General features: G+C 51.1%; 5 protein-coding genes and 4 long non-coding RNA genes across 38 annotated transcripts; 3 read left to right on the top strand and 6 right to left on the bottom strand.

The window, feature by feature from the left end:
* Nucleotides 1-9,151: 9,151 nt before the first annotated feature.
* CHRAC1 (chromatin accessibility complex subunit 1) lies at nucleotides 9,152-13,366 on the top strand. The gene is made up of 3 exons (XM_081071106.1): nucleotides 9,152-9,449; nucleotides 10,645-10,771; nucleotides 11,348-13,366. The coding sequence occupies exons 1-3, from the start codon at nucleotides 9,303-9,305 to the stop codon at nucleotides 11,467-11,469; spliced, it is 396 nt and encodes a 131-aa protein (XP_080927232.1). The 5' UTR covers nucleotides 9,152-9,302; the 3' UTR covers nucleotides 11,470-13,366.
* Nucleotides 13,367-24,783: 11,417 nt separating this feature from the next.
* AGO2 (argonaute RISC catalytic component 2) lies at nucleotides 24,784-111,400 on the bottom strand. Of its 3 annotated transcripts, none has more exons than XM_081071258.1 (19): nucleotides 111,222-111,400; nucleotides 69,391-69,586; nucleotides 55,631-55,751; nucleotides 49,153-49,334; nucleotides 47,866-48,002; nucleotides 46,975-47,109; nucleotides 46,075-46,162; nucleotides 44,694-44,841; nucleotides 43,853-43,972; nucleotides 43,566-43,688; nucleotides 42,102-42,235; nucleotides 39,436-39,620; nucleotides 38,082-38,241; nucleotides 35,446-35,536; nucleotides 33,167-33,361; nucleotides 31,129-31,263; nucleotides 28,188-28,289; nucleotides 26,044-26,243; nucleotides 24,784-25,785 (listed from the first exon to the last, which is right to left on the bottom strand). In XM_081071258.1, the coding sequence occupies exons 1-19, from the start codon at nucleotides 111,241-111,243 to the stop codon at nucleotides 25,677-25,679; spliced, it is 2,583 nt and encodes an 860-aa protein (XP_080927384.1). In that variant the 5' UTR covers nucleotides 111,244-111,400; the 3' UTR covers nucleotides 24,784-25,676. The 3 variants fall into 3 exon arrangements, with proteins under 3 accessions (XP_080927384.1, XP_080927383.1, XP_080927385.1); XM_081071257.1 differs by having other exon boundaries at nucleotides 24,789-25,785; nucleotides 33,167-33,364; nucleotides 111,222-111,384; XM_081071259.1 differs by lacking the exon at nucleotides 111,222-111,400 and adding an exon at nucleotides 83,852-83,921 and having other exon boundaries at nucleotides 24,789-25,785; nucleotides 33,167-33,364.
* An 11,187-nt stretch (nucleotides 111,401-122,587) lies between these two features.
* On the bottom strand, nucleotides 122,588-305,795 carry PTK2 (protein tyrosine kinase 2). 26 transcript variants are annotated; one of them, XM_081069999.1, is made up of 37 exons: nucleotides 305,603-305,741; nucleotides 295,395-295,513; nucleotides 286,740-286,839; nucleotides 275,099-275,198; nucleotides 245,960-246,186; nucleotides 235,323-235,489; nucleotides 223,502-223,589; nucleotides 217,451-217,530; nucleotides 216,791-216,853; nucleotides 214,333-214,387; nucleotides 212,370-212,510; nucleotides 211,783-211,860; nucleotides 210,569-210,676; nucleotides 209,017-209,134; nucleotides 203,113-203,143; nucleotides 199,842-199,894; nucleotides 190,564-190,647; nucleotides 189,540-189,557; nucleotides 183,211-183,267; nucleotides 181,842-181,862; nucleotides 180,638-180,735; nucleotides 172,576-172,660; nucleotides 171,381-171,481; nucleotides 169,517-169,632; nucleotides 168,640-168,740; nucleotides 165,591-165,680; nucleotides 162,898-163,102; nucleotides 151,383-151,494; nucleotides 144,443-144,529; nucleotides 142,174-142,311; nucleotides 141,460-141,591; nucleotides 133,129-133,185; nucleotides 129,658-129,697; nucleotides 129,229-129,338; nucleotides 125,042-125,197; nucleotides 124,182-124,262; nucleotides 122,590-123,911 (listed from the first exon to the last, which is right to left on the bottom strand). In XM_081069999.1, the coding sequence occupies exons 5-37, from the start codon at nucleotides 246,152-246,154 to the stop codon at nucleotides 123,699-123,701; spliced, it is 3,279 nt and encodes a 1,092-aa protein (XP_080926125.1). In that variant the 5' UTR covers nucleotides 246,155-246,186; nucleotides 275,099-275,198; nucleotides 286,740-286,839; nucleotides 295,395-295,513; nucleotides 305,603-305,741; the 3' UTR covers nucleotides 122,590-123,698. The 26 variants fall into 26 exon arrangements, with proteins under 26 accessions (XP_080926133.1, XP_080926132.1, XP_080926138.1 ...); XM_081070008.1 differs by lacking the exon at nucleotides 286,740-286,839 and adding an exon at nucleotides 231,593-231,710; XM_081070001.1 differs by lacking the exon at nucleotides 286,740-286,839 and having other exon boundaries at nucleotides 305,603-305,763.
* A 190-nt stretch (nucleotides 305,796-305,985) lies between these two features.
* Nucleotides 305,986-310,233, top strand: LOC308506460. Its single transcript, XR_013994717.1, has 3 exons — nucleotides 305,986-306,136; nucleotides 306,428-306,605; nucleotides 306,830-310,233. It is a non-coding gene; the product is annotated as an uncharacterized lncRNA (long non-coding RNA).
* Nucleotides 310,234-354,383: 44,150 nt separating this feature from the next.
* On the bottom strand, nucleotides 354,384-361,045 carry LOC308506444. The gene is made up of 3 exons (XR_013994706.1): nucleotides 360,885-361,045; nucleotides 357,506-357,619; nucleotides 354,384-356,669 (listed from the first exon to the last, which is right to left on the bottom strand). It is a non-coding gene; the product is annotated as an uncharacterized lncRNA (long non-coding RNA).
* A 3,088-nt stretch (nucleotides 361,046-364,133) lies between these two features.
* On the top strand, nucleotides 364,134-410,297 carry DENND3 (DENN domain containing 3). Of its 3 annotated transcripts, XM_081069950.1 has the most exons (24): nucleotides 364,134-364,318; nucleotides 370,174-370,453; nucleotides 371,088-371,203; nucleotides 372,294-372,436; nucleotides 373,587-373,698; nucleotides 378,190-378,309; nucleotides 378,654-378,872; nucleotides 381,657-381,769; nucleotides 385,112-385,267; nucleotides 386,275-386,371; nucleotides 387,403-387,506; nucleotides 388,032-388,231; nucleotides 390,022-390,543; nucleotides 393,384-393,643; nucleotides 394,387-394,557; nucleotides 395,715-395,844; nucleotides 397,300-397,407; nucleotides 400,106-400,245; nucleotides 403,028-403,188; nucleotides 404,395-404,528; nucleotides 406,997-407,115; nucleotides 407,191-407,328; nucleotides 407,518-407,722; nucleotides 408,676-409,186. In XM_081069950.1, exons 1-23 carry the CDS (start codon nucleotides 364,217-364,219, stop codon nucleotides 407,716-407,718), a joined length of 3,846 nt encoding a protein of 1,281 aa, XP_080926076.1. In that variant the 5' UTR covers nucleotides 364,134-364,216; the 3' UTR covers nucleotides 407,719-407,722; nucleotides 408,676-409,186. The 3 variants fall into 3 exon arrangements, with proteins under 3 accessions (XP_080926076.1, XP_080926077.1, XP_080926075.1); XM_081069951.1 differs by having other exon boundaries at nucleotides 407,194-407,328; nucleotides 407,518-410,297; XM_081069949.1 differs by having other exon boundaries at nucleotides 407,518-410,297.
* On the bottom strand, nucleotides 371,270-378,181 carry LOC308506443. The gene is made up of 4 exons (XR_013994705.1): nucleotides 375,631-378,181; nucleotides 375,359-375,517; nucleotides 372,711-372,861; nucleotides 371,270-372,526 (listed from the first exon to the last, which is right to left on the bottom strand). It is a non-coding gene; the product is annotated as an uncharacterized lncRNA (long non-coding RNA).
* On the bottom strand, nucleotides 397,442-403,167 carry LOC308506442. Its single transcript, XR_013994704.1, has 4 exons — nucleotides 400,832-403,167; nucleotides 400,144-400,301; nucleotides 398,731-398,925; nucleotides 397,442-398,538 (listed from the first exon to the last, which is right to left on the bottom strand). It is a non-coding gene; the product is annotated as an uncharacterized lncRNA (long non-coding RNA).
* A 4,388-nt stretch (nucleotides 410,298-414,685) lies between the features above and the next one.
* On the bottom strand, nucleotides 414,686-466,866 carry SLC45A4 (solute carrier family 45 member 4). Its single transcript, XM_081071078.1, has 9 exons — nucleotides 466,493-466,866; nucleotides 451,703-451,808; nucleotides 447,842-448,486; nucleotides 426,846-427,034; nucleotides 425,409-425,588; nucleotides 423,828-424,846; nucleotides 422,910-423,009; nucleotides 421,589-421,800; nucleotides 414,686-419,453 (listed from the first exon to the last, which is right to left on the bottom strand). Exons 3-9 carry the CDS (start codon nucleotides 448,083-448,085, stop codon nucleotides 419,100-419,102), a joined length of 2,298 nt encoding a protein of 765 aa, XP_080927204.1. The 5' UTR covers nucleotides 448,086-448,486; nucleotides 451,703-451,808; nucleotides 466,493-466,866; the 3' UTR covers nucleotides 414,686-419,099.
* Between the last annotated feature and the right edge of the window lie 20,721 nt (nucleotides 466,867-487,587).

Genomic DNA, 487,587 nt, shown 5'->3' with positions numbered 1-487,587 from the left:
GCAGCACCTTTTCTTCATTTTTAAATCAACGTCATCATGATATAATTTCCAACAATAAAAGGCATCCATTTTGAAGTGTACCGTTTCATGAGTTTTGACAAACATTGCGGCACTTTGGATTAGTTCTGTCTGCTGTAGACAGAATGTCATCTACAGTACATGGAGTCAGGCCGTATGTGTTCTTGTGTGCCTCAAAGGAACTCGACACCCCTGGTCAAACCTGTTCCTTCCCCTTTGTCCCCATCCCAGTAGCAGACACACCACTTGTTCCCACCCCCAGCGAGGCCTCCTCGATTCCTTTATTCCTCTTCACCCACATCGAATCCTTCCCCAAGGCCTTCTGACTTCACCATCCAAACCCCTTCCACAGCCCTCCAGCTTTCTCCACATTCAATGCTACCTCACTATCTTCTTCCCCAACTGCCACCTAATTGGTCCCCTGCTTCCACGCTTACTTACGACACCCCCAAGTTAAGACCACATATCACCCAACGACATTTTTTGCAGAAATAGGAAACTTCATCCTAAAATTCGTATGGAATCTCAAGGGATCTTGAACAGCCAAAATGATCTTTAAGAAGAAAAGCAAAGCTGGAGGTCTCCCCCTTCTTCATTTATAATCTTACTACAAAGCTACAGTAATCAAAACAGTGTGGTGCTGGAATAAAGGCAGACACACAGACCAATGGACTGGACCACAAAGGCCAGAAATAACAGTCTTGCGTACAGTCAAATGTTTCCACAAAGGCGCCAAGACCACTCAGTGATGAAAGGACAGTCTTCAACAAATGGGAGTTGGGAAAACTGAATATCCACCTGCAAAAAAATGGAGTGGTACCCACCTTATAATACATACAAAGATTAACTCAGAATGGATCGAAGACCTAAAATGAGAGCTAAAACTACAAAACTCTTAGAAGAAAACATATGGGAAAGCTTCGTGGCATTGTACTTGACAATGATTTCTTAGACATACCACCAAAAGCAGTGTCAACAAAAGAAAAAAAAGATGTTGGATGACATCGAACTCAGAAACTGTGCCTCAAAAGGCATAACCAACAGAGTGAAAGGCAAGGCATGGGGTGGGAGGAAACATGCAATCCAGGGCTCTGAGAAGGCGTTAATATGTAGAATAAAGAACTACAACTACCAAAAACCAAAAAGCTGGTTTAAAAATGGGGAAAGGACTTAAATAGCATTTCTCTGAAGGGATGAACAAATGGCCAAGAGGCCTGTGAAACTCTGCTCAACCTCACTAATTTTCTGGAAATGCAAATCCAGAACACGAGGTCCCACTTCACACCCATTAGGATGGAGACCATCAAAAGACAGGAAATCCGTGTTGCCTAGGAGGTGGAGAAATGGGAAGTCTCTGCATCCCACTACTGGTGGGATGTTACAACGGTGCGGCTGCTGTAGAAAACAGTATGGTGGCTCCTTAAAAAACAGAAATGCCATATGACGCAATCATTCCGCTTCTGCATATGTTTATACCCAAAAGACCTGACAGCAGCGAGTCAAACAGATACTTGCACACCTATGTTCATACTAGCATTACTCACAATAGCCAAAAGGTGGAAGCAGGGCCGGCCCAGTGGCTCAGGTGGTTGGAGCTCCATGCTCCTAACTCCGAAGGCTGCCCGTTCCATTCCCACATGGGCCAGTGGGCTCTCAACCACAAGGTTGCCAGTTCAATTCCTCAAGTCCTGGAAGGGATGGTGGGCAGCGCCCCCTGCAACTAAGATTGAACACGGCACCTTGAGCTGAGCTGCCTCCCGGATGGCTCAGTTGGTTGGAGCGCGTCCTCTCAACCACAAGGTTGCCAGTTCGACTCCCGCAAGGGATGGTGGGCTGCACCTCCTGCAACTAGAAAATGGCAACTGGACCTGGAGCTGAGCTGCGCCCTCCACAACTAACATCGAAAAGGACAACAACTTGACTTGGAAAAAAGGCCTGGAAGTACACACTGTTCCCCAATAAAGTCCTGTTCCCCTTCCCCAATAAAATCTTTAAAAAAAAAAAAAATCTTAAAAAAAAAAAAAGGTGGAAGCAACCCCAAGTGCCCACCGATGGATGGATGGATGGATGCATGGATGGATGGATGGATGGAACAAAATGGGGCACATCCATCCAAACAGTGGAATATCATCCAGCCTTAAAAAAGAAATTCCGACAGGTGCTACAACATGGGTGAGCCTTGAGGACATTATGCTAAGTGACATAAGCCTCTCGTAAAAGGACAAAAGCTGAGTGATTCCACTCACACGAGGCCCCTAGAGCAGTCAAGTTCATAGGGACAGAAATGGTAGATGCAATGAGTTGGGGGGAAGCAGAGCGAGGAGTTAGTGTTTAATGTATAGAGTTTCAGTTTTGGAAGATGAAAAAGTTCTGCAGATGGATGGTGGGGATGGTTTGAACAACAATGTGAATTTACTTAATGCCACTGAACCGTACACTTCAAAAGGGTTGACAAGGTAAATTTAAGTTGTGTATATTTTGCCATGATAAAAAAAATTGTTTTTTGAACTCATGTACCAGCTCTTGTCACTTTCCGACTGAACACTCTCCAATGACTTCCCACTATCCCATCCGGGACACTAGGCTCTGCAGTCTGGCCCCTGCCAGCTTCTCCCCTCCCCCCAGATGCCAGTCTTCCCACACCCACATGGAGATCTGCAGCAGCACGGCAGCCCCCTGCCTACTGGCAGCCGCCACGAGAGCTCTGGTTTGCCCCTCATTATCTCTATATTCAGGCCATTGTCTGTAATGACAGCCTGGCATAATTGTATTTTTACAATTTGTATAATTATACTCTACCGAGCTAAATGATCATTATTAAATATTTATTAAGCACTTCTAGCCGTGCAAAGCTAATAAGATGTAGCCTCAGCTCTTAAAAATCTCCCTTCCTGATTCCACCCCAAATTTATTTCAACTTGGGTTATTCCTCCTTGGAGAAGGAGCAGGGAATGTCCATGTTTTGGGCCTGGGGCTGCATATGCACGAGGCTGGGGAGCAGGTGCTAGTCCCCTGGTTCGCAGATGGAGACTGAGGCGTGTGCCCAGCCAGGTGAGGCGCAGACAGGTCTTTCTGGTGACAAAGTCTTTACCACCCCTCTCATGCGCGTGACGACTTGGCTTATTACGATGGGCTGCCTTCCTGTTCTGTGTCTTTTCACATTCGGCGCACCACGCACTGTGCTAGTCACTGGTTTACTAAAGGTCTCCTGTGAGGAAGATGCCCTCCGGTGCCCTCACACCTCTCCCCATTCTGACAAGTTCAGCCACAAACCCCTTCCCTCCACCTGTCTTCAAGTCTCGTCTGTCCTTTCCGAGTTCCCGGACCATCAAACTGTTAGCCACTGCCCCTGAGTGGGTGGAGATCCTGTGACTCTGGCTTTCTCTCCATCCAAGCAAGTGGCCCGTTGGAGAACGTCCCTTCACCTCTCCCTTTCGGGCACACTCGAGTGAAGCTGCGAGGCTGCACCATTTGCCTTCAGCCTGGCACCCACACACTAACACAGCAGCCTATTAACTGGGTCTCCCTTTTCCTTCTTTGCTCTTCTGCCCACAGAGAATCCACGAGGCCACAATTGTGGGGAGTGGGCAAGGACGGCATGGAGGGGGAGCAGGGGCCATGAGAGTCTGAGCCGCTGACTCAGGCCCCCTGCGGCTGCTCCTGCTCAAGGCTGAGATCAGTGTATTCATCAGCCTCCCCTCCCCAGTGACACAGGCAGCTCAGGTCGCGCTCAGCTGGGGTCTCATGGTCTGGCATTTGGTCTTTACCAGTGGCAAATCTGAAGCTGCTGTTCAAATGGACAATAGTTATCTGCAGAAGATACATCTTTACTCCAGGCCCCTTGGAGTCTGTGCTATGACTGTGTCCTGGGGAACTGCCAGGACTTATGAGGGCACTAGCTGCCCTAGACAGCCCGCCCCAGTCCTGCAGGGTTAGCGGGGGAGTAAGTCAGGGCGGCGCCCAGATGCAGGACACTCCAAATGCCTCTATCAGCTCAGCAGCAGCAGAGATGGAGCCACTCCCAGCTGCTGGAGCTCACACACTGGTGTCAGCCAGACTGAGAAACTCAGCCCGACCCGAGGATGTGCTCTGACACCTTAGAATCCACTACCCAGATACTCTCCATGTTTCTGCTGATGAAAGTGCGTGAATACACACACCACAGTTCTTTCAGTGTATAAACATCTAAATCGGGGTTTGCAGTTGTTTCCCTGGGGCATGCTGGGGTCTGACTCCAATTGTGGACTGGAGTTAATGAGGGGCGCACTGAGAAGACTCAGGATCCTCTCGCCAGGTAAACAGCTCAGGTGAGCTCATTAATGGGACTTCGGCAGGCGGAGACTAATCTCAGGCAGGCTCTTTCCACTGAGGCTCCGAGGGATGAGGGGGCGACAGGGGGGACGTTAAAATACTCCATTTGCTTTTCTCCTCCCAAGTATCCCCAATCTAACTCTCAGGACCCCACTCTTCCCAATCAATAGCCCGACTTCACAGAGACCTCTGGGACTTCACCTTATCTTGTAATCCTGCATCCCGAAGGATCACAGGAAGGTCTGACCTTTAGCCCCATCATCCCCAAGGCTACAAGAGATAAGGAGTCACTGAGGGCCAGAGCTGGTTCTCAGGCCTGCTCCATCTGAGTTTAAAGCCCTGAGCGTCCCCGTTTTCTTTCCGAAATCTCTCCAGTGCAATCAGAAGCCAGCAGCCACCCCCACAAGGCTCCGTGGTGCCAGGACGGTCACGTGCAGCAGCCTTCCCTTCAATGAGCACTTCATCCAGGCGAGGACAGGTGATCACTCAAGGAACCGTCTTGCCAGAGCACCCTGCCAGTGAGGTCACCTCTGTGTATCAGCACAATCAACTCAGATAGCCAGCCCAAGCCCCATTTTTGTGGGTCTGTTCCCAAAGACCACGTAAGCATGGTTAAGGTTCAATCAGGAAAGCGGCAACTTTTTTAGGTACTTCAGAGAGGGATTTAATGTCAAGAACTGACTTCAAGGCTGTTGGAAGAGTTGCAGGAGCATGAGGGAGAAGGCGCCCTGAAATGAAAGGGGAAGGAGAGGCCACCCAGAGATCAGGACACTGGTACTGCCTGTGGCTTGGAGCCCAGACTGGCCACTGAACTGCTCGAGGGCTGCTGCTGAGCAGAAACCCAGGGTGAAGCTGCTCGAACCATCTATGCCACCCGCTGCAGTCCCCACTCTGCTGCCAACGCTTTCACATAAGCCGATAAACAAGACTTCTTCCTCCCCACTGCAATCTCTCACCAGTTCTACCCCTGGCAGAAGCAAACCAGAAGGTAGCGGGCAGGGGATTCTGGGCAGTGTAGTCAACTGCCTTCTGGCACCCTGGGACAGATAAAGGAGGGAGCAAGGGTGACCTGCAGAGACAGGAGAAACACAGCACACCTCCTGAGGCGCTGTGAAGATGAAATGGGCTACTGGACAATGGCACCGACTGAATGGTACCCCCATTGTGGTTTTTCTACTGCAGCGACGTTCCCAGCGATCACAGATGTTTTCATTCTCCACTGTCTTAGGTCGAAGCTGGATTTTTTAAAAAATGGTGAGCACTTTCCTTCTTTCCTGAAGATTTTCTTCTTTGCCCCTCTCCTTAACTCCCACAACAGTGACTGCAAATCCACCCGCCAGCTCCACAGTCTGAGCTTCTCACCCCTTCTCCTTGAATTCTTTTGGCTCTCTTCTCTTCACTCAACACATGCCTTCCTCGCCTATTCTTTTCTAATCTTAACCCATCCTGTTCCCAAACACACCGAAAGAGAATGACAAACCTTAGAAACTCAAAAACCAGCTCGAGAAACATCTAAAAAGTTGAAACTATGTCAACAACACAACTCGTTTCTTGTGTGGACCAGCGGAGTCTATTGTGCAGTCAGATTTTGTTCAGCAGTTTCTTGTTCTCGCCTTTTGTGAGCGTCAAGGGCTTTCTCAACTGCGCAGGAATGCTGAGGGGGAAGCGCGGCCTGCCTCTGCTGGCACTGCTGGCACGGAGCAGGCCACTTAGTCATCACTGGGCAGCAGGTGGGCTTCTAAGTCGGGTCCGCCTCCTCAGTTCTAAACATTTGGCTCTCTATTGTTTTCAGAACCAAAGCCCAACTTGCCTGCTGGCCCCAGCCGGCCCCTCCTACCATGCTAACCACATCTGTGTTCACTAACCACCTCTGCGCTCTCAAGTCACTCACCAAGCTCCCTCCCACTGGCTTTTTGGTTCCTCCAATTTACCAAGGCATCTGTCCTCAGGTGTCCTGCCCACAGGCTGCCGTTCAGAAAGCTCACCCCGCCCAGCCTTTCTGCATGGCTGGCTCCTTCCCCTTCTTCAGATCTGACTTATAAGTATCACTTCTCAGAGAGGCTATCACCCTCAGTTGTTTCTTCATAGCGCTTGTCACAGGAGAGGTTATTTATTTTTGTCACCCTTGTACTTGAAAGTAAGCTCCGGGACAGCAGAGATCCCAGCTGTCTTGCTCCTGGCTGTACCTTAGTGCCCAGCAGTGTCTGACATGTATTTGGTGCTATTAGTTGGGCCAAGACCTGAGGTTGCACTGGAGATGGCACTGTCCTTGCATCACTGGCCTTCCCTTCCTAGTGACATAGCTTACACAGGGGCGAGATTACTGGCTCATTACAGCTGAAGGCAGATGTGAAGACATCCCCCCCCCCCTTCTTCCACCTCCCCCACTCCGGTTCAAGCCACTGTTTCTCAGTCTAGTTGTGTAGGACACAGCTCCCTGGCCCATGCTGCTGTTAGGAGCCTTGTGCTCCCCCGGGCTGAGGCAGTCGGTTGCTGGTTGCCAGTCGTCAGTCAGCCGTTCACAGCAGCTCTCATGGCAGCTCTCGCCAGCTGCCGGCCACTCAGGCTGGCTGCCAGCTACTCTCACTGGCCACCGGCCACTCACGGCAGCTCACAGCAGCCCAGCTCCAGGTAGAGCTGCTGTTCACAATCTTAGCTGTAGAGGGTGCAGCTCACTGGCCCGTGTGGGAATCGAACCGGCACCTTCAGTGTTAGGAGCACAGCGCTCCAACCACCTGAGCCACCGGGCTGGCCTGAAAAGACATTTCTAACACCACAAATGTCAGTAATCTGGGACATCTGGGGCATCTGGCCTTGGGCTCCTCCTTAGGGAGACCAAAGAGCAGTCATTTTCAGAATCCACCAACTTGTAGAAACAGGGTGTCCATGTACACCTTTTGTGTTCTGTTGTCATTACCTAAGTGATAGACACGGCTGAAATCTTAAAGGTTAAACAAGATATACTTTGAATTTTCCAGACTCTTTCCGTAACAACTTTGAAATCAAATTTGATTTGGGGTGACAAGTGCCTGGAGCAGGAACACTGGAACTTCACATAGTAATTTAGGCTTGTGCAGAGTGTGCTGCAGTTACAAAGAGCTCTTTCCTTCCCCTGTCCTTCCGCAGCACTGACCTGTGGGGGGGCCAGGGCGGGGACTTTGATGTTGGAGGTTAGGCCTTTTCACAACTCCATTAACAGCAGGTGTGACTACCCCATCTTTGCAGAGGAGGAAACAGTCGTTCCGAGACAGCTGCCGCTCTGCCTGGTCTCTGTTGGTGAGGGGCAGGACAGCCATCTTACTTGACCTCTTGGCAGTTTTGATCCAGTTGATCAGTGTCTCCTTTCAGAAAAACTTTCTTCACTTGGCTTTATGGATGCCCGATCACCTCTTACTCAGCGGCCACTTCTTCCCCGTCTCCTTTGCTGGCTCGTCCATTTCTCCATCTCAAAATGCTGGAGTAGCCCAGGATGTGGTCCTTAGACCTTTCTGCTCCACCAGCACTCTTTCCCCAGATACGTTCACCCAGGCCCGCGTTTTAAGTAGCCCCTGGACAGCGGCGGCTTCTAACTTCACTGCTCCAGCCTGAACTCCAGGCCGAATCCCCACCTGTTCACCGAACGCCGCCACTAGTGTTTGCTAGGCGGTGGAAATGCAACGTCTGCAAACCAGAGCTCTGCCAAGCGTGCCGCCCAGGCAGTGTTCCCGTGCCTGGCGGGCACCACCATTCACTTGCTCCTACTCCACACCGAGAGGGTCCTGCTGGCGCTATGTCCACGTGAGACCCCGGGGCGCACTTCCCACGTCCTGTCGTGTCCAACCCATCACCGCCAGCCCCCGCCAGCCCCCGTCGGTCTCGCCGGCTTGCATTCTCGCCGCAGCTCGTCTATCCACGCACAGCCACTGAGGAACCCTGGAGCACTTCAGCGAGCCCGGGCCCGCTCGCCTCCCCCGGACGGGCTTCCACGGAGCGCGGGCCGCCCAGCACCGGTACTGGACCACCGTTCTGCCCACCGTTCTCTCCGGCTCCTCGCACCTCAGCCGCAGCGGCCCTCCTCGGGGCCTGCCATCACCCGAAGGGCTCTCCGCTCTGACCACAGACCCCGGTCCTTACCCTCCGCAGCGAGTCACCGAGCAGCCCCGTGGGGGCGGTCGTGCCCGCGAGCACCGCGGAGGCGCCCGGCAGGTTTTAAGACGCGTTAAAACGTAAGACGGATCTCCTCGTGCCTCCGCGCTTCCCACGGCTCCCGTCTTTCCTGGCACAGCAACACGACGGCTGCACGCCACGGTCACGGCGGGCTTCCCTGCGAGGCCCCCGCCTCGGCCTTTGCATCTGTGGCTCCTCCTCGCAGGAAGCGCCTTCTCACCGAGGGCGGCTCCCTCCGTCCCCGGCCCGCACCCGGTTACCACAGAGCCCCCGCTGCTCTGCCTCTGCTTACGCCGCTCCACCCTCCTTCGCGGTGCTCGTCTGCACCGCATTCGCTCCCTGTTTCTTCTGCCTCCCCTCGGGCGTCCGCGCAGCCTTCGCGTCGCCGGCAGGGGCGCGCCCGGTCCTGGAGGAGGACGACGCCCGACACACGCACTGAGCGGCAAGGGCGCAGGGCAGCCTGCCTCGCCTCCTGCGGCAACTCCTCCCGCGGGTCCCTCTGCCACCGCCGCAGTGACAGGGCGGCCCGCCCCTCCGCCCCTCCGCCCCTCCGCCCCGGCCCCACCCGCGCTTCCTCCGGATCCCCGCGCGGCGCGTCCCTTCCGCTCCCCTCGCGCGGGCTGCGGACCGCTTCCGCGCAGCCTCGCGGCGCGGGGCATCATGGGGCTTGTAGTCCGCCCCCGGAAGGGCGGCCGCCAGGCCCCTCGGCCGCGCCTCCCCGGCACTACAACTCCCACGGGGCAGCGGTGCGCCGCTCCCGCACCGACGGGGTCGCCTGGCCACCTCACTGCGGGGCCCGGCTGCCGCCGCGGGGGAGGGGCGGAAAGATGGCGGACGTGGTCGTGGGCAGAGACAAGTGTGGGGAGCAGCGCCTCGTGTCACTGCCCCTGTCCCGCATCCGGGTCATCATGAAGAGCTCCCCCGAGGTGTCCAGCATCAACCAGGAAGCACTGGTGCTCACCGCTAAGGCCACGGTAGGGCGGGTGTACGCGGGAGGCGGGAGGAGCGGGGCACGGGGAGGGGCGCCGCCGGCAGCCGTCGCGCTGCCCACTGCCCTTCGGCCCGCGCGCCGCCGGCTCCCCTTCGCGGGCTCGCGCGTGCGCGCTCTTTCGCGAGCCGCCTCGCTTCCTTTCCACGCCGCGCGCGCCCCACCCCCGCGCGCCTTTTCATTTGGCCCCGCCTGCCCTCGCGCTCCCGTCGCCCCGCCCACTCCCGCCTGCCCTCGCGCTCCCGTCGCCCCGCCCACTCCCGCCTGCCCTCGCGCTCCCGTCGCCCCGCCCACTCCCGCCTGCCCTCGCGCTCCCGTCGCCCCGCCCACTCCCGCCTGCCCTCGCGCTCCCGTCGCCCCGCCCACTCCCGCCTGCCCTCGCGCTCCCGTCGCCCCGCCCACTCCCGCCTGCCCTCGCGCTCCCGTCGCCCCGCCCACGCCGCGTCGCTCCCGCCCGCCCTCGCGCGCGGTGACCCGGGCAACGGCTCGGCGTGGCGGGGACGTTTGGTATGGCGTCCGTCCGCGGGACCGTGCTTTGGGCCCAAAGCCCTTTCTGGCTTCCGGCCTGTTTCGTGGTGTCGGGGCGCCCAGCCCTCAGACGGCCCGCGGGCTCCCCCGGGAGGGGCCGACCGGCAGCCCCCCCCATGTCCCGGTGTTGAAGGAACGCGGGGCCCGCGGGGCACGCGCCCTGGCCGCCGCCTCCTGCGCGGGCGGGTCCCCGCGGTCCTCGCCTCCACCCGCGAGGACTGCCCGTTCGGCCTCCCGGGACGGCTCCTCGCGTGGTGCGGGGCGGGCGGGCTGCGCGGCACGTGCTCAGTGCCCACGGGCCGGGCTGGACGGGGCCACAGGGACACGCGGGGACGCACACGTCGGCCCCGGCGTGGCTCCGGGGAGGCCTGGCGGCTGCGGGCGCTGCGGGCGCCGCCCGGGACGGGGCGGTGCGGGCGCCGGCGCCCCGAGCGGTTCCTGAGCACGTGGGCCAGTGCGGCGTCACTTTCAGAGACTTTTCCTCGGCTCACACCTAGAGCAGCCCTCGGGAATGCGCGCTCTGCCCCCGGCCCCGCGGGGCGCCCGCAGCGGAGGGACCGGCCGGCTGCACCAGGGCCGCGTGCGCGCCACCATCCCGGGTCCCGCGGGACGCGTCGGGGCGCACCCCCCATTGCCGCGTCCACGTGTTGCAGGAGCTGTTCGTGCGGCATCTCGCCGCCCACTCGTACCGGCACGGCCGGGGGAGGGAGAAGAAGGCGCTCACTTACCACGACGTGTCAAACGCCGCGGAGGAATCGGAAACGTTTCAGTTCCTGGCAGGTACTTAGCCTTTGAAACGTTCTGGGTAAAAAACTGCTTAGTCATTTTGCAGCCACCCCCCTTCCCCGAAATAAACATTGTGCCGCTTCCTCTGGGTGCCAGAGGTGACCACGACCTGGCTCGAGGAGGCATTTGTAGCTTTGTGTGTCCGAGGCTCACCTAGGACGGTAACGAAGTCTGCGCGGCATGTTTGGCGGGCGGGGAGCCTGGCAGGCGCACCCCCTCGGGCTCCTGCCCCGGAGGGAAACCTGGGCCGGTCCACGTGGCCCCAGAAACAGAACCGATAGTGGTGCTGGAACAAGCTGCGTGGGCCCCGGCTCGGAGGCCCGTCCCAGGTGGCTTGGGCAGGGCGGCTCACAGGTGCCACCAGCGCAGAGAAGCTCGTGCTGGGTCGTCAGCGGGATGCAAACGTGTTTTGCGATAGCCAGGAGACTACTCAGAAGAGTAGCCTGAAGTTTCTCTTGTCTTGGAACCTCTTCTAGAGATCAGAGCAGGCAGTAGGGCATTTTGAAACGTGTGTTGCTGTACTCATGGTCTACCATAACGAGTTGCTAATGTTAGCTTTATGTTTTTAAGATATATTACCAAAGAAGATATTAGCTAGTAAATACCTGAAAATGCTTAAGGAGAAGAGGGAAGACGCGGAGGAGGAGAGTGACGACAGTGATGAAAGTGATGACGACGAAGCGGAATCCTAAACCAAAAGAAAACGTGCTTTAAAAGTCAGCCGGAGAAGACCCTCCCGGCTCAGCACCGGTGCTCTGAAGGACGCACCGACTTCAGGCTCTTCCCTTTCCAGAGACTTCAAGTACACTGTGTTTTTTCCTGGCGGAGACAGACCATCTACTGCACCTCCACCAGAAACAGCCAGAAGCAGAGCAAGCAGACGGCAGCCTTCCCTGGGCAGGCCTGCACCCTGGTTGGAGGGCACCCAGAAAGAGCTGTCTGCACATCAGGCACTGCCAGTCCATCTGCAGCCATAAGCTACAGGAGCAAGGACAGTTTTGCTTAACTTCCTAATTTACAGATAGATTTGAGCTGCTAAATATCAGTTATGTAAATTCTTACATGTATATTTTGAAACATGTATCTAGAGTATCTAGAGTTCTTCGAAATAACTAGATTCAATTTTAGCTAAATAACGTAGTTTGTTACCGTTTGTTAACCTTGTTACATTGTCATATGTAGGATGTTACATTTGAATTATTACATTTCAAGAAAATTTGAATATCTGAATACTGCATTTTTTAAACTGTAAAGACAAAACTTTATTAAAAAGCTGTACATATTTTTACAGTAAGATGCTTTATGGAACTAATTTTAGAACCCTCTGTTTTTCTAGTACCTTGATTATTACCTGAGACTTGTGAAATTTAAAAATAAGCATCTCTAGTACTTTTATTCCCAGAGAAAAATTTTAAGTCAAATTATAAATACAAAAAGAAATATTATCTCTGCATAAGCATATTTTTTCTTAAAAAGCATTTTAGAACATTTCATATATTGAAGCTCTATCTCATTTTACTGTTCCTTTCTTCATACCCAGAGTAATTGCTTTTACTATCCATAGGGGAAAACCATAAGGTGTATTTTTTCACATAGGATAGATTTTTGGCTCTTGTCTTTTTAATCTCTCTCTTAAAAAGCATTTACATCTAGTAAAATCGTCCTTCACGTTTAATCGGTGGGTTGGTAAGCAGTTGGTATACAGATTAGTTCCATGACCCCAAGTGTTCCCGGGACCCCTTGGAGTTAGTCCCTTCCCGTTCTCAGGTAACCACTGATGTTTTCTGGCTCTCGTTTTTAAAATACATTTTAAAATAAAATTTTAAAATCTACTTGGGGTGTGCAGTTCTGAGTTTTGACAAATGCAGTCATGTAACCACCACAGTTAAGATACAATAGTTTTATCATTGTTTCATTTATCCATAGTTTTATCATTGTATCATTTATCCATAGTTTTATCACTGCCCGCAATCTCCTCATGGTCAAAGCCATTCCCACCCTTTACCTTGGCACCTGCTGAGCTGCTGTCTGCCCCTGTATCCAGAGTCCGCACTCTGCAAAGGACAATATAGAAAATAGTTGAAGTGCTGTGGGCTATGTAATCTGTCACAACTACTGAACCCTGCCGCTGGACCAAAACAGCCAGAGACAACAGCTAAAGGAACGGGCGTGGCTGCATTTCAATGAAACCATTTCTGGACACTGAAATTTGAATTTTGTATAGTTCCCATGGGTCTTGAAATGTTCTAAAACAACCATTTTAGAATGTAAAAACCGTTCTTGGCCTATAGGCCACACAAAAACAGTCAGTAGGCTGGCTTTGGCCCACAGAGCATGGTGTGCTGACCCCTCTCGAGTGTCCTATAAATGGAATCACACGGGATGTAACCTTTGTGGCTGGCTTTTTATATTTAGCGTAACGCATTTGCGATTTACCGTGTTGCAGGTTGTCAGGGGCCGATTCCTTTTTATTGCTGAGCAGGATTCCCTTGCATGGACACCGTTTGTTTATGAAGTTCCCAGATGGAGAGTTCCCAGTCTGGGTGGTTTCCAGTTTTGACGATTATAAATAAAGCCCTATAAACATTTATGTACAGAACAAATCTTTGGCCTGCTTTAGCAACAACGTACATTCTAGGGATCGTCAGCCATTTTTCGGTTTTCTTAATCCAACCCTCCTTTCCTTTCCCAACACCACATACTCTTTTTAGTACAGACAGAAGTCAATGGCTCCGTGAGGCCACCAGGGCTTTCAGAGCTGCACCCGGATGTGTACGCACAGCCAGGGCCGAGGGCGTTAAGTGACCGACCCACCAGGCTGGGAACCCTGGACGTGGTCAGCTGATTCCCGCACAACATGGAGCTCAGGGCTTCGCACTTGACTGGGGTTTAGCTGAATGCTGTTTTTATTTCGTGCTTTCTCATGACTGCTGAAGCAGGAGTGCCCAACTCATCCTACAGCCCAGCTCTGCTCTCCTGCTGTCCAATTCACTCCTATGGTTTTCATCCCCATCCCGACTCGCAGGGATGATGAGTGCCTAGCTCTGTTGGGTACACTGATCAAGGAATAGGTCCAATGCTCGTAGAAGCCCCGAGACTTCTCTCACTGAAGGTGCGCACCCACCTTGGGAGCCGGGGATCTGAACCTGTGCAGAAGGAATAAATATGTAAGGAATTGAAGACCTCTGGGAGAGGCAGCTGTAAATACAGGGAATTTTATTTTACTTTTTGCTGACATACTATGAGGCAAAACAAAGTTGACACCATACAAAATAACTTTATAAAATATCATTCACATCATATTTTATCAGATTTACAGCATTCTGTGCATGTTAAAGGGGTTATGTAAGGACGTGAAAAAAACACTATGCCAAACTTTTAGTATTAGTTTATATACACACAGTAAGAAACAAAACAAATAACTGTTAGGTTATCCATGAATTTATTGCAAAAATAGTGCAAACTACTTAATCTAGTAAGCTGTAAAACAAACTCGAAAGGACCCAGCTAAGCTTAAACACGACAATAGATACTCAGTCTCAGCCTTTAGCTTTCTTCACCAGGTTATCTTTCGTCAATCAAGACCACTCCCCATCTGTTCAGTTCAGGGCGAGTGCTGGGAATAGAGGTGTGAAGACTGGCTCTTCCGAGACCAAACTCATGCGACTGCCTGATGCCAGCAACACCTTTAGGGTCATGCTACTTGCTCAGTGGCAACTGTGTGAGGTCTGTGTTGAAAACATTAAGATGCCACCATGTTAAAGTTGGACCTTAGAAATAAGTTACCCAACCTCTTGACATGGAGAAAAGAATCAAGAAAGCAGCATGAACAGAAAGGATTGGGAACATTATTGTCTGCTGATAGACATGGTATCCTTTTTCTCAGGTATATTTGGGTAAAGTATTATTCTACTGGTGGGCAACCTCTGAACAAGAAGTCGAAGTGTTTTTTTGTTTGTTTGTTTTTTTTAAAGGATACTGTATCCCTACGAGGATAATTTTTAAATTTCTTTCAACAGTCTATTGGGGTCCAAAAAGCATATATCTAAACGAAATAATAAGAGCAAAACAAAATGCTACATATACAAGCTAAAGAAACAAAATGCAGCATATTCAGGTTTTTTCTTGAGGTACCTATATAAATTGAATCACCTGCCCTAAAGTACTCTTGTTAGGTAAAAAACCAAATGCTTAACTGGTGAGCCAATCGTAGGGCATTTATTATTATTGAGAAAGTGCAACGACGCGGATCTTTATATGCAGCATACTAAAGGGTGATTTACTCTTTACAAAATATAGCTTAAGGATCAACCTGATGGGAGTTTAAAAATTAAAGACATTTAACTAGAATCATTCCCCCCCCACCCTTTTTTTTGAGATCCTGCAAAGCCTCCCAAATCAACTTTCAGAGTTTTGCCACTAAGGAATGTTGGTTCTCTCGTAAAATTCAGAGATCTCTTTAAAATAGTAAAACTATATACTACAGGAAAGATCCCTAATTTTTATTTCTTATTGGTACAAAATCAAATTCTTAAGACTCCAAAATATTGCGTTACCTCCAAAGAATTAAGTTAAAAAAGATCGCCATAGTAGGAAAAGTCTAGAATTGTAAACTGCCAAATATAAAAGCATCAATCTCTTATTTTCTCACCTGCCAGAAAGCTTTCCTAACTTATGGAAACCTGGGAGCTGCGGCTGAACGCAGGCCTTCCCCTCTCCAGGTGGCCTGTGAGCTCCCCTTTCTCTGTCCACGGCCAGTATCACCTCTACCAGGTCGGGAGAGATGATACTGACGACAGTCTATCTGCTGCTTATGAAATAAATTTATAGGCCAGAGGAAGAGGGGGCCCAAATGGCGAAAAAAAGCAATGATAAGAGTACACGTGAGATGTTTTTGGCCGCCCCTTCATTGGCACAGAAAATGAAGTGAGAGCTATAAATATATGCATAGAAGAGTTTGGAATTTGTTTGTAAAATGACACATTTTCTCTTGGAGATACATACATACATATATATATATATATATATATATATATATATATATATATATACATATACATATCTTCTCATAAGAGGGCAGTTGGGATTCCAATGTATATTAGTGATTGGCTGGGGGGAATCTATCAAATTCCATGGCAAATTGGATTTTCTCACCACCTGCAGTAGAAAATGTTTAATTTCATACTGATCATTTTTTTCCCCAATGCATTAGGATTCAACACAAAAGGCACAAAATAAATAAAAATATTATTAAATAAACGGAAATCATGACTTCAAGCTTCACCTGGAGTTGTATCTCACTGTTTGGTTACGTTTTCCAATTTAATTTGACAGACTTAGTAAATAGCACCCAACTGTTTAACTGAGGTAGATCCACATTGTAAAGAAAGCTGGGTCCCCTCCATTTTTTGTCTAAATTTAAGATGCTTTTTACAAAAACAAAACTCCATTGAATCATATGCAGAAGCGATGGCAGGTGGCACTACCTGAAGAAAGCTTAGAACATGAGCGGGTTTGCAAATAAGATTTATGCCCAAATCTTACTCTCCATCAGCCATAAATCAATCTCAGACTGGAGGGAAAAAAATTCAAACATTTAAAAATAACCCTGAAAAAGTCTCAATACTTTCGGAACAGGTCTTTTTGACTGACTGCCACAGAAATGCACGAAGGTCCATTTTCAAGTGATGGCGACAGCCAAGCTAGACCAGAGAGAGAGAGAGAGAGCGTGAGAGTGAGAGAGAGAGAGAGAGAGAGAATCTGTATCACTGAAAAGTTTCCCTTTGTAACTATGCAGAAAAGACTTGTTGAATTATGATATAGCATCTTGATCTGAACAGTTTACACTCACTCTGCCGAATATTTTTGCATACTCTGAAACTTACAAATTTAACATCTAATTAAGGCTTAATTTAAAGTGGCATTGCCACCCAGCATCATGCAAGCATTGGACATTCTGAAAACACACAGAATGGCAGTAAACTAAAGACAAGGACATGAAGCCTCAGAATTGCATTTAGCAGGTACTATAATTTTATAATTAACTTTACAATTCATGTAGCAAATGAAACGTTACACAGAGAGGCCAATGGATATAAATACTTGTTTATACAGGAACTTGTCAATACAAGAAAGCACTGCACAGTTTCTATATTGCAAGCACGAGACAGTGTCACGTAGACCCCCCCGCACAGGCAGCCAGTACGTAAGGGTACCTACCACCTGAAATGAGGCCCTGGTAGCTGCTCAGCTTCTTAGAAAATCGTAAACTTCAAATGGTCGTTATACATTTTGATTCAAAATGTCTTCTAAAATGTTTTACTGGGGGGGGGGGAACTTAAGAAGGGGCAAGGTCTACCTGTGGAACTTTTGAATTCATTTTTGGTTCTTTTTCAATTATTTTATAAAAATAAAATAAAACTAGAAAAGTTGATAAAACTCAGGGTTCAAACCCCTCAATACGTATTAGGTAAGTAATCTGCAGTGTACCAGAGGTAAGAAAAAGCTGGATATAGACCCTACATTCGTGTATTTAATGAGTTATTAGCCACTTTGCTGCACAGAAACTTACAATTATTCTCTTAAAACTTTTTAAAAAGTAAAAACTCACTTGCCTCTACAGTTATAAAACATGAGCTCATATCTTCAACAACTACATTAAAATTCACTATCAAACTCGGGACTCAAATTCCAATTTAGTGCTAAACTATGGACTTTTGGGCTTTTAGACAGGTGTGTATTTGGCTTTGAAGAGGAACCAAAACTGTGAATGTATTGTTTCCTCTGTAGCCAGTGCCTCTGCTGAGGGAAAAGCCATTGTCACTCAGCGTGGAGGGTTTGGGGTGATTAGAGAGCCAAGACGAGCCACCAAGAAGGCTTTTTGCCACATTTGTCAAAGAAGTAACGTTGCATTACTTTCCCCCACTTCAAACCAATAAAACCATCCCTTGACAGGGAAGGCTGTTTTTTAACTAGACCATCAGCCAAGAAAAGTGCTCAAAACCTGGCTTGAGAAGTCAGACCTACACACTGTGTTTCTGATTTGTCAGACCTGGAGTCCTGCGTGCGCAGCCCGAGCTGACACTCACGCAAAGCCAGAGGTGCCCGACATCACAAAACAGAGGACACGAACGAAAGCATTCCAAATAAGGACGGGAAGACTGAATAGCACCTTACGTCTGAGGAATACACACGCGTTTCACCAACACAGTTCCAACCCCTGTACTAAAAATCTAGTTCCATTACACTGCGTCCTCGTGTGGAGTGACTATGCCTCACGCACAGTCATGGTCAGTGCCTGACTAAGAGATGGGCCTTGTACCGGTGTCCCGGGGTCCCCACAGGTGGAGAACATGGAGGCCAGGGCAGGGGGGAAACTACGGGACTGGAGCCTACCGTTTTCTGACACGAGACAGTACGTGCGACACAACAGTTTACAAAGTCAGGAGCCGAGGAGCAGAAGCAGCGCCAAAGGTGACAGGGCAGTTACTGACCTGTAATCTGCAGTGTACCAGAGGTACACTGTGGGATGGCACAGGCTTACTTCCCAGAAAGAATGCAGCCCCACCAGGGTTCTCAGAGGACACCGATGACGAGACTTTAAAGGCACAGAGGCTGACACTGGGTCTTCCAGAACATGCTAGGTCTGGTACCAACAGAGTCCAAAGGAGGCCTGGGGACCTCCTGCTGCTGGGATCAGAGGGGCCTGCCCTCTCGCCCCACCCCGATTGTTCCCACAACCCCCAGAATTCAGAGGGGCCTCAGGTCCCCCACATGAGCACCTCGTTCTGTCAAGTGGCCCGATGGTGTGGGCTCTTCTTGGGATCAACTCATGGTTTGAAGGATCTTGAAGATTCAGAAATACTGAGTGACTTTGGCCCCAACATCTAGTTCCTGGAGACACTTGCGGGGAAGAGTTAATATTTGGTGTTCCAGCTTGAACTCGACACTGCTTCAGTCAAGGGAGGTGGGAAATAGGAGATAATGCAGCCTCCTCCAACCCCCCGGGAAGGGGGTGGGGGAAAGTCAGGACTCACTCTTCAGTCAGACCACAAGGGCATTTAAAGCTCTCGCACATCTAAACTTTGTCCATCAGCCAATACGACAGAGAAGTGTTAACCAAAGCACCCAGCACTTCAGTTGAGAGAACTCTCCTTTTCGGATCATCTTTCGTGAATGCAAACGGGGTGAGCAAGGCCCACCTCAGGATTCTGGAGACAAGCGTACAAAACGCTGACGGGTGCATCTGAGTTCAATAGTTCACGTCACCACATTGAGCAGGGGGCCCCCGGGTAGTGTCTTCTGAAATGCCCTGTGTCGGATTCTGGCTGAAAACGAGGCCAACCCAGAGACCCCACGCAGCCTTGGAGGCAGGTCAGCAGACGTGGGCCCCCCGCCCCACATGTCTATGCTTTTTGGGGTAGACAGTGTGATCGCAGAATTACAATAATTCTTAGAAAGACCGCGAAGGACACTTAGCTCTTTCAGAATTAAAGCACACCATACAGCATGGAAAGCATCACAACTCTAAACAACACGGTTAAAGGCAATTACTTCCACGTGATGATGTACTTGGGACGTCTCTGGGCCAAAGCCAAGGTCGGACGAGCGTCCAGTAGGAGAGCACGACCACCTCCACACACACAGACGTCGGTCAGTGCAAAACTGCCAGCCTGCACCTCCAGAATTGAAGAGCGAACCAAGGAGGCGCTTTGGAGCCAATGCCAGCCTCCCGAGGACGAGAAGACGGGGAACCCAGAAAAGAGACACAAAGGACGTGATGACCGACCCACGACAGCTGGGGGCAGGGGACCTTTCTGACAGCAAAGTGGTTAATCACAGGGAAAGTCTGAACAGCTCCCAGGACGGGGGTCCTGCCCGGTGGTGCCGGGCGTGGGAACGTCACGGTGGCGCCCGTGTTCCTTTCAAACAAAGGGCCTTGGATTTGAAGAGAACATTCTAATTTCAAGCTTTAGATCAGTGTTAAGTCGGGAGCGACAGGGACTCCAAGTTCCAAAGTCAAAGGTCAATGACACCTGCATCGTTTTTCAAAATGATGCAGCTACTTTTAGAGTGTTTAAAAGGAGAGGAGAGAGCAGAGGGAGCCATTTTCAATGCATTCATATGCAAAGCAGAAAAAAAAGTGCTTCTTATATGAAACAGGGAGGCGAGGAACCAGAAAAGCAGGCCGGTGGAGGTTCCGGCCACACTCGGCCCCACAGAGACTCCCAGACTCTGGCCGGCTGGCACGAGAACTGCGGGGACCGCAGAGAAGCAGCCCGTGTCATTCCTGCTGGCCGCGGGGAGTCCTAGGACCTCGGAGCCGGGCAGCCCTGAGGAGGCGCCGGTCCACACTGACACCTCAGGGGGGGAGGGGACTACCCACAGGTCACAGTATGGCACACACGTTTTCAAGCCAGAACTGAACAGAGAGATGTTCACAATTCAGTTTATTCGGGCAACATTTTGGCTATTTTCAGTGTGGACAGCTACGCTTTACGAAGAAACATGAATCTACTGAGAATTCAGAGGTAGCCTTATCTGCATTTGCTTTTTTTAAACTAAAACGTATTTATTCAGAAACCACCTTCTGTAGTGATTTGGCTGAGCCAATACATTCACTTGAGACAGTACATGGCAAAGCATCCAGAACAGCATTACACGGGGGCACCGCGACCGCACCGAAGTGACATTCGCACACACGCAGGTGACGCCTCGAGGGTAAGAGCTCCTTTGTGCGCCGGATACTGGCCAGCCCGACCACAAACAGAATTACACACTGTGGGTTGGAGCAAATACTACGAACCTAGCAGAAATTGCAGGGCATAAAGGAACAGGTCTCTCTCTGGCATCTATGGGTTAAGCCACAGATGACGGTTTTGACACAACAGTGGCCGCATGGCTTTAAAATGATGGTCGACCAAAGAGACGCCAGAGAGCCCCCCCACCCTCTGAACAGCGGCCACACAGATGCTTCCTAACCAAACTGTCTAACGCTGGACGGAACCGGAGAGAAATGCTTTCAGGATTCATGGCAAACAACAAGGAATTAAACAGACCACAAAAGTGTTCAAAGGATTTATGAAATAATCCTCTTACAATGCAATCTTCAGACCTCAAGGAGAGAGCCCACTTTCCTTTCAACAGATTGCAAACTTCCTTTCAGAAAAACAAGAAAACGAGGCTAATTTGTCCTTCAAGAACGGCCAGCAGACACGAGGCTAAAGAACAGGATTATGTCCACACAACTCTAACACATAATGCTGAAAACCATGGCAGCGTCACTACAACAAAGCAACGTGCTGTAGCCGTGTCATTTCTGCTATCCTAAATCTATTTACAATCATTTCAAACAAGTACAGCAGATGCGAAGTTGGACATAATAAAAAGGAAGTTGTCAAAATCAGTGCAATTATTGTGAGTTGAAAATTTTCCTTACAAAAAAAGAGTCAGCATGTGTGTGTGACACGGACAGGGCCCTTACAAAGTCACACGCACACTGTGTCTGCACCGCCAGCACGTCACGGCAGGCAGCCGCAACTGCTGGCACCGCAGCTAGAAGAGGGTATTTTCGGTGACTTTGGGCAAGGGCTTACAATATAAATAAAATAGTTGCATTTATGAAAGTGAGGCAGATGAACACTGAGGGGGTTTCTACTATTGTACATTCCTTTTCTCGTGAGCGTGAGAGATGAGTCAAAGAGAGGTCACAGGGAAATTTCTATGGCTTGTCTGGGCCACTGGGATTGTCCACTGTCTGGATTATGTTAACTTCTAACGGCCCTCCTATAGGAACTGCCTTAGGTGTAGGAAAATGCCCATGAAAATCCTTTTAACTGTCCGACAGCTCAAAGTCCCGTTGGACTATCCCCAGATCCTGACGGCTCCAGGAAACAAGCCAAGTGCTTCCATGACGTCGGGCAACCAAGAGACGCTGGCCCAGCCCCACAGGCCTTCTAGAGACAGTCTGGTGTCCCACATGCACGACGCTTGGCTGGTCCAGCCTTAACATATTGTATCAAATATATAATTTGACTGAAAAACTGCCTTGCAAAAATAAAATTTAAACCACCCCGCAGATCAATGTAAAGTCACATCGCTGCATATACAAGAAAAACAATTTATCCAGAAAAATTACATTTGTGGCTTTCAAAAATAAATCATCCAGCAAACTTGAAGGTAAACATTAGGTGATTTATAAAAGTTGGGGAAGATCATTTCTATCATATGGATAAGGTACCACCTGCTCTGCGATATCCGCATTGGAAAGGAAAAAATAAATAGCAACATCTGCATTTAACAACAATAAAAATAACATACAACATCAATAACCCCCCCTCCCAACCCTGCTGGAGGCACTGAGCCCAAGTTGTCCTTTGTAACCAGCACTCAATCACCTGGACGAGATGGCAGGAGTAACAGTGATTACAGCCACCTCAGACAGCACGGAAGTCATTCCGTTCCCAACAGTCCCCCTCAGGGCCAGCCCGTGCCATGCCCGGGGTCGTCCGCGATTCTGGGGTGCACCTATCCATCCGAGCGAGTGTGAGAACACTACCAAAAAGACACAGAATCTTGAAAAGAAAAGGCAGCCCCTAATATGTAGTGAGTCAAGTGTATGTGTGAAGACTTCTCAAAGCAGAAACTCCAAACCAAAACCCAAATGAAACGGTCCCTTTCTAAAAGCACAGGTCTGGCCAATCGTACAAAATTTACCTAAACCAGGGGAATCTGAGTGTAGACTACAGAGAGAGCTGGGGGTAGTCTTAACGCCACCAAGGGGTGAATCATGGCGACTTTGACGGCTCCTCAGGGTTTCTTCAGGGCGAGAGCTTGTCCAATGTACTCGGTGGCGATGGGATGGGAATACATGAATCTTTCCTAAAGTGGATCTTTTAAAATATACTAGGAAGAACACCAGTACAGGAATCTCACTGCGACACCTCTTTTAAAGAGGTGAGATCAATCTCCGTTTTTCCTGGAAATCCAAAGCGATGTCTACGTCATCGTTTTCACATTCAGTTTGCTTAAAGCAAGGCACACCTTACTTAACAGTGGGGTGGCGCGAAGCCAGTCAAGTGTGGGGGCCCCCTTCTCGGCCGTGGGCGTGAGGTAGCCCTGTGTGGGTGCGAGAACAGCCAGAAGATGGCCAGGGGCCCCCTTGGCTTCCAAATGAACAGGACTTGGTCTGTTTCTACTGCACTGTGAGGTTTCACGCTGCCTCAGAACTCAGAATTTATCCTAATAATGGGGGAACTGGTAGAAATTTGGGAAAACAACTGTTTACCTGAGAGATTGTAATGACAGCCATTCGAATTCTGAATCATCAGACAGGTACTAAGGTGTGTGGCCAACCCAGCTGGACACATTTGGTCTGTTAATGTTCTTAGTGTGAGAAGTCTCATAAAACAAGCAGAGGGCTATAAAAAGCACCCTTCTCAAAGTACTCTGGCCCACGGAAAAGAAACCTTTGCCTTCAAAATAATTTTAAAAAACAAAGAAAAAAGAAATTCCGGTCCAATTTTCTGCCAGCCTGCAATCTTTCCTAGGTTTTAGCTTAGAAAACGTCTCCTTGCGTTGCTGCTGGGTCCTCCCTCAGAAAGCTCTAGATCAGGGCCCCTCAGACTTCAGGCGGCCCTGGAGAACTGACCTCAGGAGGCTCGCAGCCAGCCCAGGAGTCCAAGCACCACACTGACCACCACCGAGATCCCGGTGGGAGAAACACACCCCCTTGAGAAACATGGTTCTAGGTGACCCTGAAAATGGCCGAAACCAACCTAATTTCAGAATTTAAAACTGTATCTGAAGACTCCCTCCCCAGCTTGAATGCTGCTAGTCATTTAAGCCAAGAACGTATTGGTATTCTTCTGAAAATAGCAGAAAGTGCCACTTGCCAACAAAACGACAGGGAACTGCAACATTTCTTAGAGCAGAGGCTTCTGTCATTTAAAAAGACAAAAAAAACAAAAAAAGATACAGCAAGAGGCTGACGCCTTAATAAGACACTCACATGCACACACGGTCACACACCCGTACACACGCACGCACCACTCTGAGTAGATAGCTTCACAAATAGTCATCCCTTTGTCATCGCCACCAAAATCCAGGCCAAGTGTCCACAACAGCCCCACCCACAGTTCCCTGCCGGCGCCCGCCCCTCGCAACCGGCAGACAAGACAAGAGAGGTGGGTACTCACTCCAGCAAGAGGTACCCCTGTGGGGTCCCTCATCCATGACAGCACCACCGGCCAGGTGGGGAAGGCCGTCAGCAGGGACAGGAAACCTACAGAGCACAAAGCAGCACTGGGGAAGGTTCGTGTCCTTCCTTGAACCTCTACATGAATGTGGACTATGAAATTAATGAAACTGCCTACAGGGACAAAAGGCCCAGTGAGCCCACACAGAGGTGTCTGTTACCCTTTGCGAGCTGTCCATGGCACCACTCTGAGGGCAATGGTTTCTAGATTGGCAAACCCACGTCCGGGGCTCAGAACGCACATCCCAGCAGGAGGGGCTGCCTCTTCCGCTGGCTTCCATCAGCCATCGTCCTGAAGGCAGGGCTCCGTCACTGACTGCGGGCCGTGCACCCACCACAGAGCCGCCACCGACAGCTTTCTAAGTGTTTCAGTGCATAGATCCTATGAAACTCGTGGAACCACACCATACACAGAGGGAAGGAAGTGCGCTCCAACACACGGATTTGCTTCCCAGGAGTGGAAGGGTACATACATTCCATTGTGCTTAATCGGCTGAGCAACACACGGGCATGAGGCAGGGAGGGTGTTGAGTGACTGCTGGGAGCAAACCCGGAGCTCCCGACGGTTCAGGCGTCATAATCTACACCGAGGGGAGGCGGGCCGCTGTCACATTAAGTCGACTGCATACTCCTGTACTTAAGCACGAGAACCACAAGAGGTGGTCCAGTCTCCAGGCTCCGAAACACTCTTGATATGCTAAACAGATCACAAGAAGCACCCCGTAGTCAATAAAATGAAAAACAGCATCTACCTATCACATTAATACTGCAAACCAGATATATATATTTTTTCTTACATTAAAGACAAAACAGTGAAAAAGGATTGTACTATTATTTATCACCACAGACCCGTATTCTTTAGAAACTTTGGAAAATAAATGTCACAGTCCTAGAGGACAAATCTTATGATTAGACTGTCAGCATATTGTCCTTTTTCTTTTTTTTAAATAAATTTTTATTAAAATGGCACTTGTCTGCCAATCTCTCTGGACCTAGAAATGTTGTAAACGCACGTGGACCACCTTCTGCCACCGCTCCTTATTTCAAGCTGAGTGAAAGGCGGGCAGTGGCAGATCGAGACACCCGTGGGTGCCCTGGCACGGCCACCTGCCCTTGGGTCCTGAAGAGCTTGTGGAAGCCAAGTCAGGAGCACACCAGTCTCACTTTCAAATCAACTTTAGTGACATCAGAATGTTCAAGGCTTTAAAACCACAATTGTGTTTTGTGTTGCTTTCACTCTCAGAGAACGTTCACAGCTAGTTTGAGCCCACCAATTTCATATAGAATCATGTGTTACAAACAAGTAAATTGAATGACCTAATAAATTAAAAATGTTTTAAAGCCCTGAGTTCATAGACTGCTTTTAGGAGATGTTTAGGAAACATGGGACTCTATTTTAATAAGCAGCTTATAGATTTTGGCAAACCATCATTTCCTACGACAATGGGGTCTCATACAGGTCTGCAGTTCAAAATCCGAGTTTGAAATCTGGGACGGAAGGCATTCTGGAAAACGGAGACTACGAAAATCAATGACGTCTCATGTTCACTGCTGGCTGTCAAGGAAGGGCTGGGCGTCTGTTGGTCTGAGGGTAGCTGGTCTCATGTGAATCCAACTCGGCACACAATCGTAAACACGACCACGTCACGCGAAGTACATGGTACGCAGTGTGTCCTGATGGACCTGGACCGCCTTGGCCAGTGCCTGATGGTCGCGTCCGTTACTCTGCCCGGAGGTATGGCTTCCTTCAGCACTGTGGGGACAGGGGGACACAGAGACTGCAGCCTTTAACGCAGCATGGGGCAGCATCCTGATGCAGTCAGACCTGTGGGGAAGTGGCCACACACACAGCGACCAAGTGGCAGCGAAGGTGCTGGCACGTGGCCGCCTGTGCCGGTCTGCTCCAGCCATGGGGACCCCGCTGCTTCCCACTCTGGAAAAGCAGCTGCCAAAGCCTGCCTCCGAAATGACCCCCGCGGTGACCTCCAGCCAGGAGAGGCCTGCCACTGACCTGTCATGTTCTTTGTCCACCAGGTGGTACCTGGCCCGGAATGCTACCAGGTGGGCGTAGTATGCGGGGGCCGGGATGGACACAGAGCGCGTGCAGCGCACGTAGGTGTGACACAGCTGGTAGGTGAGGATCTGCAGCTCATCGGAGGAGAAACGATTGTCGTCCCAAAGCACATGATAGTGGGAAGGCCTGCTTGTTCCCTGAAAGCAGATCGGAGGGTCAGAGAGAGGGCCAGGGCTCCCATGCAACACGGAGCTGCTGACACAGACTGTGCTGAGCCAGACGCTTCACAAGGGACACAGTGGAAGAATATGGGACAAACAGGTTACCACGTATGAGTATAAAAAGGCATCAGAGCCGTGTGTCTCATCCCCCCGTTTGTAAACCACAGGCTTCACACACACTTGTTTACATATAGCAAAATCACAGGAAAAGAGGAAAAACTACAGAAATGGTTATTCAGAGGACAATGTCATTTGTACATATCAGGTTTTCTACAATGATTTATTTACAGGCAAGAAAAAAAACTCTCTTAATAAGAGTTACGTATTGACACTTTTTAAATGGGAGTTTAAACATGGGTGTTTTTATGCAGTTTCTGTAGTTAGAAATCTTCTGAAACGGAAGGAAGTGGGAGTTGGTGGCCTTGCCACCCACCTCAGCAGCGAGCAGAAGGTGCTGGCACTGAGCCAGCTGCTGCACTGCTCGCCCGGCGCCCGCTCACCACTGGGTCTCTCTGTGGCTTCTCCCTGCCCGCCTCACCTCCCGCCCTGCCCCAGCCAGCCTGCAGGCTCCCGTGGCCTGGCTAGCGCCTGCGTAAGGCTCTCGAAAACTGGTGGCAGACATTCTTAACCAGCGTGCACGTTCCGGTGCCCCACTATGGGCACTTAATTGTTGGCTGTCACAGGGGCCTGTGGACAGCGGGGTGTTTTATATAAGAGGGTCTGCCGAGGACAGAGCGTTGGTGGCAGAGCAGGCCCTCTTGAGGCAAATTTTATGTCACAGCGCCTAACTACCTTAGCAGAGGAGAGTTCCCCCATTAGAAAGCGCCTGGGCAGGAAACAGAGGGGGAAGCTTTAGCCATTAAACAAACGAAAGAGGCCCCGGAAGGTGAGGGCTCCGCCTACCAGGAGGAAAGCCAGAAAAAGAATATGCCTCAGCGCACCGAGCCCAAATTTTCCCGACACGGTTCTTGACAAAGAAGGCGGGCCAGCCTGACATACGACGTGAGCACGGGACAGACAACTCGCACTAACAAAGGGTGTTCCATTCCATTTGTTCCCTCTGTGCTCTCTGTTCTTTTACTTTCTTTTTCACAACCCTTTACAACTGTAAAAACCCTTCTCAGCCCACACGCCAGTGTGCCCGGCCCTGTTCTGGACCCATGGCATGTAAAGGATGTGGATGGAATATTAGAAGTACAGAGCCCATGGCGCAGTCCCCCACTTGTAGCTGCCAGCCCTTTGGGGAGGGATGCTTAAGTCCTTACTTACACTCTGAAACCCCAAAGCCCCAGTGATGAGGTGCCCTGAGGCAGGGACAGGCAGCCAGAAGTCAGTGCCTCCTGTCCCAAGGGCATGGCTTCCCAGGTCCTGGCGACTCAGCCGACAGCGCATGCGGCTGGACGGGGCACTTCCGTGCTGACAACGCTCCCTCGGGGTCACCCTCAGCCAGCTGGGGGTCTCCTCACTGACAAAGGCCAGGAAAGCACCAACTCTACACCCAGTGAACATAGGTGCAGGGGAACACAGGGCTGAACGCCGCCACGTGGGCGCGAGCTGACACGGAGGCGGCCTGTCGGCTGCCACCGCCCTTCTCTCAGCAGCCCAGGGGTCTTGCCACCTCCTCAACCTCACCTAGTTTGCTGCTCCTGCTGCCTGGACCTCACAGCATCTAAGCTGTCCCTCCCTCCCCCCACCCCCAGCATCCCAGTGGGGCTTTTGTTCCCAACACCTGGCCCTCCTGAGCCTCCGGTCACTGGTTAACGACCCGACTCCCCTCGCAACTGGCTGGGGACGAAAACTCTCGCTGCTCACCACCAGTGTACCTGGCGCGAGGTTCACGCTCTGCATACATTTGCTGAACGTGTGGACGAAGTCACAGAGACCTGGAGATTTTGTCCGAAGGGAACCCTCTGTCCTTACCTGGATGCCAGCATGACTGCACAGGTAGAAGTCAAACTCGGTCGGGTGGGTGATCTTCGTGTCCACGGTGGTGCCTGCTGGAATGTTCCCGCTTTTCCCAACCTTGAGCAACACAGAAGCTTGTTAGACACGTCTAGGGGACAACAAAGCAAAGCCACCCTCACCCCACGGCCTGCCGAGGCTGGGCTTTTCCGGCAGAGGTGGCCCTACTTGCAAGTCTTTAAATTGGCCGATACCCTTGCTCAGCACTCCAGTATTACAACACAATTTAATAAATACTACCAACCAAATTAAATTCGTTCCTGCTCTGTCTGGGCGGTTGTCATTTTCACCACGTCTCATACAGGCCCACAAGGGAAATGCAGTGCCTTGCCTTCACCAAAGAACTCGCATGTAACGCTTGAGGGTGCTTCAGTATTGTGGAGGGCAAGACGGAAACTGTCACCAACACACAAATCTAAGCCTGTGGACGACGGCCACGTGACGGGTCATCATCCATGCACAAACAGCCACGATATTTAAGGCACGAGAGCTAGGAAACCCTGAAAGCCATCAGGTCTTCTGCACTTAGCCAGGGGCTTAGCCACCGCCGCAGACTGCGAGAAGCTGGAGTGCGGGCGGGGCCTCTGTGTTACGCGCACTGCTTAACTTAAGTCCCCGAAGGTCCCCTACTGCTACCGCAGCAGTGGCCCCCAACTCCAGAACTGTACCTCAACTAGTCACTAAGTCACTGATGTTTTCAGTTGTGCAGTATTTCAAATATACACACACAAAAGAGTAGCCCCATGGCAGCTTCACAGGTATTTTTTTACTTCTTGCCGAACTTTTGCAGGCCTTGAGGTTTTAACAAAGCAAAATAATTGATCATAGTTCTCCCCCTCTGTTGCTGTCTCAAATTTATACTTTATTATTCCCACACATACTTTTATTTTCGCTACATATTTAAGTCTCCATTGGCACCATACTGTTACTCTGCAGGTCTGAAAACTGTGCTCAGGTATCACATATTCTGCTACTTGCTGGTTTTTGCCTCAATATTACAATGTTGAGATGTATTCATTTTTTTTTTTATTGGGGGAGATGTATTCATTTGATATACTTTATTAACTTTCATTGCCCTATAGAATGCCAATCACAATCTTTTCTCCTGTTAGTAGACAGGAGATGAGTTTTTGATATTACCATATTTCCCCGAAAATAAGCCCCAATTAAGATCGTCAGCCAGATGGACACATTTAGTACGTTATGACGATATTCCAGAAGATGACATGACTGTATTTGAATAAATGTAGATTGTTGTACATAAAAAAATAAGACATCCCCTGAAAATATGCCCTAATGTGTCTTTTGGAGCAAAAATTAATATAAGACTGGTGTTATTTTCGGGGAAACACGGTAGACACAACAGGCGTGTGGGTTTCTCTCCGGTCGATCTCTCTAGAATTGCCAAAATGCAGTCCAAGTTGGTTATCAGTTTGTACTCCCATCAAAATCTGGACCTGGGACTCATCCTTCCTACACCTTCCTGCACCAGGCTTATTTGATGGTTCTCTTCTTGTATTACAGCAAATGTGTCTAAGCCTACATGCTTATCTCCAAGTACTGCGTTGGCCCCACTGTCTGGGGCTTGATATGAAAGTGTCTTGTTTTCATTCAGTTCTGATTATTTTGCAGTTTTTATTCTCTTTACATGCTTAATGCATGTGAATTAAGAATTTCAAGCTTTTTTTAAATGTCTTTTTCTACTGTTGGTTTAAAATTGTATAATGATCAAAAAATGTAGTCCGTATAATACTGAGGCCGCCTTCGTCACCTGGCATGAGGCCAGCATTCATCAGCCTTCCACGTGCTCTCAGTTGTCACAGGCGGGATTTTACCTAACTGTGAGATCTGGCTTGTTCGTGTCACGCTTCCAATATTCAGTTCATACCAACGTGCCTGTTTCGGGGTCTGATGGTGTGTGCTAGACCATACCGCTTGGATAGTGGGTCTGCCCATTTCTCCTTGGAATCCTGTCAGTGTCTGCTTTACTGTTTTCCCACCTATTTGTAGGTCATGGTGTTGGGTACATGGAAGCTCATTGTTGTAATATTCCTGGTCGGTCATGCCTATGTTTGTGACAGTCTCCCTTTTTCTCACTACATCTCTCAGTCTCTATTTTGCCTTCCATGGAGACAATGAGCATTTCCTGTGCTGAGTCACCACAGCGGTGGCAGTGGGCTGCTGTGCCGTGCCTGCCGCGGGTACTGCTGGGTATTAACCCACAGGCTTCTGGCCCTGCCGTGACCAGCGGGAGGGCTGCTCAGTGTCTGTCTAATTCTCTCCTTCTGAGCGGGTCTCTTTTCTGAGGTGGCCACCTCCAGCGACTGCAGCTTTGGGACAGTGAGTATTTATTTACATAAATCCTGCTGGGAGCATAGAAAACACTTTAACCTGAAGACTTCCATCTTTCTTCAACTGGGGAGAATTCCTAGCAGTTACAGCTGCAAATCTCGCTTCTCCCTGTGCTCATCATACTTAATTCTGGAAAACGCAGATGTACGGAGGAGCCTGCTCACCTGCCACCTCTTACCTCCTCCCCAGGCCCCTGGGCGAGCTCGCAGAACCACCTTCCAACCGCCCAGCTCCCCGAGGCCTCCCAAGGTCGCTCCATTCCACTGCACTCTTTCCGATCGCTGTCCATTGCTATGGTTCTAACTGGTTCTTTACCAGAGCCACCTCTATGGCAATTTCGATACCAGATAGATGACGTGTCCCGCCTGGTCCTGTCACCAGAACTGCGGGGTTTACAGGTCCCCACTTCCCACCACCCTGAGGAGAGTCCTTCTCTGACACCTCAGGCTGGGTCCCCACCAAGCCCCGCCAAGGACAGGGCCTCCCCAGAATCCGGGACGGCAGCAGACGGCGCTGAGGCCCCACATCCCTGGCCGTGGAGACGCACCCGCTCGTTCTTGTCCGTACAGAAGAGCCGCGTGTGATGCCTCTTCTGGACCACGATGAATGTGATTCCTGGCTGGTAGTCTTTTTCCAGCTTGATACAAGCCTCGCGGATGGCCAGCAACTCGTGGTGGAGAACCTAAGAGGAAGACAGAATATGGCTGTGGACTGTTTTCTTTCTAGGGTCTCTTGCCACCTTAAGATAGATCCCTTGACATCTACTGCTTGACAAATACTTGTACTTGAGTCTTCAGTTCCGCGGGCTTGTTACTAGCTGTGTGCCTTTGTCTTTCTGAGCCTATTTCTTTATTTGTATAATGGAGCGAATGATGCCCAGGTTTCAAAGTCACGTGAGATAATGCACAAACATGCTTCGACACAGTACGTGGAACCTCCTAAGTGCCCGATGAACGGCACCGACCACACAGAGCAGCAGTGAGGCACTATGGGACACACACAGGAACACCTCAGTTCAGCAACTTGCTCCTGGGTCAGAGAGGAAGGAGAGCATCTCGTAGGAAAAACACTGGCTTAGGAGACAGGCCCAAGTCCAAGTGCTAGCTAGCTCTGCCACTAAGTAGCCACGTGGCTTTGGGACAGCCATTACCTTCTCTGACCCCCAGAGTCTCCCTCATGTAAAATGAGAACATTCTACCTTGTAAGCAAGCGTGCTGTGAAGACAAAGTAATGTACAAAGCACGTGGTGCCTAAGCCCCTGGGAGTTAGGGTGCAAGGATGGTAAGACATCGTCTTGTTCCCGCCATCTGTCGTCAGATCACCCATGACGCGTGATGAAGGCAGATGTGGGGTCCACACGCCTGAGATTTTAGTGTCCTAATCAAATACCGTGTTATGACATTTCAAAAATACGCCTTGGGTTCTGGGTTCAGCAACCACAGTTGTGGTACTTTTCTAAGACACTGAGTACGATCACGAATGATAAACACAGAGAATCCCCCCCGTCTAGAAGCAGTGACCGAGGGAGGAAGGGCGGGGAGCTCAGGAGACAGCATTTCCAACTGGAGGGAACCCGGCAGGTTTCGTACGAGAGGTGTGTGTGAGGTGGGCCGGCACCCAATGGACTGCGGGCCCGACAGGGAGCACAGAAGCTCCTACTGTGTTCTCCTCACCAACGATGGGCATTTGGGGGACGGGCAGGCGCCTCTGCTCTAGACCGGGAAGGCAGTGACATTGGGCCTTGTCACGAGCTACCAGCCTGTGCACTGAGGCCGCCGGGGGCTCCGAAACTCCCAGGGCAGGTCTCAGTTTGCCTTCCCAGACACGGGCCCACATCCCACTCCGGCCGCCACTGCTAATGTCTCCCAGTGAAGCATGTTGGGGACATGGTGGGAACAGAGGTGCAATTACCCCCAGCCAGTGCGGAGACACGCAGGGTCTTAACCTCCCAAGATCCAGGCTAGGATGGATTCATCACTGCTCACCAGTCAGGATGACCTGAGGTGCCACAGTGCTTCCACCCAGAGCACAACAAACTGCCCTTCCCTGCTCACTCCCCGTCCTGCTGCTGCCTGCGTCTGAGACGGGGCCTGGGCCTCCCAGAACCCACCCAAAGCCACGGCCCACACGTCACCCAGGACGCCACCTTCCCTCCACAGCCAGACACCGGCCAGGGGTCCCGTTGACCCTGCTTTTGAAAAGGCTCCCAGCCATCCCTGCCCCCAGCCCCGCACGGTTCCCGTGCTGCCTCTGCGTCCTCCCGGTCTGGCCTGCCCTGCTCGCTGCAGACGCCACAGCGTGCCCGCCCCACAGACACTGGGCCCCGCCGAGCGGCCCAAGCCCAGCCCGTCACCCGTCCTGCCTCCGCACTGCCGGCCTGATACAGGGTCCCGACAGTCCCCATGCCGCGCCCATGCTCTGCCAGGACCACCTTCCACACACTGGCCAGGTAAACACTGAGGCAGAAGGGAAATCACACCGTCCGTTTCCTTGGAGAACCTGGGAAGCTATTCTGCTGGCCAAGCATGTGGATTTAACACGCGGTGAGGCAGAGAGCGAGAGAGGGAGCTAAGAGGGGCGCCCACCTGCTGGAACTGCCCCTCGGAGACGCCGTCGCGGTAGAAGATGATGCGCGTGGGCTTGAAGCGCGTGGACTTGTAGAACTGGATGAGCAGCTCGCGGACCATGGCGGCCAGGTCCTGGATGATCTCCTGACGGTGCTGCTGGACCCGCACGGTGGCGCAGTAGCGATTGGGGTGCGCGTCCATGCTGCCCACGACCTGCTGAGGCACGACCGCGTGTTTGTCAGGGCCTCCCGGCTCCAGGCGGGTCCGGACAAAGGACAGGTGAGGGCAGAAGCGTCTCCCCCCGAGCTTCCCATCAAGGTGAAGCGACAATGCCTTGTCAGATGGCAGCCCGCTACCTTCATGCTCTCAAGTGTGCGGCAAGAGCATTTACAAACACCCGAAAGAGTAACAGCTTGCTCAACGTACCTAGTAAAAAGCAGGGAGCTGTTACCAACTTTTATCTGTTTGCGATTAGATGGGGCTGAATTACATCAGTCCAAAGAAGGCACCTGGTGACAGCTTCCCTCGTTGTCTTCCAAGCACAATGCTTTCCCAAGGAAGCCATTTGCACACCAACCCACAATACCCCAAGACGTCGAGCCCCAAGGAACGGCAGAGCCTCCCAAAGGCAAGCTGGCCGGCAAGGGGCTGTCGGAAGGTGCCAACCAGAGGGAGCCGACAGAAGGGGACAGTGAAAGCAACACTATTGTACCAGGTTGTTCTGTGTTGCTCTTCACTAAAGAAAGAAAGAGTGGAAAAATATTTAGCAAAATAAAAAGTGCTATATATGTAGGAAGTTGTGGTGTTCGGCTCACGGGCCCCTGAAAAACCAATGCACATCACGTGTTGGGCCCACAACTGCCCCCGTGGACGCCTGGACCTTGTGGGGCGCTCGGGGCTCCCCGGGATCTGTCTCATCTCAGCACAGAAGCGCCCCAGAGAGAAGCTCCCGTCTGCCAGGCGGTGACCCGGCCCACGTGTGTACCTCAGTCTCCTCATCTGAGACTCTGCAGGGACTAGTGAGCACCTGTGGCTGCTCTAGAAAGAGCCGCTACCATGGAGGGGAGAGAGCAGGAAGCGTGCGCACGGGGACCTGACCGGTGTGCCGCGACCCTGCGCTGCACAGGAAAATCCCCGGCTGTGAACACCCCGAGCTCGGGCAGGCTGGGCTGTTTCCTGCTGCTTCTCTCCAGCAATGGCTCAGTCTCTCTGAGCTTCCTTGTGTTAAACGAGGAAAGTAATATTGACCTCGTGAGAGTAGGAGACGATACACCTGCGTGCCTGGCATGTAGCAAGTGCTCAGAAAACCAATATTTGATTAGTCTGGAGTGGGTGAGGGGCAGGACGCATGAGCTGTCCTGGGTAGAAGGAAAACCAACAGGTGGTTTCAGACCAATGACAGAGACACACAACCCAGACGTCACTCTGGCAGTCCCCCCTGGGCACGATGGGATGTGCAAACTTGTGCCTGACACTCCTTTCCCACCGCTCGGCCTTGGCTGCAGGGCACTGGGGTCTCCCATCAAAGGACTTGGAGGGGACAGCCTGTGCTCTCCACACCCCACATTTAAATCCACACTGCTGAGTACACGCGTGTCTGGTCCTCGGGGACAAGAGGCCACCGCCACGACTGCACTGGCCTCCTGAGAACAGCCAGCGGGGGGTGCGGCTCGGCCTCCATCTGAGAGAGACAGGCGGCCACGTGGTCAGCACTGTGACCGCCTGTGAAATGAAAGCTGCCAACTCCCCAACTGCCAACGAAACTCACAAAATTAGACCGAGGGACAGGACTACGGCTCAGCCAGTGCCCACACTCATCATTACAAAGGTACAGTTAATAAGGCACCTTTAGGAGACTGGGTGCAAAAAAAAAAAGGGGGGTGCAAAAAAGATGGGCTTTTAACTCTAGATTACCTAATCACTGCACATTTAGCATTTTATAATCAAGACCAGAAAATGTCTGAAAAGGGGCAGCATGTCCCCAGCGGCCGGGAGGCCACGAGGTGCGACCTGCGCTGAGCTGAGCTGAGGCCCCCGCCCACAGGACCGGAGGCCTCCGCCGCTTTGAGGCTCTCTGGACAGTGCGAGCTCGCATGACTCACGGCTTCTGTAGTGCCCCCCCCAATATCTATTTTCCATGAGACTCTGACTTCACCAACCGCACTTTAGTAAACCTCAGTGCTTTCCAGGAAGAAACTCTGGCCATATGGCGGCAATGGGACCGTGTCCCCTCCCACAGGCAGCTCAGGGAAGGGATGTCGCCCACAGAGGGCCCAGCGGGAAGAGCTGACACTCACGGCAGCGATGGAAGGCTTCTTCCCGTCCCCAGCGGGCGGGTGAGTGACGTCGGCCCCCAGAAAGATGACAGGCTGCTGGAACACTGGTGGCCTGCGGGGGTGGGGGGAGCGAAGCGTTAGAGACCGGGGCTGGGACAGCGTCTGGACCGCTGATGGCGCTGGCACCACCACCGCTTGTGTGATAAGGGCCCTGCGGTTAGGCTCTTAAAGAACCCGTTTTCTGATGACGCATACAGAACACCTTCCAGATACACGACTCGCGGTCTGAGGTCTGCTCCAGAAGAACCCAGGGAGGGCGAGGGTGTAGGTGGAACGTGTCTGAGCCGGACGTGTGAGGGCTGGAGCCAGCCAACTCCAGGGTCAGGGAGGTGAGGGGTCTACCTCTGCACACACTTGAAAATTTCCCAAACAGTCCCACGGTTTGTTCCTCAGCCGTGGACTTGCGGCCACACTAGCCCAGGGTCTCCCGATGCTTGGCAGCATTCCTGCTGGGGGAGGGGCGCCCCGTGCACCGGCACCCTTGCTCTCTACCCACCGGGTGCAGTGAATGGCACCCCAAGTCCTGGCTCCAAAAATGTCTCCAAACATGGCCACACGTGCCCTGGGGGGGCCAAACTGCCCCAGCTGAGCAGCACTGCTCTGCGCTTCTCTGCACTGCAGTCTTCTAAACGCTGACTGTCCTCGGGCCGTCACTACCCCCAGAGGCAGTGTGTGTGCACAGCGGCTGGGGTCTGCACGTGGCACGTGTACCACGTCAGTGTCCACGAGTGTGGAGCAGTCCCCTCCTCAACGTCCAGCATGGTTCCACCCACACCTGGGCAGGCATCGGGAGGCTGCTTGCTCTGCCCTTCCCAAGCATGGCACTTGCAGGCACTGGGCACTCCGTGTTACTGTCACCACGTCTGTGCGGAGGGGGATGGGCTGGGAGGGGACACTGCCCACGGCCGAGCAGAGTCGCCCTGCCTCACCCTCCTGACCGTGAGCTTCAGGGGGCCCGCGGATGGCGTCCTATCACCACGATCTTTAAGCCTCGAGCGCCCACCCTGCCCTCACTCTGCCCCCCCACGAGAGCAGCAGCAGTGACAGGAGGACGGCAGGATCCCAGCACATCACCTCCCCGCAACATGCTCACGCGCAGCCCTCCCACCCTGCACCTCTCACCTGCTGCTCCCTCCCCCCAACCCTGGATCGTTCCCAGGGGTGTCCACAGGCATGACTCACCCCTAAACAGCCAAAACCACACCTGCCTTGGACTCCACTCTCCTTCCACTACTTCCTCATCTCCCGTGTTCTTCCAGGCACCTCGGGGCAAAACTCCCGGAATTATCCCAACCACTGACTGCCTCCCGATGCTCTTAGGCCCCTCCAACCAGGCCTCACGCTGCCCTGGCAACCAGCCCAATCCTGCCACGTGGTCGACAACCTGCATGTTGCCCACCCCATGGTCCCGTCTCAGGCCTCATCCTACTTGGCCCGTCAGCCGCCAAGACACAGACACATGGCGCCGGGGGTCCAGGACCCGCCCTTCTGCGGCTCCACTGCTGGCTCCTCGCCTCCAGGACCACGTAACCCTGGGCTTCCCGGGGCAGACGACTCACACCTGTCTCATCCTCCGCTGAGGGCTCTCACCAGCCTCGTGGCCTTAATACCACTTCTGTGCCAAGGACCCCGAAGCCTGAATCCCCAACACCAGACTCTTGTGTCCCCTCAGAGGCCAACACGCACCCCCGGGGTCCCCTCCAGACTCCCTCCTCTGCGAAAGCTGGCTTCTCTCTCCAGAGGCGCAGGAGGAGGGCCTTGGACTCACTCATCTCTGATTTTCCTCCTTCACTCACAGCTCAAATCCAACCTGTCACCCAGTCTGGCAGCTTCCTCTTCCAAAGGTCCCATCTCTGGATGCCCCGTGCCCAACCCTGCATATCCCCTCTCGTGTCGTCCCGCTGCACCTGGAGCCGAGTGGGCTTCTAGAACAAGGTCAGATGGGCCACATCTTCACTCATGACCTCCAGTGACTGCCTCGTGCCTGAGGGAGCCCCAGGCCCCAGTGCCCTCTGCCCTTCGCTACAACGCCCTGCCCTCCTGGCAGGGATGGCAGGACTCTTGCATTGCCCGTGCCACCTGTCGGGAAGGCTCTGCTCACAGGGTCCATAGGCTCGTGCCCTGGGTGCAGGCCGTCTGCCACCTTCGTGACACCCTCACCATGGAAAGCCCAGCTCCTCACCCACCTGAGCTCCTGTCTCACTGTGTTGCTGCTGCTCACCTGTGAAGTCCTACGGGACAGGTGTATGGACCTGCTGGTCTGGGTCCATCCACTAGAGGGCCAGGGCTTAGGTCCCATTGCTCACTGCTGTGGCCCGAACCCCTGGCACACAGTAGGTACTCACTAAACACAGAACCTGCTGACTGAGTGAAGGACGCTTTCAGTTCACCACCTGCTCCTCATTTACCCCCATGAACTGAGCGACATGAGTGTCCCCTCACTGCAGAGCCAGCACCCAAGGTCGAGCCTGCCAGACTCTGAATTGCGGTTCTTTCCACACTGTCTCCTACTCAACTCGGTGGACTCTCTCCAGGTGACAGCACCACTCCGTAGAATCACGCGGCTAAGGCTCAGCGGGCGGGCGGGCCGGCCTTACCTCCCCTGCGGCAGCAGGATGTTGTTCACACCTCCCAGCTTGACATTGATCTTCAGGCAGAGGTTGGACAGTGTCTGCGGCGTGGTCCGCTGCACATTCTTCATCTGCACGCACTGCGTGGCCATCCCCAGCACCGTGTCTCCCACGCGCTTGACCTCAGCTGAGGGGCACAGAGGGCGCACATGAGTGACAGCTCTCGTAGGCACCCCTCCCCGAGCGGCCCCTCACGCCCCGACCACCCCGCAGGAAACCACAGGGGCGAATGTCCACCAGTGCCCACAGCCGCGGTGCCAGCCACACCTGCCCGCCCCACCTGCAGAAGCCTCACCCTCCCTCAGCAGCGAGGCTGAGCCAGCAGTAAGAGCAGAGCCCCGCCCACACCCAGGGGCTAGCATTCCTGGTGACGAATGCTGCCTCCCATCAGTGCCCAGGGCTATGAGCAAATGCTCGTGGAGTTAAAAATAAACCACTGGAATCCTGCATGCCCTCAGCCAATGCCAACCTGACATCAAAGAGTGAGCTCGGCCCCGCCCTCTCCTCTGATTCTGTCACGAAGCGACTAGGCAACCGCTCCTGGGAGACACAGTGACTCCCGGGAGAATGTGAACAGGGCAGAAGCTCTGCCGGCTTTCCTCCTTCTGCGGGATCCGTACTGGGAGGGGACGCACGGCTTCTCTTCCTCTGTATTCTGCGCTGCCCACACGGGCCTCCACTTGGCAAGAGCAGCCAAGTCTAACTGTCTTCCCTCTTTCCCACGGCGCCCCCACATCCCAATGCCTGCCCACCATGAGCCCCGCTTTCAACAGACCTCACACCTGTGCTCCCTGTACTGTTCTCACCCGTCTCCACCTCTCTCCCCCTAGCCCGAGAGCAGCCCAAATCGGAGGGCCTGTCGTATTTTATCTTTGATTCTCCAGGGCCTGGGACATCACCCCAGGGGCTTGCTAGATTCGAGCTGAATGAAAGTGCAACTGCCCTCTGGCATAAAGGACCTGGGTGACCTTCCAGAGAATTCTGAGGCGGGCACAGCGATTACTGAGGGAGCACCAGGTCCCAGCAGGAGCTGGTGATGGCGGCTACCACGTCACTCCATGTGCTCTGCACGACTGCCCCCATCCCAGTCGTGCTTGAGTTGGGTGTAAACAAGATAATAGACAAGATAACCACACGAGGCCTCGTAGGCCTCTGACGAGCCTACAAGGGTGGCCTGAGCACGTGCTCGGCTGTGCCCAGAAGCCGCCCTGTCGTTCTTAGTCACGGACGGGCCAGAAGGGGCACCTCCTCGGTCTGGCAAAAACACCCAGGGGTCAGGCTGCAGCGAACCCCCGCGGTCACGACGGCGTCCAAGGCCTACCGTACACGGGGGTCTTGCCGGGCAGGATGACCACCACCAACTGGAGGCCGGCGTACGTGTTCTTCAGGTGCCTGAACATGGGCTCCACGCTGTCGGCCCCCTGCGCGTACTTGCAGAAGCACGGCTGGCCCTGGATGGGCATGCCCGCGTCTCTCGAGATTTTTCTGAGTTGCTCTGTGAAGGACCTGAGAGACACGGTCCACGAGAGTGAGCGCACTGCACGTGCCCGAGAAGTGACACCAGCCTGAGGCCCAACGTCATGGGCACGAGTTTGACAGAACCAAACCCACCATTTTTATGGAGCTCAGAGCCTAAGTTTAAGGACTGGACAAAGTCACATCAACATGTTAACTGGTGAGAGGCTCCGTATGCTGAGCACAGACGTGGGCTCTTTTGCCACGATACAGCAAAGGACTTCACACTGTGGCCCTGGTGCCTCACCAGCGGTGACACTCCCCGTTCAGTGTGACAAGATGCCATTCTCCTAAAGCACGCGTGGGGCGGCTGCGCCCACCCGGCAGGCCCTGAGTTCTGTCTGCACACACCGAGCACAGTCACTCGATGAACGGCAAGCACTGTCAGAGGGACACTGTCAGCTGACTGTCCCCATGGACTCTTCTCCCAACTTACTCTCGTGTGTACAACTCGGAGACTTGGATGGCATAATCATGGCAGAAAGCAAAACAACCCAAGCTGGAGTAACCCAACCGGCAGCTGCGCCAACGGGCCTGTGCCGTCAGCGGCGGGGAGGGGGAGGGGCAGGCACACCCACGGCCTCTATTTTAAGCTTGGGAGTAAAAATAACGTTGCCTTCTACAGTAAGCGTAAGGACACTCGGCTCCAACCCAGCCAGGCAGTGTGCAGCCTGCCACACGTTCGTGCAGTTAAAGAAACTGACGTGTGCGTATCTGCATGTATACGAGGTGTGATCAAAAAATACGGTGAATGTTTAAATTAAAAGGATTTATTACAGTGAAAGACACATTGCCATTAATCCCTCTCAAAATATACCCCCTCATTTTGAATACAATTATCCCACTGTTCTTTCTACTTTCTGAAGCAGTTCTGGAAGTCCTCTTTCGTGTCTTTAGTTGCACTGTCATGGCTGCCTCTGTGTCCTGAATCATTTTGACTTTGGGGAAGAGCCAGGAGTCGCATGGTACCAGGTCCGGCAAATAAGGTGGATGAGGACACATTGTGATGTTTTTAGTTGACAGAAATTGCTGTGAGACGATGTGAGACACAGTGTTGTCATGATGGAGAGTGAAGTAAAGACACTCACGGAAGAGGACTTCCAGAACTGCTGCAGAAAGTGGAGAGAACGATGGGTAAGTGTGTTCGAGGCGAGGGGGAGTGTTTTGAGGGGGGTTGATGGTAATGTGTCTTTTACTGTAATAAATCCTTTAGATTTAAACATTCACTGTATTTTGTTATTATTATTATTATTTTATTTGTTTTACTGGGAAAGGGGAAAAGGACTTTATTGGGGAACAGTGTGTACTTTCAGGATTTTTTCCAAGTCAAGTTGTTGTCCTTTCAGTGTTAGTTGTGGAGGGTGCAGCTCAGCTCCAGGTCCAGTTGCCGTTGCTAGTTGCAGGGGGCGCAGCCCACCATCCCTTGTGGGAGTCAAACCGGCAACCTTGTGGTTGAGAGCCTGCGCTCCAACCAACTGAGCCATCCGGGAGCTCAGCAGCAGCTCAGCTCAAGGTGCCGTGTTCAACCTTAGTTGCAGGGGGCGGAGCCCATCATCCCTTGTGGGACTCGAGGAATCGAACCGGCAACCTTGTGGTTGAGAGCCCACTGGCCCATGTGGGAATCGAACCGGCAGCCTTCAGAGTTAGGAGCATGGAGCTCTAAATGCCTGAGCCACCGGGCCGGCCCCCATTCACTATAATTTTAGATCACACCTTGTAGCTGCATGTGAACTTACCCTGAGCCCATCTAGCTCCAGGCAAAAGCGGAGGAAGGGGCCCAGGGCACAGCCGCTAACCCTCCATTTGGCTCCCCAAGCCCTCTCTGTGCCGCCTGCTGGCTCTGTGTGGCAGAGACCAAAGGCAGTCTCCCGCTCTCGCCATCGGCTCTGGAGCAGTTTCTGAGAGCCACAGCCTTTCGGAATCCCGCTCTGCTTCTCAGGCTTTGCCGTTTCCCTCCTGCTTCCACCCAAGGGAGGTGGGAAGCAAAGGCTTTCTTTTCCCTGTCCTTCGTTTTGCCAAAGGGCTGGTCTCTGCATCCCGCGGGCTTCCTGGAGTGTCGGCCCCCTTACCTGGGCTACCAGGGCAAGTGGAGGGACGCACGACCCCACAAGCCTTTGCTTTTCTCAACCCCTGCTTCTGTGGACGATTTTTAATTACCCCCTTTGCATGGGAAGGAAGAAACTCCTCTCGCGTTTCTGTCTCTGTGACCATGTCCCTCTTCATTCTGGCTTCATTTTCTCCTCATTGACTTAGCTCCCACAAGGGTGTGACATGTGGAAGCAGCGGAGGTGCCCACATTTCCCCACCCAGGGCTGGCACTCCTGGGCAGGGAGAGGCTGCCAACCCCTGCCATCAAAACCGCGCCCATGCCCCCTGCCCCCCAGCCCAGCGGACAGTGCGTGGGCCTTCCCAGCAGTTCCCGTCCCTGCCCCCCACCCCAGGCAGGTGCCTGAGCCCTGTGAGCGGCCTTACTTGAGGTGGACCTCCGTGCACTGGCGCTGGGGGGCAAAGCAGGCGATAGCCCACACCTTGATCTCAATGCCCGTGTGAAACTGCTTGTTCCGCATGTCCCAGACGCCCTGGACAGGGGTGGCAATCGCTTTGTTCTGCAAAGGACAAGATGTTATGAGTGAGAAAAAACGGGGACATACTCCTCTAACCTTGGGCTTTGTTACCACCCCTGTTGTTCTTGGCTCCCCTCCCCAGGTGGCAGTTCCTGAGGCCGAGAACTAAACCTGCGTGTTGCCCCCCATCTCTCACTGCCTAGCACTGTGGGTGGCTCAGGACGCGTGGGTGGATGGATGGATGGATGTAGGATGAACAGATGGACGGATGGGTGGATGAGTGATGGAGGGATGAATGAAGAGGTGAATGGAGGATGGATGTGTGGATAGGAGCAACCTCCAGGCCCACTAGTCAGGACGAAACACCCCACTATGCAACAGGTAAAAAATAGCGAGCTGCCCGTGACACACACGGAACCACCTCCAAGATCACTATGGGGTCTAAGAGAAAACACTAAGTAAAAAGAAAAGCAAGGCACAGAAGTGTATTTAATATGCTATTTGCATAAGGAGGGGTGAAAAAAACATGTGAGCCATCCCTGGGATTTTACAAAGGAGAAATACAACACAATTGCTTCCTGGGGAAAAACTGAGTGCTGGGCAAAACAAAGAGATTCCACCCCCCAACATAATTCTTTTGTACCTTTTCAACGTTGACATTTTTTAAAAAACCCAGAACTTATATTTTAAAAAATGAAAGGAAATAACCCTCCTTATAAACAAAACAAAACTAAACGTGGCCACAGGACCTGAGGACGAGAGTAGCGTTCCATGAGGTGAGAAGGTATAAAGTCCGGTAGCACACTGCCTGCACCGTGTTCCCCGAGTAAAGGCCCACCCAGCCCGAGACGCGGTGCTCTGCACAGTGGGGGGTTCTCAGGAGCTCTGCAGGGCTCAGCGCTCAGGACACCTGTGATTACTGACGCTGATCAAAGCTCGGGAGTCAGCGGACAAAACTGTGCAGACGCCCAGGTCACTAACCATTATGCTTGCGAGCAAATATCTCCAAACCAAAGTTAAACAACAGAAAAGCAATGAGAGCTTCTAGAAAATAATTCTTCACTGGCAAAGCACCCATCATACAGAGAAGGATGCTGTCAAAATTCTGATGGGGTAATAAACATGGCCTTTAGAAAGAAAAAGGGGAATTCTGAAAAACTTCAAAAAGCGCCAAGGAAACTCGGCCCTCGACGAAGCCCCACAACTCTTAGCAGACGCAGACCAGAGCAGAAATGATTCTTCACCTGGACCAGGGTCTACACCTCTGGGGACGGTTCCAACCTGAGGGGTCACACGCTGCCGCTCCACCATCACCTTGCAGACACACGGTCCAAACACACACAAGTGCTCTCCCGGCCCAGCCTGCACGTACCCTGCCCCCGTACAGGATGGAGGGCGGCTGTAGGACCCGCCCGGTCACATCTGTCATCTCATCTTTGACCATGATTCCAAACTCCCGGACGTACGGGTCCGTGTTAAAACTTGCACTTCTCATCTTGAAAAGGCGAGAAAGAAAAGGCACAGTCAGAGGAGGTCTGTGCTTCTTTGCAGAAGACGTGTCTGTCCAAAGCATCAGGAGTTCCCTGGCCCGGAGCACCCTACGTTGGCTTTCCAAGGGTGTCCCCACCCAAGGACGGGCCCCAGGGACGTGATGCTCACCAGCTTGCTAATCTCTTCTTGCCGATCGGGCGCTGACCTGGCAGTCGCTCTGATCATGGTTGAGGTCTGATTGTCGGTCAACTTTTTTATACATCTCTGCCCTGCCACTATGTTACAGACCTAAGAAAAAGCACAAAAAACACGGCGTCAGCACCAGTGCTGGGGGACCAGGCACGGGCTCTGCCTGCGACACGTCCATTCCTTGAGCTGCACGGTGCCGTGTCACACACACAGCACGCCTGCACGAGCTGCTTAGCGGCCCTGTGGATGACGACAGAAATCCCCCCTCAGTGAACGCGGCATGACACAAACCCGAGTGGGGACCCGCACAGCCTCCGAGGTCACCCGCCCCCGTGGGCGGCTCTGTGTCCTGCCGCTGGGTTTCGTGGACTCTTTCTGTCCTCAGAACGTGGGAATATAGCGCTGCCTGCCCCCGGGAAGGAAGTTCCCTTTGGATATACCATGGGAAGAGCAGACCAAGGTCCAAGACGATGGAGGAAGGAACAAGTACCGGGATTCCAAATGCTGATGGAAAAGAGTTAACGCTGCGCCTCAGCTGCAGCCTCTCATGTTTTCCCGGGCAAAGAGTTTTCAAACAAGAAAATGGATTTCAGACAAGAAAGAAGTGGAGAAAAACAGTATACGTTCATCTTCTACTCTGTGCCAGGGACCTGCTGAGCACATCGCCCGTGCTCTCCGTCTTTCCACGGATCCTATGAATGGGGAAACTAAGCTGCCGAGGGCCCACAGTGGCAGGATGACAGAGTCTGGACCTGGGGTGCCGACCGGGGCCCCGCCTGTGAAGTGGCCCGAGCAGCCCACAGGGACACCCCAGACTTGCCTCGAGGGGAAGGTAGGTGTGTTTCTGCTCCTGTCCGACTTGTAAACACGGGAGGTGGGGGTAACGCAGAACCAGCTTGTGCCTGTCCTTGAAGTACTGGGCCACCGTGCACTCCACCGTCTGCCCGCTCTCTTGCTGCAGTGGGAATCTAGGAAACCAAAGGGCTGGCTCAGGTCGCAGCTGCCGAGGGCCCACGGGACAGGCAGCCGAGCCCTGCACACACCCGCGTCCCCGGGGCTGCATTCTCGGGGCTGAAGAAGGTGCAGGGTGATGGGTGGGGGCAAATGTTCAAAGCCCTTCCTAGGAGCCCAAATCAAGCATGTACTCTGGGTCACCTGGAATATTCCCGAGTCCCTAACCTTTCATTTTGTCTCTGCAGTTGAGAAATAAAAAATACCTCCATGCCTACAATATGCAGTAACCACCAATGACACATTGCAGCTACAGTGTGTGTAGGGGATTCAGGGTAAATAAAGACAAATCCAGGAAAAAAGGCACGTGCACTTCCCGGCCGACCGCGGACCACGACTGACCGTGAAAGTCGTTCGCGGGCCGAGGGGTATAGGTGCCTGCCCCCGAGGATGAGACACCTCCCAGGATGGGATGAAGAAAGGGGCGGGCTGGGTCTGCTCGGGCAGCCATGGCCACATGTGGGCGGGCTGAGGCAGGAGAGGCCAGCGTGCGGGGATGGGAGAGCGCGGTGGTGCCCTGCACACATTGGCGGGTGGCCTCAGTGCCGGGACGGGGCCACCCAGACTTCTGGGCGACCCCTGTTGGGGGAGATGCCTGGGGCCAGGAGGCAGGCTTGTCCTGCTTTCCCACTGCGCGGGGCGCGGGGCGCGGGGCGCTGGGCCTCTTGTGTCCCCAGGCAGCGCGCAGCGACAGGCCTGGCCTGTTCTACGGAATGACCATGAAATAAACAAACGCGTGTTCAATGGTTTCAGGAGACCTTCAGGTGGGGGGTGCAGGGGTGAAATCTCACTTCTCCCGCAATGGACACACACACAAGCTGAGAGGGCGCCCGTCCTTGTGGCTACTCTAGTGGCTGCACACCAAACTGTTAAGTGACACGAGGGCAGACACATGGCACTCTGCCCGCGGACCCCCAACCCTCCCAGCACGTGCTCAGCACTGAGGACAAAACAGACCCTTCTCCTGTAATTCCAGAAGGAAAACCAGCAGGGAGCTGCCCCCCACCCCTCGGTCCAGGTGGGGTCCCCTTAGCTTATTTTCTTAGGTGACATTTGGAATCTACTGAGCTAAAGGTGTAGCTTCGGAATTTTAAAACTAGAGTGAAATCATCGTTTCCAGAAGAGACCCTGGTCCTGAGTCGGGGCCTCTAGTGAGGATCAGAGAGACATGCGTGGGGAGAGGCAGTTACGTTTGGTGGCTGGCGGGCCGCCGGGTCACGTTGCAGACGCGGTACTTCCTCTTCATCTGCCCGCAGTGTGTGATCTCCACCTTCAGACCTGGAGACACAGAACAGCGCAGCTCGGCGTCAAGACCCACCGGCCGGGAGCACAAAGCCCACTTCCCGATGGCCAGATGGCCAGTTTTCACAGGACCCGCATGGCCAGGCCCACAGCAGGGTGTTCTGAGAAGCTGGGGGAGGGTGGCACCTAGCTGGACCTGTCCCCCCCAGGGATGCCTTCCATCCCAGCAATGCCAAGGTCACAGTCAGGACAGTGTTCTTCAAGAAAAGGGGGACGCAGTGGGCTCCGTCTGGGGCCCACATCTGCCACCACAGCTCGTGCCTTCTCCTCTACGGTTATTTTTAGCAAGGAGTGCGGCTCCGGCCTTTAGGTTGCCCTAAGAAAGGACAGGTGCACAGGGCCGTGGTGGCTTGCGGAGAGAGTGACAGGTGCCCGCCATTCTCTGTGGACAGGCGGCGGCTCCCAGCCAGGTCATGGAACCCTGGCCTCCATCTGCTCGGGTGGCATTCAGGCGGAGTGGGTGCGGCATGGCCAGGGCTGTGAGGGTGAAATGCAGGGAAGGGGGCGCAACTCCGTTCTTGAAGGCCCTGAGCCACCAACTGTGACGTGGCTGCTGCTCCCTGGTCCTGGCCTCAACGACGGGGACGTTACCGGGTCACCGCCCCACCCCTCGCCCCGCAGAGTCAATCATCTAGGACGTTATTCCTCCCGCTCTGTGACATGGGTACAACCCAGCTCTGAGCTGATTCATCGACGGTCACCACGCAGCCTCTGGACCCACGTGCAGCCGCCAGAACCCAGGGAGCACAGCCAGCGGCAGGGCCTCGGACACCCGGGCAGCTACCCACCTTTGATTTCTTTGGTAAACTTGACCCTTTGGGAATCTGTCAGAGGTTTTTGTTGTTCTTCAATACTTTTAAAATCCAAAACTTCACAAACAAACTCGATTACTGGCTGTGCCTTATAAAACGCGGTTGCTGAGACTGTCGGCAGAAAAAGAGACAAAGGCAGAAGCACGACATGAGGGGCTGACCACCAGTGGCTCCAGGCGGCCTGTGTGGGCCAGGTGGGGGGGCACCTGGTCTGTCCTCACTCTCCGGCCTGGAGGTGGGACAGAGCCAGGGGCGGTTCCCGTCTGCTCACAGGCTGCCCGATAACCCCTCTGGGGGGAAACAACGAGGGGCTGGTAGAGCCTAAAGTTATCCTCTGAGAAGAAACCTAGGTTAAAAAAACAACAACGGAAAAATCCCAACGGATCACGATAACCGTAAGGCTTGGACTCCCTGACTCCCTCTGGCGCCGATCTCTCTGAGGTTCACCATTCCCTGTGTGACCCAACACATGGGAAGTGAGTCCCCCAACAGGGGCAGTGAGTCCCCAACCTGAAGGAGCCAAAAGGCCAGACAAGGCGGGCCCCTCATCAGCCACCCTGTGTCGCACCAACCAGGCTGAAACACACACGGGAAATAAGAGGGACTCGGCAGTGAGACATCCACTCACCACCCCGAGAAAACCCAGTTCTGCCCAGTGCACACCAGCTGGGCAGCAGCCCTGGGGGCCTTGTTAGAGACCCAGACCCCTGGCAGCTCAGCGCTCCACCTGAGGACCACTGCCCTGGCCTGACGCACAGGTGAGACAGGCCAGGTGAGACACAGCATCTCTGGCTCCCACACAGGCTCTCCTCAAGCTCTTGGCCCCTCACAAGCCCCCAACCCCAAGAAAGACCGAGCACTGCTTACCATCAATATTTAGCATCATTTTCCAAAGAGAAGGTCGGACAGACTGATGGAAGCCAAACCACACTTCTCGGCCCCCACCCAGGGGGTTGGAGCAGCCCTCGGACGCGGTAAAGAAGGAACGGCCCACAGGGGTGTACCTGAAACAAGAGACCCCGTCTGAAAGAAAGAACAGGCCGACTCGAAGTCTTCGGTGGCACCAGCCGTGCCTGGTCCCTGGGACACAGCATCACTAAGGACTCCGAAGGGAAGACGTGTCGTTTAGCGGTGACGTTACCCACCTGCTGGCAGCACTGGAGGTCGGCTCGTGTGGATGGCCCTTGCAGTCCCCCGACCTTGGTTGACCTTGCCCCTCTTTTTCTATTATTTTTCCAAAATGAAAGTAGGCTTTCCCCAATTATAAAAGCAACATGGTAATTCATTCAAAGGAATTCAGAAAATAAAAATCACCGTAATTTGTGACACTCATTTGAAAAATGCATTCAACATTTTGGCAACTACCCTTCTAGATTTTTTTTTTCCTTGCACCCACCCACCTTTCTCCCATCAATGTTCCAAGCAGGGACAGGTTAGATGCTGGGGGTTGGGGGGCAGGGTGGGAGGGGAGAATCTCTGCCGGGAGTGACATCCCTGCACCCACCGAAGTCTGAAGACTGTGACCACGAGGGTCCCCTTTAAAATGTAGCACAGCACTTCAAGTGACCGTCTCTTACTCACAAAGGGACAAGAAACCCTCGTTCTGCCCTTAAACCTCAGAGTTCCGGTCGGTACTGGGAGAGTTCAGGAGGCAGCTCATGAGTCACTGGAGTGTTACCATCCATCAGACTACCACCTACTCTCCGGTCCCAGCAAGTTCAAGCGTGGCGATTTGTAGTGAGAAAAGAATCCCACAGAATAAAACAAGAGTCTGACGCCTCCGTGACGTTGCCCAGTCCTGAAAGGCTCCTCCACGTGGTGGGCGCTGTGACGTGCAGAACCTGGACACTGTCCCCCTACTCAAGTCCCAAGTGTAACGGCAACGGAGGAACAGAACAGGCTCAGAGCATGGGGCGCAGGCAAGGAGCAACACGCCAGCGCGCTCAGACGCCGGGACGTCACCTTTCTGCGCTAGGCTGAGACTTCCAGGGACCGATTTTTATACTAAACTTTCCCGCCACGTGGGCACTGCTATTATTTTCATTATGGAACCCATTTATGACCATCACACCCTGACTCCGGGAACCAGCTCCTCCTCGGACAGGGTTCGTACTCTCCAGGTGACGCGGACGCTCCGGGCTTCCCGGTCCTCACCTCATGGACGGCAGATGCCTCATGACCACGTCCAGGGCCTGGATCGTCTCGAAGGGGACGCTGGGCAGCCGCCCCGAAAGTGCATCGTGTAACGCCTGCAGGCTCACACAGGACACCCACTTGATGGACACCTTGAAGATACGGTCTTTCCCTTCTCCCGGCAAGGTGACCTCCAGCTCCACCTGTGAGGGGCCCAGAGGACACAGTTATTCACGCTTCCCTCTGAAGAAGCTACTGAGAGTCGAAGGCGGTGGATCAGCTTCCAGGACACCCCTGTCTTATGGAAACTCAGTCCTTCCTCCATGCACACACGTGGGCACGTGCACAGCCCTCACGCCCACTGCACAGGGAGGCAGGACAGGGACTCCTGCCTTCCACACATGTCCAGGGCACGAGTGGCAGCGGGAGACAGGCGGTGACACGCCACCCCCCACAGAGGCAACGCCAGACAGGGGTGGAAGCTGCTCGGCCTGGGGGCTGGCGGGCAGGTCGGCCCCTCTCAGGAGGGGGCCCCAGAGGAAGGGAGCATGGCAGCTCGCTGGGGGTCTTGGGATTACTTTTCCCAGCCCTTTAAAAAAAGTGTCCACAGGCTAGTTTTGCAACAACTAAATCATGAACAAAAAGCCTTCTGAGACACGTCGTAAGACAAATAGCAAAACGCTAACAACTGTGCGATCCGGATGGGCGCACACCCTACCAGCCCTTTAACCTTTCTGTCTGATTAAATAAGTCCACGACCACACGTGGGAAAATGGTCATCTCTGAATGAAGAATGTGGGCGGGGGGGACATCACACGCTGGACATTTCCCGAAGCTGTTCTGCAGGACCATCCGTGCCCCACCACGTACAGAAGGGTGGTGGCACCAGCGTCACCAGGCACAAAACGGCAGAGAAGACAGACAGCTTCAACTACAAGACCAACCAGAATTATCTGGAAAGAAATGAAAATCCTGAGAATTCACCACGACAATCTACAACAGCCCTGCCCAGCAGAACTTCCTGTGTGAATGAAAACGGTCTCTTCCTGAGCTGCCCAGGGTGACAGCCACTGGTCCCCTGTGGCCACTGAGAGCGGGCAATCATTTTGACCACACAGGCCAGCTCCCGCCCTTACGCACTGGCCACCTCGTCCAACCATCACTAAGCAGCAGCCTGGACTCGCCTGCACACCTGTGCCCAGTGCTTGGGCACAGGCCCACAGGGACACAGGACACTACAGGGGGCTCCCTTTAGAACAAAACAGTATATTTTAAGGATACACACACCGCTGATAAGACCAATAAAGAGCAAAGGGTCAGCTTAACCTGAGTCACCTGGACAGTAGCAGTGAGGGGAAGGGCAGGGCATGCAATCAGGGAGCAGAGTGGGGGACACGGGGAGGGAGGCAGCGTCTTGGCCTGAATGGCGGATACATGGAACTTATTACTGTTTTATGTACATACTGGGGGTGCCAAAAAAATGTCTACACATTTTAAGAGACATTATTTATGCTCAAGCAGTCGTTCGCTGTCATCAGAAGTGTCTGGACGCTGATGGTAACCACTTTGAGCACCTCTTGTCATTGCAGAGGTCACACGTGACCTGTTCTCCTCTTTTGCTTTCGGTATATATTGAGTATTACAATTAATACAGCTTTTCCTTTTCTTAAAATGTATATTCATTTTTTGGCACCGTGTGTGTGTGTGTGTGTGTGTGTGTGTGTGTATACTGTATTTCGTAATAAAAATTTGAATGTGTCTTGTAAAAGCAGTAACTAAAACCTAGCATTTAACATGGTGATACTAAAGGGGCAGGCATTATGTATTTCACCCAATAACCTATCGTTCACGACACCCCCGCCCCACCCATACTTTCAGTTAGGGAAACTGAGGCCCAGGAGGCTGGCCACGTTACAGCAGGTCATGTGCAGTGAAGAGGGAAGAGTGCCATTCGGACAGCGCGACCCCAGAAAAGGACAAGACGGTGGCCCGCGGCTGTGCTGGGCGTCAGGGAAGGGCTTCCGTGTGGAGCAGCAGCGACCCGGCTCCAATGGCATCAGGAAGAGCAAGTGGCCCCACGTGTTCAGAGGTGGTATGCCAAGGACGGCAACCAGGTGGATACAAGACAACCACCGGGCAAACTCCCGAATCGCGCAGCAGCTCTCGGCCTGGGTGCAGGACGACCCTGTGAATCGGTACTAACTGGACGCTGGGTAATGTCACCCTTCAGAAATGCCTCTATAAGTGAACTGAGAGGGGACTCGGAGGGGCGCATTTTCCTTTAGCAAAAGATCCTTATTCTTTTTAATCAAGTCCCGTCCAGCCTCCTCTTGGACCCCATAAAAAGGTGGAGAGAATAAACTCCAGGCTGTACAACGTTCTCTGCCAGACACAATGTCTCGAGAGGCTGACTGGTACACGTATCTAACAGCTTAGGGACGATGCAGATTTCAACAGAAATGTCACACTGTGTGGGGCAGCGTGACACGGGGCTGCGGCTGTGACGTGAGGTAGAGAACAGTCTGCATGTCTGTCTGGGCTGCTGGCCAGCAGTGCCATTCCACACACCAAGACGCTTCGATCTCTGAACAGCCTGAAGCTTTCGGTCCCAGTAACGTAGCAGGTCCCCAGGTCCCCAGGACACCGGAGGTCCCCAGGACATGGACCTCACAGTTCTGTAACCAGCTATGACCTGCCCATGGGCAGGTGGCTCCACTGGGCTCCCTGTGTGCTCTGTAAGGAACAAGAGGACAGCCTGCCCACGTCGCAGGACACTTGTGCCAACTGAGGCCGCCAGCACCCGTGGAGGGCGGTCTGGAACCCTGGAACACTACAAGTGCCATCTTCTGACACGGACAACTGAAATATCGGCTAACAGCACTGACCCAGGGCCTGGAAGATGGTGACACAGTTGTGAGATCCCATCTCTGCAGCCAGACCTAAGCCACACTCCACTCGCTTTGTGTGGAAGCCACCAGGGTGACAGAATCGGAATTGCGTTGGGAAGAGTCCTGGGTTGATGCCACCACACGGCTGGGAGACGAAGGAGGGACAGAGACTGCACGCGCCCAGGAGAGCAGAGCCGCAGCCGTGTCTCCAGCGGGGTTTCTTGTCCAAAACTGGGCTGCCATGAGGGCCAAGGCCCCGTAATTCACTGCCATCTGCCTAAGGAAGGAGTGGCAGGGCTGGCAGGGCCCTGGGCGGCCACACTCCGCGTGGGGCTGGTTGAGGATCCAGACCCTGCGCGGCCCTCCAGGGGTCTGCAAGCCGGAGTCCGTGCCAGGGTGACAGCTGCTAGGCTCCTTGCCACGGGCCCTTTCCAGAAGGGGACGTGCAGGTCACATCTCGTTTTCAATGGGCACAGGGAGCCGACAGTTGAAGGCTTCCTGGGACTTTGCACAGCAACGAATCTCCTCGAAAAGCGAAGCGCTGCCGCTCCAAATTACCCAAGAGAAAACGCAGCCTCGTCTAGCACGGTGCTGGGGATCTGGAGTCGCCCGTGGCAGGTAAAACCAGCAGTGGCACACAGGCAGTGGCTGCTCTGCTGGGTGTAAATGACACTTGCCGAGCCAAGTGTCCACCCCGCGCAGCTCAGTTCAAGGCACCTTGACAAACGCAGAGTCACTGGAGGGACCCTTAGCTTGGAAAGGCAGCAGGTCAGGCCCAAATCGAGCAGACCCTCTACCTGCGTTCCACCCGGGGGAGAACGCCAAGGATGGCCCCTGTCCCCCACCTGCCTGTCCTCAGTCCTCCTGCCCCTCCAAGTGCAGAAGCTTCAGTGCCCACTCAGGATCCCTGACACCTCTCACTGCAATCAGCAGTCATGGCCCTCAAGCCCCCGGTCCCGGGCACAGGGGGTGAGCCGGCAGGAGCACCGAGCATGGGTTCTGTGCGAGGCTGTCGTCCCCAACAGCGGGCGCCTTCTGCACAAGGGCCGTTACTGATCTGAGCTGTGCGTCTGGCCTAACGTGCCGCTTTCTTCGAAGGAGATGCTCGTACCTTCCCTGAGTAAATGGATGGAGGCTGTAGCTGCAGGAACCTGCAGACCTGGTGAGTGAAGGCCCAGGGCTGGACCCGCACCGGGAACAACAGACCACACATATTCCAGTCCTACCAGTCATATTGTGTCACTGCTAAAACAGAGCTCGGAGTTAAATCCCGAACAGTGAGCAACTAGGACAACTTCCTCTGTGTCGGGTTCTGCACAAGAAGAGACTGGCCCCGTGGTGTTTCAGCCCTCACGGGGGCTGGAGTTAAGGCAGGTGGGCTCCTAATTTCAGTAGGAGAGATTAAGAGGAGACAAGAGCCAGGCCGTGGAACCCAGGACATGCTCTGTGCCCAAACTTGGGCAAGGCCAGCTGCAGCCCCCATCTAGCCGCCAGGAGACATGGGGTTCACACGACACCAAAGGATTTTCTTTCTGTCTTACTACAGAAGTGCCCATGATACAAAGAAAACTGCTTTATAGAAAAATGAGCAAACATAAAAGAAAAAGAAAAAGATAGCACTTGGCTATAAGATGTAATGTATGAAGCAGCATTTTATTTTAGCTCTGAGGGAAGAGATTAATTTCTGCGTATCGCGAATATTTGACAGAACTTTGAGAATGAGTGGCAGGCGTGGTGTGCAGTTAGGAGACCCCACGCTCACCAAACGCTGGGGCTCTGGGTAGGTTCCCGAAGCTCATCTGAAAACAGGACAAGGGTGGTAGGGATTAAACTTAAGGGACACCGAGCGTCCACCAGGTACAAGGCAGTAGACACGGGGCCACCGTGGGCATCGGCCCCCACCCAGAGACGTGTGGGTTAGGATGACAGATACAAATCGCTGAGCCCAGTAACAGTAACCAGTGGTACCTGCTCAGTGCGTGCCATGTCCCAGGCGTAAATAAGCACATTAGATCCCGACAACTCAGTGATTTGGGACGACAGTAGGATGTGGAAGCTGGTTAGCGATGTGGACGCTGAATGAGCAGCACAGATTAGCAGAGACCCAGGGCAGCTGGCAGCACGTAACGTGGAAAGCGCTCTTCTTGGGGTGCCCTCACTCATTTGACTCGCACGAGGCCCCACGAGGTCATTTCTATGCAATGTCCCCTCTTACAGGTGTGACAGCTGAGGGTGGCAAGGTAAGGCGGCTTGCCCACGGTCTCGCCGGGAGTAGGAGTGAAGCAAGGACTTAGTCAGGCTGTGGGGAGCCCAGAGCTGCGCTGTGAACTTCTGCGAGGACGCGTCTCAGACACGCACACCTTAGCGACTCCCCCACCCCTTCTGAAGGAAAACGTTCCTGTGCCCGCCTAGTGTCCGAGTGTCGACATGCACAGACGACACGGTGAATAAACTCCTTGTTTGTCCCTTATACAATTTCAAACAAAAACAAATGTGCAAATTAGTCACAAAGCTATATAATCAATAACTTTCAAATGCACAGCATGCTAATTTGCAAGGGGCACGTCTCCTCAGCTGACAGGCGTAGGGTCCCGGCACTCCCTCCAATTCGGAACACGGACGTCTACTGCCCTGCACCAGGCAGTGCCCAGCTGAGCCACTGCGGTCTCTGAGAATCCCGGAGACCTTTCGGCACACAGCCCTTATCACCGCCGGCCTTCCCCCAGCCCATGTCCACTCTTACCAGGACCCGGCAATTCTGAGCATCCACACGGGTGAGAGGAGCTTAAGTCTTTTTATCATTAAAACGCAAAGGCAAAAAAAAAAAAAATGCAATGCCTGCAGAGAGCATACAGGTCACTAGACAACCGGACAACAGTGTGAGACGCTGTTAAGCTCTGCTCCTTCTCGGGGTTCTGGGTGGGGTGGGGTTTCAGAAGCTAATTGTGCAGTTGTTCTCAAAGGGAACTAGCGTTTCTGTTCTTGTTGGGAGTTACTTTTTTTTTTAAGTTTATGTAAATATTATGGCTGAGCTGAGTCCTTCCTCTTCTTCTGCTTATAAACACCACCCATGATCACCCTGGAGCAGCCCGTTCGTTGAAAGATGTGCCAAGAGGTGACAACTTCCAGGCAGAAATTTTATTACTTTTTAAATAAAGCCATGATGAGGATAAAGACAGTAAGAAAAGGTGACACTTTAATATAATCACTACTCCCGGGCTGACTGTCTGTCATGACTCTTATTTCAGATGAATCACTGGCTAACGCCGGTTAGTAGCTGTTTCACTGCCATTGGCACGCACACCTACACTTACGCGAACCCACTTTTCCTTAGGTCTTGACAGTCCCACTGGTGACCCGGCCTCCCGCCTGGCGGTGGTTCGCGGCCCGTGTTTTACATTTCAAAGTTCTGTGGTTTCAAGACGTTCTCAACTCCTGTCTGTGGACGCAGACAGCTTACTGCTCTACCGCGGGCAACCACCGGGCGCGGAAGGCGCTTCTCAGGGGCCTCAGGAGGAGGCACAGGACCGCCAGGGCCGCCCCTCTCAGGTGGAATGATGAGGAGCAACGACCTTTGTAACCTGGTGGTCCAAGCCCATCTCTGAGCTCACCTTCTCCCTCCCGATCGGAAGAGGCATTGCTGTGTAGAGGTTCTTTCTTCCGTCAAACACCGGCTTCCGGTCCCCAAAGATCTGTGTTTTAAAGTGCTGGACCATATGTTCCACTATTTCCCTGAAACAAGACAGAATTCGAGCAAAATGTCAGTAAAATCAGAGAAATCATGCATGAGGACCATCCTTCTGACACTGGTTTATAAGCCATTTTGTAAGAGCTATGGATCGTTTTCATCACATGACCTCCAACTTTCTTCTGTAAAGAATCAAACTAGAACCTTCACTGGCTTCATGCTCGTCAGTCACCCAAACCTCAGAGGACGCCTTCCCCACCAGCCACTGCACATGCTGCACGCGGGCACGACAGAAGCCCCCAGAACTTCCTGGGGCACTGAGGGGAGGACCAGAGGGGAGGGAGCCCTGTTCCCACAGCCGTGGCGCTAGATACCACGTGCTTGCCTGTGACACCCCCCAGGCCTCCCCCCCACCCCTGTGCTCACAGAGAAGAATCCCCACCCCGCTGACATTGGGTGCTGGCTCAGCTGGGCGCTTTGCTTTGGTCACCGGGAAGTCAGAGGTCGTGACGTAAACAGAGGCCGTCAGGGGTCGTGTGATTAGCTTGGCTTCCTGGGATGCCCTGTAAGAACGTACCTGGTCACCGCTGCCCTTTCAGTCTGGGCTCCAGAACAAAGAGCCCGAACCTGACTCAGAGCCCGAGTGCAGCCTGACCCAGCCGGGCAGTCACCCCACAGCCCACCTGCAAGGTCCTGAGCGCCCAACGTGCGCTCTACGCCACTTAGCTGGGGTGCTGTCAGTCCCTCGGGCGTCACAGCGGCACACGCACGGCCAGCACAAGGGAACTTGTGTCGTGAGCTCCAGGGGGCACTGCAGCCGCTCGGCCCCCGCTGGCCTGCCACTCCACACAGGCGCAGAAGCTATGGGGGACCAGGGACTGCCCAAGTGTCCTGCACCGTGGAGGCTGGGGGTGTGGGCACGCCACCACCCACCCTGCATGTCTCTGCTCCGAGAGCCCACTGGACACATCTCTGCTAGCATTGGGGGTGCGGGAGGGCTGAGGCATTCCACTTAAGTCACCAAACACCTGACCCCTCTCACACACAGCGTCTCAGGAAGTACAGAGAGGAAAGGCCACGATGCCTGCCTGCCCCCCAGGTCCACGAAGGGGCCACAGCAAGCGGCCTGCAGAGGCTCGAAATGCCAGTCGTTATCAGGAAGCAGCGGCTCAGGGGATGTGGTAAAGAGGGGGCCATGGGTCTCGACAGCAGGGACAGAGCGGGAGGAGGACACCCGACAGACTGAGCCCAGCTCTGCTGTGACAGTTTCTCTCTGGGCAGAGCCTTGGTCATCGTTCAGGAAGCAAGAATCAGAAATGCATTCCATTCCTTTCCCAGAGCGTGGGGAAAGCGGGCCTCAGCAGGCTTTCTTCCTCACACGGGTTTTGTCCAGGAGGCCCTCCACTGTGCTCGTCACAGGAGGCCAGTTTCTAGGGGTCCAGCCAGACCTGCTCCGACACCCACTGCCCGGGAGTCCCTGGTCCAGACGGAGCCCCTTGAAACACCTGTGAAGAGGCCACCAAGAATGCTCTCGACACCGGTGGGAGATCACAGCCCCAGCAGGTATGAAGCCCTAAAGACCTCCACCGCTGCCATTTCCGACCAGCAGCCAGGGCACAACTTGACCCGGGTCTCCACACGCTACTCTGGGCACCTCAGGCATACTGCCTCCAGACCACTGATTCCCAAGCTTCAGGCCTCCCATCTTCATGGGCAGGACTTGACGAGCAGCTCAAGGTCCAGATGGCTCTACCGGGGAGTTCCACCCACACTCCAAGAACAAATCATCCAAACAACTCAAACTTACCATGAACAGAATTAAGAGGGCACGTGCCCCAGCTCATTTAAGAGGCTAGCAAAACTCTGATCTTGAAACCTGACCAAGTGGTCATGGGCCAATCTCACTTATAAACACAGATGAAGAAACACAGCACGAACAAACAGAATCCAGCAACAGGTTAAAAATAACGCTGTCAACATGTCAACGTTGGGCAGACACCGGGAATGAAAGGTCGGGTTTAACGTGAGAGAAGTAAGTGGTGTGAAACTTCCGGGGGACAAAGAAAAGAGAAAAACCTTTATGAACCCTGAGATAAAGATTTCTTAGGCCATAAACAGTTATCAACTGTAAAAGAAAACAATAATAAATTGGACTTCATCAAAACTAAAAATGTTTACTCTTTAAAAGTATCTTATGGATGTTATGCAAAGGGAAAAGGCCAGCCACTCGCTGGGAGAAGACATTTGGACAAACACAAATATCTGACAAAGGCCTTGCATGCATAATATACGAAATAAGTTCCTACAACTCAGTAAGACACACAACCCACTTAAAAAAAACAACAACAAATAAAAGATTTGAACACTTTGCAAAAAACAGATACCCAAGTGGCCAATAAACACATGAAAAGATGCTCATCATTCGTCATTAGGGAGATGCTAATAAAACCACAAAACCCCACACACGCACTAGAATGGCGAACATTACAGACCCACCAAACCAAGGGGTTGGTGAAGGGGCACGTGGACGCTTAACTCTTACACGTTGCTGCTGGGAATGTGAAATGACAGAACCACGCAGGGGGAGAAAGTTTGGCCATTTCTTATAAAGCTCAGTGTATACAGACCACCCATCTAGCAATACCTGATACTTACGCAAGAGAAATGAAAACATGTAACCACGTGTATGCAAGTGTTTACCATAGCTCCAGACTGGCAACAACTTGAGTGCCCATCCACACAAATTGTGGTACAACATTACAATAGAATACTTTTATTCTCTCGATCAGTTTCTGGTAGAAGCAACATGATGGTTGTATCTTAGAAACAAACTCAGGGAAAGAAACCAGCTATGAAGCAGTACATACTGCATGATTCCATTTCTATGAAATTTTCTGATAGGCAAAAACTAATCTACGTCAACAGAAGGCACTTCAGTGGTTGCCATGGGGTAGGCGGTGGGGGATTATCAGCAGAGGATTAACTGTAAAGGGGCATAAAAGAGCTCTGGGGTCTTTAGAACGTCCCACGCCTTGACTGTCACACGATTGTTACACGAGTGTACACTTTATTTTAAAAAAATTATTTTAAGTGTGTTTTTCCAGGACCCATCAGCTCCAAGTCAAGTAGTTGTTTCAATCTAGTTGTGGAGGACGCAGCTCACACTGGCCCATGTTAAGAGCTCGTGCTCTAGCCAACTGAGCTAACCGGTGCCCAGAGTGTACACATTTTTTAAAGCTCATCCAACCATACACTTCAAAAGAACATGTTTGGTTGCAGGTAATTATATCAACAAAGTTGACTTAGGTTTTAAAAATCGAGTGTGAACAGTTCTTAAATTATGATAATCTCCAAGAGGTAGAACAAGCTCAGGGAAAAAAAAATTTGCATTTAACAAAATTTAATAAAATACAATACCCCATCAGCATTTCTTTTTTAATTAGCAACCTAGGACCAGAAGGAAAGTTCCGTAACCTGGTGGTTTCCCTCTGAGATGCACAATAAGGTGTCTTCCTGCCACTTGTTCCACATTGGGCTGCAGGCCGCGGGTGCCGTACGCAGTAGGGTAAGAAAAAGGAGGAGGGCTGCGGTAAAGGAAAACTGCTGCTGTTGGTGGACACTGGGGCTGTGTTTGTTAACAATGCAGACGATGGGCAGCCGGATGGCTCAGTTGGTTAGAGCGCAAGCTCTCAACAACAAGGTTGCCAGTTCAATTCCCACATGGGATGCTGGGCTGTGCCCCCTGCAACTAAAGATTGAAAATGGCGACTGGACTTGGAGCTGAGCTGTACCCTCCACAACTAGACTGAAGGACAATGACTTGGAGCTGATGGGCCCTGGGGAAACATACTGTTCCCCAATATTCTCCAACAAAATTTATTTAAAAAATTTAACAAATATGCAGACGAACCTTCCGAGGAACTCTGGAAGCTTCATGAAGACAGATCCTTGCGTTTTATCTGTGTCCCTCCAGGGTCCAGCAGATAGCGGATACCCCAGAAATATTTCTAAAACAAATGCTCATATTTTCCCCTGGTTCCAAGTCTTTATTCATTCACTCACTCATTCATTACATACCCTCAGGGGGAGCGGTGGGGACAGGGGTAGCGCAGGGCCCAAGAGCCCAGGCCAAGTCACCCACCAAAGAAACTTGTTTTGGAAATAACTCCCAGGAAGGTCAGTCTCAAGCAGAAATGGACTGCGGAGGGGCTGGAGAACCCGCAGGAGGTGGCCCCGCTGCCTCCCTCTCGGCCTCTCTAGGAAGTTAAAATTCCCCGCAAAGCTTTGGCTTCCAGCAGTAAATGTGGAATTATGTCCGTTCTTCGCCTGTGAGACAATGTTGGGTTGTGGCCGCTCTGACACAAGTCTCTTATAACAGCAGAGAAGTTCCTGAGTGATCTGGCTCCACAGGAAGGTCACGCTTGGAAACACACATGTAAATTACCTTATTACCTAATGCAACACAGTATCAGTATGGCGCTTGTTACACATTCACGTTTTGGAATCAGCGGCCACCCTGTACACTAACCTCCCCTTTCTCCTTCTCCCCACCTCCTGCTGCCCCCCTCTACCCTGAGACTGGACAAGAGCAGCCACACCAGCGGGCCCTTCCCACACGCGGCCTGTAAGTGTGTCACAGTGAGGAAGGGGTGTACCCAGAGGTAAACGTGCAGGGGAGGAGGGGTGGGGATAACTAGTTCCAAACCTTTCATTTGGGAGCTGGAAACACCAGAAGAGGTTAAAAAACAGAACAACCAATGAACAAGCCACATTCGTGGACCATAATATTCAATTATTCAATTCTCCCCAAACACATCCATTCTTTCAACCCCAGTGAAGGGTTCACTGGTGTTTGATGGAATTTAATAAACTAATTCTAAATGTATTTGGAAAGGACAGAGGCTAGCCGTGCTCTTAAAGAGGAACAGGGTGGATGTGTAAAAGCTCGTGAGCGAGACGGCGTGCTGCTGGAGCGGGGACAGACAGGACACTAGTGACCGGCCCTGTGGGCACACAGGCGCTTCATCGGCGGCAGGAGTGGCAGCAGAGAGGACACGGCACGCTTTTCAGCACCCAGGCATCTAGCAGTCAAAGCAATAGAATGGGCCCTGCCACGCGACACGCCTGCTTATGCTGATGATGGCAACCCGTTCACACACGAAACTGTGGCTTCTGCAGGGGCTCAGGAAATGTGTTCAAAGGAGGAGGCTATTCAATCAGTCATTACAGTAGGAAGCTCCCCGGCGGACGAAAAAGAACCCTGACCATGAGCAGACAGCCCAGGCCACCACACAGCCCACGAGAGAGCGTCACCAGCACCCACGCACCGCTCCCATGTCTCGGGCCGCCCGAGGGAACGCAGGTGCTAGCACCGGTGTCATTTGTGCCAACAGGACTCATACGGCTTAGTTTTCAGGACAGCAGGGCCACTACTTCTGGAATATGGAGGCCTCTTCCCGCCATCAACACAGACCTACTCCCAGAGACCAGCCAGCCTTCCTTCCTCGCTTCCTTCGCCCCTGCCTCCCTCCCTCCTTCTCTTGCTCTGTCCCTTCCTCCCTCCCTGTCTCTCTCTGTCTTAACTGTGGTAGGAACAGATAACATAAAAGAGGCCAGTTCAATCACTTTCACATGTCCAGTTCGGTAGCATTCAGTACATTCACACGGTCGCACAACCATGGCCATCCACCTCCAGAACTTCTTACTCCCCAGTGGAAGCTCCGACCCTTTCAACACTAATTCCCCACCGCCCCCCCTCCACCCAGCCCCAGGGACTTTTCTTGACAAGGCTCCAGAGCAAGGAGGAACCACCTGGGACAAGTTATTCTTGGAGCGCTGCGTTTGGTTCTTCCTAAATACCAAGTTTGGCCCCTGGAAAGAGCAGTTCCCATAGGGCACCAGGGTGGCTTCTGGACAAACACCTTTACTGAACGGATTCTCGGGCTGCCTCCAGACCTCCTGCAGAAGCAACAGCCCCGCGACACGGTCTGTGCCTGCATCACCCATTAGGTGCTCGGGATCTTACAGAGTGGTCCACAGGACGAGGACAGTGACAAAGTGTCAGCTCTCACTCTCTGCCAGGCACTTCCTTGAACGACTCATTCAGTCCTCACACTAATCGCGGGGGCCGGGGGCACACAGCCGCACACTGGTACGGCCGCAGCAGAAGGTAAAGCTGCCTCGTAGTAACCGAACATGCTTGCCAATCAGAAGCCGACATGCTCTGGATTGGCTCGACTGCCATAATTATGGGAAGTTTTCTCTTAAAAAAAAAAAAAAGTGCATTCATTGGTTCATTTTTAATCACGGGTTTTGCATTAATACATTCTCACTGTAAAATTCAACTACGGATAACGCTGGACCACCTGACCTCTCCATCCTTTGCTCCAAAGTAACCTGATCACTTTCAAACCTATGAATTTATACAAATGCGCAGGTACATGAAAGAAAAATGTGGGCTTATCGCTTTTTAAATGTCCTGCATCACACGCACAGAGAGCCCTGCTTTCCCACGACGTCGTTGAGACCTCCCCTGGTCACTATGCACGCAGTGGCCATCAAGTCCAGAAACAGAGACGCTGCTGTTTCACGCACTGTAACGTGATGCCAGCAAAGCACTGAAGACACAGCCGTCTTGTTCCCCTTTCACTGCTGTCACACTGTTGGCGGTTTCACGGGACTCCACAGTACATTCATGTTCCCATCCCTGCTGGCTGACGCGCAGATGATGTCTGTTTCTGTCTCTCTCTTTTTGACTTTCCTGTATTAGACATCCTTGCACATATCTCTCTAGGATAGTTAGAAGTAGAACGGGTGGGTCAGAGTGTGCGTGCGTGCGTGTGTGTGTGTGTGTGTGTGTGTGTGTACACGTATGCGTACACACACGTGCCCAAACCACCCTTTAAAAAGCCTGGCCCAAAGCACATTCCTTGCAGGGGCCAGAGCCCATAGTAAGTAGCAGGCTACAGGTGACAGTCCTTCTGCACTGTCCCCCACCTCTCCCACACACACAGAGATTGCTCTGCAGTGCTCTCCCAAGGTCGCCTGACGGAGCTCAAGTGGAACGAGAAGGAAAGGGCAGTAGAAAGCTGACAAGCACACCTTGTCGCCCATGCTGTGCTTCTGAGCTGAGCGCTGCTAATTCTGACCGGCCAGCAAGGTTCCTTAGTGCTGGCAGCAAGGCTGGCATAACCCAGACCAGAGCTGGGCACTGGCTAGTCCGTCTCTATCCACAAGATACTGGAGGCTTCCTGAGAAGATGGCCCTGGCCTCACACTGAGTCCCTCCCACGCCTCCGCTCAGTGAATGGTGATGGATTGCACTGCCAGACAGCGAGGGTTCACCGGGCTGGGATTCACAGCAACTCGCCACAATGTGTGTAGCTGGCATTTTCCTCTCCGCCTCGCACAAAGCCTCAGAGTGGGATTACTAAACGTCTACCTCGTGCACAGCACAGGTTTTAGGAACCGAGAATGAAGAATGCTCTAACAGGATGCAGTGTAGAAGGAGAAACAGGTAGAGAGATGGGTGTTTCCAACCTTCTCGGCAGGGTTACCCCCGGGGAACAGCCCACAGCATGACCTTAGTTCTCTTTTTCTGCCTTCCCACTCCACTCTGAGCTTCCTTCCGTCTAGAGAGCTGGCCCTGAGTGCTGTGGGTCGCTGGTCGGACTCCCTCTTTCCCACGAGGGACAGGCGCTGCCCAGGGGCACAGCACCCATCACACGAATGCAGGCTCCATGTACGTTGGCCGGCTGGTAGGGCGGCTAAAGGAAGCGCTAAGACAAAGCATTAGCACATGGGTTTTCCCGGCACAAAACCTTCACTTCCAACATTTTTCTACACTATTTTGATTGATTATAATTTTGAGATTGGACCTTAGCCAAAGTCCAACAGAATTAATCATAAAATAAGGAGCCCTGAAGGCTCACATATTTAAGTAGGCAGTGACTCTGAGTTTGGCTCACAACCTCGGGCGCAGCAGAGCACCTAGTACTATGTGGGCTGGCCCTGGCCACAGAAACGCAGCTCAGGCCCCAACCTTTGCTGCTTATGGTTTGACTCGAGGCAATTTCTAAACACTGGGTAACTTTCAAACCTTACCAGGGTAACTACTGGTAAGGAATGTGGCAGTACAGCCAGGTAAAGGCATCCAATCTTAAGTCCACCAGCCTTTTGCTGTTGCCAGATGAAAAGGTCTTAATCAGACCTTCTTTCATAAAAGAAAGCTTCCTCTACGCTGTGGTTGATGGCACAACAGGAGCCCAACTGCCACCTTACCTATCAGGAGCCCAGAAAATGCGCATGTGCTCCCTGCCTTCAGTCCAGCTCTGAGTGGATCCAAACCGTAGATTCACAGAGGTTTTTGCCCCAGGGAAACTCAAAAACAAACAAACAAGCCCATTCAGGGAGAGTCTCAGAGCACATCAGATGGATTAAAAGATCTCCGTAGACCTTCAGGAAACAAAGCTGTTGAAAACAGCTGTGCCCAAAGCTTTTGTTCAGAAACACATTTTTTAGCTAGCATATGTGTAAAAGGCCTCACATAACTGTCAAGTACTGTCTTTTTGGACACATATCTTTTGGGGATAAACACTTAGAATTGGTGACTCAAGGGGTGTATACTATGTTTAATATATACACCAAATCACCTCCTAAAAAGTCTTTACTAATGGATACTGGTCATACTGAGTGAATCCAGCTGTTTAGTTTCATAGATAAGGGAACCAAATCCCCACACATTCTTTCTCTCACAAAAGCTATGATCAGGAGAAATTATTACATAAAGACTATTTGATAAGACACCAAATTGATTACCTGGGTAATCAATTTGGTTACCAGCTGCAGCTGAGAATTCTGTTTCTGACCATGACAAAGTAATTGGCATTGGACTTGCCCTCCTACCCTAAAAAACTACAAAACTAGAGGAAACAGGAGACAGCCATTTTGGGCTTTGGAAAACAGGCTGCCTAGGACTGTGATTGTTGAGGGAAGGGAAACCCTGAGGTAAGCCACACATTCACTTTGCCTGGGAACAGTTTCCAAACCACGAAACGGGGGAAGGAGTGGCAGAGTGGGGCAGTCCTGTTCTGCTGAGGAGACGAGCGCCAAGTCTGGGGTTGCAGAAGAGGCAGGATTTGTGCAGGAGGGACTAGAGAAGACGGTAATGTAACATACATAATGTTCAATAGAAACATTTACTGTACACATGAATAAGCAAGAAAAGATGGCATGTAATCTGAGATAAAACCTGTCAATAAAACACATGCTGAAATGACTCATATTTTATAATTAGCAGACAAGGGCTGCCATAATAAATGTGCACTAGAATTACATCCAAGATCATCAAGAAAAAGATGGGAATAATGAATGAACAGATGGGAAATCTCAGCAAAGAATGTAAAGCATGAAAAAGGACCAAATGCAAATTCTAGACCTGAAAAGTACAATACCTAAGTGAAAAACAAAATTTATTGGATAGTTATCATATAAGATTGGATATTGTTTTTTAAAAAAGTGAGCTTGAAGACAAATCAATAAAGATTATCCAAACTGAAAAAAGAGAGGGGAAAGACTTTTTTTAAAAAACCACAGTCTCAAAGGTCTGAATATCAAATGGTCTAGCATACACATAACTGCAATCCCAGAAACAGAGGCAAAATGGAGCAGAAAAAATATTTGAAGAAATGCCTGCATTTCACCCAAAATTTGTATGTCAACATACAAATTCATGAAACTCAATGACCCCCAAGGAGGAAAAATATAATACAAAGAAAACCGCACCTGTGCACATCATAAACTGCTGAAAAACAAAATTAAAATAGAAAATATTCAGAGGAAAAATGACACACTACATACAAAGGAAGTACAATAAGAAAATGAGCTGACATTTCCCCTGAAACAACGAGGATTAAAAGACTTTTCATTAACAATTGTCACCCCAATAAATAAATTAAAATTAAAATTTTTTTAAAAAGACAATGTAATGACATCTGTAAGGTGCTGGGGAAAAAACTGTCAACTTAGAATTTGATATCCAGCAAAAATAAGAAGGAAATCAATCTGTAGATTTAAAGAAGGCGCTGGGAGGGGTCATCACTGGCAGACTTGTACAACAACACAGGCTGAGGGACATTCTTTAGGCTAAGGGGGGAACACTGCCAGGTGAAAACACTGATCGACAGGAAGAAATAAAGGGAACTCAGTATGGTTAATACGTGGGTAAACCGACCATTTTCTTTTAATTTCTTAAAAATAAGAACATCACACCATGGATGTGGTATGTAGAAATAAAATGCACGACAACGTTAGCAAAAAACCAGAGAGGCAAATGGAATTATACTCTTATAAAATTCTTCCGTTTTATATGAAGTTACAACGTAATGCTAAGTAGACTTTGTAAGTTAAAGCTGCATACTGAAATCTGTAGTGTAATCATTTAAAAAGCAAAAAGAAAACAAGTTAAAAGCCAATAGCAAGAATAAAGTGGAATACTAAACATTTGGTGAATGTTTCCTTCCTTTCAAAAGGAAATGGGAAAAGAGAAACTGGAATAAAAAAGATAAAGAACTAGCAGGATGGTAGGCCTAAATCCATTCACAGATAATCACATTAAATTTAAACAAACCTAACACTCCAATTAAAAGGCAGAAATTATCCGACTAGATAAAGCCAGTCCCAATTATATGGATACCTACAAAGATGCACTTGAAATTTACTCTCCCTCCCCTCCCCTCCCCTCCCCTCCCCTCCCCTCCCCTCCCCTCCCCTCCCCTCCCCTCCCCTTCTCTCTCTCTCTCACACACACACACCACAGGTTGAAAGTTTAAGCCTGAACAATGATTTATCTGCCAAACAGCAAGCTAAGAATGTTCATGAGGCTGTATTAATAATCAGATAGAGAAGATTTTTAAACAAGAATTACCAAATATAGAGAAGGACACTTCTTGGTGATAAAGGGTCAATTTATCATGGAAGACAAAATTATAAATACATAGGTACTTAATAACAGAGCTTTGAAATACACAAAGCCAAATCAGATAGTACTAAAAGGAGAAACAGATCAATCCATATCATACTTTGACAAAAAAAAAAAATTAGAAAGCATATATAAAAGATTGGAATAATACTACCAACCAACTAATCTAATATTGATAGCCCCCATAACCAACAACTCCAGAATACACATTCTTTTCAAGTGTGTGGAATGTTTAACAAGATAAATTACATGCTTGACCATAAAATAAGTCCCAATAAGTTTCAAAACACTGAAATCCTACAGAGCATGTTCCCTAAGCATAAAAAACTAAATTTTCAATCAATGAAAATGGTACTATGAAAAAAACGATCTCCAGAGAGTTAAAAATTAACTACACTTCTAAAAACCATAGTTTAAAGAATTCACCAAAAAAATATTTTAAACTAAATGAAAACTAAAATGTATCAAAATTTGTGGGCTGTAGCTAAAACCAAGCTCATGGAGTATTTACCTTAAACAAATGGTTTGGAAAAGAAGAAAGGTTTGAAATTGATGATCTAAGCTCAAAGTGAGTATAAGGAAGAAAATAATAAAGATCAGAGAAGAAAAACAGAGAAAATATCAACAGACAAAAGAAAAAATATCAACAAAGTGGAAAGTTGTTTTTGTGAAGAAATAAATATAATTCACAACCCCCTAGCAAATATGATTGAGGAAAAAAGGAGAGAAAATACAAATTTAAAATAACAGGAATGAAATGCTCTTTCACTACAATTCATACAGATGTTGAAAGAATATTATGAATAACTGTATGCCAATAAATTCAACAATTCAGGTGAAATGGACAGATTCCTTAAAAGACACAAATTACCAAAACTAATACAAAAAGAAATGGAAAAATCTGAACAGCCTGATACATGATAAAGAAATTAAATTATATGAAGCCCCTTCTATTAAGAAAACGCCAGGCCCGGAGGCCGGATGGCTCAGCTGGTTGGAGCCTGAGCTCTCAATAACAAGGTTGCTGGTTCAATTCCCACATGAGATGGTGGGCTGCGCCCCCTGCAACTAAAGATTGAAAACGGCAACTGGACTTGGAGCTGAGCTGCGCCCTCCACAACTAGATTGAAGGACAATGACTTGGAGCTGATGGGTCCTGGAGAAACACACTGTTCCCCAATAAAAAAATAATAAAATTAAAAAAAGAAAAAAAGAAAAAAAGAAAACGCCAGGCCCAGATGGTTTCAATGACAAATTCAAACATTTAAGAAAGAAACTGTACCAATCTTACCCTTTATTCTTTCGGGGTACTGAGGAGGGAACTCCTCCCAGCTTCCTTTACGACGCCCACATCCCTGAAACCAAAACCCAGCAAGAAAACTACAGAGCACTGTCCCTTAGAGGCACAGACACAGAGACTCACTACAAAAACTCACAGTAACCCCAGCAACATATAAAAACAGTATGCCACGGCTAAAGGTATGTACAAAGTGATACATCACGACTCTCAGAAATTCAAGCTGATCTAACATGTGCCGCCCCCTCCTCCCCCAAAAATGTAATTTACCACATTCATGGTGGGGGGCAAAGCAGAAAAACTGTATGATCACCTCAGTCGATGCAGAAACAGCATTTGACAGAATTCAACACCCTATGATGAGGCTAATTCTCAGCAAATTAGGAAAACTCCCTCCAATTAGGAAGAGGACTGACTATATTGAAAACGCCTACAAATCGGTAGCAGAAAGACAACTACCCTCCAAAGTAGGGGAAAGACTTCAACACTTTACTAGAAATAATATATGGTATGACATTATGTAATACAGGAATGTAATGTAATTATGGATGTAAGCACATGAAAGGTTCAACTCAGTTATCCGGAAACGAAAATTAAATCCACAATGAGAAACCATTACACGCCCATCGGGACAGCAAACATCAGAACGACTGGCTGCCGGGTGCTGCTGGGCATGTGGACCCACGAGGACGACGGGACCCTCCCCGCTGGCAGGGGAGGACGGGGTGCAGCCCCTCTGGAAAACTGCCGGGCAGTTTCTGACACAGCTGAACCCACACCTGCCCTTTGGCCCAGCGATTGCTCTCCTCGTGATGTATCTAAGCGACATGAAAACGTTTACGTCCACAAAGACTTGAGAATGTTCTCAGCGGCTTTATTCGTAAGAGCAAAGCCTTGACAGCCCAAACAGCTAACAAGAGGATGAACAATTACTGAATTATTTATGAAATACTCAGATCATCAAGTATTCCTCAGCAGTAAAAATAAGAGCGATTAACACACACAGTGATCCAGGTCAATCTCAAAAACACGATGCCGCCAGAAAGACGCGGGTGGAGGGAGCCCCTCCAGGCGGCTGTGCAGCTCCGCTCAGAGGGCAGGAAACGGGTCTGCGGTGACCCAGATCGGGACTTCAGTGGGCCAGGGCTCGAGGGCACGAGGCCGCATGCTGGGGAGACGGCACACATGTGTATTTTGTCAGAACTCACTGAACCGCACTTAGGACGTGTATTTCACTGCATCTTGACACAAAAACGGTTTTCAAAAAATAAATGCAATGGAAACTTCCTGGGGGGGGGGGTGGGGGGAGTCACAAGGATCTGCTGAGAATCAAAGGGCTGATTAGTTCAAAATCTTATTGTGTACAAAGATCACCCACATAAACCAATCAGTAAAGAAGGCGACCATACCTGTTAACTCTCCTCGGGCATTTCTCTGGCTTGATATCCAATTCATAGTGATAGATGTCAATTTTTGGAATGTCCATTTCAAAGAAGTTGGCTTGTAACTTGATTGTTCTCCCAGAGGTCCCGAAGTCGGGTCTCGGCGGAGGCTTGAAGGCATATCCTTGGATGGGGGGTGGCGGTGGGGCAGGAGGCGTGAGCACTGCAACAGCAAAGAGGTCACCATCACACAGGGAAAGAACCGGCTCTGCTCTAGAGCGAAGCATGGGGGGGGATCCAGCCTCCAGCCCCCGACCCACCCCTTCCCACCCGCCTTGTACTTCCATTCTCTCCTCCTCCACGTTCACAGTACAGTATGCCCTCCTGTCTCACTCCCTCAGTGGCATGTGACATGGTGCCATGCCCTCCTTTTTCCAACAGCCCCCTCCCTGGTCCTCCCCTGCTCTGCCCAGGTCCTTGGAATGTTGTACTTCCTCCCCAGCCCTCTTCCTTTCCTACTGAGGACTCACAGCCATTCACCCTCTGCACCCCCAGTTTACCTCCATCATGAGGCCGTGGTCTGCCCACTACCAAGGCCATCCTCACTGTTGTACCTGCTTTGCCCTCAGCCACCTTTCCTACCCCACCATGTGCCTCAGCGCTGGTCCCCACTTCATTCTGTGCAGCGAGTACAGAGCCTCCCAGCGGGGTGGTGTCAGCTTCCAGGCCCACCTCACCCATTCTCCACACTACAGGCCCGAGCGTCTGAGCCCCCATCCCAACTCCTTCGCGGCTCCCCGGCACCTGGCTCCAACATCCAGGCACACGTCAGTGTCCACAGCCCGGCTTCAGCCTCCTCCCAAAGCTCGCTGACCCCTGGACCTGAGACCCAGCCCGCACACGTCAGAGCCCCCACCGCACATGTCAGTCCTGCCCATGGATGAGGGGAGTCAAGAGCTCCACGCGCCTCCCATCTCCAGCTCACTTCATCCACATCTCCACATAAATGTGCAGCCGGTGCAATCGTCACCATTTGGCTGTTCCCCCCGTGGGACCACGAGCAGCTGGAGGGTCAAGGTGAGAGTGTGCCTGAGGGTCTGAGGGCACCTGACTCCTAGCAAGAGCCCAGGAACCTCTGCTCAACCCCCTCTGTTTATATTTAAGGAAGCTGGCATTCAGAAGGACGGCACCGCCTAAGTCACAAAGGAAGATCCAGAGTCAAGAAAGCCAAGCCTTCCTGACAGCAGTGCCAGCGCACCCCCTCCCACTCGCCCCGAGCACCGTGTCCCACGTGTGTGTCCGGCTTCCAGGGGCTTCCGACAGCTGTGCCTGGGTCCACACAGGCACTCAAACGTCCACAGTCTCTCTGGTCTCTGGAAACCACAATGCGACACCCCCTTCTCTGCCAAAGACCAATACCACACTTGTACAAAAGCGGTGTCTCAGCAGCACGCCCAATCTTTGCTGGGAGTCCATTCTACTAACTCGGCTCTCACCACACTCGCCATATACAAATTCTGTTCTCTTCCTTTGCACGTGGGAGTTTGGGAAGACGGGGCCGTGAGAATTATCAGCAAAGCGGACATGGGGTGGGACCAAATGTAATTGAAGGGACCCAAATCGTGAACGTGTTCCACTCTCCTTCGTTACCATCTAAATCATTAATTTAATCGGGTGTCTCTCTGTCTTTTTTTTCCCATAGACTAGTAGAAAGAAACTTCGTCCCAAATAAAATTTTCAGTAATTCCATTAGTACAATTCAAAATGTGCTTTTAGGGGGGAAAATTAAATATTTTTCCAATAACAGAATACTTCTAATTTTTGCTCAAATGTCTGTTTCAAAAAAAAATTCTCATTAAATAAAAATTCCATGTACTTCAATCCCTATCGACATTCACTGGAAACAAAAGTACTCTACTAAAAATAATATAAACTGTGCTTACTGTATTTCTGACCTAGAAAAACTCAAGAGTCCTTGAATTACTTGTTTATTATTTTTTTCTATGAAAAAACGGACATGCGTTAAAGGTATTAATCTCACTGGGTTCTACCATCTGGAAACCTTCAGGCCTCTCTTCACCAAGCGACTGTGACTTCACAACATTCCATCCCTTCCACAAGCACGCTCGTGTGCCCCGTACATGCTCAGTCGTGTGCCAGGGACCAAGGAGACGAAAATACACAGTGTTCCCAAGCAGCTCACCTGTCACTTCCAAGGAGAGTGTCTGAGCGCAAGCCTCGGAACGGATCAGGCGCGCTTACAGCAGGCCACCGTGATCCTTTGCACAAGGGACCGTGACCATGCCTAGGAGTGGACCCCACTGTCCAGCCCCTCCGGCTCGCTCCCTGAGGACGGATGCAGCCTCTCGGTGCCCTGCCCTGAGTATCCCTGCTCTCAGGTAGATGCCTCCTTTCTAGGAGGGGAAATCTTGTGAATGTAGGAACACAGTTAGACTACAGGAAGTTACATCTGCATCCCCAAAAGTGTCCAGCGCGGAGCCACAGAAATCTGGCCTCTACGGTCAGCGGCAGGAACGGGAGCCCTACCTGCATTGAAGGGCTTCCTGAGTTGCAAAGTGCTTCTGTATGTTTCTGATTGTGACTGACAGCTACGGGTTGAAGCTGTCGCCTTGGAGAAGTGAAGCCGCCCTCGACTCAGACAGACAGAGCCGACCGTGGTACCCAGCTCCCTCCCGCCCCATCGCCAGCTGCCATCCCCAACCAACCACGGATGGTTTCACCTTACTTAAATTAAACCTGACCAACTGGCACAAGTTTGGCCTGGGGCCCATGTCTCAGCTTGAGCCTATTTTCCTGTTTTCTCCAACACCTATTACTTCTACAGAATTTGCCATGGGAAACGAGGAAAGCTGTCCACCAGTTTGTTACTAACCTGCATTAACAAGAGCCATGTGAAAACTGCAACAGTAGCGCATTCATAAAATACATAATTTCACAAGGTATCTCTTCCTTGCTTCTCGCTTTTAATAATGACAATACTGACAGTTCGCGGGAAGGCACATGGGACACAAAGTCACATGGGACACAAAGTCACGATTTAAAGTTGTAACAGTTTTCCATGCTGTTGGAGAGAGCAGGGAGAGACCCGCTTTATACCTTTGGGAAGGACTCTCCTGCTGAAGAATATGAAAACTGCGAGGCCTCAGTCCTCAGAGATCTTACGTCTATTCTTATAATTCACAGGGAGTCCCAAGCGTACAGTGCCAGAGAAAGCAGGAGTCACAAACAAAACACTGGGGAGGACCTCGTACTTCGGGAGGTGCCCAGAAGTCCGCGCGCGCGAGAAAGGCATGAAGCGGGAGGGGCGGTGCACTGCAGTGCTGGCCCACGGCAATGCATCAAGATGGAAACCAAACGCCGCACGAGGCCCACAGAACAGTGAGTGGGCACACGTGCCTTCATCACGCCGGACGCACATGGCCTGAGAACTATAGCAGCCCCGTACCCGCGGGGCCGTTCCAAGACCCCCAGCGGACGCCTGAACCGAGTGGAGTACTGAACCCTGTAGGTACACTCTGGTTTTTACACACGCACACACATCCCTGTTCATTTAAGGGAAGCACTCTATGCTTCTCTGTGACATCTCCAAATTGCCAGCATCAGTATTCCTGTGCTTTGGGGCCACAAGCACTGTGACACCGTGACAATCAATCTGAAAACCGGGATGGCTACTAAGTGACTAATGGGCGGCTATGGGGCGGGTCGTGTCTACAGCATGGAGACGCTGGACAGAGGGATGAGTCACGTCCAGGGCCGGATGGAGAGGGCTGGCACGGCATTTCAGCAGGCTACTCAGAAATGACACGCAATCCAAAATGTATGAATTGTTTCTGGAATTTTCCATTCCATATCGTTGGACCTTGATTGACCCTGGGTAAGGAGGGGGACTACTGTAATTCCAATATCACCTGAAGATTCGCTCTCCACGGGCTCCTTCCCACAGCCCATTTCCCTTCCCTGGTCCTGCGGGTTGAGCTGAAAAGCTGAGAGCAGACATGCCATGGGGCAGCCATCAGAGGGGAGAGGGAGGAGAGGAGGACTCAAGCCAGGTGAGCCCACCGGCCCGGTGAATGGTGGGAACGTGTGCTCCTGAGATGCCTGGTCCCCGATGCCCCAGAGCATGAGCCCCTGGCCAACCTCCTTCACCGCGGGCTCCCAGCAGCGGGTGCCATCAACCTCTGTTGAATAAATGAAAGCCTGAGTAGCAACCGCCTGAAAGGAGGTGGCACCTGGGGAAACCTTCACCTAGGAGACGCGACTGCCACTGAGCTGACGTTAAGTGGCCATGGCTCTGGTCGGCTGCTCAGTGGGGACCTCGCCCCAAATCCCTACCCTGCACCGAGGGCTCTGCTGGTCTGCCAGCTGCCCGGGCTGGGTCAGGCGCGTTCCCCAACCTTCAAGGCGAAATGCAGGCTCTTCCTTCTTCTGACAAGGACCCCCCACCCCAGCCCGTGTCCCACCCTCACACGCTGACCACAGCCGCAGGCAGTTCTCATCTGGCAATGAATCCATTAGTTTTGTTTTTGAATGGATTTCCTGTTGCTTCTGTAAATGTGAGTCCTGCCTCTGTGTGAGGTGGGGGTGGGGGCGCAAAACCCTTAGAAAATAGGGAGGCAAATCGTTTTCCATGCAGGAGCACTGGATGGTCGCAGCGGAGGGGGCCCTCGGCTGTGCTGAGGGGGGACGACGCATCCGGGCGGGACACACCCGTCAGTCTGTCCCGCCTGGTTAGGTGAGCTCTGAGGCTGGGGTTCCTGGGCCCCAGAGGCCAGCTTGGGGTCAGGCCAAAGCAGCGTGCTGGCCGGAATGCAGACAACTCGACACACGTGTTAAAAAAAAAAAATCCCAATTTTAGAGCCACTTCTTAATCAGTGAAAGGGAACGACAGTGAATGAATAATCAACTTCCCGTATGAGTAACAGGGTCACAACAACCAGAAAGTTTCGGTGTTTTTAACAGAGGCCTTGGGAAGCAAGCTCATCATTACTGGTCCTCCTGAAGAAACCCGCCCCACGTGGCTGGGTTGTGACGACTTTCCGAGGAAGGTCTTGGAGCAGGGCTGTGTGACACCTGCCCCCATGCACGATCTCTCAGCCGCCCCCCCAATGAAAAAAAGAGGGCAGCCCCCTTGCAGAGTGGAACTCTCGTCCCAGCCCTCCCTCCAACTCAGAGATGGTCACAAGGGAGGAGCTGGCACACAGGATAAGAAACCCGGGGACCAGAAGAGGGGGTCCCCAACCCTGGGTGGGGGTGGGAGGTGCAGCGACAATCCAGCGCCCATTGGGACAGTCCTGCATGATGGCACAGTGCAGACACGCTGCTAACACCTGTCTCTGGGGACTTTCGCTTATATCTGACTCAGTTCAGGATGGTAGGGGCAAAAGAGACCCAACCGCACAGTAAGACAGGGAGGGGGAGGCGGAGAGCCAGGCTGGCAGGTCGGGGGGGCCCAGAGAGGAATGTGACAGACGCTGGGCTATTCCCACAGCTGGGCCACCCAAGCGCTCCCAGGTCGGCCTGGAGACATGAGAAGCGAGAAGGGCCGCAGCCGCTGGCCGCAGCCGCTGGCCGCACCCCACCCGCGAAGCCGGCCCCCGACAGGCGCAGGGCACTGGCCAACCGGGCACGCTGCAGGTGGGCATGGGCAGGCCAGTCCGGGCCCACTGTGGGGTCTCCCGGGCCCCTGATCAGAACACCTGGACCCTACAGTGAAGTGTGTGATTCAGGATACGGACGAAACGTCAGAACCACACAACCACCTTTCTCTCTGCCTCCTGGATCCGACATCACATAACCGCTCCTCGGAGACCGTTTACTGTCCGGCCCAGAACCCAAGCAGGAGCAGGGCCCGGTCTCCGTCTCCCAGGGGACGGGGGCACAGCAACGCCAGTGGGCCGCACAGCGAACAACTCCTCCAAGAGAAGGCAGTTTGCTGCCCTCCAGAAAAGCTCGTGCACAGCTTCTCGTTAAGGATGAGCCTGTGGGTGGGGCCGACCTGGACGCTCCTCACCTGCCTCCTAAAGCGGCACCTGGGGGCAACACGTCCCCAATGAAGGCACCTCTCTCATCATCAAAACACACACTTATTACAGAAGACACAAAATACAGAGAAAATACAAATGCCACCTGCAGCACCACTGCTCAGTGATAATCTGTTAAAACGTCAGTCTTTTTCCACACACACGTGTGATGTGTGCCCACCTGCTACCGCGGGGTTATGTGTTTGTACACCTGCCCCCGTCCCCAAACACGACATTATGCACATACAACGCTCTCAGAATGTATCACCGATGACGCCATTTACTTGTTCACTCATCTGCTGATGACATTTCAGTGGCTTCCAAATTCTCACTTAAAAAAAAAAAAAAATCAATGCTATTCTGAAGACCTGAGTGCGAACGGGAATCTCTACTTTCATCCAAGGAGGGTACGTCACAGGACCAGGCGGACGCGCTCAGCGCACACGGGTGGGCCAGGGGCCTCCACGGTCTGCCCGGCGGCCCTGCCTAGGCGCCTTCTTCCCATCCTTCCCACCCTGCACACAGGAAGCCCACAGCCCTAAGGCTCCATGTCTGCCCCTGCGGGGGGTGGGCTCAGACCAAGGACTGGCTGCCCGATGGGGTCGCTAAGTCTGAGTGACCGAGTCGCAGGCACTGGCCCAGGCCCTGCAGACCCTGCCCCCGGGGGAGAGGCAGCGGCCACATGCACAGGCACAGCGGGCGGGGCCTGCGCGACCCCTGGCTCGTGGCCTGTCTCGTCCTCCTCCTGTCACCCTGCCCAGCAGGTCACCGGCCTCCTGGCCACCACAGGCCAGCATTTCAAAGCTCAACTTGGGGACCCACCTCCCCTGGTTCCCCCACACAGCAAACCACGCCTTGGGGTGTCCCCGGGTTCCCTCGATCACCACACTGGGTTTCAGTCACCTGCCCAGGGCCTAGGTGACCACACAAGGTGAGTCCTTTCAGGGCAGGGACTATCCCTGCACCCCTTGTTCCCACCTTAGCCAGGAGCCACCCAGGTGCCCCGGGAACTGAAAGGTGCCACATGCGGGAGACCAAGGCCCACAGTAATGAGGTGCTGCTCCCCACTTCTCAGCCTGCCTTGCACCCCCACTCCCACTCCTTTCTGGACTGGTCTCACCAGGTTCTGTGACTGTCTCTCTTTTCTGAGGTCCTGACCTCCCCTGAGGAGCCGGTGAACTCAAAGGCCCGTCTCCCTCAGGATGGAACACACACATACACACACACACGTACACACACGCACACACTGACACACACTCACACACACTGACACACACTCACACACACGCACACCCCTGGCGTGTAAATCGGGACTTCATGGTGTTGCCACGACAGTGGTCTCCTCCCCGGCCCCCGTCCTGCCCGCTCTGCTGTGGCCTTCAACAGGGCAGCTTCCTGAGGCACAGGTCTGGTCGCTGGGTGTCCCAGAACCAGTCCTGATCAGGCCGAGCGCCCTGCCCAGCACCTGAAGACCAGAGAAGCCCACCCCTGGGGGTGGGGGGTCAGCCCCACGCCCCCGAGGCAGGAGGACCCGCACGCACAGCTCAGGGGCCTGGGAGCCTGGCTCAGCCTCTCAGGGAAAGGCAGCACTCCCTTCCATTACGAACAGGGACAAGAAACACAGCAGCATCTGCCACACCCGTGACCCGGGGTACACACGGGGACTCTCGTGTCACAGGGCAGCCAATCATATTTATCAGACCTCTGCTGTCCTTGTTACTGGATGGGATAAAGTGTCCCGTTATCACTGGGTCACACATTCGTCTGGGTTTCTGATAACGGTATTTGAACATGACCAGGCTCCTTTGTCATCCTGTGTGTTTTGTCTTGTGCCTTGAAAAACATTATTATGGGTTCCATCCATAAGCTTCACCCGACTGATAACGGGCTCCATGACCCCACACGCTGCTCTACGAGGACTGAGTGGCCTCCTCTCTGCACCGAGAAGATGGAGTCTCGGCTTCTGTCAACGTCACAAAACCTTCCTGGTTCCTGTGGCGGAGGGACAGGCGTGTCCACAGAGGGACAGCCCTGCACACAGCACCACGCCTGGCAGGGCCCGCTGTCCGGGCTTTCTGTCACCATGGCTGCCCCACCAGCACCCATCCCTGTGAGCTCACGATGTACCGGCTGCCATGACAACCAGCTCTCCAGGCTCATCACACAGACGGCCTACCCCGCAGGGCTCAGAGTCAGGATTCAGAACCCAGACATCCCGATACGGCCTGACGGCATTGCCTTGCGTGCAAAACGTTCCAGCACCACAGGAAGAAAGGAGCGGTCGCTGGGCAGGTTTACCTGCTGCCCAGTGTGGAGAGCAAGCTTCCGGGGCCAGCAGGCAGACAAGCACCTCTCTTCAGAGAACCTCTTCCTTTCTGTTAGTCTCTAAACACTGAAGCACATGGAACTGCATTTTAAAAAACTGCATGACACATCGGGCCAGGCACACAGAGGTGGAATCTAACGGCTAACAGGTGGACGACAGCTCACTGCAGCCTCGGTCCCCACCCCCCCACCCAGCCTTTTCCTGCAACTTCCATCGCGTGTCTGCATGCGACAAGCACAAACGCCCGCTCACACTATCAGGCCAAGGACAGCAGGCTTGACTACAGATGACATGTGCTGTGCACTAAATCACAGGATTGGGAGCCGGAAGTCACCCTGGAAACCAGGGAGGGGGTGCAGTGGGGGGAGAGCAACTCGCCCTTCCCCCTCCAACCTGCTGTGAGTCATGGGCTGTGAGCCTGGCTGTAGGCGGGTCCTGGGGACACCGCGCCAATGAGACAGGTCTGGGGGGCTCGGTGTAGGGGAGAGGTAAGCACCCAGACTTCCCAGAAGGGCACAGCTCTTCCTGTCACCGCCCCCACACCCAAATGCTCCTTCCAGCACGTCTCATTATGAGTTACACGACCTTCAAAACCAACGAGAGTTGCGCGACTGTTCAGTCCAGCGTGACTTAAATGTTCCTTAAGAAAAATCGGAACGACAGGCTCACTGAATGAACGCACAGCCTGGCTCTGGTCAGTGGCGAGGGATCCCAAAGGCTCAGTCTCCGTGTGCTGTAACCTGAGCTGTGCCCCAGCCTTGCTGTGCGTGTGGGGGGGGCACGAGGCCGTCCTGTAGGACGTGAGCCCAACCCCCAGCGCCCAGGTCTCAGTGGGACCGGGACAGAGATCTGCCACCAAACCCGAGGCCGTCACACTCTCAGCCCTCAACATGGGCGGGCGCGTGTAGTCAGAGCCTTGGAGCCTCCGTTTTCTGTCTAGAACCGTTCCTATTACATGGGGCATCAGCCGGAAAGTCTGAAGGCAAAGCCAGTGACCAAAACAGCTCACAGCCGCTCACCCTCCACGCTGCACCCCACACCGAGCCGGGTATGGACGCCCGGGTATATGGTTCTGCGTGCTCCTGTGAGGAGGAAATGGACATGTTGGGGTCGAGTGATGGGTCAGGGTCCCTTGGCCAGGCAGAGGTCTGTGTCTCCCGCACCGGCTTTCACCGCATGCTAGACGGGGACGGAGTCTGGTGGCTCCCCAAGCGCAGACCAGAAAGCAGACGCTGTGGGACGAGCGCGGTCCCACTAACACCAGGACAGAAGATGCCCCTCGCCGGAACCACCTGTTGCCTCCACAGGCAGGTGTCCACAGGCATATGGTCACCGAGTTGGCTGAACCACATTCAACACACCCTAGCAGCCTTTTTGAAGACACGAACGGAGGCCTTCTCGGAAAAAGGAAGACTGCCGCCAGGAACATCTGCTCTGTCAGCTGGAGATAAAAATGAAACAACTACGCACTGTCTGCAGAACCACAGCGTCCGACCCGGGCAGCACACCAGCCAACTGTGAGCAAAGAAAACCAAAGCGAACGTCACCAAGCCCCAGAGAAATGGCCTGTAGTCCAGAGGTACGGCCCGTCCGGCTCAGGCCTCATGGCCACGTGGCGCCTGGATGGAAGCCGGTCGGTGGCGTCGCAGCTCTCACTCCCAACTTCCACAAACGCAACTCAGGGTCAGCTCGTGAGCTCCCAGGTTCGCAAGAGCGCAGAGAGGGACATGTGGCAGGGCAGGGAGGAAAAGGGACACAGGCCCCTCAGGGTCCCCCGGGCACAGACCAGCAGGCGAACAACGGCCACACCGGACATGCCCTGGTCAGCGCACTTTGGAACAAGGGGAGCTAGGTGGTGCCACTAGGGGTTCTGAAACAATAACACACAGGAGGCCATTCCCCACCCTTAGGCGTCACTTGGACGCTTCACGCCTTTGGGCTGGTTTGGTGAGCGCCTCCCCCGGTGCGGAGAGGAGAAAATGAGAGACAGGAGGGCAGCTGGACCCAACCCTGGGCAGGCCCTCAGGCAGGGGTGAGGGCACAGGCGCTGTGAGGGGGCAGCCAACTGTGGGGTCACAGAGTCCTTCTCTGGAAATGTGTCATCATTACATGGGCCCCAGTTCCTGAAAGTCTCTCGTTTCTTTTCTTCCTCTCTTTGTAAAAATTCTCTGGGAAATTCCCATGTGTCTCAGCCTGGTTCCTGGCAAACCCAGAGCGAGGGTCCTGGGAGGCATCTGAGCAGAGGAGCCGCCAGCTCGGGCGACAGCATGGCCCCCAGGGTGCAGGTCCCGCCGAGTCGGGCGTGAGGATCGCTGCTCAAACGCCTCGCCCAACTTCTGTGGTTGAATGAGTAACTTTCTAAAAATAAGTTAGCCTCATTGTACTGAGCCCTGCAGCGTGTGGACGCGTAGGTGACACATGGACGGTTTACGATTAACTACAAAACAAACATGGACGACCCTCATGCCACCAGCTAACAATGTGACTTCATTTTCTACAATGGGTTTTTTAATGGACTTCTGTGGTTCCACCTGAAATTCCAACCATTATTTGAAACATCACCTTTCTGAGAAATGGTTTCCGAAAGCCACCCTTGTGATCTGTAAAAAGAAAAGATTATTTCCCCCTATAAACGTCGTTTGAATAAAATGTCCCTTGTCCGTTAAAAATGCCTGTCCCCTCTGACCCACCATCTGTCTTTACTCGACAATATTAGAAATACTACAATAAACACAAGAAGAGACGAAGGAAATACTTGTAAGATGCAAATGTCACCAAACCACAGAAATGTCCCCCAGGGTGGCTGCTGTGGCCACCATCACTGCTGCTGGCCCTACCGGGGTAGACCAGGGGTCTTTCCAGCGATGTCAGCACGTGACCAGAGCTCTGTAAAAACGCGCGCTTCTCCGGCGCGGCTCTGCAGAGGCCCCAGTTCTGGCTTTGTGTTTATTTTGTGCTTCTCTGATCAGCAACTGCCTCTCCCACTAGAACGTAAGCGCTGCCAGGGCAGGGAGCATGTGTGGTTTTGTGCAACTGCTGAAGCCATGAGGCGAACAAAAAAATATGTCAGTGTCACACCAACTCGCAGTAGAAACACCTTACTGATTTATAACTCGACGCCAAGTGTTTCAAGGCACAAACGCGAAACATCCCCGTGAAGACCATACTGTCTTCTGCAGGCAGTCTGTATTCCTTCCTCGGCGTTTACCAACAGCTACCGCGGTGCGGGCACAGGAAGGACTGCAGGCACCTTCTCGGCGACACTCACATCCCGCTCCCGGCCAGGAGCTGTCTTCAGTCCACAGATGAGGCTACAGGGCTGCATGGAGGATGAGTCAGTCCCAGGCACGGGGCCAGCCCACCGCAGAGCAAACGTTCAACCCCAACCGCCTGACGCCAGAACAGCTTCCAGGGAGCCCTCGGCCAACACACCACGGCCCATGGACTGGTCCCACCTGCCCGACAGAAGAGTTCGTGGCATCTCTCACACTCAGGAAAGTCTTTTTCTCCAAAGAACCCAAATCTTTCTATCACCCCAAACACACAGGAATCTAGCCTACCATCCTCCTGCTCCCCATTTCTCTGAAGCAGCTCGGGAAGTTCGGAAAATCAATTCAGGGTTCTCTTACGGTAACTAACTCAAGCCAGTCACCTGGGACCTCTCTCAGCACCGACAGAAAACGTGTCGTTTCCCTTTGTCACATGTGCTATTAAGTTCCCACAATATTTTAGGAAGTAGTGACCACCCCCAGTGCCCCAGGCACAGAGCAAGCAGCCTTCCTGGGCATCGTCGCATTTGGCGGTCAGCCAGACAAGGCACACAGAACTCACACGGGAAACCCAGGGTCCAGAAGGGAACTCACAGGCAAAACTGCCTCGGGTCCTTCGGGACTGCAGACAGGTTTAGACCTGCGTGAACCAACGGTGTAGAACTACGTTGCCTCACCGAGGTTATCCAGCTAGCCTTTGGGAGCATGGCCATGGCTGCCACTGACGTCTGACTGCGTGCCCAGCTCTGCTGTGAGCGGGCAGGCGGAAAACCCGCGCAAGTCATGAGCAGGCCACTGGGACAGTTCAGGAAGGGCTGCGGTGGTATTTCCATCAATGGGACAGGCAGCAGAACAAAGTTATAATGAGTTTTTGAGTATTTGAGGGGAAAACACTAGAGTGAGCTCCCTCACCTCTTTATTACAAAACAAATTCCAAGTGGGTACCAACTGTAGATAGATAATGTTTTAGAATGAAACAAAAACATCCAAAGAGTACTTTTAAATTTAATAACATTTTATAATTTGGGGGGCGGGACCACACTCTCTTCCTTAGAATGAAAAAGCAGAGGTCAGAAGAGACAAGCTTGACTGACCACATCAGATTTTTAAAACTTCTCTAACTGCTCGATAAACTCAGAACAGTTTGTGACATGATAAATTCACGAAGCTGAAGATAGAAACCTACCGGTGTAGAGCTTACGTGCATTCATAAGAAACAAAAACTCCAACAGGAAAATGGGCAATGTCGTGGATGGACAGAGTGTACAGGAAACACCAGCAGCCAACAAAACACAGCAGCCTTTAGTCCAAGAAATACACACTAAAATTGTAAATAAATTTTTGCCTATCTGGCCTTCATAAGAACATGGAAAAAATGAACCCTTCTCCCCAAGCCAAGTGGTTTTGAAGGCATGTTTTGGAAATCGTGAAAAATCACGTGCCCTTTGATCTAGTAACTCAACATCGAGGCGTTTAACCGAAAATACCCAGACGCCTACACACGGAGAATCCATCCTGGTTAACGATGACAAAAGACTGACAATGCCTTAAACTCCCACCAGCAGAGAGCTGGGTAAATAAACCGTTAGACACCTAGTGGCACCGACCTGTCATTGCAACATTGAAAGACGCCCCCTTGTTAAGTGGGAGAAAGTTTCCGAATGGTGTCTGATGCAAGTCCACATGTCCTGTATTCACACACGCACTTTGTGTAAGAATGGGAAGGGTTATAGAGAAAGACATTAACAGTGGTGATTCCCAAGGTCTTTCTGCTCCTCTTTAAGCCTCTATTTAAAAAAAAAAAAGAAAAACTACAAAGGCAGCTGTGAGTCAATTCTGGGAGGATAAATGGGCATTTGATATATTCTGTTTTTCTCTGTATGACATGACCCAAAGTTGAAGAAAATAATACCTAAGCGGGAAGCAGTCATCACCCCATTTAACACACGTCCAGAGAGACTTTTTAAAACCAGCCCAATTTGAGATTTGAGGCGGGCCTGTTATGATTCCCATGTCCATTTTACCAGTAAACACAGGAGATTTGCAGGTTGAGACCCTCGTCCACGGACCCACAGCTAAAAAGGGGAGGGGGGCAGGTGGCAGGCACCCAGCCTGGGGGAGACCCTCCACCACCTGCCGGATGAGCCGTCACCGGCCTGCGGTGTGGGCACCAGCACGGGTGGCATTTTGGTCCCTGCCTCACTCTGCAGCCACAAGTCCCCGTCCCAGAGGTTCCCGTGCTGCCCGCCAGCACCTGGGGACCTGCCCACGGGCACCCACCCGGCCAGGGGAGGATGGAAACCAGCTGTCCTTACCCCCAACTTCATCAGGCAGGTCCTCTCACCTGCACTAGTCCCAGCAAATGTAATTTGAGGGACGGATCAAAGCCACAGCTTGGGTTTACATCTAAATAACGGGAGTCCAGAGAGGAATTGTATCAAAGAAAAAACACCTGACAGCTGCTTCTGCTCCTTTATAAACACGCCCCAGACACCAACTTGGGGGGACCCTGGTCCCCAGCTCAGGGCACTCAGAGGGGGTCCTTCTTGCACCTTCCTGCAGGCCACATGGCTGAACCACTTTTGGAGGTGGCAAGAAAACCACCTAATTTACATGCGCCTTCCCTGGCACACACTTGCAAGGGCTCTGGTGTATGCACTGTTTCCAGTCTGCTGCACACCTCTGGGGGCGGGGGAGGTGGGCACGATATCTGCACCAGTGTGGGGTGGTGTCTGCACAGCAGGCCCACAATGCAGCTAGAGCGGTGACCGCCAAGTACAGGCAGCCACCCACGGACCAGCGTTTCATTTGTGTAACGGAAAAGAAAACGTAATATTGAAAGCACACCTCACCCACTAACGGTGAGGACCGCCATGCCCGCTTCCACGTGTCACACTGGCCCGTGTACAGGTATGCAGCAGGTGTTCGGGGAGGGGAGTCCGTCATCATGAGCGGCAGCGCAGCAGGTCCGGCTGCCCCACCTCCTCTAACTGCTTTTCTGGCTTCAAAGGCTTGGCTTCCTGGGCTGGGGCCCTGCCCATGGGAACTAACTCCTGGCGTCCAGCCTTCACTTCAGCAATGGACTCAGAAAGGAGGAGCATTCAGGTATCGCTAGCCCACGCCAGTCTACCAGTGTTAGCTTGTGAGGTCTGATGAAATTTAAGAGAAGAGGAGCTAGGAAGAAAAATGACATGGAGCACGAAAGACCGCACTTCTAGTTCCATCCCACAGGGCTACTGAGTGAAGTCTTAGGCTGCTGCCTAGCCAGAAAAAGAACAAATGCCTATTTTTACCAGCTGGGCGGCGAAACCCACTGTCTCCTGCTCATCTGTTAACACACAACCCGTGGCACAAAACTGCCATGCGCAGACGACCTGATCACCGTCACAGAATTAAGGTGTTCTCCACCGACACACCGTCAGAACCAAAGAGAATTCGACAAGCTTGCTGAAAGCAAGATTCTGAACAGCCACTGCCTTCCTGTATGTGAGCAAGCACTAATGAGGAGAGTGAATTGCACAAAGGTACCACTTACCACCAACAGGAACTGTTGGGTACGAGAGAGGGACGAGCATAAAATCTGCTCAAAAGATATTTCAATTAACTAGTCTGGCGCTCAGAGATAGGCTCTGCCAACTGGCCTCGTGAGCACATGTGACCTCTGTTCAGACCCCTGCAGCACACTGATAAGTCAGCGTCCTGGGGGCTCAAAGATCCGAGAAGCGTTCACTCCTTCTGAGAAAAGGGGAAGCAGACGGATGGTCATTCACGCCAGCACGCTGAGGGAAGGTGTGGTGTGTCCCGTCACCGACACTGTGGGGCTCGATAAGGCTATCCCTGGGCCACCTTCCAGTTATGCCCATCTGGAGCGGCCAGCTCACAGTGTCTGTAACATTTACAGCTCTGCAAGCCAGGGAAGAGACCGACACAGGTGACAGGACCCGCCTGAGGTCACACAGAGGTCATGGAAGCCAGGCGTGGACTCATCATCTCTGGTTCCAAAACCTGGACTCGTCCCCGGAAACCAGGCTGCCTGAGGGAGGAGAACGTGCAGTGACACGTAGCTGACATGAAACCAGGCTGTCCCACACGCTGGCAAAAAAGAAATGTGGCCATTTGATGGCCATCTTGATCAACACAGCCGATTATGAGACTTCTTAAGCTTGAAATTGGTCCTAATTAAGTTTTTTGGCAGGACAATATAGAGGCTGTTTCAAAACAGCCCAAACCCTTCGACATCGAGAGGTGGGGTCCATGTCCCCCTCCTTCGAGTCTGGGCAGGCTGTGACTGCACTGACCCACCAGGAAGCCGGGGACCCGAGAGGCAGGGTTGGAGGCGGCTGAGTGGCTTCCACGCTGCTCTCTGCTTTCCAGACGCTTCTTCCCGACGTGCTTCCTGGGGAGCCCGCGCCTGGCCACAGCGACAGGCCGCCCGTGGGGCCCTGGCCGATGGTCCCAGCTGAGGCCAGCCTTCAAGTGACCCGAGCCCAGGTGCCAGACATGTGAGTGACGTCTCCAGATGGTTCCGCCCTGGGCCATGGCATCACAGAGCAAACACACGTTCCTTCTGTGCCCTGGCCAAGCTCCCGACCCACAGAACCCATGAGTGTAATGACACAGTTGTTGTCACTCAGTTTGGAAGGGGTTTCCCCACAGTGACAGATAAGGGACACGCCGCGGTGACCAGACCTGCCTGCTCAGAGTGACGCTCCCCATAAGGGCGCCAATTCAGCACAGATGACATACCAGCTGCTCCTCAGGTCATCTGCGTGCACCTTACAGGAAACATGCGTGGAGCTGAGGAAGGTTCCTGGGGATTTCCCTGCAGTCATCTTCCCATTCAGGAAAATGGGGGGCGGGGGATGACAGCCGATGGTACGCACGAGTTTAGTTTCGGGTTGTCCGTGGCACAGACGGCCTGGCACTGGGAGGGGACCCCCTGCTGCAAAGCAAGCCAGCCCCCAGAAGAAGCAGGTGTCCTGACGCAGGGCTGCAGGGCTCCTGGGAAGGGTCAGGAGGAAACACCACCACACGTCGGTCAGCACCGAGAACGCAGGTTCCGCTGGGGCCAAGGGCGAGGCAACGCGGGTCTGAACGGAGCTGCACGTGTGACACACACGCTCCTGCTGACTGCACCCCTTTACCTTTGTGGCCGCCGGGCTCCCCGGACCCCCCCGCACCATCTGAAGCCTACCCGGGTCCAGGCTGCACCTCAGCCCACACCGCGGCACCTCCTTTCGCTCCTCCTCTCGGGCTTGGGACTCATTTTCGGCTTCACGAGGGAATAAAAGCCATAGAAAGAGAGACCCCGGGGGTGGGGGTGGGGGTGTCGGTGCTTCTCGCAGGAACAGCCAACACCTTCCCGCATCACAATTCCCCCCTTGCCACCAGATATTCCCAGCAGCACACAAACATGCTGACATCACTCCCATCTTAAACAGAACAAGACAAAGACAGAGAAAAGATCATTTAAGACACGAGAAGAAAATAGAGCGGCTGTAAAACAACCACGGTTAGACAGACGGCTGACTTGCATACCCAGAAAATACCGCCAGAGCGCTAAGAGCAGACTCTCAGCCTATGACCTCGAACTGGAGAAACTCTCTGAAGAATGAGGATGGAGCAGGTGCTCTCAGACAAACAGCGCACCCCCAACTGACTCCAGGAACAAAGCAAACTGGGGACCCCATTTCCCTTCAGCTGTCCATCAACTGCTCACCTGCTTCTAACGCTCCCTGGTCTGTCACCCTCCAGCCAGGCTGAGCCCCACCATGCAAACAAAACTGCTCTTGCCAAGTCCCCACGTTGCCACATCACCGGGCCGCACCTCAGCCCTGACAGGGGACCGTCCCTCACCACTGGGCTGGCTCCTCCTACCTTCCTGTCCTCTTAGACATGGACATTCCAGGACTGCCCCGTCCATCCACCCACAGCTCGCCCGGGGATGTCACCGGCCATGGGGTGCCAGCACTCTGTACGCGCTGACCTCCGCTGGGTCCCTCTCTAGTCCACACGTCGCCCCTGCTGCCCTCCAAGTACCTCCTCCGGGATGTCCAATAAACACCTTGGACTCAAATGTGTCCCAAGCAGCTCCGCTCCCCAGCCCCTCACTCCCCACCCCTGTGCGGCCTCTCTTGAAGGAGTCGTCCACACTCGCTGGCTCCAAGTCTGTCCTCCCCTTCTCTCTGCCCCACCCCAAACCAGGCAGACGGCCCTGACTCCTCAGACCCCACCCGACAGTCACCAGACCCCCCATTACTCACCCCCCAGGTGAACTTATCTCACTCACGAGGTCACTGCTCAGGCCAATATGTCGCGTCTTCCCCGACTGTCCCATCTTACACCATCCTCACAACCAGCCATGACCGAGTCCTGTTGCCTCCACCTTTTCACAGGTGACCACACAGCCAGACTCATCAACTGCTGTGTCCACTGGGCACACACGGGTCCAGGCCATCGTCCTCCTCACTGGCCCTCCTTGTGTCCACACAGCAGCCAGAGACGCAAAGGCAAACGGTCACTCAGCTCAGATGCCCAGTGGCACCGATCTCGGTCGGAATCTCAGCCACTGCCCTGCCCGCCCCTCTCCCACCCCAGGCTGCCAGTGACTCCGGCTGCCCAGCGGGCTCCCGGGCTCCCACTCGCCAGTCCCTCTGCCAGAAACGCTCCTCAGAGATCTGTGGCTCACTCCCTCCCTCATCTCTTTCGGGCCTTTCTTCAATGTCACCGTGTGAGAGGGACCACTGCTGTGGCCATTAGGAGCCCCTGCCTTCTCTGTGAAGTGCATTCCCAGGGGCAGCGCAGTTGGGTCTGTCCACTGCTCTCGCCCAGCACTTAGGACAAGAGCAGGTGGCGGCTTGGACGGCAGTGACGAGCCATCTCAGGAGACTGATTTTCCTTTTTGCTCCCTCAGTGTGGCAGAGCCCGATGGCTGATGGCCGGGGTCTGGCTGCCTGTTCTTCCATGGCCAACGGGCACGTGGCCGACTAGCTACACCACATGTGCGGCTTCCCTGGCGGTTAGGCCTGCAAAACCCCCCAGAGCCCCTCGCCAGGGCACCGCATCGGAGCCCACACTCCCCCGGGGACGTGCACAAAGGGAAGCACACAGCTGCTGGGTTTGCATGCCTGCCACAGAATCGACTGGAGCGATTTGTCTCGAGAGCTTCACATACCCCCCGACCAACACATCCCTCTGTGGCACTGCTTCCCACACCAACACGGAAGAGTCCTTCTTTTTCTTAAACAGAGTAAGATAGAGCTTAAAAATAAGTATTACGAAGGGAAAACTTTAGCCTCTGCTCACATCTTTTTAGTGATAACATTTTTCATTACACATCAAAATATCCCTGGGTATGAGTAGGTCACGGCTGCAGGGTCCCTCTCCTCAGTGGCACCTTTAGGTGGCAGGTGGTTCAGTTCAGATTTTGTTATAAGAATACTCCCAGGTTTGTTTGAAATCAAAATCCCTATATTCTGTGCAAAGAAATGTGATTTTAATGGTAATAAAACAGGCCACACTGAATGGCAAACACCACAGCACTACTGTCACAAACAGAATGCAGAACGTCCTTATACCAAGTAAAGCATCTGAAGGCTGTTTTCAGAAGGAAAATGCTGCGCATACTTCAGCAAGGCGACTGCTGCCACCCCCGCCTGTGGCTCCAATCCAGTCAACACCAATTCCACTGTCATCCACTCACTGGGAAGGGACACAAGTCCCCAAATCCACCAAATGACAGGAACCAGGCAGTCCCCCAATATGTACAACTACACATTTGAAATGTCACTTCTGAATACTGGCGTTCCATAGAGGTACAATTTTTGCCGAGCCAGAATAATTAATTAGGAAGATATTTGTTGGAAATCAAGCAGAGAAAACCCCCAGGGCCGTTGGCTCTCTTTAATCAATTCTTCCAGAAGAGAGAGACGCTCACAATTTAAAAGCAATACAAATGTGTTCTGTGTTCTAAATGATACTTGCACCTCGTATCTCGGGTTCCGACTGTGCCAGACGCAGAGTGCTATCTGTAAGTGGCATAACTGTGGCCCTTCCCCCTCCACGCCAGGCTCCAGCCACTAGCGAGACGTCTAGTCACGGCTCTCTGAAAGGCCTGCTCTGGGCCACTTTCCCTAGAGCCCTCTGCAGCTTGGGGAACGTTCGCACACTGCAGGCTGGGTGTCCTGTGTCCTGGGGGACCCCACTCAGCATACGGTGGGAGCCCAAACGTCTTCTTTGGCTGGTCACGAGCCAGTCTGGTACTCTCAAGCTCAACATCAAGTTTGGAAATCTGGGCTCATAAATATGCATATAATGATCCAGGGCCAGTTTTTTTCTTTTATATTAAAATTCACGTAACAAAATTTATCACCTTAACCATTCAGTGGCTTTTAGTACATTCATACTGCTGTGCCACCATCGCCACTCTGATTCCAGACATTTCCATCACCCCAAAGGAAGCCGTGTGCCCACGAGCAGTCACGCCCCACTCCCTCCGCCAGCGCCGGGCAGCCAGCCCCCTGCTCTCTGCCTCCATGGATTTGGCTACTCTGGGCATTTCACACAAACAGACTCATACGACACGGTCTCAATACTGAGCATGTGGTTTCTGAGGGTCATTCTTGTAGCACGTGTCACTATGTCACTCAGGGCCGTTTTAAGAGACTCCACCTATGAGCAGTTCCCTCCTAGACAAGCTCATGGTCACAGAGCTGTGTCACGTGGGGAGATGCCCTTTGTCCACAGACTCGGGTGTGGGGCCTGCCCTGACCAGTGGAACAGGAGGGAACTTTCCACAACTCTGTGGAGCTTTCAAAAGAGCTTGAGTGTTTCTGCTCTCTCTGCTAGGGACCCCTGCCTTCTGGGGGATGAGACGTGGATCAGCGCTGACCAGGCCCAGCTGCCCAGGCCCCTGAGAGGACCCAGCCAAAGGGCAGAGCTGCCTGGCCAGCCTGGACACTCAGCCCCAGAGCAGGTGCTATGGAAGCCACAGAGTTCTGGGGAGCGTCAGCTGAATGACACCACGGAAAAGATACGTTCTAAGCCTCGCCGATACCAGCGTGTGCTCTGCGTGGTGGGGGTTAGCAGCAGACGTGGCCTCTGCTTGGCACCTGCTTTCACCTGGCTGGGCATTACCTGTCAAGACCCTGGAAATTACATCAGCAAACATATTTAGGTCCGTTGGAACGGACACCTAATTATGTGTGCAAATACTGACTGCAACACACCAAGGCGAAAGCATTGCCGAGACAGCCTGGAACCTGGGACACTAAGTGTGCGTTTGATGACATTAAGGAACAGCTACTTCTCAAGGGTCATGGTGCTGTGGTTCCGTTTTTGAAGAGCCCTCATCTTCTGGAGACACGCACTGAAGCAGGTGCGGGTAAATAATGAGGTACGTGGGCCACCCCTCAACGTGTTCCAGCAAGGAAATGAGACCGGCCACACGTTGGGCTTCTGGAGGCTGAGTGATGAGGACACCAGGGACCATTTGACTTTCCCATTATCCACGTTAGAAAGTGAAAAGTTCCTTTAAAGGTGTAAAAAATACGCCAGCAAATGAGGGACGATCAAAGTGTCTGGAATTACCCAGACAAGGGAGGTGTGAGCGGGCCTGAAGACGCACGCAGAAGCAGGACTCCAGGCTCCACCGCAGGGGCGCACATGCCCACCTCTGCAGGAGACGGCGTGACCAGCATGCGAGCGTTTCCCGGGGGGGGCGGGGGGGGGTCTGCAGCTTCCATCAGTGGTCTCTGTAGGAGAGCGGCCGGCTCTGAGGCCACTGGGATCCTGGGATCAGCTGACTGGCAGCTTCGCACACTGGCTCAGGTTTCGATTTCCTCCCAACTGTGGACTTAAACAGGAAAATGAATGGTGGCAACCATGGCCAATGAAGCCAAACGAAAGGAACTTTGCAAGAAAGGAGGAGAAAGCCTGCTCAGAGAGGCCTGGGCGCCGGCTGGGGAGCAAAGTGAGAATGGGGAGCTTCACAGCTGTTGGGCAGGGGGCTCCCCAGGCCTGATACGACCCTTAGTAAAGGGACATGTCAACTAGTGCCTGGAAAACGAAGCAAAGTGTCAAAAATAAGTGTTTCCCCACATGCCACCAAGCCAGGAAATGTCCCAAATATGACCAACACTATACACAAATTATACAGAACGTGTTGCTTTCTCATGTTATAAATCAGTTATGCTCACACTAAAACATCGACAACTCAGAGAGGTTTACTGAAACTGCGGTAAAATTTCCCCAAAATTACATACACAGAGAAATATTAGGTTGGTGCAAAAGTAACTGAGGTTTTTGTACTTATTAACCCTTTAACCTGCAAGTACTTTTCGCACCAACCTAATAACATCGAAGAGCAGCTCCTTCCAGAACATCAGCTACATTTTAATTTACCCAAAGGCAGCATCTCAGTCCCTGGGGACGGCGCTCAGTGACGCTCCTTGGCAGCCCGTTTGGACAGGGACAGACGGACGGGTGGGCAGACGTGCAGGTGCTCGCAGCCCCCGCCTGCTGCTCCCAGTTCCCACGACGCCAACAAGGGACAAGTGTCATTCTCTCCAAAGTGACGGAGGGACACAAAAGTGAAACTGAGCTTTTATGTATCCCGATTTTTTTTTTAAGTCACACACATTTATAATCCCTCCAGGCAAGGCTGGAGGGCACAGCAAATTAAAGCTCTTATCATTCAAAATGTAATGTCTGGAAAGAACCCGCATGTCCGTGGATAAGAGAAGGATTAAACAGGTGTGGTCGGCCGCCACCACGGAATATTCTTCAGCCAGGAGAGAACAGAAGGCGCCGACGCAGCACCACGAGGGTGGGCCTGGAGCACTGAGGCCGAAGGGGCAGGTCACGTCTGTGGTGAGTGGTCAGCAGCAGCTGGGGAGCAGGAGCGGGAGTGACAGCTGCCAGGGACCAGGCTCTGTGTGGGGTGCTGGAAAGTTCTGGAACCGGGAAGAGGCGCTGGCTGCGAACACTGTGTGTGAACGTGCTTAATGCCACTGAACAGCGTCCTGTAAGATGGCAAATTCCACGTCACACATAGTTCACGGGCATACACTCCTCTGTATCCTCTTTAATCGACGTGTTTTCTCAGCACCGAGCTCTGCCGTGCTCCTCGGACAGGACAGGGCTGGGACTTGCTCGGGGGGGTTCAGGGGACACGTCCATGGGACGAATTATCAGCACTAACAGATTTCTCCGCTCGTAACCACAACACATAAAAACACAGTGGTAATTTGGGGCTTTTGCGAGCTGTATCTTGAGAAAATAAAGCTGTTCTTTTGAACACCAGTGTTATACAAGACAGAGACGCCCACAAGAGCGGGGTGCTCACACTGCCTTTTACTCCGGGACCCCACCTGTATCCCTCCCGCCCAGGCCGCCCAGGGACGCCCTAGCACGGCCAGTGTTGACGCCAGGTCTGCAGACAGCACGGGTCTCATCTGCCCGGCCCCCTGCTCCACAATGGTCGGTGAGACCCACAGCTCCATTCCTGTTCTGGGGGCCACTCAGACCCCGCACTGCCCCGAGCAGACACGTCCCGTTGCACCAACGCCAGGGGCAGGGCGCAGGCCGAAGGCAGCACCACGCACAAGGGTGTGGCTCGCAAGCATCACCACAGTAGAGCAGCTCTCGCAGCCCCGGTGACACTGGCTCCAGGGAGGCAGCCCAGCCCTGCGCTCCAGCCAGCACAGCCTGTGGTTTGTGGGGCCATGCCTGTACCACCCCCAGAAGGGCAGCATCCCACCCGCCAGGAGCCAGGTAAGAGCTGTGAGGGACGAGCTTCTCTGGCACACGTACTACTGTCCAGTCGCTCCACACAGGGACACACGGCCGTCTGTGGGTCACAGAGCAGTGTCCTGACCACCTGAGAGAGCCCCGCATGCCGTCAGGGTGGCCTCAGGGAGAGTTCTCCCACGCCGACTAGCACAGCTGAGCAAAGGAGCCGACTGCCAAGCCCTCATCCAGGGCCAGGTGGCCAATGTCTGTCCGTCCGTCTGTCTGCCCACAGCAGCCAATGCACCTTCTCACTCAGCGCCTCTCATGGCACTGAGACTTCTCCCCACGCCCAGTGGCCTGGGACCTGGGGGTCCAGCTGACACCACCTCCCAGGCACCCATCACTCACCAGACCCCAGTAATTGTGCCAACTCAGTGGAGGGTCAGGACTGGCGGGTGGGGCGTGGAGAGTGGGGGGATGGGGACAGGCCTGCAAGGCTCTAGAACACGAGGTGAAAGGAAATAACCACCCAGTAATAGCCAACAGCTTTTCAGCTGTGGAGAAGAGACAGGCATTCTTGCTCAGCGACTGGGCAAGGCTGCGTAAGAAACCCATTTTGAGCAGGTCCTGGGCAGAAGGAATTCCCATCAGCAGGAAACATGACAGGACCAAGGACCCACCGACAAGGCAACCAGAGAGGCAGTGAATGGAAGGTGGCCCGTGGGGGCCTCGGGGGCAGGCCAGGGAGAGGCTGGGGGTGGGCAGGGCGAGGTCACCAGTCCTGATACTCCAGGCCTCAGACCTAGGCTACAAATAGCCGACAACCTTGGCCACTGTCCAAGCAGGCAGTGACCACAGCAGGCCCGAGGTGGCCTCTGCCTGGCCGCCTCTTACTTCTCCCCCGCCAGGTGGGAGAGGGCACTGCACTAGTCCTGGCATTAGACGCCCAGGTTTCTGCCCTTGTCCCTGGGACAGGACTCTGACAAGACAGCAGATAAGTTACTCTTTATCAACAATTTTCACACATCAGAAGAGACTGCCTGCTGGTGGAGAACCAGTTAGAACACTTTCCTCTATGTGGGTCACATCGTCACTTGCATTTTTCTGGAGCAGGTCAGAAGCCACTAGTGAAACATGAAAACCATCCTACAGCTCGGCCAGGGACGAGGTTTGGCATGAGCACACCTGCCAACAGAGCTCCCAGCGGCCGTTTCTTGGGGGGGAGGGGATCACTTTATTTTTAAACAGTGGCAGTAAGGACAAGCAGGACAGGTGGCAGGGAAGGGTCTTTTTCCGTGCCCACAAAATGATTTAAACTCATTCTGCATGCCAGCCAGGAATGGAAGGCCCTTCAAGACCTCTAAGCTCTCTTAGACGCACATTGAAGTCAATGAGAACTTAAATTACTAGAAAACTCCATCAGCACCAGCTGGGAAAGACAGAGGTTTTCCGCATTGGACAACTTTTATAAACACCTCCATCAAAAGCACAAGCGATTCAACAAATTGTAGACACCATCCACTACAGATGCCTGTTTTCAGGAAGAAGTCTGCAGGACCCGAGGGAGAGTAGACTGTCGCCAGCAACCCAAAGGGAAGCAGACCCAGCCAGGGCTGGCCGGCCCCAAGGCAGCCCCGAGGGCAGCAGACCCCTCCTTCCTCCCCCACCCACCCATCAGCTGCCTCCCACCCACACCTGCCCCAGGGGACAGGTCCTTAGAGGCCCCAGACAAAGGACCCACCCGACCCCTCACCAGTCAGAGCCTGGATGGCTGGGCCACAGCCTGGGGAACTCAGACGCCAGGCAGACCGTCCTCTGGGCAGTGTGATGCAAACACGTTTGTAAATCGCAACACCACTTAATCAAAGCGGCCTTCCTGACACTGGTGCTCTGGCTCTAAGCACCACACCCGGTTCTGTGCGGATCCACCCTGTTGTGGGTGTGGTGTGCCTGTTATTCCGGCGGAGGCTCTGCCTAGGTCCCCAGGAAGAGCAGAAATGCTGGCACTGGAGGGCGGCTCACCGGAGGCTGGGAGCCCCACAGGCATTTCTGACAGGGGTTTCGTCTGATGATGGGAAGAGCAACAGCAGGGGTGAGCGGGCAGAGGACTGGTCCGTCTGACCCGCCGGGAGCTCGGCGCTCTGACTCCATTTCACTTCCGCCAGCCTGCAGTGCTGACGTGGGAGGTGACAAGTAAGACCGCACTCGACAGGCCACTCTCTAGGAAACTGCCACCCCAAAAAGGGAAATGGACACACACCCAATGTCAACAGAATAAACAGAGTTAATCATTAGTAAACATGGAAGCAGTCCATGCCTGTTCCAAAGGAAGGAAAACGATCACAGTGGACCTCAATGGATGAAGCCAATTTACAAACATCCCTGGATTAACCCAGCTGGTCTTCTCCTGACATAAACAGCCTGCAATGGAGCGGCGGGCGGCGGGTACTCAGCCGGGGTGCTCACCTTTCAGGATCCGCAATAAAGGGACCAGTCCACATTTCCTGCACATTGTTTTTCTTTTCTGGAGATTTGGCAAATCACCACATTATCTCTAAGTTGATCCAGTTACTTCAGTTTGAACAACTATTTATCAAGTGCTCCACTCAGAAAAAGCAAACATCATCTACTTCAAAATACATAAAATTCCAGGAGGGAGAAGATCTGATCAAACAGGTGTGCCTCCCCACTTTGAGCAAACGCTTTCGACTGGATTCTAAGGGGAAGGGTTAGAGGATCGGATCGACAACCGCTCCTGACCAGTCTCGGGGTCTCGACTGGTTAAGATCCTACAGAGGGGAAGTCATCTGAAGACTTGGAAATACCACCATCTTCTTTCCTTTGCCCATTTTTTAGTTTAACCTTAAAAAAAAAACAACACTTAAGATAATGGCCAACATGTTAGCAAAGGGGACATGTTAATGGGAACCCCCCAGAATGTTTGGGGTCCTGCAAGGTCACCACACAAAGTAGGCCGGAGGGGGTCACGGCCCCAAATGACTCAAATCCATAGTTTAAAAAACAAAACAAGAAAGCAAAACTGAAACTCAAGTCAGCATTCATGAATTCAAAAGATCTTCCTTAAAAAAAAAAATTCAAGTGACTGTTATTTAATAAAAAGACTGGAAAAATCCAAATGCACTTAGTTTCAAGTCGATTTTTTTCCCTTTTATTCATTGATGAAGTTTGTGCTACTCCAAAGAGCTCCCTTTGAAGGTCCTGCACGTCTGCAGAATTATGGTAAAGTCAGGACAGCTACGTTCTGATGTGCTCACTGAGGCCCCTTCCGGGTCTGACACCCAGACGACACCCACCTGGGTCAAGACCCCAGGACTTGCAGGGTCGCCCCAGTCCAGAGCTGGCATCCAGAGCTGGCATCCAGCACTTCCCGCTGCGCAACCCGAGCTGCTCTGTGCCTCAGTTCCCTCACTTCTCCCTGTGCCTGGTACACAGTAAATACGCCGCCAGCCTATGTGAGCTGCTGTTAGCTACCACCCCCAAGAGTCTTCACCTCGCAGCTGAAGCCACTGCCTGAGCCCCAAACTTCATCTGTGCGACTCTTGTGACCACCTCCATCGCACACACACTGATGCTACTCCCGCAGGTCACTGCCATTCACATACTCCTGACTTTCCACCCACTTCCCCTAGTAACCATTTCACAAGTCCAGTAATTATGCTGTAAATTTCTTTATAAGACCAAAGGTATTGATTTGCCAAATGCAAGCATTTAAAGCAGACCACTTTTAAAATAAAATAAGCAAAAACACAGTAAGGTGCATGGCGACAGGGCACCTTTCCAGGCCTGCAGGGCCCGATGGCCCAGGAGCGGCCACCCGACAGGGGGCAGCTGCCACCAGCTGCCTACACCTGCTCTCAGCCCCCAGGCCCCACTGGCGGCCATTCTCAGACCACCCTGGCCCCAGCGGGACCTGCCTGGCACACCGCATGGCTTTAAGCCACTACCTGATCGCTTGCTGGTATCTTAGGGACAGGACAAAAGGGCACCGTATCAGGTCAAAGGGAGTCTTCTCTGTGGACTGCAGTGTGTTTGGGGGTGAGAAACACAGGTTAAATTACGTTTTAACATGTTCAGAGTTATTTTTGTTTTTCTTTTTGTTAGCTGGACGGGCCTCTTGCAAGTGTCTGTCTCCGCCCTCCACACAGCTCTGTTACACACAGACACGTCCCCCTTCCGTGAGTCACGATCCCATCCACGCAGAGGTCTGTTCTGAATTAAAACGCAGGCTCGAGTTACAGCACTAATGTGTCTGCTTCGTTTCTTCTGGGGCTTTGTTTAGAAAACAACTCTGACAATGTCCAAGCAAACAGCTGGGGCCAGACAGGAGACTGGTCACTTAGAAGAGCAAGAGACTGCGTCCCCATTCAAAGAGGGGCCTTTTATGAGAACTACATGCTCCCACTCACCTAAATCAATCTCTAATCTTAACCTCGGAATCGAAGCAACTCACGCCCAGTGGACATGCCTTCCTGGAACACAGTGGAAAACCGTCTGGACTGACAGATGTGCTGCCATGTGGGGCTCACCCAGTGGGGTGTGTGGGGGGCCCTCACCAGTCCCAGCAATGGTGGCACAGACTCATCTCTACGCCTGGCTTTCACGTGCTCTCAGAAGGGCACCCTCCGCAAAGGAGCCACAGCATTTCTCCCACCCCCAAAACCATCATGATTCTAGTAAGTGACAGTGGGGGGCACACAGCCCAAGCACCAGGGGGCACTTCCCGTGTATTAATTCCTTTTATCTCCATAATAATAATCACTGTCAATTAAAATTAGTGATTATTAATTATGCACATTACTGTGATTCACTGTCATGGTCAACAGTTACAATACATAAGTATAATCAACGTTATAACTAAATATTATACATAAAATGCAACACACTGTGCTAATTATTCTGACAGTTCTGATGCATAATTTCATATAAACACATACTTTTTAGTTACACTAACAAAAATGTGTACTACTATTATCTCCATTTTATAGACAAAGAAACAGGTGCCAAGAGCTCAAGCGATGAGCAGAACCAGGGAGGGAACCCAGTATACAGCGAGGGGGCCCCTGAAACTGCCCGTTACCTTCAGTTCTCCCCAAGAATGGGGGAGCCGCAGGGAGGTGGGGGGCATTCATTCCTCTCTACTCTCAGTCTTGGGGTGCAGTGTCCCTCAATAGTGCTTGGCACATGTCCTGGCCACCCGCCTTACACATGAAGTCAGTTTACAGCAAGGGGCTTCTGCAATCAACGTTTTAGGAAATAGACATGTCTTGTGTTATCTGTTTACATCTAAGTGCCTGTGTGTTCTTACTAAGCCGTGTGTCTGCCACCCTCGCCCTACCCCCACACCATCCAGTCCACACAAATAGATACTCACGATCTGCTGCCCACTAGGACCTGGCCAGATGTTGGGGTGCAGTCCCCAGTCAGAGAGACAGGACACCGAATCATCCCTGAACGCCGATCAGAGGCTGTAGAAAGTGCCCTGAAGGAGGAGGGGCTTCACCAGAAATACATGGAAGAAAGATAATGACACCAGCCGCCACAAGAGCTTGCTGGAGACCAGCCACTCAAGCTCATCAGCTCACTGAACCCACAATAACTTTTTGAGGGGATTTTCTCCCCCCCCCATTTTACCAAATGAGAAGACTGAGGGACAGGAAAGGAGAGGTTGCTGACATGCCAACATCACACAACTAGATGGTCACTATTCAGGAATCAGGTCACAGCCGCCCACTTTCCTCACCTGCGTACCTGGGAGGCCACCATCTGACCGAGTGTCCTGCTGTCACCTTCTTACATTAAACGTTGTAAGCATGAGTGCCCCCCCCAGCAACACACACACAACAGCACTCGGAAATACTCAAGGTATGGGGTGAAAAGGAAAACTTATAAAAATTATAAATGCAGGCTAATCCCAACTCTCTATGTATAGACTGAATAAAAGTCTGGAAATAAACACACATCAAGTATTCTAAACAAACCAAGTATTTCTTCTAAAGTAATATTATGGGTTTTTTTTCTTTTTGTTTCAGACCTTCTAAATTCTTTGAAATGAGCATGCATTTTTCCTTTTAATATGAAGGGAAGAATGATTTTAAAAAGAAAAGACTCAAAAGGTAGCACTGCCTATGGCCATAGTCCACAGCACAGGTAGACTCCCGGTCAACCCCCTGCGGGGAGCTGGGAGGGGCCTGCGGGGAGCTGGGAGGGGCCTGGGAGGTGATGGGAGGGACCTGCGGGGAGCTGGGAGGGGCCTGGGAGGTGATGGGAGGGGCCTGCGGGGAGCTGGGAGGGGCCTGCGGGGAGCTGGGAGGGGCCTGGGAGGTGATGGGAGGGGCCTGCGGGGAGCTGGGCGGGGGCGGCGCGCCCCCGAGAACCCAGCTGCTGGGCTGCTCCTGCAGGTGGCCTGCACCTTGACTCGGTTTCCACACAGAAGGAGGTCTGGGACTCTCCTTGGCAGACAGTATGTACCTGTAGCAAACAGTGGTCACGGCGCCGTTAGCAGCAAGTGTTACCAAGTCGCGGGTTCTGGCATGTACATTGTAGCCACTCGAATGTTTACACTGGCTACAGGAAGAACAATGTATAAGAGAAGACCGGGTGCCCGTTCCTCAATTTACTTCAGATTTCAATGTGAACAACAATCTCATTTTTCAGTCCAACGAGGTGTTTACCCTCCACATTTGACTCAATTTCTCAGAGACGGGAAGAATTAGAAGCAAGGCCACAAGAGGCCGACCCAACACCACCACGTGGGGGGAGTCCCTAAATGCTGGGGGCAGACAGCAACCGGCAGAGGAGGGAGGACAGGACAGAGAAGGCGCCCGGAAAAGGCTGAGAGGGCGCCGGGACGCGTGCGAATGAGTGTGCGCGACACACTGGGGGGGGACAGAAGGCAATGCGGGCAGGAACGGGGGACAACGGGTAGACTGCACTGCCCGGCTAAGCACACACGCAACCGACGTGTAGAAAGGACGTTGGTTTCTCCCAGAGGTCCAGGCCAGCCCTCCTGAGATGACGTTCTGTGATGCTGGGTGTGAACAAACAAGCAAACACATCGTGGGTGACGAGAGCCAGACCTCCGTCTCATAGAGAAGTTATCAATCAGGAACGGGCAAAGCGAGACTCAGAGCTGTGGCCCTGCGCTGGCATCGCATGGGAAGTCCCACTGCAAACTCTCGGTCTGTGACACACACACACAGGGAGAAAAGCACAGCAGGGCGGGTCTGTCACACCATCCTCCCATCAAAGGAACAAGGGCTCCTGGATGAAATGGGCTGGGGCAGAAGACACACATGGCGAGCCGGGAGTGCCTTCCAGGTCCAGGGGGAAATACTCAGAAAGTGATGGGCCTATGTCGACAGGACCCAGGCGCCCGAAAGAGCTCCCATGTCAAGGTCACAAAAGCCAAAGAAAGACTGAGGAATTGTGACAGATCGGAGGAAGCAGAGGATACGTGACAACACATGCAAGGGAGGCGTTGGGTGGGACAGGGGAGCCCAGAAAGGGACACGTGTCAGAATTAAACAAGACCCATAGGTCAGGTAACAGTACCGTATCCATGTTGGTTTCCCGTTCCTGGTAATGGTCCTTTGACTCCACAGGGTGGTAACACTGGGGGGAGCTGGTACGGGAACCCTGTACTACTTTGGCCCCTGCTCTATAAACCTAAACGTTTTATAAAATAAGTGACTGCAGTGACTTGATGCTTCAAGTGACAGAGGGCGTGGAGCAGGGACAGAGAGATGGCAGGGCCGGGCTCAACTGCTGGGCAGTGATGGTCACGTGACGGCATCCTAGCATTTCCTCCATTTTTGTGTACATTTGGATTTTCCCTCATTAGAAAGTCCTTTAAAACTTTCTCTCCAGGTTTGCAAACTCAGCATAAACCTGCTCACTTCTATCAGTGCGTTGTATCACCGCCCATCCAAGGCCCCCTGACGCCCCCCAAATCAGACACCTCCTAGACAGCCTCCTGTGCCTCAGCTCCACATGCTCCCTCCTGTGTCGCAAATACCTCCCCACTGGGCTGCCTCTGAGCACCTCCAAGCACGTCCCCGAGGCCAGTGGGTTCCTTAGAAACACACAGGGCACAGGTGTCTCAAATATGCTCCCTGGCATTGGATGAAGGCCACCATGCCCAGGGCAGCCTCTGCCCCCAGGGCCCATCTGGCACCATCCAGGCTAGGGTCCCATTTCCTCCTTGTTCCTGTAACAGGGGTTCTCACCCAGTTTCCCATGGATTTGTGGGTGACCCTTCAGTTCATGTCCATGTTCATCACTCAGGGGCCACGCGAGTTTGCGCTCTGTTTCCCTGGCACAGGTCCCACGCCCAGCACACGGCTGGCGCTCAGTTTTCACTCAGACGTGAACTTTGGCGTCGGACATACAGGCCTGAACCTGCACACTGGACTCTTGTATTCTTCCCCACCCTGTTGCAGCACATTTAGCTTTACTGTGTTTATCTGTCCCCCAGGTTCCCAACATGCTCCAAACTCTGGCATAAACAAGTGGATGGACCTTTTAGCGATTAGCTAGCAACGGGCAAAACATGGTTGAATCTAGTATTTACTCCACTTTGGCAACTAGTAAAACATGCCAGAAATGGTTTAGTACACCAGGAATTTCACTTTCTAAAAGGCTGTGACGACAGTAAGCGTTGCTGAGGATGCGAAGATATGCAAACCCGAGACACTGCTGGTGGGAATGGAAGCCGGGGCAGCCACGACGGAAAGCGGTCCGGCCGTCCCTCAGCACGTGACACAGTGTAACTCAGCAATTCCACTCCTAGGTTTGTGCCCAAGAGAAATGAAAACATCGCCACACACCAACCTGTACACGAATGTTCGTGGCAGCACAAGAGCCAAAAGGCAGAAACAACTCAGGTGTCCATCAGTAAGGAATGGGTGGACAAACTGTGACAGCATCATACGATGGATTATGGGAACGCCGAGAAGATCGAAGTGCTGACAACACTGGAAAGCATCACGCGCAGGGAAAGAAGCCAGGAGAAAGCCATACATTTTGTGACTCCACTTACACGAAGTACCCAGGTTAGGGAAACCCGTAGGGACAGAACCCAGACTGGTGGCTGCGCGGCTGGAGGAGGGGGGACAGGCGGGGGGGTGACTGCTGAGGGAGTACAGGGTGTCCTTTCGGGGTGATGGAAATGTTTTGGAAGTGGAGACAGGTGATGGCTGCACAACAGTGCGAATGTGCTAAGTGCTAGTGAACTGTTCACTTTAAAATAGTTTATTTTATGTTGTGTGAATTTCACCTCGATTTTTGAAAAAGGCTATGACATTTTGCAAGAACTGTCTCTCTGTGAAACACTGACCATTTTTCTTTTCCCTTTGTTAACGGTGCAAACACACTTGGAATAGACCACACCAATAATGTAAGTGGCGGCCAGGAGTACTGCGGGGTTAGCCTCAGAGTTAAGGGGACCCGTGTGGCAGCCTGGAAAGCTGGCGCCAGGAGGCTGGTGGCCCTCAGGGGCAGGGGACATGACAGCAACCACCTGGCTTGCAGTCCGAGAAGGATCAATCCGAAGGATGACTTTGCAAGATTCTTCAATACCCATCATTCTACAGCTCGGACTTAAAAATGCCTTCTTTCCATGAAATGTGCAAAAATAAAAGGAAAACCACTCTTTTCTGGAATGACACTGAGCACCCCAGAAAGCTTTGTAGAGGACAGTGTCTTACAAGCTATGACTTACACGTCCTCCTCCAGGAGAGTCCAGCAGGGGCGGCAAGCATCGGCCGGCAGGGCACCACCCTCGCTGCCCCCACGGCGACGCGGGGGACCCATCAGGGCCATCCTCCCGTGAGCCCAGAGCAGGGCACGGCCTCTCTCAGAACGCTGCTCTGGGCAGCCAGGACTTCTCAGTCCCTGATCATAAGGTGACAGGACTCCCAACGGAACAAATTCTTAATCCCTCAAAAAGCCAAGACAAAAACCCTCCATGCCACGCAGAGCTCATACAGCTTTCCATCCCAACGTCTCCCCATCGCTTCTAGTTACTTCATAGCATTTATTTTCCAGAGGATTTTCTCCCACCACATCCGTTTTTTCCCTCCGAGTTCACCGCTAGGAAGGAGGTCCACCAGCTCTCTACCGGAGGACTCCAGCCCGAGCGAGGCCACACTGTGCTTGGCCCCGAGTGCCAGTCCGCACAGGAAGGGAGGGGCTGCAGCTGTCCCCCTTGTCCCGATGGAGGCGCTGAGCTACAAACAGGCCTCCCCGGGCCAGGCCAGGATGGTCCAGTGCCCCCGCCCCCGCCCCCAGCACTGGCTGCTCCGGGCGTCCCCTGAGGGCGTCCCCTGAGGGCACCGCTGTGGGCACTGCTGTGGGCTAGACCTGAAAAAGCAAGGAGGGAGGCGGCCACATGGACAGTCGGGCTCAGTGGGACGGACTCGTGTCGAATCTGACACCTGGAGCCCATGTGCCCACAGAGGGGAGCTGGGCGGTCGGGGGATGGAAGGGACACTGCCCACTGTGTGCCCTCTGCTATGCTGTGAGCTCACGCTCCCCGTGGACGTCCGCGACCTGTCAAGTAAATCATTTCACACGTGGCCCCCGGTCCACTCCACTCCACTCTGCTGACCACGCGTCTCCCTGTGTCTCGGGCCACCTTCTGCTCCCGACACCGCTGGGGGACCTCCTGCACTGAGGCCGGAGAATCTCCAGGGATATGGGGAAGGGGCGAGGGCCACACGAGGAACAACACAGGGATGGGCTGGGCGCGGGGTTTTCAAAACTTCCTACAAGTTCCCAGTCACCAGATTTAACTTTTAAACAAGAAACAATTGAATGTAATACGCGGCTAGGACACTGGAAAGTGGACAAAAGGTAACCAAGGCGGTTCTGGCACCAGTGGCGGACGAAGGGGACAGACACCACCCACAGCGGGCGCTATAAAGATGCAGAGGGAATGACTTGGGCTTTTCTTCCTGGGTTGCTCAGAATCGCCTGAATTTTACCAGATCTAAGAGAAAACTCACCCCAGCTGCTCTTCCTTACTCACTTACTCACAAGGAAGCCAGCATCCTTCCCAGGCCAAGGGCAGGAGTGACCCACAGCATCCCCGCGGCCCTCCTCCATCACCCGGGCCAGTCTCTCCTCTCCCAACACGCTGTCCTGCCTTCCTGCCATTCACTGACATTCCTCTGCCTTCAGCACAGTCTCCAAGCCAAACAGCTGACCAGGGGACATTCTCCTTGCGGGGCAGAAGCGGAGCCCCCCCTGCGTACAATCCTCGCGGAGCCATGCGGCCTAATGAGCAGCGATCACCAGCAGCCCCCAGCCCGCCTCCTGGGGGGGCACCTGCCATCAGTGAATATTCGCACCCCAAACCCAAAACAGGAGACTCGGCGTCGGCTGAGGCCTTCGGGTCTGCCCACCGGTCTGCGTGAGGCACACACAGGACAGAGGGACGCGCTGACGACACCGGGAAGACGCAGACGGCCGAACCAGCCTGCGGGAAACCGACCACGCCCTCAAGCCCGTGTCTCCAGCCAACAGGGCCGAGGGGGACAGCAGGGCGAGCTGCAGAGTCAGGGACAGGGGACAGTGGCTGTTGGGGGGGGGACGAGGGAGGGGACGGCGGAGTGATGGCTAATGGACGGAGGGGACAAAAACTGCAAAGTGAGATGGTGGTGATGGCCGCACGCGTCTGTGAATATACCGAAGCACCGGGGTTCGCTTCCACTTTAAATGGGAACGGTGTGGCACGTGCATTACACCTTCACAAAACTGATTTTAAAACGAGATTGAGCAGACACATCCACCCATTCCACCGTGGGCCTTCCTTGGCTCTTGCGTCAATCAAGTGTTCAAACCCAGAAACCGGAGGGATCTGCACACAGGGGAACGCTCAAGTCCTCAGGTGGGGGCGCGGGGAGGGAGGGACAGACACCCCTGCTGCACAGAGCTGTCTCCGGACACATGTGGGACTGTGGGACGTGACTGGGGTCTCGTCCAACAGGCCAGGGGCTCACTGGGCACTGACGAAACACGGATGGATCCCTGAGGGGAGGCCCTGACGTGGGGCACCGACGCTCTCCACCCCCCTTTGCCACCGACCCAGCTCAGCGCCCCCTACCCCCCCCACCCCACCAGGCAGACTCCCCGCCCCCCCTCCCTCCTGTCCGTGCTGAGCACAGCAGCCCCAGGGGCCCCGTGGAGACTCGGCGAGGCCCCTCCAGTGCTGTCCTCCTGGCCGCCACGTCCCGTCACAGGCCGCCCAGCCCATCGTCCGCCACACCCTCAGGCCGCACCTGCCTCCCTTCTCAGTGCAGGCCCCCCGCACCCCGCGGTCACACCTGACATCATTACCTGCATGTCGTTTTCACTGTCCACCCTCCCACACGTGCTCCTGACCCTGCTCCTCCCCAAAGCTTTCAACACCGACAGCTCAAGGTTAAGTGGTGACTACAGGTCTCAGACACCTTCCAAGTCTGCTGTGACGTCCTCCCGGGAAGCCGGGTGTTCTAACATTTAACAAACAGCACACTTCCCAGAGCTGCAGCACAGAGGGATCACAGCGTCCCCCGCGATGGCCAGTCACGGGCGGGCCACTTAGAGCCGCCACGTACAAACGACAAGCAGAAAGCCGTCTCTGGCTTCCTCCGGTTGTGCCTGGACCCATCACTGGGACACAGAGCCTGGTGTTCCCTTGGCCTCACCTGTCCCCATCCCCATGACGAGGCAAGGCGGGTCCTCCGGCCGCGGGCGTCCCGTGTGTGCGGATGTCAGGTCTCGGCACAGTATTTGGGTCTGTTCTGGTGGCTCTGAGCGACATGGCCAATCCCGCTCTCCCCGGGGATGCAGCCGGAGGCAGCGAGTGCCTGCAGTGTCAGTGTCAGGCTGAGCGCTCACCCTCGCCGCTGGCACAGTAAGGACGCAGACGTTGGCCACATGGCTCCATTCAGCAGCCGCGGACGGGCGCAGGTGCCACCACTCTCAGGCAGAGGAAACGACCAGGGAAACCCGACAGCAGTAGAGACGGCCACCAGCAGGCCCTTCTGTGGGCCGGCGCCGTGAGGAGCAACCGCAACCCGCCTGCATCACCCCACGGGTGGAAGCGCCTCCACCAGCAGGAGACCCCACGGTCCAGAGGGACGTCAGCACCCAGTGGGGATTCCGGTGAGGGGGCCCAATCTGGAAGGTGCTCTGGCTGGCGTCACGGTGAGGGGAGGAGAGCTGCGGCTCAGGAGACACCTGGCGACGCACCTGACACCCGGCATTCGTCCAGGTGTCCTCATCACTCCCTTCATCTTCCTTTGCTTCCTCCCCTCTTTCTACTGGTGTCACCACATTCATTCTTTTGTTCCTACAAAAAGCCAAAGATGCCACCGCCTGCTTGCCTGAGGCCTGGGGACGTCACCATCTCCCGGGGTTTCGGAGTTGTCCCGTCACTGCTCCAACAGGCGTCCAGGACGCTGACAACACAGTGCCACTGGGACGGGAGCCTGAGGCCTTGTCTATAACCGACACTCCGAGGTGGCCACCCCACGTGCCAGCTCAAGGGTACCCCATCGTACCCAACGCCCCGCGCACCATCCTCGTGTCCCGCATGAGCCCAGTTGAAGCAACACTGACCCGGGGACTTGAGAATGTGGTGAGCACGTTCCCGTGCAGCCACCCCATCCCAGTTCAAGCAAGAAAGGCAGGAAGCCCCCCACCTGGCCCCTGACCATGTGGACCAGCCTGCTGGGGAAAGTGTCTCCACCCAGCGTGGAGCGAGTCCTCGGCAGGCAGGAGAGGCCGGGCATCACCTCCGCACCCACTGCCCTAGGTGGCACCCCTTTGGTACAAATAGGCGGCAACCTCTCAAAGACCTGTACGCCCTTCAGATTTCATGAGGATTTTGGTTAAGCGTGAAGCCACTGGAGAGTGAATGAAGTTGCCCGTGGGTAAGCCGTTGGTCTGTGGACCTATCCACCAGCGTAAGAGTTTAGACCTTTTGGTCAGACGGGAGTCCATCCTGATTTGCCCAGACAGCCCTTGGTCACGCCTGCTGGCCCAGGGAAATCATCAAGAGTCTCATTGCAAAAGTTTCCAGGTACAGTCATCTGGGGAACAGCTCTGTCGCAAGCTAAATGAGAAGGGCACAGGTGCTTTGGTCATGAAGAGTTAGGGCCCAGAGAATGAGTGGTACTTTGGGGTTTTTAAAATTCGAGGGGAAAAAAGGCAGAGAAAAAAATAGAATAGCGACGCTTAATGATATTTTAACCGGCTGGAGGGCAAGAGGGCAGGCCCCTCACCAGGACACTGCACTTGGGTCTCGGGAGGCCGCGTGCATGCCAGCCGGCCATCAGTGGAGGACAAGGTGACGACACAGTCTGGAGACACGGCCGGGAACAGACGGTGGAGGTGACCCAGGAACCCATCTACCTGGCTCACACCGCAGCAGTGGGCCCAGCCAAGACTGGGGAGGAAAGTCCATCTCGTTGGAATGATTAGAAGAGATAAGCTCGAGTCATTTGTGTTTTCACACATTAGGAAACAGCCCTTCTGCTGGGAGAGTGCTACAGGAAAACGGCTCCTACTGCAACGGGACGTTACAGAGGCCACGTGACCTGTCCAGACACACCGCTCAGAGCAATGTGTCAGAAGTAAAAGCACAAGCACCTGCACCTCCAATCGGCCTTCTCCAGACAAATAAAGGGACCCTGATCAACGGGGTTCTTTACAGAACCTACTAAAGAAAGAAAACTGGGGGTGGGGTGGGGTGAGGGGTTACATACTGTGAAGAAAAGAGAAGTTTAAAACTTCAATGGCTTCATAAGTCAAGAGCAGGGCAAAGGGGGGAGGCCGGCTTTAGACTCTCAATTAAAGAGGCTCAGAAAACATCAAACCAAATTTCTGTGAATTTTTATTCAAATTCAGGAGCCACAACCACCACCTGTCAACAAACTTCTGAGATAATGAGACACCGAGTATGGACTAAGTGTGACAATGGCTCTGGGCTGAGAAAGTGCCACCCTTCAGACACGGGACGTAAGCACTAGGGCCGAGGCGGCAGACTTAGAACTGACTTTCGAATACTTCTGCAAAGAAAAAGGGGGGAGGGGTGTATCTGAGGCAAAGGTGGGAAATGTGGGTAACTGTTGAAGCTTGCTGATGGATAAACGAGAGCATACTATAGTAGTCACCCTACTTTTGTGTATTTTCAATTAGTTCACAATAGAAACTGTTTTAAAAAATTAAGCGTTATATTTTGAAGGCTCACGCTAACAATTCAAGAAACAAAAACATATTTTACCAGACGGGCACTTTACAGTAAGTAGGGTTGCATACCTCACAAAGAAGAAACCCCACTGGCATTGTTAACTCTTGCAACATTGAAACTAAAAGTTAACGAAAAACATTCTGCTTCCTAAACAGGCTTTAGGACGTGGGGCTTTTACTTTTTTTTCCTTACACACTTATTTAACTTCTTCAAGGGTTATAACAGATCCAAGGGGACTCTGTACAACTACCCACCGCCCTCCGCACCAGGGCAGAGGCCATCTGCTGCGATGGCCCGCGTGCTCCACTAGTGGGACACCAGGTCCTATCTTCCCTGAGATAACCGAGGGTGGCGGAGACGAAGTGGGGTGCAGGAGGAGTTAGAAACCACGGTGAAAGCCGTTACTTCTCCAAGTCACCATCCTGTCTGGACAACTCAAAGGAGCCTCGGTGTCCCCAAGGTTACTTTGTAGCCAATCTGAGTGGGGTGTGACCCCCCCGGAGTCGAAACAGTGAGACCAACGACGCCCTCACAGAAGGCATTTGCTCAGACACAGCCTAAGGTCTTTAAGGGGTTAAATAAACAAAGCGAAACTAATTTGTTCACCTACGAAGGTTCCCCGTCACTGGAGAATCCACTCACCCCAAGCCACTAACTCTTTCGAATAGTTAAAAAAAAGACGAATAGTAACATACCTAACTTGAGAGTCCAGATATTCACGTATATGCTTGAGCAGTGGCAATGGGCATAACAGACCTACTGGGAACTCTATTTTTAAAATTAATTTACTTGGTAAGTCGCTTAGTAAGTGTATTAAAATTGGAAGTAGCAAAACTATTTGTAAGTTTTGTAACAATCCAGATCGAATGTCTTCTCGCTATTCTAAATTAGGAAATATAATAGTAAAAAGAGTTTCATTGAGGAGACTCTAGTCCAAAAATTAAAAGCCTTAGTGTGTAGAATAAAATTGTGTGCCACCACAGCTTTGTAATTACAGCTCACTCATACAGCTTGAAAGTTGGGTTCAGTCCCATCCTGCCATTATCTAAGAACTATCCAGACCCATTTATTTTCTCAGGCTCCGCTGGCTGGCTGCAGGGCACGCAGATCTGGGCAGCAGGGCCCTCTCCCACCATGCACAGCACGGAGGCCCGCACCACAGCAAGAGTCTTCCAAAAGCCCTCAGCGACCAGAAAAGGGAGCCAGGAGATGGATGGGACTAAAGCATTTTTTTTAAAAAATGAAACAGATGAGGAAATCTCATGGTGCAGGGCACGCAGTAAGGTGAGCAGTGCCTCCTGAAGCTCGTTTCAATGATACCTGTGTGTACTCACACTCCAATCTAGTCCAGATGTAACAGGTATTTCTCACTGTGGGTCAAAGTCAAAAGACTGACAGCCCCTTCTCTCTGAGGACAGTGCACAGAGAGTCAGTGTGGGGATCAGACAGATCGTCCTAATGCTCGCTGGTCCTATGACCTTGGCAAGGTCTTAACCTCTCTGAGCCTCTGTCACCTAGCTTCAAAATGAACACCACCAACTTAGCACGCTGTCCTGTGGATTCAATACCGTGAAACACAACACAAAAACTTGACCTTCCTCAAGGTTCTTCCCTTTCTCCAGGCTTTCAACTTTTACACGGAAAACCAGGAAACACGTCCAGTGGGGCAGCAAACACTTGCTGGGTCTTCTACAAGGATCATCTGGGAGAGGGGCTGCCCGGCCATGTCACAGGTGGGGGGCACCGCCCAGAATCTCAAGAGGCCAAACATGCCCCAGGACTGTGACAGCAGAGTCCAGACCCCTTCCCCACAAGGGCTGAGTCCCCTGGGGGGGGGGGGGGTTAAAGTCATTCTTCAGTCAACTTGCTGAGTGCCCTAAAAAGTTCGTCAGGCTCAGCCTTGGGGAAGCTAAGTGACATCAGCAAAAAGACACTCAGAAGTCACAGGCGTAGATCTGTTTGTGATCAGACACACAGTGGGAGACAATGTCAAGGGACCGAGTGGATCAAGAGGGGCTTCCAGACTCCGGATCTGGAGCAGGTGGGGCCGGGGCCCACGGCAGCAGGCGGCGCAGGGCCCGGACCGGGACTCAGCAGCACAGGGCCAGAGCCCCCCGCATGGAGCCCGCGGGGCCTGCGGCTCGCTCCCGCCTGGCGGACAAAGGGGCCAGGCAGGACCCTGCGCAAGTGGCAGGGCCAGCGGGAAATTTAGGAGCCACGTGCCTGGCGGGAGGCAGCGACACGCCGCACAACACAGGACCATTTTCTTGGACGAGCAAGTCAATGGTCCTTCTGACTGTGCACTTAAAGGGGGGGGGGCAATGTGTTACCGCTTTTAGCACTTTAAGTTTTTTAGAACTTCTCCAAAGAGAGAGGCTGACTGGTAGAAGGGGTGCCAAGGAAATGAACGCATCTCCTTACCTCTGCTAGGAAATGGGGAAAGGCAATTAGCACTTGAATAAGGGGCTGGCGCGTCTGGAATGAGGAGCCGCACGCCGTTTGGGGGCTCGGGGGGCCGCGTCCCACCCTCTCGGTTTACAAGCCGAACTACCGACCGGAATGGGCCACAATTCAGCATCTGCAGACTTTCCTTCAGAGAAGGGGCCGCAGAAGTGCTGGCGACGAGCAAAGCGAAACTGAGTGCGCTCCCGCCTCGCCGCCCGCGCCCCGCGCCCCGCGCCCCGCGCCCCGCGCCCCGCGCCCCGCGCCCCGCGCCCCGCGCCCCGCGCCCCGACCCGGGCCTGCGTCTCGGCGCCCAGAGCCCGGCCTCCGCGCGCGACCCGGCGGCGCGGGGCCCACACGCGGGCCTCGGGCCTACACGCGCCCGCCCGCCCCGGTCCGGCCGCGGGCCCCGGGCGGCGACGGGGACGCGGAGGCCCAGGCGGCGCGGGCGCCCCGACGAGTGGGCCCGGGAAGGCCCCGCCGCCCGGCCCCCGCCGCCCGGCCCCCGCCGCCCGGCCCCGAGCCCCCGCCGCCCGGCCCCGAGCCCCCGCCGCCCGAGCCCCCGCCGCCCGGCCCCCGCCGCCCGGCCCCCGCCGCCCGGCCCCGAGCCCCCGCCGCCCGGCCCCGAGCCCCCGCCGCCCGAGCCCCCGCCGCCCGAGCCCCCGCCGCCCGGCCCCCGCCGCCCGAGCCCCCGCCGCCCGGCCCCCGCCGCCCGGCCCCCGCCGCCCGGCCCCGAGCCCCCGCCGCCCGCCGCCCGCCGCCAACCGCTGCCCGCGCGGCGCGCGAGGACTCACCGGGGCCGGCTCCCGAGTACATGGTGGCGCCGCCGAGGGGCTCCGGGGCCGAGGGGCGGCCGCGCGCGCGCCACGGGCCCCGACGCCGCGAGCCGCGAGCCGCGAGGGAGCCGCCGGCCGCACGATCCGCCCCAGCGCGGCCGCCTGGCCAAACAGGTTTACCCGACGCGGCCCGGGCGGCGGGCGGAGGCGGCGGCGGGCGGGGGCGGGGGAGGGGCGCGAGGGGCGGGGCGGGGGCGGGGCGGGGGCGGGGCGAGCCCGGGGGCGGGGCGGGGGCGGGGCGAGGCCGGGGGAGGCGCGAGCGCGGGCGGGAGACGGACGGGGCGGCGGGCGCGCGGGCCTGGGGGGCCCGGGGGGACCCCGTGGGGCGGGGGACACCGGGGGCGGGCGGGGACCCAGGCCCCGGCCTGGGGCGGGACCCGGACGGGGACGGGGGCGGGGGACCCTCGCAGCCACTGAGACGGGCGACGTGGCCTCCGCCGGGCGGAGCAGGGCCGGCTCGGCGTCGCTGCCCGAGACCTGGGAGACAGACGAGACGCGGCCCTTGTTTCCCCGCCGCCTCCGGGCTCGCGGGGGGTGGGGGGGCGCGCACGGCCCTCCCCATCCTCCCCCCACCCCGCCGGGTGCACTTGGGCTGGGGTTGGGGCCCCAGCGTCGCCGCCTGGCTTTTTATTTTTTTAAGTTATTAACCAAACCTGAATGTCGGGAAGCTAGCTTGCCACCCGGAGTTTGAACTTGAACGCGCCCGGCCCTCGTACACGACCACACCGCCACCTCGCGGCCGAGAACCCAGAAAATCCACGTCAGACAATTCTTAGTAAGTTGCGGTCAATTTCAGATGCCGGCAATGACGCGACCAGACTACAGCTCCCCAGGCCAGCACTCGGGGGCCTCCCCGGGCTCCTCCCACGGTCCGCGTCGTGCTCCTGCGTGCATCTCTGTGCCTGCGCACCTGGGTCGGAACGCCTCCCTCCTGCCCACGTCCTCCGTCCTTCGCGTCCCCCTGGGTCCAGCGGTATTTTGGAGCCTTTTCCAGGGCAGCCAGCGGGAACCTCCTTTCTCCCCTAACGGTAGGTGCTGAGGAGTCAGGTGAAACCTTGCAGAGGCGCTCATCACCTTGTAACACCCTTGCCGCTCGCCTCTTCACTCTATAAACCTGTATCATCTGCTACTGGGTGCGAGGAGCGGCGTGTGGCCCCCGCGCAGGGTAGCGCCGCCGTGACCTGGAGTCCCGCCTGCAAGGAGGTCCGCACGCAGTAGGTTTTACCACCAGTTCTTCCGCATCCCGCAAGGACCTCCCTAAAGAAGGGCAGGAAAACCAGCATTTCCTCCAGAGAGAAACAGAAAGGGACATCAGTCTTCAAATCATTGACATCAGTCTTCCAGATGCCCCTCCACCCCTCTCTTATCCTCGGCCCACCATCTCCACCCTCACGGCGGACCAGGTGGTCTGCAAGCACCTGAAATCACTCTGCGCCATTACCCACTCTCCACCCAACAGTCTCTTGTATGAACACACATCTGGTCTTGTGCCTGCTTTGCTCAAAACCCTTCACTGGCTGCCCATTTCCGTGTGCACGTGGTCCACACTCTCCATTTGGTTTCCAGTGCCCTGTGACACCGCCCTACCTGCTTTGCCAGAATCTTCCACTTCACCCCCTTCAGGTTCTTCCTCGAGTGTTACTGCGAGAGTGGGACTGAGTACAATCATTTTGGAGACCAGTGTCTGGCAGAGCTGACCACCGGGCCCCAGGTGGATAGGCTGCTGAATGTGCGACCCCAGTACAGGACTGGGCACCACCCAGGTATTCTGGGCGGTGGAACAGGTCCGAGAGCCGTACATATTCATAAAGGTGAACCCAGTGAGAACGAACACCCTTCAGCTAAGTGCGACCCACATCTCAGCAATGTTGGTGAAAGAAGCCACAGGCCACACTCCCTGCAGGATCCGTTATGAAGTTCCAAAACAGGCGCCATGAGACCACATGGGTCAGGAATGCGTAATTAAGTAATTACGAGCTAAGGGAAAAGGAAGTGGTTACCATGAGAATCAGAATGGTGGGTACTGGTTGGGGGCGGGGGGTTGCCGTGACCAGAGGCCCTGGTGGTTTTGGGGCGCCGGGCACTCTCATTCGGGTACCACTGCTCTTGGTTTGGCAAGTCTCTTAAGCTGCACATTTACTTTCTATATACTTTTCTGTACCTTTGCTATAGTTCACAACCGAAACATTGTAACATACCAGTCATGACTCCCTTTGTATGAACCATGACTTTCCGAGGTGTGTCTCTGTCTTACACACCCAGCGCAGTGTCGCCTCCCCGAAATCCCCAATGACTCAGAGGCTTAAACGCTCTGCTGCTTCTTCTGTAACCTGTGGCCTCTGGAAACCACCGGAAAACTGTTTCATCTCCTTCCCCCGGCGCCCTGCTTCTGGGAGCGCCCAGGCGGGTTTAAGTTTGTTGCCAGGGTTCCTTTGCAGGAGGTTTGGCAACATAGTATCTCTCAGGCGTTTCTTTGTGTCGCTGCCCGCGGAGATTGACACGGGCGCTCCCTGCTGGTGGAGGAGCGCCATTGCCGTCTGCCGGGCCCTCCAGACCCGTGAGCCCAGGATCTGGGTGGGGTTCTCCTGCACCCCCGCCGCTAGGACTGGGGTTCCCCTGTGCCCTCCTCTCCCAGACTTCACCCCCCACTGCCTGTGCTGAGGAATCCCACCCCTTTCCTGCCCCCCGCCCCCGCAGCTCCAGGCCCACAAGCGTCAAACCAAGTTCAGCTGCTCGGCAGTCCTCCCCACCTGCTCCTTCTCCTGTGCCCCCAGCGCAGCCAACACTCACCATCCACCGAAGAAACCCCAGGGCCTCTGCCTGCTTCCTCTACCGCAGTCCGTTAATCCACTTAACCCACTTACTCGAGTCCACTCAATTCTGGCTGTAACGTGGCTCTAGAACCCCATCCAACTGCCGCTGCCCGTTTGGTCAGGCCTTCACCCGACACCTGGATGTGGCCCCACAGGGCCGACTCACGGGTCTTCCGGGGCCCAGTGTCTGTCCCTGATACAGGGGTCCCTATGCTCTGCTAAGACTGCAGGGCCTAATCACTGCCAGGGGCCCCCACGCTGGTCGGCCCCGGTTTGCGCATTGGGTGCCGTGGTCTAGAGCAGTTCCACGCGGGGAGGCCAAGCGCACAGCGCCCTCCTGCGGTCACCCCACCCACGACGCTCTCAACTCCAGAGGCCCTTAGGTGTGTCTTCACGACACCGGAATAAATCGGTTGTTCCAAAAACATGTCTGCACGTGATAAAAGAGGAGTTAGAAGGTCAAATAAATTGGGAAGCATTCAGTTAAACAACACCAAACGCATTTATTGACCGCAAGCCTTCACAGAGCCTGTAACAAAAGATTAAGAATCAGGATTCTACAAAGAGGAAGGAAGAGAAAAGACCCTATGCAGCCTGTCCCAAATCTACGCGGCGACAGAACCCTTTTTTTATCCCAGGGCACCTTCGGGTTCCATGGAGCACACTTTGGGAAACACTGAGGTATAAATCTATGATGCCTTGCAGCTCTAATGTTTAAAGATCGTTTGGATAAAAATATCAGCTGTCTGTCTGAATTGAAAACCTAAGTGTGTGGTTGCAGATTGGCAAATACTTCCATCAAAGTAGGAACAGAGTCCACGTGGAAGCCATTTCTCCACAGGGAAACCACTGAGTCTGAACACAGATCACTTTGTCATTTTGTGCACCCAGCAGAGGCAGGCGGTCAGGGCTGCCTCCTTGCACAGACCCCGAGACCACTAACGCGGTCAGAGGGCATCATTCACTGGGACACAGAACTGCAAGAGGGGCTCATCCAGCAGCGCTCCGGAGACACTGTCGCTGGCTCCACGACGGTTCTTTCCTCTGTATAGTAAGGAGAGAAGCGCCAAGCTGTCACTAACGTGAGGACACTGAAAAACTGACTCTCAATGGAGGGAAGATTTAAATGTGAACATAAAACAGACAAAAAATCAGGAGAAAATCTTTGGGATCTAGGGCTAGGCAAATAGTTCTTAGACTTGACACCAAAAATCACAATCCGTAACAGAAAAAGTGGGTACACTGGACTTCATCAAAATTCAAGCTTTTGCTCTGTGAAAGGCCCAGTTAAAAGGGTCAGAAGACGAGCTATCAAGTGGGAGAAAATATTTGTATACCACACATTTGACAAAGTATCTAGAACATATAAAGAACTCTCAAAATTCAACAGTAAAAAAGCAAACTTCATTTAGAATACGGGCAAAAGACCTGGAGAGAGATTTCACTAATGAGGAGATACTGAGGGTAAGAGGTCAAATATGTAAACTAAAAAACAAAGAAGATGGAAAGATGTTCAACATCACTGACCATTAGGAAAACGCAAATTCCAGACACAGTAAGACAGCAATACACACCCATTACAACGCCTAAAATAAAAACAGCGACAGCGTGTGCGAGATGCCACAAAGTCTTCCTTCTGCTGTAACATCAAGGGTGGCAAACTCAAATTCATTTTCTCCAAAGGTCTTGGAGAAGAATGTGGCTGTGGAGGATGCCACTTGTAGTATTTCCTGGAGTCAAAACAGACACATAAAAGCTATTTTTCATATAGGGAGAAACCATTAATTAACATTATAATATTGGTCAAAGGAGTAAAGTATATAACATAAACAAGTATCAATTTTTAACTCCACAATTCCTTTATACTGTCATTCTTATCATCTAGCATGTTTCTTTGAAATAATCTACTGACAAACTGTCATTTAGTAAGGTTTTTGATTATAAGGCCAAAATTTAAAAATTAACCATCATTCTATATACTGGTGACAAACAAAAGTGAAATTGAAACAGAACATCAAAAATCTAGAAATAAATCTTATGAAAGACGTGCAAAACCTCTGCACAGAACTCTATAAACATTAATAAGACCTAAATAAATGGAGGGAGATGGCATGTTCCTCTATTGGGACTCACTAGGGTAAAGATGTCACTTGTCCCCAAATGGACCTATAAATTCAATACAATTTCAATAGATTTGATTTTTATATCGTGGGGAGGAACTTGACAAGCTTATTTGACAATTTATGTGGAAATGCAAAGGACAAAAATAGCCACGTCACTCCTGAGAAGGAAGCAGGTGGTCGGACTCAGCCTGCAAAGTATCAACATTCAGTATGAAGCCAGGTCCATGAAGACAGGATGGCACTGCTGTGGATAGGCCAACGGAGGAGAAGAGAGGGGCCAGAAAGTGCCCACTCTTATGTGGACACTTGATTTATGAAGAGGTAGGCACCTGAGATCGGCGGGGAAAAGGACAGGCTTTTAGCTAAAATGGTGATGGGACGACTCGGTCCCCATATGGGAAAAACACATCCAAACCGAATGCCAGGTGGGTTACAGACTAAATGTGAAAAGCAAAACAAACAAGTTTTATAGGGCAATACAGGAGACAGTTTTCTTGACCTTGACGTTGGGAAAGATTTCTTAAATGAAACAAAAGAACACTACCATGAAGGAAAATAATGAAATATTGGATTTCATTAAATTAAGAACTGTTCATCAAAAGACACCATACGTGTGCCCCTTATTTGGAATTTTTTTTTTTAATTAGTCAAAAAATTGGGAGACTACTAGGAAAATCTGAATTCTGACTGGATATTTGATGACATTAAGGAATAACTACTCATTCTTTTTAGTTGTGACAATGGTGTCTTGCTGACGTCTATAAAAAGAAGCCTTTATCTTGTAGAGAATCACACCGATGCACTTCCCAGTAAGCCAGTGGGGGCGGGGCCTGGCGCAGAGAGAAGGTAGGTGCTGGGCGCACGGGGGCCATTCCACTCCTCTTTTGCACATTTGAAATTTCCATAATAAAAAGTTAAAGAACAGCATCATAGAAAAAGTGAGGGAGGCCTGGAGCGGGAGAAGACATTTGCAACGGATGTACCCAACAGGCAAAAGAGCCTCCCTATTCAGAATACAGGGAGTTTGGGGAAAAAAATTTAAGGCAATCCGACAGAAAAATTGACAAAACACTTGAACGGACACACTTCAGAAAGAGATGCAAAAGGCCACCAGGTGTGTGTGGGGGGGGCTTCAAAGTCAGGAGGAGGAGGCCTGAATGTCCTCACGGGGGACATGGCTTCTGAGCGTGTGGTGGCATCGCTGGGGTTTTGTTTGAAGTTCCTTTCCCATCACGACTGCAGACAGTACTTCCTGAACCCCTGAAGTACCCACCTCCCCTCATCGCCCTGCCCCATCTGCTGCCTCCTTCCCCCCCGCCCCTCCTCTGGTCTCATCTCCACATTCCCAAGCCGGTGAGACCCTGCCCCTACTGTGGGGGGGGAGGGAAGCCGCGCTCCCACGCCGCCTGCCCAGCTGTGCGGAGCCCCCCTGCCTCCCACCACTTGTCCTCGTGATGCCTGAGCCCACCTCTGAAGGGTGCCAGGAAGAGCTAACCCACAAAGAAGCCGGGAACCCTAGATTTCACAGCGCAGGACCAGTGTTCTCTTCATCTGTCTCCACCTCTGAACAGTGCCGGCGAGGGGCACTGAGGGGCCACCTGGGAGCACCCCCAGCGTTTCCGGCCAGCGTGGGCTTCTGTGCACTAACCAGTCTCGGAGGCCTCGCCTGTCTGCAGAGGCAGTGGGTGGAGACGCACAGCTCTGGGCCGGTTAACACAGCATCCCGGGGGGAGAACCACGGGCCGGTGTGCTCAGCGGTGAGGGGATACATGTCTCGTTCCCGCCGTGCGGCGCGGCACACTGGTGGCACTCCGTAAGTGGTGGCCCAGCACTCCCCCAAGGCCCGTGTCCCCCACGGAGGAGGGCCATGTGGGTACCGGCGGTCACGGCGATGGGAATCGTCAGTCTGAGCTGCTGCGTCAAACCTCAGGCTGGCCTTCACGCGGACAAGGGAAGACTGTTGCTGTTTCCGGAAAAGCAGGCCTGCGTGTGGCTTCGTGAGACGATGGCCGTGCGGGATCCACGGGCTGGGGCCCTTCTGTGAGGAGAGACGCTGCCGTCAGGACAGCAAACCTGGCGAAGCGCGCTCCTGGCCGGCGTGCCTGCCTGGTCTCCATGCTCAGAGCATCGCTCATGCTACAGGGGAAACTGAGGCAGAGGGGCCACGCAGCCAGTGAGCGGCTGGGCCAGGCGTGGGACCTGAGCGGGTGGTGCACGCCCCACACCGGCCACCTCCCGCCCGGTGCAGCGGGGCTGTGGCAGCAAGGTCTGCACTGATCTCTTGGTTGCTTCTGACGTGAGGGTCACTGATGCTCTTGGCCTCGGTCGTCTCCAGTTTTGTTCACATACTTCCTAAAATAACTTTAAATACTTTTATCCCCTTCACACATTAAGTTGACACCGAAAATGTTTTGTGTTTAAATAGTTACAAAGAATACAATTTCTGGCATATCGTAAATATTGACACTGAAAAATAAAACTGTCGTATCACCTTAAAATGTAAGCAGATGGAATGTAAATTCTGTGATCGATTTGCTATTCAGCACGATCCGTTTGTAAACAGCGCACGACCAACCTCTCCTTTTAACACGTAGATACCTGACGTCTCTCTGCGGCCCGCGGCACTCATATTTCTGTTTGAATTCGTCCAGACATTTCTCCTAAGGTAATATTTCTACAGCTGAAAGTTTCACTGATCACTCTGCATACTTCTCTCTACAACAAAAACATGTATATAAATTTAAATATTAAAACTTGTTTTATTTCATGGAGGCTTTAAGTGTTAGAAAAGTTCTTCTGGATTTACCTAGCATTACAATCAATCAGTTCACCACTGATCAAACACAAATACATTACTAATTTGGAATAATAATTACTGGCCATGAAAAGTACATCTGTTGGAAAGACATCTCTTAAAGCAAACGGGGCTTCCTTTTCCTGTTAGTTCAAGGGTCCGGGAAGGACAGTGAGTCGGTGCTGGGCAGACAAAGCTCGTCAATTCCACAACCATTTCTCATTCTGGCAGGTGTCAGCAGCGCTCACTACACACATGGGGAGGGAAGGAAATGTCACAGCGGGGTTACTCATCTCTGAACCCCTTCCCAGCCTGTGCCAAGAATCGCAGTGACCTCCTCCCAACCACTATGTGTGTGCGTGTGACCAACAGCTGACAGTTCAATGAGCTCTGCCTTTGGGTCAGGATAGGCAAGCTCTGGAAGTGACCTGGCTTTTATGACCCTGATATGACCCCACCAAGATCTTTTATGACCCTGATAGTGTGTGTCTGCACGAAAGGTGTGGCAGATTGGATAACTGTCCAAGGTCATGGTGACAGAACTCTCTCCCACGGGGAGCTTAATTCTCAATGCATGGACGCTGGGCTCAGTCGTGTGACTTGTTTAGGCCCTGGGGTGTTAGCAGAGCTGCCCTAAGAGGTTTTAGTGTGGTTCGGCCTCAGGCTCGGCCCCGTCCCCACAGCCCACCCAGGTCACCGCTGAGAGAACCAATGGGAGCCTCCTGGTGGAGCACAGCTGCGAGTGGGCTGCAGCTACCAGCTGGTGCACAGATGTGGAGTGAGACGAGTGAGTTGTTTCACAGCGAAAGCTGACTGATCCAAAATCCTAAGGAGCTTTTTAAAAGACGGAAATTGACAAAGTGATTGTAAAATTTATACTTAACTGCTGTCCAAAAAAAAAAAAGCCACTTTAAAATGGAGCTGTAGCTGCCATGCCAGAGGAACTGCCTAGCCTGTCATATATCTCAATTCTTGGAAAGTGAAAACAGGGCACAATGACCGCTGGACTGGCCGAGAGCAACCGCGCCCAAACAACTACACAGGTAACAAGCAAGCAGGCAAGGTGGCCAGGTGCCATTGGCAGACCGATGACTGCACCAACAGAAACGTCCCCTTCCCTTCCCATACACACCCACCACCTTCGTCTTCCCATCGGAACACTGTGCGGGCCTCGGCCTGAATTAGTGCTTCCTCAATCGCTCTTTTTGAAAACCTCAAGTAAATGCTGTTGCCTCTCCCTTTGCAGGCCTTTTGATTTCTAGGTTAACACTGTGAATGAGTTAGGAAAGCCCCTAGGAAAATATGAAAGAAAGAAAACAAACCAGATGACTCCAGCAAGACTTCAAGGCTGATTACGAAGTGACAACCACCAAGCTGGGGTGGCTCGTGTGGAAAAGTGCTTTTCTGAGACGGGTATCTACGTCCTTTCATTTAGAGCCACCAAGCTGAACTGAATCTATTCAGAAAGCTTTGGGGGACATAAAAATATTATTAAGTCACCTATACCTTTCTCAACAAAATTTTTTTAAGCTGAAGTTTTTATTAGTTCTTTACATACATTTTCATCAGACTCTTAGCACTGCGAATTTCTTCAGTTTACGGGAACATACGGCACATGATCGGATTTGCAGCGCCAGTCCTTGCCACTCCCGGCAGCCTGACATACTTCTTGTTGGAAGGTGACTTTGTACAAATACTAATGCCCATTTCCAGGAATATTACAGAATCCACTGAGAATTAAATTAAGGAACGTATTTTGTTAGACAGATTACTAAAAGCAGCCAGGTTGAGATTAAATTGAGACAGGTCTAATATAATGAATGTATCTATTACATAATATGTTGCAAGAGAAGAAAACATCAGTGTGCTCTCTAACAGGACTTCGTTGATAACAATACAATGTAGCATGTATCGAGGGGCAAGTTACTTGGGAGGCAAGGAGTATGACAAAAGCATGGGTTTCCTTTGGAAAATGTGTGTGGATGTTAATACTGATGTGTACTTTTGGCTTTTGAGATGAACTGAATGAGAATCAAGTATAAAATTCAGAAATAATTTCATTCAGTTACAAATCCTGGTTGGGCTTTCTTATGATGTAAAGAAAGAGAAAGGTGTAAACTGTTTCGAAATAGTCGCTTTGGCAGCTCACGCGTCATATTTACTTTTTGCTGTTGGGGTAGCAAATATTAAGCATTTGATAAGATAAACTAAGACGAAGATTGGTCAAAGAGCATTTCTTGAAATGATTTAGTAAAATGAGTTTTATCTGCCTTGCTGACAGATGCCCATCCAAGAAGAAGAGCCTGTGCAGAAGTTCGATCTGGGTGTCATGGAATATATGTTGAAAAATGTGATAGTACCCAAAAGATGCCAGTTAGATTTCAAAAAATCATCAACGTCAGTTTCTGCTATCTGAAGGGGCTTTCTCTTTCCACTTAATGACACGCCAACCAGGATGAGTCCTGAGATTAGCCAAAAGAGAATGGCTTAAATACATTTGAAAAGCTATTTTGAGCATGTACAGGTGGCCTCACCACGTAGCTGTTACCTGCAGAATAAGGAAGCGGGATCACCGAGGTTTGACAGTCCCTCAGGCCACAGGCCAGCACGCATGGGCAGTGTCCTCCAGCTCACATGCTGACACACCACCCTCCGTAACCTGCCTAGACTCATTCTCACGACCAAAATGTGTTTCTTTTTTGCCTTACAGGAGGTGCGGGACTTACCTGTAACTCTGGACTAGAGGAATGTCAGATCAGGAAGAAAAGGTTACGGATCTCAGGTAGACTGTCACTCTGAGGCATTGGTTCTCACTCAGGCGGTTCAGTCCCCATTACCCAGGGACACTGGGCAATCGTGGGGACAGTTTTAGTTGTCAGCCAGGAAGGAGGAGTGCCCCTGGCTTCTAGCGGGTGGAGGCCAGGGCCGCTGCTGAAATCCTACAGAGCACAGGACGGCTCTCCTGCCAAGCCCTGGCACCCAGGTAATGTGCTGCTTGTCGTATTCATCCTCACAATCACCTTTGTACAGATGAGGAAACCGAGACGCGGAGACCGAAGAATGGCAGAGAACAAGAGACACTCAGAAGGATGACACCCCCTTTTTCAGAGGGCTAAGAGGCATGGGAAAAGATGGTCAACATCACTGACATCTGATGAAGTAGATGACACCACCACAGCAGGAAAAAACACGTGTGTATCTGGGGACATTTCCTCCAACCCTGCACCCAGGAGCTCTGCTCCTGGCCAGCTCCTTCTGGGTCCCCAGTGCCGTGGACCCCAGTGCCACCTGGTTCGGCTCCACGGCTCAGATCCCAGCAGGAGTAGGCGGGGTCTGGTCTGAGAGCTGCTGCTGACAAACCCCTTCACAAGCAGACTTCATTAAGAGTGGTTTCCCTGAGGCTGGAATGACACGACAGCACCGGGGCTGCAAAGGCAGCGCCTGCCTCGATGACACTGCTCCTGTTTTCATTTCTGTGCTTAGTAAGGAAGATGGAAGGGAAAGTGACTTACACTGGGCCATCCGTCTGTGGTAATATCCTTGACTGGTCTAGAAGGCAAAGAAAGAAAGAAACTGGTAATCACTGAGAGCTTTCTGGTATGGCACTTTATCTGACAAGTCACCTGGAAAAATTTTAAATCGTTTGGAGGAAAAGAACCAACAGAAAGGATATTACACTGAGACCGTTACTGGTAACACCTTTTTAATAGGTCAAAGTAACTGTACAGTTCATTATATTCTTCCTGAGAATAATTTATATCCCCCAACGAACTAAAGGGAGGGCATAGTTCTCAAAATTATTTAACAGAATTGATGGTGTGACTGGACATCAAAGGGAAACCAAAGCTGTTTGCTTAATTGTCCCTGGGAAGGCAGATACAGTGAAGGGTTAGTTAACTCCAGTGGCTGTCAACAGTCAACATGGCTTTGATCTTTCTTTATAAATTATATAAAAATGGAAAACGGGGATGGGTCCAGAAATTCTTCTCAATGCGGTTTGGAGGTGCTCTGGTACAAAGCATTTCTGCTTCCAAATAACATTGCTACAAAAAACTGGCACATTATTCTGGTGAAAGAAGACCAAAGTTTTTAGTGTGTTCTACAGCTAGTTTCCAACCAAACGTTTCACATATCACATGAAAAGTAAAGGCAGGAAAGACGGAAGGGATGTAGTTTTTTTTTTTTCTGAAATGACTCAGGTCTTCAAAATATAGCTTTTATCTTCTTTCTTTGTAAAGTGGTATTAGCATATTGCAACTGAAGAGTTCTAACAACAACAAAAGTCCCAGTCTGGGTAATATCCTGTGGTCGGCAAAGAATTCTCAGCCCCCTGGGTTTCCCGGAATTCTCCCCTCAGCCCCTCCTCTTCCAATATGCAGCTGGGCGAGTTCAGGAAGCGACATGTACCGCCTTGCCCATGTCCAAGAAAACACAGCAGAATGCCCATGTCCTCTCTTCTTCATGGTCCTTAAAAGCTTCTCATGTACAATTTTCATTCTCAGAAAAATGCCACATTTTGGATCCTGAACTTTTCTGAACACCATGATTAAAAGAATAAAACCAGAAATGAACCCAAATCAAAATGTGGTTAAACTTCTATGAGAGATTTTCAACCAGCTGTCAGCCGAAACAGCCAGCCTGCAAGTGCTGGCGACCGAGGACGGGCGGGAGGGCTCCTCACTGGGGGCGGGCGCGGGCGGGCGTCTCAGTGAGGCCGCGCCTGCCCGAGCATTTTCAGCCTGGCCTGGTCAATGACGTCCAGTAAGTTCTTGGCGTCCACGGCCAGGGCGTGAGCGGCAGTCAGCATCTGCTTCTTGTACTCGTGCTGGAGGCTGGTCATGACATACTGCTGGGCCAGCTTCATCTTATTGATGAGCTCCCCCAGGTCGGAGTTCAGCAGCTTCTGGGCCATCTCGATCTGAAAGGACAGGAGAGGGCAGGAGGGCCGCTTTCAACGAACTTCTCGGGGTTTCATGCACCTCTCTTAGGTGCCTCCCCGAGAAAAACCTTTCTTTTCTGCCCTTGAACAACCGCCCTCAAAGGCAGCAGGCTGTAAGGGAGCTGCTCACTGAGACGCTGCCCTGGCACCACGACCCTCACTCGCTGTGTGCACGGCTCCTGGACGGACCCCGCCCGCCCCTGGTGCCCCTCCGGCACTGCCCAGAGCAGCGGCGCAGGGCGGGCCTACCTCTCGGTGAGTGCTGGCTGGCAGGATGGGGATGGTGTCATCCACAGTGGCCAGCAGGGTGCGCAGGGCCAGGCCGACCTCCTGACAGACGAGATCACAAGAGTCAGAGCACGCGGGGAGTTTCACGCCGACAGTGACAGGCTTTCCTCTCAGCTGGGAGATGTTTTATGTCCTTCCTACCACTTCTAGGACATTTTCAATTACTTTTCCTCAGTGCCGAGACTCATCTTACAGGTTACGGGGCAATTCCGCCCCCCCAAAGATTCAGATCTCTGAATACTCATCACTCTACTACCCTGGGGACGGGGAGAGGGACAGACACTCCTGCCAGGAAAGGATGTCGGGGGAAGGGACTGGAGCCCCGTTTCTCCGCCTTCTCACTGAGCGCTTGCACCCAGAATGTGCCGCCCTCAGGGTTCAGAAACGCGCACCTGCCCACGCAGGGGAAGGTGGACAACAGCCTGGGCCAACAGCACCCCTTCTCGGTGTCTGCTCTCCCCCAGGTGCTCTCACAGCCTCTCGAGGCCAGAAGAAGGGGTGTTCCCACTGCCACAGCACACACACGCACAGGACCAGTGTGCATGTTTATAAACTACACGAATGGCCATTTACCACCTGCTTTTCCGCTGAGTGTTTACTGTGTGAACAGTAAGTATTAAATCTGTGTTGCTCCAGGACGTTCCCTCCTGGAGGTCGAGGCCAGGAACAGCAATTCATGTAAAGGCGGTTCTGACTCAACATGGCCACCGGGGTCCTTCGGACGGGCCTGCTGAAGTGTCAGGCCTGACCGAGGGCACGCAGCGTCCCCGTGCAATAGGGACGCGGCCCGCTGGCTGGCATGAGACACGAGTGCCCTTTACCTTCACCATGGGGACGTACTCCTCTGGCGGGGCTGGCTGGATCTTACTGGACATTTCGATGACCGCTTTCACCAGGCCCGTCACGTTCTCGTACACCCTGTCATTGGAGCGGTCCAGGTTGGCAGTGGGAGGAGGGCTGATGTCCTGTGGCGGAAGCTGCCAACACAGAAGCCCATTACCTTTCTGTTGTCCACTAGGTGGCAGCATGCCACTGCCACTAGGTGAGCAAGGGTCTTTAAAAGAGATCAAAGCAGATCACAGAACTGATTTTCTTGTCTGCATGGGGTACAGTTCAGTTTAGGATGATAGTGAACTAATTCATCCGAATGACAAATAAATGAGGCAGTCATGTTTTCTAACTTTGAGCTCAGTTAAAGGAAATGAGATGGAATCACACACATTATACTAAAAGGCCCCCAATTATTTCAGAGAAGTGATTCGACGTCCCCCCAGAATCATTCAGCAAAAGAGAAAGAATCCACGTATCTTACATCTTGCTGGGGATTTTAGAGAAAAGTAGCTAAGGGGTCAGCTGTTCTACTTGAAGACTAAGAATTTCCTCTCGCTTTGGATTGTGCACAAAAAACTGTATGGCTCAGCCACCTAGTGGAAAGCTGTTCCTTTTGCGATTCTGAAGGGCTGACAAACAAGACTTCTGCAAGCACACACTGTCTGCGACGGTGTTGGCAGAGCCCAGTGCTACACTTCCTGGTGGAGGCATACCCCCCAGGGCCTGGGAGCAGAGGGACACCCACAGATGTAATCCAGTAACCCAGGCACTGAGCTACTCAAGGGCCGCTGGGAAATCTTCAACGGTATGTACAGTGGCCACCCCAGGTTCAAACAGCAGTCTGTGTATTTTCAGAAGACTGAATCACAGCACAGAGTCGTTGTGGGCTCGGGAACCTGCTGCCAGGGCTCAGTCTAAAATGTTAGGTGCCCGTTTCTGAGCTCTCGGGACACCTTTGCCCAGAGACCGGAACCTGGGTGATCCAGGTCTGGGCACGAGACAGAAAAGGACACGATTAGTTCAATCACTGCAAAGATACTCCATCTCACTCTCTGGCAACTGTAATCGCTGTTTTTGGTGCGGAACCGAGCAAAAGTACCCTCCCTGGCCCCAGATTTCTGGTCCAGTCTCATGCAGAGTGCTGGGTGCGACACAGAGCTGGACAGACACACAGACACAATGTGCTTACCCTCCACGGCTATTGTCGCACGGAAGGTGAGGAAAAGTTAAGGAAGTTATCAGAGAAAGGGAAAAAAGAAAAACAGTATTAGTGAAGGCAGCAGACAAACCCCCATCCGCACAATGACAGAACCCGAAGGAGCGCGCGCCTGCCTCCCAGCTCTCAGTGCGCTGGTTCTGGAAGCAGAGCTGCTGGGCCGCGTGTTGGGGCACCGGCATGTTCCACACCAAGGTCTGCCATGCACCGCCTGCTTCCATGAAGTGAGTGAGGAAAACAACATGCAAAGCCTGACAGTGACCATGTGGCAGCCGTGCAAGGATCAGGAGAATGAGGGTCTTCAAAAAGGAAGGAGGAGGAGCTAGGCCGTCAGCACTGACAGCTGCCATCCGACCTCTGACTCGGAGGACAGCGAACCCTCGACTCCGTGCCTGGGCCCCGGCACCACCCACACCACCATAACAGATTCCTGCCTTGGGCTTCATCTAAAGACATTGGGAACTGACTTTAAACACAAAACTAAAACAAAGAACCCTTGTTTTGAACCAATTCTTATGGTTAGGTTCCCTTAAACTTAGCGTTTTTATTTAATGTTTTTTTCTTTACAGCTTAAACTAGGGCTATCGTACCATAAATTAAAAGGCAGAGTTGGGGGAAATGTGGATATCCTGTCCTCTCCTTAGAATTGTCTGAAAAAGTATAACTTTGGTATGTAAGTTGAGCAGAACCTTAAATGTCGAGCCCTATTGCTCACGGGCACTAGACAGAGGGAGGTCGTTTGTCTGCATTGCGTCCAGGAGACGATGTCTCCAGATCTCACCGTCTGCACTGAGGGTCACAGTGTGGCCCGTGGAACGTGGCAGGAGGCACCCTTCAAACTGGACTAACAAGAAAGGCGTGGGCTCCCCGAGGAGGAGCCGGCTGCAGGCAGAGCTCCCGCAGCCAGTACCACGCCTGGTCTAGGCCTTCGCAGTGGGGGTGGTGCTTCTAACCCGTGTAAAGCGTCTGCTCTTTTTCCCTTTGGAGTTCCCCTTTGCCCAACTCTTGTCACAGCACTGCCACAATGCTTCCATGGACATTCACAGTGACACTCTCAAAGCAAACGCTTACTCTGCAGAGATATGTTGTTGGCTTATGTGCTAGAGCTTCACAACTTGGAGACTCCCCGGCAGACACAGCCAGGTCCAACCACTCTGCTGGTGGCTTAAAGCCTCAGATAATTCAGAACTGAAAGCCACCAAGGAAAAACTGAGACTGATTTCTGGCTAAAGGTCATTTGGATGCACTACTTTCGTTATACCTACCGTAGCTAAAGGTAAGCATTTCTGTATTAAAACAGTAGCATTGTTTTTTTAGGCTGATTTGTTAACCTCTACCGAAAAGACGGATAATGACTAGAGATACACTTCATACTTACTATTAAAAACTCCTCACTTAATAGATTTACGTCAGCATACAATTTCCACCAAGATTTCTACTTGCCTAATACCCTATATCAAGGGTGTTTCCCAGTTACATTTATTCATGTTATTCCCACTGTGAAAAATGAACATATGTTGGAATTCTAAGCTGGTGTTTGATCTATTTCTAAAGTTGGTTTTTCATTGTAAAACAAGCCATTTTGAAAAGTGTGCTTTTATGGCTTATGAAAATGAAGGAAGCTCATTAACCTAATTTCTCGCACTTTAATTTCTGTCAAGAAGCCACATCAGGAAGGGCGTGTCCTCCTTTGCTCCTCCCCAGAGATCAGCCAGTCACGTCCTTGGGACAGAGCCCTGGGGAGCTGGGGCACCACCCGAGGCCAAGCCCCTTGGCACTCACTTCTGGTGACCCGCCAGCCGCACTCGGGGAGCTGGCCCTTGCCAGAGGGACTGTGCTACACTCTGCAGTGGGCAGGCTGGGTGCCGCCCTCTGGGCTACTGGCTGACTTGTACCCTGTGCCTGGAGACGACACTCTCCTCTTCCCCAGAACTACTTCTCTGACTCCCTGGGGCCGCAAGGGACCAGCCTGTCAGCTCTGGAGGGAACCTGGGAGCAGAAGCACATGTCTGGACAGCCAGGTCTACGGCTAAACACTGGCTCAGCTCTGGGAGGCAGAAGCTCAAACAGGCTCCTTCCCCTCTGCACACCGTGGCCGTCTCATGCGACATGTGGAGAAAGAATACCACCAGCAGGGCTGTGAGGACAGGCGGTCACAGCACTCGGCGCTGTGGGAAGGTTGTCTTAACCGATACCTTAGTCATCATAACTCTAAGGTCGTTTCAGGACAAGATGCACCTTTCATCTGCACCACTAAGAAAAAAATGCTGCCAATTAAACCAACTCACCATCCAGATTTCAGAGACATTAAAACGTGAAAAAAAGTGTGTCAAATTGAGAAGCAGAGTAAATGTGAGAGTAACAGCTGTCTAGTGGGGAGTGGAGGGGCACCTCTCCTTAAACAGGCACGACGGGGACAGCGGCTTCCAAGGTGCTCTGGACAGGCCCGTGCCCTGCGGACTTGCTGGAGACGGGAGGGTCCAGAGGGTCAGGAACCCGGTGGCGCAGCCAGCACCCCCGGGCCTCACGCTCCCCCGACTGAGGGCCGGCCCCACAGCTCGCACTGCGTTTACCAAGGCAGTTCTGGCCCTACTGGAAAATGACGCTGTTTTCCAGCAAGCCACACTGACCAACTTGGAGACCATGAGCCTCGTGGAGGGCTCCCTTCCCCAGCACCGGCTTCAATGAATCTCTGCAACCAGAAGCCGCCCAGCACCTTATTCCAAAGCCTGACCAGAAGAACGCGTATTTAGAAAGTTAGGATGTGACCGAGGCCCGAGAAATCTATCACGTGAGAGGGCAATGGGTAAGAAAGTTTTCCTGTAAGCGGGTTCCTGATTCTGGGGGTTCGGAACCAGACCACATTGAGTCCTGGAGCCCATCGCAAGCCCAGCCTGTGGCCCGCCTTCAGGCGCTGACCACTCCATGTCACAGGGTCACCAACCGACGCAGGACGCCCACCTTGACACCCTCGTTGTAGCTGTCCCCGGGGCTGCTGAGGCCGACCAGGCTGCCCAGGTGGCCGGGGGCTCCGGGGCGCGGCGGCTTCTTTGGCGGAGCTGCAGGGTCTGCTAAAAGGAACAAGTCGCACTGAGTACTGCAGCTTCACGAGGGGCCCGCGGACAGCTCCCAAACCGCTCAGGGTCCTGGCACCACGGCACAGCCTGTCTGGAGACGGCAGCCTGGAGGCAAGCCCAGCGTGACACAACTGGCTCAGTTCCCAGGATTCTCAGCGTGGGCTGAATTTGGGAATCGTGGCACTTGCCACGGCTTGCAGAGGGAAATGTGTTAAAACATCCCGGTATTCCAGGGCTCAGACAGTGGTACATTCCAAAGCTGCTCCCTCCAAGTCACACAAACTTCTGACACACAATTCCTTTCTTCACGTACCTGGCTTCCCCACAGGCTGGTAGATGTGTTGGTTTCCAGTCTGTGGAAGGAGAAAACGCCGGTCAGTGCACCAGAGTGTATAACAGGGTCACCACGCCCCTCCTGCCCGTCCCCCCACTCCCATGGACACCTCTGATAAACCCTGGGTTCAAAGACCAACAAGATGCAGGGTGGGGTGGGGGTTAGGCACATAAGCCCATAATGCCTCCAGGGTGTGACACGAGAGCTGTGTCAGAGCAAGCGTGGGGCACGGTGCGGAAACGGACAGGGCAGTCACAACCAATCTAAAATGTTCTTTAAAACAATTACATCCATGGATGTCTACAGGTCCCCTCCCGGGTGTGAACGCCAGGCCTTCCCAGCATGTGGGCCTTTGCTCAGGAAACTGCCTCCCTCCCACCCTCTCGCACTGTGATTACAAGAGGGTGCAATGGGGAACAATGACGATGAGAAGACATTTCACTGGGTGAGCTGGGTGTCTACACCTTCCACGTGCCTGTATTGTCATTGTTACCCGAAGCTCTGTGCGTTCCAGGAGCTGCTATTACCCTCCAGCAGACCCGGACCAGCCACAGGCCAACCCAGGTGGCCAAACCACAAGCCCTGAAACCCACCGCAGGGACAGGGTGAAAAGGCAACTCCACTTACAATCCGACCAAGTTCAGGCTGTCGTGCTGCAACAGCACTCAGAACAGCCTGGCCCAGGTGAGCTTCACCAAGAGGTCCTTTTTAGAACTACATTATACTTGTGAAAAGAGACTTTCTTTGCGTATTTTAAAATAATAAATGGTATATGTACGTCAGGTGCCGCACTTCCTGGAGACCCACACCTTTAAACCACGAGGACTGTGAAATGGCAGAGGCGATCAGCTGCGCCCCCAGCCTCGCTGGTGCTTGTGACAAGCCACCGGGCAATCCTGCCTGCACAGACTGGCAAAGCCCTCGAGCTGGGACGTGAGAAGAACGAGGGAGGATCCCGTAACAACTTGCCTCTGCGGACCACTTTGCAGTCGGCCTGCCATTTGTCTGATGGCCACCTGCCCTGTTCTAGGCCCAGGACAAGGCCCGCCCGGTCGGAGCTCACAGCAGTGGAAAGAAAGCTGACACCCAGTGAGCACACAGGACAGCACGCTGTGCAAGCTGTTAGAGTGGCTGTGTCCGGTGAGAAAGGACCTGGGCACCGGCTGCGAGAGCAGGAAACTGCAGGCTTAAGAAGGAAGGCTGGACCTTTGGAGAACACGACGTCTGGGCAGACTGCAGTGGGGGAAGGTGTGAAGAAACCGAGGACGGCAGCCCCGAGGACGGGCAGACTGAGTCTGAGTGTCTGAGGGACCGAGGTGCCCAGTGTGGTGAGGAGTGAGCAAGTGCGAGAACAGTGGAAACGTGGCCAAAACCAACAGTGGGTACAGTTTGCTGGCTGTGCTGTGCCGACTGATCCAGGCGGGAAAACACACACATTTAAAACCTTAAAACCCACAAAAAAATGTTCTGGTTGACTTAGGTACCATGAAAGTTCAAATAACGAGAAAATTCTGTTCTCAGAACATTCTAGATTAGTATCGTGCACCGAGAGGCAGCCGCCCAGGTGTGCTCTGGAAGGGCAGGCACAGAAGCGCCCACTTCAGGGTGGGGTCGGGCCGTGTTCTCGTGCTGCTGCGTGTCCAGGTGCTGGGCCTGCAGGCTCACTCAGCTCTTTGGAGCTTAGCTTTTCCCACAAACTGAGGCTAATAACAAGTACCCACACAGGCCTGGTGCCACAAAGTAAACGTGCTGTCAACCTGTGCACTATTTTGAAAATCCAAAGATTTTCTTTTTATGCAAACTGATGGGCTCCGTGTCCAGGAGGCAGTCGTTAGTGTTTGTCACTGGCTCAGACCTCGTTATATCCACACGGCTTCACCAGACAAAGGGTTCTCCCTGAAATCGTGGCACATTTCAAAAGCACTAAGTTGGAGAACTTCAGAAGTGGGCCAAACCAAACAGTTATCTTCAGCAAAGGACAGAAGAAAGTAGACACAGTCACAATGTGTACCAAGCCCCGGGTACCAACCACAACCTAAACTGCATGCGTCCAGCGAGGAAGCCAGCTGACCCAGGACGACCGCCTGCTGTCATGTGCGTGGCTGGCATCTGCCTCTGCGATGGTGGCTTTGGGCATGTTGTCTTCCACTAGCCTCATTTAACTCGTTTGTGGAGCAGGAGTGGCAAGACAACCTTCCAAGAGTGCTGAGGATTCAGTGACGTCGCAGGAGCAAAGCACTCGGCACAGCACCCTGCAGTACTCAGCACCTTCTCCATAAGTACTACACGCTCTTGCTGTCACCCAGAGCTGTTGGATAGCAAATGCTACGAGACCACACGTAGACCCTTCACACGTTGTCTGTTTTACAAGGTGTTTCTGAGTAATCCTTCTATCCAGGTGTAATCCATTCATCCATGTATTTCCTGGGTGTCTTCTATATGCCACAGACTGCAACGCAGTTTTCCTTTTTAAATAAACTTCCCTATTAGTAATGTTCTTTCTAAACAACCGGACTCGTGACCAGGGTTTGTTTTCATTCCGATTCTCACTTTCTCCTTGACAGCTTACGTCAGACTGCTCGACACACGTTTATCTCTTCAGTGGAAGGAAGGTGTTAGTGGGTGACTACGCCCAGAAAGAAGGGCGTCTAATACTGTCTGTGGGCCCGGGGCACCAGCACTGGCGGGAAATGCCGGACCTTCACCCGCCGGCGGCTGCGCTCCCCTCCCAGGGCCCCAATCTCAGGGGTGGCGGGATTTACATCCAGATGAGGGCAGGCTCCTGGTGGGGTCCGTGCGTAGATGCGTCGTGGAGCCAGCCGGCCGTGGTTTCGTGTGTGTATGCACGTGTGTTTAGAAGTAAACTAGGGGTTGATTTCTAGCCGGAAGTCTGCTACCTGGCAGGCACAGGTTTCCAATTTTCACTGGAACTTCTTTAAGCATTCGAAGAAATCTGCATTTATTTTAACCAGACATTCTGTTGATGGAAATCCTAACAGAACCATTTTAACGACTTCACTAAAAGACTAGGGAATAGTTCTAGTAGGTTTTAAATATATTTGGAATAATCGTACACTAGCTCTTTAAAGAGAGTATCAGGCATTTCTGCTCACAACACCTAGAAGAAAGATTCCTGCTTCAACACATTTCCTATGACTTGGAAACTTTGAGAACCATGCAGTGAGAGCATACAAATTCAGCAGATGACGTGTGTGTGTGAACACTTCATATGTGTACACATTTCCTCAGGGCACCGCGCGTTCAGCTCACTATGGAGAAGACGTGTCAGTGAAGGGGCAGAACACGCCTGTGGGCCAGGGGCGTGTGTTTACTCGTCTTGGCTGAAACGGCCACTTTGTTTACAGAACGGAGGGGGGGCCCCTTAGCACAGCATCAGCACAACTGCCATGACGCCGGTCCAATCCTGGTGAAAACGCGGCGGCTGCTTACCGGGCCCTGAATTCCGTCCTCCCTGTCGCTGCCTCGAGAGAGCCGCACGTCAGGTTTCTGCAGTGGGGACAAAAGCAAATAGTGTCATGCTTGGCTGGAAGGTCCTTGGCATAGTCTGCAGGCACTTCCTTTTAAGACACAATTGTCCTCTGCGTAAGAAGAGCTGAAAGGTCCCCATTTGGAGGAAAGCTCTCAAAACTCAGAGGTGACAAGCCCTGGTTGGCAGCCCCTCTCTGTGCACACGTGCCTGTGCCATGGCTTCCTCCACACTGGGAAGCTGCATCTCACCTCTCTTCCCAGCAGTGGAGTGAGTTTTTTCTTACCCAGGAGAACCGCCACCCCAGGACACACCGCTAGGCCCCAAGCCCTGCCGGCTTCCCGGCGGCGTAGGGCCAAAGCAACAAGGTCTACCTGTAAGGCTTTCCCCCCCAATGCACCCAGAACGCAGAAATCAAACAGAGACGTCCGGATTGAACAGGAGGAGGGGATGTGAAGTTCGCTCACAGAGGTGACCTGACCCCAGGCGGCAGCCTGCAGGCCTCCCACGCCCACACGCTCCAGTGCTGGGGTTTCGTGGAGCGCCGGCAGCCCCGCTGACCACACTGCCCACGCACACGGCCACACAGCCTTCTCGGGGTCTGTGTCCTGGTCCCCTCCAGCCACTGTGTCCCACACAGTGTGTGGCAGGAACTGCACAGTCATTACTTCCTTTGCTGCACAGACACGGCCTGATGTCTGGCTCGTCTGCACCTTCCGCGCCTGACGAGGGCCTGGCACCCGGGACACGACAGGAGTGCTGCCTGCCTCCCCACTGGATCCGCTCCCTGGTACAACGCGGGACAGACTGGTGAGAGGAAAGGAAGGACCTGGCACGGTTTCCTGTGCACTGAGCGCCTACACCCCTTTGCACAAGACACCTCACCCCTCCAAACCATCTCCAGCATCACACGGTTAGTACCGGATTGCGCAATGCTTGGCTCAGCCAGGCACACACATCGGACGTTTAGCGAACTCTTGCTGAAGGAGTCTTTAATCCACAAGCGAGGCAGAAAGAGATTCGCAGACGAGGAACGTGACGCTTGGAAAGGCGGGATTAGTGGTCTGAGGCAACACAGGGGGGTCCCGTCAGCCCACAGACGTTTCGTGAGCAGCAGCACCGGAGGTATCTTAGGTACTTTCTACATAAGCAGCTCCGGTCTCCGTTGCTTACAGAGCAAAGTGCTGGGTTTCATGGATTTACATGAATTGTCTATTTTTCATTTCCATGTAAATCACAGGAAATGACTTATTTTCATTCCTTCATGCACAATAATCCCTAACGTCATACTTTTCCAGAGAGGATTTCAATTTTACCTGAGAAAGGCCTGTCCGACATCAAGTCCATTGTATTCCGTGAGTGGGGAGAGCTACACTTTTTCCTCACAGCCCCGACCCAGGCCACCTGAATGAAAGGGGAGCGCCAAGACCGGGCCAGACAGCCCGTCCATAACTGTGTCTGCTACTGGATGAGACTAAATTCTCCTGTTTCCCCCTTACAGAATATTCTAGATCTGAAGACAGTAATAGCAAAGATAAAGTGAGGCGGGGTGGCCAGTCAGCTCAGTTGGTCAGAGCGTGGTGGGGGCAGCACCAAGGTTGCTGGTTCAATCCCTGCATGGGCCACTGTGAGCTGCGCCCTTCTTAAAGAAAACAAAGTGAGGCAACTTAGATTTACAAGCTCCTACAAATGGGTCACAGACATGACGTTTGGGGCTACTTGACTTTCCCACCTGGTATGCACCTCCTTATATTTTGTCACTTAGGTATAACTTCTGCACAACAGAGCACACGAATCTTAAGTGTAAAGCACATTCGTACGTGTGTGGCCCGCCTCACACAGACCCAGATCAAGGCACAGCCAGCTGCGGGCAGGGTGCGGCCTCCCCGACAGTGAGACCCGCCTCCCACCCCCCAAAGGGACCAGGCCCTGCCTGCCAGCCCAGCGACGACCCTTCTGCACTGCAGGCAAATGGCTGCAGCGATGTGGCTCATCTGCACCTGGAGTCTTCTGTGAACACGGTCTGCGGATTCGTCCGAGCAGCCCTGTGTCGCCGTGATTTGTTCATTTTCACTGTCATGCAGTATCCCACGCGCGAACGTTTATCCACTCTGCCCTTCAAGGGCAAGTGGGTTATTTCCAGGTCCTGGCACCATGAAGAATGCTCCGAGAGGGCATGTGTACCCCACTGTCCTGGGCGGCAGGAGAGAGCTCAAGGCGCTGTTGTAGGTTCTGGGGACACAGCAACCCACAGGCCACCTTGTCTCTACTCTCACGCTGCTATCACCCTAAAAACTTCAAATTAAGGCTTTCACCCCAAAGGCCTCCCTCCTTGAATTATCCTCTATCGCCTTCAAATCCGGAACACGGCATAAGGAAGAACACAGGAGGAGTGGCCCAGCTCGGAAGCAGGACAGGCCCAGAACGGGCTGTCTTTGGGTCTGCTACGCGAGGAGAAACAGCTCAAATATTTATTTCCTTTCTCAGAACACAAAGTAGGCTATATATAGACAAGACTTTTTTAAAGTTAAAATCCTGTTTTTAACATAGTATCACGTCAGAAACTACTGTGCACATAGTAACAAAAATCAGTAGCAAAGTTACTCTGTCTTTAAGTAGTGCCCCAAACAGGAAAGAAAGCCCTGGAAACACAGCGGGGGGTTCCCAGGAGCGAAGGAGCTCACCTGGGATGGGAGAAGGGAGCAGGCACGCCAGACAGCAGGTGCTATAGGTCGCGGCTGTGTGACCTGGAGCGAGCAACTGCTGCTACACGAACGTGGACAGGTACACCTGCGGGACCCTGGCTCCCCGAAGTGTTCAAGAGAAGGTAGGAGCCATTATTAGAACAGTACCCGCACACGACCATGTAGGTCCTAAAAACAGAAGCTTTCACTAAACAGCTATTGATTGTGATCGATTAGAAAGTGTCTTGGCAATATTACTGACAAAGCAACTTAGGAGTTAGCTTTTCAAATGAGAAGCTGCTGGCAGGCTGCATGCACGGGCCTCCTGACGAGCGGCTGTGCTGCTCCCCGCTCAGTCCCAGGACCAGGGCAGGTCGGGAACGATTTGGGAATGATTTGTTACCCGGCCACGATGACACGGAAACAGGTGACAGGCTGTAGAAATTTCTAGAGCAACCTGAAATAGTTTTGGGTCTGTGGAAGTTCATAATGAAAAATTTGGCTTTTGGACACGTTAATTCAAACCCTCTCTGCGACTGGGCAGCAAGGAGCCAGCATAAGCCTTATTTTAAAATCTATTCTACCTATTCTGTGACCACGCAGGGCTGGGCCACATGGTCGTCTCTTGCAGCCAGTCAGCTGTGAGCAGCAGATGGGATCATTTGCATTTTTCTTCCTATACTTTCTTCGATCGGCAAATTAAAGTTTCTTTAAAAAAAAAAAAAAAATTTGGCTTTTGTTTTGTGCATCTTTACTAAAATAATTTCCCTTTTTTAGTCACTGCTTTTAACTTTATATAACCGGAGCGGCAGGTCTACTGTCTAGCGCAGAACGAGCCCGGAATCGGGCCCCTCGTGGTGGCTGGAGAAGCCTGCCTGGAACGTGTCTGCCCAGAAGGTGGCATGTCCAGCACAGACTGCATCCAGGGGACACACACGACGCTCAGACAACCAGGGGCCTCTTACCTGCCTGCTAACACTGATCCACTCAAGGAGCTCTAAGGTTTCTTTGTAACAACACACACGCCCAGTGCAAGGAAGCCCAGCTGTGAGTGACGCTCAGGGCTCCCTGCAGAGCCCCTGTGGGGGCGGCGACTGCCTGTCCCTTGACCTGGGACTCTCATCTTTGGTCGGGAGCGGCCCTAAGATATTCCATCTACAGGAACTTTGTGTCACATGAGCCCTACGATCCGGGACTCCAGATTCTCATCAGTGCAGCTCTCTCGGCTGCTGCGGAGATCAAACCGACGAGGAAGAGCGATAAAGGCCCTTTGAAAGATTAAGGCGTATTCCCTATTGCCTCCACGGTTTACACGGCACACATTTAATTCTCAACCCAACTCTGAGAAAAGTACTACCCGCAGCTTACAGAGGATATTATAATTATTTTACAGATTAATGAATGAAAGCCTAAAGAGGTAACACAACTCACGTAGGGGCAGAATCACCAGGATTTTTAATTCTCATCTGGCTGAGTCCAGAGTCTAGGTTCTTTCCAGTAACGCCGTCCTAAACTGGAGTGCCAGGTGGGAAGGGTCGTCCTGAGTGTGGAGCTGCAGCCTGCGCAGTTTCCCTGCCCCTCCCGTGCCCCGGGCCCCCTGCCGTGAGGTCTGTCCCCCTTCATTCTCTGCACTCTGGCCACTGTGGCTGTCCTTCCGACCCTCAGATGTACGTGGCTCCTTCCCAGCTGGCCGTGCGCCCTTGCACTTGGAGTGCCCTTTCCCTGGAATGTTCTTCCGGGGCTGGTCCATCCTTTCAGCTGCTCAGTCCTCCCGGATGGCTTATACGCTGTGCCCCCCTCTGTGCTCAGTCCCCTTGGTCACAATCAGGGGCTGAGAAAGAGGACAGGAAGTACGGAGCCGGGAGGGAGGCGGGGAGGTCAGCTCACAGGCCAGGACCCTGAGCTGGTCATCCTGTGCTAACCACTGGCAGGTCTGAAGTCAGAGAGTGACACGATCAGATAGATGCTTGTTTTAGAACTATCGCTGTGGCTGCATAGGAAAAACGGCTTGGAAGGGACAATATTTCAGAGACCCCAGTTTAAAATGCCTTAGGCGGAACGCTTACACTTTGCCCTCGGTCCCTTGTTGGGGAAGCTATGACTGGTCCCCCAGCTCTCGTGCTGGAAGCAGCCCGACCCTCGACCATACGGCCACCCAAACCAGGTAGCGATTCCTCAGCTCATCTTAGGAAACCAGGACTGTGTTGACCTCGAAGCCAAAATGACAACAAACAAATCATTCTCACTTATGAACATCAACACCAAACCCCAATGAAACATCACAAACAATAAGTCACGGCCTTAAAAGAATGATCAACTCTGACTAAGTAGGGTCTTATCTCTGGGATGCGGACCAGCATAAACCCACGCAGAACACTCCACATAAATCATCATGTTGAACCTTTTAAAGATTTCTTAAAAAACAAACAAAACAAAAACCCAAATATTTAAAATGTAGAGCCAACATTATACTTAACAGAGAAAACTACTATAGACAATATCTTTAAAAATAAAAGCAGGAAAATGGGCAAAGACCTATTTAATATAAAAGTTGGCAAGAGATGCTTCAGGAGAGAAATATGCAGAATGAAACGAACACTGAAAATGAAGATAGAACATGGTTTTTAAAAAGCAACAACAGTGCATTCGGAAAATCCAAGGAAATTGTCAAAAAGATGTCATGTGATAAATATTGAAAAACACAAAACAAATTCCTAAAACGAAAGTGCACGTGCACACACAGAAATACACAACGGACAAGTTCAACGAGAACGAGATGCCGCTATATCCGTGACAGGAAGTCTCAATGGCTGGGTAGCAGTTTAACAGGGGAACTAAGACATGTACTTAAGGAAAATCCTAAACGCTACTCGGGAGGAAGAAAAGAAGTCAGGAAGGAACTCTGGGGAACGTCCTTCCTCTGAGCTGAGGAGACAGGCTCGCTGGGGACGTCACACCACTGGGGTTTTCCTCCAGGCCTGAGGTGACACCGATGAGAACCTGGCGGGGGGCAGTCTATGCAAGTTCGTAAGTGGCTTCTGAACGTAATTTGGAAGCCATTTGGGGTGATAGAGACATCTTGCGTATGGGTATAGGGCACAGGGATGCTCGTATGTATAAAAACTCACTGATCCGTAGTCCATTATATGTAAATCATCTCAATAATAAAAAAAAGCCACCGCACTGACCGGACAGCAGAGTAAACGCAGTCCTGAGCCTTCTGTTTAGAAGCCGTGAACTCACTCAGACTGAGTGATGCCTGAACTCATCGCCCGCTTCCCCACCAGCAAGCTCTAGGCGCATCGAGCATGGGGGCTGCTGAGAACAGGCTCGTGACCCATGTCATCACACGCGCTGTTCCGTGCGCCTGCAATGTACTTCCTGAGCCTGTTTCCCTGGAAAATTCCAATTTGTTTTCAAGCCTTGGCTCCAACGTTACCTCAGCTCCAATGCCCCCACCCCGCCCAGCTCACTGCATGCTGGCCTCCGTCCCACCATCAGACGGTGGCTTCACTCGCTTGGGAGCAAAACCTTTGCTCAAATGCGACTGTACACGGGGTACCGGTGTTTAAATACATGAACTCTAGTTCAGAGAATTTGTAACATTTATCTTTTAAAACACACGGCGATGTGGGAAGATAGGTCTGGATAGAAGTTGAAAACGTAAGGTGGTTGTACTGTTAGAACCGACATGGTACCCAAACGGATCCACTCAGCTCAGTACAGGACAGAAGAACCACTTTTTGAAGCTTTTCTTATCATCTCAAGAATGCCGTAACTCCGTTAACTCATTCAGAATTCTGACAGTGTGAAATCACTCACCATGTCCCCAATCAGCGCGGGACCCTTCCTGTGAATACACGCTGAGAAGAAGGCCTGCGGGTGCCGTCGGAGTTCCAGCTCCCCGCAGCGAGACATTATCCAGCGTGTGCCAGAGGCAGATGGCAGCGAGGTCACAGCCTCGGGCCCTGGAACAGGGACCTGCGCACACTACCTGGGCGGCCTGGCCCACTTCCTCATCTCTAAATGAGGGGAATAAAGGCGCAGCTTCACATCCCTTTAGCCTCATTTCCAAAATCTAAAAAGCACTGAAGAATGGTGAGACTGTTGTTTTCCATTTGAAGCAAACGAACTTCATACCTAAACCGGACCTGACCTGACGTGGGTCTGTCTTTCTATCTGTTACTGTGGATACTTGTGTTCTGCTGTAGCAGTATTTGTGCTTTTAACTCTGGGATGCCACTGAAGTAGTACCTAACATATGGCACGTGCGTCCCATTACATTAACTTTCTGAAAGAAGAAAATACTGAATTCCAAAGCCCACAGAACCCACGAGTTTCGGACACAGGATTATGGACCGGTCTCTTCCTCACTGGGTGGCTGTGATGCAGGACGGTGACCAGCATCTAGTAAATACTACGTGTTATCCTGCTACATTGTGACACGGGTGTGTGCTCATACGTGTGTCAGACCTGTCTGGCACTCAACCGAGGATGGAAGCATGTGTGACGTTCGCAGGCCCCACCAAAAAAGAAGAAAGCGCCCCTCTTAACGTGACCTCGTTTCAAGTTCACAGGTGTGCATGGGCTGGCAGGCTCTGCCCCAAAACAGTCTGTCTGCAGTGAGGCCACTGGCCTCTCCAACAGGTTCCAACGTGCTTCACCATGCCTGACAGCACAGGTCGCTTTGTTTAATTTTAAACTATGTGTAAAAAATGAAAAGCACATATAAAGAATGAAACAGGGTCACATGGTGATGAATTCTGCAGAATATAGTCTGAAACCGCTGCCTCCTAACTCGATTAATTGGGTTAATGTTTCTGTGCCTGTAAGACTAAGTGATTTCAAAACAGCGCTGGCTCCTGCCTTCACTGGTACCCAGTCCCTCGGCACAGAGCCTGGCAGAGTTGGCCTCCACGAATGTCTACCGAGTCCAAGTACGAGGGACCAGGTCTGGACCACACGGGACACGTCAGCCGTTCAAGGTTTTGTGGAAACAGTACGAGCCCTGGCTGTTCAGTGGTCGCTCTCCTCAGGCTACTTTGGAAAGACTGAAATGGCCATGTGGGGTGGGCGGAGTGCGTTCTGAGGCTCAGGGCACAGAAGTGGGGCCATGAGTCCAAAAGGGCCCTGTGTCAACTGACACAAAGGCTGCTCTGTCTCACCACTTCCTCTCTGTCCCCAGGGGACTTCTGAGGGAGTGTTGACAACAGTTGCGGAGAAAGACATGTCCACCCACAGGCCAGACACACTGGGAAGGAGGTGTAGTCCGTCCGGCCAGAACGAAGGAAGGGCAGCGCCCGCGATTCTGGCCACCCAGCGACATGCCCTGCAGCAGCACGGTCACATGTTTCAGGTGCAGGCTGCCACTTCAGAGGAGTTGTTTCTGTGTGAAAACCCACAGGACTGCTTGCCTTGGAGCCTACAATGCCACCACGGAAACCGTAAAAGTGTGTTCTGAAAAGGTAAGTCCAGAAAAGCAAGTGCCCCAGTGCTGCAAGTTCAGGAACCAAGTGTACCGCTGGCTCTCCTGCGTTGGAAGACACGACTGTGTGCCATACTGCAGGTCCCACGGGGCTCGGGTGGGCCGCCTTCCCGGGATGTGCTTACCAGAAATCTCTCCTCTTTCTCCAGCCAGCGCTGGTCTTCCTCCATCTCCTGCTGCTGTCGGATCAGCCGCTCTTCCATCAGGTGGGGTGGCAGCACCTGCCCGAGCCCTCGCAGGTCCCGTGCCGCAGAGTCCTGGGAGAATGAGACAGGATCCTGCTCTCAGAGCCCACTGTGATGCCCTCACTTTTTTTCTGTCTGTCTTTCCAAAAAATCAAGCAAAACAGCAAGGGTGGTGGACATGGGGATCTTAGGCTGCCTGAAGGGGACTTTCTGGAAGCCACAAGTTGACACGTGCCCAGCTCGTTTAAAAATCGCTGTACTCAGCTTAACTTGCAGGGCATTATGCTAAGGAAAGAATCTACGCCACATGCAAAGTGTATAGCATTGTTACCATAAACGGTGGGAACAATCTGGGAGTGAAGTCGTGGTGTGCGCTGGTCAGTACTAACAGGCTCTGACTGTCTTCCAGTTTCTTCCTGGGCCTCATGGACACGCTAATTCTATTCCACTTGGGGCTCTGCCTTTCAGATGAATGGGCATCTCTCCTTTCTTTAGTAAAAAGGATTCAGAGCCAGAAAGCATATGAGTAGATGGACTACCTTGATCTTAGAACTAGGTACTCAAAACCAAGAAATCTTAGGATTTAGAGAGGAAAGGGACCTTGCGCAAAGCTTCATTCGTGAGCAAACTGAAGCCCGAGAATACTGCACTGACCTCCAGGTTGGGCTGCCACATCGATATCTCCTGTGCTCTGTGGTTCCACGCATCTGTCTGGTCCAGCAGGGGTGCCGGCGCTGGGTAGACGCTGCCGGCCATGGCTGTCATCCCATGTGAGCCCGGGTAGCCAGAGACCTGCGGGTGAGCGAGCGGCCGGGTCACGTCCCGACACAGGACACTCCTACACGGCTCTGCTCGCTCTCCACACGAAAGGAGTAACTACGGTTACAGAGAGTGCTGTGCGAGCAGAATACTGGCCCCCCAAAGACGTCCCTGGCCCGTCCCCAGAGCCTGTGAACACGGCACCTCACAAGAAACAGGGACTTTGCATGCGGGATTATAAATGAGGAGTCTTGAGATGGGCAGATCATCCTGGTCATCCAAGGGGACCCAACGTGACCACGAGGCTCTTGAAAAGCGCTCAAGGGAAGCAGAAGGCAGAGTGGGAGGTGTGGCCACTGAGAAGGGTCAGACCGGGCATGGTGACTGCTGGCTGTGACGATGGAGGAAGGGGTCTGAGCTCAAGAAGGCAGGTGGCTTCCAGGAGCAGCTAAGGACGAGGAAATGGAATCTTAACTACATCTTCAGAACAGGTCTTCTGTCATGGTCGGGCTAGACAGCTAAGGCAAATATTCATTAGAAAATCAGAAATTACCTACTTTGGCATCTTACACTTGCTGCAGTGCTGAGAGCAGACCACCCTCCATGCAAAAGCAACAGGAGGCCACCAAGATGACCGCCTTGCACTGCTCGGGAGCTCCTTTCCCGCCAGACCCACCACCACGCCCCAGCAACAAACACACAAACCCCCGAATGTTTGTTCTCTAGTGAACCAGGGCTGGTGGGGTGAAAAGTCACTCTTCATGTTCGAACAATGACGACCCGGCCAGAGAGAAGACACACAGGTGGCCTTGGAGAGAAGGGTCAGGGCTCAAGGAAAACAAGTTTCTTTATTTAGTTCTGTTCCCCAATCGATAGAGAGAGAACGAAATCAATACTTGTCCCCGTCACTTATCAGCGTCGTATGGGGCGGTCAGGGCTGTCAGGTAATCTTTTAATGAGATAAAGCAGCCAAATTAGGATTTCCACAGAGCAGCACACCCTTCAGCACAGCTTTTGTGTATCTGTTCCATTTCCAGACTCTGATTTATACCCAAATTCCCTACTGGCAATATGTAATCAATAAACTTTCAAATAAGATATACAGATAGCTCTCACAGTTTACTTGAATGAAAATATCTAATCATAAAAACTTCTACTAAACATAAAATGCTACGTCACCACGATTTGGGGTCAGAATGAACACATTCCTACAAGAGAACTCTTAGGAATTTTCACAACAAAGATTTCAAATGCTCTCAGGCAGTTTTCTACACAACAGCAACCACGCGCAAGGAGCAGAGGAGCACCGAGGAAGCACGTGAAACAGGACCAGGAGACGTGCCACTGCTGTTGTCATGTACAAGGTGTGGAAACGTGCGGCTTGGGAGAGGTTACCCGTCCATCTGTTCTACGAAAAACACGAATGCTTAACTTATTCACAGAACTCTAACCTACACACTGTTCTACGGAGGCACGTAAGTCGCACCAAGTCCCTTTGCTCGGGGCTTCTACTCTAGAAGGGACAACCTAGAACAAACACGCCCCAAACGCCCGGCCGTGAATGTGCCACGGGCCTGTGCCCAGCCCCTGAGGAAGGCCCCAAGGCCTGCCAGCTCTGAGTGCTTTCTCCTTCTGCCGTCTCATCAGCAGGCGATGTCGTGCTTTCTCTGAACAGCTCTGGTACCCAGCTCCTGCTCGGTGCCCGCTGAGCCGTGCCTTCCTGCACACCAGGCCCTTTTCTTTCACTGATACTCTTTTCTAATCTGTAGGGGAGCTGCCTCTAACTCTTTCCACACTGGTCTACATGGCATCTCATCTGGCGTTTAAGGCAACTTTCAGTGTCGTTCTTCCCTTCCAGAAAAACTGCCAGGTTTACTGTCACCTCTGCCTCGCGTGTACCTGCCGGGTCTCCCTGTACCTTGTCAGATCAGGGAGAAGAGAACGGACCTGACAACTGTGGGACACGTGATGAGTGACCACTTATGGCCGCTGCTCGGGACAGGATGACAAGACAACGCTTCCTTAGACAGTTACTTGGCATTCTGTTTGCCAAGTCACACTCATAAGTACACAAATAAAAAGCACAGACATAGACAACATACCTCCCCACCCCCAAACGTGCCGAGGAGTAAAGAGCACGTCTTGCCTGAAACGACGGGCGTACCTGGTAATGGTTGGTCTGTACCACGTGCTGTGGGCTGGGGTAAAACCCGTCACTGGACCTCGGACTGGGATAGCCAGGCCTGCTGGGCTGTGAACAAAGCAACAGAGCGTCACACCAATGAGTATTTTGATTATTTTGGTAAATCTACGTTTTACTGAAAATAACAGGAAAAGGTATTTCTCCACAAAGCTTAGTAGGAAAGAATGAGAAAGGACGCCAAGACATTTCAGTGGGGAAACAGTCCTTTCAGCAAGTGACGCCGGGCCAGCAGGAGACCCACATGTGGACACACGAAGGTGGCCACCTCCCACACAACACACACAGAACTTGACTGCAAGTGTCACAGATCTAACTGCAAGAGCTAAAACTAGACAACGCTTACAAGAAAACAGGAGCAAATCTTTGTGACCTTGGGGTAGGCAATGGTTTCTTAGAAATGACACCAAAAACCCCAGCAACAAAAGAAAAAAAAGGTAAATGAGAAACAATCTACATCGTGGGCGAAAGACTTGAGAAGACCCGGAGACGAGGACCAACGGCCAACAAGTGCATGCTGACAAGTTGCCCGATACCACCCAGCATTAAGAAAATGCCAACGGGGACGCTTCTGTGCAGCGAGCGGACATTCGTCCTGTTCTGTCCCTTGCCGGCCGGGTGGCAGAGCAATGAATAGGCCGACTCGCTTTCTTTCCACATCTGTACAATGGGAGTTGAGCCACAGGCACTCTGGAGTCCTTCCAGCTCTAAAATCCTCCTCTGCTTGTGAGATACCTGAATTTAAAGTTCATAGTGAAAGAACAGCTTGGTGTGACACAGAAGTCTAATCCTGAGGGATTTCACAAAATGGAACCCATTATTCCCCAGCCACGTGACGGCCAGAAGGAAGGGAATGGACTGAGGCCCCAGCAGGTCCAAGGGAGGACAGAAAATGCTTCAGTGCCTGTCTGTCTTTTCCACACACGTGCTCGGTCCTAGAGGGAGATGTGTTTTGCTCCAGTTAAGCTCTGAGTACGTTGGAAGCTCTAAAGTCTCCCCCTCCCCGACTTACAATGTCCCCTCCACCTGTAGAACGTTTCCTGTTCTGTCCTGGGAGTCTTTCCCACGTTACTTCCTTCATGCAGCGGCTCCCGAGTTCTCCCACCTGACATAAACCTAAGCCCTCTGCTCTCCGCAGGTGTTAGAATCCTGGCCAGGGCTGCAGGTACCTGTACCTGCTCTGGCCCGGCCACCACGGGCCTCTTAACCTGAGGGTGGAAATCCTTTCCTTACCCCTGTGGCACCACCCTACCTCAGTGTCCCAGACGCAGTCCACTCCACACTTAACTACATATGAGGACAGACCCCCGAGATGCCCTGACACAGGAAAGGGGCATGAAGGGGGCTTTACTCCGATCGCTGGGGGCAATTTCCTAAGAATGTCTGAAGTCCAAGGGACTACCCTTCTGATTTAGTTTTAATGGTGTCATTTGAACACGTATTAAGAGGAGGCAAAATAGGAGTTGACTCTCTCCGTACAGTCATTTTGAAGGGATGTGTTGATATGTGTGCATTACAATGGTTGTTTGGGAAAGGCTTTCCGGAGTCCAAGGATGGTTGCACACAGCCAAGAATCAGGCGGTAAACAGAACAACTGACAGCTGTATGGAGTGTCCTCTGGCTGACATTCGGGAGGTGGCAAAATGAAAACTTTTACTCAGCCTGTCCTGTGTGCCCCCAGCTAGGTACTTTACATACCATTTGATCCTTCGGAGAGCAATGTACCAAGCAGTATTACGGGCCCATTGTACAGAGGATAAAACTGAGGCTCAGAGAAGTCAGGTAATGTGCACAGGCTGCACAGCAGGAATGGCAGCACTGCCTGCTCCAGAAGCTGCTGTGTTGTGATGCTACCCTGGCAAGCACACTTCTGTCTCACCAATAAAAAGGCAAGCACGAGAGGGATTAGCCAGAGAATGGCAGAGTCTCCACACAGTGTCTCACAGGGAGGTACAGGGTAGCAAAGGATAGCACCGCTAAGGTTCCACTTCAAAGTAAAACCAACAGTACAAAGATGGAAAGACAACTGTTCCACAAAGGAGGGCACAGCAGCACCCCTGCTCACGACAGCGTGGGGTGCTGCGGCCGTCCGCCTGTGCTCTCTGCACACACGGACTCGGCCCGGCGGGCAGGAGGGCGGGCGGAGAAGCAGGCGGCCAGCAGATGACCAGGCACTTCACCTCCCTTGCCTCCAGTCTCAGAGAAGGAGTGGCTGCCATGAAGATTAAATAAGCTAACATCCGTCAAGTTCTTCCATGTGAGTGTCCAAAAGTGTCACCCGCTACTAAGCGCTACGATTTACCAGGAACACATGTCCTCCTCAAAGAGAAACTTGGATTTTAAATAAGCAGACTATGGAGCTGCGGGCATTTTCCTTGATACCTCCCGAGTGCGGAGGAAGAGAAAGGAAAACCTGATGTGCCCGAAACGAGCGTTCTCAGCTGGGCGGCCGTGCTCCTGGAAGGCGTTCGGGGTGTCTGAGGGGCTCTGAGATCACGACGGTGGGCACGTAGGGTGGCGGGCAGGCGGGGGAGAAACGGGTCCAAGCAACAGGACCGTTCCTTCCAGATGTTTCTCTCAACCTTATCGAAGTCAAAGAACACGGCCCTGTAATTGGAACCTAGAACCAACTGTCTGGCATGGGAACACAAATAGTATTCTGCAGTTTATCAGACACTGAACTTTCCAGAACTGCAACTACTGTGTACTGACGGCCAATTTATTTTGTTTGGTTTTAACTTTACCAAGATTTCCTGCCACTGTAGAAAATCATGTCATCAGGACCAACGAGATTCCTTCTCGGTCACGGCTGGGGCTGGCTTGTGGTGAATCCACACACAGGTGCACCTGGGCCCCCACACGCCTCCCACTGTCACCGACCAGAGTATTCCCTACAGGTGAGTGCATACGTTATTAAGATCTACTTTTATTTCTCTTGTGTAGTTAGCGGTCTCCTGGCAGAACTGGCATTTTGAGATTCGCACGTCACTTGATTACCTATGTATTTCACTTCAAAATTAGGAAATGGGACATTGTCGAATATTTTTTATAGAAATGGAGTGCTAGATCTGGTTAGGGTTGAGAAACCCTGTTCGGAACACCTACTCCTCGAAGGTTTCATTTTTAGGATCCTTTATTCTCAAAACTTACTGAGGACTCCAGGAGCTTTTGTTTATCTGGAACGTATCTACCAATACTTTCAGTATTAGAAATTAAAACAGACCCCTCAAAATAACAAACTAATTACATTTTTAAAAAACACTATTTTTTTACCCCACCCCAACTCCCACCAAAAAAAGCCCGTGAGAGGAGTGGCGCCTCCTCGTGGCAGGAAAGCAGCCGGCGGTCCGGGCTGCGTCCACATCCAGTCGGCGGGACGGGCTGCAGAGACCCAGCTCCACACAGCCACGTGCCTGGAAAAGGGAGGCACACTCAGCAGGGTCTTGGCACAACTTGGACACTGTTTTCTGACACTACAAGTGGCATTTTCTTAAAGGTGACTTGCCACGTGGAACCTGGAACCAGACTGTTACGGTCCATTAAATCCGTCTCTGTCTTGTACTGTGGACCTTTACCCACGTGCGATGTGACCATTTGGAAAATGTGGGTCACTGGGTAACGCAGATCTTCCCAATGTTGACACATTTCAGTATACAATGAAAAAATAATCACGTGTTAGTATCACCCTGAGCTCATCAGAAAAGTTTAAGCTATCAAGGTCACGGTGATGGAGGTAAGTTTGTCAAAATTCACCTTTTTGCTTGAAAATTCCCGTTTGATCACTGGCGACCGATACCACCCGTTGTTTTCCTTGACGTGAGTCTCGCTTCCTTCTGCTGAGAAGGTATCTACCACACGCACACCTCGGGCCACGGCCGTGCAAGTGCCGGCAGCCCTTCCACATCAAACTGGGCTTCATGAGCAAATCGGTCAGCTGAGCTCGCCCCTCAGCCCGGCGAGAGCTGTGCGGGGACTTCCTGTGAACGCAGAGACTTCTCACGGCTTCACCAGGTCAGTCCCAGGCATGCTGGCGTCTTATTGCGCGAGCCCCGCGGCAGAGAACTCCGTGCCAGCTGGTGCGGGTGGGGCCGAGGTGACAGAGCTTTACCCACTGCTGCGTGTGTCAACACAGCGCACGAGGCAGAGGACGTCTAACGTGATTATGACACGGGTTTAGAGCTCAAGGCCCTCTCAATGGTCTTGGGGACCCCCGGAGGTCCAAGGATGACACTTTAAAACTGCTATTCTAGTTTTCTCCCGAGGCTCCGCTGATCTCATGGGAATCTGCAGGACGAATGAATGAGCCCTAAATGGGACCGTCCCCGCACTGGGCCCTTGTCAGGCAAACGTCTCCAGATGACGAGTGTGTGAAAGAACTGGTACTGAGTACTGATGAAGAGAGCAGTAGCAGGTTGAATAATCAGCTTCGTGGTTATAATGCTTTTGTCATTAAGTAACAATAATTAAGCTTTTACTTTTGAATCTTGAATGGGTGACAGAAAAATACTTCCCTTTAAAAAACTAATTAAACTACATTACAAATTTTATTTATTAATACACAAAACTTAGCTACAAAAGGCTGAGATCCTCCCTGACTAGAAGAGTTCTAAGTGGGACTGACCTGTCCTAAGACACCTGGGGCAGAATTACAGCGCTCCCTCCCTCTGCAAAGGGCAGAGGAGAGGAAACGCTGGCCGGCCACGTGGACACGGCCGACTAGTTTCTGACTTCAGATACTGGCCCCATCAAAGCAGAATGTGATTCTACCGACGGACCGACGGAGGGAAAGGCAGAAGGTGCACACAGTTCTTGATCCGAACGGGCAGGGAAGCGAACAATCAGTGTGTGTGTGTTGGTTATCACCAAGCATCTGTGTATTTACACGTATGTAGATGATTGTCTAGCTGTTAAAAGTTTTAGTCCGGGGTTTTCCAAGCTTTTTCTTGAAGGGTCCAAGAGTAGATATGTTAATCATCGTGGTTCACACTGTAACCACACTACTCGACTCTGTGGCTGGAAACAGCCACGACAACCACAGACAAGGGTGTAGCTCATTCCACTCCAACTTGAACAAGAAGAGCTGCAGTTGACTGACCCGTTTCAAAAGGCAGAACAATCTCTGATTATAGAAAAACAAAACTGAAGAGATGCTGCATTTTGAAACTTCTCAAAAAAGAAAGGGGAGGACATTAAAAAATGTAAACAGAACTAACTCATCTTTGTACTCGAAAACAAGAAAAGCTGAAGCGCCTCCACCCACGAACCCAGTGCATGGCTTTTTAAATTTAGCCAAATGAAAAATTTTGAAACTCCTACACTGAGATCAAGAAAAATGTTTGGATAAAAAAAGTTTGTTAATTCTGGGAGTGCAATATTATCTGGTGCCCACCACCAAATATGTACAGGACCTCACATTTCCGTGATATTCACAACGCCCCTCAGAGGGAGGGAATATTCACACCCTCGTTTCACAGGCGAGGGAAGTGAGGTTGGGAAGAGGCAGGTCACTTGCCCAGGCATCAGAGCCCGACGGGATGGGAGCAGATGCGGGCTCCAGGCCCGAGCAGTAACTCCGAGGCCCTCCCGCCTCCCAGCACTGGACGAGGCTGAGCAGTTACTGGGGTGAGAGCCGGACAGACTCGCGTAGACAGTGCTGGGATGTGGAGTCATAGCTTCGCTGTGGGTAACTAAGGATGCTTGTTGTCGTTGTTAGCCTAGGGGAGAGGGGGAAATGTTCTGGTTTCCTCACTAACTCGCCCAAGTCACACCCCTCGGACAGGAACATGGCCTTCCTTCTCTGGCCTCCACTTTTCTATTTGTAGAAGAGGCCGGGCTACGAACCCTTCTGCTCTGAGATTCTGAAGAGCGGCATCAATCACCCGTATTCATGTTAAATGTATTCACATTAAATGTGCAATGACGGTCACTGTTGCACAATTTAAAACACTGACCAACAAAATGCAAGCATTCAGGCATCGTGATAAAAAAACAGGCCCAGTATCTAAATAGAACTTTGCACTAACAGATTTCTGAACATTCTTCAAAAAGCAATTGAAGTAAAGACTTATCAAAGATAAGTCTTTATTAACGTATTTTTAGCTCATCAGGTATCAAACAGCAGGTAACTACCAAACTACGACCTATTTACTTTCCAGAAACTGACCTGAACTGCATTATTCAGGCAACTAAGCCAGCGCGTGAAAACAGCGCCTGTCAAAAGCCTAAGGGGTCTCAAGCACCCCTAACCCAGGAGTGTTGGAGGGCCAGCGATGGCCAGGCCCCGAGCACAGCACAGTGAGGCAGTGGGCGCAGCTGTGGCCGCCTCCCAGGAGTCCGGGATGGGCAGCGAGTGGCAGGCCAGGCTGAGGACCCTGTTCCCACACCAACCCCTCGGCTTGCAGCCACAGGCAAGGAGACAGAAAACGTGCACAAGGTTCTCAACAAAACAAAAGCAAACCCAAAAGGAACAGGGTCAGGAGGAAAGTGACTCCTTTAAATTACAGCAAAATGCCAGGCACTCCTGGCCTGGTTTTAGTCCATCTGAGGTTTTAGCCTTGACTTGACTTCTGGGAGGTCCCTGACAACCCACAGGGAAAAGCCTCCCCCACCCCAGGCGGTCTGCCTCTGCAGAGGAGGGGGGAGGGGGAGATGGGCAGAACGTTTCCAGATCGTACTGAATCCAATCACTGGCGGATTGAAGGGCCTATAGTTGAAGTGCAGTTAGGAAAAGGAGTGCACAGGAGGGCACTACGCAGAGGGGCAAACCAGAAACAACAGCTGGAGTTACGAGAATGCTTTTAGAATGAGCCGGTATTCGGCTTCCTCCCGGGCGACAGCAGCTGCCTACACAGGAACACGCAAGTCAGGGAGAGGCGTGCAAAGTTGGGGTGGGGGCCTTTGCTACCTTGGGCGGTGCTTCGTCGGGCCCTCCGGAGTCCCAGGACACTGTGACCTGTCTTCTGGACTCCATCCTCATCCGCTCTTCCTGCTGAGCCTTCTCTTCCTCCAGGATTGTGCTAGAGAGACAACACATGGTGTGAGGGGCGCTGCTGAGCACAAGGAGTGAGCACACAGCAGCCCCACGCTGACGGACGGCGGGGCACCAGCCGCTAACAGAAGAGGGTAACGAGAAAGAGGGAGAGGGGCTCAGGCTCCGCGTCCCCAGATGCCTCTAGAACAGCGTTGATCCAAAGGCAAGTCTAGTCACAGCACAGCCACAGAGAAGGAGAGGACAGCTGGTAAGACAGGGAGACACACAGGGAAATCGAAGAAGAGTCGAGTGGAGAGTCTGTATGCCAGCGTCTATTCTGAACAGAACAGTCACCCCGAGAAATCCCAGCAGCACTTCGTCAGGCAGAGACATGTCTCAGGACAGTCTTCACGGGCACACAGGCCCCCCGCCCCCACCCCCGGCCAGGGGACCGCATCAGCTCGTTCTGGGTGGGACACATTAGCAATCTGGCCATGACCTCCCGAAGCTGCTCGCTGCAGCCTTCCTACTTTCAGCTTAACTAGAACTTTCCCTCCTCAGGAAAATAAGGAAATATGCAGCAGCATTTGCCAGCGCTTCTGAAGGTACTGGCTGCCTCCAACGGGACAGACTGGCAGAAGTCACACGGCTACTTACCGCTGCCTGACTGCTCAGACACTATCTGCCACCCCACATGGTCCTGCTGAGCAGCATCTCGTCGTGGCCCTCTGCCATCAGCTAGCCTCCCCAGAAGGCAGCCCCAGGAGCCTCATGCTAACAGCCCATCCCACGCCGACTCCCTGGGGCTCTGCGGGCGGCAGGTCTTGGAAACCTTCGTCCCCACTGAGGCCAACAGCTCTTTCCTACATGCCTGCAACTCCGTGTTCTAACAATGCAGCGCGTTCAGTGGCCAGCCTGCTGGGGCAGCGCAGTAAATAACCACCCAGAATTACTCACGAGAGTGAGGTCAGCTGCAGCGGACCCTTTCTAATCTGGGAATTTGCTCAACTGTTTCAGACAGACATTCCTGCCTGCCTGGAGGCTGGGGCGAGCTTTCTCATACAACCCGACTCACGCAATCACCTTGTAAATCAGGATAAGACAGACACAATTCATTTCATAACTGCCCTGAGTCAGCAAACCATTACTACAGATGTAAGGTGGTGTTGTTTTTTCTTTTTTTTTTTAAGGAAAGGGGATGCTTCCTTAATGATCACATTAGCACTTTAGAAAAAAGCTGTTCAGCCAAATGATTCGACCCCTTCCTCAAAACAGGATTTCGGTTTTCTGCTGGCTCCAGCTAGATGATCAGACTGAAGAACAACAGGAAACTTTCATGATACTTAGAATTTAGTGTCACCCTCGAGACTTCCGGGCGCACACGGGGCCACCGGGCCCTGGGTCTGACGACCGTAAGTCTTGTTCAAAAGCCCTGTAAGCGTGTTTGTTTGACTTGTGCTCCCAGGAGGCTGAGGGCTGCTCCTGGACAGCCTGTCCTCACACCCAGAGTGAGCACAGATCTGGAGCATACTCATATTTGCGTTAACAACGACGGTGAAGTGGTGAGCAAAGCCCCAGTGAGGAGCCCACTGACCAGTGGGGAGCCCATGGCCAGCTTCCCGCACACTCAGTGGGGAAGGGCTGTGGGCGACTTTCTCCCAGATGGCCTCTGGGGTCACGGGCCCAAGAGGACTATCCCTGGCTCGGAGTTTTTCAGTGCCCTCTCTCAATCACCCAACCCCCGAAATAAATAACAAAGCCTGAATCAGAATTTCCAAAAATTTTAGTTTTAAACAACTAAAAAGTCCATAGAAATAAAGAAAAAAGAATTCAAGTGAAAAAAAAAATTTGTCCTTTCTTCCAACTTCTTCAAATAGTTAAAATGCAGGCAAGCTACAAGAAGGCCACGTGTGACATAGTCTTGAAGGCAAGGGAACCTCCATTTAAATAGCTGCCGCTGAGGCAATTTATTGCACGTGGTTGTTCTGTGAATGGGGCCACCCTAGCCTTAAGGTTACTGTTCCCCACAAAACCCTCCAAATAGGTCTCGTGAGGTCCCTGCCCATCAGGAGACCCTCTCAGGCTCTGTCCACCCACACCTGCTTTCCCCTATTCTCTGACCTCCTGAATTTACGGTCTGAATCCTTCATTTCTGCCCTTCATCACACACCTACATCTACATTATTCCCCTGCGTTTTGGGATTTAGGTCGTAAGCTTCCCACTGCTGTCAGACTGGGGTCCGAGTTCTCTTGTCAGCAGTACAGCACCTGCCCGTGACAGGCACTTCAGTATTTATTCTACCGAATGTGCCCATCTTGTCCGTCAAAGAAAAGAGATAACTGGGAAGCGAGTCCTTCCATCTCAGTACTTCATTCTCTTCCCCAAATGACAGCTCAAAATGCTCATGAGAAACCCTAGTCTGCTGCCCGGAGGAGTCAGGAATATAAATAACTCCTAAGATAGGTGTTTTTACAATGGGAAGACTCTCCCATAGATGGAGGAAGGGTGCACGAGGAAACATTTCTGAACTCTTCTCTTGACAGCTGCTCGAGAACCCAGAGCAATAAGCTGGAATGTGCAGAGTGTCAAGGAGGTCAGATTTAAACATATTTTCCCAAACTACAAGTATTTTTAGTAGCATTACATTCCATTTGGAAACTCTGAGCGGCCTAATGTGAACTGGCAATGAGCCCCGTGGTTTTCCTGGGATGCTGATTTCTAAGTTTCAAACTTGCAGGCAGATGAAACAGTAAAAACTAAGACATTTCATTTAACAAACAGAACACGCGACAACGTCTTTATTCACCCAGGAGTCTCATCTAGGAAGAGAACTGTGACAAGGAGCAAGAGGAACTTTAGTGAATGTTAAGTTTTATTTTTCACAGCCCTGTCTTGAACAGAAAAAGTCATCTAAGAGAACAAGTCAGAGTAAAAGGACACGGACAGCCCGAGGCTGCTCTGGCTGTGTCCTTCTGGCCTGCGACACCCGTGACCCCTGCTCTCAGCCTCCAAGAGCTGGGATGCAGAGGTCTTATGAAATTGATGTTCTGGAGTAACAAAATGTGATTTTACTTCCAAGGTATTTTCATGGACGGCAAGGACATGGTCTCATAGGTTCTATGTCCCCAGTGCTGACCTGAGATACAAACACAAATCTCTAGCACAGATGAGGTTCAGAGTGGAAAAGGGCCACCAGCCTGAGTGGCTGAGGAGACCGTCAAGTTGCCCCAGGAGACAGGGCACTGCTAGGAGCTGCATCTCTGCTGAGGCAGGTGACACAGGCAGTCTGGCCTATTTCAACTTGTTTCCTCATTCATAAATGAGAATAATGTCTGTTCTATCCATTGTCAGATGGAGAAATAGAGTATGTGAAAAAAGTAAAACCCCTAAGGAAATGTGAGTTAGTTCTGTACCCTTACCTACCTTACAAACTACTAGGGAAAAAATGAGTATTTTCACCTATTTCATTTCTGTAGCATTTTCCCTGAGAGTGACTATACTATTCTTTTCTTTGAAACTACAAAACATTTCTTCCTTTAAATGTAAGAAATACTCTTTGCTTGAATAACTTTTTTAAAAAAAAGATTGGACTTTGATCACCTAAACATAATAATTTTATGGTGACATCACAAAATTTGCTTTGGATATAAAATCAGTCTGGATTCATAGCTACTTAGGCTAATCTGAAAAATATCCAGAGAAATAGCAGCAAAAAATTAGAAGGGAAACAAGCCAAGAGGGAAATGGCTTGTTTTGGCAAGTTCATGGGAATACCGGTTTTGAAACATGATCTCTTTTAATTACCCACCATCGCCTCACCACAAAGGAATGGGATTGACCTTTTAAGAACAACACAACTCCTGGTATCTTTGCAGAAAACAAGGCTGGCGACTGGAGATGCAGCAGGAGCTGGCGTACTGATCAGCAGCTGGCCCAGTGGAGGAGTGCCACACGGCAATGTGGCAGCGCCGGCCTCTGCTCTTCCTCTGACAAATATGCAGGGCAGGCTGGACGTCTAGTGTCGTGAATACACCGAGACTGCATTTCTCTCTCTACTTATCATGTATTCAAACCTGCAGGAAACATGCACTTCCGTTTGGTTGGGCTGTTATCCATCTCAAAATTAGAACAAAAGCGATTCTACTCAAATCTTACTGTAAAAGAATGACCTCTTGGTTGTTCTGGCAAGCCTGAGTAGCCCCTCCTTGACCAGGCCTCTTGCAGGTAGCGACTATGGACTATGGACATCCTAAGTGGCTCCATGAGAGCAGGAGAGCACCTCACAGCAGTCAGATTCTGGAGGAGCTGGCACCACAGGAAGGGAATGTCTCCACATCCTAATGGCCACTATAGCCCGGAAAAGCCCCAGACGGCCGAGTTTGGGTCAGCACAGCAGGTAGAGAGTGAGAGGGGACATCTCAGGGAGAGGGTTCCTCAATTCTGGGTATAAATTCTGCCCAAATCTCTAGCTGACTGCAAGCCACGCACATACAAGACGGGCTCCAAGCAGCCCAGCGAAAGCTAAGAGAAATGAACAGAAATATGATGCTGCCCACAGCATGGAGAGAGCCATTTGCCACCAGCCAAGTTAACTACCTGTTAAAACCAAGGAACCAACCAACCAACCAACCAACCAACCAACCAACCACTCTTCAGAGGAATATAACTGAATCAAGAGTTGCAATGTCAAGGACAATCTAAAATTACTTGATATACAAAATAACTTGAAAATGCGATCCATTCTCAGAAGGAAAAAAAAAAACAAATCTAAAGGAGGAAGACTCCAAAGATGACTCATAAGTTGGAATTATCAGGCAAGAACTTTGAAGAGCTATTATGTTCAAGGACATAAAGAAAAACTTGTTCATAATTAATGAAAAGATAGGAAACGTCAGCAACGAAATAGCAACTGTAAGAATTATTCCTAGATAAGAAACAGTTAAGATATCATTTTTAGTAGAAACAATTTAAGTTTTACATTAAATTCCCATCAAATTTAGATTTACTATTTACTTTCTTATCACTGGGAAGGCTAAGGACCAAAACCAAATCAAAGCAAACCAAACAACAATACCAAAACCCTTACAGTTAGATAGTGTGACTGTTTTAAGGTAACAGAGAGAGAACTGAGAGACAGTCCTCTTACAGATCTTATCTAGACCCAACAGGAGAGCAGTGAGAAGGAAAATACTGTAACGATGACTAAGGAGGAGTTTATACTCCACCTTTGAAAGGAATTTTGGAAGCAAATACAAAACCACTGAACAAAACCCACACGCAGTGAAGAACCACAAGCAACCTCATATCACTAACCAGACCTAGAGCTTCCAATTCAGAGTTCACATTTTAGGATAAATGAAGAATCCAAAAGGATTCAGAAAAACTTGCATAAGATGCTGCTCAAGGGTTAAAAATGTTCAATCTTTTTCTTCATAAAATATTTATGAAATGTCAGAAAGACGCGCTCTGTATTTGGTAACAACAGCTAACACTTTTCAATTCCAATAACCAGATGGTTTGTAACGTAACTGACAAGTTGCCTGTACCCTAAGGTCCCCAGGTCCCTATAGACCCTCAGAACAAGCTTTGTTGTTACTCCTGTCCCTAGAACAGCTCTCACAGTGTGTGCTTCCCGGAGCCACGTTCCACTGGGAGGATTTCAGGTAATCCCAAAAACTAGAGCATAGGTGGGATGTGTGGTCCTGCTCTTACAGGGAGGCGAAGTCACCTGCCTGAGGCCACAGAGCCTTTTAAAAATTCTTTTTAAATTCTAACCTTCATAATACAACACACATAAGTCTAAACAGCAGGCTAAGCTCCTCCAAACTCTAGTGTTCTCTGTGCTTGTATTTACGTAGGTTACACACACACACACACACACACACACACACACACACACACACACACACCCATTCACTCTTAAGGTGTTGCTAGCTTGAACTGGCAGCCTCACAGATCGACTGAGATGCAGTTTGTGTCCTAAGACTCTCTGTAACTTCACTTGGGTATGATACCGAGAATACAAAAAACAGAAGTAATAAGTTTGTGGCTGCAACCAAGCTGTCACAGCCCTGATCTAACACATCTCTCAGAGGCAGCTTGGTATGATACAGTTAACAGCCAACATGACAATATTTAGTTAAAATAACAAACACCCCCTCGATTCCCACCCCCCAAGCTAAGGACAGGCTCTGTATTACGTACGTAGGACGAGCTCACAGCAAGTAGCTGCAGACTCTGGCTCACACACGCCGGCATGGCTTGTTACCCCTGGAGCACGCAGCCTCATCGAAACTTCCAAAGCTGCTCCTCATTGTATCTGCGATCCCAGAGGGTCACAGCATCAAAATGCAACACACTCCAGATGCGACAACAAAATAAATATAATGAATATTTTGAAACTAACATAGAGAGACCACGTCACCCTTCAAGGTCCTTGGGTGGAGGCCTCCATGCACAGGTTGGCAGCTGCCGTCCTTTTTGGCGACTTTGGTAAGGAAACCGCTGAGGAATTCCTTGTAATAGTATTTTGTTTCCTTTCAACCAAACAATAGTAACAACTTGCTCACCAGTCATGATCGTAAGACGGAGAACTTCAGGACTTCCAGCCACGTCTCAAGTCAAGGTGCAGAGCATGAAAGCTGAGAGCAGGGCCCCGCACTCGGGTGGACGTGCTTGGAATTCCAGCCTCATGACCTCCACTCGGCTGCCTAACCTCAGCCCCAGCTTCCTCGTCTGTAAACTGATAATGGTTCCACCACCTACACCCCCAAGGATTGTGAGGACTAAGATGGAATCACGTGCGAAGACTCACGGCACAGAAAGCACTCAGGACACACTGGCGTTTAATATCACAACTAGTAAAGCTGACGGAATGGGATGGGGACTTGTTATCAGTGAGTATGGCACTGGTTCCAAAGGTCTTCCCACTGCACTCAGGGACGGAGACCCACACAACCTCATGGGCCGCACCAATCCTTCCTAGGCCAGTGTTCTTTGGCAGAGAAAGGTTCAGGTAAACTGCTTACATAGCACACACATTCTTTGACCTAACCTTCATGGGTGAAAATGGTATGCTTAGAAACAAGGAGGGATTGCCAAAGGTTTAAACAAAACTAGGCTGGCAGATGCAGCTTCCGTTCACGCGGAGAGCGGCACATTGGTATATCTGCTTTGGAAAACCGGAGCCAGGTACTGAAGCTGGACTTGTGCATACCCACGGACCCCTGGACATACACCCACCTGAAATTCTCGTACACACGCTCACGCTTACAATTATGTTCATACAGCAAGGGTCTCCAAAGCCCCAAACTGGCGACGACCTGAATTGCCAGCAGTAGTGGAACAGATAAATGATGGCATGTCCACAAGTGGACACGAGACAGCAGCGAGAACAAAGCACAAGCCCCCGAACGACAGAGCCAACCTCACACTGCATGCCGAGTCAAAGAAACCACAAACAGGAAAGTGCATGCTGACACTTCTGACATGAGCTCGAGTACAGTGTGTGGGTCCCCTCGGAGGGTGGGCGGTACTGGCAAGGGCCTTGGTGGGTTTCTGGCAGCTGGCAGTGTTGTGTTCTGGTTCTGGATTCTGGTTACATGGGTGCTTGTGCCCAAGCTGTGAAAACTGAACAAGCTGTTTACTTCTTAGCCTGTTCATATGTTCACGTTTGTATGTCAGTAAAAAGTTAAGAAAATATAAAAAGTATGGCATAAAACTTTAAATTGACAATTTTATCTATTGCCCTCATTTGTCTAAAAAGGATTTAAGAAACTACACCTGAAGTTAAAATGTTTCCCTAAACTGACCATCTTTTTTCATAACGGCACAGACACCTCAGTCACTCACACACAGTATACCTGGGAGTAAATGAACGTGAGTTCCAAAAGGGCAAATATTAACACTGTTTACTGTGGTTCCCTTGGCATCGTATCTACCAAAGAATGAGCTGAATTCACCAGGGATCAAACGACTTTTTCATTAAAAAACTATGTAGTTCACTCTTACAACCTTCAGTCACACAGTACAAAAATGCAAGAGTACACACATTAAGAGGAATGTTCACTGCAGATCGCTGTAAAATGCTCCTACTGAGGAATTTTCACACTTGATAATAGGCCACCTACAGCTTAACCTCATTTTGGTCTCAGAGAATTCACACCAAAGAATAAGAAACTGGGAGGAGACTCTTTTGAGTCACTGAGATCCAGGCATGACAGTATGAGCCAAGTACTTTCTATTCTGCCTAACAAGATTCATCCTGACAGCTACTTTTCTCAACTTCTAATAGAGGGAAAAGCAAATGTACGGCCCAAAGGTGAGTGGGATTCCACAGTAATTTGTGTCTATTTGCAAAATTTTCTTTTAAGGAAGAGGAAGACAATAGGATTTGGGAAGCATTTTTAACTGCCCTGAGGTAAGGGCTATCCAAAATGTATTACTTTGCTAACATCGTGGATAATGAAAATTTTGAGAAACTCAATAAAAGAACCTATTTAATTACTGTGATACGTGTTACATATATGTGACTAAGCAAGCTATTATATTATACCAAATTTTATTGGCCTATTTGGTAGCCATATTATAGTGTTCAAAATACAAAGTTAAACTCCATTTCTGACTAAAACAGAACAATACAGGATAAGTTAATGTTCAATGACCTGTGCTGACTGTGTGTAAGAAGATACCCATCGATTATCGTCCAGGTACACTCATTCATACATATATACATGCGTGCGCACGTGTGTGTGTGTGTGTGTGTGTGTGTGTGTGTGTCTCTGTACAAGCAATTCTATTTCGTTCTAAATTCATCTTGGGTCGTTTGTGGAGCTAATTCCCCTAATGGGACAGTCCTAACTTAATGTTTGCCTGAGCTCACTCGTGTGAGGCACTAATTCAGGGGCTGCCTGGTCCCTCCCTGGGTCTGGGCTCCTGGCCCGGCGGTGCGGGCGACACCAGGTGAGTATGACCATCCCTGTCCTCAAGGAGCTTCAGTCTAGTAGGGGAGGAGACATACTAGACTGTGAGCTCCTCGAGGGCAGGAAAAGTGTTTTAGCCATCCTGCCCCAGTGACCGGCACCAGGCTCAGCTATGGTGGTGCTCAGTGTCTGGGCCACTGGGCACGGGGCGCAGCCAAGCTTGGCGGCACGGGGGTGGGGGGGCAGATATGACAAGGAAAGTGCTCAGGGGACTGTGGGCGGAGCCTCATCAGCTGGGAAGTCACAGAAGAGCCAGCATGGGAAAGGAGCCGAGAAAAATGGGTAGGATTTCAAGAGGAGAAGGAGGTGTCCCAGGCCAGGTGGCGATGAGCGGCCCTGGGGTGACAGAGGACTGGAGACCGTCAGGCGTGGTGGAAGGGGTCTCAGCACTGCTCTGCATGCCTACGCCCAATGCGGAGCAGCAGGAACCCATGATGGGCGTTCAGAGCATGGGAGCTACGATTCTTCCCCAGATGGAGGAGAATGAGGAGGAAGGAAGGGCAGGAAGGGGAAGTGGGTCTGAAGACACTGTGTGGGGCCTCTCCAGCTGCTGGGAGGTGGGGTGCCGATGAAGACACAGGCACCACTGTCACCTGCAGGAGGTGAGGGTGCCAGCTGGCCCAGCGGGGAAGGGAGCACCTTTGCTTTAGGATAAACATGACGTCCTGCAGCAACTCAAACCTTAGGCATGGGACGTGTGAGAAAAGGGCAGGACAGGGGCAAACAGACCGAGGCCAGAGGATCCAGAAGGACTAGGGAGAAGAGGCCTGAGAGGACTCCTGTCCATACTCAGCAGAGACAGCAGGCCAGACGGACAAGGACGTGTCAGGGAGGCAGGGATCAGGGAGGGCAGGCATCTGAAGGACAGAATCTGTCAAAATGTGAGGAAAGCTCAAGGAGGAACAAAACAATGTATGAGCAAAACAAGAAACAAAGCATGTGCAAAATCCAGCTCTAATCGTGAGAGCCACACATTAAGACGCATGAGAATTAAGCAGTGAGGTTTTTAGCTTGAAGAATGCTGTCTGGAGATGCTGAAGAGCCATCGTGAAATACAGAGCAGACTTGTTCTATGCGGCCCTAGAAAGCGGGCCTGGCTGGGTGGGACACAGGAGGAGCCAGCGTGCTTCTCACTGTGTGGAGACCGGACCTGCTGTGCCCGGTCTCCTCCAAGGCTTTGAACTCTGAGGGCTGGTTAGCTGTGGAACCCACAGAACCCAGCTCAGAACAAAGCAGGCACGTAGCAAGTAGCGGCTGACTGGATGAGTCTCTTACATTTCTACCCGCCGCCCTGCGATCTTCCTAGCAGGGTAAGCTGCCTGGGATGAGGTGAGACCAGAGGACGCTGAGAGAGGGTTCAAGCACTGGGGATGAGACTGGGCTAGATGAGCTCAGGGTCTTTTGGACGCAGATATTTGGTAATTTTTATGAAAAAAGACTAAAATATAGCAAATAAAACACCAATCTCACAGAAAATCAGGGAAGTATGAACTATGAAAACAGGTAATACAGAGTACCTTAAACCAAGGCACTGGTTGGTTATGTAATGAAGCTCCCTAATTAAGCTCCTTGCGTATGTATAATACAAAAGTCTCTTGTTTCTTAAAGTATTAAGTCTCAATGTGGACTTTAAGTCAAGGTGGTTTGACAAATGCTCCCTGAGCACTTGGTAGGTGCCCGGTCCAAAGCTCGGCCCCAGGCCCGTCAGGAGCTGGAGTCTGGCTGGGGACACAGACAGGCCAACGAGAGACCCTGCTGGCCAGGCGGAGGCCCGCTGTGCAGACACTGAGGGCCGAGCCCACTCAGAAGTCCCTGTGTGTCCCTGGGCGCTGAGAGCGCTGGGAGGTCTGGGTCTAACACGCCCAGCACAAAGCAGGAGCCACCAAATGGCAGCTGAACGCCAATGAGGCTGTCTGACCTCTAGCAACAGAAGCCCTGGAAGACGCCGAAGCAGTGGCTGTCTCTTCGGGGTGGCGTTCATCAGGGAAGTTTCCTGAAGGAGCTGGATTCTGAAGACTGAATAGGGTTCACCAGGCATCAAAAGTAGGGCAGAGCATTTCTGAGAGAGACAATCGTGTGTGCAAAGGCGGAGGCTGTGCTGGGAGAAGGAGAAGCAGGGATGGCCGGAGCCTTAAGTATCAGCAAGCGGAAGGAGCTGTGTGACAGGACGAAAGAGGCGAGCAGGGACTGGCTATGTTATTACAGACCTCATGTGCCACGCTACGTGAGTTAGAAGTCAGGGGAGCAGGAGCCCATCATAATCTGAAGTTTACTAAGATTTTAAGATACAGTCAACTTAAGACCTTAGCAAGGCATAAATAAATGCAAACTAATTGGAAAAGTAATTAAGTTTGTCCAAGCAAGAGGTGAGCCTTAGACATGCTGATAAAATGACCGTGAAATGCTACTGCTGCGGGGAGAAGCAGTGTCAGCCTGCCCAGCCCGGCCCTCTCCCCCCCACTCCTACCTGAGCTGAGCTTTGAGCTCAGTGAACCGGGGCCGCCGGCTGGGGTCATAGGCCCAGCATTTCGTCATAAGGCTGTAGAGGGTAGGAGGGCAGTTTGGAGGCATTGGCAGTCTTTCCCCATTCTCAATTCTTCCGATCACATCATTGTTCTTCACTCCTTGAAAAGGCTTCACACCGTGCATGAGTATCTCCCACATACACACACCTGGGAGAGGGCGGAGACAGAACAGTGAGCTCAGCAGGAATCACCTCAGAGCTGTGGGATTTGGGGCAATCAGCCAAATAAAGCAGCATTCAACTAACTCGTACAAATAAAGAACAGCAATAACTCATTTGATATAATGTGAATAATATTAAATTATCAAAGAAAAAAACAGTTTTTCTAAGATTTCTCTAAAACTCCTGTATTAGAAGATGGCCCAGCAGCTTTGGGGACACTCCTGGCTTACTGAACCAGTTCAAAACAAGCTGGATGAATTTTAGGTCCCCCCCTTTCAGTCCAACTTGCTTCTGACCCCAGCAGCTGACCTGTGGCCTAACAAAGAGAACCCCCCAAGTAAGCCTTCCACGTCCGGAATGGCCCTTTAAAGAGTCCCCGATGGCGGCGGCTGGTGCTGGCCTGGGGTGCACAGTGCACCAGCATCTTGCTGGCCTCAAATTCTCTAATTAATGCCCTTTTGTTTTCTTCGCCACGGGCTCTCTTCCTTTTAAGTCCATTTGTGAGTTTTACAATGCTTCTCCTTCTCCTGGTTCTCGTGGGCAGGCCCCACGTCTCCCCCATCGTGGGTGCACACCGAGAGCTGCCCTGGAAGACAGGAGCTGCGGGGTCACTTCCCTTGTGTGTCCTCAGCACCGAAAACGGAACTTGCCTCCAAGGAGACAGGCCTGGTCTCATAGCAACGTGAAGGAGACCCTGAAATCAGCCTTAAGTCCGATTGTTTCAAAGTAAAGAGTGCATGGCAAAAAGAACGCCTTAGTTCTGCTTTTCTCACCAGATATTATGACATTATAGAAATATTAACACCAGGAATCCTTTTTTGAGACCTTAATATACCTCTGCACTCTTCTTTGAATATACGTACGCTACCTAAATCCTCACACCTTATATTGCTTTAAATACTGTATTTTATCAAATCTAAGATGACACACTATTGTTTTATATGATGATAAGAGAGGGAATGCTGACAACTGAATGATGATATAACCCTTTGGTACCTCTTAGAATTATTTTACTCTTACCAAAGAGCTCTTCTACCTCTTTCAGAAAAGAAAGGAACAGCAATATGAACAAAACAAAATCCTCATGAGGGCAATGCAGCCACACAAAACATGTCCCCAACTAACATCAAATGTAAAATGCACTGATTTGTGACATACCCCAGTTCTGGAAACGTTAAAATGAGAAAAAACAGGCATCTTAGAATCTCTGAACTAAGGAACACCCTTGAGAGGATAAGCAAGCTGCTCTCTGGTCACACACCTAACAGGCAAGGCCTTGACATCTGAAGCCACTTCAGCTGGACTCCAGAGCCTTCTCTGATCATGTCACGCTACTTCCTGTCCTACAGAAGACTTCCTTCCTGTACCGAGTATCAATTGGGGCTCTAAATGGTTAATAAAAATCAACAGCAAGAGAAGAAAAAATAAAAGCAGGTACTTAATGTCTACAAAGTTACCTTTTTTTCATCTTTTGTTATCATCATGTAATACCATATATGTATTACAATTTTTTTTAAAGTTTACACAATTATTTTTATTTACATACCTACTAGTACTCAGAAGTAGTTTAAAATCCAGCAGAGAAAATACACACATAAGATTAACGTGTGAGAGTTATGACAGAGAGAAAGGGCAGGAAATGCAGAAAGGGGAGTTTTTATACCTGGCTTCATGGAAGAGGGGACATTTCAGGTGATCTCGAAGGTCAGACAGAACTTCAGCTGGAGGAGAGGGTGTAAGGATAAGGTGTTTCAGGCGGAAGGAGTCTCACCAGGAAGGTGGGTGGGGGCGGGAGTATCGTCCATACTAAAAAGGTGAGTAACTTTCAAATCTGGATAAAGTAGGTGGAGGGAGTCGTGTGGAATGGGTGAGAGCCACACTTTTACATCAGCTGTTAGGTGTTGCGATGACTCAGAGCGGGAGGAGTATGACACTGACTGATGTGGAGCCTGGGCGGGGGGGGGAATGGGACAGACAACCAAGAAGTAAAAAGACAAGGATCAGACTTAAGGCTTGTGACAAGTCAGACAGGAGGTCAGGCTCCAGAATAGAGAGATGAAGTGTGATTTCAAATACTCTGGATTTGAGGGGCTATTCCAGAGCCAGATGGACAGCTTACCTATTTAAAGTCACTCACATATAAGGAATGAGTCAGGTGGCAAAGGGAGAGAGGGGAGAAACAAGGAAACAGGTGTCTCCCTGCGACGGGAGACGAGATGGCGAAGGGCAACAAAAGGGAAGAATTGGGAGGAGACTGAGAAGAGCAGAACAGCACAGAAGCCACATCGGGAAGCGGGCACACGTACGCGCTCCACAACTGTCTGCGAATGAACCAAAGAGGAAGTTTAATGAAGGAGATGTCAGGTAAGGGAAGGCAAATCAACCTCCATGTTCTAGAAAGAAATAATGCTCAGTTTGCTTTGTGGAACGTATGAAAGATGAGTGAAAAGAACACAAAACTTCAAAATACTCACCAAACATCCACACATCACTAGCTGAGGTAAAACGTCGAAAATTGATTGACTCTGGAGCCATCCATTTAATAGGCAACTTTCCTTTGGAAGCTGGAAGATTAATTTTAGAAAGTGAGTTTTCCTTGTTATCAGCTAAAGAATGTGACAGCTATAGCTAGCTGAGATTTTTAGGATCAAAATAAACAGTTTCAGATATTTGACCCTTGGACTTTGTTTCTTTGGGAGAACTACTTTTCCCTTTCTCGATGTTCCGAGGTCATTTGGGGGGATGAGTGGTTACTCTGCGGCACGGACATGACACACTGGTATCCTTCTCTGTGGGGAGAGGCGGGGAGCAGGGACATTACACACGCTTCGCAGCTTCTCAGACTGGGTCCTCATCTACAGGATGGAACCCTGGCTTTCAGAGTGGCCTGCTAAGGACACATGGTCCATTCCCACTTGTGCAGTGGTGTTCCGCAAAACACCTCAAACACAGAACCACTGCACGTAGGGAAATACGTGCACATACATACTTAGCTCACATAGACCTTAAATCCTAAGACCTGCTAGGTTTCAGTTTCTTTAGAAAACTAGAGTGTTCAGTGACGTGCCCAAAGCCACCCCCACTAACAGGTGTTAGAAGTGGGATTTAAACCATCCAACTGGCCCAGAGCTACAGAGCTCCTACCGTGCTGACAGCCCCTTCCGGCCCCTTCCTCCAGCGGGAGCAGACATTTTTCACTGCTGTGTGCATGTCCTCACATGACTACAAAAGCAGCGTGAGGACTGGTCTGGGGGGCTACAAATGTTAGCCAATAGGTGAGTGTGCAAACATGGAACCCACAAATAAAGACACTGACTGTACCCTCATCAGTATGCAAAGAGTGGAGGGGGCGATGGGATGAAAAAGGACTCTTCTGAAGGAAGCCTGGAATCATCCCTCTTTGAAGGCCTAAGAACTTTCCTTTGTGCCACAAGGGAAACAGCTCATACCATCACTAAACTGTCCTCCGACTGTTAGGTGACCAGATGACCCACCCAGGCAGAGTAACCCTCCACATGGACTTCTAATTGTAAGGTAGGAACAGTCTCTTCAAATATGCTCCGGGGTATGACAGGATACATGCCAAGAGCCCCGGAAGTAGAGAGGAGCCGTGAGCGCGAGGCATGCCAGGGAAGGCTGGGGGAGGGGAAGGAGGCCCAGCCCAAAGGGGTGGAGCAGGGGCCCTGGGCTCCGGCAGCCGCCCAGGCTTCGGACTTCCTCCTGGAAGCAGGCCGTGCCTCTGAAGACTTCCAGCAGGAGACAATTTTATTCGTGTTGCTTACTTGTTTCCATTTAACCTCCAGCACCTTCATGACAACTGAGGTCAGACCCTCTGTCTGAGTCCTCCAACTGTGCTCTGAACTGAAGCTCCCTAACCGTTAGGGCAGTTCTCCCGAAGCCTAATGAAGTCTGTGCTCACTGACCTTTCTGAGATGACAACACACGCGAGAGTGGTGCGCTGCCTGATTCCATGCTGTCTAAGTGACGACAGCCTGGGCCACCCTTACTGACTGGAGCTCTTACTGGGATTCTAGGCCCTGGACCAGTTAGGATGTGAGCTGGACATGACACATGATTTAAAACAGTGGACAGCTGACTTAGTCGTTTTTAAGTGATGATTAAACCACCAAAATGAATCAACAACCAGATAATCTTTCTTTCACACAACAAAGGATCACTTTTAAAACTGTTTCAGGCTGTAGTTTATAGAAAGGATGTGGAAAGAGAATAGTCATGAGCTGTAGTATAAAAAGTCAAGCAACCTGAGGCAGAAACTGGCCTTTGTAAAATGGTAAGAATCAGAATACATACTAATAGCAGGATATGGACTTACAATCCAAACCTTAGCAGAAGTACGAGGAATATGAAGTTTAATTAATTAGAACATGTGTTCAATAGTAATTTAAAGAGCCAAGTCAGTCTGACTCCAAGATTGGCAAAATCAAAGAAAAATCACGAGCCAGATTTCAGTTCCAAAAATAATGGATTCAAGTGTCTGCAGTTAGTCAACTGGAGACTTCAAAGACAAATGGCTTTCTCCGGGCCAACGCGCCCGACCCCTGCGTGAGGTGTCTAACGATGACTCCCCGGTGAAGGACGCCTGTGCCGATTCCAAGTTTTGCTGTTAAAAATAAGCTGCAACAAACATTCAAATACAGGCTTTGTGTAAAACACACGTGTTCAGTTCTCCCAGAGAAACATCTAGAGTGTAACTGATGGGTCGTATGGTAGTTGCATGCTTAGTTTTTAAGAATCTGCAAAACTCTTTTCCAGAGTGGCTGTACCATTTTACGTTCTCACAATCAATTTATGAGTAACCTAGTTTCTCTGCATGTTGGCCAGCACTTGGCGTTATAACTATTTTTTATTTTAGCCATTCTGATGGGTGTGCAATGATATGACAGAGGTTTTAATCTACATTTCCATGAGGGAGAATGTGCTTATTTGCCTTCTGTATGTCCTCTTCAGTAAAACCTCTCTTCCTATGTTTTGCCCATCTTCTAACCATCTTGTTTGTTTCTTTTATGACTCTTGAGTTTTAAGAGTTCTTTCTATATTCTCGTTCTTTCTTGGATAGATACGTGGTTGGCAAGCATTTTCTACCACTCTGCAGCTTGTTTTTTCATCCTTTTAACAGGGTCTTTGCAGAACAAAAATTTTTAATTTCCATGAGGTTCAATCTATCAATTTTTTCCTTTTATGAACCATGCGTTAGGTATCAAATCTAAGGACTCTTTGCCTCGCCCTAGATCCCAAAGATTTTTTTTGTTTGTCCTACAACTTTGAGACTGTAAGGAAGCCTAAGACCCATGCTGAGTGGCTGTGGAATGAGGGTCAGGCCGAGGTCCACTTTCCCTGCCTGCAGATGGCCACCGTTTGTTGGAAAGGCTGTGCTTCCCACAGGGAGCTGGTTTTAGTCCTCTGTCAACCATCCTCTGAGCATGTTTCTTAAAAACATACCTTTGTCAGAAACAAAAATTATTCCATTTCCTCAGTCTCTCTTCTGTATTGCTGACTTCTTACCTTTGTAGTAAGTACTATCTTCCATATACCGGGATAACCCAAAGTCTCCTAATTTCACACAATCATTTGAGGACACCAGAACATTCCGAGCAGCAATGTCCCTGGTAAGAAAGAGTTGGGGACAATAAATGTGCACAGAAACTACACACTCATCTATTTCATATAAGGACATGCACTTACTTTGAGAGATAGCTTATATACAATGCAAATGGGAGACTTATTTATATACCAAAAGAGGACACTTTCATTTTTTCCTGCAGCTGTATTCCTTTTGGTAGATATTTACTCACTAATATGATGACCAGAATTGTGAATGGTAACAAAGTACACGATCAAATAATTAAACCTCATCACCTTCCAGATAGCCATATTACCAACTGCGTCACTGAGACATCACACACAGCCGTGGTTTGTCACCCTGCTGCTCCTAAGAGACTGCATTAAAGAAAATGAAAGTCTGTTCTGAACACCTGTAAATGCTCTTGCCGATGCAGTCTGCATTAATGCTTGGTAACAAAACTGACACAAAACCAGGCCCACAGCCTCTAATGGCTTTCACTTGGATTCCAACTAGAGACCCCGGGGACATGAGACATGCCGAACAGTGCCCACAGCTGTCACTCGTGGACAATATCTGTTTTAGGACAACAGGTTCACTGCGCTAGTGCCACGGACAGGCTCTCAAGAGTCTCCGCTGCAGTAACTGACACAGGATGTTTCCAAGTCCGTGTGCGGACGCTTTAAACGCGCATATTAGCTCGCACCGCACGACACTCCAGAGCCGTGGCCAACAGAGTCGAGGGGCCCAGAGGGCCTCAGGACACAGCGAGTATCTGTGCCCCGTCCCCGTTTCTCCAGAAGGCTGCTTGGACCCCACCTGTGCACAAATCTTTTGCTCTCCAGGTATGCGAGAGCTGTGCTGAGCTGGTAGGCATACAGGATCAACGACGCCAGGTCCAGACTGTACTTCCTGACTTGCAGAAACGACCTCAGCTTTGGGGCAGAGACCAAGACAAAAGAAAAAAGAGTTAGTGACGGAGAAGGGAAATCAACAGCAGAAGATCCACATTCAACATCAATCTGCCTATCTGCAAACTCCTTTTTATCAGAATGGCTTCAACTGTCCCCTACTAAAAAAAAGCATAATGACTAAAACATACCAGCTCAGAAATCATGGTTAATCATTCTTTATTTGAAATCCTATTGTAAAATTGGAATCTTCACGACTGTAGACAAATTTATAAAAAAAAATACAGAAAGAGGCTTCCAGGGAATGAATAAAAGCACAGTATAAAATATTGCTAAATAATAGTTAGAAAACAAAAAGATCTAGTTACCATTCAACAAGCCCAATATACTGGCAAGGTCAGCTCGCCCCTCTCTAAACCTCACTGTGTCCCGGGCAGACCTGAGGTAAGGCGATGAAAGGGAGGGGAGGCAAGAAAGAGGTCTCCCCCGACACCATGGAGTTCTGGGTGCAGACAGGTAGTGGTCACATGCTGGATATTTCTCCTAATGGGCTTAGCAATTCCTACTACCACTCATGATTAGTTCAACTAAATGCTAAGTAACAAAGAAAGGCAGAGCAATTTAACACTCTTAATTCTACAAAATCAGTCCATAAAGGAGAAACATTTAGCAATAGTTTTTAAGCCAGAAGAATTAGCAAATTCTTCAAAAGCAAAAGCAGAAACACAGGGTAAAAAAAAACACACAAAAATTCCATTTTATCTGGAAAGGTAGAGCAGAGGAAGAAGAAATGTTGTAGAAGCCTTAAAATGCTTCATGGAGAAAACTCGGTTATTACGTGTGGGCAGAAGAGCAGTGGTGAGCGTTCAGGCTGGGCCCTGTCAGCGGAAAGGAGGGCTGGCGTCATCACAGAGCGAAGGAAGGACCCAAACTACACTTTGGTTCCTGGGGACTGGTAACCCCAATACTCATTAAAAGCAAAAGTGTGGTATCCTTTAGAAAAGGAGGAATGTGTATAACATTTTAGAAGGTTAAATTACTAAATTTCAGGACCAGCAAGTCAAGTGTGGGCATCTGAGAAATGGACTGTTTATCCACAAGTAGGCTGGCTGGGGGCTGTAGGGCAGAGCACAGACGAGACCGGTGCTGGGCCCACGCCCACCCTGCCCAGGGCCTATTCCGCAGGCCTGGGTGGGGCCCAAGAATGTGTATTTCTGACAAGTTTCCAGGTGACGGTGATACAGTGATTAAGAGTGTCTGTATTCTGGAGAAAGTCAAACAAGGAGACATGTTCACAAACGGTTACTCATGTTTTAAAAAGAAACTCATGACTAATGCCAGTCGGTCTAAAAGACTACAAAGCAAACTCTCAGAAAGATTAAGGAACTGATTCGATTTACCTAAATTTAGCTTTAATTGACCCAAACTCCATTAACACTGCTTCCTTCATTCTGAAATCACTGTGTGAGCTCTTTAGGCAACGGCACCACAGGGAAAAAGAACCACCTGGGCGTCTGCTGCTTCCAGTGCTGGGAAAACTGTTGCTTGGGGAAGGGCTGCTGCTGGTACTGAGTGAGGGGTAACCTGGGAACCTAATGATGGAGACAGACGCGGACTCTCTGACTCAAACCACAGGGGTATGTGTATGGCACGCACTTCCTTTCCTTACACAAAGGACACCAGGTATTGAGGGCGGCCCGGTGAGGACTAGGCAGGAGGCCAGGCCCCTGGCAGCCCCGCCCCGCCCCACAGCCAGGCCTGGGCAGCGGTACCTCTCCCAGCGTGCACAGCTCCATGATGATCCAGACGGGGTTCTCCGTGATGACTCCGATCAGCTTCACAATGTGAGGGTGATCAAACTGACGCATGGTTACTAGGAACAACAGTCCACAGTTACTCTCTCGACAGGGTGTTAGGAGATGGCGGCTGACAGATCTGTGCTTCCTTAGCCTAGACGCTCCGTGGAAATAAATCAGCTGAGACAGAACCCCACCAGGCCCTGTCCTGTACTCAAGCCGGGGACACAGGGACAGGATAAGGACACACTTAGATGTAACTGATGAATTGACAATACGACTTCCTCTATGACCTCCTAATTTATCGGGCTGTCACGTGACAAATATTCATGGACTTGGGAAGCAGGCAGTCAGTCGTTATATAGGTGACGAAGCACCCGAGACTCGTCCACACAACCCCTGTCAACCGCGTGCCTCTAACGGGCAAGCCCTGTGCCGGTCACCGGGTCCTTGCCCCTATGGAGCTTAGCGTCTAGAGGGAGGGAGAGGCAATATGATTTTCGGCAATGCATATGTAATTACGAATACTTAGAAAGGAGAGGATACGGCCCTGTGACAAAGCTTCTAAGGAGAGACTACTATGGAGTCAGATGAGAAGGGACAAGCCACATGAGAGGCAGGACATCCCAGCTTGGGAGGAGGTGGGAAGGAATCCGATGGGTACAGACAGATGGACAAGACCCCGGCCGTCTGAGAGTCTGCACTCAGCACAGAAGACCTCGTCAGACATGGCTCTTCCCAGGCAGCTGCCTCATGGGAGATTATGAACCGCGAGCCAGAGGGTGGTGAGCCTGCGGCAGGATGAGGGGACCGGTCACGGCCCTTGTTCTCCACTAGTCTGCGCGAGCTATCGGGGCAGGGACTGTGTCCTGCTCACCTTCGAACTCCAGGGTCTGGTAGCACCTGGGCCGCCACCACTTCTGTGTCTGCCCAACACCAGTGCCAAGATGTTTAATGGTACGAGGTATTGGAGGATAAAGGGGCAGTAAACCAGTCTACCTTTATACCCCAAACACCACGACTTACATGGAAAAATGTGTAGCTATGGGTCTCTATGAATCAGGATATTAATTTGTGATTGTCTCATAAAACTCAGAACATTATTTTTCTTCTTCACTTTGGATTTCACAGAAAGTCAAATGGAGTTCCACAGAAATTTCTAGAAACTTACAGGCTTCCTGAAGGAATTTCTCTCTCACGCTGTCCGAAGTACAGTTTTTACAGGTTTTAATTGCAACGGCCAAAGCTGGATTCTCCTGTGTCAGGGAAATCACAGAATCACACACACGCAAACAGAGGGTCTTTATATGAATCGGTGGGAACATTCGTGAAAGTCTGTTGGCTCTGCAACCACGTGGACTCTGGACCAGACAGGACCAGAACTGTGCAATCTTGAGAGTGAGAGGACACCTAAAATACTCTGCATAACCCCCCAATGAGAACGGCCGTGTGTGAAATGTCGCAGGCCGTGCCCCAGCTCATCTGGCCCACGTTTGCGGGCGCCATGTTGCGGGCACTGTGGTGGATGCCGAGACACACCAGCGGACGACAGGCAGCGAGTCGGTTCCACTCAGCGTCCAGCTTCTGCTCCAGTGCAGAACACGGGCAGGAAACACCAGAAACAAGTCATTCTGCAGTGGGCGGGAAGGAATCGGCGTGTGTACGAGGTGCCCATCAGGAGATGGGGGCAAAGAACTGGGAGCGTGGGGGTACTGTGGAGTCAAGGCCTGGGGGGGTGCTGTGAGCTCAGAGGGGCCAGGCACGTGGGGCCTTCTAGGCCACTGGGAAGACATGTCCTGAGTGGGCCTGGCCGGTGTACGGTCTGGGCTGAGGCGTGTCACCGCTGACCTCCAGCTGAAGAGGAACTCTGCCGTGGTACTGAGAAAGGGCTACAGAGAGGTGACGGCTGCAGGTAGAGGCGGCTTGGACAAGTGTGGGGGCAGTGGAGGTGAGCAAGGGCTGAGATGCTGGCCTGGGTGTGACAGAAGTCGAGTTTAGATTTTTGGCCAGAGAAACGGGAAGACAGAGAGGAAGATGAGATGCCCAGCTCTGGACGTGACAGGCTGAGGTCACCCACGTCACACAGGTGAGGGGGCAGCAGGGTGCCGTGACGGGAGTTCAGGGGGAGACTCAGCGCTGGAGAAGAAATGTGAAAGTTGTCACAATATGGACGGGGTTGAAAGCCACGGGACCAGAGGAAACTGCCCCGGGAGACAGGTCCCAGGATGGCGTCTCCGGGCTCTACAATGAGGTCAGGGAGGAAAAAACACAAGGGGGACTGACAGGGTGGTCCAAGAAAATGTGTTGTCCTGGGAGGCAGATAAGTCCATCTTTTCTTGAACAAGTTCAAGAGAGAGAGCTTAAGAAACACAAGGAATGAGACGCCACGTCAAGCGAACCAAAACAATTCCACAGATGATTCTAATCAGCAGCGTAGGTGCTTGTCTTCTTACTTTATGTTATCTTTTCAGACCATCTATGTGTCTTATGTCATACTGCCTATTTTTGTAAGGTGACTCACACTCTGTTAGAGGCAGAAGAGATGAGGAAGACCAGAGGGAAGGAGAAGAAAGAGGGGAGAAGGCGGGGATGGGCAAAGGTTTACGACAGGCTGGTAGGCGCCTCTCCGCCTGTCTCTGCAGTGGGTCCTGAGAGGGGATGAGAGCGACGGGCAGAGCCTGCAGCCCCAGGGGAAAAAGAGAGGAATCCTGGGGTGCCCCTGTTTCTAGTCTTCCTCTTCCTTCCTGGGCGTCACCACCACACAGCTGTGAGGAGAACGGAGCCACTTGGTCCCTTGGGAGGGTTGTGTGGTCTCACGGTCTTTAGTTTTCTCAGTAGGTCTTGAGCACGTCTGTGCTTTATGGCAATCATGTCCCGGGGCTTATGGGGTGTCTCACTCTGGAGAACAGGTGGCAGGAGGACCTGGGCTGCCCACTCTGGAGGTGACGGGGCAGAGGCTGAAAGGTACGTGGCTGGCAGTGACACGCCCCCTCTGTGACAGGACACTACTTCCGGAGTGACTGAGGGCAGTGTGTAGCTGTGACAAACGGCAGGGGTGGCAGCAGCTTGGTGCCCCAGTGCCCACTGCCCCCCAGCATGGGAGGGGCTGCTGCTCGCCCCACGACCTGGCTGTGAAATGGTGCCCACAGTGAGTGTCCTGCGTGCTGATGAAACCTGAATATGCCACACTTTTCTCAGAAGAGCTGTTTCTACGTAACTATGGGTAGCTGCCCACATAAGCTCTAGCCTCACGCAGAAGAGACTGGCATCGGAAGAGACGTGGGAAGACAAGCTATTACTTGAGACCTTCTCAGTGTTTAACACGCCTGGGTTCAATCCTCAGGCCAAGTCTAGTGTACGTTACCTCCTCCGGTGCCGAAGGACTCAGGCACCACCTCTGGCTGACCCCCACAGTTCTGTCTCCAGTTTCACTTCTCCTTTCAGCCCAGACTCAGAGATCCAACCTACCTAGTCCCTGTCCTGACTAGGATGTGGCAATTATTTTAAACTTGATGTGACCACGACTAAACTCCGGATATCCCACTGTGATAGTTAATTTTATGTCAACCTGACTGGGCCAAGGGGTGCCCAGGTATTTGGTCAAGCATTATTCTGGGTGTTTCTGGATGAATGTGACATGTAAGTTGAGACACTGAGTAAAGCAGATTGCTCTCCCTAATGTGGTGGGCCTTGTCTAATCAGCCGAAGGCCTGAATAACACAACAGGCTGACCCTCCCTGAATAGAAGGGCACTCCTCCTGCCACCTGCCCCTGAGCTCGGACATCGGTTTTTGCCTTCAGATTAGAACACCACCATCAGCTCTGTTGGTTCTCAGGCCTTCAGATTCAGACTGGCCTAACCACACCACCAGCTCTCCTGTGTGTCCAGCCTGCCGACTGCAGATCTCAGGGCTCTCAGCCTCCATAACCACGTGAGCCAATTCCTAATGAATTTCTCTTTCTATACACACACACCTTCTTAGTTGTTCCTGTGGAGAATGCTGACCAACACATCCCCTATCAAACCTGTTTCTTCCTTAGTCTTCTCCATCTCATTAAACAATCCGTACTCATCCAGTTGCTCAAGGTAAACAACCTAGAAGCCATTGTCGATCCTCTGTTTCCCTCATCTCGTACACATCCAACAATTCAGGAGCAAGGCCGATGGCGCCCGCCACAGCACGAATCCCGGGCTGGCCCTGCCCCACTCCACTATTGCTGTAAGCTCACCACCTCCACCCCCAAAGCCACCTCACTCGAGGGCTCCGTTCCCAACAGCAACATGGCTTGTGCCCCTCTGCCACCGAATCCCCACAGGGCACCTCATGGCTCTGTTTACATCCTCTGAAGGCTTCCACGCCCATCCTACTTAGAATAAATGCCCAGCACTTCACCGTGGTCCACAGAGGGACTGAATACTCGAGAAAAAGTCAGCTTGAAGGGTTTTTTCTGAAAACCTTTAAAAGGGACAGATTCAAACATGTCTGGGTAATTCTCCAGATATATTTTTTAAATATTCTTTAAAATACAGGCAACATTTAGGGGGAGAGAGAAGTTTTTCAATGTCCAATGAAAATGCCACTCTAGTGTCTGCTCCATCTGTATAAAAGATGTATGATTAGGTCCTGAATTAATAACAGCTAGTGGACATTAGAAAGTGTTTAACAAATAAATCTAGAGAAGGACTATTCTGGGATACATTAAGAGAAAAACAGATTTCAAAACCAAGTTTAAGGCGAGGATAATGATGATGAGAGAATGCGCCAGTGATCAGTGGGTGCTCAAATAACAGAAAATAAGCCTGATAAACTTCTTAATACAGAAAAATGTGTGCTCGTGAGCCTGTAGATAAACTCCAGGTTTCCTGAGTCAGACTGAAACTCAAAGCTCTGACCCCAAGGCCCCCAGCCCCACACAAGCCCCAGTGTCCGACCTGGCCTCATCTCCTCTCTGCCCACCCCACCCACTGCCCTGCAGCCACGTGGTCTCCCTGGAGCTTCCGTGCCACACTGGGGTCTCTGGACTGGCTGCTTTTTCTGCTTAGCACACAGCTCCCTTCCTTGCTTCAGGTCTCTGCCCTGTGTCACCTGTCAGAGGCCTTCGTGACCACCTCATGGGACCAGTGTCCTGACCTCCTCTCGGAGCACTTACTCTCCACTCACTACTTAGTATCTCTGTTTTTGCCAGTCCCCTGGGCCTCACACAGAATTTAGGTTCAGTGAGACCAGGAATTTTACCTATTTTGTTCATTATTATGTACCCACCACTTAGCTTACGATTAAGAATTAATTGTTGAAAGAATCACTGAATCTCAAATGCAGACACCAATGGTAGGTTCTTGCCCATGAAATCTATGCTGAGTTACATTCTGAGCAAATATTAAGAATCCTTGAAAAAACGGTTGTTTGATCTTCTAGAACACTAAAGAACATGATCTGGAAAAAGGATTTTTAATAGGAGCCCAGAGGAATGAAGATTCCTTTGCATTATAAAATTAGGCTCCCACATTAAACACAAAAGAAACATTCACGTACAACATATATCAGAGAGATATTAAACACAAATGTGAACCCTGGTGCTCTTTGAGGGCATGATTCATTCAATAACTATTCAGTAAACACTGGACAATGGATATTTTAAAATCTGATCTCTTGTATTTTCACAACTAAAATGGATTGCTAATTTTAACAGTGAATGAAGTAAAGAAAAATTAAGAAAACAATCCCACTTATAAATGCATCAAAAAAATTAAAATAGCTAGGAATAAATGTAACCAAGGAGGTAAAATACCTGTACTTGGAAAATTGTAAGATACTGTAGAAAGGAACAGAAAAGCAATCTACAGATTCACTGCAATCCCTATTAAAATACCAATGGCATTTTTTAATAGAACTAGAACAAATAATCCTAAAATTTATATGAAACCACAGAAGACGGTGAATAGCCACAGCAACCTTGACAAAGAAGAACTAAATTGGAGGTATCATACTACCTGATATCAATCTGTACTACAAGGCTGTCATCATCAAAACAGCACAGTATTGGCATAAAAGACACATAAATCAATGGAACAGAACTGAAGTAAACTCGTGCCTATATAGTCAATTAATCTATGACAAAAGAGGCAAGAATATACAGTGGGGAAAGACAGTCTCTTTAATAAATCGTGTTGAAACAACTGGACAGACACATGCAGAAAAATGAAACTAGAGCACTTTCTTACACCACATACAAGAATAAACTCAAAATGGTATCAAGACTTAAATGTAAGGCCTGAAACAATAACACTACTAGAAGAAAATACAGGCAGTAAATTCTCTGACATTGCTCTAATATTTTTTTCTCACAGATCTCCTAGGGCCTGGGAAACAAAAGAAAAAAATAAACAAATGGGACCACGTAAACTAAAAAGTTCACAGCAAAGGAAACCATCAACAAAATGAAAAGAGAGCCTACTGAATGGGAGAAGATATTCGCCAATGATACATCTGATAAGGGGTTAATATCTAAAATATATGCGTATAAAGAACTCAAACACCAAAAACCCAAACACTCCAATTAAAAAATGGGCAGAGGACCTGAATAGACACTTCTCCAAAGAGGACACACAGATGCCCAACAGACATGTGAAAAGATACTCAATGTCACTAATCATCAGGGGAATGCAAATTAAAACCTCAATGAGATACCACCTCACACTCGTCAGAATGGCCATCATCAATAAATCAACAAACAAGTGCTGGCGAGGCTGTGGAGAAAAGGGAACTCTCGTGCACTGTTGGTGGGATTGCAAATTGGTGCAGCCACTATGGAAAACAGTGTGGAGGGTCCTCAAAAAATTAGGAATACAACAACCATATGATCTAGCAATTCGACTTCTGGGTATTTATCTGAAGAAATCCATAACACTGATTTGAAAAGACATCTACACCCCTATGTTTGCTGTAGCATTATTTACAACAGCCAAGATATGGAAGCAAGGAAGGATCCGTCAATAGACGGTTAGATAAATGAGATATGCTACATTTATACAATGGAATATTACCTGGCCATAAGAAAGAATGAAAACTTGCCACTTGAGACAGCATGGATGGACCTAGAGGTATTACGCTAAGTGAAGTCAGATAGAGAAAGACAAACACCATATGATCTCACTTACAGTTAGAATCTAAGAACAAAGTAAACAAACAAACAAAACAGAAACAGATTCATAGACACAGGGAACAAACTGACGGTTGCCAGATGGGAATTTGGGGGCAGGGTGAAAAAGGTGAAGGGATTAAGAAGTACAAATTGGTAGTTACAAAATAGTCCTGGGGATGTAAATGTAAAGTAAAGCACAGGGAACATAGTCAATAATATGCTCATAACTATGTGTCGTGCCAGGGGGGGTACTGGCTAGTCAGGGGGATCACTGTGTCAATTACATACATGTCTAACCACTATGCTGTCCACCTGAAACTACATAATATTGAATGTCAACTGTAACTGAAAAATTAAAATTAAAAAGCAAGCAAATGAAATGAAGTCCGCCAACCCTGCAGGAATCATGGCTGCGTGGTGGAGACCTCAGAATGCTGGCCTATCAGAGCCTGAGAGATGGAAGAAGCCCAGAGATCAGCAGATTCGGCTGCAGTCATTCAGAGGCAAGGAACCTCACCTCCTGACGTCGGCCTCTCAGTCAGGAAGAGCCAGGGCTAAAATTTAGGTCTTCTGATTAAATTTAGATCCAGGGCTGTTTCTACTGCATTTTGTTTCGAAGAGCAGAGTTAAGAGAATTAGGAAGATTAACTATACAGATATAGTAAAAAAACAACTGAAAGAGGAGTTAATGGCTGAAAATATATCATAAATGACACAATTTTATGTAAGTACAAGGGCAAAGGCTTGCGAAACTGAACTTTCAAAAAGTGAACTTCTAATCTATTCAGCTACCTGGTGGCGATTATCCGCTGGCGTTCTTTGTTAGACAAGTAATGATCAGTACATCAGCAGTGGCTGCATAAAGGCCGTGAAAACCTGACATACAGGTGCTGGGGAAAGACCACTTGTAGTTTCCACAGCAGAACATCACTAAACGTCAATCATCTGTGCTCTTCCAGCTGCGTCAGCGTCATCTCCACCTGTCATTATTCTAGTTAAAAAGTTTCTCGAGCAAGTATGTACTATTGTTTTTAAATGTCATTGAAAAATTAATGATCTAATAAAAAAGACACAATAATAAGCGTTGGTGAGGACGTGGAGAAATCAGCACTCTTATACACAGCTGCTAGGAATGCAAATGGTGCAGCTTCTCTAGAAAACGGTATAGCAGTTCATCAAAAAGTTCAACAGTTATGCTGTGACCCAGCCACTCCACTCCTAAACATATACTCAAGAGAGCTGACTATGTACACAGAAAATCTGTACATGACTGCTCATAGCGGCATTATTCATAATAGCCCCAAAGTGGTACCAACCCAAAGAACCATCAACTGAGGAATAGGTGAATAAAAAGTGGTTGACCCACACAACAGAAAAAATAATATTTGCCACTGAAAAGAAATGAAGTACTGTTATATGACACACATGGACCAATCACTAAAGGCCACGTGCTGGTATAATTCCACTTAGATGAAATGTCAAGAACAGGCAAATCTACAGTAAAAGAAGATAGATGAGTGGTTGCCAAAGGCTGGGGGTGGTGGAAGGGTGTGAAATAGGAAGTAGCTGCTAACAGGGGTTTCTTTTGGGGGTACAGGAAGTGTTCTAAAATTGACAACTCCATGAATGTACTAAAAAAACCACTAAATGGCACACATTAAGAGTGGATGTTATAATATATGAATTGTATCTCTATGAAGCTATTAAAGAAATTTAAAAATTCACTGATCTCTCTTGGAGGGCAATTTGGGGCAAATCAATGTTCTTTTCTCGAAAACGCAGGTAAGTGGGAGTCCTGGCTAAGCTGACGTTATTCCTTCATTTGTTAATGCCACCTGATAGGACAATCATCTATGGAATCTCTTCCTGATGGCAGAGGCTGAAGGAGTAAAACGAAGGAAACCAGGCCCAGCCCTCTAGGAGATAATTTTGCCATTTTTTTTGATTTCGGAACATCTCAAATCAGTTGACAGACACGATGAGCTTAAAAAAGACAGCTGTGAATACCTCAAAGAGCAAAGGGCTTAGGAAGACAAACAAGAGGCAATGCGAACTTAACGGTGAAAAGCGGCCCAGCCGTTTGGACTTACTGGGCTCACATAAACGCCTTGGTGGACGTCTCCAAACTGGCCCTCTCCAATACACCGCCCAAGTTCTATTCTTTCTCTCTGAATCTCGTAATCCCTGGCTGCAAAACAGAATCCACATGTCAAGAAATACTTACGAACAAGCTCGCTAGTGCAGAAACAACACTTGGCACATTTCATTTTATTATCATCCACAAGTAAAAGTTTCATCAGTGGCCTGTCTTTCCAGACAACACTTTAAATGCAGTGGAATTCTCTTAAACAGCATGTTAAAGGAGTTTACGTTAAGCGCTATGGCGTTGGGTGAACCAAAGCGATGAGTTCTAGTAAAGGCAGATTTTTTGGATAGTTTTTAATGTCTGCCTTAGTTTACATCTATTTGATAGTTTTCTAAATAATTTCTCCAAATAATAAAGTATATGCTTAATTAATGAGCACTATTAGTCCAGGTATTAATATATGCAAGCTAAAAAACAGTTATTTAAAGCAATTATTTTACAAATAACTAAAGTTTGTAAATGTGTAGGCAACACAAATTGTGTCATGAGTAACTGTACATCCTAAAAGTTTAAGAGTGTCCCACTTTACTCTAACCTTATCGCGATATTATTCATGGAGCTAAAAGAGTTTAAAGAGGAAGCTTCTAAAAACTAGTTTCAAAATGAGATGACTTGTGATCAGGTTGAGCACATGACATAAATTATGACTATTTTATACTTTTGAGAGCATTTGCTTCAAATTAATATGTAGATTGTTGACTTACATCTACAAAACCAATTATTTACAGGCACATGGAAAGTTGAGGCACATGGAAAGAAAATAGCCACTGGGAACCGAGGAGCTTGGTTCTAATCCAATTAACTACTCGGTCCGGATTTTGACTTATTCCAGTCAGGAACACTGTCCCACAGCCCATGCTGCACGCATCCCGTTAGTGTGATTGTCCAGAGTAAAATGATGGCCAAATAGCTTACAACTTTCTCCTCGGTTTATCAAACTATATAGCATGTAGAAAATTCAACCCAAATTTTAGATGGTATTTTCCTCTTTAAAATCACTTTAGCTAGTAGTTCCATTGACTTCACAGCATGAGTAAACCAATGAAAAATATTTTAAAAATAAAAGGTAACTGAAAATGGAAACATCCGTATCATTCCACAGGTTGCAATTGCAAGCAAATGCAGTTATTTTAAAAGAATCCTGTTACCTTCATCTATTCCATAGCTTTCTGTATTGCAATTAAGAGAGAAAAAAATTGGAAGACCTTGCTTAGAAATAACTAATAGCAGTTAGGTTAACAACAACAAACTCGGAGAGTACATTTCAATAATATTTACTTTGTTAAATATTTTAACACAAATATGATTTAAAAAGAGGACTAGATACAAGTAAGAAAGCTATATCTCCGCAAGATAACTTGACGTAATATAAACCACGCTTTAAGGTTCTCGCTCATTAATTCCTATATGATAACTCTTTTTTGTGGGGTCTGCATACGAGATAGCCATGTTGCACATTTACTACTCACCTCTGAACAATAAACATACAAATAAAATTTTGGCTTTTCTCCAGGAATGTAAAAATGACTGAATGGCTAACCAAAAATTCCAACGTAAATGGAAACATTTTCCAAATTGCTACTGCAAGTCAAAAATGTGCCCACTGAAGTCTTGGCTGTTACCTCTGTTTCGAATGGCTCTCTGATATAGAAGCTCTAGAAAGAGTCCCCTTATGCACGCCTGAGAGAGGCGGTTGTGTGTTTCTCCTTGTTTCGGTAACATCTCCGCAACATATATAGTAAATGTAGATTTGAGCATCTTTGGGAAGAGTTATACAACAGGGCATCCCTATTACAAACATGTACAGCTTTACTGACAGCAGGGCCTCAGATGTGAATTATTATAGCCTTTAAGGTTGTAAGGTGGACTCATAATCGGGCCTCTTTCAAAGGTAGGTTTACAATTTGTTTTATGTGAGTGAAATGTCAAGGGCATCTCCAATTCAAAATCTGGTACTAAATGCTCCAACTCGAAATCCAGGCTTCCAGTTCTCCTCAACCAACAAGCAGCACAGTGGAGAGAAACAGCGCTGACATTTCTGGAAACTCCTTAAGGGGTCTCCCTCTCCCCCACACCTCCCACCCCGAGCTGTACAGACTGGTTGTGGGGAGCTTTTGATAACTGGTTCGTCAAGGACTGTAAAGAATAGTATTTCAGAGGCGAAACACAATTCACTGAATATACACAGTTAAAGAATCGAACATAGATGTACGCATTTAACTTGAAATAATACTTTCTACACAGAGGAAACACTCTAATCAATAAAGCTTGTGTTACCACAGAGCCAGGAAGCAAGAGGACAAAACGCCCATCACTACACTGAGTCACCATAGATATCTGAGTTTCAGGCACATAAAACACAGAATTCTGAAAGTTGAAGAGTATTTCTGCTATGCATTTGACAAGGTATTAAAATTAGCTCTAAATGGACAATAAACATGTAAAACTTTGAAAGGTGAGACATGTAAAAGTTAAATGCCTGTCACATCTGGAGAACAAAACCAGCCGTCTACTTACTTGAGGGTATAGTGTAAGTATCTTCTTCGTCTATAATCTCCGCATAGTCGTCTGTCTCTGTAGGAAAGGAAAGGGTATGTTGGAAGAGGTTAAATGTCTGACCTCCTGGCCTTGAATATAATTTGAAAGGCAAAATGGTCTGCCTAAATCCCCTACTATGCTGTCATCTTCTTAAAACACTAGTACTCAATTTTTGCTCACACATGAGTCATTTATGGAAATAAAAGTGACATCATGCACCAGTGTGTTAGAAAACACAAGCTTGTTTCTCAGAGGGCAAACAGCTAACACAGAAAGCCCTTGTGAAAAACAGAAAGACGTGAAACCACCATGTATAGGGTTCAAATCCGCCTATCTGTGCTGCCTGCCCAACGCTCCCTCGACTGCACCAAACACGTGTTGAAAACCACAGCGTGTCTATTGGGATGTCTCCAACCGAGACCGGTATCTCCAAACACAGTGTCTCACGTGATTCATGATTAGACTCTATAGGGTAACACGAATGTTCTTCGGAAAACAAAAACAGGAGCCCGATTTTTGAGATTACTGGACTAACTCATTTCATTGGTTCAGAGTGAAAGCAACCCAAGAATTTAGCTCTTGTAACTTTTTCACTCAGATACTTGAAGAGCATACATTAATGTCAAAGGGTGAAAGGCCAACCAAAAAGAATAAAATGAGAACGAACAGCATATTCAAGTGAGTTCTCTTCTGAGAGAAGGCCAAGGGTTCCAGTGTTTCCATTTCTTCCTTTCAGTGATACAGTAACGTAAAAATCCACCACAGGACAGAAGGGTTACTGCTGATTTATTTCCCCACCCACCCACCCCGACTGCTTGCTTTTGCTCGTTTGACTGAGATGTGATGACATGTAACACTGTATTGATTTGAGGTGGACAACATAACGATTTGATATGTAGATATTGCAAGATGACCACCACAGCAAATCCAGTTAACACCTATCACTGATATTTTGGGGGCAGATGACATGGTTGTGTTTAAAAGGGAGTCCCCTCCTTCTAAGACACACATATGAAAATATTTACAGGTGGGATGGTATGATGCTCGCTGCTAAGTAATTTAGGGTGAGGAGACCAAGAAAACATGAGTGTCATGAGTTGGTAATTGCTGAAACTTGGAGATGGGGTTCATTATACTAGCTTCCCTTTTTAATGCCTACATGTTTCCTAATAAAAAGTTTTTTAAAAGTCCACCACCATATTAATGGGAGAAAAATCCATGTGAAGGAATCCACCACTCACTTGGGTAATGATCCCGCGGAAACATCTGGAAAGAGGGAAACCTTTAGTTGCTGCACGTGTAAGGATTTAAGCTGCTGAGCCAGGAAAGGCGTGGAGGTCCTTTCTGAATCATCATTTAAAGAGAGCTCTACTTTGATAACTTGATCTGGCAGCCACTGTAAACCCCCGAGAAACTAAAAACTCAAAGTTCTTTCTTCTGTGATGCCATTATTACTTCGTTCAGATATTAGATTATAGGAACCAAAGAAAACACAGGCGTGTATATAGTTCACGCTCTCTAGGATGTCAATCCTTCCTCCCAGTACTATGGCAATAACTGAGATCAAACCTAAGAGCTCCTGGGAGAATTCCTTTCTTCATTTGTAATCATCATTTACAATGATTAAAGGTAAAAATGTTTTCAGCTGGCAGACTGTAAAGTCAATGAATTAACTCTCTTTAAGACACTGAGCAAATATAAACTGTTTGTAGGTCCAATGTACCAGGTGGACAATCTTACAGGTTTATAAATGATTAAAGGAAAACATCGAATCTTCCCCAAACCTTACAGTCTTTCATTTCTCTATGTCTCCTAGGCTTTCATGCAGGATGGTTTAACAGAAGACACTGCGAGATGACACGTGGGGACAGAGGGAGCTACTCAGGCACCTGTGAGGAACGGGGCTAAGTGGCAGGTGGGGGCGCAAACGACTCTCACAGCGAAGACCAGTTACTCTCTCTATCACGTAATCTAATAAGCTCAGCTTCGTGCCTGCGGTCACACAAAGCACAGACCTTCGGAGGAAGGGACACCGGCGGACCCTGCGTTGGCAGGACACGGGCTTGAGAGCCGCTCAGCCATCCTCCCTGCTTCCCTCCCAGCTGCTCAGGAACCTGCAGTGGCCGCTGCACTCGGCCCCCAGCTTCACTAAGGAAATGTTCGGGACCAATCCACTGCACAGGCACCGAGGGACCCCACGGCCGTGGGGGTCACTGCCTGCCCCTCCTCAAGCCTCTTTCTCAGGGAGCGGTGTCTGCTGCCCGTGGAGAAGGTACGAGACTGCCCACAGCAAAGCAGTGACTCTTGCGGGGTAAGGGCTCACCACGCGCGACAGCGCCTGCTGGCTCAGGGCGTCCTCTGCTTTCAGGCAGGGTCACCTACTCGGAGACGCCTCCTCAAGCGAACCTGCCCCCCACCCCCTGCCCCCACGCGCCCATTACTCTTCATCACATTGCGTCATTTCTCGTCCTTGGAACCTATCCTTGCCAGCTGCCTGGCAGTCCTTGGTTCCTTGTCCACTGCCTGCCCCGTGCCCAGAACGGGGCCCCCACGGGGGCGGGGCCCTGTGGGTCTTGTTTATCACTACGTTTCTGGCACCCAGGCAGTGCCCGGCACAGAGAAGGCACTCGGCAAGTCCTTGCTGAACAAGAAGAACAAACGCACTGCGGTGACACAGGGAGTGGACGGTGTGTCCCGATGCTGGGAAAGGGAAGCCATGTCACTTCTGCGAGGACGAGTGGTGAAGGCGGGAGCCGCAATGCTCCGGACACAGACCACACATTTGGGGGGGACCTGCTTGGCCTTGGAAGTCACCTCCCTGGTTCTGCCTCGGCTGCGTCCTCAGGTGTAAAATGAGAACACGTGCCCCAGGGGTGTTAGGAGGCTCACACTGCCACACAGGTTCTCCTGCTTCTTCTGAGCTCTGGGGACAGGGAGGGAGCTGGGCTTCCTTCCTGGTCTGACAGCGATGCCTTCCAGGGCGGCCTCTTTATAAAGCCCTCAGTGGAGATACTGACCTCTGCAACACTTTGAAGGAGTCAAGACAAATAGCTAACATGTATCAGGTTAGCACACCAAACTGATTTGGGAAAAATCAAGTTGCATGCACTTTAATTCATGCACAGTCACTGTAAAGAACCTGCAATTCTTCCCTTGGACGCTCTGTGGATTCTATATGAAGCCTTTGGGGAGTATCAAGGCTTTCGGGGGTTATTCACGAGGCCATTTGGGGTGCGGGTGTGTGTACTGAGGGCTAATGGGAGTGGAGAGGTTTTGCTGCCATGAAAGGAGCTCCTGTCGCTCCTGAACTGGTTCTCATGGAGCTACAACCAACACTGCAGAAGGTAACGGACCCCCTGAAGTGCTGCTGGAACCCCCACAGGTGTCTGCAGTGGCAAACTCGCAGCGTTCCTCCAAGGCTTCTGGATGCTGATTTGGTTCCATTCTGTATTTTTCTTTCCTGGCTGTTAGGATTATGGATAGTATGACACTGACAGAAGTATATATACACACTCCAGGGCCTCTGAAAAATTGGAGCCAGGCTAAAACTGCCTGGGCCTCCAAAATAACGGCATGATCCAAGGAAAATAGAAGAAAAAGGGAGACAGGTTCAAAGCTGGGCACAAATGAAGCAGGTAGGTCTGCATCCCCACTTAGTACTGAAGATGGCAGCTATTAATATAGTATTCTTGAGAGTTTGCCCCATGCCAGACCGCTCTGCACAATCCCGTATACTGCCACTTAATCCCTGGGGAATCCGGAGGTGGCACGTTTTCATCACGCCTGTGTCACAGGCAGGACACTGAGGCACCAGAGCGCTCCAGCACACGGCTTTCCACACGCTGATGGGCACCTTTCCTTGTGAGACGTGGACTGTCCCCCAGGGGCATTCTGGGGACACCCCGGCCCCTGGCACAGCTTTGCTGCAGGGCTGCTTGTAGGAAGGCTCACTGGGCCTGTGTACTTGGGAGACAATTTCGGATCCTTGGCCCATGAGTTAAATATTCCAAAAATAAACACCAAAGAAAGGAGACTTCTAAAACCCTGGACAGTGTTATAATTTGAAAGGCTTGGTATCACAATATGTGGTAAAGTAAAAATGACAGGGAGACATGTAAAAAGGACAGAAATGAGGAAAGTACTGAGTTCTCATTTTAAAGCAAGGTGAAAAGAGACGCAGTAAAGTCCCTTCTGAAAACATGGGCACGCACAGAAAGAGCCTGGTGCGCTGGGGTCACTGGGCGGGGGTCATCCTGGAGTCCGGGAGGGACGCTGGGGGACAACGAACACCATCCATTGCTTGGAAATAAAAGAAGCTGCACAAACGCCTTCAGGCTCCACGTGTCTGAAACGTTGGCAACCTGCTGAACTTTCCTGGAGAGGCTGCAGATAATGTGATTCAGTCACACGCCTCCACTGCTCGCCTGGCAGGAAATGGTGCCCTTTTCCCCTGGTGGCACTGGTGTTGGCTTGGACACCTGCGTTCTGTTCCCCGGCCTGGACTCCCCGCCCCTCAGGAAGTGTGGATGAGTCGCCAGTCCCGCAGAGTGACATCTGCAGTGACTGGATGGCTTTGGCAGTTCAGGGGACTCACCAGTTGCACAGCTTCTTATCCAACCTGGGAAACCCAGACTCGCCCTAAACCCTGAAGCCCTGGGAAGCGGTGGGATGAGGTCTTTTCTGGAAGCAAGAAGCACCCCGCCTGCCCTGTGATACTCACTAGCTTATTTAGCTGCGACCAGCCGAGGCGTCGGCCACCTGTCCCCATACAAGGCCAGACAGCGATGTTTCAGACTTTGCTGGTCACACAGTCTGCGCTGAAACCCTTCAGCTCTGCCATCCACAGCACAGTGGGTAAGAGGCCCCGTCAGCGTGTAAACGAAAGGTGTGGCTGTGTTCCAGTGAAACTTTACTACGGACACTGGAATTTGAAGCACATAGGGTTTCGATGCCACAAATACTATTTTTTTGATCCATCCCCAACCATTAAAAGACATCATAATTATTCTTAGCTCAAGGGGCAGTATAACAAGAGGGGGGGACCTTTATGGCCCGTGGACCTGGTTTGCAGACCCCTGACCTAGAGCAAGTAATTAAATGCTTAAGGCTCAGCTTACGCGCCTATAAAATGGGATAATAGCACTTGCCCCATCTGATTTATAGTCCTGGGAAAGTCAAACGTGGGCAAATGCATGGAAATGCTTTCCTTCCATAAATAATGCGGGCGCAGCCGGCTATGCAGACCTCTGTTGAGTCCTTATGCTCAGTAATTCTTGTGACAAGCATGGCGACGTCACAGACGAAGACACAGCAAATGAAGCAGTTTGCTCACGACCACTCACTAGTCAGCCGGTGACAGGATGGGGCAGGGGGAGGCCGGACCTGACAGCTGACCACTCACTCATCGCCCAGCAGCCGCGGGCTGGTCAGTGTCCCCACCTGCATTACGGTGAGGACAATGCCCAGGGGCATCCTGGACGCCTGCCCTGAGAATGAGGACTCACTGCAGATGTGCTCCTACCAAGAGGCAATCTAGAAATGAGCTCGACCCTGCGTGCTGAAGTCTCATGAAGAAGACACGCTTTCCCAAAGTCATGGGGTTACGTGCTTGCTGTGCTCATGAAGCTGAAGTTGCCAATCCCACCACAAAAATGAAAAGGCGACCTTTCAGTTAATTGTGAGGGGGAAAAATGCACCTCCCCCTTGATTTTAGTTTAACAATCTTACTCCTTTCATCTGAAAGAGTATAAAGTTTCATGCAGCCCGTGCACAAAGTAAATGGGAAACGTGAGACACTACACGCGACTTTTCAACGTCCAGTTTATTAAGCGCTACCATCAACTGCCTGAAAAAGCCCCTTCTCGTCACTGCTGACATCTAACTAGCCTGCATTCTTTCCCGCCCACTACCTCACTCCCAAACCAAGGATCACTGGATAGATCCACCACTTGGGAAATCGTGGATGGATCTCTCCCACTTACTGCTTTCAAGCAGGACTAATCTTGCTGAATGAAACTATTTTGACAGTTTTTCTACAGCTCTGAAGGTTTAATAATGAAATCTAGAAAACCCACTATGAACATATAGAACTCAAATTTACCACTCAGATGTGATGAAGAAAATGACAGTTACCCTTTCCACGTCAGAGCCCTAAACGATTTTTAGGAGATCAATTGTTCACACTATCAGTTTTCATACTTGTTCTCTTGGATCAAACCCCATTTTGCCTTTCATTGACTACTGAACTATATTTATATCAATAAATAATTATCTCATATTAGTAACATGAATGTGAAAAGAAATATTACCGTCCCCACTAATTTCATCTGCAGATCCAGGTGGCATGCAAAGAAAGGGGGGGAGTAGGAAGAGAGGGAAGGAGAGAGAGGAAAGGGGAGAGGGGAGAGAGGGAAAACACTATTAAAATGACAAGCAAATCAAAGTGTAAAGAAAACAAAAAATTTTCCCCCCCAAGGTCTAATTCAAAAGATAAAAGAGAGATTGCAGCAGGAAGTGTGCTTACATGATTTAAAGCATTATGCCGAGTTCTAAGCAGTCAACACATTATACAAAGTTACAGAGCAGCACTGTTGAGTTTAAGTCGGTTTCTACCACACTAAGCAAAATTAACTGCATTGCCTCTCACAATTAAATGTCCAAAATGGCTTCTACCCCCTCAGCGGGAATTTGTCCCCTCTTAGAGAAAACAAAAACAGCTGGTCCTGAGTGTGTGCTTAATGATGACCAGGGGCCCAGCCCTGGTGGGGCCCTTCTGGGGAGCCCAGCACACAAGCGTGAGGAGCTGGGTACTCGAAGATCTGAGGACAAGTCAAATTTCCATTTACATTTACGCAGCATTGGAAGAATTTCTGTTCCATCATTACAAATACTCTCTGCTTTTCTAGAACACCCTCTGCTCTACAGCACCCGACAGCTGCCCCGAAGCACAAAAGCAGACCGCAGGTGCTCACTCTGGCCACTCATTCCCCTTCCCTGGGCTGCATGCTGCACCAGGAAACCCACGCGGCAAACACGGGGCCCTGCCGCCTCTGCGGTACCACGTTGAGACCCACTGATGGACCCGGGGTGCTACTTCTTGCCCTGCCATGCATGTAAAATCTGCAAACAGGCCAACAAAGTCTTCTGTCAGCAGGGCAGCCCAAAGACCTGCAGGCGAGCTCTCGCCCCCGTGTGGCTGCCAGGTAGTGGGCAGCACACAGGGATACCAGTAAAGGGGTGCCCTGTGCAGGGCCAGCTACAAGCGTCCGGTTAGACCCGCTCGCGGCCCGGACGCCGAGTTAGTAAGAGCCTGTGCAGGTGTGAGTGCAGTACCGGCAGGAGGAGGGTCGTGGGCACAGAAGACCAGAGGGAGAAAGCGCCTAGCCTTCTTAACCTTATGGCGGCGGGGACTGACTCCTTTACAGAGAGGCAGGAGGAGGAGAGAGAAAAACAGAAACATTATTTCAATTCGAAAGGAAACTACGTTATAAGTTAAGGTATACTATAAAAACAAACACAAAATTGCAATGTTTTATTTGACTACTGATACTATTTCTCACTATGATTGACTTGGGTTTTAAAAAACATATTAACATTTTAAAACGCAATTTCCTCTTTTAACAAAGATTAGCATTAGATACAGAAACTTCTCTCAAGACATAAGGAGAGTCTCCACGGAGCCAAGTGAGGCACAGGTATCTTTACAGGTAACAAATCCGAAACAAAAGGCAACAAGACAAAAAACAAAGACCAATAAATAATTCAAGGAACATCTAACATTCAACCATAAAGACAAAAATGGCAGAAAACTAGCAGATCTTAATTTGTGAAACAGCTTTACGAGCAATTTCCCCAAACCGTCAGCAAAGACACCGACACACAGAGCTAAGGGGACACCTTAAATAAATGACCTGAACAGAAAACCTGGGGATGAGCTTGTCTGGACACAGGCTGCAGAGCGCCTCCCACAGCATCATTTCCACACTCATTCCCCCATTCACGCACTCCAAGCTCATCTGAAAGCCACCTCCGTGGTAGGCAGCTGCTGGGCCGCTAGACACATCCCAGCCCTCTAGGAACTCACTGCACAGAAGAAAACAGAAGCAACAATTACATGTGGGAAGCGCATCAGTGGGCATGACACAGTGAAGTCGAACAACGGACACACAGCAAAGCCCTTTAAGATGCAGTGCATAACGTGTGACAGAGGAGACAGAGGTGGCCTGAAACTTTAACCACAGACCCACAGGGACCGATCAAGACACATCCAGACATGAGGTGTGGGCCGAGGCCGAGCATGGGGCAGAGTCAAGGTGGCACAACTTACGCATGTATCAACGCGTTAGAAGCAGACATGAGAAGAAGCGAAACATAAAATCTGGTGGTATTTTCGGACGGTATCCTGTGATTCCAACAACATTTAAGGCAACATCAAGGGCATCACAAGCGCAGACCAAGTGCATAAGGTACTTTCCTTTCATCTTTAGTTACACGCACAAATAAAGCAACAGACCCTTCTGCCCAGAACTCTCAATCTGTGCCTCTCCTCAGACGTTGGTTTAGTGTTGACAATGTTGAACTTTATCTGAGCCCCGTGTTCCGAAAACGGTCCTTCTGGGAAATTATCCAACCTGGGGTTGTCATGGGAATAACCCTGCCCTCAACAGTGTTAAAGATCCATGAATCCCTAACGCTGCTCAGAAGAGAAAACGCCATAAACAACAACATCTGGCTAAGGAGGCAGCTCGTTGTTTAAGAATTAACAAATGAAGGGAAAGAATAAGGCATTTCTCCTTAGCTGACGAGAGCAAGTTGTCTTTAGAAGTATTCCAGCTAAATAACCGAGGAAGAAATGACAGAATTTGCACGTCACTGTTTTACGACCGCTCATGAAATCCAGGCATGAACATCAGTAGCTGCCGAAGTCATGAGGGAAAACACTCCCGGGAACTCTATAATGCATCACAGGCTGACCAAACCTACACACGGGTCTTACGTCACAGAGAGATAGCCAGGTGTCATGCACGTAACCATGATGTATTCTTGTAAAAAACAAAATTCACGGACCCCGACTCTGATCAGACTTCTCTCGATCCTCACAACTGGCTTCCAGGAAATGCCGGGGCCTGAGAGGAACGCCATCAACACATCACAGAGATGCGATCGGCCAGATCCAGTGTGGGAACAATAGCGTGACACAATTTCTTCAACAAATAAACTGTGATCAGGAAAACAAACAAAAAAAGTCCTACCCTACAGACACAGGAAGAGACAGCAGACGCAGCAAACCAAGTTCAACAAGCAATGCTTATCTGCCTCTTGGACGCTTTAAAACGCCCACTGGGCGACATGTGCTTCTGAAAGGGGGCGGAGCCAGAGATGAGCTACAATTAACTAGTCTTTCTTTACTCTGTGTATGTTTGAAATTTCCCATGATCAAAGGTTTTTAAAAAATGAAACATTCAAAAACATAACAATATCCATTCACTTAAGTTTCTTGCTTGTGAAAGTATCAAATATTTTTGTCCTGACTCATAGATTGATTTTAATAAATTATACAATTATTATGTAGCCACAACATGCTACAGACTGCTGTGTGTGGGGGGGGGGGGTCAAGAAGCTTTGATGTCAAATTCTAGAATTTACACTAAAGTTCCAAGGTTTCAAGCCGTCCTTTAAAATTTCTTTTTTCTGTAAAGGAAATAAATAACAGGGCCTTTTGATATTAGCAATACCTGTTTTTATGTTTAGCAGGATGACACTTGGGCGTCTTGTATTTTAGGAATACAATTTTTAAAGATTACTAAAGTTCATTCATTATTGTGCTAATAATTTTGGCCAGAGGTCTAAGGTTAGGAGCCAAGCACACCCAAACACTGTCAATCGTTAGGCATGTTTTTATAGAGACAGAAATGCACTTTTGCTCCAAGTCTCTCAGCAGCAGTGCGTTGCCCCATACTTTATGGAGGCCACAGGGAAAAGATGGGACTACTCTCCATCTGGAAACAAAATTCACAGGCCGAGGGAACAGACGTGTGTGGCCAGGAAAGAGTCTGTAAAGAAAACATCCTCTTTCAATGTGTGTTATGCTCACTACTGCTCGGCTTTGCCTTTGGGCTCTTCATCATGAGAAAGTGTCTCAGCTGCTCCCTGGCAAGGGCCCAACGAGTGAGCGTCTCCACCGAGTGAGCGTCTCCACCGTGCCTGCAGCTGAGAGGGGAAGTTCAGGTCAAGGGCGCTGCTTTACCACAAATGACGTAGACACTTCAGCACCCACGTGCCACTGGAGCATTTCTCTCAACTCTCAGAAACCGGAGAGGAGAGGGACATGAATAAGCAGCACCCTCAGATCTCAAGAGGCAAAGAGAGTTCGAGTGATGGAATGGTGGGAGAGGCGGGCGGGGAGCAGGGCGGGGATTGAGCCGATTCACTTCCTTACTCAGGCTCAAGCCCCTTCCTGTCTACACCCAGTGAGAGACAAGGGCAAGCCTCGGGGCTAAGTCTCTGCTAACACCACTGGGGAGGTGAGGAGAATTCCCTGTGCGCCAGGGAAGGTGTCAGTACCATCCAGTACTTACCACTCTGCACACAAAACGATCAGAGGCACTAACGTGATGAAATTATGCCATAAGCATATAATTTACAAAAACTACTCTAAATGTGGCATTTTAAAAAAATTCCTGAGAGCTGGCATTTAAATCAAGCTTTCAGCAGCAGACAGACTACCCTGTAAATCCAGCGTTATCAAAATTGAAACTGGGAAGAAAACCATACGAAACCATTCCTTCACACCTGACGGCAGACTTTTGAATTTTAACCCGAGTGTCTGTCAGGAATGAGTCAGTCCTAGCCATTCCCAGCGCATGGGGGAGCTACAGAGGAATCCCTCTCCTAAGGAAGTACTCCTCCCTTCCTTCCCTGCCCCGGGACGGGACGGGACGTGGCCCAGCCCCTGCAGGAGTCAGCGGGCTCTCACGCAGGGGCACTGGGCTTCCAAGCGCAAGACCCGGCTCCCCACTCAGGTTCTCTATCGCGGACTGCTCCGTGAACAGGCCAGGCCACCGCACTGAGCCACCATGTCTCCTCATCTGTCCTGAGATACTACTGGCATCCTGGAGACACCCTCAGGAACGCTCCTGAGGGTTACACAAACCAACACACGTGAATGGGCCTCATTCATGTGTGACTACATATGTCTACAAAGCAGTGACAGAGCAATGAATGGATGACACACCTGTATTTCAGAGATGATGGGAAAAGAGAAAAATGCAATCATTACTATGGACTATGTACACATCACCTTGTTATATTTTACAGAAGTTTACAAACTACTTTTGCATGTGTAAAGTAGTTGTAGAATTTGTAATGAAGCAGGTTAATAAAAATAACATTTATTTTTTTAAGTATATTTCAGTTTAGAATTGTCAGTCACTAACTTGAAAAACCTAACAGTAATTTAATATAAAGGAAATGATGTTGAATGATTAACAACTAAACCAAAAGAATCGGTTACAAAGTAAAAAACAAACTTTGTTTGCAACAAATACTGAAAAAGTCTCCTCACAAAGGAATCAGCAGAGACATCCAACCAAACATTTCTGCCCACAAGAAACGGCCATTGCGCTGGTTTCACCACAGAAACGAAAGAGAAAGCCTAGCCCGCAGGCACCAAGGGTGAGCCTGCAGCTCTCCTCGCACCCACCTGTGGCACCCACCTACTGCCGCACCCACCGTCCCCCCACCCACCTACTGCCCCCACCTACCGTACCCCCCATGTACTCCCCACCCACCTACTGCCCCCCAATGCCCACCCCACCTACTGCCCCCCCACCTACTGCCCCTCCACCTACGGTTTTACCGCTTAACAGAGGCCTGGTTATTAACAAAACAAAGCAAATCCTAAGACACAAAACCAACAGAACAAAACACAATTTATTCTTTCAAGACATTTAAATTCAGCTTTCTTCACTGATTTTCCTTGGAAACATCTGTATTCCTGGGAACTGTCACCCACACAAACTTCACTCAGGCACCCCTCCCGATCCAGGTCACTCTGGCTATGACCGCCTATGGACCTCTTACTATAAGCACCAGCCTCTCTGTTCTAAGCTCTACCTGAGCTCCATAATATCTAAGTGCAAGTTTCCTAAAAACTGAATAATTAGGCTAAAAAAATTACTTGAAGCCGTGAGAATAATGTGTTCAAGGAAATGCACTGGCCTGTAGATCTGTTCACCTTACACTTATTTTTATAGAGAAACCTTGTCTAGGTTTCAAAGAAACTCTTCACATATTCAACATCAATTGTAACTGATCTTACTGAGGGCCTGGGAACGAATGTGAATGCGAGCCTGGTATCACGTCTCTGGGAGGTAAGGACACTTTCATTTCCCAGCCAGGGATCCATCGAGGGCTGAAAACTCCAGTTATCACGACCCTTATTCTGTCACCTAGCCTCCACGCCCCTCGCCTAAAACCTCCGGGAAAGCATCCAGGAAAATTGGGTGACCAGCTCCCGGGAATCGTTTGGGACTCCAGCAGCTCTCAATGCCACTGCTCGTTCTGAGCACGCCTGCCTTTCTGCCATCTGCTCCCGCTACCTGGATGCATTCCTCCATGTCCCAGCTTGTGTCCACACCTGGCGCAGGCACTCATCGGTTCATTTGAAGCCATTACGAAGCACTTAAGCCCCAGACAATAAACAGAGTATGGCTTTACCTATGACGGGGCTGTGGTCTAGTGGACAAGGGGCTTTGCTTCTAAAATGATTACATCCACTTAAAGCCCAGAGAGCTGTACAGTGGGCTAGAGAACCCTGAGGAAAAAAAGTGCTGGAGTAGTCAGGGAAGGCTTCCAGAAGGTGGTGACATCCGAAGCTGGTCTTGAAGGTAAGATAAGACCTTTCCAGTGGTGAATAGAAGCATCTTCCCAAGTACTTCTTCATCTATACTTGGGGCAAATTCCCTTTCATTGGGGCTAAAACGCCATAGAGCCTGGCGGACAGTTACAACCTGAATTCCAACCCCAGCTCCAACCTTTTCAAGCTGTATGAAACTGAACCAGTTTGTTTCCTCTCAAAATTTCTTTCCTTATATCTGTGAAATGGGGGGATGAAAAGTCAGGCTTAAACAAGACAATATCTAATGCCATGCGGAGCACGCTCAACCGTCAGGAAGAAGAGACGTCCCTTCTAGCTGCGTGTGAGTCCTGACTATCCTGCCCCTGTGTCCCCTAGCCCTCTACGCTGCTCCTTGCTGCTCCCCCGACCGAGGCCCGCATCGCCAGCCTCTGCTTCTGGGCCCAGAGCTCACTGTCCCTCGGGGTGTCTGCAGGATGCCATCTCTCACTCCATTCAGGGCCCTGCCCATGTCACCTGAGCACAGGTGTCAGCACCCCTCCACCCCCTGCTGCGCAATGGCCAGTGTCTCTGCTCTGTCTCCTCCACAGGACGTCAACTACATGAAGGAGGGATCTGCCTTTGGTCACGATCATGCTCCGGCATCTAGAACAGTGCCTGGCACACAGCAGGTGCTGAGGAAGTACCTGCTGACTCAGCCAGCATACAACAGGAAACGGACAGCGGAACAACACCCAGTCTGCAGGGGTCACAGGAGCATGACAGAAGCACAGCCTCGGCCCACACCTTGAGACACAGCTGGCTCCCTGCGGACGGGGAGCCCCAACCCATGCGAGGGCAGTTGGGGCCTCTGCCCCCGTGTTACTGCACCCACAGGGTACAGGGTTTCCAGGTCACTGGGTAAAGAGACAGCCTTGAGCTGTAGTAACAGGACCGGTTTTCTAAGTATCAGCTTAACAGCGTAGGGGTCGAGTGAAAGACATAAGCTGCTGCTGGCTGGGCTGGTAAGAGGGTGTTTTCTGGTCTTTGTGGAAGATGCAAATACCCCGCTGTTAGTCCAGTTCCACGGAAGTGGGCAAGACACCGGGGAATGATGATGGATCACCAGCAACCTAAAGGTTGGCGCTCTCACCAAACAGCCCCAGGACACTGGGCGCTCCGGCTGGACCTGTGAATCACCAGAGTGGTGGTCTGATACGGAGCAGTGTTACTGACTGAGGGATGGGGACACTGGCACGTGAGGATACAAAGAACATCCTGGAGGACAGAACGCTCGAGCAGAACCACAGGAAGGAGGATGGAGGGGCAAACTCCCAAACTCATTTGGCTAAAAACAATGTGGGGAGGGGGAGGGGAAGGGCTGAGCTAAGGAGCCTGAACTCCGTCTGATGGGTCACAAGTGATTCCTGAAACCTGGCTGGAGAATCGCCTGTTTAATTCCATAAAGCTGGAAGCAATCAAAGACTCCATATTGGGAGGGGACTGAAGTTGAACTTCTAGTTCAGGGATAACTAGGCAGAAACGCCCCAGGCAGAAGCACAAAGAATGTACCACCTAGAGGCTGGGTGACGACCAGTTAGTCGCTAAAGAAGCTCCGAGGTTTGACCCGTGAAGACCTGACGCGTGGATAAAAAGGGGTTGGGGAGATAGGAGGAACGAGAGCCGACGTACCAGGCAGACCTGCTGTATTTTAGCACAGGCGGCAGAGTCCTGACACCTAACGGACGGAGTGACTGGAGCATGTGCACAGACACACACACACACTGTCACGCAGGGTACCCTGCTCGCTGCGCCATTTGTCGTGCAGGGTCTCAGCTCCCGCTCCCCGCCCAAGAACGCAGGACACGGTAAGGCCAAACAGGAACACCCACGGAGCCATAGATAGGGGAGTCAAACCAATATATTCTCGCTGGTGGCTGGGCTGGAGACACAGGAAGCAGGATCTACATAATCTGCCTAACAGCAGTCCGCGCTTGCCAACCACCATCTTCTTGCTAGCCCCCATTCCCTTCTGCTAGCGTAGCCACAGCCGTTATATTAGTGGCCAAAGGCCTACGGGTTACAGCTGACGGCCAACTAGCCACAGCTGCTGGCATCTGATCACAGTTGATGGCCATTTACTACCCGAGCCAGCACCTTTCTATGTGAGGCCGAGAGCCTGGAAACTGTTTTTTGGGGTTTTGTCCCCACACACACACAGAGGCAAACACGGCCACAAGGCACGTCAGCAGCCCCGGGGCCTCACGCCTGGGCAGGCCAGCAGATGGCCCAGAGCACTGACAATTACTCAGAGCCAGCTCAAATGTCACCTGCTCTACAGAACACGCCATCCCCTCTGATGGCCAGCCACCGCTCCCTCCCCTGGCTCACCACGCTCATGCTCACACTCATGCTCACGCTCACACTCACATGCTGGCCTTTGTCTCTGCAGTGAGATTACAAACTCCCCGCAAGGCCTGGTTGACTCTCCCGAATCCCATTCCCACCACGGCCTAAACAAGCGCAGGCCCAACAAACGCAAGTGCTAAGCACCTCAGGGCCTCGCCATCCCTCCCTGCCGGGGCGGGGAGAGTGTGGAACAGGCAGCGAGCAGACAGGCACGACGCACTGCACGTCAGAACATGCTGGCAACCCTGCCGTCGCCAGGCCCTGGACACTGGCCGGCAGCCCCAGTGCTGTCACTCCAACCTCCTCTCCACCCTGCGAGGACGCGGCTACGCCTCGGCGCTGCAACACACACCCGTCACACGCAGCCCATCACTAGAGGACCTTCAACAAGCACAGAAGCATGAGCACAGTATTTCTTCAGAGGGCGCCTATGGGATGTGTGTGCACAATAAAGTCGTAACAAGCAATCACATTTGTATGCTGGAACACAAAAGGAATCAGTCACCAACTAGCCAAAAGCACCAAACTAAATTTCAGGAAAAATTAATTCATGCAAATTAAACTAACAGGAATTAGGCTTCTTCTAAGTCAGATTGTCAGATACTGGAGTTATTGAGAAACTTTTATGTATTTTAGAAATGTAACATGTCTCTAAAACCAGATTGCATACGTGTGTATACAGACACGCATGTGTATCTGTGTGTATGCACGTGTAGCATTTGTATTCTAAGAAACCACACTTGGGTCCAGAGAAGATGCTTCTTCTCCCTTGCCCCTTGTTTTCCACATTTTTCAATGGGGAAAAAGACACATATTTTGAAAACATACCAAGGAAAGTACACCATTCATCATACCAACAAATAGTTAAGATAACGCTTATACCAGTATCTTAACTACATTTTTTAAAAAGCAACATTCAAACACAATTTTGTTAATTGTGAAAGACAAAATTGTTAAAAAAAAGTTTCACATATCTTGAACTTTAAGAAAACAATAAATATACAAAGTATATTCTCTTAAATTCTGCTCAATTGCAAAGATAAATGATAACAGCAATTTCAAAAGTAAAAATTTACTCTGAATATAATTAACATGACAGAAAAACTGGAAAACAACTTGGAATTCATATATAACCTTGTGAGTAATCTAGTATTATACACGTTATGTCTCATCAAGGAAAAAAAATCTATGAGCCATATTTAAACCTATTTCATGGTGGGAAAATTAGGCCAAGTGGGACAGTCAGAATGTATTACTTTTACAAGCTATTCCAGAAGGAGTAATCATAATAAAAATGAACAGACATCTAACACGCAATGCTCCTCCCCCCACAACTGCAGTAAGCGTTTCTACGGTAGCCTCTTACCTGACACGGAGACCGCATGTGTCCGCACACCTTGCTTTTCACTGTTGGCGAGCCTGCAAGAGACGGGCCTGCTGTGAATGCTGGGCTCTCAGGACCACACGGCCGCCACGCGGGAGAACCGGGAGGGCCACACCACCTCAGTGGGGACTTACATTCTAGAGGGTGGGGGCTTTAAAACTTGGATTCTACTACCCAAAACCCTTAAAAGAAACAGACTGCTTTAATGTTTTAAAGATTAGAAATTAAGGTAAACAACTGAAGGGAACATTGGACTGCTCTGAGAAAGCAATTCAGGACAGTGACTTACAACACCGCAAGCCCATTTAATGTGGTGGACATGGTTAGATACAATTTTAAATTTAAATCCTGGGCTGCAAGGGATTGCCCAAAAGTTATAAAACAGAGGGAAAAACATAGCTGGAATTGAAATTTGCTCTCTAAAATATAATTTGAAATACTGTTGTAAGACTTCTCCTTCTTCAATTTAGAGCATGTAAGAAAGCAGATAATATATTATTATTATTATTTAGACGAAAAAAGGTAAGCTTAATGTATCTGCTATTGTTTCAGGAAATGGCTCAATGACATTTGTATTTTACATATTTACACACATAAAATAAAATTTTGACCAAAAGTTTTAGGGACATTTAAAAACTGCAAGTATAGTTCAGTTTAAAATGTTTGTAAAGCACAAAACACATACAATAAAGGAACCCTACTGTCTTCAGACATCAAAGTTACTTTGATCTTTTTGTAAAAGAAAACTTTTTTTTCCAGATACATCAGCATTTACTATCGAAGCACTGAATAGAAATGTTTCCTAGTATTTAAATTTATACCAGGAAATATTTGCACTTAGAATACTGTATCACTTTTGAGAACTAGAAATAGTCCATATACAACTATAAAACGTATACAATGAATAATTATAGCATAAAGCCACAGAATTGAGTTCCTTTGATTGAATTCCCTAAATAATCTGAAACGATACTTTCTATGAGTTGAACCAAAGTCGTCCTCTAACAAGCCACCAGTCTCTCTTGCATTGCAGCTCTGACCTACACTGATGGGCAGTCAGAGCGTGCGGACTCAGGAGAAGGCCACGTCAGCGGCCTGCACGTCCGGCGGCCAGGACACGGGGGACCACACTGCCTGCCTGCTGCTCAGTCGCCTCCCTCACACCGGGGTGGTTTCACCACTTTCCTGGGCAGTAGCAACAACAGGGGCTGTTGCACTATGATTATATAAAGGTTTCTGTGTTTACTCAGTTTTCCTAGTATCTTTGACCACGTCTGACCCACCTTCTTCACTCACTTTTGGTCTCTGTTTATGGTTCCTGTCAATCTTAAGCCTCAATGTCATCCCTTACAGACTTTCCACGATTAAAGGTACTCTGAGCATGAGTTCCTGGCCTGACGTGGGACGTTACTAAATATCTATTAAAGACTGTTGAGTTTGTGAAGCACACGGCCTACAAGCTACGAGGAAGAGGGCCTCCTCAGCCCCGCTTACCTACACAGCTACTGTGCACCTACTACGTGCCACATACTGCCCAGTGTTGGGTCTACAGCGCCATATGACGCTGGCCTTCGACAAGCCACAGGGTGTGACTGTGGTGTGGTAAGTACTGTGGGGACGCAGCAGATGTCAGGAAACACCCGGACGCTCCCGGATGGGGGTCCTGGGAGGTTTCCACAGGAAATGACAGAGGATGGGACCGGAGGCGAGCTGGCCTGGCTGAGGACAGGGGGCTGGAGGAGGACAGCATGGTGCTCCAGTGACTGAGAAAGCCCAGTGGAGCTGGATGGCAGCGTGAGGACGGGCGACATGAGGCCAGAGGCGTTGGCAGGGGAACACGCATGCAACCGCAGAGCAACAGCCAGCCGTGCCAGGGCTGTCACTACGAATGTCCTCACGCTGCCGAACCAACATTGGACAGGACGGTGGGCAAAACTGAACAAAGATGGGCAGGTGGTGGGCCAAAAAGCTAACCCAGCAGGCCTGAGGCCGTGTCCTGAGGCTGCCCTTGGCTGCTGTTGGGGACTTGTATTTTAGGAGGGTTCCCGCAACCCCCTAACTGATAAGGGGATGATAACGTGGTTGAGCCTAAACTGTCTGTACCAACAGCAGGGTGCATGCTGACGCCTGCTGTCGTCCTGGGAGCCTGGATTTGGGTACACGCCAGGCAGAGCGTGTACGTGACCCAGCACTGAGTCTCCAATGGGCTTCCTGGGGAGACAATACTTCCCGTTATCACAACCCACTGTGAGAGGAGCTAGGGGGCTCCTGCCCGAGCCCGCCCTGCCTGCTTCTGGATGTCGCCCCCTGGCCTTCTCCCTGTGCTGGGTTTGCTTTGTGTCTTTTGCTGTAACACAGCACAGCCGTGAGTGCAACTGTGTCCCTTTTAGATGCGGAGTCCCTTTTAGAGAATCTCAGAACCCGGGGTGGTCTTGAGGACCCCGACACAGGCTTCTAGTGGAGCGGCCAGACAGGTGACACCAGTAGCTAAAATCAGAAGAGGGCTGTGGGAAGGTGGTGCAGTGGACAGATGTGACAGGTTTAGGACAGAACTGAAGGAATCACAGGCAGACTGGCGATGGAGGAGAGGGAGCAGGACGGCATAATGGTGCCGCGTTCCCCTTTCCCCAGCGGAGGGGCTGCTCTGCGGGTGCAGGGGGTTCAGTTCAAACTGCTCTCTGAGCTCTCGGCTGGGGCTGTTTACTGCCCTGTATGTCTGCACGCCTAGATTTAACTTTCTCTGGGTCCCCAGTTCCTAACACACTGGCTGAGAATAGAGATGTTATTACATAAGTTCTTATGGAAATGCTATTCAATTTTTTAAATTTTATAGATCAACACATCTATTATGAAATTCTTGACAACCAACAAATAAAAACTTAACATACATTACTTATTTTTTAATTTTCTTATTTGTAAAATAGCCGGAATGGCAGCTATTTTCAGGTTGTTACGAAGAGTAGCGATGACGATAAAGTCACTGTATAACAGGCCTCGGCAGCATTACCACGTGAGTATTTTTGAACTCCTTACTGAACTTAAAATAAAGGGAAAAATTCACTTTAAACTTTTGATTCAACCTAAATGCATAACATGATTTACAAGTGATTTGATTTCTTTCTGGAAACATTTGTTTTCTAGTTCCCTGTTCATAAGTGTGGAAATCTGACTATTCAGGCAAATGGACAGACAAGCATCTGATTTCCTGACGTTTCTAGCACAGTGACTAACAATATGACAAAGGAGCACTTACTTTGGTATTGATGGCAAAGCCCGTTCACCTTCTGGGGAAAAAAACAGAAGAAAATGGTAAGGTTCCTTCTACTCCTTCGGAAAAGATCATGCGTAGAAATGAGGGAGAAGGATGAGCCCCACTGCAGACTTTAGCAGTGGAAGCGATGACACCGTCTAGCTTAGGCACTCACGGTTTCATGTCACTCTGTATAACTAACATTACAGGACTGGCGACGCAAACGGTGCAAAAGGCACCGCCTAGTGACAACCCAGCGCTCTGCATGGTGATGCTTCCTTCTGCTCAAAGCCGCACCTCTGACCGAGGCCCAACACTCTGCACTGTAAGTGACACACACTCAGCAGCAGCACCCCCAAACCTGGGCAGAAACACAGACACCACGCATCCACGCGTGTGGCTGCCAGAGGGTCTGAGGCACGGCAGGAGCCACGGGACAGGCGGGCCTGCAGAGCGGTGACCTGAAGGACTTCCCCAGTCGCGAGCGTGCCACGCGTGCCAGGGAGCCCTCTACCGCAGGCGGCCGGCTGCCACCAGTGATGGGGTGGGCACGTCCCCTCGGGCACAGTGACTGGCGCCTGCTGGTCTCACAGTGAAGCTCAGGACTTCGTTCAGTGGTGCGGGGGGCTCTCCCCACCCCTCCTTTTGTGAAGCAGGCAGCGTGGTGCCGCCCAGGTCAATCTCTTTTATCTGGATGAACTGAACAGGCTCCTAACAATCCAGCTGCGTCAGAACCAGAACAATCCTCCCCCAGTGTGAATCCATCCCGTCGTTCCCCTGCTTACGACGTTCGCCTCTCCATCGCTGTTAGGAGGACGTCAGCAGCTCAGCTGAACCCACAAAGCCCGGCGGCGCTTCCATCGGCACACAGCTCCTGTCTCCCGTGTTTGGGTGTGTGGGGGCTAAGGGTGGGTCTGGGACGTGCCCACCCCCCCATTTCCCTGCGGCCTCTCTGGGCAGCTCCCTGGTCACACCCGGTGCACTCACTCATGCTGTCCGCCCAAAACTCTTTCCGTGGCGTCCGCCCTGACCACAGTCCCTCAGCCCACTGCGTGGAAGTGGCTTTGTCAGTGGTCTCTCCAGTCTTGTCCTCCACTATTCCCTGACCTACGCGACTGCAGGTCGCTTTTCCTGAATGTGTCATGCTGCCTTCACACATTCCTTCCCTTGAAAGACGCTCTTCCTTCTGGTGGGACTGTCACCCCTTAACCTCTCCAGCCCCACTGAAGCACGATCTCCTCCAAGAGCCCTTCCTGGAATAACACCTCAAGAGGCTTTGGACGGCCCTTGTGCACTGAGCCAGCATTTCCCACAAGTCACATCATGTGAAGTCAGACTTCACCTGCCCGCGGGGGTCCCTAACACCTGGCAGAGCACCTGGCATTCAGGGGCTCTCTGCCACTGGTGGGTAAATGAATAACTAAACAAGCTGTGGACCCCAGGTCGGTGGCTCTTTCTGAATAACTGTTTATTTACCTATACATCAGAGATCATACTGCCTCATCTGCAGGAACAGCTGTGAGCTTAAGTAACATAGAATATACAGAGGGTGCCAAAAAAATGTAAACACATTTTAAGAAAGGAAAAAAAGTGCATTAAAATTGTAATACTCGATACGTACTGCTAACAGAAGATGAATACAATCACGTGTATACATGTTTTGGGCACCCCTGGCACAGGACCACTGCCTCATTCCAGCCCAACTTCAAGCAAAACAACCATGTCGGACCATGGAGACCAGCCGCAGGCAGAATCCCTGGAACCCAGCGCGAGTTTACCATCCCGTGGCTGCCCGGCACTGTCCATTAATGATGCGACCTCCAAATGACATGTCAGGGCAGCTTCTGTGCGCTCTCTGTTGAAATGGGTACGTTCTCGCAGGGAAAAAAACCCCAGTTATTCAATATTCGGTTAATACAGACTTCCTAAGTAGCTGGGCAGCAGCAGAGGGAAGGCGCAAACGAGGGGAGTAACAACACGGTCTTAGGCCAGTCCGTTTCCAGGAAGCCAGAGTAAGAATATTGAGGAAAACGGCCGCCAACGCACTTGGCAGCAGCGTAGTAACAGAACAAGTCCTCACTCACTGAAATGCCCCGTTCTGGGAGGTAACGTTGAGCATGGCTTTACATTTATGAGTTGAATGAATAACAGGACTTCTCACGCCATTCACGTGGTATGGATCTTATTTCACTGAATAAATTCCCCAGGAATAAGGGTGTGCCTTGTATTAACCCACGTATTTTTTGAGTTTTAGAACTGAGACTTTAAATTTTGAATGAAAGTTTTTAGCTACTGTCTTTTAATTGAACAATGAATACAGGTTCATTGTAACAAATTGAAATCATAAAGGTCTAGAATGTGGAAAAAAGTGGAAAAGTGGAAGCCACCCCCTCCCTGCTGCCAATACAACGGTGTCCTCCGTAGAAGTATCACTGACCACAGCTGGGGCCGTAACTCTCCAACCTTCCAGACTTCCTTTATGCTCACACACACACGGGTTTGGAGACAGACACGTATGCACATGTAGGTTTTTAACACAAAAACAGTGCTATGTCAGCATTTCTAACAGCTGCGTGGTAGTGTATCCGGTATGCTCCTCAGTCATTCAGTCACCGCCTTGTGTGGACACGTCGCTGGTTTCCAAGTCTGTGCTGTTCTTCTCCGTGCAGAGTGGCACCCTGTGCCGTAGCTCTGCAGGGCTGCCTTCTAGGAGGTGGCCTCCTGGGCAGGGAGCCACCGCTACCCTGTCCTCCGAACACATAATGCCAGTCTACACTGACACCACCGGAGAGCGAGAGCACAGTTTCCAACAGCCTTGCCAAGACTGGATACCAATGGAATAAACATAAAGTGGCGTCATCACTGTTTGTGTCCATACGTTTCCTGGACATCTGTGTGCCCGTGTTTATATGGACTGGGTTGTCTCATTCAATGAGCTGAAAGAACACGTGAAAAATCAGAGATTTTCATCCTTCACTGTATGTGTTACAAGAAGTGTTTTCCCCTGGGTCATAGCTGTTTAAAAAAGTTTATTTTACTAATAAAATCATTTGCATATTTATATAATCGACTCTATTAATCTGGTTCTTTATATCTTCTGGGTTTTGTTTCACACACCCCCTCCCTTGCAACATAGTCGTTACAAGTCACCCTACAAATAGGAAATCTCCTTAAAAATGAACAAATGATGACCCTATGTTAATCTGCATAATTTTTTTCCTCTGAGAATTCTACCAAAATTGAAAAATTGCTATGGAGCTTTCCTGCGGGTGAGGGGCAAGGTCACCCAGAAACCTGGCGGATTTGGTTCAGGGCACTGGGCTTCGCAGCTCTTACCGTGTTTTCTGCCCACTAAGTACCACCCTGAAAAGTACCTCATGACCACAGAGGATCACAGAGCGAGCAGACTGCACCTGGGCATGCTCAGAGCTCACACAGACAGCTTCTAGATCACGTGTGACGCTATGCTGTTACACACGTGACCATGCTAGGTACGCTGCTTCCCGTGAGGCACTTTATGACCCAGAGAAGAGAGCTGGGGACGTGTATAACTGCTATTGAAAGCACCGTGCCAGAAAAACAGTACATTAGAGTGGGAGAAACGTGTTTTACATTTACGTATTTGAAATTTTAAAAAATCTAAATTAAAATGCACATGTGCTCTTGCCCACATCTTTCTGACTATAGTCCGTTAATGAGTCTTGACTTAAAATATTATCTCAGTCAGGCAATGTATGTTCGCTTTAGGTAGCTATTATAAAACAGTTGTGTAATAAATAAGTATTCTGTGATTTAGAATAAGGTAAGTCAATTATCAAGTGTAACAATAATTCTATAAAGGCAACACAAACTTGGTAACACCTATGCTCTGCCAGGTTTGTATGAAAAGCATTTTCAAGTTTCGGGTATCCCCACCCGCTCCGGAGCTTCAAACTCTTCTCCTGCCTCTAATAAACTATTCTCTTTTAAAAACTCAAAAAAAAAAAAAAAAGAAAAAAACCAAGCAAAGAAAAGCATTTTCATTTATGCTCTGTTCATGTGAATGAAGGATGTAATACATCTCATTTCATGAGATTTGATATCAAAACATTTTCCCCAGAGGAGAAGGAGAAAAGCCAATTAAAAACCAACACAGGAAGATGCCGGAGCTTTAAACATGAAATGGCTCTTTTAATGCTTCATGGCTGCATGTTATTTTTTTAATGTGTAATAACAAATTGATAAAAGAACATTTTGGTAAGTTAGGATGAAATTTTAAAAATTATTTACTGAAACGGAGATAGACAATAAGTCATATTTAACATTTTTTTGCAAAATATTATGTGAAGGAATTCTCTCAAAATGTTTAAAATAGTATTTACAAGGTATCCAGCCCTGTTTAAAGCATAAAATGAAATCCCAAGAGCTTATGGCTACAAAAGTGTGAACTGAGAAGCCTGTAGACATTTCTAAAAGCAACTTCATTACTACATTTCCTATAGAGAAAGCTGTGACAACTCTATACCATATTTCAGACAAAAATGAATGGATAGGCTTTACTGGTCTGATCGCAGTGGGAAAACCATTTCTGCTGCGTCAGCCATAACCTGGAATCCACACACAGCGACTGACTGAAGTTTTGGCTTACGGGGTTAGCTACTCTTTTCAGAGCACAACATCAGGCCACTAACTTTTAAACAAAGGTTGCAATGACTCCTCCACTTCACACACACACTCCCTCATCCTGCTCTGATCACACAGAGCACCGGGCTTTCTGCTGTGTCCACACCAGGAGCTCAGCACTTCATCTTCTGCTCTCTGCTTTCCTACTTCCTCTTCACTCTTACTCCCAGCTCTGCCTCCGTGGACACACACCGCTAGGCCCTTCCTGACTCCTCCCTCTGAACTCGTCCTCGGAACGGAGGTGCATGCTGGAAGGAATCCTGTGTCCACCTGCCCCGGAGCTGCCTGCTCGATGGGCCTGCTGTGGACCCGCCTACCACGCTACGCTACCAGACATCATTCTTCTCGTACAGAGGAGGAAGTCTCAAAGGCACGGTTCATGTAGTGTGTCAAGCTCACCCGGCAGCAATGGGGACAAGAGAACGAAACTTTGTGAACACTACGTGCCAGGCTCATTCAGCTGACAAATGCGGGCATCTGCCCCCAAATACCACACAAGCGAGTGCCACTCTTCCCGTTATACACACGAGGGCACAAAGGCACAGAAAAGTCAAGTGCTTCACAGGCGGCAGCCCAGACTGCTCGTGATCTGAACCCGTAGGTTGATACGCCCCCAAAGCCCAGCTTTTCCTGCTGCCACTGTGCTTTAATCCTGCTGGGGATGTTTTCGTTTGATTATTTCAGAAGTCCAATCTCTGAAACATCCCTTCTTCCTGCCTTGCAAGAAGCCATCTCATTTCTGAAGTGATGCCACCTTCCTTTAGGATAGTCATGCATTCTAACCGCGGATTTTACATCATGACTTAGAACCAATTTTGCTCTTGGACTGCTCTAAGCTTCTGAGATGTATAAGGAAAAATAGAAAAGAGGCTTTATTTACATGTATTATACAAAACTTAAAAAACAAAAACAAAACCCAGAACATGATTCCAAAATTAAAAATACCAACGGTATTTAAATATATTATTTAAATATATTAAATATATTATTTAAAAATACCAACGGTAACCTAGAAAATACTCCAAGTATGTTGCGCAAAACACAGCTGCTTTCTTTAAGCTCTATTCAAACCCAGCTCCTAGGCTGTGAGCTGGACCACTTCCCTAAGAAAACAAGAACACAGATTTACTGAGCTGAATCATGCGTTCGGTCTTCATATTTACAGGTATCGAAAAGAACTATGGCTGCTGGGGGTAGGATCGCCTGACAGTTCAGTGGGAATGCTCCACAGAGACAGCAGCTCACCTTTCTGGGGTCTGATGATGAAAGACTGCGTGGCCCCATTCACCAGCCGGCAGTACCCATCTATCAGGTCAGCCATATTCTCAGCAATGGTCAGGGACGGCGCTGTCACTGTCAGAGGCTGGAAAGGGCAAAGACCAAGAAAGACCCGTTATTGTTCTGTCCCATAATCAAAGGGGCAGCTGCGCTGTGACATCAGAGCTCTAGATACACTCAAACACAGAGAAGAGTGGGAGTGGAGCAAGAGTTGTCATAAGGTCTGAGCAAAAAAGGAAGTCTGATATTGGAGGACATTATTCCTAGGATATACGACAGAAGGCAAGCCCAGATGAAAACAGAAACATCACTTAAACTGAGACTCCCTTTCTAGAACAAAAAGGGGTAAAACAAATATTTTCCTTCAGAATATCTGGCTCCTCTGGCACATTCCAACTAAGGGAAGAATTTAGATAATCAGTAAGTTCAAGTATGGCTTCTATTAGGAACTAGACTAACGTGCAGCGAATTTTATCAACCATCCATCACAATTTTTCTAACATTAAAGAAAATTAGTCAAATTTCATTACTTTTAACATGCATAGCATGTTCTGCCTAGAGACCTATCATTAAGTGCTACCCAGGAGATAATTAAAGCTGTACCTTACTTTCAAACACAGGTATATGTTAATTCATGCAGTTTTCATAACCCTCTTCTTAATGCACAATTTACTTTACCTGCATTATCCTAATATTATTTGGGGGAGAGCAAAAAGAAAGGACAGGCTGAAAATGATATGGTGCCAAACAAGAACATTCCCAAGCTACTTGCAGGAAATTTCAATTTGCCATAAAGTTCCAGTATTTTATGGTATCATCTGTTACCTCTGTGTGAGCACCGCTCATCAGGTGCGGGGCCATCTGAGTGAGGCAGTGCTTGCCAAACGGTCACTTCTCACGCCATGTCTGGCTTTACCATACGTGCTCGCCAACCACGCAGGCGCTGGGTACCAGTGGGATGAGCCCCATCTCCACCACTTACTACTCGGGACCCCGTCAACCTCTCGTACTCAGTTGCCTCACCTACACAAGGGGGACCACTACAGTGTCTCAGAGCGCCTCTCTCCTGGGTTCTGAGAATGGCAGCGCCGCTCCTGGCTTCTGTGTAAAGGGCTGGGACAGTGAGGGCCACACGAGGCAGGAAGAAGCCTCAGCTGCTGCTGCGGCTGCTGTTCATGTTATAATTATTGCCACCCAGAGAACGTCACATACAACACGGTCTGGGAGAGAATGTTCTGCAGAACATACACGCATCTCTATACAAGTCCAGCAAGCTGATTTCCTTGGTAACTCACAATAATCTTCAAGCATCTTCACGAGAATGCTCCTGACTTATTTTTAACCCCGTCTCCTGTTCTGCTCTTGGGAGCATTTTATCATTAGGATTTGTAAGCTAACACTCGCTACACAAGGGAAAGGTGTGCTTTTGCTGGTCTGTGAAGACTTCATCCTAAAACGTCCTTATTCCCACCATGCACTCCGTGCAGCCCTCCCTTAACGATGACTGCACTTGCCGTACCTCGGGCGCGCCGGCTATCTTCAGCTGCAGCGTTCCTTTCCGGTCCTTGTCTTCGCTGTTGGAATACTGAATGGTCTGCACTTGATTGAAGTCGGCCAGATGTGTGGGCTTGGAAAGAAAAGACACCAAGTGTGGGCCTCAGACAGAAGCCTGGCCTCACTTCAGCTGTGAAGTTCTCAAAGAGCCGACCCCAGCCCACTCTCCTGCACACACCCTCCCAAGACGAGGTGTCTGCGGGGAAGTGGACCCAAGGGGGCCAGGGAGGCGCATGCCCTCCTAGGAGGGGGTCACCAAGACCAGAGGGAGAAAACACAAGCCAGACAGAAGGCAGTAGGAGGCGACCTGACTTGACCACTTGCCGGCCTGGGGGTAAGGTAAGCGTGTGCAATTCCTGGTCAGAATGAAAACTCTGCCCTCCTTCCCACAAAGACGGACCTGGGCCACTCTCAACACACCCTGAGCCTGAATAAGTCTCTGGAACGTCCTCAAGTTCCAAGCGGAATGGAGCTGGGGAGGCGGGAGGAAGCTGAAGGCCCCTTCCCAAGCAGACAGGCCAAGGCAGCCTTCAGTTTCCAAGCAGAACCAACTCTCTCCTTCTTACGAAGACAAAATACGCCCACCTGTCTCATATCCTTCTAGCATTTCACCACAATGATCGCTCTGCACGTAAGGATTCCTACACAATTATTCAAAGTGATTAGCCTGCTAAGGCCTCTGGTTCTCCGAATGTCACGGGGTATCAGCCTCTCCCGCCAAGTGTCCCACGCAGCACAGGTGACGCCACTGAGCTGGAATTCTGGTTCAGAAAGTGACTCACACTCAGAGTCCCTTCAAAGCAAAGCATCTTTACAGCTCCGCTTCCGGGCACAGGGACGTCTGTCTACAGGGCTGTCCTCCTTCACACGGGTACCCCAGGGAACCCCCATCCTCCCTGCCCCGGCCACAGGGCAGCAGCGGCGTGGTCGCAGGCATCTGCCCGCTGGCGTCTCCTCGCCGCTCTCTGGCTCCGTCACAGGCCCTCTCCTGGCTGCTCCCCTGCTCAGCCTATAAGTGGTCACGTGCCACAGCACTTGGAGTGGGCCCCATTCCAGCCCCAGCTCAGCTCCGCACAGCCCGGCCCACCAAGCCTGTCCTTGGCTTCATCTCTCTTTACCCACAACCAAGCCCAACGGAGGACGTGAGTCGTGTGTACAGACAGCCGCTGCGGCACTTACATTGCAGCCCTTATCTGTGAGGTAACTGATGCCTTCCTCGGGGCCGATTGCCAACTCCACCGAAATAATCCAGCTTGACTTTGGAAGGCGAGACAGGTGAGGAGAGATGTGCCAGAGGAAACAGAAGAAATATTTTAGATAAAGAGCCACAGACACTTGGAAGAACCAATGGGGAGTTGGCTTAGTTTGCATTAATCTATGTAACCAAATAACATAAAACATTTAGAACTCCATCAATCCAATGTCTACTGAGCCCAGACGGAGAGATGCTGTGCTCATCCCTGTGGTCTGATGCTAACAGTTTCTCTGGGAAGGTAATTGCAATAAGTAAACTAGCCCTTCGAGAAGAGCTCATCAATAAATCACTGGGCTAGGAAAAAAAAAATCTAAATCTAATTATGAACATGGGCATGCTATTAAAAAAAGGTAATTTTATTCTCACATCATTTTTTTTGCATTTTTCCCACTGAAAGTGAAAAAACAATACCTTCCTGTCGTTAAAAACGTGACAAATTCTATTTCAATCAGAAATGTGGATATACACGCATAAGAAGAAGCTAAAGAAATCAAGCCCAGTCCACACTTACACCAAGAGCACACTTGAAGCATTCTTTATCAAATCTGTACACCGGAGAAAGGATCTCAAAGAATTTCAGAATACTTTCTTCTCTGTTAAGGTTGGCAAACTGTCTAAACGTCTGTTGGATCAGTTTTCTTAGTGTTTTGGCCTGCAGGACACAATCACAAAAATCTTTTCAGAGTCAACAATGAGTAAAGACCATGGCCGTGCTAGTGAACAGAAAGGACGCGGCCCCACCCCCCGCTGAGTTCCCCTACGCTCGCATTACTACACAGGTCGTATTGATCAGGGACTTACCCCTTTTTGTGAATAACTGGAATAAAATAGACGCAACACAAAACACACTGTCTTAACCATTTTTAAGAGTTCAGTTCAGTGGTTTTGCGCTTTATTTCTTAAATTGAAACTTATAAGGCAGTAATTCTTACAAGGCAGAACACGTCGAAAGTCAGGCATTAAAAGCAGGTCCCGTATCTGCCCGTGACAGGGACACGGTGAGCGGCTCAAGGTGCTCGCACATCCGCTGCTGGGGGGTGAGTTGGCACAGCCTTTCTGAAGGGCAACTTGGTGATGCAAATTAAACACCAAAAACCCCACATCTGGTCCCAGAAATTAAAACCCCAGGACCTGACTCTTCACGGATAACTACAGAATGTGCAGATTCAGCACCGGGAGGCTCACTGCAGAGCTGCCCACAGTTAACACACGGCTGGGCCACATGGACAAACGGACACACTGCCCGTCTGTCCACCCAACACTCTGTGCAGCCCTAAGAATTGACTGACCACACCAACGTCCGATCGGTGGCATGTGAAGAAGTCTGAGAAAGCAGTGTACACACAGACGCTTCTACAAGGAGAGCGGGTGGGATTCCTGCAGACACGTGTGAGCACCCGTGAGCTCAGGCAGACGCACCCCAAGGACGTCACAACCAGGTATGCCTCCTTCCTCTGCAGGAAACAAGGCATCTGCGCACGCTGTGCAATTTTACACCAAGTCACACACAGAAAACTATTTAGAAGGTGATACTCCTTCTGAATGAAGCAGTATTGTTAGGTCGGATCATGAGAAAATTCTGCTATTCAGCCATTTTGAACTACAAAAATCATTTCATATTAGTCAACCTAATATTTGTCAGCTGCTGCTAGCAACCGTGGACCCGAGGGCTTCTCAAATGAAAACGCTCTGATGTAATGCTACAGAAAATGTCCAATAAAAGAATAATAGGCTGAGAAGACATTAACTGAAGAATTATCCACCCACCCACCAAATGCTAAACATACGTATGTTAACACTGTATGCAAAACATGTTTGAAAACAACGACGTATAATTGACATTGACACTGTATTAGTTTTAGGTGTACGACATAGTGATTCAATATTTGTATATATTGTGAAATGAACGTCACAAAAAGTCTAGTTAATAACATCCATCATCTCACATAATTGCAAAAATTTTTTTCTTGTGATAAGAACTTTTAAGACCTACTCTCTCCTTGCAACTTTCAAGTAAGCAACACAGTATTATTAACTACAGTTAAAACACGAGGAACTATTCATCTCTTAACACTTCTAGTTCTGAAATGAGATTTCTACCGTGAATTATATTCAGGTAAATGGAAATCTGGGTGTTTGTAGATTTGCTACCTAACCGTAGATGTTCAGAAGAGCTGTAAAGACAGCACAGAGGGGAGCGCAGGCTCTTCACCGCGCTCCCCACGCACATCCTACATGAGCGGGCACATGTCAGACTAAGACACCGACACCGTGCAGCAGTGCTCTCTAACCTCCCGTGTGCCCACTCACATCCTTTTCCTGGCCCGGGATGCCGCGAGGCATTTACTCATGCCTCCTCAAAATTCAACTCTGCACATCCTACTTTTATAGGTAACGGAGAAACACACACCACGGGAAAGATATTTGCATAATAAATATGGTCGTCTGGTTCCGATAAACCAAGCTCTAATTACCTTGACAGAATCCAGTAAACTCCTAGGAAAAAATCGCTTCAAACCAACATCTTTTCTGAAATATAAAAAGAAGGGTATTAACACATAACACCACCAAATCAATTAATACAGTGCCACTGTTGCAAGAACATAAAAGCAATTTAAATTATTTCTCCTCCCATATATTATTCAGGAAGGAAGGAAGTATAATAAAGCTCCAGTTTACCAGCGAAGTCCCAGAAGGGGTGAGACATATCATTTTCTAGATATATGCAGAAAACATCGACACAACTCGGTTTAAGGAGAAAGTCTTTTTTTAAACACTGACTGAAAACCTATTTAAAATACTGCCTCTTGGCAAACTACAACGTACAAACTGTTAAACATCAGCGCCAAATGGGTAATGTTGTATTTGCAGAGAAAGCAGGCTGGCCCGGTTAGGGGAAGATTTGGGAAGTACTATGGAACTCTTAAAAACAGAATCGTTGCATTAGTACTAAAAGTTGTCTATTTTTCAAAATAAACTTTTTTGATGAAGGGACTTATTCACATAATCAAGGTTTGTCATCTCATTTTTACATAAGAAACAAAAAGAGAGAAATTAAGTGATTCGCCTAAGGTCAAATAGCTAAATGTGTGAAACTGTTGGAAATCCCAGTGACTGTATTTAAACGAGGCTACAAAATAAATCATTATTATCAAGAGCCTCAAAGCACCCTGGCCAAGCAAATAGATGGGAAGAGTAGATCATTCTTTTTGTCTGCTTATTTTGGGTACCAAGTGACCCGGGATTTTTGGCCACTAGATGGCAGTCATGTGCTGGGAGATGAAATAAAGCCTGGAAACATTAAGCAATGTCAGGACAGACATGTGCAAAATAGTACCAAAGGGTCAAGACTTAGAAAAGTGAAAGGCAGGTTTTTTTCTTAAGGAGGGAGTGACTCACAGTGGCCCATATGGGGATCGAACTGGCAACCTTGGTGTTATCAGCACCCACTCTAACCAACTGAGCTAACCAGCCAACCGAAAGGCAGGTATCTTTTCAGATAATCGGCCAAATAACCATTTAGAAAAAACCACTCCGATTTTTCCTGAACTGCCATTTGCACTGAGGACCGACCTTGTGTTCATCTACAGCATCAACTGAAGGGCAGGGAAAAGTCTACTTAAAATAATTCTGCCTCGTAAGATATCCTAGTTGATCTCTAAAATTTTTCATTCAACTCCAACCAATCCCTTTCTGTCCTTCTCTAACCTGCTCAGGGGCACAGCAAGGCGACAGGTATGTCCACACACACACACGCAATCACAAAGATTTAGTGAGTGTCCACTGTGACCTGCACACTGTCATGGCCCTTACGTCACACTAACATATGACACCAGAAGTCAAGGGATGAGTTAGCTTTCGGCGTTCTGAAACTACACAGGCCACCTACGTCGTGTGCATTCTTTCATCACAACTTGGCCCAAAGGAGGCTCCTGCAATTACCAAAAATAACTGTGACAGCTACTACTACCAGTTATTATTTCAAATGGTTGTACCCATTTGCAACTAATTTCCAAAAATATTTACTTCTTTTATTTTTAAATAAACATAAGTCCCCTGCAAAACCTAGTTTTCAAAATGATGAGTTATCAAACTTCCAGAGTATGATAGTAGTTGGGATGACCTAGAAAGTCCAAATAAAACACAAAGCCATGGGAAGTCTCTATTTCAGTAGAGTAGTTATGGAACCTTCCACTTTATTTTACCAACATCTTCCAAACAGAATTGCAGTAATAGTATGGCCTGAAAAATGTTGACAAAAAGTTGCAGCATTGCTAATGAAAATAAAATTGACTTCTTCTAGGATGTAATGAATATCAACTATCTTTGGTAAATTATCAAAAGATGCAGAGCAGAACCTCTAGCACCCCAAGATATAAGCTCCAGCTTGGCGTACATGCATTTTAAATAATCTAATTTAACAGTCTAATATACAAATCATTTCCACTGCTGGAAAAATTTTCAGGTATTCTAAATTTTCTGGTATACAAGCAACAAATAACTTCCATATCTCTAATTTTTTTTTTTTACTAAGGAAAAAATTCCTTAGTAAGCTCATAAAGAGAACATAAATAATAATTTACAGGCAATGATGGATTTCAGTATAAATGAGAAGTGAAACTTTCATCCCAATATGATTAAATATAAAAAGACAAATAATTTATTACATGTACATTAACATATCATAGACCTCATCAGACTAAGACACTTACCAACGAATTTAAGTGTTGGCTCACAGAACTACTGTCACCAAGACTTCTTTTCTTAATAAAACTTTCCCTCTTCCAGATAAAAAGGTTTCAGAAACAGTAGTGTTTCAGATTTAGTATTTAATGGTAAGTGAAGATAAACTAATAACCACCACAGTTTGAAGAATGACTCAGTCCTGAGTAGCTGCTTTGCTAAGGCCGTGTTTCTATGTGTAATACTTACTCTAATACTTCATAGTTAGACTTCTTTTCTAGTGCATTGCCCCGCATCTCCCAGTATGATCTCCTAGAATCAGGAAAGAGAGGAATTTTTACATGTATGCACAGAGAATGTCTATGTTGTTACACGGTAACTACTCTGTGGCTCAGCCACGCACATTCTGATAAACTTTGAATAAAGAAGGAATTTGCATCACAGCACTGTTCCCACATCCTAATGAAGCATAATCAGTGAAGGCAGCCCTTATTTCTATTGAACAATCTCATTTGCCCTTTAGTGTGAAGCAGGTCTGGCTCTCCGTAAAGATAAGACAGATTCCAGTTGTAGAAGAGATCAGCTCAATTCACTCCTCTGTCCTCCCTCTTTTCTCAGGAGACAGCACGCCCCAGCACAGCAGCTACAGGCACACGAGACGGCTGCTGTGGCCAGCTGTGCCGCACACCCACTCCTACAGGGGCTGCTGTGGCCAGCTGTGCACCACACCCACTCCTACAGAGGCACGGACACACGTCAGGGAACGCTCGACCTCACTCAGAATCTTCTCCAAGTTTTACTCACATTTCATTGACAATCTTTATGAGGAAAAGGAAAACAGCGGGGTAATTTCCAGAAACACTGAAAAGCGCCGATGAGTAAAGCCCTCACTGCACAGATATTTCTCACCGTATTTCTAGGCAGCCCAGCTTCAAAGCAGTGTCCTGGTCCACTTGGTCGGCGAGCTCCAACATGTAATCGCTCTTCACCTACAATGAGAAGGAATGGGGAAACAATGTTCTTTGAAAAGAAACCACGTTAGACTTAGTCACTCAGTAAATGCTTACGGGGTCCCTTTTACATACCTTATAGGCTGTGTCATTAATTAGGTTAGATGCTGGATATGAAGATGAATCATACCAAAAACTAGCGAAAGAAACAGAACGGTCTCTCCTCCCAAGGAGAGCTTACATGATCTGTGAGCACTTAGATGGGAATTTAAGAAACAACCAACACCGTCTGAGTTCACGTCCCATGCTGTCAAACTGAAAATCAGAAGGGAGATCTCCATTTCCACACAAACGCGCAGTGGACATACTTTCCGAACTCAAACGTCAATTCCAACAGCGTTTTTGGACCTTAGTGCAAGGGCAAAGAAAATTTACGTGTTTCCATATCCATATGAGCCTGCAAATGAGGTGCTCCCACCTACCCATCACTGTGCGCGATCGACGTGCAAAGTCATAACCTGCTCAAAATCTGACGGAATTTTATAAATGCCTCCTAACAATGATTACACTCCACTGAAGTAACTGAGGGGCTGTACCAGTACCACCCACCAGTGTGCAGACATTTTCAAAGGTGAAATACGTGAAACCTTACAGGTGAGCAGGAAGGGATCAACGTCGGTACTGATCTGCGTGACAGGAGCCCCCATTCTGAACCTCAGTGAGGGAAATGTTATCTCTGCCCCCACGAGGAACTCCATTCTTCTCATGAGTAGATCTGTCGGCCAAAAAACTGCCCTCAACGGTGAGATTATCAATTTTACCCAACAGAACTGTGAGAATCCGTCTTGTGTCTAGTATTTCACAACAGCTTAGATTTTGCCTCTTGCTCTTCCATCCTACAGCGTTTACTCTCTGGCCTTCCCGGAAGACGTGTGCTGACCTCTGCCCTAGACAAATTCCCCACTCCTTGCCCCTAGCCTGTCAGTTCACTTGCACAAAGGATTTCTACTCCCAGTCAACCTGCCACATCTCTTTCCTACAGGGAAAAGAATGGTCTTCAGAAACCAATGCCTCCTGGACGTGCAGAGAACTTATAACCCGGCGACATGCACGTGTACTCACTCACCTCCTCATCCCTCCCTTTGTGGCAGCGGTGGCTCTTTCTGCACTACACACCATTCCTCTCAAAGCCTGTGCTTTATTTCCTGCATTAGCACTTAGACCTTGGTGGTCAATAAATATTTACTGACCGAATGAGAGAGCAAATGAATGAATAAACAGCGACCAAACTGGAGTTCAGAGGCCTGTTTGTGTAAACATTATTCTCCACGTAAGACTTACGAGCAATGGGAATGTCTATTCCTCACACACAGTGGGCATTGGGGACTGACTCAACGGAGCTGAACTACTCAGTCCACTTGAGTAAAAAGCTTTCATTCTAGAATCACGTTGTTTACACTCCAATTGGCTCTCTCTCCTGCAGAGCAGAAAGTAAACCCAAATTTAAAACCTAAGATTTGGCCTAAGTAGGTTTATTATCGAACACAAAAATAAAGGCACAAGAGATAAACCAAGACTGACATACATGTCACAGGGGCAGCACAGTTGTTCGGACTGAGCCACGCGGGGGGTTCGATCTTAGTGTTGTGGTGTGGTGCAGACTTCAAAGAAACCCCAGCAGGGTATCAATTACATGCTGCAAAAATGCAGCATTACAAAACTGTCCTCAAGATGAATTACTGTCATTTTTAAACACTATTCACAGGTGGGAAAATGTAATCACCTGTTTTGTTTTATTTCATTCATCAAAACCAAGTTCCTGTTACTTGCAAAACTGGAGAGAGGGGACATGATCACTGAACAATCCGTTTGGGAAATCTCCTTTTTGTGGATGTGACTGTCAAGTTCTGCGACTTGTTTTTCCTGCAGCGACGACCCTCAGAGCTGTGTGGCCATGGCCTGAAGTCCACTCACGGCCTCAAGCGCCCGGTGTATTCTGGGAAGTACACCGATCCAAGATGGAGCAAGTCACCACAACAGGCCCTCAGCACCCCCGTCCCCCACAGGCTCCTCCACGGCAGCTTCCCTTGGCGGGAGGACCGGGCACCATCCCCGGGGCGCCCCATGCAGCCCAGCCCAGCCCAGCGCAGCTCCCTGTCACCTGTCACCAGGCGCTGTCCCCTGCAGCCGCGGGCAGGGTCACATCCTGACGCTGGATCAAGACTCAGGGTCCTTTATGCTCAGTGTTCATTTCTTTTATAAGACATTTCTGGACTACCTTTCATCTCCTGCTAACTCCCAGAGGAATTTATTGCTGTCATTTGTGAAATACAGGTAATCTATCGACCATTTAAGTGTGTGCATGTGTATAATTGCTTAAGGTAAATACACTCAGCACCATGTCGGGCAGATTTACAGGTACTAACTCATCTAATCTTCATAGCATCACTGTGAGCTGGGCACGACTCCATTCCCAACTTATTAGAAACAGCCTAGGAAGAGTGGCAATGCCAGCAGAGGAACCCCGTATAACTTATTTAAAGAGAGTCTGCCAGGGCCCAGGTACCATGCTGAGTGTTTTGCATATTATTTATAATGTTTACAACGACTCTTCAGGGTAGATTTGAGTAGTCCCAGTGTACACACAAAGATCAGAAAAGTTTCCTTATCCAAGGTCACATAGCAAGTGTTAAAATGCAGGCTCCGAAATCAGACGTGCCAACCCTCCAACTCAGGCTTCAGTCTGTGCCCACGCTGTGGGCATTCTCTACTGAAGGCACATTAGTGCCCAGTGGGGACTCCTCACATCACCCTGCCATCTCCAGGGCCCACATGTGGCTTCACATGCCTCTCCTGGGCCGTGTCACCACTGTCACTCAATCGTGTTCTCCTTTTATGCCACAGATCACACTGTTCATCAAAGCCAGGGCCAGCAAATTTGCAAGGCTTCCAAGAGGACACCTCTGAAAGCTGTGTCTTGTTTTTCTAAATTCGTCTGTTTCTATGTTGATATCAACTTCCTACTTAAAAATAGGACGTATTTGAACTTCCTGCTGTGGGCAAGTACTGCATTTATATTCGTGAATTTTTTCATCTTACTCTGCAATAGAATTAAGGTTTAATATAAAAACTGCCCACATCTCTGGTAGAAAGCATTAATTCTAAATTACTCCATAATTTATTCCACATGTGAACTCAACGCTTTGACCACCACATGAGACTCTGTTTTGCTCTCTTCTGAATATTCTGTCAGCTAACAAATTCATTAACTAGACCCAAAAGTAAGACTGGTCAACAAGAAATAAGTGTGCCCTAGCACCATGCATATTTCTACAGACAAGTTTCGATTCTATACCATATAGTTAAGCTACGGTTCTAGACTCTGCATCGTCTTCAAGTTCCTACTGGAACTCTTTTTGTCAAAGAAACCACTGATTATGTTACATTTAATGTTAAGAGCCAATGGATGGACATACTCATTTAAAATTTTAAATATTTGTAGGAGAAACCAATATTTGTAGGAGATACCTTCATGTCAGGCCCAGGCTTCCTGACAGCTGAAAATTGCGATAGTGCCAAATGGTTTCTATACAAGCTTGTTAATATGACAACTTGGCCAAAAACATGGACATAGCTCTTCACACGAATGGCCACCACCACCCGCAAAAGGCTATCCATCAAATATGCATTTAACAAACACAAGTTCAGAGAGAGAAAGCAGAATGCTACATGGCAAAGGAAAATTTCAGTTTCACGATGAACCAATATTTTTCTTGCTTTAGAATGAAACATTAGCTTTAGCACCAAAACTTACTTATTTTTATAGTCTCCTGCTCTACAGTGTATCGGGTTATAACGAGATTCTAGTTTATTTTTAGAGTGTGCTTATATCTTTCAGGATGTTCTAAAATGGGTCAAAAACTTTGAGTGAAGCCATTTACAATATCTCACACTGGTCATCACATCTGGGACTGAGTGCATCCAGGAAACGACCTCCAGCCGGCCACCCAATGCGCAGTATGCCAACCGGGTGCCACCGACTGCAGCACGTTCCGTTAGGAGGAGAAAACCTGGGGTCCCCGGAAGTGCAGTGCTAACTTTCATCAGACGAGTGGGGCGAGGTCTTCCGAAAGGGAAAACTAGGACAACCTAGTAACAGCGTGAGAGGAACAAAAAGTTGCGAACTTGTAGGTCAGCCTAGAAATTATAAAAAGGAGTAACTGTGAGCTACTTAGGCCTGTGTCAGGCATCCTGGAAATCAGTGTCACTAAAGTAGTCACAGATTTCCTCCCTGGCTGGCTCTTCTCAAGGAACTTGTGCCAATAACGATACAGGTCACCTACACGACAGAAAAATACAATATAAACATGTCAGTGAACTGAGCTCTGCCGTCACCTGCTTCACCGAAACCTACAGTGCCCCGTGTTGCTGGAGGAGGAGCCGGACGCACGTGAGAGAAGCAGTTCCCACCCCGGAGCTGCCTCTGCAGTACGAGGAGGCTTCCAGCAATCTCGGCTGCCATCGGAGCACGACTCCTCTCTCCGCTCTGCCAAGTGTATCTCCTTCTCCCACTCACTCGGCACTACTGGAAGCGTTCCCAAGTTTCCACGAGCCCTTTCCCTAACACCTTCCACTGTCGATAGGACTACCCCACAGACAAGAAAACAAAGCCCAGTGGGCGGACACTTCCTGGGCTCCCCGCTCCCACAGCTTGGATCTTCTAAGCAGGAATACCAGTCATCTCGATCATATAGGGAAAGGCTCCACCTTCTCCCGTCCCCTGAATCCGGTCCACCTTTTCTCTTCCCCGACACTGGGAGCTCAGACTGACGCAATTGGCGTCTCTCTTCTTCATTTTCATGCTCCGTCTTAGTTCGGTCTCTGAGTTCTAGCAAATCCACTCACTAAATCTGCTTTCTTCCACCGCTACAACTCATGTATTCTAATTTCTTGCCTACGTGGCTGAAGCGCCCCCTAACTTACTGGCAGCCCTTTACGAACCCGATCCATCCCTGTTCTGCCAACACATCAGGTGGTCTCAATTAAAAAACATTCCGATCAAGGCCCTCCCTGATGAAATTCTCTAAATGCTCCCAATAATTGCAGGAGAAAAGCAAAATCCTCTCTTTACATGGTGCCGTCCTACCTCTCTGACCCGCTGCTTCTCAAAGCACACTGGCTCCGATTCAAACGCACGGTGTTTTCTAAAGGACACTGCTTCCCTATCTACAAAGCTGGAGGCTCCTCATGTGTCAGTTGTCCACTGGGCAGCAGACCCTCCTGTGCACGGCCACACAGCTGCCCACGCACCAGACTGAACACAACGGAGCTGTCGCCAGGACTCCGCCACCAGACCAAGGGACTGACGGGAAGGTACGCAGTATGTGACACGTGTCTGCACTCCTGACCCACAGGAGATAGTTAGTGAATATTTTTATTCAACCAACAAATTCCCAAGTGCATTTAATGGCAAAATTATACATACAAATGTCTCTGATACTCAGAAAATTCTGGGGGACACTTTACTAATGCTAACAAGTAACATTTGGTCATAAATTGTGTTGGTTCATTTAAGCCACATATAGTTATTGCCTAATTAATACCTTAAGGGGTAAAAAGCAAGCTACTCTTAGTGTAAAAAAGTCAGTTTGGGCTTTATTATACAAATCTCTATTGAGCTATGGTTAATTGGTCTAACAATAAATTCTCCATCTGACAAATGGGTTGATATTCAGGCATGAGGGCGACACTTGAATGAAAGGCAGAACCAGGGCTATGTCCCCTAGGACTTACCATCGCCACAAAGAGAAGCATCTGGGGAGATCTGCCCACGCTCATAAAAATTCACCAAGTTCTTAATTTCTCACTAGTTAAAAGATTCCCATTGCCATACAGTGAGAATTGTATAGTCTCCCAAATGTTGGGTTTAATTTAATTCTAAAATAAAATTATGTAACAAATAGGATTCAAAGGAACAAAGGAATATGTATATTAATCCGCCCTCCTGTACCTGCTGATAGAAGAAATTCAAAGTTGGCTTGTCTTCGGTAAACTGGTTTAGAAATCCTTTTGGCAAATAACGAATTCTCAATTCATATCTAAAAAGTAATGCACAAAATATAACAATTAGAAAGAAGTAATTTTTCTCAACTCATAATTTACAATTACAACATGATGGTGAGTATAACACTGCCAATTACTCTGAAATATTATTTTAAAAATATGTTAAAATATAATCAATTAATCTGTAAATGCTTTATTTTTCAGCACAAACTCATGCCACCCAGTGCTGTCAGCCTGACCATTCTGCAAGCAGACAGAGCGTGAGGAGAAGCCCAGACGGGGCCGCAAGTCCGTCCAGCCCTGAGTCACTTCCCACCACTGCCCGAGGGCAGCACCACCGTCCCGCTGCCCTGTGGCCCACTTCGTCTGCAGGGAATCACACAGTATGTCTATCCCCTCTGGTGCCTGGCTTCCGTCCTTCACCAGCAGGCTTGTGAGATCCCTCCAGACCCGGTAGCTGTAGTTTGCCCGAAGCTGCAAGTATTCCACTGTACGATGCACCACAATTATTTATCCACATTACTGTTGATGGCCATTTGAGTTCTTTCCTCTTTTTGGCTATTGGAATAACTCCTTTATATTCCTCTAAAAATAATGTATTGCTCAGGAAGTCAAGCTTCAAGAATGGCTGTGACAAATGAATTTCACAGGATGCTCTCTCATCGTTTTTGTTCTCTCCCTCCCTCTTCCTTTCCCTCTCTCTCTACCCCTATGAACACTTTTATGTATGTATTTTGGTGAACGTATGTACACGTTTCTGTTGGCTCGCTACCAGAAGTTGAACCACCGGACAGTAACAAATATGCACGTTAGCTTTAGCTGTTAGTACCAAAGAGGAAGAAATTCCAATTTATACGCCCACCAGCCACATGGGGTTCTGGTTCCTCTAGACCCGCAGCTCTACTTGTTATTTCTAACTTTGTCGTTTTAGTTACTCTGACAGTTATTGCAACAGTATGTGGAGGTTTTAACCGGCACTTCCCTGATGGATAATGAAACTGGGTGCTTCATATGCTAACTGGCCGTGTGGGGTAGCGTCTTTTCTGAAGTGCATTAAAGTGTTCCTGCTTCTATCTGTTGAGTCGCCTGTCTCCTCGCATTCGCCCAGGTACCTGCAGGTGTTCTTAAGTGCTCTGGGCGGGAGTCCTTCCTTACCCTGTGACTGGCCTCTCTCCCTCTGTGGCTTGCCTTTCACTCTCTTAATGGCATCTTTTAAAAAATATTTTTAAAATCGTTTTATTTTAATGTATCTTTTGAGGAGGAAAGGTCTTCATTTTTATGTAGCTCTATTTATTCTTTTCCTTTTTAGTAAATTCTTTTAGTGTTTTGTTTGTAAAATATGTGTGTACCCATACATTATAAAGATATCTACTCTTTCTAAAAATGTTGTTAATTGATCTTTTAAAAAATGTAATAGGCTCACAAGGAAAAAAATGCAAAGTAACCAGTAGAACTCTTTTTTGGTTAAAGGTGAAAAAAGCGTGAGCTACCACATGCAGGTTCTGCTGAGATTTCCAGGGGTCCATCTCATTGAAAAGCACAACTGCAGACCATGAGGGTCTGTTTTACTTACTTTTAGAAGGAGTGCGACAACTTACTGCATGCAGACAGTCTGCACTGGCCAATTATTTCCAGAAGCAGAACAGAGCTCGTGTATTTTGAATTTGGGGCGTAAGACACTTTATATGCACTACTTTTCTGACTCAGCATCGCCAGAGGACAGACGTGATCATTCGTATCTAGCGGACTGGGAAACGCTGCTCAGCAAGCGTAAGCGCCCCGTTCCAAGGCAGCACGCTCCGGATCACGCCGGGCGCGGGGGGCTCTGGGTATCACATGCAACGGTAAGGAAACAGGCCCCAAATCAAACATTTGGCAGCCTGCCTCCATTCCGTGCGCTTAGCACGCAGCCTGCTGAAGTGGGTGGTGAAGAGCTAGCGAACACTAGTGACGACTCAGGACATGGCTGGGACTGGGACGAGCATTTTAACCACAGGACTTCTTCTAATCGGCACAAGCCTAGGAGAAGCAGAAAGAACGTGGGCTCTGGGATCAAGGGCACCCCCGCCTGGATCCTGGACCCACCCCTCGGTCACCATGGGCCACCACCTCTCTGCGCCTCAATTTCCTTACAAGGATGTTGGGAGAAAGAAACGCGCCAGTAAACGCAGAACACCTAGCACAGACACTAGCACATAAAACCAACGGCGCTTGGGTTGGTTTATTACAGGAACGATGACTCCACAAATGTTTATTTCAGCACCCATCATGGGCCAGCACAGGGAATAAAACAGGCGCAGTGTTGGCCTTCGGAAAGCTCGTGTTTTGGTGAAGTCAGACAGCAGAAGCACAGAGACCCGTGAGCCATAGGTCACGTTACAAAGACAACAGCAAGGTGAGCGGAGTAAGAAATGAGGAAGTACCGTAAACAGGGCAGCCAGGGCAGGACACTGATTTAGCGGCATCTGAATGAGACCTAGAGGAAGTGAGGCAGGGAGTTCAGGAGTTACGTGTGGGGAAGAGTTCTGCTCAGATGGAGGAGAATGCGTCACGGTCCTGGGGTTGCAGGAGCTTGCGAAGGCAAGTGCGGCTAGAGCCCATGAGTGGGGACAGCGAGGAGAGCTCCGGAGAGCAGGGACCTGCACGTGGTGACTGAGAAAAAGGAGCCCCTGGAGCAGCATGCACAGGGCACAGCCCTCACAGGAAGTACATGCTACGGACTGGTCAGGGGACGCTCTGCAGGACAGACAAGGGGGCCAAAGGAAGCAGCAGGAGACCAGGGGCAACTGCAGTACTGTGGGGGAGAAACAGCGACCTCACGTTCACAGGTGGGGGGACCGTTTCAGGGAATTTGGGGACTTGCCCACGGTCCCACAGCTATCAAGAGGCAGACATGGGATTCCCTTCCAGCAAGAACACGCAGGATGTCAAAGGCAGAAGGAGACTACGAGAAGGTACCTGGGCTTAAACATGGGAACACACACTGGTCTGCTCATGTGCAGACAGGCAAGGTCTTTCGATCGTGGGAAGGATTCTGGTCCCTGCGTCACCCCCGCAGTCCGGCATGGCTCCCCCCACATGCTGCTGAAACTTGCCCAAGGTCACCAGGTTCACGCCCAGTCCCATCGCCCGCCTGGGCCCCACAGCACAGCAACCACAGCTGACTCCTCACTAGTGCCGACATCCCCACTCGCCTTCTCTTCAGGAAACATGCCGTTTTCCTTCCCCTTGGTTACTATTCTGATAGCCTGGCGACCTGCGGGGACACTTCCACTTCTCTGCCAAGGGCCCTCCATGGGTTTCTGAATAGCAGCTAAATGTAACATGCCCAACGTGAAATCAAACCTTTGCGTCTACGCCTAAGTAATACATTCTTATCGGTGCCACTGACATCTAACTTCCTCAGTCTATCACCAACTCTGAGCACCAAGACAGCCAGAAGCCAACCAACTAACGGTGGGAGGAGCAGGAATGTTCTTGAAAAGGTGAGCTGGACAAAGGAAGTGCTAAGCCTGACACCGAGGATGAGCTAGCCAGTCAAGTAAACCAAGCACCACTTCATGGAACAACAGAGGGGGCCCTCGTGAACCTCGCAGTGTGGACACTCTTTCTTACAACAGGCTTCCAACTGAAAGACCTAGAAGGAAGGATGGAAACAGAAACTCATCATTTGGCAAAAATTACAGTATAATTGCTGCAAGACTCATCAATGATGCTGAGATGGGGGGATGGGGGGAATATAATGAGAAACAGGATATGTGGACAGTCTCTGTATCTCTCCACAAGATGCTTCCTACTTACAAAGGGAAAAGAGTAACTTTATAGAGAAGAAACCTGGCCACCACACTAACCAAATGACCCAGGTTAAATCCACCAGGAGAAGGAGTCATGTGTCATTACAGACTTCCTGATAAAATGGAATGAGAAGGTACCACGTCCTGGCCATGGCTCTCTTGCCCCGCATGCATAACCTTAATATAATCCTGGGGGGAAATACCAGCCAGTATTCTTCCCAAATGTCAAGGTGATGCTGGACAAAGGCAGATGAGGGGCCGTCCCAGGCCAGAGAGGACGTAAGGAAACGTGACAGTCGTGAGAGGCGACGTGGGATTCTGACGTGGACCGTGGACCAGAGGGGACGCTGTTGGACAACTGGGAAACCTGGGAAACGTGTGCAGATGGGTTAGCGCTGCGTCTGTGTGCTCTCTTGGTTTCAACAATGTACTATGTGTCTGTGAGATTTTAACATTTAGGGAGGCTACTATTTTTGCAACTTTGGATACATATTGAGAACTTTAAACTCTCACACGTGAGACGGACTGTTCTGTAGCTGTGGCAGCAAACCCACCAGAACCCGTTGTAAATCACCTTGGCCAGTAAATACCTGTTGTACAGCCAGAGACGACTGGAAACTTACTCATCTTTGTGCTGTCAGTGTCTGGTGCAGAACCATCCAATTAATGTCTAATTAATAAATCAGCCAATGTAGAAGTCCATCCTACTTTTCAAAGGTGTCGCTTCCCAACTTGCCAGAGTGTTCCTCTAATTGCTGCCTTACTGCTTGAAATCCTTTTAAGATCTCTTGCTGAATTCTGTACTGGAATGAAAGACTGGCTTTTCAACTTAAGGAAAATGCATATGGAATGTCACTTCAAGATAACACAAAAAACTGTATCAAAATACAACCCAAAACTTCCTCAACTATCAGTATTCATTTTCTTTTGTCATCTGTGAAAAAGGACACCTTTCCTCTAGATAAAAGATTTTTTCTCCTGCAAAGGTCTGGCAAAGGAGCGCTCTCTTTCCAGAGTGAGGAGCTGCTGAAGAGCAGGAACAGAGCAGCGCTCGGCAGGGAACGTGACCCACATCTTGATAACAATGAAAAGGGCTTTCTTTTTCAAGTGGGGCTCTGCAAAAGCCTCACAACACTTTCTCAAACGCCAAGAGAGCCTTCTCTTACCTGGACCTCAAAGCCCAGATTCAACATCTGAAAGGGCTGGCATTTCCCCAAAAGCTCTTACAGTCTATTTATAACTGATTAACCCACTCAGAAGCCAAACAGAACATTCCATGCAGGTGATCCCAGAGAACTGAAATTTAGTTATCAAAAGTCAGCCAAGCGGAGTTTAATTATCAAAGTACATACAAAACTTTTACGTTTATATGTGTTTGATGGCAATCTCTCAAAACTGTACAGCTCTGTAAACCCAATATGGTTCTGCAGCTGAAACTTTCTTGGCTGACTGATCCTACCAAACACCCCTACTTAACTGGGATCCCCCAGGAACCCAGTGAGGGTGGGCCAGGAAGGAAGCAGGGACAGGAGGGACACGCACTCAGGGAGGGATTTCACACTCTGCCCCAGGACTCAGTTCACCCCAGTTGCTTTGGGGCCTCATGGAGGTTGGGGGGGGGCAGGCTGCCTCCCCTGAAGAGGCTCTGGCCCGTTATTTCCCTCTGACACTTTTTATCTATCTTCCACGTTGCCTTACTCAACTGGTGTGTTTCCAACAGTAGTTTCAGGTTTCTTTTGCTTTTTACTTTATAAAACTATATCATGCTAGCTCCTCTTCTGGAAATTACTTTTTTTTTTAAGATTGAGGGAAAATTCACATAACAAAGAATGAACCATTTTAAAGTGTTCCATTCGGGGCGCTGGTGTTTGTCCACTCAGCACGTCGTCCTGGGGCTGACTTCTGCACACATTGTGGCTGAGACCCACTCCACCGCCGCACGTCCCCACAGGTCGTTCCTCCGCCCTGCGGAACGGCCCGCCGTGTGTTACTCCACAGCTGACAGCACGGTCCCCGCTTGTCCCTGAACACTGCATCTCCAGCCTCGTACAGAACTGGGGGTGGAGCAGCAGGGCTGTGGGGTATGTGTGACTCCGTTTCAAGGGGACGCTACGCTGTTTCCCCAGATGGTTTACCAATTTACATTCTTCCCAGCAGTGCAGGCGAGACCTTGCTGGAGCCACAACTTCTCCAGCTTCTAACACCGTCAGAGAACCTCCCAGAACCTCACTGTGCTCCAGACAGGACCACATCTCCCTACCTGATCACTAATGAAGCAGACAGTGTTTGCCCAGGAATACGGGCCAAGCTTGTTTTCTCTTCATGTCTCTGGCCCATTACAGAGTGGCTGCAGATTCCATATTGCTCTGAACTCTAGGCACTGCCTTTGTGGATTACATGTACTGCAAATATCTCCTCCCAGGTGCAACTTGTTTTTCACTTTATAAATATATTTTTAAAAATACATTTTTCGACAAACAGAATGTCTTAATCTCAATAAAGTCAAATTTGCCATTTTTTCCTCTTACAGTGAACATTTTTGGGGTATTAAGAAAATCTTCCTACTCCAGGGCCAGAGATACAATCAACTATATCTTTCATTAAACATCTCTTTTTAAAAACTTGATGTATCTCAAGTGGATTTCTGTGTATCGTTTGAGGTAGGATCTAATCTTGTTGTTCTTCTCCTTATAAGAATAGCCATTTATCAAACCAACCTTCCTGTCCCCAGTGACGTGTCCTGGCCATCCTGCCTGAGACAAGTAGGAGCAAACATGTGCTGCGAGCCCGCTCACTGTGGCATCTGAAGAACAGAAAGTCAAGGGCACGAGTTTGTATCTCAGGCTTATTTAACAATATGCCAGATCCTACAGCAGATGGCATAAAACATCTTCCACATAAAAATACTCCAGCCTCACAGCATGGAAACTGAAATCCAGTTATTCACTGAGTGGGGCTCTTCCCTCTGGACATGGAGATCTTACTTCTCAGAATTAAAGCAGAACTGCAGACGCCCTCACGGGCCCACCTATGAACTGAGAGACATGCCTGCGGGCCCGAGAAAACAAATCATAGAGTGCTCTCTTTCTTATAGTTACAAATCTAACACAGAAGCAGAGAAGGAACAGCTGAATATCCGGACTCAGTGTCCACTCTGCCACCCAGGTCAGCTGCATGATCTTGGGAAAGTTATCAAGTGTCTCTGAGCCTCAGCTTTCTCCTGAAATGGCAAAAGGAGAAGACCTCCTTAAGAAGACTCTCGTGATACGAATTCATTTTGGAAGTCAAGTGCTTAGCATGTCTGCCACAGGTAAGCGTTTGTAAATGTGAAAAACAGTCTCACTAACATAAACTAGTCCTGTTCGGTTCCTACTTCAATACAAGTTACACACCTTCGTATTATTCTGCCTCGTGCTTTACAACTTCATTATCACGGATTCAATTTTCACTAGTTTTTTTATTGAGTACCTGCTAGTACCAGGCAGAACTAGACCCAGGACCAGAGCAGCGACAGAGACAAGGTCCCTGAGAAGGAACAGGGTACCAGGAGGCCATGGGGTACACAGACAGAGTGGGCGGAGCCAGCCACGGGGAGGCCACAGGGGAGCACCTGCCCTCGATGGAGGGAGTCCCAGCCACGCTGGACATGGCAGAAAAGCATAGTCGGCAGTCACAGCGAGTTCAAAGTCCCCAGGGAGTGATGCACTTGGCTTGTTCAAGAACCAGGGAGAGAGCCAGAGTGGCTAGTGGGGGCAAGTGAAAAGTTCTGAAAGATAAAGGCAGAAAGAGAAATGAGGTGGAGGGCTGTTCTTCAACCAGCAAGGGAGCCGGCAGGAGAGAAGATGCCATCAATTCGGGTCCAAACCCGAGGATGTGTGAAAATAGAAAACGGCACTTCCAAAGGGAGGAGGGGGACTGCAGGAGGAGACGAGCACTGAGAGGGGATCAGACTCTGGGGCTGGCTCCGGGTGCGAGGAAGGAGGCACACACTTCACCGAATGCTTACATTTTAAAACCCACCAGCACACCCCGTGAGCTCCGCCTTGGAAATACATCCCTGTACAGCCGCTTCTCCGTCTGCGACTACTTCCCAATCCTCCACCTGTAATGCCTTTTGCCTGGTCACTGCCACACCTGTTTATGGTTCCCTGTGTCAGCCAAGTAGAGGGTGAATTCAGTGACAAAGGCAGGTCTCCAGAGAGTGGAATGAGGGAAAGGCGTCCCTAGAGCAGCCCCAAACTTACAGGCTAAGCAGAGACTGAACGATCAGCAACACAGGAGGAAAACCTTCACCAGCACAGTCTGGGATCCCGGAGGCTGAGTGAAGAAAGTACTTAGAGAGAGGGAGCGACAGCCGGGGGCCTGCAGGACGACAGAGAGCCCGTTGGAGGTTTAGAGCAAAACATTAAAGCCACACCCTCCGCAAGCTGGGTTTTGTTCACTGAACCATGAGTTATTTGAGAATGTGTTTTTGAACTGATTAACGTTCTGTTACGTGCACAACCCTGTATTTCCACATTAGAAAGAATAAACACATAATTTAAAAACTGTTTACTTACTATTGTGTTCCTTCTGTTTTAATTATTAGGAGGTAAACTTTATTCTTCTATTAATATTTTTGCTTTATACATTTTGAGAAATGTCTTTAGGAATTTACAAGTTTAGGTGTTATAGCTATTTCTATACTTAAGAAATTCTTGGTGAAATTAGAATTTGATGATGATGATGATGATGATGATGATGATGATGATGTGTGCTCTATATCCCTAATAAGGCTTTTCTGCCTTTAAACTTTTTTCATAGAATATTAATAGAGCAATACCAATCCACCGCTGCCACCCCATTATGGGTAGTGAAATTATTTTGTCTGTCTGTCTATCTATCTACCCACCCACCTACTACCTAGCTACCAACTACCTAAATGAAGTAGAACAGAATAGAATGACACTGAAGAGAAAACCTTGGACTTTAGTGTAAATAGTAAGATTGAGTATGGTTTTGTGGGATATATATAGATCCATTCCATATAAATAGTTCTAAGATATACACACATCTACATGTGTATGGATCTAAAGGTAAAATATATTTCTCCCTGTAAGTCAAAGAAAAATGTTTGCCCATCACTGTTTTAGCTAGCTCTTATAAATAGCAGATAGCTGGAATGTATTTTTTAATCACACACTAATCACCTCTGATCATTTTTGGTTAGTATACTTGCATTTATTTCTAAAATCTTATTTGTGATTTCTATGTATCCTGTTTCCCCAGGCTTTCTTTTTCTCCATTTCTTGCCTTCTTTTGGTTGCTGCATTTCTCTAACACCTACTTACCTACCTACTGTTTAAGCTGTCAAATCTGTCCCTAATGTGTTAGCTGTTACCCTAACATAGAATTTTAAAGCTTTGCTGACAGAGCTTTAGTTCTGACCACCTCTCTTCTGACACACATTCAGTATCTGAGCTCTACTTTTTTAATATAAAAAAGTCAGTTCTTATCTTTGTTTCTTATCATTATTCTGTTTTTAGAGCCAATGTTTATTTAGATCTACCCAATTTTTTTGCTAGCATTCCTTCTTGCAAATGAAACCCTCTGTCAGAAATCATTCTTTTTCCAGAAGGAAAAATGTTTGTAGGGGATTCCTGTGGCGGTAAACTCTCTAAGGAAAATATCTGTGTCACCAAGCCCCTGGGCAGACAAATACAGGTTGCCAGTTACTCATTCTCACCACCTTGAATATTATTTTCTTGGTATCTATTATTGCTGTGGAGAAAGAAATCTGAATTTTTCTCTGGTTGCTCTTAACATCATCTTTTTCTTTTATACAACACTATTTTACTATACTCTGCCAAAGTGTGGACTTAGTTTTATTAACCCTGGTTGGGATCTTATGTTAACCCTATATTTAAGGAGGCATGTGTCATTCACGGATTCTAGAAAATTCTCAGCCATTATCTCTGGATTATTTCCTCCTCTTCATTGTTCTTATTCTCTTCTTCTAGAGTTCCTAGCAGAAAACGGTTGGTCCTCTCATTCTTCATGTTACAAAAACTTGCTCTCCTGTTTCCCATTTGCTCATCTCTGTGCCATGCTTTGGGCACGTTTTATTGGATCCACGTTCCTGTTTACTAACGTTTCAGCTATACCTAATCTGCTGTTTTATCCATCTAATGATTTCTAGAACTTCTGTTTGGTTGTTTCCCAAATCTGCTTGTTTATTTTTAATAGTCTCCTCCTCATTAGTGACAGTTGAAATTCCCTCTCCTTTTAAATATTTGAAATAATCAGTATTGACCCTTCACACCCTTGAAAACACTGCAATGATATCCACTTTAGCTCACATTCTCTTTCATTACCCCACCCAGTCTCCACACAACCTTCTCTAATCTTATAAACCTAAGATTACATTATTCCTACTGAGAAAGGCATGTTGCTTTTAAAAACATGCTGAATTCAAGTCGAAGCTGTGTCCCAAACCACGCATGGCAATACAACTTAAATCCATTTTGTCATGTCTGTTTTCATCAGTAAAATAGGGGTAACAATAGTCTTTACCTCATAAGGTTTTGGGAGAATGAAATGAAATAGACATTGTAAAAATGACAAACCCACACAAGATAATAAGCAGCATGGAGCTGGCCCAGCACCTGACTCTCAGCAGCCACTCCACGGTGACGCCTAAATGTCTCCATCATCAGCTCTACCCCCGCCCTTCACCTGAGCAGGGCCGGCCTGTGGGAAGCTCTACCCACCCCAGTTCAAGGTTTCCTTACTTTTGAGAGTTCAGGCTCCATCAGACAAAGGAGTGCCTACTCATCTTTACTTGAAATAAAGTAAAATAAATGGGCTTAAAAAAACAAAAACAAAGCTCACATACTCAGAGATTTACATCCAACCACCATTTTCTGGAGCACTAAGAATATCATTACAATGAACTCCGGCTCTGACGTGTTGATACAAACAAGAGGGTAACAGAATTGTGTCAGGTAACTGGCTTTGGAATGGTCTTCATTGTTAGACATTTATTCGATTAACTGACAAAATAGCTGGAGGTCAAATCTTCACTGGCCATTGATGCCAGCCAAGCAAACTGTATCATCATGGAATTCACTCGGTCTCAGTTATTTGAGAAATCTGAAAGTACAATTATATTTCTTTGCTAAATTCTGTAGCCGGCATAAGATTTTATTCAACTAGAGACTGAAGAACCTAAACATGTTAGTTTTTCTTTGAAAATGTCTATTCTAAGGGACAAACGTGGCTGGACTGAAGCGCAGCCACCTGACGCCCTCTTCAGTGTACCGTCCCTTTCATTCCTGCAACCTTACTGATTAACACGAGAACCCCATTTTTAGAAGTTATACTTTGCTCCAATGCAAGTGTTTCAGATGTACGATTTCCAACTAACATGTCAGTTTACATAATAGTGAAATAATTCGGAGAGCCTCAGAGAAGGGACAATTGTTGGGAAGTCTTTTAATTGACCGTGTGAACCATTTCCGCTTCCTTAAGGTCAGCAGGAATCGCTAGATCACCTCCTAATTTAATGTCACATGTGAATGACAAACATACCCCCCAGGCACAGTAAAGCAAGCTATGAAGCCCATAATAAGACAATCAGGTGTGGTCTCCTGGGGGCAGCTCAAGTCCTGCTGCACAAAAGGAGACCACAGAACAGAAAGGCCAAGAATCAGGCCTGGCATTCTGAGAGCAGAGGGTGAAACAAAGTGGCACCGGCAAGGAAGCGCGGCCAGAAGGCTCAAGCACTCAAAAGTCAAAGGTGCCCCAAGGACAGACTCAGCGCAAGTGCAGAAGAGAAAGGCAGACCCCACGGTTAAGAGTTACCGACCAGCTGGACACGGAGGTCGTAGGACAATCAGGGTGAAAATGCAGCACAGACATTCATCCTCGTGTGCGTGATTTAATACACAAAACGAATCAAGTGTGAGCGACACCAAAGTAGGTTTGTGATCTTACTTCCACTCCTCTGGGGGGTGTGCAAGTTCATACTTCTCCCTCACATTGGAGACACCCATATCCAAATGGAGCCAGTGAACCTCCTCTGACCGCAGGTGACTGAGGCGGAATCCATAGCAGGCCACGTGCTTTACTCTGTGGCTGTCCACTATCTTCTGAATGATGCCCTAAAACACACCCCCACAAAAACGACTGTTATAAACAAAACCGCATGCTGAAATTAATGCAATGTTCATTTCTTTTCGTTAATTATCAGAAATCTTTGGTAAACGAGTATAAGTTAAATAAATCACATCATTTTACTGAGGAATCTTTTTTCTCAAATAGTATTTTTATGAACAAGGCAAAGTTAAAACACAAAAGGTGGCTCTTCCCTTTTCTTGATTGATAAACAAGGCATGGAAACGTAAAAGACATTTCTGCAGCTTCCCCTTTGAACCATCCCCCAAACTTCCCACCCTTCGGGCATCACCTGCTGAGGACCAGACCCAAGGAGGGGGCCACACTCTCTAAACCAAGGACAGCATATTGTTCGAGACCAGGCTGCAACTAAAACCATTTTTTAAAAAGCACACATTTAGGAACATACAATGAAAGCCACGTTTCTGATAATTTGGATGATGTAGGAGAAGTTACTCGAGGTTGGGCCTAACCAATCTGTCTGCTCTCTGCACGTGAATACAGAGCAATCTGAAACCGCCCCCAAACCTGATGCTTCCAACATCTGTGTCCCATGAGGTGAAGGTGATCTCCGAAGGGAGGGCTCCCTGGGGGGAGTGCACACCTGATTCTGGCCCTGCAGCTGCACAGGTGTGGAAGCTCCGTGCGTGTGTCTGTAAATGGGCTCATAGGGAACTCACTTGGAAATACGATGGAAACCACCCGCTGCCCTTACACGGTGTGCTGAGCTCTCCCCACAACTTCTCAACTTCTCAGGCCATTAATACGTTGTTTTAATGATGCTGATTATTAACATGAAAATGTCTACTAAAGAAATCATCATGGGTTTTTTTAAAATGAGCAGTTCACTGAAGCTATCATATAACTTAAAACGCACGACACATCTTACAAGTTCCCGCACACACTGTACATACTTCTTTTTCACATGATGAAAGCCACATCAGCACGATGTTGCTGATTACAGTTAATGATGCCCCAGCCCTCCCAGAAGAACAGACAAATAATAGCACGTACTATACACAGAAACCGACCGGCACCCAGCGTGTCACACGGACGGCAAGTCGTGTGCTGCGCTCCTGGTACCTGCACGTGGCTCACCTCCCTCTCAGCCGGCTCAGGCCTGGGGACACGGTCTGTATCAAGCCCAGGAGCCTGGCAGAGGGGGGACGGAGGGAGGGAGTAAACATGGCATCCGTGAACAAAGGACCAGGCGGGAAGAGTCAAAGATAGCTTTATAAAGAGGAATTCTCACGGGACAGGAAAGATGGGTGGAACTGAGATAGGCATAAAACGTGCTTTCCGGCTTCTGGATTCAAGGCCAGGAACTTCTGACAGGGCCACCACGAACGACAGTGCAGGCTGTGCCCTGAGTGAGGGCGCCCAGCCGAGGGGCCAGTGGGAGCGGAAATCCAGCCTGAGCTCATCATCGAATCTTGCGCTCTGGGGGTGGGAGACGTGCCTAAGGGAAGGGACATCTTTTTCTAGTAGTTCTCTCAAATGCGCCTTCTGCAGCCTCTCCTTGCCAACACACAATCCTTGAGCTGCAAAGGACGGGAGCTGGCGCCTCTTTCAAAGCCCCACAAAAGTGCCTTTGTGTCCGCGTCTCAGCTCTGCCAGCTCACTCCGAGCGCACACCAAGCCATCACCCTTGCTGAAGCACAGGTCATCTCCTTACTGCACAACAGCTCATTGGCACTGTCGATTCCAGAGCGACCTTTCTCCTGTTACAGCTGCACCTCATGTCTCTATCTGTCCGTCCCAGCGCACCTGTCTGTCCTGCCGCGCCCAGACGCAGTGTGTAAATGCAGGGCACACGCCATCCTGACGCTTGCATTGGCCATCAACACCCCAGGAGAAACGCCACGTTTCTGGGTGCCCCACGCCCCACGACCCTTCGCAAAGGTTACTGTCCTGTCCTCTGACCTCAAGGGGCTGCCCAGGAGCCCATCTGCAGAGAAGCAGTACTGACGAGAGAGGCTCAGTCCAGCACTGTGGTGCTTTGAGTAGAAAGCGGGTTCCCAGTCTTGGGGTTTTATGGAACAGGTAGAATTTTAGTCAGTTCATTTGATCATACTGTCCAAAGACACCCAGAACGATTTCAGCTTTGGGCTCACATAACGAAGCGTTCCTGTACTGTGGCACCTCGTGACTAAACAAGGCCACAACTTTTACTCTCCACTAACAGTTTAAAAGCAGTAACACACAGACACCTTCTACTTCCTATTTTGCTGTTTCATTCTGTCTCCATATTGTGTTCTGTCCTATTTCTCATCCTCTAGTACCTTTGTAAATTCCATCTCTGACTCAGTGTGGATGAATAGCAGCCAGAATTATGACTATACAAGGGACTTAAACATTTGATGCTGAATACATACATTCAGCCACTTAAATAATCCTGAGAACCAAATAGCTGGTTCTGGGTAACTGAACAAATAACTTTGAGAACTATTTAGTGAGGCACACGTACTGGACAAACAGTGCTTTATGGAAATCTCACACACACACACACACACACACGTGCACGTGTATATTATTTCGGGCATACATACAGGTAGAAAATTGGCTGTCTCTAGGGAGCTAACAGGCCTGGGGTACAATATGCCTCTAACGGTGGCTAAATTAAAGTTTCTTATCCTGGCTTTGCAGGTCATGACAACCTGGTCCTGCAGCAAACAGGACAATGGTTGGCCACTCTGAGGTCTGTATTTTTTCTGTCTGTATCATACCCCAAGCTTTGGAAACACACAATTTTCCTGATTAAATTGTCATAGTAAAAGGATTCCCTTTAAGGTTGAAAACAAAAGTAGCCAATGTCTGCACTGTGCGTCCAGCGTGTCTGGAGCTCAGCACAGTGCACACAGCTAAGGGTGGACAGGGGTTTGCATTTTCATTTCCATGTTTTGGGAAGAAAGGGAGGTGGAAATGCAAATGCAATGCGGTGAATGTCTTTCTAGCCATTGTCACACACACATACAAGCACTGCTTAGGAACAGACATGCTGGGTCAAAAGCCACTCAAAATGTGACATTCTGATAAATACAGCCAGAACGCCCACCAACAAAACTACCCCAATTACACGCGACACATAACATTAGAGACAATCCCATGCCAATACGGGCTGAAATCAACCTTAAAATGTTTATCAACTTGATGGACCAACAAAAGGGGTAGGGACACTTCTCTGTTGTTATAATTTCCATTTCCCTGACTACTTGCTAATGAGATGAGGCTGCAATTTTGTTTGTTTCTAGAAGTTCTTTCTTATGATTTGCTTGGTTCAACTTGGCACTTAAGTTTTAGACAGCTCTTTGAAAAGCAGTGATGTTTTCACACTGGTAGAAAGAAGCCATGCAACCTTTCCCTTCCCATTCATTCATCTGTGAATGCGTATTCACTCATTCGTTCAGGGAACATCTCCAGAACCAGTGTGCGCATCGTGCTGGCGACACAGTGGTGGCTGAGACACGCTCTCACCCTCGAGGCAGAGTCTAGTAGGAGACAGCCATGATAACAAACACATGCAAAGGGCTAGTCAGTCCGTGGGGAAGGTGGGGCGGGGGGCAAGACAAAAGGGATATTTGGTATTTTCAGCTATCGCCTCATGGGTAATTTGCAAGATTTCTTTATTCCTAGGGGAGATACCTAAGACCACACATATTATTTGTCTCTTTCCTTCCTCTTAAGAATTACTGAGTATTACCATCACTAGTGAGTGACTCATCGGTCATGATGTCCAGTGGTTACTCTTCTGTGTGTTTCTTTTCCTGATATTCTTCACATTCAGGAAACCAGCCAGTTCCCACAGTTCTTCTCTGATCGCACGTGTACTGGCAGGAGGCTCTCGTCACTCGGTTACCAAGAGGACCCGGAAATCCAAAGCCAGTCCGTCTCTCCCTCTTGGGTCAGCAGCACACTAGGGGTCCCCCTAAAACTCCTGAGACGAAGCCGCCGCTCTCTCAGTTCCCTACGGCACCGTAACCAATGGCCACAATCCAAGGGGCTTACCATAACAAATCCATTACTTTCCAGTTCTGTAGATCCCAGGTCTAAAATGGGTCTTTCTGAGCTAAAATCGAGGTGTCAGGAGGGATGTGCTCCTTTCTAGAGGTTCCAGGATGGCCTTTTCCAGGAGCTAGAGGCACCTGCATTCCTCGGATCATGGTCCCCTTCCTCCATCCTCAAAGCCAGTGACACCGCCTCTGACCTTTCTTCTGCTGTCACCGCCTCGGAACCACAGCCAGAAAAAGTCTGCTGCTTTTAAGGACTCAGTCTCCCCATCTCAAGGCCTTAGCCCTGGTCACAAGTGCACAGGCTCTGGGGATGAGGGCGTGGACATCTTTGGGCTGTTATTCTGCTACCACAATCACCATCTCTAAGGCATAAGTGACACAGAATCCTCCTTTCTCAGGCTCTGCTGTCTCAGATTCCCCTTCTCAACACTGCTTTTGGGTCTGTTTATCCTTAAGGTTTTTCTTTCTACCTCTCTTCCTACATGACACTCTCCATCCATTAAGGAAATAGCTGAACTTTCTAAGGACTTTATAGTCTTCTCTGGCACCACAATTATTTGAATCCATAATAGTCAATGTTCCAGTTTTAAAGGAGGCGCTGTCCTGCTCCTCTATCAGAGAGACTGCTGACATGTACGTCGAGTGATGCCACCTAACAGCAAACCCTCCAGGCAACCGTCTGGGCTTGAACTCAGGGGGAACCGCCTGAAAGGGTTCCTTCCCCTGCAGCTACCAGTCGTTCTTGGCACAGGACAGCTCTGCACACGACTCTCTTAACTTCCACAAACTCACAGAAGCCCACATGGTGCATTTTCCCACTCCAACCAGAAAGCTGATTTTAAATGGATCAGAACATTGCTTTCTGCTGTATCCACTAACACCTTGGTCCCAATAGTTAATACTCAGCCAACCACGTACACGCACCTTTTCGCAAACTACCTGGACGGGACATACTGTGTTTACTTACTACTACAGGTTCAGGTAATCATGTCAGCCTTTCCCTAGTGGCTCAAGAGTGGTACTGAGAGTGTGCTTCGTGTTTCCAAAACTTCCCTGAGCCTGCTAGTAAATCTGAAGATGCTTTGAACGGGACGAGAATATGGCCCAAGAACTTAACAGCAGCGTTACACCGTACTTGCCTGAATCTGGTGTCAGAGCATAAAGGGAGCTGTTGTAGGCCTTGTGATTGAAACAGTCAGAATGATAAGGTGGGGTGAGGGTTTCACAGACACAGCAGTAAGGCCAGGTATGGTTCTGGACAGGCGTAATCTCTATCAATTCAATTTCTTTTGTGCTTATTAGCCTATTAAGGTTTTCTACTTCCCTTTCCTAACTCATATTTCTCTCAGAAATCCTCCATTCCATCTAGGAGTTCATGGAGTCATTCAGAGAAGTGTCTGCTGAGCACAGGCTGCGTGCCTGCTAGGCACCGCTGACACGCCACGAAGCAGAGAGGTCCCGGCTGTCACAGAGCTGCCAGTTGAGTGGAGGAAAGTGAAAATAAATGAGCAGTCAATCAAGAAACAAGATAATTTCAATACGGAAAAATCAGCTCAAGAAAATGTAACAAGCCAGGGTGCTGGGACAGAAAAGGTGGAGGACGGACACCCTTGGGCGGAAGGAGAGGCAGTCGTGGGAAATGAGATGACAGTGGGCGACGGGGGCCAGGGCCTGAGGGTCCTGTTGGCCACCGCAGGAATCTGGCTTTTCTCTGAGAAATGGGGACTTCTTGGAGTTTTGAGCGAATTACTGACTAGAAGAGTGGATGATAGAAAAACAGTCCAGGAAGCGGACAGCAACGTGAGGCACGAGTAGGACAGAGGTCACTGGGCATGATGGGAAAGGAGAGGGTGACGGGCCCCAGAAGGACTTGAATGTCACCCTAATGAGGCAGGAAGCCTCTGGAAGGTTCTGCGTGAAGGAGCAATGTGCTCTGGCTTTCGTTTTAATAGGATCCTTCTGGCTGCTGGGCGCAGTGGGGAAGGCAGGACGTCAGGAGGCCACGTGACAATGTACAAGAGAGATGGCGGTGGCTGGAAGGAACCACAGCAGTGGAGGTCACCTGCAGTGGGTGGGTTCCAGGTATGTTCTGAAGACGACGTGGCAGTCAGTTAACACACTGTAGGGTGTCAGCAAAGCAGGAATGGATTGTTCCAGGGGCCATAGCAACTAGAAGGGAAAACCCTAGACCGAAGCTCTAGGCAGGTCTTCTGTAGTAAGAAGTGGGAAAGCCAAGAAGAGAGGGACTGAGGCCACTGGGTGGCATTACGATCAAAAGGTCGGAATGAGGCCAGTCAGACCGGGGGTACAGCTGTGCATGAGGCAGAGGCTGACTGACCCCTGAGCGCCCAGGACGATGTACGAGACGTGGCGTGCAGAAGACACGTGTGGGACGGCAGGTGCCAGGGGGACCGCTGCCCCTGCAGTCGTCGCCCGGACGGTTTCTTTCTGGGTTCACTGTTTTTCATGCTCCATTATGCCATCTGATTGTTTTTTCAAAGACAGTCTATCGTATTAACTTTCTCCATCCTTATTTGTCTATGGAAAACTTCATTCCGCATTTCTGTGATTGGTATTCTAACTGGCATATGCTTCTGAGGCACACACGGCTCTTTCCCGGAGCCCTTTGAAGATACAGTTCCAGTGTTTTCTGGCATCTGGCGTCGCTGATGGAAGGTCTAGTGGAAATGGCATTCTTCTCCACAAGCAGGGGACTTCTCTGGCAGAATTTGGAATTTGCGCTCTCCTCTCGTTATTCTGAAGTATCACTACAAATGTTTCTGGGCGGCCAATCCGATTCGATACTGTCCAGCACGGGGTCATCTTGGCTCCTGTGGATGACCCCATACTTATCGCCAAAAGTGCCTGGAGCGCGGTACCGACGCTCGGCTGACGCCATGGCTGAGATAAGTGAGTTTTGCAGCGATGGGTCCTGACCGCTTAGTGGCAGAACGTACGGGCCCATCAGAGATGGTTAGTAATCATAACTGGATTTATGACTCGCACCTGATTTTGGTGGAGCTTGGCAGTTACACAGGTCGAGGCTGCTTACTAGATGGAAGGTGCCTACCTGCCCATCTCACAAACCCCACCACATGGAGGCTCAGACCTCCTCACACCCAGGCGCCCCTGTGGGCCGGTGATGGTGTTGAGTGTCCAAGGCTGTGAAGCCCGCGCCAGAGATGTGCAGATCTCGTCCTTGATTACCGTTTCTCTACTGTTGCTGTTCTGCATAGTTGGCCCATCAAAAGGATTTCTGTGAATTTCTGTGAATCCTCTCAGCAACCAAATAAGCTAATTAATGTGTGTAATTGGCATAAAAATGTAAAAGGAGTAAAATTTATTAATTAAAGCATGAAAAATAAAACCTCTGTAATGAACTATTACAGGATCCAGGTATCTTCTTGGTAAAAATAAATCTTTCAACTTCTCCAAAGGTTTTGGTTCTTCTGAGCCAACCAGTCTCTCTGATAATTATTTGCTACAGAATACAACTGTTCGAGGAAATATCATGCAAGCCACATGTCATTTTTAAATTTCTAGTAGCCACATTAAAAAAGAGTAAAAAAAAAAAAACAGGTGAATTCAATTTTAATAATACATTTTACTTAACCTAAGTATGAGCATTATCTTTTCGACATGCATTCATAATGAATGACTGATGAGATATTTCACCTCCTTTTGCCATATTAGACCTTTGGAATCCAGGGTGTGTTTTCATACCCACAGGTCATCAACTGAGAGCGGCCACATTCGCGTGCTGAACAGCAGTGCGTGGCCACCATCCCAGGCCAAGTAGGGCTAGAGGCAACGACTGGATCTAATTATTCACAAGTCCAGGTAACAAGAAGCTCTGTCCTTTCAGAAAACGGAGGGCTTCCTCGCTGCTGCCATCACATCGGTCCGTTTCTCTCTGCCAAGTGACTACACGTCCACTCTTAACTTACCCCCGACCCCGTTTCTGTTCTAAAGCCACCAGGCCCTCAAATGTTTCTCCCATTTTACTCTTGCCCGACAGTGTATGCCAGTCTCTGCTTCCACAGTGTTCCTCTGATGTCTCTTCTTGGGGAGAAAGATGTCATAGGCGTGCCCTTCAGTGCCATTTGGGGCAGATGCGTCCATTCATTAATTTACAATTAAAAGACTACATGTTCAGCGGGGTGGGAATTAGGGAGACGGGGAGGGGATTAGAAAGCACAAGTCGGCAACTGCAATATTGCTACAGGGATATGAAAGACAGTTTAGGGAATATAATCAATTACGTTGTAAAGATTTTATCGGTGTCAGACGGGCACTTGTCTTACTAGGGAGACCACTTCATGGATGGTGTATGTAGGTGCCTGACCACTGTGCTGTGCACCTGCAGCTGAAGCTGAACATACTGAATGTCAACTATAATTAAATATGTATATATCACATGGAGCACAGCACAGGGAATAGAGTCAATGGAATTGAAATAGATACATACAATGTCAGAGGGGCAACAGATGGGGGCACAAGGGTTAGCACTTTGTGAGGGGTGAAATGTCTATTACATTGTTTTGTACACCTGAAATAAAAAAATAAAAGTGAAAAAAGACTACATTTTCAAACATTATAGCATTTCCGGAAAGTGGGTTATCTATGAATAATACCACTTTCTACCACGCTGACCCAGCGCTGTGTGGATTCCTCACTATTCCAGGAAAGCACTGTGGGAGATCAATGCCAACTGAGATTCCTCTGCCTCAAGTTGAAAATCACCAACTGATAAGGGTAATTAAATTTCAAACATTTATCAATTACTATGAAATAAAACAACTTGCTTTTTGGCCACACAGATTTGCTTGTGGTGATTTTCAACCAAGTTTGCTAAATACGTTCTCATAACGTACATATTTGTAGCTAATTTATAACTTTTCCTTCACAGATGGAAGTCTGCTATCTGGTGAGCTCCTAGCATTGGCTGTGAGAGCTGACAGGTGTCCAGCGATAGCGGTTTTCTCCACGTACCAATCCTGCGGCACGTACGGCACTAAAGCCACGGCACACTCACCACGGACTCTCTCCACGGCGAATCGGATACAGTAAATCTTGAACATTTGCTAAATGTCTTTCCAAATTCATAATCTTTGAAAGGTTCCCGTCCTGTACAAATATTCTGAATTTATTAAGGCTCATGCAATGGTTTAAATACTTCCTCATTCATTGCATCTGAAATTTACAAAGACGAGAACATACACTAAGAGCCTTCCCACGAGTGTTACACTTGCAAAGTCTCTCTGCAATTATCACCTGATTCACGTGCAGGTAAAACACTGGCGGCAGGCCTCTCTACCGAGGGGTTGTGTTTATGGGGCTAAATACAAAACAGAACTACAGAAAAACTAGAAAGAGGCAGCAGGCTTCCAAAAACGTTTATGAAGAGAAACCATTATATAAACAGGTATTAATGCATATTTCAATCCCGAATGATTCTCCTCTTAATAATTAATCCATTTGAATAATCAGTATTGCAATATTACAGAGGTAACCAGAAAATTAGATATAATTCAAATGTAATATCGTAGTGTAGGCAGAAATCTAAATTCTACCATTTCCTGTATTTTGCTTAAAAGTAGTTACGACATATAAATGAAAGAGCAGCAAATTGATTACTTTCATTATTATAAAAACAAAAGCGAAAGACACTTGTGCTCCTCACAGTCACTGGACATTTGTCCTCCTTCGAGATGAGTCTGGACTAAGTGGCGGAGGCAGGAAGGAGTAGGAGTAACATCTGATCACAGTAAACACTTCCTGAAAATCTACACACTGAACTCAGTTTTCTGAAACCACAGTGCCCCCTCTCAGGCTGGCTCTCAGCAGTCTTTGCCAGGAGTGCTTCTCCCCCAGTTCTCTATCCCCAGCGCCCACTCACCCCATGTCCAGTACCACGCCTGCAGTGCCGGCTCCTGATGGCCTCGGGAAGCATTTTCTGCACTGCACTGTGGTCAGGCCATGGGGTTGCTCCCCCAGCAGACTGGGACCTGTCCTACCAAGGCCTTTCCTAGGCTCAGAACGCGGCCACGCATCAGTACATAGAAGCTACTCAACAATTTTCAGAAACTATCCTATTTGGAGTCATGCAAATACCTTCAAAATTACACTCTCTAGAAAATAACTTTCTTATTTCATAAGTATTAGGGGCTATTTTAATTGCATTGGTTCTTTCTACCCTTCAAAGAATGAAAAAGAAAACCAGGGGAGAAAAACAAATCGATGGCCTTATATGAATAATGTATGATTCAGTTATTATTTTCCTAAGACATTTTATAACAATTGAAATTCTGGTCAGTCACATCTTAGCTATGACAACCCCGCTGTAATACAGGGATAAACACTATTACTTCCTATCTTTGTTTGGTGGGTACCACTGAGTGCGACCTCCACACACACGGAAGACGCCTCCTAGGGAAGCAGACTTACCCTGACGTCCGTGGCGTCTCCGTGCCTGATGATACTGGCCCACGTGGCCGGCTCGCTGTTGCTTTCAAAATAATGAAAGACCTTTAGCACGCGTTCCATCGCTCCAGGGGAACGTTCCACACTGGCACCCAGGTGAGTCTTGGTACTTGAATTTGGTGTGTGATTCAAGTTTGGGTCGAGGTAAGCAGCTGCCATTATTTTGCTAGATGCTAGGTACCTGTCATATTCTGTAAGACAAAATAATTTTCATGGTACAACATTTGAACTCAGGTTAAAATGTGATGTTGATACTTACAGTAACAACATTGTTTTATATTCTCTCCCTCTGACACGTTACATACAGAAGGTGAGAGTGAGGAGAGCTGGGACCTAATCCAACAAAATAATCAGTTTCCCGCCACTGCCCCCACACCCAGAACTGTACCTGATTTGCGATGGCATAAAAAATATTAAAAGGCCAAGAGTTCTATTTCAGCTCCGTCAAAAAGAAAAAAAAATCACTGTTATCTACAAACAGTGTAACTTAGCTTTCCCCTTTCCTTTAATCACAAGCTTTAAACTTGTGGGAAGATCTCATAGAAAAACGAAAAGTATACTAATTTTACTGTATACTTTTAAAAACTTCTACGTGAGATACAAGTTCTTTGTTCACACAATAGAAATTCAGTAAGTGGTCATTATATATACTAGGCATTCGTGATGAAAAACTATAGCTCAGACAAGGTTCTCTGCTTAGTCAGTCACTTTGCAGGAGAGGCAGACACGTCACAACAGGAAACAAAATAAAACCAAAAAGCATCAACAACTGCATTTTTAAAGAGCGACAGGAGGACTTCCATTTGAATCTGAGGGAATAGCTTGGGTAAGACTAGAACTCCCACTGAGAGAAGCCCGCAAAGCCAGACTATAACACAACGCAGGCAAGGTTTGGGGTCCCAGGCATTCTGAGGCAACCAAGACACAGGTGACAGAGGCCTCCGTGAACAGGTAACGGCGTCCTTTTCCTAAAGGGTATTTGCCACTTCTGTACCTCTAAGTGCCTGAGATCCAAGAAAAAGCCACTCGTGAGACAGGAACCGCACAGCTTTTGGCAGCGAGGGACCAAATCATGTGTGTAAGGGGCCCAGGATTCCGGTGAGAAGGACGGGGTGGAGAACTTAGTCCCCCTCTCTGCTGGTTGTCCCCTTGAGACAGTCACCAGTCCTGAAAGCCAGCCCAGAGGGAGCTAAGGGGAAGACAGGTAAACCTGATTACACCCTTCTGACTTCCGACACCATAAAGACCTGAACAACACAGTACACAAAATTGATCTAATAGACACAGAAAACACTACACCCAATAGCAATTCATCTTTGCAGGTGAAATTCTTACTAAATATGCACACGAAATATTTACTAAAATTGACCTCGTGCTGGGTGAAAGAGAAGGATTCATAAATATCAAAGGACTAAAATTATTCAGAGTATGTTCTGTGTCTAGCATTAAACTGGACAACAAAAAGGTAACTAGAAAACCCCCCAATTGTCTGGAAATTAAGCAACGTATTTCAAGTACTCATTAGCCAAAAAGGAGCTCAAAGTATTTTGAACTGAATGATACAATAAAAAGAAGTATGAAAACTGGATGGATGCAGATAGAATTGTGCTTAGATTAAAATCTATACTTTTAAACGCATATTTCAGAAGTGGAGATTGGAAATCAATGACCTGAGTATTAACATCTACCAGTACAATTTAGAAGCTGAACACACTGAGCATATTTCTCTGAAAAGAATAATGCAACTGAAATTATACGATAGACCTCTCGCAAGGCTCATCAAGGGGGGAATGGGTAAAACTAGCAACATCGAGGGTGAAGGAGAACAGATAAGAGTTAACAATTAATAATAGGTAATAATAGAACATTAATATATTAATAAGAAAACATTATGAACAACTTTATGTCAATAAATCTGAAAATTTAGATGCATGCACAATTCCTTGCAAAGTACCCCCTACCAAAACTGAAACAAGAAATATAAAATCTAAATAGACCTATTCCTCTAAAAATAGTTCATCTGTACTTAAAATTATTCCCACAGAGGAATATTTGTATTCTTATAGCAATTTAAGGAAGAAATAATATTAATCTTATATTCTTCCAGAGACTAGGAACATTTCCCAACTTGTGTTGAGACTAGCAAAACAGTGATACAAAAACCTAATGAGGACACTGAGAAAGGGTACAAACCAGTATTTCTTATAACAACAGGTACAGTAAAAACTGTCTAGTGCCAGGTGGGTACTAGACATATCGGAGGGATCTCTTCATAAATTATATAAATGCCTAACCACTATGCTGTCCACCTGAAACTAATATAAAATAATAATGATTGTCAAGTATAATTTTAAAAAATATAGTCACAGCATGTAAAGTACAGTCTAGGGAATAGAGTCCATGGAATGGTAATAGCTACGTGTGTAGGATGTCAGAGGGGTGTGGACTTGGGGGCTATCACTTTGTGAGGGGTGTAAAGGTCTAATCATTATGTTGTTTTGTACACCTGAAACTAATAATAAATAAACATATAATTTAAAAATAGTAAAATAAAAACAGATACAGAACTCTATACAAAATATTAGCAAATTTTATTAGTAACATTTAAAAATAATTATATGTTATGACCAAGAGGAGTTTATTCAAGAAACGCATAGGCAGCTAAATATTCAAAAAGCAGCTTTACTCAGAATCTCCAAGGCCTGGAAGCCACCAAGACGTCCTTCAGGAGGTGACGGACAGACAGACGGTGGTCCATCCAGACAATGAAACATTATTCAGCGCTAAAAAGAAATGAGCTGTGACGTCATGGAAAGACACGAGGACCCTTAAATGCATGTTACTAAGTAAAAGAAGCCCAGCTGAGAAGGCTGCGTACTGCGTGCTGGTAACTCCAGGACATTCTGCCAAAGGCAAAACCAGAGACAGGGAACATTTCAGTGGATGAAAAGGCTGGGGGTGGGGGAGTTGGGGGAGGATGAGTAGGTGGGAGCACAGAGGGTGCTCAGGCAGTGAAACTGCTCTGTATGACCCCATGATGGACACACGCCTTTACCCATTTGTCCAAACCCATACAATGAATGAACCCTAAGGTCCCCTATGGACTTGGGGTAATAACCACGTGTCAGTGTGGGTCCATCAGTTGTAGCAAAGGTATCACTCTGGTGGACATCGGGGGGCGGTGGGGAGCTGTGCACGTGCAGGGCAGGGGCCAATGGGGACCCTCTGTACCCTCCCCTCCAACTGTGTTATGAACCAGAAATTGCTCTAAAAAACGTAAAATCTTAAATTTAAAACAAGCTATCAGTGTAATTCACCATATTTTCAGAAAGGAGAAGAATCATAGCTACCTCAATAAGTATAGAAAAAGCATCTTACAGAGTTTATCAACCATCCATGGAAAAAAAAAATTCTTACCAAAGTAGAAATGGAATAAACTTCCTTAATCTGATGAGAAGTGTCTACATTAAAATTAAGAACTGGTGGAAAAGAACCCTTACCCATCTCCCAGGCCCTAAGACCGGGAGCAAGTCACGGATGCCCGCCAGCACCACTACTTGTAGTCGACACTGTTCTGAAGTCTGAGCCAGATGCCAGAGGCAAAAGGGAAGTAAAAAGAGGGTTAGGAAGGAAGACATAAAACTATCATCATTCGCAGACTCCACCATTACGTACGAAGAACATCTGTAAGAATCTGTTGATAAACTATTAGAATTAATCAATGAATTTAGCGGTCTGCTGGATCATGGAACAAGAGCCCCTATGGCTCTGACGGCCCCGCGACCTCAGTAAGGAAGGAAGATACAGAGAGGACAGTGGCAACTCTTCCTGAAAAGAAACAGTGCGTCTCCCGAGCGGTCAGGAGAACTGAAACACACGTGTGAAACATCACTAATTACTCTTAGTACTGAGACAGCAAGGGAGAAGCTACCCAACACCACGACCCAACCCAATCTACCTCCGGGGCCCAAACCGAGGGCAAAACCCGTCAGAAGCGCTCAGAAAGCAGGCCGCAGCGGGTTGGAAGATAAACCATTGTTATGGTACCAGTGAAGCACTTTCCCTGATAGAATGTGATTTTGTTGTACAGTTTAGTGCTTTCATCTGCTTATCAAAATCCTACTTGTGCTCTGATTCTCCAACTGACCACATTTTCCCCATCAGCCCTCCTTGACCTTTCTAGGTAGTTCTGCATCTGATTCTGTTAGCAACACCCACCCCACCCCCTCCGTTGGTGGCACGCATGTTTGTCTGCCTGTTGGCCTGGAGCATGCTGAGGTCTGGCTTCTGGGTCACCTCTCGGCAGTGACACCAGCACGGCTTAGTGAGTCTGCGGATGCTCTCCACTGCAGGTGAGAAGCCAGAGCTGCTCTCTGCTACACTCAGTACTCTTTCTCCAAACAATGAACAGAATTCTCGGCGCTGTTGCTGCGCTTCCGTATGTGTTTTTGACCCATGGCTAAAGCTGTACAGTTGGGGCTGCCAATTCCATCTCCAACTGGTAAAAGCCCTTCAGCTTCCTACCCACCGAGGAGAGGTCAGAGGTTGGCTCTCTGAGGGCCTGGCTATAATTGCAGTCTTTCTGTCAGCTGTGGCCAGTGTATATTTTGTAACGTTTTGAGATTAACCAAACTTAGGAATCTGATACTTATACATATTACAGAGTATCTTTTTCAACAAAGTATCAAGGAGAGGAAATGAAAATTTTAAAAACTGAAACAACCAGTTTCCCAAGGCTTAGACCCATACTCCTCAACTTGCCCCTGGTAAAGGACCAGTTTGTTTTATTTGCCAACCTGTCATAGACCAATACTTTTGTAAAACACAATAAAAAGGAATTTCTAGAAAAGTGAAATTTAAAACTAAAAGACATACAAAAGCCAAGCACAAAACTTCTATCGTCAGAGTCAATAAACATAAAATTACTGTCAGATTGCTGGAAAGGTTCTAGATGCTTCCACCAAATTCTACTCTTTTTTTTTTTTTTTTTAAAGATTTTATTGGGGAAGGGGAACAGGACTTTATTGGGGAACAGTGTGTACTTCCAGGCCTTTTTTCCAAGTCAACTTGTTGTCCTTTCAATCTTAGTTGTGGAGGGTTCAGCTCAGCTCCAGATCCAGTTGCCGTTTTCTAGTTGCAGGGGGCACTGCCCACCATCCCTTGCGGGAGTCAAGGAATCGAACTGGCAACCTTGTGGTTGAGAGCCCACGCTCCAACCAACTGAGCCATCCGGGAGGCAGCTCAGCTCAAGGTGCCATGTTCAATCTTGAGAGCCCACTGGCCCATGTGGGAATCGAACTGGAAGCCTTTGGAGTTAGGAGCATGGAGCTCTAACCACCTGAGCCACCAGGCCGGCCCCCAAATTCTACTCTTACTTTGCTCTAGGCTGGAACCAGTTCCAGCTGCACCCCAGCCTGCTACCACACTGCGAGGCCCAACTTCTCAGCCAGACCGCAGCAGGAAAGAGGGGTTGCAAGTGCTTACGGAAACGCAACGCAGAGGTCTCCCGTTAGTTCACAGAGGAAACATCTCAAGGGTTCTTGGCGCCCGACTTTTTCTTCTCGTGCAAGAAGCAGGGCAGCCCCAAGTCAGGGTGTGAGGAAACAAGGTGCTGACAACCCTGGAGCTCACTCAGGGGCTCGGCTCCCAATCTGACTAATATAAATGCTCCATAAAACAGCACATGAGACCACGGGAGAGAGGTGAAGGACCGTCGTAACACGCGTCTTGGTCCAGAGTTCCCGAGTTTATATTCACTGACACAGAGAGCCCACAGAGAGAGCACCCTCAGGCCTGAAATACGCTGGTCCTTTAAGAAAACTCGAGGTACTTGCCAGAATATGAGAGAAGCAAAGACTGTAAATTACTACAGCTATTTTTTTTTAATCAAGGCAAACAAGTCTGAAGAGTTTTTAATAATTTGGGAATAATCCTAGTTTAAGTAAATCCTTAAACTAGACAGGTGTAGAAGTTTTCCTCTCCCTGATTTCATTCTTTGACACAAGATTCAGTTTATTTGCTCATAAAACATCTAACCTGAATATCCTAAATTTCCTATACTGATTTTGCTAGACAGAGAGGCTAACATTGAATTACTTAGATGTTCAACATTATAAGACCAAAGTGCAGCCATTTATATTTTCCAAACGGAGCTGTAACGGTTTCTCCCATCCCCACTGCTCTTCCACCAACGTGACTCTGACACCCTCCTTTCAAGGGGCAGAGTCTGCATTCCTCCCCCTTGAACCTGGGTGGGCTTCTAACACCCTCAGCTAGATTGTAAACGGTGAAACCAGGAGAGAGAAACGAAAGGCACCCCTCGGTCCTCTGGGGCTCGCTCACGGAAGCCAGCCGCCATGCTACAAGGAGCCCGAGGAACCCCAGAAGAGCTGAGCTTCCCGACAGCCAGCATCGACGTCCGAGCCATCTTGTGCGGACAGAGCGCCAGGATGTGACAGAGCCACCTTGAAAGTGGACCCTCTGGCTCCCAGTTGTGCTACCACCACCTGGAGAGAGATGCACTGCAGCTGAGCCCTGTCATGGTTCTGGACCTGAACAAAACGATGACTTCTCATCATTTTAAGCCACCGTGTTGGGATGGCTTGTTAGCAGTAGAGAAAGCGTGTCCTCGACTAACGTAAGCACAGCTGGTTCTCACTTTGCAGGGAGCGTGGGCCCTCCATGTGACTTCCCAGAAGTAACGTGAACATGCAGCCTCCGTCACCCCACTGGACCCTGGAGATACAGACTGAGCACCTTTTCAATGCCTCCTGATATTCAGAGAGTACTTGGCTCCGCAAGCTCCAAAGCTTGTGTGCTTCCCGTCACATCTTACCCAAGGGAGTTAGTTCCCCTTCTTCCCAAATGGCCTTGGTACCTTCTGTTGTCGGCATTCTTCCAACCTTGACTCCTGGACCCACTGTGATGGGCTCCAGGCCCTGTGCTCTGTCCTGCATCTCAGAGCCCTGGGGTTAGAGACGGGCAAGCACTGCCCATCCCTCCATAGCTTTTAACTCTTTCATGTCTGTGCCCCCTTGAAGTCACTTCCCGAATAGAAGAAGGTTTGAAAACTGAGTCTAGCCCCCTGTAACGTTTAGAGACAGGAGAGGGATGTTTGGAACTACTGGAGGAAACAAGAAGCGGCAGCCAATAGGCTAGGAGGCAAACCAGGAGTGATCGCTTAGAAACAAAGTCAGAAAACGTTTCCAGAAGACAGACGTGTCTTCTGGACACTACCTGGTCAAAATCAGAATCTCGGCATTGGGCAGGTTAGGAGATCCTGGTGAGCCCGAGACAGTGGTTTCAGTGCACTGTGGTGGGGAGGGGGGTCCCGAGAGGGTAAAGAAGGCAGTGCAGGAAGCAGAAGGAACACCCAGCGTTTTGCTGCAAAGGGGAGCAAAGGCTGGAGGCCACTGAAGGGGCGGCAGGGGCTTCCAGCTGACCTGCTGGCCGGCACACGAAGGCCACACAACAGTCACTGGAAGCCAGGTCAGGCGGTTCTGCAGATGCTCCCCGAGTACATGACTACAGTTTTACTCAAAGAGTGCACATGTCTAGCCTCTATGAAATAAGACAAAACTGAGTCAAGTATTACAACGTAAAAAACAAAAACACGAACAAAAAGCCTTTTACTGAACACTGACAATACGTCAGGTTTGTTATACATGCTATCTCATTTAATTTAATCCTGATACAAATCCTAAGCAGTAAAGATGAATCCCAATATACAGGAGAGAAAACTTGAGACTCAAAAACGAGAGAGTAACAGGGTCCCGATTACCCCCTGCCCCAGTAAACAATTAGAAAACGGCATGAAACAGCAAGTGGGGGAGGTGGGGGAAACCAGCAGCCATTTTTCTGGCTTGGGCAACTGGGTGGGAAGTGATGGCATTCGCTAAATAGGAGACACAAGAGGGAAAGGAGGGGGCAGGAAGCAGGATTAATTCAGTTTGGGGAACAGGCCGACATGCTGAGCTCTCGCAGAATGAAGGAAGCTTCAATATTTGGGAGCCTTCAATCCAGAAACCATTATCTTTTGGTTCCAGAAAATGTTCTTGTAGTGTTTCTCTGATGCCTTTAGCCTTTTTCTCTTTCTGCAGCTCTTATTATTTGGATGTTGGACCTCATGCGGTCATCATCTTCACTTCTTTCTTTTCTCCTCCATTTGTCTTTCCTGTCCACCTTCTGAGAAGTTTCCTCCCCATTACTTCCAAATGCTTCCCACACTGAGTTTATTTCTGCTCTCTTAATTTTCTTGTTCTCGAATGCACTTTTAAAGAATTCTGTGGGTCCTTCATAGATGCCGTCTCCTGAGCTCTCTGGAGATCTGACCCTGATATTAAATGTTTCACCTCATTCTCTTAGCTTCCTTCCGTTTGCTGTTTCATCTTTGTGGCCTGTGAAATGTTTTCTCTGTACATCTCTCAGTTTTGGTCTCACGTTTTCAAAGCGGAGGGTGCCTTTAAACAAAGGGTTGTCTGCCAAGCAACCCGTGCAGGACGGTGGCAGGATGAGCCCTGCGCTGAGCAGCAGCCAATCAGCTTGAGATCCGAATGTCAGACTCTCCTTTCCTCTTAGACCAGTCTCCTCGGAAGAGAACGTTTCCATGTCCTACCAGGTCTAGTAAAAGCCCGCCCGCCACAGGATTCCAGGGACCCAGGAGCGAGAAAGCCTGCTCCACATCACATACCCCCAATCTTGAGAACAAGAACACATCAGCAGTCTCTTATTAGCTTTTACCAGAAATGTCCATAGTGACGTTTTTTAAAGCTATATAGGCAGACAACCCGCGTGGGGAAAATAACTTATTATTATACAACAGCATTTCAACTGAGATGGCTCTGAAGACGGACTGGTCAGGTGTTTCCCTCGGAACACTGAGACGGAATTAACTCTGCAGCGAGCCGATGACTGACTTACTCTGGGCAAGACACCCTAGAGACTCCAAGGCAGCTAAAACTTCACCACAATCACAAACACAAACATTTACAAGAACGAGCCCAATATGGGATTTGAGCCTGTAACTGCAGAAGGCTGGACATGACACAGCAGAGGCGAGTCTCGGAACAGGCTTCACAGACAGTGACATCTGAGCAGGGTCTTGATTAAGGTTTACATGTCGCCCAGTAACGCTAAGAACTGTGCCTGCCACAACCATATGACTCTTAAGTTACTATAGATTCCTTATCCGTCCGTGGAAGTAACAATACCTCCCCTGTGAGTGGATATAAATAAATGTGAAGTGCTTAGTGAGGCACTTGAAACAAAGTCAGCATGCAGGAGACGATGACAGTCGGAAGGCAGGCCAAGGAAGGGGCAGCAGCGAGTATGGCTGTTCTCTGAACGGAGAGCCTGTCAGACCCGCACATTTCATTGAAAGCCCCAGCCTCGCCCTAAAGAGCACCTTGCCTGTGACAAGTCACAGCATTAGGAATCCTTGTCCAAAATGGAAAAAGAGCACCATTCTTGCTATGATAATATCCGCTATATTTGAAACGTACTATTAAATCCAATAACAAATTAAGCGCAAATGTTTCTTTAGAATTTTCTCCTGCACCTTGCCCTATAAAAGAGAAATACGGAGTTTCCAAAACCTAAACCACACCACCAGTATACCATTCCATCACGAACTCACTTAAAAGTTAAAACATGAAGAATATTCAACAGTCTGGGATTCTTACCTCCTCAATGAGTCTGTCAACTCTACAGAACAGTAAGGATTTTACAGTGAAAAAAATTAATGTCTGGTATTCTAGCAGCACTTCATTTCTTTAAAAAGGGGCGGGGGTAATAAAACAGACCTTGGGGAGATACAATATGTGGACATCACTCTAGTTAACAAGGTCCTGGTTTTTTCCTTGGAGGTTTTTTTTTTCCCGTAAGAATTTATTTGAGCCAAACTGATGACATACGCTGGGGAGCAAGATCTCAAGTGCTCCCTCCTTGGTGTTTTTAATAAGACAGACTACACACATCTTTCAATATAACATTTTCTGGCCAATGTAAATATAAGGAAAATTTATATTTACATCTTCCAAACTCAATACATAATGTTAAACCAAAGTATGTGTGGAGAGGCCCCAGGTTAAATCCAAATAAGAACTGTAGGACCTCCAAATCATCCCCCGAGTTTAAAAAGCTGAGTGTCAGAAAACTGGGGAACACTCTCCTGCAAAGTGCTACAGAAGTCTTTCTTCCAGAAGGACCTGGAAGCCTCTAACGGCACCAGCCCAAGAAATTTAGTGCATAAACAATGGGAACGCAAACAGGGTCCGCACCCTAAACATCTCCCACTGACAGGACTGCCTCAGACCGTCCTGGCTGGAGAGCCACACCGGGTGACTGAGCACCTCTGGGACTTCTTCCCGGGACAATGGGCTACCCCTTCACCCCCATCCTCTGCTCCTTCCCTTCCTCAACTTTCCTCAAGCCTCAGTTTTCCTCACTTCGTAATTCTAGGGAACTACCTTCTTTTTTTATTATAAGTTTCTGTCTGCATTTTTCCAGCAAACTTATCTAATGTTGTATCATTTACTGTACATGGAACGTTTAGTGAAGAGCATGCATTTTCCATACAAACACTTGTTAACCATACAGTCTCGTAATCAAGAAACAATATTTGAGCGTTTTAAATCTTACATTTTAGATTCTATTTACTGTCTTTTCACTGGATTTTAAGGGAACTGGTTTAATGTTTTGTGTTGGTGTACATAATTTTCCCTTTGTAAAATAGAACAATGTCTGATTTTCAGAAACACACTGCTAAATGGGAGATGCATCTCTCATAAATGTTGATAGTTCTGTACTGGAGTGTAATTTGTAAAATGTACAGATCCCAAGTGCACAGTTCGATTACTTTGTACATACATACACCCACGTGTGTGTGTGTCCCTATCCTATGCCCACCTAGACCAGATATGGAACATTTCCATTACTGCTTTCTCTTCATGTCCATTTCTAATTAATAACACCCACCAAATGGAACCACTCCTCCCATTACTGTCACTACAAGTAAGTGTTTCTTAAACTTTATGTAAATTAACCATACAAATGGAAACATAAGGGAACACTTCCCAATCTGTCACGTTGCCATGAAAACCTGGAAAGAAGATTATAATAACAACAAAATTACAGACTGATATCCCTCATGAAAATAAATAAAAAAGTAAACTTTATATGCAAAATACTGCATATTAAATCTAGCAAAGTATAAACAGGAGAACACATCATGATTAAGTGGGATTTATCTTGAGAATGCAAGGTTGGTTTAACAATCGAAACATAATTCATCACATAAAAAATAAAACAGAAAAAATCATGATCAATTCAATATACAGAAAAAGCATTTGACAAAATACAATATACCCTCTCATGATTTTGAAAAACCTCCAAGAAACCTAGGAATTAAAAGGAAAGTTTTACTTTTCAATTTGATAAAGGATATCTGCAAACACAAAGACAAAACTAGACATGCATCATGTTTAACCAGGAATGCTTTCTCCCTGAGGTCGGAACAAGACAAGGACGCCCTGTCTCCACTTCTATAATGAACACTATCATGAAGGTCCTCGCCGAGGCAAAAGGCAGGACAAATAAATGAAAAATATAAAGACTGGAGAGGAAAACAGTTTGTATTTGCAGATACATGATTAGAAATTTCTTTGGCATTTTCTATTTGCTCATAGAAACCACCAGAACTAATCAATGAATACATAGGAAGGACGCAAGATAATCTATCTCTACATACTAGGCCAACAATTGGAAAATTAAACTTAAACCCCCAAAACTATCCATCACAATACATAAAAAACAAACAAGCAAACAAACCATGAAGGCCTCCACATTCAGATCTACTACACCCTGCTAGGAGAAATTAAAGACGACGAGGATAATCGGGAACATACACCACCAGGCTCAATACTGCTCCATCAAAACACAACAGAACAAGAAACTAATCAACTCCACAAACTACTGTAACTGGGAAAAGTTCCTATCCATAAGCCTGCAAATTCTACTGAATACTGTGAACAGCTGGCAAAAAAATGTCACCAACATCTGTAAGAATAGGAACACAGAAAATGAACCAAAGCCACATGCGCCACAAAACAAAACGTTTGATCCTCTTTTTAATCAAAGAAAAGAGTTACTACCATTGGTTTCTTTTCAACAGCAAACTTCTATAAAATACTTAAAATATGACTTATTTTACGTAACTCTTCAGGAAAAAAGGTATAAAAATACAAATGTGTATCACTTAAAGATGTTAAATATACACATAAATATAAAATCATGTGAGCTACATCAATAACCTTATAAAATGTACACTAATATTACTCAAATGCAAAATTAAAATATTGTGATAATTATTCTAAAGTTAGAGTTTTCTCTTAACTGAAAACTGATAAAGTTGTGAAATACAGAAAACGGTAAATTCCTTACAGTTTAAACAATTACAGATGAGTCTGAGTTCCAAGATTTGTGAACACTAGTTGAAAAAATCAGTGTCACTAACCATTCAAGTATTAGAAAGGACTCTACTCACAAAACCCTCCATCGCCCTTCTTACCAGCTTCCAATGACTTGAACCTGTGCTGTTCCAAGCAGACAAGATGACTCAGTTCACCAATCCGTTCCCTGTTCACCACGGGACTCTAACGTGTCCGAGGCCCGGGGGACGCACCATGAGCAGGACCACAGGCTCCTGTGTCCTCGCTGCACCTGTCGCTGTGGGGAGCCAACCATCCAGACCAGCAAACTACGCAGAAAACAAAGCCCAAGAGATGGGGAGGACGGTGACAGAGAGGATGGTCCACGTGACACAGGGTGGTCCAGGAGGGCACACGCTAGGGTCCCCCTATAATTCACCTACTGGGGACTTGGAGGGGTTGGTGCACACGAGCTGGATGGAAGCCTGGGACAAAAGGCAGAAGCTGGGCCACTCAGTGCCCCGACCTCACTGAGAAGGTCACGTAATGAGCAGAAACCACATGTCCAACTAAAAGCTCTAAACACACATGAAGAGAATCCTGGAGAGAAGCAGCAGCCTCTTCCCCAGATATAACGATGACACGAGAAAGAATCTGAAAGACAAAGAAACCTTAATACTATTATTTTTGCAGGTGACGGCCCTGATGCTCTAATATTCAAAACAGGGATGAAAAGGGGGTTCACGCGTCCTTCTGGCTAAGACGCCAGGAGCAGAGGCGGACCCTTCCCGGAGGACACACACGCCGCTGCCCCTCACCTTCGCTCAAACACCGCCCGCCGCTGTCCTTTATCTCCGGCCTACTGGCCGCCCCCCCGTCCCCATCCCACCTTGGCAGGGGCAGATACTTACTGCTTTCCTGTACTTGATTTATCATAGGGGTCTCAGGAATCTTTTTCACTTTCCCCTTGCCGAATCCCAAGAAAAGTTGGTGGTCGGGAAATCGGGAAAATCGGCTCCTTGAACCCAGGTGGTTGGTAGTATCGGCCGTCACTTTGTGGAAAAGATTCATCATGGAGAACAGAAAACAGTTTACATCTCGGGATTCGGGAAGGGGAAAGCAAAAAAAATTCCTGAGAACGGGTGGGAATTCCCACCTGGAAACCCTAATTTGTCATACGCTCGCTTACTCACCTTCCCTGCTCCAGGCTGGCGATACGAACACATCACAGTCACACCTACCAACAAGGAACTTCGCACCGGGGGCAAAAGTTTAACGAAGGAGAGGGGCTCTGAGAGAAAACCAGGAATCCAAGCTGGCACGACGGGGGCTCACAGGGACTGGAGGGCAGCAGAGGGGCAAGAGGAAGAAGAGCATTCCACCTGAAGAAGGTCCAGGTGCTGAGACGGCACTTACGGCTAAACGGCTGTAAGGGACGGGGCACACAGGTGTGCAAAGCCACGTGGTGTGCTGAGGGGAACGCGTGGAGACGGTGCACAGGGACCAGACCAAAAGGCCTGGGACCGAGCCCCGGGAGCAAGCCCAGCCTGCTGACTGCTCGCCAGACACCTTCGTGCAACTGCCGCTGCACCCACGGGCAAGCCCGGCGTCCTGAGCACTCCAGACAGGCCTTGGTGCCTGCGCAGGCAGAGCTCGCACAGCACGGAGCCCCTTCCCCACTTCCTCCTCTAGAAAAAAGCCCCAACTCCACCAATTCACACGTTTTTTTCACCCCCAAGTCATTGACTGCTGATAACTGGTCAGAACACATGGATTCAAACCGTAGTAAGACGTCAAGCTGGCCCACAGGAAGCTCCCAACTGACGAACGGGAGGCAGCTGAGTGGGCATGAGCCAGGCCAGTGGGGAAGTTGAGGCCGAGGCGCCAGGGCGCGGCCCTGCGTGCAGGGGAGAGAGGAGGAGGGAGGCCATGTCCTGGAGCGGGATCCTGAAAGTTTCACGCAGAAGGAGCTCCACAAGCATAAAGGGGCCCGGAGCAGCAGAACCAAGCAGGGTCCTTCAGCAAAGTGGCCGCATGTAGCCATGTGTGGCAGGAGCCTGAGACGGGGGGTGGGAGAGAGATAACAGTCTCTTCTAGCACCACTCAGGCATCTGGGTAGGTAGAGGATGAGCTGCACTCAGCTTGGCAAGCCCTGAGGGCCTACTATGTGCCAGGCACCATGAGTTGTCCCCTGGCTGTGTATTCATAAAACGTAGTCACCCTTCTGGAAAGCATTTAATACCTTTTACTGTAAATTCGTAGGTATCCGATATTCCTATCAGTATAATCATAAAGTCCTTTATATGCTTACAAACCAATACATTTTTAATCTGTCTGCCCCACGAGTCAATTAGCTCGTCAAGCTGTCAGACCGGATGGTCAGGATCTCACAGGAGCGGGGAGGACTAGGGACGTAACTCCCAGGGGAGCCATCAGATGTGGGAGCCTGGCCGAGGCCCATCTGTTAGGACTAGAGTGTAGCACGTGTGTTGCTACCAGAGGAAACTCAAAAGCCAAGTCACTCCTCGCCCTGAGCTGTTTTGAAGGCATGTGGATTAGCTAACCCTACATGGAAATGATTCACTCATTAAGGTAATATTCATTCGTGCCAATTGCTTGCCAAGCAGAAGAACCTGACCTAATCCATCTGGCAAAGAAGGCAGAAATGAAACAAGTACAACATCTAATGACCAATCGCCACAGACGCTGGGCAGGACCCCGAGAAGGCACAGGGAGGGACATCAGAGAGAAACGGCTTCAAGATGAGAGGGATAACAGCTCATTTAAGCTGAGACCTAACAGGTAACAGGAGTCAGCCAGGCAGAGGAGGAGAGAAGACGGTCACAAGACGAGGCCACTGCAGGTGCACAAGGCCTGAGAGGACAGGGCTTCGCCGTTCAAGGCAATGACCAGTTAAAATAGCCACCAGATGAGCAGGAGGCCGCCAGACGCTGGCACGAAGGGTGGGGACGCCTGGAGGCCGTGCTCAGGTCCTGCGCTTTCACCCGATTCTAATGAGGGGCCACTGGGCAGTTTTAAGAAGAGTAACATCAGATTTACGTTTTTACAGAGTCACTCTGGTAGTTGTCTAGCTCAGGGGTGTCCAAACTGCAGCCCACGGGTCCACAATCCATTGTTTATAGGCCCGCAGCAAATTCCAAAAACATATTTAGTTTACTTAAATAAACAAGGTGAGGCAATACGTGCTCCACCTTGAATAAGTGGCCCGGTTGTTCGTGTATTTTACCGCATGTGGCCCTTGGTGAAAAAGGTTGAAAAAAGTTTGGACACCCCTGGTCTAGAGGATGGATGGATACGTGAGGGAACAGGGAGACCAACAGGAAGCAATTCCCATGGTCCTGCGAGAGCTGAGTCGCGGGCCAGAGACATACTGTGGAGACAGAACCATCAGGATGAAAAGGTGGACTCACTATTCACGGAAGGAGATGTCCGCGAGGTATCCTGCGTCTGTGCCATGAACAACTGAGTACATGTGGGCCCAACATTTCAGTAAGACGGAGGATTTGCGGAGCGACAGATGTCAGGGCAACAATGAAGAGGCTTATGGGATCTCTGGCAGGTAGTGTCAGATGCTCGTGAAAAATACAAATACAGACATCAAGAGGCAGTTGACCACGGGCATCTTGAGACACAGAAGAGAAGCTGGGCTGTACACAGAGCTATTGGGATGGATGGATGGATGGATGGACGGACGGATGGATGGATGGACGGACGGACGGACGGACGGATGGACGGACGGACGGACGGACGGACGGACGGAGTCATGACTTGAAACCACAGAATCCAGAATCACATAAATGAACTAGTAATAGTACATTCAATCTCAATCTACCACTGATAGATAGTATTAGGTTGGTGCAAAAGTAATTGCGGTTTTTGCAATTTTTTTTTCTTTTAACCTTTTAAACCACAATTACTTCTGTACCAACCTAATAGAAAAGAAAATCAACAAACACACTTGTTCCTAACACCCAAATCTCCGACATCTCTAATCCTCCCCAGACTTTCAAAAGGATGAAACAAGTAACGCGCACACTGATATGATTCAAGAACTCTCCAGGCAAGCCTTTCTGCATTTCATCCTAGACTCAGCACTGGAACATCGCATTTACTTCAATACTCAGAATTAAAACCGTTTGTAAGCCTAGCAAATTAAGATACAGTTGAACACATGTTATAACAAAGTCCTTCTAAACATGTTAAAATATAATCTTCCACGTATGGGATCTAAGGTGGACTCTTTTCCACCAAATTTAACAGGACAATAAACTTTATTACAGAAAAGACCCCAGAGGTTTTAAGGATACCTTAAAGATTTTGGTTCAAAGTATAAATATAGGTCTTTCTCCTTATTTTTAGCCTGTTCTAATAAGTACTTTACATGCCTTCTTAAATTGGGACACTGCTGTTTTTTGAGGTTAATGGGACTGATGAAATCAAAGGTGAGGTTTAGAATGTCTAACTGCAAATAGAGATTTGTGTATTCTTTGGATCTGGGCTTTTTACTTTGTCTTCATCTAAAACGAGTACCGTCCATACTTGAAAGCAACCAATTCGGCCACTTTGTATACACCGACATCGTTATGCTTATCACACAACAAAAATTACCCAGAATAAAATCTACGGCTTCCTGCCTTCCTGTCCTGATGCGCGAGTAAGCCGAGATGGCGGAGAGGAAGAGTGCCGAGACGCCGTGAACAGGCTCACTGTGAAGCAGCGTGCTCAGCCCCAAGAAGGGGCCTCAGTGTTGTCAGAACCTCCTCCTAAACGACCCAAAAGCAAGGCCTTTCATCTGAGGAGACGGCCCGCTCCAGCCTTACAAACGAGGCTGATTCTGGCCTGATGCTGTCCCACCTTTTCCTGCTTCTACACACGTGGGCTCTGCCATCTTGCCCAACCCGTTCCACGTTCATCCAAATGATATTTCAGCTAAAAACACCTCCACTCAGCAAACACAATGGGAACATAAGGTGCTTGGGTCAATTCCTTTGGGATGGGTAAAACCACTCCAGTCTCTTCCCCAGTTTCTATTTCTAAAGTTACTTGGAATTTTTACAGACCTATAAGCTGATTCTTTCATACCCCACTGCCCCTGGGGTCACCGGTCTTGGATGCAGCCTAGACTCTGGGAGCGAGGGCAGAGCCTAACAGTTCCAGAGAAGGATCAGTGCTGACAGATAGTTCCCACGATGGAGGTGGCACAAGGAAAATACCACAATTTTCAACAAGTCCACAACTCTGCCTCTGAGAACTCCTTACTGGTTATGCCAATTATTCCAGTCCGTCCTGAGGCTACAAACCCAATTTAAAAAGTTCCCAAACCCCTATGTGGAATCTACAGAACAATAAACAAACAAACAAACAAACAAACAAAACAGAAACAGACTCAAAGATACAGAGAACAAATTGAGGGTTGCCAGGTGGGAGGGGGTTGAGGGGCTGGGTGAAAAAGGGGAAGGGATTAAGAAGTACAAATTGGCAGTTACAAAATAGTCACGGGGATGTGAAGCACAGCACAGGGAATACAGTCAACAACACGGTAATAATCTTGTATGGTGCCAGGTGGGGACTAGACTAATTGGCGGGGAGTCACTTCATAAATTATACGAATGTCTTACACTATGCTGTACACCTGAAATTAATATATGAAATATTGAACGTCAACTGTAATTTTAAAATTTTTTAAAAATTAAATGCTCTATCATCCAAAACATAAAGAAAAATTTTTTTAATAATAAAACTGGTCACATAAAAGGAAAAACAAAAATTTCCCAAACTCAAGCCCCTTTGAAATTTAAGAGTTTGAATTAATTCAGCAAAATCTTTACTCTGAAAATCTAATTATTTAACAAAGTGCAGGTGCTTCGTCCCGGCAGCGTCACACTCAGAGTATCCTCATATCACGTTTTAGAAATGCTTAAAAGCCGAGACGAGAATTAATGGGTAAATACATGAAAACCAATTTACCGGTGACACACAGTTGGCTGCCACCCCGTCAGTGTCCTGTGGTCCCTGAGATACCGCAGCCCTTTGCTCCGTGCAGGCTCCTCCTCCCAAGAGTACTTCCTAAGTGGAGCACCATGATATTTAAACAGCGTATTTCAAAATGATAACCAATATTTTATTAAATTCTTCATTAAAGACTTGATCTTCCAGCTTAAATATTCACTACAGTGTAAGCACAGCAGCTACACACTTTGGTCTTATTCATACATAAATTATATGGCATTTTTAACTTCCACACATGCTCCCCAAATACTGTCCTGAATATTATAATGACAAGCCTACACTCCACATTTATGAAATGAAAACCCTAACAACATGAAGTGGAAAGTTGTTCATTTACAGCACTGCTGACACTTCACGGCAAGCCCACCTTACAATAATATGGAGTTTCAAGCTAAATATAGTCTTTACAGTCGGTAAAGGAAACCACGTTTTGAAATCAGAAAATCCATGTTCCTCTTTTTTGCTACAGTCCTATTTAAGTTAAAGCTAGTCTCTTTATTCTTTAAAAACTTCCACTTCACAGAATGGATATGGACGTCTTTATTAAAACACAAAATAAAACATAAAATTTTAAGAGACATAGGACAGAGCATAAAAGGTAGTTTACTCACTTAAGATGCCTTTCCATACCAATTTTATTTACAATTTGAAAAGTCATCTAATTGGTTTTAGGCAATAGTTGCAAACCCGTACCACATCCATCTTCATTCTTCCTTAATTTAACTGTAAATCTACTTGAAATAAATTCTGAAAACCTCTTATCCACCTTCTTAGTACAAAAGCATGAATTGAAGCAAAATTGAAACCAAACAGATTTGTCGGTTCTTTATACCTTTGGCCCAACACATTGGAAATGGACTACAGCCGCTCTTCTCCATGCAGACGGCCCCGGCTGCTTTCGGGGCCTCTCGGCCCTCCAGTTCCAACAACATCAACTCAGTGCTATAAAGCCCAGGCCCGGCATCCGCACACGGAGCCCCCGGCCACGGCTCCCACACGGTCTGCTTCCGACCACAAGCGAGACCCAGCTGCCCCTGTGCTCCTTCTTTCAGAGCCTGAAGCAAAATCCGGGAGGTGTCCCTTCTGCAATATTCTGCAGCCCCGTGGAATGCCTCTCAGTTACACAATCTTCTCCTGCTTCCGCAATCTGAAACACAGACCGTCCTGGCCAGATGAAGCCACTGAACAGAATGAAACCAACCAGTAATGTGACCCGCGGGCCTGTGTTCCTCGATTCATTCAGGGAAGGAGGGGGCAGAGGGAGGAGAGGAGGCCAGCACCTTATTAATATGCTAATCTCACCCTTCAGTTCAATTCATTGGCAGACTTCTGTTTACAAAACGGACAGGGATTCCAAAATCAAGTAAGCTGTAAATCAAGTCTGACCCAGATCATGTCTGTTGACGCCTCCTCAAACCATTTTTGTTTTTAAAGTCATGCCTTTGGCATTTTTCCAGCCTAACTGACCTTACGGTTAAAAAGATTACCTTGACAAAATAAGAATCGTTTTGAAAAAAAAAAAGAAATCCTCATCAACAGTACAATCAAGTCTGTAAAATGTATGTCCGTAGGAACACAAACATTTCTGAGGTCCAATTTTTTCCAGATTATCTAGAAAACACACAGAAACAAGAACTTGAGGTTGCCAAACGTTTGTACAATTACCTTGAAGGAATACTGACAGATCCAACATGCCTGATCTCCTTTCTTAGCTTCAGATTATATAAGTGAGAAACAGACTCATACTGAAGAAGCAGGACAGAAAACAATCTGTACTAGCAATGTTTTAAAATGTAAAGCTACTTACTTTTCCATCAAACTGCGCGATAGTCACGGTCATCTCAAAAATTCAGCTATCTGAACACATTCCACTTTAGCACTAAGACAATAAGTAACGAGGCCCTGAAACCTTATCGTCTGAGTGGATGTAATACACAGTCAATCGCTACAAATATATGGGTCATTCTGTTCGTAGTCAATCTCACACACTAATAAAATGTCAAGCAAGTGCTTTATTTAACAGTGAACGTGACTGAGGCATTACGAATACACGAATGTCTGAAAACAAGAGCTGAACAAAGGCTAAGAACAAGAGGCATATCTGTGCCCAGGGACGCCCCAGGACAGTCTGTGTCAGTCCTAACACGCTGCTCTTGGTGATGGCTTTGTTTCCAGGCTCCTAATAGCAGCCAGAGCTCAAGTGACCTCTTCTGTGCCCCAGTGAAAACACATCATTCATCAGTGTGAACTCTGACCCCAGGGAAGAAAAGGGGCTCCAGAAAAACCACAGGCAAGCAAGCTAGAAAAAGAACAGAAGAAACGCAGATAGGTCAATTCGAATGCATAAAAAATACACCCAGCTCCACCATTACCAAGAGCCCAGAACATAAAGGCCTCCTGGCATCACGGGAAGAACGGAAGTGAGTCTGATAACGGACTCAGACCCCTGACAATGGCTGGGGGTTGAATCGGAACCATCAACTGACAGGCTGTACAAACAACCCAAGCAAACTGTGTGTCTCCCTTAGAACTTATGACTCTCAAAAGTTAAAAGTAAAACCTACCGCCATTAGTCCGTCACCTCCGATATTCTGCACACTAAATACAGATTACACGTAATTTTTCTATTTTCTAAGCAAAATCAGAGCTATTACATCTTTTAAAGGAAGAGGCACAGTGTCACTGAGCCCACCCGTTAGCCAAGAAGCCAGGGGTCTTCTCTCTCACACACACACACACACATACACACACACACACACACCGCATCAGAAAAAATGGACATGAGCCAAGACTGAAGAGACGCCACAGCACCAGCTGCGCAGAAAAGGGAGCGGCGGGTGCAAACGGGTGGACGCTGGAGGCAGGGCAGGGCAGGGGAGGAGGGGGCCGGGGCAGACGCGGAGCTTCTTAGGACGAGGAGAGTGAGAGTAGAGTAAGGGAGAGGCGAAGCCAAGTTTCTGGCTGAAGTAAGCAGTGGATGGCAGCTTTCTCTCGCAGCCAGGCCAACCTTCGGTGACAGCCCAGTACCACCTCCTACTGCACAGCGAGCTCCCTGAGTGGCCAGGGCAACAACAAGGTAAAGCAGCACAGCCTCCTCCCGGCCACGAAGCAGAGCCCGATGGGAGCAGCAGCCGTGGGGAGATTCGGAACCGGCCCCAACACTGAGAAGAGAGAGCAGACGGTATGAGAGAGGAGTGCCCAGCTAGCAACAAAAAGAGCAGTCACCAGCCACGGTGCCAGATGCTTCCATATGTGACACAAGACGTTCAGTCCTGACAGTCCCAACAAAGCACTGCCTTCCCCGTTTTCACAGGAGACAAACCTGAGGCTCAGAAAGGTCCAGCAACTTGCCTAAAGCCAAAGAGCTGACCAGGTGAGAGCGTGCTGGGCACTTTGGCGGCGTCAGTACTCCTGTTTTCTTCCTGCTAAATAGTAAGAACAACTTATGCTTTTAAAGTCCCAATCCAGTGACATCCTGGCAAGAACCAGAATAGCCTATAGTTAATGGCAACATAAGTGAAAAAAGTAAGCAGTCTCTTTCTGCTGATTTATGAATTCTATATACTAGTTTATAAAGGCCATCGCTGACTGTGATTTCCAAAACAAACTCTTTGTAGTATCAGAAGAGTTAAAAGCAACTCTGGTAAGTCCCACTTCACAAGTCAAGTCTTCGTTAAGAGCCTGTTCTTTACCAGAAAGATCTCACTATTTGCTCAGACCCAAACCTTAGTCATCCCGGACTCTCTGTCTCTTACCACAAAGCGGCTCATCGGCAAAACCCTTCATCCTCACCTTCAAGATACCGCTGACCCTTGAACAACCAGGGGCTTGGGGTGCCGATCCCCACACAGTCAAAAATCCCTATGCAACTTCTGACTCCCCCAAAGCTCCAGTGCAGTCGTCCCTCAGTTGCCACAGGATTGGTTCCAGGGCCACCGCTCCCCCACACAGACACCCAAGCCAATGGGTGCTCAAGTCCCTTATGTAGATGGCCTAGAACGACGCACACAGTTGGCCCTTCGCATTTGAGGTTGGTTCAGCCCTCCGATGTGAAACCTGAGGATACGGGGGGCTGACTGTGTATCTATTGAAAACACTCCGCATGTAAGTGGACCCATGCAGTTCAAACCCATGCCCAAGGGTCCGCTGTACCTCCAAAGCATGTAGTTCTCCCAATGTCTACCGCCGCCCCAGCCTAGCACTGCCACCTGGCCCCTGGCGTACCACTGCAGGCCTCCTCCTGATCCCCAAGTCCCTCTCGCCACCCGACACTCCACTCTCACCCAGCAGCTGCACTGAACCTTTCAAACGTCATTCACACCGTTTCACGCCCCTGGTGCCAGGCCCTGTGCAGGCGGCTTCCCCGTCTGCACCACGACAGGCCCGGGCCACCTCAGGGCCTGTACCCTGCCTGTCCCTGTCAGCAGGACGTTCCTGCCCAGATGCCCACCAGGCTCACTCTCTCTCCTCTGCCAAGTCTTCGCTCCAATGTCACCTATGTCACGAGGCCCATCCCCACCGCCTCGTCTAAAATTGCGCGGCCCAACCCTTCCGCTGCGTCACGTTCCCACGCCACTGACACCTTCTAAACACCACCTGACCTGTCAGTACACCACGTCGACTGTCGAGCTGCCCCCGCCACAAAGCCATCTGCATGGCGGGAAGGAGTTCTGTCTGTTATGCGAATATTATCTCGAGGGTCGGGTTCCTCAGTGGTTAGTAAAATGTCCTTCTATCATCTGTAAGCAGTAAGGACACGGCAGAAGGAATTTCTAGTTTATTTCAGAGGCCATGGCTGCAAAGGTGATGTCGACTCCAGACGTTGTGATGTCACAACTCGATGACACTGAGCGCCCTGCCAGCTGCCGGCCACGGTCTGGGCACCGCTTCACCTCCAACACCCAGCACAGGGACTCAGTCAACACGGACAGAAGAAATAAGGGAATTAAACTTAGAGAAAACCTTGTTTTTTCATGAATCTAAAAAGGGAAAAAGAAACAGTGACATAAAATCCAGGAAAACCACGTGGACCGCTGCTTCTTACACCATATAAAAAAATCAATCACACAACTGTAGTATTCTGACACTCCTATCAAAACACCTACTGCAAATGTTAGTAGAGCAAAAACAAAAATAGTGTGTCAGACTAGATAAAAATCATTAGAAGGCTGGAGAACAACGCTAGGAGCAAGATCAGTAAGCAGAAAAGGGAATTCCAAACCCTTCAAAGACCACAGCTTTGTGCAATGTGGCTTCCTTACAGAACCGCTGCCCTATGTGAGAAAGTCATAGGGAAGGAACTACTAAGGAACTAGGTGCTTAGAAATGTCACTACCAGCAATTCACACAAATGCAAGCTGGACGCTCCCTTTCCTCATCAGTTACCCTGGTTGATTTGCTTGCCTTAAGTAGTAACACCAACACTTCCAGTAAAGTGCTGGTAAATACTTTTATGTCAGCCAACAGGAGAAATAGAAAAGAAAAATATAATTCACATTATATACACATTAATTCAAAATTTATCTTCTCTTATCTCTGTTATGTCTGTATCGATTAAGTCACAGATTTAAATAAAATCGACACTTACAATGTGGCACAATGTCCATTAGCAACTTACAATGACCATACACCCTGACTCCGACAGTAAGGTGTCCTGTCCTAAATGAACTTCCGTTAAGACTCATCGAATTATCATTTCTATGTCACTGTGTCTCACTGTTTCCACCACAAAAAAACAAATGATTTTCTGAAAATTTTAGTCTATCAACAAAACATATGACTCGGTAAGGACGAAAGAACTCTAGTTACAGTAAAGGCTATAATCACCTTGTGAAGACAAATAACAGGACGTCTCGAAACACTGCCTTCTCCAAAAGGTGTTGGTACTGGTGTTACTTGCTTTCCCAGCAAAGCTTCGTAACAATTACTCTGCGTCCCCTCTGTCACTCTGGAGGGACTCTGGGGAAGCTGAGGAAGACACTGAATTTGCAACTGGAAGACGCAAAGGAGCCCCAGTGAGACAAAGAATATCTGCGAGACAAAGAAAGACTATTCCACTACCCCGAACCTGTTTGTGCACCTGTAAAATCAGGACGATGACAATAGCTATCAATTCCTGAATAGTGACTACGTGCCAGTCACAAAATAGCATCATAGCAACACTAACACTAGTGCATATATAACGAGAAGGATGGTACAATGATACCCAGTTAACGTTTACTATGTGCCAACCCCTGTTCTAAGTCTTTTAAAAATCCTGACTGATTTTGTTATTGACAACCAACCCCGTGGGGTAGACTCTATTACCCCTGATTCACAGCTGAAAAAACTGAAGCACAGAGAGCCAAGTCACTTGTTCAAGGTCCTAGGGCTTCTAAGCAGCAAAGCTAGAAATCAAACTCAGGCAGCCGGACTCCACAGCTGGCGCGCCCGACCTATTCTGGCCACAGGGCTTTTTCTCACCTATTTTCTCAATCAGGACTTCCGACAACCAATGAGGCGCACGATGTTATTTATAATCCACATGTGACACGTGGACACACAGGAACAGAGACATGAGGGAACACACCTAACATTACAGCTCTCTGATCAGAGCTGGGACACGCACCAGCAGCCAACACCAGCCAGACCACACCCAAACCCCCACCTAGAATGCCACCTACCTAATGCTGTCAGGTTTCCAGAGAGTCAGGACGACAAAAGGGACAAAGAAAGCAACAGAAGAAACGTGTCTGCAGAAAGAAGAAACAGGCAAGAAGCTGCTCTCGTCGCCATGCATCCCCAAATTCACCAAACCCTGCACTCACTCATGTGACCGTCCCCTGGTGTCAGCACCAGGGGCAAGTGCCATCACAGTACTTGCTGGACACGTAGCTGGTGCCAGACAAATGCATCAAAATCACCAGGAAAGACGCGTGACCACTGAATTAAGCAACACTGAAATATAGGAAATAAAAGGGAAAATACAGTTCTAAAAAGGAAGGCAGAAAATCTGAACAATACTGAACCAGAGTACCTTCACAGGCACTAATTAATGGCTCTTTCTTATCTGTTTTGCTATATAGGCGATCAAAGCTAAATTCTAGGTTGTAGAAACTACTGGGAGATAACTTGCCATCAAGTTTAAAAGAAAAAAAAAAAGGCCCCTGAAATCTGTAAGAAGATGCTGCTTTAGTTTTTCGAATATACTGGTAGAGGCACAGAAACACGGGACAGGACAAGAAACTCCGCAAACATTTCAACCTAACTACAGGTGTTATAAAACAGAAGGTTCTTTTGCTTATATTGATCAAATAACAGAAATATCAAAAGACAACCAAGTGGTTATTTATTTTAATGTTGACACTGCTCAAATCAACTCGGAGATTTTATTTTGTTGAAACACATATACACACCCAACTTACGTCACCATTTCCCCACTGTACGTTTTTCACCTTAGAAATCCATTTAGCTCTAGTGTGATCACTCACCTTATTTAGCAAGCAGCAACAATGCAAAGGACTTCCTTTCCACGTTAGACAAGGGAAGCAGAGAAAACCTCTGGCTTGGATGCCTGTTAGAAACCAGGCCATGCGCCCGCGATCACAGAGCGACAGCAGGAAGGAAGGTCGCCGGTGTCAGGAGGACCCCTGGTGGTGAATGTCAGTCCCTTCGACAACCTATGTTTCTCAGCTATAAGAGTGAAAAGCCAACAATCTACATTTTCAATCTACCCCTCGTTATGGCTTGAAAAAACAAACCATTTTGACAAGACGACTCCATCCTCAGTGTTCAAGAACTAGAGCAGCATCTCGTAGATCTGTCCCCTGCTCTAGTCACACTCTGAGTAAAAGGCGCTAAGAAGGCAACTTCTTTCCAAACACAGTGGCTGGTTTTCTGTGTCAATTTCCCTCCCCCCACTTTTGGTTTTGTCACATTGGTATTGACAGATTATTCCCATTTAGCAAGAAATGTATGCACTTTTCTAATTCTACCTGAAGTTTTTCACCCTTAAGAAATATTAAAAGCAACCTCACATCTACTGGGATGGTTACTATTTAAAAACCCAAACAGAAGATAACAAGCATTGGCGAGGATGTAGAGAAATTGTAACCTGTGCACTGTTGGTAGGAATGTAAAATGGTGCAGCCGCTAGGAAAAACAGTACGCAGTTTCCTCAAAAAAAATCAAAATAGATTTACCCTGTGACGCAGCAATCCCACTTCTGGGTGAACACCCAGAAGAACTGAAAGCTGGGTCTTGAAGAAACATGGGCACCCCCACGTCCACAGCAAGCAGCACAATTCACAACAGCCAAGAGGTGGAAGCAAGCCAAGTGTGTCCTGATGGAGGGACAGCTAAACAAAACGTGCCGCACATCCAGACCACGGAGTGTCACTCCGCCTTTGAAAGGTGTCATCCTGACACCTGCTACCACGTGGATGGACCTGGAGGACACTGTTAGAAGTGCAGCAAGCCAGTCACAAGAGGACAAATATTGTAGGATCCCACTGACAGGAGGTACCTGGAGCGGCGGAATCCATGGTGACATCGCCCGGTGACGGTGACGATGGCGGTTATATCCTTAGACCCAAGTCACCTGGATGCAGTTTTTGTTTCATTACTTTCGTGAGACTTCAAACTGTCATTCCCTCAGGCTGCTCTGAATGCCACCAAAGTGCCCCCCAAGCGCTAAACCAAAGCTGGAACCTCAATCCCCGCTTAGCCTCCGGCACGGTCGGCAGAGTCGCTCACCCCGCCCTCCCTGCACGTTCTCGTCCCTTCTTCCCGCAGAGGCCGGCTCCGGGTCTGCCTCGCACCCACCCGTGCCTGTGGCTCACCCCTCTCCCTGAGCCCTGAAGGGCCGGGACCTAAGCACGGCTTAGGCTTGCGAGTCACCCTTCTCTGCATCAGTCAGCCAGCGTCACTTGGCTTCCTCGTCCACGCTCCAACTCCCGCTTCCAACTGCTGACGTGAGGTCTCCACTTGGATCCCTAATGGCTGTCTCACGGCTGCTCACCTGGTTACCTGTCCAGCCTGCATCCCAATGCACATTAATGAAGCAGACAAGTTTTATGTGACCTCCGCTAAATACTGCCTCCCCATGACGCTGTCTTGTGCTCCACCGAGATGAGCTACTCTGAATAGCTCAAGGTACGATTATTGTAAATTATACTTGCTATGCTCCCGCTTGTTCGGATTAGAATTTAGGTTGTGGTAAGCATTAAACATTCCTCCCTTCATACTTCAGGTAAACTAAGTGGGTTAAGCAGAGAAGATACAGAGATGAAATAATAAAATCTTCGCCCTCAAGGACTCTCAGCAACAGATGTGGCCCAAATGCCCACAGCGCACCGTTGTAGGACAGGGAGGGGTTCAACGAGGGCGGCCAGTCGCTGGGCTGTGACCTCCCCACAACCTGTAACACAATCACACCTCGCAGAGCATACACAGAGCAGGCTTCCTCGCAGCCAATAAAGAGCCGGGGGAATTGGGAAACCAGGAGCGACACTTCCAGGCCTCCTAGGACATTGAAACTGCATGACATAATTTCCTTTCTCTAATACCTAAGCTCTGTAGAAAGAGAAGTGGGTTTGGGGGAGAAAGGAGAACAAAGGAGGAAAGGGAAATGATCCTCAGAAGGAAATGAAAAACACAATCCAGGGCCCTGCCCCTTGGGTATCTAACACACACACACTGCCAAAGTCCAATTCAACGTGATTATAAACTATCATGAATCCTGAACCCACGACGTCCAAATCCATGGGGTTTAACCGTAGCAACACCTTGGTAAAACACAAAATGCTTACCAGTGCCACACCCACAGAGAGACCTATGAACCTTCCAGTACGAACTCCCCGTCCTCAACTTACCACTGACCTACGAGAATGAGCAGCCTGGAAATAAGACGAACTGGGATCGAACCTCGATTCTACAACTCCCCCACTGCAGGGCACAGAACAAATTTCAAAGCTACAAATTCCAAAGCTACAAATACGCCCATCTCTCTGGGGTGCGGTTTGCCCCTTGTTAAAATGGGGAAACACCCCCGAAGAATCACTGTGGCCACCTGAGTGCTGAGCAAGCACGCCCCACTCTCCCAGCACCTTCGCCCGTGCCTGGGAGGGAGGTCCCACAGTAACACTCTTTGCCAGAGGAGAAGCCAGGAACCGGTAGGTCATTAATAACGAGTTGGTACATGAAGCCAACACCAGCGTCCAGGGCCCACGCACGCTGAGGCCAGGGAATCAGGGAATCGGTAAGTCCCAGCTTAGCTGTCTGCCTCGGTGACCTTTAACCTCTGTATTTCCGTTATGTGACTATGAGATGGGGGAGAGGAGTAACCCCACTCACAGGGCTGACTGAAGCCGCAGTAGAACCTGAGTGTGCACAGTGTGCCGGGCACTATTCTAAGGCACGTGTTGGTGTTCTTATCAGGGGCATGTTGTTAACCATGGTCCTAACACTGGCTACGTCAGACACACATATATAAAGTATGGACACATAGGAGGCACTGAACAACTGATATTTCTTCCCTTAGCTACTCTGCAAATTCAACTACCTTTTCTTTCTTTCCACTGTGTATCGAAACTTCAAGGCAAGTGAAACAAAAAACAAATGAAACGAAAAACCAAGATGCAAGCAAGCGTAACCAGAGAGTTATACTCACAGTTCAGAAGGCTACGACAGCTCAGTGAAGAAGTCCAATGACGATTTACAGGAAATACTCCTAGTTCCTCTTTGCTCGTCGCATAGTAGTCAAAGAGAACCTGACAAGAAAAGACAACATGCACGTATGAGACCACCTATATGTCCCTATTTATTCAAAGCTGTTGTGTCACCACCTTACAGTCAGCTTCGTTACCTGCCACGCGTGCTGTGTGGAACGAGGGATAAAAATGGGACACCAAGCTCCTGTCTTCAAACCTATCTTCTAGTGAAGAAAATGCAGGTGAAGCAACTGAAACTACTGAAATAGATCGGCAATCATAAGCTAATATGGCATAAAGTTAGCTAAAAAGTTCAGGGTAAGATGACAAACAGAATATACACATCTACCCCCTCCCACTAAAATTATACGGAAGAGGTATTTTTCAAATTCTTTTTTAGAAAAACAGCACAGGGAGAACCGAAAGGAGACAAAGGGACACCACTTTGCAAGCTGTGAGGAAGTCTTAGTTCTAACATGGAAGATGGAAACCAAAACAAATAGGAGAAAAGCAGGATAAAACCCGTGGAGGACACAGAAAGCATGAAAGACCGGAAGCATACACAGGCTCACGAAGGCAGATCTGCACCATCATGGAAAAGAACGGGACTAACTCAGTACCACAGCAGCGTCCTCCTAGAAGACTCACGGCTGCAGCATCAATGCAGACGGACCCGGGGGTCAGGGAGGCAGAGGCTGACAGCACGGAGGGGAGGGTGAGGGGGGCTGGGGCTGCAGCTGGAAGCCACCACCACACCTCCACGTGACTCCCCCACGGACAGAAGACTGGAGAGGGTCCTTCTCTGTAAAAACAGAGTGTCTTTACACTGAAGTCACCTTGCCCAGCTGTACAAAACAGAGGTGGACCTAATCACTGTACATACACTGATAGGTGAACTTTCCAGCTCCCCTATGCCACTCACACACTCAGCTCCCAAAATTCTGTAGTCAGAATTCTGTGAGAAAGAAACAGAAGAATATTTGGGGGGAATCTGATCAGCCCAAGAAGAAAAACCTAAAAATACCAACACTGGGGATTCCCCAACAAATGGCCCACCCAGAATATCCTGATGTAAATCAAAAGGCCTCACCCATGTCAAACAGAAGAAGAAAGGAAGGAAGGGAGGGAGGGAACATGGGAGGAAGGGAGAGAAGGAGTGAGGGAGGGAGGAAAGAATGAAGGAAAAAAGAAAAAATATATTGGAGTGAAAGCATAAGAAAACTACAAATTGTCCAGGACAGCCAAGTTAACAGGACTTTCAGATGGACAGAAGAAAACAAAAGGGAGAAAATATTCAGCACAGTAACTCCAAAAAAGTTTTCCTAGAACTGAAGATTACAAGTTGGCAGAATGAAGGAACCCATTGAATAAGCAGAATAGTAGATGAAAACAGACCCACAGCTCGGTACACCATCATGACATTCCAAAGGCTTGGTTACATTTTAAAACTTCTACAAGCTTCTAAAGATGGAAGAGAAAAAAATGTTACATACAAAGAATAAAAAATCAGAATAGCTTCTGAATTCAATAACAGTAACATGAAAACAAGAAGGCAACGGAGCAGTACCTTTGAATTTATGAAAATAAATGCCAATATAGAACTCTATACCCAGACAAACTATCAATCATGTTTTCAATCATGCATGATCTCAAACATTTTACCTCCTAAGTATCGTATCTGAGAAAGCCACTGTAGAAAGTCCTCCACCAAAATGTGCCCATAAGCAAAGTATGAGGAAGACCTGGGATACAGAAAACATGAGCTTCAATGGAGAAGAGATAAAGACGAGGGAATCTCCAGGACAGTGGTGAAGGGAGACTCCAGAATGGCAGCTGTGCACCCGGAGGGAAGGAGGCCCGCTGGGCAGGCACTCCAGAGAAGGGGTGTGGAGGATGTCTTCACCTTGCCCAAGGGCACTGGACCATCTTTTTAAAGTGATTAACCTCTGGATGACTGATCCACCAAAACGAAGAAGTCAGCGAAGAAAAACAAAGACAAGAGATATCACAAACTGTGGAGAAAAGCCAGAAGGATGAGAGCAGGGAATGTCAGGGACAACACAGTGAAAGGCAGGAGCAACCAGCTCAGTAGAGAACAGAGATTTCCAGGAAATTGTCTCCCAGAAATAAAACGTGACTAGATGAGTCTGTGTGACTGACCTTGAGGGAAACTCACTGAGAGGCTATCGGAAAATAGGGGGGCAATCAGGAATAGGTAGAAAGGAACTAAGAGGGGTTGAGTGGTCACAGAAAGGTGAACACCCGTCACAGCACCCTGCGCCTACCTCCATCGTAGGACTCCGCCCTCTATGATCAGTGACTCACTTCTCTCCCCCTCCCTGACTGGAAAGACCTTCAGGGCCATTCCTCCTCTATCACTTTTCAGAACTCAGTAGAAGGCTTGCCACAGGAGTTCACACAACAGCAATGCTTTTTTTTGCACTTGTTCATGTAATGAGTACCCACTATACATACCCGGCATTCTTCTAGGGGACTAGAATTCAAAGATATACAAACCTTGCTTGCCCTTAAAGGGTTCAAACTATCTTTCACTCTTGAGAAAACAAATATTTATCCTATATTCTCATTCTCCTCAAAAGAGGAAAAGTTCACCAGTGGCTTACAGAACTTTAATAGTCCAGCTATCCTAATGGATATGGAACCCAAGACCTGAGGATGCTTTTTTGACATTATATGCATTATGCAGTCTGAAAAAGAGTGTCAGCCTGGGCATTAAGAAACCGGGCTTCTAGTACTTTAGAATTATTACATTTCAAGAAAAGAGAACCCACACTCCTCTATCTGACCTGTCAGGCCCTTCCTGATCAAGCCCGTCTAACTCACCAGCCCAACTTCTCTCACCATTGTCTCATATGAATCCTACACTCCCGCAAAATTAAACTATTTTCAGTTCACAGAACCACCAGCGTACCCTCTTACCTCGGACATTAGCTGGTTCCTCCACCGGGCTCTCCCTCCCCTGGCTAAACTGCATGCAAACTGGCAGGGGCGGTGCCCCTCCCTCCAGGTTAGGTGGTTCTCTCCTGCATTCCCTCAGCATTCCTTCCCCTGACATAGGTATTTATGGAGTGACCGACACATGCCGCACACTGTACTGAGATGAGCGCGCACAGCCGTGAACAGAGACATGGCCTTGTGGTGTCGCTTCCACTAGAGCGGGTGTTGAATCTGGCCTCGTCGGTTTCTTCCTCCACCCACACAGCAAGATTCTAGGGACAATGACAGCCTCTTTTAGCTCTGCAGCCTCAAGACTGCAGATACCAGCTAAATAATTTAAGCACTATTAAACAAACCCAAAGTGAAGGCCAAAGAGCTCCAGTTGGTTGCAGCAGGCAGGTGATGCTGCTTAGAGGCCTGCACCTTTTTTTTTCTTTTCTTTTTCTTTTTTGGTTCTCTCCTATTGGAAGTATAAACCTGATAACGTCTTCAACGAAATCTTGCAAGTCTCTTGGGACTGGTTTCCTTCTTCATGCTAAGTGTAATGGCAAAACATCCCAGCTACCCCCAGCCTGGCTTCCGTTCCCCACTCCATTCCCAACAGGACGCTCTGCAGCAAACACGTAGAGCACAGTCAGTAAACATGCACTGGGTGAATGAATGGCGTAATAAGGGAATAAGTGGATGGACCCCGGCCCTTGGGTGCCTCTGCTTTAACAACATTCCATCCTATCACCACGAGGCCTACTGCGCGCTATTTCAGCAGCAGGCAGCGCCGTGAATGCTACATGCAAGACTGTTTAGCCCATGAGTTACTTTATCAAGAACACGGATCTACATATTTTAACTAAGAAATTGATAAAATATGAGCATAAAAATTTGAAGTAGTTCAAACAGGACAGAAAACTAGGTATTTCTCAAACTGTATCATGAAAAGGCCTAAATTCTTTTGCTCCAGACAGATAAAGAAAAATTAAACATGGCTCATTATACAACGAAATATATTGTCAGCTCCCTGAAGATATTTGTAAGATGGACACTCTACGTTTTTGGTGGGATGGGCGCATTTTAAAGCGAGTTGATAGAGGCCTGAGCAGCTCGGAACCCTCACCCGTTCCAGCATGTAGACTACAATTTCCCACCAGTCACACATCTGAATCTGTGCGTCACTAACGTAAAATATTTCTTTTCATCACTTTGCTTGCAACGTTCACATTTCAGCGCGCAATCCGACTCAGCCAACTTTCTATCCTCCATCTCTCACGAAGCCCGAGTGACGATCCTCATCGTGGGAACAATGACAGCCTCACACTGGTGGAGTGTCTGGTATGTTCCACACTCTCCTAAGTGCCTTCCGAGCACTAGCTCCTAACCCTCACAGCCCCAACTGGTTACTACTATCATTCCCTTTTTACATGTAGAGAAACTAAATCTTAAAGACATTAAGAAAATGTCCAAGGTCACACAGCAAACAAGGGAGAGGCGAGGGATTCAAACATCAGCTTGTCAGCAGTCTTGAAACAATGAGGCTCCTCTGGCTTCCCCAATTAACCAGATAATAGTGTTAGAACAATGCGCTGGCCTTTACAAAAACAAAGCATGACCGAAAAACTTCCTAAAGCTGAGTAACATTCAACGTGACATACTGACAACTTGTAAGACATCTGGGTGGAATTAAGAACATAGGCTGAGCTCCTGGAAAAGAAATGGTCTGTTTAATACCGACTGCTAAATAAGGCCCAAACCCACTACTTCTTAACCCATAACATCCTAGCAATTTATCTCTGATGGTCTCCAATGTCCAAAATATGCAACCACTTCACAAAGCTGTCCCTTCGTCTAAGCTGAGTCTATCGACAGTTTCTGGACTCAGGCAAGCTGCAACCTGCATTCTGAAAGAACAGAGGTCAGAAGGAACTTCCTGGAAAACCAAAAATATATAAAGAATGTGAGTATGATTATGAAAATCATCTGTGCCAACAAAAGCTTCCTTATGCTTCAAAATTATTTTCTAGCCCAAAATATTGCAATACTAGATGGTGGAGCTGCTCGTGGGCGGGAGACTGTGTCTCTGTGACCTCGGGGCCAGTGCGTGGTACAAGGTTTGCCATCCCACTGGTACTAAACGACTGACTAAATGGATTCATGAACAGAAAAGAGAAGGAACAGTGCCTAAATTGTGAAAAAGCAGGACTAACAATACTAATCAATTTCTTGTTGGGCGTGCAGCAGAGCAGATGATGAATACAAACTGTCTTCCGGTCCTTAGACAATCTGATCAAACCCCATCAGGAAGTAAGACCAGCCTTTAAATTCCCACAATAGAAATTACCAGATTGTTAGGGACTACATTTGCTAAACATCAGGTTGATTCTTCCCTAAACAGTAAGTTTTTAATTGTTTATATGACGAGCCACGTACTGAGAACTATGTTACGTCACACATATAAGAGTTCGGATAATCTCTGCTTAATGCAGGAGAGTGACAGCATCACACAGGGAGCAGGGGTCAGCTCTGAGATGCAAAGCAAAATCTGGCCAAAGCCTGTGCTCTTCACACTGACTATTTTGCACTGCAAATACCAGCTCCAGAAAATTCTGTTGTGCGCAAGTCTTCAAAATGTTAAAGAAACACCATTCTACTCGAACTAATTAATAGACACAGTTCATACAGTCAGGACCAGGCAACCCTTCAATCATATTCAAAAGAACTAGTGGCTATCATGGTACATCGAGGGTCATTTTGTCTACCTGCGAGACACACCGAAAGCAGGACCCATGAACCAAATGCAGAAGTAATTACAAGGAACATCACCCATGGGGTGGAGAGAGAACGGCCCCAGGGTACGAGGCACTTAGGCATTAATGGCCAGTGAAGACTGGAGAGCCTGCCTGGGTGATGAAGGAGTTTGCAAAGGGAAGGGTCCCGGGTCCAGGTAAAGAAGAAAGAGTAGGCACACTTCATCCTGTCTCTCCCAGAGAACACAACTAGAAACCTGGACAGAGTAACTGCACAGCTATTGGATGACTCTGGAAGGTAAACAGGAGCAGGCGGATTAGGAAGGAAGCCTGGAGCTCAAACCACTATGACATCAGCAGATTTAAATATGACCAGCATCTCCTAACAAAATACCCTAAATGTGGCAGATACACTCCAAACTTACTCAGCATAGGAAGGACGGGGAAAATCTTAATTTGGGGAAAAGAAAATCGAGGTAAGCCAACACTGAGATAAGACAAATGTCAGAATAACCCTATAAATTAGCCAGGAGTAAACCTAAAAACACCCAACATGCTCAGTATCACTTCTTGTCTTCCCTTTACCTCTTAAACCCACTGGCTCTGCCCGCCCCCACCCCCTTCCATGAAAACGTCTCTATTCAAGATCACCAATAACCTCCAGACCACTCAACCCAATGGTCAGAACTCTGCTCTCACTGGACATTTCAGCAGCTACTGACAAGGGCTGGTCCCCCACTCCCCTTCTCCTGGTTTCCAGGATGCCACCTTCTGCTGGTTTTCTTCTTACCTCACCTGCTTGTCCTTCTCTCAAACCAGATCATTCTAGAATCCCCCAGGCTCTGCCGTTTCTCCTCCTGCCTATGCTTACCCCGGGCAAACTCACTTGAAACGCTGTCTCTGTGCTATGTAACAACTTTCAAACTGCATCCTGGCTCAGCCCGGTGACTGGCTGCTGTGTTGGCCTGGCTGTTGTCACCTCTGCAGCACAGCCACCATCTTGCTTATCCCCCTGGGCATCACACAGGAGCCAGAACTACATTCCCAATCCCTTCCTGCTACGACTCGGGGTCGGAGGTAACTACTAAGAGGCACTCCAGGAGACTGGAAGACGAAGGACGACAGAATCCTCTGCAGGCAGGTGTGGGCAGAAGCACAGCTGCAGGGAGATGTGTAGGGAGAAAAAAGAATTCACCAACTTTGGCAGCTAAGACCTAGAACGTCTTCTACTGAGAATTCCCAGCGGCTTCTGAGAGACACCCCAGAAAGCACCTGTTTCAACCCGAGATCAGCAGCAGCGGCTCCAACTGCCCAGATCACTCTTGATTCCAGATGACCTCCAGGGAAGCCCTTCCTTGACCTTCACCTCTGCCAGCCCTTCCAAGGGCGGTGGCAGAGTCTAATTCCTTGTCTGGGCATACCTCGGATATTGAGGGTTCGGTTCCAGACAACCGCCATAAAGGAAATATTGCAATAAAGCCAGTCTCATGAGTTTTCTGGTTTCCCAGTGCATATAAAAGTGATGTTTACACTAGACTGTAGCTTATTAAGTGAGCAATAGCATCATGTCATAAAAAAACACCAAAGTACATAACTTAATTTAAAAATACTTTATTGCTAAAAAACGCTACACACCATCTGACAGTTCGGTGAGTCAATCCTTTTGCTGGTAGAGGGTCTTGTCTCCATGGTGATGGCTGCTGACTGGTCAGGGGTGGTTGCCAAAGGTTGGGGTGGCCGTGGCAATTTCTTAGAATAAGACCACAATGAAGTCTGCCACATCAATTGACTCTTCCTTTCATGAACGATTTCTCTGTACATGGGATAGTGTTTGATAACATTTTACCCCGAGTACAGCTTCTTTCAAACTTAGAGTCAGTCCTGTGAAACCCTGCCACTGCTTTATCCACTAAGTTTGTGTGATGGTCTAAGTCCTTCGTTGTCATGTCAACAATACTCTCAGAGGCTTCACCAGAGTCGGTTCCATCGGAAGCAACCACTTCCTTTGCTCATCCGTTACAAGCCACGCCTCACCCATTTAAGTCTGATCACGACTGCAGCAATTCAGTGCCGTCTTCAGACTGCCCTGCTAATTCTGCTTCTCGTGCTGTTTCTACCGTGTCCACAGTTACTCCCTCTACTGATCTTGAGCCCTTCAAAGTCACCCAGGAAGGCTGGAATCAGCTTCTTCCGAACTCGTTAACGCTGACATTTTGACCTCTTCCCATGATCATGCATGTTCTGAATGGCACCTAGCACGGTGAATCCTTTCCAGAAGGTTTTCAATTGACTTTGCCCAGATCCATCAGGGGAATCACTATCTATGGCAGCTATAGCCTTAAGAAATGTATTTCTTAAGTAAGTCTTATTTTTTAACAAGACTTGGAAGTCGAAATGACTCCTCGAGCCATGGGCTGCAGAATGGATGTTGTGTTCGCAGGCATGAAAACAACATTAGTCTCATTGCCATCTCCATCAGAGCTCCGGGGTGACCAGGTGCACTGTCAATGAACAGTCATATTTTGAAAGGAATCTTTTTTTTCTGAGCAGTACGTCTCCACAGTGGGCTTACAATATTTAGTAAACCATGTTGTAAGCAGATGTGCTGTCATCCGGGCTTTACGGTTCCACTTTTAGAGCACAGGCAGAGTAGATTTAGTACAACTCTTAAGGGCCCTAGGACTTTCAGGATGGTAAATGAGCACTGTCTTCAACTCAAAGTCACCAGCTCCATGAGCCCCTAATAGGAGAGTCAGCCTGTCCTTTGAAGCTGATTTCTGTCTAAGTCACTGACTTCTCTCTAAGCTATGAAGGTCCTAGATGGCATCTTCTTCCAATAGGAGACTGTTTTGTCTACACTGAAAATCTGTTGTTCAGTGGAGCCGCCGTCATGAATTATCTTTGCGGAATCTTCTGGAGAACTTGCTGCAGCTTCTCCATCACAAGTGGCTGCTTCACTTTGCATTTTTATGTTATGGAGACACCTTCTCTCCTTAAACCTCATGAACCAACCTCTGCCAGCTTCACACTTTTCTTCTACAGGCTCCTCACCTCCCTCAGCCTTCACAGAATTGAAGAGAGTTAGGGCCTTGCTGTGGATTAGGCTTTAGCTTCGGGAATGTTGTGGTTGGTTTGATTTTCTATCCAGACCACTAAAACTGCCCCATAACAGCAGCAGGGCTGTTTTGCTTTCTTATCATTCGTGCATTCACTGGAGTAGAACTTTTAATTTCCTTCAAGAACGTTTCCTTTGCATTCACAACTTGGCTGACTGCTTGGCACAAGAGGCCTAGCTTTTGGCCTCCCTCGGCTTCCCACATGCTTTCCTCACTGAGCGTAATCATTTCTAGCTTTTGGTTAAAGTGAGAGACGAGCGATTCTTCCTTTCCCTTGAACGCTTAGGGGCCACTGAAGGGTTATTAATTGGCCTGATTTCAATATTGTTGTGTCTCAGAATAGGGAGGCCCAAGGGAGAGAGGCAGAGAATGGGGGAATGGCAGGTTGGTGGAGCAGTCAGAACACACATAACATTTACTGATTAAATTCACTGTCTTATGTGGGCACGGTTCGTGGTACCCCCAAACATTTACAATAGTAATATCGAAGATCCCTGGTCACAAATCACCGTAACAAATATAATAACAATGAAAAAGTTTGAAATATTGCAAGAATTATCAAAATGTGGCAGAGACCTGAAGTGAGCAAATGCTGTTGGAAAAATGGCGCCAACAGACTAACCGTCACTTGGAAGTGATCGATCTGCAATGAAATGAGATTCTAACAGGCAAATACCAAGAAGAATCTAAGATAATTCTTCCACTTTCTCAGCTGGTTTCCTTTTTAAGTCTGCCATTTTACATTTATTCCTGATAAATTTTACCTCATTGATTTTAGCACTTCATTTAGCACAACCTGTCAAAATGTTTTAAATTTTTGATTCTAAAAATAAGCGATCTCCCAGTATGACTCCTGATTTTTATTCAAATTCCTGATTTAAAAATGTTAGGACAGGTGTCAAATATGACGCACTTCTGGAAACATCTTATGTGTAAAAATTCTGACTTTTTTTTTTTTATTTTGTGGTAAATTATCCTCTATGTGCTGGTTGCAACATGTATCTTCCTCCTAAAAGCCATAATTTCTTAAACTTGCTAGTAATGACAGAAATAATCATTTACATACTTTTTTTAGGCCTCATGCAATAAAGGATTAAACTTGTCCAAAGAAAGGCTCTGCCCCTTCCCTGGTCCTGGGAAGTAACCTGTCAGCGCTTGGAATATCCTGCCTGGTAAGGTTGTCTGATTAGCTGGGGGCCCTGGGTGTCACCCGATGGCCTCTGCCGACAATGTGATTTATGGTGCAGCCTGGGGCCACACTCTACCAGTATGATCTCTGGAGGGGCTGGAGACTAAGTTCAGCCATGTTGGCAGTGCCCACATCACTGACCCCCCTCGACAGATATCCTGGACACCAAGGCTCAGGTGAGCTTCCTGGTTGGCAGTACTCAGGGTGTTGCCACACAGAGCTGCTGGAAGGAATAAGCACAACTCCCCTGGGACAGGACGGCAGGAAGCTCGGGCCTGGTCTCTCCTGGACTCTACCCTACGTGCCATTGCTTTGCTTATTTTCATCGGTATCCTTTCACTGCAATAAACCATAACTGTGAGTAAAATGGCTTTCCTGAGTTCTGTGAGTCCTTGTACAGAATCACTGAACCTTCAGGTAGTCTTGGGGGCCTCCAAGGTGTGATCAAACACTACGGTGAATGTTTTTGTGATTTACAAGGTGTGATCAAACACTATGGTGAATGTTTAAATTTTAAAAAAAATTATTACAGTAGAAGACACATTGCCATTAATCCCCCTCAAAATACTCCCCCTGACTTCGAACACACTTATCCCATCATTCTTGCCACTTTCTGAAGCAGTTCTGGAAGTCCTCTTTTGGGTCTTTAGTTGTGCTATTGTGGCTGCCTCAATGTCCTGAATCAATTCAAAATGTTTACCTTTTATGGTGATATTGACTTTGGGGAGGAGTCAGAAGTCGCACGGTGACAGTTCCGATGAGTAAGATGGATGAGGACACACAGTAATGTTTTTACTTGACAGAAACTGCCGTACCAGAAGCGATGTGTGACATGGAGCCTTTCCATTGTGATCACAAAATATGGTGAATGCTGCTTCCTAGTGCCTTCCAAAGGAAAGGCAGGGATCTTCAATACGGGAAGCGGTGCATCAAACCGTAGTAACAACAGTGTGTGACAAGTTTCAACTTGTTCGGTGCAGTCAGTTGGGTGTGAGCTACGGTTAGGAGAAGGTGTGTTTTAAAGTGTGCCGTAATCATCCTCCATCATGACCACGCTCCGTGTCACACATCACTTCTGGTACAGCAATTTCTGTTAAAACATTACAGTGTGTCCTCATCCACCTTCTTCACCGGATCTGGTACCATGTAACTTCTGGCTCTTCCCCAAAGTCAATATCACCATGAAAGGTAAACATTTTGAATTGATTCAAGACATTGAGGCAGCCACAATAGCACAACTAAAGACCCAAAAGAGGACTTCCAGAACTGCTTCAGAAAGTGGCAAGAACGATGGGATAAGTGCGTTTGAAGTGAGGGGGAGCATTTTGAGGGGGATTAATGGCAATGTGTCTTCTACTGTAATAATTTTTTTTAAATTTAAACATTCACCATATTGTTTGATCCCACTCCTATTTTCACCAACACTAGAGCAGTGTTTCTCAACATGTGCGATGAGAGTTTAAAATGCAGGTGACGTGACTGGACTCTACATCAGAAGTGTTCATTCACCAATTCTACGGGATGGCCCCAGGCATTCACATTTTTAATTCACCCTCCTTGGTGGTTCTTCTATACACCACATTCAGAACCACGGACCCACCTAAAAGCCTCAGGACAGGGATTGTTTCTTCAATGAATCCCCATAAGCTAGCAGTGTCTTCACAGCGTAGGTAGGTGCTCAAGAACGCCTCATGGAAACCCTGTAAGTGTGACACATAGGTGAGAAGAACTAATGTTACTAGTCTTTTAAAACTTAGAACATATAAATATGTAAGTCTTGTCATTTCTCAAATATCCAAGATAAGGTGGAAATAAGTGAATGGAAACCACAAGTTGCTTGGGAACAATAGATTCAATGACGTCCATTTCTTATGCTACTTTGTCAATTATGTCAATTGTTTCAATCTCCTCTCTGCCAGTTAACAGGAAAGTTGAGTCTTATAAGCCGTCTTCACACCCTTCTCATCTACTGAAAGAATCGACACTGATCTAAGTCAGGACAGCTAGGGTTCTCTGGACAGCTCTCCCATTGACCATCAAATAGTCACTTACCCTCCCTGAGTTATTTCCTCATCTCTAAAGTGAGAGCCCTGGACCAGAAGATCCCTAAATTTAGATCAACCTCTCACGCTCTAGATTATCAAAAGCATTAAGAATAAAGGGGGCAAAACCCCAGAGGAGAAGTTTTGAATGCGGTCCAATGAAATAGTCAAAAGGGCAGACTTGCAGGGTAGATGAAAAGCAAAGCCATCAACTCTTCACCAACCAAATAATCAACTATGAACTGCCAAAATTAATTCAATGAATCACAGCTGTACACCTGTGAAATTAAGAGTGTATGTTAACTATAATTTTTAAAAAAATTAATTCAGATGAAGACAATCTGCATTTAAACTAAGTTCTTCCTGCAACCTGTTCTATTAGGTTGATTCCTTAAAGACACGGCTAATGCTATTTTTTCCAAACAAAAAGCAAAACTGCCACCTAAACTTTGCTGTGACCTAAGCCCAAGGAGACTCAAAAGCTTTTCGCCTACAATGAGTCACAGCTACCCCCAGCTTGACATCTTAAATGGTCCAAGGTTTTCACTTTTACCTTCTACACCATCACTGAATACCATCATTTCTTTGCCATTCACAATTTTATGCTTGGTGGAGGTCACAATTTTTCTCAACAGGAAAGAACTTTCTCTGAGGAAAACCCAGGTCCAACCTCTCCCCTCTAAGACCCACCCCTACAGGACAGCCACCTCTGCCCAGCTCACCAACTCTCTCCTTGGAGGCGGTAACTTCTATGTGGCATATAACAACACCGTCGCCAAGCATGACCAGCACACCAGGTGAGTCTGCCTGCGGCGTGTACTTCCGCCGGAATCACCAGGGGCCTTGCCTCTCCCGCACATGCTCACCGAGGAGCTCACCACCACACGGTGCAGGGTCTGCTTTAAACTCACAGTCACACATATCTAACTCGACAGAGGAAACTACACTCATTTTGGGGGCTGGCATATCCTACACTGTCCGTCTCTCGTAGCCACGTGGCTAACAGTGTAACACTTTAGCTTTGTCTAATGAACAACAAATAGCATGTTGAACACATTCCATCCCAATTAGAATCCCAAACACCTGGATGGCCTCGATGTACCAAAAATGGGTCTTGTTTTAGCTTTTGGAAGGGAGGCCAGGGGAAACACTTTAATTGCTGGTCGAAATGGTTCAATTTAGGAGACAGCTGCTGGTGCTTGCATTTGATTGCAGTTTGGGATGGATTATATTTGAAGTCAAATTCTTATGATTTGGATGATTAGCCCTCCCTTTGTAGAGTACCAGGTGTCCACAATCTTATAAGAAGCGGCTCTCCCTTGTGGTAAGCTCCTTTTGATAGTCTGATGAAAGCCTGAGGGCCCTTCCCCAGGGAAAACAACTCACATACACACACAGTTCTCCTACAATTTCTGGGGTTCCCAGACCTACGAGAGAATGTTCCATCATTAGTATTTGCTGAAGAGCAAAAAGAGCTTCCTGACCTTGTCACCAAAGGCGAACGCTGGCAGCCATGCTGGCACTCCCCTGGACTCCGGGCTCAGCCCTCGCTTCCCTGACCTGCTGGGGAGATGAGCTCAGAAACGGGCTTCCCATCAGTCACCAAGCTCCTCAGTCATGCCCATAATTAAGGCCATCTTTCCTTATTTGTACAACATGATTCTGTACTTAAAAGAACACAGACAGTTAAATCAGACCATCTGAACTCTGCCCATCCCTTTACTAGCTAGGCGACACTGGGTGGCCATTTCCTGAGGGACAAAGGTTTGCTTCCTCTCCCCTTCTAACGTGAGCCTAGTAACTGCAGCCCAACCCTTTCCTGCCGTGGAAACCTGTCCTGTACCAGAATCGAGTACAAACTGCAGGGATCTGCCTCTAGCATCCACTTCGCCTCCTTCTCTCCCAACCCATCCTGTACTCCACACTGGGTACAAACAGTCCGTTCCACAAACCCCCGCTTCTCATCCTCTGCACTTTCACACAGGTGCCGTCCATGTGGAAGGCCCTTCCTGCTTCCCATCGTCCACTGAACTTCTACAGATCCTATCAGACAGCTAGAACCTCCAGATGTCGCCACATCTGATCCACGACCAGTTTTTGTATCGTTCCTGGGCTGAAAAAATAGTTTTAAATAATTTTAAAGGGACAGGCCATATGTGGCCCACCAAGCCTAAGTGTTTACTGTCTGGCCGATAGCAGAGAAAGCTTGCTGCCGCCTGAACACCGTCCCTGGGGACGTGCCCGCTGGGTCCCCAGGACACCTGCTATGCCCCAGCACTGCAGGCCTTACGCTGCACGCCACGGGCTGCATCAGACTCGGTCCCCTCGTGTCGGTGCCACTAGAGCTTAGCACCGCACCAGACACAAGACAGACGTGTAACAAACGCCAAGCAAACGAATTAACTGAATAGACCAGCTCAGGAACCAAGTAGGGAAACACTCCAAGTGCAAAGGACTGGCCTCTGGTAGTAAACACTACACAAGTCTGTTAAAGATCTAACATGAGCACTTTACACTGGTATCCACGTTATATGGTAACCGTACTTATAACCTCAAAGGCTGAAATCATAAATACAGACTTTATAGATAAGGACACTGAGAATCACAGAAACTAAACAACTGACCGGACGTCAAATGACCAAAGGCAGAGAGCCAATGTTTGCACTTACCATGTTTCCCCGAAAATAAAACCTCGTTGGACAACCAACTCTAATGCGTCTTTGGAGCAAAAATTAATATAAGACCCGGTATTATATTATATTATACCCGGTCTTATATTTATAGTAAAATAAGATTGGGCTTTATATTAATTTTTGCTCCAAAAGACGCTTTAGAGCTGACTGTCCAGCTAGCTCTTATTTTCAAAGAAACACAGTAGGTCTTCTGTTTCCCAGATGAGATGCTCTTTCTATTAAAAAGACCTGCCCCTCTAGGCAAACTCCAATGCCTAGACAGCTTCAATTATGAACACCTGAGACTTTAGGGGAGGGACAAAATTTAATTTCTGATTATTTAATTTTCATAATTTCCAAGGTAATGCTACTTTTTCGAAACAAACAAAACAGAAATGAAAAGGATACCCAAAATAAGCACTAGGCTAAATGGCCTCAGAATAACCACAAGCTAAAAATTTTCTTTCTTCTTTTTTTTTTCAGTCCCTGAGAAAGGAAAATTCAACAGCTTAATTAACAAATGCCACTGAAAGGCAGGCAGGGAGGCAGCTGCGGTCACAGCGTGATCCCCTTGTCCGTCAGCTGAGCTAAAACACACTGGCAGGTGAGGCGGTCACCTGTCCTGAGGCTTCAGTTTGGGCAGAACAGAGGCCAAAAGCCGATAATGTACATTAACACCTCAACGTGAGCCAGGAAACAGCACAAGTGTTTCCAGAGGCAGAGATGAAATACAAGAAACTCTATTAACTAAGTCTAATCTATTATTCTAACTTACTTTGCATAATGAAGGGATAAATTACGCAAAGCTGGCATTTAAGCTTCTGAGGTAGACCGAGATCTTCTGTATTAGCCAAAGTGAACTGTGCTATGGGTCTGTTTAAAATAACATTAATTTCTAAGAAGTGGTTCCATATACAACACATATTCTGACTACAATCCAATGTTAGAAATGAGTCACAACAAGGTACATTAAAAAAAAATTCATTTGGTGCTCGCTTCGGCAGCACATATACTAAAAAAAATTCATTTGGAATTTATCAAACACTTTAAAATCATGAGTCATCAAAGGAAGTAATGGAAATTAGAATATCTAAATATTGACCACATTTATTGAACGGAACAATACAGGCTTTATGGACTAAGTAACAAAACTACCTGAAAACAGAATTTAGCCCTCAAAAAGAAAGATTCCTTAGAGGAGACATAAAAATACAAATCATAAAGGAAAACACTGACAAAGTCGAGGATTAGGGCGTGGCCGGTTAGCTCAGTTGGTTAGAGTGTGGTGCTAATAAGGTTGCCGGTTGGGTCCCCACATGGGCCCCTATGAGCTGCGCCCTCCTAAATAAATAAATAAATAAATAAATAAGTAAAATGAGAACTTTAGTCCCAAAACACCTCTAAAGTAGAGACAAAAACTGGTAGAAAATATTTGCAACTTATATAATGACAGAGGCCTGTCATCCACACATAGAAAGAATAGCTACAAGTCAGTTCAGAAACACACTAAAAGAAAATTAGGCCAATGACTTCACAAGTCCTTCATAGAAGAGAGAAGAGCTACGACCACTGTATTAAAAGAGGCTCAATAGCATTAGTAACTCAAGGGAAATTCAATTTAAAGCCACAAACAGGTACTATTACACACACACCAGAATGGCAGCGCTGGGGCACCCAGGAGCCCTTCTTCCATACATTAGCAGGGGGTGAAGTGCAACGAGTCCTTTGAAAGCACACACGCACTCCCAGCTGTACCGGCTGGACATATCCACAAGCGTGGGAAGCAGGGGTGTGTCACAGTGTCTGTAACAGCTGGAGGCTGCCAACAGCCCCAGTGCCCGTCAACTGCAGGCCACGTGTACACCAGGGAGAATGAACCAACACTGACACCAACCAACCCCTCAGGTGAGGCGCAGAGTCAGAGCTGTGCGGGGACCAGCAAGTCACGGAAAAACACATACAGGGTGAGTCCCTTCAAGTTCAACACAGATAAAAGTGACCCAAGATAAGAAATGGAAACACACTCGTCATTCAATGAGCAGTGTTTGAAGCGCTGGGGGTACAGCAGTGAACACAGAGACACTTGCTTTCAGAGTATGCAGCCCAGCCAAGTGAGAAAGAAACACCCAAGAAATCAGGCAACTACAAACAACATCAGGGGGTGAAGAGGGCTTGGAGGAGGAGGTAGGGAGCTAAGGGGGCTGCAGGGCGGGTGGTTACCCCAGGTTTCCACCTGAGGGGGGGATGTGATGGGAGGCATGGGACGGCCCCATGTGTGAGCTGAGCGGAGGTGCCCAGGGTGGGCTTCACTCTTCTCTGCATCAGAGTGGCAGGCGGCAGCCAGGGCCAATCTGGCCCCGTCACTGGTTTTTGTACAGCGCGTAAGCTAAGAATGCTCTTGAGACTTTTATCACCACTGATTAAAGAAACAATGAAAAGAATAATACAATAACATTTCATTGCACATGAAATTATATGAAATCCAAATTTGAGGGTCCAGAAACAAAATTTTATTGGGAAACAGATAACCGAGTCCTGTACATACTGTCCATGGCTGCTTTCCCAGTGCAATGGTAAGGGCTGACGACTTGTGACAGAGGCCACACGTGACCTGCAAAGCCTACACTGCCCTTTACAGAGAACGGGGGGCCAGCCCTTGAGCTGGAGCATTAGTGGGGTCTGGGTGCCCTTCCTGCGGGCGCTCAGAGCACCCTGCTTTACACCTTGCACGCAGCTTATACATATTCTTTCCTATCTCTTCAGTAGTTCATGAAATCAGTTTTTGAAAAAAGACTGACATATGAGAATATTTCTCTGATGAGCCTTTGCTCTATGAAAGCCACGTGCTTCTCCTCTAGCCAATGACTAAGTCTAGCCAACACCGCAAAGCGAAGCAAGCTGCCATTTATTCTGACTCAAGTATAAGGAAGACTGCCGACAGACAGACAGACAGACAGACGGCCTCGCTCCCCGCCCAGGCCCCTGGGACGACGGGACCCTCGCTGCATCACCGGCTCACTGCAGCCTTAGAAAACCTACAGAGCCGCATCTCATCACTTGCCCAACTTAAAGCAATGTGTCACAAATCGTTGCGTCACATTTTAGCACATTTAGCTGCGGGGGCCACAATATCTGTCCAATGTTAGCATACATGTCCCCAAAACAAGTGCCTTCACATCTTTTAAATATAACTGGTACCTCTGAATAGTTACCAACATTAATTAAGTAATGGTAATTGTTGAAGGTGCTGATGAATACACAGGAGCGCATAACATTGTTTTTGCACGGGTCTGAAAATTTCCCCAAGGTTTTAAAATAAAACTGAAGATTCATGTTTTAACTTTAATTATTAATACTCATGTAATAGAGGCTGTCATACAATTCCCATTTATGCATCTTTCAAAATCCTTAGTACCAAATAGTTTTCCAGCATCCTGACTACGGGCAAATTAAAAAAGATGCATATTGCAAAATCCACGTGAAGACACAGCACTGCGCCTTCTGGTCCTCACAGAAAAGGCGGAAGCTGTCAGCAGAGACTGAGAAAGAGAAAGGACAGCCCCCAGGGGAACAAGTCCTATCCCCTCAGAGCCCTCTCAGCCCGTGTCAAGGGCCCAACACCACGGCCACCTCTCCCACTTCAGGGGGACGAGTACCACGTGCCAGACAGCCTTTATGAATTAGTATATGAATTAGTATAGTGAGCACTCCTTCTCCACCAGCAGGCTGCTTCATCAGTGCCCCAGCCCTGTTCTTTATGGGTGGGTGGGTGGGAGGGAGGGTGGATGGGTGGGAGGTGGGTGGGAGGGAAAGTGGGGGAGCCAGCAGCCTGGGCCTCTACTTTCTCTGCGTGTTGCGCAGTAAATGACAGAACTACTCCACGCCCCTTGAGCTGCAATTTTACAAACTAAAGACGCAGGAAGGATCGAGAACTTTGAAAACTGGCAAACTTTTAATGTAAAGCAAACTTTATTTGCTTTTAATAATGACTATCTTTTATGAAACTTTTCATAAGGCCAGGCACTAGTGAGCACCAGACACGCTATGTATCATGTACCCCCCTCCCATCAGCCTATGGTGCTAGTATTTGGCCAATTTACTGGACAAGAAGATAGAGATCAGTGTACGTTAACAAACTAGCTGAACACCAGAGTCAGAGTCCACCCCGAGGCCACGCCCTCAACCACTACACTCCGCAGAGGCTATGCAACTTTCGAACTCAGTGGGCAATGCCATCCTCCGAGCCATACTTTGGAAACCGACGCCTTGCCACTAGAAGTGGGGTTCCTGGAACCCCAGCACTGGCGTCACCTGGAGCCTACTAGAAATGCAAGATCCGATGCCCCACTCCAGACAGGTTGAATTCGAGCCTGGAATTTAACAAGACCCCCAGGCGATGTATGCGCATGCCCACGTCTGAGAAGCTCCACATCCTGCACCACACACTGTATTCTGACATTGATCATTCTGCTCAGATACACACCCTCGTGTAGTTACACGGAGCTTTGATCTCTGCTGCTTGCTCTCTGGTCCCAAAGCAAAGGCTGACAAGTGCAGGCAGACTACTCCCCAGGCAGCCAAGAGGGTTGAAAGGACCAGCCCGTGTCCGAGGCCCTGACCTTTCACCTCCGCGGAGCCTCAGTCCGTCCTCACTGTGACAAAGCCTGAGCGGTCACAGCCCCACTCACTGCTGTGAGGGACGTTCCTCCTGAAGTAACGGACAACACTCACCATGCCCCAAGTGGCTAGAAACGCGCCCAGTCTTACAGGGCCAGGGCCATCCACAGCATGGCCAGCTGGCACAACGGAGCCGCACGGGCTGCTTCAGCGTTTCTGTGATCGGACCTGTGAACACAGTCTCCAAAGACTGCAGCTCAGTGAGCTAAGAGAGGTTCCAACTCAGTCCTAATAACAGTGATAAGAGTAATAATAATCACACTGTTAGCAATTTACAGGATTACTGAGTGAATGGATGGGATGTCCTTTTAGGTTTTTCTCTCATGACATTTTCTTAAAGCTCTGGTTTCTGCTTCCTCTTGATACGAGAACCTAATTTAGGTGCAGTAAAGCAATCCCTGCACGTTCCCACCAGCCTCTATCCTTGCCTGTGCTTTTCTTCTACCAAGAACCCCTCCCCATCCTTCCGCTCTCCACCAGGCTAATTCCCCCTGACCCACAAGAGTCAGGGGTGCAGCCCTGCCGCCAGCCCCCACAGCCCCTGCAGCTGTGCAAAGCACTAGTAACGTGGAATTGCAACTGCCTGTTGACTAGACCAGGACCCCTACGGGCAGGGATTCAGATCAATACATAATAAGTGTTTTCACTAAATCTCAGCTCAATCGGCAGGTACCTGTAAATTAAATAGCAGGACTTAGTGGCTTGCTCTCAGCACAGCTTCCCACTTCCCCACCTACACCAGTCTGAGAAGCCACACTGCACCTTCTGGAGAGGCTTCATGATAAGGCCTCTAACGGGGTTCAATCATGTCCTTCAGCGGCAGGCAGGTCCCAGAAAAAGTCAAACTGTGAGCAGCCGGAGTACCTGTCCCAGTGGTTCTCCTGTGCAGACCGGCGCTGGTCCCAGGCCACAGCGAGTCCCAACGAGGCCACGGCGCGTCCCGACGAGGGTCTCAATTCCGTCAGCGGGGTCCAACGGAACTCCTGCAACGAGGAAAAGGTTCCTTATCTGCGCTGTCCAACGTGGTGGCCACCAGCCACGGGGGACTCGGCTGAAATGTGTGACCGTGGAGCAGAACCTTTCATTTAGTTTTAACTTGAACAGCCACGTGAGGTGAGTGGCTGCTACAGGACAGCAGGTCCACGTCCAGACTCCAGACACTGGAGTGAAATGAAAAAGGAATTTCCTTGGTTTCTTAACTGCAGGCTGGGGTTTGGGCCAACCCTCTACTTGTTGAACACTAACAAAGACTGATAAACTACTTTCGAAATCTTAAAAGCAACCAGAAACTGACAAGACAGTAAGGAAATACCAGGCCCAAATTAAAGTGAAATCAGGAACCCAAAGAGGTAAACAAGCACAGAAACCACCTTTGCCCTGAAGTCATTTGCCAACTCTGAAATTTTCAACAGTACAGAAAAGAGGGACAGGAGTCAAAGGCTGGGTCCCCCAAAGTGTCTAACCTCACTAAGCAGTACCCCAAAGGCTACACAGCTCAGGAGGAGAGGAAACCAGGAGTAACCATCTCCCCTGCAGTTACAGCCACGGTGGTGCAAAGACCCTCAAGCCTTGAACTTGGTTTACGGTGATCCCAGACTGGTTGAAGCAAAAATAACTCTCTCTGAAGGGAGCTGCCTTCATTCCAGGCCTCAAAAGAGCTCTTTGTGACTTAGGATTAGGCACAGATTTCTTAAATATGACAACGAAAAAGCACCATCCATAAAGCAACAAATTGATAAACAGGACACCATCAAAATGCATAACTTCTGCCCTTCAGAACTGTAAAAGAATGAAAAACCAAACCACAGCCAGGGAGAAAAGCAGAACTTATACCTGATAAAAGACTTGTATCTAGAATGTGCAAAGAATCCAACAAGAAAAAAAAATTTTTAACAGGCAAAATATTTGAACACCAAAGATATATGGATATCAAGCATATAAAAAGATAGTCAGCATTACTAGGCATTTGGGTAACATCAATTAAAACCACAATGAAATACCATTAGTCACCTATTAGATGAGCTAAAATTTAAAAGACTAATCGTATCAAGTGTTCCACCAAGTGGAATTCTCATACACTGCTGGTGGAGATGTAAAGTGGTGCAGCCACTCTAGAACACAGTTCAGCACTTTAAAAAAAAAAAACCATAACAAAACAAAAAAAACACCTCTTGATTTCTTTAATTGCAAGCCCACTGCCAGCGCCAGCCAGGTATGGGCCCACCGTGCCAGCCCCATTTATTTTCAGGGCTAGTTAATCAGGCAGTTGAGTCGTCACACACTCTTAGGAGTTTGGCACTTTCTTAAACAACTAAAAATACACCTACCATATGATCCAGTCATTACAGTACCAGACCCAACCATTCCCAGGAAACACGAAAGCCTACATCCACACAAAGACTTGCACGAAAGTATTCAAGCCTTTATTTACAATAACCCAAAACTAGAAAACTTCTCCACACACTGATCTATATACATCCACTGTCATCCCAAACAATATCCAGAAGAAGTTCTGTGGAAGTTGACATTGAGTCTAAACATGGACAGCTCTGCAAAGGCCGAGGACAGCCGAGGGACACGTGAAGGAGAACCAGGTGAGGGGAGTGCCGGAGAGATGAGACTTATTCCAAGGCTACAGTAATTCAGGCAGCTTAGTACCAGGGGAACTGAACCGAGTCCGAAAGCAGACGCACATATACACAGACCTTTCATTGACAATGAAAGCGGCACCGCAGAGCATTGGGAGGAGGCTGCTCTTTTCAATCAATAGTGTTGGGACAACTGGATGCTCACGTGTTAATGAAATTGGACCCCTTCCTCATACTACACACCAAAACCAGCCCAAGAGAATTATCAAGTTAAAGGTGAAAGGCAAATTTAAAAAGCCTTTAGAAGATAACAGAGGATTAATTCAGCAACTCAGGGTACGGAAAGACACGAAAAGCACCGACTATACAGAAAAAGACTGAGAACGACATTGCATTAAGCTTAAGAATATCTGTCCCCAAAAACACAAAACAAAACAAAAACACACCACAACTGAGTCAGAAACTGCATGTCATCAAGTGGGAAGAGATGGTGGCAAAATATTTAACCACCAAGGACTTATGTTCTGAATAACACACAGACGTGTACAAATCAATTTTTAAAAACCTAATAGAAAAATATGGGCACTTTGTAAAACAGTGAATGGCCAAATGGCCAGTAAATGTATAAAAAGAGCATAACCAGGAAAAGGCTATTTAAAACCACAAGCGGTAATACTACAGAAACCACAGAAGGGGTGGGGAGGAAAGACACACAAGACCAGAGAGAGGGGCTGAAGAAGGAATGAGCGAGAAGACTAGTCAGGGGCTGGAGCCTATATGGTTTAGTAAGGAGTTAAGAGCAGAACCACTGACTGGCTGGGCCGGGCATTCCGACACATTTCATGGGGCCACAGCGTCTAACTCACTATAAACTATAACTTTCATTGCGCCTGACCAATCTTAAGGAGAAAGATATCGTTCAGATGGCATTTCGCACCAGCTCATTTCTGTTCTCGTCTTCACAGCGCTGGGCAAGGACTGCAAGTTTGATCGTGGGGCTGGAGGTGGGGGAGTCCATGGAGAGGTGAGGGGGGATTCACAGGGAAACATCCTTTTCGCTGTTTTGAAATGACACTGACGTCCCCCATCTATCCCTAAAACTTCTCTTCTACCTTTGTAACAACTCTGCTAGACTCCAGACCCCACCAGTCATCACATGTCACTGTAATTGGCTCCCTTCAGGACCCCAGCAGAAGAGACTTGTGTTCAGGCACTAAACCAATTACTGAGCAGGGACCCCCTCTCGCAGTATGAGGAAGCTGTCGGGGACCCCAAGATATGGAAAGGACGATACACAGTCCTTGCCTGAGCTCACAATACTCTGCCAACGGGGTGCAGCTAATTCAGTAGGAGACACAACAGAGAGGAGGTATATCATCATTCCCATCTTTGGACGTCGTGTAACTTTTATTTAGCCCTTTCCTTAGGAAAAAAGGAAAGGACAAAACCCGAAACAAAATGTATTAAAGTTTGATATGAACTTAATGCTACGCAGAAAACCAATTCACACAATACTGCTTCATCAGTCACCCCAAGATTTGGCAGGCACCCTGACTCTAGTATAAGCCAGCCACTTTTTCGGCACCAAGACAAAACCACCAGGGAACGTGTGCCTTAAACACTCCCATGCCCACTCTCCTGCTATCTGCCAAAAGCCACAAATCCAGGGGCCATACAAGCTGCTTCCACGTAAACGTGTTCATTTAAAATCCAAACCAAGACTCAGCATAGAACACCCCAAATCCCTCAACAAAATAGTTCTTAGTGTCTCCCCAAGACCCAAAATGCTGAAAAGCATATTTAAGAGTCCTGATGCGAAGGCAATGGCATTAGAAATCTAAGTGGCCAAGGACACCACACACGCACCTCTGCCATTTGTGACTGATGCCTGGCGCTACAACTTGCATTTATTTTGAAACACCCAAAGCTGCAGCTCACCAATGCACCAGGCACCAAAGGTCCTGGACAACACATGCCACCGGTCAGCCTGCCGGCCCCACCTCAGAGCCTGAGTGGAGTTTCCCGGCAATTTCTCAGCTCGACGGGACGGGACGGTGACGCTTGTCCTGTGACCACACTGAGAACCACTGCCAACTACCTGGGGCTCACTGAGCTCTGTGTCCTCACCTAAGTGAAGGGAAGTGACCTGTCACTCAAAATCTTTTATCTGAATGGCAGCATGACAGTAAAAGACTCTTTGAACAAGTCAAGGGAAAGCTGGCATACTGTATAATTGGCACTGCAGTATTAGGAAGACGGGTTTTTAAAACTTGGTTTCAGGGCATAATGCCAAACCCGTGTAAAGCATCCAATGACTCCAGCTCATTAGGAAAAGGTACATGAGAGCTTCCGGGGCAGCCACGGAGCAACTTTTACAAATCCCACTCATTTAGTGTCACCTTGAGCAATTTTCTGTCTTCAGAACTTAGAATGAGTCCTAATGAACCACAAGAACAATTTCTAGGGGGAAAAAACATTTCAAAATTGTACAGGGGCAAAGCAACACCTTTTTCTGGCTCAACTGTGATGCTACTCGTACCCTGAAATAAAGCAGACAACAGGGAAAACACAGATAATCCAAGTTCTTCCCTGGTATCAGACCTATGTGGCCTTGAAGTGGGGTTCTTTACCAAAGCAAAGCAAGCAGCGGACTGCCCACTGATGCAGTAACAGTTCTCAATAATCAACAGGCTTGAGTTCTTTTCATTCAATAAGTGTTTATTGTGTCAGACACTGGGGGAGGCGGCAGTGTGTAAAACAGAGTTTCTGCCCTCGTGAGAAGGTGCTTCAGTTCTCATGAGAAGACACACAATCCACTACAAACATACACTGCATGACACTGTTTAAGCTCTTCCTTCAGTCCAGCAAAGACCAATGATGGTCCCGTGGCCGTGAGCAGACACAAGCGCCCAGCATTCCCAGCGGAACCCAAACCACCAGACGGCAGGACTTCTGATCCAGAATATGGAGGCAGAGGGAGATCCTAGGCACGCACAGCCCACAGACATGACTTTTCCGGTTCTTCTAAGCCTTTGTTTTGGTCCATTGGCCCCAAATAAAGGAGTAGAGAGTATGTCAACCCATAAAACCAGGATGGAAAATCCTAAAGTGGTGAGAATGCACACATTCATTTCAGAAATACTTTTACAGCAGCAATGGTTACAGACAATAAATGCTAGGATGACAACAGGCTTGTACTTATACCCGTGTGAGAAACATGCAATTTGTTTTTCCCTCACATTACTCCTTGCTTCCCACAAAACTGTATTCATAAACAACATCGACCCCAAAAAAAGGTCACCAATGAAAAAGCTGTCAATGTGGAAGTGACTAAAGCATGTCCTTTGACACATAACTGTCAATCACTGTACCATGCAGTATACAATTTTACTTAATTCTAAATTAATTTTAATTAACCAGTTTTCGTTGTTTATTAAAATGTTTCCTGACACTATGTTGGCCAGATCAGAACTTCATGATCTGAAAGTTATCAGATGACAATAGGAGACATACTGACTTAAACTTCCCCAGACACGGTCATTACTCCTGCACACTTCACGCCTACTTCAGGAGGCAGGGTTAAGATGCCACAGACAAGCTTGCACTGCTGGCCCCTCCGCCTGGCCCATCAGGACCCGCCACTTTCGGCCTGAGGGACCCAGGGTGAGAGACGCTAATTCTAACCTTGCAGTGCTTCGTCTGTAAAATGAGGATAGGCACAGCACTGTCACTCTCTAGTTCTTGGGAGGAATACAGGAAAGAAAGCACTAACGAACGCACTCAGCTCAGGTTGGGCACGTGGTGTGAAACACATGTAACTCTGACAGTACGGCGCCTCTCCCAGATTTCATCCGTCTGTAAAAAAGTAGTGAGTGATACCTCCCAACAACACGTGCCCACATAGGTACCCAGTATGTCACTCTGCTTCCCATCACTGGATGATACTCAAATGAGTAACTGAAGTCACTTTTCTTGTTTCAAAGTGTTTATGGTAAATGGTGGTGTATGTAAAATTTCAGCAGGATTTTAAAAATTAAATACAAAGCTTGTAAGGAGACACCTAAAAATAGGTAAACTGTGTGGTGATGCTACTAGTATTTTTCTGAGGCTTCCAACTGTTAAAGAGCGGGAATAGTGCCACTTAGACAAAAACATCGATTTCCGACTTGTCTATAAACCATTTCATTAGTGTTTATGCCAATCAGACTATAATTAACAGCATTTGCTAAAAATGCCATTTAAACTGGACATTGAACTATATATGCTTATCTGAATTTATTTCCATCATTGAGCCTAGTAAAAAACAATACAATTGTTACAGATAAGAGCAGAGGGGGTTCTCTGCTGCTTTACAATCAGAAACATGTGTATGCAGTTCTGAATGGTAAGATCTGGCACAACTTCTGGAAATTCATGCCAGAAACTGATAGATACAAATTTCATTTCTCTTGTTTTGCCTTTTTGGTAGTCATGAAATGAAGGGGGGTAAAAAACTGCCAAAATGTTGGTAGAGAGAAAAAGCAATAAAGAGCTGAAATAATCCACTACTAACACTGTTTATAGAGAAATGCCTTCCCATTGTAGCAGGAGAGAGTGAAACCCAGGTGCACACAGATCCGAGGTCCAGCTGCTCCCCATCTTCTCCATTCCAAGGACCCTTCTAGGAGCTGATCATCAACTTCACATTTAACTGCTATTGGCATTCATCAACTTCCTGGACTTTGTTACCATTGACTCAAATAAGGTCATTTACCTTGCCCAAATTTTTAAAATTTGCATTTTACATAATTTATGTAAAATTTGCATCAGTAAAAAGTCTCAAAGACTTCCACAGCAATTTTTTGCTAATTACTTAAGGGATTTTACTGCAGGAAAACAGTGATGAAAATGTTCTTAAATTAGAGCTTAAAGGTAAAATAAAGTACTACAGAAACTAATTTTTTCTGTTTTAGCCAAAAAAACACACCTCATGTCACAAATATGATAAAAATAACAGAATTTTTAATGCTATTGAAATTTAAAACAAGATTTATTCTACCTACAAGTAAAAATAAGTCTAAAGATGTTTAATTTCAAAGGTTAAGGATTTACGTATTATATTAACACTTTGAATCGCATCTTTTGTTACCCTTAAGACAATTTTTAATTATCTTCTCAAACTTTAGACACCTTAAAATACAGGAAAAAAGGTTTCCATATATATATTATATATATATATTATATATATATATTATATATATATATTATATATATATATATATTTTAGCAAAGGAAAAAAGGTAGACAATGTATTATCAAATGTATACTAGAATTTTTTTAAAAATTAGTTTCAGGTGTACAAAGCAATAAACTAGTTGGACATTTATCACTCACAAAGTGATAACATAACCCCCCTCCCCCAACTCCATCAAATCTTTATAGAGATATGAACTAAGATCCTACTTCTCTAATTCAAAATAACATCCAAAGAAAAGATAACAATTTTCTAAATTATTTTTTACATTATAGTATATGTATATATCCGCACACACATACACATATATATAATATAGAATATGTAGTCATTTTTTCTGCAGGAGCTTATCAATAACTTTTAAAGGGACTAGTTTTAACAATACAATTACATTATTTGGACAATTTCTCTAATTTCCTACCAAGAAAGTTATCTGACTAGCTGAGGAACCGAGTTTTGAGAACTAGTACATTAAGTTCTGTAATTTCTGTATGGAGTGTTACAGAAACAATTTGTTCAAAATGTCTCAATGACCCTCGCTGCTGCTCCTAACTTCCACTTTCTGCAGACACTTCATCACTGCTGCATTCATGGAACTCCACTCCTAATCTAACACTTACTCACTTTCAGTGCACTGCCAGTCTCAAAAGAGGCTTAAGTGACATCTCCTCTAGGAGTTCCAGTATTTGCCCAAACCATAAATATTAAGTTTTGGATTCAGTGTCTGTATTTACCCTCCGACTTGCTATCTGACGCCTAGTCTGTTCATTCAGTGCCTGTGTACTCAAGTCTCATGTGATTGTGGGCTCCTTTAAAAGGGAACATGTGTTTTCAACAATCTTTTCCAGTGTTCATTATTCAATTGGATTGTTTGGTAATGACCTGAAAGAAATTCTTTAGAGGAGAATTTATATTATTTGATCTTGCCATTTCGGCAGCATTTAGTGCACAAAAGTGTTCAAGAGACTAACAGTACAGTCAGCTAGTTTTTCCCCTCCAAGGAGAGCCACAGTTATTAAAGAAACCATATGCTCATAAAGATACTGAAACACAAACTTCCTTTAAAGTTTCATGTGTTTGAATATTGCAGGGTTGTAAAAGAATGAACTCAATAGTACAACTGGATAAAAACATTCTGGAGTGTGTACCTCGACAAAAATAAGCAGAATGTTAATTTATGTATCTTTGATCACTCCCACCTTTCAAAGGTTTTCAGAGAGGGGACAACTGACCTGAGTGCTCAGCTGTGTCATTTCGAAGAGGAGACTATTTTCACTACCCGTTTTAGAAATAAAATATTAAAGGTGAGGCTCTGTATTTCACTTCAAATAGTAATGGCCTGTCCCTTTTTCCAACCATGAAAATATTTACCTTCTAAGTAAAAATCCCAATGATGGCCATGTTAAATCCAGATCCCCAAACTCTGACATCGCCTTCAGCTTAACCGTATTTCAACCAGTTCCCATAATTACTACAATATTACTATTCTCTTAGTCGCAAGGCCTAAAACCCAGCTGCAGGCTAACTAGGCAAGAATGAGATACTGTTGAAGATGGCTCAAAAAAATTTTTTACCCTTAGTGCATTAAGTTACAAAATCCTGCACTCAAGTAACAACACACAGACACACACACCCCTCCTGAACAAGAAGGCGTGTAGGAGAGAAACAGCAAGTCCTTGTCCCACCTAAGTCACACGGCCCTGCGGCAGCGTGGGGGGCTGGGGCAGCAGAGGAGGAAACTCGGGGGGTACAACGAATCGCCCCGGTCTCCGGGGCCGTCGCGCAGAGACCCACTGGCCACAGGAAACTTGGGCGCCAGCGGCGGGGGGTGCCGGGGCCACCCCAGCGCGGGTTCCAGGCTCGGCCGCCGCAGCCCTCGGAGCCCGTCAGTCTCCGCGGCCGGTCCCCCCGGCGTCCCCGCGGGTTTCCCTCTTCCTCCTCCTTCCTCCTCCTTCCTCTCTCTCCCCTTTTGTTTTTGAGGCAGTTGGCCCGCTCCGGCGGAGGCCGGCCGTCCTCCCAGCGCCTCCAGCCCCCCACACCCCCGGCCTCGCCGCCCACCCCCACCCGGCCTCCCGGGCTCCCGGATCCCCCGGCCCCCCGGCCTCCCCGACCCCCCGAACCCCCACAGCCCCCGATCCCCCGGGCTCCCCGAACCCCCGGCCCCCCGACCCCCCGGCCTCCCCGATCCCCGGGCTCCCCGGCTCCCCGAACCCCGGGCCCCCCGATCCCCGGGCCCCCCGACCCCCCGATCCCCCGATCCCCCGGCCTCCCGACCCCCCGGCCCCCCGACCCCCCGGCCTCCCGGCCTCCCCGATCCCCGGGCTCCCCGGCTCCCCGAACCCCGGGCCCCCCGATCCCCGGGTCCCCCGACCCCCCGATCCCCCGATCCCCCGGCCCCCCGACCCCCCGGCCCCCCGACCCCCCGGCCTCCCGGCCTCCCCGATCCCCGGGCTCCCCGGCTCCCCGAACCCCGGGCCCCCCGATCCCCGGGCCCCCCGACCCCCCGATCCCCCGATCCCCCGGCCTCCCGACCCCCCGGCCCCCCGACCCCCCGGCCTCCCGGCCTCCCCGATCCCCGGGCTCCCCGGCTCCCCGAACCCCGGGCCCCCCGATCCCCGGGTCCCCCGACCCCCCGATCCCCCGGCCCCCCGACCCCCCGGCCCCCCGACCCCCCGGCCCCCCGAACCCCCGGCCCCCCGATCCCCGGGCTCCCTGATCCCCGATCCCCGGGCTCCCCGATCCCCCCGGCTCCCCGATCCCCCGACCCCCCGGGCCCCCCGATCCCCTGGCCCCCCGATCCCCGGCCTCCCCGAACCCCCGGCCCCCCGATCCCCCCGGGCTCCCCGGCCCCCCGATCCCCGGCCTCCCCGAACACCCGGCCCCCCGATCCCCCGATCCCCCCGGGCTCCCCGATCCCCCGACCCCCCGGGCTCCCCGACCCCCCGGGCTCCCCGATCCCCGGCCTCCCCGACCCCCCGGGCTCCCCGAACCCCCGACCCCCCGATCCCCCGATCCCCCTGGCCCCCCGATCCCCGGGATCCCCGACACCAGGGATCCCCCCTCCCCCGAACCCCCATCCTCCCGGAGCCGCGGGCCGGCGGCGCGGGAGGAGCCGATCCCCTCGCACCCGTCGCCCGGCTCGCTCGGCCCTCCGCCCTCGGGCCGCGGCCCTGCCAACCACCGGCTCCGGAGGCGGCCCGCCCGCCCGCCCGCCCGCCCGCGCCCCGGCCCGGCCCCCGCCCCGCACTCACCGGCCGGCGCTCGGCGCTGGGAGGCGAAGGCTGACGCGGACGGGCCGCGATCCCTCCCACGCCCCACGCCGCGGGCGCACGGCGCTCCGGTCCCGGCGGCAGCGGCGGCAGCGGGCTCGCGCCCTGGGGGCCGTGCGCGTCGGCGCGGGCCGCGCGTGCGCGCCTGAAGCCGGAGGTGCGCGCCCCCGCCCGCCGCGCGCCCGCGGTCCGTCCCGAGCTTCCGCCTCCCGCAGGACGCGGCCCGCGCATGCCCAGCGCGCCGCCGGGCCCCGCTCCCGGGCTCGCGCCGCGGACGCCGGGCGGAGGGGCCGGGCCGGGCGGAGGGGCGCCCCGCGGGGCGGAGGTCCCGGAGGGGCGCTGCGCGGGGGGCGCGTGGGGGCGCCCCCACCCCCTCCCGGCGCCCCCATCCCCTCCCGGCGCCGACCTCTCCGGGCGCGACGCGCACCCAGGCCCCGGGGTCCTGCAGCCCCGCAGGCAGGGCAGCTGCGCCCGGGCACTGGCCGCGGTGGCATCATCGCTGCGCTGCGCGCCGAGGTTCCCTCTCGGAGTCGGTGTGAACGGGGCCTTGCACAGCAGCCGGGGGGACACGGTGGCACGCGGGCGCCACCGGCGCTGCCCTGGGCCTGAAGCCCCATTGGGCAGGAGGGGCCCCGGCGCCCGGGAATCACCCGCGGGGCACGTGGGAAGTGACGGGCAGTGTTGGGGAGGGACTGACGGCCCTGCCTGGGGCACGAGGGGAGGGTGCCGCGGGGGGGACAGCGCGCGAGGCCCGGGGCCTCGTCGCCCGAGTCGCGCTCACGGGCCTGCACTTTATTCTCTCGGCAGCAGGTACCTTCGCTGGAAGCAGAAAGCATAGCTGATTTGTGTCCTCTAAAAAAAAAATCACTGGCCACCTTGCGGGAGGAAGTGAAACCAGAAGCAGGGCAACTTTCATTTTTATGGTACCACTTTAATCCTCGCAACAAGCCAGGAGGCAGGACAGGCACATGCTGCGTTTTGAAAGGTGAGCTCACTGAAGCTCACCCAGGTGACCCGCCCTCCCTTTCTCTGAAGCTGCAATTCGGCTGTCATTATAACAGAATCCGGTAAAACAAATTGCTTCTGCTTAGCAAGAGTTTTACCTTATTTAATGTCTTCTTTTTTTATTGTTCTTTAATGAAATGTAGCATGGTTGTCTGTCTTTTTCAAAAACGACATTTAAGAGTGTAAGGCGTTGTGTCTCACAAGGTCGGCCCCAGGACCTTTGCACTGGCTGTTTACCTGGAACTCTCCCCCGCTGCTTGGACCTTCTCACTTCCTCACTTCCTTCAAGCCCGAAGATGTCACCTCATTAGATGTCACCTGACCATCTCTGTACAACAGGAGCCCCCCTGTACGCTCCATCCTTCCACATGCGTCCCCCACGCTCTTGCTCTGCTCTGTTGTTCCCCAAAGCACCTATTGTTCATCACCGTCTTACAATATGTACTTCTTTATTTCTCGATTGCCTGCTCCCTCCACTAGAATATTAGATTCGTTAGAGCAGAGACTTTGCTTTGTTCACTTCTGGGTCCCTGGCACATAATAAGATATTTGTTGAGTGATGGAATAAAGCTTTCGGTAATGTGAAAGGAGAAAGTATTATTAAAAGTGTAAGAAGGGAATGGGAGTCAGGGGAGGCGGGTGAGGGACAAAAGGGATTATATTAAGGACATCTTTGGGGGAGGGGTTGTGCTTTGTGTGGTAGACCAAACATGGCCGCCACATCTTTAACACTCCTGCCAACAAGAAATGGAATCTAGTTATTCAGCCCTTGAACTTGGACAGGTCTTGTAACTTCTTTGACCCTTAAATATGTCACAGTGATGTACATCTTCTAAGCCGAGGCCCCAAGAGGCCATGTGGTTTTCTTTTCACCCTTTTAAACAAGCCCACGCCAGCCTAGGGAGGAGGCCATGTGGAAGAGAGCTGAGGCACCCTGGCCAACAAGCTGCCAACTGCCAGGCGTGGGTAAGGCTGCACTAGACCACCCAGCCGCAGTCAAGTGTCCAGCCAGCTACAGTGACACGAGACCCAGAGAGACCAGCAGAACTGTCAGCGGCCCCCAGCCCAAGCTGCCAAACCAGGGAACTATGAGCAAAGAAAATAAAAACTTGTGGTTTTAAGCTTCTACAGTTTGGGGTAGTTTGTTACGCAGCCATAGATAACCAATCCACTCACTTTCCTTGACTCTACCTTGATACGTTTGAAGTTGATGTTCTTGATGGGCAGCTTTGATTATTCTTCTGCTTACCGAAGAAAATAGAAGACTTGATGCAAATGAGAGGAGCAAACAGGAGGAAACGCAGACCAAGCTGGGAAACAATGAGCAGCTGGATGTCTAACAGACCCTCCTTATCCCTTGAGCGAACTTGTGCTGCTCGAGAGGAGTAAGATGAACAATGGCACAGACTCAGGCTCAAGTTCAACCATCACCAGCATCTGAGGCTGGGCAGGTTGCACAACCTCTCTGAGCCTCATTCCTCATCTGTGGAATGGGACTTACAAAGGATTGCATGGAATCAGGTTGTTGTAGGAGGAAATGAACCATCCTGTAAAACACTCAGCAGGCAGAGTGCTTGGCATAATGTCCCCTCAATAAGTGGTGCTGATTAGCTATCGCATTGCTGCATCGGTCACAAACAACCTTGATCATGGAGCACCCAGAGCCTAGCATTAACGAAGGCAGCTTTTCCTCGAGCTCTGTGGGTCAGGTCCTGTAAACCCTGTCTCTGAACCTCACAGCAACCCTGCAGCATAGACAAGTTGTCATCACCCCCATTTTATTGATGTGAAAACTGTGGCTCAGAAAAAAAGAAGCAATGAGACAGAGCAGGGCTGGGATTCAAAGTGCTTCTCCCTGTGCTCCGTACAGCCTCTGCGACACCCAAACTCTGTACAACAAACAGAACCCAGAGCACCATTTGGCTCTCCCCTTCCCGCACTGTGCAGATGGGCCGAGCACTGACCTTGTGTGGGAAGCTTTCAGGAAGGGCTTCCTGTGTTGGCAAAGCAGCTGCACAAGCCTGGGAGCAGTTCCCCCTTGAGAAACCCCCACCTCCCCTCCGCCGGCTAGTGAGGGCTTGCCCCCAGGAGAGATGAGCTCAGGGCAGGCAAGCAGAAACAGATGTTTAAGGGTAGGGGGTGGATGGCAATATCGAGGGCACGGAAGCCAACGTCACTGAGAAGACAAGGCCCAGGCGACTGCCCGTGTCCTGGCAATGACCAGCACACACATCGCCTAGAGGAGCTACAATGAAAGAAAGGGAGACCCAGGAGACACTTCTACATCCGGTAAGATGTGCCCCTGGAGCTATGGACCTGTCACACACACACCCAGGGGTGCTGGCCCTCCTGGTAAGAATTGAAGACCGGTCAGGGGAGAGAGACCTGGGAGCAGTGGGGCGAGAAAGGAGTCCGACAGGCCTAAGTTCAAATCCCAGCTTCCCCACGTGATAACCACTCAACCTCTGAGCCTCAACTTCGTCATCTGTAAAAGGAGGAGAGGGACAGCGGCAGGCTGCACAAGCAGAAGGGAAGGGGACACAGGACATCCCTAGAGAAGATGCCCCAAGGGGAAGCAGAACAAAGGAGGGCCGTATGGGGGACCAGAAGACAGAGTGCCTCCTTCAGATTCCTGCCAGGCCAGCGTAGAGATGAGACGGGCCAGAACCACTAAGTGCACTTGCCCAGGAAGGAGCCTTCTGGGCTCACAGGCTGTCTGGACCGTGTGTGCAGGTTTTCGTACACATTTCATATTCCACTTGCACACGTTGTGGGGGGCACGTTCAGCAAAGAGGGCTGCTTACTTCTTTTGTTTCCAGCCTCTAAAAGGTAAGCAAGCTGCTGCTTTGAACACTTCTAGGTTCTTCCATCTTCTCAGCTTTGTTTTTTTTCTGAGCTCCATTTTCCTATTTTCTATTTCCATCATGATCGTGTACTAATTCTCAGTGGTCTAGAGCAGTGCTACCCAAACAGCCTGTAGTGAGGAACCAGCCCTTCCATTCCCCCAGTCCACTGTGGACTGATCCTTTTGTAAAATGCAATAAAAATGAATTATTAGAAATACATGACATTTTTTAAAGGCAAAAGCATACAAAATACAAGCCCCTGTTTTTTGTTATTAGACTCAAAGGACAGAAAACAACTGTGCCAAATAGCTTTGGAAGTTTTTAAAAGTCTTAATTCCTGTCCTTATCTCCCTGGAAACTGATAGCAATGGGCAGACCAGTTTGGTTCCACACATCACACTACCAGCGGCACTGGTGTGTAAGATTTAAAAAATAAAACGTGACTGCATTCAAAGGTACACATTTGAATATGCTTTCATTAAAAAGGTATACATTAAAGGCAACGCAAACAAAAATATCAATGTTTCCATATATGTATATAAAACCATGGTTTTGTTTCTGTTGTTTTATTTCTATTCCAAATGTTCTATCAAATGAAAAGTGAAGTACAAACTATAGTTAATAACTATAGATTTTATATCAAAATTAAATAAGGCTAAATTTTTATTAATTTAATATTTGGGAATTGTAATTCAATCTTATTTAAATTCTTATAAAAATAAAATGATTTGCATTCTAGTATGCAATATTATTCTAACGCCCAATATAAAGAGTTGGTGTCTCTCTTCAGATACATTGCTTCTGCGTATATACAAAATATACAAATTTTTTATTGTTGAATATCACAAAATATTCTTCCATTTCCATGTGTAACTATTGTGAATACCATACTAACTGAGGTAGTGGTGATGGTTGTACAACTCTGAATATACTAAAAATCATTGAATTGTACTTTTTTACAAAAAAGGGGAGGACCTGACTCACTCCTGGAACTTCAGATTCGGGCTCACCAAGACCTATCTCTTGAGGATACTCTCTCTCCATCTTTCAGCTTCAGGGTCCATTCTCACACAGTTCTCCCTTGTGACGGCAAAGTGACCCCATTTTATCCCCTCAACAACCTCTGGAGAAAAGTCTGCCCCTTTCCAGCAGTTTCAAGCAAAGTCTCATTGGCTCTAGTTGTCCAGGCTTTGGTCCCACACCCGCCATGGAACTGGGCAGTGCCAGCCTCACGCAAACTAAACCAAAACGAGTGATTTCCAGTAGCAAGGGAAGGAGGGTGGTGGGTAGCCCAAATAGCAAATGCCCTCCTCTCCCCTTTCATCTGGTAACAGGCCCCCACTCTTACTGCAGGACATGCCCTGCCCACATTTCTCATGGTCCAGGGATGGAGGATCGTGGTACCTTCCTTCCTGGGCTCTTGGCTCCCTCTTAGGATGTAACTCTGGAGTATCACAGAGCAAAAGCATTTCAGTGGGATACCCTCAGAGCCTGCACGTGAGTCCCTGTCACAGCACACTGAGAGCTGACCCGCCTGCCGTCCTTCCTTCAATCCTGTGGGCGGCTGCACGCTCCCTGTCTGCTTCCCTTAAGTTAGCCAGAGTCAGCGTATAAAATTATGGGCACCACAGCACACTCTCAATTAATAACAGATATTATTATTGTTGTTGTCTCCCAAAGTCTTGGGAACATTACTTTTTCTTTGTAATAGGCCTAATTTCTAGAACTGTCTTAGATTTACACAAAAGTTGAATAGTGCAGAGGTTACCATATACCCTGCACCCAGTTTCCTCTGTTAACATCTTTCATTAGCATGACATATTTGTTACAATTAATTAACCAATACTGATGCATTCTTGTTAACTAAAGTCCATAGTTTGTTCAGATTTCCTTCGCTTTTACCTAGTGTCCCTTTTCTAGTCGAGGGACCCATCCAGGAACCCGCATAATATTTAGTCATCACACCTCCTAGGCTCCTCTTGGCTGTGACCGTTTCTCACTTTCCTTGGTTCTGATGGCCTTGAGGGTTCTAAGAACGCTAGTTGGGTATTTTGTAGGATGACCCATTGCTGGAATTGACTTATATCCTTCTCATGATTAGACTGAGGTTATGGGTTATTGGGAAGAAGACCACAGACCCAGGGTGCCATTATCATCACAGCTTCTCAAGGGCACACACCACTGGTATCAACGTGACTTAGACTGTCGACGTTGATCTTGGTCGCCTGGCCGAGGGCGTGGTGTGTCGGATTTCCCCACCGTTAAGTTACTCTCACCACACTCCTTTCTGCTTTGAAAGGAGGGCTCTATGTATAACCCACACCTAGAGAGTGGGGAGTTATGCTCCCTGCCTTGAGGGCAGGAAGTACCTACATGAATTATTTGGAGTTCTTCTGTATGGGAGAGTTGTCTCTTCACTCCCATCTGTTAATTTATTCCGTCATTTATATCAGTCTGGGCTCATGAATATTTATTTTTTTACTTTGGTTATAATCCATTACCACTTTATTTTGTTTCTCTTCGGGACATGGTTAATGTACAAAACTACCTTCAAATCTGACCTCATCCATTCAAACTCAGGCCCGTATTTGCGTGGATTGGAGCTGCCTCGTGGCAGGAAATCAGTCCCAATGCTGCATAGAAATCTCCATTCGTGAAAAGAGCCAGGTAGGCAGCTGGCAGTGGGAACAGATTGATGGGTCTGGTTATAAAGCTTGAACTCACCTCGCAGGGCTCTAATGTTCGTTCCCTCGTGCTGAGCCCCTAGGACGTGCCGCCCAGCACGCTAAACACCAGGTTGCTTCATTCCAGTGGGAGCAGACAAGTAAACAGGTAATTACTACACACAGCCAGCCAAACTATGCTGTCGCAAAGGTCAGGTTTGCATTAGGTCTTAAGGCAGGCAGGCCGGGGAAGGACATCCCTGGAGAGGGCACAGCACGGGCAGAGTGTGAGAGCAACACAAGCTGAGCTGGGTCGTTGACAAAGCAGGGCGTTTGGGGCCTGAATGTGGGGCTTGAGATTGTGGGGGAGAGAAAAAATGACAATGTGAGTCAGTCGGGGCTCAGCTACGAGGCTACCAGAGCAAGAGAAAATAACCCTGGTGCTCTTGAGCCAAAGGAGTTTTACTGGAAGGCATATCTGCAGGATTAGCCTCAGCTGCGATTAGGAGAAACCCTACTGAAATAGGAAAACACACAGATTCGTTCTGTCACATGAAGGAAGTCCGGAGGTAGGAAGAAAACTGACATGGAGACTCCGTAAATCCCTCAGAGCTCCAGGCCCCTTCTATGTTTCTGCTCCACCACACAAGACTTCATTCGCAGATCACCTCATGGTGTAAGATGGCTGCTAGAGCCCCAGTTATTACTTCCACATTCTAAGCAGCAGGACCAAGGAGGAGGGACCAAATGGCATGCTCTCCTCAATGTCCCACCCAATACTTCTGCATCCATCCCTTTGGCAGAGACCTACTCATATGGCCACACCAGCTTGAAGGGAGGCTGGGAAAAGAAGTCTCATAGCCAACAATTCCCAAGTCTGAAAAAAGAAAACATGAAGAGAATGCAGTTGAGGAGGCAACCAGGAGGACCTGCCACAAAAGGATACCTGGGGGCTCAGTGAGCCAAAGGGAAGCTGGAGAAGCAGAATGAACACTGGGCGGGAGCAACGGGCCTTCTGGGGACCAGGCAGCAGACATGGTCAGGGAAGGGCCTCGCTGGCCGTCCACGTACCACTAGTAATCTGTTCCTACAGCAATCTGATCTTGCCAGCCCTTGTTCAAGATTCAAACTCCCAGACAGGTGCAGCCAAATGGCCTGTCTAGGTCACGTGACTGTGCCCTGGCTGCCATTGGGGGGTGAGGGGACTCACTGTCCATTTCTCTGGTGGGAGGTGGAGTCTGGTCCACTCAAGCTGTGGGAAGGGGTTGGTGTAGGGCCGCCATAAAAGACAGACACCGCCCTGGAGCCACACTTGGATTCCTCCTCTGGAATATCTCCATCTCTGAAGAAGCCAGAGCCTCAGCTCCAGCTCATGCTCCATCTTTCACTAGCTTTTCTTGCCTTCTCTTCCACCATCTCTTCCCCCTTTCGCCCTCTTACCTTTCTAGATGTTTCTATATTCTCAGTTCCACTGAAGCGGGAATAGTCAGTGAGACAATGTCAGAGCTGGAGAAAAGAGATGAACATATATACCAGCCTGGACCCCAGGAGCTCTACACACAGAGGTGTGTCGCTGCCAACAATGCCGACTGTTAAACGTTAAGGATTTTACAAGCCGATTGTTAGACTAAACACAGCCATCATTAAAAATCAAATTATGTAAACTTAACAATCAAACAAATTATATTAAAAACAAAGGTAATAAATATCCAAAACTCATCATTTCCTAATTATGTTACTGCAAGTAACTATTATCGATGCTCTTGTCTACTGTCTCTTTATAGCAGAAATCCTACGTAATGATGAGCTACGGCACATCTCTTCCTGACCCTGCTTTCAGTGACGTCACATTGGGAGCTTGGAACCGGCCTCGGTGGGAATATCTATGACATGCAGGTTACAAACACTGCAAATCAGGGTTCTCCCTCTCCCCGGGGGTGTGTTAAACGTTTACCAGCATGCCACTGTCTGTCTTCATTCTATCTCATTTGATGAGATGACATAGTCAGGATTTGGAAACAGGTAAGACAGGGACATTTAAAGCAAAGCCTCTTAGTCCAACAAAACGAAATTCATTCTAAGTACCTGTTAGTTCTGTACCTACTTTTTGCTTCCTCTGCTATGACCGTTAGCGCCCATGGCTATAATTTTTGAGCAACTATTAGGTTGGTGCAAAAGCAATTGTGGTTTAAAAGGTTAGAAATAATTGCAAAAACTGCAATTACTTTTGCACCAACCTAATATTAGATACCAGGCATATGAATTTATAGTCTCTTATCATCACTTTCAAGTTACATATTATTGTCCTATTTTACGGATGAGAAAACTGAGGCACAGAGAGGTTAGAAGACTGCCCGAGATCAAACCTTTTGCTCCCTGCCACAGGCTCTCCTGTCTGGCTTGGTGTGTACCTATCTCTTTCTAACCTGAAACCACTCAGAAGCTAACAATTATGTCACCAGACATGTTGTCACTTTAAATCCCAATTGGTCTTTGTGCATACCTCTTCTGCCTTTTCTGAAGTGTGCTTTATTCTTCGGTTTGAGCTATTTTCCTTCTCATCTTCTCCAGGCTTATGCTCCTGCATTTAACTGTGAGTGATAACGCCCTTTTCTTTTCTTTAAAGTTATCTAGCTGAAGCAAGTGGTAGTTTATAACCTCCACCAGATAATTAATGTGTGTGACAACCCACGGGCATTGCACATACTTTAGCAGGGTTGGGAGGAGTTCACAAGCACCAAAGCCGGGAATAAATGACAGGGGACAGGCCTGCACCCACTCCTCGGAAACGCACACTCTACAGACGGTATCTCACAGCACCCTTGTTGCCAAGTAACCAGTCGCCCTAAGGGGAGACTTAGTCCCAGCAAGGTAAGGGGCTCACCCAGGGCATCAGCAACAGGAGTTCTGGGCAGAGCCCAACCACGAGTGGGATTACCGCGTGCTGAATCGGTGTTTGTTGAATGACTAAATGAAGGTTTCCCTAACTACTTGCTTCTCCCCAGGATCATGTACCCAGTGTGTTTCCTTGGACCCTCTGACTTTGGTTTGTATTTCTCGATTTGCCTAAATTAGAAACTCCTTAGGATAAGAAGCCGAGTGACTTGAACTACCTAAAATTGAGTTCTTTCGTCTTTACAATGGAGGTTGTCGTAATACCTGCCTCATGGGGCGGTTTTAAGGAGTAAGCAATACGTGCCTAGGAAGGAGCCAGCGTCTGGACCTGGCCTTGCACAGACACTCATCTCCTAGGAGGCACTTAACACTTCTGTTGATCCGATGCACAAACGTTAGCAGTCGTCGTTCTGGACTTTAATACATGTCCATAGTTTGTAATTCATCTAGCGGGTCCAGGACACTATACATGTCCTACAGACAGGTTTTGACGATCCACATATACGAGAGACGTGTTTCTAAATAGGCAGCTCAGAGCCGCCTCCACAAAGGACTAAGGGACTCTGGGCTAGCCTGGCTTGGTAATTACCATCTCCACCTGGGAAAATCCCCAGTGACTCAGCTGGGTGGAAATGCCACCTATGCCTCAGGGACAGGAAAAGCGCTGGGACCTTGGCCAGCCCCGCCAGGCCAGCAGCTCTCTGGTTCCTAGTGGAAAGTCAAGTGGGTGTTCACTTGCCTTGCAGGAAAGAACACACATCAGGGAACCATATTCTGCCTCTCCGGCCTTGGTCACTTCACCCTCCTCAGCCTTGGGCTCCTGGCCTGTCAAAGGAGAGGGTGGGGTGGGGAGCTGGGAGTGAGGGATGTGGGGGACTCATAGATGAGCTCCCAGATGGCCCCTTTAGTTCTGAAATCCTATGAACTCACAAAAGGGTGCCATTTAGTCTATGACAGCCAATTAGCGGTCCTCCCCACCCCCGCCCCAGGAGCTCTCTGAGGGAAAGGAGGAACCCTTGCTCACACACAAATTGCAAAGTTGGCAGTGAGTACTCAATAAATAAATCATTTTGTCCGCTTTAAAACAATGCTTTAGGAAAATTCCCATACCTCCAACAGAGTCACTTGTGGCAGCAGGAAGATTTCGAGGGCAAATTGCAAGGTACTTGGTGTTGCCAACCACCTGGGGTTTTGTGTAGGTTAGCCCCGAGCCCCAAGTCTGTCTGTCCCCGAGAAGTAGGCCTGGAAAGGTAGCCTGGACAAGGGCTTCTGCGACGAAGGAAGCTGAATTAGGACCGTGGCAGGCCAAGGTGTCTGCGAAAGAAGGACTGTGGGGCAGGAATAAACCCAGAGTGTGAGCTCGTCACCCCTGGAATCCACTGCCTTTGGTGCAAGGGGGACGTCTGTAATAAATATGTGGATTTGTTTGTATTTCTCAAGAGAACGTAGAATTTGAGAGCTGGAGGGATGTGTCATCCTGTATTTCCTTTCTGTTTACCAATCTGCCAAGTCGAGGATTTTCGTTCCAGTGAGCACAGTTGTTTGCCTTACAGGGTCGGAAAGCAGCACCTGACATAGGGTGACTCCATGCACAGCTGTGGGTCCGCTGCCTGCGTCTTCCCTGAGGATGGATGAGGCCTGGCACGCTGCATCCAGCTGTCTCCTTCCAATTGATAAATCGATTCATTGAACACCTACTATGTGTGAAACACTTGGCCAGGTGCCGTGGAAGGGCAAAGAGGCAGAGGTCACTTCAGCTCTGGCTGGCTGCATTAACAGATGCCAGCGGTTCTCAAGGCCTGTGCAGGCCGCTGAGGTGCCAGCTGGGGAGAGGAAGGGCCTTGGGTGGGCGCCGTTTCTGGGGGCATGGTCCTAGGCCCCACTCCTCTTCCCTCGTCCCCTGGTTCCTGCTGTCGCTGTGAAATTTCACTCATTCTCCATGGTCACCCTGCACCAGTGACCCCAAAAGCTGGACCTCAGGCCAGGGTTCTGCCCAGAGTTCCAGACTTGGGGTCCAACCAGTACATCAAGGACAATGTGCCCCAGACAGAAGCACTCCCCCTCCCACCAGGCTGCTCTTGTTTCTAGAACTGGGGCCTCTTCCCTAACCCTTTCCCTCACTCTCCCTGCTGCCCCCAGTGCCTCCATGTCACCTGGTTCTAGTCCTGTCACTTTTACGGCTCAGTCTTTTCTAATCCATCCTGCTCTTTCCATCCCCTAGGTATCGCCTACCTGGGTCCCTAGGGCCACCCCAGTTCCCGGCCTGCCTGACACCTGGGTCTTTGCATTGTTCCCTGACCATGAGGGCTAAGCCATATCCATCCTGTACATTCCTTTTGTGCGAAATTCAGCCAGGGTCCCTTTCTGTTGCTTTTGCCCACATCACCAGAGCCAGCCCCTGCCTCATGCCCCTGCTCTGTGCAGTGCTGGTCCTGACAACCGGCGTGCCCTCTGGCGTAAGCCTGGCCACCTGCCACGTCACCGCATCTCTGACAGAGGCAGGGCTCCTTACTCTTTGCCGCCCGCTCTTCCTCCTACTTCTCCCTGGACAACAGTCGTGGTGGCAAAGTCGTGGAGCCAGAAAGCTCCTGGGACCTGGGACTGGTGGGTGCAATGCAACTCTGCCTCCCTCATCTCCTGGCTGCTTCTCTCGAGAGCACTGCACCATAGCAGACCCTTCAGACGCCTCCCAGCCCATGCCCAGACCAGGGGTGGCCATGAACACATCACCTACGCTGAGTCGTGTCTGGATACTGACAGAGCACCAGCGTCAAAGCGTGTTCTCGTCCAGAGGAAAGGGACATACATGCTGCCTGTGACCAAAGCCAGCTTCCTCTCCCAGAACCACCACTCCCCAGCACTTTCCAGCTGTTTAGATGGAGCTGGAGTGGACAAGAGGAGGAGGAACGAGCCTCAGACCCCAAACAGCTGCTTCTTAGCTGTGTGACCTGCGCTAGTCACCTAACATCTCTGAGCCCCGATTGCTTTATCCAAAAAGTTAGCGATCCTTCCTTCTGAGATTGTCGTGGGGAGGGAGCAATGAACGCATGCAGGTCCACAGCCGGTGCTTGGTAAGTGACCACCTTTAGTGGTGGTCCTTGCTTGATGAGAATACTCCCCACCGACACCCCCCATCCCACCCTCTATCTGGGCATTTGAAAGGAGCAGGACAGCTGTGGGCCCTGCACCCTTTCTTGTCTGAGTGAGGAGCAGAGAGCCTGGGGGTGGGCACTGCGCCGCTCTTCCCTCAGCCTAGGTGGAGGGTGACGGGTGGACGCGGGACAGGGCCTGGCAAGCCTGGGGGGGAGGGCAAGTTTAATTCTTACTGGGGTATACGATGGTGTCTGTGAGTCAAGCCATCCTTGCCCATAATGAAGCCACTATTTGGGTCTCCAGGGTCTTCCTCATTTGGTCTAAACTCAGGAGGGACAGAGGGAAGTGCTATTTAGTAAATGCCTGTGCAGCACTCATGTACCAGGCCCTGTTCTAAGCGCTTTGCCAATCTTAACCCATTTCAGCCCCGCAATAGCCCAATGAGCTAGTGAGTACTGTTACCCCCACTGTACAGATGAGTTACCCCCACTGTACATGGAGGACGAAAGACGGTAACTGGCCCAGAGTCCATAGCTAACAAGTGGCAGAGCCGGGGTGAGCTCAGGGGCCCCCACTTCCCAGTCCCCGTCTTAACCACTGCTGCAGAACTCGTAGCCTTCTTCAATGCATTCTCTAACATTCATTCAATCCACACAGCATTTGGCCTGTAAAATGTATTAGCCTTATATCCCTATTTTAAGACCAACCAGTGGCTGGGAGGAAATAGATAAGGCATTTGCGCTTCCTGGAGCTCTGGGTCTGGCAGACCCTCCCATCCCTGTGGGTCAGGGTAACTGAGCTGCAGACAGTGAGGCATGGGAGAGGACACAGGGTGTGTGGGAGCGGCTCTCTTCTGGTCTGCACGACTGCAGGCGGAAATTACTAACTGGACGTTAAAATGCATGACCCACCGCAAACAAATTGAATAAACACATGGAAACCTACCAGGAGAGGAAAGGGGCGAATGGAGCTGTAAACCAAAGGAACAAGTCCTAGCATGTGGAATCGGATTAGCTGTTCGGAGCACATGCTCATTTTCTCTTAAATAATTAATGCAAATGTAGTGAACGGTGCATATGGCAAGGGGAAAATAGCAAGGAGGAAGGAAGTGGTGCTGTGGCTTTGCAAACCCACAAAGGGGAGGGCCTGGAGGGCTGGGGGGGCTGGGGACGGGGGCACAGCTTTGCAGGTCTGAGGCTTCAGGGTTTGGCCCAGCTCCACCGCTCACCAGCTTTGTGTCTGAAACCTGTGACACCCCGTTTCTCCATCTGGCTGAGGGGCCTGCTGGCCCGTGGCAGCAGCTCACCATCAAGGCCGGCCGTCATTGCTGGAACAAGCTGTGCCTTGAGGTCCGGAGGGCACAGCCCTGAGGAGCCGGTGGGTGGAGTAGGATGGAATCCAGTCAGACTGGGGTGGGGAGAGGAGAAGTATTTCCAGCAGGGCCACACACTGTCTGGTTATTCTCCTGGAGCCAGTGTGGTCTAACACAATGCTGTCTGCCCAGAATGCACTGGACAAGCCCTCAGGGAGACTGCTGTGAGCACCTCTGTGGCCGGCCTGGGCCTGGCCTGAGGCTGCCACGGTCACACGGCAGAGTGTGGCTGGAGGCCTGGCTTCCTGGGCATGTGACCGGTGCAGTCACAGAGGGCCCTGAGCTGAGAAAGGGACCCATGACTAGAGTGCAATACTCTGTGGTCACCGTCTTAAATTCTTTATGATTTTATCTTTGAATCTGTGTTTTGTAAGTGAAGTCTGGTGACAATGGCGCTCACTGGGGCCTTGGGCCTGGGCTCACAGGTGGCCGCACCCCCATCTCCTCCCTGCCTCCTAATGCCCGGAGCCGCACCCAGCCCCACCCTTCCTGGGTCAGCTGCCACTGTCCACCCCTCAGCAGGTGGGCTATGGTAGTGGCTGTCCCTGCCCTCGGCTGGCACAACAAGGCGTCCTTCTCTGATCCAAGTCCCAAAAGTTACATCCTTTGGGGGTTGTCCTCCATGGTTGGGGTGATGGCCCCTGGGAAGGGGAGATGGGTTTCTTGGCCCTGGCCAGAGCACTACGTTTTGGTTTTGCCTTGGGCCCCGCAAAGTATACGGCTGGCCCCGTGTGGCTAGGGCAGTACGGAGGAGCCGTGACCTCCCACACTGCTCTCTGCTATGCCCGCAGGAGTGGGGGGCCCTCCTGGGCCCCTTTGCCTCCCCTCAGGGCGACAGCTTGGCATGGAAACCCCATGCCTCGTTCCACAAAGCTCTCGGCCTCCACTTGGCGCTTCCACCCACCGATCTCCACGCGCAGAAGGAGATTTCGCGCAAGACCTGACAAACGAGCTGCCCCTTCCAGGAGGAGCAGAGCTGGGCCAGGCTGGGAAAGGCACTCTAAGCTGGGGGAACAACCTTTGCTAAGATCCCTGAGGCTGGAACCGCCTTGCTGTTCAGGTACTCTGGGCATTGGGCTGGATGAGAACGGAGGCTTGGAGGCGGGGAGAAGCCACGGTGCTGGACGAGGATGGGGCCACACTGGAGGGCTTCACACAAGAGCCACACAAGTTTGGGTTTTATCTGTTTGGCTAGTTCCCAAACCGTATCAGGCAGCCAGGAGCAGAGGCCAAAGCGGCTTTACTGAAGCAAGACAGTTCCTTGAAGTTTCATACCGTTTCCTTACTATATATGTGAATGGTATTGCTGCATAAGACAGTCGTGTCTTATTGTATAACAACATTTCGAAAGACACCCGTGAGGAACGGTGACGCTGAGGTTTTGGGGGAAATCGCCCTTTCCTCTAGGAAACGCTTCCTTCTGGGGCTGCTGCAGTGTGAGAAGCCCAGAGGAGGGCAGAGAGAGGGGGATGAATGAATGATTGATCAGGTAAGAACTGATGGATCACTGCAGGCATAAATGGATATCTTAAAATATATGTGCAGGTGTGCAAAGGTGTGCGAGACACAGTCCCTCCTCAAGACTCTGATATCCCAGTGAAGGAGCAATCCCACATATGCTAGATGCATGTCTCCTACAGCTGCTATCACAAAGTACCACAAACTTAGTGGTTTAAAACCACACAAATTTATTCTCCCACAGAGGTCAGAATTCTGATGGGTTCCACGGGCGAAAATCCGGGCTGGCAGGTTCCTTGGAGGAGGCTCCAGGGGAGAATCTGTTTCTTTGGCCTTTCAGCTTCTAGAAGCTCCCTGCACTCCTCGGCTCGTAGCCCCTTCCTCTCTTTTTAAAACGCATCTCTCCAACCTCTGCTTCCATCATCACACCTCCTTTTCTGATTGAGCCTTTTACCTCCCTCTTCTAAGGACCCTTGTGATGACATTGGGTCCACTCGCTAATCAGGGATGCCCTGCTCATCTCAAGGTCCTTAACTTAATCACACCCTCCAAGACCCTTTTGCCACATAAAGTCACATATTCACAGGCTTGGGGGATTGGAACGTGGACATCTTTGCGGGACCAGCACTCTGTGTACCACACTCATGATTGCAACATGTCCAAGTATCAAAGTGGGACAAAGGGATTTAGTGGTCTAACGGGAGAGGTGCATTTGACCAAGGAGGTGGCAGCTGAGCTGAGGTGACAGTGGGGAGCCATCCAGGCAGAAGGTCTGAGGCAGGGAGGGCGAGGGTGCTGGTGGAGGTCAAGCAGTTGACTGAAGTGTCGGGCGAGTAGAGAGGATGGACGGGCATGTTCGGCACGGTGCCTGCACGCCCTTCCCGTCCGAGCTGCCCCTCAAAGCAGCATGGCCCCAACCTCACCAAAGCCCCAGCTGACGAGAGCAGGGCAGGGTGGGCAGCTCACTCTCGGAGACACGCCCATGGGCTGGCCATGCTGACGACCCGCCTGCACCTGAAAATCAGTTGGTATCAAACAAACCAGGATGACCAGACCAGCTCATCTGCCTCAGGAATTTGGACTGGGAGGTATGGAAAGAATCCTGGCATTGACGGTGGGGCCCGAAATTAAAAAGACACACAGCGAGAGGCCCTGAGGCAGGAGGGCCCAGGATGGAGATAACGTGATGAGGAAGGCATTAGTAAGCAGTCGTGAGTAAGCCAAATGTCTGAACTGGCTGTCTCCTGGGAGAAGACAGAGACGCTGCGTGTCCCCAAGGTGGGGAGTCAATGAAGACCTGGTCTCCTCACCGTGGGGGGGAGACGGCTCGAGATAAGCCAGACCTAAAGGCGGTCCGTGGCTCCTGTCCTTCTGATTCTCCTGGGTGTCCCGTGTCTCACCCTGGCCCCCGTCCCTTGGGTAGCCAGAGTAGGCCCTGGTCCTGGCAAGCCCAGCAAGCACGGCAGCAGTGGAGGGCAGGCCAGGAGGAAGGGCAGGCCTCACCCCAACTTGCTTTCAGCTCCTTTCTGCAGACAAGTCTTTCCCAGATCCATCTGATGACCCCCAACAACATCCTGGTGTCCCCACCTTCCAGCTCCAGACGCTGCCCCATCCCTGGGAATTGGAAGTGGCACCCCAGAGTTCAACAACACAGGAGCCCCGTTGACTCGGCTCTCCCCAAAACAAGTGAGAAGGGGCTTTATGGGTGTGCAGGGGTCTCTGTAGGTGCTTTAGCGAGCCACCTTCTCTGGATAATATTCAGTATCCCCATTTTACAAACTAGGAAAGCTGGCTCGATGACCACCCCAGGGTCACGTGACCATGAATAAATCTCTCTCCGACTGAGCTGCTCTGAAACCTTACCACAGTTTTGGAATACATCAGTTCACTAATTTATCTATCCAGTGTTACTAGTGTCCACAATAAGCTAGTTGTGGGGATATATGCTCGTTACACACTCCCTGCCGAGGCTTCTGCAGGTTGTCAGACACTGCAAAGTACTGTAAGAAAACACAATACACGATAGGGCCTTGTAATGGCCAGGGACTCTGGTGGGCATAGATGGGGGTCAGCAAAGGCTTCTCTGAAAAGCTCACTTCTGAGCAAAAACCAGAAGGATGAGAATGAGCCAGCCATTCAAACTCCGTGGAGGGAGCATTGCAGGTAGGATGTCAGATAAACGTCTGTTATTTATTAGAGGCATGGTGTGAAATCAACAGCATTTCATCCCTGGGCTGCATTTGCAGGGACTTCGGGAATGTGCGCCATGGAGCTGGCACCACACATATGGACATAAAGGCTCACGTGTGCAATGGGGCCGAAACTGTTGACAGCCACATGCAGCCCGCCCACTGCCTTCCCCCCCGCCCCCCAGGAGAGCTCCGCTTTGGCTGTGTTGTCCGGTCTGCTTCCCCACCCTTCGAGGCAGACCTTCTCTGATCAGGTGGATTATTGAAGGTTGCGTAGAGTCAGGTGAAAAGGAGAAGGAAGAAAGAGAGAAAGCAAGGGTGCTTGGGGAGCATGTGAGCAGGTGACATGACAGCTCTTGAGGGTGAGGGTAGTGAAAGAGGGGGGAAAGGAGGTTTGGAGAACTCTGTCACCTTTCTGGTCTGTGAAGAAGACAGGTAAAGGAGTTTTGTGGACTGAAATTTCCAGGGGATGCTGGGCTGTGCTCTCCAGCCACGACACCCTCTGGGGCAGAATCGTGTGGGTCACAGCTTTGCAGATGGGGCATTTATGTGTAGTTGTGGCCATAGATGGGAGACTGGATTCTATTTTGAAGATAATGGGGAAATACAGAAGAGATCATTGAACGGACGAGTGATGTAATGTCACATATGCTTTAAAAATATAACCTAAGCTGTTGTGTCGGGGAGCGACAGTGTGAAGCAGCAGAAGGCCTTCCGTCAGATCCGTCTGCCCCACCGGCCCGTGCTGCCGAGGTCCCAGCATGCCTTGCAGCCACCCCTGCCCAGAGGTGCCCTCTGCCTGGTCCATGTCTTCTGGTTTAGAGCCAGCCTGGGCATCTTCCCTCTTCACCAGCCCCCATTAACACAAGATACGGGTGCCCAGATCGACTCCATTCCACACTCCACAGCCTCCTTCATTCTCACTGCACAGTCTTCCCACCCCCTTAGTGCCAGGCTCTGGATGAATGTTCCAGAAGCTGACGAGACGCACCATCGTCTCCCGCGCACGCACAAGTGCCATGGCAACAGCAACTCCACGACAACAGCAAAGAGCCAGACTGGAATTCGCCGACCCAGAGAGCCGACCATCTGCGAGGCCAAACCATCCAAATGGTGCCTATTCTGAGTGCTCTGTGAACCCAGCTTTGCACGTAGCAGAGGCGACATTTAAGTGGCACGGGAATACACAGTGGGTGCGCGTGAAACCCCTTCCAATGTACATTTTCCTGCCCCAGTGTGACTGAGGAGAGGAAGCAACAGGGAACAGATGTGGGCTAGAGGGCAAGGTGGATTCCAGTGATGGGAACCTTAGGCCATCCTTAAGGGAGGGATTCTCGACTTAGTTCAAATCCAGGATTCCACTTTGAAGCGCATCCGTCTTCTAGAAGCCACTTTGTATAGAGGCCAATATCTGTGCATACTTGAATCAAAGGTCCTGATCCATTTCACCCTCAGGGCTTGGGTTTCCACAGGCTTCCCTTCATCCTAACAGTTTTCCTACAGAATACATAACATCAACTCGGCACTGTGCTGCCTTCATGGGGATTATCTATCTCATTTACTCTTGGCAACAAACTTAGGAGCAGGCACCACAGTGACCTTCTTGTTAAAGATGACAAAACACGCTGAGATGTTAAATGCCCAGGGGAGTCCAGCTGGTAGGAAGTGGAAGAAGGAACTGAGGTAGGTCTGTCCTGCTCCTGCTTGTGAACTCACGACCTTCACCAAGGGGTCAAGGCCGCCTGACTGATACACTGTGTGGACGGAAAAGGGGTTCTCCAGAAAGGAACTTCACAGAGTGATCTGATCATAAATTCCTACAAAATGCAGAGAGAGACGGAGAGAGGGAGAGAGGGAGAGAGGGAGAGAGAAAGAGAGAGAGAGAAGGAGGAAGGGAGGGAGAGAGAGAGAGAGAGAGAAAGAGAGAGAGAGAGGGAGAGAGGGAGAGAGAGAGCACGCTCTGGCATCTCTTCCTCGTCTAAGGACACCAGTCTATCAGATCACATCTTGGCCCTATGACCTCATTTAACCTTTCCCACCTTCTTTAAGGACCCATCTCCATTATGGTCACACGAGGGATTAGGACTTCAACATATGAATTTGGGGGGGGGGGTGGATTCAGTCCACAGCCCCTATCTAATCAGCAGCAAATTTTATTGCTTCTTCCTCCATGTTATGAGTTGAACTATGTCCTTCAGAAAGATTTGCTGAAGCCCAAACCCCAGTTACCTTTGAATGAGACCTTATTTGGAATTAGTCTGCAGATGTAATCAAGTTACATGATTAGGATGGGCCCTAATCTAATATGACTGGTGTCCTTATCAGAAGAGGAGAGACACAGACACACAGGGAGAATGTCATGGAACAGCAGAGGCAGAGGTTGGAGTGACAACAGCTGCAGGCCAAGAAATGCCACGGATTGCCACACTAACCAGAAGCTGGAAGAGGCAAGAAATTCTCTCACCTAGAGCCTCCGATGGGAGCGTGGCCCTGCTGAATTTCAGACTTCCAGCCTCCAAAACGGAGACAAGAAATTTCTGTTGTTTTTAAGCCACGATGTCTGTGGTACTTTGTTATGGTAGCCACAGGAAGCAAACTCATTTCCAGGGCCCTCACCCCTGTTCTCCTCTCCCTACCCCAACCCTCCCACTGCCTGGCTCACGCCCTTCCCTCTCTCTTCCCTTTTCATCCAGCAGCCCAGGCAGGCATGGCAGGTTGCCACCGGTGGGTACCAAAGTGCCCTGGGCTGTCCCGCACCTTTGTCCCTGTGGTCCCCTCTGCCTAAGCTGCGAGCTTTCCCTTGTCTGCTGGTGAACTCCTACTCATCCTTGAAAACCCAGATGGGAGGTCACCTCTTCAGTGGGCCATCATGCTTCAACCATTCCCTTCACAGTTCCTCCTTTCAGCCCATCTCCCTCCCCACATTCATCATGCTGCAGCCAGTTTAATTGATTCTTAGTTTTCTACATGTCCTCTTCCCCCACCTTTAGGCATCAGCGTTAAGGAGCCGGGATTATAGCCCACGGCAGGGACTCAAACACTTGGGGGGGTTGAATGCACAGAGGGCTGGCTGTCTGGCTGGCCAGATGACGCTGGCTCTGGGTGAGCAGTGCTCTATGTGGTGTGCCCTCGGGTAGGCAGGGTTTGTGGGACCTGATGTGTTCACAACTTGGGGAGGGCGTCTCCTTGAAGAAAAAGAATACAAAAACAGGTACAGAGTTTTAGAAGCGGGCAGTGCGAGTGGGGTGCCCTAAAGCTTCTTTGGAATCATGGCAAGTTCACCTCTGCTGTTAGTTTTGCTGGCAAAAGCAGTTATGGGTTTCAGTGCAAAGAAGCCTCAAAGCGGCTCCAATGTCTGGGTCACAGGCACTTAGCCGCTGCCGAATTTCCCCACTTCCTCCCTGCTCTGACCGCTGACCGCAGACGGCACTTTCACTGAGATTGCTTCCTCTTGAGATCGCAGGTCTGAGGTGGCCCAGGAAAGCCCTGATACGAGCAGCCTTGGCTCTCTCAGGAACTTGGCTGCTGCCATCGACCAGCCAAGGCGACCGGGGACAGCACCGCTTCTGAGACTCTCCCTGCTTCGACCTTCCAAACCTGGTCCCCTGGCCGGCCAAGCTCCATGTGACTTTCCCAGATACATGGAGGGGAAAAAGCTAGAGTGGAGTCATGACGACCAGCATTTCTGTCACTCGCTTGCAGGCTCGTAACCTTGGTGTGGGCCTTGGTGTTCCGTGGAGTATGTGTTAGTTTCCAAGGCTGCTGTAACCCGTGACCATAAGCAATTCATTCTCCCATAATCCTGGAGGCCAGAGCTTCAAAATCAAGGTGTCAGCAGGGCCGCGTTCCTTCAGGAGGCTGTAGGGGAAATCCTTCCTGCCCTGCCAGTCTCTGGTGGCTCCTGGCATTCCTCGGTGCGTGGCCTCATTGCTCCAACCTCTGCCTCCATCGTCACGTGCCCCCCCCACCCCCCGTTTCCTCTCTCTTATAAGGACATTTATCACTAGGTTTAAGTCTCACCCTAAATCAAGGACGATCTCATCTCGAGATCCTTCACTTATATCTGCAAAGCCTTTTTCCAAACAAGGTTCGCGTTCACAGGGACGGGGGATGAGGACATGAACGCATCTTTTTGGGGGCACAATTTCACCCACTGTGCATGGGGACAGTGATCTGACTCAACCTCCTGGAAGGGACAGGCAGGAGGGAAAGTGATACGGAAAATCAGAAGGGCTGGAAGCTGCCTGCAACTGCAGGGGTGGGGGGTGAAAGGGCTCAGCGTACCCCCCACTCCCAGCTGCAGCCCCCACTGCTCAGAGAGCTTACCCAGGGGCCCACCAACCACATGGCTGCCTGCCCTGCGGGGCCCTCTGCCTCTCCTCACTTCTGTCTGTCTGAGCAGCAAGACCACCACCAGTTCTTGGGGGTTGGGGGCTGGGTGCCTGCCCTTGTTTGCACCCCACCGGGCTCCTTCCTGGGTGGTCACCTTGAATGCATGGGACAGAGCAAGTGCCCATCTGGTTCTGAGTCAGAACTTCTCCCACTGCTTCTCATTTCCACTTTCCGGCTACAGAGCTGACGTTTGGTCCTTATCTGCCTCCTGACTCAATTTCCTAATTGATTCAGGACATGGGGGGATGGGGTGTGATTAACGGACACCCTCAGCCACCCAACTGGGACTCATGGTGGTTCAGTTTGATGTCCCTCTTTGTTTGTTTTTGCCTGTTTTTCCCAGGAGGGCGATGAGATAGTGTCGACAGGCCAGGGCTGGGTGGTGGGCAATGATACGCAGCTCCTGGACACGCAGGGGTTACTGAGTGAGGTGTGGTCCCCTTTCCTGGGGGGAAGCCTGTGGCACCAGGACTCCATGTCGCACAGCCTGTAAAGGGGAGCTGAAGCGCACGTTTCCTGACCCTAATATCGTGACTCTGACCTCCAGGCTCCAGGTCCTTAGACGCCTGGGGAGGTAGTTGCCCGGTGTAGCTTTTGGTGCCTAGGGGTCAGGGTAGAGGGTGTCCAGGACTCCTTTCCTCCTGCCTGGTCCTTCCCAGCCCCCTCCCAGCTTGCTCTACCGGAAGCCCTCCCTCAGGTATCACTTCCTACAGAAGAACTCTCCTTTGTCCAGGAAGTACAAATCTGGATGTGAGAGGGACAGCCTGGCCTCTCGGGGGCTATTGTTTGGCATTTCCTTCTTGGCCGTGGGCCTCAGCTGCAGAGCTTCGCCCAGGCTCCTGGCCTCCTCTGCCGTGCAGCTGCCCAGGATCTGGGCTCTCCCAGAGGCTCCTGGGCCAGGAGTCACTGCAGAGTCATGACGGAAGCAGTCATCAGTTAGTCAGTCAACAAACACCCGCTGTGGGCCCTGAGATAACTCCAACTCGATTCCTGGCCTTTAAGAGATAAGGGTGTGGTAAAAGACCTGAGCCAGACCACTCAGAACCATTCAGAACTAGCCAGCAGGCCCTTCCTGAGCTCCTCATCACAGAGAGACAAATAACATAAAACTTGCCATCCTAACCATTTATAAGGCTACGGTTCAGTTACACAAAGGATATTCACATTGTTGTGCAATCATCACCACCTTCCATCTTCAGAACCTTCTCATCTTGCCAAACAGAAACTCTGTCCCCATTAAACTCTAACGCCCCCACTTCTTCCCCTCCTCCCCCCCAGGCCCTGGCCCCCACCACTCTACTTTCTGTCTCTATGAACTTCATGACTCGAGGGACCCCATATACGTGGAATCATTCAGTATTTGTCCTGCTGTGTCTGGCTTATCTAACTTAACATAACGTCCTCCAGGTTCATCCAGGTTGTAGCAGGTGTCAGAATTACCCTCAGTTTAAACACTGAGTAACATTCCATTGTCTGGATGGACCACCGTTGTGTATCCATTCATTGGTCCAACGGATACTTGGGTGTTTCCACCTTTTGGCGACTGTGAATAGTGCTGCTGTGAACATGGGTGTGCAAATAACTCTGAGACTCTGCTTGCAGGTTTTTGAATATATACCCCGAAGTGGGATTGCTGGATCAGAGTGAGAGACAGACATGGAGAGAAATAGAGAGACAGACAGGAACACAGAAGAAGACATAGAGAGAGAGACAAAGAGATTTAGACAGAGATGAAATAGATAGACGGGGAGAGAGAGAGAGAGAGAGAGAGAGAGAGAGAGAGAGAGAGAGAGGCAGGCGGTGGCTGAGACAGTCTGAGAGATGAAGGGAGGGTCCTCTCCTTGCTCCAGGCCGCTGGCCAGTCCAAATCCGTGTTGGACAGTCTGGCTGGAAAGTTCTTGGATTTCCAGCTCCCTCACTTGTTAAGCTACATCAAGTCCTCCCCATGTCCCTGGGGGCGGGGAGCAGGGTGCCCAATGCTAATGTATCATGTGATGACACCAAATTTGGCCCAAAGAAAACAGTGTGGAGCAGCCCAACTAGTTCTGACATCAGCTCCATGTCATCCCGTGTGAACTGTCTTATGGTTAAGGTCAGTTTGGGCGGCTTCCAAGGGAAGATCAAGTTGCTTTGGCTTAAAGGGATGTGCTCATGCCTGTGTGTGAGTATAATGTGGTATGTGTGTGTGGTGTGTGTAAGTGTGTGCGGTGTGGTGTGGTGTGGTGTGTGTGTGTGTGAGTGTGTGTGTGGTGTGTGCACTGCTGTTTGTGGCTCAGAGTGAACGACAGGGTTCTGATTCCCCAACCCTCACCAGACGCGCACGCTGACGTTTCCATGGGCACACCTGTCTCCAACCTTTTCCACTTCGATGACCTCATCTGAGCATCTCACCCCCCAGGACATAGGGACTATTACAGTCTGAGAGATGGAGAAACAGCAGCTTAAAGTGGCAACTCCACGTCACAGTGCTAGCGTGCGGTGGTCGGGACTTGCACACCAGCTGCAGGATCCCCTCTGCTCTTTCTTCCACATGGTGCACATACATCTTGCCAGGCCTTCGGCTAAGAAATAAGGGGGTACCTGCACAAGCAAGATGGGCCCTGTCCCGGAAGTTTGTATTTCATTTGGGGTGATGGACAGGTAACCTGATTCTCTGGGGGAACAATGTGTGTTTCCTGAGATGAGGAAAGACTCAACCCCGTGTGAGAAGGACACAGAGCACAAGACTGAATCTGCCAGGGGAATCCAGGAAGGCTCACTGGAGGAGGTGCCCCAGGAACCAGTCTTTATGCCAATTAGGATTTCCATCAGCTGCAAGTACCCACAACTAACCACAGTGGCTCAACCAGTAGGGGTTTATCTTTCTCTCAAAACAAGAAGCCTAGATGGAGGCAGCCCAGGGCTGGAGCAGCCCGTTGAGTGGTGGTCCTGGACAGGTTCCTTCTCCCTTCCTGCTCTACCATCTTTAGAGTGTGGCATTTGTCCTCACAGTTGCCAGATGACAGGTCCGACTCTAAGCTTTAGGTTTGCAGTCCGGGAAGGAAGAAGGGGAGAGTAAAGTTCAAAAGCAAAAGGTCAGCAGAAGCAGTAGGTCCCGTCAGTAAGAAAGGCATGCTGGGGAGCCCCTGGCCAGAATGCTGTGAGAAGTCATTTCCAAGTCATCCATACACAATCCAAGAGACGGGCCCAATGGTGTCTGTCACCCAGTGCTGGCTTTGTCCCAATGTTCTACTTCTGTTTGCTCCCCAGGCTGGGGGTCCGCTTGCGCCCTGGAGTCAGTTCTAAACAGGCAGTATTTAGCCTGATTCGGAGCCCCAAATCAGCTTCCACTCAGCCTGGCTTCGCTCGCAGCCCCTGCCCGCCCTCAAATTATTCAGTCCAGATGGGAGACTCTGATGGCAAAATCATCATGTGCAGGCAGCCGAACAAGTGGTGAAGTGAGGGGCGCTAAGAGGGGCACCCAAGCCAGCCTTGAGCTCAGAGCAGACGTCCTGGCCAGGCAATGATGTCTACAAGGAGGGAAGGAGACTCGGGCCCTGCAACCCCACCCCTCACCCCCACCCGCCCCAGGATCCCATGGTCTGGCTGAGGACACAGGCATTTATAACATTGTGTTGTAACTTCTGCTTCCAGCTATGATGGAGTAGCTCATATCCAAAGAACTCCCTCACCCCGACTCCACAGAAAACAACTATGAAACATTCCAGCTTTGATCTGGAAAAAATACAAACTGAAAATGATCTAAGAGCATGTAGAGGCACTCAGGCCATGTGGAATCAAGGGGCATGATCCTAGAAACGGAGAAACACACCATGGCTACTTTCCCCCTCAGGGCAACACTAAGTCCAAGTGTGAGACATACGGGCTGGACATTAGCACCCGCAGCTTTTACGGCCACATCATGACTGGAGTTCATGGCTAGCAAGGCAGCCGGGGCCCAAACAACTGTGAGAAAAGGAAACCAGCGAGCAGGGAGCCTGACATTCTGTGCGGCTATTACCCTCAAGATGTTTGTGAGCTGTTCAGAGGTGAGAGGCCAAGAGACCAAGAAAAAAGTCGCTGCTAAGAGGTTAAAATGATAAGCTGAGCTTTTGGCAGTCCTGAGGTGCTGAAGGAAAAGAAAATTGCAGTTCAGAGCCACCCAAGGAAGATGGGCCTCAGTAAACACGCCCAGTTTTCAGCGGAGACACCTGCAGGCTAGGCTATCGATTCAGGCAAGTCAGAAAGAGACCAGTCCTCACGGGGCCTGAATCCAGTCTCATTTTCTCTCGATTCCTCATTGGTCCCAAGTGGTTTTGCCCTACGCTCATCACCAGCCAGAGGAAAATCAAACCCTCTCTGGAGTACAGTAGGATCCTCCAGAGGCTCTATGATTTTTCTAACACAAAGACTGCCATTTAATGAAAGAACAATTATCATGAAATAGAGCCAATAAAACAAAACAAAACAAACAAAAAAACCAAAGACAAACAAAAAGGCTAGACAACAGGAACAAACCCAAGAGTGATGCACATATTGGATTTGACATGTGATTACAAGGTTTGACATATAGATATCAAGAGGCAGAATTTCAGAAAATTAGAACTTAAGAAAGAATGAAGTGGAAATTGCAGAACTAATACAAATAATGACTACAACTAACAACTCAATGGATGGGTTGACAGCAGATTAGATAGAGCAGAAAAGAGGGTCAGTGAAATAGAATGTAGGTTTGTAGGAAATGCTCAGACTGAAGCATGGAAAGGAAAGATAGGATGGGAAATACAGGAAGAAAAGCACATTAGAATAACGTGAGTGTCTGTGGAAAAGGTCAACATATGTGAAGTTACAGTGCTAGGTGGAAAGGAGAGGGTAAAGCAGAAGTGACAGGAGAAGAAATAAGGGCTGAACATTTCCAAATTGACAAGACATCAAGCCCCAGATTCAAGAAACCCCAAGAACCCCAATCGAGAAGAATACGATAGTCACACCTGAGTACATCATTGCCAAACTAGTGAAAAATAAAGCCAAAGAGAACATCTTACAAGTTGCCAGTGGGAAAGACAATCATTTTAAAAGGAGCAAGAACAGAACTGAGAGATGAGTTCTCAACAGAAATGATAAAAGCCAGAGACAATCTTCAAAATGCTGAAAGAAAACTATTGACAGCACAGAGGTCTCCACTCCTTGGCTAAAAGAGACATCAGAAATGAACGTGAAATAAAGATGTTTTTAGACCAACATGTGCTGTCAGGATTTCTCACCAGTCAACCCACGCTAAAAGGAACACTGAAAGTTCATCAGGCAGAAGGAAAGTTATCCCAGATGAAATGAGTAAAGTGGGAAAGAAGAGTGCCACACAAAGTAAATCAGTAGATAAAACTAAATAAATATTGACAGTTGGATGATATAGGATTAAAAACATATGTACAATAAAAATAATAATAACAAAAAATGTTATCAATGAGAACTTACAATACGTGGCTTGAACTGAAAGTCTTACCTGAGATGAGCCAAACGAGCACCTCTCAGAATACCGATGTGCCTACTGCCACCTAGTGGCACATACAATAATTGCAGGGAAAGTGTAGGAGAAAAATTTTACCTAGTCACCAAAAACCTCGAGTTATAAAGTGACGGTAAACAGAGCAACCTGGCATCAGTACATGAATTAACATTTATTCATTCAATAAATATTTGTTGCATGAAGAGATCATTGCCAGGCTGCTCTGTCAGCTGCTTTACTTGACAATCTTCATGATTTCTTTTCCCCCTCATTTTAAAAGTTAAATTGCTTTCCCTTGCCTTTAGAAATTTAAAAAATTACCACCAAAAGTGTAAAAATAAGAAATATCAATCATCCGTGGCCTTAGTACTCAGTTTCCAGAATTAATTCTGATGAACAATCCTTATAGATTTTCCTCCCGTCTTTAAAAAGGAACAGTGCTCACCTGTTTTATAGAACGGGCATCGTCTGAGGTATTGTTTGCAGAAAGTATTCAGCCACCAAGAGGGTTGAAAAACACTGCTCAAGGTCAGCCCTCAGGTCCTTGCAGTTTGCCCAGTCCCCGACTTTCAGAGCAGAGACCTTTCTGCCTAAACACATGCACCTCATTAAGAAGTCAAAGCACACGCCTGTGATCACGGTGTAATTACCCTGCATCCTAATTGGCTGCAGACACAGGCCTGCGGGCATGGAAACTATCCTGTGAGCCGACTCCAAATCAGCTGAGGCAGAAGGTGCTGGACCCAGGTACTCATAGAGGCGGCAGGAAGGGAGTGATCTTTGCTCGGACTCCTGCTCTGCGCCAGGCCCGGCACCTAGGTCCTCAAGCTCCAGATCTTCCCCAGTCCTACGAGAGGTGTTGCCCTTCCTTCCTTCCTCCCTCCATCTGTCCCTCCCTCGTTCCTTCCTTCTTTCCTTCCTTCCTTCTTTCCTTCCCTATTGCCTGTGCCAGGCACTGGGGACACAAAGGTAGAAAGGCAAAGCTTATGTCCTTATCACAGCCCCATGATAGCATCACCAAGAAAATGGCTGTGATGGAGGTGGGTGCAGCATGCAGGGGGAGCCCCAAGAGATTCAGGAAGGTTTTCCAGGAGACTTGAAGCCAGAGCTGGGACCTAAAGGATAAGGAAGGGCATTCAGGTGGAGGGAACTGCATGTGCGAAGTCACAGAGGCATGAAAGAATCCACCTGGCCTGCCGACAGCTCTTTGTTGTGGGAGGATGATGGAGAAACCTGAAAGAACCGAAGCCCGGTCCAGGAAGTTGACTGGGCTAGGCTGGGGTCCCCTGACTCATTTCCTGGACCCTCTGGCTCCTTGACCTCCTTTGCAACTTGGCTGCTTTGGGAGGAAGTGGCCCTGGCCTCAGCTGCACAAAAGGAGGCTTTGACGTTGGAGAAAGGGAGTGAGGAAGGAGGGGCGAGCTGGTGTGTATTTTTGGATGCTTCTCAGGAATCCGCTGCACCTCCTCCTCCAACACCATGGCAACCCGGTGGCAGCTGGGGGAGAGGCCTCCAAGCTGGGGAGCGGCGGCTTAGAGGGCCAAGTTGAGAGGGGAGGGGGCTAAGGGTGGGGACCTCTTGCTCAGGGAGAGGAAGAGGGCAGTTCTGTGGCCCTGGGCAAGCTGCTCCCCCTCTCTGAGGCTGTTTGGGCACCTAGAATATGAGCATAAGAATGGCCACTGTGCTGCTGTCAGCCCACTTCCTCCAGGAAGCAAATGCCCAGGGCGAAAGCCTGTGAGATAAAGGAGAAGCTGGGGAGCAGCTTGCATCTCCCCGCAGCCCTGGGGGTGGTTGTCATGGCCGTTGGGGAGCCACGTGGCCCATCAGAGGTGGCCTGCATCTGTCACAAACCAGCCTGCCCGGTGTCCCCACTGCACTCAGTCACTGCCCACGAGCCCCCGGGGGAGACAGGGCCGAGGCATGAATGCAGGGGTGGAACTGCAGGGTGGGCGACGGGTCCCCAGTCAGCCACCTGCACTTAGAGGCCTGGGTGGGTGTCTCATGGCGGCTCCACTGCACAAACCCATCTCCCCTGCCAAAGCAGGGGGCTTTGCTGTTTCCAAAACTAGTTACAGCAGCTGAGGGGACGGACGGGAAAGGAAACGGAAGAGACTGAATTTGTTTCCTGGGGCTGCTGTACCAAATAGTTAGACTGCTGGAAACAACAGGAACGTACTGTCCCGCAGATCTGGAACCAGCTGTGGGCAGGGCTGTGCGCCTCTGAGGGCTCTGGGGGAGGGTGCTTCCTGCCTCTTCCAGCTCCTGGGTGTCCTGGCGCTCCTTGGCTTGTGGCCTCATCCATCCAATCTCTGCCCGTCTTCATGTGGCCTCTCCTCTGTGTCCCTCCTCTTCTTACAAGGACACCAGTCATTGGATTAGAGCCCCCTCTTCACCAGTGTGGCCTCATCTTAACTCATTCCATCTGCAAAGACCCTATTCCCAAATGTTGTCACATTCTGAGGGTCCAGGTGATCATGAATTTGGGGGGCACACTTCAACCCACTACAAGCCCTGTTTGGGCAGCCGGGGTGGGGTTACTGTGTGTGTTAAGCGAGGGTTCTGGGAGGGGCACTAGGGTCGCCATCAGGGACCTCAGAGGGCGGGCTGGGGTTTGTGGCTTCAGGTACATGTGGGGGTGGGGGAGGACAGGCAGAAGGAAGGTGGGGCTGAGCCAGGAGACCAGAGACCCCGTTCCCCGCCCATTGCCGCACACACTCACAGGCACTTGGGACAGAGTCTCTTCCCCTCTTGCCTGCATAGCCCAGGGGCAGGGTCCTGCGGTTCCTGAAGCCTCCTTCCAGGACCCGGTGACTGCATAAGTTCCTGCCCAGGGACCCTGGTCCCAGCGTGTGGGCTTCCCTAACCTCTTGGAATATCAGTGATCTCATCAGTGAAATGGGTAACACACAGGCGAGGCTGGGACGGGGTTGGAAGCTTGGCAGGGGGCTTCTGGGCTGTGTGACTCCAGCGCTGGGCCCATGGGGCTGTCCCCCGGCCTTCAGCCCAGGAGCAGCTAAGGTGTGACAGGTTCTCTCTGCCCCATGAGGAGCATGTGGTCTGCAGAGGCAGGAGTGGGGTCCCCTAGCTTCTGGGGCTCAGCCGGCAGCACGTTGGGCCAAGCCCTCCCCCCTTGGGTCCCGAGTTGCGCCCCTCGGGAAGTCAGCCTCTCCTCCCCGCTGGCTCAGCCCTGCCATGCACCCCTTGCACACTCACCCACACAGAAGGACATCCTCTCTCACAGGCCACTTATTGCCTACACTCTTACACACTCATAGCTGCACATGCTCATGACCTCACACAGCCACACACACACTCACACTGGCCACTCCTGGGGGCCATTTGTGCCAGACACCCCACTCCCACCCCCAGGCTGCAAGTGATGAAACAGCCCCTTTCTGGATGCGGAAACTCCCCTCCCCCACTCCCCTGCTGTCCCCTCCCCGCCCTCCTCTCCTCTCCGTCGGGTTGCTCCCACCCTCCTCCTGCCCCAGTTTCTGAATCGTCCCAGTGGAGCTCCACAACTCTGAGAACAAGCAGTTCCCGGCCCACCCTACTGCGTCCCTCCTAGCCAGCTCCCTTCAGCCCCTTCCAGGGAGGTTTGGAAGCCAGGGTGGAAGCGTGGGCGGCTGGCCATGGAGCTGGGCAAAGTGCAGGCTTACACACAGTAGGGCCTCAGGGGTCCAGCTCTCAGGCACCAGGCCCATCTTGGTCCAAGTTCATTTGGGGAGGCTGGGGGCTACCCCAATTTCTAGGTCAGGAGTCCCCACCCACAGCCAGCGCCTCCTGCACAGATGTCCCCTCCCCAGGGTCCTGACTACCCTTCATTGATAATGCAACAGCACTGCCCAGTGTCTGTCATTCAACCCCCTTGGCCCGCCGCTGTCCTGTGTGTTGGTGGCACGAGTCGGCATGTGCAGGGAGGGGGCCGTGTTGTATCCAGGAGGTGAGGTCCAGCTCGGCCCCGCTGACTGCCTGGGTGACTTTGGACGGTCTGTTTCTGGGGTGCCACCTCCCTCGTCAGCTCTCAAACCCTGCTCCGACGCCTGTCAACAGTCCCTTTGCCAAAGCCCTTCCAGAAAATTGTTCGCGCGTGCCATCTGTTTCCTTCTGGGACCATGACAAATATGATTTGGAAAAGAGACAAGGAGAGCAGTGGCCTGGTCCAGAGTCAATGAAGGAGGTGGAGAGGGGCCTTTTGCAGTCCCTGGGGGGCTGGGAAGTGGGGAAGGTGGTGAGGCAGGGGTGACTTGGAAGCGGGAAGCTCTCGGGGCTATTGGGGCACACACACAATCACCCCACCTGTGAGAAGCAGCTCTGGCCCCTTTTATAGGTAACACTACTGCAGCACAGAGAGGGCAAGTGACTTCCTTGAGGGCACACAGGGGGAAAGGGGCAGAGCTAGAAATGAAACCCTGGCCTACCCATGGCCCACGTTTCCTCTCCCTGTGATCTCTGGGTAAATAAAACCTTGCCCTGTGGCCGTTTGCTCTAATGGGTTTCATCCTCTTGCCCCCAACAGAAAACTTGCCTTCTCATTACGGCAACACATCTGGGCATCTGCTCTCCTTGTCCTGTCCAGTCCCTCACAGCTGGTGACCTTGCCGGAGTCATGCTGAGCTGGGGTGGGGGCCTAGTGTGGACAACTCCCCGCCCCTCTCACCGTCTGCAGCTTGGATTACAAGGTACCATTATTTATTCTTTGTCTGCCTTCTGCCTGCCTGCCTTCCCTGGCAGACTTTTTTTTTTTTTTTACCTTGAAAAGAAATGGATTCAGGGTCTGCAAACCACCCAACTGACTTCCTGCATTTGCTCAGTGAGAAATGGCAGTGCGCCAGCCCTGACTGGTCTCAATTCCTGCTGCCACCCCACCTTTAGGGCAGCGTTATTTGTTCCCTGGAGGCGCCCGTTCCCTGCCCCCGCCATTCAGCATGCAGCATCCTTAGCCATCCCCCTGGAGCCCGAGGAACACTGCTGAACCCTGAACCCATCCTGTCACCAGTACCCCAAGTCCTGCCTCTGGCCCCAGGGTCCTCACACCAGTTGGGAGGGACAGGTGGGGAGCTCCATCAGACAGAGGGGTGCAGACGCCAGGTGGGCCCTCAGCCTTGAATATTGAGTCTGCACCGGCCTTCAGCCCCTGGAGGCCACTGCTGGCACAGTGCAGTCATTAGGGAGAGCGGGTGGGATCCAGGCTGCACCGGTTTTGACTGTGTGCTGGTCGTGGGCCAGATCCCAGGGAGAGGATGGGCGTGGGGGAGGGGAACCAGAAGTGGGGTCCCCAAAGGAACCCAGCCCAGGGTGAGTCGGTTCAGCTCTCCGCTTGAGCTCTGTGTGCTGCTGTCCCTGCCCTCGGCGACCTCACGCTCAAGTGCAGCCACAGAGCACATAGGCACCTGCAGCTGGGGGCTGGGGTGAGGCTGGAGGGCAGCGGTTGAGGGGGAAGGCTGCCATCCATGGGGGGAATTGGGCCTGCAGAAGACACTGAAGAAACAAGTAAGCTACCACTGGTAGACGTGTGCTTAGGGCCGACCCATCCAGCTGGCTGGGCCATCTCCTCCAGCTTTGCCACTTACTAGCTGTGTGACCTCAGGCAAGCTCCTAAACCTCTCTGTGTCTGTTTTCTCATGTGTAACATGGGAGGATGATTGTCTTGTGTGCCCCATAGGGCTGCCAGGAAGATTTAAAAAGTTCAGGGTGTGCCTGGATAGGAATCTCTGCAAAGCACCAGGTCTGGTTACCAACAGAGCTACAAAGCCCAGCTGGCATTGCCGGTGGTCCTGCGAGACCCTGGATAACACCCCACCCGCTCCCCCAGGGCAGACACCTGTCTCACCCAGCACTGTCCCTAGGCCTGATCAGCACACGGGGTCCCGCAGCTCTGCTGGGGGATCTGTCTGCAGGTGGCAAGGTGAAACAGGCCTCCCGGGGCAGCTCCGTGGCCACCGGGCCCCAAAGCCACCTTTCAGCCTCCCCCTCAGCCCTGGGAAGGATAACCAGGTGTGCCCAGAGCAGCCCACCTACCTTGGGTCTCTCTGGAGGCGGCAGGGGCTTTGCGCCCTCTGCTGGCCGTGTCCCATTACTGCAGAAGGTAGAGTCAAGCCCCCAGCAGCAGGAGCCCATCAGGAACACGCTCGCTCTGTCCGAAAGCAGCAGAGCTGGATTTGGATTCAGGACTGTCTCCCCAGCCTATGTGCTGCTCCCCGTTTTCATTAACCCAGGAGACTCCGAGTCCCTCTGTTCTCCCTCCCTGTCTCCTGCCAAAGGTTGCTGTCCCCAAGGCCCCATTTCCAAGGGCAATGGAAAAAGCCCTTGAGTCACAAACCTTGACTGGGCCTGAACGCAAGCTGAGCCTGGGCCAGGGCTGCTAGGAGCTCCGGGGGAGGAGAGGGGCCTGACTAGAGATAAGCGAGGTGTTGTCCTGCCCCCGGGGGACACATTCTGGTGAACAAGTCACTGCAAAAGTCACTCAGTAAATACTTACTGAATGAATACGTGACTAAACAAACACATGCAGTGGCAAAGTTGTCAAATCCTAGGCCAATTGGTAAACTCTTACTCATCCTTCAAAACCCTGTCCTGGATCACCTCTTCTAGGAAGGAAGCATCTTCTGAAACCGTTCTAGGGGGTCCCCTAGCACATTTTACTTTAGGGCAGAATGGGATATGTGTTATAGTCAGGCACAAAAAAACGTGCTATGAAACGCTGGGGAAAGGGGCCAACACTTGCAGAGGTGGCAGTGGGAGGGAGGAGGGGGCAAGATGCTCAGGGAGGGCTTCCTGGAGGGCAAGGCAGCGTCTGAAACTCACCTGGAAGGGTGGAGTAGTGCCAGGAAGTGAGGCTGTGGAGGGATCAGGGTAAGTGGGTCTCCCAGGGCTGAGCCACAAAGTACCACAAGCCAGGTGGCTCCGAGCAACAGAAGCATTGTCTCACGGTTCTGGAAACAAAGCTGTGGGTAGCACTGTGGTGTGTCAGGCTCCAGGAAAGGCCCCTTCCTGCCTCGTCCAGCTTCTGGTAGCGGCCAGCGCTCCTTGCAGACATCAATGGTCTTAGCGTGCATCTTCACACAGCCTTCTGCTGTGTCTGTGCCCAAACCCCCCTCTCAGAAGGCCAGCAGTCAGTGGATTAGGACCGACCCGATCCCAGGGAGACCGCATCTTAACTGGATTCCTTCTACAAAGGGCTTATTTCCACACAAGGTCCCATTCCCAGGTACCGGGTTTAGGACTGGAACATATTTTGGAGGGACACAACTTAACCCACAACAATGAGTAAAGGTGACTTGTTCACATTTGAGAAGTGGGGAGAGAGGGGTTCCGTTTGGGAAGAGTGCGAGGAGAGGAAGGAGCTGAGTGAAAATGCTGGAGATGTGAGTGGGGTGACCACAGAGGGGCTTGAACGTGCTGAGGTCAGAGGCACGGGTGGGAGGGGGTCAGCTAGGTGGCTGGAGAAATCACACAGATTGCGACAGCCCAGGGGCTGAGCCCTGACTCAGGCGCAGGCTTCGCACTTAGCAATCGCTGGCATCACCCCATTTAACTCCATGACACCCACCTACCTGGGTGGGTGCTGTCATCAGCTTCTTTACAGGTGAGGAAACTAGGTTCCTTAAGGCAGTGCTGGCGGCTCGAGGGCCCACAGCTGGTAAACTCTGAGCTGAGGCTTGAACCCAGGCCAGGCCGTCTTCTCAGCCTGCAGCCAAGCAGCTGAGCCAGCGTGACTGCTGTACAGTCAGTCGCCTATAGGCATTAACGTGCTGGTGTGTGATTCACGGACCCACACACTGGCACAATCTTTGCTCTTTTGTGTGTTTGCACACCTGGAGAGGACAGCTGGAAACGTGGCCTCCTCCAGTTATCTGTTACTTTCTTTACATTCCCTGGAGCTGTCACATGTGGACAGATTATTTTTAAACTGTCTGTCTTGGGGGCATTGGCTTTATCTCGCTGGCTGAATTTTGAAGGGCATTCAACAAACTGGGAATGGCTCCCGGGCGAGGTGGGGAGGGAGCCGGCCTGGCTGGGCCTTCCACACACAGGCTCATTAAAACCTGCCAAGCCCCACAGAGCTCTCGGGACCAAGTGGCAGGGAGGGATATGTCCCAGGGTCTGCTTGACGGGTTCTTATCCTACATGTGGTCTGTGACCAGCTACAGCCAGCTGGGCAGACAACTGCCTCTTCCCCTCCTGTAAGTCTCTGCGGAGAGCTGCCCTGCCTGTTCTGGATATAAGTCCTTTATCAGACAAATCAGTTGCAAATATTCTTTCCCATTCTGTGGGCTGTCTTTTCACTTTCTTGATGGTGTCCTCTGAAGAACAAAAGCTTCTACTTTTGATGAAGTCCGATTCTTTGATGAAGACCTATTCTTTTCTTTTGTTGGCTGTGCTTTGGTGACATATCTAAGAAACCATTGCCTGATCCAAGATCAGGAAGAGTTACCTACGTTTTCTGCTAAGAGTTTTATAGTTTTAGCTCCTACATTTAGATCTTTGATCGGTTTTGAGCTAATTTTTGTACATGGTATGAGTTAGGGGTCCAAGTTCATCCATTTGCATGTGAACGTCCAGTTGTGAAGGGACCAGTCTGTTGAAAAGGCTATTCTTTCCCTCATTCAATTGTTTTGGCTGCCTCGTCAAAGATCAATTCACCATACGTGTCAGGGCTTCTTTCTGGACCCTAAATTCTACTTCATTGATCTACTCATCTATTCTCGTGATAGCACCACACAGACTTGGTTAGCAGATGTCATAGTAACTTTTCAAATGAAGAAATGTGAGTTCTCCAAGTTTGTTCTTTTTTTCCAGATTGTTCCAGCTCTTCTGGGTCTCTTCAATTTCCATGTGAGTTTTAGGATCAGTTTGTCAGTTTCTGCAGGGAAGGTGGCTGGGATTTGGATAGGGATTGTATAGAGTCTGTACGTCAGCCATGGGAGACTCCCTTCATCTTAACAACGTTTAGACTTTTCTGATACACGAACATGGCAAGGTGAGCTTTTCATGTGATCTTATTTTTCAAGGAGGTAAAAACTGTACATGGTGACAAACAACTTAAGTACAGAGGGGTGACAAAGAACAAACAAGTCGCTTGCCCTTTCCCCTAGCCCCCTGCCTGGGGCTTCCAATGCCAGACTCAGCTTGCTCTCGGCGACCAGCAAATACAACGCGTGTTCTCCGACCTTTATTCAGCCCAGACTGTAACCTCCGTCCACTGTTCTTCACGGGCTTTTCCCCTTGTCGGCTGTGGTAGATGGTATTGGGGCTCTTCCTGGGTCCCCTGAGAGTGTGTGTGTGCACGCACCCCTCTCCTGGTTTGGGTGCTTTCTCTCCCAAGGCCAGCACCTGAAGCTCTTATCTGCAGAACTCTTTGGGCAACCAGGCTGCTTTGTCAACACATGCGGGAAGTCAGAAGTGGCCGGACACTCTCATCCCGGAGCACCCGCGTCGGGTCCCTTGCCTGGTAAGAGCATAACTTACCCTGCAGAGCCCCCTGCAGGGTCAGGCTGGGCCCTTCCTGCAGCTTCACGGCCGGCATGGGGCCCTCCCCACCCTGGCCCTGCGCCCCGACCCCACTTACCCTAAACCTTATGGCTGCTGCTGGAAATCCAGGAGGACAGCAGCTCGGCCCAGTCCGCTCTGCTCAGGCCCTAGAGAATGTGACTCCTACGACTGCTCAGCGTCTCAGTTCCACTGTGTTGATCCAACCTTGTTTATTCAGCGGACAACCTTGTGCAAACATTAATTCTACCACCTCGCACGCATGTGCCTGGATGTGTTTAGAATAAATTCCTAGAAGTAGAATGGCAGGGTCAAAGGGTACGTGAATTCATAACGAAAAATGCTGCTGTATTACCCTCCACAGAGGTTGCGACAGTTGAGGCCCCAGAGACGTTGAAAGGTCTTTGTTGAAGGGCAGGTCGGGCCCAGCCCTTTTCTGCTGTTTCCTCCAGGGGGCGCACACACCCTCCTGCTCGCAGGTCTGCAGGCTTCCTGCGGTGGGCAAGGTGAGGCCCAGAGCCGGACTGTCAGCGCTGGAAGGATGCCCTGTGTTTTCACATGAGGAAACTGAGGCACAGGGAGGAGAAGGGACTTTCTGCTCGTGCTGTTTACCTTGCACTGTCCACGCTAGAGCCGTGAAGCTCGTGTAATGCCACACGCAATCCAAGCTGTCGTCTCTCCTGCTGTGCCCTCTGTGGCCTTGACTTCAGTCTGCTGTGTCCTGTCTCCGGGCTGCTGAAGGGGGACAGTACACGCCGCTGAGGGAACGAATGAACGAATGAACAAAGGAATAACCATAGATGCCTTCAGTGGTCTGCTGTGAGCGACACCACACAGGGGTCAAGAACCCCGGGAGTCCCTGAACTTCGGGTCTGGAGGATGCACTGGGGCTTTGGCCCATCCTTCTGGCGCTTCAGCGTGTTTTCCATTTGTTATCTAATGTCATTCTAAGGAAAGAAAACAATTTACTGGGGCTCAGGGGAAGGGCCAGGGTAGGGATACAAATGTGGGAAGTGTGGAGGTTCAGTGAGTGGAGATGTGTCGCATGTGAGTGAAGGAAGCCACAGACAGCAGACATGAAGCAGGAAGAGTCTGGACTGGAAGGTGGACCCTTGCTCTGAGCAGGCAACTCAAACTCTCACCCATCCAGCTACCCCTCCATCCACTCATTTGCCTGTCGCCATCCACCATCCACCCACCCCCCATCCATCTGTCCATCCATCCACCATCCACCCACCCCCCATCCATCTGTCCATCCATCCACCATCCACCCCCCGTCCATCTATCCATCTATCCACCATCCACCCCTGTCCATCTGTCCATCCATCCACCACCCACCCCATCCATCTGTCCATCCATCCACCATCCACCCACCCCCCATCCATCTGTCCATCCATCCACCATCCACCCACCCCCCATCCATCTGTCCATCCATCCACCATCCACCCCCCGTCCATCTGTCCATCTATCCACCATCCACCCCTGTCCATCTGTCCATCCATCCACCACCCACCCCATCCATCTGTCCATCCATCCACCATCCACCCCCCATCCATCTGTCCATCCATCCCCTATCCACCCCCCGCCCATCTGTCCATCCATCCACCATCAACCCCCCGTCCATCTGTCCATCTATCCACCACCCATCCCCCCATCCATCTGTCCATCCATCCACCATCCACTCCCCCATCCATCTGTCCATCCATCCACCATCCACCCCCCTTCCATCTGTCCATCCATCCACCATCCACCCCCCGTCCATCAGTCCATCCATCCACCACCCAACCCCCATCCATCTGTCCATCCATCCACCATCCACCCCCCGTCCATCTGTCCATCCATCCACCATCCACCCCCATCCATCTGTCCATCCATCCACCACCCACCCCCCCATCCGTCTGTCCATCCATCCACCATCCACCTCCCGTCCATCTGTCCATCCATCCACCATCCACCCCCCATCCATCTGTCCATCCATCCACCACCCAACCCCCATCCATCTGTCCATCCATCCACCATCCACCCCCCCATCCATCTGTCCATCCATCCACCATCCACCCACCCCCCATCCATCTGTCCATCCATCCACCATCCACCCCCCATCCATCTGTCCATCCATCCACCATCCACCCCCCCATCCATCTGTCCATCCATCCACCACCCAACCCCCATCCATCTGTCCATCCATCCACCATCCACCCCCCCATCCATCTGTCCATCCATCCACCATCCACCCACCCCCCATCCATCTGTCCATCCATCCACCATCCACCCCCCATCCGTCTGTCCGCCATCCACCCTCTCCATCTATAATCAATCCACCAACCTATCCATCCAACAAACATTTCCTGAAGTCTACTGGGAGCCAGACCCTGGTGACTATGTAGTAAACTTGGTCTCTGCTGTAAATGAGGGTGACTTCCTATGAGGACGTTGTGCCACGACCACATTTGTAAGACATCTGGGACAGAGCAGGCGCAGAGTAGGAGTTTAACGCATAGATGGGCCCTGACTCTCCAAAATTCTGCCTGATATTATTTCCCTTTTCCTCCTGAACCACAAGAAGTCAAAAGGCACTGGAGGCCCATATTCACGCAGGGCCAGCTCAGGTCTGCAGAGGACGGTGGGGAAGAAAAGGGCAGGGCACAGAGTGTCATCTGGGCACAGCCACCCATCGGAAGAGTGAGCCCTCTCATAAGCCCTGAGAGGTGGGACCTGCTGTGCCCACTTTACCGAGGGACGTGGTGCCCACTGCTAGGTGGCAGAGCTGAGACCCGGCCCAGGCCGAGGACCTTGGCTTTCTCTGCTGCTCCTCTCCTGCCCCTCCTCAGGCTGGCTTCCATGATGGCGGAACTAGCCCTTGTTGGGCCCCAGCGGCTGCAGGTTCTGACCTTGCAGGCAGTAAACAGTTACTAACCACATCTTGCTTAACCCAGTGAGCAGCAGGGCATGAAAAAGGGAAGGAAACGAGACTGCCAAGGACACGATGAGTGCCAAGCCTGGGATGGTAGCAGTCACTTCTCACAACAGCTACCACCCCATTTTACAGATGGGAAAACCGAGGCTCCTGAAGGTGAAATGAGCTGCTCTGGACGCCTCATACCCCCACAGCGCCACACCTCCACGACCAGCCTCACCCCCACCATCTTCCTTCCTGGATTGAATTGATTGCCTCAGCAATGTGACAACCAAAGAGGAAACAAGAGACAGAAGGAAAGCCCCATCCCTGGCACCCCACCGCTTGGTTCTTTCCAGGATCTGGTCATATCTTGGCCACGGGTAGAAGTCACGTTGGTCATTGTGACCTCAAGGGAGTTGCAGGGCTGGTCTTAGCCAAAAGCCCCTTCATTTCCCTGCAGCCACACCAGCTGTGCAATGACAAGCTTTTGAAATTACTGCTTTTTTCTCACATTAGAAATTCTATACAATTGTTGTAAACAAATTTTAAAATAAGCAAAAAGAGAAAAAACATGAACTGTAATCCCACTGCCACGTGGCAGTAGAAGTCCTGTCTTCATTTATCTAGTCATTCAGCACACATTTACTGAGCACCTACTGTGTGCCAGGCATTATTGAGCCCTGGGGTACGAAAATGAATAAAGCAAGCATGCGTTTACAGAGGTGGAATGACTCAGTACCTATCACTTCTTCACCCCGACCAATGACACGTCACGGTGTGGTTGTCTGCATTGCTCCCCAAATGACCTGTCTGGGAGCAGGCAAGTGTCCCACATGGCAAGTGTCTCCGCCGAGTCCAACCAGCGACACCCCCACATCTGGCCTGGAGCAAAGGCCCAGCTGCCAGGGTGAGTCTGTAGTGTGTAGGTGACAGGCCAGGCTGCACCCCTCTGGGCCCCAATTCCCCACCCTGGGGCCTTCCCAACCACCTGTCCCAGCAGCACCACATGTCATGCCTGTCCTTGCTTGTCCAAGCGCCTCGACTTCGCACGCAGCCCCCGGCCCAGCCCGGCAGGGTAGGTATGGAGAGGACCAAGGCCTGTGGCCCAAGGCTCCCCTGCAGCTATGGGAGGGTGGGAGGGGAGGGGTGAAAGGCTTTCACCCAGGCAGGGGTGGAAGGCAAGGCGGTTACGTGAGGAAGGAGGCGGAATGGATGCCGCCCCTCATCCCATGGCAGCTTTCTGAGCAGGCAATTTGGTTCTTCACTTCACAGGTGCGGAAGCAGGGCTAGGGTCCAAGTGTGCCCCTAGTCAGGCAGTCTCCTCCCTCTGGGCTCGGTACTCCTGGGGTTCAAGGGTACCACCTGCCATATTGTCTAGGAGGGAGGGAGAGAGAGAGAGAGAAAGAGAGAGAGAGAGAGGGTGTGGGAAGGAGGGAGGGAGGGAGGAAGGAAGGGAGGGAAGTAGGGAGGGAGGGAGGAAAGAAAGAAAGAGCGGGCCACCTCTGGGCTAATCTGCCTGAGCTGCAGCATACTCGTTTCCAGATCCGTGTCCTCTGGGCAAGCCACCTGTGGAGCTGGGACCCTGGTGCGGAAGTCTGTTCTCTGTGAACCTGGGCACATGACTACTAGTGTCGGATTCCTCATCTGTCACGTGGGCATGATGACATTTCCTGGGCTCTGGGAAGTCTGAGTGAGAGACCTCTGACTCAGTGTCTGGCACAGTGTCTGGCGTGCAGTAGGAGCACACACATGCTCGCTGTTTGACCAGGAGTCGTGCAGCCCGGGGGTGGGGGCAGCCTGAGCCAGGCCCTGGGGTAGCAGGGGAATAAAGACACAGGGCACACAGAGCCTGCTTCAGGTGCCCCAAGGGACCTGGGCACAAGCAAAGTCAGCTGGGAGCTTCCACTGGAGGGTCAATTCCAGCCCCAAGACCAAAGTTCCTGAAACTGTCAACCAACTTCCCCAACACGCCCACATACATACACATGCACACACTCAGACACACGTGCAATGACTACACACATGACACACACACGAACACACTCATAGACACACATGCACATGCATGAACACACAGACACGTGTACATAGACTACACACACACTCACAGACACATACACAGTACACATGCGTGCACACACACGTGCACACACAGACACATGTACACACAGAGACACACGTACACAGATACAACTCTGCGCACACATGCATGTGCCCACACACACGCTCTCCTGCTGCTTTGCCTTTCTGCTCTGCACTTCTCACCATCCACTTACTTTACGTCTTCATCCGCAGACTCGGGTCAGGCTTCCTGGGTCCGTGGCCGGGCTGGGCCACGTCTCATCAGCTCAGGCTGCTGAAACGGAGAGCCGGCGGAGACGGGCGGCTTCGGCACACATCGACGTCTCACAGTCGGGAGGCTGGAAGTCCGAGATGGGGGTGCCAGCGGGGCTTCTGGTGAAGACCTGTTTCCGGGTTCACGCTGTCCTCACCTAGGGGACAGAGACAGCCAGCTCTTCCTCCTCTCCCCATCACGACCTAATGACCTCTCTAAAGCCCCACTTCTTAAAACCATCCCTGTGGGGGCTAGGGTTTCAACATGAAATTGAAGGGGACACAAACACGTAATCCATAACAGCCACAGTATTAGCTGTGTGACCCTGGGCAGCTACCCCACTATATTGTGCCTCAGTCTCCCCACCTGTAAAGTGGGGGCAATAACAAATCTACACTCTGAGTGCTGTGACAAGACCATGGCTTCTTATGAAGAAAGCACCTGGGTCCGCATCATCTTAGCTGTTACTGTTAACACCATGTCCGCTGTTGTCTGTCTCTTCTAGAATGTCAGCCCCAGGAGGGCAGGGATGCCCTCAGCCTGCTCATGCAGAACAGTGCCCAGCACATGGCTGGTGACAATCAGAATCTGCTGAATGAAAGAGTGACCCTTGGCAGTCTGCTTGGGCTTGACTATAAAGTTTGGGGGCCCCGGTCACCCCAGGCCCCCTACGTCCAACAGGAAATCAAACCTGGCTCAGGCCAGGCGGGTGAACAGCTCGGGCCCAGGGCTGGGCCAGAGCATGGGGAACTGGTTTGAGATGTTCTTTGTCTTCCTGGTAGTGGGGTAGATGGGCCAGCAGGAGAGTCTCCCCCCAAAACTCTGGGAAGCTAAGGCACACAGGCCTCGATTCCTGTCCCTGCTCCAGTGAGGGCCCAAGCTGGTCCTGGCAGGTGCCCTCCTTGGTAATAGTGGCACCTTCTATTGGCTTTGGGGCCCCTGTGCCCTGTCCAGACTGTATTGCCACATCCGGACCAGCCAGGCGCCAGGATTGGGACACATGAGGAGGGTGTGGTGGCTCCCGGCTCAGAGGATCCCCTAGGTCACACCCCAGCGCCCCACATTCTTGCTGGGCGACCCTGGCAAGTTACTGGGCTTCTGGATATATCAAACAGAGCCAGCCCATCCTTCTATGTACACAAATGGGGTTTCCAGGGCTGCAGATGTTTCTCAGCTCCTGCCACATGCCAAGAGCTGGCCACGGCTCCAGGGCCGAGCCTTCCCAGACCTGGATTGTCCCTAACTGCCGCTTGTTGTCTGTCCCTCTGGGGCCACCCCTCTATTCCGGGCTCTGTTCCAGGGCCAGGCTATGAGGTTGGCATGCAGCTAGGGTCCCTGACCTCCCCTCCGAGTCACCATGTCTACGAGGACATCTGCTGAGATGGCCCCTGTCACCTCTGTGACGGGCCTGCAGGGAATGGCCATGTGCTGTGTGCCTGAAAGCCAGGTGTCGCGGGTCTGCCCAGTGCTGTGCCCCTCTCGGGCCCATGGGGAACCTCGTTCTCTCACACTCTGAGATGCAGAGATGTTCAGGAGGTTGCCTCATGCCTGGAGTGAAGGCACAGTCCCCTTGTCTGCCCTTAGTCTCCCCAAATTATCTGGGGTTCCGTTCTCCCCACCCCATGGGCACTGGGGACTCGGATGGGAGCAGGGGCGGGGCTGCCCTCCCCCTATCGAGCACCTGGGTGGAGCAGGCTTGGAGGAGAGCGGGCGGACACCTCTCATTGGTGTGTCCCTGCCAGAGCCTGGAGGTCTTTGTTCTCTGTGAACCACTTGCCAGCTCCCCAGGTCAGGAGCTCCACACTCACCCCAGCTGTGGCCAGATCCAGGAACGGTTGTGGCAGGAAGTTGGGGAAACCCACAGTGGTTAATAGCTCAAGAATATCAACCCAGTCACAGCAGCAAGTCTGATAAGCCAGAGAGACAGGACGACACGAGGTGGCTCAGGCACTGCTCTCTCCCAAGGGGCCCGAGGTCCCCTCTCCACCAGGGGTCTAGTCGGGTGTGGGGAGCCCCCCAGGGCTGCACCCGCCATATGAACGTTGGATGGGGAGGGTTGAGGTGGACACCATGGTGATTTAGAGGTCCAGGGAGAGTGGGCAGAGCTGAACCAGGGCAGTGGCTGGTCACTGAGGTGTCAGAATCAGCGGGTGGGGGGAGCACTGGGCTGTAAGGAGAATAAGGAGCCTTCCCTACTCCCACCCTGGCACTGTGCCTGGCACGTACGTACCCCAGAGATGCCTCAGGCTCGGTGGCAGACCACCACAACAAAGGGAGACTCCCAATAACGCGAGCTGTAAGCTTCTGGCTGGTGCAGGGTCTTACCTTCCGCTTGTAAAAAGAGCAACACCTGTGAAGTGCTGCGCAATGTGGTGTGCCTTCTCGCCCATGACATCATCTCAGGGGACAAACCCCACCTGGCCACATGCCAGCTGAGAGCCCTTGAGCAAACTGCTTCAGCTCGGAGCCTGTCACAGTTGGAGGCTTCCTGCCTTGAGGGGCTACTGGGAGGAATAGAAGAAACGGCAGAGCTTTAAATATCCCTAAATCCCCATATAAAAAAAACACAACTAGATGGCAAGAAAGAATAGCACTTAGGACAACACTCGGCTAAAGATGGCTCCATGGACCCCCAAATACACGTAGGTGGGGATGAACCGAGGGTTTCCAGGTTCTAAGGAGGCTCTGGTCCCTCTGACCTCAGTTTACCTAAATCACCTGGAGTTCCATCACCCACCCACCTTCACTGCAGGACTCAGCTGGGGGTGAAGAGGACAGGCCTTTCCAAAGGACACCAGACCTGCATGTTGGGAGTCCACATCTAGAGGGGAGAAAAAGAAGGACGCAACAGAACAGCTGGAGGACCTGAGTCCAAGAGAGCCCCAAGGGGTCGGGGATATACCAGGCAGTGCACGCAAGCACCTGAGGACGGCAGCCAGAGCTGCGAGGGTCTCACCACCCAAACGCGGGCCAGTGCAAGGGGCCTGCAGGGAGGTGGGAGGGCTGGGCCCCCATGAACCCTCAAAACGGCCAGGGCGCTGTGTGGGTCATGCGTCTGGAGTGGCGGGAGGCTGCGAGCAGCAGAGTCGGCTGATAGCCCAATCCGGGTAACGGAGTGTGATTCTCCCCAGCCCTGGACCCCACCTGTCGCTACTCTAGCTAGGGAGCTTTGTTTTCATCATAATCCCTTTGTGCTTTGGTATAGTTGCAGACATCTGAGCGGAGCAATATATCCAGTTGGCCAAAGGTTCTCATCTTTCTTCATTTACATGCAACAGAAATACTCTTAGGTAACGTTTGATACAGCAAGATGGTAAAAAGGGTATGAGTGTCATCTAAATCTCCGCCTCGTATGACCCTGCATACGTATGATCTTGTAATGAAGGTCAGGGCAGAGTTACTTCCAGGGCAGACCCAGCGGGGGCAGCCTTTCCAGAACTGGCTTCTGAGGGTGGGCCGCCTCCATCTGCGACATCCAGGCGCCTTACACCGAACCTGTCCTCTGTCCGGGAGGACAAGCGCTCTTCAACTTTCCGGGTTTTTGCTTTCCTACAAATTTTGGACCAAAATTTTGTTTCTGTTTTTTGTCTGCCTCTGATGCTGGGACTGCAGAAGGTGGGACGGTGGCCCTCGAGTCCCAACTGTCTCCTTTCCCTCGTGTTGTTCTGTACCCACAGGGATCCTCTGTGCCAGATCCGTGCTGGCTTGGACCCCCAAGTTCCCATGTTGGGGTGGGACAGGGGTGTAAGTATTTATAATTTTTTATACTCAGTGGAAGACATGAGGGGCAGCAAGCATGTTGGTTTTTAGCGGTGACACAAACGTATATTCTGACACCAGCAGTTGCAGGCTCAGTATTATAACACGGGGCATGGCACATTTCACTGCCCGCCCGAAGGCTTCTAAGGTGGACAGAACAGAATTAAGCTGGTTTTGTAACAGCAACAACAAAAACCCAAACAAACCAACAAACAAAGAACCTGCCAGGGCACCCTCCAGAACGCGGCATAAAGCCAAAATTGTGCAGGGTGGGGGTAATAGAGACAAGAAAGAGAGGTCCAGGAAGAGGTGGGGGAGGGGAGCGGCCTCGGCAGTGCGAGCCTGTTCAGACACCACGTGACACGTCTTGTTTCACAGGTAGCAGGTGGAAGAGGCCATGTCCAGGCCCATGTCACGCTCCTGGTTGAAAACCAACTACTTTTGCCAATGGGCTTAGAATGAACTCAGCCTCCCCACCCCGACTGCTGAGGCCTTGCGTCATCTGGCCCTGCCTCATCAGCCTGTCCCGTTCTTTCTGCTCGGCACATTCTCCAGCCGCACTGGACACCACAGACTGGCCCCGCTCAGGGTCTTTGCACCAGTGGTTCTCTCCTCCTACAATCCTCTTCCCAGATCTTTGCTTGTCTGCGCCCTTCTCATCATTCATTTAGGTTTCGGCTCCAGTGTCCCCTTTCTTGGCCACTCTCCATCTGACACCCCAGCCCTCAATGCAACCTGAAATCCTTTCATGATGTATTTGTCTTACTGTTGGCTGCCACCTGCTGGAATGTGAGATCCGAGAGGAGATTGTGTCCTCGTTCCTGTAGGTACCTTCAGAACCTAGCCCGGGCGGGGCATGTACTAGGTGCCCAGTAAATACTGCTGAGTGACTGAGTGAGTGTGTGAATGTCTGACTCAGCACCCGGCCCCTCTACCATGGTATAATTCTGCATTTTAGCTCAGCATGCCTCCATTCATTGTGTGCCTACCACCGTGTTTCCCTGAAAATAAGACCAGGTCTTATATTAATTTTTGTTCCACAAGATGCATTAGGGCTTATGCAGGGGGTGTCATCCTGAAAAATCCTGCCAGGGCTTATGTTCTGGTTAGGTCTTATTTTCGGTGAAACACTGTATGGGGGGACTAGAGTGGAGATTTCTCCTTGTTTATTATTGGATTCTGCTAGAACGTGCACAGTGTTAGAGCTGCAGGGAAATTGAAGTTCATCCTGTCTACTTTTCACTCTAGTCTAAGCTGCTTCAACCTGTTCATGTGACAGATGGAGAAACTGTGACCTGCCTGAGGTAGCTGGCAAGTGGTGGCACAGGGGCAGCAAGGCCATCTGATTCACACCTTTCTCCTCTTCCCACCTTCTTGATGGGAAACACTGTTCCCAAGAAGCAAGAGACTTGCCCGGGGTCTCTCGACTCATAAGTGCAAAGCTGGGGCTGGACCCTCCCCTTCTGGGCTCCCCGAGGCCCCGAGGCCCCCTGCAGTACCCTCCAGCCTTGTCCCCTTCCAATGCACTGAGGGCCAGCCTGTGGGGTGTGCTGGTTACTGGAGCCTGACCTCAAGGAGCCATCCCCACAAGCAGCCAGGTCAGCGTTAAAGAAAGAAGAAAGGCCTCTGAGAGGACCGTGGGCCCCACACAGCATTTCCTGTTTCTGGGGGAGCTGGCCCAGGGCTATGGAAGTGCTGCTGGGCGGGGGAAGGGAAGGCAAGGGCGGGCCCGCTGGTGGCAGGTTCTGCACAAAGCAAGGAAGCATGACATCACGAGAGGGAGGTAAACAGAAGGACGCTTCCTCTTTCTCTTCCACTTCCCTTCCACGGGGCTCCCGCCTGTTCCAGAAGGTTCTCACACTATACAAAAGTTTCTCTTCTAGTCTGCACGGGGGCTCAGGTAGCGCTTCTGGGGTTGCCCCTTCATGGTGAGAGAGGGTGACAAAACCACCAGCACGGGTGAGAAGTCCTAGAGTGAACAGTGCTAGAATCCCGGGCGTGAGAGCCCCGAGGAGGCCCCACGGCTGACACCAGCCCTTCCCCACCCAACCCCACTTTACAGACGAGGAAACTGAGTCCTGGAGGGTGGACGTGGCTTCTGCCCAGACCATGTGTCACCACTATGAACAGGCAAGTCCTCAGTGCTGTGGCTTCAGAGGGAGTTAGAAAACTCCACTCGCTCCCAAATTCTTTCCTCACTACGTGCCCACCGTTAAATGTCTTCTCCTTGGGGCATGTGGGCTGGGGCAGGAAGGACACCCATGTCAGGAGAGCTTCAGCTCTGCCTGGACTGTGTACTTTGGCAAGTGGTTGGCTCTCTCCTCCCTGTAACATGGGTAATTATCCCCACCTCACCAAGCCCCTGTGAGAATGACAGAGCCCACGTGTGTGGAGCCCCCAGCCTGGAGACGCGTCCAGCACAGATGCTTTACAGTGTTTCTACAGCATTGTACCTTGGGCAGCCATTCGGATTAGATTAGGCAACATACGGCAGAAAACCGCCGATAACAGTGGCTGAAGCAAGGGAAACGTTTGTTTCTCTTTTAAAAATCTGGAACTACACAGTCCAGGGCTGGGACACCACACGTCTCAGAGACCTTTCTGCTCTACCATTCTTATCACCTTGTGATACAAAACGGCTGCCTGAGATCCAGCCATCACATCCTAGTTTCGGGGAACGGGAAGGAGGAAGAAGACAGAGTCGTGCATGAGAACTTTCCTAGAAGCCTCAAGCAGTGGCTCCTCATTCACTCCTATTTTCAAGGAAGAGTGGGAAATGTCATGTTTTTTAGCTGGGCACGTTGTTGTCCCCAGTAATATAAACCTGTTAATGAGAAAAGAGGGGAATGTGGATATCAGACAGGAGACCAACAGTGTTTTACATGCCCTCCTCAGAGCGGTTCTGAAAATTGAGAATATCATGGTTTTGATCATTCATCAAATATTAAAAAACTGTTATCTGAATATTGGAAAAAAATACAATTAAAATAGGGTTTTTAAATGACCCCCCTTAATACAAAGATGCTACGGAAAGAAAAGAAGGAAGGTCATTGAAGTTTAAGGAGGGGGGCTGAAAGGCGACAGAGCCACAAAGAAAAGAAAGACCCACATGTCACCCACCTTTGGTGGCTGTAATGTCCCCTAGAGAGCACCCACAGGAACAAGAGGGAGCACGAGGGCCTCATTGTCCCCTGCCATGGACTCAGCCGTGAGGAAGACACAGGTGTTCACAGAAGACGCCGAGGCCTTCGACGCCAGGTCACAGGCCGGGAAGGCACTCTGTGCCATGCGATGGCCAAGGCCAACACGCCGACGGGACAGAAGGCACAGGCCCTGACTGTGAGGGTTGACTGTTGCCAACAAAATTGGGATCATCTCCACCACGTCCAGCTGCTAATTCAAAATGCATATTTGTGCACCTTGAAACAATGACCCTGCGACAACCATTTGCGGGTGGCCCAGCATCTGGCAAGGCGAGGGGTAGAGGTCAGTCTCGGCGCCAGGCTGTCACTTCTCACAGTCCCGTCTGTTCTGTGGGGACCACGATGCTGGCAGAAACTTCTGATGGCCACCCATGTGCCCCTCTTCCAGCATATGGCTGTCCAGCTACTAGGGGACCGGGCCAGCTCCCTGTGGCTACAATGGGAGGGTAGGCCAATGCCTCAGCTGAGTGCAAAGGGGGCTCCACCGGGCCAGGCTTGGGACATGGGTGCCAGGAGGGGGTGGAAGGCAGCCTGGGGTGGTCACCAGTAGCCATAAACGGGAGGCAGTTGGGGGACCTGCCAGAGGCCACTGTAACAGAGACACTCTGAGGTAAGGCAGCGGCGACTGGTGGGGACCAGGTTTTGGTGGTAGAGGATCAACGCTTCATTCCACTGCACTCAGAAGGCTCACTGGGCCTCTCGGGACAAGTGCACACGTGGGCCTGACCCCCAGCTCCAGACCCGCCTCGGGACCCCTGCAGGCCTGAGCATTGTGAGGCAGGACGAATGGAGTCCAGCTCAGAGAGTGTGTGTGTGGGGACAGTGGGACAAGCATGGCCACGGAGGCGCACATGAAGTGGGCACCCAGTAAAACTTCGCTGGCATAATCAGCAGCTGTAAGACGCTGGCCAGCCCTGTGCCCAAATGTTCTCTGGTGTAAAACGGGATACTGGTTCTTACGAAGAGTGGGGAGCATTAGATAACAGATGGAGTCTGTAGATACTTTTCACTCTGCAAATATCTCTTCAAATACCAGTATTCTAAAAACCAGCTCTGCTAAGTTTTGCAAGTTGTGAAGAAGCCAAGTGCTTCCCAGCATATCTTGTTTATATGTTTCTGGGTTTGTTTGTTTGTTTGTTTCCAGTTAGAATCAGCAATGGAGCTTTTGTCAAATACGTCAAGTATGGATGAGCCAGGCGTTTAGACCAGAACGTTGGTGCAGTGAGAGCAGGTATGCAGCTGTCATGATAATGTGGCAAAAATCAGCGTGAGAATGACAGGCTTTCGGGAAGCCTAAACCTCAGAACAGAATACTCCTCACCAGATTGCTGTGAAATGACAGCACAGCCTTTCCGAACAGTCTGGGGCTTAACAAGACCTGAAGTGAGATCCGGGCATCAGATGAACTTGGTCTGTTCAAGGACAGCTCATTCTACAGAAATGAATGTAAATCGAAAGAAACAGTTCACGGTAAGGCAGAGAGCAGAGTAACAGGTTGACTTGGCATTCCTGCTGGCCAGCAGTGTCCGGAAGGGAACGTGCAGGGCCAAGATTGGTGACTGAGTCGGTGAGCAGGTGAGAGGTGCCAGGAGGGGCCCAGGTGTCTGCTTGCTCAGCGAGTGGGGACGTGTGGTCACCGACATAAAATCTTGTGGGGGTGGGTGTGGAGGGAGGGGCTGTGTCCAGGCTTCAGGTGCTGAGTGTGCACAAGGAGATGTCCTAGGACTCAGGGGGCACTGTGGGAGGCTGGGCTGTCCCCAACCTCCTTGGTCCCCAATCTAGTACCAGGATGGGGACAGCATGAGGCAGACGGGTCTCTGAAGACACACAGTGAAGGCCCCAGCTTGCAGGAAGTGCCTGGGAGGGCAGGAGCTGATTCATGTCCATGCTCCCAGTTGCAAACCGAAGGCTAGGTCAGGGCCGAGGTCCAGGTCAGAACCAGGAATGGCCAGTCCAGTGGGGGCTGCGGGCAGGAGAGGAGCAGAGAAGGGTGAGGGCCAGTGGGGGGTGACCAGAGGTGAAGGCTGGGGGCAGGTTTTAGGGGGAGAGCGGCAAGGTACATCGTAGGTTCCTGTGACCCTTATCCTGGGACAAAGTTGGGCCAGTGAAAGACGTTGTTGAGGGGGCGGCAGACAGACTCTGCCCTGCGCACAGCACCCCTGCCTGCAGGGCAGCGGGGCTCCAGCCTGGTTCTGTGGCGGGCGAGGAGCGTGGCACACAGGTAGCAGTGGCCGCAGCACCCCTCCATTCTCCAGGGTCGATTCCAATGCGTGTGGCAAGGATCTCCCGAAACAGAAACCCACTGGCGGGGCGAGGGCTGTGTTTCAGGTAGTGAAAATGTCTGGGGCCCAAAGCCTGTGTTGTTTTTAAACAAATCCACCCTTGGCTGACTCTCCCCCAGGCCCTTCCAGAGCATTTGATTGAACTCCTCTGAGGCTGATGTCACCGTCCCCAGTTCTGCTGTGTGGGACTAGACTCTCCCACCCGCCCCCCTGCTCAGGGCCTGCAGCCTCCACCCTCGAGGGAGAGTTCCTAGAGACACGGGGGAAGTGGGAGCGGCTCTTCCTTCCATGATCTGCAAGTAGTTCTTGGAAGGACTCCAGTGCTTGAAAGGAATGTCAGAGTGTTAAGGATGAAGGGGGGCCCAGGGGAACCCACGTCCCAGGGACCACACTCACCCAGGCCCACCCTCCACCGGATGGCCCTCAATCGCCCCCGCCCCCATGCTCACGCTCACTCACATGCACAGACACACACACGGACACATGTGCACACACGTGCACACGTACATGCACGCACCTGCAAATGGGTGTCGGTGGCTCCATTGGTGGCAGTTAGACAAGCAGCAATGGGGCTGGGCAGCAGCTGGGCCTCCAGACCTCTGCCGTCCGTAACCCTGGAGTCAGCCAGCCACTGGGTTTGGAGGTAAAGAGGGACAGAGATGGGACCAGAGAGCCCAGCTGCCGCGCTGACCTGAGCTGGCTTGAGGGACTAAGTCGTTTGTGGTAGAGGCCCGAACTGCCCAGGCTGGCCTCCCAGACCCTCTTCTCCGCTGGAGCCGGGCAAGCGGCCACCTCTGTGAGGCTGCACACTTCTCCACAGGTGGGTGCAGGACCACCCTCCTGGGCTGCTCAGGACTGGCCTCCCCTGGGTCCTTTGAGGGCCCACCTTTATCCTCATGCCAGCCTCTCGGGTCTGCATGGCTACCTAACCCCCTTCGCAGCTGGTGAAGTGTGGAGTTTGGGCAGGTTGTGGGTCTTTCTGCCTCCAACGCTGGTGCCCTTTCCACTGGGTGGGGTGCAGGGCAGGACCCTGTCTCCTGGGAAGTGTCTGTGTGAGATGGGGCTATGCTGAGGCTTTGGAGCCAGGAACAAGTGAGGGGACAGGCCAGCTATTAGGTTGGGACCAAAGAGCAGGCACAGAGGACACGAGCCTCCCCATGAAGCATGCATGAGTAAAGAGGCATGAGGAGGGCCTAAGAGGCGTGATGGGGTGGGCAGGGCTGGCCACCCTAGCTTGGGTGTGGAAAAACAGGGAGGCAGGTAAGGGAGGGCTTCCTGAAGGAGGTGGCATCTGAGCCAATGAAAGGTAAGTCAGTTATCCAGGCAGGAAAGGGAAAAGGGCATGCCAGGGCAGTGGGAACAACAGGTGCAAAGGCAAATAACCTTCAATAACCTTGGGCTTCCCTCTTGGGCCCTCCCTTCTCAAGGCGGGGTGGTACCTGACTTCCCCTTTCCCTCCCATTTACTGTCAGTCATCTATTTTTGTCTTGATTCCCAATCCGGATGGGTTAAGATGGTTCTCACATCTGTCTGCTTCCTCCCCACCAGGCACACAGCAGCAGCTGAACCACAGCTTCCTGTCTTTTTTCATACAGCTGTCCCACCGTGCGGGCTGAGCCGGGCCTGGGGGCTGCAGCCCCACAGGCCACAAGCTCCTGCAGCTCCGGCTGCCAGGAACCAAAGGCTCCTGGGTCTCCCTCGTCCTCTCCCTTCGATCACCCTTCCCTTCTTAGATTTTTCTTTAAGCGAGACCCTTCGTAAGGGCAGTGCAGTTTCAGAGCAGGCATCTACTGAGGGAGGGACACAGCGCTGGTACCAGGCACCTGCTGGGCCGCCCGCCTGTGGGGGCCTGGAGGCAGCCCCCTGCAATTGCCTTGTTTTGAACACAATAGGATTCCAGGAATGGACCAGACGTGGATGTTCTCTTTTTTTCTGATAAAGTTCTTCGCATTTACAAAGCACATGTCTAACCATTACAACATAGACACTCCCCCCCCACCTGCTGAAGCACCGGAAGGCCACTGAGACCACTCCCGTCCTGCACCTGCTTACCACCCCGTTCTCTCCTTAATAGTTTCCTGGGTACGTGTGTTTTGTCCGTGCTTGGACTTGGTTAAATCGCGTGACAGTGGGTGTGTTTCCTGCGACTATTCTTTTACTCAGTATTAGTTTGGTGCATGACTGTTGAATGGCACCCCACTGCACAGATGGGCCCTAATCAGTGGGCAGTGGGACTTTATTCGTTTATTCATCAAGTATTTTTTGTGAACCTAGTGCTTTGTGCCAGATGTAGGGCTGGGTGCTGGGACCTGGCATGCACAGAGCGGGTCACCTAGCCTGTTGGCGCTGGGCTGGGTCTATGTGGGGTGGATTCTAATTCACCCCACTATGTGCCACAACTGTCAGGTGCAACAGTGGCCAGCACACAGTAGGCGCTCAGAGTTTGCCGAGCAGAACTGAATGTTTAACTTGGGGGAGGGAAGTACCATTACTTCCGTTTTACAACTGACTAAATATCGCTTGAGCCCAGTGGTTTTGAAGCCTGGCTGCCCCTTCGAGTGCCCTGGGGTGCCTGTAGGGGGACAGCTTTCTGGCCAGCCCAGCACGGGTCCTGCACGGCTCAGGACACATCCGCCTCAGGGGTTTCTTGCACCGTCTCAGGGGATTCTTACTTGTGGCAGGGGTTACGAGCCACCGTTTGCATGCTTCACAATGCTGTGGGGTACTGAGCTCAGAGGCTGCAGTTTCCACGTGAGCCTGGGCGGGTGGCATTCACCAACACAGGACATTCTCTTACTTATTCGTTTTTAAAAGAGAGAACAACTTTTCTCAATGGGGTTACAGCTGGTTAGGGCAGGAGCAGGCTGTCTGGGCAAGCCAGGGGCGTTTGGCAAGGTGGCCCATTTTCGCAGCATGGTTACTGGGGGTCCAGCGGCACCGTTTGCTGTGACACCGTCATTTCTACCCCACGCCCAGAGCTTAGGGCTCATCGTATTAGGTTGGTGCAAAAGTAATTGCGGTTTTTGCAATTATTTTTTAACCTTTTAAATCGCAATTACCTTTGCGCCAACCTCATATTAGGACGGTCCTCTGGCTCTCTTAGGATTCTCCCATCCTTTCCCACTGTAGGAGAGGGAAGAAAGAAGCCCGGACCTAAACGTGACAGTAGGTAAGTTGGTAAACACACCCGTGCACACACACACAGCCTGTCCCACTTAGGTGTCCACAGACGTGTCAAGGCCATCTGTCTTTCTGAAGCTGCTCTTTCCCCCTCCCCCCACCCCCGCCTGGTCCTCATGGGATCTTTCTACTCGGGTGTCGGCTCTGTGCTGGGCTGTGCCAGGGCCAGGAATACAGGCCAATAAGCCTCTAGAGTGTGGCGTCATCCACACTGGGCAGGTGGTATGGGGGCCCGGTCTTGTCTGTGGGGCCAGGGAGGAGAAATCTGGGGTCAAGCTTGCCCCTCCCCAACCAGTCTTGGTGACCCTGCCTCCTGGGTGTTTGTCACTCTGCACTGCCTGCTCGGCACCTGCCGCCTCCTCACCCCTCTCCCTCTCCTGCCTGATGACTGCAGAACTCACATTTGCTCTCCTGCCTCTGCGCTACAGCCCCAGTCAGCTTTCTCAATACCAAACTGGCCCCATTGCTTTCCTGGTCGAAATCCTCAGCCATTTGCCACGATCCCCAGGACAGATGCCAGTTTCCGTGCATGTGGCCTGCACCTTCCCCATCTGGCCCCTAAACCCTCTCCAGCTGTCTTCATTCCTCCCCAAGGGTGCATGAAGCCACACCACGCACTGGTCGCTGTTCCAGGTGCCGGGGCACAGCAGTGGGCATGAGACACCACCTCCCACAGCTCAGGACCCGAGCGCTTACTCCTGGGTCTCTGCACTCACCATGCTGTTCCCTCTGCCTAGCCTGCTGTGCCATCTGGGCCTTTTCTCCTCAGAAATGCCTCTTCACCCTTTGTGGCTGGTTTCAGGGGGTTCTCTTCTTTCCTGAATCTCGTGCTGCGTCACTTCTCTGATTCCACAGTGCCCTCGTCTTCCTTCTCTCCACTGAATACACATTTAGTGGGAGCTCTTGGGCAGGGGGCAGGAGAGTCCGGTATTTGTGTTTTATTTTCCTGTCCCTGACTGTTATCACAGGACCGGGAATCCAGCAGGAGCTCAATAAGCACCCAACCGATATGAGGAAACCGAGGCTCAGGATGAGAGACAGCTGGTCTGTCCAGACAGTTAAAGTACTCACACTGGCCCATGTCCGCTCTCTGCATGCAGTTGGTCCCCACCCATTGGCATATTTGATTTTTTCCAGCAGCTTGTGAGGTGGGCATTGCCCTGCTTTACTGATAAGGGAACTGAGGCTCAGGGAGGTGTGGCGAGTTGCCCAGGAATTCGCCCTCTGGTTCTAAGCCTGGTACTTCCGCTCCGGCGTAGGCCCGATAGAGGCAATGAGGCAGGCTGGTGTGGGCTCTGGGCTGCCACGCGCCTCATGCTGTTAGATAAACTCATCACCAGCCCTTTCTCTGGAGCAGAACACTGAAAGTCACCCACATTCATCCCCTATTTTTGTTGTTGTTGCTTTTGTTTTGTTGAGGTTTTTTAATTGGAGAAATAAATGGCCCATCAAGTCCTCAATGAACTGGTGACATTTCATTTACACATTTGTCTGTTTATCTACATACAAAGATAACACGTCACGCCACGTCATGCCACGTCACGCCACGCCACACGGGGATCTGAAGCAGCACAGGGCAGAGGTGAGGAAGCCATACACTGATCCGGTTAGGGGAGATGTGTGAAACCGGGTTGTGGGGTGGTTTTTACTGAAAGTAAGGTAATAGCTATTCATCCACTCATTTGTTGGGTCGGTTCCATCTTTTGGATATTGTGAGTAACGCGGGAGCAGAATACGTGACCCCAAAACATGCCACTTGGGTATGTGGATCATTTTGAGCTAAAGGCAAGACTCTGTTTACCTCTCCCTTAACTTCCTAAAGTAATTTAAATAGGGGGCCTGGCTTAGAGAGAGAGAGCTATTACCAGAGAGAACTTTTATCTGAATGACCTACCTGTGCGACAGGACAAACACCTAGTGACCAAACCTCTCCTCTTCTTATCCTGAGTCACCGTCTTCCCCTTTGAAGCCCCAGGCCCCCCAGGATGGCATACAAGCCTCAAGTGCTTGACTTGCCCTTGGGGTCTCATGTTCTTATGGGACTCCTATACGAATTAAATGTTTTTCCTGTTAATCTGTCTTGGCAGTTTAATTAGTAGACCAGCCAAAGGAGCTAGAAGGGAAACGTTTTCGTCTCCAACACTGGTTACCTCCATTTCTGTCTCATATCTCACCAGCACTTTCTCAAGGATGGGGCCATGCTTTCTGTGGGCACTTTGGAAGTCCTTGCAGCATGAGTGCTGGGGACTTAGTAAAGAGCACGGAGAGAGGAGCTGGGAGCCCCGTGGAGGTCACCTGGCCCCTGTCTGGTGCAAAGGATGAGAAAGGAAGGCCTAGAAAAACAGAATCATGCAGCCCCACACACAGCTGGAACCAGCACAGACTGGCCACTCCAAATGGAACTCCCTTCCTTAAAGCTTTCCACCCCTCAGAGGAAAAGGGACACCTGTTCCTGCTTGAGCCTGACGGGGTGCCCAGCTCAATAGCTGCCGACTGTTTACCTCCAGAATCCTGACACCTGAAGCTGAGGCTTAAGGCTGTTGAGCAGCTTGGCTGTCACACAGCGCCATGGGAGCCGGAGTTCAGGCTAGGTCCCTGCAAGACCCAGGCTGTGCGGCCTCCCTGGGAAAGGCTCATGCCTCCAGCTGGTAACTTCCAGCCTCTCTCCTGGGCACTGGGGATTCCTAGGTGCCAGACTCTGCCCCGTCCTCTGCTGAGGCACCACAAACGAAGACACCGTGGAGAGAGCCAGACGAGGACAGGCAAAATCCATTTTCCTTTTGAAGTCAGGGGCTGCAGCTACTCATCAGCTGAGCCATGAGAGCCATGGACGCCTGGCCGCCTCCAGACCTGAGTAGGAACCAGCAGTGACTCACGGCCGTTAAGTCACTTCATAAGTGAAACACAAATCCCAAGAGTCAGGCTGCCAGCCTCACCCGAGGGAAAGGATGAAGGAATCCTTGCCCTCCAGATCCAGGCCGGCTCCGCCCCCTTGTGCTTTCCAAACATCCTTGGGGTTATTTTTTCCTTTTCTTAGGGGCTGGAGGATAGTTGACGTTATTATTAATCACTGCTGGTTAAAAAAATCAGATTAGAACCAAAAAATTCCTTTGGCATTTCCCTTTCGGTTTTATAGATGCGTACGCCAGGGTCCCGATGGGGAAGGGATCTGCACAAGGTCAGCTGGGACCTAGGTGCCCTCCCCATCCTTTGTTCACTGACCAGGCACCAAAGCCAGCGTTCTAGGTAGCAGACAGCCCCCCTCCACTGGGCTCAGCCTGGGGCTGGGGGAGGCCCCCATCGAGAGGCACCAGGCCAGGCCTGGAAACCGCTGGGGAAGGGCCCTGTCCGACTTCAGACACTCATCAGTCCTGCGCTGCCCAAGCTCCATTCCAGGGGCGCCCACCCCGCCCCTTTTCCTGCTGAATTTTACTCCACCTTTTACTGAACTTCGCCAGCTTTCGGTTAACCGAGCAGAGTTATTAACCAGGAAGGGGTCTTCCCACCCGCTCCCGCCGGCCCTTCCTGCTGGCCACGCCCGCCTAAGTCCCAGGCCCCGAGCGCCAGAGGGCTTCCTGGAGGCGGCGACCGCGGGGGGCGCGCCTGGACTTCGTCCCTCCACGACCTCCAAGGCGGGCCCGAGGACTTGTTGAAGCACGGGACGCATTCGCCCTCGCCTCCGGGGACTGGGTATAGTCGCCGGCCACCTGGGAACCGCGCCCATTCCTTCCTTGGTTGTCCGGGAAGGCGGCTGCGCGCACAGACGCAACGCACACACCGGGACCCGCCGGGCGGGTTCGGAAATGACATCCTCGCGCCGGGCCCTGCGCCCGCCCCCAAAGGCTCCGCCCCCAAGGAAGGCCCCGCCCCTCCGACGGGCCCCACTCGGGCTCTCCAGACCCCGCCCCCGGTCCGGCCCCGCCCCTCAGGCCCCGCCTCTCCTCAGGCCCCGCCCCACGGACCCCAACCTGGGCAAACTGCACCCGCTGCTGGTCGGGAGCGCGGGGCCCGGCGGCCGGAGAAGCCCGAGCTGGTGGGCCCGGCGGCCATGGCGGAGGCCGCGCCGCAGCCCCTGGCGCTGCCCTCGGGGCTGTTGGAGCTCTGCGCGCTGCTGGGGGCCCCACGGGACAGCCTTCGCGGCCCCGACCAGGTGGGACCCCACGGGGAAACTGAGGCGGGCGACCATCGGTGAGCGGGGCCGGGATCTGGCGCACCCCAAGTCGGACCCAGAAGGACCCCCGCACCCCGCACCCCGCACCCCGCACCCTTACCCGGGGCGTCTCCCGCGCGGCTGCTCCCGGTGCAGGCGGTGCCCCGAGGTCCCCGGCAGTGCAGCCGGGGCGGCTGCCACGGGAGCGCTCCCGGGGGGGGGCCGGCACCCCCGCGGGCCCCCCCGGCCCCGCCTGGCTGCGCGCATCGCCGGGAGCGCCCCCCCGGACGACGCCCGCACCCGTGCGCGCCGCCCGAGCCGTAACGTAGTCCATCGCACAGGTCCCCGGTGTCGTGTCCGGCGGGCAAGCTTCTGGGCGCCGCGCGAGGGGCGGCAGGTTCTCGACGTCAGGGCCGCCTGGACACAGCCTGCGTGGGGTCGTTTTGCGAGGAAACCTGGCTGTTTTTCTCACTTGAAGTAGAGGCTGCCCCTCACCCCGCCCCCTTTTCTCTGTCTCTGCTCCCAGGCAGCCACAGCGACAAACTCATGTCCTTCTTCCTGGGAAAGCATCAGTTTTGGACATTCTCATTCTCCTTGTTTCTTTCCTGTGTTCTCACTTTTTCTGAGCTCTGGAAGCTGGCTTTCTTTTGAATGGGTCTGGGGCCCACTTGTACTCTTGGCCACATTTCCGTGATGCTGTCATTTCCCTCTGGTTAGGGGTGATGCCCAGTGTGTTCAGAGACTCCCCAACTCGACTGCCCAGTTTTCTGAGCAAGTCAATGAAGGGCAGAGAAAGGCATTTGCATTTGTAAGATTACGGGTTGAATGGATGTCACCGAGAAGCTAAGTGTTGCTAAAATTAACCAGATAAATGTCTGCTTATGCTTTGCTGGTCTCTACTCCTTGGCCAATTTCTATTTCTGCATTTCCCTTCCCCTTTCTTACTTCCTGAACCCCTACAATGTCTGTGTCCCCTTTTCCATCTCTGCCTCCTCTCACCCTCGTCAGTTTACTTGTGTTGTCTCCCTGCCTCTAACTTTTCAAACTGTATTTCCTCCTTTTCCTTCTAAGACTAGGAAACAACGCGGTTTCAGCAGGTCATTTCGCAGGTCTTCTCTGCAGTCAGGTGTCTTTGCTTCTTGGGCGATTACAACATGCCTCCTAGTTGCCTCTATATGAGACATGTCCTTTGAGAGCAGGATGAATCAACGGGAATGTTTCCAGTGGTACTTCCCTGAACCAAACAGACTGCGATGTTTTCCCAGGTCAAGTGGGCAGTTTGCTACGCTGCCTTTTAACTTTTATCCTCTTTATTCTATAACCCGATTCTGTTGGGGGTTTGGCAAAGGGCAGAGAAAAAAGTAGCTGAAGGAGTAGGGGGGAAAAGGCGTGTTAAGACATGAGTTAAGCTTCCTGGAGTGGTCCTACATGGAAGGCCTACTTTAATGGTACAATTAACCAAGTAAAATTTAGTTAGTTTTATTTTTATAGCAGTTCTGAATATTTTGAATGCCCAAGGCTTTTGAATAACTTTTAATTTTGCTCTTTTAAATCACCATTTCTCTGTGAGGCAGGCGTTCCTGTTGGGTGAGACACAAAAATTGAGCCCAGAGGTATGAGAACTATCCAACTTCATCTTAGGACAGTGTAGTGTCCTACTTCGGTGTTTTATTTATTTCTTAGATGAAGTGGTGTTTGTTTTATTGAGGATCGTGACAAAGAAGTCGAGAATACAGTTCAATCCCCATGTGAGTTATGTGGTTAGTGACGGTTCCCTCCCCTCCTTGGTTGCTATAGAGACAAGGCATCAGCTCCATCACACAGAGGTGCAACAGTGCTCCGAGCACCTCTCATACTCTTTTGTAGGTCACTGGCTCAACTCTTGTGTGTGAAGGCACATGTTTATGGTTTTTAGTGGAGAGTGTCCTGGCTTTCCATTTCTAGACCAGTACTACCCAACAGCACTCTCTGGAGGGTAACAACCGGTGTTCTTTATCTGTGGTCTCCAATATGGTAGCTACCGGCCACATGTGGCCACTGGGGGCTTGTGCTTAGTGCCACTGAGGAACTGGATTTTACATTTCATTTACATTTACTTAAAGTTAAATAGCTACCTATGGCTCCCGACAACTGTGCACAGTGATAGAGCATTTTTAAAAAAAAAAATTATTCGTTTCTGTTCTGTTTCACAAAGGAGGCCAATCCTATAGTGAAGAGCAGTGCCACTGTGTAGTCTAACGGGAAATCTGTGACTCCAGTGATTAGGGTGTTATGGTTTTTACTTTTTGATTAGCTGCTTTGTTAAAAAACTAAAATGATGCTTTTGGGGGGAGGGGCTTCATATACCCACATCTGGAAGAGAAGAGCAGAAAATCACTTGGGCAGAGTCTGTGGAAATGGAACTGGTCTCCTCAGGGTGAGCGGGCCACACGTGTCACAAAGGAACATTGGAACAAATCCAGGATGGCACGTTCAGGAATTGCTCCTAATTAAAGAGTCGCACATGTGCAAGTATGTATGGGTGAGATTCATTGTTCAGCCTGAAGATGTGCGAGGCGCCCAGCTGGCCCTCAGGAGGGGACTGGGCCAACGCACAACTGACTCGTCCCACACTGTGACACTACAGTGGGAACAGGGGAGTCCGCCACAGTGTGTCGTTAAGTGGGAAAAACCCCACAGCCACTGGAACCATTTAAATGGGATGATGGTATTTACGAAAGAAGGATGCTGACATACACATAAAAAGTGGGGAGAATGCGTGTTACCTTTGACTCATGGGATCCTAGGGAGGCCTTCCTTTTCTATTGTTCTTTTATTATTTCTGTGTCGTTGTTTTTTAAAATCTATCTAGAGTACTTATCTAATCAGAAAAGGCAACAACGGAAAAGACTTCCATTATGGAAAAAACCAGATGTGTGATGACTTGGTGAAGGTCATAAGGGTCTGGAGATAAAAAGAGGGGATGACAGAGTTTTATTGGCTTCAGTGTGATGCCGAGTATTCAAACCACATGAGCCTGCCTCTAAGGGATCTCCAAGTGCGGGAGGAGGAATGGATGAATGACAGCCACTAAGCCATCTTCTGGCTAGATGTGGGGACACAGAAAGGAAAACAACATGGGACCTGCCTCACCTCACCCACAGCTCCGAAGGTGCTATGGTACCACTGCACAGGGCAGCCATGCTCTAGGAGGGGATTGGGGGGCGAGTCTGGGAGAGGTCTGTGTCCTGTCTGTAGGGTGGGAAAGGCCCACTCCAGCGAGTGTGAAGGGGACAGGGCTGCTGGTGACCGGGAGGAAGTGGGTGTGGGCTGGGCCCGTGCCAGGCAGACGTGTGAGCAGGGAGAAGCACAGCTTGTGACAGGCCCGTGTGTTTGGAGACTGACTGAGGGGTTCAGTCGTGCGTGGCTTTGAGGGCACCCGGGTCTCAGAAGCAGGCTGGCCTGCTGCTCAGTGCATAGCCACCCCAGATGGTCAGCCTGCTCTGTGACACAGGCACATATATGATACATACGTGGGCTGTACAGTCATGGTAGCAATGTAGAGAAACAGTTTTCGGTCTGGTGGAAGGACAGACATGGCTCTGCGGGGCTATTTTGGGCCCACGGAAAGGCTGGTCTGCGGGGTGACCAGCGGGGAAGAGCCGGCCCCAGGTGGCGGAAGCCAGGGCCAGTTGGGGCAGGTGAGTGAGCCCTGTGTGCTCTTCAGACAGGGGCGTCCCCTTTGGGAGAATGGGCACAGATGCAGGTGGGGAGCCCTGGGACAGGTGCAGGAGGCCATGGCATTCCCTCGGCAGAGACCTTGAAGGATTGGTTCCTGGTGGGTCTACTGACTGGGCCATGGGCCTTGCAGTGCCCGGTGTGCTACACATGGGACAGCGGGGGCTGTGTTTAGAGACCTTTCTGAGGCTCCTGGTCCTGGGTGTGGGTTTGCAGATGGGGGTGAGAGGACAGAGCCTGCAGCCTTGCAGTCCCAGCGCTGAAGACCCTGTGGGTGCCGCCTTCATGGCTGAGGAGTGGAGAGCTGGGAACCGAGCAGGAGCTTAATTTTTGAAAATGAAAGTTTTGGCGACTCACCCGGGTATGTGGGAGGCAGCTGGGTATAGTCAGGCTGGAAAGGGGCCTGAGGAGGGACTGGGGCCAAGGGCTTAGCCCTGGGGTGGGCGTACAGCTGGAAAGAAGGGGTCTGCAGGGGGCTGCTGAGGAGCAGGAGGGCAGAGGAAGAAGGGCAAAGGGAGGCAGCGTGGCGAAGGTCCAGGAAAAGGGGCCGGCGGCCTCGGACGTCTGGTGTGTTGCCTGGAGCACACTCATCTGCTTCTCTGACTCCAGTTTCCAACGAGAGTGTTCCCAGGCCGGTGTTCTGCCCAGTCTCTATGGATGTGGCTTCTTGTGGGAGGAAGAAATAGAACGTATAGGTGCACAGCTAATTAGGTCCGAATTGCCGGCTTTGGAAAGGAAAGTCTTAGAAACGGTTTCCTGTAACAGAAGACGTGGGTTCCTTTCATGCGTGATCCACAAAAGGCCCTGAAATTATACAGTAATCTGGATTTCCCATGATTGGTCTTGGGCCCTACTGGTAGTAAAATTTTTTCCCAAATATAAAGAAATTATTGGTTGAATTTAAATTATGTAGCATAAAAATAAGTATGCTGACTTTGGAGCATATTCAGTGACTGAAAATGCTATCATTGTATAAATCCTTTTAAATGTAAAAGTCCCCTGTTGGCACTGCCATTTCTAACTGAGATGTTGGTGTTGGCTGTGCCTTTTCTGCTGGTCAAGGTCACATTTCTCCTGGGGACTGGATGTCCCTCCTGAGGCCCTTTCTAGAGTCCCTCAGAGACCCTCACTCCCTACTCCCCACCCTGTCCCAGGGGCCTCTTCCCTTCCTGTATCTCTATACTCTGAGCGTCCTGCTCTGGACTTTTCTGTTTTCAGCTGACTTGGCACCTGCCTGGGTCACTTCCTTCTCTCTCACAGACTGCATTTCCTACACTTTGAAGGATCAAAAAGCTCTCTGGCAGCAAAGTGGGTTTTGTCCTAACTATAGTAAAAACCCCACCAGACACAGTAGTTAGAAAAGAGAGAGAACATAGAGCCTTATGTTATTTGGGGTAAGAATGCAAAGAAGAGGCTTTAAAAAAATCTTGTACCAAGTTAAAGTGTAGAAGAATTCAGGTGAACGACCCCGTTTTATCGATCTCATGGGACCATTTGGTCAATCAAGGAAGGACATGTGTCTTCTCTGTGTCCCCACTCCTCTCTCCACCTTCCCAGGTCAGTGGTGACAGAACTAATGTATGTGACAACCCCGCTGGCGTGTAGGGCAAAGTGTTGGAAACATGTTCGCATGGGGTCTGACAATATACAGAGCCTTTCACTGCCCTCCCCACCAGCCTGGAGGGAAAGTGGGGACTTCCTGGGGACCCAAAGGGGCTAGGCTCTGCGGTGTCCCCTTTATTTTCTGCACTTGCCCCTTGAAAGGGAAACTCAAGGCCTCAGAGGAAGTGATTTCCTGCCGTAGTTGGAGACAGAGCCCAGATCTGAACTCAGGTCTGACCATTACTCTACGGGGCTTTGTTCAGAAGGGACATGTCACTGCTGTCCAGGTTAATGGTGCAGAACCAGACACCCAGCGGGCATGCAACTTGCCTGAACACCGGGCCTGAGAAGTTCCTAAAAGCAACTTCCAAGGCTGCCCTTCCTGTTGGGCCGCTGGTGGGAGAAGCCATGCGCTGGACAATGCTCGTGTTGCGTTTGTGGGTACGAGGGGAGACCAAGAAAACAGTGGCTGCTTCGATGGAAGGAACAGCAGGACAAGGCCCGACACCATGCGCTCTTATTTCCACCTGTTTTAGGTTGCTCAGAAAAGGGGAGGCACACATCTTCCTTCTCTCGATCCGGAGGTTCTGTCTGTGTTTGTCCCTCCCTTTATCAGTAAAGAGGACAGCCAGACGGCTAGTGCGAACTGTGTGACCCTGAACAAAAGCAAGAGGCGCTCCTTCAGGAAGAAGAGAGAGAAGCCCAAAGCAGAGCCTGGGAACGGCCTCCCGGAGGGTCCTCGCGGGCCGGACTCTGAGGACATTTGTATCCCCAACGGCGTGGACCTGCTCGCCCTGCCTCAGCTGTGCTTCCCAGGTACCTTGTGGCTGGGGACCCGGGCCTTAGGGCCACACCAGTGACCTGGTATGGAACCAACACACTCAGGAAAGCAGGACTGGAGGCCCCAGCCCCTCAGGCCCCCTGCGTCCTATCGGGGACTGAGCTGTCTTGGTCTTTGGTGTTTCACAGCTAAAAGGCCGCTCAGATCGTTTAGCGCAGGCCCCATTTCTTGGAACACTGAGTCCTAGGAGATGAGCTGTAGCGTTGCTGGCACGCACGGTTTGTGTATGGTGCTTCCAGACCTGGCAGGTGGGTTAAATGACGTCTAGTTAGCCAGTGCCACCCCCTCGCACCCCGTTTTCTGAGTCCCTAGGACCAGGAGCACAGGTTGTGTTTTTCCCCCAAACTGGCCTATTCCTGGAAGCATCAGGCCTGTGTGTGGGGCTTCATCTTTCCACTGGTCTTAGAGAAACGTTCCAGTGGCCGGTATAGGAAGCTCAGACGGAGGACTTGACATAAGTACCTATCTGGTCGTTTCCCCGAGAAATTGATGCTGTTCCTTGGTCTCAGAGATTATAAACCAGGACCAGCTGGGACATCCCTGCCCCTGCTGTGCTCAGGAAGCAGCCGTCTCCCCAGGCTTCACAAACTGTGTTCTCTCCATGTACAGGAGGCATGTGTGTGGCCTCTGAACCCAAGGAGGATGGTGTCCACTTCCTGGTGCTGACCGACGTCTGTGGGACTAGAACGTATGGCGTGGTTGCCCAGTTCTACCGGCCGCTACACGTAGGTGACCCCCCAGGTGGGGTTGAGCTTATGTCTATTATGGTGAAATACACAGAACATAACAGTCCCCACTCATCGTTCATTTACTTTCTGCCTCTGTGGATTTGCCCGTTCTGGACGTGTCACATTCTAACCAAGGCCGTCCCCCGGACTCTACTCTGACTTTGGCAGTCATAACAACACCAGCAGCCCATGCGTATGAGCAGCTCAGCAACAGGCATGACCCAAATGCATAGCAATTCATCCAATTCTTACCATGATGAATGAGGTTGGGTTATGAGTGCCATCCCCATTTTCCAGATGAGAAAATGGGGGCACAGAGAGGTTAAGTGACTTGCTTGAGGTCACACAGCAATCAGGATTTGAACTGAAGCAGACTGACTCCAGAGTGGTGCGTGTTCATTCAATATTGGTGGGTAGACAGATGGCATAGCTGTCTTCTGGGCTTTTGCCTTTACCTGGCTATCTTACTAGTACCTCAAGTCCAAAAAGTCCCAAACTGAAGAGATCATGCCCCTCCAGCCCTACCCAAATAGCCCCAACCCCCGGGCCCAGGATGTAGGCCCCAAATATTATGCCACTTGGAAACTCCCCAGCGAGCTGTGCCTTATGGAACCAGGGGCTGTGCTGTTTCTCCATTTGAGATCCTTTGTCATGTACAAGGTCCCTCCGGCTCCCTCTTCCTGCCCGAGACACCCACCTCGTTCCCAGGCACCCACGAATACTGCTGCATGTCTTCCTTTTTAATCCGAGCCCTGTGGCCCCTTCTGAGTCCCGCTGTGTTGTAACTGTGTTCCTTCTCGCTCAAACCTGCCACCTTCTCCAGGGCAGGGCGCACCTTACCCCTCTTTATAACCTCTGCTCCTCTACGGAGCAGGCACCCAGTGGGGCAGGCAAAATGGGTGGAAAGGCCAGTGCTCACTCCGACTTGGCGGTGAAAGCCGAGCATGGCCGCTGTCTTGGAGAGGGTCGACTCTGTCCCGCCTCTGAAGCCCCGTTTCCGTCTGGAAATACTGATGCTCTTGAAGACAGGTAGGGTGGTCATCCAGGTGGGTCGGGAGGTGACAGGTCTCTGTTGCTGTTTCTCTAGGACGAGCACTGTTTCTACAACGGCCAGGCACACTGGGAGCCATCCCGGCTGAGCGGGAGCGTGGCTGGCGGCTTCGTGCCCTACGCAGTGTGCGTGGTCTCCAGGTTCCCCTATTACAACGCTTTCAGGGACTGCCTTTCCTGGTGAGTGTCGCGCTGGGCGCTCTGGACCACACGGCCACCACCGCACATGGGCCATCAGGGGCAAGCTCCAGTTTGGCCACCTCGCTCCTTCTGGAAATGATGACACGGGGATGGGATGACAGGAAAGAGAAGACCAGAGTTAATGTGCAGGATGTGGTTTTTCTTGGGTTTTTAAAAAAGAGGCACAAATCAGGAAAAACTTCTCCTGGCTATCTGAGAAAATCAGCAGGCTGCTGTTAGTGCTGATGAGTTGCATTCACATTTTAAAAATTACCTTGTTTGGTAGAATCTTTAACTGCCTGAATGTGGACACTGAGTTGAAAGCCGGCCCCTCCGGAGAGCTGAGCTGTGTCTCTTTGGCTTTCATGGTCACTGACCCTGGGGGCCAGCCCACGGCTTGTTACGTGGTGCATGACCCAAAGTACCTGAGGGAAAGAGTCACGTGAATGAACAAATGAGTGTGTCTAGTACAACATGCATTGCACTGCCCATTTTTGTAGTTTTTAGAAAAGCAGTGTCCCTAGAGTTTATCCATTTTATGGACGTGAACACTTTAGCATCTATGAGGTACGACTGACAGGCACTGAAGCCCACCCATTTTGAGTGCACAGTTGGCTGAGTTTTGCCAAATGTGTCCACCTGTGTAACCACCAGCACAGTCAAACAGGTCATTTTCATCACCCCGAAAGTTCCCTCGTGCCCCTTGCAGTCCTTTCCCAGCCCCAGGCACCCACTTTTCCATTATATTTTTATATCATATACTTCAAACATCAGGATGCATTTTGGAAACAAACTCTCAAGCACTTTCCTTTGTGAGGTTCTTTGTTCCTTACTGAAATATAACACATACAGAGACCTGCAAACAGTCCAGTAACTTTTCACAAAGGGAACACACTCATGTCACCAGCCCCAGATCAAGAAACAGAAGGCAGCCAGCGCTCCCCAACCCCCTAAAAAAACCCCAAACTCCCCTGGTACTTCTTCCAGGCGCTCCCCCCACTCTGGGCAGCCACCCTACCCTCCTGTGGATGAAAGTCCTGGAATTGCTGACAAGGCCCTTGCAGAGAGTTCTGCTTTGATTATAAATGCTAAGGGGAACAACTGGATTCTCATATGTATTTTGTGATTTGACTTTTGTTTCTAATTTCAGCTTATTGACTCATCTGAAGTCCTGTAAAGATTTTGAAGTGGACAATCATATAAAAGATTTTGCTGCAAAACTATCTCTAATCCCTAGCCCGCCGCCTGGGCCACTCCACTTGGTAATTATCTTATGTTTTTCCTTTGCAAATAGTACAAGTAACAGGATGAAGATGGTTTAAATGCTTTTAAATGATTTCTTAAGTGCTAGCTGTGTTTAAATTATGCTTTTCAAGTTCCTTACAGAAGTGTTTTTTTTTTATTTTTACACCATTTCTAAAGGTCAAAAACCTAAAAGAAATTAGAAATTTATTTTCTAAAAATTTAGAAATGAAATTTTGTTCTGAAGTCAAATGTGGAGGCTTGAGTCTTGCTGAGTGGCTCATGATAATCAGGTTCTGAGCTAGTAATAGGCCCCTTTAGTTTGCTGTGCAGAAAACACGGAATTTACTTGTTACAAATTTCCATTTTGGCTGGAATGTTGGGTATTCTATTTAGTTTCTTAATGTTTTCTCCTGTCCAATGTGATTAATGAAAAGTGACTGGTATATATACGTATATATATTTTGTTACTCACAGTGCCATTATGTTAGTTAACAGACAAGCATTTCCCAAACTGGGTTCCGTGGAACCCTAGTTCTGAGATGTTATTGGCTGTTTCACGACACGAGGGTTCCAGGGTTAAAGACGTTGGAGAAATGCAGGCCACGTTCCCCTTTTGTTGAGTAGCAGGTCACCCTGTTAAGCTATGTGATAAAACCTGTTTGAGGCAGCATTTTTCAAACTAGTTTAACGATAGGATGCTTCTTTTATGTATTTTTTTAAGACACTATTGAATAAACATCTTGAAATGTATAGTAAATAGTGAATCAGTTTCATTCTATTAGTCCCGTGTGGAAGATGATACGTGTATGATACATATACATATTATAGACAGTTGAAAGCATTCATTCATCAGGAGACATGTGACTGAAAATGCATGTTTGTAACGGGACCCTAAACTCAGCAGTCTGCCAGGGAGAAAACCCTGCCAGACTCACGCCAGACCCAGAGTCAGAGCAGCTTGCCTATCTGCCTTCTTCCTGCTTCCAGAAATGTTTGTAGGGAAATTTACTGAGTGCTTGTTCTGTGCAGACACTCATATTTATTACCTGGTAACTAGTATTTTCTTTTATTGTGCAGTAAAATCATCAAACTTACGTTCTTGTTCTACAAACTCAGCCAGTATTCACTGAGGACCTTCCACAGCAGTGAACAGAATCCCTGAGTTCCCAAGGTTTAGGGTTAACTCTCATTTTTCCTATTGTGCCTTTGAATCTACGTAGTGCATCAATAGTTCTTACACCAATTTTCTGTGTCTTAGACTCTTGAATTAATTAGTATTTGGTTCTTCATTTCTATCACCCTCAGTGAGAAAGTGTATGTTGGGGCGTCATTATCAACACCTCTTCTCTTCACCCCACATTCGCTCTGTCTGTCACACCTGACCAGTCCACCTCCAGCGTCTGTTTCCACTTTGCCCACATCCGCTGCCACCACCCCATTCTGGGCCCCCAGCTTCTCCCACCTGCATGACTTCGGGAACCACTCATCTCTCCACTTCCATTCTTGACCCTTGATCATTGAGTTCATCCTTTGCGTAGTGGCTGGAAAAATGGCTGAAATCTATAAATTAGTCTCTCCTTTTGTGCTTAAAACCCTGCAATCATTTCTCGCTGTCTGCCTTCACCCAGTCATGCATCCCTGCCCCGTGTCACTGTCCAGCTGTTTTGTGTCACTTACCCCCCTTGCTCACTGTTCTTCAGCTACATGACTCCATCAAGCCTTCACAGGGCTGCCACAGGGCTCTTGCACGTGCTGTTCCCAGGAGTCCCGCCCTCTCCATTTTCTCGTGGCCAGCTCCTCGGAGGTCGTGGCTCAGATGTCGGTTAGGCTCCTGGTCTGCAGTTAGGGATTGTGGGTGTGGGTGTGATTTTTGTTTAACGTCCATTTTCTCCGTCAGACTCTGAACATAGGACAGAGGCCACATTCAGGACTGCGTACCCAGGGCTTACCTTAACGCCTGGCACATTGCTGCTTCCCTGATAGCTGCTCAGCGAACGAATGATAGAAGGACCTGTGTTTCGTATTAGCTGGTAGTGCGCATTGAAGTGGCTCCTGCCTGTGGGTCTCGTGCTCTTGTCTGAGTGTGCTGGGTTAGTTTGGGTCCAGCTTGTCACTGTGACCCCCCCTTAGCAAGTGTCCTTAGCTATTGGGTCCAAGTCGATAGAAGGGCCGTAACCTGTTTTGGGGAATGTCATGGAACAGTGGCTGTTAACTGTCCTGAGGAAACCCGAGAGGTCAGTTGAGGTCAAGGTTTTCATCTGACACAGGAACTGATTCAGCTGATTTTCTGGAACCCCCTGCCAAGGAATGTCCGTTTAGAGGGTGTTGTGGATGTGGTAGTGACATGCAGTTCTTGTGCTCTGCACAGTGTGTGTCCTATCACCTCTGGGCGGGTCATCTGTGGTCTGTGCGGGGGGGACGCGGCCTGAGGCCCTGCAGCAGACTGCAGGGAGGCAGCGCCCAGCCTCCGGCCCCAGGTCAGCGTCCCTTCTCTGACCAGCAGCCCGAGGAGAGCAGACACTGGGAGCACCCGCGACCTGGACGCACTCTGGTTTCTCTCTGCCCACGAGTGGGTCTGATTTCGCTTGCTTGTCACATCCTGGGTATCAGTGGGTGTTCACAGGGAAACATATTTTTCTTCTTACTGTACCCGAGACACTTTCTGTGTTGCTTTGAATGTGAAGTGTATTCTTTTTCTGGTGTGCCAATCAAACTGGCATTTGGAAAGTAGTTACCCAAAATGCTCTCCCTCCTCAGTTTTTTCATCTGTAAAGTGGGCAGAACAACAGAACCCGCCTCAGAGGGCGTGAGTCTGAAGTACCATCAAGCCGCCAGCACAAGCCGTGGGTGTCCCAGGGGTTGAGCAGCATCCTCGCAGAGTGACTTCCGTTTGTGTTTGGTTTTCATCTTTCCTTAGGTAGCTGGTTGACCTTTATCTTTTGAAACACTGAGGCGAATCTTCTGTACACACTTTACAGTCGTTAATAATTTGTCACCACTTGGAGCATTTAACTGCTTTACTTTGTTTTGTTTTAAATAAAAAGGATGTTAGTGTTCAACTAGGTGAACCTGCTGCATTTTTAATGTGTCTTGTTTCTATAGACAAACGGGTACAAGAAAGCAGGGGAGGCCCCAAGTATTGCTAGGAGACACCTGTAAATGTCCTCACTGTCAGAAATTAGTCTTGTTTTCAGGGTGGTTGTTTTGTTTTGTTTTTTTTTCCATGAAAATACGCTTAGACAAGTGACTGAGATGGCTAGAAGAAAGTATGAATTGTGAATATTTTGTTCTGTGACCTGTTTTCTCCACCCAATATAAGTAAGTCCTCACTTAATGTCACCAGCAGGTTCTGCGACTTTAAGTAAAATGACTTTTAAGGAGACCAGTGGTCCCCTAGGCTGACTGTCATAAACAGGAGTTAAGTTCGACGGCATCGCATTGCTGTTAGAACAAAATGACACTGACTGCACGCGTTTGTGGGGGACCTGTGGTCCTCTGCTTCCCTCTGCTTCTCGTCCTCGCACACTTCTCCTGGAGGAAGCCTCTCCATCCGTCAGCTCTGACTACTTCTCCCCATGCTTTGCCCCAGTGCTTTGCTCACACAAGGATCATTCTATTCTGCTGAATCAGGGGCGCTTCAAGGGGGCGCGGCAGCACCCAGCGTTTCCTGAGCACCCCGTGTGGCTGATCCCACAGGGGGTAGCAACCAACTCTTCATGGCCTGTCTCCTTGGCATGCCTGAGCGCCCTAAGTGGAGGGGACCATAGCTTCCGCCTTCGTGTCCCCCATGTCCTTTAACACATACCAGGCGTTCTGTAAATATGGAATTTGAAGTGTTTTTTCTTTTTTAAACTTTTTGTTTTTAATTTTTATTTTAAGTGTGTTTTTCCAGGACCCCTCAGCTCCAAGTCAAGTAGTTGTGTCCATCTAGTTGTGGAGGGTGCAGCTCACAGTGGCCCATGTGGGGATCGAACCGGCAAGCTTGTTGTTAAGAGCACCGCGCTCTAACCAACTGGGCTAACCGGCTGCCCCCGAGGTGTTATTTTAAAATAATATTTAGAAAAATAAAGTGTCTTCCTTACAATTTTTTGAATTATATGTCTTTAAGGAGCTTTGACTATTAAACTGAAGATACTCAGAGAATACATAGTATGCAGTAACTAAGAATAATGCGGACTAGCTACAATTAATTCGAGCACGCTTGATTTAAAATTTGTGCCTGGGCGGCAGTTTTTCTTTGTTTTGCCCATGAGCAGGTCGCTGATTAATTAGTCTAAGGAAGTTTGGCTGCGAAGGACGTGACGTACTCAGCTTACGTATGGACCATTGTTGGCAGTCCTCTATATCCCTGGACTGTTTTATTGTTCTGTGACGTGCAAAGTGACAGCATGAGTCTTCAAAAGGGTTTTCTCACTCAGATGCTTTCTGCGCTCAAATAGTGAATGTTCATGCCCTTCAGCCTTCACTGAAAGCAGCTCTGAACTAATCACGGAAATTGGTCTTTGCAGACATATAACATGAAACCACTGCAGGTCGTGTTTCCCTCGCGAGCGGACCCCGAGAGCCCCGTCATCGACCTGGACCTTCACCTGCCCTTGCTGTGCTTCAGACCCGAGAAGCTGCTGCAGGTGCGTCCCCTCCCACACCTGGGTCCCGCGCCCGTTGGCTAAAATGGGCATCAGAACTGCGGTTGTATCAGAGACGATTCAAACGCAAGCGCCTCCCCCAGTGCTGAGGACCCACGGCCTCGAGGCGTTCGTGTTTCCTGCTTCAAGCTGACATTCACTCCGCTGTCTGCAGATAACACGTTTTGTGGGGGGTCCGAGTGGCTTTCGTGTGCGCAGCTGGAGCAGGCCCCCCCCTCTCCCGGGTGGAAGCTGTCCCTGGCTGGGTTTACTGGGGGGCGGTGTGTTTACGAGTGGAGTTGACCGAGCCCGCCGTCAGCGTCCACATGGTTTGTTGGCCCCCCCAGACCCTGACATGCCTCCTGACGGAGCAACGCATTGTGTTCTTCTCCTCCAACTGGGCCCTGCTGACGCTGGTCACCGAGTGCTTCCTGGCCTACCTGCACCCCCTGCAGTGGAAACACACGTTCGTGCCCATCCTGTCGGGGCAGATGCTGGACTTTGTCATGGCTCCCACGTCCTTCCTCATGGGCTGCCACCTCGACCACTTTGAAGAAGTCAGCAAGGTTAGGTGCCGACCGTGTGAACTGGAACGTTGAGTGCTTGGGAGCCCATGGCGGGGACTCATGGGAAGCTGCTCTGGAAGTGCCTGAACTGAGGGCTGAGGTCACAGGGTCACTGAGATCGTGTCACTTCCGTCCCTGAGCATGTGTGCGCCAGGTGCCCCCCTCCCCCGCTCACACGGTGTACGGCCTCGTGTCCTCGCACCAGCCCTCTGCGGTTTCAAGTGTGGCCTCTGCCGCTTACTAGTTTCCCGACCTAGAGTGAGTTACTTCGCTAAGTCTCAGTTTCTTCGTCTGTGAAGTTGGGGGCAAGGACGCATTGTCACGGGCAGGGCTCCGAGCTGAATGCCCGGCGCCCCCACCCAGCGCCCGGCGTGTGACTGCGGCTTGGTGGACAGTACCTGCCATTGTTATTGCTATTTCCTTTCTGTTCTTTTACTAAGCTTCTGTTGTCCTGTGGAGCGTCTTCCTAGGGAATGGATGTACATGCAGCTCGCGGATCAGTGCCAGTGGGGTTCACGGGCCGTGCTGAGTTCTTTGGCCGTTTCTCACTGTGTGACTGGCCTGTGACCGCGTGCTGAACTCCTCAGTGCCCTGGTTGTGAAAGACCAATAACCGTGCTCACCTCATTGTTACGGTGAGGATCCGAGGAGTCGCCAGGCCAGCGGCTGGCACACAGCCGGGGCTCAGCGTGTGGTAGCTGCTTTTACTGTTACGCTGACTGGAGATGGCACACATTTAGATGGTGAGCTGATGTCATGGGTTGTAACACCTACTGTGACACTGCCCGCAGGCGGATCAGGTTGGGGTCTTTAAAACAGCTTCATTCAGATATAATTCATAGGCCACACAGTTTACCTGATCAAAATGTACCGTCCAGTGGCTTTCAGTAACTTTGCAGAGGGCGTCACCTAATTTTGGAGGGCTGCATCACCCCACAAAGCAAGCCTCTGTGCATGAGCAGCCACCCCCTTTCCGTCCCCGCCAGACCCCGGCAACGGCGCTCTCCTCCGTGTCTCTGGACGTGCCTGTTCCACGCCTGTGGGTTGTCAGGGGCGGCCACTCACTACATGGCCTCTGGGGTCCGGCCGCTTTCGCTCAGTGTGTTCTGTGAGACTCACCCACGATGGAGCAGGTAGCGTCACTTGTTTTCTTTTGCCGAATGGGGTTTTAGCATGTGGCGGACCTTTCCACAGTCTCTCCATTCTTCAGTCGATGGGCATTTGAGTTGTTCCTACCTTTTGCCTGTTGTGAACTCCGTGGGCAGGTTTCTGTGTGGGCTGTGTTTTCACTCACTGAGGAGTGGACTGGCTGGGTCTGATGGTTACTCTGTGTTGGAGACAAGGTCAGACTGTTTCCCAAAGCAGCCGCCCGGTTTTCCATTCCCACCAGCCATGGAGGAGAGTTCTCTGTCCTCGTCAACACTTGTTATTGTCAGTCTTTGAGCCGAGCCATCCTGGTGGGTGGACGTGGGACCACGCTGGGGGTTTGATGTGCGTCTCCCCAGCTACTGCTGGTGTTGAGCGCCTTACCTTTGCAGGCACTCACCGACAGGTAGGTTTTCATTTCCTACCATGCACTCCTACCTGTCCTCAATAGCCCTCACGCGTGGCCCCCATGCCCTGTGTTTCCTTTTAGAGCAAATCCCCAGAAAGGCAGTAAGTGTGGTGCTGGCCGGCCCTTCCTAGGAAGGAGCTGCGTGTCTCCCTGTGCTTGCCAAGTGAGTGACTCACCAGGGGACAAACACACTTTAAGAAAAGGTCATTCAGACCTTCATGGAAGGAACGGAAAAGCGTCACCCGGCCCGCCTTGCAAATGAGAAAAAAATAGGCCATGCTCTGAAGTTTAATACTGTGTTTCCTTTTGAGTCATTAGGGGGGAAAAACCGTCTTGCATCAGACCCTTCAGAAGGGAAACATTTTGTGGTGTTTATTTAACAGCTCCAGTCAGCAGTCGTGAAGGGATCCTTTGTAATGATTTACCTGTCCTGGAGGGTTTCAGGACGAGCAGCGGGTTTTAACTAAAAGCCTTTGGGGTTTGGGTGTTTCTGTCCGTGGTGCTGGGAGTCTGGAGGCCACACCACGGCACCTCTGTGCGGTGACCTGCGAACATTTGGCACGGATGTCCGGGAAGGGCACCACTGTTCACCGGCTGACTTAGTGCCTGTGTGTGTTCCCAGGGCGGACGTCGTCTGTGCACTTTTCCACTCCCAGCTGGGAGGGGTGATCTTCAGAGAGATTCCAGCGACACATTCCAGGGGACTGGTGAATTGCAGGACTAGAGTGCATAACTCATTATTTGTGTATTTTGTCACAGATAAGACTTTATAAGTAATCCATGTACATATTTCAAAAATGCTGAGTGTGTGTGTGCGAGTGTGTGTGGTCAGCGAGCCCAGGGCCCAGCCCATGCCCTGGTTCTTGGAGGGCAGAGCTGGCAGGGAGGCTGAACCAACGCGTGAAGTGTTGGATGTCGGTGTTGCTCTCATTGCAATTCTGGAATGTTCTCTCCAGGCTCCCTGAAGTAGTACCGACAGTGTTTGTACCAGGGTAGGTGAAATCCTCACATGTATTGGAATCTTAGCCACAGGCCTTGAGCTCCGTAACGTAACTCATGGCAGTTGCTGCCTTCTTTTGGTAGAGATATTATAAAGGCTCCGTGTAGGTATTAGGAAGGGTAATTTCATTAACAATGACACTGTCTCGGTGGACGCAAAATGTATTTTGGAGTTTCCAAAGATGTACGTAAATTGAAATTCTCACGTCAGTCTTTACGCTTAATTCATAGGAAGCTGACGGTTTAATTCTGATAAATATTGACAATGGGAACATCACCTACTCGAGTGACAACGTGGACGTCCCCGACGTCCCTCTCCTGGCCGCACAGACGTTCATTCAGAGGTAAAGTCGGAAACTGGGTGTGTTTGGAAACATCTCGAGTCAAGTGCTGCACTGGCCAGTTCGGACTACCTTTGCCAGTCTCGTTATGGATGCACGTTTTATGCAGTTAGCATTTGGGAATTATTTGTGATTTTTTTAAAAAGCAAAAGTCATTTGTCTTCATTCTGGTCTTGTTGAAATACTAGTCGTGGCCCCACTGCGTCAGTCAGGTGGTGGTCACGTCCCCCCCACCGGGAAGCCTTTGTGGCCCAGTGATCCGTGAAGTTCCTTCTCCTTCGTTTATTCACCCCCCCCAAATATGTCTCCAACACGCACTGTGTGCCTCACACAGGGCAGCGTGTGTGGAATAACGAGCAGGGCAGACGTGGCCCCTGCCCGTGACCCTGTCAGTCCTGGGGACCCTGACAGGTGTGACCCATCATCCTGGAGGGAGATGCTGTCTTTCTCTTTGCCCCGTGGCACCCTCTCAGTGCTGTCCTTTTCGCATGCTTTGCTTCGCAGCTGTTAACGGCTTTTTGCATGATTTCTGTTACGATTCGTTGGCCTGATCAGGCTTCAGCAACCTTCTTCCCAAAAGGGCCAGGTAATAAACATTTTAGGCTTTGTGGGCCCTGCGGCCGCCGTCGTGGGGAGAAGCTTGGTGGGGACCCTTACACGTGTTGCCTCTGGGCTCGGGGAGAGGGGTGTGGTGACTGCTGTGTGGGACCGAGGTGCGTCTGGCACCCCGGGAGGGACGTGCGGACAGCATGGGGCAGTGCCAGGGCTCCCACAGGTCGTTCCACTGAGCAAGTTGTTTCCTTTGGAATCTAATGAAATGGCAGCGGGAGATCCTGCAGTCAGGGAGACTCCAGAAGGAATCTGTGGACGTGTGGGGCAGGATGAGCACAGCAAGGAGCCAGGCCGTGCTGTTTGTGGGGAGGCCAGTGGGGACCATGTCTCCCTTTATTCTGTCTGCTGGGAGATCAGGTGAAGACAGAGCGGAAGCCCGCGAGCCGCAGGAGAAGCGGGGCGTGTCTGTGTCTGCTGCCTGGCGTGTCTTTGCTGATTTCTGACCCTTCTCTGTGTGTCCATCAGCTCGGGCTGTAACAGATGCCACGGAAGCAACACATTTCTTGTCAGACTGTCCTGGAGGCCGGAAGTGGGGACCCAGGTGTGGGCAGGGCTGGTCCCCCCTGAGGCCTCTCTCCTCGGCGTGCAGACGGCCGTCTCCTCCCCGTGTCCTCATGTGATCGTCCCTCTGTGTGTCTGTGTCCTCATCTCCTCCTGTAAGGACACCAGTCAGACTGGATCAGGGCCTGCCCTAACTCCCTCATTTTACCTCTTTATAGACCTTATCTCCTGATATAGTCACCTTCTGAGGCCCTGGGAGTTAGGACTTCGACATAGGAACACAATTCAGCCCATTGTTCCTTCTACCTGGGTAGTTTCTGAAAAATATGTAGGAGTGCCACCCTTATTATTGTTCCTTCATCTTAAAAAATTTCCAAGGCCCACGGGCGGAATGTGTGTCCTCCCTGGGCTGTGGGTGTGGAGTCCACAGGCTTTTCTTTTGTGACCCGCCAGGAGCCTGAGCCAGGAGTCCTGGGGAGAATGCTTTTGCACAACCTGCATTTCTCATCATCTGTGTACTTTCTGATAAGCAAAAGCCACTTTCCCCTGACCTGACTTCTAGAGTGTGACATTCAGGGACTGAGGTTTGCTGGTGTTTGGTGCAGATTCTCAAGTGTGGCTTTGGTCAAGCGTCCCCAGGAAGATGGGATTCTCGCCTCGGTCCATGTGTAATTGTTCGAGTTCTAGCGTGTACACAGGGGGTCGGATTCCTGGACCCCTCTCCCCGCCAGAGCAACGGTGGGATGTGCTCGTTTATAAATGTAAACTGACCTGTATGTGGTCGGTGGCACATCTGCAAAAGCTCTGAGGCCGTGGCCTGCGCAACAGTGGCCAGTCTCCCCCAGGGTTCTGGAGTGTGTGTGTCCACATGAGTCTTCAGCGGGAGGGAAAACAGGAACAGGCCGCCTCGCCATCCTCTCTGTCCCTCTGCCTTCCTGTGATCAGAAGTGTGTCCTCCCTGCCCCACCAACGTGGGGGGCAGGGAGAGGGACCCCCACTCCTCACGGGTGGGCTTTGGCTCAGGGCCATGCCGGCCCAGTGTCTGGGAGGGGGAAGGAGGGCTGGCGGGGGGTGGACAGCCTCTTTTTGCAGGACTGTCCTGCACAGAGACGGGAAGAGACGTTGCTGCAGGCCGCCCTGCGCATCTTCATGCAGAAAGGCAGTGCAGTTCCTGCCTCTGTGGTACCCACGCAGCCCGGTGCCGCCTCACTGGCTGTGGTTGGGGCACCTGCCCCAGCAGCAGCTTCTCGTCACATGTGGGGGTCCAGAGTACACCCATCCTGCACCGGCCCTTGCTGATCACCGGGACTGATCTCACCACCACCCCGCCCCCATGTGGGGCCTTTGGCAGCTGGGTGCCCCCCATTTGTTCACGGCCATGTGTGTCTTACCTTTTACCTCCCAGGTCCGAGGTTCTAGATGAGCTCTTGTCCAGCACCCAGCCTGGCCAATTTCTAGCCGTCACTCCACTCTGACTCCTGGCCTGGCCTCCCCTGTCCTCAGATTTTCTGATGCATTCATCTGTTTCCCTCTCTTCTCACTCGCCTGTCAGCCCCACACAGCTAGGCTTTGCTGCCATCTGTGCCGTCCCACACTCAGCCTGGCATATAGTCGGTGCTCAGGAGATATGATGGGACAGACACGTGTCAGGCCGTTTATTTTGTGTATTTAAAACCTGGGAATGCTGTTGTTTCACAAGATGCATTATCTAAGAGTGCAGCCGTGGGTGGCGCTGGGGAGGCTGGGACATGTCTGCTGCTGGCTCATGTGTTACAGAGACAGCTGCTAGTCCTGTCCCTGGGGACACCCAGGTGAGTAAGTGACCGTCCCCTGGCAGGCCAGGATGTTTGGTGCATGTGAGTGTGCCCGGGCAGGGGTGGGGTGTCCCACGCAAGCAGCTCTGACCTGCTAGTCAAGAGGCCTGAGCTGGAAACCCTTTGGCCATGCTGGGAGGGGAGTGCGTGCCCTCGCTGGACAGAGCATGGGGGACAGAATGATTCATCTTGGATGAAAATGTGGGCAAATTGAAGGCCTCTGTGAGGTCTGCACTAATAAACTATGTTGGGAAGTGAATCAACTCCAGGGATGTCTTTTTAATGCCCCCCAAGTTATTGATGGATATTCTCAGCCTCCTAAATGCGCTAAGGCACCTGCCAGAACTCGCCCTCTCCCTGGGCGTTCTCTGCCACCAGGCACCAGTATCACAGAACCGCTTCTGTCTGCTCCCTCCAGAGTCCAGGGCCTCCAGCTGCACCACGAGCTGGACCTCACTCGCCTCCGGGCCAGCACTGACCTAAATGACGGGCGAGCCTGCAGGCGGGCCTGGCAGCAGAGGCTGAACGCCCAGATACAGCAGCTTACCCTGCACCTGCTCGTCAGCATCTTCAGGTATTTCAAACATGTCCAGTGTCTGTCAGAGGGGACTGAGCCCACTCGCAGGTCCTTGATGGCAGCGGCCCCCAGAGCTTAGGAGACTGAAAGCCCCCGAGAGGAGGCAGCGGGAAGTACCTCCCCACCTGGGGGGGCGGTCAGACCAGAGTTTGCCCACTTGCCAGCACGCTGGGTGATTATTTCAAAAGTGACATTTTAACGGCCGAACTCTCTTGACGTATATATTTACATAAAGCAAACTGTTCGCTGGGAGGAAGTGGGATGGTGTACCACGGACAGTTGTATCATCTTTGATCCAAGTGGCGTAATTTGTGTGGCCATCGCTGTTTTCCTTTTGTTCTTTTAAGATGAAATCTTTCATGAACAAGGTTGGTTTTTTTTTAAATACTTTATACCTTGATGAGTTCATAAAAAGCAGAAAATATGATTACAGATTATAAAACTTTACTCCCCCTCGAAATAACTTTGTCCTTCACAATGGAAAGAGACACGCTGTGTATGAATATCACTGTAAGGTTACTGATTCTATTTGTAGACTTCAGATCTGGGAGGTCGTGTGCTCAAGTGCCCACAGATTTATAGATGAGGAAATGGTGCAAAGAGGTGAGGTGGCTTGTGGGGGTCACACTGGCGGCCGACCTGGGTTAACGCTCAGCGTCTGGCTGCCCTTCCCGGGTCAACAGCCCTGAACTCGTCTTATTTGTATGAACAATTGTTGGTTGTTGCGTCTTCATTTGCGTAAGGAATGAGGGGGCTTGAAGACGATGGTGACACTGCCTTCTGGTGTGTCATTCCAGTTGGAGGGAAAAGCTGTGCTTGAAGTAACGAAACAGTTGGACCACAAAATACACCCAGACTGTGTCCTTCCGGGGTCAGAATAATCTCTCTAAAGAACGGGGCTTTTCAAAGCATGCATATTTGGTCGCCATTCTTTTGCTTCTAATAGCAATATTCTTGTGTGTATTTAGAAATATTTCAACACTTAGGCTCTTTCTCCTTGTCAGGGAAGTGAAGAATCACTTGAATTATGAACACAGAGTATTTAATAGTGAAGAGTTTCTCAAAACACGAGCTCCAGGGGACCAGCAGTTCTATAAACAGGTAGGAGCTGTGTGGGGCTCGTGTGCATGGGTGCGTTCATTCTTTACAGTTTTCCATATTTAAAACTTTCCAAACTAAGTGTTTTCAACATCTGTTCTTATTTTATTACGTGTGTTAGCATTTTGAAAGGTTTATTTTAGCTTGGTTCCTTTGGATCCATTGGCCATCTCTTATTTTTAATGGGCCTTTTAGAGTATAATTTACGTAGAACAAAATGTGCCCATTTTAAGTGTCGAGTGTGTTGAAGTTTGACAAATGTGCTGCCCAGCTGAGTAACCAGCTCCCCAGTCTGGACCTATCATCCCAAATGACCCTCGTGCCCTCCAGTCACCCCCACCTGGCCCCCTCGGGGCTGCGTGTCGCCATAGATGTTTCGTGTTGGCGTGGTGGCCTGTGCCCTCTGCCTCTTCCGTCCTCCCCTAGCAGTGTCTGGTGTTCCGATGTGGCACCCTTTGGTTTTCTGTCCCCAGGTAACGAGCACTTGGGTTGTTTCAGTTCTTGTCTATTATGAAAAGGAACATTTCGGGGCTTTCTCTGGCAGGCCTTCTGATCCTTTGGGGGCACGTTTAGGGGTGCGAGAGCAGCTCTTCCACCAAGCCATGCACACAGATTTCCCGCTGTATGTACCCCTCGGTGCTTGGTGAAGGCTTGGTGCTCCTGCCCCCTCGGGGATTCTGTCCCCACCCCAAATTTCTGTTTCTCCCAGTGGACGGGCCTTCCCCATGAGCGGGCGAAGACCACAGGCATTGCTGACACAGGCCTGCGGACCAGAGTCACCACAGAGGAGCCAGGAGAGATAGGGCTGGAACTGGGGTCGGAGGAGAGCCCAGACTAGTGCACCACTTGTTTTATGATTGTGCCCAGGGGTCCGGCGGCGCTGTGCCAAGCCCCTGTGTGTCCCCATCCTTTGCGGGTCGGCTCTGTGACCGGTCCTGAGTGTTCTGTCCTGGCTTTCCCTGGTGCTGCTCAGCTCCCAGCTCCAATTCCGTACAGGGTATGTCCTAGTAAGCCACTGCTATTCTCTCTTTCAGGTTTTGGAAACCTACATGTTTCATTCTTTTCTTAAAGCCCGGCTCAACAGGAGCATGGATGCGTTTGCTCAGATGGACCTGAACACGCAGTCGGAAGAGGACAGGTACTCTTGTCGTCACGTTGGATGCACGACGCTTTGGGGTCCAGATGCTCACGGAGTGAAGTGTTATTTGGGCAGATACACAATCAATTCAATCGGAAAAGTCGCACATTTAGCGATTCATGAGTTGGGTCACACAGGCTCCTCTCCACGTATTTCTATTTTGGGGGGTGGAGGGGCTCTGAACGAGCCTGACAGCAGCATGTCCCTGCGTTTGCACCTCTGGGACTGTGCATGCTGTTCCCTCCCCATCTTCTTTCTCTTCTGACATTGTCACCGTCCCCAAAGCCTGTTTCCCACCTCTTCTGGGACGAGTTTCCTGAAACGGTCACATGCGCCCCCACTGTGGACGACGCTAGTTCTGTATGTTGTGGACCCTTCTGGGCGATGCAGACACACTGTTCCCGCAGTCTCCCACTTACTTTGTGTGAGGACATCGGATCCTGGCCACGACGCTGGAGACGCTTCGGGGAGGCCTGTGTGTCGAGTACTATTGTGTCGATAAAGCGTTGCTCTTTTCTACCCCAGGACAAATGGACTGTTTCTTAGTCCAAGAAGACCAACAATTGAGAAGATGGCCTCACGCAAAGCTTCGTCCCTGCACGCCGCCCGCAGGCGCATGGTCGTCAGCTTGCCCAACCTGCAGGACATCGCCATTCCCGAGCTGCCGCCCAGGAACTCGTCGCTCCGGAAGATGGACACCGCCGACTGTCAGAGTGGCAGCACAGGTGACGTCGTCACTCCCTCTCACAGGCGTGTCCTTCTGACCCTTCAAGTCTCTAAGAGAAACCAGAGCTTGTCTCAGGGGAAGGGGATGGCTATTGTGTGGGTGTTTGTAGCAGTTTAATCATCTGATATATTTTTAGGCTGTTCATCTGGCAAACAACGTTCATTATAGAAAATTATTTCTTGTCTGTACTGTGTTTCCCCGAAAACAAGACCTCACCAGACCATCAGCTCTAATGCGTCTTTTGGAGCAAAAATTAATATAAGACTTGGTCTTATTTAATATAAGACCAGGTTTTAATATAATAAAACAGAATAGAATATATATAATATATAATAATAATATAATGTATTAATATAATAATTATAATATATTAATGTTAACAATATATTAATATAAATATGATACTGGGTCTTATATTAATTTTTGCTCCAAAAGATGCATTATAGCTGATGGTCCAGTTAGGTCTTATTTTCGGGGAAACACGTATTTTCCGTCACTTGGTCTCACTGCTAAGATAACAGCTATGCACGGTTTTTGTCTTTCGCATATGTATGCACATGTCTGTGTGTGTGCATATGACATATGTACATTACATGTTTCCATACATCCGTGTCTAATGGGATAGAACGACTATTAGTGAGTGCCAAACTCTGCAGATCCTGGGGGTACGACGGAACCAGGGCCCCAGCCCTCACAGAGCTGACATTCGTGGGGTGAAGGCAGACGGTAAACAGATAAATACATAAGACGGCGGTATTCAGTGTCAGGACACAAAAGCAGGTCAGGGATGGTGACGGGGGCTCTGAGTGTGGAAGGGACACTGCAGCAGAGACGTCAGTGAATGGAGAGCCTGTGCCATGCCGGTCGCGGGGGAAGGTGCAGTGCAAGCACAGGGCCAGCGGCGCCTGTCATAGTGCTGTGACACGCAGCAGCTACGTCTCTGAATGTCAGCGTGGCGTTTCCTTGGCACTTAAATTGCTATAAAACATGCCTGGACGTGTGTACGCCCGTCTTATGTCTGTGTAAGCTGCAGCCAAGCATGTCACGGCACGGGTGACATAGGTGATTGGACTCAGGGCCCCTTTCTGTGCAGCTCTGGGATGGAATCACGCCCATCTGCCCCCTGAACTCTCACCTGCTCCTCCCAGGCTCCCCTCCTCCTCAGGCCGTCATGGCTCACACGCATCTTTCCGGGGCGAGCTGCTCACCTGCAGGGCTGGCCTTGTCCAGTCCACTGGAGCTCCTGGGGGCAGGGGAATTCTGGCTACTTGGGAGGCCCTTAGGTGGTATCCACGGAAGGAGATGGTGGGAGACATAGCCGGTGAAGGGTTGGCTCTGGCACTTTGTCATGATGTACCCGGGGCAAGTGGGAGCCTGTGTCCACACCTGCAAGATGGGAATGACGACAACAGCCGCCTCACAGAGCTGCTCTTAAGGAAAGGAAGCAGTGACTTTACAGGCAGAGCCCTGTCTTACAAGAACGTCTGGGCTCAGCTTATCAGCTTTATCCTCCCATGAAGACTCACTGCCCGATGTTTCCATTGGGCATTAATAGTTTTAGCGAATACAATTATTCCGTATTCTCGGGGTGCCCTGGAAGCAACATGAGGGGCCCGTCGTTCAGCTTGGGGCTACGTGGAGCTTTCCGGAAGCAGCACACAGGCTCTTGCTTTACGTTGCACCCACGGCATGGAAACAGTTGGCCTGGACAATGGGATGGGATGGGAACATGTGTTTATTTTTCAGGTCTTTTCTAATTATCTGCTTATTTCCTCCTTAACTCTTTAGTTCTGAATGTGACCCCTCAGGCGACGTATACGTTCAAGATACCGGAAATCCACTTCCCCCTGGTGGCCCAGTGTGTGCAGGCGTATTACAGCGACTGTGTCAACCTGCTGAGCAAAGCTATGAACTGCCTGGCGCCCGACAACTCCGTGCTGCTGGCCAGGTACCTCTACCTGCGGGGGCTCGTCCACCTGATGCACGGGCAGCTGCTGGACGCCCTGCTGGACTTCCAGAGTCTGTACAAGACGGACCTCAGGATCTTCCCTGCCGATCTGGTGAAGAGGATGGTGGAGTCCATGTCGGGGCCTGAGTGCGCCCAGGCCGAGCAGACGCCCGAGCTGAGAAGGCTCATCAGCGAGTTCCTGGAGCAGCCCGGGGAGGCCCCCAAGGCCGACGACCACGTGAAGAACTTCGAGCTACCAAGGAAGCACATGCAGCTGGATGATTTCGTGCAGAGGGTCCAGGAGTCCGGCATCGTCAAGGATGCCAGCATCATAAGCCGCTTGTTTGAGGCGCTGACTGTAGGTACGAGGACGGACGCTGGGGTGGTGGGGACATGTCAGCTGACAGCTCAGTGAGGCAACCCTGTGGTGCCAGGGCTTTGCCAGCTTCCGGGCACTTAGAGGAACAGGAGCGGTGGCTGCGCCTTCCCTGACAGGACAGAGATAGTCCTGTCGCCATCATTTCGGACCAACGCCGCTTGGCTGGTCACTGACCTGAGCTCTTTGAGGGGTGGGAAGAGTCTCAGTAAGTTTGATGGGGAACCAGGAAGCCCCTGCAGGTTCGATTCTGTCCCGTGGAGTCTACTCACTCTGCGATGGTCCCTTTCTCATGCTGCGGAACTATGCTTCAGTTGGAATACTTGGTCACAGGGACAGCGTGACAGATGCCGGCCCCCCACCTCCCCAGGGCTGCGTTTCCCACTTTTACTGCACGTGTCTGGTTTCGCACCCTTTCCACCCGTCCCTCCCAGAGGGAGCACTGTCCCCAACTCCAGGCTTTCCTTTGGATGGTCTGTGTATGCATTTACTACAAATGGATGTGTCTATCCAACAGGACATAGGTTTGTGTTTTTCAGTATACGTGGATGGTCATCCCATGCGTATCCGCTTGCACTTGCTACTTACTCAAGGCTGTTTTCATGATGTGTCCGCGTAAATCGTAGTGTGGCTGCGGGTGAGGGTAGTGATAGCTCTGTCTCCACTGTCAGGCGGTGGCCAGACTTTGCCTTTCAAACACCGACACGGGGAGAAGGCTGTACCTGATCCCAGGAGTGTGTGTGGGTTGCTTTCTCCAGCTTGGGGAGCGGGTACCTGTCCTGACCGCAGGTTGCCTCGCTCCCCGGGTGGGAGCAGCACCTGTGAGCTGCGCGTCTCCCGCTCCTGGGGCGCGCGTGGTGTTGCCAGTGAGTGACCAGTGTGAGATGACATCTCACTGTGGTTCTAAGGGAATATCTGCTTGGAGCTGGGAGCCAGTCTGGTTTCTTTCCTCTGAGCTCCCTGTGTGTCATCTTTGCCCATTTTTATGTGAGGATAGGAGCTCCTGTGCACCCTGGGACGGTCGTCCTTTGCTCCTAGGCGGGCTGGTGACGTCCCCCTCTACTTACCACACGGCTTCCGTTTAGTTTCCCGTCTGTGGCCTCGGGGGGACCCAGCAGGGTGTGGCATTTGTGTGTTTCTCTTCTGTTTGGATCCGGTGACTGAAACTTATCCAACTAGTTAAGTCTAGTGTCTGTAAACCGTGGGGTCAGGTGAGCGCCACCTGGTGGACACTCTCCTAAACTGCACTCTCCAGCACCTGCACCTTGTGGTACGATGAGGTCTGGCTTTCGGCTCTTAATTCCGACAGTGTCAGTCGTTCTTAGTATTGAACACCTCCTCTCCTGACCTGTCTGTCACAGCACTGTCGCTGGCTGTCCCAGAGATGGCTGCCATGACAGCTGTGGCTACGGCATCCAATCCCCAGATAACTGTCACCCCAGACACTGAGATGGAACCAGAGCAGGGGCGTGGCCGTGCAGCCCGGGTGGGGACAGGGAGGACAGGGTTTCTGCCCTCTTGACCACGGCACCAGCTGAGGAGGCAGACCCACAAACAGAGCAGGGAGGGAGTCGGCCTGGCTCAGGGTCCAGCTCTGCACTTACCCGCCTGCCGGCAAGGGCCTTCCTCTTCATGCCTCAGTTTCCTGATTGGAGAAGGAACCTGCTGTTGGGAGAATTACACAGACGTGTGCAGGCTGTGGAGCACAGCAGGTGGTGGTACAGGCAGGGGTGCCCTCAGGGAAGTGCCAGGCCAGGATGACTGATGATCAGGGAAGGCTGCACATGACATGCTTTCTCTGGGTCTTGAAGGATGGGTCGGAGTTTTCTGGTCCATGCACTCCACACCAGCATGTAGAGAGGCAAGTACTTGTGTGGGGTGTGGAGGGGAGGAGGGCGTGGTCCTGGAGGAACCCTTGGGGCCTGGCGTAGATGAGGAGTCCTAGTGTTTGAACAAGAGAGAACAGCTCCTGCTGCCATCTCAGAAAGGTCATTCTGGGCGCGGCTCTGAAGGCCTTTTAGAAGCTGCCTCCTATGCAGGACGGGGGGCGCCTGCTGTGTGACAGGGCAGAGTGGGAGGGCCAGGCGGAATGCAGGCGGAAGGGAGCCAAGGCAGGAGCAGGTACGGGGTTGCCACGGCCGGATGTGGTGGTGGTTGTGTGTAGGTGTGTGTGGGGGGAGTCCCCTCTCCATTTTATAGGAAAGGAAGCAGGTCCCTTTCAAAGCTCACCTGCTGCTAAACAGTGGGAAGCTGGGCTTCAACATGGGTCTGACTCCAGAGCTCACGAATATTGGACATTGGAAAGGTTCCTGCATCAATTAAGATCATCTTGGTTACAAACAATAAAAGTAATCCGTTTACTCACATAAGCCAATACTGAGACAGTCTAGCTTCAGACAAGGCTCAATCCAGCAGCACTGACTGTCACCAAGGCTCTGGTCTCTTCTCTGTTAGTTTCACTGGAGGACTAGCTCCCCACATGGCCCCAAGGTGGCTGCCCCAAGTTCTAGTGGTGACATGGGTCCCCCACCCTCCAAGTTTCCTGAGTTACTGTGACTATCTGGCTTAGGTCACACATTGATCCGTATCCCTGGGTCACGGGCTGCAGAGGGCAGTTAGGCGGGTCTCTGTCCAGCGCCCCACCCTGGGGACGCGGGCTGTGGGAAGGGCCGGCAGAACTGCCGCCCAGGTGTCTTCCATCGGGTGGACTGGAGCACTGGCCGCCTGCTGCCTTGTTGGGTAATGCGCTACTTCTTTAGGCAATGTACTGTGGACGCCTTGGAGGTCGGTGGCTGTAACAAATCTCTTTTTTTAAATAAAACTCAGGGCACCAGAAACTGATTGACCCAGAAACATTCAAAGAGCTCTACACCTGCTGGAAGAAGATAGAAGCAGAGGCCCAAGAGGTCAGTCTGCCTGCGGCGGTGATGGAGCACCTGGATAAAAACGAGTGTGTTTACAAGCTGTCCAGGTCCGTCAAGACGAGCCGCGGTGTGGGCAAGCTGGCCATGACCCAGAAGCGCCTGTTACTCTTGACCGAAGGCACACCAGGCTACGAGGAGATCTGCACCTTCAGGAACATAGAGGTGGGGACACAGCCCACCCCGTCACCGCTGCGCTCATGCTCCTTCTGCTCCCGGCTCATCTCCCCCGCGCAGGAAATCTGAGCTGACATCGGGACTCGTCTGAGGCCTGATAGATTCCACATTTATAAGAGGCACGTTTCCTCTCGGGAGACAGGAAAGGCAGTGGTGGTGGTGACCCCAGCGCTCCCTCAGTTTTTCCCCACACCGGCTTTGCCAAACTTCCTCCTAGAATTCCAAGGACAGAAATATTTCAGGTGCAAGAATGAACCTCCTTCAAACACTGGACGAGCCCACGTGTGTGGGTGTTGATGAGCTGCTAACAGACCACACTGACGAGCCATTAAGACGACACTGAGCCCTCAGACATGGCTGTGACCCGACTGGATTTTACACATTTCTGAGAACAGGGTCACAAGGAAGCTCCTCTCTTCGCACCCTCCCCCCCACCAGGTCATTGCAGGGCATTCTCTGTCCTGCTGGGGCCGCCCCTCCCGCCCCCCACCAGCCCAGCTCTGGCCAGGCCCCAGGGGCCGTGTCCCGGGCAGCCCTCAGCCTCCTGGCCTGCCTTCCCGTCAGGACAGCAGCCGAGCGCCCCAGCAGGTCGCGAGCGCGTGTGGGAGGACAGCAGGGGTCTCAGCCTGCCACTGCTCCTTCATGTCCCAGCTTCCATCGCTGCCTTTAGTCCCAGTGCTCTCTGGGGCTGTCCCTGTACTTACCTTCCTCTTCTTTCTCTGCACCCACAGGAAGTCAGAAGGACCACAGTCGCGATTCTGTTTCTCAGAATACCTACTTTAAAAATTAAAATAGTGTCCAAGAAAGAAGTCTTCGAAGCTAACCTTAAAACGGAGTGTGACCTGTGGCACCTGATAGTGAAGGAAATGTGGGCTGGAAAGAAGCTGGCGGACGTGCACAAGGTCTGGGGGGGATGAGGGAAGGGGATGGGGACGGGTGGGGGGTGGGGGCATGGGTGCTGTCCTAACTCCAGGCTGTCTCGTCATGCACACAGCCCTAAAGTAACGTGCAGCCATCAAGCCTCAGGGGACTCGGCACACAAGTTGAATTAGATGAGGTCTCGATAGAAGGCACTAAAGGTGCCATGGTCTATGTGACCCAGTAGAAGAAGTCGTGGGCTTGGGGACACCTCATGGGTGGTGTAGCCCATGAGGGCGGCCACTGCCTTCATTTCCCCCGCGCTGGACATCAGAGAGCAGAGGGCAGGTCTGAGATGGGTGTTCTGGCCACACCAGCCAGGATTAGGGTTTGGGCAGGGGGTACACTGGACCCCTCCCCTAGGGTTAGGCTGTGTGCCAGGGTCCTTTGTGCCTTCATTTACTTTGGGCCAGACTGATGGCTTTGATTACACCAAATTAAGACTTCATGGTCATAGAGGGTGCCATGGATAGAGCTAAAAGGCGGAGGACATGTAGGGAAGATATGTGTACTGTCTAAACGGCACATGAGACGGGCAAACCCACAACAACATGGGCAGTGCGTGAACAGGGAACAGTCTGTCAGGTGCCCGCAGCTTATCAGAGATGCGGGTGAAGGCCACGTCCAGTGGCAGGAGAGCTGGCATGTGGGATGGGAAGTTCCTGTCACGGGGGCTCAAGCCACGAACACTGAGCAGGCGTGCGTTTGGAGTGGGAAGGGGACCTGGTCCTTTCCAAGATTCCAATGTGCTGTGACATTTGGACTGGCCACTGGAGTTCGTGCCCACGGGGTTATGCGGCAGAGACCAGCAGTCACGCTAAAGCCTGTGGCTGACAGACCACTTCTAAGCAGTGTCATGGCGCCCACGCGTCCCTGGCTGCTTCCGCCCTACAGGGTGGGGCTGAGTGGCGGCGACGCGAGTGTGTGGCCCACTAGCCGGGACATTTACTACCTAGCCCTTTACAGAAAAGGTCTGCCGACCCCGGTATGAGCTCTCGAACAATGTTTGTCTTCGCTGGAGAACGACGTGTACATGACATCACATCCAAATTTAAGCTCGCCGTGTGGCTTTGGAAAAAGCAGCCACCTTGCAAAGCACAGTCCATGGACTCGAGCAGTGTCCTGTCCTGTCCCCCTGCAGGATCCTCAGTACATCCAGCAGGCGCTGACACACGTCTTGCTGATGGACGCCGTCGTGAGCACCCTGCAGTCGCCCGATGCCATTTACGCTGCCTCCAAATTATCGTATTTCGATAAGATGAAGAACGAAAGTAAGATAAGCATGTGTCTGACGTCGCATGTGGTTCTTGAAAGCGTCTTGATTTTTACCGGGGTGACAGTCATCCATGAGATCCACAATTTCTCCTTTTTTCTTCTTTTTATGTCTCAACTTTGACTATCACACGTTGTTCTGTACCTTTCCACGCAATGTTTGTCCTTTTGAACCTGCTTCCGAATTCCCGTGTGTAATGAGCACTTGGCTGCTTTCACGGCTGAACGTACCCCATTGTGGGACGGGGCAGAGCGTGCATGTACCTTCAGCGGTTGATGAGCCAGTGGGCGGCTTGCACTGTCTGGCTGTTGGGAACATGCGTGAGCGAGTTTCTGTGTGGACATGTGTCCATTTGTCTGGTGTGTAGCTAGATGGCTCTGTTTTCTAATGTCCAGATGAGGACACACACCTGGCATGTGTTTGTTCCCCTTGGTGCGTGTCGCTCTTTGCCATGTCTTACTTCCTGGCCCCAGAATCCCCCTCTCCTGGGAGCAGGCAGGGTGCTCCAGTTGTCACGAGACCTGCTGGACTGGCGTGGGGGCTTCGTCAGCAGTGTCCTAGAACCAGAGGTGGACTGCGTTTCTTAGGAATAAAATCAAACACTACACTTCAGCTGTTTAGATCCCTCCACACTCATGCCTTCTCCGTCAAGACTCTAGAAACGCCTTCTCTGTCCTGTAAACAGCATCTGGTCTCCGTGGCGGCATCCAGGAAACGACAGCTCTTACCTGTCGTCCACCTCGTTCCACGGCAGAGAGGGAGCCATCTGAGCTGTCCCTGACCCCTTGTTACAAATCGAGAACTCTCATCCTGTGTGTGAAGTTGAACGAGGCACGGTGCCCCTGGGCTTACGTTAGTTAGTAGCTTGTGATAGAAATTCAGAAAATGAAATTTTCTGAAGTTTTGCACCCCATGCCTGACGTTTGCAATGCCTGGAGATAGTTGTGACCGTGTGCACACGCACACACATGTGTGTGTATGTGTGGGGGGGGTTACTGGCATCTAGTGGGAGAGGCAGGCATGCTGCTAAACGTCCTGCAGTGCCCAGGACGGCCTCTGGCAGCCACCTGAGGGCTCAGAAGCTCTGCTCGGGCTCGGTTAGTGCTGGTGGCTTTGTCGTGACATATTAAGTCACCGAGGAACACTGCAGATCATCCCTTTACCATGTGCTGTGTAACGGCTGCGTGCAGACGGAGCTCAGGTTGTGGAGCTTGCTAGTGAGGGGAGAGCTGGGTTCAAACACCAGTGAAGTCACCTGATAAGTGCTCGCCTCTGGCCAGCGATTCACACGACAGATGACAGATGATGACAGCGGGAGAAAGGCCCCTTGGATCTGCTTTCAGAGCTTTGTCTCCCAAACGATGACGCTTTCAAGGAAGCAGAGTGTCTGAGGCTGTGGGATACGTCGGTTTTGTCAAGTCCAATAAACTAAAACGCAGTGTTTGCATTTCAGTGCCCATGGCTGTTCCCAAGATAACGGCGGAGACACTGAAGCACAAAATCAACCCTTCGGCGGGAGAGACTTTCCCTCAAGCTGTCGACGTCTTGCTGTACATGCCAGGTACAGACAGCTTTTCCTTGTTTGTTGCTCTGGCTTTCGAACAATCTGATAGGTTCAGACTTGTGTTCGAGGTCAGCCCTGCGCTGAAAGGGCCGACTGCACAACGTGCAGTCAATGAGGACCAGGTGGTTTTCTACTCTGAGGGGACACCCTGAGTGATGAGGGCGGCCGCTCTGTGCACGTGGCCTCGCGGAGGCCAGAGCCACGGGAAGCCCCGAGGGGTCAGAAATGGGGCAGGCACCTCACGTAAGCCCTGCTCCAGAGGGACCGTCCCACGTGTAGGCAGTGGCTCGGCTCACAGAGCACTCGCGATCATCTTCCCTTTGCAGTTAATCTGGTCTGTTGTCATCGTGACAAAATGACGGTGTCTCGGAAATTGCAGACACGTGTCCTTTGTTGATCTGAGAATGACAGTATGGTCCTCTTACACTTGGAGTGTTTGGAGTCTTCCTTCTATGTGGAGACCCTCTAGGTTACGTTAGGATGATGACAGGAAAGAAATGGGTGCTGCCCGGTCTAAGTGCAAATAAAGATCGCCATTGTGTTACAGGTTTAAAACAGTCAAAACGCTTCCCCCTGTTCAAGCCGTTGTTTCTCAGTCTAGTTGTGTTGGAGGCAGTCAGTCGCCAGCTCACAGCCGCTCTCGCCCGGCACACAGACAGCTGCTCACGGCAGCCCAGCTCCAGGGAGAGCTGTTGTTCACAATCTTAGCTGTAGAGGGTGCAGCTCACTGGCCCATGTGGGAATCGAACCGGTGACCTCAGTGTTAGGAGCACAAGCGCTTCAACCACCTGAGCCCCCGGGCCGGCCCTAAAGCGCTTTTGTTTAATCCTGACTTGTAAAGAGTTGCAGCAGAGGGGTATTCCTCTGAGAGTAATTTAGAGTGTTGGAAACAAAAGAAAGAACTGGGCAGAAAAGAACCTTAAAATCCAGCCGCTGTGTTTTCAGTTCATTCGTATCTGAATTAATAACTAGCACCTCTCCTTCATGCTTCCTGATCTGGGACTCCTGGAGCTAATGATTCACAACCACGGAGCTTACGTTTCAGATGTGTCAGACGGGTAAACTGAGGCTCTGTGGCAAAGCAGTGTCCAGAGGCAGTTTTCTCTCTTCACTCACCATCCAGAAGACCTGGTAAAGCAACAGATCAAACATGGAAGAGAGTAGAGCCCAGTCAGACCTCGTCCCACCAGACACTCACCCGATTTACCAAGTCCGGGCTCTCTGCTGACCATGCATGATGGTAACGTCGCAGACCAAGACCCTTTTCATCACGGCATCTGAATCAATGAGTATTTTTAGATCTAAGTCAGTTTCCCTCACCTTGAAAGTGACTAGACTCTGGGCTTCCCTGTGATGGGCCAGGTGATTCAGAGCAGCTGTTCCTCTGGAACATCTAGGAATGTCGCACAAGGTATAACAACAAGCGTGAAGAAGAGTGGGGCTCCTTTCCCCGTGGAGCGGCTGCCGGTCCCGGAAGAGGTAGAAGCTAAGAGCTGAGCAGAGCCGTGGCTAGTCCTGTGGGGTTACAGGGACACACACTGGAGTCCAGACCCGTCTCCAAGAACTCAGGAGGACAGCGCGCGAGCCCTCAGGCGGCTCCGTGGGCAGTGTCTCCCCCAAGGGCTGGCAGAACGAGCCCCAGAAGGACTGGCACGTTGATACCCCTGGACTGATGACAAAGGTGGTGCCACAGCGCAGGGGTTGGGGAAGGACGTCCTTACTGTACATGGTGTGGGGACATGGCGCAGCCGCATGAAAAAATGAAGCTCAACGGCACTGAGGGTCACAGAGTCTTCAGTTCCAAGTGGACTGAACGCTAAATGCGAAACAGACAAAACCCACAAACTTCCAGAAGACAGGAGAACACACTCATGGCCTCGTGGTAAGGGAAGACTTCATAAATGGCATAAAATATACTAGCCTTGAAGGAAGACGGTGAATTTGACTCCACTCAGCTGAAGGATTTTAAAAAGATAGTTTCGAGAGAGTGAACATGGTCGTCACACACGAGGAGAGCATGTTAGCAACACAGTAGGACAGCAAGGGGCTTACACCAAGGATACAGGAAGAACAGCTGCAAATCCAGGAGAGTGATACACTCCAGCTCAAAACTGGGCAAGACACATAAGTGCCTCACACAAAGGATATCCAAATGGCCAATCTGAGCCGTCAGCCTCATTAGCAACTAGGGAAACGCAAATAAACCACAAGTGAAAAACCAAACTCTTCAAACACCATTAAAATGGCCAAACTGGAAAAGAATGGCACCACCCAGTGCTGGAGACGATGGAGCCTCGGGACTGCTCGCTCTGGGTGGCGTGTAGTATACACGGGGCCGGCACAGGGCTGGCTCCGGCCCCGGGCTCCCCACACGGCTCCTTCCACTCGGGGCCTGGTACTGGCTTTCTTCTGCTCCTCTGCCTGTTCTCTAATGAATTCTGTCCCCCTCAGATCCCGGCTCAGCCAAGTCGCCCTGGCTGTGCACCCCGATGCTGTATGTGCTGCTCTGACCGCAGCCGGCTTGCTCCCAGGAGGGAGCGGTGGTGCCGGTGGTGCTCACGGCTGCGTCCTGGGCACCCAGCATGCACCTGGCGCTTGGCAGGCACCCAGGCCGTACCTGAGCAGTGGCACAAGTCACGTGCTGATGCGGCAAAGGATTTTCCCTGAAACATTTCTGGGTTGCTTTTCTCTTTAGGGCATCTAGACCCAGCAGAAAAAGTGGGAGACGCTCACCCCAAGTTATGGTGCGCACTCAGCGAAGGCAAAGTGATCGTGTTCGACGCTTCTTCCTGGACCATCCACCAGCACTGCTTCCGAGTGGGCACGTCCAGACTGGTGAGTGAGCCAAGCAGGTTAAATGCGGACGGTTTCAAGCAAGGATCCAGAGTGAGCTGAGATTTTGGAAAAATGGACGTGTCAACCTGTGTACGGTGGGCAGCCAGCTACAGAGCTCTGGTCTGCAAGCAGGTTATTTCTTTTCATCTTGTGGTTTTAAATGAAGTGTAAGCTTGTTCTACCCTTTACTTAAATGTTCTTATTTAAGGGAGCAGGTTATGGCTGTAAACACCCCACTCCGAAATCTAAACATGGGTTTCAGTCACGTGAAGTGCAGTTTGTATTCTCACACTTACATTCCCAGTAAGCTGAAGAGGACTTGGAGTTGTTTCAGTGTATTTGGGGATGAAAACTAAGAACAGTTTAAATCAAATTTGTACATTATAATCATCTCTGGGTTCAGAAACCATAATTCTTTGAGTTTTAGACTGATTACTCTAAAATTAAAGTAGAGTAATTCCTACAACCCCTCCCCCCTTCCACACATATCCAAGGGCTGCTTTCAGACACCTGCAGACTCAGTGCTGCAGGAATCAGCCCATTGCTTTCTGGAGACTTCTCAAGGCCTTTGAAGATCATTTCTTACCACACTACGTTATACGTTCCCGACCTGGGCCAGACCTTGAAGCCAAGCCCCAGCGGGACCGTTTCAGGAGAAGCCTGGTATTGGCAGATGAGGAGAGCGATCGGTGGGTCTCCTGGGCCAGAGGAGAAGGGGCGTCTTCACCAGTGGAGCTGCCCAGGTGGGGCCACTTTTTAACTCAGCGAATCCAGGGCGTCTGATCCAACACCATCCTACTTCACACGAAAAAAACAAACAAAAAAAACCAAGATAATTTTTGAGCCGAACTGACAACATTGTTGGGACTCAAGAGCTCAACTGCTCCTCGAAGACACTCACACCTATTGTCTGGTTGTTCCCCCCCGTTTAAGGTCTTCTGAGGGTACAAAAGCAGCCCCCGTCCCAAGGGCTCTGTCGGGGACACACTCGGGACCCACTCCTTTACCAGGCAACTTTCTTTACAGGTTTCATGTGAAAGGAATGCTCTGGTGACCCGAGATGGGGACCATCCTTCAGTGACCGGATGGCAAAGGTTACATGTTGGGAAGACAATAGGAAGTTGCTCAATTAGTTCCCCCTGATGAGGCTCCTCTGAGAAAGTACAGGAGCCGAGACACATTCAATTGAAATACTTACACAAGTCTAATGATGCTTCAGAACAAACGAAAAAGCAAGGAGAAATTAAGGAAATCATTCCAGTTCTACATTTAATTTTTTTCCTGTTGATTCTCAGTTACAAGCATTTCAGACTTTTTAACAGTAGAATAACTTTTAAAATCCTAATTAAAATAAAATCAAAAGGCTGCATTTTGTAGCACTGTCTACTCTCCCCCCACCCCCAATTAGGTCAGGTAGCATTTAATTAAACAAAAAGTTATCCCAACTATGTGAAAATATCTTCCTACTCGTTTCAGAGGTGTTTTGTACCATTCACCAAGAAAGAAAGTTGGATCGTTATTTCAAGAAAATGCTGCCGCCTCTGAAATTTAAAGTTCAAAGTAGTTTAACTAAGATACCTTTGGGCTAGTAAAGAAAGACGTTTTACTAAAATTATACCAATTCTCAAAAGATGCCTCAAAAGAAAGGCCGTTTTTAAGTGGTTAATTCTGAAATTAGCAACTTCACATCTTTTTTTAGCTTTCGTGTTTACTGGTAAAAATTAAAACTCCATTTTTATAAGATCCTCCTTCTGACGTAAAGCTAAATATCCCTTCACCACCAACCATGGATACTGATTTGTCTGGCATGAGATCTGGCCTCAACTCTTCCAACATGATACAACTTACTCTTTGAAATGTACTCGTATTGGAAATGTGGGACTGTAGTTACCAGTAAAACGCTGCATGTGTCATGGATGAGACAGGGAAGACACTCATGACAGAAAACGAAGCCGCTGGGCCAGTCTGTCCGGCAGCAGCGCAGGGAGTTCAAGGCTCGGACGTGGGAGGGAGAAGCTTCTGGGTGGCGTGGTGGGAGTGGTGGAGAGGGGCAGGCAGGCTGTGTTTCACATTTACGTGGCTTTTGTGACCAAACGTCAGGATAACTGGCTGTCGACTGCGAAGCCGGAGTCCCTGCCACTCTCTCCGGCCACAGCCTGCCTGGCAGTTTGTTGTGAGGGTGCGGCCGTCCTCATTTGCAGATTCCAGACTCCTGAAATGTACTTGTAACTTCAAACACACACTTGGGGCGCCTTCACGGTCGCCCATGACATGCTGTGCACGGAGCAGGGATGAGGCGAGTTTCCCGACGTCCTCAGCTGAGGCGACAGGGTGACACCGCGGTCTTGGTTCAGCCCCTGCTGCAGACAAGGAGCCTTCTCACTGCCTGTTTGGTGCCATGTTTGGTTTCTCCCATTTTTGTGCCTTTGCTTGGTGATTTTGCTGTTTAAAATGGTCCCCAGTGCGGAGCTGACGTGCTGTCTAGTGTCCGTAACGCAGGAGGCTGTGACGTGCCTTTGAGAGCACACGAGGTAGGAAAGCTTCGCTCGGGCCCGAGTTACAGCTCTGCTGGTCACGAGGTCCGTGTTAATTCATGAATCAACAGTTTGGGTAAAACACGACGTCTTTAAACAGAAACACATAAAACGAGTTGTGTGTCGATCGGCTGATGAAAATAGGAGCGGAGGCTCGTGGGAACCTGACCGTGTCCACTTGGAGTGGCGACCTGAGGCGACAGCGTGAGTAAGGAGAACGACTGAGTTCTGATTTCCCGCACCCGCAGAACTGCATGGCAATGGTGGAGCAGAACCAGGTGTGGGTCGGCTCGGAGGACTCCGTCATCTACATCATCAACATCCACAGCATGTCCTGCAACAAGCAGCTCAGCGACCACCGCACCAGCGTCACGGGCCTGGTGGTGCAGGGTGGCATGGCGGCTCCCAGGTACCCCGGGGCCTTGGGCAGGCAGGCCACGGTGCCCAGAGGGAAGGGCTCAGGATGGCTGCGGGCCACTGGCTGTGGGCCGGGCTGGGCCTGTTGAGGGAAGCGCATCTGGGACGAGGTCAGGTGGCCTTCTTGTCTGTTTTGGTCTTGGGGGCAGAGAAGCACGGTCCGTGGCAGCAGGCGCGAGGCGTCTCTTGGCTTCGGGTGGTCAGGCCGTGGTCCTGACATATAGACGCTGCACGCAGTGTTCCGTCTTCACGTGGCGCCTTCCCTGTCGGCCCGTCTGTCCAAATGTCCCCTTCTTATCAGGATGCCAGTCTTACTGGATTGGGGTCCACCCTGTTAATACCATTTTAACTTGAACACTTCTGTGAAAGCCCCCTTCCAAACAAGGTCGCGCCCTGAGGTCCTGGGGGTCAGGGTTCCAGCACATCTCTTTCTGGGGACACAACTCACCCCGTGGTGTATTTACCTCATTGACTGACTGTCCTTACAGCACGAACGTCAGCTCCCCGAAGGCAGGCACCGCATCCGTGCTGCTCTCTGCTTGGGGCCCTGCTTATTAACACAGGACCTGGCACACAGCGGGTGCCCCGGGCAGGCGTGAGAACCAAGTGGGGTCCCCGCTTCCCTCTGTGGAAGAAGAGGAAGCTCAGTGAGCATGGACGTGATGGGGTCACCCGTTTGGTGCAGCGGCCGTGACTGAAGCTTTTCCGCTCTTCTCTCTGTGCCAACCCCCCAACCCCGTCCCCTAACGGGCTTTCGGAGGAGCCACCTGTCCTCAGTCAGGCCCCGTTCAGGTGGATGTAACGGGCCCTGCACTGCGCTGGGTAGAATCCACCCTCCCCATAGCTGCCAATCGCCAACACCATGCGGGTTCCTGAACTTGAACCTGGGGAGTGCGTATGTCCCCGCTGGCCCCTCGTGGAAGGGCTTAGATTTTAGTTCACAGCCCTGTTGCCGTTCTGCTCACCAACCCCCAGCCGAGCGCCCTGCGTCCTCAGAACCCTGCCTTTTCCTGCTGAATCAGTTCCATTTTAACTAAGACTTATTCTCACCACATTAAAATAGTGCGTTTGCCTGTCACTTACTATCCATGTTGCAGGTGCTTTACCTAGTGGCAACTTTGTTCTTTCTAATTAATTAAAATGTACACAGTGTTTTCAGGGGCCCAAATGAGACGTGTGTATGTGCTCATACCTCCAGCCAGGTGTACTCGTGCAGCGTGGATGGGACTGTCCTGGCGTGGGACGTGAGCTCGCTGCAGGTGATACGCAGGTTCCAGCTGCTAAGCGGCGGGCTGTTGTCCATCAGACTACACGACCGCTACCTGTGGTGCTGTAAGTCCTGTGGTGCTGTCCCCCACCCCGTCAAAGCGGGAACCCACCCCCTGCTCTAGGAGGAGAAAACAGATGAGCACTAAAAGCCTGTTTCTTTTGCTTTAGGCACTTCCACCTTTTAGTTTAAAAGTTCACTGTCTTTGAAAGTTCTGGCCCCCACTCTGCGCTCCCTCCCAAGTCTGCTGCGTCCCCAGGTGCCCACAGCTCCCTGGGCACATCTCTCCCCCACGGCCATCAGGACGCTTGCTGGCCTCTCCTGCTCACAGCGTGAACGCCCCAAATGCCTCCAGGAGTCACCAATGTCCCTTCTGGGAGCATTCTGCGGCCCTGTCCTGTGTGCAGCCGGAGGGCGAGCCAGACAGGCCTCGCTGTGCACTCGCCTCCCCTCACAGCACAGACCCCGGGCGGATGTCTGCAGGGCGGAGCCGGGCATTTTGCGGGGGGGCATGGTAGGGAGGCTCAGACATAGTGGGTGTGGTTTATGGTCTGCGTTTCTGAGCACCTGAGAGGACAATCGCTGTCTGCATGTTGACGTCTTCCCTGGAGTTTGCTGGGTAACACGGAAGACGGTCGCCAACGTGTGTGTTTTTAATCGAAGCATATTTTGTGTCAAACGCACAAAGTATCTGCCACATAACTATCCAGCAATCAAGACACAGAGCACTTCTATCCCACCTAAAAGTTCTTCTGAGCCCCTTCCAGGCAGCCCCACTCAAAGGGTACAGTGTTCTGAACTGTCACTCAGGCTCTGCTTTGCCTGCTCTCGAACTTTCTATAGCTGGGCTCTACAGCATGTGCCCTTTTTATCTGGCTCTGTTCAGACGTGTTCAGGGTTCATCTGTGACGTGGTGAGTGTCCGCAGCCCGCGTTGTACTGCTGAGCAGTGTCCCTGTGTGAGCATTCCGTTCTCCTGGGTAGGATTCAGCCGCACTGCGTCTGCGCGTCCGAGAGGCTGCCAGGCGCCTCCCCGGAGCTGCGGCTGCAGGCGAGAGTCCCAGCTCGGTCGTATCCACACCCACAACTAGTGTTTTTACTGGAACCGCCCTCGTGGGGGTGAGGCGGCATCTCTGTGGGTTTGGTGGCACGTCCTTGGTGGCTAATGAGGTGCAGCTCACAATCCGTGGGTCTTCTTTGGAGAGCTGACTGTCCAGGGCCTTTGCCCATCGCTCTGCTTGCTTTTAACTGGAGTCGACTGTTGCCTTGTTTCTTTTCCATTTTCCCCATCTGTACGTTTCTTCTTTCGGGCTAAGTATCCTTTGTATAGTTTTCTTTATTGTCTTTTCAGCTTTACTTGGACTTTGTAGGGCTACTCGAAGGATTACAATGTGCGACCTTCACTGTTTCACGTGTGACGTGAGCCGCTCACAACAGTAAAATTCATTCTGTTTACGGCCTCTGGTGCTGTTGTTCAATGCGGTATTTTGTCTCTACAATTGTGTGATAAACCTCATAATGCATTTTTTTAAACTTTTGCTTAAGTACTTTGTGGTCAGAGGCCCTGTGCTTCAGGCTGCGGCCTTTGTGTGCACTCGGGTTCCAAGCCAGGCTTTCTCCCAGGATCGAGCCTTCCTGTAGGAGGCTTGCTTTTGCTTATCAGGCCTCAGGGAACACCACTTTTAGTAGAAGCAGGAGGACAGATGTGGTGGGCGCTCACTTTCAGTGACTGAAAACCCAGGGACAGAGGGTCACTTCTCGGCAAGGCCATGTGCCAGGGGACCTGCAGCCAACTCACTGTCAGAAGTCAGAACACGCTGGCATGGGGGCACCTTGTGCGTCCCAGGCTGGTGTTCCTGGGGTGTCTTCCTCCCACACCCAAGGGCAGGGCTGTGTCTCCCTGTGTCTGTGATGCTGGCACAATGGCTTCAGCACGTGGGGACGGGGCACCTGCGATAACACATACGAAAGGACAGCCGTCCAGCACGTCCCGCTCCATCTCCCCAAGACATGATTTACCTCCACTGACGGCCTGGTTTTGATGACCTGCAGCTCTCATGATGTGGAAACTTGGTTTGCAAGAAGACACTTTGCTTGAGTGGTTCAGAGAAACAGGGGAGCCCTTAGAGACGTGCTGCACCGAGGCAGGCGCTGTCCTCTTTCATTCTAACAATCGCCAGCTGGGGTAGGACTGGCTGTGGCTTCTGGTGGCGGGGAATCCACAATAACCGGGGCAGGGAGACTCCAAAAGCTGCCGCGTCTCTGCCGTGTTTCCCAAAGCCTCAGAAGGGGCGCTGGATTCCAGCAGCGTCCTCATCAGTGAAAATGGCTGCCGGTCGCAAGGGGCCGGTGGGGAGTTAGGTGGGTGAGAGCAGGGAAGCTCCCTGCCTGGGAGTTACAGTCCCAGACGCTGGCAGCTGTCGGCCTGGGAAAGGGACCAGGGTCCCCCCGTCCCACTCGCTGGCCCAGTGGCTGCATCCTGAGGCTTCGCACACGCTTTGCCTGCCCCCCACCCTGCCTCTGTCCTCCTGCAGGCACAGGCAACAGTATTACAGTTGTGACAACGAATGGCTCTCTCTGTCGAGAACTGAAGATCAAAGAGAACTTCCAGGAGCAAAGCACCGCCTTCCTTGGCTTCCAGCTCGTCCCTGAGGTACCCGGCAGCCCCTGTCCCTGCCGCCCACACAGCCCTGGGCTGCCGCCGCCCGCATTGTGACTTCTGTTTCAGCAGGAGCAGCTCTGGGCGGCGTGCGCAGGATACGATGACATCTACATCTGGGGTCTTGAGGACCTGGCCCGGCCCCCTCAGAGGATTCACCTGCCGGACTGCTCCAAGGTCAACTGCATGCTCAGGGTGAAGAGGCAGGTGAGGCACGGGCCGTGCCCCCCAGGGTTGTCCCGCGGGGCTCTGGGGATTGCCTGGCCTCATCCACTCGAGGCTCAGTGGTCTGGGCATGTCCGGGAAGGATGTGGATTGGGGTACACCATCCCACCCAGCACACCCACGTGGGGGCCGGGCTGTGTGTGGCTGATGCCCCTCGGTTTCTCCCGGCAGATCTGGGTGGGCGGCACAGGGCTGTCGCAGGGGAAGTCCAGAGGGAAAATCTACGTGATCAATGCTGAGAGGAAGGAGGTGGAAAAGGAGCTGGTGGCCCACACCGACACTGTGAAGACCTTGTGCTCGGCCGAGGACAGATACGTGCTGAGTGGGTCAGGCAGGGAGGAAGGGAAGATCGCCATCTGGAACGTCGAGTAAACAGGTGAATGAGCCGGTCAGAGCCGGGCTCTGTGAGCGAGGCCCTGCGCCGTTCGCCTGCTTTCCAGAGCTTTCCCAGAGAAGGCGGGCCCAGAGCCAGGCTCCTGGTTGCCGGTGTCCACGGCGGGAGGCTGTGGGCTCTCCGGCTTGTTGTGAGACCCATGAGGACTCTCTCTCGGACTTTCCTGATTAAACTGCACCAACAGCATTTCAGGCTGGGGTGCTTCTCAGACAGGCAACTGGATTGACTGTGACAACCTCGGCTGAGAAGTTATCCTGTAGGTTAGCTAGAAAGTTCCAGAATCCACAACCAGGAGCCAGCACTGCAGCCAACGGGAAGCAATTTAAGTCAAATCACACCTGACCTGCAGACCTCCCAGCTCTGCCTTTCCTCTACTTCATTCATTCACTCAACAAACACTGACTCAGCACCAGCGTATGGGGGCCTCCAGCCTTACACGGACTCCGTTTCCAGCCAGCTCATGAGAAGGGGTGATTTTAAATGACCACTTTGTGCCCGCCTTGCTGTCCCCCGTCAGAGGTGACCGAAGCTGCCCAGAGAGGGACAACACTGGCACGGCTGCCCGGGTGGGGGTGGGCGGGTGAGACAAGCTCTGTAATTTGTTTTTTCTTTTTAACTAAAGCAAAATTTTTATAATGAAACCCAGAGAGTCTTTTGCACCAAAGAGCACAGATGAAAAACTCCTTCTAAAACAGGACATATAAATTTTTTTTAAATAATAATAAAACATAAGCCAGGACGTGTAACCTGGTTCCCCAGTCGAGTTGCTGCCACGTGAATCCCTCACTGGACGCTGCTGGGCATTTCACTCCATCGACGTCTGCTGCAAACGGCGTATATGTATATGGAGACGGTGCTTTGTTGTTTAACTCTAGACGATCTTATTAGCTATAAGTAAATATTTGCAAAGAAAGACCTGTGCACTCTTATTACAGCATCAGGATGGTGTCGGCATGGTTACCGGACATGGAGGGGGCACTGTGTGCAGGTGCCCGCAGCCTGCTGGACCCTCCGTCTCCACACTGGGCCTCGCTCCCCGAGAGGTCTCTGAGGCAGCACATCAGGCCCCCGGAATGGCCACGTGTCAGAGCGTCTGCCGTTTCTCCACCATGAGCTCGGCCTAGGCCTCTGGCTTGGTCTACAGGACCCAGGCATTGACCGAGGTCCAGACCACTGACCGGCATTTTGGGGCGTTCTGGGAATGTGGTGCTGAAAACAGCCAGGCGGCCCACTCCCAGAGTCTGCTTACCGAGAGGGTGTGCTCCCCACATCCAGAAGGACCGCTCGGCCAGCGGCAGAGGGCAGAGGGCGGAGGGCGGAGGGCTGAATTCTGCTTTTGGAAACACATGAAAAATTCCAGTAAAAGCCTGTCAGAAATAAATGATCTAATGCCACACGTAAACCAGGTATTTTCACCTTGTCAATAATAAACTTTACTAAACACTGAATGTCCAGTTTCCTTACTTTATTGAACATTAACTGGCAGGAGAGAGCTTTAAAATACTGCAGGGCCACTTTAGATTTGCTCTTAATTCATCGTAAGCACCCATCGAGTGATTTTAATGCAGACTCTTCATTTCCTCCCTCTTGTTGATAACTTCCCACATCTTATTTGCCAGTCACTTCATTCGACACAGCTGGTAGACAGAAAGGCTTTTAGGAAGCGGTTGTTTATGTAAAAGAGAAAACAAGGTGACCAGTGGAGTAATGCGACTAAGTGGGCTGCAGCAGGTGTAGGGTCTGTGTTATGCAGACAGACAGGCTCCTGGGGGTGGGCATTGTTGAAATGCAAAGGGCACTGTTTTGTGCCTTTGGAGAGACTCCCTCCTGATTTGTCACGGAGGGCCCTACATGAGCCACTCAGTAAACAGAGGCAGTGCCTTCCCTGCCTTGGCTTGAGAAACCTAAATTAAATTGGTACCAAAAAATGCTTGTCTTGACCTAGAAGCCAGTCTGCTTTAATATAAGTCCAGCTCTGCAGCCGTATTTCAGACAACAAAAAAGAAAGCTCGTTTTGGGCGTGAGCATGGCTCACCGCCCAGTGAAAAGCCTGCCCACCCCTCCACCCCCCAGGACAGCTACGCACGTTGTAAAGCTGATCACACAGTGATGCTTTAGGATTGTAATCAGAAGACATGAACACATCGGCTGATATCAAATGACAACCTGGGGACTGGATTAAAAGTGTAAGACTTTTGTTCATTTCTAGATGCCTTAGCAAGCTGGAGAGCCAGGCAGAGACGCTGTATGACCTCTGCGGCCTACGCATGTTTGCATTTCTTGCAGTGATGCCATGGGACCCCCCAGGCGGCAAGGCAGAGGCTCTGGGAAGCTATGGGTTTCTGTGCCTTGGAACAGATAGGCAGCCTGGGGCTCTGGCCATGTGTCCCGACCTCTGTAAAAGGGAGACGGTTCCTTCTTACAGGGCGGGTTTGGAGACCCAGAAGGGTACGCCACTGCTGGGCCTGGGAACAGCTCAGAGAACATTCCTTCCCAGGCTGCTTCTGGGCTCTTGTGAAAATCTTAAGAGCAAATGAAAATGTGATAGCTACTGGAGTGGCCCTCAGACAGATGTGTCCATGTCCTAACCCATGAAATCTGTGAATGAATTTATTCAGAAAAAGGATCCTTGCATATATAATTAAGTTAAAGATCTCGAGATGAGGCCTTTCTGGATTAGGGTGGGCCCTAAATCCAATGACAAGTGTCTTAGAAGAGGGAACACAGAGCAGACACACATGGGGGAGAGGCCCACCTACGAGTCGGTCACTCAGATGTATGCACATGTTAAAACTTTAGGAATGGCACATTTACACCTCCGCATGTCACCGTATGCAAATTCACCTCAATTAAATACCAAAACAACCCCAAAACACAAAGCCATGCATTATACAGACCCTACAACTGTTGAAAAAGGTTATCATGGAATATTTTTAATTTGATGCCAATAAATTTGACAACTTTGATGGAATGGAAAAATTATTTGAAAGACACAAACAACTAAAGCTCAATTCAAAAAGAGACAAACCAAATAGCCTTATTTATAATGAAGTTTAACCCATAGTTTAAACCTTCATATGAAGAAAATGATAAAAAGAATTCACAATAAAGTTTTTCAAATATATGATAAGAGTGACTACGTCCTGCCCTATTTTGAGACCAGCACTACCTTGCTACCAAAACCAGACGAGATATTACAAAGAAAAGAAAAAACTCCAGACCAAATCAGATCCAGCAATACATAGAAAGGTTAATACCTTGTGACCAAGTGGAGTTCATCCCAGGAATACAAGGTTGGTATAACATTCAAGACCAACTGATGGACTTCACCATCTTCACAAGCTCTCAACGAAATCTCAAGTTCATCTCAATAGATTCAGAAAAGCATTTGACATCATTCAACATCCATTCATGATAAAAGTGCCCAGCAAACTTGGAATAGAAAGAAACTTCCTCAACTGGATAAAGGGTTGCCATGAAAACCCCACAGCAAACATTATACTCAATGGTGAAAGACTAAATGCTTTTACTCTAAAATCAGGAACAAGGCAGACATCTCTTTCCCAGCCTGGGAGAAAACATTCACAAAATATGTATCAGATAAAGGACTTGTATTCTTAAAGCTCAACAATAAGAAAAACACACCAATGAAGAAACAAAACAAAAACTAGGATAGACATGTCCCTACAGAAGATACACAGATGGCAAATACTCACTGGGAAATATGTTCACCATCTAAGGAAATGCACCTTAAAACCACAATGAGGTCCCGTTACAGACCCAGAGAATGGCTGAAATGTTTACAACTTGGGGAACGAGGCTGTGGTCCACCTAGGACCCTCACTCACTGCTGTGGGAAGGCAAAATGGTACCGCCCCACCGGGAGATAGTCTGGAGCTTTTTATAAAGTTAAAAATAGACATACCATATGACTCAGCAATCCCTCTCAGGTATTTATTGAAGAGAAATGAAAATACACGTTTATATAAAGTTTCATATTCAAATGTTCACAGCAGTTTTGTTCATAACAACTGAGAACCAGGAACAGTCGAAATGGCCATCAACTGTTGAGTGGACAAACAGCTTGCAGAATAGTCACTTAATGGGCTATTAATCACCAAAAAAGGGAACTTGTGATACCTGCAGTAATATGGATAGGTCGAAAACATTTATGCTTAATGAGAAACTAGTCACAAAACACTATACTGTGTCATTGTTGGTATGAAAGTCAAGAAAAGGCAAAAACTATAGTGACAAAAAGCAAATCAGCGGCTGTCACGGATAAGAGGTGGCACAAGGGAACTTTTTTGGGTGACAAATGTGCTGCTGTGGACATGTGCTTTCTATCCTCTCGGGTCTGACCCTCGGAGTGAGGACATATGTGCACTTTTGGAGTAATTCTGTATGGTGGTTGGGTGGTGGTTACACACTGAGCTCATTGCTCAGAACTTACTGCTTCAAATTGGTCAGTTCTAGTGCATGTAAATTATACCTCTGTGAAGTTCATTTTTAAGGCAAAACAAAGTTGAAATCAGAAAAAGACCCAAATCGTGATTAATCCTGAATTCTACACTGGAGTGACGCACAGTGCTGAAATTCACAAGACGCCATCTCTACTCACTGTGCTGCTGTGTGGACGCAGCCGGGTCCGATGTCTCCCGGCCTGTCCAGACGATGGGCACGTTTCACTCCGCAGCCAGGTGGCACTTGGCGCCTCTCCAGTCCTCTGCGCATTTCAGACCGGTCTTCCCCCTCCGTCTGCCTGCGTCTGCCCCCCAGCCTGCCAGGGCTCTTGTGCGTGCTCCCCGGCAGACAGCTACTCCCACCTTTGAGTACGTGTTTTCTATCATTTCTAAGAACCTGGAATAGAACACCTTCTGGGACCTCTCCGAGCTCTGTTTCCTGATCTAAAAATCACAGTCTTCCCCCCATGTTATTGGAAGAACCTAAAGACCTAATGACAGAAGACAGGCAGCAAATAAAAGGCTTAGAATTAAAGCCAGGGAGTTAAAAGCCAAATGTGAAATTTCTGATTAAGCATTTGACTCTTTTCACTAACAAGTTTTCCTGTCTCCATACGTCCTACTTGAGGCCTCCCATTCTTCCTAGAAAAATCCTACAGGGTTTTATCTACAAAGACAAACTAGTGAATTTTTAGAATGGCAGAAAGGTACAGACACCGATGATGTTTACCTTCTAATAAAAACAAAACATTTTTGATCATACTTTTACAAGAATAGATCTTCATGTGCAAATAAGGAGAGGCGATCAAATATTTGGCTGAACAAAAAAATGAAGATTGTACACTATACGTAGTATTGTCAATTTTTGTTTAAAAAGATTGTTTCTGACTTAGCCTATGCGGCGACAGACGTGAGGGCGTACGGCTTGGGGCACTGATTTTGTTATCTACTGTCCAAGCCCCGAGAGGGCCACCCCAGCAAAAGGCATGGACCAGCCTCTCAGGGGGGCCCTCCCTGGGCAGGAGGGGGCACCTGTGCCAGGTGGGGCTCGGGCTGGACAGACAGCAGGGGGCGCTGCACGCTAGTGTTAGCCAGGTGGGGACGTGGGTGGGGTCCTTGCTTCCCTTCCCAGGCCTGCACTGGTCCAGCAGGCACAGGCGGTCAGTACCACAGTGGGAGGGGGAGTGCCTGGACCCCCGGTCCCCACAACTGGGCAGCGTAGCCAACTTTTGCCCACGGGGCACCCAGGTCACAAGTGCAGGGCCCAAGCTGGAGGTTGTGTATGTGGTGGGGTGTTCTGGCCTCCACCCCGAGGCTCAGGCTGGACCCTGGGACCATGGAGTGACCTCGACACCTCCCCGTCCCCCCTTCTTCCCACCTCCATGCCCCCCAGCACCCTGATTCGGCACCTCCACTCCCATCCCGAGTGAGCAGAGCCTTTCAACAAACCAGCTGTGTGACCTCCGACAGGCCCCAACCCCTTCATTTCCTCAGCAGTCAGCTGCCAACTGCGGGGCAGGGGTGTGTGTGTGGTGTGTGCGTACACTCCCAGCTGGGGTGTGTGTGTGTGGTGTGTGTGTGTGTTGTGTGTGTGTGTGTTGTGTGTGTGGGGTGTGTGTGTGGTGTGTGTGTGTGTAGTGTGTGTGGGGTGTGTGTGTGTGTGTGTGCGTACACTCCCAGCCGGCCTGGTGTGTGTGTGTGTGTGTGTGTACACTCCCAGCCGGCCTGGTGTGTGGTGTGTGTGTGTGTGTGTGGTGTGTGTGTGCGTACACTCCCAGCCGGCCTGGTGTGTGTGTGTGTGTTGTATGTGCGTACACTCCCAGCTGGGGTGTGTGTGTGTGTGGTGTGTGTGTTGTATGTGCGTACACTCCCAGCTGGGGTGTGTGCGTGTGTGGTGTGTGTGCATGCGTACACTCCCAGCCGGCCTGGTTGCTGTGGTGCACACACCCACACACCCACGCCTGGTGGCAGCTTGGCCAGTGTGCTGGCTGGCAGTGACCAGGGCCTGGTTTCTGAGCCCACCTTTCCTCCAGCGCTCCCCAATGGCCATCAGGGCCGCAGCGCCCACCCCGGGGCTGCCAGGCCTGTGGCCACACCTGGCCTGGCACCTGAAAGGGCCTGTGATGGTAACCAGCACCACCACTGTGCTCCGTGTGTGGGTGTCATCCCAGCTGGCTCAGCCTGAGCCACGGGAGGGGGGCAGAGTTGACATGCCCCTCACCTCTGGCAGAAGTGCTGCCCTGGGGGGGCTGGGGCTGACGCTGGCCTGTGCTGGGGGTTCAGGCATGGCCTCCGCTGGCTGTGAGCTGGGGGGCTTCTGGGGAAACACCGAGCCCATACTTAGTCTTTTCCCCACCCTCCCGAGACCCTGGCCACAGAGACCCTGGCCACACAGCGTGCTCTGTCTACCCCCAAGGCACCCACCCAGGTTCCAGAGGGCAGAGGGAGGGGCTGCGGGGAAGTGACAGACACACCCACACGGTCACCTGGCAGGGAAAGGTTTATTAAGATTCAACCGCAGAGTAACAACAGAGGGAAACACACGCAGGAGGCCTGGTCCACGTCCAGGCTGGCCCATGCACGGAGGGAGCGATGACGGTGTCACACAGACAGCCGTGTGCACAACAGTGTTGAAGCAGCAGCGTGTCACAAGACCGACGTCTCCCTGAGAGGGAACAACACCCAGGGTTCTGCGCTGACACACACACACACCAGGCCACCTGGCCCACCTAATAAAAAATCAAGTAATGTGCGAGATTACTCTTCTTTACAATCCCTTTTCCTCGTAAAACGTCATGTGTTTAACACACACTGGTATCATTGCTAAAATCAGCAAGAGCTATGCGACTGCTCCAACTTAATAAGTTGATAAAAAGTTATCCTGCGGCCAGTTCACAATGGAACTAAATAGTTTTGTTCCGAGACGCCCGGGGAGTTTCTCTGGTAACAAGAGGCATTTCCAACAAACAGTCCTTCTGCCACCAAGTGTCTCGGTCTGTGGCACCTGGAGGTGTGGCCCTGGGTCCCGGAGGTCCTGAGGTGGGGTCCGGCCAGGGTGGTGGTGGCTGGTTTCCCACAAGAGGTAATGACAACAGCTAGCTTTCAGCTGGGTCCCAGACATGCCACCTGTTCCAGGGTCCTGCTGATCTGACCCACGGCCAGTGGCCCCCCAGGGGCGCTCAGGACGGGGTCCTCACAGCCGCCCCAGGCCCAGGAGCAGCAGGAAGATGGAGGGCATGTCTGTAAAGCAGATGCATGCAGAGGGAACACGAGAAAGACAGGCAGTGACCTTCCCAGGCCCCACAGCAGCTGCACTTGCAGCCCCGGTTCTGATGGCAACGGGGGGACAGGAGTCAAACAGCTCGGGAAAAGCCACGTTCCGGTGTGTCTTCCGAAGTTGGGTCGTGGCTCGTATGAATTTGGTGTTTTACCAATCTGGTCTGGGGCAGGTGTCCCCATCACACTGCTGCATGAACCGCCAGCCACAGAGGAACAGCTGGCACTTTCTCTATTCCCCACACGCCACAAACATCCTAGGCTACAGAGGCCTGTGGCCCGCCCCTCCCCCCCAGCTGGAGAGAAATATGCTGCCCTTTACGTCCTACTCTACCGACCACTCCCGCCTCCTGCAGCCCCTCTGAGGCTCCACCGTGGGGGCCTGGGAGGCCAGACCTACTTCTTCACACACGGGTGCCTTTAAGAAACACACCCAAGGACTGTGGACCCTTGACCCTTGCAGAGGCCCCGAGAGGCAGTGGACAGTAGCTAGTATGCTCAGGGTGGGGGGCTACTTACAGCTGGACATGCGCCCTACTGCCGGCTCCTCAGCCACCTGGGAACATGGCAGTGTCCCTCCGCTGACAGCAGGGGACAAAGAGTGGGTGCAGAGGCTGGCTGGCTTAACCGCACCGGCCTCTGATGCCCCTTCCCACCGTGCAGGCTCCCACGTGGCCCAGACTTCTGTCTCCGGTTTGGGGCATCTCTTTAAGAGTTTTACTTAGTTGACTTTGAGATGGAACAAGGATGTAAATCAGACCAACGTTCCCAGTGTTGGTAATAAGCCTGTTTATACCACACAGCCACCAACCAAACCCCTGCCAGACATGCTCCCGAGGCCTGCTGTGGCACCAGCCCACTGACCTGGGGCCTCCAGGCTGTCCCGGCACCAGCCGCCCAGCCAGCCGGCCCAACGCACGCTCACAGGGCCTGACCCGACATTCCCTTCAGCCAGGGCACCAGATGGAGAGCCTTTCAAGTGACCAGGCCACAGAGGAACTGCGTCCCCCACATCCATCTGAGGTACAGCATTAGAAACACCCACACCCACGCCAGTCTGCAATCACACCGCACATACAGCCAGCCCTTCCTCTCTGCTTTCCTTAAGACACAAGGTGACAACACTCTGAGAGTTTCAAGTTAGTGCAATCTTGAAATAATCTGCCTTGAGGGCAAAGGATTCTGCTCCTGAACCTCCCCTGCTCACAGCGGGAGCGAGGGGCCCAGGGGGCAGCTCCACCCACCCCTCGACCCCACCCAGGCATCTCGGTCCCCTGGGTCTGCACGCTGGGCAGACCCACACAGTAAGACAGACTTTGGTCACAAACACCCCAAAGGCTCCAAAATCTTTACCAACCTACCCAAATGCACCCACTCACGTGTGCGCCGGCTGAGGAGTGTGCGCCGCCCGTGAGTGGCACATGAGCTCGTTGCTTTTCAGTGTTGTTATTCCTCGAACAGTGATTTCAACAAATTGTCCTTTGATGTCGTTCATTCAGGTCATGGTGAAGGTTAAGGTTGGGATCTCAAGGCATAACGCCCTTTTTGGGTGGTCGTCCCACCATCAGCCCCTCTTGCTCCTGAGCCCCTGGCACGGTGCTGTGGGCACTTCACCAGCCTGTGCGGGCTGTGGAGCCCAAGGGCGGGGAGCACACGCGTTTGATTCATTTCGGATCTTGATTTGGGTCCCTTTCACCGACCCGTGTCCTCTATTCTCTGCCTACCTGTTTTCTCTGTCAGGAGAAACCAGCTACCAGGCTGTGTGGCCTGGATGACGGGAGTGGTCCTGAGAACCAACGCAGAGCAGCCCTGCGACCTTAAAGCTGCTGAGGGGCTCCAAGGGCAACTGTGACCCGCCTGGAGCCTGCTGCAGTGAGAGGAGAGGCGGTCGCCCGGGCCAGCTCGGCGGTGGGGTCGCGGGAATGCCACAGGTGCTCTCAGTAGTTGGAGGGCCACTTCCTGTCCAGGCACAAGTCACAGGGCTGTTCTCAAGGTTAACACACGGAAAACGCTCGCGTCTTGCAGTCGATTCTCTGCGATCCTGGCCTTCCGAGGGAGGACGCCTGACCTCCGAGTGTGTCCGATGGGGACAGGCACCCAAACCACAAGCCACCAAGTGCCACTGGCAGCCGAGACGCAGCAAAACAGAGGCCGGTTGAGTACATTAAACACAGTCATTCCTTTAAGTACACAGAAAATTCAAGTAATTTATTTCAAAACTGCTTAGTTTCATCTTGAAATATATATATTTGCTTTAGAATGACCATATTGCAGCATGATTCTCATGCACTTTAAAGTCCTTTATTTTAAAAATAAAGAGAACGTCAACTTGAGGCAGCAAAGTATTGCGACTGTCACTTTATCCGGTGACGCGGAGAGGCCTCCCTCTCTCCTGAGATGGACCATTCCAAAAAAGCACGCCGAAACTGCTCGTTCCAAGGAGAGTGGCCTGAAAACCACGTGCGCATTGCTGCAGCATGTGACCCTGTTCTTCTCCACATCCAAGACCGCGCCTCTGAGGGAAGCAAAAACCACGCCGAGGGGTCCGGCAGAGGGCCCTTCCTCCTGCCCCACACACTTCCTTCCTTCACTGTGCACCGTTCCCATCCCAGCGCCCAGCAGGGAGCAGGCCATGAGGTCCCCAGAGGTCAGCAGTGTCCAGCATGTGGCATGTGCCGGGGCAGCTGTCCCACACACGCGGTGGCCCCGCCTGCAGCTCAGCCCTTGTGATTTCCCCAGCAGATGTTGAAAGACACATCAAAGTGCAATGAAAGACTCCACGACCTCGCCCGGGAGCCTTGGACAAAGGTGCCGGGGCCAGGCAGACACACACACACCACACTGGCAGGGAGGGAATCTGCTAGTTCAAACTGTGCCCTGGCGGGGGGCCAGGCAGACCCTGCAAATCACCCTTTTCTGCCCCAGGAATTCCCTTAGACCCCTCCCATCTTTGGTGTGCAGTCGCCACCACTGCCCACGGCCCAGGAACGGGCACCACCGGTGAAACTCAGAGAAGAGGAAATGCTGTTCTAAAAAAAAAGAAAAAGAAAGAAAAATCCAGTTTGGAAAATAAAATGTTTTCTTCTAAAACAATCATAAAGAAAAATACTCTCCAGCAGCTGCAGCACCAACAGAATGTGGCGAGATCTGTCAGAACGTCCAAATAAATACCTGTCGGCGTCCACAGAGAAACAATTTGGTAAAAACGTTTTAGTCATTGACTACATGACTGTCATCTGAGTATTCAGATAAGATGCAGCAAAGAACATTGGATAGTTTTTGATTTCAATTATAACTTCAGAAATGCAAAATCTTATTTTTTTCTAAATTACTTATGGTCTATATTGTAAATCTGGTTTACAATTTAAACACATGCAGAATAATATACCTGCAGAATAAAAAATAAAGTTGAAATTAAAAGATCCTTTTCAATTAAAAAAAAAAAGATTTCAAATGATTCTTTTAATTGTGGAAAACAATTAGTGTGGTATTTTTGCCTAGTGGCTCAAACCTACCCTACAACTGTTGAGTCCCCCCTCCGTGTGGCGAAGGAACTCGGGTTTGCGTTGCCACCGAAGCAGAGCAGCGCCCGCCCCGCCGGAATGTGCGCAGGAGCAGGCTCAGACCATGGACTCCGTCTCCAGGGCCCCCTTGGGGCCGCCCTTCCGGGAAAGCCTCAGGACCGTGGCTTTCTCACTGCCGCCGTCGCCCAGGGGCTGGGAAGACAGGCCTTTCTGCTCCTCCTTGGCCTCTTCTGACACCTCCGGGTAGATGACCAGGAACGTGGCTGTCAGGAAGCCCAGGAAGGAGCCCACAGAGGCCACCATGGGGATGACGCGGACACTCCCCACGGCGTCGACCACGCCCCCGAGGGCGGACGCCACCAGGATCTGGGAAATGTAGACCTGGCAGGACAGGATGGCGCAGTCGATGCCGAAGCCGCGCTTGGAGCTCCCGGGGCTGTGATGCACATACTGCAAGAGAAGGGAGCGCGTGAGGGCCGCGGGGCCAGCCACGGGGTGCACGTGAGCTCCGAGGTCTGCAAACAAAGCTCGCCGACCTCTCACCCGACGGCGACCACTCAGCCCGTCTTCCCAGCCCCTCCCGCTTCTAGTCGACATTGTACTGGACGTTCTGGCCATGGCAGTAAGGCGAGGAGATAAATAAAATGCACGAGGGGTTAGAAGGGAAGAACTAAAACTCATCATACACAGACGACGTAGTGATTCCGTCAAGTTCCAAAGCACCTTGACAGACGCCAGGCATCTAGAATACAGCACAGCTATGGACAGAAGGGCCCAATATTGTAAGTTTTAACTTTCCCCAAATCCATCTATATAGTAATGTGTTTCCAACAAAAGCCCAGAATCTGATTCTAACATTTAGGTGAAAAGTAAGTGGCCAAGCCCAGCCTAGATCATCTCAAAGCACCAAGTTGAAGAACTTACACGACCAGGGTTCAGGTCTTAGTACAAAGACGCTCAGGACAGTGTGACATCTGCCTAAGGGCAGACGGCCCAACGCAGAGAAGAGGCCGGCAACACCCCCACGGGACAGCAGGGCTGTGACCCAGACGGCACTCCCGCTGAGTAGCACCCGGTCAGGTGGTCACCAAGGGGTGGGAAAGCCACAGTGTCGCCCCTCCGCCTCACACTCGCGTGGGACACGCACCCCAGGCCAGTGTACGTGCACAGGACGGGGAGGGGCATGGAAGAGCCCCCAGGCCCCCAACACAGGATGGGTGGGTAAGCCGGCCGCACGCTGAGCCCAGCCAGGAACGAGGAGCGGGGACAGGCCCCGCAGGAATCACAGACACGCGGGAAGAAGGAGAAGCCAACACTGTGTTCAAACACTGGCACGAGTGGCCCGCGGCGGCGGGCTGGGACAATGACCGTCTGCACTGGGTGACAAGTCTGTCTCGCCTCCCGGACACACACTAAGCTGCTCACCTACCATTTGTGCACTTTTCTGCAGTCACGTTGTACTTCACCTAAAAGGTTTATTTAGAAAAATGCTATTGAGATTTCCGTTACTTTGCTATTTGGTAGGCACCCAATCAGTGAATTTATTTGGCTTTAGTAACTGTAAGCGACTAGAAGATGAAACATAGCTTAGGTTTAGGAAGAGCAAGGTATGAGCTGACTGTGTCTTTTCCTTCCCCTGTGAGGGGGGGGGTGTTAAGTCTGAACCTCGACTGTCTATGCCTCCTGCACAGCTGCAGCTGCACCGTGGCTGCCGGGCACTGGGAAGGGGTCACCTGAACCGGGAGGAGCTGCGGCTGTGCAGGAAACACTGAATTTCACGGACTTGGTGAGAAGGCAAATACCTCAGTGTTTTACATTGAGTGTGTACTGAAATAATGTCTGGCATGTACTGGGTTAAATAAAATTACAATTGGTTTTACCTGTCTTTTCACTTGCTAAATGTGGCTCCTGGAGGTGTAACCTACCTACCGTATTTCCCCAAAAACAAGACCGCGCCGGACCATCAACTCTAATGTGTCTTTTGGAGCAAAAATTAATATAAGATCTAGTTTTATTTTACTATTAGACTGTAATATAACAGAACATAATACCAGGTCTTATATTAATTTTTGCTCCGAAACACACATTAGAGCCGATTGCCCAGCTAGGTCTTATTTTCGGGGACACACGGCAGGTGGCTTGCATTCTATTCAATGGAACAGTGCTGGTCCACAGGTTCCCCTCCTTCCTCAGTGGCCTGTGTGTGAGGGGACCTGGGGACAGGCAGCCTCCCGTTCCCCCAATAGCAACCCCAGGGAACACACCTGAAGCTTGCAGGCAGGTGCCAGGTGGGGCAGGGGTGCCAGCAGCCAGGTGGCTGAAGAAAGACCCTGTGCTTTAGACCCTGACCCCGGCAGAAAGCAGCTCTGCTGGCCCCTTCAGCGGCCATTTCAGAACCAAAGACCTGGGGGACCCCTTGTGTCCCGAACGTCCCCCTCGAGTAAGGCGCAGAGCTCTGTCTAGAAACAAGTGGAGAAGGAGCCCAGCTTTGGAGCCAGACAAGCTGACAATGCGCCCTGACGTGGTGTCTGGCCGGCGGCCTTGTGCCCGGGACCCACCCACTCAGCCCACGGCGGCAGACGCACCTCCTTGATGTCGTGGTACTGCCCGAGCAGCGCGTAGGGGCAGTAGGAGATGCTCATGGACACGACGCCCATCGTGCTTATCATCACCATGGCGATGTACACGTTGGCAAACATGGCCATCACGGCCGTGCCGATGGAGAAGCCCAGCGTCCCCAGCACGTAGATGACCCTGATACTCAGGTCGTAGTTGTCCAAGTACTTCTGCAACAGGGCTGCGGAGAGAGCAGGCCACAGCACACAGTGAGCGGCGGGCGTGCTCGCTTCTCCCAGGCACTCAGCCTGGCGCAGGAACCGGCCAGCATCCCTCCTGCGTGCCTGCCCTCTCACCACCCCACTGCACGGGCTGCACACTTGCCTCTGAACGTGCCTGTAGCTCCCTGTGCCCACGCGAGGTCCAGCAGCTCCAGCCCCTCAGAAAGAAGCCGGCCCTCTGGGTCCGAGACCCAGCAATTTGCTGCCGCTCCCCGGGGCCTAAAGCCTGGCCAGCTCCTCCCCAGCTCGCCGGCCCCACACCCAGTCCTGCTTCGGGAACTCGAGGTTGCTGCTGCTTTCCTCATGGGTACCCCTCTGGGTCTGGAGAGACAGACCCCTGCTCACCCTTCCTGACCTAGCAGCTGAAATGTCACCTCCTCCTGGAAGGGTCACTGATGCTGTCCTGAGAACTCCTGTCAAAGCACTGACAGTCTCGTGGTGGTCACCCTGGCTTTCAGCTGCTTTGTGCCATTTTATCTCAGCCATCCTCAAGTCCAGGCCAGGCTGCCAGGCAGCCAGCCTCTTCCCCCAGGCTCCGGCTGAGAATGGGCAGGGTGGCCCCTGACTACGATTGTGTACCATTTCCAGAAAGCGTGCCTGGGTGGATTGACGCCTGTCACCCGACCCCCGGTCTCCGGGGAAAGGCCCTTCTCCACAGCAGCCTGCCCCTGCAGCCACCCTGCCTGCTGGCAGGCCCCAAACACAGCATGCGCCCTCCTGCAGGATGCGGATGGGATACTCTGGTCCTCACCCCACTCTAGCTCTCCCCGCCCAGCCGGGCACAGGGGCACCGCGCCGGCAGTTTTGCCATCACCTGAGCCCATGCCTGGCCGGACTCCTGTCCGATGCCTCCCTGGGGCACAGAGCACAGAGGACTCAGGGCGCCCAGGTCCTGGTGTCGGGCTGCGGTGGCTTTTCCCCGAGATCAGGACACACGAGTTTCTGTGTCTCTGTTCCCGAGGGACAGCGGGCCTGTTCAGTCAGAGGCAGGACTCCCTCCTGCGAGGAGACTGCCTCGGCCACAACCGCAGTCTGCCAGCACTTTCGGGGTGACTCGGGGATCGCGTACCTGAGCAAATGGCGCCGGTAGCCGCGTAAATGACCAGGCCCCAGCAGCCCATCTTCACACCGTCGTTGTACGCCTGCCAGGTGGATGAGTTGGAGGGAGCCTGTTGCAGAAATGAGACGGGTTCAGGGGACAGGGATCAGGGGACAGGGATCAGGGGACAGGGACCTCTTGCCATGTCCTCCAGGCACAGGAAGTTATTTTACATCTCAATTGCAGGCAAGCTGTTTGTTTTTAAAAAGGTGGTAAAACACTGCACTGCAAGGAAAATCAGCCACCAGCCAGGTCAGCCTCTGAGGTGTCTGCCCCCCAGCCCCCCTCCTCCCTGGATCCGGCCTGAGCTGCCTGGCAGCTCCCACCTCTGCCCGCTGAGAGCCCAGCAGCTACACGGCACGGAGGGGAAGGCGAGAGCCTGTGCTGAGGCCACCCCGGCCCCAGCCAAGGTGACCCAGCGCAGGTGTGAGCCAGCTTACGCCAAGGGGACAGAAGCAGCTCCCAGCTGAGCCTGGCCACAAGTACTAACAGATCAGTACTGAAGCACTGAGTTTGGGGCAGCCTGGCACGCGGCAGCACCAGACCGCGACAGTACTGACCGCTCCAGGTCAGTTCAGGCTTCGGACGTGCTCCTGCCCTGGGAGGGCCCTTGGTGTCTGACCCACCTCCCAGGCTCCCACGATGGCCCTGGCCATGGCATGGGTGCACACAGGCCAGCTGCCTGCCGGGAGCCGCCCACCTGCATCATGCGGTGCTGGGGCTCCACGAGGGGCCGGGGGAATGGCCTGGACGTCCAGGCCGTGTCGAGCTCGTGTGCGGGCCGTCCGTCACCACTGCCCAGCTCTCCCCGGCCCCTCCTGTTCCACCCGCATGACCGGCCGTGAGTGCCACCCCTGCCGGTGCCACGAGTGGGGGCCGAGCGCTCACCTTGGGGTCCCCTTCGAAGATGACCTGGCCCATGAAGTCGGTGTAGAACACGGCCTCGGCGATGACGGAGAACCAGGTGAGCAGGTGGCACACACACAGCCGCATCAGCTCCCGTGGCATCTTGAGCATGGACAGCCACAGCAGCCGCACGGTGGTCTCGCCCTCGCCCTCCTCGCTCTCCGTGTCCCCGCTGGAGTTGGTGGCCCCGCTCTGGTGGCGCTGCCGTGCGCGCTGCCGCTGCCGCGCCTGCAGGTCATACAGCTCGCTCATGCTGCGCGAGGGCTTGATGAGCACCACGGCGTTGGCCCGCCGGCAGCGGTAGCGGTGCGAGCCGACCTTGCCGTAGTAGGAGAAGGTGCTGGACGCCTGCCGGCGGAACACGTGCCGGCGCCGACGCAGGGCACCCGGTACAGTCGGGGGCCTGCCGTCCACCCGGGGGCAGCTGCTGGGGCTGGCCCTGGGCGGGGAGCCGCTGCCGTTGGGGACTTTGGCTTCGTTCAAGTGATTATCGAGCAGCGTGGCGTCCTCTTGGGCGGTTTCCCTGAGCAGTGAGGACAGGCAGGGCGGCGTGGCCTTGGCGAGGTCCTGGCTGGTGCCGTGGGGGGTGCCGGGGCGGGAGGGGTCGTGGAAGATGGAGGGCTCGATGTCGTGCAGGAACAGCAGCTCGGGCTCCAGGCCCAGCGCCGAGTCCGGCACGTGCAGCGCCGAGTCGCTCTTGCTGCGGACCAGGTCCATGCCCAGGAAGTCCAGGGCCAGCTCGTGCTCCGACTGCACCTCGTCGGGAAACAGGGAGCCGCCGGCGGCCAGGGTGGGGGGGTGCGGGGGGGCCTCCGCGCTGCGCTCCTGCTGGGGGCTGTACTGCTCCTCGTCGATGCTCAGCAGGTGCAGGGTCACCGACACCGTGAACACGATGGCCGCGAAGAAGAAGAGCACCTGGTTCTGGGTCCGGAACCAGGTGCCCAAGAAGGTCTGCGTCCAGTCCAGCCCGCCCAGCACGTAGCCGATGGCCCCGCCGAGGCCTGTGGGCGGCACGGGGTGGGGTGGGGGGGGACAGACGTGGCCAGTGAGCGACTCCAGAGGCAGGGGGACAGGACAGGCCTGGAAGGGCTTTCGGCCTCCGTCGGGGGCCAGGCCCGCCACCCAGTTACATGAGTCAGGACACTCATTTTTGGAAGGTAGGAAAGGCCCGATGAAAACGGTGGGAAAGGCCCAATGAGAAACTCCAGCTGACCCTGGTTTGGAATTCTGACCTAACAGATTCCTGCTTTGTAAGAAAGGTTGGAGCAGACGACTGCCAGGCTGGGAAACAGGGGGCCCCACCTGACTCCCCCAGCACTAACTGACCAAGGCTCAGGAAGGGGTCATTCCGCTCAGAGGCGAGAGCTGACCGCCTGCAGGGAGTGAGCAGCACAGAGGCCAGCTGGCCAGCCCGGCACCCACAGCCCTGCCCACAGTCACTGGGCCGCAGCTGCGGGCACCCGAGGTGGGTGGCAGGCAGGGCGTGGAGGCCCAGCCTGGTCCGGGGCGCTGGCCCTGAGTGCAGCCTCCCCAGCCCTGTCAGGGGGTGGGGGGCACTCTCACCGGCAGAGAAGGCGTGGATATTAAGGGCCATGTCCTGCTCCTCACTGTCCACGACGTCCAGCAGGTAGGCTCGGATGGGCCCCTCCGTGGCGTCAGCACTGAAATCCAGGACCACCACCCCCAGCACCGTGAGGACGATGCCGATGGGCTGCCGGTTGGGGACATCGCCGAGGGACAGACCTGGTGGGGCACACGGACCGTCAGACCTCGGCTCCCACTGAGGGCAGACGGGCGCCCACAGCCAGGAGGCGTGTTGCCCACAGGAGTGTTTTCCTCCCCACTCACGTGAGCTGTTCAGTGAACCTCCAAGAGCTTACTTACCTTTTTACTTTGTAACTAAAAAGGGAGAAAAGGGTCCTTCCTACACAACCTTCACTGGGGAGTCTGTGTTGGGAGCCCCAAGGGAGCATCAGCGAGAAAGGAGGACGTGTGACACGCCCAGCCAAGCACCACTGGGTGCGGGTTCACGTCAGCTCCCCGGCACATCCTCGCAAGGAGGTGCGTGTGTGCGCCCGCTCGGCCGAGGGCCTCCAGGGACGTCTGCTGGTCAGTGTTCACCGAACGCACAGGTGACAGGGGAGCGGCACCCTGGCCTGCTGATCAGGGGGCATGAGGCCGGGGGGGAGGGAGGGGAGCCTCCCCGCACGAGGGGCGAAGTTCAGGGAGGTCGTGGTGTGGTGACAGCACCTTCCTGCCCCCAGCACGTCCCCACAGAGCCTCTGTTCCCACGTCCTGAGAAGTGGGGCCCTCGCTATGCCCAAAGGTTTTCTGGGGCTTCTCCCTGAGCCTGCGGCATCACTGCCTGCACCGGAGTGGAGGCAGACCTGGGGCAAGCTCACGTGTGTCAGAACACAGACGAGCCTCCTCTCTCCTCTTAAAAGTCGCTGCCAGAAAACAAGGTTTTGTTCTCAGCATTTTTAATGAGTGCCCTCAGGGCAAAAACTATTTTCCCATAGTTGCTCTAATTAAAAACAAAACAAAACAAAAAGAACCAACCGTGAATACATGAAACAAAAAAACAAGTATCAAACTAGGTCTGGACATTTTCAATACCAAGTCTAAGGAGAGAGAAAAAAAAAAGGAAAAGATAATTTCTGAAATAATGCTGGAAACAGGACGTGGTGTCAGATACGCATGAAAAACAAATGGGTCACAACAGGAAACGCTTCCCTGTGAACAGGTTCCTAAGGCTTTCCCACGTGGGGCCCGGCTCCAGCGCTGCCAAGTGTGCCCACTGCCAGGCCGCCGCCCGGGCGGCCAAGGGCTCGGCTCGGCTGCTCCGGGACCAAGGGGCTGGGCTGGCCCGGGAGGCTCCCTGTCCCACGGCCAGCCGCTCTCAATTATTTAACACCGAACATATTTTATTGAGTGAAAGGCTATCCCCAGTCAGGACTCGGCCACTGGTGTGGGGTGCCCAGCGTGGCAGAGGACACTCACCAATGGCAGAGCCATTCAGGAAAAGGGCCACGCCGAAGAGCACGCCCACGCAGAGGGCGAGGATGAAAGGCCGCCGCCGGCCCCAGCTCAGAGTGCAGCGGTCGCTGGCCGAGCCGATGAGGGGCGTGAAGATGAGTCCGAGGACAGGGCTCAGGAACCAGGTGAGGCTGTAGTACTGCTCGGGCAGGCCTGCAACAGACACACGGCCGTCAGACCCGCGGGCGGGCAGAGCCCAGGCCAACTCTGCGGCGTCTGCTCCAGAAGCACGGGGACACGGTGCCGCTTGGGCACACACCCTCTCCCCCAGCCCCCCTCGCCGCCAGAGGCTCGTCAGGGTAGCGGCTCTCCTCTGCGAGACCCGGACATGTGAAGTCAACCAAAGCCCTTGTGCCCATTTTACAGATGGGGAATCTGAGGCTCAGAGTGGTTAGGCAATCTGCCCTGCATCACACAGCGACAAACTGGGAGCCCCGGGACTTAAATCCAGGGCTGCCTGATTCCAAAGTCTACGTGCCACCAATCCCCCACTCTGGCGCCTATCACAAACCCAGTGCCGAAACCGGGGACCAGAGAAACGAGTCTCACATATTTGCCTGAAGGAACAAGCCTCACACAACAGTACAGCTGAATCTCACACACGCTGGGCGCAGAAGAACACACACCGCAGGTTCCGTTTCTATGACGTGCAAAGCGGCGAAAGGGGTCTCTGCTGGCAGAAGCCAGGGGCCTTTGGGCTGCTCTGCTCTGTTCCTGACCTGGGTGGGGGTCACTGGTGACAATCCAGCCTGCTGAACACCTCGATCCTGAACGTCCCTGCATGTTCTACTTCAGTGAAAAGTTGACTTAAAAAACAGAAGGTGCTTTGGCATGCTGGCGATTCATTTGGCTGACATTTTATACCGCCAAAGGCACGGAGAAACAGAATATTATTATGCTGAACTACGAAGAAAAACAGACTTGTGTCGGCAGAGGAACTCAGTGCAGAGCAGGAGGGACACACCTTTCAAAGGCACTTAACGTGCCCACTAGGACGTCTGTGTGCTCAGGCCACATGCACTGGGGCACAGAGCTTCAGGATGTGGGTTCTGTCCTATTTCACGCCAGCAGAATGGACGACAGGTGCTGCAGGAAATGAGAAGCTTGCTGAGTACTGACGAACTATGGTTTATCCGCCAGCCAGGTTCCTCACCTCCCATCATCAGTTAGACATAGGGGACAGCGAGACCTGCACTGGTCACACCAACACTGCCCACACTCCAAGACACAGCACCGCGTTTTCAGACATGACTCCCTGACAACGATTTCGTGTGTGCAGCGCAGTCAGAATTTCAGAAGGGATGGAAAGCGTTCTTACCCCAATATACATGGACTCTTACCTTTGTTGGGCTTTGTAAACATGTCACAACTTTACTAATAAATGATAAGCAGGCTGGTGACGGTGGCTCCTTGCAGAGTTGCAATGTGTGCACACACAGACACACACACACGCAGTGCCTCCCTGCCACACCTGTCTTCTCTCCTGGGGTTCCAGCCTTTCCACTTCATGCACACAGAATGCTCTGCGTTTCCCTGCACAGCCCCTGATGACACCCCAAAGGGGTCACCCACCCAAACCGTGCTCACTGCGGCTGCATTTCTGTACCTTCTGAACCACCTGGAAACACTGCATCCCTGAGGGCAGGGCGGGTTTATTCGTCGCCTGGTACGGAACCCACCGATTGCCAAACCTCAGCTATCCCATCTCGCTGGAGAGGCCAAGACTTGACCTAACTGGCCTCAGTCCCGTCCTTGGCTGTGACTGACCCACCTCGTCTCAGGAGCTCCCTTGTCCCCCAGGCCTGCAGTCTGTCCCGTGTTACCAAAGCTTCCAAGACACCAGGACCCCAACACACCTACCCTCTCCAGTGAGATGAAAGTCGCCATTGAACCGAGCGAGCAGCTCCCGCCCTCCTCTGCCGCCTGCCACACACATGCCCACACCTCCTGGCAGCGCGTCACTTTGGCTCCTGCTCACAGCTACGCTCTCACCACGCAGCCAAGTGCAGGGGGATAAGCACACACCACACCTCTGACCTGTGGCACCTGCCCTGGGCTGTGGTAGCCACACCCAGACCTGGTCCCCGGCTCCGTGGGGCTTCCAGTCCTGGGGAGAATGGGCACGAGCAGACCCACAGAGGCGACACGTGTCACGTGGCTAACCATGCAGGAAGACACACGACCCACCCCATGTGGTAAGTGATGGACGGCGGGGGAGTCCAGGTGGGGGGGCTGGTGGACGGGACGGCTCCCAATGTCCTGAGCTCACCTGGCCACCCCACTTTCCAGCTCCTCAATGGCCCATTGCCAGTGACCATCCTGTGACAGCACTGCATTGACCCTCATCGGCGTGCACCACAGTTACATTACTGAGAAAACGGAGGCTGAGACAGACCTGCTTATTCAGATGGTGAGTGACCCCACGGGCTTGAACCTGGCATCTGTTCCCAGAGCCCACCCTCCTGCCCTGGGCCACGTGCTGACTGCTCCCGGGCCACGGCCAACCCGTGGACCAGCCGCCCCCTGCAGGGTAGGGAGCTCTCAGATGAAGAAGGGGCAGAAGGAGGGCCGGCTCGCGTCAGGACGGTGCAGGGCGCCGGCACACAGGGCCTGCCCACTGACGGCTCCTTACGGACAGATTGACTGCACTCACTGGCGTCAGCCCCACTTCCGCCTTGCTAATGGGCAGAGAGGAAACTGCACGGCCCACATTGTTCCTTGAAGATGGGGCCTCACCGGGAACGGCATCGACAGTGGCAACGCACTTCCTCCTGGCCACGAGCAGTCGTTCCTGCAGTTACGACCAAGCTTTGAGGCCACGGCGCCTGGTCACCAGGGGCTGTTTGTCCAAAATCACGGCCTCCCTCACCAACATCCCGTACGCACGCAGCAGGCCCGAGGTTCGGCGTCACAGGGAACAACTGAAGACTGACCACACAGGGCCAAAGGCCACCCGCTGCCCCGGCTGCCTGCTCTCTGCCAGCTAATGCCCACTGCCCACCCCGCCTGCTGAGCAAACATGGGGCACACCAGGGTCTGGCCAACGCCAAGCCCATGCCGTCTCCACGGAAGGCACCCTGGGACACATGGCTTCCCACGCCACACGCAGGGACCACAGTCTGAGCAGAGGCCAGGCCCTGCCCTGGACAGCTCCCTGTGCAGCTCACACCCAGGACACACCTGGTGGCACTGACTGGGCCCACAGGGACCTTCACGTCGCAGCCCACGTTTTGGGCAGCTCGGCCTTCACAGCACCTGACAGGCTCATGAGACAATTCCGCTTCGGGAAGTGGCATTTCTATTCCCGGGATCATGCACTTCACCCAAAGAGCTGCTGCTGTTCTCGCAAGGTTACACCACATGGGGAGCACAGGTAACAGCCTGGCTCAGTGCACACGCCCAACACACGGCTTCTGAAGTTCCAGGGAGCCACCCGAGAGCAGCAATCCTGCTTTATTCCATCCATCGCCTCGCCACAGGCTGGAAACGCCTGCCGCCCAACAGCTTCTTTTCAGCGAGCTGTTCCCTCTCCTAAGTCTGCGGAAGGTGGCCTCTCTGAGCAGAAATGTGGGGGTGGGGGGTACGCATGGGGGCCGCAGGGGAGCCTGTGCTCTGTGGACGGTCCCCTGAGCCGCAGAGAAGTCATCTGGCCGGCACTGACAGTGGGAGGGTGTGGCTTCCAGGCACAGGCTTCACACACGTGAATTGTGAAGTTGTCGCTTCTTTCTGAACACCGGTATGTAACCGAAATAACAATGGTCACACTATTTAAACCCAAACCTTAGAAACTCATTAGGAAATTGGTCAAGCTGGGTGCTGGTCAGCGGTTCACCCCAAACCCGTGTCCCGCTCGCCTGGAAAACCCACCGTTAGCAGACTGGCGTCAGGAGGACGTGGAGGGGCTGCATGCAGGGGCCCTCAGATAGCCTGCTTCGGAGGTTCCCCGGGAACCTGGGCAGCCGTCACCAGCTCAGCAATGCCCTAACCCCGAGGGACAGAGGGAGACGGTGCCACCCGCCCAGGGCTCAGTGCCCTCGGCCCACCTGCCTCTCCTCCACCTGCCCGCTGGGACGCTCTCACTCCAGCCTGTACTAGCTGACGGCAGCCATGGTTGTGCCTTTTCTGCCGTCTTGGTGCCCCCTCCGCTCCCTGTACAAACCTCTCTGGTCCTCGCCTCCCGTTCACTCCTCCACCTACAGCAGCTGGCTGCCCCGCAGCTCCCCTGACCTGCCCTCTTGGGCGAAGGTCACCAGTGCTGCCTACCTTTCATCTCACTGGAGAAGCCGGTCGTCCTCATCAGTGAGCCGGCCGAAAGCCCCATGAGGGTAGAGCGTGCTGGCACAGGCACAGCTCATGTGGCACAGTGCCTGGCCTGCAGCAACACCGTGCTGCATGAAGACATCGGGGCCAGTGGTGCCCAAACCCCCTCACGCCCCTAGGACCACCCAGCCTGGCCCTCCTCCCGCTCAGCATGCACTGTTGCCCGCCCCCCACACGGGATGCAGGGAAGGACTCCTGCAGAGGGGGCCACAGAGACCAGAAGACCAGAGCAGGTCAGGCCGAGAAAGGTGAGAGAGCCAGGAGGAGCGAACAGGACCAACGGTAGGTAGCTTCTAGATTCCTTTTTTTCTCCCGTTCTTCTGAAAGCAAATTCTAGGCTGCACAGAAAGTGCCAGCCCACCAGGAAGTTGTCTGCACTTGAGCTCCATGGTCACAGCTATGGGACCAGCAGGGGCAACAGCCCCGGCCCCACAAGGGCTCCCGGAGCCGGGAACGGCACAGGGACACTGGTGATGGCTTCCTTTGTTTAAGCACATTGGCAAGAAAAATAACCATTTCCCATCACATCCCCAAAGCCGCCCAGGAGGCGTGAGCGAGGCCCATCCTGGCGCCCCTGTGACAGTGAGAACAGTCCCCACTCCCGGCATTGCTGCCGCTGGGACATCGAGAACGTGGCATTTCCCAGCCAGGCTCGAAACAAACACAGCACGGTTCGTAGTAAATAATTTTTGTTTTCTTCCAGGCAAACTCTGAACAACAATGGTGGGACCAGGAAGGCTCCCTGTTCACAGGAAATGCTTAGAGTGTCACCGCTTGTCCAAAGACTGTGAGGTCATGGGTGACGGCGGCCACGCTTGGGCACTCGCGATGGCTGCCATTCACTCCGTCTTTTCTGATAAACTGTACTTCTGGGGGGGGAGGGTGGCAGGGGACGGCAAAGGTTGCTGTAAATAAAGACCTACAATGGACATAGGAACTCATGCTCCTTTCCTCAGCAGACAAAGCCTCCACAGCAACACGTGCTTATGTGCTTAGCTGCGAATTTCACGATGACATTCAACTCTGAGAGCTGGCTCTTCGTGGGAAATGCTCCAGAGCCTTGAGTAACCCCTGGTGCATTCTCGTCAATGAACCCCGTGGGGAACCCATCACGAGGAGGTCCCCCTGAGGAGTAGCCGCCCTGTCCTCAAGGCAGGCACAGGCCCAGGTCCAGGACAGGGACAGGCAGCCCCCAGCTCAAGTGCAAGGGCCCCCAGGGAACCCTCCCCAGCAGGGAGGGTCTGTACAGGGCCAAGCAGGGGCAGACACCTCCTCCAGCTGCAGGGAGGGCCACAGCGCGGCAAGGAACATTCCAGAATCCCCGGGCCACAGGAAGTAGGGAGGAGGGATGAAAAGAAAGGGAGGTGAGCTCAGGTGCTTTCTTGGGGCTCCACTTGGAACGGCAATACCTGGCCATTTTACGTGAGAAGGAATGGCCCAGGTGTGTGGGCCAGAACTCTCCAGGGGCCTGGGCGGGCCTAGGAGCAGAGGAATGACATACAGGTGTCCCCACAGCCGGCTGTGCTCCCCGGACACTGGCGTTCAACAGTGATGCAGATCATGACACATTCCCGGTCCCCAGAATCTCAGCCTGGTGGGGGCAGGTCCTCTTGATGGTAGGGACACGGCGACCACAGTGCTGAGTGGAAAACCGTGTGACACAGATGTCACCCAACAGCCGAGTTCACTCACATGTGTTCTCTGTGAGTGGACCACAGCGAAGGGAGCCCCAAAGGTCCCTTATGGATTACTGTGCTGCTGTAGAACGGCTCACGGCCGGTGGACGCAACGTTTAGAAATGGCACCATCAAACCGACTGAAGGCTCATTCAGCAAATTCCGGCGGATTCGGAGGGTGTTGCTTCTGGTAAAATGAGTGTTCTTCGGCCACTGCCAGCCCTGCACCCCACGCGGGCTCCCCAACAACTTGGTCATGGGGGCTTGGTCCTTTACATAAGGGGAGCCTCAAAAGCCCAGTGGGGTGCACTTCCCGCTGGCTGGCTGGAAAGCAGCCTCCTGCTCCTCGGGTGCCCAGCTGGGGGCGCCTTTCCTCCCTGGGGCGCCTGCAGCCCCCCCGGAGCACGGCTGCTCCCCACCCCAACCACCAAGACAGCCACCCATCCCACAGCTCTTTGAAATGAGGGCTGCAGGAAGCAAACATCTTAGTGATGACGCAGAGCAGTGACTACCTAAGATGCGTAAGCAATTGCTTGGCTCTTGGCTTCAGATTCCGGAAGCTTCCTGAAGAGCAGAAAACATGGGGCCTGTGCAGCTGCTCCTGCCTAAACCCACAGGTCAAGGGCGGTGCAAGTCCCTGCTGCCTCTCACAGCTACACAGCTCGGTAACTTCCAGAGGCCAACAGCCATCCGCGAGGTGCACGTTTTCCTGAGACCCAGGCCTTGGGGGAGAACAGTTCTTCAAAGTCACCACTTCCAGCACCGACTTCCCTATCTGCCACTCCAGGTGTAGACCTGCTCTGGGGTCCCCTAACCCAGCACCCAATCACGCTGGCAGGAGCCCAGGAGTCACTTTCCAGCCCACTGCCCACCAGAGCCAACGCCATCGCCGTCCACACCCCCCACTGTAGACACAAGTGGGGAACCCCTGCTTCCTCGCCTGCAGCCACTCCCTGCGGCCGGGGTCAGCAAGGGGCCGACTTGGAGACGGACTCCCGCGGACGTCCACCTGCAATGCTGTGTGGGACCCACACCAAGCACAACGGACTTCCCGCCTGGACGTCTCTCAGGGGCCACAGCTCCCCTGCGGGGGAGGGAGGGCGGGCAGCGTGTGCCACCCTCCGAGTGACCTGCACGACCCATGACCTCAGGAGGCAAAGGGCAATTCCTACGTCTACTTAAAGTCTGAGCTAGTGTTCTCAGTCTCCACCTTCACTCTGCAGACGTACCTGCCTGCTTTCCTGAAGAACACCCCTCACTTCCACATTTCTAGGCTGAAGGCTGCCTGGCAGAGGCCCCCTAGGCTCACGTGAACGAGTAAGAGGACAGAAGGAAGATGTGCTCTAGCACAGAGCCTTGCTAGGGGTGGGGGACAAACTGTGACAGGTGGCCAAAGAAGTGCCAAGGACACTACCAACCCGGAGCAGTGGACACAGGGCAGGCGTGGCCTCGGCTGGAAAAGGCCCAGAGGCCTCAGCCGGGAGTGGGGTGGGGGTGAGGGGGCAAGTCCAAGTGCAGAGCGGATCATGCTGACACCCGGGCCGAGGACCGGCGACTCCCCCAGGTCACACAGTAACGCAGCGTGGTCAGGACAGGTTGTCCCACCCTCCTGCACAGCCGGCAGGCAGGGCCCCCGGTGCCCCAGGCCCGACGACACAGGAGGCCACGTCCCAGCCCGCGGCACCGGACCAGGTCCAGCTCTGGCCCCCTCCCGGCAGCCGAGAGCGGTTACCCTGCCTGGTGACCGCGGAGCGGGCTCCGTGTACGTCCCTCCTCTAGGTGCTGGCCAGCCCCCCCGAGGACAGAAGCTGTCATTGTCTGTGGTGCCCGATGCAGGACGCCCACCTCCCACGGAAGGTGAAACCCTCGGGCCTGGAGATGCACCAGGAGCCACCGAGGGCTGGGCACGTCCCCGGCGTCTCACCCAGGAACCTGCTGAACCCCAACCGACAGGAACAGGAAACCAGTGGTGAGAGCCGCCTCCTGTGCTCCTCGCCTCTCCCTTCTCCACTTAGCCGAACCGAGTAAGAGGCAGAGGCCGGTGGGCCCGGGTCTAAATCCTGAGTGTCAGTTACAGGGCGCCTGACAAGCACCTCAAACCCTGTGCGCTGTGTCTGCACAGACTGCTTCTGGTTTGGCTGTGGCTCAGTCGTGCTCCGGCGTCACCATCTGGCAGGACAACCGCGAAGAAAAGAAGGATGGATTCATGGTGGCGACTGCGGGGAGGGAGCCAACACCCTCGTTACCCTGCAAGGACGGAAGGGCTGCAGCCCTGCCTCGGGTGGCAGAGGACAGGAAGTGCTCCCAGTCAGGACCCCGGGGCCCCGGGCCAGAACACTCATCCCACAGGCAGCCAGGCTCACCGTCAGGATTTACAGTGACAGAGAAATGGACGCGGGCGGGGCGGGAGTCTACAAGGAATCCAAAGGAAAATGGGCCTTGCTTGGAACTGACGAAACAATGCAACCCCTCCCGTGCTGCCTCCCCCACACTGTACGCCTGAGCAGAGCGGCCACCCTGGGTGGCTCTGGGACTCTTCGCCTCCGTCTGTCCGGCCAAGGTCCACCCAACACACAGGTGTCCGGCGAGTAGCGCTGGGCCTTTCCTCCCGTCCAGCCCTGACTACCTCAAAGGGAAACGCCAAGTTGGAGTTTCCCCCAGTTCCCATTTTGTGATTCGGCTCCATCTAGACTTGTAGATAAAGTATTTCTAACAAAGTTACTTCCATTAGGTTGAGGTTTCTTCAAGTTCCTTTCTGTGATGGTCTCAAAACAGTTTACAAGCTGTAAGATCCGCCCATAGCCACTCTTCATTTAAAAGGGGGCAAACGACCTGTCCTGGCCCTAAGATGAATCCTGTTTACGCTTAGAGGCACTTGTGTCTGTATAAGACTAAACAGCTAATGTTCTCACCCCCTGGGGCATGTTCTGTTGTGGACACACTCTACCCTGTTTCCACAGACGCAGTTCTTCTGTCTTCTCTAATCCACGTGTGTCCATGGTTCATGCTCTGTCACTTTAATTCTGAAAACTGTCATGATCTAGTAAGTCTGGAACCTGCTAGGATGAGACATAGCGCCCGCTTACTATTAACACACTGTTGACGCTTTACCAGTGGTCTATGCGCAATGTTGAAAAAGGGAAGACTGTGTCCCGTCTCTGAGTCACCTCCTTGGAGTAGCACACAGACCTGCTGTGATCGGACCCCCGCCTACCAGGCCAGGTCTCGCACGGGCCTCTGCACGGGCCTTGCGCACGTCTGCCCTGCTGCGCCGGTCACGGCTTCCCTCACGCACCGCCCACACTACCCCACACGCTTCACGCGCTGACCCCCACTCACTCTTCGTACCTACCCGGCCCAGCTCCACCTGCTCAGTGCAGCCTCCCCACTTCCGGCCCCCCTTTTCAGTTGGGTAGCCGCTGTCCTTGGCCACTGACCCCCATGCTTGCCTTCACCAAAGCAGGCAACGCCTGGTATTCTACCCGTCCTTCTCCAGACCACAAACCACAACCTTCACCGCAGGCCAGAAGGAGACCCCGCACAGGCACGCCCCGACGCCACTGCCCAGACAGACAGCCGCCCCCCAGGCCTCCCGACCTAGAGCCCTCGCTCCCTCGCCCTCTCACACCCACCCTTTGGCCCCGAGTCTGCGTCCCCTTCTGGGCCTTGGCTGCTCCAGCTCACCTCCCGCGCCTGGCACGGCACCTGGCGCCAGGCAGGTAGGGCTCAGAGTTCGATGAAAGAATACAGTCACATAACTCCTTGGGAAAAATGACTACAGTTGACATTGCATTGTTTCTAAAATACAATGATCTGAAACGCAAGGAAATTCAGACTTCCCACGCCAAACAAAACAGCCCTGCACAGAAGTTTTCCAGTTACTCTGGTCGAAACTCAGGAGGCCGTGCCCACGTCCTCCCTGAGTCGTGGCTGCCCCTCTGGTGGCTGCTGGCTTCCCACAGTTGGTTTTGACTGTGTTTGGGGGGCACTGCAGGCCCCCAGGCAGGACGACATGTGTCCTGAATTCTCTCCCACTGGACAAGGGCGGGCAGCCTGCCATCTCCCTGCCCGGGCCATGTGTCACTCTTCAGGTTTCCTTAGTCTCTAAGCAGCAGGAAACGCAGTGTTTAGTTGGATATTATGTAAAGCCCAAATATTTTTCTTACATTTTAAAAATTGTGGTAAAATGTCCCTAACGGGACACTGACCGTTGTCAGCATGTTTAAGTGCCCAGTTCCGTGAACTAAGCACATTCACGTCGGGGTGCAGCTGTCACCTTCATCCACCCACAAAACTCGGTCACCTTCCCAAACGGACACTGCCCCATGAAACACTCAGTCCCCCGCCGCAGCCCCTGGCCCCCACCGTCGACCTTCTGTCCATGGACCTGACCGCTCTGGGGACCTCCCACGAGGGGAGTCATGCAGTACTTGCCCTTCGTACCTACATCGTTTCACTAAGACTGACCTCTTAAAGGCCCCTCCAATTTTGGCCATTTACCTTCCCCTCCTTCTCGGCACCTCCAGGCCCGTGGCCCCACAGAGCAGATTGCACTGGGTGCAGCCCTCGCTCTAGGGGGCAGTGGCACTGAGCCCAGCACTCTCTCTACACAGGGAAGGACTGACCGCTGGACAATCGTCCCGTACGTCCCACCTGGGGACATCCTGTGCACCCCAGTCCTACCCCAGGCAGGAGGCTCGCTGAGGGGTATCCACAGCAGGCCCAGTACCCAGGGCGCTGTCGGGAGCAGAGGAGACCTGCGCCTGCCCTTGAGGGCTGAGACCCACTGCCGAAGAGAAGCCACGGGCTGAGCCAAGTGCTAGGAAGGGAAAACCATCCCCAGAGAGCCTTCCGCTACAATCCTCCAGGCTAGTACAGCGCCAGTTTCCAGCCATCTGAGAAGAAGCGTCAGGTAAGGGGCATGGCAAAGGACAGAGGCCACACCTGCTCTGGTTTTCAGCTGGAGAAAATGGAAGAGCCAGAGACAGAATTAAAACCCACACACTACAACCTGTTCTCACCAATGGAACGACCCTCCATGAAGAGAAGAGTACCCCAGTACTGCCCGGGTGGCACTGCACAAGGGCACAGAATTGGACACCCTGGGACTCCCTTGCCCGCTGTGACACCGCGGGTCCTCATGCTGTCCCAGGGGTGGGCCGTGTTCCTTAAAGCCTCCTGCTATGGGGCTGAACGGCCAGCAGGCCTCACCTCAGCTTGGGTAACGGCTGCAAAGTCCCTTGTCAGCCAAGCCATCTGTCGCCTACGCCTGGGCATTGGTGCAGAGTCACCACTCACGCCTCTGCCACGTGCCACTTTCCAGGTCTCCAGCCTCCCTGAGCTGTCACTTCAGGCCAGCAGGGCCACATGGTTCTTTGAAACATCCCTAAACGACGCAGCTTCCGTCCTACCCCAGCCGCCACGTGCAAACCAGGGTGCCCACAGCTGAGCTGAAGCAGAGTCCAGGCCAGCACGATCCCTGCCACCAGCACTGGGGGACCTGGGGTGACTCACCCCACGTCTCTGGGCTCAGCTGCCTGGGCCATGAGGCGAGGGGGACGCCAGGCCCACGCAGCATTACAAATGTTTGCTGTGACAATGTGGCCACGTGAAACGGCAGGCATGCCTTTGGAATTCTTCCTGCACAAAGAACACGGAGCAGCTAGCTGCTGGGCCTGCTTTTTCAAAGCAGGAAAACCAACCGAGAGTGCTGCCGGCACAGGGTTGTTGGGTTGCCAGAACCTTCAGACCACACAGAACAGATCTCACCGGACCCTTTTCAATGTGCCGTTCCACAAGGGGAGTTCCTGCAAAGACCGCAGGTGGACGTGAAATGCAGAAGGCTACTAGGAAAATAAAATAACCGGCTACCTCCCAGGCAGGGGGCGTTAAATAACATCGCCAACAGCTGCTGCTGAGTTTTAAACGCACCTGTTGGAAGTTCCACGTTGGAAAACGAAAGGTGAGCGGACCTCACAGCAGGTCACCTGTTTGGCAACATGTGTGCAAACTTGGGAGGGCGCAGACGTACACGTGCTCAGCGAGGACACCTCGAGAGCCCCTTTAAGCACATGTCTACACACCCGACGTGCAGTAATGAGACTCATCTTCAGATGGGATGTAGCTGGCTACTTCTCAACTCTCGGCAACGAGCTGTGTTCACAGGCGCTGCCCTGCGGGTTTCAAACACTCCACAAGGAGTCAGCTGCGTGAGAGGGCAGACGGCTTAGAGTCGGGGCCGGGTTCCTACGAGGGCTGGGCTGTCACCCTGAGCTCCTAGGCAGGCCCAGGGCTGAGTCTGGCTTTCCGAGGGGTACAGACGACTTGGTGCCAGGCTGCTGGCTGGCTCACGTCCCACTGCTGCTCCTGCTGCACCAGGCTCTGCCGCCAGTGCGCCTGCATAATCCAGGGAATGGAGGAAAACAACCAGCACTTAAGGCTTTTAAACTTCTAAAGTTCTCCTTAACGCAGGCTTTTAAAGGGCAGGCTTTTCCCACAGAAGAAAAGGTGATCTTCAGGTCCCACCAAATCACATCCTAGGAGCCTGATTCTCGTTAAGCTATGTGGAAAATGGAAATGTCGGGTGCTTTTATTAAATAGACATATACATGACGAACAAGTTTCCCCTACCTCCTGAATGAGACAGACCACATGAAACCTGGCTTTTCCTACAAATAAACCCTCCTCACTCTTCACTCTTGGATGCCTCAGCGGTCACGACTGGCGGCAAGCAGGAGAGGAATTGGGGTCCTCGGGTTAGCCCAGCTCATTAGGCAGACCGAGAGGCAGGAGGACATCCTTTCTTCTTCAAGTGACGTTCCCTTTCCCCCATGGCTACTTCCGGAACCAAGAGGAAAACACCAAGTGTGTGTGGCCGGGGAGCCCAGGCTTCCCCCTGTCCAGGGCAAAGGCTACATGGAAACAGACGTCGCCAGCAGGCAACAAGCCCAGGCAGGTCTGCTCCAGGGGCTGGGACAGGCTGCTGCCAGACATTCAAGACGGACCCCGCGTTCCCAGCTGGTTCTCACTCTGAGACACCCGCTTCATCAGCTGCTCGCGGTCCCGCGCGCACACACGCGCGCACACACCTGCCGGCCCCTGTATTCAGTCACACCCACCACCTCTTCCTCTGCCACCTGACAGCCGTCTTTCCTCCTCTGACTTTCCAGCAGCAAGAACCCCACTGGCTTGTAGGCTCGAGGCTCCTTCCAGAAAAGAGGAGAGCGTGCGGAACCACGAGACCTGAATTCGAGTTCCAACCTGGCCAGGAGGGAGGGAGACACCTTTCCCTGGGGGCAGGAGAGCCCCGCAGCGTCCCTGAGCACCAGGAGCATAGACTCCATGGGACAGAAACACAAACACTGCCTGGTTCAGAAGGTCTCGATTTGAACTGGCACCAAATGTTTTCACCTCTTTAGGAAAAGGGTGACGACTGAACTCCCTGTGGGAGAGCCCCTCAGCTCCAGGGTCTGAGGGAGAAGCCAGACGGTTGGGCAGGCCCAGACCCCGTCTTTTACTCTCCTTCACAGATGCTGTGCAAACGGTCCGGCCTCCTCATCCCCAGGGCACAGAAACAGACAAATCCTGCCAAGTCTGTCACCACATGTGTAGTTTGCGGGGATTGCAGGAGACAACTTGCAAGCAAAACTAAAAACCCCAAATTCAAGTTGACTGTGAAAGAAACATAAACCAGCACAACTAGCAATGACAAGTTAGAATGTGATCGAAAAACCCAGATTCTTCTAAATAATGCAACTAATGTGACAAACAAAATTAACGAATAGAACAAAATAAATACTGGAATCATTATTATTCTGCCACTGGAAAGGTGTCTCCCTTCCACCTGGCCAGGCTGGAATTCAGGTCTCGTGGTTCCGCACACTCTCCTCTTTTCCGGCCGGCCCAGCTGCTTCCACACATCATGAGGAACGGGCTGGGCTGCTGCTTATGATACGTCCACATGATCTCCCTAAAAAGGACGTTTAGATCAAGAAAAACACAGTTGCAAATAACAATGTAGGGCCCGGCACTGAGAACACCACACTGCCCCATACCCGGCTTGGCAAAAGAACTTAGATCCTCACGAGGACACCACTGACCTGGTCTGTCACCCGCTGGAGCTCCACAGCACGAGTGCCCCAGGTAACAGGCACTCGGCTCAGTTTAGGCTCCCTCACTTGCTGGTGAGTTTAGTCACTCCCCCCTGGCTCCTGGGACAGCTGGCGACAGAGCACGTGAGGTGGCCTCCCGAGGTGGCCTTCTGCGAGGCCGTGCCCAGTGTCCCCACCCATCTCCCCTGGGCTGCGTTCACACAGGCGGACAGCACAGAAAGCTGAATCTTCACTGAAATACGGACTCCAGCTGTCATCACTTCATGCACTGTAAACACTGCCACAAAGCTGGAGCGGACATGGTGGGCTGCCAGGGTCCCAGGCCAGGTTATGTGACATGATGGAAGTTCAAAGCCAAGCGAGTCCACTCTGAGAGGAAGCACCAAACCCCCGCCAAACACTTCTGGCCAGCTTTCAGAAGAAGCCACGTAGTACATCGTGACACGTTCAATTACGAAACGAATTATTCCAACCAAGTAGAAAATACAGATGAAGAAAGGGTCACTACTCTTCAGTAAGCCACAGAACTACCGTGTCAGCCCTCAGAGCCCGCGTCCGGGGTACTGGCGACAGTGTGAGCTGCGTAGGGTGTGCCCACGGCTGGGGACAGCCCCAGGGGGTGGGGGCCACCTCCAGCGGTGATGGTGAGGCTCGGCAGACGGGCGACACTGGCCGGTGGGCAGCTCTGCTGTCCCTTTGCTAGGAACTCCATGGCTCACTCGTCACCGTCTCCAATCCAAGACCACATGTCCTTCACTCCTGACTCTGGCCAGTGTTTCACCTCCTGGGGAGATTGCAGAGCTCCCCCCATGTTCACCAACACTGCGTTCACCAGACACGGTCGGTGGAGAACCAGCAGGGGAGGCGACAAGCTCTCCCACCTAACTGGGTTGTTGGGACCACAATAAAAGCTGCTCCAGGCATCGAGATTATTGCCACCGGGGCCCCACACACTTAGGCATCTCCTAGACCTTTTCCCCTTCCATCCTCCCTGCTGGGCGGCTGTGGGGTGGCAGGACATCTCCCTGCTCTGTGTCCCCAAACGCCAGCCCTGTATCACTAGTTCCCCCAACGCAGCTGACCTCGAATGCCAGATGGAGGGGCCAAACTCAGGTTAGAGACCCCTGTGGAGGGCTCTGCATAGCACACCGCCCACCGGCCAGCGCCAGCAGAGGACAGACGGCTTCTATGCAAATAAACGGACGGCTTTAGGACTACAAAGCCAGAAGCACGGTAACGGCAAATCCTACTGCTTGCTTCCCCTGTCAGGAAACAGAACAGCTTGCCACCAAGTACGCGGAGACCCACACACGCATCTCCTTCCCCAGCAGCTCCACTCGGGGGGCTCCAGGAGGTGGGGCCCCGCGCACGCGCGGCCACGAGAGCGTCCACTCTTGGACAAGGAGCTGGTGAGCAGCACAGGCTTTTGAAGGTTATCTTCCCTGACCAACTGCAGTGTCACGGCGCCTCCTACACGCGGGCCGAGCCGAGGACGTGCCACGCCCGGGGCCGAGGCGGCACCCAAGAAGAAATCAGATCTCCGGGCTGTGACAAGAGCACGGGGACGTATTGGGTGTCTAAGACGCCAACCTCCCCTTCATCAACAAGTCATCCGTTCATTCGTCCCTTCTGCAAAGACCAAGTGAGCCTCCCGCAGGAGTCCGGCCGCGAGTGATGGGCCACAAGCAGAAGGGACTTGGCCACAAGGGGCACTGCACCGCGTCTGGGGACACGCTGGGGGCCAGTCAGGGGGCCACTTGCTGCACGTTAACAACAGAAGCCGACACACTGACTCCTATCAGTCAGCACACCCACAATCAATGGTGCCAGTTTAACACTTCAGTAAACTGGCCAAGACGAACGGTCACGTGCAAATTCTCTGAGTCGGCTGCTCCTGGCTTACAAACTTTTCTACTAATGTCTGTGACAGCAGAGTTCAAACTTACTTCCCCCAGTTTTCAGCTTTTTCAGCTGATTTTCAAGTAACATCCGTTTTCAGCTGATTTTCAGTGGGAAATGTTTCTTTGGGGCATCAACCTTCCCGAAGGGAAAGGGCAGACTTGTTATTGTTTGAGGATACAATTGTAATGTCAGGCGGTTAGAAGTTTCTTCTAAAGCACTTCCCCACCGTCCCCTAACATGATGACTACGCAGGTGATAGGGAAATAGAGACACTCCAACTACAAAGGGGGAAACAGCTACCTACTGCTGTGTGACAAATCACGTGCCCCGTGGAGGCGGCGCAGGCCGCGGGCCCAGCCGTGTGAGGCGGTCTGGCTCGGGTCTCTCCCAGGGCTCAGCCAGGCAAGCCTGCTGCCGCGCTCATTCACCTGAGGGACGAAGGACTCGGTTTTTCGCAGACTCCCAGACGGAGAGCCTCAGGTCCCCACGGCTGCTGGCTGGAGGCCCCCTCAATTTCTAGCCCCAAGGGTCTCCCCAAGGTGGCAGCTTGATTATTCAAAGTGTATAAGCCAAGAGGGCAAAAGAGAGCCTCTGGACCAGATGACGCTGTGCTTTTGTAACCTAGTTATGAAGTGACATCCTCTCACTGGTGACACAGTCTGTTGGTTCAAAGAAAATTCTCAAGAAGAGGGGATCCCACAGGCCATGAAAACCAGGTGGTGGGAACACTGGGGACCATCTCAGAGGCCGCTGGCCACAGCAGGTCCCCACTGTCTCTGGGATTCCACTTATCCTCCTCCCTGACCCCTCTGTGTAACAGCAATTTTATTTATTAGAAATGAGAAATCTAAAAAACAGTGTTCTAAGCTGGACTATAAGAAACTAGAAAAAGAGTAAATTAAAATCAAAGTAGGCAGAAGAAAAATATGAAAAGCATAAGTTAACGAAACAGGAAACGGACAAACAATAGAGAAATCAATGAAACAAAAAACGAGTCTTGGAAAAGATGGATAAAATTGATAAATGTTTACCCAGACTGATAAAGGAGTAAAGAGGTGAGGCAAATGACCAGCATCAGAAAAGATCTTAGAGACAAATCTTATAGACATCAAAAGCTACTAGAAATAATAAGCAGGTTTAGCAAGATTACTAGGTCAATACATACAAATATTTTTATATTTCCATATATAGTGATTTACAATCAGAAATTAAAGTCAAAACAGTATAATAGCATAATACAATTTAACACTTAGAGATAAACTTAAAATCTGTGTGAGACCTGTATTCTGAAAATCACAAAACATTCCTAGGAGCAATTAAAGACCTAAATGTACGGAGAAAACATACCCTGTTTTATCACCTGGAGGATTCAACATTAAAATGTCAATTCTCTCAAAACTAATCCGTAGGTGCAATGCAATCCCAATAAAAATCTAGCAGGCTTTTTTGGTAGAAATTGAAGCACTAATTATAAGCTTTCTATGAAAATGTGAAGGACCTAAAATAGCCAAAACAAGTTTTAAAAAGTACAACAAAGTCAGAGACCCTACATTTCCTAATTTTAAGATGAAAAATAAAACTACAGTAATTGGGGCGGCCGGTCAGCTCGGGCGGTTAGAGTTTGGTGCAGGCAGCACCAAGGTTGCTGGTTCGATCCCCACATGGGCCACTGTGAGCTGCGCCCTCCTTAAAAAAAAAAAGATACAGTAATTAAGCCATTGCGGTACTGAGGACAGGATGACTAGAACAGTCTAGAAACAGACTCACATATAGGGGGTCAGTTAATCATCAACAACGATGCCATGGAATTCAATGGGAAAGGACGGTCTTTTTACAAGTGGCACTGGAACAACTGGATTTCTGTATGCCACAGGGCGGGGAGAACCTTCAACTCTTACTGTACACAAAAATTCAAAATGTGCACAGACCGAAATGTGAGAGCTACAACTATAAAACACGTAGAAGAAAACATTAAGAGAAAATTATTATGACCCTGGGTCAGGCAAAGCTTTCTTAGTGAAAACAAAAAAGAATAAAAGAAAAAAAAATGACATGCTAGATTTCATCTACATTTAAAACTTTTGATGTTAACATACCACTAAGATAATGAAAGAGAAATCAGACTGGGGTAAAACACTTGCAAACATATATCTGATAAAGGACTTTTCTCAAGAATACACAAAGAAATCTTGCAACAGTAAGAAAAACAATCTAATCAAAATATCAGCAAAAAATCTGAAACACACTTCCCCTAAGAAGATATCTGAGGCCCAGAAAGCACATGAAGAGATGTTAACACCAGTACAGGTGTCCCTTGGTGCCCATGGGGAGTGGTTCCAGGACCCTCCCCACCCCCGCCGGGTACCAAAATCCCAGGACGCTTTCCAGTCCCTTAGTGGGCCCTCAGTGACATGGAGGGCCCACTGTATTCATTAGGGAAACGCAAGTGTGCCGAGGACGTGAAGACACGGGCTCACAAACTACTGGAGGAAACGAACGGCCTCTTGTTATAAAAGGAAACCTCACTGAGCACACGACCCAGCAGTCCCAATGCCAGGCCTCTAACTCACGAGAAACAGAACTTGTCCACACAAAGACCTGTGGGTGACTGCCCCCAGCAGCTTTATTTACAGCAGCCCCCAAAGGCCCGTCAGCTGAGGAATGGGTAGGCAAAGGGGGCTACGAGTCAGCATTAAACCCGAATGAAGGACTGGCTCCTGTAGTGCGCGGGCAGCTCCATCACGACAGCCAGGTCAGGGTCAGACCACATACTGGGGATTCCGCTGCTACAAACTCCCGGAAAGGCCACTGTGACAGGGGCAGATTAGTGATGGCTGCTGGGGGACGGGGGGCGGCGTAGACTGATGTGAGAGGCCACTAGGGAGCCTTCTGGGGGATGAAAATGTACCTGGTCTCGACTGTGGACACACCTGTGGACATCTAACCCAGCGGCTCAAACTGTCCACTGAGAGTGGGAAATGTTACGTTTCAGCTTCAATCATTATTAATATACCAAATCAATCCAACAGCAGACACTGCACCTCTGGGTTTGGCAGACAGCTTCTTAAAGAAACTCCAACTCAATCAGACAAAATTTTGATCACTATGTTGCCCTTTTGAGTGTAATTAAAGACCAACTCTGAAAAATAAGTCGGGCTATTGTCTGGACTCCATCGAAGCACATCTAAGAACAATTTTCATTAAGTGCCATTCCATGAACCTACAAAAAACACCCTCTATTCAGATAGAGTCCTGCTCTCAGCCTGAACATGACCTGTGTAATGTTTAGGGTCAACAATAGATCCCTTCATCCCCGTCAGGTCGGCGGCCACAGCCACACCTATTTATTACAATGCTCCCATTTTGAGTCATTTCTGGAAGTTTACATGGAACAGACATCCCACAACTTTCAAAAGCTACCTTTAATCTGTAGCATATGTATTATACAGTGAAATACATAATATGTGTTATCCCAGATTATGGAAAACCTATGCAAGTCATAAGTAATACATTAAATACTCAAGACCAAACAATGAAATGTACTGTGCAGTATGGAAACTGAGACGCATAACCCCAGAAGTGTAAACTTCCACGGAGCTGTGGGAGTGCTGGGGTTTAAGCCATAATGCACGGAACCCATCACCAAATTTGGGAGTAACAGTCGCCCTGGAGCGCTGGCATACAGTGGGCACTCATGAACGTGAGAATAAACCCGGAGGATAAAAGCAGAGCTGAAAGGACGGGAGGGAGACCTGTACCTCCTCGACTCTCAGAAAAAGGTCCTGACCGTCCTCAGGACAACACTTTTAAAGGTGAAAAATAAATAAAACACGTGGGATGGATTACAGAGGGAAAAGCATGTTTACACACAGCAACCTAAACGCTGAGAGCGCTATGCGTGCTGCTTTACTAAAGTGTTACCTGACGAGACGCACGGCGGGTACAGTGAGTATGCACTTAAAATAATCACGGTACAAGCGATATTTCTACACACGGGCTACCAAGGTAACGGGAGGTCAGCCTGTGCGCTGACGGCCCGGGGCCACTGCCCACTCACAGCACTGCAGGCTGCAGACGCTTACACTTACCTAACTGAGCCGCACAGGGGGCTGAGTTACGGCTCACGGAATAGTTTACTAAGGTTGGAGAAAAACATGTCTACCACCAACAAAATAAGCAGGTTTTTAAAAATATTTTACCAAGCACCCTGTGAAACTCTAGAATGAAACTAAGCTTTTAAATAGCTTGGCCCCTTCCCCAAGTCTCCAAGAAGTTGGAAAACTACAGGTTTTGGAACTCCTTTAGACAATGAACGAAACACTGACAAAACGCTCCAGGCCGGAGGCCCCCGCAGTCTGGAAGGAACAGCAGCAGCAGCTCTTCCGCACGACACTTGTGCTGCTGCCCTCGGTGTGACCGAATCCAGCATCTCTGGAAATGCCCATCAGTCGGCCACCTAAGGGCCACCGTAAACTCAAACGTGGGTCAGCAGTGACCATGACAGGAAGAAGGTAACAGAACAGCACGATTCATGGCTTCCCACCGCCAGGCACTGCTCCAAGGGCTGGCCTCTGCCTGACGGGCTGGTCTGTGTTGACCCTCACCTTCCAGAGCAGGGACTGGAGCCACAGGCAAGGAGGGTCCCTGGCTCGCCCAGGATATCACCACTGGTGGCCGCATCCAGGAGGGCTGGGGAAGGGCGATGGGTACCTCAGGAGATGGCACCGCCCAGTGGGAACTGACCCGTGTCCACTGCACTCACCCAAACCCCTAATTTTGCATCAATACCCAAGGACCACCCCCGCCACTGGCCCAGGAGAAGCAGTCAGAGCAGGATGAAGGCAGAAAAGCCCAGGACGCGCGTCCCCAGGGCGCCCGAGGACACTTGAGCCCAGGTGACGGACACACCCTGCGTGCCGGGCTTGCTCAGAGCAGGGGCGGCCGCACTCACCGATCTGCAGCAGGATTGGTGTGACCAGGGCCGTCTCCATGGCATAACAGAACTCACGGCCAAACATCACGGCCCCGTGCATGACCCACAGGCGCACGGGAATCCGGTCGATGGAGCCCTCGCTGGTAGTCTCGTCGCGCGGCTCTGGCTCCGAGCTCCCGGGCTTCTGCAGGTCCGGCAGGGGTACAGGCAGCTCCTGAACTTGCATAGATTCCGGGTCAGCATTCTGCGGAGCCATTCTCATCACCACCAAAAATATATGTGTGTGTGTGTATATGTACTCTAACTATATAAATAATACTATCATATATCTTTAAGGATAAATTAAGACGTCTTCTCTCTGCCTCCGCTGCGGTCCGCGGCAAGTAAAACTTATATTCCTCTTTGTACAAACAGGTGGCTCGCAACGTCTCACAATCGCATGCAACTCGCAGCAAAACAGAACGATATTTGGTTGGATTTTAAACATATGGCTTGCTGGTTTACTGTGAATTAGAGTTAAAAATCCATAATTGCCATTCAGTTAATACCAGTTTCATCATTATGACTGAAGAAGTGCTGAAGTTATTTCTCTTGCTACAGAGAGGTGGGAAGATGACACAAAAAGGTGGTCCACCGTTGCTCCCCATCGAGCGACTGGCTGATCTGCAAAAGAGGAAAACCACCCTGCAGTCAGCGGGGGCCCCTGTGGCTGCCACCCACAGACCTCTGACCACTCAGTCCTCTGGGCACTCTGTGAGGAAAAAAACAAAACTGCCCTAGCCTCTAGAGAAAACCACCTTTTCTTACATGGCATTTCATCCTCGGGGTAGGACTGACACGGGGACGACGGGGAAGCCGGATGAGAGGAAGCAGCTGGGCAGAGGAGGAGCTCGGAGTTTCATCTTCACAGGAACAGTCCCCACCCAGCTCAGGGGACCAGGGACCTGTGGTGTGGGAGCCCCGAGCAGGGAGGCGTGAGGCCACAGATGACACGTTGGGGACCAAGGTGGAGGGGCTGGGGGACGCAGAGACACTGAAAAACCAAAGGAGATGCTGCCGGGGGGGGGGGGGGTCGGCCAGCGTGGGGGCGCTCATCACCTGACTGGGGAAGTGGCGTGGGCTGGCTCTAGGGTGGCCCTTGGCCTTCTGGGTTACACAGCCTTCCGATAACAATGAAAGTTATAGCCCTATCCTGGAAAAACACGTGCACCTGTGCCAAGCTCTGAATATCGGGTCTAGGGGCACAGACTCCCAGACTGCACACAACAGGCCCGGGGCTTGGGGGGGATCTGTCCCCAGTCCTACGCGTCCACCGTTCTGGACGAACACACCACAATAAAGAGTCAGCTGCCTGGGATCTAACTAGAATTGTCCCCTTGGAGAGGTTTGAGGAAAATGAGGTCCAACTGCCCCATGCCAGGCAAGACAGGGACCTTCCGGATGGGCCGCCAGACACGGGGCCCCATTCAGTCTGAAGTGCATTAAAACAGGTGACCGTGAAGTCACACAAAATGGTGTTTGCGTCCTAAGACCACTAAAGTGGGTCTTTACCAAAAATGTTCAACTGGTTTAAAAAGAAACTACTTCTAATTAATATTCACTCAACCCAAGATGACCTTAATCAGCTCCTTCTCCCCAGAAGGAACCAGAGACGGCCTTCACTCAGTCCACTTGGGGATCCCTGGAGGTGATGGCAGGACCCCAGCTTGGCTGCTGGGGGTAAAGCTAGAGCTGCTCTGCGCTCGGGGCACCTGCTCCCCACCTGGGGTTCCTCTCTTACGGTGACACTTCCTTGGGAATCACAGGTCCAAGCAGTCCGACCTGGGTGTTTGGAAAATCCCCCCAATGTTCCCACCAGTCCCCACGATGGCCCTTACTTGGGATTCCTGTCAAACTTCCCATGTCCTTTACCATATAATTACTATCTCAGTTTAAACCAGTGTTTCCGAACAGTCACCCTCCTACAATCTTTTTAAAAACGTTACTGTGAAACTATTTCTAACACACACTAAGTAACCGGCCTACTCCATCCTCACCCTTCAAGGTGATTCCTATCCTGGGACAGCACAACACCACCTGCCTTTCTGTCAATCTCACACCAAAACTGGGTCAACGATTTGAAATGCCTCTTGTCACCAGACAAGATGGACCATTTTTATGGGAAGAAAATATATCCAGATAGGTTTTTAAAAGCCTAAGTTGGCTTTTGGCAGGAACGCTAGTAATTAGTTTTCTAAGGAATTCTAATGACTTAATTATAACCACCGGCCGCTGCAGTTCTCTCCCACCGCCCGACCCGCCGCTGTACCCATCTGAGACTCAGGCCTGAAATAATAAAGCCGTCGTTTCGGCAGCAGCGAAGCACTAGGCAATAACATTCTGTAGTAAGTATGCTCGCGTTGTGCCAGGCGATGGTTCCCCTCCAGGGGCAGTTCTGCACCCCCGGGACACAGGGCAATGTCTGGGGACCTTTGGTTGTCACTCTCGGGTGGGGGTGCTACTGCACCCCGCGAGTGGAGGCCAGGGACAGTGCTCAGCGTCCTAAGTGCACAGGACGCCGCTCAGCAGAGGATGACCCAGCCCAAACGTCACTGTGACAAAACTGGGAAGCTGTTCTAGGTTACTGTTAACGAGAAAGAAGTTTTCTTTAAAAACGCTAAAACCCTCGACTATTACACTTTGAATCAACTAGACCAGACGCTGCAAACTAACTTCACTAGCACTTTGTTCTACTCAGTCTTTGCTCAAAGCAGAACAGGAAAGTGCAGATGAGCTCAAGCCACACGCTCCCCGAGAATGAGGAGGTGGTCTCCAAGGCCGGGTTTGTAAGAGGAAAAGGGGTCCACATAGTGGCATTTTTGGTGGCTTATTTCCAAAGAGTGAGAACCGCTGAGAAGGCCCCCACAGCAGCATGGCCGCCCGCGTCACTCAGACTCGGGCTCGGTTCCATCCAGTGGCAGGTCTGAGCAGTCAGCCCGAGCCGTGAGCAGGACTTCACTGTCTTTCCTGGAAAAGCCGAGGCGAGTACAGAACTGGACACGTAGGGAGGGAAGCCACATGTTGACAGAACTATCAGACCCCCTCCAAAACAGACAGTGACGCTTCAGTGTGTGGGGTTCCCTATCAAACATCTGAAAATGCTCCAAGATTGGCTCTCAAAAGACAAGGTGAAGAGGAAGGAGACGAGCAGTGGCCTTCTCGAGGAGCAGGAGTCTCTGATCATGTTGCCTCCCGCACGGTCGGGGGGCGGGGGCAGCTACCGAGCAGGTGGTCACAGCCACCTCACCGGCGAGCAGGGTCTGCTGCATACGGAGAGTCCTCCCGAGTCAGCTGATGGCCCAGGACGCTGCGTCCAGACACACACACACACGGTCCTCTCAAAGAGGGGCGTCTGCCAGGGGCTGCGACAGGGCTGTGGTGTGCTGGGGACTCAGTCTGAGGGCTCGTTCCTGTCCTGACGCTGTTTCTGGGTGGCAGAGAGCAGGACTCACCCTTGAGAGCAGGAGGCCTGCAATCCATCACTAAGTTCTTCCCTGCCCGTTGCCTCTCCCACCTTCACTGCAACCACACTGAGTCCCGGAAGACGCTTCTCAAGGCCGAGCCCTCCCTGTTGGAACGACTCCCCCTTGTCAAAGGCTCTCACAGCCCCTGTCCTCGGGTCACACAGCCCTGCCCAGGCCGGGGGAAGCTCCAGGGGAGACCCCATCCCCCAGCCGTCTTCTGTTCTCACACCCCCACTGAGGTGTGAGAACACGGCAGGAGTTCTCCCACGGCAGGAGCCCAGGAAGGTGACTGAATGAATGAACGAATGAATGCTGACACCAGAGTCGGGCCTGCCCCAGTTGTCATGAAATGGCAGGAGTGGAGTGTGGGGTTTACCTGTTAGTCAAGAAGTCTAGGCATTAACACAGCTGGCTTCCCTCCGTCAAGCAGTGCAAAGGCAGTGGCACAGGGGGCAGGTTTTACACGGGGACTCCACTGTCATCTATATTGATGGAAACGACAGATGACGTTAGCATCTCCGCTCACGCGGGTTTTACGCGGCCGTGAGTGGGTTCCAAGTTTACCACTTATTCCTATAGTACTCGCAAGCTAGGGTGGGAACACCACACAAGGTAGCAGATTCCCAAGAGCAAGCTGAGCTGTTTGAAAGCGCTGAGGCAACTTTCCGAACAGCACTTTTAAATACTGACAGATAGGTGGGCACCTGGCACATCACACCCCCCTGCTCGCCAGCAGGCACCATCTGGCAAAGCCATTGTGACGACACGCTCCTTTTCTGCAAAGCCCTGGGGATTTCATACACATTTTAGGGGTGCCACAAAACCATTAAAAAACCTAGCTTAAGCATCAGACACTTAGAAATAAGGGTCATAGCACCGTAGAGGAGTGAGTATGGGTGCTGGGAAGAAGAGAAGAGAAGGCCACAGTCCTCTGGCCCAGGCACTGGCCATCCTGAAAAGGGAGCTGGAGCAGTGAAGGTCAGTGCCAGGAGAGCCAGCGCAGACATTTCTGTTAGAAAGCCACAGCCGAACGCTAGGTCCTGGGTCCACATCCCAGCGGAAACGGACCAGTTCTGACGTTTGAGAACAGAAGTACGGTCCATACGGATGCCGGTTGGGCCATGCACACGGGCTGCAGGACGTTCACGCTGGCCCTTCATTCCCAGCGAAACTCTAGTGGATACATTTCCGACTCTCGTGTGTGGCGTGAGGCCAGGAGCCACTGCCCTCTTTTCCCCTTGGCCAGCCCGCTCTCGGTGTGATTTCTTTGTAAGTCCATCCCCAGCACTGTGAGATTCTCCACCATCATACAGCAAACTTCCATGTGTCCTTGGGTCTGTTTCCCAACTTCCTGTTGTTCTGCTAGTGTGCTGTCCGCCCAGGTCCCACACCAGCCCGCCGGGAGGAAAAAGGCGGTCAGTGTGTTGGCATCTCTGCCCAGCAGGCCCTCCCACAGCTCCCTTTCCCAGCCTTTCCGACTTCTTCTTGCGTGTTCATTTGTAAGAACTTTTATGAGGACATAAACTTTAAGAGCTTGACTAGCTCCAGGATGGGGGGTGAAAAGCTTTGTTGATCTTTTTACTGAGATTCCACTGACTTTATAAATCAGCTGAGCGGGAACTGCCATGGGCTGTGGGCTGTGGGGTCACCCTGTCCTGGGGGGCCATCTCTCCACGTGTCGGACCCCACCCAGTGCCCTCCCGGTGACTGTCAAAGTCCTTCTACAGGTTTTGCTCATTTCTTAAGCTTCTCCCGAATTATTTTATCTTTTCGGTGCCATTGTGGACGAGATGATCTCTTCCCTTGTATCTTCCAACATGAAGGTTAGTAAGTGTTTACTTACTCAGATATAATTTACATGCAGTGAGAACATGTCATTCAATCAGTTTTCACAAATGTATATTAAGACAGCATTTCTAATACCCTGGAAAGTCCCCATGTGTCCCTTCCCACCCAGTTAAGGCTACTGATCTTTCTAATTTAATTTGATAACCTAACTCCTAATTGTCTGAGAATGGATAAAAGACTATAATCAATATAACACCAACTCTACTAACCATTACCAAAATATGACTAGTCCCTCATCGAGCTTCACGGAGAATTACGTCCCATGGCCCAGAGGTACACTGTTTGGAACTGGATCATTCACCTCATCCGAGCCTGATCTCGGGATCCCCCTCTCAGTCTGAATTTAAACTAAGCCACAATATTTGTTCAGAGACACACGACGACCCATGGCTACACCTTTCCTGGGCACAAAGACTCTGAAAAAGAGTTTGAAATCCTTCCCTTCATAGCCCCCCCCCCACTTTCTCTATTTCTATGTCCCCTTCCCACTTGGGAAGAGAAGGGAGAAGGAGGGGAGGGAAAAGGAGGACGGAGGGGCAGAGGCTTTGAGAAGGAAAGGAGGCAGCACCCAGGGGTGGGGCCTAGCCAAGGGCCTGGGTGCAGTCCACGTCATCACATTTAGAGGAACAATCGGACACCGTAAAACCAAGTTTACTGCCCATAAAATGATATCCAGGAAGTAATCTTATTATAGCATGCAAATTGTTTTCTGTAAGGAAATCATGTTACATAAAAGCTGGAGCATTAACCGTAATATCTGAAAACATTAAAATGTTTTCTTCTAAAGTGCCACATTTAAAATGCCCGAGCTCAAGCACGACCACACACTGAAGCAACTTAAGACAGATCAGACTGCTTCTCCTGGAAGCTCAGGCCATGTTGTATTCCCGAGAGCCTCCTCTCGAGCTGGTGTTGAAAAGTGTGCAGAAGTTGAAGTTGTGACCTATTCCAGTATCTTCTGGTCAAAAGACCAGGGAAACTTTTAGGACAGGCTTCCGCAGGGCAGGGGCTTCCCTCTGCAGCCTGCCCCAGCGACTGACAAGTGACAACTCAGTGACAACAATTTGCTTACGATTTGCAGATGCTCTTAGACAAGTGAAACGACAATTGTTCCAATCAACAACTTCCTCTATTGTCCTGTTTCTAATTTCCGGGTAACAGATGCCAAAACACGTGACTTCCTACAATTCGCTGTGTGGAAAAGCAGGCTGTGAATGGAATGTCATCAAAGAGGTGACTGCAGAGTCCTGCGCGCCATGCGCCCCAAGCTTCAGGGCAAATCTGAGATTCTACCTGAGTCCCAATGCTCGATGATAACCCAATGACAACACTCAGCGACCAGTGCCTCCTGGAAGGTGGCGGGCGGCATTCTGACGTATGCATGGGCTGCGCCCCCCGCCGCGTGTACACCCACATGCATGCCAGCGGGGTCCGGGCACCGCCGACGTGTGGGAAATGCTTACAGGGTCTGGTTTGTGGCAACGGAGGTTGATTTTATTTTGCACCCCTACCGTTTCAAGCAGGCACCCCCACCCTCGAAAAATCCACTACAACCACTAACATTTTTCTAAAACATCATCAACTATTAGCTGCTAATATTCACTGCTAACCCTCTCTACCATTTACTAGCACAGACCTCTCCATTACCAGCGACATGCTGCTCTCACGTGACCGTGGCAGATGACACACAAGCCAGGGCACCAGGTGATACACAAGGTCAGCCTCTGGACCAAGACTGTAAAAAGGCGGAACAGAGAATCAAGCAAGTTCAAAGTACCCTTGATAAGAATGAAAATAGCATTCAGGCAAATGTTTACAAGGTTATTTCCTGAAATCACGTCAGACATTCCACTGCTGACCCACCTAAAATCATGTGTCAAGAGAACGACAGGATGAGCCACACACTGGGAGAAATATGTGAAAAAGACACACCTGATAAAGGACTGTTCTCCGAAATAAAACTTAAAACAATAAGAAAATAAACAGCTCGATTTAAAAATGGGCAAAAAACTTGGACACTTCACCACAGATAAACAGATGGATGGTAGACAGCATATGAAATGATGTGAAGGGAAATACAAATTACAACAATGAGCCACGACCCTCCTGGTAGAACGGCCAAAATCTGAACACCGACACCACCAAGTGCTTGCAGGACGTGGAGCCCCAGGAACCCCCATTCACTGCTGGTGGGAACGCACGTGGTGCCGCCACCTTGGAAGGCAGCTTGGCGGGTCCTTGCAAAACTAAACGTGGTCTCACCATACGATCAGCAGTCGTGCTCCTTGATGTTTACCCAAAGGAGTGGAAACGTATGGTCACACAAAACCTGCACATGGACGCTTAAGCAGCTTTACTCATAACTGAGAAAACTGGAAGCCGTCAAGATGTCCTTCAGGAGGTGAGTGGATAAACTGTGGTCCATCCGTCCACACACTGGAATAGTATTCAGCACTAAAAAGAAATGCGCTGTCAGGCCATGAAACGACACACGTGGAGGAACCTGAAATGCACATGACAGTGCAAGCAGCCCGCGTGAGAAGGCCACACAGTGTAGGATTCCAACGGTACCCATTCCGGAACAGGCGACACTACGGACACAGTAACGAGCTCGGTCACTGCCAGGAGGGGCTGGGGGGGAGCGAAACAGCTGGAGCACAGAGGGTTTCCAGGGCAGAGAAAGTCCTCTGGCATGAAATTCTAATGGTGGGTGCACGTCATCATACACGTGTCCAAACCCCCAGAATGTCCAACACCAAGAGTGAAGCCTGATGTAGACCCTGGACCTGGGGTGGTTATGATGTCGGTGAAGCTCATCGATTGTAGCTCACGTAAGACTCCGGTGGGGCGTGTTGATAATGGGGGAGGCGCTTTGGGGTGGGGGAGCATATGGGAACTCTCTGTATCGTCTCAATGTTGCTGGGAAGCTAAAGCTATTCTAAACATTAAGGTTTATTAATTTAAAAAAAGTTGTGTTCTTATATTAAAAAAACAAGATACAAAACATCCGACAGAAAGCAATTGAGAGGCTGTCATACTTGAACGTGACGTACGTCTCACGCCTGAAATTATCGAGTCATGAATCCACCCGCCTCCAGGCATTGTGTGTGTCACCTGCAGAAACGCAGGCTGGTTTCCTCTAATCACTCAACGTGCTCCTAGTCTAGGACACGAGAGCTAAGGAAATACAAAATAAATGGAGTTAGGTGTGTGACTTTGTGGTGTCCCCCAAAAGCCCAGCTCAACATCCGTGAGGGTTAGTTTGCTGTGGTCTGAGGGTCCCCGAAATTCATGTTGAATCTTACCCCCCAATGTGATGGTATCAGGAGCTGGGGCCCTTGGGGTGATTAGGCCATTGGGGGGCCCTCGCGAATGGGATTAGTGCCCTTATGAAAGAGACCCCAGAGCTTTCTGGCTCCTTCTGCCATGTGAGGACACAGCAAGGAGACCTCCCAAGACTGAAAACTGGTGAATCTGCCGGCCCCTTGATCTTGGACTTGCTGGCCTCCAGAAGTGTGAGAAGTAATGCCTGCTGTTTGTAAGTCGGTGGCATTCTGCTATGGCAGCCAAATGGCCTGGGTGTGAACCAGTCTGAAGCAGGACAGCCATGGGAACGTTTAGAAACGCATGTTCCTGGGCTCCAACCCGGTCCAGGAGCCAGACCCGTGGGCAGGCGGGGAGGCTGCCCTGCAACTCGCTCCACTCCCTGCAGACAGCGACACGTGTGCTGGTTCCACGTCTGAGTCCTGACTGCAAGGGCTCCCCTGGCGTGGCTGTGAACCTGCTGCCCTTTTTCCTCAAGCGTCCCCGTCCGGCCGGGTGCCGCTGCTCTAGATAAAAGGACCCAGAGCGCCACGCTGACTCAGGTCTTTAATACCCCAGCCTTTGTGTGTTCTGTGTCACAAGACACTGTCAAGGACACTTCAGAAAGCAAACAGGGCATCTGTCAGACCGCCGTCCTCTTCATTTGCACGCCTTTTGATCAGTTTGCTGCGAACTTGGTGTTGGGGGGGTGGGGGAGGGCCGTGCCCGTGAAAGTGTGCACGAGTGTGAGAGAGCACGTGTGTATCAACTACTCTGAGCACTAACACACTGAATCAGGAGGCAAGGAAAGGGGCCCGGGGGGCTGAGGGAATGAAAGTACTGCTACGCTGTAACACATCAGCCTAATTCAAGTATCTCTCCCTGGATTCCTATCAGGGTAACAAGCAGGAGCGGCTCCTTCTCCTGACTTCTCTCCTGTTCACTACGCACCAGCCCTGCGCCCTGGCCCGACCCCTGGAAAGACCTCTGGTGGGGTGGGGAGTCTCCTCCTTGGCCCTCCTACACGGGGCCTCGTCCAGAGCCAGGCTGCCGGCTCCCGTAAGAGGCCCTGGTCACAGCACTCATAGCAGGCGCCCCACACCCACCGTTCCTGCCTCTGCTCCCGTCCTCGTTACTCCCCCGTCCACCAGAGAAACTCAGAGCCGGGTTCTCAAGACCCAGGGAGCCTGGTGTTCTCCAAGGTGACCAGGCTCTGTACTTTCTTTCAGGCCCCATCACCCAACACCAGTGTCTCTACCTTTTTCTCACCCTGGCAAAGGGAGGAGGTGCTTCCCACAGGGGCACACAGCAGCTGCCCGTCCTGTCCACTCCACTCGCTGACCACGCGCCAAGGGCCAGAGGTGCTCGGACCACCAGGCGTGCTGGTGCAGGCGCCCAGATGGCTTTAAACAAACGACTGCAGGAGTGGTGAAGAAGAGGACGGCGCTAACCCATAATCACTGCATTCAAAACGGAAGGCCAGCTTTTACAGCTCCCTCCCGCTGAGAGGAGCAAGGCAATCACAGAGCTCCGAGAAAATCCCTTTGCCCTCTTCTTCTGAGGAGGCAGAAACCAGAGTGTCAATACTAGTGAACAGTGGAGATTTCACACTACTTAAGAACACTTTTAAAGTCACCACACCCTCCAGCAGCTCACAATTTCACACCCATGTGGAATTTTTCAGGAATTACTGCACTTAATAGAAACTGAGTCTGAAGTCCAGTGGCTCTCAGGGTGTGACCTGGGCTCCTGCGGCACGAAACACTGCCCAGCCCGGCTTCCAGATGCTTTGCTCCAAACCATCAGCTGCCTGCCTGCCTGCTGGGGTCTCGCTGCCTGGGGCCTGACACCAGCACAACCCAGTGAACTTGGCCTGGCAGCTGGGAGACCTGGGAGGGGCCGGTTTTCTCCGTGGTGGATCGGAGATCCCCAAGCCCTCCCGCCAGCCCAGGGGCTTCCGGTCCCCTCACCCCCACAGCAGGGGAGGACCACCTTTGCTTCCCACTGCCCCACCACAGGCCGCCCTGGCTGTACTTGTCCTCCCCGGCCCTGCAAGACCATGACCCCCAGGGCAGGCAGAGCATGATGGGATGCATCTAGAAGGTCGGGTGAAGTCATCTCCAGCGCTGCGCTCACTCAGCTGGAGGCCCCATAAGGGCCCACCTGGCAGGACACACGGGGTGCCCGCTCGGGCTGTGCCCAGCACACTGCACCAGCTGTGCCCACTGGGCAGGAGGCGCATGGGGAGCACCGCCCCCGGAGCAGTACCAAGAGGCGTCCGGGGAAACCGCCCTTCCAGTTGCTGAGGCAACCGGCCAAGTACAAGATGAACGCTACCCACTCACAGGGCTTAGTCTGTCTTGGCTAGCTCAGCCAATTCCAGAAGCCACCTTTCCGTCTGCAAAGGAAAACACCCGAATTGCCAACACAGCCACGGGACCTAACCAGGAATCCCTTGGGCCACCAGGGCAGGGCTCGGCTGCAGGTTCCCACGGTCGCAGACCTGCCCAGACCTCTGAGAACTTCATCTCTTAGAATGGTAACATACAGCGGGCAGTGGGGTGAATTACCTGGGAGCAGACAGCCAGACCACTCCCGAAGGAGGCGGGGGAAGGCCCGGCTCCTCTCCACCAGACAGCACCCTCTCGCAGCTTCCCCGCAGGAAATGCTGGGGCTGTATGTGAGCCCACAGCCCCCAGCACTGTCCCGCACAGACAGCAACACCGACAGACAGTGTCGCATGCCAGACCAACACCTGCCCTCTTCCTGCCGACACTCTGCACCGGCTAAAAAGCAGGATGCCAGATCAAAATAAGTAGTGGTATATTGAGGCTAAATCGGCAAACTCCAGTGACAGTTGGTACAACAGTAAATATTTTTAACATTGGATCGTAGAAAGTACTTCCTATAATGTAGGGGGCAAGGCATTTGGACTGAAGTCACGCTCCTTTTTAAACAGAGTCCTCCTTCATCTTCTCCTAAAACAGTTACCAAAATAGGAAGGAGAACAGCAGGGAACCAACACTCAGAAAGCACCTAACAGGAGCTCATTTAGGAGGAAATGACGCTGAAACAGGACAAACTGCCCCCGAAGGAAATATCCTCTGCTACCTGCATTCTGTTCAAACACAGAAAAACTTGCTCACTTCACTTTTTACCTCTGACCTTTGTGTGGTTTTCCTTGATTCGCATAATCAGCTGAGCAGAAAGGCGGTTTTGTTTTTTAATTAAAAAGCAATGAGGCTTATTTTTTTCCTCCCCTCCATCTAAATGTTCCAGCGCTGATTGCTAGCTGCAGCCACTCGAGGCCGAACGAAGCTGGGGCTGCCATGGAAACCAGCAGCACGCATGTACACTGCACAGTGCGCAGCTCCAGAACGCCGGCCGCCGGGGGAACTCGGCTTCAGGATAGACCTGGAAAGCCAAAGGAGCGACCACTGCCCACGTTCCAGGCTAAACTAGCGCTTCTCGGAACGTCTCATTACCCCATCTAGGCGCAAGGCCAGGTGCCAGGTACCAATAAATGCAGTCTGTCACCCATGATATGGGAGAGAGAGAGGCAGGTCGTAAGCTGCCTAAAGATACTCATCACAACCAAATCGCACTAAAAAATAAAAATTTCTCATGCTACGCTATTTAAATACAATCAAGAAAGACAGGGGAATGCTTAAGGAATGCCACTCAAGACTGCCAAGACGTAATGACACCTTTCGATGTATTTACGTGTAAAATCAAAGCGAAGCACGTTCCAGATTCTGAATTTATCCTAAAGCAAAAAAGGATACAGAGCAAAAGAAAAACTGGAAACTACTGACTAACAAGATGGAATTGTCCGAATTATGGTCACGTGTCAGGTAAACAAAACACCAATGTTTTTAAAGAGGGGAAATATGAACTATATTTGAGAAACGACAAAATTAAAACTGTTTTTAAAAAAATTTTGGTGAGGGGCGGCCGGTTAGCTCAGTTGGTTAGAGCGCGGTGCTCTTAACAACAAGGTTGCCGGTTCGATCCCCACAAGGGCCACTGTGAGCTGCACCCTCCACAACTAGATAGAAACAACTACTTGACTTGGAGCTGAGGGGTTCTGGAAAAACACACTTAAAATAAAGTTTAAAAATATATATAATTTTTTGGTGAACGAAGAGAACTTACATGTGGCTTTGGCCTGGGGTTAAGTTTATTCTTACTTTCTAAGACCACAAAAACAACAACAGAAGCCAGCGTTCATTCAGCTCCTCACACACCTGAAGCTCAGGTGGCAGGTCAGCCATGCAGAGGTGGGATGAGTCGTATGTGCAGCGCGGCCTCGCTGAGCACAACAACGGGGTCTCAGGCCCCAGGGCAGCGGCCGGTGAAGTCTGTGCATGCTTCCGAGGCCCCTCCTGTCCCACGGACCCCTTCCGTCACTCACAGGAAGTTTCACCACAAGGAAACAGCGGTCCCAGGACAGTCCCCATGGAGGAGCCGTGGTCCTCCTCAGGCCCCCCTTCCTGTCACCTCAGGTAAGCGGCTGGGAGCAGGACAAGACAACTCTTCCAGAAGCGTGTGGGGAGCTGTGAGACCATAAACCACACAATCTGTCCTCCACCTCTACAGAGAGGAGTAAGCCCTTAACCAGCAGGTCCCCCGATTTTCTGAGAAGACACGGAGTTTGGTACTGAAGTGACTTCAGTGTTCAATAAGGATTATTATCATTCCATGAACTGAATTGTGACAGTCCTCATGCTGTCAAAACTGACTTCCTAAAAACTGGGATTCTTTCAGCATGTAGCAAAGGCCTGAAAATGTGCATTCCCTGTTAAAAAGGGGTTCCCAGGCCCAATCCCATCGTGTGTGGAGGCTTCCCCTCTCGGACACGAGCAGGATAGCCAAGAAGTCAACTCAATTGTGACACAGCCATCCCGGAGATAATCAGGTTCCAGAGGTAAAAGGCCCAGCCGCAAGGCCCCTCTCCACTTCAGAGGCCACCTGCAAGCCCAGCGTCCCACCTGTGCCTCTGACCCACTGGCTGTGGAGCAGAGAGGTTCTTAGGACCCCCTCCCCAGGCTCAAGCCATTTGCTAGAACAGCTCACAGATGCAGGAAAACCCATTTTCTCAGTAGATTCTGATTTATTACGAGGGATATTAAAGGACACAAATCAGCAGCCAGATGGAGATACACAGGACGAGGTCCCTAACAAAGGAGCCTCTGTGCTCGAGGAGCTCGGGGACCCACACGGTGGCACAGGGACATGGAAGCGGTCTGGTTCCAAGGACCAAGGAGCTGCTCTCCTGGGTTGTCATGGAGGCGAGTCGTGGGCCATCAGCAACTGAACTTCTCCAGCCCCTCTCCCCTCACTGGAGCTGGGGGGAGAAGAGGACTAAACTTCCAACCCTCCAACCACAAGGGTGGTTCCCCTGGCAACCAGCCCCACCTTTGGGTGCTTTCCAAACATCACCTCATTAGCGTAACAAAAGACACCTCTATCACTCTCTACACTTAGGACATTCCAAGGGTTTTGGGAGCAGGGGCAGGACGTGTGGATGAGACCAAATATACCCCACGTGGCACCTTTCATCCTGCAGTTCCACTCTCTGGAACCTTCTGGAAGAAAACAAAGACACAGGGATGCTCTGTATCAGTGAGCTGATTTCTGGAAAGTACCACTCAGGGACCTGGAGAATCCTAAGGATACCTGTTGAATAAAGTGCGGCAAATCCACACGTGAAACCATGCAGTGTGGACGTGGAAATATACCTGGTATTAAGTGCAAAAAGCAGGTTATAAATCAGGCACATGTTATGATATTAAGTTTTGCGTTGCTTTTTAAGTATGGACGCAGAGAAAACAGTGTTATCGCTGGGTGATCTGTAATTATATTTTCTGCTTCTATATGACCTAACATTTGTTTTTAGTTAAATAGTAAATTACCTTTAAAAATAGATTTTCGGGTGACCCCAACATCACATAAGTCCTTGGTATGTGGTATGACACTCAGGAGGGTTTTCCCATAAGGAGATTGAACCTCATCAGCCTAGACAGTGCCCACAGAGGCTTTCCCAGCCAGGCAGCCACTGAGAGCGGTGAATGCGGGGTGGGGGTGGGGATGGCAGGTCTGAGAGCCACCTGTGCCTTCACTGGGCTACTGGCCGATCCACTTAGTTGGGACAGACTCGAGGCTGGTAACCGAGAACCATCAAAGAAGCCTTCCCCAATCCGACCTCAGCATTCACGCGGCAGTGACTACAACGCTCCCCAGGTTCTGTGTTCTGTTCACCCCTCCGACCCCTTCTCTCCCCGCGCCCCCCCCCCCACTGTGTGGTGCTTCACTGGGTGTCTACTCCGGCTCCATGGCAGTGAAGGAGTTTCCATTCACCGGTGCCTACCGCCCCTCCTGTAGCTCAGATTTCACTCTGCTTTATTTAGCCTTCTCCCCACTGGACTGAAGCCAAACGGCCGCCCTCGGCTGCCCCGCCACTCTCTCTGTCCACCCCGGACTCTCCCACAGTGCTCGGCACACAGGGGTAACTCACGGTCGGCCTCAACTGCCAGACACAGAGCCCATCCAGGAGGAAGAGGAGTAACCACACTTTTCTCTTCCTCCGGGCCCAGAGACAAGACAGACAGAAGCCGCACAGCAAGGTCAGCATCGTGTGCAGTTAAGACGCCCTACTCGGCCGGTGACGTGGACTCCCAAGGCCAAAAGCCTCACTTGGGTTTCTCAGCTGAAAACACCAACAGGCGCCTTTCCAACTCATTAATCCATGGGTGCTGATGCCCCAGGCGTAAGCACTGGCCTCCAGGATCAGATTCCCGGCTGAGAGCCAGCAGAAGCATGCTGCTTCCAGCCAGCGCTGAGAACACAGCACCAGCCAGGGAAAATGAGCCCGAGCCAGGGAAGGAGCCAGAATTCCCCGGCACCTGTAATCCACGTGAGCTCCGGAAGGGTTCGACAGTTCCAACATGTCAGAAGAGCACACGCCGCTCTCTACAAAACGACCCCCCACACCAGACGGTGCAGATCCACACACAGCCAGCCCAGGGAGGCCACCATTCCAGGAGCCAGCAAGCGGCCTCCAGCTGCTCACCTGAGGGCCGACCGCCACTGCAAGTCAACGGCTGGATGTGGACGTGATCAGGAAGCCGCGGATGACCACACACACTCAGAGTGACCACTGACTTCCCCCCAAGAGTGACACCTTGCCATTAAGCTGGACAAAAGTTCATGACGCGAAGCACAAGTCTCTAAAACCTACGAAAGTAATTAAAACCAAGTTACTCTGGCCCAGCAGTTCTCAAACACACACATGCACAGTAACCTACAAACACGTGACATGACAGTGTGACCCGAATGTGCTATTACAGACACCCATGTGCTAAAAGGAATGGCATTAAAATAGGTTAGATTTTACTTCCACTGGAAACAAATGGCAATTGACTTGGAAGTCACTGCACTTTCCATCCAAGAATCAGCCACACTCCGCCCTGCACACACCTTGGCATCTCAGGTGGGCACGCACGGGGGCTCACGTTCCCACAGTCCTGACACCGGAAAGCACGTGCTTTCACCGTCTGGGCAACTGGCACAAAACATGAACACACAGTGCCAACCAGTTATGATCAGTTTTCAGATGCTTGAAAACAAAGGGAAGGGGTGGCCGGTCAGCTCAGGTGGTCAGAGCGTGGTGCTGGCAGCACCAAGGTTGCCGGTTTGATCCCCGCGCGGGCCACTGTGAGCTGTGCCCTCCTTAAAAAAACAAAAACAAATAAACAAAAAAAACCCAAAGGCAAGGGGAACAGAGTTTCCGTTTGGGGAGATAATGGTGATAATTGCACAATAGTGTGAATGTGTTTAATGCCACTGCAGTGTGCCCTCAGAAATGGTTAAAATGGGAAATTTTATGTTAGGTTTATTTCACCATGATAAAAAGTAAATAAATGCAACACGAGGGACATATCTAGAAAATGACCTGGAAAGTCATGTTAGCAGGCAAGTGGGGTTTTCCCCTCAGGAACCCAGTACATCTCCAAAACGATTCTGCCAACCACCAAGGGACAGCAGGAAGACATGGCACACACGGCCTCCCGGCCCCACCGCGACCACGACCACAGCCCAGCTCGGGGCATTCGTCAGGAGGGAGGCAGGCAGGCAGAGCGAGCAGAGCAACAGCGAAGTCAGCAGAACAGAGTCAGGTGACCCAGGAGGAAGTGCGGGGCCCCTGACTAAGGTCTCAGCAGAACACAAACACGACTCCACAGGCACCCAGAACTGGGTGCGGGCTGCTGGGTGCCGGTGCTCAGGCAGGGGCCACTCTGACCTGTTTGATCAGGGTCCGATAACCTTTCCCACCCCCAGGGCAGCCCTCCTCGTCCCCTCTGCCGCCCTCCCCACCCCAGGACGTGCCCAGGAGCCCGGCCTGGTCCAGCATGCTTACCAGGACTTCCTCGGCCCCGGTCAAGCTGAACGTGCCTCCAGACCTCCCTCCCTGGTCCTCCCCGCGCCTGTCCCTGGAGACGTCGTGCAGGGCCCTGACGTTGCTGGCACCGGCGCCCACACCTGCCGGCCTCACCACTTGCTAAGTACTAACGAACATGGGAGCACTTCCGGCCAGGCCACTAGCTCTGCCCCCAGCCCACCCCACCCGGCACGGTCGGCAAGGGGGGCTGCCAGCCAGAGGGGACGGGCTCTGGAGAAGATCCGGGAAGGAGCTCCTCTTACTAAAAAGGAGCGTTCTCAGGAAAGGCTTGCACTTTTTTTGTTTTTAAAGGAGTAAGTTCACTATCAGTGCTGCTCTCCTTTAGACCTGAACTCTCCTGACCACACAGACGACATCCCCGACCTGCCCCACATTCGTCTTGTTATTCACATTCCGTTTCCTTTCAGAGTGAGGCCCGTTTTCCCTCAGGAAGGGGGTATCTCCAGTTTTAAAGGGAGATTCATAAGAGGGTAGGGCTCCGCGTACAAAAGTCCACTCCTGAAAAGCCTGCCCATCATGAAATGAGCAGCACCCGAATGTCTAGTACGAGACCAGCTCAGTGGCCATCTCTCCCCTCCCCCAGCTCATGCCGAACAATAGCCAGGAACAAACAAATGCCACACGGATAAAGACCTCTTTACAAGAAGAGCAGAAACAAGTCCACCTGTCAACAAAAACTAACTGTTGAGCCCAAGGTTGGAAGTTCAAACACAATCTGCCGATTGTAAACAGTGCCTCAGTTTATCAATGTAACAATAACTCTTTTTCAAAGACTGACCAAGTTCTCCACAAATACTTGCCCTCCAGCATTTTTAAGATACTTTGCAGGATAAATATTAGCTCGGGACTCGCCTACAGAAGTGAAAGCTGCCAAGGAAGCAGTTTCCAAAAGAAAAAGAGAAAGAACAGCGGCCACCGGAGGGCAGGCGGAGGCTGGCCGGGCTGCAGCTGCTGCCCGCGGGCGCTGGGCCGGCCACCAGCCCTCTACCTACCTGGAGGGCAGGGCTGCAGCTGCTGCCCGCGGGCGCTGGGCCGGCCACCAGCCCTCTACCTACCTGGAGGGCAGGGCTGCAGCTGCTGCCCGCGGGCGCTGGGCCGGCCACCAGCCCTCTACCTACCTGGAGGGCAGGGCTGCAGCTGCTGCCCGCGGGCGCTGGGCCGGCCACCAGCCCTCTACCTACCTGGAGGGCAGGGCTGCAGCTGCTGCCCGCGGGCGCTGGGCTGGCCACCAGCCCTCTACCTACCTGGAGGGCAGGGCTGCAGCTGCTGCCCGCGGGCGCTGGGCCGGCCACCAGCCCTCTACCTACCTGGAGGGCAGGGCTGCAGCTGCTGCCCGCGGGCGCTGGGCCGGCCACCAGCCCTCTACCTACCTGGAGGGCAGGGCTGCAGCGCTGCCTCCTGAGGGGGGCACAGTGCCAGGCAATCAACACACAACCCAGCCCGCAGACAAAAACAACTGGAAAATGGAGTTAATTAAAAGGAGAGATCTTAAGATAATTGTTGGGATGAACAAGAACAAGCAGCACCGCAGCTTAAACTTGATTGAAACTTAACTTCTTGAAAGCCTGTAGGGAGCCTGGGCGGCCACTGCAGAGCAGCGAGCAGAGAACCGGCCAAGTGCCCGCGTCCAGGGACCTGCCTGCCGTCGGCAGCCACCCCCAAAGGGCCAGGCTGAGTGGGCGAGCGGCGGGTCCGTGGTGCCAATTCTCACGACCACTCCAGACGTCAGCGCCCTTAACATCACCGGGGGGATCTTTTTACATTTAACACAATGGCTTGCACCTCCACAGGAACTGGAAGCAGACTGAGAACAAAGCCAGCCACAGCGCAGGTGACATGGAAGGCTTCCCCAGCAAGTGACCAGCTCAGGCTTTTCTGAGCCAACAGATGAAGGGACCCAAGAGACTGCCAGTGCAGCCTCCAGAGTCACAAGTGGGGAAGTCACGCGCGGGCCGGGTCCCTCAAGACGAGGCTCAGGGACCTCCACTCCTCCGCCCTCCTCCTGCCGCTCTTCCCATACCAGGGCCCTTCTGTTCTCCTTCACAGGCCTTTTGAAACAAAGTAGCGTGCTCAACATTCTCTTAGTTACTTTGTACTACACTTGAAACAAGGTCCCTAAGCTGCCTACAGAAAACCTTGCAGAGAAAGGAATTGCCCAATCTCCTCTGGGCGCCTAGAAGTGGAACGAGCTGGATGAGACAAGAATCAGGTGGCAGAGCAGGGTCTGCACAGGCCGGCAGGGTGGGACCTGGCACAGGGAGACCAAGCAGCTCTGCCAGGCGGCCTCCGCCGTAGGCCCAGTGCTGGGCGGCCAGCAGGTGTTCTGGCCAAGGCCGCAGGTAGAGAGGCTTCATAAAACCACCCCAAGCACCCGGGAATGTCTGCTGTCTTACAGTTTGCTGCATCCACAACTTGTCATAAGGCACGCTACTGGACCGCACACCCTCACCATCAAACGACACCCCCATTCTGAGCTGGTGCAAAGCCTTTCAAGGGGAGCGAGGCTAAGGCACCCCAGAGACACCGAGAGGCTCTGTGCAGGGAAAGCTGAGGGCACTTCGTGCTCCTCTGGGTGCGGAAGCCAGCGGCAGCTGCCCCTAAGCTAGCTGCCAGGGAAGACTCCCTCTCAGCCGGTCTACAGCTTCCAGTCCAGCGCCCTGGACACGAGGAAACAGGAGGTAGAAGGAAGACAAATGAGAGAGCCCCTGACACTGCAGCCTCAAATGTCCCAACCTCTCCAGAAATTCCAGCGTCAGCGCCAGCTCCAACTCTGCCTCCACTTTTCGGGCTGTCCCAGGGGGTGCAACAGGCCAAGGGCACCAAAGGGACTGAGTTCAGTCGGCTTTTGGCTCCCCAAGGGCAAAGCTTCCGGGGTTTCCCCGCAGCCACTCCTGCGGCGTGAAGGTAGCAGCACAGGCACAGCCAGGCCCTGCTGGCGCTCCAGTCTAGGTGGCCCTGAGCCACGGCACAATGGCGGGGGCTGGTGGATGCCGGAGAAGTCAGCTCCCCACACCTGGGTTGTACAAGCACTTCAGTAAACCAGAGCCCAGGCATGGGGTTCTAAGCAGTGGTTTCAGCTGTAAAATCACAGATATGCTCTTTGAAGGCACAGGTCACTTAACAGGACTGAAAAGCCAGGCACGGGCCATCTTTCTGTTGATCTGCATACGTGGACTTGCTTTAAAAAGGGCTGAGGAACATTTTTCACCTCTACTTTGAACGGCACCTATGAGCACTTTGCCCTGAAATTCAACGACGCTGGTGCCCTTCTGCAATCCATCAAGAAACGAGGTTTGGGAGCTAGGCCCCCACACAGCCACAAGCCCCGAGGACACCTCCGGCTCAGGACCGGGGGCAGGTGCTGCACCAGCGGGCAGAGGCCTGGCCCCGGGCAGTGAGCGGAGGGGCCGGGCAGGCACACCCTGCCGCTCGGAAAGTTGGCTGGAGCTGGGAGCACGGCTGGTGTCTGTAAAACCGTTCCTCCCGGGGGAGCCTCTGGAGACAAGCTCCAAGATGCTTCATTCTTTTCCTTATTTGCGCCTCTGAAAAATAAGCTGTTTCTCCTCTTCTGAAATGGAATACGGGTCAAAACCTTCTACTGTGAATGGTGACCCAAAGAAAAAGGTCACCAGATCCAAAATATTTCTTGTTTGGCCAGTGGCCCAAAGTAACTCGAGTCTGTTTATTTGATTATAGCAGAGCTCTCCTGGGGGATAAAAAACCTAATCCAATAGCACACTGGTCATGACTGTCTAAGCCCAGTGAAGAGGCCGGGGTCCAGGAAGCTTCTCGCTCCCTCGGTGGGTCCTCCTGGGTGCCAGCCCCTCCTCACCCCAGAGACAACAGCTGCCCACTGAGCTGCGGGGTCTCAAGCGTCTGTCCACCAGCACCCCACGGCCCAGGGAGGCCGACTCCCAGAGAACAGACATCCTGCAAAGGCCTGCAAGGACCAGAAATGGGCTGAGAGTGGGGCTCAGGGTCCGCCTGGCTGCCAAGTGGGGCTCCCAGTGCCCCGGGACAGCTCCCCCTGCAGCACCCCACAGTGGCCCCGCGAGTGCGAAGGCAGCACCTGTTCTTGCCTCCACTACGTGGTCCCCCAGCAGCCACGAAACAACGACCATACTCGACATCCCCACAGCCTTCCCTGGATCATGGCACCTCCCAGGCTTCCACTCGATACCTAAACTGAGCCCACACCTCGCACCGTCCTGACCCTTGCCTGCGCGGGCATACCAGCAGCTCCCCACTTTTCCTCCAGCTACACGCATCCGCTTAACCTTCACCAAACCATCCCTAAATCCCAGTGCAGGGTGACGAGCTCGGCCCAGGCCACAGCGGGTCCCCTACTTCTGCAGAAGGACCCACACTGAACATGCGACACACACTCCCGGGGTCAGGTCCCACTGAGGCAGCCTGCCTCACACAGACACACACCCCCCCCCCCGAGAATTCCTGGGAGACCTGCTGGTCAGCGCACCTGGTCCACTTTAAGACATGTCCCAATGTGCAGACCCCAGGTGGGAAAACTGCCCAACAAGACAGATGGAGAGGCAGACACAGCCGGTGGCAAGAAGCCCGTGACAGCGGGTGGTGCAAAATGGTGAAAAGGCAGAGGGAGGAGCAGCCAGCGGCAGGATCTGCACACACTTCCCATGGCCGGCCCACCCCTCAGGGAGCAGCAGCTCCCCGGCCCAGCATGTCTATCAACAGGAGACGTCCCTCTCCCAGAGAATCTCTGAAGACTAAAGAGTGGGTTCAGAGGGACCACCCTCAGTGCTTCTAGAACCAGGGAGGGGGCTTTGGGTCAGCCCCTACCCATGGGGGAGCTGCCCCCCATCTCCTGGGTGAGCTCAGCCTCAAAAAGGCCCAAGGGAGACAGGCCCGAGAGCTCCTGCATCTGTGCCCCCTTCCAGCCCCCAGGGAGGAGGGGGTCTGAGCACATGATCCCTCTTCCCCGCCCCCTCATCTCCCTGCTAGAAACAGGGGACTTGGGAACAGAAGAGGAACTATGGTGGTTTGGGCACAGGCTGTGGGCCAGCCTTTAAGGGGCCCCTCCCCCTGTGCCCCCAGGAGCTCCCAGCCTGAGCGGCGGCCTCACCAGAGCGAGGTCAGCGTGCAGAGCTGCAATGTCCTACCTGCACCTCTCAGCACGTTCCCCACGGACACCACCTGCCGTCCTTTCCAGGACAAGGAAGTGGACGCAGAAGCATGGGGACAGTTCCCAGGCAGGTTTGCCATCGAGGCACACGCAGCAGCACAGCGGGCTGTCCGCCCGTCCGCACACATGCAGGCTGAGCCACCGCAGCTCGGCCCCTGCAGCGGCCAGCAACTCCCCTGGGAAGGCCTCGCAGCCCCTCAATCCCACTTCTCTCGTCCACACTTCCCTCTGTTAACTATCGGGGAAGCAGAAGTTGCCGCCCTTGACAAACCACCACGCCAACGGTGAAACCAGCCAAGCTGGAGCGACAGTTGGTGCTGCCTCCATGCTGTGACTCGGGCAGGGCCCTGCGTCAGTTAGCATTTCTCTCGGCCCTGGACAGAGCAATAGGCAGGCGCAGAGCGCGACCCCACGGACGTGAGCACCGCGGCAGGGTATGGACAGAGCTCCTGCCGCTGCAAACCACACCCAAAGGGCACGACGATCATGGGGCCAAGGCCCGCGGGCCGGCAGGAGTCCGGACACGGACACACAGAAAATCCACACACCTCGCTCTTTCTTCAAGACTCATTTTAACAGGGAGAAGACGTAAGCACAGCTAACAAACGCTTCCCTGCAGATATAATTTACAGCATCGGGACTCGGCTGCCCTGACGGCCTGACAGGTGATGTCACCTGGGTACATAACGGGGTTCTCATGAGGGAACAACCTGCACACACACAGGGCAAGGACAGCGGCTTCGCACCCCCAGCGGCCCGTCCCCCACGGCCCCCCGACCAGGACCACCCCCCGGCCGCCTTCCTCGGAGGCCCTCCAAGCCCCAAGGGCTGGCCCCACTGATCCTTCGTGCTGTGTCTGCATTTCCAAATTCCTTCCAGGGAACAGTCCCACGGCCAGGACGCCAGCCTGCTGGCCGAGCTGGTTGGACAACCAATTAAAGGCAGTTAAGCACAAGTATGAAAATTATTTATGTATTTGGCTACAGAGGTTATTCTTTTGGGCATCTGGTAAGTCTATCAAGAAAAACATTAGGCCACAAAGGTTCACTGTGCCACCGGTCACCACGCCACCCTCTTCAAATGCAGCAGGCTCGCAGCTGGGCCGAAGCCACTCAGCTGGGACAGCTGGTGTCCTGGCGCTCAGACCAGCAGCCAGGCGGACTCTAGCGGCCCCAGCACCTATGGCCCCAGCAGACCGGCACTCAGGCCCCCAGGCCGTCCACGAGGGAGACCCACACAAGGGCCCCGGCAGGTGTGGGCCCCTCCACTCACATTTCTCTCTTTCTCGCCCACAGGTGGTCACGCCCAGGCTGCTCCAAGCCCAAGCTACTTCAACAGCTCCTTTCTGACCGCCACCCCTCCGTCCGGCTGCTCCCAGAATTCCACCTCTGCCAGCGGGTCTCGACTTCCTCCTCCAGGCCAGCCAGTCGCTCATCGCCGCCCCCCACCCCAAGCATCCAGCTTGCGCAAGAGGAATCAACGTGCGGGGACGCGGAGGCCCCCGGAACCAGCCGCTCGCTCACGACCACTGACCTCACAGCACCGGCCGGGACAAGCAGCCCCCCCGCAGCCAGGCTGTGGGGACGCCTGTGCTCCAAGCGGCCCCAAGCGGCCCCAGTGCGGCCTGCTGCTTCCTTCCTCCACCAAGCCCTCTGCCCCTCCCATTCCTCAAGGCACGCGTGCCAATGTCCACACACAAAGTCCTCGTTTCCCCACGGGGACTGCAGTCTCCCTGGAGACCCCAAACCCCCCGCGGCTCTGGGAGGGTGCACAGCTGAGGCTCTGCGAGGGCAGCCCAGGAGCCAGCTGCTATTCTAGACCTTTCTACACACCAACTCAAGCCTCGACAGTCCGGTGAAGGGAACGCTATCACGTACGGGTTCCCAGGGACAGATGAGGAAACGGAGGCACAAAGGGCCAAGTCACGGGCCTGCAGGACGCAGGCTGCGAACCGCAGGGCACACAGCGGGACCCAGACAGCAGCCCTGGGAGCAGGGCTTCCGACCCACGCCGCTCACTGCAGTCACCATCGCAAGGCCACCGGGCTGGGAAAAGGGGCAGGGATGGGAGGAGAGGGCCAGAGCCCCACCTGAGTCTCGCAGTTGTGTTTTCTGTTATGTGGGGGGTCGTCCAGAACATGCCAGCCTGACATGCAGATCATTTTGAGCTGAAATCAATTAAAGCCCAACAAACTCAGGAAGAGGTTTTTTTGTTTGTTTTTTACCTCCCCCTTCCGTTCTTAAAGAGATTCAGATAGAAACATGTGCTTCAGATAGGGAACCTTAGCACAGTCACCTTAAGCATTTTCAAATTAGCAGAGACAGGAAGAGTCCAAGCAGGGGCCTGACAGCCGGACGCCCCACCCCTGCTCTGGGTTGCCTGGCGGGAATTTGTCATCTCTCGGCTATCTGTAAAATTGCCCATTTTCACTTTTGTAATCTAAGACCCCGTTCCCCACCCCCTTCTCCTCTGTCCAAAATGACACATACGCCCATGTTTGCCTGTCTTTAGAATTTTCATGCTTATGTGCATTTCCCATGCGCACGTATTAAAATTTGATATTTCTCCTGCTAATTTGCTGTATGTTGTTTGAATGACTCAACCAGCCAGAAGTGTTCGGGGTTAGGGGAAGTACCCCACCCTGACAAGGGCCTCCCCCTGGTCCATACGAAGATGCCAGGCAGGCAGCCGGTCACAGGCTCCGTTAGGGACCGGAGTCAGAAACCTGGAGCAGCTCAGGGTGGTGGGCAGAGCGGGGTGACGGACGGGCGGCGAGTGCACACGCGGTCTGAAGGGAGCAGGGGAGGGCCGCGCCTGCTCTTTTAAATGCTAGAAATTCACACTGGGCCTGATGAAAAATCTTAGTTTGAAACAGTACTTATTCCACCTTCCGTGCATAACAGACAACCATTCGAGTGAAGCGCAGAGTCAGAGAGACAGCACTGGACTCATGCGTTCCCTTCGGGACAGGCAGCGTCCTGGGCCAAGGTGGGGAACAGGCTCCCGAGAACCACCAGGACCACGTGGAGTAAAGCTGCGTCCTCTTTAATAGAAGAGAGTGAAGAGCTTGATTTTACAAATGGGTGGGACCCTGGGTTTTCCCCAGCATGGGAGCGTGGCTGGCCTGCCAAGAAGCTGGCTGCAGACGCCCACAGAAGCAGAGCTGGAAAGAATTGCACGTCCTGTCTTGAGAGGAACTAAGTGGCCACATGCCAGAGACCTGTGGGGTCCCAGAGGCGGTGGCCGCTGCAGAGGGAACTCCAGAGAGGCCGGTAGTGAATGCTGGAGAAAGCTGACAGCCCCAGGTCCTCCAGCCCCGCCAGGGAAACAAACTCAGGGCAAAGCAGGCCCCCCTGTGAATCAGGAGCCAGCCAAGCGCCATCTCCGCCTGGCGGGCTCAGAACAAGCTGGGGTTCAGGGGGCTCCTGGCTGCAGCTGCAGACCCTCGATCACAGTCCTACAAAACATGCCATCCTTCATCAGGGAGCGTGAGCTGGCAGAGAATTCAACACTGACAGCCAGGCAGCCCTCCCAGCGAACCGTAAATAAACAAAATGTATATTACGATCCTGCATTATACTATATGTTACACACAATATACCATATACGTATAGTTATGTATTATTTACCATACTGTCATTAAAATACACTATGAAATGTTACATAATTTCTTATAATACACACACACTATGACATAGTGGTACAATATTACACCATCTATAACTGGATATATTTTAAGACTGGGCACTGGCCGTGCCCTGGCACACACGAGTACGGGATTAACTACAGGGGCACGTGAAGGGGTCTAACTCGGCGGCCCTCTTCCGGGAGGGACTTCGCAGGCGGACACCAAGTTCCCACATGCTGGACCTCCGAGCCTGACTTTTCCTCCTCCGCCAGCTAAGGCATTCCATCTGCCACTCCCCAGTCTTATCTCAATGTGACATTGCTCAATTCTTTTGGAAGCCTTGGCTGTCTGTGGCTCTCACTGCTAATTTTAACTATCCTACATTTCCCCACTCCGTGAACTGGGCCATCCCAATGTCACCATCACGACAGTGTTGCAACAGTCACTCTGGGCGGCCTCCTGCCGGGCTGGTGCCTGCCAGACGCCCAGCCTCACTGGTAGTCGCTGCCCATCGTGGTCAGAACCAGGAGCCGCAACCACCACCCTTGAGGTTTCTCTCTAACCGCTCGTCAGGGGGAGAGCCCAGCCCAGGGCCAGCGCCAGCCCGTCCGCCGGCTGCCGGGGACCGCCAGGCCAGCTCCCCGCCGTCGTCCAGAGCCCAGGCACAGCCCTGGCAGCCCACCCTCCCGAACAGCGTTCCTCAGCTAAGGAGGGCCGAGCTGGATGGGGGTTAAGACACCCATCAACACTCCCTCCAGTATACAGAGAATGGGGTCCATGACCAAAAAAAGTTAAGAACTACCCAGTTAGGGAAATGGGTAGGACAGACGTATACACAGCCAGCTCAACTGGTAAATGGGATTTTTGCCTTGAAAGAATTATTACATCATGTTTTCATAATTTTTAAAAGTTGGTCCTTCCTTTTGTAGTTTCCTTTAGAATTGAGTTGAGCAATTTAAGTTCATACAAAAAAAAAAAAAGGCATGTTGGAAAAAATAAAAAGATGGATTCTAAATTTAGGAAAAACTATAAGGGCCAGCCCGTGTTATTACAAGAGCTGAGAATTTTCTGGAGCTCATCAAATAGTCAGTGACGTCAGAAACTAAAGATCAAGCCACAATTTCTAGAACTGATCCTAAGAAACGTACAAAAGTATGAACAACTACAAGTAAAACAACGGGCGTTCTGTCAAAGAAAATACAGGCAGGCCGGCAAGCAGTGGTGTCCAGGGCCGGGCCCCGTGAATGTTACTGGTGTCTGGCCAGGTAATAATGAGCGTGTTTTGAACCTTCTGTGCAGTATTAGCTCATTCGTTTTAAAAGTAACCCAGGACACACCGAGCTGCAGAAAGACGGAGCAAGAAAAACCAGGTCAGCAGCACACCGGTCTCCCGTTTCATAACGAAAGCACAAGCCACACTCCAGATAAAACCTTAATCCGATCCACACACTGGGTTTACACCCGGGGTCCGGCAGGGCCTCTCACGCTGGGGCCCAGAGAAGTGGGCGCCTCCCGGCTGTCCGCCTGCAGAGCTGCCCGTCGCTCTGCCCGGTGCTGGGCAGACAGGGATTTCACCAAGGCTGCCCTCCCCGTCCAGCCCCCTCACGGTGCTCGTACCACACACACCGCGGCCAGAGGGCACAGACTGCCCTCAAGTTAATCCCAGGCTGCCCAGGAGACCAGGAGCCCACCTGCAATCCCACAAAAGCGGAACGTGGCCGTGCACGTGGGACCTGAACACACGGGAGCACGGACGGGTCTGGAGGCGCCCGCATGCCCCAAGCCCACTGAGCCTGCGTTTATCAGCTCCACTGGCCACCGCGGGGCCTTCCTCCTGCCGTCTCATCAAGACCAAGTTCCCAGAAACCCATAGCCATCAGCTCCCACCAGATGGAACCACGCCAGGCAGCGGGAGGCCCAGAGGCTGGTCCCACATGCAGGCCACCCGTCTCCTACAGCCACCCCTTCTAGGTAGTTCTGGTACCTCCCCAGGCCCGGGAGGACTGCCACCCCTCCTTGCTGGTGTCCCTTAACCCTGCCCACACCTTTGTGTGACCCTTTCGGACTCTCCTCACTCTACTTTTAGATGCCACCGGCTTCCTGGCAACAGAAGGACGCCACAGACACAGGGAGAGTATCCCCGTGTGACACTGACACGCAGGCAGGCAGGCAGGCAGGCAGACACACGGGGCTGAAGCTGTCCGAGATAAAAACCGTGACTCTAACAATTAGGAAGGACTGACTCAAGTCGTTCTTGATCAGTTTTTTCTCCATTCAAGACTAGCACCGTCAGCCTTGAAACGGACTCTCAGCTGCAAAGAGTTAGGAGTGTAAGCAGATTCTGGACTCCATGACATGCAGAAAGAGGCAAAAAGAGCCAGCCAGGGGCCAAACTACAGAGGAATCATCAAACACGGGGAACAGACACCCATGATGTGCAGTCATTCGGGGACAGTGCAGAGAAAAATGGAACTCAAAGGCAACTCCACAAAAACCAGACATTCAGGGCTATTTGATGCAAATTAGCAATTCACTGTGACAACGTGACCTACTTCTCTCACATCCACAGTCCAAGTGGGAAACGCATGGCGCCACAACAGCTCCACTGCAGACAGTCCAACGTGTCACCTACAGGCTAAGGGGGGTGCCCACAGGAGCCCTGGGTCCTCTCAGTGGCCTCAGCACAAACCCGTGACCATCGTGCCTGTTTCTGGTAGGACCTAGGGTTCAGAGGTAAGCAACAGTGTGACACTATGGAGTCCCAAAGGCAGGTGTGGGGCCCAGTCCTGCAGGCCTGGTCACCTGGTGGCTCCTGGTGCCTCAGCTGCCTCACCTGCCAGCGCTGATGGGTTCAGCCCAAGGGCATGTTGCCGGGATTCCCGGTCACCACTCTCCAGACCCCTGTCCCACCAATAAGGACATCTCATTTCAAATTTGGGGAGAACATGTCACAGGTGCCATTTAAAGTTTAAATGTTTTCAGAAGCTGTGTGCGTAAAGCACACAGCACATGGCAGGTCCCATGGAACGCTCCCGAGGCCCCTCTGTCATGCCATGGGATCTGAGACAATCTGGTCTGGAGCACCAGTCTTCCCTTGGTGCCACCTGGCGGGTGTTCAGACAGGTGGGGGCCGGACAGGCTCCACGCAGGCAGCTCCAGCCTCACAGGCCGAAGCTCCTGGGCCGCCCCAGGCTCCCCCGCCACAACGAGACAGGCCCGAGCCCCTGGGGAATGGAGCCCGGGAAGGCAGGCCAGGAGAGCAGCTGGGCAGGCCAGGGAGGGACCGTGTCTGGCAGCAGTACGGTCAGCCACCTGCAAACGTGCCTAGGTCACACCTACCCAGAAGGCAGATCCTTTTCCATCGAACAGCCTGTGGTCCGCACGGCGTCACATGCATGCCCCACCACCACACAGCCCAGAGCCCAGAGCCCTTCGGAAGCTGACAGGCTCTGGGAACAGCTCAAGGCTGCGCACCAGGCAGAGGTACGTTGGGGGTTCCAGCCCCATCTCACCCGTCCCCCACGCTATGGCACAGAGCCCTGCCCCTCCTGAGAGTCCCGGTGGTCAGCCTCTGACACGGCCACGCCAAGCTCGGCAGTGCCTTTTCCCTGGTCGCATCACTGGTGGCAACCCAGGTGGAGTCACTTATTAAAATAAATGCAGTTGAAGGTGCACCTCTACCATCCGAAGCAGCACCCACGTCCTCAGGCCCTGACGATCAGGCTTTGTTTCTCCCAAAGGCAGTTGTAAGAGCCACCACTTCCAAGAAGTCCTCCCTGAATAGCCGCACGTGAAGGTGGTAATAATTACCGTGCATGTTTGGCAAGCATTGCATTATCATTCTCGGTTATGAATTATTCTTCTGCTGTCGCCTCTCTGCTTAGGCCAAAACTGCTGGTTTCTGCCACTGTCCCTATACATTTTCTAGCACAGACATCCAATCAGGAGAAAGAATTCCAGATGAATTTCTTAAGGTCTCCAGGCCTCAGTTTTCTCATCCATAAAATAGGGATACCTCAGCAAATTCAGTTGTTAACTATGAATCTACCGTGTTTCCCCGAAAACAAGACCCAGCCGGACAATCAGCTCTAATGCATCTTTTGGAGCAAAAATTAATATAAGACCCGGTGTTACATTATACTACATTACATTATATTATACTATATTACATTACATTATATTAAATACCTGGTCCTATAGCAAAATAAGACTGGGTCTTATATTAATCTTTGCTCCAAAAGACGCATTCGAGCTGATTCCAGCGAGGTCTTATTTTCGGGGAAACACAGTAGGCAGCAGTTCACGCAAAGCCTGGCCCCCGGTACGTACTCACGAGGGTCAAAGACGCAGGTGCCCATGGGACTCCTGTGGGGCTGCGAGGACCCCGGAAACGCTCAGAGGACCGACGATGCTTGGGCACAGCGACACTCAGAGCGCAATGCCAGCAGGTCTAAGGGTGACTCAGTTCACCAGAGCTCATCATTCGAGTCCTCCCAAGTTCACCACACGCTGCCGGCTACCTGCCCAGCTCAGTGATGGCCTCAGTAAGTTCAGCAACTGTTTCCTTTGGGCTCTTCCTGTACAGTCCACCTGGTGTTGAGAAAGGGCAAACATGGCAGCTGCCCTTGTCCCTCTACCTGTGTCACTGACGTGCACCCAGGACATCACAGCGCGGCAGGCACTTCCTTCCCACCAGCCCTCGCCGTGAGCTGTGTGGCCGGGAGAAGGCGGTGCTGGGAAGGTGGGCCTGGGAGCCCAGGCCAAGTCTGAAGGGTTCCAAGCCGAGGCAGGGCTGTGTGGGCAGAACAAACGCCCAGATGGACAAGGTTCTGAGGGCTCATGAGGAAATCCACAGGAAAATTGTTAAAAACTATTTTCCAAAACCGTCTGACAACCAGGCAGAAACCACGGCCTGCATTTACTTGGCTTGCAGACTCTCCCACAGACCCAAAGGACTTAATCAAAAACCTATCTGAACTTAACCACCACAAACTGACATCATCCGCGGGAGTCTTATCGGGCTCACAGCCTTACCACCGAAGCTGAAGCCGCCCAAACTGTCCAAATGGACCACGGGCAGGGCGATCACCAGCTGGTGACAACGCCGCTGACGGCGGCCCTCGGGACCCTTCCCTTCACCTGGACCCCCGACACCGCAGGATGCTTCTGTCTCTCTTCACGTAGTTTTAAATGATTCACATAAACACCACCAGCTGGTTTGTGACTTGGTGAGAACATGGTCCCAATTTTATTTTGCATCTCATTAGTGTTAAACATCACTTCTTTGATAAAAAGTTACCAACACTTTTCACACACACCATCCCAGTACTGAGGGAAAAAGACGAAATACATCATATTGCAAACATACGTATTTTCAACGCCCCTAAACACTCAGCTTGTCCTGTGGGTAGAGGCAACCCTCAGGCTCGCAGGAGACCTGACACTCCACAGTGGGCTCCAGAGTTCACACCGCAACTCGGCCACTCACTGTGTGGCTTTGGGCAAGTTACTTAATCTCTCTGTGCCTCCTTTTCCTCTCTGCAAAATGCAGACACTCCAGCATAGCCCTCACCGGGCTGTGCACAGAAAGAACGAGGCTGAGTGTTCTGCCCAGGACACGGCCCTCGGGATGCTATTTCCCAGGGCCTGCAAAGTACCAGGAACAAGTACTCATTATGCTCCCCAGGTTCCAACACAGAAGTTGAAGCTCCGAGCAGTGGGAGGCTTCTGGGCCAAGGTCACAAAGCCAGGGCCGTCCCAAGCAGGATGTAGACTTTCTCTGCACAACGCAGCTCCAGCTGAATAAAAGGCACTGGGCCCTCCCCTAGCCTCTTAAGAATTAGAAACACTTTAGACATCTAAATAATTCAAGGGTAAGCTGGACATGTTTTGAACACCCGGGGCCTCCCTTCCGCCTGCCAGTCCCACTAGGCTCTCGAGCCCATGCTGGCAAATCGAAGGGCAGACAGCTTCGACTCTACTATCCACCCAGCACCCAATCACAGCTGCCTCCGAATGGGGTGCAGAAGGACAGCCAGCAGCCCTGGCAGTGCCCAGGAGGCCTGGCTCCATCCAGCAGAGGGTAGTGGTGTGCCGGGCTGACTCCCAGCTTGTAATGCAAACGGTTTGCATACGTGACACGAAAAACCACTCCTGGTTATCCCAGTGTCCCCTTTCAGGCAGCATGACCGGCTGGCAGGAGATGTGCATATTGGAGTCACACCCAGGTGAGGTGGGGGTGCCTACAACAAGGGAACCCCGGTTTCCCCTTCAGCAGCCTTCACCGTCCTCTAAGGCTTTCAGAACCTGAATCCTTGAGTTCAGACTCAAGGCCCATGATGCCCCGAGTGTATGAATAAGGACTTGTGCCTCACAGACCAACAGAGGACCATTTCCTCCCATTCTCCCCCAGGGTGGGGAATGGGCTGCGCAGCCCTGCCATCCCAGGGCTCCTCTGCACTGCTTCGGGAATCCACACATTCCTAGAACAGAATCTTGGAACCAGCTCCTATCTTCGCTCATCCCCGGGAAGAAAGGCTCTGCCTCAGTCTTAGGACTCGCCTTGTCCCCAAACATTTACAAGTCCAACTTCAAGGTGAAGCATTCTTAAAGGGCAGCCTGAGAACAGAAGGCAGGTAAAACTTCCAGCTGAACCACATGACCAAAATCCAAAGAGTTGGGCAAGCAGCTTCCACAAAGCTGGACTGAGAGGGAGATCTCAGGGAGACCCCCCCACCTCCCGTGCAAAACCCGACCTGCCTCTTTCCACACCAATGGCCCACTCCCCAGAGACCAGCAGACAACACCCTCTCCCCCAGACCACACTTGCTGTTGCTCCAAGAGAGACCAGCAGAGCAGGCTTACTGGGCTCCTGAGGGCAAAAACCTCTTCCGAGTTCAAAACCAGCTGCACGATCTCTTACGCTTCTAACACATCTTTCTGGCAAATTCAAACTTAACTCGACATAATTCCACAGGCTTACATTTCAACCCAACCAAATACATACATGTTGCCGCTAACCGAAACATGCACGTTTATGAAATGTACCATCTTTTGTCACTTAATGCAGAAATCGGGAAAACGTGCAATTAAATATTCAAGTACAAATGGAGCAGCACTGAGGTCATAATTTCATGAAGTGGTGAATACTTTACCCCCGCCCACCCAACACCCTAACACAACGTAACAGAAAGGACTATGCAAACGCAGGGACCTCCTCAGGGGGCTTTCGGGCTGGGTACTGAGACTATCTGCTAAAACGGAACTGCCTGCGAGTCCAATCCCCACCACCCCCCACCCAAGCTGCCTTCATACATTCCCTTCCTCCCTGACAAGAAGGCACTCCTTTCCTGGAATGTGCCAGCAGCAAGGGCGTACCTGGCACCAACGATAGTTCCATGATTCCTTTAACTGAGGCACCTTAAATCGACTCCCCCAGCTCTTTAAGACACACTCTCTTCCAACGTATTTTTATTTTGTGCATTTAGTAATTACAGGCCTATCTCGGAGAGACTGTGGGTTCGGCTCCAAACCACCAAATAAAGTGAGGTGTCATCTTTTTGCCGGTGGAGGGTCTTGCCATCAATTTGTAAAAATAACACAACTGTTGTGAAGAGCAATGAAGCAAAGCCCAATAAAATGAGGTCTGCCTGTATCAATGCTACATTTATGCCTCTGTGATCAAGCTTGCACTGATATAATTACCACGATAAAAAATTCTTCTGGATTGCGTTAACACAGGCTTATAATCCCAGGAATGTTTTGAACGGCACTTTATGTACACTTTTGTCACAGAAAGTGGGAGAATGATCAAGAAAAGACTTTCAGGGCCGGCCCGGTGGCTCAGGCGGTTAGAGCTCCGTGCTCCTGACTCCGAAGGCTGCCGGTTCGATTCCCACATGGGCCAGTGGGCTCTCAACCACAAGGTTGCCAGTTCGATTCCTCGAGTCCCGCAAGGGATGGTGGGCTGTGCCCCCTGCAACTAGAAACTGGACCTGGAGCTGAGCTGCACCCTCCACAACTAAGATTGAAAAGGACAACAACTTGACTTGGAAAAAAAGCCTGGAAGTACACACTGTTCCCCAATAAAAGTCCTGTTCCCCTTCCCCAATAAAATCTTTAAAAAAAGAAAAAAAAGAAAAAAGACTTTCAAGTGTAAAAGCACTTGACATTAGAACAAAATTCCATGAGGGAAAATATGGAGCAAACACACGAGTTCACAAATACGAAAACACATCCATGTTACAACATGGTTTCTGAAGGGTGATGGGGGCCCCAAATCATTAGAGTACTTCACACTGGAGACTTCTGAGAGCAAGTTACTTGTTACTTTAAATGTCCATATTTACAATATTCTAGAAATTACATCTTTTACAGCAATTTAAAATTGGCACAAAAAAGTTTGGATGTCAACTTAAAAATGTGCCCAGTTTTTCAGTTATTGTACCGAGGATGAGCAAAAATGTCTGAAGGTCGCTGCTTTCGGGCACTGTGGCTCTGAAACAGCATAATTTAACGGTCGGGATGGCGAGGGTGCTGCTTCCATCCATGCAGCAGGCGCTCCTCAAGTCGGTCTCCTCCACGGAGATGTCATACCCCTCCCCTGAAAATAAGTCAGGGAAAATATTCCTTTCTCATTCCAAACCCAAAATCATACTTTTGGATAAATGTTTCCCTAAAACGATGACTAAAATGTTGGCAACGAGGGGCTTATGTATTGTTTTCTGGTCTTGCTATGTCCAAGCGGTTGCTTAAGATTGTGCAATTTGTATGCAGAAGTACAGCGACCACTGCCTCTGGACCAGACAAGCCCTGCTCCAGCTCCTTCGTCATCTGCTTTAAGGGTTTGTGATGCATTCTGCACTCAGGACTTTCCTGTTTGAAATGGGAAGAATATGATCTCCAACCAAACCAACTGCCCCGGGATTCAAAGGTAAACCTCAGGAGAGACCCCCCAGCCAACTCCACAAAGTCGAATCGGCTACACACAGGACCCCAGGTGGAAGGCTCTTTCTGAATGCAGCAAAATAAAGGGCCTCTCGGGCACGGGTTCAGGAATGCAGTTCCCCTCACTGCCAGCAAAATCCTTCAACAGGTTTGGGAGGATGAAAACACCACTGACCCAGGGCTGCTCAAAACTTCCCTCACCTGGGACTCGGGCCAAGCAGAGGTGGGAGGGCAAGGCAGCTACATTCAGGAACGTTCAGGAACGTGGAAGGCTCTGCAAACCCCTTCAACTGCCAGAGGACCCCACGAGGGACCTCAGTCCTGCACGTGGGGCTAAGTGCCCAGTATGTTGTGCGTCCTCGCCTGGGGGTCCCCCCAGGCTCTGCCTCAGGTTCCAAACTAGCCAAATTGAATTCAGAACCGTTCTCTCCACCTTGTTTCATTTCCCATAATGTCTATCAAAAAACGAGAGCAGGCAGACCTTGTTTTATCATGCTTCGCAGATGCTGAGGGCAACGGCCCTCCCCCAGCACAAGGCTATGACTCCCCTCACTGAGGGGGTCGCTCGGGACCATATCAGCGGTATCTCCAGTGGTATCTCAGAGGTCTGTCTGTAGTGCACCTAACTCAACAGGGGACCCTGCCAACCGGCCAGCTTCGGGCACCTACAACACTGCGGCTAAGGTCCACCACTGCACTGGAAGGGCCCCTGCAGGGCTGCAAGTTTCAAAGGAAAACCCTATTAGTGATATGAAAACAGTAAGTGGATTACACCGTCGCCCTGGAAGTCTGTGGATGTTTTAATCTTAAAATGCCTCCTCTAAAAGTCACTTGCCAGGGAAGCAAGTTCATGACACTGTTAGGCTCCCACTAAACGTCTCCAGTGCCACCACTACCCAAATGGCAGTGGGCTGAAAATGACGATTGTGTAGCCCGGCAAACGCTGACTTTCAGAGCTTCCTTCCTGCACGTTAAAAAGGTCCACCTTCCCTCAGTTCCCCAAAAGTACCTGATTTCACAAGGGCTTAACATTTGATACCTTAAAAAAAAAAAAAATGAAACGAAATGAAAAAGGCCACTGGAAGCACATTTTGAAAGTTCCAAGTCTAAAAAGATCCTTGTTCATTGATTTTGGTGGGGTAATTAAGCTAATCCAAACAAGGGGACCTTGTCTGGGCGCTGTGGGGGAGGGGCAGCGGGCTGGCCTGGGCCTGGAGCCCCCTGCGCAGCAGGGGTAGGGCTGCAGGAGTCCTCTCCCACCCCCTTCCTTTCTATGTGGCTGCTCTTCTCCTGGGCGGCCTTTTCCTCCCCTCTGGTCAGATTTCCACTCAGCAAAGCTGAAATGCTCTCACGTTTCCTGGCCTGGAGTCAAGCCATCCACCTAACGGTGTTTCGCTGAGCACACCTTCATCAGCGCAATCATGTAGTGAGCACAAAAACCTGGGGAACCCGTCCCGTCCTCAGCAGGAACACAGCTTCCAGCACATTCCAGCCCCACAAATTACAGGCACGGCTCTGCCAGGGGTGTTCCCGAGGAGGGCACTGGCAATTTGGGGTTGTCTGCCACCTACAGCGCTCGCCAGTCACCCTCACTCCGTGCCAGCCCGCGAGGCTGTGAGTCACGAACCACCCCTGCTGGCTGCACAGGGCTGGGCTTCGGGGCCTCAGGACGAGCAGGAGAGGGCAGAGGGTACAGACGGGTGACAGGGACATCGGGCACCACAGTCAGAGAATGGCACCACGAGCCGGACCCCAGCAGTGCCCTCGGCTCTCCTCCCCAGCGTCCCTGACAACACGGATAAGACCAACCCAACACCAAGCAACCTAAACGCTGGCTGCTTTCCTCCACTGGGGACGCGGGCGCCACCACTGCCGCAGCCCCCCCCCCTCGCCTGCAGACTTGCAGGGTGGGACCTCCCGCTCAGAGAGGGAGGGGAGGGTCCCGGTCGCAGGCTCCTCCCGCCCCTCCCCACTTCGCCCCCTCCGGTGAGCAAAGTTGGAGGGTAGACAGAGCCCGGGATGTTAAAAGCCGCAGGCCACCTTGGAGCTCACCCAGTCCAATCTCTGCTCAGCTTTCACGCTGCGACAGGGAGCACGGCTGCAGCAAGGGGAGCAGGCAATTCGCACTGGCCCTGGGAGCAGGCCCTGCGCAGCCTCCCCAGGGGGACACCCGCTCACACCTACCACCACTAAATACCTAATATGCATTTCAAATGCATCACAAATGATCCACTTCTTTCCTGTACAGCTGCTGCCCACAAAAACAATTAGCCAGAATGGGACTGAAATACTTGATTTTTAAGACAACCTATTTCCCCACCTTCTTACCAGAAAACACTTGAGTTCTTTAACATGCCTGGGTCATTCCACCTGGGGCCTGCACAGCTCCAGCCCACAATCGCTGCCTCTCCCCATCTTCTAGTGGATTCTACAAAATCTCTCCCAAGCATTAAATGAACTTGTACTCTTTAATACACAGTTCAGATCTAGCAGGAAATTATTCACATTTTTAAAGGAGGCTAGGGGCTACTGTTTCTGATGCCCAACCGTTTGCTATACTTCTTAATCAGTAAACCAATCCTGCAGCTTTTTTTCTTCCTTTTTGCCCACAAGCACAAAACAAAAGGAGATGCAAGATTCCCCCACACCCTACCTGTCCGCCCAGGACCGGAGGGTGGGGGGCGCCAGTCACAGAGAAGGACCGTGCAGGTCACACTCACGAAGCTGGGAAGAGACTGGGGTTTTCCCAGTAGAAACAGGCTTCGATTCTGACAATCATTTGACCCCACAATTGCTTCCATCACTCATCTTCTAAAACCTCCTCCCTTTCCAGGCCCCAGGCGAGGAAATGCCCCAATAACCAGAAGCTACAAGTCCCCTTTTGCTGGAGTCAGCTGAAGTATCAAACAAACAAACAAAAAATCTCACATTCCCTAGGAGATCAAATGCCCCTTCCAACTCCTCCCTAACCACTCCCCACCCCCCACCTTCTAGAAACATTATGAAGAGTTAACCAGGAGGCTCTGCTGTTTTCAATCCCCCCCACCACCCCGCATTTTGATATGCCTCCCCTGGAAACGCCCTCAACTGGAAGGTGCTCCCTGGGAACTCGACCAAAAGCAATACACCTTGGGGCAGCACGGGTTAAGCCCAAGAGCTGTAGGTCCAGGCAGCTCGGGAAAAGGAAAGTGGTGCTGGGATGCAGAGAAATGTGAGGGACTCCCGCGGGAATGCGCTGGCCCCTCTCCTGGGACAGCGCGGCCCCAGGAAACAGGGGTGTCTTCAACAGTGCAGGTCAGACAGACACTCGGGGCACAGCCGGGGGCAGCCGCACTCCGGTGGGGGACGCTGGCGGGGCGCAGAGCGCGGGCGCTGGGGCGGGAGGAGACCCGGGCGAGGGGCCGAGGCGCAACTCCCAGAAGTTGGAGGGGCCGGGCCGGGAAGGCAGGGCCAGGTCGGCGGCAGGAGCGGGGCGCCGGGCGTCTCGGGGGCAGAGGGACGAGAGGGACCCGCGCTGGGGACGCCGGGCGCTGCGACGCGAGGCCGGCTCCCGGGAAGGTGCACCCCGCGGTCGGGCCCGGGATGCTCGGGGGCTCCAGCACCGGGACGAGGTGGGGCAGGTGCAGCCGGACGCGGGAGGCGGGGGCTAGGACGCGGGGGGTGGCCCGGCGGGAGGCGGCGTCCGGCCGGGGCTGCGGGGCCCCTCCCCCGGGGAGATGCCGAGAGCGGCACCCGGAGCCGGAGGCCGCGGCCGCGCGGGGTGGGGGTGGGGGTGCGGCAGGTGCCGGGCGCCCAGGTGCCGGGCCTGAACCGGGGGCAGCCGCTCACCTGTCTCCTCCCGCCGGGGCGGCGGGGCGGCCGGGCCGGGCGGGGGGCGGCGGGGGCGCGGAGCCGCGGGCGCTCGCAGCGGCGACCGGGTGTGCGGCGGGGCCCGGCGGCGGCTGCTCCTCGGCCTGCCGGCCGGGGGGTCAGGCAACGAGCGACGCGGGCGCGGAGGGAGCGCTGCGAGGCTGCGGCCGGCGCGCCGGGACAACGCCGCTTTATCGGGTCGGAAACAGCCGCCGCGCGCCGCTTCCGCTGACGCAGCGCGGGCCCGAGCTCATGACTATGCAGCGGCCACCGCGGGAGGCCGAGGCGGGGCCTGGGCTGCCCGCGCCCATTGGCCGCCGAGGACCCCGCCCACCGCGACGCCCCGCCCCTCGCCGCGGCCCCGCCCCGGCCTGGCCCCGCCCCGGCCTCGGCCCGCCTCCTCCTCCCCCTCCCGAGAGCCGCGTCCGCGCGCCCCCAGCCCGGGCTCCTCCCGGCCCGAGCACCCGGCCTCCCCTCGAGCCCTGACCCCGGAATCCCGCGCAGTCCCTCTCTCGGCCGCGGAAGGGGGCACCCTGAAGCCCTCGCCCCTCCCTTGCTCGCTCGCTCCCTCCTTCTCCCCAAATGCCCTCCTGGCCGAGGGGCCCGGAGAGCCCCGCCAACCCACCGGACTGGACGCTCCACAAACACCCTCTTCTCATCACCGTCGCCACCACTCCGGGTCCCAGGCGAGCCGCACACGCTGCTGCGCTCCCTCCTCACACCCCCTCCCTCCCTCCGGGCCATCTCCCGCTCCCTACTCCCCCCCCCGCCCCGCGCCCTGGAGAGCTGAGCGGGACCGGACCCGGGGCCTCCACTCGCTGCCGGACCCATGCCAGGGGCGCCGATCCGGTGTCAGCTCACGAGTGGATTCCCAGGACGGGGCTGCTGGGAACTCGGGGGGAGAAGGTGCGGGGAAGCAGCCGGACAGAGAAACAGATGATAGAATGCGCTGACATCAGACAACCCTGTGCTCTGCCAGGGTTTAAGTGGCTTTGGACAAATGGCTTCACCTCTCAAAACCTGAGTGTCCTCATTTGTAACATTATCTCGTGGGCTCGTTGAAGGGAT

This window comes from Rhinolophus hipposideros, assembly GCF_964194185.1.
Source record: "Rhinolophus hipposideros genome assembly, chromosome: 13".
Lineage (NCBI taxonomy): Eukaryota > Metazoa > Chordata > Mammalia > Chiroptera > Rhinolophidae > Rhinolophus > Rhinolophus hipposideros.
The sequence above is the reverse complement of the archived record's forward strand: the minus strand, read 5'-3'. Positions and strand labels throughout refer to the sequence as shown.

Coding starts and splice junctions, on each gene's coding strand:
- SLC45A4 (XM_081071078.1), bottom strand. CDS start 448,085: ATGAGAATGGCTCCGCAGAATGCTGACCCGGAATCTATGCAAGTTCAG. Junction 427,035..447,841: donor ACCAATCCTGCTGCAGATCG/GTGAGTGCGGCC, acceptor TGTCTGTTGCAG/GCCTGCCCGAGCAGTACTAC. Junction 419,454..421,588: donor AGTACCACGACATCAAGGAG/GTGCGTCTGCCG, acceptor CTTCTCTTGCAG/TATGTGCATCACAGCCCCGG.
- PTK2 (XM_081069995.1), bottom strand. CDS start 265,382: ATGTTGTTGGAACTGGAGGGCCGAGAGGCCCCGAAAGCAGCCGGGGCC. Junction 246,187..265,282: donor TCCAATGTGTTGGGCCAAAG/GTATAAAGAACC, acceptor TTTGTCTTACAG/AATATGACAGGTACCTAGCA. Junction 129,698..133,128: donor AGGACGGAATTCAGGGCCCG/GTAAGCAGCCGC, acceptor CTCCTTCCACAG/ACTGGAAACCAACACATCTA.
- AGO2 (XM_081071257.1), bottom strand. CDS start 111,243: ATGTACTCGGGAGCCGGCCCCG. Junction 49,335..55,630: donor TTCCGATCGGGAGGGAGAAG/GTGAGCTCAGAG, acceptor GGCCCCTCACAG/GTGGAGCTGGAGGTCACCTT. Junction 38,242..39,435: donor CGGCAAGACCCCCGTGTACG/GTAGGCCTTGGA, acceptor TGTGCCCCTCAG/CTGAGGTCAAGCGCGTGGGA.
- CHRAC1 (XM_081071106.1), top strand. CDS start 9,303: ATGGCGGACGTGGTCGTGGGCAGAGACAAGTGTGGGGAGCAGCGCCTC. Junction 9,450..10,644: donor TGCTCACCGCTAAGGCCACG/GTAGGGCGGGTG, acceptor CACGTGTTGCAG/GAGCTGTTCGTGCGGCATCT. Junction 10,772..11,347: donor AACGTTTCAGTTCCTGGCAG/GTACTTAGCCTT, acceptor TATGTTTTTAAG/ATATATTACCAAAGAAGATA.
- DENND3 (XM_081069949.1), top strand. CDS start 364,217: ATGGCGGAGGCCGCGCCGCAGCCCCTGGCGCTGCCCTCGGGGCTGTTG. Junction 371,204..372,293: donor AGTTCTACCGGCCGCTACAC/GTAGGTGACCCC, acceptor CTGTTTCTCTAG/GACGAGCACTGTTTCTACAA. Junction 393,644..394,386: donor GCACCTTCAGGAACATAGAG/GTGGGGACACAG, acceptor CTGCACCCACAG/GAAGTCAGAAGGACCACAGT.